Consider the following 566111-nt stretch of genomic DNA (forward strand, 5'->3'; position numbering starts at 1 on the left):
GGGTTAATTTAAATTTAGATTTCTGTGTTTAATTTTATTTCCTCTAAATGTACGTATTGGTACAAACCCTGAGTTTTGAAGAAGATACTCTAGCTGTAGTGTTTGAAGGGTCTTTCCTGTTCCCTTTTCCCACTGTGATGGTTGTTTCATCTATACCTTGCACTTGTATGTTGTAAAGAATTTTTTTCTGTAGAGTCATTTGAAGAGTAAAAACTCCATCCAGAAGAAAAATTTATTTCATTTTTGATTTTTTTAAAGAAATTAATCGCAAGAGGGTATTATATGACAGTTGGGAGAAGGTAGGAATATTTTCTTCTAAGATCGGCAGGTACTTCTAAGCAATCACTAGACAATGAGAATAAGGCCAGAGTTATGTGGAAGTAAGGTGTGATTCATCACAGATAGATGACGAAATGGGAGATAAGTTACAGAGGGAAAAACAACTTAATGACTAGTTATGTGTTTTTAAATGATTCAAAACAGACAAACAAGCAAACCCCAAATCCTCTGCAAAGCAACTCTTTCCCAGCACAGACTAAAAGAAGATCTGAGTGCAGTTAAGAGCATGTGCATACAGTGAAGGGCAGGAGATCCTTCTTGCCAGATGTCTCATTTAAATAGTGACACCAAGTTCACTGAGGAGTTCTCCATGGCTTTGTCCACAGAAAACCCCATGTTGACCACTACCGAGACTGCTTTATAAAATGTAAGAATAATAAGTTTATATTAACAACCTAGTCTATTTTGTAACTATTGTGGGTTTTTTGTTTGTTTGTTTTTTGTTTTTCAAGACAAGGTTTCTCTGTGTAGCTTTGCGCCTTTCCTAGAACTCACTTGGTAGTCCAGGCTGGCCTCGAACTCACAGAGATCTGCCTGCCTCTGCCTTTCCGAGTGCTAGGATTAAAGGCGTGCGCCACCACCGCCTGGCAACTATTGTGTTTAATATTAGGGATGCAACCATGCTATGCACATGAGCTCTACCGCTGAGCTACACTCCTAGCCTCCTTATAATTCCTGTAGCCCAACAAAGATTTTCACAGTTCCTTAGTAGACGCCATTCTACATAGGGTTTCTTTTTTCATAGCCTTCTACAGCTCTACTAAAAGTCATTAAAGCATAGCCTGGCTTTCTACCTCAAGGCACCAAGTCTCTCTTGAAAGACACAGGATAATTCATTCAAAAGCAGACCAGAAGACTGACCAGATCTCTTAGTATGATACGATAAGAAATAACATGGCATAATCGAGTAGAGGCATTCAAGCATGGTAGCACATCTATAATCCTAGAACTTTAGAGATACAAGCAGGAAGATCAGCAGTTCAAGGCCAACCTCATACTCAGCAAGCTCAAGGGCTATTTAAGTCTCGGTCTCAAAAGACAGAAAAGCAAAATGTGGAGGCAGGAGGAAGGAAGAATGTGAATAAGACACGGATGTTGTCTGAAAATACAAATTGAAAATAATTTCCTCCCTGTATTTAGGTCAAGGCAGAAAGAGTTCATTTGGAAGCAACAGTCACTTGCACAAACCAACTTCCCCAGTATAATAGATAGAACGTTAAACACATATTCTAAAGCGTTAAAAGAAGTATTCTTAGGGGTAGGAGAGATGGCTCAGCGGTTAAGAGCACTGCCTGCTCTTCCAGAGGACCCAGGTTCAATTCCCAGCATCCACATGTCACCTCACAACTGTCTGTAATTCTCTGGTTCTAGGGGATCCAACACTTTCATAGGACACTAATAAAATAAGCAAATAATCTTAAAAAAAAAAAAAGAAGAAGAAGTATTCTATTGATTCCTGTTAAACCACAGTGAGGAAGACTTGAGAACCGAGGCAATAAGCTTTTTCACTGGGGCAGAAAGATGGGCCCCACTCCAAAGACAGCACAGCAAGTGGGAACGTTCCCCAGGAAAAAGGACGAGAGGACTGGAGAGGTAGCTTAGTGGTTAAGGTCCTGCTCTTGCAGAGAACCCAAGTTTGGTTCCCAACACCGGCACCAGGTGGGTCACAGCTACTTGTATCTCCAGCTCCAGAGGATTCAAGGCTCTCTCTTCTGGCCCCGCTGGGCATCTACACTCATGAGTACAGACTTCACTCAGACACACACAAGGACACATGACGTAAAATAAAAACAAATCTTTTAAAGAAGGGGAATAGGGTGGGGGTGCGGTGGATGGGGAATTTCTAAGAGAGTACATCAGGGTTAGTGGTTGTTTCATAGATAAAAAGATTTACAGGATTCACGTGAAGGATGGGTCAGAGTGATCGGAATGGCCTGGAGAAGTGGTAAGTGATGAGGACCCCCTATCAATGTCAAGAGTGCGGGTTCTTCCTAAAACTAGTTTATACAAGGAAGTGTGTGTGTGTATATATATATAAAGGCATAGGAGGAGGCTTACCAGTCTGACTGACGTTATGAAGTAAGATGGCCAAGAGTAATGTATGCATAGAGAAATAGTTTGTGTCATGTAGAAGTCATAGTTATTTGTCAGTAGTGTGTACAACAACATCCTCTTCCACAGAAAACAAATTTCCCCTCCATCTAGTGTGTGTGTATGATAAGCAAATTATACAAGTTTGATTACATTACTTTCGTGGAAAAAAGTGCTCTCACCAGGCGGTGGTGGCGCACGCCTTTAATCCCAGCACTTGGGAGGCAGAGCCAGGCGGATCTCTGTGAGTTCGAGGCCAGCCTGGGCTACAGAGTGAGTTCCAGGAAAGGCGTAAAGCTACACAGAGAAACTCTGTCTCGAAAAAAAACAAAAAAAAAAAAGTGCTCTCCTTTTAACATGTTGTTGCTAACTGGCAGGAACAAAATATAGAAAGAAAATAGTATTTTTTAAGTTAGTTTATCTAATGTGTATGTGTATGTGTTTGAGTGTACATATATGTGCCATGTGTGTGCAGTGAGAGTAGAGGTCAAGAGAAGGATGGGGGTGGGGATGGAGGAAGACAGCATAGGACCCCCTGACACTAGAGGTACAGATGTTTGCCAGCGTGTGTGTGTGTGTGTGTGTGTGTGTGTGTGTGTGTGTGCTGGAGATCACACCTAGGTTTTCTGCAAGAACAGTAAGTGCCATTAGCCATTAAGCCATCTCTCCAGGCCTCAGGGTGACTCTATATTGATTGAACAGTCAGCTTGAATTGTTTGTATAACCTGAAAAACCCCATATTAAGGAAACTGTAAAAAAAAAACAAACAAACAAAAAAAAACTTCACATGAGGCTAGATTTTACATAGTTTCTAGATTCAAAAGTAAGTGTCAGGGATGAGGATTATAGCTCAGAGTTAGAGTTCTGGGCTTAGAATTCATGAAGCCCTAGGTTTAATCCCTAGCATCACAAAAATAAATGATAGATAGATAGATAGATAGATAGATAGATAGATAGATAGATAGATAGATAAATGTTATTAAAGGAGCTTTTTTTTTGAAAGCTAGGTGCATACTGCCTCAGATTCATTGATAAAATTTCATGAAACTATAAAAGTAATGAATAGGCTGGGCAGTGGTGGCACACACTTTTGATCCCCAGTATTTGGGAGGCAGAGGCAGGTGGGTCTCTGTGAGTTCCAGGCCAGCCTGATCTACAGAGCAAGTTGCAGGACAGTCGGACCTATACAGAGAAACTCTGTCTTGCAAAATAAATAAACAAAAAAGTAATAAATATGCGTTTTAGGAAGACTGAAAAATGAATACAGAGAGAGAGAAAAAAAAAGAAAATGGGAACTGAGGTATAGTTCACTGGTAGAGCATGTGCTTAGCATGCAAGAAAGCCAGGGGTTGACGCCCAGCACCAAAAAATAATAATAAAGAAGTAACTCCAGTAATTCCAGTCTTTAGGGATAGCAGTATGAACACTTAGATGTATTTCTAGCTGTTTGCTCTCTGTGTATCTATGTATTTGAATATCTTTTTTTTTCTTTTGTTTTGTTTTTGGGTTTTATTTTTTATTTTTTTTGGAGACAGGGTTTCTCTGTGTAGCTTTGCGCTTTTCCTGGAACTCACTTTGTAGACCAGGCTGGCTTTGAACTCACAGAGATCCTCCCGGCTCTGCCTCCCCAGTGCTGGGATTAAAGGCATGCGCCACCACTGCCTGGCCTTGAATATCTTTTAAAAAATGCTACCCCTAACCAACACAAAGGTTTCTGACATAATGAAATATCCTTTTCCAGCAGTAATTTGGTGGCAATACTGAAACCCATGTATACTAGGATTAGATTTTGCTAAAACAAAGCAATATGAAAGTGAACCTTTCAGATAGAGTGTAATGACTCACTGAAGTCAAGGCTGGCTATGTGATAATGGCACCCAGTGTAGATTCTGAAAACATGGAACCCCTTTTTAAAACATGGATTTCCATAGAAAACACTAAGGGGAGAGACAGACGGCTCAGAGGGTAAAGAACCTGGTGCAAAGCCTGATGATTTGAGTTCTGTGCCAGGGCCCCTACAGGGTAGGAAGAGAGCTGATTCCCTCAATTTGTCTTCTGATGGACTGGCTAGTTTCATATCAAGTTGAACCAAGCTAGAGTCATCAGAAAGGAGGGAGCTTCAATTGGGAAAATGCTTCCATAAGATCAGGCTGCGGCATTTTCTTAATTAGTGAATCATGGAAGACAGCCCAGCCCATTGTGGGTGTTGCCATTCCTGGGCTGGTGGTCCTGAGTTCTGTTAGAAAGCAGGCTAAGCAAGCCACAGGGAGTAAGCCAGTAAGCAGCACCCCTCCATGGCCTCTGCATCAGCTCCCACATCCAGGTTCCTGTGTCCAGGTTCCTGTCCTTCAGGAGTTCCTGCCCTTGCTACTTTTGATGATGAACTGTTAAATGGAACTGCGAGTGAATTAATCGTTTCCTCCCCAGGTTCCTTTTGGTCATCACAACAATAGTAACCCTAAGACACAGCAACATACACACACACACACACACACACACACACACACACACACACACACACACACATCCCATATTTTTTTTAATTGGTAAAATGATAAAATGAAAATAAAAGTACTAAAGTTTAGGCCAAAGTTGAAGCTCAGAGGTGGAGCATTTGTGGACATGGTCTAAGCCCTGGCTTGATCTGCAGCAGTAAACCAGAGAGAAGAAACGTTTGGCTTGTTCTTTGTTTTTTAAGACTCTTCTCTTGATTTATCATAGTGTTTTATGTATTTATTATTTATTTATATTTTATGTATGAATGCTCTGCATGCTGGAAGAGGACATTAGATCCCATAAATGGTTGTGAATCACCATGTGGGTGCTGGGAATTGAACTCAGGACGTCTGGAAGAGCAGTCAGTGTTCTTAACCACTGAGCCATCTCTCCAGCCCCCAGTGTTGCTGTTTTTAATCTGCTTTATTGATATTCTATGTAACAGAAAATTGAGTTATGAATGTGAATTTTACCCTTCATTACATTGAGCAGCACTAGTTTTAAGTACAGATATAGGAGCATTTCATGGGTACATAGACTTGCTGAATTCACGGCGTCTTCTAGCATGTACCGACATCTGTACTGTTATTACATGAACAACGAACGACAGCGGGCACAAAGTGAAGCCAACGGTTTTTATTCCACTCCTTGCTGCACACCTCCACCCACGGTCTCTCCCTTGGCTCACTGACAGTAAGGAGACTCTGAAATGGAAAGGGCTGAGTTGGCTGTTGTTCCTTTATTTCTACATCATCATTTGCAGAATAAGTGATTGACCGTTATAATACTGTTGAAATCCTGGGACGTTTGTGTTTCTAGAAATGGCATTGCCGTTTTCCTGCATGGAAAATCCAAGTTCTGAGCAGCACATTCTCTGGGTACTTGTTTTGGGATGGACTCCTCACTGTGGACTACTACTACTCTTACCTTTCCTTAAAACAACAACAACAAAACAAAACAGCAAAACCAGTATGCTTCTTCAGAAGAACTTTTCTATTTATTAAATAAAACTCAACGATTTTTTTCTTCATTGAAATGTTAATGATAGTAGGATTCTTTTTGAAGGAAGGGGGCCAAAGCAGGAAGGATTCCTAGTCCCTAGGAGTTTGAGGCCAGCCTTGGCAATACAGGGAGACTCCATCTCAAAAACAAACAATAAAAACTAAATGGGGCAATTAAATGTTTACATACATGTTTAGTTCTGAAATAAATACTGTGTGGAACAAAATTGCTAAAGATGAAAGCATGCTAAATTTTGTGGGTTTTCTACTCTTCTTATCCTCTACAGTATTATTAATTTATACAACTAAATTACAAAAAACTAAGGCGATGTCAGAAGCATCTGCAGGGCTTTTTTTTTTAAAGCTTATTTACATTTGTAAGAATCAATCTAGGGCTAGAGAGGTTAAGAGCACTTACTGCTCTTCCAGAGGGCCTGAGTTCAGTTCCCAGCACCCACATCAGACAGTTCACAGCTTCTCATAACCCCAGCTCCTGGGGCACCTTCTTCTGGCCTCCATGGACACATTATCCTCACACAGATACATATAATTTAAAAAAATGTGTATTACTAATGTCTGGAGACACTGTGCTATCTTGTATTAATGCTATCTCTATCTAATATTGCTTATATGGGCACCTTCTAAAATATTGATTTGGTGCTATGTCATTTCTAATATTGATATATCATCTCACCCCGGAGTAATGTTCTCTACTGAAGCATACAGGATTACAACACTTGAGTGTCAATTTGAGTACCGTTTATTTCTGCGTTAGCATTTTGCATAGCATATAAGCAAGCTATTTGTTAATTGTGGAAACTGGTTTCCTGATGGAGTGACTCAAGACTGAAATAGCTTGAAAACTCTAAGTTCATTTTTTATGTTGCTCACATCTTTGCCAAGCTTATCAGATTATTTCCATATGAAATAAAAAAAAAAGACTTTACTAGCTTCCAAAACATTTTTATTTGAAGTAAATAACTGTGAAAGAATTCACTTACTCTAGCCAGGTTTTTTTTTCTAACAAGTTTTTAAGTTATAAGAACTTGTGACTTATTAAATAGAACAGTATTTGGGTATTTAGATTCTAACTTGGAATTTTTCTGAATGAATTTGGGCACAATTAGATTTCAGAAATTGAGCCGTTAAAATGTGGGCATTGTGGGCAAACATTATTTATAGAGTACAGTTCTACATACTCCAACATTTTGTATTTCACATATAAATATCTGGGTACATGCACCATCTGAGTGTATAAAATTAAACTACCTGAACACCTTTAAAAAATTAGAGTCAAACGTAAAAATGTCTATAAAAAGAAATTCATTAGAGATTTCAAAATATCCGTAAGTGCTAAATAAGGTTTCCAAAAATCGGTGATTATGCTGAGGCGTGTCGCAAGGGGAACTGTTAACAAGTGTTACTTTGCCAATGGTAGGAAAATTGCCAACCTTTAATTGGCCTTAAAGTTGGTGTTTTATCAATGGTGTATTGTAAAGGCAATAATGCCCATATTTATGGCTTAATCTTGAAATGGGAACCCTGGGTTTGACTAAATGTGGCACTATGTACTGGCCCTTCTAATTAAAAATATTCAAATGCTTGCCTTTACATTTGATTAAGATGTACTATCATCAAGTTCTTATATAGGGCAACAACAAAACAAAAGATGGTTGTGTACACTTCACAATGTACAATGACCGGCCGACCCTGATTCTCAAATTGCTATGTGTTAACATTTGTTCCAGGGAAAATACTGAGAAAAACTCCTGGGTGGCTGCTAGGAAGAGAAAATTCTACTGAACAAACCCAAAGCCTGGCATGGACTCAATGTTTGGATTGTAAGGGGATGGGACAGTGTCCTCATTAATAAATGTGAATGACAGATGATATTATCCTTAGCAAGCAGAGCAAACAATCGATGCTCTGCCTACTGGCTTTGGTATTTCTAATCATAAATTCCTAGATGTCTAACCCTGACCCTACTGCTGTGCAAATGGAACTCTTGAATAACAATGATGAATAGGCAAATAGGAAATAAAAGTTCAATCACGCCATTAAAGGGAGAGTCCCATCAGAGAAAACATCACCAATGTGTGTGTGTGTGGGGGGGGGGGGCTTCCAAGAGTGTGAGAAAGACCCATGGATGGCTTCTGAGAGAGCTCTCAGTAATATTTTTTTTTTTTTTTTTTTTTTTTTTTTTTGGTTTTTCGAGACAGGGTTTCTCTGTGTAGCTTTGCGCCTTTCCTGGGACTCACTTGGTAGCCCAGGCTGGCCTCGAACTCACAGTGATCCGCCTGGCTCTGCCTCCCGAGTGCTGGGATTAAAGGCGTGCGCCATCTCAGTAATATTTAATGTTAGTATTCAGCTGAACCCGGCAGGTTAGTCCTGTTGACTTGAATAGCTTTGCAGATTAGAGAAAGTTTATGGCTCTTCCCCACTCTAGAGGTTATAGATTCATGCTTTTCCTCTCTTTTCTTCCTCCTTGGCTGTGTGGCATTCTCAACGCTTACATTCTAGCCCGTTGCTCATAAGAAATGCACAGCGCATGTGTAGTTCCACAGCTCCCTGCGGCAGACACCATTGCTGCCTTCCCTAGCTCATTTATTTACCCACCTAGCCGCCTCAGTTCCCCCCTGGTGGGGCTGTCATACAGCAGAGACAGAAAATGCAAGGATTTCCATTCCCCTCTGTCTTCCTCTGACTCCATTTCTGGTTTTTACTAATGTGGAGTTTTCTGAGAATTTCTGGGAAAGAAGACAAAAAAAAAAAAAAAAAACCTCAACCAACCAAACAAAAAAAACTATTTCTCTTCATCTCACAAACCCAGTCCTTCTGTTTTTAAAGTGTTTGTGTGTACATGTGATGCTCAGATGCCAAGAGGCCATTTTATAACAATGAAGATAAAGATAAAGAAATTGCAGAACAGTTAACAGAAAGCCTTCTGAGTTTTTGTTGGAAAGGTAGTAAAGGGGCTGGAGAGATGGCTCAGGGGTTAATAAGAGCACTGGAAGCTCTTCCAGAGGTCCTGAGTTCAATTCCCAGCAACCACATGGTGGCTCACAACCATCTGTAGTGAGATCTGGTGCCCTCTTCTGGTGTGCAGGAATATATGTAGACAGAACATCGTATACATAATAAATAAATAAATCTTTAAAAAAAAAAAAAAAAGAAAAGTAGGGGCTGGAGAGATGGCTCAGCGGTTAAGATCTCTGGCTGTTCTTCCAGAGGTCCTGAGTTCAATTCCCAGCAACCACATGGTGGCTCACAACCATCTGTAGTGAGATCTGATGCCCTCTTCTGGCCTGTAAGCATGCATGTAGGCAGAACACTGTAGACATAACAAATAAATAAATAAATCTTTAAAAAAAAAAAAAGAAAAGAAATAAAACAATCTATTTTATCTGTAATAACCTGTTGATAGCTTTCTAAAATATTAGCATACATTAATTATGCATAATTGTCTTCATTATGACATTTTAATACACATACACAATGTATTTCAATCATATTCACACACACACACACACACACACACACACACACACACACATCAATTCATATAAATAGTCACAGAGTGTGTTAGAGTTTGGATCCTGAACATCCCCCCAAGGCCTATGTGTTGCTGAAGGCTTAGTCCCTGGCCTGTGGAGCTGCTGAGAAGTGAAGCCTTTAGGAGGTGGGGTTTAGTAAGAGAATTAGGCACTGGGTGTGTGCCCTCGAAGCAGGCATTGGGAGCCCATTCTTTCCTATCTGTTTCCGGAGCACCTGGAGATGAGTAGCTGCCTCTGCCAGAGCATCCTCACCACAATTCACTGTCTTGTCCCAACTCAAAAGCAATAAACCAACCAGTCGTAGACTGAAACAATGGCCCACAATAGACCTTTCTGTTTGTCCAGCTGATTCCTTCAGGCATCTTGTCACCAAGTGTAGAATACTGACAGATACAACGGGCAGGGCAGCCTTTCCTCAGTTTTTCAAAGGATGTTAATTTTGTATCACTGTGACAAAGTGATAGAACTTACACAGGAACTTACAGGAGAAGGAAAAAATGTACTTTGCCAAGCCGGGCGGTGGTGGCGCACGCCTTTAATCCCAGCACTCGGGAGGCAGAGACAGGCGGATCTCTGTGAGTTCGAGGCCAGCCTGGGCTACCAAGTGAGCTCCAGGAAAGGCGCAAAGCTACACGGAGAAACCCTGTCTTGAAAAACCAAAAAAAAAAAAAAAAAAAAAATGTACTTTGCCTTTAGGTTTCCAAGTTCATTCCCTCACAGCGGGGAGGTGTGAGAGCACAGAGCAGATGGCTTCAGTTGGACAAGGCAGGCCAGGAAGCAGAGGAAGGGGAATGCAGGAACTTGGCTGGCTTTCTCCTTCTACTCCTTTTTATTCTTTCTGGGCTCAGAGCCCATTTGACAGTGCTGTCCACACTCCCCGGTGGCTTCCCTTCTTAGTTACCTCTCCAGGAACTCCTCACAGACACATCTAAAGGCGCCCCTCCATCTCCTCGGTGGTTCTAAATCTAGTGAAGCTGACAGTGAAAATTGGCCATCATAGAAGGTCTGGGGGGCTCTCTGTACTCTTTCTGTAACGTTTCCATCATCCTGACATTATTTTCAAATTAAAAAGCTTTTAGAGAAAAGTCCATTGTCATTGCTTTGTGCTGGTGATGACCCCAGACGAGAAGCAGGAGTGAGAGCTGAAGGGGGGCGGTGGGGGGTGGGGGGGGCAAGCAACGCCTTCTGCTGTGTCTTACTAACCAGAGTCATTCACCTGGCCAGGGCCCATGATACGGGTATGACAGAAGCCACAGAAAGTGAAACTGATCACTAGAGGCACCATTGTCTGCCAGCTTTTGTCTCTAAGGCAGCGTTTCTCAGCCTTCCCAATGCTGCGACCCTTTAATACAGCTAGCTCCTCATGATGCGGTGACCCCCACAACCATAAAATTATTTCTCTTGCTACCTCATAACTGTAGTTTTGCTACTGTTATGAATTATAATGTAAATAGTTTTGGGGATCGAAGTTTGCCAAAGGGGTCAGGACATGTTGAGAACCACGGCTCTGGAGTAATAATAGATGGCTTTTGTGATCTAACATAGTTTTGATCACTCAAACTTGGTTGCTTTACTTTTTATTTAATTTTGTTAAATGTAATTTTTGTGGTGCTGGGGTCATGTGTGATACAAAACACCCTAACCAATGGACATCTACATGTCTAGTCGTTTTTACTTTCAATCTTTGCATTCTGAAAAGGTAAAATTGCTTTACAAATTATCTCTTTAATCTTCAAAACACTGTTATGAAATATACTGAGAATCAGCTATAGTTTTTGAAGAACATAAAGTTAATAACATATTAATTTATAGAACATATACATATTTACTAATGATTGCAATATCACATGTAAAATAGACATGCATTCTGAATAGGCCGAATTCTTATCATTCTGGATATGCTGAATTCTTGGCATTCTGGATAGAATGAATTCTCAGCATTCTGGATATGCTGAATTCTTAGCATTCTGGATATGCTGAATTCATGGCATTCTGGATAGGCCGAATTCTCAGCATTCTGGATATGCTGAATTCATGGCATTCTGGATAGGCTGAATTCTCAGCATTCTGGATATGCTGAATTCTTGGCATTCTTCTGTGAACATGGATTAAGTAACAGGGTGGAGTAATTTTATGCCATCTTTGTGTGGTAGTCTCATGGGCAAGACTTCGTAACAATGGAGGTCTAGTCGGGCGGTGGTGGCACAGGCCTTTAATCCCAGCACTCAGGAGGCAGAGGCAGGCAGATCTCTATGAGTTCAAGGCCAGCCTGGACTACAGAGTGAGTTCCAGGAAAGATGCAAAGCTACACAGAGAAACCCTGTCTTGGAAAAACCAGACCAAACCAAACCAAACCAAAACAAAACAAAAAAACAATGGAGGTCTAAAGACACTTATTGATAATTAAATTTATGTTAAACATATACAAAACAGTACTACCATTTGCCTATATGTGCAAATGCATGGAAACAACCTGAATGCATGGTTATTTGAAAACTGTGAACAGCTTTTGAAGAGCTGAGGTGGGATCAGAATAGAGGAAATTAGTTTTATCTGCCATATATTGATTTATCTCTCTATCCTCTATCTTTACAAAAAGCCAATAGTCACATATTATTTTAATAATTAAAATAATTTAAAATTAAAATGTGAGGGTGGAGAGATTAGCTCTGAGGTTAATTATTGGTGAAATTATTAAGGCCACTCCATGTAGTTAAAAAGGGAGGTTTATTTTGTGGCGTAACTTACAAGTAAAGAAATAGTTTACAGGGTAGCGCAGTCCAGCGGTGTTCTCTGGAGAACTCTGCTCGGTCTACCTCCAGCGTCTAGAATCCAGGCACATCCGGATCTCGGATCTCGGATCTTCAGGGTCCTAACTCGGCCCCACCTCGTAGGCGTGACCGTTACTGAGGCTACCCACTACAGTTAGCGGCACTGACTCTTCTCGGCAGAGGACCCAGGCTGGATCCCCAGCACCCACACAGTGGCTCACAGGTGTCTGTCACTCCAGCTCAGGGAATCCATTGCCCTCTTCTGACTTCTGTGTGAACCTGGCACACTCATGATGCACATACATGCATGCAGACAAAACATCCATGCACATCAAAGTAAATAAATAAAATACTTTAAAAGTGAAAATGCTCAATGGGGTTGATTTTTCTCTTTACAAGCTAGAACTGCTCCTGTTGTCAGGGGGTCCCTATAATCTTGCTCTTCCTTAAGTCTGCCTACCTAGTACATGGTGATATCGATTCTTTCTACCACAAAGGGTAGACTGGAGATTCGTCCTCTGTGAAACTCCTGCATGCAAATATGATGGCAGAGAAAGATGACTAGCATTCAGCCCTTAAGGCTCCGGCTGCTGTGTTGTTATAAATAACAATCTGGGTTTAATTAACATTCATTTGGTACTTGTTCTCTTAAGGAAAGCTGGAAGGAGTGAACAACCACAAACAAAAGGTTAAAAGTGGAGTAAGAGCAAAGCCAATGGGAGCCGAGTTGCCAGGACACCGAGGAGGGAGGCTTCCTAGGTGAAGTTCCGTGCACTATCCCTTGGGGACCTTGCCAGCTTGCTTCACTGTGGGTGATGCAGCAGCAGTCAGTTGACTGCAAGGCACAGTACAGCTTTGATAATGTCTCAAAAGGAAGGGGCTACAGAAAGTTACTTAGGTGGAAGCTACAGTTACTCCTCAGGTGGTTTGGGCGGTAGTAAAGAAACATGTCTTGTGCAGAGGTGGATGGGAACATGGAAATGAAATGTACATTGGCAGAGTCAGGAGTCCTGTGTGTAGAGCATAGAAGTCTTCGAAGCTATGGTTAAGTCCATCCATCTGTGATCTTATTAAGAAGATAAGAATCTGAAAGAGAGAGGGTTAAATCCATTTGGTCTTGGCAGTGTCTGTGGTACCTTATGGTTTCCTGCAGTTTATCTGTTTTGAGTCACGATGTATTTTCCAAATTGCATTGTTCCATTTCCAGGATCCATTTATGCAAATATAGAAGGGGATGAGAGGCCATGGTCCAAATTGTAAGTGTTTCAGGAAAGTAATTCCTGAGACTAGAAGTCAGGCCCGAGCCTGGGCAGTGATCCATCACAGATGTCTCCCTGCTCCCTGTTGCTAAGCAGGTGCATGGGATCACATGGGTGGTGGATCCAGGCTTAGCTTCGGTTGTGTGCCAGGAGGTCAAGAACAAATTTGTGAGTCTTCAGAAGTCAGGGATGGAGACGTGTGTGTGAGTAGGTTGTCAAAACAAGGGAGCTTGAAATGGGGATCTTAAGCCAGACTTGGAAAGAACTTAAAATAGTCGATTACGCTGAGCAAGTAAATTTTCTAGAGATGTGTTTGCATATAAAGTCAAAGACCAAGAATGTCATCGGAAAAATCCGCACACCAGATAAGAACTAGACGGTCTCTGAAGTCCTTTCCAAATGTAAAGTGCCAAAAGGATGAAGACAGGAAGGGCAAAGAAGGGCTGGTGGACATATGGATAAGAAGAGTGCCTGCGTGTGCATATGAGCACATGCAAGTAAATAAATAAATGAAATAAAAAATAAAATCACGAGTCCGAATCTTCCCTAATTGATGTTTACTGTGCCAATCTTTGGTACTACACAGAACTGCTTTGTTGTTGTGGCAAGGTCTTGCTGCGGAGCGCAGGCTGGTCTCAAACTTATTATATTGCCTAAGCTGGCTATCTCCCACCTCAGTCCTTCAAAAGCTAGGATTGTAGACATGTGCCATCATGACTGGCTACTTGAATGCATATCTTTTCTTCCACACAATAGAGCCTGAAAACACTGTAAAATGAGGTAAGTATTATTATCTCTTCAAAATGCATGTGATTCCTACTTAAAGGTCTATTTTTAATTTTTCTAATTTAAGTCCAATAATTTATTATGTATGCAAAGGAATAAATTCCAAGCATGTGCAAACATTTTAGTTTTCTGAGTATTGATATTGTTACTTTTAATAGTAAGCTGCAGTGAAGGGCTGTGGATGTAGCTCAGTGGTCCAACACTTGCTTAGCACACTTGAAGCCCTTGGTTTGAACTCGAACACTGCAAGAAAAACACCCACTATGATTTGAAAGCATCCCCCAAAGTCCATTTTTCACAATGCATTTTCTGCTTTTTACAACCCTCGTGAAACTCCTCTTAAAAGGTTCAAAAATACAGTCAGCAAGATGGCTCAGTAGGCAAAGGCTCTTGCTGCCAACCCGAATTCAATCCCCAGAACCCACATGGAAGAATGAGAGAACTGATTCTAAAAAGTTGTCCTCACCTCACACGTGCACCCCACCAGAGTGTAAACCTTTTTAATTTAAAAAGCCCAGAAATAAACCTGATTTTCCATGTATGATCCGACTAGAGCCTATTCCTGGTCAGAAGCTAGAAGATGAATTAAAACAAAAGAGAAGCTGCACATATCTATAATCTCACCATTTGGGAGGTGGAGATGGGAAGATTAGGAGTTCAAGGTTCAAGGCAATATGGGATCCAATCTCAAATATAATCTAGGAAAGGAGAGAGGTGGGGAAAAATTGACAGAGAGTGGGAGAAGGAAAGGGAGGGGAAGGAAAAGAGAGGCAGGGGAGGAGAGAGGGAGGGAGGGGAAGGAAGGAAAGGGAGGGAGGGAGGGAGGGAGAGAGAGAGAGAGAAAGAGAGAGAGAGAGAGAGAGAGAGAGAGAGAGAGAGAGAGAGAGAGAGAGAGAGAGAGAGACACCCCCAGGAAAAGATGTAAGGACAAAAGTAGGGCACTTCTCACTGATTAACTTGTTTAATCCACCAGTCATTGAAAAGGCGAGGTATTACAGAGGTCTCCAGCATCACACAAAGCCGTATTTCCAACCCAGGTGTACCTGCCCCACCTCCTACTAGCTCATTTTAAGGACAATTATGACCCATCTCTCCCCCTACACTAGTTTATTTTAAGGACAGTATGACCCATATTCTATCCATGTACCGCCCATTGTTCTTCCCAGATGAATACAAAAGGCAGTTAGTCATTCTCTACCTAGAATGAACCCTTTCTTTGAATTCACTTACTTAAACATTTTAGCTGCTACTATGGAATAGAAATGGCCATATTTTTCAGGAGGGACTTTGGACAAAAACAAGGGCAGATGGAACACACAGCCCCGGCTGGTGAATGTGTGAAAGATAAGTATGTTGGTAGTTGATCAAAACCTTTTCCTTTACCAACAGGTTTCCAGGAACAATAAGTGCAGGAGAACACTGTACGATTATGTGATTGGAGCTGGCAATGAGGATGGACCATCGTTAGGAAATGAGCAATACCCAGGTCTATAAATGTGCTGTTTGTTCTAGCTTATGAGATCAGGACACTTATCGAGAGTCAGAGGTAAATGGGTAACTCTGTGTTTGTCAAGGTTGAGAAACACTGGTTTATTGGGTAGGTTCTACGTGGCCAAGTGCCTATGGAAAGAAAGACCTTTTTTCTTTCGAGATAAATTGTCGATTTAATTATGTGAATGAGTGTATATGTTAACGTAGCATCACACTAAAGTTTAGGGAAGTAGCTCCGTGGCAGATTGCTTGGCTGGCATATGCAATAACCTGGGTTTAATCCCCAGCACTACAAAGAAACAAAGGCATGTGCCCCCAACTTCAAAACATCACATTGTACCCCCTTAAGTATACACAATTATTTGTCAATTTATAATAGAGCTATAACCAGGTGTGATGGCTCATGTCTGTAATTTTCATACTTCAGAAGCCGAGGCAAAAGGATCCTCACAAGTTGAGGAAGTTTAGCCTGGGCTACAGAGTGAAATCCTGTCAGAAAAAAATCATTCAGATATACGGAAATTTGGTTCTTGCGCAGCAGCTGTGAAACTATATGCTATTTATGGTGCCTGTGTCATCGTTAGTCAACATTAAGTGCCTGACTGACATTCTTCTTCTCATCTAACCTTCCCACAGATTGCAAGAGGAAGAAAGAGGGTCTGATCACCATTTCAGAAAGAATGAGCTGAAGCTTGGGCACATTAAGTAGTTAGTCATTTAGTATCAAGCAAGGTCAGACCCTCGATTTGTCTGATTCCTACATTAGGATTAAGAGAACAGTTTATTTGGATTAAACATGAACATATGAGTCTGGGCATGCGTGGTACATGGCTGACCTTGAACAGGTCCACCACCTGGAGTTTGGAATGAAGATGCCCTGCAGAGATGAAATAGACATAAATGTTCAGTTGGTCCTAGAACGTAATAGTACACTGTGGTGCTGAGGCCTCACAGTCTGGACACTAGACTAGAACTTTAGATTAAAAAAAAAGCCAACCTTTCTCTACAAGTGGATTGATGAATTTGATACATAATTTATTAAAACAAATCTAATGCCTAGCTTAGTAAAATCAATAGGACAAAATGTTAGATAATCAAGACTGAGGAAACAACTTTTAACGGCCTCTAGGGGTAGAAAGAGTGCAAAAAAGGTATGGGAAAATGTATACGTAAGTATGAAGAAAACATAGGACATTCCCAGGTAGTTTCCTCCTAAATGGAAATTAACAACAGTAATGATGATGACGTGATGACTTTAGCTCTGACTGATATAAAAGCAGGTATGACTGAATGACTTATGAACTTCAGAAATGTATTCCTTAAAGTTCTGAAGTTTTGGTCCTCAAAAGAAGGAAAGGAAGAAGGAAGGAAGGAAGGAAGGAAGGAAGGAAGCAAGCAAGCAAGCAAGCAAGCAAGCAAGCCGGATGTTCAAGATCTGGGTGCTGGCATGGTTGGGCTCAGGTGAGGGTTCTTTCACAATGCAGACTGCTCTCTTTTTAGGGTAGTTTCACATAGAAAGAGGATAACAGAGAGTTCTCTAAAACATCTTTTACAAAGTCATTAATCCCATTCATGAGGGCTCTACCCTCATAACCTCCCAAAGGCCCCATCTGCTAATATCATAACATGGGGCTAACAACATACATTCAGTGCATTAGTGATAGCAAATGGTCTGAGTGCTCACCATATACAGACACCTATGTGAGTATTTTGTAACTATGAATAAATGTTTCAAAGATGAAGAAAACAAAGGCTTATAGAAGTCAGGTAGCTTTCGTGAGGTCATTCAGGTCTGCTGGACTCCAAAGCTAAAGAAATATGCCACCCTTTATCCATATTTATATCACTGATTATACAGCCAGGGTGTCCTCTTGTGCCCTAAGAAGACATGTAGACAAAGAGGAGGGTGGAGAGAAAGTCTGTGAACTGCCCGAGGACGAGAGTCCCTGGACAGAATCCTCAGGGCAGAGCTAGATTTTGTTTAGATATTGTAGGGTTGGAGATCTGTGCTTGGTCATCCCCTCTGTACTTGAGAAGTTCATATTTTCTTTGTGTGTACCCCTTTGTTTTCAATCAAGTTCTTACGGAAAATTCCACTTGCCTTGCTGTACAGAGGAAAACAATGTTCTTTTGTGTATGCTTGAGCCCAAAGGGAATAATCATTTCTTTGTCAAGAATGACAGGATTGGATGAGGTGGGAGTATGGGCAGGGCAGAGGTAACGGTGGATATCTACGTTAGAGACGCCTATGTGGGCTGTCCATATGACACACACAGTCCTGGGCTTTGTATTTCGATATGTTGTTACAAAGGGGCAGACAGTGAAGAGGAACAAGTACCCTCATATTATGCACTGTCCTCTCTTGTCTGGAGGTGCCCTCTGAGAGACAGGCTGGCAGAGCATAGGCAGGTTCTCTAGGGATGACCATTCAGGACTTCCCTGCTCTGTTCAGCTCTTTGGATCTAAAGAAACAAGCCTGACTTATGTATTGTTCTGTTTAATTTAATGATTTTGGTTTTGAGACATAGCCTTACTGTACAGCCCCCACTGGCCTGGTACTCTCTATGTAGCCCAGGCTGGCCTGGAACTTGTACCAAGTATGTGCCATCACGCCTGCTTTCTGACATTTAAAAAAAAAAAAAAATCTACCAATTTCCTTTCCTTTCCTTCATCCTGCTGCCCCTTGGTCTGTGTCACCCTGCCAACCAGGAAACTCATTTGAATGGGGTGAGGGGAGCCCTCAAGATGGGTCAAACCTGTCTATCTTCCTCAATGCCTAATTAGCCAAAAAAACGATGGCTTATAATTCCCGCCCGCCCCAAAGCAATCTGACCAATTACACACAAGCAAAAACCGAACCCAAACCACACAACTGTCGTTCACTTGTGCTTTATCAGCTAAGTCTAAAACAGCACCATCTTGCAGAACCTCAACTCTGCCACTTGGGTTAAGGTTGGGGGTAGTGTTTGGATTAGAGCTAGGCTTAGGGAGAAAGAGTAGGGTACTGGACTTTTTGTGCCTGCCTTCACGCCATCACCCCACATGACCTGTCCGGCTCAAACAGGCGAGGAGGATGCATCAGTAATGCTATCAGTTTACTACTGACCTCTTCATTAGGTATAGTTTGGGGTGAACACGAGGAGGAAGAGGGTGGGGTCAAGGCATGATAAGGAGAGACAACTCACAATCCTGCTATTTCATTCGGAATTCCTTTGTGGGTCAGCTCGCTCTGTTACGGGTGACAGTTGAGGAAGAGAATTGAGTTTTGCCCTCAGCACAACCTACAGTGCGTGTCTTCAGATTTTCTGGAGAATCTACAAGGGAAGCGCAAACTCTATTTCCTTCGGTTTTAGCACCTTTCTCAGCTTTGGGGGTGTCTCTTCACAATTTAGAGGTGACAGGGGAACATCTTGTTAACATTCAATGATGCTAAAGCAACAGCAAAGGCATATAAATACGTTTGTCTCAGTTTTCTCCATGTAAGACTGAAATGAGATGGTAAAGAAGCTGGCATCCTCAGTCCACAACAGCCATGAAAGCAGTGGTAGCCATTGTCATTCCGGAATCTCTGATTTGAAACCCACAGGGCCTGTGTTGGGGGTCTTCTTCAATTGATCCTTACCTTATTTTTTGAGACGGGATCTCTCACTGAATCTGGCCTTTTCCAGTTTGGCTATTTGAGCCCCAGGGATCCTTTGTCTCCAGTTCCCCAGTAATAAGACTATAGGTGTATAGTAAGATATAACATTATCAGTGCACCCAGGTTTTTTATATGGGTGTGGGGGATCAAATTCGGGTCTCCATGCTAGCATGCCAAGCACTTTACTGAGAATCTCTCCAGTCCCACCCCGCCACCTTTTTTTTTTGAGTTAGGTTAACCTAGGCTGGCCTTGAACTTGCTATGTAGAAGAGGGTTACCTTGAACTGACCCTCCTGTCTCTGCCTGTCAAGTGAAAACTTTCTAGTTAAGTACATGGCTATTCTTCAGTGGCATACGGTCGGTCATAGTAAGTGACTTAAATGATCTAGTGTTAGTTACTTTAGGTGGTGATTTGTCACCTAAACGACATTAGATACATATAAGATTTTAGTAGCAAATGAGTTTCCAACAAATTATTGCCAGCTTTCAGTGTTGTTTGAACTTCAGAAAAAAATATTGTAAAATTGTATAAAGAATATGAAAATCTTTGTCGTATGCATGAAACACCAAAGCCCAAGTCATTACACTGTAACCCTCTTCACTGCTGGTTCCCATCAATGCCTCATTGATCTAGCCCATTCCAAAGTAAACTGCTCTTCTTTGACCCATTCATATTTTCCTGAGGCAGCCTATGACAGTGTTCTAAGTGCATCAATTGTTCAGTCTACCACTTTGGCAAGAGTCACTGGTGTCTAAGAGATAAGGCCGCTCAGATGACTATAATAGTAGAGAGATTTACGAAGACTGTTGATAAGCTGTTACACACAACTCTGGAATACACCTAAATTATAACCAGGTCAAGAACAAGGCTGAGTTCACTGGGAACTTAGGCGGCCTTGAAGAGGACAGCGTGCACTCCTTGGTCATTAGCTTTGTAGAAGTGTTTCGTTCTGGCTACCTGCGGGTGATTATGCATGCTACAAGCTTTCATTGGCTGGACTCCAGGTCATCCAGGTACTTTCTACTTTTGAATGGTTGCTTTTTTCCTTTTTACTTAAAAAAAAAGGAGAATTAAAAACTATAAATTTAATCCATTGAGTCCTTAGATTGCTTTCAATTATTATTTATTTTTACTGCCAATTAGTTGACCCATTTAAAATAATGTAGTGTAGAGAGAGACATGTTATGCTAAAATATTTTAATATTAACTTATTACAGCACTAAGAAATATTTTTAGCATAATTTAAAGCATGCCCTAGAGCTTTAGAACTGAAAGGGTATGTTCATAATTTCTACAGGGTTGGCACAAACACGATCCCCAAGGACTATAAAGGATGATAAACTCTCACTTCAGAATAACGCAGAGTAGTGTGAAATGACAGGATCTTGAGCTTCTGATCCTTCTACCTCTACCCCTGAATGATGGGATTACAGATTTTCTGCAACCATGACTTGTTTTATGTGGTGCTGAGGATTGAACCCAGGGTTTCAGGAATTCTAGGCAAGCATTCTACTAACTGAATTACATCCCTTGTCCCAAACTGTAGCCATGCCAGGGCAGTTTCCTTTCTTAAGTTTAAATTGTTTTAAACAGTATTTGGGAACTAAACCTAGGGTCTATTGCCTGCTAGACAAGCACTGTGTCACTGAGCTATATCCTCAGTCCCTCCTTTATATTTCTTTGATATACTTCATGATAAATCAAATACTGACATATCATTTTCAATGACCAAACCTGGGTTATACCTTCATGATGATGTGTTATTTTTGTGTCATTTTTAAACAGCCATTATTCCATGCATTTGCCTTTTGGGTCCTTCCATATTTCTTGATTACTTCTCCCATGCTCAGAAGTTTAAGAGTTATTTTTAGACAAAGAGAAAGGCTTTTCTACACAGACTATAACACATGATTTCATTTTAGCAGGAAGTGCGATGTTTTATTCTTAGAAGGAGCTAGGAAATCCCATGAGCATTCCTGTCCTTGGCCAAGGCCCACAGGGGTTACCATTTCTGTCCCTTTGGTTGTTTGCATGTCTCCCCTTAGCATTACCTTTGAACCTTTGGCCATGCTGCTATCATGCTCTGCTTCCTTTCTCACAGATACTATTAAAAACAAAAGCATCATTATTACATGGGAGTGGTGTTTCCCAGAATCCAAGGGTTCTTTTCTATAAAAAAAATTTAAGAGCCAGAGTCCACACTGGTCAGCCTTTACAAGATGTGGGAACATAATCGTGGGTCTCTTCCATTTCGTCTCAGAGTAAATGAGAAAAACCTCCCTGCAAGCAAATGTTAAAACAAACATTTCCCAATGCTTATTAACCACTCTCCATACAAACTGTAGGGTTTTGAACACCTCTTAGTAAAATATTGTTCTCCTTTTAGATATCATTATAATAGTTGGGTGACATTCCAAGAGTGTAGTTCAAGTAAGAAGGGTCTTCAGAAGCCAGGGAAGGTAGCACCTAACTGTAATACTAGTACTTAGGATGCTGAGGCAGGAGGATCATGAGTTACAGGCCAGTCTCAGTCTTTGGTATTACACACATATGCTACATATGTGCTTATAATGTGCTTGCTCACAGAATCTTGGAAAGATATGTTTATTCTTTTGAAGTAAAATATACCAAATTTGGAATCCTCAAAGGAATTCAAGATTTTTGATGTGTGTTACTTCATAAAAGACAACAGGTAGTTTTTGCTGGTGCTGTTCAATCCCTGCTTTGGGAGGGGACAGTCTTTGTAAAATGGACAGACAGGTCTACAACTTCCTGGCTCAGTTGGTGTTTCCATTAACCACTCCAAAGAGCCACAGGGAACATCAGAAATAGAATAAGGACAAGAAGGCACAGTCTCTGACGAGTGTCCATAAGTCGATGTCATGATGAACAGGGCAAGGAGGGCCTATGTCATGATGAACAGGGCATGGAGGGCTAAGAAGGAGACCTTAGAGGACCTCAGGGCACCTGCCTTTCTAGACTTTGGTTTCACCAGGAAAGCCAGGTCTCTGGTTTCCTTGATTCCATCAGCAGAGGCATGCTGTCTTCAGGGAGTTCTCCCAGCTGCTTCCCAAAAGGCTCAATCTTTTGCTGTAAGAGACCAGAGTAAATTCACAACTATCACAGGTGCAGTCCCTAATGATGTTTTTCAAAGTACGGGACAGCTGTGCTAGGTCATAGAAATGAGGTCAGTGTTTCCCTGTGGAATGGTGGTTTATGTTTGGAAGGCTTGGATTATCTAGAATACAATGGAATTCTAGGCAATGGCTTTGAGAAGAGCTGATCCTAAAATGGGAGCTTTTCTAAGACATTGTCATGCTAGTAACCTCCATGTAGTAACCTGACAATCAGTCCTCCAGACTAAACAGAAATTGACAACAGTTGCGTTAGGCAAGTTGTTGGCATTTAATTTACAGACTGCATTTAAAATGAATTGTACCACAAGACCCATATATTCATTCCTCTGTGGTTATACTTGTAAACTATTTATTAGCTTTCTCTCTATCACTAGATTATTTCAAATCAAACAAAGACATTATATAATTTCCTATTTTTAAAATTTTATTCTTTGATAGTTTCATACATGATGCTATATAATTTCTTTCAATACATTTCTAAATAGCAGAATATGTTTCCATCACCCTTTAAAAGTCATCGATATATCTTTACATTGGAACTGGAGAAATAGTTCAGAGGTTAAAAGTGCTTCTTACTCTTCCAGAGGACAAAGGTTTGATTCTTAGTCTTGCCCTTCTGCCCCCTCCCCATAGGAGGGATCACAGCTACCTATAATTATAGTTCTAGGTGATCCTCTTTGGGCCTCCCCAGGCACCTACACTGGTGGCATAAACATGAATAAAAATAAAACTAAAGAGGTCTGGATAGCTAATCAATTAAGCACAATGCTACCAATACCCACACAGCAGCTCACAACCATCTGTAACTCTGGTTCCAGGGTTTCCAGTGCCCTCTTCTGGATTCTGTGGGCACCAGACTACAGATACACATGCAAGCAAAACACCTAAACACATAAAATAATATAAAAAAATTTTTAAAAACTTTTAAAAAATTAAATTATTCAATATTCACTAGTGTTCAATTTTCTCAGATTGGCATATATATAATCTTCAGTGTCCTCAGGTTTTGCTTTTGCAGATTTAACCATCATTGATTCAAAACATTATGTGGGTGGAAGTACTGGACAGTACTAAAGACATATATGCGAGGCATGGTCATACACCTCTGCAATCCCTTGTGAATTCTAGACTTAAAAAACAAGCTAACATAAGACACAGGCTGGAGAGATGGCTCAATGGTTAAGAGCACCTACTGCTCTTACAGAGGACCTGGTTTGTTTCCCAGCACCTACATGGCAACTCACAACCATCTACAACTCCAGATCCAAGGTATCTCATGCCTCTTCTGACCTCCACAGGCTCCTGCACATGTGTGGTATACACTTAGGCCCCAACACACGTGAAATAATTATTTTTAAAAGTAGACAGATTTTTTTATCATTATTTCATAAGTAATATAGAATGACTATTACACTGTAGTAAGTACTATAAATAATCTAGAGGTGATTTTAAATATACAGGAGATACCAGGCATGATAGTGCATGTCTGTAATTCCAATATTCAGGAGACTGAGGTGAGAGGATCCTAAGTTCAAGGCCGATTTGGACCGTATAGTAAGTCCTTGACTCAAAAAAATATTAATTTTTGCCATTTGGTTGGTGTTTTAGTTAGGGTTTTTATTTTTGTGATAAAACATCATGGTCAAAGTCAACTTGGGTAGGAAAGGGTTTGCTTCAGCTTACATTTAGGTTACAGTCAATTACTGAGGGAAGTCAGGGCAGGAACTCCAGGCAGGAACCTGGCGGCAGGAACTGAAGCAGAGACCATGGAGAAACTCTGCTGACTGGCTTGCTCCCTGTGGCTTACTCAGCCTGCTTTCTTATGCATCCTGGTATTACTTACCCAGGAGTATTACCACCACAATGGGCTGGACTCTCCCACATTAATCATTAATTAAGAAAGTGCTCCATAGACTTTCCTACAGGTCAATTTTATGGAGACGTTTTTTGCAATTAAGAGTCCCTCTTCCCAGATAGGTCTCAAGTTTTCATCAAGTTGACAAAAATCAATCAGGACAGTTGGCTAAAATATTCATGACTTTGTTTGTGGTGCTAGAGATGCAGTCCAGGGCCATGCACTTGCTTGGCAAACACTCTGTCCCCCTATACCTCAACCCGTGCTTTTTTGAGGCCGATTCTCACTATATGGCTCAGGCTGACCTGGAGCTCTTGATCTCCCAGCATGCACCACCACACCCAGCTACAGTGAGTGTTTGTATACTGCTACTTGTGACATCAGGGAAATAGCAAAGAGGATAATGGGCTAAGAACAAGGGCAGAATCAGACTCAAGGTATTTGTTCAACTAAGGAGAAGGTAAATGGATTACAGATCTATGCTACAGGCTTCTATGTCTAGTTGGAATGTTGCCCTGGTGGATCCAGCCCCAGGAGAAACAACAGAGGAGATAACATTGCTCCACCCTTGAAGTCCTTGAGTCCTCTTCCGAAGACGTTCCTTAAAGTATGCAAGCAGGAAAGAACACCAGTCTTTTTAAACTTGCAAAATAATACTTCCTGATAAAACAGGGAACCAGCTCATGTCAGAACATGGTCCAGGAATAGAGTTGTGTGAGAAGAATTCTGAGTTTTTCCATAGTGGGCTATAAAGGATAATTTAAACATCTAATTGATTAACAACAGCAAGCAATAATGAGTAACACTCCAAGAAAACAAGAGTCTTGGGACCTCACTTTCTTCAAACTGAATTCTTCTTGGAATGGTTTGTGCTCCTCCCAGGTGTAATGGATAAGAGTGCACTTACCTCAGATCACTCATTATTGCTTGCTGTTGTTATTTGATTAGATATTTAAATTATCCTTTATAGCCCTCTATGGAAAAACATATTTTTGCCCCACTTGGCTTGTCCTTGTGATTGTATGCAGCTTGAACTCATGAGAACTTTATACTCCAGGACCGTTTTTAACCCTCAGAGTATAAACTGTCTGATGCTCTGGCTAAAGTTGGCTATGGCCTGAGACTTTAGTCTGCCTTATTTATGTGATCCATTCTCCCAGGTTCCACCACCTCTAGAGAGGTACAGCTCAGAGAGATCGCTTTTATTTTTAAAGAGTTATAGACGGATCTTTAGTTGAAACTCTAACCTACCAATTCAGCATTTTTCATGGACTCGCAGAGACCTTCAGGCTTCACAGTCTTTGTTTAGGTGCCTCTGTGGGGACCTCGGCAACAGCCATTGTTGTCCTCTTCGATGCCTCATCCTTTTTGCGTCCTTGGCAGCCCTGATAGCGTGCTCTCACTGAGCTTGCCTAACTTCCGGTTTCTCATTCCTCTTGGCCTCTGCAAGAGCTGCACCAGTGATGGCCCGCTGTGATGGTTGTGTGGCGGGTTCTTTTCAGTTCCTTCCGACTGTCCTTTTTTTTCTCAGCTTTCTTCTGTAGAGGACAGTCCAGATGATCTGCCAAGGATTCCTCTTGGAAAGGAACGCAGACTCGCATTTTGCATTAAGAAAGTAGGAAAGCTTCCTGTGGGTCCGGGCATAATGCTACCCTTGTCGAGGTAAATCTTGTACTCGATGAAATGGAGCGGCAAGGGCTCCAGGCTGGAGGGAAGATGGCGAAGAGCAATCTGGTATTCACTTTAGAAGAACTTGGCATTGCATTGTGATGCTGACTTGCTGTGGATTCTAAGATTCAGTGACTGCATTCCTAAGCCGTATCCCTTGGGTAATCTGGCCCTGTTCACCAGGAGACATTTTCATAGTGGCATCATTCATAAAAACAAAAACAAAACAATAAACCCCGGGGTTGGGGATTTAGCTCAGTGGTAGAGCGCTTACCTAGCAAGCTCAAGGCCCTGGGTTCGGTCTTCAGCTGCGGGGGAAAAAAAGAAAGAAAGAAAGAAAGAAAGAAAGAAAAATAACAATAAACCCCAAACTCATGGGCAATCCCAGTATCCAGAGACCGAAGAATGTATTTACAAACCATGCTGTCACCATGCATGGATACAACAGTGGATGTGTGAGCTGTGGCTGTAAGCAACAACACAGACGAATCCTGGAAACATTCTGTTTCTTTACAAAGAAATGAAGATACAGAAACTACATTAAATATGATACAACTTTATAGAGCACCAAACAATAGAAATAAAATATTACAAATTTTAGCTGGGCGGTGGTGGCACACACCTTTAATCCCAGCACTCAGGAGGCAGAGGCAAGCGGATCTCTGTGAGTTTGAGGCCAGCCTGGGTGACTGAGTGAGTTCCAGGAAAGGGTCCAAAGCTACTCAGAGAAGCCCTGTCTCAAAAAAAAAAAAAAAAAATGAAAAAAAATAATATGAATTTTACATATACTTACATGCTAAAATTGCTTTTGAAAAGGCATAGAATCTGGGCTTAGTGGTCCCTTCCTCTAATCCCTGTACATGTGGTCAGAGGCAGGAGGATCTTGAATTCAAGAGCAGCCTGGACTACACAGGGAGACCCAATCTAAAAGAATATGTATCAAGAGCTGGGTGGTTCAGTGGCAGAGTGCTTGCTTAGCATGCACAGGGCTCTGGCTTGCCTCCCTAATGCCCCCCACCCTCTGTGGAATGGGTAGAGCTGAAGGGAGAAACAGAAAACTAAAAACAAAATTTAAAATGGCATTTAGCTCTGAAGATGAGTCAGACTGAATAGAAGAGGAACCTTAAATAGGTAGATGAAAGAAATCGACAATGTTCTAGTTCTTCTCAAGTTACCCGTGCTTTATGGCTGTTTTTATTATTATACTATTTCAAAGGTCAGATACAAATCATGCGGCTTCTTCTGTATGTATCAAACCAGATAAAGAAAATGAGCCAGCTAGCTTGGGATGGAACTGTGCATGGAGGTTTCATGTCTTCCATCTACATAACCATCTGCTGGTGCTGGCAGGAGAGCACTTTGGCTTCTGGAGGCTGCTGCTTACTGCTCCATGAGTGCCAAGAGGTGAGCTGGTCCCATACGTGAGAAATGAAACCCCTTTCAAAGCTGGAACTCCCAAATATATACCCAGTAATTACATGCAGAGAGAGAGAGTGGACACTGCTCAGAGAAAGCATACTTTATTTGTATTTAAATATTCCTTTACTATCTGACAACATAATGATCCCACTGAGAGGTACCGGGGATTTAAACATGCTCTTTTACAATTTTCTATATGCCCACTGTACTGCACAAAGCTGCAGAAGATCACTCCTTAGGCTCACGTAGTCTCCGACACAGACATGGAGACACACGTTCTCAGCTACACGGGCAAAATGAAAGTGTTTGATCTCACTTGGCTGTGTGTGAGGAAAGTCGAAAGTCTCATCAATCTTTCTGGTCTATGGTTTCTGGAGTCCTGGCAGCCCCTTGCCATCTGTAAATGGCTAAGTTCATTAATTCTAATTAAGTGTCAGAAATGAACATCGAAAACATACAGAGAGGCCTTTGCCTTAATGAGGACTATTACCAACATCTGAGCGGAGCTGTGTGCCAAACACAGAAAACACTTGACCTGGAGTCTAAGGTGGCAGACTGTTTTGAAGAATATTAAGAAGAACTTTGAAAAATATTTTTTCATCATTTTAAATAAGTTTTAGACCATAAAAAAGCCTACACTTACTCTCTTCATAATGAAAATGAAGACTTAAAGTCTTGAAGAGATGATCAATATAAATAACTTGGTTATTTTGACACTCTGGGCTTTTGCTTTATGTTGCTAATTACATATTTTCATCATGAAAATCAGATAATTGTTATTTCTCTATTTTGCTTTCTCTAAATTAGGTAGAGTGTCAATAATTGATTCAGGTTATGAAGGTAATTTTCTTGCAAATTAAAAAATGGCTTTTAATGAAGCTGTTACAGGCACTACCCCTTCCTCCACCTGCAGTGTGTGTGTGTGTGTGTGTGTGTGTGTGTGTGTGTGTGTGATGAGCGCATATTCACATACACGTGTGTATAGAAAATCGTTGTTTGGCTTTTGGTTTCTTGAGGCAGGGTCTCAGGTAGCTCAGGTTGTCTTGGAACTCAAAGTATAGCTGAGGATAACCTTGAACTCCTCCTGATCCCCCTGCCTCCAGTAAGTGTTGGGATTATAGGCATACATCACCACATGCAATTGGAAGAAGTATGTTAAAACACTACCTACTAGAATACACAACAGTTGATTTATAAAAAAATAAATGTGTTAATGATTTTTGTTAGATTAATTTACAAGTAGTCTTTCAGACTTTTGATTATTGTTTGAAAATGGCACATGGAGCAAGATATGTGTAACCCAAAGTTCTAGTCTCTTCTAGGATGATTTCTTATATAGTTATTAGTATTTCACTGCATAAACTCTTGGTTTTCAGGCACCATGCTGCCACTATAATCAATCATTTATTCCTTCATTTTATTAGGTGCTAAGGCCATGGTGATGAGCAAAACCAAATGTAATCTTTTACCATATAGAAATATCTACCTATGGATAGTGAAGGATGTTAATAAAATAATCACAAAAACTAATAAATAATTATAAAAGTGAATTAACAGTAGATGTATAGTGTCAAAAGATTCTAGTAGGGAGATGGGACTTGGTGGTACAGGCCTGAAATTCCAGTTACTTGGGAGGCTAAGGAAGGAGGACAGCAAGTTCAAGGCCTACCTATACAACTTAGTGAGATCATGTCTCAAAATAACTAGCCAAAAAGGGCTGGGGACAGCTTAGTGGCAGAGCATTGACCTAGCGTGTGGAAGGTGCTAATTCTGAAAACAAAACAAAACAAAACAAAACAACAAAACAAGACAAAACAAAACAAAACAAAACAAAACAAAAACCAGAATTACAATCTGGGAATTCGGAGGGCCTCAGGAGGCTTCCCTGTGGATGGGTGTTTGTTATGAGGAAGGTCAAGCAGAACTGACCATCTGAGCCAGGTGTGGTGGCTGTAATCCTGCCACTGGGGAGGTAGAGGCAGGAGGGTTGTGAGGTCCAGGCCAGCTGCATTACACAGTGAATTCCCGCCTCCAACAAATTTGACCATTTGAACTTCTTTTTCATTAGAATTCCTTTTAATTACTGGTATTTACTCTCAAAGCTACTATAGATCATTAATTTTAGTTATATTCACAAAAATTGACTACTTATTGTCTGAGACGACGTAGTATGGGAAAACACTAAGATAAGGTTCTTGCCTTCTGTGAATTTACTTAATATGGAGAAAAGCTCACGATGAAAACATGAAAATTGGATAAGCAAAGTAAGACATATGTAAACACTTCCCTGAGCTTGTGGCACGCCTTTTGGACTTTGCAGAATGAGTGGGGTTTGAGCGAAGACAGAGGAAAGCGTTTCCGTAGAATGTATGAAATATATTCTAGAAACTGTGCGTTATTGGGGTTTCCTAAGAGGAAGTGGCCAGAGCTGGACAGTTAGATTGCAATCAGGCTGTGGCGGGTCTTGATCACCATGCTAAGACATTTCTGCAAGCTTCTGACAGGAGTACACGATAATTATTAAGTGTGTGGTAGTGTACTCAGCTTTTCCCGGACAGTGGCTCTGAGCCAAAGAAATACTAACATAGTGTCCCTGTCTCTGTCTGCCCCCTAGGCTGCCCGAAGATGAGAGCAGCAAATTATGCGCGTTTGGAACAACACGGCCTGTGTCTGGTAGTCGCTAACTTTGCTCTGCTTACACTGAGAAGCCCAACACATCCAGTAAGTCTAACCACTGTTAGTTTGTTTCTTCTTGATCTGTGGGTGGAGGCTGGGCCATCAAAGAAGGTCTAAATCTCATATATTCTGCTTTTTAAAAACTACATTTGTTTTCAGTCAAGATAAAACAAATAAACCACTTCACAGACAACCAAATATGCTGTGCCTTACTGAACCTCAGTTTGAGAGAAAGGGACAAAGGGTATTCTTAGGAACTCTTGGAGGCCAACCTCGTCTACAGAGCAAGTTACAGGACAGCCAGGGCTACACAGAGAAACCCTTTCTTAAAAAACCAAAACCAAAAAAAAAAAAAAAAAAGACAGGAAATGGGTAGCTCCCTAGGGAAGGCTTGAAACCACACTGCTGGGCATGTCTCATGAAGAACCAGTCACTTTGCCTCTAGTGACCACCCAGCTGGTTCTGCTGCCCCAACTGATGTTGCTGTGTCTCCCTCTGGAGACCCAGTATTGGCCACCAACATGCTATGTATGTATAGAGGACTGGGAGACAGTTCCGTGGGTAAAGTGCTCGCCACACAAGCTTGAGGACCTGAGTCTGATCTCAGCACCCTTCTAAAAACAGATAAGGTGGTATGTGTTTGTAGTCCTAGTGCCAAGGAGGCAGAGACAGGCAGATCCCCGGGACACAGTGGCCACCCAGCAAAACTTAAAGTGTGATCCCTGGGACCCAGCAAGACACCCTGTCTCAGTAAACATGGTAGATAGCTCTTGAGGAGTGACACCCAAGGTTGACCTCTGGCATCTATACTCATGTGCATACTTGTGTATATGAACCTACACGTATGAACACGCACATAGTATGCATATGTTGCCTCTTCTCTTTTGAGACAGGGTCTCTTTATGTAGCTCAGGCTGGCCTCAAACTTCCTGTCTTTCTGCCTCTATCTCTGCTATGTGTGTGCCTTCATGTTCAGCAGAAGTGTGTGTGTGTCCATGTGTATATGTATGTATAGACAGATAGATATAAATATGCAAGTAATAAAATACATAGATTTTTGTACCAAAGTGATAATGGTGGTAGTAGTTAGCATTTACTGAAAATAGCTGTGTACCAGATACCATTTTAAAACATATGTATCAACTCATGTAATATGATCAATAAGCCTTTGAGACAGACACTAATGCAAACATTCTCATTTGCTGTGAGGGAACTGAAGTTCCAAAGGTTAAGTAAATATTTAAATTATCCAAGTCCCCAGAGCTTGGATAGTAATCCAGGTAGCATCTATGTTCTTTATAGACAGCTTCTCTAATACTGACTGTTCTACGATTTTGTTTAGTCACTTACCAATATAGCTGTTAACATTATTCTTTTCATGATGCAAAATGAGGGCATATTACAGTCTAGCAATTTTCTTTACAAATTTTAAAAAGATTATTTACTTTATCTTATAGGTATGAATGTTTTTCTTGCATGTATGTGGGTGTACCGCATGCCTGGTGTACTTGGAGGCCATAAGAATGTGTCCAATCTCCTGGAATTGGAGTTACAGATGATTGTGAGTTACCATATGGGTGCTGAGAATTGAACCCAGGTCCTCTGTAAGAGCAGTCATTGCTTTTCACTGCTGAGCCATCTCTCCAGGCCAAGAACTATTCTTTTATGGATCAACATTTAGCTTTTTTTTTAAAAAAATCTAAAACAATACATCCTCTTGGGTATTATTTTTCTGCATATACACAAGTATTCTCAAGAGTCCTAAAAATGCAATTGCCAGATCAAATGATAAACTTTAGAGTAACATGTATATTCCTAAATTGTCTTTTGAAAAATGTGCTAATTTGTACCCCATATCACTGTGTATAAATATTTCTTCCCTTTGTCTTGTATCCATTTGAAAGATTACTGTAGATGAATTTCTAAGTGGTCTTATTAAATAATAAACACTGAGTCAAATATAGGGGTGAAAGCCTTAGATTAGGGAAATAGTGAGAGCCACCAGCCACCCTTACCTCACCGGCTCTGCAGCTTCCAAATTGCATGACTTCCTATCTACCCAGGCTTTATATGCCTTGCTGTTCTGCCCTCTCATTAGTTCTCTTAGCCCAGTTATCTCATTTCCTCTTCCTACACAGCTCTGTCACTTTCTGTCTGTCTGTACAGACCTCTAGGCCTCTATGGTTGGTACTGGGATTAAAGGCGTGTGTCGCCATGCTTGGCTCTGTTCCCTAGGGTAAGAACTTGAGAGAAGCAAACTGAGATGGGGAAAGAACTAAATTGAAGGGCTAGAAGAGAGTACTAGAGGAATGAAATGGAAGATGAGGAAGGAGCCAGATGGGGAAGAACAAGATGAGGAAGAGCCAGATGAGAGAGAAGGAGATGGGAGAGGAGATGATAGGGGAAAGAACTAGATAGATGAGAACCTAGAAGGGACAGAACTAGATGAAGGAATTAAGATAGAACCTAGAGGGGACAGTAGATAAATATAGAGAAATCAAGCAAGAAAGGAGCTAGACATGAGAGCAGACTAGAAGCTGTGCAGAGAGAGAACTATCACAGAATAATAAAGTGTATGAACTAAGGAGTTTTGTGTACATAGATTAATTTCTTTCCATTAAAGATTAATTATCAGCTGGTTGTAGATTCTTACCCATCTAGTTCTTACCCACCTGGACAGTGTCTCCTTGTGGAATTTAAATCAGAAGACTTGCCTGTGGGCTGTTATCATTGTTATCCTCGGAAGTTGGGCACCTACCTGGGTGGTGTTTCCTGTAGTCCTTGAAAGTGGCTAAGGGAGATATCTGATTCCAGAGAAAGCCTTTCCTGAGGCTGTTCTCCAAATACCTGGAATGTGTATGTCCAGAGAGTGATCAGTCCACACTGTTAGCCCTTCTTAGGGAAAAGTCAATTGGGAAAACTATGAAGGCATACATGATTTTCGTAACAGAATACAGCTGATATATAACAAGCCAAGTAACACCAAAAACTCCTTGGGATTTGGCTTCCTCTGGAGGAATTCCCTGATTCTCCAGGTACTGACTTTGCCATAACCATCTGAGTTCTTATGATAGATTCCTGAGACCTGCAGCACTCCACAGTCCAGCAGCCCAAGGTCAAGACATTGTCTTGGAGGGATGAGTTACATTCTTGAAGATGATCTAAGAAGCACCCTACCTTCTCTCTTCCTGGCTGCTAATGGTTACCAAACAATGTGTGGTACTGCTGGGTTTGTGGATATGTTATAACTTGTGTCTCTGTGTCACATGGTTCATCCTTCATATGTCTTTGGCCAAAGTTTCCTTCTTTATGAGAATGTAAGTCATTGGATTTAGCATTCAACCTAATCCAATTCATCTCAACCTGATAGATTTGAAAAGACCCAATTTTCAGATAAGGTCCCATTCATAGGCACTTGGGATTAGGACTGGAGCATGTCTCTTGGGAGGACACAACTCAGAAGACAGGAAACTCTGTACTGTTCTTTAAGCTGCCGTCTGGAAGTCTATACTTATTTCAAGATAATATTTTTTTTTAAATCTAACTAGAAAGTCAATTTGAAATTGTTAATAATGGTTACTTCGTGGAAGGATTTTACATTTTATTTAGTACACCAGTATGTCTTGGCTTTCATTGGAATTTTGGTATATGGTATCTATAATTAATATAAAACTAAAAATTTGGAGCAAAGGTGTGACCCTACCATCCCAGAGACCGGTGCTCAGTCTGTCGGAAAGAGCTTCAGCGGCAGCATGAAGCAGTGAATAGATGGTGAAGGGAGGCTTGCGTACCGGAAGCTGAGAGGCGAGATAAGAAATGTGTCTATTCATTACGATGAGTAGGATTGCTCTGCCTGGTGGTACAGGCTGTAATTACTTCTAGTTACTTGGAAGGTTAAGGCAGGAGGATTGAAACTTTAGTGCCTGCTTGGGCTGCGCAGTTGGCAAGAAGGGGTGAATGTGAGAAACGTCGGAGAGCAGCACGTGCCAACTCGGCGCTTTACCGGCCTTCCAGGTTCTTGGGTAGGGGAATGGAGTCTTTAGTGTTGCCATTTACTGAGGTGATGGACTGGTCATTCTTCACTCTCCCTTACCCCAAACTCTGTTCCATTCCTGACTTCTCTGCTTTCTGCCCCCAAGAAGTTGACTAGGGAGGAATTAATCACTTAACTTCTGACTGCAGGTTGAATTGAGCCAATCAGTAGCATCAGCATGATACAATGGAGAGAGGCCACAGTTTAGTGGTCGTTAAAGTCACAGCTTCTGTCACATGTATATCATAAGTTCATTGCCTTGGTACCTTTTAGACTTCCCCTGCTGCCGGTTCTGTTCTTAGAGAAATCTTAGCAGATTTCTTGAATGGTTGTGTCACTAAATTCTCATCAGTGACTTCCTGAGTGTGCCCTGTTTCCAGCTAGGACCCCAATTGGTAGAGAAAGTGAATGTAGACGAAAGGAGCTATAAAGAGAGGGATGACAGACCACGGTTGTATGACAGAGGACAGGTGGGAAAATGTAGCCAGGCATAGTGGCTCGTGCCTTTAATCCCGGCACTCAAAAGGCAGAGGCAGGAGGACCTCTGTGATTTTGAGGCCAGCCTGATCCACACAAGGAGATGCAGAACAGTTGGGACTACAGAGAGGGGGGAGGGAGGGAGGGAGGGAGGGAGGGAGGGAGGGAGAGAGAGAGAGAGAGAGAGAGAGAGAGAGAGAGAGAGAGAGAGAGAGAGAGAGACTATCTCACAAAAGGGAGGGGGCTGGAGAGATGGTTCAGTAATTAAGAGCACCAGCTGCTCTTCCAGGGGACCTGGATTCAATTCCCAGCACCCACATGGCAGCTCACAACTGTCTGTAGCTCCAGTTCTAGGGGATCTGACATCCTTGTACAGATATATTTTCAGGTAAAAGACCATTGGACATGAAATTTAAAAAAAAATCACTATAAATTTTTAAAAAGGAAAGAAAGAAAAGAAAAAGAGTACTATTAATCATTGAAAAGTTTATGGGATAATTTCTGAGAACTGAAAATGGGTTTGGAAACATGAGGATTAGTGATGACTTGTCCCGGGACCTTTGGGTGTACTGGTAGAAAACTGAACACACTGCACAGGTGAGGAATTACAAATGAAAAAGTATGTGTTGGGGGGGGCAAAGTTGATGAGCATGTACCAGTACAAATGTATAGGCCATTGATCAAGCCTCTAAATGAATGCACATTTTATCTGGGTGCATTTGTGGTAGTGCAAGCATGTGATCTCTAAACTCAGGAAGAAAGATAGGAGGATCACAAATTACAGAAGAACCTGGTCATGAGAGTCTGTCTCAGAAAAATAAAGAGTAAGTAAAAACAAATAAATGCACATTTTCACATACTTCAGCAATTCAATTTCTATTTTGAAGAACCCAATTTCGAGTTTCTCAAAAACTTGGAGTATCATTCATTACTAAGATGGAGTCGGGGAGACTCAGGAACGTTAGTCAGGCTGTGTGTGAGTATCCACTTAAATGTACCACATTGTCAGCTCAGAGAAATCATCAGAGTTGGTGGCATGGAGGATGCCCCACATTCCTTCTCTACTTAGAACACATTTGTCCCTGGATTCCTCTCAAACCGTTTTCTATGTAGCTTAAATTTTCTCCCCATTTGGGGGTTTGAGATTTTGGAAACTCAAGCCAAAGAAGTTCCCTTCCATGTTCCATTCCTCAGACAGCAAGCATACTGTTTTGTAAGGGCAAGGCTTGGGAGGGTTGGGACAATTGCAAGCTACATATAGAGAAAATACCAGGTTTGAGGGGGCAGGTTAATATAACAAGTATCATGCCACACAGATAATAATTTCCTTCTTTTTTCTGGTATGGGATATTGCATTTAGAGTCTCATGCCAGCTAGGAAAGTGCTATGATACTGAGCTATGTCCCTCTTTTTTTAACTTTTTATTTTGAGAAAGGTCTTGAAGTCACTCTGTCATCCCTGAACTTGTGTAGTCTCTGAACTTGGGATCCTCCTGCTTCAGCCTTCTAAGTAGCTAGAGCTGCGACTTGCACCCCCAGACCTAGCTTTAAATTGGTCTTTAAAGAAGCTGGATTGGGACAGGAAGAAGAGAGGGATGCAGTTGGAAGGAAGTCCTGCAGTGACAGCACATGTGGTCCTGAGCCTGTCCATCCTTCCCATGTGCCTCAGTGACACACTGCTTCACGCTGGCCTTTGAGGTCTATCACTTGCCTTTAGTTCTCTATAGGCACAGAGATGACTGTTGAGAGTCCGTTCCGTTTCTCCCCCTGGATAAGACTCCCTGGTACCTATCGTTGAGTTTAGGAAGGAAACCGAAAGGGAAGGGATGATATAGATAGGAAAGGATTCAAGAAAGGAAACTTCGGGCCGGGGAAACAGCTCCACAGCAGAACAGTTTCCTAGCAGTTCTGAGACCCAACAGGAATTCAGTTCTCTAGCACTGAACATTCTGCCAGGCCTAGAGGCTCGTACCTTAATCCCAGCCCCTCAGGAGGCTGAGGCAGGAGGATTGCAAATTTAAGGACTTCCTGGGCTACACAGATGGAATTCAAGACCAGCCTGGGAAATTTGCAAAGATCCTGTCTCAGAGTAATCTGAGCCTGGTGGTGCATTCTTTTGTTGTTGTTTGAGACAGGGTTTCTCTGTGTAACAGTCCTGGCTGTCCTGGAACTCACTTTGTAGATCAGGCTAGCCTTGAACTCATTGAGATCTGCCTGCCTCTGCCTCCCGAGTGCTGGGATTAAAGGCGTATGCCACGACTGCCCGGGTGGTGCATTCTTGTAATCCAGCACTTTGGAGGTAGAGGCAGGAGAATCGTAAATTCAAGGTCCATTTGAACTGTACAGCAGTTTAAAGGCATCCTGGACTATTTAGTGAGATCCTTTCTCAGAAATATGAATTAATTATAATTAGTCAAGCCTGCTAGTTCACACCTTTATCCCTAGCCACTCAAAGAGGCTGAAGCAAGGTCTTGAGGTCAAGATCTGCCTGAGTAATTTTGTAAGAAGACCCATCCCCAGATAAAACAATAAGATTAAAAAAAAAAAAAAAAGAGCTGGGACTAGGCAGTGGTGGCGCACGCCTTTAATCCCAGCACTTAAGAGGCAAAGGCAGGTGAATCTCTGAGTTCAAGGCGAGTCTGGTCTACAGAGTTAGTGCCAAGACAGTCAAGGCTACACAGAGAAACCCTGTTTCAAGCAACAACAACAAAGAGCTGAGGCCGTTGCTCACTAATGTTTGATCTTTAGCACAACAAAAATTACCAAATTAATCAATTTTTAGAAAGGAAATTCCATCAACTCACAGCTTGTCTTGGAACTTGACATATGCTAAAAAACTTAAAAAAGGCATGTTCTAAACATGGTCAGCATAGAGTACTGAGTAAATTATTTCATATTTCCTTTGTCCTTGTGGCAACAGGACATGTTTATAAATATGGTGTCTCCTCATCTATTAAACCCAATGTTAAATGGTAATAAATCATCATTCACTGAATTTTACAATTTAAACTATATCGTCAATGAAATCCTTACACCTATGCATCATAATTAACATCAAATAACAGTACAAAGTTGCAGTACAGTGAAGGATTGCAGGGCAGTTACTCTGGCTGGTCAGAACTAAACTGACTCCCCGAGCTAGCTAGTGGAAGCCAAAGAGAGTCAGTCAGAGGCCTAGCAGCCGAGAGGACAAGCGGTGATTTGAACAGGGGAAAGTTTAATTGAAAATTTAACTGTAACAGGCTCAGGAATAAAAGGAACTCGAAGGAGGTAACCAGGGAAGATACAAGAATCCAATGACAACCTGCAGGGCAGAGATGCCCCCAAAGGAGCAGCTCCCAGGCCCGAGTGCTACACTTCTCAGGGCACTGCAGGGGGCTACGGAATAAATAAGAGAGTTCTCGGAGAACTCAAGCACTTTTCAGAAGTCTGTCATGGAGAACTTCCTAGAACTCTGCTGCTAGGGTCTTGGCAAGTTGTTCAAGGAGGAGCATCTCCCTGGGGGCCTTCCATACCAAACAAAACTCTTTAGAGGAGAATGTATGGAGTTAGCGGGTTGGGCTGGTAGGTAGCAGGTAGGAGGTAGTTGCAGGGTTGGGGGCAGGGGTTGAATGCATCAGCACCCGAAGTTTCTGACTTGTTGGCACAGGACATTGGAAAAGCTGAGTGGGTGTTAAGATGTGGACATTGGAAAAGCCACGTATGCTGTTTAGAGAGTGTACAGGAACCAGGAAGTAGAATACTTCCCCCTGGAGCCTCTCCAGCACTTTCCACCTGTTCTAGACATTTTAAGCTGGCTGGTAAGGGAGTGCCATTTTTAAGTACCTGAGTGCAAAAAGGTGGATTTAGAACTGAGAGGTGCTACATGATCATTGGAATGGCAATCAATTACGAATTTCTTCTCTTTCCATTCTTTAGCCCCTTCAACATCCTCCCCCCCTCAAAAAAGTGAATTAGGACTGGATTGGATTCCTAGCACCTACATGGTGGGTCACAACTGTCTCTAACTCCAGGTTCCAGAGATCCAATGTCCTCCTGTGGCCTCCCTGGAAACCAGGCTCAGAAATGCCCCATATACATAAAATAAAAATAAATGAAACTCAAGAAATCAATAAATAAAAACACTTTCAAAAGTGAGTTGCTGAGAATCTCAGGCTGAGACAACTCCCCTACAGAGTCTTCCCACACAGATGAGCTAAGGCTTTCTCCTTGTTCTGTATAATAAAATCCTTGAGTTTCCAGGTTGTGTAGTAGGCACCCTCTGTCAGAGCCAGAAGGGCATCCCCCAGGCCAGTTTTTCTGTGTGTGTCTATGGTTTCTTCAGTGTCTGTCATTTCTCCATTGTCCAGTCACCCTAGTCAGGTTTCCAAGACCAAGCTTCATAGGATTCAAGCAGTCACAGGCAGTCATGAGCTGCCAGATGTGGGTGCTAGGAACAGAACTCTGGGCTTCTGCAAGAGCGGTACGTGCTTTTACCTGCCGAGCTTTCCTGCAAGGTACTCTGTCCAGGTGACTGTCAGAGCCATTTGGATTAACTTTAAGGGAGGGGACAATGGTCCTTTTGTTCTTTAGCAGAAAGCCTGGACTAGACAAGGGTCTTATGATCTTTACACAGTTCAGGATATCATGTTTCTACTCACCGTGACATACGGCTCAGGTCACATGCAGGCCAGGCTAGCCTTGAACTCACTGTGTAGCTGAGGATGACCTTCAAATTCTGATCCCTCTGCCTCCTCCGTCCAGAGTGCTGGGATTCCAGGCATGCATCCCTGTGCCCTGTTTGTGCAGGACATTCTAGACAATCACTCTACTCACTGAACCCCCAACCCCGCTTCCCAGTCTTTTAAATAGTAATCAAAGGCCTGCAATTTTGATTTGGTTTTACAGACTGCTAATTATGAGGGAGGAGCCCATCTTTAATAACTTTAAGCCTGCTAATATCTGACCAGTTATCTAGCCGCTGGTACTGGGTGGCAGGCTCTAATGCTATCGGTTTCTTAAGTTGATTTTGTTCATGACTGTCTTCTAAGCCAAGGAACTGCCATCTTGGGGAGTTTAGCTGGGCCCCTTTGCAAAAGGATCATCCCAGCTGGATTTGTTGACTATAGCCTCTCATGGAGGGGTTGGAAGACCCTCACCTGAGTATCCAGCCGCCTCCTACCACCTGCTGTATGCAGCTCTGCCTTCATTGCACAAGGAGCTAGGAGCAGTGGTTCTCAACCTTCCTAATGCTGCGACCCTTTAATACAGCTCCTCATGTTGTGGTGACCCCCAAACATACCATTATTTTCATTGCTACTTTATAACTGTAATTTTGCTGCTTTTATGAATTGGAATGTAAATATGTGATATGCAGGATATCTGATATTAAAAATAAGCAGACACTGCCGGGCGGTGGTGGCACATGCCTTTAATCCCAGCACTTGGGAGGCAGAGGCAGGCAGATCTTTGTGAGTTCGAGGCCAGCCTGGGCTACCAAGTGAGTTCCAGGAAAGGTGCAAAGCAACACAGAGAAACCCTGTCTCGAGAAAAAAAAAAAAAAAAAAAAAAAAAAGAAATATCAGAATGTCTTCATCCTGGGGCAGTAGAATGTCTTAACTCACAGGCAGCCATGAGATCAATCATGGGACCTTGAGTAATCTCAAAAAGGGGTTTCATATGAAGTAATACAAACAAAACCCTGCCCCTGTATTTTGGTAGCTATGTTTCCTGACCAACAGAATGCCCCTTTGTGGTTAAATGTCTTCGAGGCTGCAAATGGGTTGCTTTAAAAAAAAAAAAAAATATATATATATATATATATATATATATATATATATATATATATATATATATGGCTCCAGGGCATTTCCCTCCCATAACTGCACAAAAATGAAGGGTCTGAAACCTCAAAAGACCTCAGTTTCATTATATTATTATTAGCATTGTGGTTTTGCAACCCATTTCCCCTTGTGGGTTTTGCTAGAAGAACATAGGAAGAAATAGAAGACTTTGTTAATCAGGATGTGGAAGCGAAAATAATGTAAAGTTTAAATTTCTAAAATTACTTTTGACTTATATAGTTTACCTTTCTCTGTTAAACGTACAGTTTGAATTGGAACTTCATGGAAGAAAGTGTATTTTATTCAAATCTATCATATTCCTGTGTTGGAATATTAATTATCTTACCTCATGAATACACTACCTACCTCATTCATAATACTTTTTTTTGGGGGGGGGGTTTCGAGACAGGGTTTCTCTGTGTAGCTTTGCGCCTTTCCTGGAACTCACTTGGTAGCCCACGCTGGCCTCGAACTCACAGAGATCCTCCTGCCTCCTGAGTGCTGGGATTAAAGGCGTGCGCCACCACCGCCGGTCTACCCACCTCATTCATAACCTACAATGTTGAACCCAATGTACTGTTACCACCACCCCCCTCCCCCGGAATATTTTGCTGAAGAACTTTTGCTTCGACTGCCTATGTTTCAACAGATTCTTTCTCTTTGGAGGACCAGAATGGAGAGACCCCAGTAAAAATCCTAACTTCGAAGATTTCAATACATAAGAAACAAATGAACCGGGAGGTGGTGGTGGATCACCACCTCCTTTAATCCCAGCACTCGGGAGGCAGAGGCAGGTGGATCTCTGTGAGTTCAAGGCCAGCCTGGTCTACAAAGTGAGATCCAGGAAAGGTGCAAAGCTACACAGAGAAACCCTGTCTCGAAAAACGGAAAAAAAAAAAAAAAGAATCAGCAAATATTGAGTGGACTTGAATTATATGGAAAATGAAAGAACATGAAACAGATTTTATATCTTACTGTTTTAATGTTTGATTTGTTACTCTTCCTTCGCTGGTGATACTGTAAATGTCACCAGATTTATGGCAACACAGGAATTTGATGGTTCAGTCCGTGGTCGCTCCAACCGTTCTTGGGGGTTCCCTAAATATTTAAACAGATGTATTGGCACAAACTGATATTTAGGAGCCAGGTCGCCTCTGAGCGATCCTTCCCACCTTGCTGGCAAGTCAATTAACTTGTCTTAAAAGGACTGTGTTCTGTGGTAACTACAGCACTGAGCGAAAAGTCCCAGAGGACAAGCTGTCAGCAAATCCACAGCTGTGGAGCCCTCCACAGCTGGCGAGAGGGGCGTGTCGCCGCGGAGCATGCGCAGAGGCGGCGGCGGAAGCGAGCGTTCCTAGGGCGGAAGTGACGCGACGCCGGCTTTCTGCTACCAGTCGGTGTAACCGGTCTGGGCTGGGAGGCGGTGGTGGCGGCCGCTGAGCTCCGGAGCGCGGCGGAGCGCGCCGGGCAGAGGCCTTGACAGGTAAGACTTACGGGCGGGCCGCGTGCCCGACGGGGGAGCCGGCGCTCGCGCTCCGTGTCGGCCCTGGAACCTGGGCCTGGCGAGTGTTGGGGACCGTCTCCGGGGTGACGACGCTCTCCTTCCCAAGGACAAGTTTCTCCGGGGCCGCGATTGTGACGTGTGCGTGGGCTCGGGTTGGCCGTGGCGTGGGAAGCGCGGCGGAAGCGGGCGAGCTAGGCCGCGGCGGGTCAGGGGGGGTCTGCCGGGCAGGCGGCTGGTGGAGAGCCCCGGGAGTAGCGGGGCTCTAGGCCGCGGCGGGCTGGGGAAGACCCGGCCGGTGACGAGTCGGACTGTTTTGTTTTGAGTGGCTTCTGGAGGAAGAGGCGGGGACTCCTTGCGCCGCCTCATTATGTGTTTACGTGTTTTGGCCTGATCGCTGGCTTCCCGTGGGCTAAGAGATTAGCTAAATCTCACTGTTGGGAAAGCAGCCCTCCCCCTGGTGCCTGCCTGGAGACGGCTCTAAGAAACCTTGGGCAGGATAACTTGGCTCTCTGGCGGTCTGGACTGACTGGCTTTCAGGTCTCCCCCTGCCCAGCCTCACCCCCTGCCCAAGCTCACCGGGGTTTGGACAGGTCCGCAGATGTGAGACAAGTTCCTGCTAGTGCTCATCGCCGGAAAACTACTGTTAGAACTTAGCTGGCGTGGACGCTGGTATTTCTCTGTTGAGAAATATGAGGTACAGTTTGTTCCTCAAAGCTTTGTTGGAAAACGTTGTGGCATTTGACTCTGAGAGATTTCCGGCTTTACAGTTGCAAGTTAGGATGTTAGAAATTTAGATGGGAAAGTTTTCTTCGCTGCTTCCTGCCAGTGGTAAAATTTCTTGATTAGTACACGAACAAATAGTAATTAAAATTTTAGCGTACAATCCGAGGACATTTGAAAAAGATTATTTGGATAACATTGGTTAATTGGGCAAATTGGGCAGATTGTGGGCTTATGAGCTTTGTAAGATGTCTCCCTGTGTGGAGAAGAGGCTGAGGCCACACCTCCTTTCAGTTCCAAATGGTAAATTTGATCTCTGTGTCCCTCCTGAATGTTAGGGTTACAGGCAAACAGCACTACTCTGAACTTAAGTTAAATCTCTGCAAGAATATATTTGGCTATGATGGAAATAACTTGTTAACCACCTCCCCCTCATCCTCTTTTTTTTGGTTAAATATTTGTTGTATTACTTGTTTTCACATTACTACATTAGCCGCATGTACAAGAACCTTTGTTCTTAGGATCACAGTCATGTATGTGAAATTTAACCAGTGAATACGTTTTCAGGGACAAAAATAACATCTTTGCATTATTGGTTGCAATAAGTCTATTGGTAGACTTACTTTATGTGTATGAGTGTTTTGCCTGCATTTATACTGTGCACTATATGTATACTTGGTGGCCACGAGTCAGAAGAGAGTGTCAGATCCCCCGGAACTATAGTGATGGATGGTTGTGAACCACCACGTAGGTGCTGGGAACCCAACCTGGGTCCTCTACAAAACAAGTGCTCTTAATTACTGAGCCATCTCTCCAGCCCCTAGGATGCTAAGTTTTTATGCTTTATCCTATCTATATTTTTATTTCTTTGGAGGAATTACCTTACTGTAAAGTTCATTTTTACTTATTACCAGGGTCTCACTGTGTAGTCCTGACTGTCTTGCAACTCTTCATGTAGACCAGCCTGGCCTTGAACTCAGAGATCTGCCTGCCTCTGCCTGCCTTCTGAGTGTTTGCCACCAAGCCCAGGTTCACCTGTAAAGTTTATTGGATTCTTTTCTTTTCTTTTTTTGGTTTTTCGAGACAGGGTTTCCCTGTGTAGCTTTACGCCTTTCCTGGAACTCACTTGGTATCGCAGGCTGGCCTTGGCCTTACAGAGATCCGCCTGGCTCTGTCTCCTGGGAGTGCTGGGATTAAAGGTGTGTGCCGAGGCCACTGCCACCGTCACCGCCACCACCACCCAGCTGGATTGTTTTCTTTTGGAATGGCTGTTAGTATATATAAAATTTGGGCTTTATGTTTGGGCTTTATGCACTCGTGGCTCTAAAGCTTACATTGTTTTAAATAAGCGTTAGGAAATTACAATTTCCTGCCCCCTAATATTTGTGGGCCAAGAGCATAGTATTTTAGAAAAGAACTTATAAAAAGTTAAATCAGGCCTGATGTTTTATCACCTGGGGTTCTAGCACTTGGGAGGCTTAGTGGGGGGAGTGTCCTGAGCTTGAAGCCAGCCTGAACTACAGCACATAGGGCCTTTCTCAAGGGAGAAAACTACACCGGGTGGCAACTGGGCAGAATATAGGGACACTCAGCCTTGAAAGCTACTGGAGACAAAGTGTCTCCAGGAGTGCAGATTAACAAGGTCTTTGTTTCTGCCTCCTAGAAGGTTGGCTGATAACATCTTTCTGAGAGTATGCTATTCTATAAACTAGGCAAAAGGCTGAAGAATGAGTAAGGGAACTTAGTGACTACCAGGCTATTTTTGTCCCCCTTCAGATGTTTCTGAACCCTGGAACAAATATGTATAAGAACAAATATGCCTCTATTTCCCAAATGCTGGAAATAGGCGCCTATTTTTGTAAGTGAAGATTTTTTCTGAAACATTGGCTGTCAAGCACTATCTTAATTCTGGCACTTTGCAAGGGTACAAAGTGTTCATACAATGTTTTCTGTTGAAGTAAGTTAGACCTAGGGCTTTTTATTGCCAGTTTGATTTTATTGACTTAATTGGAATTTCTGATCATACACAAAAGGAATAGAAGCAGTGAAATTAAGATTTTTTTTTTTGCTGTTATTTTTACCCCTAACACATTTGTTTTTCGTCTCCTGGAGTTTTTAAAGCAAATACTAGAAATCAATCCATTTCAACTGTAATTTAGTAGCTTACTGATGATTTTAAAATACTTTAATTGTATCATATTTTTTGAGGCTTAATTGATAGGATAGGTGAACTATCTAAAATTTAAAAAGCCAAGTTTAACTTCATATGGAGCCACTGGAAGAAACACTACCATGATAGGCTGCTCTGTGTGGGGCTTGTAAAAGCCCAGAGCAGGAAGGAAAGATGACGGCAAAAGGGTTTTTCCCTTTTAATTGTAGCCATTTGCTTAGTTAATGCCTGCTATCTCTTATTTATCTTTTCTTTCAATATTAGTAAATTGCAGAAATAATAAAATTGGGTTTTAGTTCTCAACCTCCCTAGTGCTGTGGCCCTTTAATAAAGTTCCTCATGTTGTAGTGACCCCCAACCATAAGATTATTTTTGTTGCTACTTCATAACTGTAATCTTGTTACTGTTAAGAATTGTAAATATCAAGCCAGTTGGCAGCAGCGCACCCCTTTAATCCCAGCACTTGGGAGGCAGAACCAGGCAGATCTCTTGGGTTCGAGGCCAGCCTGGTCTACAGAGTGAGATCCAGGACAGGCACCAAAGCTACACAGAGAAACCCGGTCTCAAAAAACAAAAAAAAATTGTAAATATCTGTAATATCTGGAAATATCTGTGTTTTCTGATGGTCTTAGGCGACGCCTGTGAAAGTGTCGGTTGACACCCAAAGGGGTCGTGACCCACTGGTTGGGAACCACTGCCATGGAGAAGAGTTTACAGCCGGACACACAAAAAGGAATTGTGCTAGTATTAGAACTTTGGGACTGGGGTAGGAAGAGTTCGCTGTAGCATTTCAGGCATTGGTTTCTAGACATGTTTGTTAGGCCCTTCAGTTAGTGACTGGGAATTTTTTATTTACCTTTGGCTTTCCATCTTTCTTGTTTCTGTAGATTGCTTTAGAGAAAAGGAAGTAAGCAGAGTGTGGCATGGTGAAGTTCTTTCCAACTAAGCCGGGCCTGCTCTTTGCTCTGGAATTTAGCGAAGCTGCACTTCCCAGACGTTAATTAACACACGGTGACGCAGTGACTTTGCACAGTGCTCCTCCGCTGGGCCGTGTGCTTTCCTGATCTGGCATTTGCAGTGAATGCCAATGTTTTTAGTAACTTCCTTGTCACTTCAGTGTATTATCTGTGGGAAGAGTGAAGCAGTTACTGTGGGAGTAGGATTTTTTTTCCAGTTTAAAATTAATTCAGGTTGCGTTTATCTATGCTAACTTTTTAAAAATTAGAAGCTGTATTTTAATAAAAGTAAAAAAAAACCCAAATAATAATAATGGAATAGCTTTTGTAAAATATTCCAAAGCTTTTAATAGCATTGATTTCATACGTCTTTGCTTCTGAGGAAAAAAAAAAACCCAGGGCTTTATGCATGCTAGGCAAATACTTTACCAACTCACCCACATTCCCAGATCTTTGTGTGTTCTTGTGGAAGCCTGAGGTTTATGTTAAGTGTTTTTCTCTGTGGTTCTTCACCGTATTTATTTTAAAGATAGTCTCTCATTGAACCTGGAGTTTGCTGATTCAGCTAGACTGGCTGGGCAGAGAGTCCCTATGGTCTGCTTGTCTTTGTTCTCTGGGGTTTGCAAGTGTGTGTCTGGGGATACAAACTCAGGGACTGATGCTAAAGCAAGTACTTTACCCACCAAGCCGTCTCTCCAGTCCCCTTGGTTTTGTTTCTGTTTCTGTTTTTGTTTTTAGGTGTCTCATATAGCCTAGGCTGGCCTTCTGATTTCTTTGTAGCTGGGTGATGACCTTGAACTCCTAATTTTTCTGCTTCCAAGTGCTAGGATTATAACTGGGGGCCACCAAGCCTGGCTTAATCACAGATTCTTACTTTTCTGATATGAACATCATGAATATGTGTAAAGTATTATGGTAGTTTTGCTTGTTTTTTTTTTTTTTGTTGTTGTTAAAAACAAGTTTGGAGGAGGGACTATCAAAATGAGTTTTATATCAACATGGTCATTTAAAACAAAAATAACACTTATAAATACTTGCAGAAATTTAAGTGCTGCATTGAGTTATAAACTTAGGTATATGCCCCCCAAATTAAAGTATTTAAGATATTCCACCTAGCTTGGTGGAAAGTAAATTGGAGAGAGTAACTAGAATTTAATGACACCATAAGTTCAGAGGTGTGGCGTCCAATTTAGGTGGTGGTTCAAAGTGTGTGCCTCCCCGCTCTGGCTGCTGGGTAGACTTCTTGTACAAACTAGTCAATTCTTTCAAGTGGCATTCAGCCCAGCGTAGTGTGCATCTCCTTGGATGGGAAGTTGCCATGGGAGACCTCATCCGGTCAGTGGTGCCTGCCATTATTGGTGGTGAAGCCATGGCTCAGCAGCAAGCATAGCTCTTTTCCTGTTTGCTTGGTTTCTCCCTCTATTTTCTATTGGGATAGGGTCTCTGTGTGTAGGCCAGGCTGGCCTTGAACTATCCTCCTGCTTCAGCCTCCTTATATCTAGGATTACAGTTTTGTATCACCATACCTAGTTGGATTATGGCTTTTTATTTCTTAGGTTTTAGATCTTTTTCAGTCTCATTATGAAGCCATGACTGGTCTCAAACTTGAAACAATCTTGCCTCAGCTTTCAGAGTGTTGGGATAGATCTGCAGCATTATGCCTAATTGATAACATTTTTTAAAATAATTCCACAAATGAGTAGCATCTACTGCTGTGCTTTCTAAGTAGGAACTTCATTGAGCTGTGAAGTAAATTAGATTAGTCAGCCCCCCTCACCCCATTTCCCTCGTGTTACAGGGATCCTTTGTAATGATTTAGAAGCAAGTGCTATAGCCAGTCTTCATTTTTTGTGTGACTTTATCAATACAGTCAATGATTGTATTGAGTCTATGATGTGCTCTGTGGGTTGCGTCTTTGAGAAATCCTCATTGGTTTTCCTTTTATCAAAAGCATATTAGAAAACCATTTGAAGCCGGGCTGGTGGCACACACTTGTATTTCCAGCACAAGAGAGGCTGAGGATTGCTGAGACTTGAAGACAAGCCAGGACTATATAGCAAGACCCAGTCTTAAACAACCAAAATAAATACAAAGGAAACAATCATTTGAGTCTTGCAGTTTTTGTGATTCATCTTTATCATTCATTTAGTGCTCATTTACAGATCCAGTGAGCCTCTACTGGATCTGTGATAGATTTTTCAACACTATATAGTTCATACACGCTATTCTTTAAAAACTTAAACATTTTTATTGTATGTGTGGGTGTGGGGTGCAGGTGCCACTGGCCACACGTGGAGAGGACAGCTTTTAGGAGGTGGTTCTCTCCTTGCAGCTTCTATGTGGATCCTAGGGGTTTGCAGGCACCGTTACCCCTGGAGTCTTTTATCTTTAATGCCCATTATTTATTTATTACTTTAGTTTTGAGATTATAAGGCAGTGACATCATTTCCTCCTCTTTTCTTTCTCCAAACCCTCCTCAATACCTTCCTCCTTGCTTGCTTTCAAACTCATGGCCTCTTTACTCATTAATTGTTGTTACATATTCCTAAATATAACCTCCTTGGTCTGTGTGCTGTCACTTTTATGAATGGTTTCAATTAGTGCCTGCTTCTTTTTTTTTTTTTTTTTTTTTTTTTGGTTTTTCGTGACAGGGTTTCTCTGTGTAGCTTTGCGCCTTCCCTGGAACTCACTCTGTAGCCCAGGCTGGCCTTAAACTCACAAAGATCTGCCTTCCTCTGCCTCCCAAGTGCTGGGATTAAAGGCGTGTGCCACCACCGCCCGGCAGTGCCTGCTTATTTTTAATAATAAGTATGTATATGGGTAAAGTAAATGAGTACTAGAAGCCAAGATAGGTTTTTTGTTTTTGTTTTTGAAGATACATTAAACCCAGAAGGAAAGGATAACATCAATACTGGTAGAGGAACAAGCAGGATTTATTTATTTATTGGTTTATTTATTTCGAGACAGGGTTTCTCTATGTAGCTGGCCTCAAACTCAGAGAGAGCCACTACCACTGGCAAGTAGGATTATTTCAAGTAATCAGGTGAGAAGTTTACATACTTACAGAGTTAAATAACTGCCTTTCTATTTGGCTGCTATAGGATTAAGGATATTTAGAGAGACTGGGGCAGGAGAGAGAGTGTGTGTGTGTGTGTGCGCGCGCGCGCGCGCGCGCACACACACACACACACACACACACACACACACACAGAATCATCGTAATTGTTTAATTTTAAAGGCCCTTGATACGTCTAATATGAAACCAGGGGTGAGAAATGATGGTCCATTTCTCAGTGGTATCACAATACTCACAGTCACTGGGTGAGAATGCAAACAGAATGTTAGTTTAGCATCAGGTTTACTTTATGATAATCCAAACTCTAGAGCCTGGGGAGAGGAGGGAGGGGGAAGGCCTCAGTTATGAGGGGAATGTGGTGTTCAGGGATTCTGTACGGAATGGAAGAGTTATTTCAACAATACTTAATAAAATACTGATACTTATCTTTAATAATTCATTTTTATTTTATGTGCATTGGTGTTTTCCTGCATGTATTCTCTCTCTGTGTGCTGGTTCCCTGGAATTGGCATTACAGACAGTTGTAAGTGGTTGTCTGAGTACTGGGAAATTGAACCTGGGTCCTCTGGAAGAGCAGTCAGTGCTCTTAACTGTTAAGCCATCTCTCCAGCCCCTAAAATACTGATGCTTAATTGTCCTTCCTCTCTTCCTTCCTCCCTCCTTCCCTCCCTCTTTCTTTCCCCTCCTTTCCCTACGCCCTTTCCCCTTCCTTTCTCCCCCTTCCCCCTTCCTCTCTTTCCCCTTCCCCCTTTCCCCTTCCCCCTTTCCCCCTTCCTCTCTTCCCCCTTTCCCCTTTGCCCCTTCCTCTTTTCCCCGTTCCCCCTTCTTCCTTTGCTTCTTCCCTTTGCTTTCTCTTTCCCTCCTGCTAGAGGCCAGCAGGTTTGTATTGGCAGTGTCTATACTAAAACACCACTGGTTCCTTTGCTTTCTGTTAGAATAGAAGCAGATTGAGTTTTGTTTTGAGACCAATCTTGTTTTTGGCTTTTAAATTCACTTGTAGCTTCCCGAGTCATGCTAGCTTTAGTTGTTTCTCAGTTTTTATTTTTGTATTTGGTCACATTTTAAAGGAATATTTCTCACATTTAGGCATGTAAGTATTTAAAATTAGACTTGAAAGCTATACTTGTGTGTTTGTGGTGCTGGGATTGAACCTAGAGCCTGATACATGAGGAACAGGCACTGGACCCACTGAGTTGTATCCCTATCCCAAAAGTGACATGGGTTTTAGAAGTGTAAGTTTATTCTTAGTTGACAGTGTTTAACTTATATGAATTACTCTTTTCAGATTCACAATGACATCCTTTCAAGAAGTCCCATTGCAGACTTCCAACTTTGCCCATGTCATCTTTCAAAATGTGGCTAAAAGTTATCTTCCTAATGCACACTTGGAATGCCATTACACCTTAACTCCATATATCCATCCACATCCCAAAGACTGGGTTGGTATCTTTAAGGTAAGAAAAACTTCTGAGTGTGTCTTCCATGTAGATTATTTTCATTTTATGTCTCTTTTTAGAAATTACATTTCTTTGTTTTGTATGTGGGGGTGTGTATAGGTGTGCAGGTGGGCATGCCATGGTTTGTGTCTAGTCAGAGAACAACTTGAAGGAGTTGGTTTTCCCCTTCTACCATGTGGCGGGGATTGAACTCAGGTCATCGGACTTTGGGACAGGCATCTTTACCTGACGAGTCTTCTCTACAATCTGTATATTTTCTTTAAACAGATTTGGATGTAGCTTATACTAGTCTTGTCTTAACAAACACTATATAAGTTTCAATTTTGTGCTGGGCAGTGGTGGCACAAATCTCAGGAGGCAGAGGCAGGCGGATCTCTGTGAGTTCAAGGCCAGCCTGGGCTACCAAGTGAGTTCCAGGAAAGGAGCAAAGCTACACAGAGAAACACAGAGAAATGCTGTCTCAAAAAACAAACAAACAAAAGTCTCTGGAATTGAAAATCCACATGATGAAAGGCAGCAAAATCATATTTGCAAAAAAAGAAAAGGGATGATTTCTTCTGGTGTTTTGGGACAAAGTCTTACTCTGTACCCCAGAGTGGGTTGGAATTCTCTGTATACCTTAGGGTGCTCAAAAAGACAATCCACCTGGCTCAGCCTTTCAAGTGCTGGGATTACAATACGTGTGGGCCACCATACCCTATTGAATCCATCATTCTTTTATACTCCTCAGTAGCTAAGTTTGAAACTTACTTTTGTGTCCCCTTAAGGCACCTCAGATTCTAAAACAGAGATATAGTCATTGAAGCATTTTATACGACTCCAGTGTTTGTTTTGAATTTGTGTGAGATAACAGTATTAAGGTCATAATACTGACTGAGAACTGGAGTTTCCTGGAAAAAAAAAAAAGATCGGAGAGAGAAAGGCAAGTATAGGGAAGTGTGGATGAAGGAGAGGAAAGGATTCCCGACAGGGAAGTGAGACTGTTGGGAGAAATGAGTAAGAACTGTATGCTGCTTGTTGTTTGTGATTCGCATGGAGCTCAGGATTGTCTGGAACTCTATGTCCTCCATACTAGCCATGAATTTGTAGCAATCCTCCTGTCTCAGCCCCCTGAGGCTGGAATTATAGATGTAAAATAAAGTGCTCAGTCGAGCTTTAAAAAAAAATTTTCCCCCTAATATTTATTGACTTTTCTCTGTGAGTATTTTGCCTATATGTATGTATGTTTGTGATTCACATGCTTGCCTGTTGCCTGAAGAGGCCAGAAGGAGGGTGTCAGATCTTGTGGAACTGAGTTAAAGAAGGTTGTGAGCCACCTTAGCCACTGGGTCATTTTCTAGCTCTGTTTTTGTGTTTTTTTAGACAAGGTCTCTTGTAACTCACGAAGCCTGAGCCAGCTTCAGACTCACTTTCCAGCTCTGGTTTACTTTGAACTCCTGAGCCTCCTGCTTCCTCCTCCCAAGTGCATAATCACATCAGGCTGAGGTCCGTGGTCTTGGGGTTAGTGCTTATGCAGTGCTTATTACAAGAGTATATACTTAATTTAGAACAGTTGAGGGAGATTTGAACGTAGTCAGGTTTACTTTTAGGCCAGTTTGTAGACTTTCTTGGTGTGGGAAATCTTTGTATATGTGTGAGCTGTTTGTAACATTCAAGATAAATCTTTTTATTTCCCTTCATACTACTTGTTTTTATATTGTGGATTTGATTTTATTTTTCATTAATGGCCCATCACTTCCGTTAACCCCAAATCCTATGACTTTCTCCTTAAATTTAGTCAAATACCTGTTCTGCTCACTCTTCTTTGTTACTTTATGTCTATACCATTAATTACCACTGCTTTGGTTTGTGTTTTTCTCCATTTTTTCCATTACTATTGCAATAAGTCACCTATTTACCTTGTGTTCCTCCTGTCTGTTATAGATGTCTGAATTGTAACGGAAGTTGGAATCTTTATATTTTTCTCATTTGAACCTCTTTTGGTGCTGGGGAACCCCTGGGCTATGCCTGTAGCCCTGGGCTCCTTAGTAGTGCTTTATCCTCTACATACTGGGCTGAGATCAGTAACTGAAAAGTACTGGGCCTTTTGTTAGAGACTCTTCCTTATTTTTGTCACTTCTAGTTGCTTATATTTTGGTTTGTTAATGTAAAACAACTTTCCTTGTACACTGTAGCTGCTGTATCTTTTCTCTAAGTGAAAGAAAGAAATGCGGAGAATGTCTTCTCTTTGCCTGGATAGTACTTTAAAAACTCAACTGGAAATTTAAGTCTGTAGTCAAGAAAGAAAATAATTTATGTTTAATAGTTAACCAGTATTAACATTGATATGTGGCTATGCACAGTGATACATATGTATGATGCATATATTATATACTCAAGTACAATTGATGTGTTATACTATTTATAAACATATTCATTGGATCAGTTCATGTACTTGAACAGGTTCTTACTTTAGGACTATATTATAGTCAAAGTGTTAACTTTTATTTTTGAATCAGGGTCTTAACTCTAGTCAGGGTGACTTAGAACTCTGACCCAGAACTCTCTGTGTAGCCCAGACTTGCCTTACATTTGGGATGGTATTCTTGCCTCAGCCTCCCAAGAACTAGAATTATAGGAATTAAGTAGACTGTGATAAGTATAGGGTATAAGCTACCACACCTGGCCTGGCTCTTGTAGCTAAATTATTTTTAAAATTATTATTTAATTTTTTTGTATATGTGTGTGTAGCAGGAATCTTAGAAGGTCTTATTAATAAAATCAAACCTGAGCCAGTTATTGGGGTGAATGCTGGAAGATCAGAGAAGCAGAACAAGCCACAGCTACTTCACCTTGCCAATTCCTCAGCTGATCCGGTTTCCTCAGACTGGATGCCTCTGAGTCCTCATCCAGAATGAATCTCAGCTGAACTGTTGCTTGTAAGCCTGAAAGCTTAACCAGCTAAATGCTTCTAGTTCCTGGTCTTCACGCCGTGTATACCTTTCTGCTATCTGCCATCACTCCCTGGGATTAAAGGCTCACTTCTTGGGATTAAAGGCTCACTTCTTGGGATTAAAGGAGTGAGTCACCATGCCTGGCTATTTCCAGTATGGCCTTGAAATCACAGAGATCCATGCCTCCAGAAGGCTAGGATTAAAGGTGTGAGTGCCACAATTTTTTAGCCTCTGTATCTAGTGACTATTCTGTTCTCTGACCCCAGATAAGTTTATTAGAGTGCACAATATTTTGGGGAACACAATACCACCATATGTGTATGTGCTTGTGTGAGCTCATGTGCACTGTATGCATGCAAGAAGCCCAGGAGGCTAGAAGTGGATATTGGGTCCCTTGCAACTGGAGTTATAAATGGTTGTGAGCTGTTGTGTGGGTACTAGTAACTGAATCTAGGTCCTTTGCAAGAGCAGTAAGTGCTTTTAACTGTTGAGCCATCTCTCTAGCCCCATAGCTAAATTCTTAGTATTAAGTAATTTTTAAAAGTCTCTATAGCTGGGCTGTGGCGGCGCACGCCTTTAATCTCACCACTCGAGAGGCAGAGGCAGGCGGATCTTTGAACTGGAAGCCAGTCTGGTCTACAGAGTGAGTTCCAGGACAGTCAGCGCTGCACAGAGAAACCCTGTCTTAAAAAAAACAAAAAACAAACAAACAAAACAAAACACAAAAAAGTCTCCAACCAACTCCTTGTTCATCTGTCTGTTTGCTTCATAGGGTTGGTTCTTGGAGGTGGAATGGCCATGTTTATTGAACTGCTGTGTGCTTTAAACACTGTATCTACTGTCAGTGACTTCAGAACGGTTTCCTTAGGTGCTTTAGTGGTAGGCAAGGCCAGAGTACTTGGGTAGTCAAGTAAGGAGGAAGGAGTTGTAGCAGGAATTGTTAGAAGGTCTTATTAATAAAATCAAACCTGAGGCCAGGTGTTGGGGTGAACGCTGGAAAATCAGAGAAGCAGAACAAGCCACAGCTTTCTCACCTTGGCAGTTTCTCAGCTGATCCTGTTTCCTCAGACTGGAAGCTTCTGAGTCCTCATCCAGAATAAATCTCAGCTGAACTGCTGCTCAAAACCTAAAAGCTTAACCAGCCAAATTCTGCTAGTTCCTGGTTTTCACACCTTATATATCTTTCTGTTTTTGCCATCACTCCCTGGGATAAGTTTATTAAGGTACACAATATTTTGGGGAACACAATACCACCACATTTCCTCTCTTTTTGTCTAAAATTAAAGAAAGCTTATAACTAATACAAGAAAAACTATCCAATAAATATATACAATATATACAGCCAAAAATTACATTAATGATGTCTAGTCCATTAACATTTGACAGATTCAGATAAAAACTCCATTATATATATTAACAATGTCCAGTCCAGTAACATCTGATAAACTCAGACCAAAAAATTTTCATTACTTATTTAAAACAAGGCTCACTTTTGGGATTAAAGGCATGTGTCACCATGCCTGGCTGTTTCCAATGTGGCCTTGAACTCACAGAGATCCAGAGGGATTTCTACCTCTGGAGTGCTAGGATTAAAGGTGTGAGTGCCACCATTTTTTAGCCTTTGTATCTAGTAGCTGTTCTGTCTCTGACCCCAGATAAGTTTATTAGGGTGCACAATATTTTGGGGAACACAATACCACCACAAGGAGTTAAAGGAAAAGCGTGTGCTTCAGAAAGTACTGACGAATTGGATCTGCCTGGGACACTCATTTTGAAGAATCAAATGGGAAAGGGTTAGTTTGGATCATTACATTGTAGACTGTTTGAATATCAACTGAGGAAGATTTTAATTTGTGTGTGGTGTGTGTGTGTGTGTGTGTGTGTGTGTGTGTGTGTGTGTGTGTGTATGTGTGTGTGTGTAAAAATACAAATGCTTCTTATGTATTTATGTATGTATGTATGTATATGTATTTATGTATGTATGTATGTATGTATAAAATTGTCAAAGAATAATCTTTTAAAACCCAGGTGTGATGGTGCATGCTAATAATCCTATTGGGAGGTAGAGGCAGAGGATCAGGAGTTCAAAGCCTCAGTTATGTAGCAAGTGTGAGGCCAGCATGAGACCTTCTCCTTAAATATAGAGTTGGGTATCGAAGAAAATGAAGTCTTAACAAAACCAAGGCTGTAGATGTACATGCTGAAGTTGTGAGGCTTTTGTAAATCTTGAAGAGGTTAAGCCAAAGGGTATCAGACGCCAAGTTCTGTTAACTAGCTCTCGTTACCCCGATTTGGGGTGCATGCTTGAGCATGTATTGCCATGAATCACTGGCCCAGAGCCCAGGTTACAGTTTTGGCTCCAGTCCCAGCTCAGGTTCCCAAAGGTGCTTAGGCCTCCATGAAGACTCCATATGAAGACTGCCAGTTTGAGGAGTCTTGTGCTGTTTCCACAAATAAACCTGCTCTGCAGAGACAAACTAAATCAATTGCTGTGGAAAGTAGATCTAAAACTGCTTTTAAGCAGATTTAAAACCATTTTGTTTCTTCTCAAAACCTTTTGTTGGGAGAGGTGATATAAGTCACCCATTATAGTATGATAAGGTGCCCTCTGGATTGTAGTGTTTTGGCTGAGTAATCTGCAGGTATTCTTACAGGAGTATGAATGTATGTCATACCTTTGTATGACAGTTTACCTTCCCCCTGCTCCTTAGAAGACCTTTGACAGCTTGATAATGTTTCTTTTTGGTTTTAGCCTAAAGAGTACTTGCAGGCTCTTTTGTTTTGTTAGAGATGGGGCCTTGCTATGTAGTCCAGGCTGTCCTCAAACTCACCGTACCCCAGGCTACCTCAGCCTTCCAAATTCTGAAACTCTAGGCATAGACCACTGTAGCATGAATCTTAAAAGGTCTTATTAATAAAATCAAACCTAAGGCCAGTTACTGTGGTGAATGCTGGAAGATCAGAGAAGCAGAACAAGCCACAGCTACCTCACCTCGTCAGTTCTTCAGCTGATCTTGTTTCCTCAGACTGGAAACCTCTGAGTCCTTGTCCAGAGTGAATCTCAGTTGAACCGCTGCTCCAAAGCCTGAAAGCTTAACCAGCTAAAAGCTTCTAGTTTCTGGTCTTCATGCCTTATATACCTTTCTGCTTTCTGCCATCACTCGCTGGGATTAAAGGCTCACTTCTTGGGATTAAAGGCATGAGTCACCATGCTTGGCTGTATCCTTGAACACACAGAGATCCAGGTAGATCTCTGCCTCTGGAATGCTAGGATTAAAGGCATGTGCTACCACTGCCTATCCTCTATGTTTAATATTGTGGCTTTTCTGTTCTCTGACCCCAGATAAGTTTATTAGGGTGCACAATATTTTGGGGAACACAATACCACCACAGACCACCATGTTTTACTATTTTGAGTTTCTTTACTTTGCTCATTTCCTTTTTCATATCTGGTAAATTTCATCTGCTACTTGTCCATATACACTCAAAGGCTCACTGTTTCTTCTAGAACTCTCCAGTGAATATATTCTTCTTGCTTGTTTTTTGTTTGTGAGTCTTGTACTATTGCTCAGGCTGGCCTTGAATTCACAGTCCTTTCTCAGCCTCATGAATAATGGGATTGGATGTACACACTACCCTGTTTGTTTTTTTATTAGTAAGTTCCTTATACTCAATCCCCTTTTCCATAGTCCTCTGACTCAGTTATTAATATTAAAACTTTAAATTACATTTAGTTAATTTTATGTGTACATGTGTGCTAGTGCCTGTGCCTGTGCGCGCGCGCGCGCGCGCGCGCGCGCGCGTGTGTGTGTGTGTGTGTGTGTGTGTGTGTGTGTGTGTGCGTGCGCACGTAGGTGTAGGTTAGCGGACAGTTTTCAGGAGTCAGTTCTATCCTTCCACTGTGTGAATTGTGATTGAACTTGGGTTGTCAGGCTTGATGGCAAGCCCCTTTACCCATTGAACTATCTCCCTGAACACCTTCCCCCACTTCCCCTCCCTTTCTTCCTCCCTCTCTTCCCCTCCCTCCTCCCCCCCTCTCCCTCCCTCCCTCCCTATGTCCAGCATCTTAGTCTGGGTGTGGTGGCACCCACTTTTAATCTCAGCACTCGGGAGGTAGAAGCAGGTAGATCTTTGAATTCTAGGCCAGCCTGGTCTAAAAAATGCTACCAGGTCCACCAGGGTTATGTAGAGAGACCCTGACTCAAAACAAAAACCAAAACAAAAGACAGGGTGGGTCTTAATGCAACCCAGGTAGGAGGCCACAGACTTGCTCTGTAGTTGATGCCGGGCCAAGTTTGCAGAATCTTTATTCTGCTTAAGTCAGTTGTGCTAACCCTGTTGTGAATTTTTCAATTCAGTTATTGTATTCTCCATCTCCAGAGGTGAGTGTGTCTGTCTGTCTGTCTCATTGTTATGCTTCATTATTTTTGTATAGTTGATTATCTGTGGTTTTCTCAGAGTTCATTGAACTTCATTGAAATGATTATTTTGGATTGTTGGTCAGAGAATTCATTGAATTCTTTCTTGAGGTTATTTCCTTTTAGCTTAATGACGTTTCTTAAGAGTCATTTTCTTTCTTTGGACCTTCTGTTCTTCAGAAGAATTTTCTCATTTTGTGAATTCCATAAAGTAGCCTCCTCTTTGAGCCATCCTAGACGTGTTTTGTACAGGGAAGACTTTCCCCATATACCCTGCCCAAAGGTTCTTGAATCTTTCACTGGGGTGTGTTAACATTGTGGCCCTTTTGTGCAATTTCCCCACCAGAAAGCAAGTTGGGAGAGTTTGTTCTCTTCCTCCCTCTTGTGTCTGTCTGTGGTACTGCATGTTCTCTGTTGGAGCAGGCTGTTAAATGGTCCTTTTTCCACAGTGCCTAGGCACCCACAGTATCCCGGTTTTGTTAGTGCCAAGTTAGGTGAGGCAGAAACCTGCACAGTCCATCCAAAAGTCAAAATGTTAGATACATGTCCCACTCTTCCCGGCCCCTCACTTGTGCCTACTGAGGGGAAAGACCCTTGTGTTTGTTAGAAAATAGTTCTTTTGGTTTGCAGTGGAGCTGTTCTTGAACTCGAACTCACCCGGAGTACTTCTGCACTGTTAAATTGATGGTTGCCGCGGAGTGGAGTATGAGCTGTTTAGTCTCCTTGATATTACTTCACTTTTACTTTCATTTGGCAAAAGCTTCTTTTTCATACATTTTGTATTTTTCTCAGTGCAGACAAAGATTTTTTTTTCTGTCCTTTATCAAGTAGTTTTCTCAGGAATTACATACTCATAGTGCCAGTGTTGGAAGGAAGAAGGTGGAGTTTCAGAAGGTATGAAGAGGGTGCTCTGTTTTGCCAGGAAAGGAGTGAAGAGAACATCAGTGGTTGAGAGCTTTGAACTTTAAGCTCAGACTCGACTAGCTCACACTAATGGCACACAGCTCAGTAAACTGAGGCTAATCAAAATCGTAGGACATGGGGCTGGTGAGGATAGCTCAGAAGGGAACACCGAGGCAGGAAGCCACAGTTCAGTCCCCAGCAAGAAAGTTGTCTTGTGGGATGTGTGCACAAGTGCATCGGGGACGGACACACACACACAAAAGAGAGTCTAGAAAAATCATAGAATATATATAATCTAAGGCTGTATTGGATGTATAGTTTTATATAATGTTGTTAAAAATGTACTTGCTTTAAACATCTCTAATATTTAGTATTTAACACGGTATAATTTGTTTAGAAAACAGTTTGAAATCTATAGTGTATGTATTTAAGTTGGAAATAGTACATCTATTTTAATTTTCATTATTGTATATTTATGTGTTATTGGCTTATGTAAGGACATGTCTCATGAGTGTACAATGTGCTTTGAACATCTTTTCTTGCGTACCTCCAAGGTGAAAGTATGTTGTTAGTAGGTGAAGTGTAGATGATCTCTTAGAATGTAAATACTCCCCCCACCCAAAATTTACAAATTGCTTTCAGGCAAAACTTGTCAAAGATGACAGACAGTGGATTTAAGTTATAGGAGAGTGCCTACATTAAAAAAAGAAAGAAAAACAACAGCAATAATCCTCAAACAAACCCTAAATATGAGGTATAAAACAGTAAGTTATTAAAATTATAGAATGTGGGGGCTGGGAAGATGGCTTAATCAATAAATTGCCATAAGGACCTGAATTTGGATCCCCAGCACCCATATCATAAAGCTGGGTCTACATGTCTGCAATCCCTACATTGGGCAGGCAGAGACAAAAGGATCTCTCGGGTTTGCTGACCAGCTAGTCTAACCAAATTAGTTAGCTCCAGAATCAATGAGAGACCTTGTCTCATAAAACAAGGTGGAAAGCAATTGAGGAAGACAGTCAACATTGACCTCTGGCATCTCCAGGCATATACATGTACCTGTGCACACACAATACTCAGACAAAAATCTACAATGTATAGTTATGTAAATATTTTAAATAAAACAAAAGACTTTATATTTGATCATGTGTGTATATAGATTGTCTTGGAGAAATTAGGTAGCACTTTGCATTTGGATATGTAGTAGAGACTTCATTCAGTTTATGTAAATTGCAGCTTTAGGTCACAGTTTAATAAATCATAATTGAACACATCTGTTCACTAAGATTTGTAAACATTAAATGCATATTTTAACTTTAGGTTGTAATACAAATGCTGTATCTAGCTAATATTAAGATATTTACTCCAATCTCTTCTTAAATTTTTCTCCTTTAGGTTGGATGGAGCACTGCTCGTGATTATTACACATTTTTATGGTCTCCTATGCCTGAACACTATGTGGAAGGATCAACAGTCAATTGTGTACTAGCATTTCAAGGTAAGAACTAAAAGCTGAAGGACTTGATCGAGCTAGCTGTACTGTAGTTACAGGCATATCTAAATGACTGTATTTGTTGAATAAAAGTCAGATGAATGTAAATACCAAATGTAGAGCACATGATGTTTCCTTTTTTTTTTTTTTTTTTTTTGAGTCTTCAGCTGAGACAAGAGGAAGATGGTTTATTGTACACGAGTTACACTTGGCCACAAGTGAAAACAGAACTAGTTCGGAATGTCATAGGTCTAGGGCAGAGGGCCGGCCAGCAGGACTGTTTTTGGTTGTAAAGAAAGCAAAGTCTCTCAGGTGGTCTCTGCGAGCCGATGGTGATGTTCCAGGTCCATCAAGACTTCTAGTGATAGTAGCACACACACAGTCCAACAACTTGTACCAAAGTCCCAGGCTTCAGCATCCCTTGCTTCGGCTCCTTCATTCAGCCTCGCTGGTGCACAAGCTAGTTTACTTGGACCTCTGCCTCATCTTTCCCCTCTTGGCTTCAGCCTGCGCCTTCGATTCTTCCTCCACTTTGCTCTCCTGGCACAGGAGTCCCAAGGAAGATGGTGCTAAGGCTGAGAGCACATGATGTTTTCATAGGTACTCAGAATGCTTTTCTTTTTTAAATGAAGCACACTTGGAGTTTCTGAAGAAAAAGTTTTGATACATGTCTTAGTTAGGGTTACTATTGCTGTGAAGAGACACCATGACCACAGCAACTCCTTTTTTTTTTAGAAATTGATTTATTATGTATACAGCATGTATGACTGCAGGACAGAAGAGGGCACCAGATCTCATTACAGATGTTTGTGAGCCACCATGGGAATTGAACTCAGGACCTCTGGAAGAGCAGTCAGTGCTTTTAACCTTTGAGCCATCTCTCCAGCCCCACAGCAACTCTTATAAAGAAAATACTTAATTGTTGTGGCTTGCAGAGGTTCAGTCCATCATAAGGGAGAACATGGTGGCATGTAGGCTGGGATGGTGTTGGAGAAATAGCCCAGTGACCTACATCTTGCAAGCAACAGGAAGCCGACTGTAACTGCCACATTGAGGGAAGCTTGAGAAAAAGAGATCTCAAAGCTTGCCCCCACAGCACACTATCTCCAAGAAGGCCACACCTGTAGTGCCACTCCCTTTGGGGGCCATTTTCTTTCAAACCACCACACTACAGATTTGTGTGTAAGCATTAAGAAGGGAAGGCAGACAAGTAGGAGAACAGAGTACATATCCTCACACCAAAGCCGAGGACTGATTGCATGTCCTAGGACCAAATATTGGCCAAGGATGGCATTGATGTTGCCATAGTACTCATTCATACTTTCAAAAGACCCTTTTGTTTATTCCAGCTTTTGATTTGTCACTTGCCTCTGTGAGGGACATAAACCTAATGTGCCCTTGTTTTGAGGGTGTTGTCTTCCTCTTCCTGGCTCCTTTGGCATTAATTGTTTATAGAAATGTGTATCCCATCGCTTTAGCAAGTCTACTATTGTGTTTACTAGCAGTACCTTAGGAGAAAAGGAATATGTATGACTTTATTTGATGCACTGAGAAACAGTTGCTGAGAGATTTTCATCGTGGGTCCTTAGGCCAATATTTATCTCTAGGTAAGAATAAACAGTTTTATTGTGCTATGATCGTACTTTAGGTCACTATGGATAATGAGCATGTACTGTATGTCTCAAAAGATAGAATAAAATGACACTGTCTTTTTCTATTGCTGTATTAAGACATTGTGACCAAGTCAACTTACAGAAGAGTTTATTCTGGGGGCTTACAGTTTCAGAGAGAGAGAGAGAGAGCCCATGACCATCATGGTGTATAGCGTGACAGCAGACGAGCACTGGCACTGCAGCAGTAGCTGCGAGCTTACATCATAGAGACAACCACAAGGCAGAGTGAGCCAGCTGGGAATGGCAGGACCTTTGCAACTTTAAAGCATGCCTCCAGTGACACACCTCTGTAGCTGGAGTTTTCTTTCCAGGTCCCGCCAAGCCCCGGCAGTCCGACAGCCCACTTATAAAATAAACACACAGATGCTTATATTATTACAAACTGTATGGACATGGCAGGCTTCTTGTTAACTGTTCTTATATCTTAAATTAACCCATTTCTAAAAATCTATACCTTGCCATGTGGCTCGTGGCTTACTGGCATCTTTACATGCTGTTTGTCATGGTGGCTGCTGCAGGCAGTCTCTCCTTCCCTTCCTGTTCCCTCAATTCTCCTCTCTGTTAGCCCTGCCTATACTTCCTGTCTGTCTATTGGCCAATCAGTGTTTTATTTATACAGAGCGATATCCACAGCACTTCTGCTGTGGGATGTTCTGTATGGCAAATATGTTAATAAATAAAACACTGATTGGCCAGTAGCCAGACAGGAAGCATAGGCAGGACTAACAGAGAGGAGAGAGGAAGGCAGAGGGGAGGAGACAGCAGCCACTGTTCAGGGAGCATCATGTAGAGGCAACAGGTAAAGCCACGGAACACGTGGCAACATATAGATTAACAGAAATGGGCTTAGTATAAGAGTAAGAGCTAGACAGTGGTAGGCCTGAGCTAATGGCCGAGCAGTTTAAATAATATGAGAATCTGTGTTTATTTTATAAGTGAGCTCCGGGACTGGCGGGACTTGGCAGGAGCTGGAGAGAAACTCTTGAGATACATACCTCCTCCAATAAGGTCACATCTCCTAATCCTTCTCAAACAGTTCCACCAGCTGAAGACCAAGCATGCATATATGTGAGCATACAGGGGCCATATTCATTCAGACGACCATAGTTAACACACACATGCATATATATTTGTATATTACATGTATACATACATATGCAGAGAAGGGGAGAGAAAAAATAAGAATGAATGTCAGGTTCTGGATGTAGCCAAGGCTGGCCATGGACTTGTGATCCTCCTGCTTAGCCTCCTGAGTGCTGCTGGGATTTATAGGCACACACCACCATGCCCAGCTAGGCTGGAACCCAGGTAAAAATGCCATGGCATGGGCCTGTAATCCTAGAACTTCACAGTCTAATGGGAAGTGGATACAGGCGAATTGGTCAGAAACTTGAGACCTGCCTCTAAAAAGCAAAGTGGACGAAGAGAACCAACTCAGACACACATACACAGGCATTTTTCTTTACCCACAAAGTACAACGTTTGTGTAGTATTACTCAAGATAAGGCTTGGGTTATCAAAAGTGTTACTCAGGGGCTGGGAGTGTTGCCTAATGATGCTGTACTTAGCATGCACAAGGCCCTGGGTTCAGTGCTCTGCACCTGCCATCAGCCAGAAACATGTTTATGTCTGTAGTTTATTTTTCCATATGTAGACTTTTTTTAAAAAAAAAACAATTCTATACAACATTTTAATTTCTGAAATGTTATTTTTGAAGATTTATTTATTCATGTATTTTATGTATATGAGTGCTCTATCTTCATGCACATCAGAAGAGGAAATTAAATCCCATTATAGGTGGTTGTAAGCCACCATGTGGTTGCTAGGAATTGAACTGAGGACCCCTGGAAGAGCATTCAAGTCCTCTTAACAGCTGAACCATCTCTCCAGCCCCTGTATATGGACCTAGCCACCCCTCCATCTCCCTACCCCCATTGCCACAAGCATTCTTTCCCTGTTCCTGCACCTCCTACTTCTAGCTCCGGAGACCAGTAATCTGCTTTTTGTCTCTGTGGATTTGCCTAATTGAGACTTTATTCTTCAGTGCTGGCGATGGAACCAGGACCTAATACATGCTAGGCAAGCGCTCTACCACAGAGCTACAGCCCCAGGCCTGCTCTGGACATTGTATGAATGGAATTCTATGAATATAATTTCATGGCATTTTGAGTTGCTTCTTTCTTTCCCATAATGTTTTGGAAGTTCATCTGTGTTGTAGCATCACGAAATCTCCAGTCCTTTTCATGGAAGAATAATAATTGTATAGACATACCACACTTTGTTCACTCCTCAGTTGGTGAACATTTGGGATATTTCTGCCTTGAGGCTGCCATGAGCAATACTCCTGTGGATATTGTTACGCAGGTCTTTGTGTGGACACATGTTCATTTCTTCTGGGTGGATGCCCAGGAGTTGAACTGCTAAGTCATATGATAACTCTGATAGTTTTAAAGAAGCATATTATTTGTGTCTTTTGTGAACAGAACTTCCCCTGGCTTTCTTAACTCATTAGGATTTTATGGCTTGCACTTGAAATCACCATTCAAACAGTATATGAACTTTTTTAGGTGATCAAATTTAAACATGTCCTAGAGCTCGTTTTGTTACATTTCAGTTTTTTCTAAAGATGTGGATTTATTTCTGTTCATCTGTTTTTGTTTTTTTTCCGAGACAGGGTTTCTCTGTAGACCTGGCTGTCTTAGGACTCACTATTTAGACCAGGCTGGCCTCAAATTCACAGAGACCCACCTGTCTGGTGTGTGCCAACACTGCCTGGCCCTCTATCTTTATTTTCTTTTAAAAATTAGTTAACTTACTGATTTGTTCTAGTGACTAATGCATTTATTAGTGACGTAGCAAACATGCAAGAACATCCAGTTATTTGTCTATACCTAAAGACATTTTCCTGGGGGCTAAGCACAGAAACAGTAAAGAAGCTTGACTAATTCAGTAGTGTTTTTAGTTTGAATTTGATGTGTATTTTACTGAACACTGATGTCACATTACAGATTGACTGCTTTTTACTTGCTTGTGCTTTAATTTCTAAACAAATAGTCTTAAATTGTAGCACTGATTGAATACATTTATTTGAAATACTTTTAAAGCAGATCATTTTATTTTTTTTTAAGTAGCATATAAGAATATTTTTTTTTCTTCTGATATGCCCTTTTCTTTCATAGCCTTTTGTTGTTGTTGTTGTTTTTAGAGACAGGGTTTCTCTGTTGTAGTTTTGGTGCCTGTCCTGGATTTCACTCTGTAGACCAGGCTGGCCTCGAACTCACAGAGATCCACCTGCCTCTGCCTCCCGAGTGCTGGCATTAAAGGCGTGCGCCACCACCACCCAGCTCAAATTTGTTTTTGAGGGACAGCAAGATGACTGAGCAGGTAAGGAAGGCTGATGGTTGAGTTTGCTCCCTGGGAGCCACATTGCGGAAGGAGAGAAGGGACTCCTGGAAGTGGTCCTCTGACTACCATGTGCTCTCCTTGGCATGCTTATGCACGAGTGCACACACATCCGCACAAAAGAAATACATGAATTTAATTTTAAAGTTCAAATGTATTTTAAGGGCTACTTTTTGCTCACTAAGTACCATGAAAAGTTTTCTGGTTTGCCTTGCATTCTGTTTCTAAGAAGAAAAGCCATATATATATATATATTTTTTTTTTGGTTTTTCGAGACAGGATTTCTCTCTGTAGCTTTGGAGCCTGTCCTGGACTAGCTCTGTAGCTCTGTAGACTAGGCTGGCCTCGAACTCACAGAGATCCACCTGCCTCTGCCTCCTGAGTGCTGGGATTACAGGCGTGTGCCACCACTGCCCGGCAAAAGCCACCTATTTTTTAAAATAGTTAAAATCAGGTGAATAAAGTAGGTTTCATAATAAGGAATCTAAAAGTTTTAAGACATAGATTAGTAGGTATAGATTTTAGATTTTGGGGTAGTTCCTACGTGAATATATTCATCTTTATGTACTCAGGTATTATATTCTTCCTTTGTATAAGTCATTATGATTATAGGATTCATTCATGTATCTTTTATATTCACTTAAATATGCATTTGCCCCTTGGTGTGTATATCTATATATGTCCTTAGTATTTTGGAGATCTCAGATATAAAGCATGTACAAAACTCGGCGTGGTGGTACATGGAAGTATTTTCCAGCTATATGGGAGGCCAGTGCAGAAGGATTATAAGTTTGAAACCATGTCTTGACATGAACTTTATTTTGAAGGCTTTAGGATGTAAAGCACTTGCTTAGCTTGAGTGAGGCCCAGGTTCAATTTCCAATACCCTTTAGCTTCTATACTCCCATAGGCATGTGCTTTGTGAGTAGTAATGTAGAGTATAGAATTGAAAGCTTTTTTAGATTAAAAAAAACTTTGTGTTATATTTAAAGAGATGAAGATTAATTTTGAATTAGGACACTCTAGCAAAATTTAAAGGGGAGGGTAACAAATTGAAAAAGAAGAAACTCAGTATCGAACATGGTATTTTTCATATAGTCATGTTATAAATGCATTATCTGTACAGCTTAAAGAACTTAGGTGGCTTCATTCATATCCTAAATAGAGCTCTACAGTTGCAAATCTTACTTTATTTTCTTGTGCTGCACCCGTAGGCTTCATCGTCCTTTTTTTTTCCTTTACACAGTTCACATATGTAGCATATTCCTATAGTTAATATTTCTTTTTTTACATCAGTGAATGTCACATTGGAGGGAACATTTCTTAAATCATGTATTCCCCAGTCCCACTCACAGTCCTTAGACTTAACAGGGTCTCCTCTTACTTCTCCACCCAGCCTCTTTCTCATTTTGAAGGACAGACTTAGCTCTGGAGCTTTGAGTTGATTTTGCCATAGTTATGATATAGGGGGGACGGGCTGTGAGAGATGCTCAGTGGTTAAGCACACTGGCTGGTCTTGCAGAGGACCCAGATTCAGTCTGAGGTACCCTTGTTGCAACTCACAACCATCTGTGTAACTCCAATCCCTGTGTATCTGGTGCCTCCTCCTACCTCTGCAGGGACCATGAATGCAGGTGGTATACAGACATACTCACAGACAACACCCCCATACACGTCCATTAAAAATTGATAAGAAGATCAAGGGGGAGTGGGTATGTAAGCTTATATATAAGAGATAAAACCTTGGAGTATGTTTGAGAAGAAAGAGTATTTGGGACTGATAAATTTGTGAGTAGGAAAGACTCATTCTAGATATATTCAGAATAATAGTATGGAGGAAGAGATGGAAAGTATTGTTAAGTAAATAAACATTTTATAATAGCAAGTTTAATAATTTTTTTGCCCACCTCTTAGGATATTACCTTCCAAATGACGATGGAGAATTTTATCAGTTCTGTTACGTCACCCATAAGGGTGAAATTCGTGGAGCAAGTACTCCTTTCCAGTTTCGAGCTGCCTCTCCAGTTGAAGAGCTGCTCACTATGGAAGATGAAGGCAATTCTGATATGTTGGTGGTGACCACAAAAGCTGGCCTTCTTGAGGTGAGCACCTACAATGAGGTATTAGAAGTGGATATATGTGTAGAGGCCAGAAGTCAATGCTGACTGTCTTCCTCAGTCTCTCTCACCCTTACTTTTTGAGACGGGGGTTCTCCTTGAACTTGGAGTCTGCCATCTGGGCTAGACTAGCTGGCAGGGCTAGCCTTTTGCTCAAATTCTCTTGTGGTTCCATTGTGGTAGTATTGTCAGATGAATAACAAGCAGAGTCCTAATTTAGGGCCTACAGGTGCCCTGTGCACAGTAGCTAGTGTAGTAGGACAGCCTTGGAGAGCTCTTAGACCAGGGCTCCCATCCTGTTCCCCACCCTGGGCTTTCTCCTTCGGGTGCCGTAGTCTGTATGATTGCTGACTTGTTCCGACTTAGATGGAACTGGCCGAGAGTGCAGTGAAGCAGCCTGTCCAACTGTCATTCACATTGTAGAACTGAATGTTGTGGGTTCGCTGGCCTAACCATGTCACATGTTTTTGGGTTTTAGTAATTAGGAAGTGAGAAAAAAAATGTGTTTTAAGATCACATGTTCTCCTTTATATCTGAAAGCTAGATTGCTGTTTGAAATAATGTGATTAATTGCATTTAGTCCCTTTATCATAAAAATAGCATTTTAGATTGGTTCACTATATTTTTTGTTAATTATGTCTATTTTATATATTGCTGGTGATTGGTTTTTCTTTATGGACAGATCTTTGAAAACAGACATTTTATGCTTTTGATTTTTCTTTGTTTACCTTTAAGAACTGAGACTTTTCTAGGCAAGGCAAGAGTGTACACTGTCATACACTGTCTTCTACTGTCAGGCTGTCCTGAAACAGTCCATTTGGGAGTTAGAAGGAGCCGGCCATCTTTTACTGTGAATTCTTCCATCTCTGTCCTTCCTTGTCCTAGAAATTCCTCTCTTATCTAAATAAGAAATGCAACTTTTATAGGGTGACTGAGACATTTCATAGTGACGACTGCCTCTGATCAGAGTCTTAGCCTGGTATATGAATGCTAGGCAGAGATACTGGAATAGACTCTGCTCCTAGGAATGCAGTTAGCATTAATATGTGGTTTTGAATACTTGTCAGACCACCCTTATCTGAAGCCCTGCCACGTGATGGACATTCCATGTCTCTGGAGAGTTTTCTGTAATTGGGACACAGCCCAGTTACTTGCACTTTTTCTTTGCTCCACAAATGCTGTGTTATAAAGAAAATTTGAATTGCTGACTCTTGGGAAATGTTTCTGAGATAAAAATTTTTTTTTTCCTCACAAGCCCTACTTTCATTGATGTCCTTAATGATTTTATGAACACTGTACATTAAAAGTGATTAATGAGAAATAGTCTTAGAACTTGTAAACCTGGGTTGGATAATAGACCAAAAAAAAAAAAAAAAAAAAAAGCTTTTAGGGATCATAAGGGGTGTTTGACCAAGGGATATCTATTGCATGATAAATTATCCTAATTTTCTTAGCTCAGTCATAGGAGTGGTTATAAAGGAGACTGCACTGATTATTAGAGGTGCCTGCTCTGAGGTGCTTAGGGGTGGAGTGTCCATAATTTTATTTTGGATGGTTTAGCAAAATAAAGCAAAATTACATAAACTATGATATAATATGAACCAGATGTGGTGGCACATTACATTACATCTATATTCACAGGATTTGGGAAGCAAAAGCAGAAGGCAGAGTTTTAGGCCAGCCTGTTTTGTTAACCTCTCCCAAAAGAATGAAATGGGAAATGAACGTGGTAGCACAATGATGATTAGTGAATTGAGGAGTATATGTGTTCTTAAAAAGATTTCAAAATAGAAATTTAGGAGCAGAAATTTATATTTATATATAGTTTTATTTATAGATTTATATATAGTTTTTTGTTTCCCACCTAAGTACTAACTAGACTTGACCCTGCTTAGCTTCCAGATCAGAAGAGATCTGGCACTTTCAGGATGGTATGGCTGTAGACAGTTTGTGTACACTTAAAGGGAAAGAAAAAAGAAAAAGAAAGGGGGAAAAAAAAGCTGTGTTGGGGTTAAATCTTGGACCTTGACACGTCAGGCAAATACTTTTTTGAACTTTTATCTCCAGACCTAGATTTATGTTCATTTTAATCAAATTTAAATTCTTTAAAATTTTTCTACTAAGCTTTAGTAACTCTTTCATGAAATGTTATAAATTAATCACTCAAATTTGATTCTGATAATTTTTCTATTGTATTAGGTGAAGATGATCATCATTTCTAATCTGCTAGAAAGTTTTGAGCGGACTTAATGCTAACTTAATGATGGTATTAACCTGTAGGATTTATAAACTTGCTTGGTCTTAATTTTTCATTGACTTAATTGGATATCATTTATTACAAGTTAATTTTCAATAGGTATAAATATTAAAAATTGAGTGATTAAACTTTTACATCTTTATTCTTTGGAAGTTTCGTACATTTATTTAATATATTTTGGTCAGATCCATCCGCCACCGTCTTCAGTTCTCTTTAGCATCCTTCCTCATCGGCTTTTCCACTTTGAGAACATTTATTCTGTGCATTTTGATGTGTGTTGCTGCAAAAAGAAAAAATATTCTAAAGGATTTTTAGCAGTTCTGCTTTCCTGAGTTATTTTAGATTTTAGTCACTTATATCTGTGATTCTACAGCCGTGGAAAGCTTTATGTGGGGTTTATGTGGAGTCTATTGGGGAAAAATATTTATCAGCTAAACACTTCTTTAGAAATTCTTAACTAAATCTCTATTTTCCTCTGGTTAGAAGCAAAGACTTCTTTTACAAGAAATGCTAACCATCTTATGACCTGTTAGGTCCTTTACTTTAGGTTTTGTTTAGTGGTTCCTGCTGGAGTTCAGATTTTCCTGAACTGAGTAGTTAGCAGCATTTCCATAAGAACCAGCTGGAGTTGGTATATTAGTATAGTCTTAATCTTTAAATTTGCATTTTTACTTAAAACATTTGTGGGGTGGGGACTGTTTCTGCAGATACCAGGGCTGGTAGAGTCCACATGAGTCCACATGAGGCAAGAAAGAAATACAATTAGTTCAGAGTGACTCAGTAGCCCGTGTTGGTTCAAAATTCTAGAGTCTGACACCGGGCAGTTTATTTTAGGCATATTTAAGTACAGTACCATTTTGGAAAAAAATTTCCTGGTAATAATTATCTCAATCCCATATGTACAATAAAACATAAGGTGTGACTACATTGAAACTCTTGCAAAGTATATATGGCCTCTTTCATAAAGATAGGTTCTGTAACTTACAAGCCTAGGGGGAATCTAATGTGGTCTCATTCATACGGAGAGCTTAGAGGTGACCAGGCTATAAAGTACAAGTGACAACTCCCCTAAGGATAGGTTCTGTTGACTCAGAAGCAGATCTAAAGATAAAGGCCTAGGGAGGAAGAGTCTGGAATAAACATAATAAATAGTCTGGGAGATTGAGGTGTAGCCTGGCCTATAGGATAGCACAGGTCACCAGGCTATTAACTACATCTACTCCCAGCCTTCTGTCTGGGAAGCAGGTATGCATCTATTTGTTAAAGAGACAATCCTGCCTGTTTAGTTAACATTCCTGGTTTCCCTAGTGCTTATCTGTGAGCACAAGGACTTTGTGCCCTCTACACAATTGGCTATATGTTTGTGAATATATGTTGCACACACATTGTGAATTTTTCTAATAGAAGGCTAACAGGCCGAATGATACACAGTAGGTAAAATGTAAAAATTTGTGAATTCACTTTTTTTAAAAGTAGGAAACTAAAATTATAATATGATAAAAACTAATTTATTTGAGTTTTTTAAAATATAGCTGAAAATTGAGAAGATCATGAAAGAAAAAGAAGAACTGGTAAAGTTGATTGCTGTTCTTGAAAAAGAAACAGCACAGCTTCGAGAACAAGTTGGAAGAATGGAGAGAGAACTGAGCCATGAAAAAGGGCGATGTGAGCAGCTGCAGGCTGAGCAGAAGGTTTGTTACACCATAATTGACAACCAGGTCTTGAGGAAAGTAGAAATAAAGGTGTTCATTTTTATTTTTTGTTGTATGGTGTTTTGTGTGTATGGTACATGTATGTCACTATGCACCATGTGCATGCCTGGTGCCCTGGGCAGTCAGAATTGGGGATCCAGTCCTCTGGGTGCTAGGAATAGATGAGTCTCCTGCAAGAGCAGCAAGTGCTCTCAACCATGGAGTCACCTCTCCAGCCCCAAGAAGGTCAGTTCCTGTTGATCATCTTCCACAACCTCTTTTACATGTAAGAGTAGTTAAAATACTCTTTTAACTACTTTTTGGTACCAGGCTTGTTGATGTGGTTCTCGGACTTCTCTGTTTTTCTTACTATGTAACCCAGCCCTTGAACTCCTGGAAATCATCCTTTGTCTTCCCAGTACTAAGATTACAGGCATGAACAGGCTTCTTAAAACCATTTCTCAATATTTTACATCTAGTTCTACATTTGCTAGAGTTGAGGAGGGATGTGGGGTGTGAAACATTCACATAGGAATAATAAACCCTGAATAAATAGGAGCTAGGATGAAGAAGTTAAAATTGCTCTTCAAACATAGTTGAGCTAGGCCTGGTGTCACACACTTTAGACCTCCACACTCAGTGAGCCAGGAAGACTGAGTTCGAGACCAAGTTCACAGGAGCATAGGTTGCACAGTAAGAGCCCTAAGTCCGAACACCCAAACAGCAGCAGAAACAAGGTAGAACTCAGTAACCTGAGTCAAGTTTCTAATGTGAGAAAGACTGTAAATTATCCTCCAAGTAAAACAAAACAAAATCCCTACCTAGCTAAAATGAGCATTATTTCTTGAGCAAAGAAAAATGACTATGTAGAAAACTGAATTTGAGTTTAAAACTGAAAACTATAGAAAAATGCAGTCACCTGGTCATGGGTTATATAATAACTCGCAAGAGTAATTTTTAGTTATCAAAAAAAAAACCCTAAAGATTATGATTTTTATGGTCGCAGTCTCAATGTTATATCCAGTTGGCGAGCCTCATGCCTGTGGCCAGGATTGAAGGTCTCTTTCAGTTGTGTCTTTCTTGTTCTTCTGGCCCACAAGGCCTACTCTTAGTAATTGTTTATTCAGTCATTAGTCAGTGATTCTTAGTCCCTTCCCACCTGCCACCTTTTCCTCTTCCATCATCTTCTCGGAGACAGGGTCTCTTATGTAAACCAGGCTGGCCTCAGGCTCGTTTATCTTACCTCAGCCCCCTGAGTATTGCCATCACAGGTATATGCTGTCATACTCAGCTTTTGGAGAAGGAAAATACTTACCAAATTTTTTGGTGTATAGTTTTCTATAGCAACACCTTTGTATACTTTGTTCTACTTGACTCAAAATTTTATCAGTTAGCTAGGAGTGAAACTTAGAAGGCATATTTAATTACCATAATTCATGTGATGAAGGTATTTTAAGCTTTAAAGTAGTATCTGTTTCAAGTAGAAAGTTCTATTTTTATCTTTTGTTTTAGTCTTTTTGAATGAATCCCACCGCAGAGAATGTTAGGAGCAGTGGATTAGATATATAGGCATGTTTTGTAGTTCTTGGATGGCACTTAGTGATATATACTGGAGTGGGTGTTAACTTTGAAAGTGTCATATGAGACCAGAATGACTGTCACTGACATAATAAAAGTAAGATGTCAAAAACAAAAGTGAATTAATTAGAATTTTTTAATTTAATTTTTTTTTGCCTGCCCTCTGGTGGAGAAGTTAGTGAAGTCAAAAAAGAGTGCATGAAAAGCAGAGATGGGAAATAAATGTTAATAATTGATATACTTATAGTTCAGGCTGGACATGGTAGTGCATGTCTATGATCTCAGCACTTGGGAAGTTGAGGTAGGAGCATCAGCAGTTCAAGGTCAGCCTCAGCTACAAGGCATTCTTTCAGAACAAAACAAACAAAAACCTGGGAGCTAGAGAAATGGCTTATTGGTTAAATGAATTTGTTCTTCAATCATAAGGACCAGGGTATAGATTCCAGAACCCACATAAAAACCTGGGCATCACTGCAAAAGCCTGTTACCCCAGTTTCAAGCTGGACAGAGAAAGGAGGAACACTGGGGTTTCCTGGCTTCCAGCCTGATGAAGAAAATGCCTCAGACTCAAGGGGGAGACTGTTTCAAAAGACTAGGTGGTGAGTGATAGGAGAAGACTCGGTGCCCTTTTCTGGCCTTCCATAAGCACAGGCTTGCACACCCTGCACGTATATGTGTGCATAGGTTCACATGGACATATTATATACTCACAAAAATACAAAACAAAATGAAAATAAAAACAAAAAGGTTGAGTGTATGAAAGTTTAACTGTTAGCATTTCAGGTTTATTTTACAGTCATGGATTATACAACTTGAAGGAATAAATGTAGGATGGAAATTGTAAGAATTCAAAGCTTGATGTAGTGGTACATGCCTGTAGTCCCAGCACCCAAGAGATACAATGAAACCCTTTTTAAAAGCTTATTATTTGAGACAAGGTCTCTTTTCATAGTCCTGGCTGTCCTGGAACTCCCTTTGTAGACCAGGTTAGCTTCAAATTCACAGAGATCTGCCTGCCTCTGCTGCCCAAGTGCTGGGATTAAAGGTGTGCGCTACCACACTGGACTTGTTTTTTTTTTTTTTAAAGGAAATTTTTTTAAAGTTCTGAAGTATACACAATACTGCTTTTTTTTTTTTTTTGTTTGTTTGTTTGTTTTGGCTTTTCGAGACAGGGTTTCTCTGTGTAGCTTTGGAGCCTGTCCTGGAACTTGCTTTGTAGACCAGGCTGGCCTTGAACTCACAGAAATCTGCTTGCCTCTGCCTCTGGAGTGCTGGAATTAAAGGCATGTGCCACCACCGCCTGGCCACAATATTGTTTTACTGAAAAATACTTCATTGTTGTTTTTAAGGACCTTCTTGAAGTCTCACAAAGTTTGAGAATGGAAAATGAAGAGTTTAGGAAGAGATACAGTGAAGCTACATCTAAAGCTCACCAACTTGAAGAAGATATTGTGTCAGTGACACATAAAGCAATTGAGAAAGAAACGGAGCTGGACAGGTATGTCTGGTGCTTTCAAAAAGTGACTTCAATGCTTAACCAAGTTCTTGATGGTTTATATTAATTTTTTTTCCATCTTAACAGTTTGAAGGATAAACTCAGGAAGGCACAGCATGAAAGAGAACAACTTGAATGTCAGTTGAAGACAGAAAGGGATGAGAAGGAGCTTTATAAGGTAAAGTGCCATTTCTATTATCTGTTCCTTTCTTACTCCAGTGGGCTTTTAGGGTTTGGAATTTGAACAATTCAACTTCGTTCCTCATATCATTGCAGTCAGTAGAATTATGGGCTGTAGTCTGCTAAAGGCTTGTATGGGGCCTTGGGGAATATACTTTCATGGTTTTATAGTGAGGTCCTCATAGTTTTTGTAAGGAGGCCCTTCAGCTATCTCTAGAAGGCCACTTGCATGTCTCATGATCATGGCAGTTGACTTTAGGGTGAGCAGTCCAAGATGGGAAGGAAGCAAGAGGAAATCATCACTACAATGCAGATTGTCCCTAAAAGCTAGTGTTTACAAAATATGCTGGTGTTTTAGATACGTAATAGGTACTGTATAATTAAAGAAGTTTAATGGTAGCAGGAGAGTTGTTTATCAGAATTCATATAAAGTGTTTTCACCTTTTAAGAATATACATTTCTGGGTTGGGGATTTAGCTTAGTGGTAGAGCGCTTGCCTAGCAAGCACAAGGCCCTGGGTTCGGTCCTCAGCTCTGGAAAAAAAAACAAAAAAACAAAAAAACTCAGGTCATCAGGCTTGTGTGACAAAAAAAATTATAAAAAAAAGAATATACATTTCTTCAGAGATGATCATATTAAAAAATTTTTACATTTATTTGATGTGTGTCTACACTATTGTGTGTACATGAGTGTGGGCATGCAGAAGCCATGGTATGTGTGGAGGTCAGAGAACAACTTGGAGGAGTCCGTTCTCTCTTTCCTGCCATGGGGGTTTGGGGATTGAGCACAGCTCTCAGGCTCGGCCACAAGTGCCTGGACCTTCCTTGTCAGGCCCCTGATCATACTTCAGATTGGCTTTTGAAAACATTGTCAGATTACAGTTTTATAAAATACCTCCACTGCTTGTGAGTCTTATCTTTCAAAAATTTTCTATCCTTTTAAAGCCTGCCATATGGACTAAATTAGCTTAATCATGGGTGAAAATTGAGACTAATTTTCCTAAGTATCTAAGAAACATTTCCTGTAGAAAGTTCTAAATTAATGGCTGGGAATATTGCTAAGTGAAAAGGTACTTGCACTTAAGTGTGAGAACCTGAGTTCAGATCCCAAGAGTCCATAGAAAGCTGGACACAATGGCAAACATTTTAGTTAGGGTTTCTATTGCTCTGAGGAGACACCATGACCACAGCAACTCTTACAAAGGGAAACATTTAGTTGGGGTGGCTTGCTTACAGTTCAGAGGTTCAGTCTATTAACATGGCAGGAAGCAAGACAGCAGCATGCAGACAGACATGGTGCTGGAGTGCTGGAGAGGTATCTGCCACATGTTGATTTGCAGGCAGCAGGAAGTAGTCTCACTGGACGTGGCTTGAGCATATATGAGCCCACAGAGCCTGCCTTCACAGTGTCATTTCCTCCAACCAGAGCATGCTCACTCCAACAAAACCACACCTCCTAATGGTGCCACTCCCTGTGGGCCGGTTTTCTTTCAAAACCACCACAGCATATGTCTGTAATCCCAGTTTACTATAACGAGGTGGATGGTGGAGATAAGAGAATCCCTGGAAGCTTGTAGGCCAGCTAGTTTGATGTAGTCAGTGACTGACACGAGACCCTATCTAGTGAAGGTGGAAGATGGGATCCAACATCTGAGGATGTCCCCTGACCTTCACACGGGCACCATAGCATATGTGCTCTATGACACCCGCATACTCCAAACATGAACAGACATACATATACAAAGATTTTTTTAAAAGGTTTGAGATGAACATTCTAAATCGTTGCCTCAAGTCGCTTTTATGAGCTGATAGTTAATGAGCATTAGGTAGTGTTTTAGAAATGATACAGCAGAGATTTGAGCTGTTGACAGCTTCAGAGGACCAGAGATATATTTCATCCCTAGGAGCAGGAATTGGTCCTTTAGCTTCACTATGAAGAGTGAAGTGCATTTCTCTTTAGCACATAAAAATATGTGTGTATGTGTGTGTATGCCTGTGTACATGTATGTGCATACATGATGTGTGTAGGGCTGGGAGGTATGCCACAGTTGACTGTGGAAGTCAGAGGGCAACTTCAGTCTCATGGAAAATAGACAGCATAGTACTTCTTATAAGCAAAAAGTGGAATTGGACTGGAAACAGCCCAGTGGTTTAAGGTCCATTTTACTGAGGACCAGAGTGTGGTTGCTAGCACTCACATCAGGTGGCTTACAACCACCCCTAACCCTGATACCTCTGGCCTTTGTGGGCACCTAACATTTGCATGCACATACCCACAAACCTACATCTATACACATCATTAAAAAGAAGATACGTCTTTTTAAAAAGTGTAACTGTTTAAGATGTGAATGTAGCCCATTTGGTTTTCAGAACTTTTCCACTCTAATTTCTGAATATGCCTGTAGCATGATGTTCCCCCACCCCCAAAAAACACCCAGACATTTACATTTTAAAATAGAAAATAAATGATTAAACTGACGGAAAAATCTTTAGAGATCATATCATATATAGTTAGACATTAGAAATAATCGCTATGGGAAGTGAAAACCTTCCAAAAGCTGTGTTCTGCCCCTGTATGCCCAGGTAGCCATTTTGCAGAACCTGAGTCTCCTGCCATCCAGTTCCTCCTTTGGTGTTTTTTGGATGAGAAAGAAATAATTGTATTTTAAACTTTGACTAACTTGGATTATGATGCTAGCAAGAATATTCTTGACGATTTCAAACACTGCTGTCACAGGTACATTTGAAGAATACAGAAATAGAAAATACCAAGCTTATGTCAGAGGTGCAGACTTTAAAGAATTTAGATGGAAACAAAGAAAGCATGATTACCCAGTTCAAAGAAGAGATTGACAAACTGCAGTCATGTTTGGTTGAAAAGGAAAATTTGTCCAGGGCTCTCCTGCTTACAGCCTCAACTAAAGTAAGTACTTTAGAAAAATGTTGTTGAAGATGGTGAAACTTATCTCTAGTATGATTGTTTTTACTCTTGTTTTATATTCTTCCCAGCTTTTTTTAAAATCCTCTTTCCTTTTTAATTAAGATTTATTTTTATTTATGTGTCTATGCGTAAAGCATGTGGGCACTTGTGGAGGCCAGAAGAAGCAGTTGGATCCCCTGGAGCTGGGGTTACTTAACCCTGGAGTCATCTCTAGTTCCTCAGCCATTTCTTTTGAAAAATTTTAAAATCACAACCAAGTTACTGAACACCTCCTGCCTCCAGCTCCTAAGTACTGGGATTATAGGCATCCATCACCTACCTGGGCTATTGCTTTATGTAGCATGATGTATCTGCTTTAGCATTGCATAGAGCTCTTCCTCATCTTTTCCAGTAGCTACATAGTTTTGCATGGATACATTCATCTGTAGGCAGAGTTTTCCTGTCCTGGCAGCCATTTCCCAAATAACCAATATGGAGGCTTAATGTTATAATATTATAAATGCTCGTTTAATAGCTCAGGCTTGTTACTAGCTAACTCGTACACTTAAATTAATGTATATTTCTGTCTATGCTTTGCCACGTGGCTCATGGGTTGTTACCTCATTTTCTACACTGTGGCTAGCTAGCTAGCTGGCTGGCATCTCCCCTGACTCCGCCTTCTTCTTCCCAGAGTCCTCTGTTTCTGCCTGTCTCTCCTATACTTCTTGCCTGGCTACTGGCCTCTCAGCTTTTTATTAACCAATGAGAGTAATACATATTCACAGTGTCCAGAAAGATTATTCCATAGCATTCATCTTACTTTACTGCTTAGCTTTTATGGATGAATATTAGGTTGTTTGGGCGTTTTGATGTGAATTATACTGGAGGTATAGCTAATGCATCTCTGAAAATGTTAGAAATTTATGACATTTACAATTCCTGATTAAGCCTACAGTGCTTTTTTTGATCTAAAAGATTGCAAATGCAAATATGAAGTAGGTTTTATTATATTTATTTGATTTAATAAGATGCTAAAATATCTTTAAGCATCTTTTTAGCATTTAAGCAAGACTTCAGTGAAAATCAAAATTTTTAAATAGTGAGGAAAATGATTACTAATTGCTAAAATGTTTTAGTAGATTGTAATGCGGTGTGAATTTATGGTTATAAAAGAATTTAAATAGTGATAAAGGTGCAAACTAAAAGCTAGCATTCTTTCTTTGCTGTATGATTGTAGGATTTTAATTTAAAGTTACATTTTTTTTTTTTTTCCGAGGCAGGGTTTCTCTGTGTAGTTTTGCGCCTTTCTTGGAACTTGCTTTGTAGACCAGGCTGGCTTTGAACTCACAGAGATTTGCCTGCCTCTGCCTCCCGAGTGCTGGGATTAAAGGCATGCGCCACCACCGCCTGGCTAAAGTTACATTTTAACTCAAATGAGAATATATGAATGTGTGTGTGTGTGTGTGGGGGGGGGGGGGGGGGTGTCTGAGTGTAGTTTCCCAGAACTTTTTACTCTTTTTTTGTTTTTGTTTTTTCTTTTGAGACAGGTTCTCATTCTATAACCCTAGCTGGCTTGGAACTCAGTATGTAGGTCAGACTGGCCTGCTTCTGCCTTTGAATGCTTGGATTAAAGATACTCGGCCCCATGCTAGCCCTGAACTTTTTTTGAGTTATAAAATGCTACTATGGATATACTTGTAGAACCTTTCATTCATGATTATAGCTACACAGTATTCTTTCTTGTCATTCAGAATCTGTGTAGTCAGTACTTCTATAGTTTACTGCCTTCAGCTTTTCTGAGCATACTGCAGTCAATATTCTTGTTTAGTTAAAGTTATGCTAGGCACATGGTTAAGTCTGTAGAATAAACTCTAGTGGAGTTGGTGGACTAATGGGCATTTAATTTTTGATAGTTGTTTTCAAATTGCCTTTCAAAAGATAGCGATATTGAGTTTTTCTCCCAGTGGTGTAATGTGTGCTCTGGTCTACAGTGGCATTACTAACTTTTCATTATGTGGAGGTATGGTACGGCATAGTTGATTTAGTTCAAAACAGTTGCATTTTAGATACCTTAAAATCTTCAGGATTTTTGCTATTTTAAAGTATTGAATTCTAAAACACAAACCTTTGTCTACACCATTAACAGTTTTCTTGCGTACTTTTTGAAGATAAAATTGCTAGATCAAGACCCAAGAGAAGTGATAAGGTATTGGTGAATCCTGAAAGCTTGCTGGGAGAGGAGTGCCAGTTAGTGTTCATGTAATTGTGAATGTTCCTGATTCTCCAAACCCGTCTAAATAATAGCTTACTATTTTGTCTTGGTCAGTTTGAAAGAAAGCATTTGTTTTAGCCTTGTTGATTTGAAACTTTTGTGCATAGCAACGCTTTCTTTTCTTTTCTTTTTTTCTGTCTTTTAATTGATCTTGCTGTGTGATGGTGGTGGTGCACGCCTTTAATCCTAGCACTCTGAGGCAGAGGCAGGTGGACCTCTGTGAGTTCTAGGCCAGCCTGGTGAGTTAGTTCCAGGACAGCTAGGGCTGTGTAGAGGGAACCTATCTCAAAACAAACAAACAAAAATAGTGATAAATAAAATCAATCTTCATATGTTTGACCATTTGGGGTATATATACTCCCTTGTGATTGGTTGGGAAAATACTTAAATCAGAACAGTATTAAACTTTCCTTGATTATATTAAAAGAAATTTTCTGTTATTTTTTTTTCCTTTCTTGACATAGAAATTGATGTGTGAGTAAAACTATTAAGATTCAAGATATAGGAGCTGGAGAGTTGGCTCAGTGGTTAAGAGCACTGGCTCCTTCAGAGGACTCAGGTTCAATTCCCAGTACCTACATGGCAGCTGCACAACTGTCTGGAACTCCAGTTCCAGGAGATCTGACATCCTTACACCAATGCAAATAAAATTAAATAAATTATTTTAAAAAAATATTCAAGATATGGCTCAGGTGGTGGAGTGCTTCCTTCTGTGCATATAGGGAGCCTTTGTTCATTTACCATTACCACATAAATGAGACGCAGTGGTGCACACATGCAAACCCTGCACTTAGGAGGTCGAGACAGTGTCAGAAATTTCAGGTCATCCAGCCTCTGCAACATGGCAAGTCCAGACTAACCTGGACTATGAAATCCTGTTAGAAAAACCCAGAAACAAGATACTGTTATGGTTATGCTTATGAAGATTTTGTACACTTCAGCCCTATATGGTCATTTAACATATTTTCCTGTGGATCTAACAATTTCAAAACCAAGATTGAATTGAATTTTACTTTATTTTACATTATTTTTAGCAGACTAAAATAGGACTTTCATATTCATTATACTTTAATGTGTTGTATGTTTCTTCCATGTTTTCATAATGATATGATGATAGCTAAATATTTTATTAGCTGTCTTTTAGGTTTGAAAAAAGGAGACATCTTTTAACTGGTGTTTTTGGTGTTACAAAGAAGTCTTTGAAGTTATTTTGATTCTAGTGAAAAATGAGAGTCCTGGCTGGAGATAATGGGTTAAAGAGAGTCGGTAGGGGATCGTCATTCGTCCGGTCTCAGCAGCTTTCCTTTGTGTTTTGTCCAGTCAGGACTTAAGGACTGGTGTTAACTGACTCCTGTCATCTAGAGTGGAGTGGTGAACATAGCGAAGAAATCTTAAAGCCGAAGGCACGAGTAGAAAAGCATTGTTTAATGTAAAATCCTGAAACTGGTGAAACTTTCTCAATTTTAATATTTTCAATGTAACTGTATTATCTACCTTTCTTTAGGAAGATACAATACTTTTAAAGGAGAAACTTCGTAAAGCAGAGGAACAAGTTCAGGCAACACGGCAAGAAGCTATCTTTCTGGCCAAAGAACTGAGTGATGCTGTGAATGTGCGAGATAAAACAATGGCAGACCTCCATACTGTGCGCGTAGAGAATGAGAGAGTGAGAAAGCAGCTGGCAGAGCTGCAGTTAAGTGCTGCCAGAAAAGAGCAGGTAAAGCGAGCTGTTTCCCATCTGATGCCCAACACACATAAGCGCCGTAACAAGAGAGGGACCCATTTCAAACAAGTTAGGTCCGAAAGACTGCTTGCTTTTTTTTGTTTGTTTTGAGACAGGGTGTAGTCCTTCCTGTCCTGGAACTCACTCTGTACATCAGGGTGACCTCGAACCCACAGAGATCTGTCCGCTTCTGACTTCCAGGTGCTGGGTTTAAGACAGGTGCCACCACAGCCTGGCCAGAAAGACTGATTGCTATTTATTCTGTTAAATCATTGTAATTTCTTGGGTTGAAAAGAAAACTTCTATAATTCTTACTTTTAATTGATTCTTGTGAATTTCGTATCATGTACTCCTGTCCCCCTCATCTCCCCATCCCTTTTCATCTGCTCTTTGCTCTTGCAACCCTCCCTTCCAAAAGAAAACAAAATAAAAATAATAAAAATGCAAAGTAAAAGAAAAATGTCTTTGGTAGACGCTGCAGTCTATCTTGTGGGTCACCTAGTCCACCCTTCTGCCCAAACAGCTTTACTTGCAAATGTTTATTGCAGTGAGTCGCTGGTCTGGTTCGAGACCTCTGGCTTCTGCTGCACTGTCAGCACTAGGTTCTCACTGGGACTCCTCTTTGTTATCCTGTTGTTGCCCTGTGTCATGGAGATCCTGCAGCTTTGGGTCTGCAGTGCTGGCACCTCCATGGAGTTTGTAGATGGAGGAGATGTTGGGGAGGGCCAACTCAGAGCCCTAGATCTGGGCCTGGGTGGTCACTCAGTTGGTCAATTTGCCTGTTCTATGCCCACATCACCAGGAACAGCTTTCCCGCTTTGCTCAGGTGGGGGCCAGGCCTAGCTCATCCACTTGAATACCTTTGAGGCCAGCTCTAGTGAAGCATAATTCTTAGCAGTAAAAGCTGCTCTATTACATATTTTTGATGTCAGATGCAGATTCCTTTTTGTGGAATTTCTGTTTGCGAGCTATAGAAAGTGGCAATGTGGTTATTTAAAAGAGTTACATATAAGTTACATCATTGCTGCTCAGGAGGTGAATGATTTTTCCTCAGCTTTTAAGTAAACCTTAGACTTAGACTATAAAGTCCAAACCCCCAAAATAAATATAAATTAAAAGCCAGGGGGGAAAATTATGGAAATGAAGTTAGGATTTACTATTACATTCTGAAGTATCAGAATTTTTTCCTTATAGAAGTGCTTTTTTCCCCCTAAGGAAAAGAGTGATACACTGGAACATGAACTGAGAAGAGAAGTTGAAGATCTGAAACTCAGACTGCAGATGGCTGCAGATCATTACAAAGAAAAGTTTAAGGAATGCCAGAGGCTCCAAAAACAAATAAACAAACTTTCAGACCAGCCAGTAAGTGTTACTGAGTCTATGAACTGAAATTTTCCTTCATCAGCTTTCTGTTTATAAATGAAATGTATAGTATTCTAAATATTAACCTTTGAATATAAATGATCAAACTGTATCTTCTGTTACCTTTGTCTATGTAGGTGTGTGTGTGTGTGTGTGTGTGTGTGTGTGTGTGTGTGTGTGTGTTGGGAGGTGTGTGACGGTCAGAAGACAACTAGTAGGTGCTGGTTATCCCTTCCCGCCTCTGGGTCTCAGGGATAGGGGTGCAGTGCAGGATGTCGTCAAGTTTAATGGAAGTGCTTTTCCACGCTGAGCCCCAGCTTATCACTTCTTGATTTTAAGTCATTGGTCTAATACTGTAATGGAAGTCCTCTTTGTGTTTAAACCTGAGATTTGTGTTTACTGAGAGCCAATAAAGGAAGCTAGGTCAGCAGCAAGGATCAGCAAGAGCAAGCCCTCTTGTCTTTAGGCCATTGCTCTCTTAAGTAAGCTCTCGGTGAGTGTCTTTGTCAGTTAAATTCAGTATGTAGTATTAAGTGTCACAGAGGCAGAGTGGACTGCTCTCATTGCTTTCTCAGGAGTAGGTAGGTTCACTCATAATAAAGCAGACATTTCATTTGGATGGGTTTATGTATTAAAGGAAAGCCCCGAATTGTACTGAAATAGAAGACTTATGTGAGGGAATCTTGGAAGTGAAGTATAAAAAGATTCATTAAGGATACAGACTTGTGTGCCACTGTTTTAGGTTCTCAGGGATAAACAGGAGCAAGGATGCATATGCAGTAGTAAAGTAGGAAGCATTTTATGGAGGAACATTGTAATTCACACAATGTGGGTTTTTGAGCACATTTTTAAAAAATTTAATTAGCTTTGTTCATTTTATTTTATGTGTATTTTGCCTGCATGTATGTATGTGTACCACATATATGTTTTTGGTGCTTGTGGAAGTCAGAAGAGGGCATTGGATCCCCTAGGATTGAAGTGACAGGTGGCTGCAAACCACTGTGTGTGGTAAGAATCAAACCTAAATCCTCTGCAAGAGCGACACATACTCTTAACTGCTGAGTCATCCATCGCTCCAGGCCCACTGGGTACATTTTGATTTGTGGGATTGTAAGATTTCTATAAATGATACATTTTGGTGATTTCACAAGAAAAAAGCAGTTACTTTTCCTTTGCAGCATTTCCATCAGTTAGGAAAAAGATGTAGCTTTATTCCCTTTAGGCTTTCAAAATGAGAAAACTACCTTTTTGATTATTTACATGTTTAGTAAAGGAAATCAGTATGACTCATTCAGTGACTTTTTCAATAATCATTGTTAACATTTGGGATAGGCCAGTACTAACAGTGTCCTCACAAAGAGAATTGGGAATCAGCAGAAAGTGAATGATGCTTCAATAAACACAGACCCGGCTGCTTCTGCTTCTGCCATGGATGTAAGGCCAGCAGTGTCTTCTGCAGGTAAAAATCTCCTTCTGTCTAGAGTGACCCTCCTTGAAAACTGTATACTGATTTGATGCTGTCTGCTTCCATGTATGAGAATTTCAGGCTGCTTCCGTAAGTTCTTGTAAGTGAGAGAATGGAGACAAGGGAGGACAGTGAGGTTTTAAAGTGAGGTCAAGTTTATATGTGGTGAGTATGCAGAGTGTGAGTGTAAAGGAATACTTATCTTCAGGAGAACATTCACTGTTTAAAATTGAACTGGTGAAACATGGAACAGTGAAATGGAAGAATTCCTTACACTCAAAATTATTATAAATACAGACCAGAGAAGGTCACAAAGAGTGACAAAGGACAAATGTGGAAAAGTGATGGAGTTGAAAAGCAAGATTTTGCAGCATAGTAACTACACTCAACATGGAGGTTTATTTTGCACTTTGAGTAGTTATTTTATCTTAATGATTTTATAACATTAAAAAAATTATAATTCTGTGGGGGGAAAGTACTCCATTCTCCTCAATCCTTTCTCTTCCCTCCTGCTTTGGGTCACTAGGGTACATCTTGTATTAGTGTACCTGTAGACTGATGTTAATGTTAATGGGTTAAATGTTTAGTAGGTACACTAAATGAGTAATTTGACTTAACTCTAGATTGTCATTTGTACTTCTTTCCCCTCTTTATGTAAATCAAATATCTGACAATAAGGAAAATAGGTACCAGCCAAAGTATATATTCATTTTTAGTGTATAGTGTAATTGATGATTTAGTTTTATAAAACACGATTTTTTAGACCGTTAAATATGTAAGAACAACCCCATAGGAAAGTATGTAGTATTCCATTTATTTGTCTACTGTGTCAGGTTGAATATTCCTTCTTTGAAATACTTGGGGAAGAAATGCTTCCAGGTTTCAAGTTTTTCCACAAATTGGAATGTTTGGGTAAACAAACAGTTCATGATTTCCAATCTGAAAATTAACAAACTCATAATGCCTTGTATCTGAAGCTCTTGAAGTGTCGAATGTGTTCAAAGAGCTTCAGAGTTTGGAACATTTCAATTTTTTAGGGACCTTGAATTTCAGATTTTAAGATAATGATGTTCAATCTGTAGTACCTCCTCTGATATTATAGAGTACTCATTTCATGAAGACATAGTGATGGGCAACAGAGGCTGAAAGGATGAACTATTCTCAGGAGCATGGCTTTCTTGCCATCCACCCAATCATAAGAACTGATTTGTGTGCTGTTTTGGAAACACTGTAGCAACTTTTTTTTTTTTTTTTTTTTTTTTTTAAAAAAAAGGATTTCTTAGTTACTGAATATGAATTTTGTTCTGGTCAAAACTGACATTTAAAAATTCTCACATAGAGGTCAGATGTGGTGGTGCATTCCTGTAACCCCAGCACCCAAGAAGTGGAGATAGTAAGTGTGAATTGAAAGCCATCCTGGAATATAAAGGAACACTGTCTCAAAACAAACAAGACACACACACACACACACACACACACACACACACACACACACACACACACACACACACAGAGTGGGGGAGAGAACAGCAAATAGATCTCACATCGAATTTGGTTTTTGTTGGGTTGAACTTTACTAAAATACTAAACAAATACTCTATCCCTGAGCTGGATTCCCAAACCACCCCTTTCCTTTTAAATTATTTTTTTTTATTTGAGACAGGATCTTACCAAGTTGCCCAGGCTGGTCCTTGAGCCCTCGGTGTCCCTTCAACTTTTGATGCTCCCTGTCCTAGTTTTCTGAGTGGTGAGGTTGTAGCTCAGTGTACTCCCAGTTCTGGCAACATGTGTCCACTTATTCAAGTTTTTCTTTTCTTTTCTTTTTTTTTTTTTTTGGTTTTTCCAGACAGGGTTTCTCTGTAGTTTTGCACCCTTCCTGGAGCTCACTTGGTAGCCCAGGCTGGCTTTGAACTCACAGAGATCCGCCTATCTCTGCCTCCCGAGTGCTGGGATTAAAGGCGTGAGCCACCACTGCCTGGCCTTATTCAAATTTTTCTACAGGAAGATAAAATAAAGGAAAAAATACTTGTTTTGGATTTTGAGATGTAGACCAGGCTGTCCTTGGACAAAGTACTAAAATTTTGTTTTTATTAATTTGTTTCAATGTGTATCGATGTTTTGCCTGTATGTATGCTGTGTGTATGCGTGACATGCATGCCTAGCACCTTTGGAGGCTGGAAGAGGCTATCAGATCCTTTGGGACTAGAATTATAGATAGTTGTGAGCTGCCATGTGAGTGCTGGCAATGGAACCCAGGTCCTTGTAGAGCACCTGTTGTTCGTAACAGCTGAGCCACCACTCCAGCTTCCAGACAATAAATATTATTTGTGCTTTTGTTACAACAGAGACAGATTTTGACATGTTAACAAAGGATCACGTCTGTGAAATGACCAAAGAAATTGCTGAGAAAACAGAAAAGTATAATAAATGTAAACAACTCTTGCAGGTAAGTTACCTGCTTTTTCAGTGGAAGATTTATCAAATGTTAAATGCTTTGCCTTAGTTGTTTTCATTGATATGTGGAGGGTTTATTCTCCTATTTTTCTATATTGATACTCCATTTGGGATGATGAAAATGATGTTTTATATACCTGTACAAAATCATGGCCATACACAAGATAAAATGTCATTGTTTGAATATGAATAATTGATAATTAGAATTTTTATCTGTATTAACATGATACATGGAAAGCATTTGAACTTTATAAGGGAAGTCCTTTTTAAAAATGTATTATATCTGTAACAGACAATTGTATTACATTTATGTGCTTATGTGCTCACTCATGCACTCGCCAGTGCAGATGCATGTGGAGGCCACGGGTTGACTTCCTGATGTCTTCCTTAGTTGCTTCCTCACAGTACTTTTTCAGACAGGGTCTGTCCTGAGTCTAGAGCCAGTGCTTTGGGCTGGACTGGATGCCAGTGAGCCCCTGCGATCAATTGTGTTCATTCCACTACGGGGCTTACAGCCACATGCTGCTGCGGCCAGTGAGTTGCTAGGGATCTGAAGTCAGGTCCTCAGTGCTTGTGTAGCAAGTACTTGACCCATCTAACCATCTCCCAAACCTCTGTCTTTTACTACATATTTAATAACCATATTTTCATAATGAAAGATGGAAATGTTAAGCAAATGAGTTGTCTCTGTCTTAGGGTTTTATTGCTGTGAAAAGACACCATGACCACAGCAACTCTTATAAAAAAGACAACATTTAATTGTGGTGACTTGCTTACAGTTCAGAGGTTCAGTCCATTATCATTATGGTGGGATATAGTAGCATGCAGGCAGGCATGGTGCTGGCTACATCTTGATTAGACAAAAACAGGAAGTGGCCTGTCACACTGGGCAGTATCTTGAGCATGTATGAGACCTCAAAGCCTGCCTCTACAGTGACACACTTTCTCCAACAAGACCACAGCTCCTAATAATGCCACTCTCTATGAGTTTATGGGGACCAGTTACATTTAGACTACCACAGTCTCTGTGTGAATTTAATTACTTTAAGCAGCATTGTTCAGATTCTTTCAATTTTGTTACCTTTCCTGGTGATACTCACTTTGCACTATTTTAAAGTATAAGGGAAAAATGCTTCTCATTTATATCTAGCTTAGAATAGAGGGCAAAATAATTTTGTATTTGTGTATGTGGTTTTTAAGGTTTTGTGTGTGTGTGTGTGTGTGTGTTTGTGTTTGTGTTTGTGTTTGTGTGTGTGTTTCTTTTCTGCATAAGGGTAAGGAAGGTAACCTTTTTAGAACAACAAAATGATACTTGTAGATCTGCTCAGTGTTACTGTAATAACAAGATCCTTTTTGTTACTTGCTTAAAGGTAATGTTTAAAGTGTTTTACTCAAGTTGTGAACTGGACATTCTGAAATCTTTCTGTAGAAGAAATGATGAGGATGGTACTGATGTTGGAGTGTGATGCAGCGCTTGTGTTTTTATTGATGCTGGTGTAAAGAAGCTTTGTAGGACAGTGTAGCACACATGACTATGCAGTGTATAATTCTCAAGACTGTTGCTGAGATGTGTATGTAGAGACGGGATCAGTGAGCTGTGGCGATCTGTCTGTCCTTGTGTACCTCAGCTTTAGGACTGCAAATGCATGTTGCCACACCTGGCTTTTACATGAGTGCAGGGATCTGAATCCAGCTTCTCATGCTTTATGTGGTAGGCACTGTACCCATGCAGCCATCTCTTTAGCTCCGCTGTTATCTTTCTGTAAGTGCGGACTTAGTTTTAAAACATCTTTTATTAAAAAGTTGTTCATCTTACTATGTAATTTTTTCTTTCTTGAAGAGTAGAAACCAGATTTTGCCAAATTGTGTGGTTACTTAAAGACAAAGAGGTGACTAAGCAGGGGTAGTTTTATTGTATATGTGTGGTGGGTGATTTTGACCAGCTGGCCCAAAGAATTCACCCTTCAGACTAGAGTAGAAAGAACATCATGAATCTGTTAACTGTGCCACAAGAGCCATGGCATGGCGTTGTCAGAACTGCCTGCCTGCCTGCCTCCCGGCCTGCCTCCCGCCTCCTGCCTGCCTCCTGCCTGCCTGCTTGTCTGCCTGCCTGCCTGCCTCCTGCCTGCCTGCCTGCCTGCCTGCTGCCTGCTGCCTGCCTGTCTGCCTGTCTGCCTGCCTGCCTGCCTGCCTGCCTGTCTGCCTGTCTGCTGCCTGCCTGCCTGCTGCCTGCCTGCCTCCTGCCTGCCTGCCTGCCTGCCTCCCTCCTGCCTGTCTGCCTGCCTGCTGCCTGCCTGCTGCCTGCCTGCCTGCCTGCTGCCTCCTGCCTGTCTGCCTGCCTTGTGCCTGTCTGCTGCCTGCCTGCCTGCCTGCTGCCTGCCTGCCTGCCTGTCTGCCTGCCTGCCTGTCTGCCTGCTGCCTGCTGCCTGCCTGCCTGCCTGCCTGCCTGCCTGCTGCCTGCCTGCCTCCTGCCTGCCTGCCTGCCTGCCTGCTGCCTGCCTGCCTGCCTGCCTGCTGCCTGCCTGCCTGTCTGCCTGCCTGCCTGTCTGCCTGCCGCTTGCCGCCTGCCTGCCTGCCTGCCTGCCTGCCTGTCTGCCTGCCTGCCTGCCTGCCGCCTGCCGCCTGCCGCCTGCCGCCTGCCTGTCTGCCTGTCTGCCTGCCTGCCTGCCTGCCGCCTGCCTGCCTGCCTGCCTGCCTGCTGCCTGCTGCCTGCCTGCCTGCCTGTCTGCCTGCTGCCTGCTGCCTGCTGCCTGCTGCCTGCCTGCCTGCCTGCCTGCCTGCCTGCTGCCTGCCTGCCTGCCTGCCTGCCTGCTGCCTGCTGCCTGCTGCCTGTCTGCCTGCTGCCTGCTGCCTGCCTGTCTGTCTGCCTGCCTGCCTGCCTGCCTGTCTGCCTGCCTGCCTGCCTGCCTGCCTGCTGCCTGCCTGTCTGCCTGCCTGCCTGCCTCCCGCCTGCTGCCTGCCTGTCTGCCTGCTGCCTTCCTGTCTGCCTGCCTGCCTGCCTGCTGCCCGCCCGCCTGCCCGCCTGCCTGCCCGCCGCCTTCCGCCTGCCGTCTGCCTGCTGCCTGCTGCCTGCCTGTCTGCCTCCTGCCTGCCTGCCTGCCTGCCTGCCTGCCGCCTGCCTGCCTGCTGCCTGCCTGTCTGCCTGCCTCCCGCCTGCTGCCTGCCTGCCTGCCTGCCTGCCTGCCTGTCTGCCTGTCTGCCTGCTGCCTGCCTGCCTGCCTGCCTGCCTGTCTGCCTCCTGTCTGCCTCCTGCCTGCCTGCCTGCCTGCCTGCCTGCCTGCCGCCTGCCTGCCTGCCGCCTGCCTGCCTGCCTGCCTGCCTGGGTTGTAGATGCAGCTACTTTCTCTGCTGGATACTGTTAACTTTTCTTTAATGATGTTTGTAGAACATCAAATTTTAATTTTGATAGAGTATCAATTTCTTTTATATTTTGCATTTCAAAAAATAAAAAGTCCTGCAAGGCATTAAACATATTCCTCTGCACTGTTTCCAGGAGTTACTTGTTTTGTTTTTGCTGTATTTAGAGACCACAACCAGGGCCTTACAATGTTGAGACAGTGGGCTGCCAGTGGGCTATGCTCCTGGTCCGTCCAGAAGTCTTGTAGTCAGCTTAGAGTTGTTGCTGTGTGTGTTCTGAAGTATGCAATTTAGAAGTTTGATCCTTTCTCCATTGAATTGCTCAAAATATTTTTGAGCTTTACCTCCAAAGAACAAATATTTAAAATGAAATTGGCCCATTTACTTTTTGGTCACTGTTGGTAAACTCTTCCTTTTGGTGTCTTGTGTTTTTAAGAAAAAAGAGCTGTTATAAAAGCTAAACTATAAAATGGTTTATTTAGGTTTCCTCTTTTTGTAAAAGTTATATGAAATGCTGTAGTCTTAGAAATGTAAAGAATAGAGGTGATTTAAAAGATTTTGATCTTAATCCAAAATACAAGAATTGTGGGTATTTTTCTCTGCAACACACTTATTAAACTGTTTTAAACAAATTGTAAGTAAAATGGGATTATATTATCTGTTACAGTGTGCTCTTAATAGGACACTTCATGGTCAGCTGATCACTTACCTCACTTGTTTAAGTAGATATGTGCTATGCCGTTGCTAAAAAATGATTTATTCAGTCTTGGTAAACATTTTGGTTTTATACTGTTACAGTAATCATTACACATGTGTGTTTGTATAGATACCTGCTCTGTGGAGATGTGAAGTTTTTAGTAATTATGCTAATTTTATTTAGGATGAGAAAACCAAATGCAATAAATATGCTGATGAACTTGCAAAAATGGAGCTGAAGTGGAAAGAACAAGTCAAAGTTGCTGAAAATGTGAAACTTGAACTAGCTGAAGTAGAGGACCGTTACAAAGTAAGATTTGCAGACTTGATGTGCTGTGCTTAGTGAACATGATCCTGTAGAAAATGTGTTACCTATAAAATATCAACTGAGTACCTTTTTCAATATAGATAAACTAGGTAGTATTTTGTTCTATAAGTGTGCTGTATATTTAGTTACACACGATTTATTCACTAAACTGAGAAACGGGCTCCAACGTGCATTGTTTATTAATTCTGTTCTTTGGATTCAGGTAGACTTTTAAATTTATCTTTTAAAGTTTCCTTTAGTACATATTAATTATATATAGTAGTAGGTTTCAGTGTATTTTCATGCATCTGTATGATGTATTTTTATAATATTCTCCCCTGGTGAAAAAAAAACAAGATTTCTCCCGATACACATTACAGCCTCCTACTGATACCTGTCCAGATAGTTTCCTTCTTTCCTGCCCTGTCCTGTGTCTGTCTGCACCTCCTTCCCCAGCCCCCATAGATTTCATTAAGTTGCTTTGTGGAGTGTGGGGAAGAGGTTTTTTTACAGGAGCATGGGTAATGCGGCAGTGACTGTACACTGAAGAAAATGTCTCTATTTCCTCCAGCAGCCATCAGCTACCTATTAATCCTCAGAAAAATGTGAGGCCTCATTAGATTATACCCTTCATGATGGAATGTTGATGGGCCAGTCTTGTGCAGGTCTTAGGAGGTAATCACATTTGCTGAGAATTCAAGGGTACAAAGGCCATGTCACACCCAGAAGACAACATTCCGCAGTACTCTACCCCTTTCTCTTTCTCTTAGATTCTTTCTCCTGCAGTGTTCCCTGGCCCTCGGATAAGGTAACAAAGATGTTCATTTAGGGCTAAGCATTCTATAATTATTTAATGTCAGCACTTTGATCAGTTCTGTAAACATCTCTTGCAAAGAGAAGCTTCTCTGACCAAAGCTGACTGCAGCACTAATGTCGGTCTGAACATAATAGTTAAAAGACAGCTTGACAGATGTACACACACCATGGCCGTTTAGCAGTAGACTAGCAGAAGCCTTGTGTTCTCCCTAGCTATGGGCTTTTGACTAGATGTTTATGAGTTCCTTCCAGTGGAGAATCCAACCAGGAAATGATTAGTTTTACTTACACACACACACACACACACACACACACACACACACACACACACACACACAGGCTATTGCACTGGTGGACATGTTTTGCTTGGCACATTGGTAGTGTAGTACACAGGATTCATAGCTTAGTGAGACTGGATGACAGTTCTTTCCCAGGAGCTTGCGTAGCACCTTCTGTATGGTGCTCTGAAAGCTAGCCAACCTGGAGGAGGAAGTTCAAAGTTCAGTTCCAGCTTGCTTTCTCAAGTCTTGAAAGCAGAGTATGTGATGTCTTAAGCAATAAGGTCTTACCTCCCAGTTCTGGTATGTTGCCAACGGCAGTGGCAATAGCTTTTGTTTTTTTGGACTGGCCAACAACACACAGGGAGGTAGCCCACTCCAAAAAAAAGGAAAAAAAAAAAGTGTATCTTTAAAAGTTATCATTTCAGCCAGGCGGTGGTGGCACACGCCATTAATCCCAGCACTCGGGAGGCAGAGGCAGGCGGATCTCTGTGAGTTCGAGGCCAGCCTGGTGTACAGAGCGAGATCTAGGACAGGCACCAAAACTACACAGAGAAACCCTGTCTTGGGAAAAAAAAAAGTTATCATTTCATTTTCTTATTATTGTAGATGTGTGTGTTAAATTATTTTGGGACTTTTTTAGTTCCCCCAATTTATTTATTTATTTTTTAGTGTAATGATATATTATCAGTAATTTTCTAGCTTTAAAATTTATCATACAGATTACTGTGATCCTAAATAAAATACTCTGAGGTAAATGGTATAATATTAATTAAAGAAACTTTTTTTGGGGGGGGGGCTTTCGAGACGAAACTTACTTTTGCCAGTGTAATATTAGGTAACAGTTGGAATAATAAATGTTATCTGTAAGAATGCTAGAAAACAATGAGCAAGCGACTGGATTAGGAAGTCAAAAGTGTTAGCCTTATATGTGAGAGATTTTAAGATATCTATATGTAATTTACTTATTTTTGTAATTGAAAACTGGTGAGTTCTAAGTAATTGAACATCGCTTTTCGGCCTTTTGCTAGGATCAGGTATAGTATCTAAGTAATTTAACTTGACCTCTAGCTAGTTATTTTGGTGTGTGCCTGCATGTGTTGGGGAATGTGGGGATGCGGAGCTGCTAGGTGAGAACCGCATCTAGACTGGAGTAGATCAGACTTGAATAATACCTTGTCGTCAAGTTCTAGAAGGCCTAAAATAGAATTTGGGGCCTACATGATGTTGAGAATTTTCTAGGAGGAAGGGAACTCAGAGTGTATCCTTTTCAAAGTAATTTATAAGCCCTTAAGAGGCTTTGTAGGGAGTAAGGGGTTAAAGCTGAGATCATAAGTAGATGTATTCTCAGAATGAGGTGATAAAGTCCATTTCCTTCTGGATAGCTTTTTTATTTTTATTTGTGTGTATGGGTTTTTTGCTTGCATGTGTATCTGTGCACTCCTTGTGTTCCTGGTGCCTGGGGCAGCCAGAGTATGTCAGATCTCATGAAATTGGAGTTGTGAGCTGTCATGTGGGTGCTCTTAATCCCTGAGCCATCTCTCCAGCCCCCTTGGATCCCTTCTTGATCTCTTTCTATAGACTGGGGACATGAGCCTAGACAGGTTGATCTGAAATGCATCCATTAGGAAGAAATACTGAAGAGTAGTGGAGTTGTTGCTGCTGCTGTTGTTTGCTGTTTGGTTTGAGACATGGTTGTGCTCTCCCTGTGTAACCCTAACTGATACGGAACTTTCTATGTAGATCGTGCTGGCCTCAGACTCGCAGAGATCTGCCTCCCGAGTTCTGCCTCCCGAGTTCTGGGATTAAAGGTGTGTGTTACCACACCCAGCAAAGAATAGAATAGTTAGATCTGTCTCCATTAATGCAGGTGGTCTTAGGTAGTTGTTGAAGGATTTTCTGACACAGATTGAAAACGTTGAGGAGTGGAGGAGGAAAGGTTGTAGCTTGTTAAGCTTTGGTCACACTGTTGGTTCTCATGGTGTCTGTTAACTAATGCAAGAAACGTAGGTGTGGGACATTTTGTCTTTCCAAGGCAGGAAGGACGGCCATGAAAACATGTGTTACCATTACTTAAAATGGCAGATTTCCCCAACCTTGGTAGCACATATCTATAATCTTAACACTTGGAAGTTTGAGGCAGGAGATTATAGATCATCAGGTCCGGCTTGAACTAAACCTTGAGTTCCTGGCCAGTTTCTGGCAGTTTTGGAATTTGAGAATGAGAATGGTATGTGAATTAATAATTTCTGGCTTCTTATCATGGAAAGTTGAACAGAAAACCAAAGAAGAATGGTTATAGAATGTCTTTATTTGTAGTTGGTAGCAAAAAATAGACACTAAAGAGCAGGCATTAGGATAACAATATCGATGCTGTTTTAACAATATCAATGTTACATACTCCAAAGGAGTCCTTTTCAAGATAAGGAAAGCTGCCTCCAAGGTATGAGGGACATAGAAAAAGGGAGGGCAGGAAGAATGTAAGAGCTAGAGGAAGGCATGGACTGAGGTAGAAGTCTGTCCTCAGAACACGACCTCACTGTTGCACTCTTAATCCCACAGCAATGGAGATGACTGGCCCAGTCCTGGCACAGTATTGGGCCTGTCAGTGGCCTGTCCTGGGAGGAAAAGGGCCAAGGACCTAGTGCAGCTAATGGGAGCGAGAAGGGAGGGAGGGGCTCATAAGGCTCTTGTCCTTCACTGACTCTTCTGGGACTTAATAGTTGCAGGAAGGGGAGAGATCATTTATTCAGTGGTATAGCCACTAGTAAGAACCTGTCATCTCCTACCTAGGACCCTGTAAGTAACCTGATGGAACCCACTGGGGATACGGGAGTATAAATACACTATGTGTGTGTGATGCCATAATGAAGCTTAGGCATAATCAGTGTGCTAACAAATTGTAGAAGGAAAGCTAGGTGCGGTGGCACACACCATTGGTCTCATGTCTCAGGATGCTGACTGAGTGTGAGACTAACCCAGGACAAAACAAGTTCTGAGCCAGCCTACAGAAATCCAAAAATAGGGGTGGAGGGGGGAAGAAAGAAAAGAAGAGAAATTGGTCAGTAATGGCGCTAATTCAAAGACTGAGAACTAAGGAAAACAACTGAACTTGGTGGTAGAAATTAGTTTGCTAGTATAGTACTAAATGGATCGCATACGTAAGGAGAAAGTAGATAATAAAAATATTAACAATAATCTTTTTTTATTCAGCTACAGTTGGCAGAGAAAGACAGAGAAATAAATGATCTGGCTTCCCATTTGGAAACTCTCTCAAGAGAGAAGGTATTGAGCAATGCACTTCAATAAAATGTGGATATTCTGTAACCATTCTTGGCTTTCTTTGTTGGTCTTCTCTTTGAAAGCTTCCTTCCATGTCTGCAACACTCTGCTCCCTGGTAGTCAACAGTAATTGGTGGACCATCCTCATTCCAGGTTACATGCCTACCAACTGTTGAGAAATAGGCCAAGTGTTGAAGGCCGTTCGTTTAGTCTTCCTCACAGAGTTTGCGTTTAACAATAAACTAAGTTTACAACATTCAAATTTAGGGGAGAAGAATTTGTAATCCTTTTGTTCAGACTTAGGTATTTTCTTGCAAAGAAGTGGAGTAAACTGTTAATACTGGAAAACAATACTATTTCTTTTTTTTTTTAAGATTTATTTATTTATTTATTATGTATACAGAAGAGGGTACCAAATCTCACTATAGATGGCTGGGAGCCACCATATGGGTGCTGGGAATTGAACTCAGGACCTCTGGAAGAGCAGTCGGTGCTCTTAACCTCTGAGCCATCTCTCCAGCCCAACAATACTATTTCTTGACATTGATAAAATGCAAGCTCTTAAGTCAGTGATTCTGAACCTTCCCAATGCTGCGGCCTTTTAATGCAGTTTCCACATTTTTGAAAACTTGGCCTTCTGTGTTAGTTTGATGCTTGTCAGTATGGACAGGTTTATCTAACGAGTCAGGTGGCAGTTTGGGTGGTGTAGTGAGGTGTGCAGCATTTGGAAGATCCACTTGAGGAGACAGATCTCCAGCGTGGATGGTGTTACTGTGCTACAACATTGGATTGCTCAGCTTCATCACTTCTGTAATTGGCTTTTGTCGTTCTCCTATAACAGGAAAGACCTTTTGTCTTCCTGTGTTTGTGGATGTATTTGTGGTTGGACAATAGTTTGATTATCCCAGGAGTATCCTGCAGTCAGTTGGGATGCTACTGTGAGGTAGCATTGCCATCTCCTACAGGCTAGGACTCAGTTGCATAAGGTTGGTTTCACTTCAGATGCCAGCCTCAGTGAAGTACCTAGACTTTCTGTATTTTACAGCTGACTAACACCCACTTGGAAATGTTTTTCTAGATGACTCTCAGAATTCAAGAAAGCAATAGTAACTTCACAATGATATTTTATCATGAAGAATTCACTTTAGAGACAGGCAGATGAAAGAGATACCTGTGTAGGGTAAGGGTTAATGTTCCTTTTGGGTGTATGGTGCTTCTAGATTGTTGATCAGTCACTAACCAGGAAGTTCTCCTAGCCTCTCTGTTTATTTTTTTCTGGAGTTTCTTGATATAGGTATGATTGATTAAATCATCAGTGACCAAATGATTTAACTCATTCTATAGCTACCCTCTTTACCTAGGAATCAACCAGAGGATGTGGGTTGTTGAGAGCCCTTCCCTTGAAACTGCCCAAGATCTCACGTAAACATCTTTGTTACCATAAACTTAGGTGGGCTCCAAAGTCACAACTGAGGAAATTGTAAGGATTTCAGGAGTTCTGTGTCAACCATCAAATATTTATCTTCCTAGCTAGCAGTCATCATTATCAAACTCCTTTTAGCCAGCAGATTATAATTTGTCATCCTTTTTTTTTTATTTCGAGACAACATCCTAGCTGGCCTGGAACTCACAGATCCACCTGCCGCTGCTTCCTGAGTGCTGGGATTAAAGGTGTGCGCTACCAGCTGGGCGGTGGTGGGCTCGCCTTTAATCCCAGCACTCAGGAGGCAGAGCCAGGTGGATCTCTGTGAGTTCGAGGCCAGCCTGGACTACCAAGTGAGTTCCAGGAAAGGTGCAAAGCTACACAGAGAAACCCTGTCTCGAAAAAACAAAACAAAACAAAACAAAAAAGGTGTGCGCTACCACACCTGGCTCTTTTTGTTGTTGTTGTTAAGATTTATTTGTGTTTATGTGTAGAAGCACATTCTGCATATATGTGTGCCCCCAGAGGCCAGAAGAGGGTATCCAGTCCCCTGAAAATGAGATTACAGGAGACTAAGCTGCCCCGTGTGGTTGTGTGATTTCCTAAGATCTAAAGTGCATATGAAGTACAGGGGAGAAATCCTGCCGTTCCTTTTACACTGCCTTCATCTTCCCCAAGCTGAGTTATACTGGGGTTCCTTTTACTCCTTCCCCGTCCCTGCTCCAGTTCCTCCCCCTCTCTCCTGCCCACCCCCAGGTTTTGTTAGGTGGGGCTGTACCTTTGCTACTTCTGGACAAGGATAACCTGAGAACTGTCTAATCACTTAGGCTGACTTAAAATTGGTTGGTTTCTCCCTTGTTTTAGGGCCTTTGTTAATGTCTTTTGTCAAGGAATACCCTTACCTATCATTTATTACTATTTTGTTGAGAAAGCGTAGATTTTATACATATGCAAGAGTAGAGATGATAAAACGATCGCAGTAGTTCACATTGTACCTATGGCCAGTCTGTCTGTCTGTCTGACTGCAGTCTTTGACCCCACATCCTCAGCCAGAGTTGTTCATGTGTGGTCCAGACTTCCTGTTCGTTACCTCTAAACGGCTGACTGTCTTGGCCCCTTACAGGCTTTCTGAGACAGGCTCTGGCCATGTAACACTGGCTGGCCCAATACTCTTGATAGAGCCCAGCATGGCCTTGAACTAATGGCAGCTCTCCTGGGTCAGTCTCCTTGGTACTGTTTTTACCACTCTCGGTGTTTTCTTCCTGGACCTCCTTTGGCCTTCCAGTCCAGTTAGGTACTCACACTAAACTTACCCATGGAACAGCTTTTAATTATGCAAATATATTTGTATATATTTTGTGCTTTGCTTAGTGTCTGTCCCTTTCACTTAACTGCAAGGTCCATGAAGAGTACAGAGTACCTGTTTTAATCATGTGTTTGTGGTCTCCATTATAGTACCTGGTGTTTGAAGTCAAATATTTGAATTTTTTGTTTAATAAATAAGCTAATGGAGCAAATTTAATTTATATATAGCATTTGCTTATAAAAAGATTTGATGAAAGAAATATACTGAGATCAGTTTTATTGCCAGTTTAAAAACTGTCAGCCCTTATCAGGAATGCCATATTGGACACTTGCTGGCTGCTTTGGTTTATTACTATTATTTTAAAACTTTGAAGTTCTTCTTAGTCTCCTGTTGTATTGTCATATTTATATCACTTTAAATGAAGCGTTTGCATTATGATTTCCAACAGCTTGATTAAGGTTTAGTGCCTGTTCCACAGAGTATTTCTGAGAACTCTAAAAGCTGCTCAGGTGTATGAAGGTTAGTGTTAGGTTCTCATTGCTCATCACTGAGCCCTTGGTCTGCACACACTTGCCCGGAAGGAAGCACATTGTCATTAAGCATTAGTTGAGTAAATAGATGCTGACCTACTGTTTTTAATGATTGATGTTTACTTTTGTATGTCTGAGTGTTTGTCTGTTTTATGTGTATGCACATGTTAACCCCTAAATTCTCCTTACTGGTCTTTGGAGGAGGAGGAGGAGGAAGGAGTCAAAAGGAAACTGTGTAAACTGGGGAAGATGGAGGGAAGGATGTAGAGGAGGAAGAGCAGACTAGAGGTGTTTCACAGCATCTCTCTTTGTTTGCGGGGAGGGCCGAGGCCTTGAGATGGTTTCTGCATGTATAGGCCATGCTGGACTGCAGTGTCCGTCTTTGGCATTCCAGGTACTAGGACTGTACCTCATATAAACATTTCAGTGTTCAGATCTCTGATATTTGTTGGTAGAAGAAAATGGTGGATTAAGAGGTGACATAACTTGACTGAGTCACATGCATGCTTGAGACCTAAAATCTAGGTTGTTTAGGGGGTCCCCCCCCTTCTCCCTTTCCCTCCTTTGTTCCTCTTCTCAGAGTTTTTGGGTGGTGTTGGGAAATTAGAGCCTTGTGTAGCCTTGACAAGTCTTCTACCATTGAGCTGTGTCTTCACCTTTGAGATTTCAGCAGAGATTTTCATTATAACTGAGGGTACCTTGAGTTCACTTTGTATCTCAGGCTAGCCTCAATTTTGGGATCCTCCTTCCTCTGCCTCCCAAATCGTGGGATGTTATTTTTAAATATTGGCAGTTTAAGACATTTATACTTCCACTTTATACTCATTTTGTCAATTTATGCAGAAGCCTGCTGGGATTTTTTTATTAGGATTTCATTGTATCTGTAGTTAGTTTGAGGGGAGTTACTAGTATAAAAAAACGTTTTCTGTATGTGTACTTGTTATGCATCTTTCCATTTGTGCTGTCTTTAATCACACTCAGGGTTTTAATGAGTACATCTTTTGCTAACTTCCTATGCCTTTTCTCTTTGATTTCACTCTAAATAGAAACAAAATTTTCCCTCTCCTCTTAGTTGCTTATCTATAGGGATAGAATTGATTTATATGTTAACTTTGTATCTTGTAACCTGCTTAACGTCACTCATTTTCCTAGCCTCTCTGCCTTAGGTTCATTCTGCATGTTCTCTTGTATGGTCCGAATAAAGGCAGATAGATTTAGTTCCTTTCCCGTCTGCCTTCATCTTGTCTTAGTTACTAGTTATGTTGAAGAGAATTAGGTAGAGCTGCAGAATCCTTTGCTTATATTTCATCTGCAGTAGAATCATTTGATTTTTACCTTATACTTTTATAGATTTTTATGACACTTTTTCAAGTTAAATTATCTTTTATTCTATCTTGCTGGATTTTTTAAAAACTCTGAACAAATCTTGAATTGTTTGCATTTATATTATTTTTTTAAAAAGATGTTTGTCATAGTCTTGTTAAAATTCTTAGGTTTTTTTTTTTAAATATTAGATTTGATTTGCTAATAAGGATTTTTGCATCAGTGTTTATGAAGGTTATGGTCTGAAGTTTTTTTGTAATATCCTTGTGTGTGTGCATGGGCGCACACACATGTCTATCCAGGTACACATGTATATGTGGAGGCCCAAGGTAGACACATGGCTAGCTTCTCTAACCACCTGTGCTCTGGAGGTCCCGCTTCCTTCAGCTGGTCCTCATGCCTGATCTGCCTGGATGTGGTCCTATGGATCTGAACTCCAGCCCTCCCTCATGGTTGCTGACAAACACTTAAACTCCTGAGCTGTCTCCCTAGTCCCTGGCTTGATTGGATAGCAGAACCTGACCTAGTAACTTAAGTTGGGAACTGTTTCTTCCTCATATTTTAAAAAGGCTGTACAGGATTAATGTGCATGTGAGTTTTTGTTTGGAGACAGTTTTATATAGCCCAGGCTAGCCTCCAACTTACTGTGTAGCTTAGGATCACCTTGAACTCCTGAGCCTTAGTCTCTACCTCTTCAGTGGCAAGATAAGTATAAACTAGCCAGTCTGTCACAGGCTTAGTGTTTTTTTTTTTTTTTTTTTTTTTTTTTTTGGTTTTTCGAGACAGGGTTTCTCTGTGTAGCTTTGCGCCTTTCCTGGAACTCGCTTTGGAGACCAGGCTGGCCTCGAACTCACAGAGATCCGCCTGCCTCTGCCTCCCGAGTGCTGGGATTAAAGGTGTGCGCCACCACCGCCCGGCTAGGCTTAGTGTTTTAAAAAAGATTTTAAATGTTTGATAGAATTCTTTAGTAGAGGGGCTGGATTTTCCTTTTTTATACTAAAATTTTGTTGATAAGTAGTAGGAGGTTCATAGTTTCCCCTAACTTAGTTGAATAACAAGTACTTTTGGCACAAGTAAATTTGGACGTACATTGGGCTTTATCCTGATTTCTGATTGGGGCATTTAAGAGGTGGACGCAGCTCCCCCACAAGCACACACAGAACATACTAGAGAGATGTTAATGCTGTATTTGAGCTGAATGTTTAATGCTGCCTTCAGAGAATATTTGGCTGCTTTGCTTATTCATCTTTGTTTTGTTAATTTTAGGAACTTAAAAGGAGTTTGGAAGATCAGAAAGGAAGGAAAATGGAAGGTCAGAACCCCCAACAGGTCTCAAGGTGTCTCAACACATGCTCTGAGCAAAACGGGCTCCTTCCTACACTGCCAAATGCGCAGCCAGTTCTGCAGTATGGTAATCCGTACACAGCACAGGAAACACGAGGTTATTCGAGTCTTTTTGGCTTGGTGCTTAGCTGACTCTTAAGAGTTTTGCCTTTTCATAGAATTAGAGAGCTGAGGGTATAATGAACTCTAATAAATTTTCTTTGTAATTTGTCATTTTAATGTTTGATGCTACTACTGACATCTGCAAGTGATAAATCATGAATGAGTAGTCCTAATTGCTTATCATAGACTCAGTTTTTAGACTTTTGGGTTAAAAATAAAAACTTTAAGTGTCTTAAGTTTTCTTAAGATTTTGCTCTGTAGCCCAGGCTGGCACATTCTGCCATGCCCATGTGGCCTCTGCTTCTCTTCCTATGTGGTGCTGAGGCTCCCAGGCCTTCTTGCTCCAGGAAAGCATGTTGCCACTGAGTCACACCCCGACTTCCTATTTACATCTCTATTCCCCATATCTACATGTAGAGGAGATAATTTCTATAACTGATTCCATCTGATTTTTTTTTTCCCCTAAGTGTTTCTTCTATAATTCTTACTACAGATGGAGCAGATGGTGCTTTTTATCCAGATGAAATCCAAAGGCCACCTGGGCGAGTCCCATCTTGGGAAGACAATGTTGTCTGCAGCCAGCCTGCCCGGAACCTTAGCCGACCCGATGGTTTAGAAGACCCCGAGGACAGCAGAGTAAATTGAGTTTTCATTGTTTGAGCCTGCCTGCTCTTGTGCTTCTGGCTTGCTTAGTGGAGTGTTAAGGGTGTGTGTGTGTGTGTGGAAAGACTAAATTTGCATTTGCATGGGATTGCCTGCTTAATTTTTTTGAAAAATCTGTGTTTGAAAACCCAACCAGTATTTTTTTTTTTTGGCCACTTACCACTTTAGGATTTATATATTAAAGCTCAGAGGTTGATTAGAATCTCAGTTATCAGTTAGTTTAATCCTAATTATTACTTCCTAAGTAACTTTCTACAGTCTTTTGATTGTGGCTCTGCTGACCTGTAAGAAACCAAGTGTTAAGATGCAAAAGTATTATGCAAAGCATAGTATTTATATCCTGTAAATTTTAATGTAAATTTTATTATCTTTATCATATAGTAGTTTTCTTTTTCTGAGAAATTCCCCTTTTTCGACATCCTTAATACTTATGTGACATTTCTTATTCTGGCAGCAACATAAAAATGATGATAATTAAATTAGATTATATGGCATATCATTTTTTTTTTTCGAGACAGGGTTTCTCTGTGTAGCTTTTGCGCCATTCCTGTAACTCACTTGGTAGCCCAGGCTGGGGCATATATCATTTTTTAAAAAGATTATTTTGTTTTTGTTTTTTGAGACAGGGTCTCTCTACATAGCCCTGGCTATTCTACAGCTCACTATGTAGATGAGGCTGGTCTCCAACTCACAGAAATCCACCTGCCTCTTCCTTTGCTGGGAATAAAAAAAAAAAAAAGGATGTGCCACCTTGCCTGGCTAAAAGATGATTTCCCCCCCACAAGATAGTGTTTCTCTATGTAACAGCTCTGGGTGTCCTGGAAAACTCTCTGTAGCCCAGGCTGGCCTTGAACTCACAGAGATCCGCCTGCTTCTGCCTCAGAGTGCTGGGATTAAAGTGTGCACCACCACGCCCAGCTAAAAGATGATTTTTTTCACCATTTAATGAATAGATTCCTTACAGCAGCTCTGAGGGGTGGGGGGCTCCTTTTTTTTTTTTTTTTTTTTCGTAGCAGCTCTTTCATGTGCATTAAGATAAATTCCAAGGAAATGGTTTTATCGTGCTCTTTGCAAGTACAATGGTATCATGACCTGTTTCTCATTTAATATAGTTTGCTGCATTTAATTGCTATTAACCTTTGCAGAAACTGATCAGTGTTCAGACAGGCATGATTTTAGACCTAGTGTTCAACACTCATAATGGAGAAAAATGTATTTCTCCCTCTTGCCTTTTGGCCTCCTGTGTCCATTACTGGGAATAATTAGGAAAACTGTCAGAACTTTTGTAGCCTGTTTAAGGTCTTGAATATCATCTTACTGCGTTTTTACAACTTTGCTTTACATTTTGCATATTTAATCTGATCATTCTTGGCACAGATGTTACATGTGACAAGTCTTTTCTCTTCCGTAATCATCTGCTTCGGTTTAATTAGCAGAATGTTCTTTCTGGTCTGTGTGCTTTGCTCTCTTGCAAACCTGTGAGAAGCAGTGTTAGTATCTTGGGGTCATGCTCAGGGGCTTAGATTTAGTAGTGATATAGAAAGTTCTTACTATGCGTTCCTCTGGAATATTTGTGTTTTGTAAACAAAAGGTTTTCTGTAGTAGGAAGGACTTTTTATATACATCTAACATTTCTAAAATTCTTGTCATTTTAACAGCAAAACCACTTACAAACGAGGAGTTTTATTATGTAGTTTTAGTAAGAATATGGAAAGCAAATTTTTCTGTAGGAGTGGTTAATAGTCACAATGCCCCGGTGGGCACCTTGCAGTAAGAGTTGGGATGGCCTGCTCTTCTAGGCTATCCTGCTTCCTCTTCCTCTCTTGTGCTAGAAACTGGTGCCTTTCAGAACCCTTTATAAGACTTATTGCAGCAGTTGTAATGATACTGGTCGTGCCAGTGAAGGTTTCTCCAGCTATTGCCTGCTGAACCCTGTGTATATGATGCTCAGGAGTTTTCACAGTAGTTCTAGAGTGGATTGTCAGCATGGCTACACAGTTGTGGAAGAAGCTGAGCTACCGATAGTTAGTTCTGACTCATACCACTGGGAAAGCGGACATAGGATCAGAGCCTTTGCCTGTGACCAGAGATTCTGTACTTCTCCGGTCGTAACACCCTGAACACTTTCCTCTGTAACATTTCCTAGGCCCAAAGACCTACCTAGTAAGTTTAGTTGCCATTAAACATAGTATATCTAAGTTAAAATGTCATGTTTATTTTCAAATACCTAGTTACCTACAGAACATATGACTGTTGGCCACTGCACAGCCTCTCAGCTTTGGGACCACATCGGACAAGCTAATTTCTCACTTCATATTAGCTTTTACATGGCACTTGCTTTATGTTGTAGCAATGCCAGAGACTGGCTTTTCAAAGCTAGAGTGTGTGGAAAGGAGTGTTGGCCCTATCCAGACCTGAAACTGAACAGTGCATGGAACTGTGTTTTCACATGGTATCTGACAAATAGAGGGTATTTCTGCATACTTTGATACTTCTTCTTTAGAATGAAATCCCATGGAATCATGACTTTCTGTGGCACCCTTGGCACCCACATATCCGGTTTTTGGAACCATGAGTCGTTGCTACTCAGCACCTGTGGTTTGTATATGCGAAGTGGCGCCTCTGCCCCGATTGCTAACGTGGAGACAGCCTGAGTCAGGGGATGAGCATGCGTGTGCTCCGTTGAGCCCCAGGGGCACTGGTGCAGACTTCTAATCCTGCTCTTCAGGACGACTGTTTCCCTCCCTTCACACACGTTACCTCCCACCTCCGTGCATTTCTGTTCCCTTTGTCATTCTTACTTCTGTTAATGAAGATGTTTTATTGCAGCTTTCCATACGAGTCCTTTATAACGAGCCCCCCACTTGAAGATAGTGTCTGTTGGTAAACATTTTTCTGTCACAACTTTGGCATTTATTGTTAGAAGTGTAATTGTTAGAAGAGTCTTGTGACTCCAGAGTTATTGAAAATCACAGCTTTAAAGAATCAGGGCTGCTCCACATTTGACCCAGTGCACTGCTTGGGGCTTCACTTTACAGTGGCCATCACAATACAGTATTGGTTGTAGCCTCTTTACAGACGTGATGGATAGACAGTGGCATTCAGTTCGTGTTTACTAAATAGACAGAAAAGTACAATGAGGGCTCCTTTCTGGAGTTTCCTTCTTGATTAGGCACAGATAGACTCCCTCTCTTAACTTTTTTCCTTTTATTAAACCTAGTATGCTGTTTAAACTTTAGTTCTCTTAGAATAGTAGTACTGAGTAATAGCTTTATTGAAATGTAATTCACATCCTCCACGGTTCACCATGTAAAGTGTGTAGCTCTGCTTCTCAGCAGAGTCACGTTGTGCAGTCATCATGGAGTCACTTTGGAACCCTGTGTCCTTTACCTGTCAACTAGCCCTTCTATTCCTTTACCCCAGGAATTCTTTCATCTGCTCCCTTGTAAACTTCCTATTCTAGACATCCATTTATAGAAATAGAACCATATCATGTTTTCAAAGTTATCCCTATTTTAGCATGCATTTGTGTTTAGCATGGAAAACGTGCTTCCTTTACTTTATTGCTGGATATTATTCCACTGTCTGAAAATTCCATATACATGGTTTAGATTTATTTATTTTTATTTTCTGTATATGAGTGTTTGCCTGCATGTATGCCTGTACCCCACATATGTGCCTGGTGCCAGCGGAGGCCAGAATTGGGCATTGGATCCCCTGGAAGTGTAGTTGAAGGCGGTTGTGAGCTGTTATGTGGGTTCTGGGAACTGAACTCAGGTCTGCAAGTCTTCTGCATTAGTTGCTGTTCTATTGCTGTGAAGAGACACTGTGAACAATGCAACTTACAAACGAAAGCATTTCATTGGGGGCTTGCTTACAGTTTCTGAGGGTGAGTTGAGTCCATATCATCATGGCAAGAGGCATAGCACTGGATCAGTAGCTGAGAGCTTATATGTTGAGACAGCAGAAACCAGGCAGAAAGACCCTCAGAGTCCAGCCTCAGTGACCCACCTCCTAATCCTCAAAAACAGTTCTGCCAGCTGAGACCAGGCATTCAAATATATGAGCCTATTGAGACCGTTCTCCCTCAGACCACCACAGCATCTTAACAGTCCCAGAAGTCTTTTAAAATAAACGGTTTGCAGTCTTCTTCAGTTTCTAGTAGAACTTGACTCAAGTTTATTATTTTAAATATTAATGTAAGATGGCACCTCATTCTTTTCCCTTAAAAAGCTGTGTGATCAAATGGTAAAATATATTGAAAATTTTGAGTTCTTATTTTGCTTTTGACCTTCTGCCCCAGTTCTGTTAAGTATCTGCCTTAATAACTTCACTTCCCAGTCCATTCTGCCATTTCCATTGACATGGACTTGGGAATGAAGTAGGATAGAAGACCCTGCCTGCTTTCTTGTTATTTTTAGTTCTTTTTAAGAGAGACAACATTTAGAATTATTTTCTCTTATATCTCAATAGGAAGAAAGTATTGAAAAACAACACTGAATATTTTGTATACTAAGAATGAAATATTTTGCAGAAGCCACTCAGTGTTTTGATGGTGTGCGCCTGTAATCTCAGCACTCAGGGGCAGGAATGGGAAGCTCGCTGCAAGGTCAAGGCCAGCCCCTCTATCCAGCTGTTTCTTGCCCCGTCTTAGAGCAGAGTCAAAGAGCCATTCTCCAGTTGTTCTGTGTGTCAGTCTACTTCCTAGCTATCTGTCATAAAAATGTAATGACAGAAACAGCCCATTTTCTGAATGCATGTATTTCAACTGAAAGGCAGATGTACAGTGTTTTTTACTGGAATTTAGGGTCCCTCTTCTCTGGAAAGCACACTCTTTAGAAGACCCCAGCCCCAGTAAATGAACTGCTCATTCACGAAGTGGTCCTGGAATGACTTCATTATGGTTGTAAACACACTAAGTGGAGATCTGATTGATCGTTTTGAATATTAAATAGTCATTATAGGAACTAGTTGCTTTGAAGACTTTCCATACTTCATGGCTCAAGCTATCCTCTAAATAGGTGATTCCTTATTTCATAAGAAATGGCTGTTTTTCATTTGAACAACCAGAATTCAATATTTCTTATCATTATTGGAGACAGAGACTCACTTTGTAGCCTTGACTGGCCTGGAACTCACTATGTAGACCAGGCTAACCTCAACTCATAAAGATCCCTCTGCTCCTGCCTCCTGAGTGCTCAGGTTAAAGGCCTGTGCACACCACAGCTGGCCTCCCCTAGTCCTTTGGAGACCTTCTTGGTATGCAGCTATGTCTCCATCTCATTGAACCTCCTTCCTCAGCCTCCCGTGTTCTAGGATGACAGGCACGTGCTACCATGGCCAGCCTTAGAAGTCTGCTTTGAAAAGACAAGAATATGTAGATTATTGTCAGCTTATTTATGGCTTAGTGAGTAGAAATTGCTCTTCCTCTTTTCTCTCCTAGTATTTATTTAACAAGCAGGCGGTTAACATGTCTAATAGATTGAGTGTGGCACTTCAGCCTCCACCGTACTGTGCTATTGGCTGACTCATGGCTACTCACAAAACTGTTGAAAGTGGGGGAGTGAAGGGTAGTGAGTTGTATGGGCTGGTACGGTTTGGGTCCCCAAAAGCTGTATTCGAAATTTAAATGTATGTAAAATAAATATGTGTGGAAGTTTAAATAATAGGGCTGAAAATTTAATGGGGTAATTGAGATGTGATATGAGCTCACTTGGTTTAAAGACTTGACACTTGGTTTCACTCTTCTCAAAAGTTGCCCTGCTTTGTTTTGCGGCAGGAAGATGACAATGGGCTGGTCCCTCCTGATCCAGCCAATCAGCATTTACGTGGTCATGGCGCAGGCTTTTGCTTTGATTCCAGGCAAGTTTTTTCCTTTGTAAAATTACATAGAAGTATGTAAGATAAGTGATTCTAAAAAATCGTTTCTGGGAACTTGTTAAAAAATACAGTGCTCAGAGCCTAGCGTACAGAAAGGAAATCCCAGGTAAAGGCTCTAGCTACTCACTGTACCTTGCTTTCTTGGTGATTCAGACATGTGTCATCTTTTGAAGAGCCAGGGGCATAGAAACTTTGAAATAGACACTTTTAAATTCTATGTGTCATGTCTGTGTGTGGGTTTGTTCACTTGAGTTCAGGTGCTTGAAGGGCTGGAAAAGAGCATGAGGTTCCCTGGAGCTGGAGTTCAGGCAGTTGTGAGCCATCCAGAGAGGGTACTAATCTCTGCTCCTCTGCAAGAGTAGCATGCACTCTTACTCATTCAAGCCCCTAAAATTCTTGGCTATTAAACCCAGTAGTCACTGATGGAAAATTATGAGTTGTATTCATTTTTAGAGTTAAGAAAAAAGAAACAAAACCACTCAAGTTGAAAAGTGAAAAAGCATTTTACAGTAAACCTCATTCCACATAATGTCTGATCTGGATAGATTTGGGGTTGTCAATCCAGTTGTGAAACCAGATTTAGTGGTGGCTTTGTAAAAACACATGCTCTCCACAGCACTAAGACTCTGGAAGCATAAAGAGGTTCACTAAACTTAGACGACTTTGAGGATAAGCTGCTCGGTACAGCTGTCAGCTCGATAGAGTACTTGTGTCCACTGACAGGTGCTGTTACAGTGAGAACATACCTAACTCTTCTTCATTTTCTTCTTTCTTTAAAAGCTTTGATGTTCACAAGAAGTGTCCCCTCTGTGAACTGATGTTCCCTCCCAACTACGATCAGAGCAAATTTGAAGAACACGTTGAAAGTCACTGGAAGGTGTGTCCGATGTGCAGCGAGCAGTTCCCTCCTGACTACGACCAGCAGGGCTTTGAAAGGCATGTTCAGACCCATTTTGATCAGAATGTTCTAAACTTCGACTAGCTTTTATTAGGAGTTAGTACAATTTAGCAGTTTAAAAAAAAAACAAAACCTCAAATAGAGACTAAGGAGACTTCAAGGTGTCACTTCCTGTCCCCTCCTCCACACTCTTTTGACTGAGAACTACTCTGGAGTGTGGTGTCGCAAGGGCCAGGGTACAGCTTTGACTACAATAAATACAGTTTTAATCTCTGTTAATCTTGTCTGCTTTAAGAAAAGTTCTTATGTGTTTATATCTCTATTTGTCCTCCAGTTAGAAAAGGTAAATGAAGGACACAGGAATTACTTTAATGTTACTGAACTGAAAATATAAATGTGTAATAGTTGTAGATTATTTAGCATAATCAGAAGATTTACAAATTTCTGTTGATCGTTGTGATTGAGCATGACTACTATTATGTAATAAAAAGCATCTATCATAACAGTTCTGTGAAATAATTCTTTGAATAAGAAAAACCCATAATTTAGTCAATGATAAATCCTATGTAGATTTGGAGCTGCATGTAGAAATGAGATCACAGGCTTGAAGATACCCTTATTTAATATGAGAAACACTGGCTCTAGGAATTAATATAAGGTATATTTTGCTAATTTTGAGATAAAAATTTTAGGTTAATCTGGATGATTATTTTTAAACTATTAAATTTGTATTTATAAGTAGTGAGAGAATGGACCAAGATAAGCCAGGTATCATCTCTTCTCATTAAATGACCTTGCCAGTGGTTTGTGGCATAAAATGACAGACTATGTATCAGTGTCTTTCTCACATTTTTCTGATGAGAATGCAAATTGGAAATAACATTCCTCAGTAAGTGATTAAATAGAATTTACAACCCAAATCCAACTACTGTGTGTCTTAGTTACAGCCCAGCGGTGTGGTGCCCATTCCCATTAAAGAGGACACGTTGTGCAGGGCTCCCATTTCATGACCACATTTGCAATAGGTTTTCACTGGCCTGGTGCCGGGGGCCTTTACTTTTGAACTGTGCTCCTTCCTCTTCTATGATGGGAATGTTAATAACTTCTCATTTGCTGCTTTAGTAGTTACCAAAAGATTGAGACCTGTTCTGAGCAAATTGGGTATTTAAGATGTTAAGTAAATATTCAGAGCTGGTCGTCTTCTGGGCTGCTGTATGTGAACTATGCTATAGACCGTGTTGCTGGTATTTGTAGGAGCAGAATTGGTGTATTATTTGAATCATTTGAAAAGGTATATATGTATATGTTTTAAAATACTTCTATTTTTTACATTTATTTTTACCTTTTGTATTTTATTTGAAAAACTGTTTGAATCTGGGACAAACCTGTGACATTTGGATGCCAGCTGTTAAGCAGTCCTGGGAGGCAGTAAAGCAGTGCATTCTCCTCCTAGCTCCCTGCTAAGTTTTACATAGAGTATACTTGGGCAGGGCTACAGAGATGGCTCAGAGGTTAAAATCACTGGCTATTGGTCCAGAGGACCCGGGTTCAATTCCCAGCACCCATGTCCAGCTCATATCTGTCTGTAGCTCATTTCAGATGATCTGACACCTTCACACAGATATACATGGAAGCAAAACATGAGTGCACATGAAATAACAAGAAATAAATAATTTGAAAAAGAGTGTGCTCAGCAAGGGACCGTGGGGAAGGCTTCCTTAGTAAAGTGCTTGTTCCGCTGCGTTCTGGTCCCAGCACTCGGTGACACACCAGACATGTGCCTGGAAACCCCCGCTGGGGGGGGGGGGCAGTAACTAGAGGTCTAGACAAACCTTGGAGCTCCAGGCTCAGTGAGAGACCACGTCTCGGTGTGGAGAAGTGATTGAGGATGCATGACATTGACTTCTGGCTTCCATATGTACACACTGCAGTTTGTAAGTATGGCCCACGCTAACCTGAAAGTCGTCTGAATATTAAAGTCCTGTCCGTGAAAGAGCTTTAGCCCCAAGCTTATGATAAATTATCATTTATAGAAAAGTAAGCAAAACTTAAGTGACTAAAATCTTTTACATATCTAGATTTTTGCAAAATCATTGGGAGCCTAAGAGAACAGGCACTGGACAGATGTTTTAATTCCCACAGTAAACTTGATGCAGGTTCTCACAGTGGAGCTAATTAAAATAAGGAGCCATGTTTATTTTGGGTCAGAGGCAGTTTATTTTTTTTTTTTTTTTTTTTTTTTTTTTTTTTTTTTTTTTTTTTTTTTGGTTTTTCGAGACAGGGTTTCTCTGTGTAGCTTTGCGCCTTTCCTGGAACTCACTTGGTAGCCCAGGCTGGCCTCGAACTCACAGAGATCCACCTGCCTCTGCCTCCCGAGTGCTGGGATTAAAGGCGTGCGCCACCACCGCCCGGCTGAGGCAGTTTATTTTAATGTGATTTCACGTACATTTATTAAGCAGCTTTTCTTGACAGGAATTTTGAGTAAATTGCCTTCAGTTCTAATACTTTTGTTTCTTTCAAACTTGCTGTGCTCTGTCCCCAACAAAACATATGAAAATATAATTTAAAGCCCAGCTTTCACAGACACAGTACAATCCATTCACTATACACGGTGTAACAAATACCCACCCTTACCTGCTTAGTAATACTGTCACAATGAAGAAGTAGAAACGGTTTGGTTTGATCACTGAAAGAGATTTAACATGCACGACTGTGTTTATGAGTGTGTGGCTGCTGAACTACTGATCCAGCCTGCGGTTTCTCACACTAGAAAGAGCAAAGCTAACTAATAATTGCTGGCCTAAAACTTTTTGGTCAACTGTAGGTAGGTATGGAGTGAGTAGGGCCTTCTTCTGTACCAGCTAGTTGATTCTCAGTTCTGGAGTATCCTTTTAACGTCACGTGGCTAACACTGTATAGTCAGGACCAAGACTGCTTTACAGAACTGAGGCCATTTTTAGTGGGCAGCATCTTTATAAATATTTTTTACAACTTAGGAATGCAGAGGCTTGCCCATCTGTACAGCAGAATTGCCTTTTCACACTGAGGAACTGGGAAGGGAGCACTACTGTATCTCCGTGGGGATGTCAGCAGACGACAGACGTTCTCTGAGAGGGAACCCCTGGAGTTGGCTTTTCCCCAGTGTGTACTGTGTGGAGTTAGCTGTGTCAGAGCAACTTGGACTGCGCATTAGGCAACTGGTAAACTCTTGTGTTTAAAGAATAGCACTTGGGAGAAAAGAACACTCAACACATGATGGTACTGTCGGTGAGAGAAACTTGAGGAATGGTCCCGATGTAGGTCACTCTTAGTGGGGTGTGTTAGTCCCGCGTTGACCACCTGCTGCAAGAAGCACTTCATTGTCAGTAAGGCTTATTTTCAGATCCTGGCGAAGGTTTTCCAAAGCTAAAGAGACGTTTCTAGTGAAAATGCAGACATCTACAGTGCGATGGGAAAGTGCCTTGAAGAGAGTCAACACTGAGCATGAAAGGGGCTCTAGGGGTCGGTCTTAAGGATGGTGTTCCTCTTTGAGACGTGTTTCACTTTTATTTCAGATCGCACCCCCCAGATCTCTTAGGGCAACGGTTGCAAGAATTGGCAACATATAAACACAACATTGTTGGCAATAGAGAACTACAAAGTGCTTTAAAACCTCATCTGTTGATGAGGCTGTAACTAAGTTTCACACACACACAATTTGCACTTAAGTATTTCAAAGTGTTTCTTAACAGATTTCAGGGGAACTATTTCAGACACTGCTCTCTTGGTCCACAGTAACATTAGGTATAAATTCAGTCTCTTGCACCCAGCAGGCACTCAGTGAGTGTGTTGTTAGTGAGTGAACTGAGTCTTTTGCACAAAGATGCCATTTAGAACACTAAAGTGATTGGTAAGTTCAAGGGCAAGAGTTTCAGCTTTGTAAAGGGCAAGATAATCATTAAACAGAACAAAACAAAGCACACCTTTTATGCATGTTATTTAAATATGAAAATACTTTTAGCATATTATGTTAAACATTCTTATTTATATTTCCATTACCTAAAGTCTTTCTACTCACAAATACTAACTCCATTATGTAAGGCATGGTAACCAGTTTGATAATGAAGGTATTATTTTGGTTTTATGTGAGTTGATGTGTTGAAAAGCTTCAATCACATTACAATCTTGCAGAGCATCTCAGTGCCAGCCCCTCCACCCCCAGTTAACACCACTGCAGTGTGATTCAACAGTACGCAACATGCCCTTCCTTGGATTTTGTTTGGGGAAAATGTGCTGAAGAACCTAGAGCTTTCTCGTTTAGCACCTTATATCGAAGTAATGGAAATGGGTGTGATGATTTACATGTGCAAATGTACAAAATCATCAACTCTACAAAGACACATCGTTCCAAAATGACAGAAAAGTTTAAAGCATGCATTTAATCATTTCTCATTAAAGGGTTGCTGAGTGCTCCCCCTGAAAAAGGTGGCTGTTTTCAAAATCAGCAACTGCTGGTGAGGAGTTCTTGGCACAGTTCTGCCCAGCACGTCCGTCACTGCTGCATCTTCCTGATCATCTCCGCTGACACCGGGGGGTGGAAGTTGATTGTGTGGTGCCGCAGGCCCTGAGCGGTCTTATAGCTCTTCCCACACCGACATTTGAAGGGTTTGCGGACGCGGATCTGCGTTCGGTGGCCATTCTTAGCGTGGTACTTTATGCCATTCACATTCTGTGGAGAAGATAAAAAATTACCTGTGAGGAGGCTTGTTACTCTTGTGCAAACCTTGGCATGGGTTAGATTCTAGGAGAGTAGCTACTAGATGGCATCTTGGGATGGCCTTCACGTGGGTCTGTTAGGCCTGGGCTGTATACAGTAGTCTGTGTGAGAGAATTAAGGGTGCACTTCCCTTGGTTTCTTGAAGCCTCGCTTCTCAGGCACTAAAGCTTGCTACTCAGAAGAGAGTTAATTGGAAATCCTATGAATGTTTCGGAATGACCAACAAAATATCTTTCTAAAGAACACAACAAAAATCAGATCGAATATAAGATGTGTAAGTTTTTTATTTGGAAACTCATGGTTTAGGGTCACGCAGCTGTGGTAAGTTTCCTGCCACTTCCCTGGCACACCTTGCCTAGAATCTTGACAGAGTCACAATCTTGACAGTTAGCCCTGCTTGGGCCAAGCTGTGAGTGGACACTGCCGTTATTGATGTACCGCATTGCAAACAGCATGCTTTTAAAATTTAGATTATTCATATAAAGTTGGCCCACGGCTGACAAAATGCTGGTTGGATTTCTTAGCAACAGATAAGAATCAGGATGTTCAGATGAGCAGAATGTTCCAGAAGCCCCACGGGGCTGCTTACTACTGGCCCAGTCTCAGTTGCAGGGAATCACCCTCTTCTGAACCCAGGAGAAACCTTCACTTAGCTCACATAAACACAGACCCACTTGCACACATAATTAATAATAAACAATTTAAAATGTTTCCTGCCCAAGCTGCTTTCAGTCATGGCGTTTCATCATAGCAGTAGTAACCTAACTAAGAAAAGCTGTGGGTGTTACGTTTGGGGTAGGAGGGAGAGAACGACAGTCTGGGAAGAAGACTCCCAGGGACGGGGGCTGTAGAGTACTTGTGTGGCATGCACGAACTTCCGGATTTAGTCCCTAGCACTTTCCAAAAAACTTGAAAAGACTCCTGAATCCAGCGCGCTGAAGTTATCCTCTGGTTCACAAAAGCTAGGAGTTTGTCTCGTCTGCTTGCTAACACCCTGTTTATCAGCTCCGTGGATCTTCAGTGAACCCTAGTCTTTCTGTGGGTGAAGGGTCACAAACATTTCAGGTCTATTTCTGTGACTCTTGTTGGAAGATGGGTGTCTTCAGGTTCCTATTGCTGTCGTGAACACCATGACTGACGCAGCTTGGGGAGGAAAGGGCTTATCTCACTGATAGTTCCATTTAACTGTCAGCATCCAAGCAGCGAAGGCAGGGCCTGGAGGCGGGAGCTGATGCAGAGGCCATGGAGGGGTGCTGCTTACTGGCTTGCTTCAATGGCTTGCTCAGCCTGCTTTCTTATAGAACCCAGGACCACCAGGCCAGGAGTGGCCCCACCCACAATGAGCTGGGCCCTCCCCCATCCATCTCTAATTAAGAAATTGCCCTACACGGTGGCCCACAGCTGGATCTTACGGAGGCATCTTCTAAATTGAGGCTCCCTCCTCTCAGATGACAACAGCTTGTGTCAAGCTGAGGTAAACCAGCCAGCACACTGGTTAAATAAACACACCCCTAAGCCCACTACCACTCCTACCTTGTTAAGGTAGAAGCAAACACACCCCTAAGTCCACTACCACTCCTACCTTGTTAAGGTAGAAGTGAGGAGGCAGAGTAACTGGTAATGCCATCCGGGCTTGGATTTTTATACCCAGTTAGGCCAGAGAGTTGAAGCCAGACAGACATTTAAAGCTTGCCCCCACGAACCCAAAGACAGCCCACCAGGAGTGGGACATGAGTCCGGCAGGCTTTGCTGCCTTTTCCTGAAAAAGGACAAACCTCCCATTCCGGCTTTCCGCTGGGAAGAAGGCAGGCAGCCACGTGTTTGTAAGCATGTTATTTCTCAGGATCGCCGAAGAGCGCAGGCTAGCACCTCAGCTGCTGTGGTTTCCCAGCTCCCAGTATCAGTGGGGAAGCCTTGCCACAGTTCGTGGACAGATGGCCTTCTCTCCGGGTGAGAGAAGGGGTGTGTGCCTGTGGGTATGCAGAGGCCAGACGAGGGCTGTGACGACTGCTCATCATTCTCTGCCTGGCCTTCATTCTCAGCCTGGGGCTAGGATGGCAACCAGCAAGCCGCAGCAGTTTTCCAGGCTGCTCCTTCCTGGCTGTGGCTGCCTGCTGTGGGTGCTAGATCCAGACACAAACGCATGCTCAGCAAATGCTCTCCCCAGCCATCTCCAGCCCTGATTCTGTTTTGACTTTATTCTGTTTTTATTGTGTGTGCTTTTGTGTATGCCACATGGAATTCCAGGTACTTGTGAGCTGCTGATGTGGGTGTCGGGAACTGAAAGGTCATCTGAAGAGCAGGAAGTACTCTTAAGTGCTGTGCCATCTCCAGCCCCAGCTCCAGATTCTTAAAAGCTTTCTTCCACCTAGTCGCTCAGATGTGTAGGCAAGAAGAGCGGCTACGAGTCACTCAAATTTGTGATGACATTACTCTCTTGAGTTTCTGCCCCTCAGAAATATTAACAAAATGCTCAGATCCTCTGGAGTCTCAATTTTGAAAGAACAGGAAGGTTCACACAAAGCAAAATCTAAAAGTTAACACTGGAGGCTTGGTGCTGCCGGATGAGCAAGTCCCATTTTAGGTGAGGGAATGTCTTGTAGGGAATGACTGCCTTCGGGAATTGGAAGGGCGTCAGGTAAGGCAGTCGTATGGTCTGTATTTCCTTAGGTGTCCTCCCAAAGTGCTAGCTACTGCTCAGTTCCAACACAGCTGGTGATCTGGGTACCTTTCCTACTGTGAAGGGCTGGGACTCCCAACAATCTTGACCCTGGGCTAGCTAGGAAGGCAGGCCACACAGGGGCCCAGGAAAGGGCTTAGGTTTGGGGAAATTTGGATCCTACCATTAAGACGTACTGCTCTTATCAGACTAGACTGATGAGTAGAAAAACTACTGTTCCATAGGAGGCCTGAGGCAGACGCTGAGCTGGGCCTCTGTCCTGTTCGATGTTTGGTCTGAGTGTTTCGGCCCAAATCTCTAGTATGTGATGTGCCTGGATAGGGAAACTGAAGTTCAGTCCCTTGAGGTCCTCACTGTTGTAGGTGAAGGGAGTGGGGAGGGTTCTTGGGGAATTTGGTGAGGAGGAAAGGGCACACAGCGGCTGAGGAGAGTGTGGCTCAAGGGCCCATCTGGAGCAGCGGAGGGGATTCTCAACAGCCCCGAGGCCGCACGAGAGGCACGGCTTGTCTCCACAGCACTGGCCACACTGGGGCTAGTCAGGCAAAAGCAGGCCTCTCCCATGGGTCACGTGCTCAGTGCACACGTCCATATGCAGGTGGTGCCAAGGGACTATGGTAGGACAGGCGCCCTGCTCGCATCAAAGGCGGCTCAGGGTTTAGTGTATGTGTGTCAAAGAAGTCACCCATTCATATACAATGTTACCTGAGGAAATTCCTTCATAAATACTTGTGGAGAATAGAATTCTGTGGGCAGAATTTGACTGTTCCCTTACTGTTAGAAGTTTACTATTTGCTACATGAGTGCCTACATTTTAAGAGATATCAGGGGAGACTTCTTGTGGAGGTGAGGGTGGAACCCAGAGCAAGTGTACCACTGAGCCACAGTCTCAGCCTCGGATACATTTCTAAGAGGGAAATTAGGGACTTAACGGAGCACAGTGAAGGCTCTGGTTCTTTACTGCCGAGCCCCAGTCCCTTAGGGATCCAAAGGGTCCATTTGAGCCCCCTAAGTATCAGAACAGACTCATTGTTTCTGTGGGTCTGTCTGCTGCATTATCAACCCAGGGACACCTATGAAGGGACTTTGTTTCGCATTTCCTTTTGTTGTTGTTGTTTGTTTTGTTTTTTTGAGACAGGGTTTCTCTGTGTAGCTTTGTGCCTTTCCTGGAACTCACCCTGTAACCCAGGCTGGCCTCGAACTCACAGAGATCCGCCTGTCTCTGCCTCCCGAGTGCTGGGATTAAAGGCGTGCGCCACCATCGCCTGGCTTCTTTCAAATGTCTTAAGCCACATTTAACCCTCACCACTAGTGTACAACTCAAGGGGGAGAAACTGTGCACTTGGACTTGTTTTTCCACTTTCCAAGGGTGAGGTCGGGGTGAAGTAGGGTGTGGGTCTCTGCTCTTTGGCTCCAAAGCAGAAGAGAGGAAGCTGCACAGAGGTGGGGGAGGGGTCAGTGCCCTTGGCAGGAAGCACTGGGGGTTTGGAAGAACAAAACCAAACAAACCATGCTGCCCTGTCTTGCCAGTGCGTCAGGTGTGGAGAGCCGCAGGCCCCTCTTCTCCGGGTGTGACGCTTTACTTGGTTCTGAGGTTGTCTACCACATCAGGGGCCGTGCTGGGTGCTAGGGGGGCTGTAACAGCAGCTGGCACCTTCAGAGCACTGGGTATGGGGAGAGACCTGTCCAGAGTGGGCACTGGGAGCCTGACAGAGGCAGGAGAATTACAGTAAGAGGTACCGAGAGACAGGAAGTATGGGGCCCAGAAATTCCACCCACTGCATGTCTGCCAAGACTGCTGGGCTGAAAGGCCACATGGCAGACATGCTCTGTCGGCGCTCTGCCTCTGTCTGCATCCTGCCTTCTCTTCAGGGGAGCCAGGTTAGCCCCTCAAGTCAGCTCGACACCTAGCGGCCTGGAGATGGTAGCAGAGAACCTGGAGGCAACACTTCATTGGCCACTCATTTCCCTGTGCACCGTGCAAGTGTGGCCTCTGCCTTCTCTCTAGGAATTGGTGTTCGTTGTTGGAAGATGACACAAGCTGAGACTCACAGCCAGCTCTGAAAACTGCTCTATAGTCTTCCTTGTCAGACTTCCTCTTGGGGACCGCCAGCTCCCAAATAATGACATGGGAACTTATTATTGGTTATCAGAGTTTGGCCTTAGCTTAAGGCTTTCTCCCAAGTAGCTCTTACAGCTCAAATTAACCTGTTTCTATTAGCCTATGTTTTGCCACGTGGGTTTTTACCTCCCTGCTGTACAGTATGTCTGGCTCCCTCTGTGTCTCACTGGCATCCCTTGCATGCCTAGATTCATCCCGAGTTCCTCTCTCTGCCTAGAATCCTGCCTATTCTCTCCTGCCAAGCTATTGGCCACTTCAGCTCTTTATTGAATTAATCACAGTGATACATCTTCACACAGTATAAACAATTATTCTGCAACAACTGCTTACTCATTGCTTGCTTCCTATGCGCACATATATGAAACACACATGTTAATAAACTTAGGTTTGTGTTTCACCTTTATCTTATTACAGCTATTGGGATGGGAGGTATTTTTCCTCCTCTACAGAGTTCTGGGGGGAGCATCCTAAGCCAAGGAAGATGCAGGCACCAGGCCCTCCTGGTTAGGTCTCTTTTCTGAGTCCTAATCTTTATGTGAAGTCTAGGAGCTTAGATGGAGTGAGGAGAACAACATCTGAGCCAGTGTCCAGCGGGAGAACACCTGTCAGAAACTCCCTGCTGGATGCAGTGTAAAATTAAAGTCAATAAACGGTATGGCTGCCCTTATGGATCCTGCCTGATTCCAGAGCACACCAGCAGGTTACGACCCCCCTGGCAGTGCCAGTGTCCCCAAGTACATGGTGAAGATGAACTAAGTCTGTCACAACAGCTCTGCTTGCGCTACAGCCTCGAGGGAAGCTCAGCATCTCGTTGGGAGGAGGGGCCGGGTATCTCTTCTCTGGTGTATCGTCACTGGGCATTCTCGCTCACTTCTCTTACAGACATTAGGACCACTAATCCCACCCTGTCAGCTGTCAGTTAACGGTACCCAAAGCCTTCATCCCCTGCAGTAAGGGTTCCCTAAGTTTGTCCTTGACCTTCAAAGGAGAGAACATTCACGGCTGTCTGTCAATCCAGACATAGACAATTAAAGGAAGAAGCTGCTGGAAACTTAGAGAATAAGAAGACAGAAATGCATGGGGTACAGAATAGGAACAAGGAAAAATGTAGCTAGAGGGAGGGGGAGGAATGCCCCGCCCTCTGGACCAGCGTGAAGGTGGGGCCTGTATCTCCTCCCTTGTCTGTGGTCCCTCAATGCAAGTTATTCCTTGGACTCCTCCTCAACTTGGCTGATGTGCAAGGCTCTGTCCACACGGTGTTCAGACACTGGGGAGGAGGCAGCGAGAAGGGGAGCAGCTGATCGGAGAGTGGGTCGGCACAGGCAGGACAGCCCTGCCGTTCCCTGTCTGCCTCGTCCTGGAAATCCAGACAGGAGGAAGAAGCTTTCTGCAGTGAGCGCTGCCCTCTGGGGCTCCCCACCTCCCTCTGCCCTTTGGGGTGTTGTACTGGGACTGTTAGAGGCCCCCTTTTCTCTGTGCCTCGAAGCTTTGATAGAGAAGCTGCACCTGTGTGGTCTGTGATGTCTTGGCCTGGCCTGAGCAGCCCTCAGGAGGCGGACAGGACTCACATCTCTGTCCTAGGGCTTGACTTCCTGTTTAATGAAGAGCCTCTGGACTAACAGTTCACAGAGAAGGTGAGTGGACCACTTACCTTTCTGATGCCTTCCTGGTTTCTGCTTTTCCATAGCAGAGGTTAAAATACTGAAAATGAATTGTTCCATTAAGTTCAGAGACACAACTTGAAGGGGCGGCGTGAGAAGAGCTCATTCTGCCTACCAATGTTCAAGCCGTGAAAACAGCCAGTGTGTACAGACGGGCAAGGCAGTGTGCTGTCCAGTCTACCAGGCGTGCTTGGGACTTTTCCATTTCTACCACAGTTGAGTTTAAAGAGCTGCTAACACCTGTGGGGACTTCCTGCAGCTACTTCTCCTTGTTGGTTTGTTTTACTGTTTTCTCCTTAGTTTTCTCAGTAGAAAAGTTAGTGCCACCAGCTACCCAGTGAGGACTGTTAGAGACACAGCAGGTCCACAGAGCAGAAGCTCAAGTGAGGGGAAATCAAAGCATTTTCTTCTCCTGATCTTTTATGGGGAAGGGGGAAGGGGGTGAGAACTACCCAGCTGGAAGGCAAACACCCTGCCCTGTTTTCCAGAAGGCTCTGTAAACCGGCTAGAGCTTTTACAGCTTCGGCCACCTGGAAATCTGTCCACTGAAGGAAGTGCTTGGCAAGTTAGGAGGCTGCCACAGTCCTGGCTCTGGTTCTGTGGTGCTGAATGGAAGCGGTCCCTCCAGCATGCTAGGCCCCGGTCTCTCCCTCGGACACTCCAGCTCCTGCGCTGGACATCTGACAGGCCCTTACTAAGAGGGTCCAAGCCATGGGCCTCCTACACAAGATCTCTGCTGTGAACCTCCCACACAAGTCAAAGAAGGAGAGACCCCTGCCAGCCATCCAGAGCCGAAGGCAATGTTCAGCAGAGGACACTGGGCATGTGCACATGAACACAGGAGAGGAGGTGTCTGTTCCTGGCCCACAAGCAGGCTCTCTAGAACAGTGAAGGGCCAACCCTCTCTCAAGTGCTCCTCTGCCAGGCACTTACACCAATGAAGAGGTCTTCCCTTTACCTTGTATCGCTTTTTGCATCCAGGAACTGGACAGGCAAAAGGCTTTTCTTCTCCTCCATTCATGCACATGGAGCTGAGGATTGCTTCAGAGCTGATGGCACTCTCTGTGGTCCAGGACTCATCGCTATCAGACTCCTCGTAGTCCACCTCCTCCTCATCATACTCACTGCCTGTGGAGCAGAAGAAAAGTGCAAGGCCGTCAGAAAGTGTCACCTCCCCACAGACCTGCCCCAGCCACAGCACAGGAGAGTCAGCTCACAAATAAGGAAACAGAGACTTATTACAGTTAGAAAGCTCAGTCTTAGCTTAGGCGTGTTCCTAACCAGTTCTTATAACTTAACCCATATTATTTAATCTACCTTCTGCCATGTTGCGTGTTACCTCATCTCCATATGGCCCATCCTGCTTCCTATCATGTGTCTCACTGGAGACTCCGCCTTTCTTCTTCCCAGAGTTCTCTCTGCCCAGAAGTCCTGCCTATACCTCCTGCCTAGCTATTGGCCATTCAAATTTTTATAAACTGACTTGTATACATCCATACTTGTGTTAATATAGATATGTATGTTACATTTAAAAGGTTGTGTGTTTTCAGAACAAAAAGACCAGACACCAATGAAGACAAGTAGCACAGGCGATCCAGCCTCTCAGATGCCTCTGTTGCAGTTTCCTCAAAATTCTACATCCATAACATCTTCAATGCTGCTAGCTGAGATGGTCCAGCCTCACAGACTACTCCAGCCAAGACTTCAGATAAGCCCTATATTTTCCCACCACATAGAGACTAAACAAAAAATAATTCAGCTAGCTCTCTTAGGACTTGACCATTATCTCAATTGCCTTAGGGTCCCCTAAAGATGCTGTCACCCCCAGACAACAGGAAGCAGTCTAGAGAACACAAAGCCCACATTCCCAAGAAATGGGGTAGGTGGTTTTTGGTGGGTTATGTATGTTTGTCATGTTTAGGGGGTTATGGTCAGGGGGGAAAAAACTAAACAAAAGAGGTTGGATTCAAGGATCTTTTTCTGAAAAGAAAAGGGAGGATATGGAAATGATAGAATAAAAGGGTAGATTATTGAAACTACTTTTAAACTAAAAAAAGCAACTACTAGTCTTAAATATTTTACATTGGTATTGATTTTTATACATTGATACAAATTTCAGGTTAATTTTGTTATACTGTATATATGTTTCTATTCTTGTTTAAGGTATTGTATATATGCAGCTCATTTAACAATGCAATATAAATTTCTAATCCTTGAAAGTTATTATTACAAACTATTTAGGATAATTAAGAAATACAGGTTAGTAGTTAGTCATCTAACAATCAAATTTGTGGCCATGTTAAGTATGTTTTTAAAGTCAAACAGATATATTTTAGATAGATGGTCTTCAAACACTTCAGAGATCTACAGAATATAGCATTTAAGATGTTTTAATAGCATAGTGCTTTTCATGACAGTGAGACACATTTGCTCCTGGTAGCACCAATCTACTTCAAAAAAAAAAATAATAATAATGGGCTGGGCAGTGGTGGTGCACGCCTTCAATCCCAGCACTCGGGAGGCAGAGCCAGGTGGATCTCTGTGAGTTCGAGGCCAGCCTGGTCTACAGAGCAAGATCCAGGACAGGCACCAAAACTACACAGAGAAACCCTGTCTCGAAAACAAAAAACAAAAAACAAACAAACAAACAAAAAAGATGCTGGGCATCTAAGAACCTCCATGTGGAGTTTGCTTTCATTGTGGCATAGTTAGCCACTGGGGAAGAAACTGCCTTTGCCTCAACTGCTGACAGCATGTTGTCCAAATTGGACAAACAGGACACAGAAGGAGACTTGCCAAACTTTGCCAAGCCAAGGCAGAACAGTCCTTCAGAAATTCCTGCTTCACAGAAAAGTTTGTCAGATATTCTAGGCCTGTAGCCTGAAGATAGATGCCCCAATGTTGCAGAGGAACCTTGGGTGACTGTCCAGGCAGCCAAATGTCTCTGACATTTCTATAATTTTGGAAGTTGCTTGCTCTGCACTTCCTGTTTACTCAGGTCATATTTTATCCTTCTTGGGTCTTTGATGGGGTTGAAGAATAGATAATTATAGTTTTACAGTTTCCTTGTTTACCAAATTCATAAAAGAAACTCACAAAAGAGGTATAAAGTATATAAGGTTGAGAGACATAAAAGCATAAATTGTTTAAGGAAATGTTTTGAGGTCTAAAAAGATAGTTTTGGGTTGGTAATGTAAGTTAGGATAGAAAGTGATTAGGAACAAAACTTTGGACATCAAGTAGGATAGATAATGGAGTATTTTCTCTGAATTTGCCAATGCAAATAGAATGGACATTGTGGATATAATTCTTACCTGATAATTTTTCTTACTGTATATAGTTTCACTGTGTTAGAGTTAAAAAAAAAACTTTCCTTTTTATTTAGACAAAAAAAGAGAAATATTGTAGGATATTTTGATTGCACTCTGACACTCCTAAGACTGCTAATAAAGTTTACCTTGAATCAGAGGGCAGAGCTAGCTACTAGCAGACCAAAATTAGCCATAGAGGTTTTGGAGGACCAAGGAACCTACAGAGAGACACAGGAAATAGTAGGGAGGAGCTTGGAAAGATCCTCGGCCCTTTTGGATCAAGGAAGGAGACAGAGGAGGTCGCTGATCACTTCAAGGGCCCAAGCACAAATAGTCAACAATGACAAACCCTTTCAATACACATACAAGCCAGATCCCCACATCCTGACGGGTAGAACTCTGTCCCTTGGTTTCCCGCTTTCCTAGTCTAGAAACTACAAACAGTTCTGGGAGGGAACTGAGCTTCATACATTTTAGGTATCTGTCCTTAGGAGGGGATGCTTGTTGGATCTTTAGCCTATGGAGGCTATTGTGGAACTGAAGTGGGGTTATCCCAAGCCAGGAAGCAAGGAGGGCAGAAATGCCAAGAGCTACAAGGTGCAGGTCTGCCCTCTGGTAGAGAGAACATTCCTTTCCCACCTATCTCATCTGCCCTCTGGCTACACATTTCCCAGCAGACCTGTTTTGTTGAATCGCCACTCAGAATGGAAGATGGATCCTTTTATATTCGTAAAGATGAAAGGGACTTTGCCTGGAATTGAATTAAGACTTGGCTTCTCTGGCTTCAGGACAACTGGGATGGAGAACCACTTCAACAGTGGTCCCATTTTACTCTTTTTAACGAGGGAGGCCCAAAGCCATCTATTTTGCACTTTTGCACAATACAACCCTGAAGGACATAATTCTACAGATCATAAACAGTGTAAAATAATATGTTGACAAGTCCTAATGCATTTACAAGCCCCGTGGAATAAATAGGAATTATAGCACAACATTAATAAGAATTATATGGTAGCAATTACAGTTGTGAAATTCATCCCCCAGGTGTGAGGCTAAATTGCACCAGGGGCCGCTTAGGTGCTTCATAGGCCCACTCTGCAACATCAATTATTTCAACACCGAATATTGGCACTTTTATTGGGTTTCATTTTAATAGGCATTAATAAGACTGTTTGAAGAGCAGTTGAGCCAGCAGCCAAGGACGCCATCATCTGAGACTGAACCTTGAAAGGGTCCAGGAAGGAGGGACTTCTCATTTATTGAGTCCCTCCTATGTTTCAAGTGAGCTCCATGCTTTATCTCATTTAATCCTGTGGTAACTATGAGGTAGGGAGGAATCCGAGCCCTGTGGGGGTTAAGAGGTGTCCGTGTTCTCTGTGAGCTATGAAGGGGTGCTGCTTTCCCCTCGGCTGCTTCCCTAACCTAAGGCACAACTCCCCAGCTCCCCTACAGGGTCCATCTTAACTTCCTCTACATTTGCTGGCTCTTCACCGCTTACTCAGGTAGAATCCAGGCTTTTCTGTTTTGGTACCTGCGAGCAGCTCTTGCAGAGAGTATGGGGTGGTAGAGGGAAGGGTACAGAGAAAGTAGTTTTTTGGTTTTTTTTTTTTTAACTAAAATGAGGCTTGGGAATTAGAAGTGGGTTTTAGTCAACCCTGCAATACTTGATTATGACACTCACCCATCACCACCTAAAATAAAAGAGAGCAAGCTTGGAAATGCTCACACCAGACGACTGGGGTATCACTTGGCCACTTTCCCAGTCTGTCCTGAGCAAAGCTCTAAGGCTATTTCTAAGTAGGGCATTGCATAAGACATTTTACTCCTAAACAAAGGCCACCTGCTGGTGCCCTTTAAATTGCTGGTTAGAAAGCTGTAAATGTGATTTGGAAAGGCAGGACTTCAGAAAATAAAAATGACTAATTTACCCATCTAATTGGGCTAATTTGTCCATCTGAACACCAAGAACCACTCAGCATTTATAACCTGGGGGAGGAGGTGGGGAAGTCCCTTAATGAAGCCCAGTAGAAGATAAAACCTTCAAACTAAACTGGATCAAAAGGGACCAGACCCTGAGGGGGGCTGGAACAGGGGGGCTGGAAACCACATGGACCACAGCCAAAGCAGACAGGCAGGGATGTCATAATGCAGGGTACTTTCAGAGTCAAAGGTAGTGTGAGAGCATGAATAAAGCAGCGCTGTGGGCACCAGAGTGGGCACGTGTATATAACCCTCGTTACTGCTGCACCACAGCGCCCCAGGGGACTGCTTGAAGCTCATCACCTCCCTTGTCTGGGAGTGATGTACAAGATGGCCTGTTTGTATTTAGCTCTCTCCTGGAACTGAGAGCTGTCAGAGCTGGGTTCACATGGTGGCTTTGGCCAGCCGATTTTCCATGAAAGTGGTACAGCTCTCTCCTTTGCAACTTAAAGATCAGAACGAATGTCAACAGCACCCCCAGCACAGGAGGGCTGACATGTAGGAAGTACTCAAATAAATGGACGACAATGTAAGAAAACTACTCATAATATATAACATATCATACTTTGGGAAAAGCCAGTTCAGAAGCCAGGCATGGTGGCACACGCCTTTGATCCCAGTACTCAAGAGGCAGAGGCAGGTGGATCTCTCTGAGTTTGAGGCCAGCCTCGTCTACATAGTGAGTTCCAAGACAGCCAGGGCTACATAGTGAGAGCTTGTCTCAAAAAACAAGGCAAAACAAGTCAGTTCATGAACTAGGAAAAGGGGCAGGGAGAGGGGTATGGGGTAATATGCTCAAATGTGTTATGGACTTGCATTAACATGGCCTCCCATCATCCTCTCCCATCATCCTAAACAAAGGAAAGGCAGGAAGGAGTCCACAGGAAGCCAGGCCCTGTCTGCCTTGGCTCAGCAGTACCAGTGGACAGTGTCTCCATCTCCTTTCTCCAGTGCAGCCAGGGTCCAGGCTGGGCCCAGGTGCTGCCCTTGACAAGCTGTGTGAGCCCAGGCAAGTGACGCTTCTTTGAGCTTCAGGGTCTTAGACAAGGACTCTGCAGTGTGACCGTGATGGTCACTAATGCTTATACATGTAGCACAAGTCTTAAAAGTTCTTATTAATAAAAACAAACCCGGAGCCAGTTATTGGGGTGAATGCTGAATGATCAGAGAAGCAGAACAAGCCACAGCCACCACACCTTACCAGTTCCTCAGCTGATCCTGTTTCCTCAGACTGGAGGCCTCTGAGTCCTCATCCGGAATGAATCTCAGCTAAAAAGCTTAAAGAGGCTCTAATTCCTGGTCCTCACGCCTTATATACCTTTCTACTTCCTGGGATTAAAGGCGTGAGTCACCATGCCTGGTGGTTTCCAGTGTGGCCTTGAACTCACATAGATCCAGACGGATCTCTGCCTCTGGAATGCTAAGATTAAAGGTGTGTGTGGCACCATTTTCTGGCCTCTATGTCTATCTAGTGGCTGTTCTGTTATCTGACCCCAGATAAGTTTATTAGGGTGCACAATATATCGGGGGACACAATATCACCACATACACAGGGAACATAATTTAAGCTGCCACACTGTAGAGAAAACACGGCAGCTCTGATCTGCTTGGGTTGAATTTTCTACCTTTTGGCACCACAGGGGCACAGGGCAGGCAGGACTTGAGTTGGGAGGGGGAGGGAGGGCTTTTGTGCCTTGGTTGCTCAAGGCAGCCTTTCCAGTTAGGGAAGTAAGGAGAGCCCCCCGGAAACTCCCACAGGTGGTCTGCAAAGGTTTTAAAAGAAAAGGGTTTTGTGAGTCACATGAAGAATGTCAAACCCCACACATCTGTTCACATCTGGACGGACCCCATGTCGCTGTGCGCAAGCCCGGCTGTTTCTGCCATTTGTTCTCATGGGCCAACAAGGGTCATTTCTCATCTTGTCCTCTCTCCTCGGCTCTCACTTCCCTTTGCGGAGCCCTTTAGCACTAGAGAAAGCTCCACTCATCCTCTGTCGTTCTAAACAAAGAGTGATTTCTTTCTCGATAAAATAAGCCAGTCTCCCCAGAACCCTGACATGCCGCTTTTTTACAGTGCGCATCATGAATGTTCAAGCAGCAGCGGTAAGTGCAGTAACCGCGAATTCAGACCCTGCTGGGTGTCAGGTTCCAGCAAACAGATCCGCAGGGCACCCCTCTGCCCACCACGGGTCTACCATTCATCAGCAATGCCCGCTTTACTGGGGTTGAAACAACATCCACACCAACTGGAGCACTGCTCACCTCCTTGCTCCCAGGCTCAGCTCATGGGATGTCGCTGCCCCTCCCCAGCAACCATCCTGTCTTCCACCGACTGACTGCCTTGGAGCTGAGGTAACAGGCTTTTGTGGAGACATCTGGCTGCTCATGTGCTGCGATCTGAACCCTGGTGACCTGGACTACACAGCAAGTCTTACTGTTTCTGAGGATTCACTTTATTTTTAATTTATATGTGTATGTGAATGTCTGTGTGGGTATGTGCATGAGTGTGGGTGTCTGCAGAGGTCAAGAGGAGGGTATCAGATCCCCTGGAGCTGGAGTCGGGAGCTTCCCAGTGTGGGTGCTGGGAACAGAACCTGGGTCTTCTGCAAGGGCAGTATGTATCCTTAACCACTGAACCATGTCTCCAGCCCCAACCTCTACTCTTGACCCATGTACAGTCTTCACAAAAAACAAAACAAAACAAAACAAAAAACATAAAACAGAAACAAAAGCTTTCACTTGTCAACTTCCTATAACAGAAACACCCAGCACCTTATTTCACATTATTGTTACCTGAATCTTTAATACGTGAAGGCCTGGTTTTGTTGTTATTTTTGTTTTTTGTTATTTGTTTGAGATAGGATCTTGCTAGGCTGGCTTTGAACTTGGGATCCTCCTGCCTTCATTCTGTGGGTACTGATATTATAGGCTTGTACTACCACACTCAGGCATGGTCTGTTTTTTGTGTTTGCTCATTTGGTTAAATTTTTAAAGATTTATTTTTAGGTTTTTTTTTTTTTTTCGAGACAGGGTTTCTCTGTGTAGCTTTGCATCTTTCCTGGGACTCACTTGGTAGCCCAGGCTGGCCTCGAACTCACAGAGATCCACCTGGCTTTGCCTCTTCGAGTGCTGGGATTAAAGACATGCACCACCACTGCCCGGCTTATTTTTAGTTTTAATGATGTGTATGAGTGTGTCTGTATGTGGGTGCAAACATGTGAGTGGGATCCCCTCCTCCACCAAGCTGGAGTTACAGCCAGCTATGAGACACCTGCTGTGGGTTCTGGGACCTGACTTTGGGTCCTCTGCAAGGACAGGATGTAGTCATGTACTCCTACAGTCAGCCATCTCTCCAGCCCCAGCTCTTCTGTTTGTGTGACAGAGCCTCACTGTGTAGCCCTGGCTGGCCTGGAACTCATGTAGAGTAGGCTGCCTTTGAACGTGTGACTCTCAGTGCTGGGATTACAAGCGTGCACTACCACACTCAGCAAGAAATTAAAAAAAAAAGAAATAAAAAATTTAAGGACTACTTATACTTGCTTAATTGCTAAATGTTTCTACCTATAAATCTACTTAACAAATATTTCTAAATATTCAAACAGTATCAAATAACTAAGCCAAAATCTAATTTCTAAAATAAAATGCTCCAAAATTATAACAATGTTCTTGTTTTAGTAGTTAAGCTTTTAAAATATTATAAAGGGATTGGGGAGATGGCTCAGTGGTTAATGGTTAAGAGGACTGATGCTCTTCCTGAGAATCAAAGTTCAGTTCCCAGCATCCACATGGCGAGTTCCAGGGGTTCTAGTGCCCCCTTCTGGCCTCTGCAGGCATTGCATGCAAGAGGCGCACAAACAGGCAGGCCAAATACCCATACGTGTAAAATAAAAATTAAAAAAAAGCTTTTATTTAAAAACAATAATTAAAATGTTTTTAAAACAGGCAAATCAAACAAATGATCACAATGCCTATAAGTCCTGCCTGTAACAAGCTAGGTTCCCATTTCTTGACTTGTATTTTATCATTTCGATGCTTAGCTGTGGCCGCCCTGGGTTTCTAAGAGCCTGTGAGACTCAGGAGGAGGAGCCTGGCGATGGTGACTCCTGAATTCTTCCTGGTATAGGAGGCTGAGGAAGGATGCTGAGTTCCAGGGCTAATCTGAGACTGTGCCAAATAAATCAATCTAAAATAAGCTATGTAAAATGTCTTTAGAGGTGGAGGGAGGCAGGCAGGGGGGAGCAGGGGAGGGGTACTGATCTCGGGCCAGCAGAACATGGAGGCTCAGTTAGTCAGGACAGCTAGAAAGACGATGAGTCTAAAGGAAAGCTTGTTACTCCCTGGTTTGAACCTTTGAGAGTATGTCTGTAAGGTCTGTTTGCTTCATAAACAGTCATTTTTATTTGATTTATTTTTGAGACAGGTTCTTACTATGTAGCTCAGCTTTGCCTTGAACATGTGATCCTCCTGCCTCAGCCTCCTGAGTGACGAGATCACAGGTACGTTAAATTCTCTTCATATTACTTCAGACAGGCTCAGAGAAGCAGAATGGCTCACCCAGATCACAGTGCTCTTCTGTGGCAGAACAAGGCAGGTGCCTATGGTTTGACTCCAGAGCCTGTGTGCCAAACTAGTATCCCACACTGCTTTCCAGAATTCAATGCAAACTCTTCTGCAGAACCGGAAACTTCCTGTGCTTAAACTCATCACCAGGCACCCACCCCACCTCCCCTCTCCTTGCTTTTTTATTCTCCATGATTCTCCGAGTATGCTCACTCTCGTGCTGTCCCTGACCTAACTGTCCCCCACAGGCCAGGCTTTGGTGGCTTCTGTCCTGGGGTTTGGCTTCACCCCCTCTTGGACATCTCTTTGTGTCCCCCAGGTGTGCTGACCCCTTTCTCAAGGTTCTCTGTCTTCTATCTTTCTGGAAACTCTCTTTATTCAAATGTTATACCTCCAAGACTACCTCCAATTGTGTGTGCAGTACATGTGCCCATGTGTGGACGTGGAGGTTGAGCGCACCCCCTCTATTGCTGTCTGCCATATTCTTTTAAGTCGGGGTTTCTCACTGAGCCTGAAACATGCTGCTTTGGCTGGGCTGGCCGGCCCATCTCTGTTCCCAGTGCTGAGGCTACAGGCATGAACAGCCATGGTCATTTTTTTACATGAGGGCTGGGAACTTGAACTCTAGTCTGCATGCTTCTACAGACCCTAGTCTCCAATATTGTTTATCTCCATTTTACAAAAGGAGGTATGTCATTGGGAGTGGGCTTTGAGGTTTCAAAAACCCACAACAAACCCAGTCTCAGTCTCAGTCTCTCTCTCTCTCTCTCTCTCTCTCTCTCTCTCTCTCTCTCTCTCTCTCTCTCCTGCTGCCAGCAAATCAGGATGTAAAGCTCTCAGCTACTGCTCCAACACCATGCCTGTCTGCTTCCCACAAATGATCATGGACTAACACTATGAAACTGTGAGCAAACCCCCAATTAAATGCATTCTTTTATAAGTTGTGTTGGTCATGGTGTTTCTTCATAGCAATAGATCAGTAACCAAGACAAATTCCTGTTGGGATCTGATAGCTGACACCGCTGTCCTGGAACCCCTCCCTATGTGTCTGTTCATACGCTGGGGTGAAGAATGAGTGCAGCTGCCCAGGGTGACTGTCCTGACTCCAGGTGGCACCTGTAGGCCTTTGGTCTCTGGTCTGCTTATCCCAGTGACACAGGCCACCTGCCAGCACTATTACTCGGTGAGGTGCTGGACTTGTGACACTTGGGATGGCTCTTCACTTAGTATCTAAACATCCTGAGAGCCACACCCAGACCCTGGGCCCTGGCTGGTGCTGGGGCTCAACACCCCCAGAAAACTCACCTCCTATATCTGTTAAGGGCTGTGAGAAGCTGCTGCCTGTCATCGTAGAGTCACTTTTACTTATACCGCTGCATTCAGAGATGTCACTTGCTCCAGTTTCTTTGGGCAGACATCTAAGCTTTCCTGAGATACAAGTCACCCACTGCACACCCTGCCCATTTCCAGCCCCACACATGCCGATGGTTTCGGTGTATCCGCAGTGTTGTGTGGCTCTCACTACAGTCACCGCCAAAATCCATAGCTAAGATACTGCATACATCCCTCACATCGCTCCAGCTCTTCAGCTTCCTGGATCACTATTCCAGCCTGTGGAGAAGGTTCCCCGTCCCTTCAAGAGCACATGTATGTGCAAACTGCTGTGCGTAATGGAAGCTCCCTGGCCTTGGAATTACCTTTCTTACTACCTTGGATCACTTCTGCTTCATTGTGAGGAACAAAGATGGAGGTAGGTGCCAGGAATGTCAGAAGGTCCTCCACAGGCCGTGCAGTCTCTGGGGAGGATCCTCTCTGATGGAGCACTCACATTAGTCAGTGCTTTGTTACTCTAAAATGGTTTATCTCCTCTGTCTAGGGCCACTTAAGCCCCTCCTCTGTGTGGTGGTATTGTGTTCCCCAAAATATTGTGTACTCTAATAAATTTATCTGGGGTCAGAGAACAGACAGCCACTAGATACAAAGGCTAGAAAATGGTAGCACTCACACCTTTAATCCTAGCATTCCAGAGATAGAAATCCCTCTGGATCTCTGTGAGTTCAAGGCCACATTGGAAATAGCCAAGCATGGTGACACACGCCTTTAATCCCAGAAAGCCAGCCTTTAATCCCAGGGAGTGGTGGTACAAAGCAGAAAGATATATATAAGGCATGAGGACCAGAAACTAGAAGTTTTTGGCTGGTTAAGCATTCAGGCTTTGGAGCAACACAATTCAGCTGAGAGCCATTGGGATGAGGACTCAGAAGCCTCCAGTCTGAGGAAACAAGACCAGCTGAGGATCCGGTGAGGTGAGATAGCTGTGGCTTGTTCTGTCTCTCTGATCTACCAACATGGACCCCAATAACTGACCTCGGGTTTGATTTTATTAATAAGAACTTTTAAGATTCCTGCTACACCTCTGTTCTCTGTGTGTCCCCTTGTCTTTCTAGTCATATTGCCATGCAGTCACTGTGCTGACTCATGGTAAGGGTCAACTCTGGCCTTCCCTGGAGTCCCCAGGGACAGTGCTTTTCACCTATCACCTCTCAGCTGCTCACCTGACTTTCTGCTCAGTGTCATCTCTGCCAAGAAGCCCATTCTGATTGCCTGCACACAGAAGTCCTGCAGGTACAACCTATGTCCCCAGTGTCCCCTTCTAGACACTTGAGACATAGGCTGAGCCCCAGCACCAGGCAGGAAGGTCACAGGTTCAAGGCCTTCCTGGGCAGCTTAGTGAGTTCATGTCTTAAAAGCAAAAGCGCGGGCTGGAAAGATGGCTCGGCAGTTCGGAGCACTTACTGCTCTTTCGTAGGGCCTGAATTCGATCCCCAGAACCCGTGATGGGCGGCTCACAACCACCTGTAACTCTACCTGCAGGCTACTGGATGCCTCTGGTGTCTGTGGGCATGTGCACTCATGTGCACACACCCTTCCCCAGCCAGCATACAGTTAAAAACAAAGTAAGTCTTCCAAGATAAACGAAAAGTGAGAGGGGCCTAGTCTGTAGCTTAGCAGTAGAGAGACCCTGCCTGGCATACCTAAGTCCCAAGTTCAATCCCCGTACTAAAGCAGAGGAAAATTCCTCAACATGCCAGGATTCCTGACTTGCTCTGGCTCCAGGCTGTGCGTCTGTGATGGGTTCTCTGACATAGTTTCCAGTCCTACAGCCTAAGGAAGGGCTCACCTGCCAGGTCAGGTCATGAAGGGCGAGCTGCCTCGTGGGGCAGTACCTTGGGCCGGACCCAGGGAACAAAGGACAAAGGCCTTACTGGGAGGAGGGTAGGGGCGTGAACAGAGGTACCAACAGACTCCTCCATCACCCTCCCATGCTCACAGCCAAGTTCTGGGGTGTGTGTGTGTGTGTGTGTGTGTGTGTGTGTGTGTGTGTGTATGTGTGTGTGTATACGTGTGTGTATACGTGTGTGTGAGTGTGTGTGTATGAATGTGTGTGTATGTGTGTGTGTGTGAATGTGTGCATGTGTGTGTATACGTGTGTGTGAGTGTGTGTGTGTGTGTGTGTGTGTGTGTAGTGTTTGCGATGACTTCCGGAAGGACTGTTTCATACCTCTCTCACTCCTGTGTGAGCTTGTCTGCAGCTCATTCTTGGGAACAGAAGAAGTCTACACAGAGCCTGGGGCACTGAAGGATGATGTTCCACGATGTAGTCCATGTAGGTATTTGGTAATAATACTTAGTCAAATAGACACTAGAGTTTTATACGATAGAATGAAGGAACCATGACAATGATATTAAGGACCAAAATGTGCCAGAGTATATACAAGGAGGTGAGAGCACATGTGTACAGACACAGGCATGCAGACAGACAGACAGACAGACACACACACACACACACACACACACACACACACCCTTCCATGAAACGAGGTTAGCGCGCTACTGCAAAAACCAAAGCGAGTGACTGGAGCTGGGAGCGGGTGTAGGGCCTCAGAAGTAGCCTGTGAAGATCCGGGCTCTTACAGTGGCCACAGCCACACCATTCCACCTCTCTACAGCTCCCTTCCTCCCTCCACCTCTCCACAGCTCCCTCCCTCCACCTCTCCACAGCTCCCTCCCTCCTTCCACCTTTCCACAGCTCCCTTTCCTCACTGGACACTGGAGATAAGCCAGGGCTGAGCTCCCAGGCTGCTGTGAAGACTGGATGATGCAGTGCACACAAGCGCTCAGTCCATTTCTGCCTCACAGGTGTATATTCTGCCACTGCAGGGGGATTGCTGCTTCGTCAATATCTTAAAGTCACTGGCTTGAAAGAAATAACAAATGGACCACAAAGCCGAAGAGGAAATGATCTTGTTAAGAGGCTGGGATGTAGCTTAGTGGTAAAGTATTTGCCTAACATGAATGGCCATCTAGTACTGCAGATCGTGTGTGTGTGTGTGTGTGTGTGTGTGTGTGTGTGTGTGTGTAAGAACAAATTTATTTGAATTATCTGCCAAAAATAAATAGAGATGCTTAAAATCTGGTTTATTTTTCTAATAGAGGAGACTAGGATGCTAATTTAAAAAGCTATTGAAAAATATAATGCTGATTTAGGATTCTGTTGAATTATACTGAATATATTAAAGTATATAATTATAGATCTATTACATTCAGGGTTATATTTTCAGTAGTTCGCTCATATTGTTGGAGACCTGGGAATAAACAAGATACATGGCCGTCTCTCTGATGAGCTGTGCATGCCGTGAGCACTCACATAGTTCACCATCACACAGTGAACCACGCAAGGGCAGGGGTGCACCAGAGCTAAGGTAAGATCTCCTCTAGCCCAGGCTGGCCTTGAACTCATGATCCCCCTGCCTCCAACTCCCAAGTGCTGGGATTACAGGCCTGGGCTACCACACCCAGCCTGAGGGCTCACTGAATGACTCCAAGTCTGGGCACAAAGCAAGCCAAGCTGTCGCCTGATTGGAACTGTGTCCTTTCTCGGCAACGCTAAGCCTCTGACCAAAGCTTGCCGCAGGTCCAGTGCTGCCGTGCTGAGTCAGGAAACAGAAGGTGTGGGTACACCTCCAAGCAAGTCAGATATTAGGGTGTGCTGAGAAAAAGCTCCCAAGGAGGTCTGGGGAGGGAGACAGTGAGAAAGTACTGCAGTGGCCAGGAGGAGAAATAATTACAGGCCATCAGCGAGCAAGCAATTTCTCCTGCAAAGGGGTAATTGTCTCTCTGCAGACAGAGCCCATGACATGAAAATGTGCCACAACAGAAAAGAAGTTGCTTCTCTAGGGAATAATGTCGTGAGAGTCACTGAAAGTTCACGGCGATCTCAGAGCGCTCCCATAAAAGCCGAGTTTCACACTTCGTCCCATGTGGAAATTGCAGCCTGTGCTGCATGAAAAATGAGTTTTATGAGAGTACTTCTGATGTTTAAGAAGCCTGTTTGGCTTCCCAACAGCACCAGTGATGCTGTTTTATACACTGTGTACCAGGCAGGCATCCTGGTCAGCCAGGCGTCCTGGTCAGCCAGGCGTCCTGATCAGCCAGGCTGCATTTCAGTCAAATGTCATGAGGATGTCGAACTAGGAAACAGTGACTGCAAGAAACTGGAAGGGCAAGAATGTCCCCTTCAAGAGATTGCTGAAAACACGCTCTAAAAGCAAGTGCAGTTCACCAGAGGCAAGACGATGATATGACCCGCCCCATGCACACTCCTTGTGTGCTGCCAGGACAGGCGGATAAGGCTGGGGTCTAAGGAAGAGCGCCTAGTGACTGATGATGCTGTAGCTTGCCTTTCTGTTTCCTTAGCAAGATCTCACATGGTCATGAGATGACACTTGGGGGCCTAAAAACCAGGCTTCTAAGACTGGCTTCATTAAAGATTACACTCCATGGCCTTGGACAGCTCATGCCTGTTCTTTGCCACTTTATTCTCTTGCTGTGGATTCCACACCCCAGGGTTTGATGAGCCACTGAATGCTCAGACCCTCACTGCTCACAGCTAGTGTTTTCCCCCCGGAAGAACCACATATTTTCTCAAACTAAGTCAAATAGACTGCCACATGCTGCTCTTCAGACTTTTCAAGATTTAGGGTCGAGAGACCCGGTAGGTGACACAGTCGATCAACTCTGCTGCCCACGGTCACGGGCACAGGCTCTGCTGTGGAGCCCCTGCCTCCCCGGGGACTTGAGCCTTCTGTCTCTCCCTCCTTTCTCCAGGCTCTTACCTGTGTTTGCCCAAGCTGCAGCTTGCTCTATTTTATTCCTGCTACCTGAGGCCACCTCCAGACTCATCCACCCTAGTGTGACCATCCTGCTCAGACCCTCATAGAAATGCGATGTATGGGGTTACTTCTTAGACGATGACATTCCTTTACATTGGGGCCCAGCTGATTTTAAAAATGGCTCAAGAGATGCTGTGATAGCTGTATCACCTTTGGTGCGAGATGGCCTGTGGGTCAGGGTAGGGCTCTTTAACCCAGACCACCAACAAGAAAACTGTGGGTCTCCGGGACCTGGTGGCACCTCCAAGTGCCAACCCTAACCCCTGGAGAAGGAAGTGCACAGACAGTGCTAGCCAGCAGTGGAACAGCAGGCCCAGTGTGTGGCAGAGGGCAGTAGATCCGGGTGGGCACTCACACATGGGCAGCACACCCTTCTTCAGAACAGGGCGGCTGGGCGCTTTCTCTCTCCTGCCCTCACCTCCTCTTCCTTTCAGGGTCATTGCGGATACACTCAAAGTGGAATGGCAGATTCTGCATTCTCAGGCCACAGCTGAGTTTGTTACAAAATAGTTCAGCAGACAGAGGATGCCACATCAGTGCCACATGAAGATAAGCTCCAGGTTTCCCAGACTCTAACCAGTCTAAGAGTTTATTATTAGACCTCTATTAACGCAGTAAACAGGAACAGCTGGGACCTGATAAACGACACCTATCAGTCCCCAAGCAAGTGACAATAAAAATAAGGGACGCCCATCAGCCACCCAAAGGCTTCCGTGGAAATGGGCTGAATGACATATTTACAGGAAGAACCCAAGGCCCCAGGACTGAAATCCTGTCCCGCTCCAGGGCCAGCAGCTAGCTTGCATGGGAGCTGTTTTACACAGATGACAAGAGCAGGCCAGGCTCTTCTGTGACCTGGGACAGCTGGTCCCACTGGCACCACATCAGAGGTGGAAACATGGCAGCTGAGCCTTGCTTCCCTGCCCTGCTTCCTCCCCTTGTTTATTCGACAGATAACAGCTTGACCCGTGCTTCTGTGGGGGCCACTTCCCTGTGTGGCAATCCCACGGAAGACCTGAGGACTGCTTTTGCCTTTTTCTGGGAATTGCACTGGAGGGCAGGCCAGGAAGGTACCCACCCACCATTATCACCCTAGAGTAGGAAGGAGCTTTTGTGGGGACAACACAATAGAAACCCAGCAACAAAGGCAGTGTCTCAATGCCTTGCCTTTTGTCCCTCCTGGAGTGGAAATGTGTTCTAGCAACTGTAACCTTCCATGCAAATTTGGTTTGAATTTCTGTGTCACTCTTAGATGCTCCGCTCCAACATTACCTTCCTAACTACATTCAATGCAGCTCGCTCTTCTGGGACTTTGAAGGTGATGTCTTCCCAGCTCATCTCCAGTCCTGCAGCCCAAGCACTGGGTATCTCCCCAGTCTCCTCTGGTCACAATACAGCCTTTCATGTATGTCTTCCAGATGGGTTTGGAGTTCTAAGAAGCTTGGACTCTGCTTTCTAGTTCTCTGCCTAGGATCCTAATACTTCCATCCGTTAGGATCTTCCTGAGGGTGGGGGAGTCGAGTTAGAAACACCCATGTCTCATTCTGTGCCATCAACATTAGGTCACTGAAATATAATTTCAAGGGTAGAGGATCTACGCCAATCTTCTCTCCTACAGAGGACAAGACAAGGCCTGGTGAAGTAGCCTGTCCTTGGCAATCACCCCCTGGTGATACACAGCAAAGGTCAAGGCTGGGGGTGGAAGTTGGCGCCAGACTGTCAATACCACTACAGTATCTTACCATTTAGCTTCCCACACCATACAAACAGACAGACAGCAATCACAAATCAGGCGATGGACTTTTACCACGCCACCCTGGCCTCTAGGACTGTGTGTCTACCCAGACACAGCTACCCACTCACTTTTCGGAATCTGAGGTTCAGAGAGTGAGTGATTCCCTTCAAAATCCGCAGCATAGCTAGAAATGCTTCCTCAGCCACTTGGGCTGCCTTCATAGCCCCAGCTAAGCCCTGCAAATAAAGCTGAGCTTCCTGATTCCATGGAGGACAGGAGGGTGGCACACTTCCTTAGAACACTTACTCTTCACTGGAAGGTGGGGAGGCACCAGTGCTTTTTGGCTCCATGGAAATAAAAAGGCAGAAGTTGCCATTGCTAAATGCTCACACCACTGAGTAGTCAATACTGCCCCATCCTTCTCCTACTCATCCATCTGTGACCAGTACCAAGCACAAATGACCCATATATTCACACCAGTCTAGCTCAGACACACCCAGATCCTCCCTGGGGAGGCAGAGGCACCATCTCACACAGGGTACTGCTGTGTCCCTTGGCTCTGGTCTAGTAGTGTTCCTTACCTTGCTTTGTCTTGCACCATAGGGACAATGCCCCATTTGTCTCAAGGTGAACCAACAACCCTTGGGGAGTCCCTTGGGTTGTCATTTAGACAGATTTTCCAAGGGACAACCTGTGTGCCAGAGACTATAGAGAAGCATTTTCCAGTAACTCAGTGAGGATCCTTGAGCGGCTCCTCAGGAAGTCTTGGTGGACACTCAATCTCGGCACAGCCCAAGTGACTCATGGGTCATTCTGTACACGGTCATCTCAGCTAACCTCAGGGGCATCCTTGTCAGCTTCAACATCCAGGAGAAGTGTTCTAAGTGATTACATTTTCATAACAATGACAGTTAAAAAAAACAAAAAATAAAAAATAAAAACGACAGTTTAGAAAGCTAAACCCCAAATGTAAATTATATCGTGATCCCAATATTTTGGTGGTCGAGTCTAGACTTAGAAGCACATGGTTGGGGCTGACAGCATTTCTTCTGGGTTAGCAGACTGACTGCATTTACCTTTCTGTGGGTATGTCTGTCTCATCTGTCTGTCTGTCTGTCATTTATCTTTTGCTTCTGCTCTGTGCAACTGGACTCACTAAACACACTGAGAAGGTGGGTCTGGGGTGCTCAGGCAAACCACTACAACCACACTGCCTGCCTTGCTGTCGAGACTTCAGAGCCACAGTGGGCCCACAGCCTCTGGAAGTCACTGGATATTCTCACATCAACTCTTCCCCCTAGGATCCTGTTCTCCACAGAAAAAGGTCTTTCAATAATGAACAGCCGTCTGTTCCACACGACATAGGAAAAACAGGATAAAACAAGTCACACAGCCTCGGCCGTAAACATATTCTTACACATGATTCCTACAACTCTGCACACACAGAGAGCAAGCCATTAAGTGCTTTCAGAACAACACCAACACACGCTGGGCTTCCTGCCATTACACCACGATGTTTTATGGTGCAATTTTATTTATAACTGAAAAAGGTAAATAAGTAAATATATAAAATGGTGAACAGACCCCTCCCTGCCAAAGGCTTTCTCTGCAAATTAACTTTGTGGTCATAAAAGTCATGCCAGCTGGACCCTCTCCCTGTGCTCTGTGGCATGGGCAGCCAGGGCAGGTAGCCGGCCGAGAGGAACAAAGTAGGGCATTTTCCACCATCAGCCAGGCATGCTAATTGAACTTTGGCAAAGGTTTAAAGATTTCTCTCTCCATGTTTGAGAAGGAATTAAAAACAGTTGAGCTGGGGAAAAATGAACATCTGTTACTGACTTACACTCCCGACCACAATGAGAAACATTCATAATTAAAGCGACTTTGCTTCCCTGCTAGTTAGATCTGTAATCTTAGGTTAAAAATATAAATGCAGAGGCTCCTTATTGTCTTTGGGCCTTCTTATGGCTGCTTGTAAAAAAGGTAGTTTATACTGGGTTCGTTTTTTTTCCGCTGGAATAACAATATCAGGAAACAGACTTGCGTAAAAAGATAGGGACGACGACGACGACAACAGAGTGCCTCGCTGCTCTGCCCCTTTTTATGAAGCTATGGAACAGTAGTCAACAAGTGCTTTATATCTGGAGCTCAGGACGCTTTACAGCTGTGTAAAAACCAGAGCCATTTGGGGCCAAACATAAACATTCCAGTGTCTACAAGGGTTACTTATATGGAGGACTGGGCTCCTTTCTCACTGGGAGGATTTGTGTGTTCCGCATAGCGACGCTGAAAATCCTTCCATACCAAGTCACTTCCCTTCCAACACCAGGAACTTCATCAAGAAAGTCAAATCCGGTTCCTGCAGTTTGGGGGTGGGATGGGGATGGGGTCTGGGGTGTCTTCACCCTCAAAACTGATAAACAAAGCCCCAGGCATTTCATCCTCAGAACAGTCTTCCTTCTTACTGTAATACAGCATTTCCTGAGAGTACAGACCTGAATCACAATACCATCATTCTTTGATTGAATTTCTTCTCTTATTTAAAAATGGATTTCCCTCTCCCTACCAACTCTATTGAACAAAACTTTCTTAGCCTGGTAAGGATTTTATATCTCTGTGTATGCTCACTAAGTCCAGCCACAAATCCACCGCTATGCACGCCATCACTTGTACTTGCAATCAAGCTGCCACCATGGGCTGGGGTTCCTGACGTCAAAGCCACATGTCCACCCAATCTTCTCTGCTTCCTAGCTGTCATTCTTAAACCCCACACCCCCATGTTCCCACCAAAGGACTCCTTCCTAAGGAGAAGTATGTGACGGCTGTTTCACGTTGCCCTGACGCACACCTGGATTCTAGGCCACTTCTCTGTAGCCACACTTCCATCTAGTGGAGGGCGGTCATTTTCTGTGACCCATCTCTACACTGTCATTCTGAAATAGGAACTGGACCTGGCTGCTTGCTTTGAGTTTCCAGAAAGTTGGTCTAACATTTTGTTTTTTGAAATCTTGCTTGGTAAGCAGGTGCTCTGATAAAACTATTGTAAGATGTCACACTAGTCGCATTCCCTCCCATCAGCATCCCGGTAACCTGGAATTTGGCCGAGCATTTGCCAGGCCTGGGTTCCAAGTGGAACAACTATCTTAATTAGCCTCTTCTTGGTTGGGCCCACATGAAATTTACTTGTCGGTCATTAACCTCAGTTTTGGAAAAAGAGCTCACAATAGGGAGCAAATGAACTCATCTCAGGTTCAGCACAGGGCTCTGGTGCTGGAGGCCTGGGTCTATCGACCCAGAGGCCAGGGCAGTCACGAATAGGCTGTGAGCTCTAGCCAGCTCTGGCCCAGTTCCCACACCACAGAATCCACTGGGGTGAAGAAGCCAAGCCTGAGACGCTCCCCAGGGAGAGATGGGCAGAGGACAGCATGGCTGTTGCACCCTGAGCAGAGCACGGAGCTTCCTCTGAGGTTTTGGAATACAAATCTGGCTGGTCTTCTTTCAAAGTGGTGTTGGCTCAGCACACCTCTCTCGCCCTCACCACCCCCACAGTAACAAACCCCAAAAGTGCTGAGGGAGCTGTGATGTTTTTCCTGGCCTCTACACGAGTGGGAAGTGCCATAAATCTCTCCAGAAAGCCCAGGCTCCTGGGACTTCCAGAACCAATCCCCCGATTTATGAGGACTGGATCATTCAGACAGATGTCTGAGCCTTGGGGCCTTATGAGAAACATTAATTTATGGGAACACTCCTGTCACTCAGGAAAGCGCTCTCTCAAGGTTCTCCACTTATAAGGACATGCCTGCTGTCTAGGGAAAAACACCAAAGCAACATGGCTTGTGCTGGCCCAGCCAGCAACCTCCTTCATTTTATTTTCAGCTTGTTATCTGGGGCTGGGTGTAGCACAGCATTCACTGCATCTGGGCAGAGATACTGCTCAGTAACACGCAGGTCATCAACAGTGGCCTTAGAAACCTGAAACAGAGCAGTGGCTGGCCAGTGCCAGCATGGCTGAGGCTGGCCTGCCAGCACCGGGGGCGCCAGGCACTGACTCACAGCCTCCATACCTGGCTTTGGCTCTTTTGGTTTGGGGGTGGGGTCTACAGAGCCATATTTGTCACATGCTCACAGGTCCCTGGGAAGTTCCAGGGCAACGACTTAAGACCATGTCGTGTTTTAAAAGCAGAATTCTTGAGACTGACAGCCCCGTTCTTTTCACAGTCTCGGGAAACGGCCCCGTTATCTACTCCGTACTCCAGCTAAGGAGCCAGGAATCTCCCTTCTCCGGTTTCGCCAGCTCCTGTAGGCTTCATATCATCTGCATCCATCTTGATTCCCACCCCACTGGCACGGTTCCTGGACCTCACTGCTTTCGTCTCCACTCTAGACTGTGGCCAAAGCCTCTCTCAGACGTTCCTGTCACTGCTCCCATAACGTTCATTCACAGTCACGATACTTTCTTGAAAAACCATTTCGTTATTATTACCGTGTATGCCATGTGTGTGAGGGCATGTGTGTGGAGGTCAGAGGACAACTTTTGAGTTGAGTCGGTTCTCTCCTTCCACTGTGGGATCCTGGGACTGAACTCAGGTTGTCAGGCCTGCACACAAGAGCTGTTACCTGCTGTGCCAGGAAAATGTCTTAAGAATGAAGAGCAAACCAAGACATTCCTACGGAGGGGCTGGAGAGATGGCTCCATAGTGTTTTTTTTAGAAAAAAAAAAAAAGTCCCAACTCTTGTCACCTGGGTGTTTGCACATCTGACTCCTTCAGCTCATGCATCTTCTTCCTTTTCATCCAGGATGTGCCTTTTCAATTTTCCTCTAGAGACAGTCTTTCCCACTTTTTTTTTTTTAAAAAAAAAATTATATGCATTGGTGTTTTGCTTGCATGTATGTCTGTGTGAAGGTGTCAAGTCCCCTAGAACTGGAGTTACAGACAGTTGTCAGCTGCCATGTGGGTGCTGGGAATTGAACACAGGTCCTCTGGAAGAGCAGTCAGTGCTCTTAACCACTGAGTCATCTCTCCAGCCCTGACGGTCTTTCCTATAGTCTATGCTGGCCCTGGATTCTTGATCCTTTTGTTTCAGCCTCCTGATGCTATGGTTACAGGCACACATCATTACTTCTGGCTCAAGATGTGCTTGTTTTGGAACATAGTTTGGTGATCTGTCTTCCTAAGGAGTCTGCTGTGGCTCCCCATCTCAATCCTGAGCTAGACGTCTCTCTACCGGTGAACTTACTATTCTCTCTCCCTCCTCAACATGCTTCCAGGCTGTTGGGCTTATGTTTTTTACCTCTTTCTGTACATATGTTGGGTCACAGGAAGTATCAAGTGTCTGTTTAACTAAACACTTGTTTTACCTAGAAAATCAATAACTGCCCAAGCTGAACTGAGTGTCCTGGGAGGCCACTCAAAAGAATCGCATTCTTTGTTTTTGGTTTAGGCCCTGATCAGTTCTGCGAGGCAGGGGAGGAGAGAACCCAAGACCATGTGTTGGAACAAGGCAGACATGGTTAAGATCAGTCACTAAAACATGTTGGCAGTGTGGTGTGGGGCAGGTTTCATAGCATCTCTCACCTTTTAGCCTCTACTATATACAAAATTGGGGCACAACATGCTCAGCACAGTGCCAACATGTTCTGAGAGCTCCGCGCATGGAATAACCACAGTCAGCCCTCCCCCTCCAGTGGGCCGGCTCTCTAACACTCTTGCCAAGAAGGGTAGAAGGCCAGAGGGCCTGCTTTCAGCCCACTGCTGTGGCTTCTGTTCAGTGATGCATAGCCCCTTGTCAGCCATCTTGGTTTTTCACATCACCACTGAGGGTCAACTCTACTTGTGAGATAACTCCATGTCTTTGGATGTCTGAATCCATCCCCATTCTCAGGGGAACCCCTGACCAGGGCCTGACAACACACACTGTCATCTTCCAGACCCATTGATGTTCCTGTCATTATCACAATCAGAACTTCTCTAAATTCTTACAGTAAGAAGCACATTTGATTAGAAGTCTGAATATCTGTGCTATTGATTTTGAGATAGGGTCTCACTCTGTAGCCCAGGCTGGCCCTTGTGGTAGTCTTCCAGCCTTAGCTTCTGAATTCCTAAATATCACTCTAGATAAATTTTGCCATCCTGTCATCTTAAAATGCCACAGGTTAAACTTCCCTTATCCCAGTAACTAGTTCACTAATTAGCTTTGGCACACACAAAAGTGAAAGATAGGGTTGGATCTCTCTCAAAACTCAATAGAGGACAAGGGTCAAATTCAAGGAGGCAGCAAGGGCATTCAAGTCAAGCCAACCAGAAGTTCCCAGTGGTACTTCAGTCCTTGGATGCTGGAGCCCAGGAGGAGCTGCCAGGGCTCTTGGGAGAGAGGCCTGCGTCCTGGGTCTTCCACAATGTGTGCTCTATTCTCCGAGCCTTGAGGACTAGAGGCAGTGGTTTCTATTACTGCTTTGTCCCCTGGAAGTCCCAGCTAGCGATGACTTTATGGGTTTGTATGGTCTAGACAAGAGGGTTACTCTTTGGTGAAATGGTTCCCTGGGGAAGTGTCTGTGAAAATCCCCGTCCAGCTAATTACCACTCAGAAAAGGCTGGCTGCGACCAGAGGGCGCTAGACTTAGGCAAAGGCTGGGGTCAGTCTCAGGGCCGGCACTCCTGGCTTTACCACAACTGTATTTTCTGCCTTGTCAAAACAAGAGCAGGAAAGGGGAAGAGAGAAATCCCACTGTAGGGCGGTGGGGGAGCAGAGGCAGAGGGGTGCTTGTGCTGTGCCTGCCAGGGCCTGCCTGAGAGACAGGTGGCTGTCAACCCCTTCTCAGCTGCATGGCCACGGGAGGCCTGCCAGCTTCTGTGCGACTTCTGATCTTTAGACGCACACAGGTACCATGTCTCCACTCTACGCTGGCTGCCAGGTGAACTGCTCAATGCCATCGAGGGACGGTGCAAACCCAGAGGAGAGTAGCCTGCAGCTACTTTCACCTCAGCTTTTTTGTTTTTGTTTTTGTTTTGTTTTGTTTTTTTTTTTTTGTTTTTTTCGAGACAGGGTTTCTCTGTGTAGCTTTGCGCCTTTCCTGGAGCTCACTTGGTAGCCCAGGCTGGCCTCGAACTCACAGAGATCCGCCTGGCTCTGCCTCCCGAGTGCTGGGATTAAAGGCGTGCGCCACCACCGCCCGGCTTCACCTCAGCTTTTTTGCTTGTTTGTTTTTGGGGACAGGGTTTCTCTGTGTAGTCCTGGTTCTCCTGAACCCCCTCTGTAGACCAGGCTGGCCTTGAACTCAGAGATCTGCCTGCCTCTTGCCTCCTGAGTGCTGGGATTAAAGGCGTGCGCCACCACTGCTGGCTTTCACCTCAGCGTTTGCAGGTCAGGAGAGAGGGAGGTGGCTACATGAGAGAAAGCACCTGTCTGGAATAGCCTGGATCCTGACCAATGGACAACTGGCTGTGGTGACAAGAAGGTGAGGCCCAGTCTCCCAGCACAGCAAGTTCTGATTGGAGATCGCCTTCCCCAGAAATCCTGGACATGAGTCCTGTGCCCTGGTGGCCTCGACCACCACAGCCTGCCACTGTTCCTATGTGGTCTCACAGAGACAGAACCTCCCTCGCTGGGGCCATATTTGTTGGAGCAGTTACTGTCTTTCCCGCCCAGAGCATGCAGCGTGGACTGACTGGCTCTTCTCCCGCCTGCACTTCATGACCCCGTCAGAGATGGTCTTACATACTAAACACCACTGACTGCCTACAGTGAAGCCCTCAGTGAAGATGGGATTTCTACCAAAAAGACATTCAGAAAAACAAACCAAAATAGAACTTCCTTCCTCTCTGCAGGTGAGCTCTAAGGGAGTATTTATTCTGGGATGGTGAATCTGGAGTGGGGAGGGGTTCGGGGGTATGTGTCCCAGGATCTGCAGCCCAGAGGGAACTGTGCAGCCTATAACTAGATGAGGATCTCATGAATTAAGACCCACACATTCATGATGATATAAACATGAGAACATACAGTATTTGTAATGACTAAGGAATAAATGCTGGGGGACATGGTTGCTGACCACATGCCCCTGGGCTTGACACTGTGCTTAGACAGGGGTGAGCCTGCCTAGATCACTCACTGAATTTGATTTTTTAAAGTGATTTATTCTACTTTTTAAAATTTTATTTTATGTGCATTGAGTTTTGCTTGCTTGGATGTCTGTATGAGGGTGTTGACTCCCACGGAGCTGGAATTAGATAGTTATGAGTTGTCATGTGGGGGCTGGGAATTGAACCCAGGTCCTCTGGAAGAGCAGCCAGTGCTCTTAACCTCTGAACCATATCTCCAGCCCAAAATTTTTTTGATCTAGCGAAGATTATATTTTACATTATGATTCAGAAAATACCTGCCCCCGAAGTTTCTAAAGTCAGTGTGAATTCTTAGTAAGTGTGATGTTGTCTCTGTTCTGTTCTCTAATTTCTCTATTTTAAAATGCTGGCCACAATTTACGATTAGTTCTCATGGGCCCACTCACCAATGAGATGTGTCTTCAGTCTGAAGACAGCAGCTGAGCTGAGTGTACACAGACTTTTGCTTTGAAAAGTCCGCATGTACAAAAAGTCTGAGGCTGTTCACGACACACCATTCCTCCTGCTGTTGGGAGGAGAGGATCCTGAGGAAGTATGTGCTGCTGCTGCTGTAGTCACAGCCATGTCAAGGACCCCAGAGCCTTAGGACCAGAGGCTCAGAGGGATAGCAAAGTCCCCCTTGGGGACTGAATACAAGTATGCAGAAAATGTCTACCATTGCTTCCTGCCCCCCCCCTCACGGCGGCATGTTTACACCCTGATCTCTGCTCCCTGCAGAGACTGCTCCTACCGAGATTAACTACACCTGCCTGCCTCCGTGTTCAGCTTGGTACCACAACTCCATCTTGTTCAGCTGTGTGCAACAACTCCATCTAATAAACATATTAAGCTTCCCAGGTGCTGAGGCTTCTTCATCAGAGCCCAGATCACCTGGTCCCAGCTTCTGTCTTCTCTGTGGACTTGTCTTTTCTTCATTCTCCCACCACCCCAGTGGCATCACCCTTTGCTCTTCCATAGGGAGGGGTTTGGGGTGGCAGTGTACCCACAAGTGCAGAGGTGTCAAGGAAGGACAACTCACATCATAAAGCCACCTAGGACCTGCTGCTCTCTCAACACTGCTATTGCAGTCCCCTCTAGACAATGGGATCTAAAATGATTCGAGAGCACCCACTTTTAAAACCTAATTTGTATATGTTCTCATATGTGTGCACACATCCATGTGCAGGCTTGTAGAAGCCAGCCGTCCATCACGGTCTCTGCCTCCATCATGGTCTCCCTTATTTTTTGAGACATAATCTCTCACTAAACCTGGAGCTTACCTACTCAGTAAGACTGGCCAGGGAGCCCCAGGTTCCTCCTGTCTCTGCCTCCCCAGTGCTGGGTTACAGCCCACACTGCTCTATCAGGCTCGTTATGTGGACGTTCAGGGTTGAACTCAGGTTCTCATTCCTACACAGCAAGCATGGTACTGACTGAGGCATCTTCCTAGTCCCTTTTTAAGACCTATTTTTAAAATCAGTTCCATAGTCTAACATTCTGAAGATCTTACACACGGACCATAAAGATGGCCAGCATGTCAGCAATATTGCCACCTTGTTATGGAACAAACTGAGGCCATTCCGAGTTCCTGACAGTAAAGCACTCAAAGCTCCCGAGGCCTGCAGTTTTCCGAGGTACAAAGTGTGCTCAAGAAGACAAGTGTTTTGCTGTAGAGCCACAACACTCTCACCTTGACCCTGACACCTGTAAGCAGAACCAGAGGCGAGCAGATCTTGGGAGAACCTGTTTTCTGTCTCAGTGTTCTTTCCACCTTCCCAGGCACCCTTCTCTTTCTGAGAATTCCAAGGGCTCAGGCTCTCTGTAATGAGGCATCTCACCAGTACCAAGGACACACGCTACATCCCCAGGATGGGGCCCAACTGGCCCACATGAATTAAACTTGACCTCACACTTATTGCACTATTTTCAATTTTTTTTCTAAACAGGGTCTCATTATGTAGCTCAGACTGTCCTGGAACTCACTGGTAGACCAGGCTGGTCTTAAACTCTCAGAGGATCTGCCTGCATCTCCTTCTGAGTGTGCCAATATACCTGGCTATCAAATTTATTATTATTTATTGCTATTATTATTTTGTGTTATATATATACATATATATGTATATATATATATATATATATAACACAAACATATATATATATATGTATATATGTGTATATATATATATATTAGAGGGGGGTGTAAGAGGCATGCTTGTGTGCCATATGTAGAGGCCAGAGAATAACTTTGTGAAGTTGTTCTCTCCTTCCACCTTTATAGGGGCTCTGGGGACTGAACTCAGGTTGCTGGGCTTCCATGGAAAGTGTCTTTATCTGATAAACCATCTCCCTGGCCAATTTCAGACTTATGAACACTAATGTTCCAGTCATCTGTTCTACTCTGGGTCACGGAGCGCCAGGCAGCAAGTGTGCCAACTGGGAGGAGAGGGTATAATGTAAAGACTCTGCTCAGCATCACTCTCTGTAAACGAGAACTGACTGAGGGCAAACCCGAACTGGGCACACGAGGACACCACCGTTTGTGAGGTTAACCAATGAAGAACACCCTCCACATAAGAACTGGATGCCACTCAGAAGGAGGCACAAGTTGCTGCTATCTTCTAGAAGACAAATAGAAGAACAATCTTGTGTCGGGCCCCTCATCTTTATCAAATGCTCTATTATACAACAGAAAACACAGCTGCAGTGCTTTGATAAGAATGCCCCTCACTGGCTCACATATTTTAATGCTTGGTTATTAGGGAGTGGCACTGTTAGAGAAGGATTAGGAGGTGTGGCCTTGTTGGTGGAAGCATGTCACTGGGGATGGGCTTTGAGGTTTCAAAAGCCCAAGGGAGGCCCATCCCCCCTCATCCCCCACACCTCTCTGCTAGTGCATCAAGATGTAGCTCTTAGCTACTGCTTCAGCACCATGCCTGCCTGCCCCCATGCTCCCTGCCATGATGATAATAGACTAAGTCTCTGAAACTATAAGCAAGCCCCTAATTAAATGCTTTCTTTTATAAGAGTTGTGTTGGTCATGGTGTCACAGCAACAGAACAGTGACTAAGACATCAGGCAATGTAAACAAAGTCCAGGAGGTGGGAAGATGCTAATTTTAAGAAGTGTAGCACCAGGAAGAAGGAGCTACTTTCCAGTTATATACAGCCTGGCTCTGTTTTCCAGCCTGCTCTCCTTGCTTGACTCAAGGACAAGATGCTCTGCCACATTTCAGCTTCCCTCATGGCAAAGACAGCTCTCAGGTCTTGCAAACCGTCTCCCACTTTTTTGGACAATGCCAACAAATAGACCTTTGTTGAAATGTAAAATAGGAAGGACCTTTCCCTCCCAAGAATTCTTATTACTTATTCATTTTAGGAACCAGGGCTTTGTGGCTTGAGGTCCTCCTTCAACACCTGTGAGGCTTTATTTCAGGACATCTGCCTCTCCACGGTACCAAATCTACAGGTATGAAATGGTGTTGTAATTGTATATAACCTATACACATTATGTTGTATGTTTTAAATAATTTCCAGATCACTTCTAACACTCAGCTGGATGTAAATGCTGTATAATAATAGTGTGTATTGTTTATGGAGTGTTGACAAGGTAATCATTAGGGGTTGTGGATATAGCTCAGTGGTAAAGTGTTTGCCTAGTGTGTTCAGGGCCCTGAATTCAATTACCAATGCTGCAAAAAAAATTGACTAGATTTGATGGCTTACACCTGTAATCCCAGCCCTTGGGAGATGGAGGTAGGGAGAGCTAGAGTTTGAGGCCAGCATGAGTCACACAGTAGGACCCTATCTCAAAAACAAACAGGTGAGCAAATAAATAGGTAAGAGTCTGCATATGTTCAGTATGGATACAATTTTCCACTCAGAACACAGGATACAGATATGGAAGTGCTGACGATATTTGTATACTCGTTAAATACAGTCATAGTTGTTCATTTGCTATTTCCCTTCCAAGGACTGTTCATTAGTTACCAAAGGTATATTTATGCTTATATACTGCATATGTATTATATAGTTGATCCAGAAATGGTTTTATTTAAAAGCTTTTGAGATGAAAATTTTTTTCATTGTCATTTAGACAAAGCATCAGCCTACAAAATGAGCAAATATTTTTTTACCAACTACACATCTAATAGAGGACTAATATCCAAAATATATAAAGAACTCAAAAAAACTAGACATCAAGGAAACAACTCAATTAAAAATGGGGTATAGATCTAAACAGAATTCTCAAAATAGTAAACTCAAATGGCTGAGAAACACTTAAAGAAATGGTCAACATCCTTAGCCATTAGGGAAATGCAATCCAAACCACTTTGAGATTCCATCTTATACCTGTCAGAATGGCTAAGATCAATAGTACAAGTGACAGCTCATGCTAGTGAGGATGTGGAGTAAGGGGAACACTCATGCATTGCTGATAGGAGTGCAAATTTGTACAGCCACCATGGAAATCGGTGTGGTGGTTCCTCAAGAAGATGGGTATCAATCTACCCCAAGATCCAACTCTACCACTCTTGGGCATATGCCCAAAAGCTGCTTCATCCTACCACAGAGAAATTTGTTCAACAATGTTCATTGCTACTCTATTTAAAATAGTCAGAAATTGGAAACAGCCTAGGTGTCCCTCAGCAGAAGAACAGATTGGGAAAATGTAGTACATTTACACAGTGGAGTATTTCTTAGCTGTTAAAAAAAAGAAGAGGAAAGATAAAGAAAAAAAAGAAAGAAGAGAAATCATGAAATTCACAGGTAAATGGATAGAACTAGAAAAAAAAAAAAGTCATCCCGAGTGAGGTATCCCAGACCCAGAAAGACAAGGATGATATGTATTCACTTATGTGCAGGTATTAGCTGTTAAGTCAATGATAACCAAGCTACAATTTGTAGAACCACAGAGGTTAGGTATAGAGTAAGAGACTAGGGAGCACAGAGGATCAGGTGTGGAGGGAGGAGGGAGAAGGGAGGGAATATGGGGAGAGACAGCTAAAATTAAGGGCCAGTTGAGGGTAGTACGCAAACCTAATACAGTAGAAGCGTCCTGTAGTAGAATATTATTTTAACAGGAAAAGCCCAGAGGCAAAAGGTAGACGGGGTAGTTTAAGATAAGGGAAGCTGGCCAGAAACTAAGCCAAGCAAATCTGGGCATTCATAAGTAAGAATAGGCCTCAATGTGTGATTTATTTGGGAGTTGGGTGGTGCCCCCCCCCCAAAAAAGAGCCAAAGAACAAACAACAACAGCATCCTAAAGTATATACATATATGAAGATGATCTAAATGATCATGAAATAATAGGGGACAGTCTCAACTATACATCTCTTGTTACTAAATGAAGCTTCCAATACCAGGACATCTAATTGAGGTTTTGGCCAAAAAGGTCCCGTGAGAATCTTCAAACAACCCAGGCTGTTGCCAAGACTCTAGGTTGCTCTCCATAGACTGACAGCGGGCCCCACTGCTGAAGACAATGCCCATCCACCTCACTGAACACAGAGAACTCACTGAACAAGATATCTACATAGAGCTGTCATCCCTACAGGAGGGTACTCTGTGGTGACATTTTGTTTGTGCTCTAACCAACAAAGCTTGTCTGGAGATCAGAGTGCGGAGCTAACCACTAGAGGCCAGGCAGTGGTGGCACACACCTTTAATCCCAGCACTTGAGATCTCATGCATTTGATCCCAGTACTTGGTAGGCACATGCCTTTAATCTCAACACTTAGGAGGAGAAAACAGGAAGTGATATGGCTGGGCAGAGAGAGGAAGTGATAAGGTGGGGGTGGAGACAGGAGCTCTGTTCCACTCCTTTCCATCTGAGGATTCCTAGAGGTAAGAAGTCTTTCTAGTGGCTGGCTGCTCTGCTTCTCTGATCTTTCAACTTTCACCCTGATATCTGACTCCGGTTTTTTATCATTAAGACCAATTAGAATTTGTGCTACAGTACTCTTTAGGCCACCAAAAGAGAAATGTACAAATCAAGCCAGCCACAAACCCTTCGATCTGCAATGGTGTCCTGCCTGCAAGATATGCTAGGGCAATGAAGGAACAAAAGTTGTGGGAGTAACCAACCACTATCTGATTTGACTTAAGGCCCATTCATGAGATGGAGCCCATACCTGACACTTCTTGGGTGACCAAGAACCAGAGACTAGATAGCCTAGGGACCTAGGGTAAAACCAAATACCACTGTTCTGAAAGAACAAAAAAACAAAACAAAAGCCAAAACAAACCAGATAACAACAAAATATAGCCATAAAATGACTCCTAATGACATTCTGGTATAGAAATAGATCAGTGCCTTGCTCAGACATCATCAGAGAAGTTCCCCCTGCAGCAGATGGGAATAAATACAGAGACCCACAAGCCAGACATTATGCAGAGTGAGAGACCTTGGAACACTCAGCCCTAATGGGATGTCTCCATCAAATCCCTCTCCTCAGGGCTCAGGGAACCCTTCCGAAGAGGAGGCAGAAAGATTATAAGAGCTAGAGAGGTCTGGGAACACCAAGAAAACAAGGCCCTCTAAATCAACATGATTAAAGCTCATATAAACTCACAGAGGCTGAGGCAGCATGCATAGGGCCTACAAGGGTCTGCACCAGTCCTCTGGGTATATCTTATGGCTTCTAGTTCAGTGTTTTTATGGGAGTCTCAAGGATGCATATGAGTGAGTCTCTGACTCTTGTGTCTTCTCTTGGGCTCTTTCCCTTCTGTTGATTTGTTCTCTCCAATTCCAATGTGTTAGTTTTTGTTTTATCTTATTATTTTTATTTTATTAGATTACATTTTATTTTATTATTATCCCTTAGAATTCCATTTGTATTCCAATGAGAGAGAGGTGGGGGAGTGGATCCAGATGGAGTTGGAGGTGGGAAGGAACTGGGAGAGGCAGAGGAAAGGGAAACTGTAATCAGGACACATGGGAGAAAAAAAAACCCCAACTATTTCCAATAAAAGAAAAGCCAGTCAATTTTTCTATTTGTAGTTACTTCATATTTTTAAATTTATGGTTTCCATTTTTGAAAAGGGCTCATGCACCTTCCAGAGAAGACCACCTCTGCATTGAACTGCAGTACCCACAGGTGGGAAGAGATGCCACCAGCTTCCAAGGACCAACTTTTGTGGCAAGCTCATCTCGGAGGCTCCTAACCTACCTGCGGCATCTTAACTTGTGCTTTTACACATTAACTAGGTCACGTTTCGTTAGAATAAAGAAGACACTTTTTCTTTCCCATGTAACATAGCGTATTCTAAATTATATACAGTTTTTCTACAAATCAAGTGGCTTTCATTTAACCTTTTTAGGCTGTTTCTTTTGCATGGCAGCAAAATGCTGCTCACAGCTTTTCAGTATTTGGCCAAATCTAATTTCACTGAGGTGGACTGTGGGGAGATTTCCAGCATGACAAAGGTCAAGTTTCATGGACTGTTAGTAACTTCTTAGGGGGTGGGATGCCTATTCAGAAAGTGGATCACAATCATGTCCTAAAATGTCATCCTAAACTGCCTGCCTGGTCTTAGTCCTGTAACTGCTAGTGCACAGCGACCTACCCGGAAATACCAGGCCTACCCAGGGAAGAGAGCCAGTGGTGTGCCAACCAAATGCTTGTTGAGGGGCTCAAGATCCTGTTGGGCTGTATTCAGGTTAAACATCCTGATGACAATCCTCCTTCTTTTTCCCCTTCTCCTCCCCCTCCATCTCCCTCCTCTTCTTCTTCCTCCTCCTCTTCTTTTTCTTCTCCTCCCTCCTTTTTTTTTTTTGAGTTAGGAGTCTCACTATGTCACCTGGGTGGCCTCGAACTCTTTGTCATGTGACCCCACTGCCTTAGCCTCCCGAGTGTCCAAATGACAGGCACAGAGCCACCATAGCTAGACCTCCTGAAATCTTAACTATGCAGCTTATCTTAGAGTGTGGACCTCTTTGTGGGAAGCATTTTCTTCACTATCTGCCAGGAGGGATATCTGCTTTTTCTTTAAAAATCTGGGAAGTGTTGAAATATGAATATATGTTAAAACTATGTAAACCCACCCAACTGAAGCTGAAGGTCCTGTCATAGTGGGTGGACTGTGGCAGGGAATGACTTGCTAGCTCATTCACAGTTATTCAGTTTTCTGGGTGAGCTGTCCTGGAGCCCCTAGGCATTCAGAGTGTGCCTGCCTATTTGCCTTCCTTCTTCCTTTATTTATTTTAAATCAATACTCCGTAACTGAGGAACTAAGACAGAACCCATAGTACATCACAGCATTGGCATATGTCAAGTTCATACAGTTACTCTCAAGAAATTCCAGGTTTTTGTGACTGACTTTATGTGCCTCCCCAGAGCAAACTGAGCCAGGACTTGCTCGGCCGAGTATGAACTGCACCTTTGAGCTGATAAGACCTCCCCCAGGCATGAACAGGAATCAATGCTGGTACTCATTTTTCCTGGGAGGACGGTGTAGGTTTCTTTGCAAGGTGCTAAGACGGCACAACCAGAAACCATTCTATCCCTGGCATCCGGCAGGGTCCAGCAACCCAAGCTCCCCTTCCTGGCAATAACCACTTCCTTTTTAGTGCATTTCCAAGAAGTGTGAGCAAAGTTCCGGGCAGGAGCAGGGAGGCTCTGTACTCTGCTGTCTTTTTAGCAACAGCAAATTAGCTAAGTCAAAGCTCCGGCTTCCTTTGCGGATCCTCTCTTTAATGCTGTGCAGCTGGGTGTGCCTGGGGACCATTTTATTGTTAAAACTAGAGCCACATGGAAAAGACATTGAAGTGAGTTCACTGCTGCGATATCCACAAAGATGAAAGGGCTTCTCTGATTTTTAACGTGCCACATTTTAGACAGTGGGTGGGTGGGGGGTGGGGAGAGAAGAAAGTTCTTCCGAGACTGACCCATTTGGCAGGTCTGCAAACCCATCAGGGTGGACTATGCATCACCCCCGAACTAGAGGTGTGAGCTAGCTTCTCTCCTCCCATTTCCATAGCATCCACACCATTTCCAGCCTTGGGCTATGGTTTACCCTAGCCCCAACAGTGCATGCATGTGGGTGGCTGCTGGCTCCTGTGAGCTCTGGACCTCGGCTTTAAAAGGCAGAATTCTCTTGGGATGCAGGAGCGTGGGCTGCAGAGTCCCACGTGTGAGCTGTAAAGCAGCCTTGCCATCAGTCTGGACTTTCTGGGATTTGGCCTCCGTTGGGACAAAGAAAAATCAAGCAGGATTGAGGGAAAAAGCCTGTTCCCAGCACAGGTGACATGTGGCTCTAGGGCAGTTAGGATTTTCCAGCAGGAATTCCTAACAGTGGACATACTGTTTTTATTGGGCTTGATTAAACAATAACAGTTAATAGTGGAGGTGAAATTTAGGTTTATAACTAAATGTAAACTGTTAAGTACGGGAGCATTGTATGAATATTAACAAACACTGAAAAGTGGTGTTAAAATGGTGGGTCTCGAAACATTATTACAAGTTAAAATGGACATTTTCCACTACTATGAGATCATCCTGTAGGACCACAACCACCATCCAGGAGGAGTCTCAGGGCATGGGCTGAAATAGGTAGCTTTACTTTTCTTTCTTGTAAATTTCTCAATATAACACAGTATTTTTTATGCCACGGGACAGAAACTATTTTAGATATTGGAAGACCTCGGCATTTAAACACTTTCAGCCACTCATGGCTTTTCCCCTGTTCTGGAAGGCGGGTTGTTGGTGGCTCTCAGCTTTCCCTCCCCTTTCTTCTCCCTTTCATCTGTCTCCCCGTGAGATGAGATTGCTCTTTGTTCCAGCTACTGCTTCAGTATTGCCCCGAAGTTAGGAAGATGGAGGACAAGGAATTCTGCTGACTGTCCTTCAATGGCGAGGAAATGCCAGCACTCTAACTGCTGCGTCTATGGACTTCCTTTTTTCCTAAGTGGTTGTCTGTAGCAGAGGAAATGCCACTTACAGCTTCAAGGAGCGCGGAAGTGGAGTGACATTTATGTATGGTGAGATGCACAGCTCTTAACTGGGTCATTCGGTGACCCTGGCAGATATATTTGTGTAATCAACAGCTGGGGCAAAAAATACATCCAACCCTCCAGGAGGTTCCTGTTTGAGGCCCCACCCCTGGCTGGACTGCTCTGATTTCCACTGGCGCAGGCGGGGTTGACTGTACTTGAACTCCTGTGCTCTGCATGCTTTCCCTCTGCTCCGCAGGTCTCTGAGATTCTGTTTTGTTTTGTTTTGTTGATTGCTGTAAGGCAGTCTCACTGTCTGGTTATGTTATGACCCACTTGTCCATTTTCCCAAGGACGAACTGCTGAGTCTCTGGGGACTATTAAGAAGAAAGCATCTTAGTACCTGGCTTTGTGGACATGGGTTTTCATCCTGTGGGAGAAATACCCAGAGAGGAACTGCCAGGCCAATATCAAGGCCAATATTTTATCCCTGAAAAACTAATTTTGTTTCTCTTGCCCCCCTCCATTGACTAGAGGGACAATGACATCTGTGCTTTCTTCCCTTGGAACAGCTTTGAGGACATTCTCTGCTCTTCCCAGTCAGGGGGCTGGGCCTTTCAGAGATGCTGTCATCCAAAGTCTTATGGTCCTGTATACTGTGATGTCCCTTACATGGCATTATGACTTCAGTCTACATTTTAGCAGTGAAGGATTCAGTGCTATCACTTAATGGGAAACTGAAATAAAAAAGCAACCCAGGGTGGGTGGTGAGAGGCTTTCCACTTCCTGACTGTGTGGTAGGTGAGCCCTTGTGGTCGCCACCTTCAAGAGAGAGCACAGGGTGTGGGGATGCACATATCTGAGTGAAAGAGCCACTCTGCTTTCTTGGTATCCTGAATCTCCAGTTAAGGGGGTCAGTGCTGCTTTTCCTAAAACAACCAAAGAGGACCTAGATGTCTGCAAACCCATCAACCTTTCTTCTGCCATCCTGGAGAGAGGAAGGTCACCTCAAATACTCCTGTTTTCACAATACTGGCATCCACTGCTAAATGGAGTTGTCTTTTTTTTTTTTTTGGTTTTTCAAGACAGGGTTTCTCTGTGTAGCTTTTGCGCCTTTCCTGGAGCTCACTTGGTAGCCCAGGCTGGCCTCGAACTCACAGAGATCCGCCTGGCTCTGCCTCCCAAGTGCTGGGATTAAAGGCGTGCGCCACCACCGCCCGGCTGGAGTTGTCTTTTTATTGTCCAGTTCTAAGAATTCTTTCTGTGGTGAGCTAATATTTTCTCCTCTTCTGTTTTTTTTTTTTTGTTTGTTTTTTTGATTTTACAATATTATACTTTAAACATTTTTTTTTAAGGGCGTGGGAGTTGGCTTCAGCTATTAAAGGCCTTTGCTGCTCTTGTGGAGAACCTAGGTTCAATTCCCAGTAACCACAATTGTCTGTAACATCAATCCTAGGGGACCTGATATCTTCTGACCTCTGAAAGCATGGACATACATGCAAGAAAAACACTCACACAGATAAGATAATAAAATAAACAAGTAAGATTAAAATAAAAATGTTTTGATGAAGTTGCCCCATGTTGGTGGCATATACCTTTAATCCCAACACTCAGGAGGTAGAGGCAGGCAGATCTCTGAATTCAAGGCCAGTCTGGTCTATAGCGTTCCACGACAGCCAGGGTTACACAGAGAAATCCTGTCTAAAAAGAAAGGGAAGTCCCAACTGTTTATGTTTCCTTTGGTCTTACAGGCTCTTCCGATACATCCCCGTATCCACTGTGTCAACAAAGGGTGGGCCTGCCTTCCCCGAAACCGCCAGGCCAGATCAGGTCACTAGCAGACCCCACCTATACTACACATTCCTGCCACTAGCCCCCCAAGTTAACACAGACCAAAAATAAACACACACAAGCATCCTGGCCAGGGCACATGAAATACTGTCAGTCTTTTCAGTTAAGGGCAAGAAAATGTCTTCTTTGTGTTGAAAATGTGCATCGCTACGTCAAGAAGCCCAGCCCAGCCCAACCACAGCATAGCAGCCATATCGGCTCTGACAGCCAGTGGTCCCTGAACACATGGCTTAGAGACCAGTGCAGGGGCTCTAAGGCCTAGTCTAATGGCCTTCAAGGACAGAAGGTGCCGTAGCCCACGGTTAATGCCAGGAGTCGCTCCCTGTTCTCACTGCACAGACAGAGCCTCTCAGTAAAGCAGGCCTTGCCACCACTGCACCAAAGAGGAAACAGGTTTGGGAAAGCTGAAGGCCATTTATCCCCCAGACTCTCTGAAAAGAAGGGTTCTCACCACTTTACCCCCAACATCCAGAAAACTCTGGATTTTCATACCGCCTTTTGTCAACATCTCCAAGTCTGCTTACTAGTTCCTTAAGCTGAGATTCCACAATGATCTGGGGCTATAGTCTCCATACCACGTTCTCTCCAGTGCATCTAATTTCCTCTGGAATCCCTCTGCGTTTGGCTTAGGATGCCGGAAGGCATTTCATACAGGTAGGCATCCAGTCTACCTGACAGGCACAGCATGGTAATGGCCTATGTATGTGTTCACTGTTTTCCAGTGTGTGCTTACCTGGCTTCTACTGAGTGATGCAAGTGTTAACACACCGGGCTATGCCTTATGCTCCTCTGAATGCCAATACAGTACCTTATAACATGACTGAGACTCAATAAACATGTCCAGTGAAAAGATCCCAGTGCTGTGGGAAACACCCAATTCAAGCAAGTTATTCAACCATCTTTAAAGTGGTGTTGATAATGTGTCTCATCAGGTGTTAACTAATTACACAGGGGCTGGGAATGTTGTGCTAAACACATAAATGTACTGTTATCATTACAGATCACATGGGTTTGACCGTTGTCTTCCAGTTAAGAACAACGTTGTTTGGGAAGACGCCTTGTAAGTGCTACCTAGCAGTAGCTATATAAAATAGGCTAAACTCTATTTCTTTGTCTTTGCTCTTCTAACCACTTTGAGAAGCAAGAGGTTAAAAGCAGACAGCCACAAGGCCAGCCAGGGGGTGGTTCAGGACACATGCCTAGCCTGCCTGAGGCCCTAGGTTTCACCTCCAGCACAGGGGGTAGGAAAAGAGAGAAAAGCTCTAGATTCTCAGGCAACAGGGATTCTACTAGTCTATCACACACCTGAGAGGAAGATCAGAACAAAGCAGGATGTAAACAACAGGCTGACGGATCTGAGGCCAGGGGAAGGCCTACAGTGGTTCCAAACACAAACAGGCTGGACAGAGGCTAGGTCTCCTCCACCAGCCGCACTACAGCGCTCTTATGACTAATCGAAGTCGGAGATTTTAGGGAAGGGTTCTTAGGCTCCAGACAGTGCACTCCTCCTCTTCTTTCTTGACTGATTGACTTTTATTTCATGTGCATTGGTGTTTTGCCTGCCTGTATGTCTGTGTGAGGGTGTCAGATTCCCTGGAGCTGGAGTTACAGACAATTGTGAGCTGCCATGTGGGGGCTGGGAATTGAACCCGGGTCCTCTGCCAGTGCTCTTAACTGCTGAGCCATCTCTTCAGCCCAGACAGTCCACTTTCCAAGGTAGAGCATGTTAGCCCAAACTAGAGCTTCCCATGTTTATAACAGATTGCGGACTTATGTTGGGTAGCCCATTTCTCTTCCTGTGCTTCACTGGCGCATCTGATAAGCATCCTCACTACACATAGTCCAGCCTCTTCTTTTGGGCTCGGGTTAGGGGGCATTGGTTTGAGCCTTGTCTTTTTCCCTTGGTGCTTTTCTGCCCTTATGAAACTTGATTTTAATTTGATTTCTGAAAATAAAGGCACAGAGAAGGAATCCATTGGAGCTCCACTCACCATAAGCTTCCAAATACCTTGAACAAAAGTCTATCAGCTCATTCTGTACGTCTGTCTTGTAGGGTCTTTCCATCCTCAAGAAAAATTAATATTTTAAAAAATGATTTTACATTTATTTCTTCTCTTGTATGCATGTGTGTGGGCACATCAGATGTGCCACTCTGTATGTGTGGAGGTCAGAGGACAGATTGCACAAACTGGTCCTATCCTTTACCCCGTGGGACTTCGGATGGAAGATGGGTTTTCAGACTGGGTGGCAAGCTCAAGCTCCCTTACTGCTGAGCCAGTTCACCCACTCAATACTTTAGTTTTTTAAAAATGGATTGCTGTGCAATCTTTGAAAAATTTAAAATCCTTGTCATTTGAACAACTTACTGTAAAAAAATGCCATAAAGAAATGCTAAAGAGCCCCCTATAAAGAACAGGAAGTAAAATAAAACAGTACAAACATTGTTGTGGTAACAGCAGTCTAATCAACATTGGTTTCACCCTACTGACTACCTGCACTTACCAATGTGAAGACCTTCCCATCCCATTTCATGAGCAACTACGACACTGTCTTGAGCGGCTGCTGTGGACTCCTCCTCTGGCCACTCATTATTAACTGGTGACTACTGTATACTTTAGGTCTCTATAGATTCAGTCCCGACTAGGATTCCATGAACTAAGAATACATCAGAGAACTCACGACGGTAAAGTGAAGACCCAGTACTGTCCATTGGTATAAACATTAGTATAAACTACTACTCTGGCCAGGGTCGAGACACCACTTTAACCAAGGATTTGTTTGTAACCATGACTAGGTGAGCACCGGCTCTCTGGCGTCAGCTCACTCTTAGAGCAAACCTTAAAGTAAACCGGTAACTTCCTCAGCTACAACAGGTTGTGTGAGCAGCGAGGGAGGTGGGAGAGGAGTCGCTGTGGGGAGGGCGAGCTGCAGTTCCCAGGCCTTCATGTGCCTTGTGTTCCGAGTCTGGCAGAATCAGATTAAAGTGCTGGGTTGGCTGCATGGCTGCATGGCTGCATGGCTGCATGGCTGCATGGCTGCAGGAAGGTCTAATAAGAATTTTTAAGCAGCTGGTACATCTGTGATCTCAGAATTTGGGAGGTTGGGGCAAAGAGGATCAGGAGTTTAAGGTCAGCTTAAACTACATAATGGATTGAGGATGGCTTTGACTACATAAGAGCTGTCTAAACAACCCCTCAGGACCCCCCAAAGATAATATACAGTGACTGTGTAATCTCTGAGACGAGGCAATCTTTTGAGAAGGCCAGTGAAAGACAATGAAGAGTGGTTCCACAGAACAGTTTCTTCTTTCATTGATTTTTAACTACATGGCTGTGAGACGTCTACAGTGTAAAGGGGAAATCTGACCCAAACCCCAGTCTACGTTGTATCACAGCTCTGTCACTAATTTAGTCATTAGACAATTTTCCTTGTCATCCTGTGTCCATGACTGACAACAGTACCCTACATCTAGATGCCATTTCACAGCTCTTCCAGAGCTTTCTGCATGGAGGTGCTTATGCCTTCCCCAGAGTGCTATACACGTTCAAAACAGGGAGTTTCAATTTGCAAATGCCCACCCATCAATCAAGAGAAAGATCAGAAGTTGGCCAACGGCTGTCAAGATGACTCAGCAGGTAAAGGGACTTGCTGCCTAACCTTATGACCAAAGTTCAGTCCCTGGAATCCATAGTAGAAGGAGAGAACTGATTTCTGAAAGTTGTCCTCTATTTACACACACACACACACACACACACACACACACACACACACACACACACAGAGAGAGAGAGAGAGAGAGAGAGAGAGAGAGAGAGAGAGAGAGAGAGAGAGAGAGAGAAAGATGTAACTTGAAGAAGTTGGCCAGTGCCTTTCAGCAGGTCCATAGACAATACGTCCAAATGCAGAACTTCCATATTCCTGAACAGCAATCATTACCGGAATAATATTCAAGGAACAAACTGGATATGGTAGTGCATGCTTATAATCTCAGCACTCTGGAAGTGGAGGCAGGAGGATCATGAGTTCAAGGCTAGCTTTGGCTACATAGCAAGTTGAGGTCAGCCTGGTCTACTCAAAGTCCTGGCTCAAAATAAACATGACAATGACGTTTTCAAGATGTCAGTGTAAATACTGGTTATCACGGAGTGGGCATACCAGAGAAACCACGCTCTCCGAAAAGGCAGATATGAATGGGAATGTGTGGAGCGACTCTCACAGAGGCTCCTTCTCCCGCACTCAGGTAGCAGTGCTCTCCCTGTGGGCCTGATGTCAGAACTGAGCACAGAATCACACAGAAAAAACGCAGGAAATGAATAGTGAACATGAATGTGAGTTGCCTCCCCCTTAGGAATTATTCTGATGCTGCCATTTCTAAAGGACAAGCATGGGAAATGTCCTGACACTTTAGTCTCAGAAAACTGAATTGTGATCATCTTAGTATTTCCCCATCTCTATGATTTCAACTTGGGCCTGTGGGTCAAGGCCTGTATTACAGAGTGTTCACTCTTGATGAGACATGTCATGCCCACCTGTTCATGCAGTGGCGGATTCTCCAAGAGACTGCAAAGCAAATGTCACTGCCAAAACCACCTAAAAACATTTGAAGAGGGAAGCTCCAGGCTGTTCAGAGAGCATAGCTTAAAATATTTATAAATGAAATGCTCTACAAAGTGACCACTCTCTCCCACCCAGGGACATACTGTGAGTATGGAAGCTGAGGGGTGAATTCAGGAGGCATAGCTGTGGGAAGATATTTATAACCTGGCAATGAAAATGACTAGAACCACATGCGCCAAGCAGAAGGGCCGACCTCCCTAACTACAGGTAAAATAACATTCAGAAGAGTGGCAAACACCCACAGTCGAAGCTGGGCAGGCCAGGGGTTTAAGGAACCGTTTCCTTTGCTGAGTTTTGATGTTTATGTGGAATGTTCTTCAAGCAGCAAATAACTTAACGGTGATCCTGACAGACTGAAAATGATACATCCTTCCCAGGACATAAATTAATTCTTTTGGTGGGAAATTGCTAAATGGACAGGGTGTTATAAAAATTTCTTTATGACTGAAGGAAAAGAAATGATTCCATTTCTTCGTAACATTCTTACATGAAAAATAATAAACTCTCACTTCAAACTGTCCTGATATGCACAGGGCTCACGGTGCCTGTTACTAATTGGGGCAGTCCTGTTTATCTGGTGTTGGCCATGAGTCAGTCAATCCTCATTACCACAAGTATGAAACACATTCTGCTGGAGACTGCTTGCCCCTACAATTCATATTCCATATGAATAAATACTATAGAGGACCACAGAGAAGAGGACCCAGCACTTTCAATGCCCCATTCTGTTCTTCAGACTTACATGGAAAACACCAAGCAAAGATTCTGGAAGCCAATGTTCACAAAACAGAATGTAGGAGAATCCTGAGGTCACAACCCCCATGACCTGAAACATCCCAACAATGCTGGGAGACTAATCCTTTAACACTTGGCAAGCTAGAACACTTTGTGACTTGCTTAAGCTAATAGCATTTCTGAAGAAAGAACTCAGAGAAAATTCTGGTCCACCTTTCCTTGTTCAAAGTGTGGATAAACGAAGGATATTCATGTCTCATGAGATGGAAGTGCTCCCAGAAAGGTCCCCTAATTACAGCCATTAAGACTGGGAACTGTCCAGGGTCTTTCCTTGGAGTATAATCATGCATATTAAGCCTCACACTAAGGACTCTCCTTTAATTTTGTTGAACCTAGCACCTTCCCAGACACTGGAGGGTCCTTTACCCCAACATTTTGTGAATTAGTTAATTAATGTGCAAAATGCATTCTGAGAAGTAACAACTCTGGCCACCTCCCTTGATAGGGGATGGAGAAAGGGAAAATATGGGACCTGTACATCTCAGTCAAGGAGGTGATGCTAAGGAGATGCTGGTGCCCTCTGAAATGGCTTGTCTTTTCTCTTAGAATTGCCCAGAATCTCTAACAAAGAGCCATGGTGATGTAGGCTCTGCCACCACCTCAGCTGCCTCCTCTGTGGCAGTGTGGCCTGCTGTGGGACACGCAGGCTTTCCCACATGAAGCTGCTGTACAGTGGAGCACACGTCTTTCCCTCTTTTCCAGGGACACCCCTTCCTCCCCGACTGTGCCTTACTGACTCCACTGTCTTTCCATGAGCCTCTTCTTCCATTGTTAGCGACTCTGGAGGTGCTCACGTCACCGAGTTCTAGATAACAACACTGTACTTACTCAGGTTCTTCTTTGATTAATGATAGCCCATATTCCTACAATGGGAGAGAGAATCTGCCCCCTGCTTCTCAGATAAGACAAAGAAGGTCCTTCCCAGACCCCACTCCTATTTACACCCCTGCCCTGAAGTGAGGCATATAATCAGCTTGAGGACTGCAATGCTCTGGGATGCTCTCACCCTGGTGTGAGTTTAGAAGGATGGTATGGAAAACATGAATCTGGGAAATATGTACTAAAAACTCAATTGTCAGGGACCCAAGTTCCCCACCCCACAGTCTGCTTTATGCAGGGACTGAGTTGGTATTTTCATCTTTGGCTTTGACCCTACCTCAGTGTTTAATCACCACCACACTTGAGAAGATGCCAACGTCTTCTACCAGGTGTAAGACTGAGACAGGGCTGCTTCCTTTTATGGAAGTGTCTGACATGTAGAAGGTGTATGCTTTTGTTCCTCATTTTATTATGAAAAATTTCAAGAATAAGCAAAAATAAGGAGACAGGTATAAAGAATGTTCCCGTGCCCTACTGTGTACGGGTGAACTGGCATGGTGCCTTATCCTTGTCAAGCCAAGAAAATGAGCAGATGAAACATGATTGCTAGTTCACACAAAATGGTAAGGTCTTAAAACCTATAAAACTATCTGTAGGCAGAAGTTTCTTTCTCATCTGCCTGTTCCCAAATACCCAGCAGCCACTTCTCAAATAACTGACTTGGAGGCTTAATATTACTTATAAATGCTCAGCCAGTAGCTCAGGCTTATTACTAACTAGCTCTTACACTTAAATTAAACCATAATTCTTACCTATGTTTAGACATGGGGCTTGGTACCTTTTCTCAGTACAACATTCTCATTTTGCTTCCTTTATGTCTGGCTGGAGACCCCTTTATTTCCCCTTCCTCTTCCCAGAATTCTCCTAATCTGTTCACCCTGCCTATACTTCCTGTCTGGCTACTGGCCAATCAGCGTTTTATTAGACTAAATCCAATGACAAATCTTGGCAGTGTACAAGAGCGTTACCCATAGCAACCATCACCATAGACATGCACATACTCCATAACTACTTAAAGATAACAAATAGATGAATGGACACACAGTGCAAGAAGGGTCAGAGTTGTGGGTCTGAGTCCCCAGCTAAGGGGCTTACCTGTTGGAGTGCTGCTGCGGAATGAAGAGGAGGGCGTGATGGGCGGGGTCACAGGGGGAGTAAGGCTTCCGCTGCTATGACGTGGTGGCGTGGACACATTCCCTCGAGACACGGAGCTGGACAGGGTCAGTGAAAGCTTCGGCTGAATCTTCTTCTTCAGGGACTCCTGTTCTCTGCGTGCAGCATCTGTCATGAATCTGAAATGACAGTTGCAGGTGATCAGTCAAGGCCTCAGAGGAAGACACGAGACAGTGGAGTTTGATGGATGCTCTGCCCTGGGGAAAATACTTGGGGGCAGGTTGGCTCCATTGGAAGTCTCATGAAAGCTTGCCCTTTCCTATGCAGTGAAGTATCTTTCTAGCTTGTTGCTTTTGAGTGTCCTCCAAATTGGGCCATAGTTTTGCCAGGAAACCTTGATACAGATCCATAATCACCTCAATGTTTTCCGGTTTCAATAGCTTTTCTCTTGGGAGATTCTCTCTCCTTCCATCTGGAGGAAGCCCATCTATTTGTAAGTCCCTGGCCATTCCTGAGCTGAGAGCGTCCATCCTATAGTGCTCAAACCACTGACCGATGCTTAACAGCCATGGTCTCATCTCTGTCTGTTCTCTCTAAACTTTTTTCTCTAGACTCTCATACTGTTATTGGAATTGAGATGCTTCTGGTTACCTGAAGGCTGAGCACACCGCCAAGCTCAGCTAGGCCAGCGGCTGCAGAATGGCTGTGCTCGACATGGCTCAAGCACAGTCAAGAGGCATGAGAGCAAAGAAGGAGGAAGGTCACCCCACCCTGCCCATGGGCCTGCTTACGTTCTGTTTTTCCTTCTCAGAAAGGAGGCCTTATGCCCTGCTCACCTCACCTGGACATTTCAAAGGTATTCTCCCAATGTCTGTTCTCTTATTCCTGTATAATCTAATGTTTCATAAGTCCATGTAACATGAGATGCAAGACAAACTGGACATGGCAGTCTTTACCTAAAAACCAAACACTTTCCACATTATTGGCAGATAGACTTTGTCAGCTGCATTTATGGACATTGCCACGATGAGCACAGTGACTAGAGAACAGGAAAGCATTCGGGTGATAACAGACACTTGTGTCTTCCTGGGCTGTGAGGTGGAACACTCCGCTGCCTCTCAAGTCTTCTCCATCAGTTGTAGTCTGACCAGTTCAATACAAGTCACTGTAAACTAACTGCATTGTACTACATCACGGTATCTCACCAAATCCACTTCATTCTGCTCACAAAATTCCAGAGTGTTTTTCTTCACAATGCTATGAATTTTGGAAGTTAACAGATGGTTCTTAGAGTCAATTAAACACCAAACAAAACAACAGTAATACTGTGCCAGTGTCTTTAAATTCCTACTTTTATGTTTGGAACAAAGATGGCTCACTCCTAGCCATGTGTGGTGGTGCACACCTTTCATCCCAGCACTCGGGAGGCAGAGGCAGGTGGATCTCTGTGAGTTCAAGACTTGCCTGGTCTACAAAGTGAGTTCTAGGGCAGCCAGGACTGTTGCACTGAGAAATCCTGTTGGGAAAACCAAAAGAGATGGCCTGCTCCTTAAATGATTCCTACGACAAGATCCAGATACACAAAGTGGCCTTTCCATGTTACGCCGCACAGGAATAAAGCCACACGCTCCGACTGAGTTCTTAGGTCTGGCGCTATAAGATGGTCATGGCTTACATGATGTGACTGAGAAAGGAGCCTCAGTGCAATGAGGACTGTTTGCACCCAGGAACCCGAAATCGTTGATTCTCAGGTGAAAATCTGGTTCTTCAGCTCTTCAACTGCTTTCCTCCTCTCCTCCAAACCTCTACTCAAAATACAGGTACTCAGAAGAAAAAAGAAGGCAATGAACTGTGGCTTCTTTTTCTTATTTTAAGTAGAACCACTAACTGGCACAGTGCCAAGTGCCTCACATTGGGGTATACTGTGTGCCGGAGAGTGGACAAAACCACAGCTGAACTATACAGCTTCTTCCAGGAAGACCAGCTGTCCTCAGTGGCAGGTAATTCACATAGTAAGATAAACACAAGTATTTCATTGGGCAGAACCAAGTGGACAGCTTGTCCTTTCGTGAAGAGTGTGATATTTGGAGTCAGAAGGGCAGGGTTAACCCTACTGTGTTACTTACTATGTATATGACTTGAGGCAAAGTGACAAATCTCCCAAACCTTAGCCTTATTCTCTGTAGAATGAGAATACAGGTTGACAGCTCTTAGCTAATGAGACTGAGACCAGAATTTCAGACTATTTGCACAGACATTATCAATTGAATATCACCAATAAGGAAGTCTGACGTTTAGAGATTTTAGAGCATTTGGAGTTGGGGATGCTCAATCTGTAATGACTGCTGGTAAAGATACATCTTTCTATAGAAGAATTTGATCTTTGTTTAACTGGAAACCAGCTAAGCTGACATGCCAATACTCTTAAGAGATAACTATGAGCCTTGTCCTACATCACCATTGTATACACTCACGGGAGGTCTGGTACTCTGACTGGGGATGTGTAACCAGGCATCCCTGTGAGATGGCAGGTACCTCGGCTGGAGTGGGGATGGGGCCTCTAGGCAGGTCATCTCCTGTCTGTGCTGTCTGGCCTGCAGCAGACTCAGACTTGATAGTGGACCACAGCCACTGCAGAGGTCTTTGTGAGGACTGAATGTGGTGACCTGCCTGTCATTGTCAGATAGCAGGCGACTCAGAAGAAGAAACTGGTATTCTACAAAGTGCCACAGTGTGGTTTGTCTTAGTACTTGGTCAGCATCTCTCAATGACAAATTCTTTGAGTTGGTTCTAAAAGAACTTGAGTGAGCAGAAATCCCACCCATGGAGTGATGGAAGTGAGAATCGAGAGCACATATTGCATCTGATAGAAACTGGCCAGAATGCAAGAGAGTCCTCACCACTTTCTCTTTGGTTAAAATGAATCAATACCCCATAAATAAAAACAGAAGAAAAAGGCATCAACAAGTCATGCTACTCTAAAAGCAAATAGCCTTCTTAGCTCAGTTACAAAGGAACTGTGGCCATAGTTCCTTCTTTCCCACCAGTCACACACCCATATGGTTTGGTTGGGGTACAGAGGACAATTTATCTTCAGCTTGCTTTTTCTAAGTACTTTCTACAAGTGAGAACATGGCACTCCCGTTAAAAGCACTAAACAAGAAACATGTTCACCGAGGATCACTGCCCACCCTCCTTCCCCTTAGTCTTCCCCAGCCATAAATCATGGCAAAACTGACACACAAAACATACAGCTGCATAACACATTTCCAGCAACCAATACACAAGCACACATACACATACACAGGAATGCCACACCAGCACGAGTTCTGGTTAAAATGGCCATTTCCCAAGCACAGTGGGTCTAGGCCTTCATCCCCCTTCCCCGTATTAACTTTTATGTTACTTGTTTTTTGGGAAAGGGCTGACAGTGTCTAGCTATACAGCACTTGGACTGGCCATGAACTGGCAATCCTCTTTTGTTGGTCTCCTAAGTCTTTCTCTATATGAAGACTTGAGACTTAATAAACTCTAAAGCTTTAAGTCATGTTCCATCAATATGCTTATGAGTCAAGAGGTGGGCATGTTCCCAAAAAACAAGGACCCACGGGGGATGCCAGTTAGAAGACAAGGCGATGGTTTCAGGCAAGAATGGAAGGCTCACTCTCTGAGCTCTAACCAGGAGGGCAGCCCCAAGCCAGCCTCATATGGACATACCCTGGCATCCCACAGACATGTCCTTTCCGATACTGGGCTGGAAACAGTTCCATTCTGTAGAGGAAATGAGCTGAGGATGTCTAGGTCCTCTGGTCTGAGGAGCCTGCCTCAGGGGTGGACACCATCAGAGGTGCTCCGTGATCACAGGAGACAAGAGGAATTCAGAACTGGCAGAAACCGTGGTGAAGTCATATCCCCAGTCTGATACACTCACTTTCCACAGTTACTGATGAGTGGGATGACCTGTTCAAGGCCACTGGGATTGGGGAGTGGCTGAGCTGGCACGAAAGCTAGTCAAGACTTGAGACTGAATCAGTGGCTCCTACGGAGAACTGTTTGGTGGCTTCGGCTTTAAAGATGTGCCACAAAGTTCTCGAGGGTTTGGTCTGGGGATGCACAAGGAGACCCCCCTGGAGCTTACAGATGTAAGTGTGATGGTACTGGGTGGGTGGTCAGAGGGCAGTCCTGGAAGTCTCAGCCAACCACTGCAGTGGCAGCTGACTAGCTCCTGGAGACCCTGCTCTTCTGTCTTCAGAGTATATCCTAGAGAATTGCCTGGGTCTTCCTTCCCCACTTCCCTCTGCCCTGCAGTGGTGCCAGCTGCGGCAGGTACTGGAACCAGATCACGCTGGCTTGTAAGGGCAAACCATTTTATTTCAGGGACTTTATAAATGGGCTGTGAAATAGAACTATTATTAAATGTTAAATTATGTAAACTTATTATTAAGTAAAATGTATTAAAAACAAAGGTTCATTGGTTCTTAATTATCCTACTTCATTTTACTCTGACCTAGGACCTCAAGGTTACTCACATTAATGCTGAGCCTCTTGGGTGAGGAGACATCACAGTATCTCGGTATTCTGTGGCAGCCCAGTGGTGGCTTGGAACTGCCGCAGTAGGCGTAGTTACAGAAAGGGACAGCTGTCACCATTCAGGACTTGTTCCTCTTCAGGAATCAGCTACTGTACATTAGTCAAGAGACCTTGTAATCCTGAATCAGGCTCCTTGCCTACTCACTGAAGGAACTAGTCAGGGAAGTATTAAGGGAGAGACAATCCTTTTCTTTTTAGCATTATAAAAAGGAATACATCTCAACATAGTTTTCTATGAATTTGTAGCATTTTTAAAATGATTTTTAAATTACGGGATACAGGCAAACAAGTAAATGAATTTATTTGAAAAGTTTAAAGAATAATAAAATTATGATCCACGTGCCCAACATTACCAGAAACTTTGAAGTTTCTTTTATAACTTGTTTTCCCAAGAGAAATATTATCCAGATCCAAATACAGTTGATTTTTTTTCAGGATTTTTCTTTCTAATATATATATATATATTACACATAGAGAAACGGAAGGTTTTTTAAAGAAAAAGTAGTCACTGGAGACTTCATTCACTGTTGACTAACAGCCTGGAAGTCTGCGGTCAGCAAAGCAATGTTTTGATTTTGAAACTGAAGCTGCTGTAAGATTAATTTTAGTTTTCCTACAAATCTGAAATGCCCAAGTGACCATAATTGAACACAGTCATTTGTAGTAATGTTTGTTATTGTGAGGGGAAGTACATATTTCTTAAGTAAATTTTCGAGACTCCATTATAAACCTTTTAAGTCCGCAGACCACAGTGCTCACTCGGGCGGGCAGGTTAAACATGACCCGCGAATGTAACGCAGGGGAGCTGGTAGCTGCTGCTCCAGGGAGATCAGCTGCAACCACAAACTCGGGAATGCACACACAGTCTTTTCTGAAACCTGGGCAGACATGCCACTGCCATCCCACTCACTGGCCAGAACACTCATCTGTTCTTCAGGGGGGTTGGGGAGGGCGTCACTTGGCTCTCAGTGACACTGGAGGCCCCTGAAATGGAAGTGACCACTTGAAACTACAGTTTCATCTGAAAAGAACTGGGTTTTCTGGGACCGTAGGAAGTCTAAGCAGAGCACTGTCAGGAGGCTGCCCTGCTGCAGAGTCCTAGCCCTGGTTCTCCTGCCTGCGGACACAGAGGACTGTGGCTAGAGTGGCCGAAATGCAAAGAGCCCAGTCCTCTCATTAGAAACGATGCACTGGGCTGTCTAGGCACACATCATCCTCTGGATTTCTCTGCCTTGGCTCTGGAGAGGAATCAAGCAGTTGGGGGTACCCTTCCAACGGGAGGGGGCATGGGAGAGACTCCCTGCGGTTAGCAGATGGAAATGGAGTTTCAGATTATAACCTGCCTTCCTCCACCGAGGAAGTTCACAAAGAAACTCAAGGCTCCGACCCCTCAGAAAGCATCAAGGCCACTGTGTTTCCCTTGAAGCTGTAAGCTTTGTTCTGCCTTTTTAGTGGCCCTGTGGGCACTGTCACAAAGAGCAATTCTGTGGACTAGGCTCAACTGAACTGGCAGTGACTGAAGACTGAAGATGGCGGACTCAATGCCTGAGAGAAAAGGCTGCCTAGGCCCCCAACCAGAGCTGCCCCAAAGGTGAGCGGGATCACCAAGCAGACAGACAGCAGCTATCATGAATGTATTACAGAAGGAGGGACTGAGGGCCGGGGTGGAACAACGACATGGGAGCGAGCAAGCTGGTTAAGACCAGCAACCGCAAGATGGAGATCAGTCTGCCGTGGATTATCCTTGAGTCTCACTATACTTCACTGAAATTCGCTACCATAGTCAGATCTCTGCTAGAGGGAGCTGTAACACAAATCTAGGTATATTTTGAGCTGTGTGTAAAAAGTAATATGTGCTCTGGAAGTTTCTTCTCTTTACCAGATATATCATGAATGCCCAAAAGCCTTCCCAGAAAAAGCATGAATACTCAAGTCCTTTCTGCCAGGGCTGCTCTGGTCATGGAGATGCCTGCTGTACTTCTTTTCTGCAGGCTACTTCCATCTCTCCTTCACTTCAGAACTAGTCAAGTATGATTTCCATCTAACACAGTGGTTCTTAACCTGTGGGACGTGACCCCCCTGGGGGTCACATATCAGAGATTCTGCATATCAGATATTTACATTATGATTCACAGCAAAGTTATAGTAATGAAGTAGCAATGAAAATAATTTTATGGTTGGGGGTCACCATGACATGGGGAGCTGTATTAAAGGGTCACAGCATTAGAAAAGTTGAGAACCAAAGCTCTAACAGGAAAGGGAGGACCAACCCAGCCTCTGACATCATATGGGCAACTACTCAATGGACTTTATTTTTGTGGATACGTGTTGACTTACGTAGAGTTACAGTCAGTGGACTGTTTAGAAATACTGTGGCATTAACAGCATGTTTTCTTCTTAAAATCTTATTTATGTGTTCATGTGTGTCTGTGTGAGTGTCATGTGTGAGTGCATGTTGTATGTGTGCATGTCCACAGGGCCAGAAGTGGATGTTGGGTCCTTTGGAGCTGGAGTTACAAGAAGTTGGGAGTCACTAGATGTGGATGCTAGCAGCTGAACTCGGGTCCTCTGGAAGGCAGCATTGGTCTCTTAACCTCTGAACCGTCTCCCCAGCTCCAGTGGGATGTTTTCTTAGATGGATGAATCCACTTAGATAGTGAAACTATTTTGGGGGCCAAGTAGAGTCCATACACGGGCTGCCCCTTAATATAGTGAAATGCACATGGGCATCTGAGACTCACAGTTTTCAAGTTTCACAGGCCTCAGGGGCTTATATTTTTCCAAGGGTTTCCCCCCCTTTTATTGCAAGAGTTCAGTTTAATTGCTCTAAAGAGTATTAAATCATATTCATGGGAGGCCATTGTTTTGGACTGAGCTTCTGCATTAGGCTCCAGCAGACCAGCCCAAGCCAGAGCGCAGTCACTCCTGTTAGGTGACACTAATCCAAGTGACCCTTGTACAGGTCAGTTTTCCCTAAAATAAGCAGCTTACTAACCAGTCAAAAGAGCTGGCTTGAGCCGGCTTTCCTGGAACCTGAGGACGGGAGTCCCCTCTGCTTAACCCCGCAAGGGAAGTAACTTGCGCCAATCAGCTTTCATGTCCCCTTTGCCCTTTACAGTCCTTTCTGCCCATGGAGACAACCTCCCCACACCAGAACAAGTCGTCTTCTGCAGAATGGGCTGCTGTGTCACCCCAGAACTGCTAATAAACGTCAGTTAGATCTTTCAGGTTCTTATAGCCATGCTCTCTGCCTTTGGTGTTCTGTTTTCCAGGAGGCCGGCCTCTCATCAAAGCGTTTAGGTATGCAGTCACCCAGGAAAGCACACGTGAATAATCTTAATTTTTTTTTTTTTAAAGAAATGTGACTGTTCCTCCCTCTTCCTCGTCTCTTCTTCCTGATGAGGACTTTGTGAGTTGTGGAATCCTTGAACAAACTAAACCACATGTGGAAAGTATAAGGAGGCTGATGACTGACAATTTAAGCATTTTAGTAGAGAAGTTTTTAAAATGCACAAATACTCTTGTGGTGGGCTGCACACTCTGGACGTCTGCCTTCTTCTTCACTGACTTTCTCCCTTTCTTGATCATGATTATTGATCATTCACATATTTTTCATCTTGTGTTCACAAAGTGCTTTAAAAATACATGGGGATTACTACCAGAAAGAGAGGGGAGAGGAATCAAGGGAGGAGGAAATTTCAAACAGCCTCCAAAACCAAGTAAGATGGTTCGTAGCGTAACTGCAGGGCCGCAGTGGTGACACACTGCAATGCTTGCTAAGTTTGAGCACTGCTCGAGTGGACACCACTGAGTTATGCCGAAGACCACTCATCCGGAAGGTCTGAGTCAATGCTTCCCAGGTCTTTCAGGAATGGAGGCTCTGCTGGAGTGCAGACGGAAAGCTGCTTTGCGTTGCGTGGTGGGACTTTTGCTATTCTTTAAGTTGAGGAGCAAAAGGAATGTCCCAAAGCCACTATTTAGTAATCCTTTGAAATGAGTTTGTATTTCACAAGATCCCCTAGCCACCTCAACCCCACATGCTTTGCCCCATACACAGGCTCTATAAATAAGGGAATTTATAGGTTATTTGGAAGAAAAAGAGCAGGGTGTTTAAACTTTAAAAAATGTCACTGTACTTAACTGTTAATGAAGTGTGTGGAGGGGCCTCCAGCTCTTCTGCTGTTTGTAGCCAGCAGCCTTCATTTGCATGCCCTGGGCGCGCACTAATCCACACCATCGGGTGCTCCCCAGAAAAGAATGGGCCCCACAATACTATTCATCCCGCTGGTTTATTTAGCAAAGCCTTTCTTCACAGCACACACAGGCCTCCATTTCAGGCCAAGCTGATTACCCCAGATTCCTAATTAGTGTTAATTAAAGCTTTAATGGATTGCAGCCAGAATTTAAAAGCATGCCATCACCTTTAAAGACCCATTGCTGGTTCAGAGCAGGAATGAGCCAGGCCCAGACTTCCTATGGAGTGACTCAAGCTCCTGGATACCTTGGCACACAACATGCAGGCCACGTCTGGTGACCTGGAGCCTCTCCATTCTGTTTTCACAAGAAAAACAAGCTGCCCGCTCCAATCCCTGAATGAATGAAGCTATGGACATTTTCCAAGGAGGACATCTTTTAGTATTCCCCAAAAGGCCAGCCTCAGGGGGATTTCCCCACTCCTGTTATGGCTTGGGAAACAGGACAAAATACTCTAACTAAAATAATCACAAGGAAACCAGTACATTTTTTAAGGCCCCAAAAAGCATTCTCATATTGATTCTGCTGCAGAGAGTAGCTCAGAACATTCCTAATAAGCAAACCCCAAATTCAGCAGTTTAAATTGACACTTTTCTTATGTACTCCCTATTATATGCAAGCTGACTCATTCTTAAAATGGCCAGATTGAGTCATGAATATTCATAATACAGAAGGAAGAAGAGAAGGTGTGGGATTTAATATGAACACACGACTGCCCAAGGAGATGATGAAGTTACAGGAGGTTGTAAACCACCCAGTGTGGGTGCTGGGAAATGAACTTGGGTCCTGGCAAGTGTGCTTAACCACTGAGCCATCTCTCCAGATCTAGGATCCCCCCCACCCCCCAGACAGGGTTTCTCTGTGTAGCCCTGGCTGTTCTGGATTTCACTCTGTAGACCAGGCTGGCCTCGAACTCATAGAGATCCGCCTGCCTCTCCCTCCCAAGTACTGGGATTAAAGGTGTGTGCCACCACCACCCAGCCTAGGATTTTTCATTTTTAAAACAATTTTATTCATATTTATTTTATGTGCACTGTTTTGTCTGCATGTATGTCTGTATGAGGGTGCTGGATCTCCTGGAACTGTTACAAACAGTTATGAGCTGCCATGTGGGTACTGGGAATTGAACGTGGTTCCTCTGGAAGAGCAATCAGTGCTCTTAACTGCTGAGCCATCAAATGTTGGATTTTTAAAGAAGTCTATTTAGTGCATACTATGCTAAGGGGTTTGTTTCTGTTTTTGTTTTTTTCCCCTGAGACAGGCTGATCTCAATCTCATCATCTTTATGTAGATAAGGATGATAAGAACGTCTGATCCTCTTGCCTCCACCTCCCATGCTGAGGGTACAAGAATATGTCACCATGCCCAGTTTATGCAGTGCTGGGATCGAACCCATGGCTTTGTGCATGCCTAGTAAGCCCTCTACTGCCAGCCAGCTTAACTTTCCACAGCCACAGGTGGCCAGCTGGGTCTGTGGGAAAGAGCACCGGAACAGGACTTTCTCCCATCACAGAAAGTTCCTCCCACTGTGCTGTTTTTGCTGCTAAGAAGAATTTTGTTTAGAAATGCCAAGACTTAAGTGGTGGTGAGACTCCAAGGCTGTCAACAAACAGGGTACACGCTGGAGGAGGAAACATGGAGGGCAAACACGGAAAGGTGGGTGACAGCTGAGGACGAGTCTGGGGAACACCCACCTTGTTCTTCAGAGGAATGGGAGCCCTCCAAATTATTCCAGAGAGAAATCGTTTTTATACTTTCTTTAAAAAGGTTTAACACCTTAATTTTGTTATTTTTTTAAAAAGGAATATTTGGGGTACAAATAGGAAAAAATTATTTTTCCTATGTGTGTTGTATATGTGTGTGGTGCAAGTACAATTGCATGTCTGTGTCTGGTTGTGCTCCTGCAGAGGCCAGAGAGACGGCCAGGGTTTTCTCTGCACGGCTCTCTGCCTTTCTACTTTCAGACAGGTCTTTAGCTGGACCAAGAAGCCTGCCTCTGCAGCCTGGTCTGCTGGCCAGAGCACTCTCGGGATCGCCTTCCCGACAATGCTGGTGTCACTGGCATGTGCAGCCACGCTCAGCTTTTTACATGGAGCTGGGATTTGAACTCAGGTCCTCATGCTTTCAGAGTGAGTACTCTTACCCACAAAGCCATGTCCCTAGCCTCAAAAGATTCCTTTTGTAACGAAAAACACCTTATTTATTTGTTTGTCTAGCATTCTGCACAAAGATGTGTTTTCCTTCATGGCTGGGAATGACGGCACATTCTGTAATCTCATCATTTAGGGGGATGACGGAAGAGGACTGTTGTGAGCTCAAAGGCAGCCTGGGATCAAAACTCCAAGAGCAGCAAACAAGAACAAGCAAAAGCAAACCACAGCAGACGTGTCTTCCAGCCGGGCTGAAGTACATGGGGTACAGGAAAATGTCAGCACGGACATGGAACTTGGTGCTTGGCCCAGGAAGAAGTAGCTGAAATTTAATTTCAAATTGCCCCACGAACTAAGTTAAAAACAGGAGCTCTGGGGCCGAGGAGATGGCTCAGTGGGTAGAACAGCTGCTGAGCAAACATCAAGGGCATGGATTCAGCTCAGCAGCACCTATGGCAAAGCTGGGTGTGGTGCCCTTTGGTGGGGGGAAGACTCTGGATCTCAGGGGCTTGCTGGTTAGCCAGTCTAGCAGAAAGGCCACCCCGAGGTTCAATGAGAGACCCTGTCACCAGAATAAGGTTAAGAGAGAGAGGAAGACACCTGACACTGACCTCTGACCTACATGTGTGCATACACAAATGAGTGTGTTCACAGGTACACATGCATACCCCCCCACACGCACGCACGCACGCACGCACGCACGAACATCTAATACAGGCCCCTCCTGCTGGGATCCGGAACAGAACTGTAAGCAGGTTTTACTCACCTCCCATCAGCCAGGGAATTCTGCATGAGCTTATCTGAACCTGGGTTTCTTACCCACTGAAGACCACTAATCCTGTGCATATCTTCCTTATCAGAGTGAAAATTCTGTGTGCGCCTTTGACCTTAATCTTGTAAAACTTGAGACCAAACTCTTGTTTACCCTCAAAGAGGATGAGAGAAATCCTAGGCCAGTTTCCTGGGTCGTCTGTACTCAGTGGATAAAGAGCCTTGGAACTCATCCTCATTTCAAAAGGAAACCCCTATACCTGTCAATGGCTGCAGGTGACGCAGGGAGCGACCACAGTGTGCTATTTGTTTACTTTAAAGGCAGCAAGGATGTACTCAACACTGCCGGGCACGTAGTTTCTTATAAAGCACGTTGCCTGGTTATTTATTAAAACTGTCTCTACTCTTGAGAATTTCATGCATGCATACGATGAAATATGATCAGACCCACCCCCTTCCTCCAGTCCCTTCTATACTTCCAGCAAGTCCTCCTCCCGGCTGCTGCTGCTGCTCTTCCTGATAATGCGCTAAGTGCATGGGTCTGAGGTCAGCTGCTGGAGCGTGGGAACCTACTAGCGGGGACAGCCTCAAAGAATGATCTCTCCCCTAGCAGCTATCAGCTGCCAATAGCTCCTCACTCTGGGGTGGGCTTGGAGAGGATCTCCTCCATCTATGCCAGCATTGAGCAGTTCTTTATAGGGAATGGTTGGTCTTAACTGTCAAGGTGATACAATCTAGAGTCACCTGGAAGAGAGTCTCAATAAGAGATTGTCTAGATTGGGTTGGTTTGTGGGCATGCCTGTTGGGGAAGTGTCTAAATTATGTTAATGGAGGTGGGACGATCCACCCACTGTGGTGGCCTCTCCTTGGGCATGGATCCTGAGATGTAAGAATGGAGACACTGAGCTGAGCACAAGCATTCACTCCTCCCTCTCTCTGCCCTTGACTGCAGCCGTGACTAGCTGTTTCCAGTTCCCGCCTTCACTTCCTGCAGTGAAGGGAGAACCTGGAACTGTGAGCTAGAATCAACCCTTTCTCCTCTAAGTTGCTTTGTTGGGTGTTTTATCACAGCACCAGGAACCGAAACCAGGACGGGGTGGTGACAATGTCAGCAAGACACTGAGGTCAAGATGAAGGTCACAATACGCAAACAAACTTAAAAAGCCAACAAAGACGGCATTCTCTCTTTCTTTTCTTTTCTTTTCTTTTCTTTTCTTTTCTTTTCTTTTCTTTTCTTTTCTTTTCTTTTCTTTTGTTAATCACTAATTTACAACAGAAGTTTGGTGGCTGTTCATACCCTCTGTGGCCCTAAGGACACGTGCAAGATTTGGCAGAGGAATTCACGCTTCTTCACGGAATGCTGGAACCAGTCAGATGAAATGCCAGGGTTGCCTATTAAAACTGGGAGAGCCAGGGAGGGGGCGGCGAAGCCACCATGCCCATCCTGGCGTTTCCAATCACTGCTGCTGAATTACGCAGCCGGTCCTGGCCTCATTTACAAAATTAGCCAGACTTTCTCCACGTCGGCATCACTCCCTGGGAGAGCATGGGGAATTTATGAAGAGACATTATATCTCTGAGGAGACTGGGGGCTATTTAGTGGGTAATTCACTGAAAGGAACCCCAGTGTCTTTGAAGGAGTTAATTTACCTCCTGAGGCTGTGGGAGTTAGCTTCCTCATCTGGCCTAATGCGATGGGGGAAGGTGATTACAGAACAGCTTACATGGTTTTTGTTGTTGTTTTTGGTTTTTGAAACTTTCCTAACCACGAAATTCATTAAGAAGAGGGAAAACTCTATGGTACCAGAGAAGGCCTTACTTCCTGGAGTCTTGTAAAGGTCAGTGAGGTCTTTCCACCTGGCTTATCTTTGCTCTGAATGAGGAGAGCCCTCATGTGAAGGGAGCTTGCTAGGTTTGGTCACCCGAGGGACACCGACAATGATGGATGGACAAGGGGGACACACGAAGTCGTGAACACTGTGAACTCTGTGCCTATCACTCCCGGAAGTCTTCGTGCCTGTAACGAAACTGGAAAACTCTGCTCACTGACCCAGGAGGGTGCCTATGGCTAGCGTTTAACTTTGCCACTCTTCCTTGGTCTCCCACTTCTCAAGAAGGACAGAAGAGATCAACGTCCACCACATACAGGGTTCCTTCCTGCTGCACCCACCTCTTCACTCTTGAATCCAGCTCAGGTCCCACTTTCTTACAGACCACTGGTTCTCAACCTGTGGGTCATGACCACCTTGGGTCAAATGACCCTTTCACAGGGGTCACTTAAGCCCACGGGAAAACACAGAGATTTACATTACAATTCATAACAGTAGTAAAATTACAGTTATGAAGTAGCAAAGGAAATAATATTACGGTTGGGGGTCACCACACATGAAGAACAATATTAAAGGGTCACAGCAGTAGGAAGGTTGAGAACCACTGCTCTAGACTAAGGGCTCTAGATTACAGAACCCATGACTGGCATGCTAATATAACTCATTTTTATTTTGTTTCATAACCAGAGCACCATTTATGTGAAGAATTTTAGCTGGTGTAAGCACAGAAGCAGCCCCAGTAACCCAGAAGATGGCGACCACTAGCCATTTTGGCTACAAATCATGGCTAAGAGTTTTCTGTGAGGCCAATTCCTTCACGTAGGCCCTATTAAAAAATAATTGCCATCTGCCAGACTCCCTTCTTTTTTTCATTAAGCTGTCATTAATTATGGGTAACAACAATTTCATTTGGATTTTATGGAGTAATTATAAAATAAACAGGGAGAACATCAAGCTTCCTGCCTTGTTGAAGGCAGGGAATCTTTATAATGCTCCATTCATAAGGCGGCCACGATAAGCCCTCCATTCCATTTACTGTGATGATTATAACTCTCAGACTCATCCTTCCTTGGCTAACAAGTGTCTTCTTTCAGCTGAGTTCAGCCTGACTTCAGCATGGGTCAGTAGACCGCGAACCTGTCTTCACTCTCGGGAACAATAGATCTTTTGTGGGTTATTGCATCATTCACAGAGGTTGTTGCATAATTTGACCACTATGTCTTGAAGTTTTCATATTCCACATATATGACAATATATTATTGTAGAGTAATTAAAAATAGAGTGGGTTTTAATGTTCTGATTAGAGCAGGTTTATTGTCTGGATAAGGTGAAGTGCAAAGTTTTACTGATGCTTTTCAACTACAACATTTAGGTTAAAACATTTGAAACAAGCCATTAATTTAATAACGTGTTCATCCACAACAAATCATAACTCATTTCTTTTTACTGCAGAAGTAATTGAGTAATGAATAATGAAAATCATCCCCCTGAAGAAGGGCAGTAAATATGTTGACTTTATTATTAATACTCAATTTTGGTTAATAAGGCAGCTATTAAATGTGAAACAGGATGGATCTAATTTATTGACTATTCAAGATAACAGTGAAATATTACCTAGTAAATACCTGGGTTCTTACAAGAGAAGATTTGATTCTAAACCAAGGGCTAGAATCCAACTGAGATGCCAGTTCTCACTGAGAACTTAACCTGCTTCTCCCGCACCTTAAATAATTTAAAGTAGGTGCATGTGCACACGCAGGGACACTGGAGAGGGACACACACTCATCTCTCTGTGTTGTAGTGAGCTGGAATTCTCTAGGGAATGAGTTCATAGCAGGAAAACCTCGAAAGGACACTAGATCTAAGGGGAGGCTTGCTGCTGGCATCTCAGAGGCAGTATTTAGTGACGGTTTGGAGAAAGGAAAAAGCCAATTCCCATTAACAGCAAAAGGGTTAGAGCAAGGTGTTTCCCACTCTATATCCCTATCAACAGGATTATAGCTGATTCTCGTTATTCAGTATGGTGCTGAGTTCAAGAAGCCTGAACTACTACTCGGGGAAGCATGGGCTGAGATTCCTTGGAGCCTCTGGTCACTCTAATACTTAGGTTTTTTTGTTTTGTTTTGTTTTGTTGAGACAGGGTTTCTCTGTGTAGCTCTGGCTGTCCTGGAACTCACTCTGTGGACCAGGTTGGCCTCAGGCTCACAGAGATCTGCCTGCCTCTGCATCCTGAGCGCTGGGATTGAAGGTGTGTGCCACCACTGCTCGGCTCCAATACTTATTTTAAGTATGTTTCTGTTTATGGATATGCTATTGGTTCTCTGAAGTTGCAACCAGCTACAGTGACTCATGTCTGCAGAAAGCTGATCTAATACTTGGATTTTCTCTGTAAGGCACATCACTACCCTCTTGTGCTTCCAGACACAAGACAAAATGTGGGACTAGTCTTGGGGAGCATGTTCGTGAAAAGCCAACCGAAAGCAGGAAACTTTGAAACAGGGCAAAAAGAGTGGCGCCACATGGACCGTGGAGGGGACTCCTGCAGCAGGCACCACACGGAGCGTGGAGGGGACTCCTGTAGCAGGCACCCACACGGAGCAGGCACCCACACGGACCGTGGAGGGGACTCCTGCAGCAGGCACGCGGAGACAGGACAGTGCCTCGCCCTCTCCGAGCAGTGCCTCAAGCTGTGGGCCTGTACATGTTGACAAGCGACAACAAAACGCTTCAAGTAACAACAGGTCTGGGGGTACATAGAAATGTTTAGCAAGAAGGCAAACTTGCAAATGCCCAGTCTACCAATAAGATGGACTGCCCGGGCCTTACACTGCCTGCTTCACCAGTCCCGTGCCTACATGCCACACTGGCTTTCCTCTGCAATTCTTCTCACTTAGGGACCTCTCAGTCCACACACAGCCTTCGTACAGCAGGAAGGGCTAGAGCATACTCTGATTATTCAATTAACCATGAAATTCATTTCTAGAAATCACTAACTTCTAGAACTGTACTAGATGTCAAAGCCCCAAATAAAACATGTGTTTGGGAACATCTCAAGAGACAGCCCAACATTTTCTTATTTGGATGTTTCAGAGAAGAGCTCCATTTAACTAGAGGTACATTGTATAACACCCTAAGTTTGCTAATGGTTCTAAAGTGACAGTGTCATTTGTGACACCAAGACTTCCTGCTTGACCTTCAAAGGAAGAGTATTCACAGCTTAACATGAGTGACGTGTGGCATTTCTACAGAAGAAAATTGCAATTCAATGACATCCCACACAATGACTCAGACTCGTATATTCTCTTAAGAAGCATGTATTAGAGGACACAAATTCCTACATAGCAACGACGAGGCGCTTAAGAGAAACAACCTCCTGTGTCTCATGGAAGGGCTATGGGCTCTCAAACTCTCTCATTATTCTAGAACATAGCCAGGTTTGCTGATTGGTGTCACTTGCCTGATACTCCTGAACATTTGATCACTCTTTCCTAGGTGTGGACACAACATTTTCCTTAATAAACAGTTAGCTATCTACTAGGTACGAGGCAGTTTGGCTCCATGAGAATAGTTCAAGAGGCCCTGGTCCAATCTTGAGAACCTGACACTAAGTGAACAAACAAAATATCAAAACCAAAGCTAACCGACTGAGCAGAAACTGTCCAGTAGGAAAGGATGGGGTTTTAAAATATACCAAGGGGATTTTGGGTGGCAAGGGATGATAACTTCAGACTCACCCACAGGGGCTGCACTGTGAGGAGGTACTGTGGCCAATGTAATCGTAGGAACCTTCCCTCTAATGACTAGGATGGAAGGAGTAACTCACCCCGAGAAGGCTTTTAGCAGTATTACAATTTTTAGGTTAGGCACAGGGGGCCCTTTATGTTTTATATGCTTTCTTTTAAAGTAGACTTGGGCTTTCTGTACACTTTGAATGGTTTCAACTAGCTCTCCAGGCTCATCTACTCCTCCAAGCACGTATACAGGTACCAGCAAAATGGCTCTCTTATTGTATTGTCTATGTCACTCTTCTGACAGCCAGCATTGATTCACGTCCTACAGGCATGCCTGGAGACGAAGGGCAGGGAGGGGGAATTGACATGTTAGTAAAGAAGTTTCTTCAAGCTGGCTACTCCTCAAGGGGGGCAAAGAAGCCTATGTTAGACTTCCTATGTTGGGGCCCAGACAAGAAACTTGAGTCTTTTAAATATTGTTTTCTGAATCTGGAGCTCTTTGTAGCAAAGAGCACTTTGACGATGAATTGCACAGACATGGAAAAGCAATGAGCCAACAGAAAGAACAACTTGTACAGCCAAAGAGGGTCCTCAGGCAGAACAGGCCAGCACTGACTGAGTCTCTGTCCTCACAGGACAGCATCTCCTGAGTCTTGTGGAAAAGCAAGAGGAGGGCAATCTTGTTTCACAGCTAGGATATGTTTTGCTGCAGTCAACTTCATTAATACAGAATCTATCACCTGCAGAATGCTGGATAAAGGGTGATACGGATAGTGTTGGTATGAGAACCAATGAACTGAGATTATCCAAGTTTTGTGGCCTGAACACACAACCTTCAGAGAATTCAGAAGAGTTTGGGATGGAAACCAGCGAAGCAGTTAATGTACCCACTCTTTGCTGACATTTCACTGAGACACTGAGGCATCCACAGGTGGGAAGCCCAAAGGTGTTAAGACAAATCTGAGAAGACTATTTTAGGATCCCCACACAGTAGGACCCTTTAGGTGACAATCGTCAGTGTAAAGGCTGCTTTCACTCACTGAGTATAGCAAGGATTTTATCCTCCTAAAGACTTCACTGGCAGAGGTGATACGCACTGATGCTATCTCCCCATAGTTCTTGCTCTCCATTTTCTTGGCACATGATAGGTCAGAACTTCTTCATTCCCCTTGAGATTAGATATGGCATATGGCTTGATTTGGCCAGTGGCATGCACATGCTAACAATGCTTCTTCCTGACATGGGCTCCAGAACATGGGTCTATCAGGCAAGGTTCTTGAGTGGCTATAAGGAGTAGAACATCTTCAAGTGAGCTCTGAGGCTCTTGAAGAGAGCAAGCAAACTCTTGTCATTGAGATCTAGAGGTTATTTGTTGCTGCAGTATTGGCAAATGCACCTGAACTAACATCAAGCTGTAAAAATGTAAAGTTTGTTTCTTTCACTTTTAGTTCAATTAAAAAAAAAAACTCAATGGTTCTTCACTCTCTGGCTCAAATAATATGTTCATCACCACTCCAGCCAACACTTCTCTCTGTGTATGAGCATCAATTCCAACCATAAGAAGTCACAGAAGTCAGCACTTGGTCATTTCTATTTTCTGATACATGTTAATAGTACTCCACGGAGAGATCAAGAGACTTTGGAAGGTCAGGGGTCACGTGGTCGGCATCTCTGCAACATCATCAGCAAAGGAGGGACGTCAGCAGCTTACAGAAGGTGCTGGCTGAGGCCTGGAGCTGCCCATATTTTGTAGTGCTCAGACTCTTCTGCGTCACTGACCCAGCCTGGTAACCCTGAGCATGCACTGCTGTACAGAGCACGTGGAGCTGACAATGGACTTGCCAGGAGCCACAAGGCTGCTCCTAATATTAAGTGGACTGTGGCAACCTTGGCCAACTCTGCAGATTTCCATTTTTCTGTATAAACTGACTGTAGATAACCCACTGGCTGTAGCTTCCAAACATAACCAAGGAGCAGAGCCGAGCAGCACAATAGTGATAACTTAAGGAGAGAAAACAGCCAGTGGGATTTAAAGCGAGATTTGGTGGGTTTACATTGAAGTGCTGTGAAATGTGAGAAACGGCACAGATTGCTGGAAAGGAATGCTTGAGCCTGGTTCAAGTTTCATTAGTGCAAATAATGTAAACATGGCCCCCATAAAGTCATCTGGCCAGCTTGCTCTCTGCCTGGACATTCTTCTTTCTCAGGCACGCAGAGCTGGGAAAGCGGCACTGTGACTTCAGGATGGTGCTTGGTGAGCAAGGAGGCCGTGCTGACACAGACCAGCCATTTGACATACCAGTGAAGGTGGAGGAGAGTGTCTCACTGCTGAAGGTTCTTAAAGGATAGTTTACAAAATGGACATTTTTGAGCATACGGAAGGAACCTATTTTGGATCTGGAAGTTGTGAGCAGGAACTGAAATTGGAAAATTTGGGGCACTAACCTCAGTGAGAGATAAACACCATAAGTTTGCTCATTCTCCAATTGGTGATGAGTCAGAAAAAACAAACAAAGATCAAAAACAACCATTTAATTGTTCCAAAAATAAGTAAAAAATGTAAGCCTGTCAATCATGCCCTAAGCACCCGAGTGGCACATTCTGTCACCATTATAGAACTGCGTACAGAGCAGGGAGGTCACCCTGTTTGGTGAGGCAGCACACGGAATAATAGCTTCGTAGTGATTAAAGAGATGCCCCAAGTGCTGGAGAGCAAACTCAGGGCGCGGACACGATGAGGCTACACTTGTGTGGTTTTGTGGGCCTGGAGACTTAGACAACCGAGGAAGATCCAGGGTGATCAGCTGCCCAGTTTTATCTGTTTTACTTGTTAACAATAACTAGTCAACTGTTTCAAGCAGAAGCAACTGGAAACAGACTCAACTGTTATGATACTATTAGACGAGGCATCGAGAGGAGAAGTCACTCCTTGTTCCCGGTACGTGACTGATAAGTGACCGTGGAGGCTCCCCCACTCCACCTCACGTACTGCCTTGTACCCTGGGACCCTCAGCTGCTGCTCACACAATCCAAGCAATGGGACAACTCAACAGGAGTGGACGCCTTAGACCTTCTCTCATGTTGGAGGAATTGTAAACGCCTCTGGCCCCAACCTGGGACTCACCAACCCCTTACAGTACATTATCCCCACTCCGTTTTAGTGAGCTGAGACCTCAGCTTGATTTTGAGGCCTCAGCCTCATTTGGTAACCCATGCCTCTTGGGGCACAAAATTACGTACGTCGTTAAAACTTCATCAAGTAATCATTTTACTCTGATTGTTAACATAAATAACAGCAGTAAATAACTACAGAGTGATAGATCTGCTCTCGTTCTCTCCAGAGAATCACGGTTTAGCCTTGATCTATGAAGTCAGGACACTCTTCCCATTGTTTACTGCCTCTTACCTTCACTTGGCACGCTGTCCCTTGCTTTAGAATTAGCATATTGCTAGCTGAACATTAGAAACAGGTCTGCTTCAAACATAAGGTCTCACACGGGAGTGAGGTCTCAATGATCAGGTATCCCATGGCCTGGCAGGTGTTTCTGCCTTCTGCTGTGTTTCTTCCGGATAATAGAAGAAAAAACTGTTGTTGTGAAAATTAAGTGAATTCTGTTCAGACGGGAAAAGGGGTGCTTACGAAGAGATGCAAGCCCCTTCTTCCCTCCAGGAAGAAGTTCTGCAGCAAGCTACTTGAGTTCCATGGGTCTCGGCAGCACCGGACAACTTTCTCATTTGGTGAATGCCCCCTCACCTTTCCACCAACAACAAAGGTATTGCCTGCTAAGATATACTGCCATAATATGATTGCAGGGAAAATATATGGTGTAATACAGAACAGTCTAAATACCTGTAAGTGGAAAAAGACATAAACGACCATTTTAATTACTTTCCTCATGTAAAACGCAGCTGTAGTAATGTTGGCAGGTCTCACCTGCCCTGTTTTAAATCTGTGACATGAAATCATGCCACTTAATTAAGTCTTAATGCATAAAAATATTTTTATTTACTTTTTATGGAATATCAGCATTTAAAGCTTTCTATTTATGTGTGTAAGTGCTTTATAAATTACTCGAAATACTGAAGGAAAAAAACTTGACTACTACTAATCAGGAGTTATAAGTACCAGTTTCAATTTCATTAATTAAATGCCTTTTTGGTGGACTCCTGCTGCTGTGTGAACTAGCTCTAGGCTATGAAAGTAATGAGTCCGGACAGAGTCATCTGATCTCACACTTGGTGCAGAATTCGGGGAAAAGGCTTTGCCCACAATTCCTAGTCTGTTTACCAGACTGCAAGCAGACTGGCTGCTGGAAGCATTAAGAAGCCTCAGGGCTTCCCCCTTCCCCCTTCAGCTGGTTCCCAGTTTCTGCTTTTTATAGGGATTGGTGCAGAAAAGATGGTATTATAGCGCCCTCTGCAGGCCACATGCTTAGCGGTCGCTTGCCAGCGTGGCTTTTCTTGGAGCAGCAGTGATATCATGACTATCAAAATCCAGAGTCAGACCTCACTAGAAGGACATTTCCTAACACCAGGCTGACTATCCCAAAAAGCCTTAGAAAAGAACCCCTTTGTTAACTTGTTCAGGATGTGAATTTCTGCCTTCAAATCTTACGATGTTTTCATTGTCACCACCCTGAAATTCTTTTTTTTTTTTTTTTTTTTTTTTTTTTTTTTTTTTTTTTTTTTGGTTTTTTTCGAGACAGGGTTTCTCTGTGTAGTTTTGCGCCTTTCCTGGAGCTCACTTGGTAGCCCAGGCTGGCCTCGAACTCACAGCGATCCGCCTGGCTCTGCCTCCCGAGTGCTGGGATTAAAGGCGTGCGCCACCACCGCCCGGCTCACCCTGAAATTCTTAAGGTCTGGAAGAATACAGGGCTCCCACTGGTCCACAGAAAATGTCACTCATACCGTCCCTAGGCTAGGGAAGCCTAGTTAGGGAGAAGAACTAACCTAAACTAAAAGTCAACTGTGTGGACACCCCTGAGACGTCCTCAGCCAAGTGTTCACTCTAACGAAGTGCCAACTTGAGAAACGCAATGGTTTTTCTCCAGTGTTTTAGGGAACTCAGCATCAACGTTTACAGGGCAGTTTATATTGGTTTAAACGTTTTAGATGGGATGCATAGAAAACACTGCTGAAAGAAAGCGACTTATAAAAAGAGGGGGTGGGGCTGGACAGATGTTCCAGGAGGTAAGAGCACTTCCTGTTCTTGCACAGCACCTGAGTTCAGTTCCCAGCACCCATGTCAGCCTCACAACTGCCCGGAACTCCAGCTCCAGGGGGTCTGAAGCCTTCCTCTGGCCTCAGGGGGTCAGAAGCCTTCTTCTGGCCTCTGAAGGCACCAACATTCATTTGGCGTAACACTCACCCAGATACACATAAATAAAAAAAAATTTTTTTTTAAAGATAAAAATGAGGAAGTGTCTGAAAGACAAACAAGAAAACAAAAGAAAGTGGGGCCTCTGTTGAGACCACACTGTCAGTCACAGAGTCTGTTCATCCGCAAAACAAACCACTTATTTTATTGGTCTTCCTAGAGCTACAGCTAGGTGGCCTTGAACTCAAGGTCTTCCTGCCTCAGCATTCAAACTGCCTGGATGACAGGTGTGTGCCACTACAGCTGGTCTGACAACCTCTCAGGGGACATGTTTTTCAAAATATTTTTCAAGTCAGCACAAATGCTAAAAGGTACTGAGTTATTTTTCTTAACAGTTAGGAGCATTAATTTTTTTCCCCCTGAAGTTCTGGGGACTGAACTCTGGGCCTCATGCTGACTAAACACTCTTATCAGTGAGCTTAAAGCATTCATTTGAGGAAAGCAGTTAGCCCCAACAGTCCCTTTTAGTGAGGTTATTCAGGGTAGGGTACTTTACAGACCTCTTGAATCGGGCATTCTTTTGCCAGCAAAGGTGAACAGAGCTCTCCTCAGAGCTCTCCCCCAGGTAGTTCACACTGAGCCTGGAGGAACTTCCTGCGCTCATTTAACAGACTCCGGAGAGACTGTGGGTTTCCAGGGGGGCAGGGGCTGAGGGCAGGACCAGGCTGCAGTTGTTGTTAGCCATCTCCAGGTAGTAGGACTCTGGGGATTCTGGCAACATCCTCACCCAGAGGATACTCAGTGCTACAGACAAGACCATATGTCCTCAGGGGAATGGATCAGAGATTTTGGTTCTAATAAAATCACACTCCCAAACCAAAACTCAAAATGAAAATGTCGAGCTTCCAGATTTCAGTTCCGAGACAAGGGCTCTCAGCAGGACCTGTCAACAGCCCCAGTTAGCCCCAGCGAGCAGCTGCTGGTGTGGTGTAGCTCAGCAGAGCCCATCCCAACCATCCCAATCCAGTCACACACCATTCCGCCAGGCTGGAATCTGGCTGCCAGACGAGGCCCTTGCTCAGCTTATCTCCCACTGGGAGGCCGGGCTGCCTGGGAGGAACGGCGGCCCCCAGCAGATGTGGGCTGCTGGGGAACGGCGGTGCAGCCCAGGCCTGGCGCCACCACGTTTACGGTCATTCCTCTGCTTCTGCCTCCCGCCTGCTGTCCCCTCACTGCCTGCTGGCAGCTCTGGCCAGAGGACAGGTGAGGAGGATTAAGCCTGGCATATTTGCATATCCTCTGCACAGTGAAGGAAATTAACACCACAGTGACATTTGATTTACTGGCTAAGTTTATACAGTAAAAACCCAGTGCCAGTTCTGAGCTGGGAGATCAAGGAAGGTATAAAATGTAAACTATCTGGCAGGGATGGGCGAGTCACCAGCTAATGGAAGAAGCAGAAAGAACGGATCCGTTTGGGGAGAAGCGCTGTTTAAAATGCACTCACAAGTCACCAGTGGGCCCAGGAAACTAGTTTTGCCTCATTCTTGTTGGGTGGGATGAACAGTGGTAGGACTGACTAGCATTCTCTCCTCTTCAGGAGGCTCTGTTATGGAGGGACAGGTCTTGGGTCATACTCTGCCCACTTACCTGCAGCCAATTTCAGAAGCAGTCTGACTGGCAGGTATTTCAGAAATGCCACAGACATTTTCCCTTTATAACAAGAGCAGAGCGACATTTTCAGACTCTTCCATAGAAGTTTAGGAAAAAAGGATTTGCTCTCATGCATGCACATTCATTTGCCCAGAGTACCTTCCTTCAGGAGGGCAGGAGAGGGGACACTTTTAAATGAGTATTTAGACAGCCATTTCAGGCTGTAATTGAAGCAGGCAAGAAGGCAGTTAGTGTTATTTCAATTTGCTGCCATCCAAAGGTACCTAAAAAATGGATCCCATCAAAACCGTCTCATTTTCATGATTCAACAATGTAGTGGGCATATTTCTGGGCAAATCTATATAAACTGCTGCAACGGTGCCCACCTCCTACAACAATGATGAGTGTCCCTATTAAGTATAAGCCCAGAATTGCCAGGAACAGAAACAGCATCATCCCTCAGGATGATAGCTAACAATAAATCAGCAAGCAAGCTACTTACTGACAAATGCCAGAACATACATTGAAAACAGGGCATCTTCTTTAATGATGCCATCTGAGGTGGCTGGATGCACTTACTCTAGCATGTTGCCAATTTAGTCTCCAAAAACATCTTAGATATTTTCTTGGAAACAGCTTAGGCAAATGGTTGAGCATGTCAATGGTCAAATTTGGAGAGCGAGGTGTGCAATTCCAGCCCCAGAACTCTTTGGACCAGAAACTACAGGGCTAAAATTACCCAAATCAAGTAAATGTAAGATAAATGTGGACTTCAACACCAATATAGACTAGGAACTCCTACTGGAGGCCATTTCAAATGTACAGCTAAAAAAATCTTTAAAAATTTTAACATATGTCACCAGTGTGCATGCTGAGGCCGGAAGGGGACATCGGATGTCTTGTTCAATCACTGTTACCTTATTCCCTCCAGACAGACAGTCTCTCACTGAACCTGGGGATAGGCTGGTAACCAGCAAAGCCTCCTTGCCTCTGCTTACCCGTCTCCACTACCATTGCTGAGAGTCTCATTTTGGAATGTTTGTGATGCTGTAAGAGGCAAAATATATGTGGCCACACTCAGCCTCTTATGAGTCCTGCAAGTCTGAACTCAGGCCCTTATTATGCTCCTGCAGCAAGAGCTCTCACACAATGAGCCATCTCTTCTGTCTGAAGATGTATTTTAGACAAAGAGAGAGAGATTGATATATACTTGTAGACATCTCACACTTTCACAGGTCAACATGTATTGACTGTACAGAGGTATTTGGGCAAATCTGCCTACTATGCATAATTTGTGGACAGCAAGCTAAATTTCCACCAGAGGAGACCCTAACAGTCTCAGCCACTTCTACATCCAGGATCCACTGGAGGCACAGCATCTGTCTTCTGGCAGCTCTGTGTGCTGAGGAATAGTTTTCTACAATACTTGGGAACCTAGTTGAGTCCAGCCTGGATGATCTACCATGGTATGTGGCACTGTGTTCTAGTCAGGGTTATTACCACTGTGATGAAACACCATAATCAAAAACAAGTAGGAGAGGAAAGGGTTTATTTGGCTTATGCTTCCATATCACTGTTCATCACTGAAGGAAGTCAGGACAGCAACTCAAACAAGGCAGGATCCTGGAGGCAGGAGCTGATGCAGAGGCCATGGAGGAGTGCTGCTTATTGTCTTGCTCATCATGGCTTGCTCAGTCTGCTTTTTTATAGAACCCAGGACCATCAGCCTATAGATGGCCCCACCCACAATGGGCTGAGCCCTCCCCCATCAATCACTAATTAAGAAAATGCCCTACAGGCTTTCCTAGAACCCCACCTTTTGGAGACATTTTCTTAATTGAGGTTGCCTCCTCTCAGATAACTTTAGCTTATGTCAAGTTGACATAAAACTATCTAGCACACATTGAATGCTGGGAATTAAGTGAACACACTGAATGCATGATGAGTCTCAAAAAGGGATTGATGTCACCGCGTGAACAAGAAAGGCTGGTTTGGAAACAGTATGGCGTGTATTAGAGGCTCTTTGTGCCAGCTTACAATGTAGCATCAGGGATCTAGAGGATGACAGCTGACAGCATGATCACAAAATGAGGCTGGGACCAGAGCCTCACAAGAGCTCCATCACAGCATAGCGCAGGAGCAGATCCGCAAGACCAGCATCAGGGCTGCTAACCCTTGGGCATATCTTTACCTGGACACTGTAAGAAAGATGGCAAAAGGGAGCCACCTGGGTCCTGGCCTGCTCTTTCCCCTTGGCCTAATAAGAGACTAACCTTTCTGGTTGAGCATCTTAAGAAGGTAGCTGACTGTCTGCTAATACTGTATAGGGGCCCTACTAGTCAGAGAAACTACGAGACTTCACCATAGCAACACCACAAGTTCAGTATTCTGTCATCTGTCATCTCATTCATTACCTTGCACATATCACATATTCCATAAAGAATCTGTCAGTGCAGATGAAGACCCCATGATGCACACAGTTTGGTCAGTGACATTCAGATAGGAAAAGCATTAGGAGGTCTACTTTATAGACAAGGAGACTGAGGGTTAGGGTACCTCATGGCTAAGAGGATGCTCTTGGGAGAAGGAGTTCAAGTATCCTTGCATCCTTCCTAGTATAATTATGGGACTGGCCCCTAGAGGATTTGAGATTCAGGCTTAGTGGCAGGATGCAGCAGAGTAGGGTTTTGAGATAGGAGAATGTGTCCATCCACTTTCTACAGGAACAGCTGACTTGTAGTCCATGTTACTGTGGGTTCTCAGAGGGACAAGGAGCTCCCCAGGGAGAGCCTCATTTTTTTTAATGTTCTTATTGCTGCAAGAGGCAAAAACTTGGGCAAAATTTCTGTCCAGCTGATTCAGATAAAGTCTTTTAGAAGACAGGGCAGACAGGGACAAGGGAACAACTAGGGGCCTGATGCCCCCAACATACCCCACCTGCAAAGTGTAGGAGAGTCCGGTGAGTACATAGGACGATCCATTGCCCTCTCTAGCTTCCCACAATCCCTAAGGGCAGAGGCTGTGGCACTCTGTTGATTACATGAAAATCCTCTGTGGAGTTCTCTGCCCCAGTGTCTCCACTGAAGTTCTTTCTATGTTTACTACTGATAGGAACAAAGAACCACTCACTATTGGGAAGGCCCTTTGGCAACATGTTTAAGGGGATCTACCTGGAACCATCCCGTTGTTTTTTGAGCACCAACTTGGCCATCTGTTTACTCTGTGTGCCCATGGACAAGCTTAACATCCCTACGCCTTAGTATTCTGCATCTGCAGACTTAAAGTGCTGGCTTCCTTTTGGGACGTTACAAGTGCTGGATCCTCATAAGAATATCTGGTTCACTTCGCCCTCCCCCAGTGATAGGAAGAAGTCCCACAGAGGACTGCTTCATCACGGTGGAACTGGGAACAGTGTGTGGTGAGCGGTTCCCAGCTCTCTTCACATCACCCCATGTGCTGCTCAGCATCCTGGGAGAAGGTCAGATCCAGTTGTGGAAGCTGGATTTTTCTTTCCCTCAAATCAGTTTTCAAGGAATCCCGCAATGAAAACCTCTCCTGTGACAGGTTCTTGCTAAAATTAAATAATAAATCATAGAATCTGCAGGGCCTGCATGCAAACTGAGGTCACACATCACTTTACATCCACATTCTGGTGTATTATTTGAAAAGCTCATTTATTTATTTATGTATTTACTTGGAAGTGACACAAAGTCGTTCTGCATTGTGCCAAGTGGCATGTGATTGCTGGAATAAAAATGTTCAAATTATTTTGAATGAATGGGATTTCTTTCCCCTTCATAGTGTTAGGAAGTCTGGCCTGTCTGGTTTCAGTTAAGCAATAGTCTGTGGCCAGCATTTTCTGGTACATTTGAAACTGTTGAACAATGAGAGGTAAAAACTCTCCATTGGCAGCATGGCTTATGCCTAATGTCGATATAAACACATTTAATGGCACTTTATTTAGGTACAGCTTTATTATTCTTAACTTTCATAGTAATTCTGAATCACATTGCATTAACAAATTTTTATTAGGTTTCCCCATGGAAAGCCAGTTGCAGGCACGGCCCTTAATGACTCTCCCTTCAGTATACTGCAGCCACTCTTAGATTTCCTCCCTAACTCCAGAGAGCACAGAGTTGTGAAACGCTTGCTTTTGTCATTTTCTAATTGGGCAGGCTCTCAAGGACATGGGTCCTGCCCTGTGCTCTCTCTTAGGTCCCTCTCTAATGACTGAGCAATCTCCCTACTCAACCACCTTGCAGCATGTGGCAGCTGGTGACAGGGAAAAAGCAACCTATCCCTTTGGACTCTTCTTCCCAACTTGCAAGAATGACTCTCTTAGCTGCTGGGCTTATGAATTATTTAATGGCCTAAACAGTTACCCAGTGATTTGGAGTCGGACGGTTCTACTAGGCAGCTAGACCTGACCTACAGCATGGCCAGCACACTGTGTGTAGTGTGTAGCAGAGGTAGGGAACTGAAGAGATAGTCATGCTGGAAACCCTGGTGCCCAACAGGCCAACCAACGTGTCCTGTAGTCCTATGGAGGAGATCTGGAGCCCCGGTGGGAAGTGAGGGTCATTCTGGAATCGCCAAGAAAGCATCTTCTCAGGCTGCATTGCCTGAGATCAGAACTCACCTAGGCTACTGTGTTCAACACTTTAGTTTATTCTGGAAGGAAAAAATTGTGGGAGGGGAGAGAATACCTCACAGGAGTTTCTGGGTGAGCTGTCAGTGGCCAGGCGATGTTTTCCTGTGCCTTTGTTTTCACAAGCATACTGCATTTACCAGGGCATATTACATTTGCATAGAATATGGTAAGTACGTAAAAAGCTGTACCAAAGTGTGGAGTCAAACCAAGTAAATGGCAGCATTATTCTTCCTAAGAAAATGCTGCAGCAATCTTTGAAATGCATACACTATACACATGGCAGGAGGCTAGAAGTACACACCTAAATTCCAACAGTGGTTTGTCCAGTGGTGGATTATAGAAGATCTTTTTACTTTTCTGCTATTCTCTGTTCTTTTCTATGTTTTTATTTCTATAATGACATATTACTTTTTTATCAGAATAAAATAATTATAACAATATATATTTTGTATGGAAATAGTTACTGTGGTGGTTTGAATGAGAATGGCCGCCATAGGCTCCGCTGTTCAAATGCTTGGTCCCCAGTTAGTGGAACTGTTTGGAAAGGAGGAGGAGGTGTGGCCTTGCTGGAGGAGGCGTGTCACTGGGGCAAGCTTTGGGGTTTCCAAAGACTCCTGCCATTCCCAGTGTCACACTCTCTGCTTCTTGCTTATGAATCAAAATGTAAGCTCTTAGCTATGCTGCAGTGCTGTGCCTGCCTCTCTGCCTGCCGGCTGCCGCATTCCACACCATGATGGTCACGGACTCATCCTCTGGAACTCAAAGCACCAATAAACTCTTTCTGCTATAAGTGTCCTAGGTCATGGCGTCTTATCACAGCAACAGAAAAGTAACTATGATAGTTATGGCGAACACGACATGGGAGCAAATGTTATTGTAAGTCTGACCATCTTCTCCCTGAGCGGTGTCTCTGGAATATTCTTACATTATCTCCCTTTTCTACCAAAGAGAACTTATCACAAGTGGTCACAGTGGCAGCAGGGTAAGAGGCCCACTGATGGCGATGCAAACACGGCGCTATAACATGTTTGCTCACTGTCTGATGGTTCTGTGAGCTTCTGGATATACCAAAGGCAAAAGGGAGCGTCAAACTTGTTCATAAGAGAAACGGCTCAGATGATTTAAAAATAACTTAAATTATAGACGTTTGCTTTGCCACCAAGAAAGTGTTCATATAATCTACTTCTGTGTTTATGTCTTTAAAACAAGGCATTTGTGTTGTATCTCCAGAACACAAATATTTCAATGAAATTTCTCCTATAAACTGACAGTAGATTTTTTTCTTTTAGGAAAAGCTAAGTGTTGAATAAAGTATACTAAATCTATCACAGTTGTAACCAGGGCAGCACCAGCGCTTGAGAGCCTCAGATGCTGTATAAACCAGAACTGGAGGCTTTTCTGAGGGTGCCTTGCTCTCAGAAGAACAAAGGAGGTGTTGACAATTACTTCTTTACAGACGAGAGACCAGCCCTAAGAGACAGAATGCCTTGTCTAGGTCTCCCGATAAGCCGATGACAGAGGACAATTTCTCAGTGTGTTACTCGCACTTCAAGTCCATCTGCAGTGAGATGAGATGTCAAACTAGACTTGGCAATGCTTTCTGCAAAGGGTCAGAAAGCAGGTAGTTTAGGCTCTGTGGGCCAAAGGGTCTCTCCTGTAATGACTTCCCTCTGCTGAAATAGTGAGAAAGCAGCCATGAACAATTAGTAAGTAAGCCGGGGTGGCTCTTGCCAACAAAATTATTTCCCAAGTCTCAGTGTGCCAGTCCTTGAGGAACAAACTACCAAATTATTAAACTGTCCTTCAAGCTTTGTATTGCAAATAAAATAAATTAAAAAAAAAAAAAGAAAAAGATGTGGTATCCATGAAGAGAACAAAGTGTGTGTAGAGACTGAGGATGCTATCATCAGCATATGCATGTCTGCACATGGTAGTACACATTGGGTGACTTCTGGGAAGTGCCCGGAAGAATTCCCTGGGTCCCATCATGGCTGAGTCCTAGCAGACTCTCATCGGATACACTCACAGCATGGGTTTCTTATTCTTCTTTTAAAAATTAATTATTTGATTTTATGTGCACTGGTGGTTTGCTTGCATGTATGTCTGTGTGAGGGTGTCAGATCCCCTGGAAGTGGAGTTGCAGACAGTTGTGAGCTGTCATGTGGGTGCTGGGAATTGAACCTGGGTCCTCTGGAAGAGCAGCCAGTGCTCTTAACCTCTGAGCCGTCTCTCCAGCCCCATGGACTTCTTATATATTTAAAAACGTTTAGATTTATTTATTTCATGTGCTTTGCCTGCATGTATGCATGTATCCCACATGAATACTTGGTACCCATGGAGGTCAGAAGAAGGCATCAGATTCCCTGGAACTAGAGTTACAGATGGTTGTGAGCTACTACATGGGTCCTAGGAACCCAGGTCCCTTGGGAGAGCAACAAGTGCTCTTAAGGCTGAGCTATGTTTCCAGCCCCAATATGTATTATTATTATTTTTTAAAGGTAAATCATAGGGAGGTGAAGGACAGGGAAGAGGAGCAAGAAGAGAATGATTTTTTTTTCTTTTCTTTTTTAATGTGTGTACAGTAAGAAAGGACAAAGAGACTTGAGGGCCAAGAGCATCACCTGCAGCTGGAAGCACGAAAGCAGTTAGTTGCCTAAGGGTTTCCTCCAGTTGTTCTTGCACAGCTACGAGTAGACAGTGCGTGGGGCCATCAGCCCATGCAACTGAACAGTGCTTGAAGTAGCATAGTCTTAGCTCTACAGCCAAGGGAGTTGAGGACAGCATGGTTAGATAGGAGTCCCCATAGCACAACACAGTGTCTTCAAAAGACCACCGAGGGGCAGTCACAGATGCCCATCAGAACCAGTCCAGGTGCAGGTGGGGGAACACGTCTTACATTCTCAGTCAGCTGGAAACGAGATGAAACCAGATTCTCAACACAAAACAGGGACTTGGAAGGAAGGTTTTAGTTATACACGATTCATTCTAAACCATTTTAATATGTATCCATCTTTTGCAAATTCATCCTTAAACAACTACAGCTAGAACTAAGTCCAGAGCAAAGACAAAAATGAAGTCTTTCAAGATGTGGAAATGAGCTTGCGGATGGCTGTTGTGTTCAAAGAGGCTTCCCATACTCTCCTGCAAATCCTAGCTGGCTTTGGAGCTGCTTCCCTGTGTGGTGACCCTATGAAAACGCTTCTTTCAGCTTTGAAGTCTACACACTCACACACATTGAAGATTTTTATGCTTCTTTATGCTGATGATGTTTTTGCTGCTCTGTACAAACATGAAAGGGCACTTGTGACTCTGCTCCTCCACAAGGAAGGCCTGCTGAGGAGTTCAGTGCCGGCAGCAGGGGGCATCTCACAGATGTTTCCAGGGGAGACACTACCACGGACTTGATGCTTCTATTTTCAAGTTAAGGAAGGTAGGCACACAAGATGTCAGCCTGGCTCCTCAAGAATGTGGGATTCAAACCTGGGCCAGTCTAATTTCCAAATGCATTCAGCCAGAGTTCCTCCTACTGTGACTATGATCCATCCTGGTGGGAGTGAGCACCAGCTTAAGAAGCAGATACGCCAGAACATCCAATCTGTGGGTACATTTTTTTTTTTCTAAGTTCAGAATACTGTACCTTTCACACATAGCTGCTTCAAAAACTTCCACACACTTTCCAGCCCCAAAATAAATTGGAATGAAAAGAAAAAGGGCACTGTGAGGATCTCTGGACTCCTGCTAAGGACGCTGTGGTTGTTACTGAGGCTGCTGGAACTTCGGAAGCCTGTCCTGACCTGTGCCCTGCTTACCAACACGCCTTTCTTCTTGCTTCCCCTCTGGGCTATTCAGAACCTTCCACTCCTTCCCTTCTTTGATGTCCCTTTTATAAATTTAATTTACATTTATTTATTGTGTGCACATGTGGAAGTCAGAGGACAACTTTGCAAGAACCAGGCCCCTCTTTCTACTATGTGGATTCTGGGGATCAAACTCAGCTCCCAAGGCACAGTGGAAAGTACCACTAACCACTGAGAAATCCCACCAACTCTCCCCCTTCCTTAATATTTCTAGAGTTAAATCTTTAAAACTTCCATAAACGCTTCAGTGTATTTTTCCTTCCTTCTTTCCACTGCTAGGGGTTGAACAGGGCCTATACATGCTACTCTCCATCTGAACTACATCCCCACCACACCCCATCTCCCTAGTCTCTCTAAGTAGGAAGTGTTTAGACTATTCAGACCCTCAAACACAGTAGACAATCTACCACTTATGTCCAAGTTCCTATCACCCATTCACTTGACTTCACTCTTCCGAGTGTCTACAGCACATGGAGAGCTTTCCACCTACATGGCAGAGTGGGCTTCTGGGGATGATCCATGATGGGTAACACTGTATCTATGGAAAATGGACTGTTTCCAACCCACGATGACTTTGGAACTCAGCCCATCTGTGAATTGGTCAGAAGTGCAGAAAAAGTGAAATAGCAATTTTATTGGTTTAGCATTCTGTGGTTATGCCATTTAGAGACTGCACAAGGCCACTTGTGAGTTAGCTGTGCACTCTGGGTATCATTCCCACTGGCTAATGAAGGGTTCTTCCCAGTGCTGTGGGCACTGAGCCAGTAAGTGGATTCCCAGGCAGAAAAAGTCTGAGGCGTGGTGAATGAGCCAAGAGAAAGCCACCCTTTCATTGTAAGTTGGTAAAAAGGAACACAGAAGCAGAAAAGAAACCTAACAGCCACCTTCACAACAATACAGCCCCTACCTGCCATGTCCCCATCTTCCTTTCACATCACACCTGAGTTTGGATGCATGGCAGCAGCTGTCATAAAATTACACTGATGCTCTTAAGAAACTCAGCAAGAAAGCTGTCAGCTCAGCACCGGATCAAACAAAAAGTCCTCTGCTCTTTCCTGTCTCTCTGTTTCTAGCTACGGCTTCTGTTCCAAGAGCTGGGAAAATGATTCAATCCCACAATACAGCTGGACACCTTCTCAGGGATGGCACTGGGCCATCTCAAGTGAGGTACATACCAACCTGGAACCTCTTGCCTCCTAGCATTTGTGTGGAGGCGAGAAAAATACAGAACTGAATTTCATTCAAAGCAGACATCTGTACAGCAAAACTAGTAAATGTTCCCTTCAAATACTTCATTTCTTTTAGATTTATTTATTTATTATGTATACAGTGCTCTGTCTGCATGTGTATCTCCATGACAGAAGAGGGTGCCAGATCTCATTACAGATGGTTGTGAGCCACCATGTGGTTGCTGGGAATTGAACTCAGGACCTCTGGAAGAACAGCCAGTTCTCTTAACTGCTGAGCCATCTCTCCAGCCCCAAACACTTCACTTTTGAAATTTTAATTTTGTTTGCAGTACACATACACAAATTCTCATTCTTATGATCTCTCTTTATATGTGTTCCAGAATGTTCTGAGTAAAATTAAGCTAAGGAGAATTAAAAACTTTTTCTTTCTTTCTTTTCTTTGTTTCCTTCTCTCTTAAGTAATTCTCTAAAATCAGTGGCTGGGGCCTGAAGGATAGGACTTAATCTACACTCTAAACAGGTATATCATATAATGTGATTTTTTTTCTTCCTGTACTAGGGACTGAACTCAGGCCCTGTGCATTCTGAACAAACAGTCACTGAGCCACATCCTTGCCCATAGCATAGTTATGAATGCAAACACAGGATGGGAAGCAGGAACAGTCACTAGCTGGTGAACAGCCAGTGAACACACAGAAACAGACATTATCAAAGCATTCCTTCAGGTAGAGAAGGTGAGAACTAGCTGGAATGTCAACTCCAGAGAGCAGCAGGCTGCTTCTACATTGGGACAAATACTACTAAATCTTTTTTGGGCCTCCTTTGGGACTCTTTAGTTAACCCCCCCCCCCATTTCCCCGCCCCCCCACTGCACATGCATACACATGAATATGATGTTTTGTTTTTAGGAAAAAGTACAAATAAAATCAAGTAGTGTGATCATTTCATTTACAACAAGAGAATCAGCAGGCTTTATTTGTCTAAGCATTCCTTTCTTATGTCCTCAGTGCTGTGGATGTCCTGTGTCCTGTGTCCATGCTGTGGATGTCCTGTGTCTTGTGTCAATGCTGTGTCCCTGTGTCCTCAATACTGTGGATGTACTGTGTCCATGCTGTGGATGTACTGTGTCCCTGTGACCATGCTGTGGATGTATTGTGTTCCTGCACACTTGTGGACAAGATGTTGGCTTCATATTACAACCAACATCTTGTCCACATCAGGGGAGCTTTCTCACAAAGACATGCATAACATGTGGGCTACCTGCTGAGTCTGGCAAACTTGGCAGACTGCACAACATAATGGGAAGGCAGTTGGAGTGGAAAAAAAACCTTCCTGGGAATTTTTTAAGTGGTTAAAAAGGGTGTGTGGGGGGACCACTTCCTAATGTCCCACACTGTGAGTTGGCACAGAGGAGACAGTGCAGGAAATACTATGTAAAAGTCATATAGGTTCTCTCCGAGAAGAGGCATTTTGCAAATAGCCAACATAAAGGATGCATTTCTCTTTAGAAAGCCAACCACTCGAAAGTTTTACTTTTTAATTAGCCTCATACAAGTTGAAAGAGCTGAGCTGGAGACCATCATTAATCCCACATGGGCTCCTGCCAATGCAGCAGCCCGTTCTCAGAAAGTGGCAGGTTCATGGTGGCAAGGTACACATTCCAAACACCCAGTGGTGGAAGTTGATGTGCTTACTGCCTCATGGGGAAGAGTTCCGTGGGTTAGGCTTGCTGGCTAAGAGTTACCTTAGCTAAACAAAGAGATATTTGGAGCTCCCATTTGCTGTAATGATTCCTTTTAGTAAATTATGTTGACTTACCAAAACAGGATGTAAACCCTCTAACTTGAAGGAAAAAAAGAGGAAAAGAAAGGAAGAGGAATGAAAAGAAAAAGAGCAAATGCTATAGCGCCACCTAAGGGGCATTTCAACAGCAATGAAGACATTGGGTGAGACAAGAGTAAGGACTTTTCAATTTCCACACATTTCATACATATACAAACTCTAAACACAGTACAGTCGGACTGTTAAGATAAAGCAGTTTGCCGGATGAAACACTCTGATATAAACTCTGGAGCTATTATATTTTGATCACATATCTTATCTGAAAAAAAAAATCTATTCTACAGAAAAGATCATTTTGTGAAGTTCAAAATTCATTTGAAAGCCGGGTGGTGGTGGCATACGCCTTTAATCCCAGCACTCGGCAGGCAGAGGCAGATGGATCTCTGTGAGTTCGAGGCCAGCCTGGTCTACAGAGGGAGTTCCAGAACAACCAAAGCTACACAGAGAAACTGTGTCTCAAAGAAAAAAAAGAAGGAAGGAAGGAAGGAAGGAAGGAAGGAAGGAAGGAAGGAAGGAAGGAAAGAAAGATAGAAAGAAAGAAAGAAAGAAAGAAAGAAAGAAAGAAAGAAAAGAAAAAAAGGTGTGAGTCAAAATTCATTCGACTAAAATCAAATATATAGGTTATCAGCCTGAAATCTAAGAGCTGAGGGCATGAAACCACAGGAGGGACAAACTGACTGTGGGTTAGGCAAAAGCAGAGTGAATGAAGAGGAGGAGGAAGAGGAGGAGGAGGGAGAGGAGGAAGAGGAGGAAGAAAAAGAAAAAGAAGAGGAGGAAGAGGAAGAAAAATGAGGAAGAAGAGGAAGAGTTGGAGGAGGAGGAGGTGGTGGCAGCAACAGAGCCATATTAAAACTAAAGATTCCAGTACAAATGACAGCATCGGTTCAGGCCTCCCACAAGAGGGCACGGGCAGGCGGTGGTGGCGCACACCTTTAATCCCAGCACTCGGGAGGCAGAGGCAGGTGGATCTCTGTGAGTTCGAGGCCAGCCTGGGCTACAAGAGTGAGTTCCAGGACAGCCAAAGCTACACAGAGAAACCCTGTCAGGAAAAAAACAAAAAAAAAGAAGGCATGTGCAGATCATGTATCTGGTAAGGGCTGTGTACAAGACATACAAAAAATTTCTACAACTCAACTGTAAAAGGATACATAACCCAATTAAACAGTGGGAAATGATATTTGGACAGAGATTTCTTCAAAGACCACATACGAATAGCTCAGGACTGGATTACTTTTCTCTCTGGACCACCGATTGTAGCTTAAGTTTTCCTGCCTGGCCCACAGTCAGGACAAATCATTATCATGCGCCAGTCCCACAGCTGCTCAGACCCAACCAAGTAAACACAGAGACTTATATTGCTTACAAACTGTATGGCCATGGCAGGCTTCTTACTAACTGTTCTTATAGCTTAAATTAGTCCATTTCCACAAATCTATACCCTGCCACGTGGCTCGTGGCTTACCGGCATCTTTTCATGCTGCTTGTCAGGGTGGTGGCTGGCAGTGACTCCTTCTGCCTTCCTGTTCTTTTATTTCTCTTCTCTGTTAGTCCTGCCTATACTTCCTGCCTAGCCACAGCCAATCAGGTTTTATTTATTGACCAATCAGAGCAATTTGACATACAGACCATCCCCCAGCACAGCCAAGTGCAGACCATCTCAGACACCTGCACTCAGGCCCGTGGTCCTAATCATCCTCTATGTGGACCTGCTGGGTAAAGCCATGAGGAACCCAAGAAGGGCTCCCACAAGACATACAGAACATCCCACGGCAACCGATCCTGCCTGTGGGTGGCATAAAACATCCTCCAAGACCAACCTTTCTACTTACACATTCTGATTTATTTGTTGTTATTAAAACCCCCTGCTGATTATCCCTTGTAGAATGAGCTCCACATATTTTCATGCAGTTTCTTGCTTTAATCATAGCCAGATATCTGAAATCACAGATATGCCTCCTAACCCCAAGTCCAAGTGTCCCCTCACCCAGCAGGTTAAACAGCAGGTGTCTGGGGGTTCCAGGTCTGCCATCAGCTTTTCTCCATCTGTTCCCCATTTCACCTCTGCCTAAACCTTCACCACCTCGGCCTGAGTTCGGATTCTCCTCGTGGAGACCAGAGGTGGGTGCACACGGAAGGGGGCTCTCAGATGCAAGCCGCTCTCGCCCTAGGGAAGCAGCTAAGTTTAGTGGTAGACATGCGCTCCACAGTACTAACTCGGACACAGTTTGAAACCCACTGTACAACTCCCTGGCTTTGTGAATGCTCTTTGTTCCAGACCCTGCCTGTTTACTTTAACTAAAAACCCCAGAACCAACACCCATCTTGCCCAGTGTCAACACTGTTAAAAGAGGTGCGAACATAGTCACTCCACAAAGCACTAGTTACTACTGTATCCACGACATCTTTGTATTCTAGTTTTCCACCCAAAATACCATCCTTTTTCAAGAGAATATAAACTAATCTGGAAAAAAATTTGACTTGAGAACACACAAAACTCTGCAAAGGACATTTATTGCTTATAAACAAGGGGATGAATTAAGCAATCAGTGTTCTCTCGTGTTTTAAGAAGAGAATCAATATGCTATGAAAAAGCTTTATATCTCATTAGGAACTCTCAGACATTGGCTAGATAGGACCATCCATTGAAACTTTTCTCTTTATTTCTTTGAAATTTGAGAAGACTAGATCTTGCCATAAAAATAGACACATTGTAGACTTATTTATAACCCAGAGGAAGCTGGGAGGCAGGGAGGCTGCTGAGCAGGAGCCTGTGCCTGCCCAGCATGCACTGGGTCCTGGGCTTGAGCTGTATACTACCTCAAAATGGAAAGAAAAAAAGAATCTTACAATCAACCTCATTCCAACCACTGTCAGTTACTGGGGAAACTTCTGGAATGTTCATTTTTGGACATTTCTTTATCAACTTAAAAACCACTTTTATTTTCTTCTTAAACATAGCAACAAATTATGGGAACCCTTTCAGGTTAGTCAAGAGCAGTTCACCTCAGCTGATACTCAAGGCACAGCATCAGTCTTAAACTGAACATTTGGTTACTTCTAGGGTTTTGTTTTTTCCTATTGAAAATATCCCAGACCCAATTCCTGAAGTTCCCCATCTGACCCCGTCTCTGGATGTGTAAGGGCATTCTTCCAAGTCTCCCTCACAGGAAGGAGTGTCTGTCCTCTGCTGAACGCTGCTGGTCTGTGTCCTTTCTCTTTGGGAACTTTATGTTGCACACAATCACAAGGGCTTGCTTTGTCTTTAGGTTTCCAACACCTGACTTCTCCTTAAAAGAGCCCAAACCAAAATCAGTAAGACATTAGGGTTCATGTTAAATTCTGGGGGATAGAGCAAAAGACCCGGTCTCCCTTTCTCCAGCCCATGCAGCAGTATTGCCAAGGAGGACCCGAGCAAAGTAACCTCTGCCTCACCTCTCGCCGGGGCTACGGCTGGGGCAAGCGGCCTGCCATCTCTGTGTCTCAGGTGCCCTATCTGGAAAGTGGGTTTAAGAAAACTGTGAGGATTAAGTGAATTCACACAGTGCCAAGTGCTTCCAAACTGTGCCTGGCAATAGCCAAGTATTCAACAAACTGGTTAGAAGTTATGTGGTTGCCTTCATTAAGTTTTTAACGTACCCCAAATACCCATCTCTACCTTTTTCCATAGAGTGGTTCTTACTCTTGCCCCTAACTCCTGCCTGTCTCTTTGCATCACCACTGCTCAATTAGAAAGCAGAAGCTGAAATCACACACACCCCTCCCCCATGCTACAGGGGCCGGAGCAGCTGGCCAGGTTGATGCTCCAGAACACACTAACAAAAGCTCCGCTTAGACTGGGGTCAGGCCCGGGCGGCTATCTGGTTAACAGAACTCACTGCTCGTCCCTGGAAGAAACACTTCAGTCTACCTGGCTAAGCCACGGTGGTGGAGACAAGGACTGTGGGGAAGAGGACTGAGGACCAGTGTGAGAACCAGCACAGGGACTAAGGAAGGGGAGAAGCTCCCGTGCTTTCCAGGGGAGACCTCCGTCCCATTTCAGCCTCAAGACTGACTCCAAGAGCACCAATCCAAAGGGAGGCACCTGAGGACCTGGAGGTGGCCGTCCTGCCTGCCAGCTCGCTACAACCTCAGCTCCTTTGCTTCCCCATATCCATTTCCATGCAACTGTAGCACTGAGCAATTTAGACAAGGGGTGACCTGGGCCAACTGGAGATGGGGCGGCCCAGAGCCCCAGGGCAAACACCACCTTGCCACCAGGACTAGTTGCTCTTCTTTCCTATGCCACCAGCCACTGAAGACTGGCTTCCTGGATACCCTTCACTGGCAGGCTTCTGCATTCCCACAGGCTTTGCTCCCATCCCAGGTCTGCACACAGGCAGGGAAGGCGCCAACATTGCCAGCTCACCACCTCTTTGCCTGGAGCACTTCCCGACTGCAGTTCAAAGTGGCCCAGCGGCTGTGGCCAGTGTAAAGGGTCTGAGGACCAAGAGCCTCCTGCAGAACAGCGCGCTGTCTCTGGCTCCTGCCATCTGGTCTCCCCGTCCCTACTCCCTATGGATGCGGCACCAGTTCGGCCACGCCATTCAAAGCAAGGCCCAAACACAGAGGCCTCTTCTGTTCCTTTCTGGGCCCCAGGAGAAGGTGGATGAGAAAGGCCACAGCCTTTGTCCGTGGCTCTGCAAGGCTGCAAAGGCTCTCTCTCACAGGCCTCACAGGGTCCTGGCTGGGGGAGGGTGCTGTCACGCCTTCCTCACTGTTGGACTCGGGCTTGCTGCTCCTGGCTTCACATCACTAACATTCAGCTGTGCTCCTCCTGCCTTTACACCGGCCCAGACGGACCTACCTCCCTGACCCGATGTAATCCACTTCCTCTCTACGGCTGGCTTTTACAGCGCACACACACACACACACACACACACACACACGGTCTTAGGACAAGCCTCCGTCACCACAGCACAATTAGGCTTTAACAAGAGCTCTCTGATGAGGATGGCGAGCTGCTTGAAATTCTTCCAGGCAAAATCAGAGTGAAGCCAGAAGCAGCCCGGAGAGTCACCGTCTCCTGAGGGTATTCCGGTGCCTGGGCAGACACCGCCTAGGTCCTGGGTTTTACACCAATGCAGCAGCCCTTAAAACTAATTCCCTATTCAAACCCATGCCTCTCAGTCTGATAAACAAACTGCACATTTACTGTGGATTCTGTCTCTGACCTTTTACACTGGTTTTGTCAACAAAATTTACTGTATTCATAAATACTAATGTTCTCATTTGGTTCCCAATCTTCAGTATACTGTAAATTATAAGCAAGTACATAAATGTCTTGTCTGGTAATATAGTGGCCCGAAATTACTTCCTTTTTGCTTTAAGGATGGTGCATGTTTTAATGGTAGGTGTTTTTAATTAACTTGAAGTGCCATAAACTGCCCATGTATGAACCCAAGACAAGTGAGCTGCATTAAATGAAAAGAGCAGTATCTAACTAATGTTAACAAATTAGGCATGCCTTCGAGATGCATGCTTTTTCTGTTCGGAGTCTCCATCTTATTAATGCAGAGACACTACAGTCCCCACAACAGTGGCACCAAATGAGCCCTTCAAAATGAGTCCTTTTGGCCATCAGCTAGGAGTGTGATCTTGAGCGTTAGGAAGCCTCCTGCCCAGGCATCAACGGCACTTCTCTCTTTCTTTCACAAATGAGCTCCATTTGAGAATCTGATCTTTTTGCCAATATCAGTCTAAATTAGCACTGTAAATATTGAAATCAAATGTTACTACTTGGCCTAATTTTCTTTCAGCCTGCAGTTAATCTTTATTCAGCCTTAATGAGTATTTATTGTGTGACCCTGACAGCTTGCTACTGCTGTGATAAATTATCTGACTCAAGTCCGATTAAAAATGCAACCCCGAGTGCTAATTATCTCAACAGACCTGCTTAATAATAGTATTTCTTGTCAATTATGGCATCCCAGCATGTGTGTCAATAGCAACAAATGCACAGGCCTACCTTAGACGCTGACTTCCCATAATGCTCCTTTACTTGCCATATGTAAATCAGAGTGCTCTGTACCTGTGGTGACCTTTTATTAGCAAACTGTCAAAATGATAAAACTCGCCACAGTGAAACCCCCACTACCATACAATTAGGGGCTACAGCTCAGGACAACAGGAGGGCAATCAGACATGGCTAATTACGATGCATCTTACTTATGGCCTGTCCAGCAGGAAGAATTGGCTGCGTCTGAAATTTATGCTAGCTTAAGCATGGCCCACAGGAGGGATGCTCCTGTAGTGGGGCTGGAGGGAGAGGCAAGGAACCACACACAACTCAGTTTTTCAGGAAATCTGGACTCAGATCTGAGTTCAGACTTCAGCTTGGTTACCTACTTGCTGTCTGACTTGGACTAAATCCTTTAAAACAGAGCCAACACCATCGCCTTCCTAGTCTACAGGCTCATGGTCACAAACATCTGCCATAACTGCCGTTAGATTGAGGTGCCGAGTCTTGGCCCACTGGCCCCTTTCCTTATTAATGATTGAGACAACAGCTGATAACAGCACCAAGTCCTGTTCATGAAGCTGTTCTTGTACCCAGCACAGTGTAATACAGGGATCCTGGTACCTTAATCTTTTCCCTCCACACAGACTGCCCAGTGCACCTACCCATGGGTACAAATGCCTTGGACTGTTCCAAGCAAGGGGGCTCCCTCTCTAAGGGAGGCCTGAGTGAGATGTCTAAGGACCTAGCTTCGTGACAGCAAGAGCAGCCCGTCTCAGTTGAGCACTGACCAGCTCCAGTCACCCTGGCCGGGGCTTTAGTGTACTGAATCTACACCAGCCCGGTGACATGGCTCCTTCTATCCTCTTCTCACTGGAGATGAGAAAACAGAGAGGTGAAACGACTTGCCTAATATCCAGAGCCTAATATTCAGGTTTCAGTTGCAGGCCAGAGTCAGAGAACTGACCTCCTAAGACAGGAGGGATATGGAGGTATTTGCATTGACCCCACAAGGGCTCGAAGAGTGGCTGCAGGATGAAACACCACACTGTATGGAGCACACTAAAGACCAGGAACAAGATATAACCCACACCTCCTCGGCTCTCTGCTCTGACACACTAGAGTAGCAGGGCCAGAAGCAAGCCTGAAATGTGAGCTGGAGAAAGGGCCTCACTATGCAGGCCAGGCTGGCTTAAAACTCGAGATCCTCTTCCTTTTGTTTGAGCATTGGGACTGGAGGTGTAAGCCAGCCCAGCCCAAGCCTGACTCTTTCAAGGGTACAAGGGTCCTGAGGAGTAGAGAGAGAAGTACTTTTAGATTCAGTAATTTTAGGGGCACAAATTTCCACTGGGTATCACATCACGAGACGCTTGTGACTTCAGTTGAAACACTACACCTGTTTAGTACTGCCCTTCTCACCCCCCTCCCTCCCTGCTCTTCCCAGGCCAATGGAACCGCATCCACAGAAGAGCAGGGCTCTCTGCACACTTTGAGGAAATCTCCTCAGATACATGTTGAACACCCCTCCATTAGAAGGACATGGTCTCAGGTGAGCCCTATTGGAATACAGATGTTATTACCCACATCTGGACTCCCTGGCCTATTCAGAGGTTAGAGCATCATTCTACTCTGAGATGGTCCAAATGGTGTTTCCTGGGTGGCCACACCCCAGGCGACTGGCAGAAAGGAAAGAGAAACAGCCTGGATACCTTGGCCATAGCTGTAGGCTACACACTGATGGCTAATGAGGCCCAGATGTGTGTCTTGGTGACAGATCGGGGAGATATAAGAAAGGAATGCAATCGTTTCCGGCTGAAACAAGGCACTCCCTCTTTCCTAACACTTGGAGGCCACTTCATGACTTCCTCCACAAATGATCTCAAACAGGAAGCCAATCTCTCTCCTCAATACAATACCAAGTTAGGACCTTGAGGGTACAGATCCTAAGTGTGGTGTGGGCTCCTTCTTCTGAGTGATTCTCCAGTCAGTCATCCTGTCATGAATGTTCATTGTTTCCCAATAAAGGAAATGTGGCTGAAGCTCTGATGAGTGCTGCTGATTGTCTTTTGGAATATGCTACAAAGTTTTTTTCTCCATAGAGACCCCAGGAACCTCCTCTGCAGCAGCCTGAACCAACTTACCCTGTTCTGTGAACCCAGACTTTAGCTGGGAATAAACGTGCATACTGACATGTGTCTTCTGATTTTCCCACTTCCTTCAGTTCCTGTGACACAACGCAATGCTGATGTGGAAATTAGTATGTACCATATGCCCCTTGGCGTATCCTTAAACACCCACTCAAATTCCACATACAGTTCTGCAGGAACTATGGAAACACATCCTCTAGACAAGTTCAGCAAGAAAGTTACTGCCCCGCAGGGCAGAGCACAATGGCCTGATACAGTTTAACTCCCTCTGAACGCTACAAAGAGACTAAATCTTTCCAAACACTTTAGCAGTAAGGAATACAATCTCTGTGTCCAGTGTGCTGTGGGCTTCATACTTGTCTTCCCCATGTCCCAAATTGTTTTAAGCCTCATTCTGGTTCAGTCTCGAAGTCTGTGCCTCCGGCGAGTGCATGAGATTTTAACTGCTGTTTGCTCCCCTGTGGATCAAGCCCTTCATTTTCTGGTTAGCCAGCCATTTGCCTGACTGACTACCCCTTTAGAAGAAGATGCCTGGTGACACATTCTATTGAAGAAAATCAAGCAATGTGAAGCACAAACCATGACTTATGTAGTGGACTATAGTTTGTTTGGTGCATGGCTGCCAGATTTGAGTAGCTATTACCTACTTTTTTACCCCCACTTCATAATGTTGACCGCATCTTAAAAATTAATTATGCCTGCTATTTATTTCACAGTTCTGGTCTCAGGCCAGCAAAATAATTCCTTGAACTTGACCGAAACATATGGATGACTTTTGGTAAAGTCACGTTCTCCCAGAACTCCTGCAAGGGTCACATGAGAACCCTGGGCGTTGCCACTTGCCTGAAGCTGTTTCCATTAGCAACGATTTTCCTAAAAACACATGTCAGCAGTTAATGCTCCAGCAGTGTGAGTAAAGCCAGCCCCAGGGAGCTTTGTTTCTATTTTGGGGCCTCACTGGTCTTCCAAGGGGTGGAAAAAGAATTCAGATAATTTGGCTGTGCAGGAAATCCCTTGCCTAATTTCCACTTCGCTAAGCCCCGCCCTCATTGCAAGCCTATCATCAGCTGCAATATGACCTCTAATACAGTTCGGATTATGAACAGTAATCTTTGGCATCTCTTCACCATGCATTAGCGGCGTAAAATGATCATAAACCTAAAGAGGAAAAACAGTCTGTAATCGAGGATCTTTGTTAGAGCAAGAACTCAGCTGGTATTTTTGGGGTAGTGCATTAGAGGGGTCTGAACAGTATTGTTCCAGGGCCAGAGCTTGAACACACAACTGCTGGGTGACAAGCTAGAAAGGCAAGGGGGAGCAGATGCCATGACAGTGCTAGTGTAGGAGACAGCCAGTGCAGCCTGCTGGCACGAGCCCCGGCCACCATACCCTTCCTGCACTGCGAGCAGAGCGGTCCTGCTTGTCTCCCCAGCTTCCCCCGGAGCCGGGAGCTCTGCTTTCCAGATAGACCAGCAGTGCACTATTGCTGCACACCGTCTCAGGTCTCCAAGGCCTTGGACATCTTGTCTTTTCCGTTTTCCTCTTCCCCCCCTCTTCTCCACCAAACTACCCAGGTTTGGTCATGTTAATTTTCGAGGATATTTAATTCCCTACAGTTCAGTAACTAACACCCACCCGGGGCTCTAGTTAACTACATCTGTCATTGGGGGCTCTCAGCCTCAGCAATGCCCAGCCCTCAGGAGAAAATGCAGACCTCTGACTCCACCCTTGAACTATGGGATGTGTGGACTCTTGTATCTTGGGAAACAGTTTATACTGATAGGAGAGATTTAATAGTTGTTTCTGAGAGTACATGAGTGATTCAGGAATTGTGCACAACCCTCAAGACACCAACACCCAGGGTTACCTTCTAAAACCTCACAGGTGGAATGCTCAGTCTACCTGGAGATTCAGGAGATTTGTCTACAATTTCAGTAACTTAGTTTATTCTAGAAAGGAAAAGAACTATTTATGCAGACCTCTTAGGGACAGACATTTTTAAAGAGGGGCCCTAACATGGCTGTGCCTACCAAGCATTCTTGTTTTGGAGTGACTCAGTCAGTGCCATCACATTGGCTAGGGATTACATGAGAAGGGGCCAACCGTCTCCATGATTTCCCCAGGATGATGTGTCTTTGCAGTTGTGGCACATTCAGTAGCCACTGGGCTATGAGAGGCTTCCAGAAGCTACCTTGGAAAAGTACCCCCCGGGATGTGTCATCCTTCACAGACTGGAACCTTTAGCCAGCCACTGGAGATGAGGTTTGTGGTTTTCTGAGTTCACTAGGAGACTCTGTGGTAGGGCCATAAACAAAATGAAAACCATTACTGAGTCCACAAAGTGGTTCCAAAGGTGCGTGAGCCCTTGTCTTTGTTCCTGCCTTTCGTGCCCTGAGGAACAGGTGAAGGCTTCGAAGCACTGAGCCACAGCACCAGCTCCTGTGGCTTGAATACTATGTCTTGGCTCTTCAATTTCAACTGCAAACACAGATTTACAGAGTCAGATGAAGACGGGTTGTGAGTCCAAAGGAAAGGTCTTTGTTTTTGTGCCAGTCCTTGAGATCATGCCTAGCTGCTTACTAACCCCTACTGTGTATCCATCAACTAAATACAGTGAGGGCAGATTATCACCATAACAAATGCCATTGCCCTAAGCGGGAAAAGCAAAGTAATTCAAAATATTTTGGATAGCTCTGCTGTATACACTGAATTAAGCTAAAAGTAGTTCTGTGTTCTTTGTGTTGTTTTGGTTAAAGTCTTAGATCATTTTTAGTGGAACTGAAAAGCAATGTCTTTTTCTTCACAGCAATGAAAGTCAAGAACCACATGTCTGTTAGGTAGGACTATTCCTGTACCAAACACAGCGGGCGATGTGAATTTTGAATGTCTTCAGAACATTTATGTGTTTGCAGCTTTCTAGTAGGATTAGACTATTTAATTACTCTGCCCAGAGATGCTCACAATGTCACATGCTTGCAAAATAGTTTTAAATGCTTTCAAATGCTTCCAAGATTAAAACAACCGCTTTGAGTTATTTTTCTTTGCGATGACAGTTCAATTTCACATCATCTCTGGGTGTACTTTGTCTTCCAGGGAGCCGTAACCACTGCGTATTAGTAGCCATTCATAAAGAACAACATAATAGGAACAATTTGTTTGCCAAGAATCCACCCCTCACAGTCATTCTGTTTTGGGCAGTTGTGGCTCATAAGGGCTTTTGATATTCCTTTCAAGTAAATCTGCTTTTGTACAACATGTATTTCTTGACATTTTGCATAATTTACTCAACACTTTTTAATTTTTTCTTTTATTCATGATGATCTATAAAGCAACCAGATCAAAAAATCAAACAAAAAAACAAAACAAAACAAAAACCCTATGAATTTCCAAATGTAACCAATCTACCCTCCCCCTTCCCCTTCATTTGGTTATTTACATTGCTAGTGACATATGGTAATAAATTGTCATCACTATCCACTCCTCACTGTAGATCAAAGCCTTGGGTACTTGATGAAGTTTTATTGGGCTCTGCCCACTGACTCCCACCTGGCTGCTCAGTTCCCTGGGTGTGGAGATGGACACTCTGATCACTAACAGCTGGGTGGCTGCACCAGCCAGCTCTGCCTGCAGCCTCCAGGCACACTGCCACACTGACTCTCAGTTCTGTTTTCACAGTACCCAGGTCTTTGTCAGGGAGCTGGAGAGGATGCTAGAAGAGAAGCAGGTGCACGTGGCTGCTGATAGCACGTGGGATTCACCAAGTTGATAGGCTGTGCTGCTTGGCTAGAAATCCTTGTGTTGTATATGGGGCTAGTTGGCCACTAAGGGGACCTGAAGGGCTGAAAGTCAGCAGCTAACAGAGAAACTCTCTGAAGGGCTTTGCTCTGGGAGATTTATAGGACCTAAGGGCGTTTACATCTGTGCTGAGTTCTGAGCGTTTCGTGACTGCTTCATGCTACGGCCCTCTGGCTTATGCCACAAAGATGGTCAAATAAAAACTACATGATGGTATTTAGTAAAATTTATATGGGGGGCAGCTGCTTCATTCCTCCAACCCGAGTCTCATCTAATCAAATGATTCTAGCAATAAATATTACAGACCTTAAGGTCTGTAAGCAAAGCACTGTTCCCCTTCTCCCCACGTTACCCTTTCTCACTACACCACAATGCTTATAGAAAAAGAAACCAAATCAGGCTGGGCATGTTGGCTCAAGTCTCTAACCCCAACATTCAGAAGTAGAGGCAAGGAGGGTCACAAGTTCAAGGCCTGTCTTACTAGTCACTAGTAAGACCTTACTTCAAACAATTCAATCCAAGCCTTAGTAATGGTCTCTAAATACGGTGACAGTGGTGACTGAGAATTTACACACCCTGTGTTTTCCAGAACTGGTGACAACTCTTGCAGTACACCCACCAAGGATGGGTCACCTTGAGATACATAAGAACATTTACATACAAGGGGTCTGGAACAGGATCACAGTGGCGATCAGAACTGATAACCCACAAGGGCTTTCAGATAGATTTCCATCTCATCTTTCTGGTGTTTTAAAAGACAGGGGACACCTGAGTTTAAAATATCACTCCAGAAAGCAATGGCTGAGTTCTAGAGAATTCTCACCCAGTCCCACAGCACAGCTGTATCCAAGTTTCACCTGAGGGCAATAGCTAGAAGAGGGCAGTTGCCGTCCTGAACTTTTCCTATCTTTAGACGTATTCAGAAAGAGATGTCTGGCAGGGCTACATGAGAGGCTGAGTTGAAGCCCCTCTACCAGGCACACACCCCCTGTAAGAGCTGCTCCCTCACCCTTCAGGACATTTATAACTATCTAGACTTGGTTTTCTGGAATTCCCCAGCTCAGTAGACATTCAGATAAAGTCTGCAAAGCAATGCCACTCAATGCTTGGAGGCCAGGGATTTGGGGAGGGGAAAAGTAGGGGCAGACTGGTGACACAAGGCAGTTCCAGGCAGAATTTACTCATTGCTTCTGAACTTGCCCAGAGTCATGCCTGCCTGTCTGCATGTGCTTCTGAAGGCTCCACACTACTGGCTTTAGCATGTATGTCTAAGGACAGCACACCAAAACTCCACGTGTTGTGATACCTCCACATGCTTCCCAACCTGTGAATTGTGCTCTTGTGACATTTAGAACTCTATCTCATGGCCACTGGCAAGGTTTAAAAGTCACCTCTCAGATCTCAGACAGCCTCACAGAATTTGTCAGTCCACCCCCAAGACTTAGGTCAAAATTCTCTCCTTGTTTCTTAACCTCCACGCCTAGGTACTTCTGATGATCTCTCAACTGCCAAACCCTTTAGTCTGCACTTGACTTCAGCCACAGTCCCAGTAGACAGAATTTTCCTTGTTCTTCACCATACTTCAGCACCAACTTTCCCCTCTCTGTTAAGACGAGGGTGGGGGTAGGGTGGGGTGGGCATTAAAGCCACCAGCTGTTACTGTTTCTAAGGCTTAGGCTTCCATTGTGCCATGGTGAGTCTAGCAAATGAATTAGGTATGCCAAAACATCTTGTAATCTGTAGGGTACCACAGAAAGGGGGCGTGGTCAGACACTTCTTTCAAAAGGTAGAGAACTACTGTGGGTGTGGTGACCTGTAATCCTAGAGTGTGGCAGGCTGAGGCAGGAGGATTATTGAGAGTCTGAGGCCTCCAGTGTCAGGTTCTTTTTTCTGCAGAACTGAGGCCCTACTCTAGAGTCTGAAGCCACACAGGACTCAGAGCTGCACCCCCAACAGTTGGAAGTAGAGCAACTGAGGGGGGTAAATACGCAATACTGCTTCATCTTCAAGATGATCTGGTGTCCTGATACATCTTTATACCATCTGCTTCTCAACGACCCTAACTTATGTGCCGAAAATAGAACAATGGAAGACTCTCCATGAAAAAGTACTATCATGTCTGTGAGGCCTTTAAATAAGTTTAGGTAGGCATAGACTTTGGTAAGAACTGAGCTTGGTATGACATTGGCCCCAACAATTTTACCTCTCACCCTACTAAAAAACTATAGCCTAAACATTGGGTTAGTACTTATAAAACCATTCTAACTTTGAGCCAAATATGGTCAACAAAACTTGAATTCTATATTGTCAAGGGAACACAATGAATTCCCATCGTGTGCCATGAGTTTTGTTTGTTATTTAATCCAATAATTTGCATGCATTGTATCACTTAAGACTACATGAAGCAGTTGGTCACAACATGTCAAGTTAGTGGTTTCCAAAGGGCCACGGTAAAACAGAGCAATCACAAGCTCTTAGTAGGTTCCTATTAGAAATGTACCATGGCTCTAACAGTCTGAATTCCAAGGCCAGGACACAAGTTCACATAAAAGAGCGTTTATGGAAATGCCAGCGAGGCACATGTATCTTCTGTTCCTAGTGGTGTCTGAATCAGCGCTGCTATGTTTTCAACAACATGGCCTATTTTTTCATGAGTGATAGCGAAGCTATTTAAACCAATTTCATTGTTTCTCTACCGTCATCTTAGGAGGCTTAGCTCACTGCCTGGCACATGGTAGGATCCAATGAACTGTTCTGAAGCCCATCAACACTATCTGAACACACTCCTTGTCATCTGGATGTGAAGGCTTTCCTGTATGATTAGGACACTGGATCACACTGGAGCCCCACTGGACACTGGCATTTCTTCACACATTATTCCTGCTAAGCCAAAGGACAGCCTTGTTATCTTCATAAGATGCATGTTTCTATTATTTCAATAGTGTAATTTCTTACTCAGTTGTAAATGGCTACGAAGCTGAGGTATGTACTCCATGTTTTAGAAAGGCAGCCTTACTGTTACACTTCTGATTCTGGTCAACTTTCTTTGGTGGCTGCTAGAATCCAGGTGTGCCCATTCTTTGGGGGAAAAAATAGTTCACTCAGCAAACACTCAGGATTCTATATCCCTTTACAAATGAATTGTTGTATCTAGGTCTTGCTGTTGCTGCCTATGAGACATTCTGTCAAAAGGCAAAGGACCACTGTGGGTGTGGTGACCTGTAATTCTAGTCTGTAAAAGGCTGAGGCAGAAGATTATTGAGAGTCTGAGGCCTGCCTGGTTACTGAGCAAGACCTTGTCCCCCAAACACCAAAACCAAAGTCAAACCTAAACCACAAACTACTGAAAATGAATGAACAAGTAAATAATCGAATAGTAATTACATATTATAGGAGGAATCAACACATGTTGAATGGTGGCTGGTGGCACGCTCCCCGAGTGCCTTGAGGTCCTTCTCAGACTGAACTATTGAGCAGAAATGTGGCTCTTCTTCCACTTACCCCTTTCTTCCTCAGGACAGACTACAGAGTCCTACTCTTTGGGGGAAATGATTCAACTTCCAAGTTCCGAGTTTAAAATCTATGCTCAATAAATACTTGCAGCATACAAGGCGGAAGACAAGGCAGGTAGGAGGGTGTGCAGGAGCAGGTCACTGCTGCTCACCCGCTGTGGGGGAAGACAGCTCCCAGACCGCTCCCAGAGGAAGCTGACGGGACTGCACCGTACTGCACCGTGGAGGCAGTGCCTTGCATGGAAGGCAGAATGAACGCTGAGGGTTGGCGGAGGTAGGGGAAGTCCTTTTGTCAAAGGCAGGTTGGAGGGGTCAACTTAGGTGTGTCAGCTACAAAAAGCAAGAGGACTGATTCCACATTAAGTAGACTGCTTCTGCTCTTTGCCTGTGGCATCCATCCCAAGACAGGTTCCCCCTCATTTCCAACGAGAGAGGACCAGTGCAGAAACAGCCCGTACACACAATTACATTCAAACCCATCTATTCTCTTTTGCATTCTTTCGCGGGGCCCTCAAGTAAACCAACAGCTGAAACACAGATCGGCTGAAAGAAGGCAAATCCCTTCAGGCCTTCCCAGAGCGGCTGGGCTTTAGCTCGGAGAGGAGCTGTCTCTCTCAGGCCATGAATCACCGGGGAAAGGCGACTGGGGCAAACCGTAGCAAGCTACAGGGCTGGGGTGACCCGGCAAGCATGTTCCTTTTCTATTAAAATCAGATGTTATCAACTGCAGTCTGTTCTCATCTCTTTATAAGCACAGGCACAGAACTGCATTTCAAACATGTTTCAACCATGCTCAGGAAAAAAAACACATTAAGATATTTTTATTCTTATGTGAGCACAAACATGACGGGGATTTGAAGGCACCTGCTATCAATATTCAATATCAAAAGTCTTACCTATTTGATCCCTTAAATGTTACCAAATGGAGCCGCATCCTGGTCAACAGAGAACTTCCTAACATTAACCACGATCATCTTTGGGCAGGGAAGGGGTGCAGTCTCCTCTGGCTCTTTGAGAGCAGCAGGAGTGCAGGATATTCAGCTGCAGCATGAGCAGGACTTGGCTCACTCCATTTCCAAAGCATGGACCAAATGTTGAACGACATCAAACTCAAACTTTCTGGGCTATTAAGCCACAGAATGAAGAGTTAAGGCATTTAAGGTGAACTAGTCTCATGACTGAAAATGTGCCCAGCCATCAGATAAATGTTCAGGCTCCATTCCTCCTACCCCTAGGTGAGTACGTTGTAAGCCTGGACACCTTAAGGTATAGTAAGCTTTCTGTTAATGACAGCCAAGGGCATAAAGTGTCCAAACCAAAATCTGGCATTCATTTAGAAGGTGACATCGGAGATTTAAATGTATACGTATAGAAAGGACCTATAAACTTAACATGGACTCCAAACTGTGCTGTTCAAGTTAACACGACAGCACTTAGCTGAAGAGGTCGTTGACTGAACATTCAGCCTTGAGAGAGGGAGACAAGAGCAGGTTTCCAAGGGTCCTGCAATTTCTGCGGGGCCCCTGTTCTCAGAAAGCTTGGATACTAGGACTGTCTTATTAAATATGGCTCCAATTAGGGGCAGGTGAAACCCACATTCTTTGTGGGGTGTGGTGGGAGAGTTACATAGGATAAGAAAAGAAATTCAGCTAGACAGCTAACAAGTAGATTGAAGTTAATGTCTTAAAGCTCTTGACACATCAGGGCCAAACAGTGCAAAACATACTCGGGCTTAGTCCTTGGATGTGCTGAAGTGCTGTTCTCACGAGGGGGGTAAAAGTCACCAGACCTCCACTTCAACCACACACACTCAACCCCTCTGTTGCCGTCCTAGTCAGTCTGTTGAGGAAGCAGGAAGAGGGGGCTTCACATGGCATACTGCAGATGGCTGGAGGTATCAGCACAACTCTGGGCTGCAGTAAACATGCCAGGGACTTGCTCCAGCCTCGCTCTCAATGGTGGATACCTAGGGTTCCAGGGACCACAGCACTTCTCTGGGCTGGGGTTCGTCTCCAACTACTCTGCCCTGTCTGCATGGCCTAGTGAGGTCCTACTGGGCGTACAACGGAGATGAAGACCTTCCTAAAGAGCGGTGCTTGCTGGTCAAACCAGAGAGGGGCAGTGACTGTGTAAGAAAGTATTGCACACAGCTGTCAACCACTGAACTGGGGACACTAATTCAGGATGGCGGTCTTGTAGGGCCTCCTTGACCACCTGTATGTAGTGTCAGCCTTGTGTTCCAGCTCCTAAATAAAAGCTCATCTGTACTCAACCCATTCACAAGGTCAAGTTCAGCAACTCAGAGGGAGGTGGTGGCTCAGCATATCCATTATTAGTGTGGCCAGCAAAGGTGTCTGTTTTGTGATAATCAAATGCATGGCAGTGATGTCCACGATGGGGGATGGTGGGGGTCAGCCTTCCCCAGTGTGTGAAGGGATCATTCCGCAAGCATAGTACTTGATTTCCTGTTAGGCTCCTAGTGGACTTTAATTTAATGACAGTCAAAAGAGCCTGGGCAATGAGTTTGTATGGCCTAGCCTACATACACCAAATATATATTAGTCTTTTTATTTAATATTAGTTTCTGCCAGATCTGTGAAGCAACAGAAAAAAGCAGTCATAAGTGAAACACATCCTTTGTAACTCACATGAAAATGAGGCCAAGACACATTTCCCGAATTCATTTGGTGCTTTTTAGGCAAAGAAGAGTAAGTTATATTATTTCATTTCTAACTGTGCTCAGTTAACGCTCTTGGCTGTTTGGCAAAGGCCTTCCTATCTGGCCGCAATGACTTGTTCTGTGGCACACTTTCTGTCCCCAACTAATTAGCTTTCTGGTGAGTGTTTCCCTGATGGCCATCACTTCCCTAAAGCCTTGAACATTTCCTGGCTTCAAAAAAATAAATTGCTTTTTTGTTGTTGTTGTTTCAGGCTGTCTAGGGGTCAAGACCAAACCTGCATTTCATGACACAGACGCCGTTGCTTCTTAGAGCCTCCAGGAGTCAGCACAGTCCCCAAACCTGGGGAGCAATCTGACTACATTTTACTTTATAATCGACTGTAAGGAGGTCACTGAAGGATATGTTTATGCCAGCCTGGGGTGCTAAGAATATACAGAGCCACAGTAAGGCATGAACTTGACTTAATTCAGGCTGCTGCGGCTGAAGCAATGGGAGCCCGGGCCCAGCAAGGTTAAGTGATTATTTTGAGTGAAGAGGGGGCTCCAGGAGGTCAGTTTGCATTTTGAACCTTTTACATTTGCATCATGAACACTGCCTTTTCCTTATGACATTCCCGGACTTACTCAACCAATGAATCCCTCGGCTGGCGAGCAATCCACTTTGGTTCTCAGGTGGATGACCTGATTCGCCACAATAACTCAGCTCTGGGAAAGGAGCAGAGAACTTTGTGTTTTGATGCTGGGGTGAAGTCCTGTATGAAGTGACAGTGGCATGGGGTCCAGGGAGCCTTGGGGAAGGTGCTGTGGGTCTTAATGGCATTTCTCAAAGCTCAGAGTTTTATGCTGCTCCAAGAGCTACCACAGTGAAAAATGTATAGTAAGGGCACCAAGGACTTTGGATCCACCCTTTAGTCCTCTATGTTTCCATAAAAACAAGTGGCCATATAAAACCGGGGAGGTCCCCTCTACCACATCACTTCTGATTCTCCCATGAGGCCAAACAGCCTCACTAATGGCATGTCCTTCAGAGTTGTGACACAGACATTCAAAAAAGATTGTGTGTGTGTGTGTGTGTGTGTGTGTGTGTGTGTGTGTGTGTGTGTGTGTGTTGGGAATGCAATGTAGGACCTTTGGGTCCCAGACAGATTTCACCTGCTCTTAAATAGAGAGATTTAAACACGGTTTTATTTATGAAATAGAGCTATTTTGTGCATTTGATATTCCAGGACAGGTGACTCTTGTAGGGAGCCATGCCTTGAGATGTTCATATTCCTGGGACTGGATGTTTCTGCATGTTTTTGTTTTGTTTCGTGATACTAAGGATAGAACCCAGGGTCTCAGGCTTGGCAGAGAGATACTCTACCACAAAGCCACACCTCCAACCTCATCTGCAGGAAGATTTCAAGAAACGCAGCAGCTGACTGAATGAACTATTGCCATGTCCAGGACAGCAGAAACAGACACATTTTAAAAATACATTAAAAACAATGGAATAAAAATGGATTTGGGCTGCCAAGATGCCCAATGTCAGCACTAGCTGCCAAAGTGATCATCTAAAAGAACTGATTTCTACAAGTTGTTTTCTGCCTTACACACACACACACACACACACACACACACACACACACACACACACACACACACACACACACAACAAAACAAAAACAAAAACAAACCCCCCAAAAAAACCTGACTCAAAATTCAATCTAAAAATGGTGCTCGGGGGACCTGCAGTGTTGTGCCTCCTGACTCAGCTCCACTGTTGTGAAATTCTGTTATCTAGGAGCCTTGTGCTTTAAGCCACTACTTCACAAATGCCTCTGCTCTGTACCAATACTACTGCAGTTGCACAGTGAGATTAATGGCACAGAGACACTTGCTAAGGATTTAATGGCTTCTTAATAGAATGGGGTGCACACACAGCTGAAATACTACGACAAATCATAAAAGCTTCTTAATAAGAAGTCTCAATTAGTTAATTAAAAATTGCTAATTGAAAACTCTAAGAATAGCATGTAAAATATTCCAGACCTCTAGATACAGCAATAAAACACACACTGAATGTGCCCACCAGGCAAGCTCTCCATATCTGTGCAAGGGGAGACCTTTGTAAGTGAAATAAGAAATAAGGGAATAGGTCATCCCATGGAAACCTTGAGCAGGGTCTAATACATCAGGCATGAGAACTGGAAATTATCATTTATCACGGGGAGGGCAGGTGCAAGGGATGGGGCGCTATTACTAATTTACTAGTGTGCTTATTACTTCTGCCTCCTGTATGGGTCCATCTCTCTGCAGTAGCATAAAGGCAGATTTCAGAAATGTTCCCCAAGTCTTAAAGTTCTGTATGTTTTCATATCTTTTTCTGACCTTAAAGGATGCCCTTGTTCAGGGTGGCTCAATAAGAGAATGCTCCAAACACACATCAGTCACCAATGAATTTCTATAGAAGAGAAGGTTAGATTCTGTAAGGTATGAATGCCGTTTAGAACAGGAATAGAAAAAATGTTTAGGGGTATGTTGTCAGCCCTAAGTTAAGGAGAAAGGAGGAAAAACCATTAGAGTTTGGGGACAATCCAGTGTGTGCTTGGAAGGGCAAGGGGTGCTTCTGCACCAGAGTCACCTAGCTAGTGGGATGGCACTGCTCAGCCGAGGTGACTCAGCTGTGCACAGTGGCTCTGCCGTACCAACCCCTAGGCCAGGCTCCCCGATTCAAAGCTCCCCGATTCACTCTCAGAATGAACTCAAGGATCCAGTGTCACCCAGTGATACCTGGGACCTAGGAGGATAAGGCTCAGCGCTTACTTTTGAATTTGCTCCTGCAGCCTAGCTGCACTAACTTTAGAGAGTCATGTCCAAGGCAGGTTCTCTTACAAGGATTTTTGGAAGACAAAAAGCACAATTGGGTAGGTGAGAAGGGACAATCTGGGAAAGCGCTGAGATCCGACCTACAAGTAGAAATGACAGCAGCAGCAGTGGCTATGACACATGGCAGAGAAGTGTAATGCAAGCACTGTGGCTACCTCAGCATGTAACGACATCAGTCACATCAGGAAACAAGTCTTTTAGACTATGCGGTCATTCTTCACTATCTTGACTTTACAGGTAAGAAAACTGTGACTCTGTGGTTAGGTGACCTGCCCAAGGCACAGGTTAGGTAACCTGCCCAAGGCACAGGTTAGGTGGCCTGCCCAAGGCACAGAGAGCAAATAATTGACTTAGGACATCAGGCTTAGAAATCAGACGTCCCTGGTGCTTCCTGACCATATAAAGAGTCCTCTGGACAAATCTCAGAAAATGCTTCTAGGTCATTCTTTTTCCATGAAGTGCCATTCCTCTGTCGCTGGCCAACTCCTGTTCACACTATAAAGCTCAAACCACCTCTCCGTCCTCTGTGAGGCCTCCTTGATCACTACAGTTCATATCAAGTCTTGGCGTTGACCCATGGAGACACAAAGTCAGTGCAGGACATGCTCTGGAGCGGCGACACTTTTCACCACCCTAAGCTTCTGTAAGCGCCATCTTAGTATGTGGCACCTGGGTCCACTGCAACCACTCTCTAAACGAGGCAGTGTCTGTGCAGAAGACATTCTCCAAGTGCTCAGTTAACGATCACTTGTGTGGGTGTGCACATGGCCAGACACGTTCCAGGAGCAGCATGAGGAAGGTCCAAAGGGCAGTCAGGAAATTCTGTAGCCTCACTACCTACTCTCAGCTTAACATAAGTAAGTGTGGCCTTGTTGCCCCTAGCATGTACATGGTCCTGGGTTCAATCCCAGCCCTGTGGGAAAGGAACCCAGAAACAAAGAAACTGCAGATAATCGCCAACAGTGTGAGGAACACTTAGGGGTATGGGAAGTACTGTGAAGGAAGTGAATGGGACAGCTAGGTGTGCTGCTGAGGGTCTACAGTCTGTACTTGCCTCTGTGAGACCACTGCAGGGCAACAGTAACTATTGATTACGGAGTTCTTAACTACAGTCCAGGCACTTTCCCAAGGGCTGTTGGAAAGAGTATCTTATTAAGTACTTACAACACTTACGGAGTAGCTATTTCAACTGCCCTTTTACAGACTCAGAACTGAAAGAAGAGAAGGGTTAAGTAAATTTTCCAAGGCCACACAGTTGTAAGGGGGAAAGATGAGATCTCAATACAGCAATCTGTCTTTGGAGTCTGTTATTACTAAACTTTCCCCTCCCCAAGAGACCCCGATGTGTAGTATGATAATATGTGATATATATGATAGATGTGCATATATATCATATATATTATGTATATCTGCAATTGCTTAAGGCTAAGAGTCTCAATTTAAATCACTGCCCAAGGCTAATCTGTGTGGGTGAAGAGGGTGGGTAACCTCTCCTCCTTGCCAATAGCCCCAGGCGGCAGCATAACCAGGAGAAGCCAGTTTCTATTCGACATCACACACATGCCCACAAATGGCTGGTGAAGACATTAAAGAATTTTTTCAGAAATATTTTCCCCAAATAAAGCTGGCTGAGAACACCAGTGATGGCAAGAAAAGAAGGAAAAAGTGAAGTTTTGCCAGAATAGGGAAGATTTCAGTTAGGGGTAAGTTAAAGAATGGAATGCTGACTTCGATACTGGCGGAGCTTGTCCTCTGGACACTCTATACCAAACAAGGAAACAGCCTTATTAAAACAGTTTCCGTAGGCTCCTGGCCAGCGACGCACTGCATATCTGGGTGTGCCACTGTACACCCAGCTGTGGTAACTGAGACTCTCCTGAAAGCACACTGCATCCTTTCATCATGGACCTCAAAGGCTTGCTGCCATCCCCTATTGGCAGAATGCTGTTCTGGTCCAGTGCTAACGCAAATCCACAATAACATTTTAAGGAAGCTGACGAGTGTTGCTTTGGGGCTCTGTTTCCACTTGCTAAGGTACACCCCCCAAAAGACAAAACCTAAAACAAACCCCATGAAAATGTAACACCCCCCCCACCCCCCGTTCAGGTCCTTGCAATTCTATTTGCCAGACTCCTGCAGTTATTTAGAGCAAGGTAACAGAGGACAGACCACTGTCAGTCCTAGGGGTTCCCATACTGTTCTGAAGATTTCAGATGACAGCTCGAAGTCTGAACACTAATGCTATCCGAAGGTTAATGATCCCTGAGCAGCACTTCGTTACTTTAATTCCTTAAGTGGGGGTGGGGGGATGCCAACATTAGAAGGGCCACTGATGCACCCGGCACAGTGTGGCCACCGGGGACTTCTCTGGTGCTTCACCACTTCTATCCCGAGTCTTGGCATCTACAGATTCTAAGTTTTCCCTGAAGAATGTATAATGAACATTATCATCCAAAATGTTTACCATGGCACAAAAAGTTGAAGACACTCTGTAAATATCATGAAAACATCTAAGCTCTCTTTCTACATAGCACTTCTGAGAAAAGATCTACAGAAAATAATCTACATGCAAAACGTACTTGCCCAATGAAAGACATTTGCCTCAGTGTGATTTGTAACAGTGGAGCTGTCCGGAGAGGTCACAGCAAACCCAGGGCGTCTCCTTCAGTCACCTTAGCCTCATGAAATACTATGTGGCCACTGAAAACAGCATTTTTGAAGATGTAGCAGTATGGAAAATGTTCATGTCACAACAGTTCGACATCTGCCCCATTTATAACCGTACAGCGTGACTTACAGAATCAGAACCCAACGTAAACAACAAAGGGGACACATAAGCCTATGAGGACTAGGACACTGCCTCAGCTCACCTCTATGGTTTCAAATCTGACTTTCCTATTTCCCTACCAACAGAGGAAACAGCTTGTGAATGGCCAAGACTATATACTAAGTATTTTAAGGGGACCCAAGCAAGAGATGATTAAGAGGAACTGACCTAGTCTAGTGGTCTGAATCTTATAGACTAGCTGGGTAAGTTGTGAATCTATTATTCCTTAAAATATTGGCTAAAGTGGCTATGGTAGTTTGAATGCAATTGGCCCCATAATCTCATAGGGAGTGGCACTATTACAAGGTGTGGCTTTGTTGGAGTGGGTGTGGCCTTGTTGGAGGAAGTGTGTCACTGTGACTGTGAGGGTGGGTTGAAGGTCTCATATATGCTCAAGCCATGTCCAGTGTCTCAGTTCACTTCCTGTTGCCTGAGGATCAAAGTTGTAGAACTCTCAGCTCCTTCTCCAGTATCACGTCTGTCTGCATGCTGCCATGTCCCTCCGTGATGATAATGGGCTACATCTCTAAAAATGTAAGCTGCCACTTCAATTAAATGTGTGTGTGTGTGTGTGTTTTTTTTTTTGTAGGAGTTGCTGTGGTCATGGTGTCGCTTCACAGCAACAGACACCCTGACTAAGACAGTGGCTAAGCTAATATCTAAGAAATAAAACACATTAAAAAGAGAGCTAACAGGTGAGAAGCATGCCCATTGTGCCTTGTGGTTTGGAACTTAATCTCGGTATCATGTCTGTGACTGAATTCACATGCATTTCTTTTTCTAACATTACTGGTATGAGAAGGACTGGAAGAATGCTGTATATGTTCCAGAACTGAAGACAGCTGCAACAGCTACAGGGATCCCCTCACACACCCACACTCTCGCTGCAGTACCAGTCAGCCACAAAGGTTAAATACGTACGCTCTGTTCTGCCCTGTGAAATCTAAGCAAAGATCTAACTCCTAACATCACCAAAATGTTAGCTTTCTCTTTTTATATTCAACACAACTTTCTTTCTTGGTATTTTTTCTAACACCGATATGCAAAAAAAAAAAGAAAAAAAATTCAAGAACCTAATAAAAATGCATCCACCTATGTATAAAGCCAAAGCCAAGGTGGAACAAGGACAATTATCAGCAGAAGAGCCAAACATGTTTATTCTAGATGCAGGCTGCTGATAGCAAGTTCTTATGCTCGTGTCTGCTGACGTTTCCAAAGTACTCCTTAGGAAGAACGAATTGTGGACACCAACCTTCCCCAAGCATGACTACATGAAGGAAGTTGGCAAGCATCCCTGGGTTTCAAAAGGTTGCATTTTTATGGGACATGCCTTGTGAGAATATAACTGAATATATCAATAAAGGGTTGATTAACCCTTCTTGGCATTTACTTCTGACAAAAAATTAAAGATCCTGTATTTTATAAATCTTAAGCGCTTTAGGTTTGAGATGGTCTAAGGGCTAATGAAAAATGAAAGAGGAAAAACCAAAGCCAAGAAACCATAAATTGTGCTTAACCGGAGGCATTCCTCCCTTATCCTAAAAGAGACTCACTCCTGAACAGCTTGTTTGAATTTAACTTCTGAAGCTTCTCTTCTCCATCCCTGGAACAAGCCAGGCAGTAAGGTATGGAGATAGGACAACATGAATGAAAACACATGAGCAATGCAGCCCCTGCACAGGCAGAGACAAGAGGGGACACAAAAATATTAACTGTCAAGTGACATGTCATTTGGATACATGCTTCTGGATCTCGTCATAGATGTTCGATCTGACAGCTGCTGGGAAATACCTGATTCTGCAAAACATCGTCACGTGATCAGCAAAAGCAAGTGCTTCATAAGCAGCAATCTGGCTTCGCTTTCTAGTTCTAGACAACTGGCTAAAAGAAAAGTACTCTGTAATTCATTCATCAACCCCAGGATGAGGGCAAGACTCTCGCCTACACAATACCAGGTCCTCGGAGCAGCAGCTTACATGGGTATTGTGCTTGACTCTGGATTAGGAACAGTGCTGGGTCCTTTTTGTTTGTTTTCTCTCTACCCACCCTTTCCAACGCCAGCCTCACATATCCATAGTCATTGTTACAAGTACAGAAATGAAAGCACTCTTCGTGTCCACAGAGCAGCGGTAAGGGAACCAGGTAGATGGGCAACAGATGGAGGAGGAGAGTGACATGTGGGTGAGAAAAGCACAACTCGGGGTTGCCCTGGCAACCGAGGAGCTGGGGGCGGGGACAGTAGTAATGACTGTGGTCCTGTCTGAAATGAGGCCAAGTAGGTGAATGAAAAGCAAAGCATCAACCTCCAGTGACCCTAACTGGTGGCCGAACTTCTCCAGTGAGAAAAGGTTTATTTTCTGCTTTCACGTTAGTTAAATTCTTTGAAAAAACAAAAACAAAAACAAAAAATCTTAGGAACCTCTCATGAGATGATCCTGACTGTCTGACCTGGTTAGTTCTTTCCAGTGTTTTCTTAAGCAATTTGGGGTTCTGATCTGGTACCTTCCACAGAAGCAGTATAAGACGTCAGGAGGAGGCAGTGGGGCTCAAGTTCAGACAGGAAAAGAAAACCAAGGAAGGCATGGTGTGGTGGTCTGAGTAAGAGTGACCCCCACAGGTTCAGAGATTTGAATGCTTAGGCACCAGGGCAGGGCAGTATTCAAAAGGATTAGAAGGATTAGGAGGTGTGGCCTTGTTGGAAGAACTGTGTCACTGGGATGGGCTTTGAGCTTTCAAAAACCCCATGCCAGGCCTAGGTTCTCTCTCTCAGCCCACGGATCAGGGTGTAGCTCTCGGCTACTGCTCCAGTGGCCGCCCACATGCTGCCATGCTCCCTGCCACGATGACAAGGGACTCACCCTCTGAAACTGTAAGCCAGCTCCTATTAAATGCTTTCTTTTATAAGAGTTACCTTGGTCATGATGTCTCTTCCCAGCAATAGGACAGTGACTAGGACAGAAAGAAGTTGGTACCGGGGCCTGGGGCATTGCTGCGGCAGGCTGGCAATGCTGTTTGTTGGAGGAATGTGGACTCTGGACTAGAAAAGCAGCTGGACACCTTAAGCTGAGCTTAGTGGGCCATCCTAGTAAGAGCATGAAAGACTGAGCTGAGGGTGATTTGAACTGTGGGAGCTTGGCTCAAAAGGTTTCAGAGGGGAAGGATATTAATAAGTGGCCTAGAAACCATTCTTGCGATATTTTGGCAAAGAATGTGGCTGCTTTCTGTCCTAGTCCTCACAATTTGCTGGAGGCTAAATTGAAGAGTTTTGGATTAATGGTTGTTGGCAGAGAAGATTTCAAGACAGCCTTGTATTGACTGTGTCATATCATTATTAGTGGTTACTCGTAGGCAGATCTATAATGAAAAGGAGCAAGGTGACCAAGGACAAATACAAAAGGGACAGGGTGAGGAGAAAGGGCGGACCAGGAGGTGTAATAGCATTAAGTCCAGTGCTCAAGGAGATAAAAAGTTCAAACTAATGCCTGCTACTAAATGGAATAAAGAGAGCGGTGACCTCAGGGCAAGACCCCACCCACCCAAGCTTCCATCTTGTGAAATGGAATTAAAGAGCTAATTTAGTAAGGGAAACCATCAACAACATAAAGCTGAGGCAAACGTAATTGAACAAGGGGGCCAAGTTCAAACCCCATCAAAGCAGTAGAACTTGGCAGCTTTGCCTTTAGAGACAAGGATACAAGAAAGGGGTATGGAATCTCCCTCTGCAACTAAGGAAAGCCGCTGCGGCCGGGCATGCCGAGGGATGTCCATGCAGAGGCCCAAAGAGGCCGTCACACGAAGCTGTGAAGGTGAAGCTTGGATTTCAATGGAGGCCCCAAGATGTTGGAGATGCCAGAGTCATGGAATACCTGACAAGGAGAGATGCAGAGTGGGTATGAAACCAGCGAGAGAGAGAGAGAGAGAGAGAGAGAGAGAGAGAGAGAGAGAGAGAGAGAGAGAGAGAGAGAGAGAGAGATATGCTGCAGTTAACAAAGCTGAAAGGAGTTGGAGATTTCAAGAACACTCTGACATCAGACACAAAGATACAGAATTTGGAGTTTGCCCTGCTGGTTTTTGTCCAGTATTTCCTCAACTTCTCTTCCATTTTGGAATGGTGATGTATATTCTGTGCTACTGTATGTTGGAAGTATGTGATCTGCTTTTTGATTCTGATTTTATAAGGGGTTACAGTTAAGAGATTTCCATGAGTCTCAGAAGAGACTTTGAACTTTGGACTTTTAAATGTTACTGAGACTAGGATAGACTATGGGGACTTTTGAAGTTGGACGGAATGCATTTATGTATTATGATATGGCTATAGGTCTCTAGGGGCCAGGGAGTAGAATGTGGTGGTTTGAATAAGAATGGCCCTCAAAGGCTCATGTGTTTGAATTCTCAGTCACCGGAGAGTGACACTACTTGAAAGGTTTGGAAGGATCAGGAAATGTGGCCTTTAAGGTTTCAAAAGCCCCCCCCCTCTCTTTCTCTCCCCCCCCCCCCATGGATCAGGATGTAGCTCTGAGCTCCAGTGTCTGTCTGCATGTCACCATGCTCCCTGTCACACTAATAATGGACTAAGTCTCTGAAACTGTAAGCCCCTAATTAAATGCTTTCTTTTGTAAGACTGGCCTTGGTCACGATGTCACAGCAACAGAACAGTGACTAAGGCAGGTGGTGTCCAGGTCCACTGGACAGGTCTCTGGGGTCTGAGAACTGTGCTGGTTGGGATCTACATCAAATCGAAACCAAGAGATCTGAAAAGGCCCAACTATGTTTGTTATTCCAGCCCTTCCATCGCTGTGGAGAATGGGAGGGAGGGAGGGTGTCGGAGGGAGGGCTAATCAAAACACAGGAGAGAAGAGTCAGCTGACATGCCTTCCTCTCCACTCAGCCCCCTTGGGTTTTTGTGTTTTCACAGACAGATCACAAATGGTAGCACAGAGGGAACAAAATTGAACTTGAGATTCACATACACACCTACCTGATCCGTCAGTTTCAGACAAGAGAGCTGGTAATTGTACATGACTGATTTGTCAGGTATTCTAAGAGTACCAGAACTATTAGCCTTGGCTTCAATCTGTATCTTACTGTCAGCCCCTCTAGAAGGAATTCCAGAAGACATTTTAGAAATTACATCTTCTTCAAGTGTTAAAAAGTCTAGCCCTTTACAATCAATGTCAATGAGGAAATAGTGAGATGCTATCTTATTCACCACTGGTAAGAAAAAAGGAGCATATTCTATATTTTTTTAAAAGATTTATTTATTTATTATGTATACAGTGTTCTGTCTGCATGTATGTCCGCACGCTAGAAGAGGGTACCAGATATCATTATAGATGGTTGTGAGCCACCATGTGGTTTCTGGGATTTGAACTCAGGACCTCTGGAAGAGCAGCCACTGCTCTTGACCCCTGAGCCATCTCTCCAGTCCATGAGTATATTCTTTATGGAACTAATTTAATCAAACTGTTTTATCAAACAGTGTTGAAGTATTCATAGTCTTGAATTTCAGTTCTAAAAATATTTCAAAGGGAGTTATAACATCACTTATAAAAGTGTAAAAAGGAAAACAATCCAGTGAAATAATATGGTATGGTTAAATATGTGCTAGGGACCAATCCTGCCAAACAGTTGTTTGTAAAATATTTATAAAGCAAAAATGATCACAGTACAGTTTGGAAAAGCAGACAACAAAATTCTGCTTTGGGCACAATTCCAATTTTGTGAAAAATTATCCACAAGGAAAAAAAAAACACACTAGCAGGAAATCTCTGAGTGGAAAGTTTTACATATTCCCATTATCTTTTTTGTTTTACCAAGTGTCCATATTTATTAGCTATGACTTGAATAAGAGAAAACTTCTTTTAATAAGATAGTGACTCAGACAGTCAAGCCTTACAATAATGGAATAAATGTATACTCAGGAAAGTGATAATATATAGCTATATTTAGTAATATGCAAATATTTTCACAATGGCTTTCACATCAGAAGGTAGAGGGTGCTAGGTGCTGTGGCTCACGCTTATAACTCCTGTGCTTGAGAGGCTACGTCATGAGGATTCCCACTAGTCTGAGGTCAGTCTGGGCTACATCATAACATCCAGGATAGTCTGACCAGAGTGAGAACCTATTTCAAAAAGAGAGGGAGACAGAGAATTATAAATAATGTAATGTAGAGTGTGGTCCATTTATACAAATGGATTCAAAGCTTATATGTATATGCAAAGTCCTGGAAGGTCAAGGTGTAATTTCCTGTGAATGGTGTTGGAAATTGTGGTGGTTTGAATGAGAATGGCCCCATAGGCTCATATATTTGAAGGCTTGATCCCCAGTTGGTAGAAATGTTCTGAGGAAGGATTAGGAGGTGTGTCTGTCCTCCTAATTGGAGGAGGTTTATCACTAGGGGTAGGCTTTGAGGTTTAAATACCAACACCAGGCCCAATCTCTCTCTCCCTCTCCTCTTTCTCTCTCTCTCTCCATTCCTCCTTTCTATCTCCTCCCTCCCTCCCCCACTGCCTCCTTTTTGTGGATCAGATGTGAGCTCTCAGCTACTGCTCCAGCACCAAACCAGCCGGGTGCCATGCCCTTGTCATGATGCTCATGGGCTCACCATCTGAAACTGTAAGCAAGCTTGAATTAAGTGTTTTTTCTTATGCGTTGTCTTGGTCATAGTATCTCTTCACAGCAATAGAAAAGTACCCAAGGTAGAAACTAGAGCGCCTATCATTTTTTTCTTTTCTGTATTTCAGGGATATGTGACCCGCTAAGCCGAATGCATCTTCATGATACTCAGGATTTTCAATATGTTTAAGGAATACTCCAACAAAAATATGTATACATAGAACCAGCTGCAACCAGGCAAGTCCCTAAGACAGAATGTGACCTGTCTACATTCAGTGTCTTTGAGTGACTACAGGGTACTCGTATCCAGGGAGTCGGAGCTTGTGGGACTTCCACTAATCTTTCACGTTTAATTAGGATTTGACTTTGACCTGGTCAGTCCATGGCTGGAGAGGAAACAGACCCGAGAGGAGAGCCTCCTCCTGCCATTCTCCTGAATCCGAACTGCTTCTGAATACCTATCCTTACACCCATAGATAAGTGCAGCTCTTATCCTCAACGAAGCAACTTCTTTTGGCAGCATTTGGAGGCTACTTTAGAGAACCAGAACTGATCAAAATGAGCAAGGGACTAGGGTGCTCAGCCCAGTTGGCACATGGACAGCACAGCCGCTATACTGAAGACTCAGCAAACACTGTGGAGAAGTGGGTGGAAAGACGGTAGGAACCAGAGGGCAGTGATGTAAGATAATGTCTTCTAGACATGACAGGGATGTTGAACCCAAGGAATCTCAACAAAATGTTTGCCTAAAGCCTGAATAATGACCATATCAGTTGAAATGCCAATGGAGATGTGGAAAGTTCACCCTTATGTGAAGAACTACAGGCACTCAATGGCTGCTGAGGGACAAGTTTTCTCCAGGGATGACTAACCTTATAGGTTGTCCAGTCCCAAGTGGTCAGCCCTAAAGACACATACAGTATGGGTAAAACTGAATGGACTCAGTATGTTGTGTATTTGGGTGTGAATGAGTATATGTATATGTATATATGTGTGTATGTGCGCGTGCGCACACACACACACACACACACACACACACACACACACACACACACTTACACACCCCAATACACACACAGTCAGAAAAAAAGGTAAGGAAACGAATCCCAAATGGAGCTGTGATGATGAGTTGGAGGGGAGGAAATAATGTAAGTACAGTGTATGAAATTATCAAAAATTTAACTAGACTTGACTTTGATATTATGTAAATAAGTCCCCTTAGAACTCTAGGAAACAAGACTTAAGAAAGGTTATGCTAAAGATCAGAAAATTGTTTTTTTCAAGAAAGGTAATGATCTAAGGGAATAATGTACCTCAATTATTAAGAACTGTCTGGCTTTGAGGCTTTAAAACACTTCCTCCTGCCTAACAAAGACTAATGCCACCCAGAAGCTGGCCTTTACTCCTACTTCCATGGCCCAAGAGAAGTGAACCTCACTAAACCTGGGGGTGCCAAAGCCTGTGATAAAATGGGCGATAAGCAAGCAGGGCTGCGTGTATGGACACAGTGAAGAAGCACAAATGACTTCTGAACTAGTCTGCTCCACATGAGTCCATCTCGGTAAGAAGACACAAAGTACCATGGTCCGTTTTTACCAGCAGGCGTCAGCTCTTCCTTGTAGTGTAGGTCATGGAGGAGTTGGTCAGGGGCCACACATTCCACAGCACTCTTTCTCCACAACACTGCTTAGTCTGGGTGAAAGGCCAATCTGGACACCATCTGATACGAAGAGGAAAAGCCTAACATTTGTCCACTTGCTACTGTGCTTCTGAAGAGGATCCACCACCGACCACGGCTGAACTCCTGTTAACCTGAACACTGATTGTCTGTGGCACAACCAAGAAAACACATACATGGATTCTTCCAAGGAGAGCCGGCAGCCCAAGAGCCTGATTCAGTTTCTGGGCTTTGTGTTCTGAGTAGCTCCCACCACGGGCAAGAAGGAGGTGACAAGAACTGATGGTATTGCTGCCCACCACGTATAAACTCCACGAGCTCAGACTGTCACCTAACTCTGGGGGGGGGGTGTTCGATGTCCAGGAAAGGTGGGAGATGAGGAGGGCCTCTGTCAGTCCTGCCCACCAAACACCACACAGTCCTAGTAAACAGTGCAGAGTGAGCTCAAAGCTGAGGAAACTGCACTAACTGGAACCAGGCGGGGGAAAGCCACCCCCACTCCTGACCCCACAAAGGCTGCCATGAGAGCACTGACCAGGGATGGAATTACTACCTGCTTAGATTAGAGTGAAAAATCGTCCCTCATTTGGTTTTCATCAGCAATACAGACAGTGATACAGAATATAACTTTATATTTAAGTTATTCAACTCTGGTAACTCCTCATGGTTCCCATGTCTGATTAAATAATCAGGCATACATAAATACCAAGCTGCTGGTTTTCAGAAGTTTTGTGTCAAGTAAGACAGAGGCTAGCACATCAGAGACCCACAATTCAGCCTCATCCGCACCCACACAGTACTGAGAGTAATCACTAACCTCTCTTGAGCAGTCCAGGATGATGCTATGATGGGGGGTGGGGTGGGGGGGCGGTGGACGACAAAAAGACCTGGGGGTTCACAGCCCAAGCCTGCTGTTAGCTTAGTGTGAACTTGGGCAAGCCAATGAATTCCTCTGAAACTTGTGGAAGGAAGAAGGAAGGAAGGAAGGAAGGGAGGGAGGGAGGGAGGGAGGGAGGGAGGAAGGAAGGGAGGGACAGGGGTGGGGGGAAGGAGTGGACAGAGGGAGGGAGGGAAGGGAAGGAGGGAGGGTAGAAAAAGGAGTGGGGGGGGGCGTGTCCAGAGCACTCTTTTAAAGTAGATTTGTGGCTCATCTAAGAAAAGGGAATGATTTCATAAGAAACCAGATCTTTGTAAGTTATCTATGGACTTCTTGTAAGATAGAAAAGGTTATACACGTTTTAACGCAGATGGTGATATGTACAATACACGTACTGTCTTATGAAAGACTGGCGTTAGCATGAGGAGGATCAAGAACACGAAGACCTTGGGATTCTAGCACTTGGGTTGGAAGGCTGCAGAGGAAGCTGCTGATGTTCAAGCAAGTGGTGGACTAGAGTTCGATTCCCAACACCCGCGCAGAAGCCAGCTGTGGTGGCGTGGTGTGCTCCCTCCAGCCCTGGGAAGGCAGAGACAGCTCACTGTCCGGGCAGCCGGCCTAGCACAATCCATGAGGCCCAGGTCCCAGTGAGATAGCCGATCTCAACAAAGAAGATGGATGGCTTCTTTGGAACAGTACCTAAGTTCGACCTCTGGCCTCTGCATGTGCCCCACTCCCCTTCATACAAATGTGTGTTAGGACCCCGACTTGCTCACTGGAAAACTGGGACATCTCCAAGACTCAGGAGTTAGAACCTCTGTTTGGGATATAGCATCCAGTGCCCTTCAATCATGAGTTTATGAAGCTAAGCACAGCATTTTCAAAATCTCTCACTAGTCAAACAGCATGTAGTTTTAGATGCCATGCATATATTTCTATCATAGTATAAATGTAGCCAAAGTCTCCAAATATTTCCATCTTATTCACATGAAATTCTGGAAGCTATTAACTCAGTGCCTAAGCTTTCTCATTTGAGGCTTGGTTAAGAAACATATGCGTCATTCTATCACAAATTTGTCATTTTGACTATTTTGACAACTGTATTTTATGAATTGGTTTTCTTTGTAATCCTATATATTTTAGTTCATGGATTTAAAAACATTATTTTGGGAGGCAGTCCAGGCATATATTCTTTGTAACAGCTTGCTAAAGGGGGCCATCTCTGCAGATGGCTGGCTAACAGGCCCTGCTTCCTCAGATGTAAACGGAGCTAAGTGCTATGACACACTGTGGGGACCAATGGCACAGGCAGCATACCGAGTGGCCCCGCTCCTGAGAACCCTGGGACAGGGTACACTCACAGGGAGGTGCGCTCGGTGCCGCTTCCTGGCTCTCTAGCCTCCTCCTCTGGGCGGCCTGGTGTGCTGTCGGGGTGACTATGTGGACAACCATTCTTTCTTGTCCCAGGATTCTATAGCTGGAAGGCAGCCGTGTTCAGGCCGGTGGTGAGGAGTTCCAGGGAAGAGCCCGCACTGTGGCCGAGGACAGGAAGGACTCACAGGGACCGGGAACTGCCTCAGCTCTACTGCTTCGAGCCAGTGACCAAGGTCTTGGCCAGGGTGGAGGAAATGAGAGCAAGCTACTTAGAAGCTGAGCCACAGAACTGATCTAAAGCTTGCCTGTGAAAGGCCCTTCAAAGGCAGGGCCAGGCTGTAGGCTCAGCATAATGAACCTCAATGTGAGAAAATTAAGTCATGTTTCAAACCGAGTCCCAAATCAACAGTCTCAGCAATATGAGTGCACTCTGCTAACGGGAGTGTACTGAGCCACAGAGGGAAGATTCATGGTCTTCTTAATTAACTCCGAGGTGCCGCACATAAGGGGGAAACGATAAATCAAGTAGATTACTGCCAGCAATCTGAATTTCCAAATGAAATAAGAGAGGTATAGCACCTTGAGTCATTTTGTAAATGTGTATGCTGGGGGTGGGGAGGATCGCCAAGGTCATCTCTTAGGCTGTAATTCGCCACTCAGTGATTTAGTTTTATGCAGCATGCCAAGTATTTGCCATATACTCAGGTGTGAAAACAGCAGGAAACAAAGATGAGTGAAACACAAAATGGGAGGGAAACAGAATTCACACACACGTACACAGATACACACACACACACACACACACAGATACACACACACACACACACACACGTACACAGATATACACACACACACACACACATAAACAAAAACAACCTGATTGCTATGTCTGCCTTTATCTAAAACAAACAAAACAAAACAAACAAACAAACAAACAAAAAACACTGCATACCCACCATGCAACAAGCATTCTAAGAGCTGAGGATGTAGTTGTGCTGAGTCAGAATACAGACAGCCTCTGACCCTGTGAGGCTCACAAGTTAGAAGGGGAAGCAGGGACTCAACACACCATCATATAAGCCAAGGGATTTCTGGCAGAAAGAAGCACTATGAAAATGACCAAGAAGAACGAGGGCTCAGGGCTGGCGGGCAGGAAAGCCAGGGATGGACTGCAGCGGAGGGACATCCAACTAGATGCAGAAAGGAAGGAAGGAGCAGCCTGGGTGACACTCTGTGGTCCAAGACTGTCCCAGCAGAGGGGCCAGTGAGGACCATGGCCTGTGAGCATGGGACAGAAGGTGGTGAGAGGTGAGCCTAGAGGAGCGGGCGGAGTCCTGATCCCAGAAGCCCTTGCAGTGCTAAGGAGCTCTGTCTTAATTCTAAGTGTGATAAGTCAGAGAGAGAAACAATCTGGCTTAGGTTCTACTTAGGCATAAATACACGCAAAGAAATGCTGGCTAGCCTAGCAAACAATGATTAATTCCCACCGTGGCTTTATTAGTGGTAAAGGGCACAAAGATCATACTACCAAGCCTGGCATTGACCTAAATACCCAACAATCAATGGTAGAACGGTAGACTAAACATTACATGTTCATATATCAGAATTTAACTTAAAATGCATTGGATATATTTTTCTATACTGACCTGGAAGAATGTTAAAGAAAGACTAAAGAGAAATGTATACCTGTGTGCTCTGTGTATGCATCTTCCTTTCCTCAGCCACACCTCAGGCTCTTCCCAGGAGCATCTTGCCTACAGACAGGTCTGCACATAGGGAGAATCCTGATAAAACTAAATCACCCCATGGTACGGCATTTACTTGGTGTGGTCAGTTTGGTAGAAGACAGAAAGAAAAGCTATTGTTCTAAAAATGTATTGTATACAATTTAAACTTTTACAATATTTAGTGGTCATAGTGAATGATATCGATGCTATGATTTTTGGAAAAGAAACGACCAAGGGCATAAATAATTTCTGCAGGTTAGGGACTCTTCTTAAAATAGGCTGCAATGTGTCTGGGTGAGCAGAATTATCAAGGCCAGAGCAGAGAGAGAAAGGGCCTAAGCAGAGGGCAAAACACGACAGCGTCTATGCCTGGGGCGGACACATGGACTCTGACAGTTCTTCTGATACAAGGGGAGGCGGTGTGGGGAAGAGGGGGGGGGGAGGAGCTTAGGAATTCTCGGCCAGGCCAATCCAAAACAGCAGGTTACAAGCAGGAGAGAGTGGCAGGACACTCAGACAAAGTGGGCACAAATGTTACACAGGGAAAGTCTGAGGAGCTGAAAATGGGCTGAGGGAAAGAAATAGAAGATGGCTTTGTGGAGTCTAGAAAGCTTGGTGTTTTCTAGACTAATGGGCACGCAGACACCACTGAACGATACTGTCAAGAGGCCATTTTGGAGGGGAAGTGATATAAAGGGTTGGCATCGGGGTAGTGCAGCCTGCCTAGAATGTTCTGGTGGCCGCAGAAGTGAGGCAGCCAGAAATGAGGATTTAAAGAAACTGGGACAGAGGGGCCAAGGAGTCCTCCTCAGGTGACAGCTAAGTTCATGGAATGCAATGGATACAGCCAGGGAAGGAAACCGCAAGAGACTAATACAGAGAAACCTAGGATTCTGGGGACAGAGCTCAGGGGGAAAACTCACTATTTGCATGACAAAGAGGTAGAAGCAACCAGTCAGAAGCAGTCAACAGCTGAAGAAAGACAAAGAACTTATTATTTATGTCAGGGTCTCAGTAGCCAGGCTGGCCACAAACTTGCTACTGTCAAAGGGGTGGGAAAAGGGTTTTTCAAAGCCAAAGTGGCGTTGCCAGTGTAAGCAGGCCAAGCTGAAGAAAGACGCCATGTCTACCCATAAGAAAAAGACTCAAGTAGGGAAGGAATTCTTAGGATAGGGACCTTACAATATACGTACGTGACATGACCCAAAGCCTCAGAAAGACGGATGTGGTGTGCTGGCCATGGCAACAGCTTTGAAGAAAGCAGGAGGATGAAAAGAACATGGAGGAAAGATCCAGGTGAATTAGGAAGTGAAAGGGGGGCATTCAGACCAAAGGCTGAAATGGCCTCTGCTCAGTTAGTTAGCTGGGAGCATAAACTGACGAGGGGTGGGGAGTTCATTTGGGGATTCCCAGCATACAGGGAAACGTTAGAAAGTAAGCAGTGTTCAACCCAGTAAGTTTCACTAGAAAGGAAAGACTGTGGGACATTGGGGAAGGTACAGCTGAGCCTGAAGGGCCTATGTTTGCCATGGGGCGACTCTCAGTGCTTTTCTGGAGCGAGTCCCAGGAGCTGCAGGGTAGAGATACACATGGGTTTCATCTGAGGCCAAGGATTGAAGACAGTGAGGGACAAGCTCTTGGGGACAAGGGAATGTATCTAAATGGCAGATTCAGAGCAGCCACCCAGCAATCATCCCGATCATAGGGGCACATCAAGGCAGGAAGGGCTGAGCTACTAGAATTCTGAGACCAATGTAGCTCCAGGGAGGCCACACGAAGGAGCAGCATGGGAGAATATCAATGGGGAAACTGTTTAGGACAGAGTCCTGGAAATGGCATTGAAACCAAGAGAAAAATCCATGCTTATTTCTAGATGGTTTTAGAATCAGTGAACTGTTTTGAAAAGAAAAGAAAAAAATCCAATCTCAAGTAAATTCTAAAAATAAGAAAAAAAGTCACATAGCTTAGAACTGGACTCAAAGATGTGTAAAATGAGTCAGAACTACTGATGAGTAAACACGAGAGACTAAAACTAAACTGACCTGAAACAAGGTGGATGTGTGAGCAGCCTGTGGAGAACACTGACTGCCCCAGGGATGAGCTGTCAGCTCTGGGGGCCCGAGGCCCGGACCTAGCATGGTATCATCTACAAAGCTGCTGACTCTCCTTTCCTACAGTGTGTTTTCTGCCAGCAATATAACCAATTTTTTTTTGGAGTAAGCCAAAACCCCAGAGAGGGCTCTTTTCAGCTTCCCAGTGTCCCACAAGAATATATGGCCCTTGCATAGCGCAGTGACCAGGCCAGGTTGGGGAGAGACATTGCAAGGAAAATTTGGCAAGCAGCCATCTCAACTTGGTTGCAATGGATGTCCATAAAACATGGGCTAAGAAAATGGTAGCTCAATGTCTGGCATTTGAAACCTAACAGCATGTAACATGTTTATGGCATGCATTAGGCCACAGACTTCAGTCTGGGGCTGGGGCACACAGCAGACTTCAGATCTGGCACACAAAGGAGGAGCTAGGGAAGCAAGGTTTGTATTGCAGTAAACATGACTGCTCTTAGAAGACCATAAACAGGTGGTTTATGAAGAAAAAAACCTGCGCTCTTAGATTTAAAAATCAAGTGCTTCAGTCTTGTTTGTATAAACAAGAGAAGGCTAGTGCAAGCTTTGCTAATTACAGCATGTTCTACGAGGCTATGACTGATTATAACCTGGCAAAAATGAGGTCAACTGAAAAAGCAAGAGCGAGAGGTGGGAGGATTAGGAGAGGTTTTGGAGTGAGAAGAAAGGGGGCAAAAAGGAAGAAAGCTTTCATTAAACAGTTTACATTCTAGTAGAAGGAGAAATCAAAACAAAGAATCCAGACTCATTTGATTTTTATTCAAAACAAGCTCTTAGTCAGCGTATTTTTACTCTGAACCCTTGAACACACAGTGGCGGGGCTTTCGGGTCCGTTCATCCAGCACCATTTAGACCTCTCAGACAGGGCCTCTGCTAAGGCCTGTCCCCCTTATCTCAGGGAAAACTGCACATCTAGTCGTTTCTTAGTGTACATCAGAGGCTGTGATGTTGGGTATTGCCATGGAGACTGCTGGGGTTTCCTTTAGCACCTAGTGCAACTTTAGGCTGATCAATCTCAACTCATACAGATTTTGTATTTGCTTAGGTCAAATTTGTAGAACCCCAACTATATCTGAAGACCATCTGGCTCAGTCTGCCTCCTCTGAGGGTCTTATAGGATCTTGATTTCAAGCACTATTGCACCTAGAACAAAGTATTTATATAGAATCTGAGACCCCTTCTGTTATCAGTAACATGATTATAGAGCGTTAACATGTGTCCATGCTGATCAGGCTGGGATATACCAAGGTCTTTCTTCCATTCCCACCCCTGTAGGGGCTGCTTACCCTGATCATGTACAGTGTATTTCCAGCCTGGGTTCATGGAGGATCCTGTGGTGGTTTAAACGCGAATGTCCTACATAGGTTCAGATGTTTGAAAACTTGGTCCCTTGTTGGTGATGCTTTTTGGGTAGGTTTAGAAAGTGTGACCTTGCTGGAGGGGGTGTGTATCACTGAGGGCAGGCTGTGAGGTTCAAAGCCACCCACCACCCCCACCTCTCTCTCTCTCTCTCTCTCTCTCTCTCTCTCTCTCTCTCTCTCTCTCTCTCTCTCTCTCTCTCTCTCTCCTCTCTCTCTCTGTGCTTTGTGTTTTCAGTGAAGATATGAGCCCTGGACTCATATTCTTGTTACCGTCTGGAACTGTAAGCCCAAGTGAACCCTCTCTTCTGGAATTGCCTTGTCATGGTGGGGCATTATGACAACAGTTGGAGAGGAACTAACTAATACACACCCTCGTGCAGATTGCTGGAACATCCTTAGCAGGCCCCTTGTTTCCAGTCAGCTCCTACCCCAGTCATACACAAACGTCCACATATACAAACGTGTGTACACACAGGAATCCCAGCACCCAGAGCTCTAACTTTAGTTCTGATGTGTGGCCTTTCAGCCCTGAGGAGTGGCTCTGCTGTACTCAGGCTTCACCTTTCACACTACGGTAAGGATACCTTCCTAAGTGCGAGATGGTGGTGCTGACCCCTCAAGCTGTCCTTCTCTCAGGGACCAGTCTTGAACCACCTACTGTCTAGAGCCTGAAAACCATTATCTCATATAAGTTCTCTAGCTACGGGGAGACGGCAATTAGTGGTAGCTATTGCTTAGTACATTTTTATGTTGTAAGTCGGATGAATGCTGAGTCCAAGTATACAATTTTAATTTTCCCCCCAAAGATTCTTCTATGAACATGGGCAGTTTTTAAAGAAGAATTCTTACAGTTTTCAGAATCATTTATTCACTTACTTATTATTCACAAGAGAATTTATACATTCTTTCAGTAAAAATCACTAAGGGTATGGGCTCAGCATCGTCCTGGAGGCTGGGCAATTCAGAATGTCCCTGCATTCATGAAGCTTATTCCATGGTGTAAATTATTCTGGCCTCCTCCACAGCAGCACCCTCTCTGCTACCGTCTCCTTCACTGTTGCCTTGATAAGAGAAAGGACAAGGTCTTTTGCTTACGTGGCATCACTTACGTCATGGGTGCTGACATTTGTTTTATGTGAATCAATCATCTCAATACAGCACTGAAGGAATTACTTGAGGTGAGGGAAACAGGCAGGGGTGTGCCATCTGCCACACAGCTCATGAACAGCACACAGGACTCTAAGATGAACAGCCTGACTCTGTATCATGTCTAACTGAGAGAAAGGGAAGAAACACCTCATGAGGAAAACACTGGGCATAAAAATTAGAAGGCGATTGAGTGAGCATGTTTGGGCACAATTTTGTCTTCTTTTCTCTAGCTGATCATGAGAAAAAAGGCAGTTCTGCATTTTGAATTAGAAAAAAAGAACAGAAAGCCATCCTGTATAAAACCTCCTTCCCTGGGGAAGCTGAGGAGGGAGGTGGAAGTGATGTGTATCTTAGCAACTTCAAATGATGCTTTCAGAACACTAGTCCCATTAGCTGCCTCAAGCAAAAGTACCCAAGGACCACATCAGAGTTATACCATCCCTTTTAGAGCCTGAAAATGGATATCAGCACAGAGGAAGAGGATGTGATATGCCCAGCTGTGCAGAAAACTTTGGATTGAGATAGGGAATGATTTGCAGCCATCTGGCCTTGAACTTGTGATCCTCCTGCCTCAGCTTCCCAGTTGCTGGGGTCACAGGTGTGCAACACCATATTCAGCATATCTATTTCACTTAACTCAGGCTCCCCAGCATTAAAGCCTAGAGTATCCGCCTGTGAGTAAACAGCCATGTGGGAGGGCTCTTGAATCACTCTTGAAATCACTCTAGGAAAAACTGTGATTCAACTTTCAGAGTGAACATTACAGCAAATTTAAACCATTCTTAGAGGTCAGTCTACAGCTCACTGCACCAAGCAGTGCAGGGGTCTTACAAGGAGACTCAGAGCTGTAATAGAGTTAGATATTAACTTTGTCTTCAGCAGCAGATGATGAGAATGAAGCCCAAGACAGCACTAATTTGCAGTCACACATGATGACTCTTCTCATCTTAGACCAAATGCTGTATGTAATGAAAATTAAATGGATCTGGAAATTCCAATTTATGTTATCTTTTTTCAACTTATGTTACCTTAATAAAAATATTCTGGAGCGAACACAGAATAATTAACAACCTTGCCCATGTATTACATTACATCTTTAATGCTATCTCCAACAACTATTTCTGGAGAGTCACAAATGATTAAAAAGTTACCTTATAGCCAGGAGTGGTGGTGCACACCTTTAATCCCAGCACTCCGGAGGCAGAGACAAGCACATCTCTGTGAGTTCAAGGCTAGCCTGGTCTACACAGTAAGTTCCAGGACAGTCAGAACTATACAGTGAGACCCTGTCTTGAAAAAGCCCCAAAGTTACCTTGTTTCCTTAAGGCAGCAACCTGAACTGCTCAGGCAAAAACCTGGAGAAATATCCAGGGGCAGCACATGCTCTTCAGCAAGCACTTGGTGGAGGTTCATCTGCTTTCCTTAGCAGCTCATCCATCCCCACCTCGTGGGTGTCTTGGGTGACTAATGGTGGAGGACGGTTGCCCGTGTTCTCTCTGTCCCTTTCCTACTGGCTGCAGGGCCATGGCATCCATCCCCACTGCAGTTGTTAGGTTGGGATCTACTTCTTCCAATCAAGCCGGCTCCAACTTTGTGCTGGAGCAGTATCTTGCAAAGGAATTCACGGGCACCTCACGTACAGGTTTTAGACAGTCTCCATTGTCCTCTCTGAGCAAGCTGCTGACATGCAGCTACACTGGGTGTGGTAACTGCTCTATATTATTTGATGTCTTTGCCCCTCTGACCAGGTGTCCTATCATGTGTATGCAACATTATTCTTCCTATTTTCCTCTTTTCTTCATTGAGTAGTTAACTCTCTGATATCCCAATAAATCTGGCTACACAACGGTTAGATTCCAGAGCCCACTGCTCACATTTGACCCCAAGTCCCCCCAGGGTACTATCATCTGTCTTTTAAAAATTATATTTATATACTTGTTTATTCATTTATTCGTGCATGTGCGTGTGCGTGTACAGTGTGCGATGTGTGGTGTGTGTGTGTGTGCGTGTGTGTGTGTGTGTGTGTGTGCGTGTGCGTGTGCGTGTGCGTGTGTGTGTGTGTGTGTGTGTGTGTGCGCGCGCAGCGCGCGCGCGCGCGCCATATTGCATGTGTGGAGATCAGAGAACAACTTGAAGAGTCAGTCTTCTTCTACCATCTGGATCCTGGGGATTGATCTCAGGTCATCAGGCTTAGCTGCAAGCACCTTTGCCTGCTGGCCTATATCACTGGCCCCTATCTACCTTTTTCTTTCTCGTTTTCTCATGCATGTACTGTAAGGTTTTCCAAGGCCTACATGACACACAGTATTGCAGTAGGTTGAATGCAAAATCCCAAAGCTAGGTAGTTCCTACGAAGCAGTCCATTAGCTAGAACCACTTTCAAGGTAATTAAGGGTTTTTCCTTCTACTTTAAAGGTCTATTGTGCTTACCACATTATGTTAAATGGGCAGAACAATTTAAAATAGGTTAAGCAAAGACTAGGGTTTTTTTTTTTTTTATAATTGCTGCTTCTCTTTAAAACAATACAGAAGGGAAACTCTCCACTAGGAGTCAGAACTCCCTGCTGCAGTGTTATTGCAAAGGGGCTTGAATAGCAAGATCCCACTTCAAAAACAAAACCAAACCAAACACAAACAAACAAAAGTGGAACCCAGAAACAAAACAACAAAAACAAAGAAACAAGAGCATGGTTTTCTGTCACAGTCAGGATCCTGCGGTCAAGCTGGCATTTCTCCAGCCTCAGAGCCCTCTTCCTCCATCAGAAATGGCTTTGTCTAAATGCTGGCACTAGGCTTCTCTTCTCTCAAGGCCCCTCTTCTTTGCACTACAGCCAGGGTTTCAGCTCTCAATGGTTTGAAACTCTTTTCTGTTCCCCCACCAGGTTTTTATTTACTCCCAACAAACAAACAGTGGACGTGCCTACCACATGAGGAGTGCTAAGTCCCCAACACAGCATATCCCCCCAAAAGGGTCTTTTGTTCAGCACTGATAACCTGGCAAGCTTACATATACTTTCTTCATAGCAAGGTCACTAGTAAGCTTGCTAGTCTGCTAGAGATGTCTGCTCCTTTAGACTAGATCTGTCAACATCAGTAGGCTGTTTAGTAGAGTTCCATGAATATATAACTAAAGATTTTTCAACTCTCTTGCTAAGTATTGGAAACAGCACAGAATCTGTGAAAAACTCAGATATCTTTATGTAATCTGATGCAATTATTAAGGTATTCTAACAACATATGTCAAAAATATGGGTGATAAAAGACTAGAGACATCTTATGCTACTCCTTGGAAAGTCTGATGAACAGGAAATCAAAAAATGATATTGCTTTGAAAACATGCTTCATTACAAGTACTTGAAGCTGAGCACAGGTGACTAACTCACAGCTAGGTCTGGGCAGGACTTAACTATGTTTCCTAAAATGACACCAAAATAAGAGTGCAGATAATTCACTGGCAGAGTTCCTCCCCAGACCCTGGTCCACATTCTGGCACCAAGAGACCGAAAAAGATCTTTGCCTTATAGGAAAGGGGCAGCCAATAGAAAAACCTCCACTGAATTATGGGCAGAGAGTTCTCACTCTTATTAAAAACTAATTCCGCTCTTACTCTCTCCACTTTGCTTTGAGAGTGTGTGTTTTCTTAACCCAAAGGTGACTCCAAGTTCTTGCCCCCAAATTACTGTCTCCTTAATTATTTGAGTTGGTGGAAACACTAAGTCTTCTTTTAGGTTTGATATTCAAGCACAAAACAGTTCTTTAAAGTTAGGCTCAGAATCAATTTAAGTGAAAACTCATGTTACTCTACACATATTGGGCAGCTGCTGACAGTGTTCTACTAAAAGATGAGCTGCTACAAAATGACTTTCTAAAATTCACTGATTTCAATTTGTTAGAGTCCAATACATTCTGATATTACAACTGTGTTTTGAATTCATAAAAAAGTACCTTTTCACCCCAAGATTTAAAAGGTTCACTCAAACATAAATCCACTAATCTCTCACACTGCCCCAGGAAGTCAAAAGAGCATGTTCTAACTCTGCATACAAAATACTTCCAAAATGAGCTTGTAAATCAGCCGTGTTTTCAGACACATGCACAGGGGGCTACAATCTATATCCTTCAACAGAGAAACAAGAATTCTCCACGTAGAGGTTGCTTTAAAATGATCTAATGTGCATGTTTTTAAACTGAAAGCATTTACTGGTAAAAAGATACATCTAAAGAGCAAGACAGCAGCAAACAGCAGCTGTCCTTCTGGATGGCTTACCTATTAATGTAACTGAGGGCAACATAGGTCGGCTGCTGCAATTCTTGCTTTTCTAAAACACGTGGATCTGTATCTGCAATAAAACACAATTATGATTTTTTTAGGATTTTTTTTACATCAGAATATATGAGGCTCCCTAACATAAAATAACAGAGAGAAAAAGATTGATTTAGAATAGGGAAACTCAGTTCACAAAGCATAATGATTTGTTCATTCATTCATAAAAACAAGATATTACATTGCTTTTCAAGAAATTCCAAACATCAACAGTGATAAAACGCCCATCTGTCACACAAGCTCTTGCACAACCCCCTCATAAAGACTGGCTTTGCTTGCGTACAGTTACAATGCTGGCATGGTTTTCGTGTTTCATTGGCCTAAGAAAGCAAGCCTCTGTTAATTATGCTCACTTCAATACTGGAACAAATTAGTTTACATTGTAAAGCTCCATCCATTTGAAAATCTATGGAGTATTGTTTTTGCTCACTGAACACTTCTGAGTCCAGAGTCATATTCTGGAGGGCTCTCCTCCTTTCTGAATGTGCAATGAATTGATTACAGCTTTTCTAGACTCTTAATCAGAAATCCTCTTAGTGCTTCAGAGTCAACAAGCAGCACATTCCCCAGGGTCTCCCCCCAAAGAGGCAGAGTGCCACACACAGCAGCACAGAGTGGCACACACAGCAGCACAGAGTGCCACACCACAGCAGCACAGAATGCCACACCACAGCAGCACAGAATGCCACACCACAGCAACACAGAATGCCGCACCACAGGAGCACCGCACAATGGCACTTCTCTAGTGTGGGCCAGTAACGAATGTCCTCCTCACAACCAGAAGCATAGCCTCAAGCTTCACATGGGGGGAAATCATTTCCTAAATAGATGTAAAAGAATAATCATATAACAATATAGGGAGCAGGGGGGTCACTGTGTATTGCTTTCATGAAGAAAGGTTAAAGCATTTCACACAAATTTCCTTTCATTAGAACCTCATCCATACTGTCACATGATTAGAAGTCTCTCAGCTGCACTGGGCAGGAACTCCTCTGACGTCACGACAGGCGTTGTTTCAAGCATCTCCGCATGCGGTGGATGTGAGAGACACTAACTCCAATGTGCATGAGCAGGTGACAGAGGAAGGAAGGGCACGGCGGCAGAGAACATGGGCGGCAAAGCAATCAGCCTGACATTGCTTTGGGCCCTCAGACTATACGCCTGGCAGCAGAGCCAGCTTTATTCACTACTTTCTTCATTCGCAAGAGTCTCACGTTCACTCTATCGTTTTTCCTGTGCCAAGAATTCCAGGGAACTCTATTCAGGAATCTTCCTTCCTTGGTCTCTGTCACTGTAAGCCCTTGAAAGCTGAATCAGGAACAAGGGACAAAGAATCTCTGAAAGGCTCCACCACGCCCCGTCTCAGGGTTTTGGCAGAGCAGATGAGACCAGATCCATAAGTCACATTTCCGCCCCTTTTCCCTCCACTTCCCTACGCAGCTGCGGCTGCAGCCTGGTCACTGGTTTAGGGACAAGCTGAGCAGCTGTCAAGGTACAAGGAAGGCACTTTTCAAGGGACATGATTTGCTTTTCTCTTTCTGTCCCCCCCCCCCCCACCAAGACAGGGTTTCTGTGTAGCCCTGGCTGTCCTGGAACTTGCTTTGTAGACCAGGCTGGTCTTGAACTCACAGAGATCTGCCTGCTTCTGCCTCCCGAGTGCTGGATTAAAGGCGTGAGGGGGACATGGCTTTCAAACGTCACCCTTAGCACTTATCCAAGTCTGCTGTAATCTGCACACATCTTCGCTTTTCTGTGCAGAACGTGCTTGCTGGAGGGGAGTACACAGAACCATATTTCAGAGGGAAAATGTCTTGTCTACATAAACAGTCACTGGCATGCTGGACAGGCCATGGGTGCAAATGGTGACTGATGTGCCGAGGTAACAGACGAGATTGGAGACAGAAATTGTGCAAATAAGAGCGGGAAGTTAGAAAAACAAGCAAAAGCAAAAAAAAAAAAAAAAAAGTGGAAAGGTTCCCAAGTCCCCACACAATTCAAATTTGGCTTAGGTGTGGATGGGGGAGCTGTGCTTTTGTGATGTATTGTTACAGAGTTATTTTTAACTAAATGAGCACTACTATGAGCTTACAATTTGTATATCAAGGGGGTTAATGCCATCTTTCATTTTTCTCTTTGTTCTTGTGCCCGGCTTCCTATCAGTTTTCCTACAAACCATACTCTAATCATCCCCTGTTATTATACTGTGTACTTTCTAAAGTTATTTTAAATGCTGCTTTCTCAAGTTATCCTGATTTTCATTTTTCTCGTGTGTGTGTGTGTGTGTGTGTGTGTGTGTGTGTGTGTGTGCGCGCGCGTGCGCGCGCACGCAGGTATATACATTTCTATTATACTTTTCTACTTCAAGCTTGTAAAAATTTGGATCTTGGAGTTTCCCTCAAGGCTTGTGTGTTGAAGGTGTGGTCCCCAGTCTGTGGTACAGTTAGAAGGTGCTGAAATCTTTTGGAGATGGGGTCTAGAGGAAGGAAGTCAGGTCACTGGGAGTGATGTCCTCTTTCCCTAGCTGTCTAGCCAGCATGAGGAGAGCACATCCCAATCAGCTACTCGTTCCCAGTATGGGATTCTGCTCTAACAGGCTGCAAAGCCACGTGACCTATCAACCACAGGTTGAAATTCTAGAACCGTGAGCCACAACAAAGTTTTCTTGAGCCTCTCGACTGTTTCGCCACAGCAATGGAAATTAGACTACCACAGGAGACGGTCTAGTGTCACTCTGAAGGAGGGGGTCAAGTATCTTCTATAGCATGCCACAGCTCCGATGCTCACCAGAAATGCTGTTGCTGTTGACACTCACACAAACTGCATGGCAGTCTTGTTTGACAGAGCATCAACCATGTTCAACACTCTGTTTGCAAAGCGAGATTCGGAAATTCTATTTTCTTTTCCTTCAACATACTCTATAACCTATGTTTGACATGTCTACATTGCCTCAAGTTATAAGTTGGAGGCAGACTTCTGGAAGCTTCTAAATGTCACCTTCTCTGAAACAAAACAACCACTGGAAGTTCCTTAAGCATAAAGTACCCCCTGCCCCTTTATCTAGAATGCAGACTCTAGTAAGCAATATGACATCAGAACATTCTGGACAAACACCCCCAAACCTCAACCTTCTTTTTTAGATTAAATGATTCTTTAAAACAACCTTAATTAGAACAAACATCCACCAAAGCTTTGTTATCTTGAAAATGAAACGATGTACTTGGTGTAAGTCAGGAGAGACTGAAATAAGGCTACTGGAGAGACCACATCAACTGCTGGTCCCAAATAAGCCTGGGTCCCATCACTGGCTTGCTGGCTGTCGTGTGGGGATTATGACTTGCCGTTTTATAGATTTTAATCATGCTCTTGAGCATTTCACATTCAGTAAAAGTGTAATAGCTGCTTTCATTATTTCCCTCTCTCTGACAGCAACATAACTTTCTGGTGCTCAACACTGTGCAAGGAAACGACTCCAGAGGCAGCCTGGCTCTGCCAAGTAGGATGCGTCCCCAGCTGTCAGGATGTCATGTCTCCTCCACAGGCTATGCAGGCCAAAGGAACATCGTCACCGGGTACCACTAGATAGTGCTGTTTCAAATAAAAAGAAAAGCTTCCTTACACTATGCACCCTGCTATTCTGAAATGGGTTTGCACTCTGCTATTCTGAAATGGGTTTGCACATGGTACACTACTACAATAAGTAGTGTAAAAAGAGACCAAACAGCATCTAACATCATCTCCTAGGTAGATCTCTGGCTAATCTGTTCATAGTGCCAATAAAATGAGGAAGGGAAACGTTGGATGCAGCTTCTCAGAGATATAATTCACTTCAAAGTGCTCTGCAGATAAATCCCTTCAATTTTTCAAATTCATATGATGTTCCTTAAGCAGGTAATTTGGCAATTTGTATAATATGGCCAAGGTACAAGGACACACAACAGCACTCTTATACTTTTATATGACCAAGGAGTGACAGGAAGAGAAACTTCCTAGTGGGGCAGGGCAGTACCAAAGAGAAAGAGGACACAGATTATGACTGTCTCTGCCCCAGGACAGTCCTGCTATGTTTCTGAAACAGCAAACTGTAAACAGGCTGGCAATAGACATCGTCTGTCACCATCTCAGGGAGGTATTTTGTTCTGGGGTGAGAACTGAGCTATTGAGCTCCAGCCCCAGGTACAAAGTGAAAGCTTTTCCTAGTTGTGATCCTAGCAATCATGGACTGAATTGAACTGAAAAGTCCTCATTATCACAATACTAGTTCCAATAGTTTCTCAAACAATAGCAGCTAATAAAATAAGATCAAATAAAAATGTAAATAAATGCTGGGCGGTGGTGGCGCACGCCTTTAATCCCAGCACTCGGGAGGCAGAGGCAGGCGGATCTTTGTGAGTTCGAAACCAGCCTGGGCTACCAAGTGAGTTCCAGGAAAGGCGCAAAGCTACACAGAGAAACCCTATCTCGAAAAACCCAAAAAAAAAAAAAAAAAAAAAAAAAAAAAAGTAAATAAATACTAAAACTAAAACAAAGTAAGGTGATGGTTGAGACTGGGAAGGAACACTTCACCTCCTTAGTCCTTGAAGCCCCTGTTCTTCTGTTACAGTCTCTATCATTGACAACCAATGCTTGGACTTGACTTGTAACTTTTCTCTTCTCTTCTCTTCTCTTCTCTTCTCTTCTCTTCTCTTCTCTTCTCTTCTTTCTTTCTTTCTTTCTTTCTTTCTTTCTTTCTTTCTTTCTTTCTTTCTTTCTTTCTTTCTTTCTTTCTTTCTTTCTTTCTTTCTTTCTTTCTTCTTTTTTTTTTTGGAAAGTCTCATGTAGTCCAGGCTGGAGTCAACTTGCTATGTAGAAGTGGATAACCTTGAACTCCTGCCTCCACCTCCAGAGTTGAGTGCTAGGATTGCAGGTGTGTATCACCGCACCGTTTTTTTGTTTGTTTGTTTTTGCTGTGTGATATTTTTAATAAATAATTATTCCTAGTGCCATCTTCAAGCAAACAAACAAACAAACAAAACCCTCCACTGGTGTTATTTGGTGGGTCAAGCAACACTCAGTAATGAACTCATGGGCTTTGGCTGTGACTGAGTTACTGGACCTTGCTGGGACTTTCTATACCTAGAATTACTTATAATTTAATAAAGTCAGAAAACAGCTCCGCTGCCTCTCAAGCAAAACTAAGCAAACGTCGCTGGTGACCTGCAGGTTTGGGAGCCACTGTGAACAGGGATGTGCTGCTGGTCTGTGTTGGGGACGGCAGGGGGCTAAAAGGAAGTGTGTGGAGGGCTGAAGGTTGCAGCAGTAGGAGACCTTAGAGAGTCAGGTACCCGCCCAGCCATATAGGTGACTGAGGAGCCGGCCTGGAACCTTGACTTTTCTTTGCAATCATTCGGTGATTCTGACACTAAGTAAAGGGTGCAGCCAGCTTTCATCTTTCCCTCAGCTGTTAAACTTCCAAAGACAGACAGTAGTCTGTCCAAAGCACTCTCTCGCGGCATTCTGGGTAGGGCTTGTCCAACCCTCCCTTTGTTCTCAGACCTCCCGTTAGCACCATGATGACATCTGGGGAGACTTGGCCTATCTCGACTCTTCCCATTGCTGCTGCACTTGCTCTCCAGTGCCCAACAAATACACACAGGGGCAGACGGCTGATTAATCCCACGATGAGAATACTGAAGACTTTTGAGTTAAACATGGGAGATCCATCAAGCACATTTGTTTCCTTTATCATTCAGGGCCCCTGGAAAATGATGTGGTTGGTAGGAAAAAACCACCAAGGGGAGTAAACAGGAGACAGAAACAGAAGACAAGTTATTTCAAACAGTGTTTTGGGACATAACAGAAGAATATGAGAACATAAAGAGGCTCAGCTAAAGTTACAATCTCCAGAGCCTATAGTGGGGACACACGAGCCAGGAGCGGAGCCTTGCAGAAGCCCGAGAGACCCTGCACTCAAAGGTGCCAGCTACAGAATGGAGAAAGTTCAGAGCTTAAAACAGAACTCTTTGAGAGGTGACAAAGACAAGATGAAGACTACAGGTCACCATGTGCCTGTGATGGAGGGACAGAGGACGGGGAGAGCAAGGCTGGAAACAGGATTGCAGAACACTGGCAATCAGTCAGGACTCTTCTGATTCCACTGAGCAGGTGCGGAGGAAGGAGAGCCCAGATGTTGACATCTGGTGATTCCCTAATTAAATGATCGGCCAGCAGTTACATCCATAGCCAACGAGCTCTACCTGTGCCTCCAGCCCAGGCTTCTACCAGCTTTTCGCCGCTGTGGTGCCAAGGCTGAGCCAGTGACACTCAGGGAATGAGGACTGGGCACCGCAGGCAGTCTGGGCCCGAGTGAAAGCCACCAACACAAACTCAAGGAAAGGGCAGAAGAGAGGGCAGGAATGTGGGATGACTGCACAGACCACGGAAGCAGGCGGGTCTCTGTGACAAGCTTCCTTAAATGCAGCGGGTACCATCAGGGCTAGAAGCAGAAGCTCCGGGTTCTGAGTCTTCCTGAGGCAGGATCCCGATCACCAGCAGGTGGAGTCAGTTCGCTGCTCCCACCCAGTTGTAACTCTGGACTCCACACAGACTTTATAGCCGTCTTACAAGCCCAGTACATTTTTGTTGCAACTTTTACTCCATTTTTAAGACTAAATTTGTTGAACCAACAATTTACAAAGACTGACTTTTAAAATTCATTGCTGGTTTACTTCAGATGCTGAAATAAATATTTCTTGTTGGCACTGGACTTTAAAAAACAGTATGAGTGTATGTAACCAGCCTTTGAATGGATCAACTTTTCCTTCGTTTATAGACACGTCATTTGAAACTTTTCCCAGGCCATAATTTCCATTACAGGAAAGTTAGTGCAAATTATACTGAGACTTTTGCCTTTCCCAATTCACAGTGAAGTCCAGATGCAGCTGAGTGTTGCTGTAAACTTTATGAGCTTAATATCTAAGAGTCGGGGATTCTGTGCAACACAATAAGAGCATCTGTGAAAGAGCATTCGTGTTCCCATGTGGACCCCGAGTTTTTTTGTACCAGTCAATGACTAAACATGACTGAACTGAGAACTCTCTAGACAGTACTCAGTAGGCTGACTCATGCACAGCCACTGCAGCAACAGCATGCCCTGTGACTAGCATGGCCAGAGCATGCACAGCCACTGCAGCAACAGCATGCTCTGTGACTAGCATGGCCAGAGTATGCACAGCCACTGCAGCAACAGCATGCCCTGTGACTAGCATGGCCAGAGGCTTGATGTTCTGCTGTTCTGCTTCCTGGTTCTTTATCAATCCTTCAGATCCTATGGATACCCACGAAGATCGTAACTCGTTAGGAAACTTGGTCTTAGAAGTCAAATCTAAGCCAGAAGCTCAGTCAACAATTGGTGTCCACCATGATGGAGGCTCAGTATATGAAGGAGCAACAGGACTCAGCTCAGCATCAGCTCAGGGAGCTCCAGATCAGACGGGCCAGCACAAGACAGAGCTGGTGTGAGCTATTGTATCACCACACAGACAGAGGGAGCAAGAATACATGGCAGCCCGCGACAAAAGGAGACAGGACGAGAAGGAGAGCTCTCATGGGAAGGGTTTACTGATGGAGCCCATAGTGAGGCCTTCACAGGGGAGGGTAGGAAGCTGATGTGGCTCCTAATTCAAGGCGGCAGGCAATGAGGTGAAATCTGCAGGCACTGCAGAAGGACAGTAGGGTTAACCAGACAATACTCATTAATTACAGACTTTTCAAATAGAGATACTTGAGGGGGTGGTTCTGAACTGTGGGTGATCCTCTGCAAAGGCAATGTCTAGAGACCCTGGAGGGAGTGTGCTAATGGATCCTGTTGGATATCCTATCCTGCACATAATAAATAACCTCACTACAACAAAACCCACCTGATCTCAAGTATCAGTGCTAGAATACAGCTACTATATGAAGATAATTTTGGGTTTTCCTATGGTCTAAATCAAGAGATCAGAAGGCAGTCAGTGAGCAGCAGGGCAGTGACACAAGGCGGCTAGGACCTACATTTGAGGAGCCCTTCCTTCCTTCCTTCCTTCCTTCCTTCCTTCCTTCCTTCCTTCCTTCCTTCCTTCCTTCCTTCCTTCCTTCCCTCCCTCCCTCCCTCCCTCCCTCCCTCCCTCCCTCCTTCTCTCTTTCTTTCTTTCTTTCTTTCTTTCTTTCTTTCTTTCTTTCTTTCTTTCTTTCTTTCTTTCTTTCTCTCTCTCTCTCTCTCTCTCTCTCTCTCTCTCTCTCTCTCTCTCTCTCTCTCTTCCTTTCTCGACAGGGTTTCTCTGTGTAGCTTTGTGCCTTTCCTGGAACTCTCTCTGTAGACCAGCCTGGCCTCAAACTCACAGAGATCCGCCTGGCTCTGCCTCCCGAATGCTGGGATTAAAGGCAGGCGCCACCACCGCCTGGTGAGCTCTTGCTTTCTTAGTGTAAATAAATTCAAATAAATTGAATTTATTTCCTGAAAGACATCCTGAATTCTTGTCATGTGCTCCTTGCTTATAGGAAATTCTAAGTCAGTAGCTCACAAGTGAGCAAGAAAGATGATTGCAATGGCCAGTTAACAATAGTCCAAGGCTGGGAAGACGGTGTGGCTGGTAAAGTGCTTGCCTGGCAAGCACAAAGACACGTTAAATGCCCAGCACCCACATCAAAAGGCTGGGTGTAATGGCAGCACGTGAAATCCTAGGGCTGGGGAAGCAGAGACAGGAAGAATCCTGGGCCTCAGGGGTCAGCCAGTCTAACTGGTGAGCGCCAGGACAATGACAGGCTGTCTCCAAGGAGGTGGCGATACCTAAAGCTTACTGCCGTCCCCTGAAGGCATGTACACATCACCTACCTATATACAAGCTAGTGTATACGCACGCACGCACGCACGCACACTACAAAAAGCCCCCAATGCTTCAAGAGAAACCAGCAAGTATACTAACTGCTTCAGAAAGGTGGCATGATTCTTTGTGAGGCCCAGGGCAACGTTCTGAGAGCAGCTTCTAAGAGTCTGAACGGAGACTCGCTTGAGCAGGTGAGCAGGAGAAAGTAAATGGACTGGGAAAGAAGGTCGAGAGAGGCTTGTGTGAAAGGGGCATGAAGTGCAGAGCTAGCTTCCTCATGGAAGGGCTGAGGGACTCTCTGAGAGTCTGCCTTAACTTCACACACAGAGCAGAGCCACTGGGGGAATAAGCTAAGGTGGTCCATGTGTTAGAAAATAGTGAACAGAGGTAGGGACGATGGGGGAAATGGATACAAAAGACAAGATCTGGTGAAAGAAGAAACAGAAATACAGGATTTTTCTTATGTGGAGCGAGTGCCTTATTATCAACAATGAAGAACTCCAAACTGGGAAAAACATTTGATATCCAAGTGAGGTCTGCTTCTCATGTGTGAAGGATGCTGTGCAGAACCAAAAAGCTGCCGCTTCCAAGAAGGGAGGGATAAAGGGCTCCTGATGCAGATAGGCACAGAAGTGCTTAAGATCTCATCATACCACCACCCATTCCAAAAGACAGCAGAGCCACAGCCTGCCCTCACAACAGTGACACACAGCAACAAGCACCCATTAAAGATGCTGTCCTGAAACTCAGCCAGCAGTCAGCTCAGCAGGGATAAGGAAAGGCCTGGGGCACACTGTATTTGGAACCAAGTGACTGGTACATTTCACAACTGAGGATAAAAGGCTGGGGTGGGGTGGGGTGAGTCAAACTGGGGTCCCTAAATCAGTGTTTAGTGGACCTGGTATGTGAATCTCCAAGGCTTACTAAGGGAATCATACTCTCATTTCAGTCTTTGTTCTTACTATATTTTTGGCTATGATCCTAGCCTTTAAGAGCTGAGCCATCTCTCCAGCCCTGTTCTTACTTCTTGGCATTAAGACAATGTGCCACTTTTCACAAATCTAGCTGCCTCTGCTTGGTATTAACTGTATAAGCCTTAGGATTCTTTTTAATTTCCAAAATATTGCTAAGAATGAGGAGTAAATTTCTAGTGTGAGACTTTTGAAATTAAGGCTTGCACTACTGTAAACTGTCACTCTGACAGTCAGCAGCACAATGATGCACAGAAAAAATTAAAACTCATCTTTCAAATGAGAGTTATCATGGGCTGCAAGATGCTGCTCAACAGACATTTCCCTCTTTTTTTTTTTTTTTTTTTTTTTACATCATGATGCCCTGAAACATGGCTGCCTGGTAGAAGGGACTACATTTTCCCCGCACTCCTTGAAACACTGAGTCTACATCCTGGTTAATAAGATACAGGACTTTAAAGAAGTCTCCTTGAAGGTGTGTACTTTCTTTGTAGTAGTTTTCCTCTAGGGTGATTGGAAGAATGACTGTCACTCCTGAATCTACTTTAACGTGAGATAATCTTGTAAATGAAAGTCATCCTGGGCAAAGCAAAGCAGGAGTGTGTGTGGCTGAGCAGGTGAAGGCCCATCCTCCTCCTGGACTGACCACCACCAGTGCTTCTGCAACCGAGAGAAAGACCCTCTTACACTTCAGACACTGCTACTCAATGGCTTCTCAATAAATGAAGCTAAATTAAATCTTCACACAAACAATAAAAGCAATACCCTAAACAATCAGAATGCTAGCTCAAAGTTCTACTGAGAAACATGAAACCTTTCATGTCTTTGTTTTTCTGAATTAAAAAAAGACATTAGATTTTTATCACACTAAATTTACAGAATAACAACAAAACCACACTAAAGTCACACCCACACTGCCACATCAGATGTGGCTAACTCCAGTGGGATGGTTAAGGAATGGGAGAAAAAGAGAACATTATGTCAAATTATGGCTCCTGTGGTTGCTCAAGCCTTTTTCCAGTATTGGTTATTAGTGGGCAATAATGAAGCAAATTGCACATGCATATTGCTCCTGAGTTATCAACAATGCGATGAGCAGTAACCTTTGAAGCTGTCAGGATCTTTTCAGGCAGGCAATTAAAGTGAAAAATGAGAGTGTGCACAACTTCCATCACCCAACACTCCATGTACCAACACCACCTACTAACACTGACACTGGAGTGGACTCAATCTGAATATTTATTAATGCAGATCTGTTCCCATTTGTTCTTCTTCTTCTCTTGTAACCCAAGCTACCCTCACCTGCCAAAAAAAAAAAAGATTTTTTTTTCTTTAAAGGTCAACTCTGACATTACGAATCACATTTATCTGAAACTTACATACACTGTGACATATTTCCTAGCTGCATTAAAATAAACTTTCTTTCCCTTTCCCCTTCAGGAAATAGAAGTTTAGGACAAGCTTGAATTCCAAAGGAGAAAGAAGTTGAGAATGAAGTAATCCCACCTAGAAAAGCACTAAATACCAAGCTGAAAATAACCAAGGATAATGATGTTTATGGAAAGTCAGATACATATGTCAAGTACTGTGCACAGGTATTGAAACTCTCTTCAGTCAAAAAAAGAAAAAAAAAAACAACTCAGATCTCCAGCATACTAGAGTCTTTGCAACAGATGTTGTCATCTATAAAACTCATACTAGAGAATCATGCAATCAAGTTACAAAATTATAAAACAAAACCAAAATAAAGTTTAATGTTTTAAGTCAGTTTACAATTTTGTGTTGTGTGGCATCCAGTTATTCAAGGTGCATGTGGTCTATGGCTACAGGTTCATCACATTTGCTAGGAGAAGTGCTTCCATTTTAAGAAGATCACATTATATTATAAGAACTAGTATAAAAACACTTGCTATGAGCTGGAGAAAGGGCTCAGCGATTAAGAGCATTGCCTGCTCTTCCAGAGGACCTGGGTTCAATTCCCAGCACCCGCATGTCAGCTCACAACTGTCTATAACTTCTGTTCCAGCGAACCCGACACCCATGGCAAAACACCAATGCACATAAAATATATTACAAAAAAAAGAAGAGTTAAAACACTTGCTTTTCTGCTAACATGTAGGAATTGTTTACTATATGAATGTCTCCTGATTTAAATACCTGTAAGAACTGCAGTGAAATGTCAGAGATGCCCATGGAGGGAGCTGCCTGACAGACTGGAGCTCCCAAACAAGGATGTGCAAAGAGTCTGAGGATCCTATCCTCAAGCTGTTTGGTCTTAGTTATTTCTATCCACCAAGTGCCTGGAAACCAGCGGTTCTCAGCTAGAACTGCACATCAGCACCTCCCGGGTACCTCCAAAGACTCTGAGGGCCTGGCTCCCCTCCAAAGATTCTGGTGTGAAACAAGAAGAGACAGTTACCACTAATGACTATGGAGACTTGGAAATCAGAAAGCAGGAAATAGCTCAGTGGCAACCTGGGTTGATTTCTGGGACCCCAAAAAGGTGAAAAAAGGTTGTCCTCTGATTTCCATATATATGGCCCCCAACATATCATACAGACAGACACACATCACACAGACAAACAAGGACAGATAGACACACATCACATCACATCACATCACACACACACACACACACACACACACACACACACACACACACACACACATTTTAAAAAGGAAAAAAAAAAAACAACCCCAAAAACCCAAACAATTGCTTGGAAAAGTTATCAAATGAAAGAATTTGAGTTTTTTTCCAAACCCAAAAGGCAGTTGTGAAACTAGAAACAAATGACTGAGCATGCTGCAAAAGTTTTTATAGATGACCCCAGTGTGTGGTGAAATCTTTTGTTTGTGTGTGTTTGTGTGTGTGTGTGTGTGTGTGTGTGTGTGTGTGTGTGTGTGTGTGACGGCATGCAGAGGCCACATGTCGATGTAGTTTCCTCTCTCTCTCTCCCCACCTTATTGTAAGTATTATTTTGAGATGGCACTTCTCACTAGCCCTGGAGCTCCCCAGTTCAACCTGATTGGCTGACTAGCAAGTCCCAGGGGTCCTCTTGGTCTTTGTCCCTCTACACTGGGACAGCAGGCCCTTGTGAACGCTCAGCTTTTATGTTGGTCTCATATTTGTATAGCAAGCGTTTCACTGACTGAGCCATTTTCCCATCCCCTAGTGAGACCTTTAAAATCCAGGCTTCACCTGAAGCTCTGGTTAGTTTTTCATCTCTTTTACTTTCTAAAGAAGGCCCACACTTAGGAATCATGTGATCCACTTATGTCTCCATGTATTTTTAAAAGTAATTCATAAACCTTGAATGGGAAGCAGTCTTCATGTATTCTGATGACTAGGACTTTGTTTTGGAGGGGGTATCACTGATGGTAAGCTCCTAAAACTAATAAAACTTCATCACTTGAATTTTGAGTCTTGGGATTTTCTGTTAAGACTGATTCAGGCCCATGTGTTTTTCTTGTGCTGGCATTCTTTCACTTCAGTAACCAGTCAGGTCATTATGAAGCAAGTTAGTTTTGCATTTTGGAAGCCTGTTTCATCTAGGATTTGGCAAACAACAACAACAACAACAACAACAACAACAAGAAAACTATTCTTCCAATGTCCCAGGGAAGCCAAAGAATTGTAACAAAATAAGACCAACCAACCAACCAAACATCCAAACTGAGAAACCAGCCACAGGAGAAAGAGCTGAACCTCTGGATTCAGGATTACACAATGGCTCTACCTCTGAGTCATTAGATAGACCTACAAGTGTGTATTGGTTACAGCTTGATCTGAGTAGCTCTGACTGGCCTCTGATGGGATCACACACATGCATCTCTGTGCCCAGATTGGGGCCAGGAACACAGTGTTTAGGCTCAAGGGCTTCAGAGATGACACATGGTTTGGGATATGTGGCTCTGGATTCTGGATAGATTGCATCTATTCTACTTGTTAATGAGTAGGGACACATGCTGAGGAACCTTGACGATGGTATGAATTTGGGCATTGGGAAGTCCCTGGCCCTCTCACTTATCTGGAACTTGGCAGATGGCCCCTGACTATCTTGGCTTCTGTAGAAGGACTAGGCAACTCTAGCCTTTCTGATACTTTTTTAAAAAATTTGAAGTTTTTCCCTGGGATAGGCAACATATTATGGAAGTTACTGGTTTGTTTTGATGCATGCTAACTTCATGACTGGAGCAAGTTTCTCAGGCCAAGCTTTAATTTTCTGATACAGAAGTCAGTGACTCACAGCTTATGAAGTTGTTATGAGGTTGTTAAGGGAATTTAAGAGATAAGCTGTATACTGCACAGAGTACAAGGGCTGGAACATGGTAAATACCTAATAAACCTTAACTGTTACTATTATTTCAGGGTGTTGGTGCTCACATTGAGGGATTACAGTTGTGAACAATCAATCACTCTAAGTGGCAGTAACAGCAGATGAAAGTATTCTTACCATCACCGGGTTCTACCATGTACGGGTGAAGACAGAACCAACTGCTCTCCATAGGCAGTCCTCACAGCAGAAAAGCGCCTTGGGAAGAGCAGGGGAGACAGGCAGACCCTGAGCTGTTTGTTGTCCTTTCCCAAAGGAAACACACTGATCAGAAAAGGCCCTGCTTTAGGTCTCAAGTGTATCCGTCTGACTCCAGGGGAAGGTTGCTTTGCCACTCTGCTTCCCTCAAGTAGAAACAACTTGAGTCAGGGCACTAAACCCTTTTCCAGCTGCTTTTGTTTTCTAACAGGCTTTCACACAGCTCTGGCTGGCCTTGGACTTGCTATGTAGTCAAGGATGACATTCAACTTTGACTCCTCCTGCTTCTACCTCCCAATACCTGGGATTATGTGAGACCAAAGCAGGAATAAGAACAGTACATCTTACAAGTTAATGGGAGGCCAAAATGGGAACAGCAGACTCTGCAGGTTGAGTTCTATTTGCAGTTAAGACAGTTAAGAATAAGTTCTTTTGGGGCCTGTTTGTTTGACTAGTCTGTACCGGCTGTGCTTGATCACAAGAGGGCAGGAGGTATGCAGGCAGGAAATGTATCAGGATATATGCTTGCTCCTGATTGGATCTGATGGGAAATACCACAGCCATGTGGTTTTGCCTTTTTAAGCCCTGCAGAATGTGACTTTTAGCTATTTCCTGGGGACCCAGAGATGGACCTGGCCAAAGTCCGTCATCCTGGCCAGAATTTAATTAAAGCTTGCTTCAAATTTGGCTCAAAATTGTGGAACTGGTTTTTCTCTCCAGAATCTCAGGATTAACAATTCCACAGGCTTGTGTTCCCGTGCCCAGCAGAACTCTGAGTCCTATGTCACCACTCAGTATTAGTGCTCTCAAACGAAACTGCCAAGTGGTTGTTCCTTTCCAGTTTGTAGAGGTGATCTTATCTCTTGCACAAATGAAGATGAATTCTTACAGCCAAATTAAAAGAAGCAGCAGATAACCATTACTATATAAAAGTGTTTTTCTTCCAGTATGGCTCAACATCACTTCACACATTTCAGAACACTCCGAGCATTCCCAAGGCATCTTCTGCCTTGGACATCAGTCCATTGAAAGGTACCTAACCACGGTACCTAAGCACGGATACTGGAATCAGAGGACTGGGGGCTTCACTCCAGGCACAGAACTCTAGCTTTCTAAGAACATGCTGCTCTGTTGCTGACTGTCAATTTCTGTGCAGGAAGGTGAATTGCTCTTGGGGCTGGCTGGCTTTGGTTTTATCCCCAGTGTCAGGAATGAGAAGTGCATCACATGACCAACAGAATGGGAACTATACATCTGGGTAAGCCACGTATTTCCTAAAAACAGATAGAAAGGAACAGAGATCTATACCACCCCCACACCGCTCCCCCACAAGGGCAGCCATCATTGCCATTTCCCTACTAGGTTGGTTTTTCCACTAAAAAATGTGCTTCTTGAAATTCTTAGGATGAGATCAAACATGAGACACATCAAGATCCATGACAACGCTTAAAGATCCTGAGCATCCATGTTTCTTATCAAATTCCTCCTGCCAGTGAACAGCCTTCAACACCAGAGTGCCTAGTCCTGGCTCTGCCTATTTATAACTGGTTTTAGCAAGTTAATCGCCTTACCTGTGAAAGCTGTGAGAGGTGACAAATACCATCTACTTCTCACAAGCTGGAGGCCAGCATCTCACATAAACAGCATTCCACTGTCAACTTTACAGCCCCACCTCTTGCTGCCAAGATAAGGAGGTCTCGAAGTTTTTATCCTCTACTAGGAAAAACCCATGCTGCCATGTGGTCACTTGTAAAACTTACTGGCAAGTCATCTATGGAAAAAGAGAGCTTACCCTATATACAAGACGCAGACCAGAAGTAATTAGATTTCATTTTCTTCCACATCCGTGGAGCTTATGTAGAACATGCACACACACACACACACACACACACACACACACACACACACACACACATACACACACACACACACACACACACACACACACACACATACACACACACACACCTGGAAAAGTGTTGACCTTCCTCAGAGACTTCAGACAACTTCCTGGCTAGCTTCAGCTGAGGTTATTGTTCTGACTCACAAGAAAAGTGCCATCAACTTATAAACCAAGGCACATTTAGATGATTTTATCACACATTTAAACAAAATGTGAAGGTTCTGTATCATGTTGAGTAAAATGGACATTATCAAAGTGCTCACAGGAACTCAGTTCCTCAGCGGGGCTCACAGGACTTTGGAGATTTGGTAAACTTTACTATCAGTAGAATTCAGAAAATGGAAGGCAGAGATGCTAACAGATTTTCTAGGCTTTCTTGAGACGAGGTTTAATACTCTAGATATGGCCCCAACATTATATGATATTGAACCATCTTGTGTGTGTGTGGGGGGGGTGGTTTTTAAAAGGAAGGTAGAGATAGAATATGCTTTAAAAATGTCTACAAATCCTCTGCCAACACTGTCTCTGCCCTCAGCTCATCTACACCCATGAGTTAACTCTATTTTTCAGTGTTTCATTGTAAACTACAACCAGATATACATTTTCTATTATAACTAGCACACTAATTTCCCGATACAAATATAAGTTTTAGAAAACATTATTTAATTTACTAACATGTAATGTACCTTGGTTAATAAATTTCATTTCTTAAAATATTAGGACAGTTCATTAAATAGTTCTCATGACCTTCTAATAAGTCCTAATTGGATATGTTTAAGAATACAAATCTTGATCCTGCCCCGGACCTCCCATCTGGACAAGGGAGAGAAGGTCACCATCAGCTGCAAGTCCAGTCAGAGTCTTCATTCAAGCATCTGGAAGAACTGCTTAGCCTGGTACCAGCAGAAACCAGGGCAGGCGCCTAAACTGCTGATCTACCAGGTATCCACTCGGGACACTGGGGTCCCTGATCGCTTCACAGGCAGTGGGTCTGGGACAGATTTCACTCTCACCATCAGCAGCGTCCAGGCTGAAGACCTGGCAGATTATTACTGTATGCAAGGTTATGATACTCCTCCCACAATGCGTCAGCCTCCAACAAAAACCTCCTCTGAGAGTCTCACCAGCTGCCTGCACCACACAAAGCCCTGGACCTGCACATTTCCACCTCCTCCTTCTGTCCGTGAGCCAGTGTGCCTGAAACATTGATGAAAATGTTTGCAGAGCCCAGCAAAATATGATGGGTTCAACATCTCTTACGTTTTTTAATATGAAAAACCTTTATATGAAAATGCAATGGAGAACTCAGTATTATTTTTCTATTCTTTCTGTAACCTATAAACCAAAACTCTGTTGCTCGAATATGAGGGATTTATCTTTTATAGTTCTGGAGTTCTGGAGTCCATCATAGGAGTCCATGGGCTGAAGTGATGATGATGACAAACTGTATTTCTGTTGGAGGCTGTGCAAAGAGTATTTCCTGCTCTTTCTAGACTCTGGAGTGCTTTCTTACTTCCTTCCTGGTACCCATTTCTTCTATTTTTTTTCTTTTTCTTTCAATTAATTCTTTTAACTTTTATTTAATTGATTACCTCTGTCTGTGTATTTTTGTGCATGTTTCTAGGTGCACACGTGACATGGCATAGTTGTGGAGGTCAGAGGACACTTGGACTTGATTGTCTCTTTGTCATTTGGCTTCTAAGGATCAAGCTCAGGTTTGATCAGGCTTGGTGGCTAATGTCATTACCATCTGATCCATCTTGCTGACTCTTAAAATATTTTATTGATGTAAATTCAGTGTACACAATCTTCTTAAAAGCTGTGTTTTTCTAGTATATCATATATTTTGACCATATTCACTAACCTTCCTCATTTCCCCTTCCCTTTCCTGCTGTCTTTTCTTCCCTAGTTTCTTTTACTTTTATCCCTTTGTCTCTCTCATACATACAGACCCACCCACATGGACCCGTCCATCACATACATATACATACATATATAAGCACATATACATATGTACATATACACATATGGATACACACACACAGACATGAACTTCACATACCCAGAATTCACATACTTAGGACCAGCAAAGGAGGGAAAATGTGATATTTTTTTCCCTTTGTTTCTGGGGACACATCTCCCTCTGAAGTCTCCATATCTGATTTCCAACTGTGGAAACTGAGAACTCTCCCTTCACACTAATGTTGAATACAATTCTGTGTCAGCAGATTCTGCCTTCCAGTCTTTACATTTCATACCAATTAATAAAGCTTAATGTTTTCAGAGGGGAAAAAAAAGAATACAAATCTTGCCAAATTGCCAATCAATAACATCAAGCGTTAAGCCCTCCTTTATTATTTACATAATAACATTATCTTATGTAGAATACAGAATATTTACAATGTGGTTGCACCAATCAAACCCTCCAAGTATGTCTCTCAACTGTTTTCCCTTCAATGCCTACACCCCAGTGTCTCTTAATGACCCTGTCTTCTGTACACATCCTTCTTGCTCACTATACTTCCTGTTCACACCAGCCTGTTAGTTCTTCTCTGCCTTGTTCTGAACCCCATGCTCTGTCCTGGGGTGCTCATGTGGCTGGTTCCCCATTAGAGGCATGAGGATGGAAGGGTGGTGTGAAAGGAGTGAGCAGGGGGTTCTGTCCACCCCTCCCCACCAGGTGTGCTCTGGGACAGTGGCTGCTACTGTCTGCTTGGAGTCACAGCTATGGCAGTGACCCTTCTTTCCAGCTGCCATCCTCTCTAGGCTTTGGCCATAATGTCACTTCTGTTCCTTCAGCATCCTGCTCTTACTTGGTCTTGGGTACCTCAGGCTCCTTTTGTCTCCCATGTACCCATATTTACCTCTCTTCTGCTGCTGGATGACACACCTTTGTACCACATCTGCTTCACTGTCTGAAAGACTTCACCTTCTTCTCTATGACCATCCCCAGATTCATCCTAGAAGGCCCACGGAAGAGGTGACTTCTCTCCAGTGTGTTCCACCACACTACATGGTAGAAGCTGCTTTAGTGCGCCCATCTAGTAAAAGGATGAATTACATTGTAGTGTTACTGTTCCCAACAGATTCAATCTCTCCAAAATACAGCTCCTGACTTCCCTTCTGTCCCTAGCACTTAGCACAAAGGTGTCAGTACTTATGATTACAGAACAAGCCAACAAATGAATGAATGTAATAGGACTTAATTACAGAATGCAACACAGTTATGTGCCACTAAGAGTTATTTCCTGACAAGACTGTTCACAAAGCTATTTCACTGTGACCCCCATTCTGGGATGGTGTAGCCTAAACGCAGCTGCTGGGATCCAGCTGGAGACAAATGCTGATTACTGCAGTGAGCCAGCTAGATGGGTCTTCCCCAACTAGTTCCCCACAATCCCACATCACCTGGCAGGGTGTTTTCTGCTTGTTATGCTAATTAGATTTTACTTGAAAGATGTAATTATTGTTGCAACCCAAGGAAATAATTAATGGCCAACTTTAGTGGGCAAAATATTCATTAATCAAGTCAATAGACAAGATACCTACGGAGTTTGGGGAGGGGGAGTCCTTAGAGAGGAGGGAAAAAGATAATCACCTAGAGAGTTCTCCCTTCCATAAATGTGGGTTAAATCTATTCAATTACAGTCTCTTGAAAGTTGACATTTCAGATTTAGTCCTATGCCTCCTGAAGAAGTCTAGGTTTAAACAGCTGGGTTTCAAGTTACAGTATAAAACAGGATTATTTATTTTAAAACATTGTATGTAAGAATGAACATGTTTGGATGTGTGTAGAGACCAAAGTCAACCTAGAGTATCATTCTGCAGCTACCATTTTTTTTATTCAAGATAGGGTCTCTCCATGGTCCAGACCTCATCAATTAGCTAGCTTGTGGGTGATCGGCCAGCAAGTCCTAGGGATCTGTGGGTCTCTATAAGCACCCACTATCATGTCTAGCTTTCTTTATGTAGGTTCTGGGGATCAAACTCAGATTCTCCTGCTTTTAAGGCAAACGCTCTACTTTTTAAACAACCTCCCTAGTCCTATTTAATAATATTAAACAAAAACATGTAGTGATCACCAGGAGACCACAGTGGTCTCATAGTTGGTCTCTCAAAATACTTAATCACTCAAGGACTTCTGAAGGTCACAGACATCAGTTTCTGTTCTCTTACATTAAAGGCAGGGAGAAGAAAGTGGTCAGAAGATCAACTCAGGTTGATGTGCCTTATAAACATTCAGCTTTTAAGTCCAAGGGAGGATGCTCTCTAGCACCTTGGTAATTCGAGCCTGGGAAATATGGGACATTAAACAAAGATGCTCCAGAGATAAGATTAAACCTGCACTTACTAATAAAGGTGTATCAATCCTAAAGAGCACTGCATCTCAAACAAACAAAAACCATAAACCAAACCAACTCTGGCTCGTTCCCCCACAGTCCTTTTATACTATCCATGCCCTCAGATTTATAGTACTGTACATTAGCTTGACACGTCTCTGCTACATTATAGAGATTGAAGGACTGGAGATGGGCCACATAACTGACATATAATAACTGACAGTCAACTTAAAACCCAAAAGTATTCCCATGTTTTCTTTTAATTTTAAATGCTAACAACCATATTCTAGCTTCTACTTGCCCATAAAGCTGTTTCACAGTCCAGGAAAAAAAAATGTTTTAAATACTGTTCAGCATCCACATCTTAATGGTCTAGATGCTGAAATACTTTTCACTTAGAGTAATGATCTCCAGGAGTAAAAATAATATAATTATAACTGAATGACTTGGTCAGCTAAATCACAACCAGAAATACATGGGTATGTATTTCACTCATGTGCCAAAAAAAATCTTCATTCTGGACCATCAGCACAGCACTAAATTTTGATCTGTCATTGAAAACAGTCACTTCTATTTCTGGCATATGCCATGACAACAGGGTACAGCAATTGGCCAAGACAGCTAATATTTCACATTAAACCTTCCCACCTGACCTTAAGAATCCAAGATGGAGAGACTCACGAATAAGGAATTATTTGTTACATAAACAGTTCTTTTCTTTGAAAAACAACACACACACACACACACACAAACACACACACACACACACACACACACACACACACACACACACACACACACACAAACCCACCACGAAAACACCTCTTAGTCAAAGCATGGAAGGAGGGTCTTACCTTCTTGTGAAGGAGATGCATTATTGGTAATACATTTGTAAGGTGTGGGCAGCATAGACCCAACGGAGAGAAGTGGGTTCTCCAGGTGGCTCTATGATCTGGGGGACCAAGCAAGCCCCCATGAGTATTTCAGTGGTGAACTCTGGGGTTCAAGTGTAGCTGGCAGCCATTCCAGCTTTGATCTGGAAGTTCCAACCCCCCATTGAGGCTTTGGTAATGGTCACGCCTACAAGGCAGGGCCAAGAGAGGGTGCTGAAGACCCCGAGAGATCCGGATGCACCACCTTCTCTTGGTTCCTGGACCCTGGATGCTGGAGGTAGACTGAGCAGAGTTCTCCAGAGAACACCGCCGGACTGCACTATGTCTTCCCCAGACCCTGTAACCTACCTATCCCTTCATTTGTAAGTTATGCCACTAATAAACCTCCCTTTTAACTACGTGGAGTGGCCTTAACAATTTCACCAATATTCAAGGGCATTGCCAGGTCCTTGGGCGTGCCTTTGAGAGGCAAGACTCAAGGAGAGAGTCTTGCACACGGGGAAGCAAGCACATCTCCTAGTATTCTCCCTACCACTTGTTTCGAAACTACACATGAATCCACATTCAAATCACATTTTTATCTTCCTGTTAGTCTTTCCTTAAAAGAAACTTGGAGGAAAGCCTTGCAGTCATTTCCCTTCCTTTATCTCAACCCAAGTCTCCATAGAGTGACCCCCCAGTGTGCCCCATCTTGGCGTGGTCCACATCACCTGAAAATGCTACAATCCACCATGGCTGCCATGCTACCAATGAGTCCCAACCACAGAGCTTGGTACCATTCTTGCACTTCAGCACAGCCCCAGCTACTCTAATTGAACAGGGATGAAAGACCCACCAAATGAAGCACCTGTATGCAGTGTGCCCAGGTGGATGAAAGACCCACCAAATGAAGCACCTGTATGCAGTGTGCCCAGGTGGCTGAAAGACCCACCAAATGAAGCACCTGTACACAGTGTGCCCCAGGTGGCTTTAATGTGGGGCTAGGTCTGAGAGCCACTGTAGTATGGTTGGTCAGAATAAGCACTGTGGTTGCTCTCTTCAGAACCAACACCCAGCCCCGAGCCTTCTACATAAACAGAAGGCCATTTAGGATGGGTCATCTACTAGAATATTAAAGAACTTCTCAAGCCCTGCCTGCAGGGCCTGGTCCAGCTGCGGGGGGTGGAGGTGGGGTGGGAGGGAGCACCTTAGGGTTTCTGATGTGTGGGTCTGGGTGCAGTAGACATCTATATTTCAAACAAGATTCCAGCGGCTCTGATCCTGCTGATCTTAGAAGCATCTTCCAGAGCACTGCACTTAATGACCAAAGCAGCCTGATAACCTTGGATTAGGTACACAGTGTCATGGGGTAACTGGTGGCCAGGACAGTCACACTATCAGGAACATTAAGGAGGGACTAATGGCACTGGTCTTTAATCCTATCTGACTGTGGGTCACAGTGAGACAGGAACTGAGGAGACTCCTCCCATGGGACTCCAAGCCAGTCAGCAATCCTTAATTTTCATTGCACTCCTATCTGAATCACAGATTGAGTGTTCTTTTGAGACTCAGTGTAGGCTAGCAAGAACAATAGACTGCCACTACTATTTTTAATAAAAATCACAGCAAACTTTCCTAGCAATGGGCCCAAGATGAATTTTTCTGAAAGCAACTAGTGGCAGACCTGGGCTGGAGACCAACCCACGGCTGCTTGTTAAATCAACTCAAGCAGTAGATCCTACAGCTGTAAAAACAGTGGTTTACAATCCAAGCTGCTAACAGCCACCCAGATAGACGCCATACTTAACTTTTAAATGCACACATTCTGCAACAACCGTCAGCTAAGAGACATAGAAAGGAATAGGGAAAAGGCCAAGGGCATCAGCTTTTCTCAGGAGGTCACAGGCTGCTGGCTCCCAGTAATCTCCAAGTGCATACACCACTGAGCAGGGACTCACAGGGAGTCATGACCCGGGCAGAGCTTCCCTCTCCACCACAGGGATCTGTCCCATGAACTCCAGCCAGCAGTGGCAAATATAGGTGTCAGGAAACTTAATACTTCTGGGTTGTCTGATGGTTAGTCTTTAAGGAGTTTCTGGAGTAGAAGTCAACAGGAAATTGTGGCCTCTGAAAAGGGTCTCTGTTCCTAGGAAGGCAGTAGCATGAAGATGGTGAGGTTGTCCAAAGGACAGTCACAACCTTACCTGCATGCACACACATGGTGTGTTGGGTTCTCAGTCACTCCCACCCTAGACCTCTCCAAAGAAAAAAGTGTGTTTGTCAGGGTGGGTGCACCGCATCTACGGCTTTGTAGTCCCACACTGAGAGTTCTGAGAGTTTCGGGCAGTTTTAGAGTCCTCAGAGCATAGCTTCCTTTGGGAATTCCAAGAACCACGTGGGAAAGAGAAGGTTTTTGGTTTTGTTTTTTCATTTTGAAAATTAAGGAACTGAATTTACACAGCCAAGAAGCCAATGGGGGAAACTGGCTAAATGTAATAGGTCATCAAAAAAGGAACATCAGGTCAAAACTGAGGAAATCCAAATAAAGCATGAACTCTAGTTAAGAATGTATCGATATACTAATATAATCAAGATGTTAGTATATGAAAAAACTGGGGCTGGGAATTCTAAATAGTTCTGTATTTTTTTCTGCAAACTTAAAACTAAAACAAAAAGGTTGTTTAAACAATTCAGGAACAGATGATGCTCAGAGAAAATAAAAGAGGTAAATCTCAGACGCACTACTTTCTGTGTGTTTAAGATAGTTTAGATGTGTTTGTAATTGACAAGTATTTCAGGCTTTGAAGCTATAAAAATAACACACACACACACACACACACACACACACACACACACACACACACACAGAGAGAGAGAGAGAGAGAGAGAGACTTTAAAAAAATCCCTTTCCAGGAGGAGAGGGTTTGTGTGGAGAAAAATGCTATGCTCACAAAAGGCCTGAAATATACCTTAGCAATCCTTTGCTATGAAGTCTTTCAGCAGGAGCCATTGTGCTCCTGACAAATGACCCATGAAGAAGATGGACTTGGTCCACTCAGCTCCAGAACCTAGGTCCCGCCTCTCCCTGACATGCACCAATGTCTCCACATTCTCCTGTGAGCACATTGGTTCCTGTGAGGCCTGCATCCCAACCATGGTGGGTGACAGCTTAGAGAATATTGTCCCTAACACACCAGGGGCATCTGAATGAGGGCCACAGAGAGTCTCTGAGCTCCACACCCATGAACTCAGGGTGAGAAGCCAGTCCAGCCTTAAAGCCAAGCCATTTATCCAACCACCTATGTCAGTCCTTTGCTGAAGACTAGACGGCTTTACATCAGCGGGAAATCCCCCAGACTTTCATTCAGGAGGAGAGACTCACAGCTGTAATTCCAGCCTTTGGGAGGTGGAGGCAGGAGGATCAGGAGTTCAGGTCCAGCCTCAGCTACAGAAGACAGTGTTGCAAGCCAGCCAGCCAGCCAGCCAGCCAGCCACCCTACCTTTCACCTTCCCTAGCAGGAGTTCACATCAAGTCATCTGCATACTACTTTCTTACATTGTCCAACTCCTCCAGGAGTTAAAATAGGCAGGAGTCTGGAGATTCTGGGGCAGAAGAAGGGCTCAGAAGCCAGGACAATCCAGAAACTGAATTCAAATCCCTGGAATAGTGGGGCATTCATAGCTGCCCACACACTCCTGAGGTTGGCTGTTTTTGCTCTGCTGTTTTAATGCCAATACCAAGGAATGTGTATGGAGAGCAGTCTTCTCCCAACACCTTCACCCTGGCACTCACCTAGACCAAAGGAAAGAGGACCACAGAGAGGAGCCGATGGACATTATTTTGAAGTCCAAGACACAAACTCCCAAGGTTCCCGGTTTGCTTTCTGCACCAAACATACCCACCTCACATGTTTGATGGTTGCTTCTGCTCTTGCACGTGTCATGACCTCATTTTCTACTGTTCTCCTCTAGCCTTCAATGGACTCAAACCTACCCCTTCCCTGACAAGTCCATTAAGTCCTAAATGAAGCCCAAGGGGGCTCTGTTTCTCCTGCATTGATCATGGTCTCGTTCAATTTATTGAACAATTACTATGTGCTACATATTCTTTTAAGCACTAGAAACACAACAGTGAACTGAAAGAGAAAATCCCTTCTGTTGGGGGCTTACATTCTGGGTAGGGAAAAGTCCATGGGGACAAATGTAAATATATCCTATTGCGTATAGTATGTCAGGGGGTACCTTCTAGGAAGAGAGAGAACACAAGAAGAGGATACAGAGATAGATGCTCCTCTCATGGCGCCTGGCATCATACACTAATTCAGTTAATGTTTTCATGCTGCCTCTTCAGCTGGATACTTGACTGTTTCTTGGAGGACAGGGGTATTTTAGGATTCTTTCAGCGCAGACTAATGAACACAGTAGGTAATCTACCAGTTCTGTTGTACGAAAGCACTTAGGTAATTATTGCAGCTGACTCACATTTTAGAACCTTGGACCTCTGAAGGACTGGAGAGATGCTTAGTCTACATGGAAGTCGTGCTGGGTAAGCTGTTGCAGCTCCATCCCTCATCAATTTATCACAGAGCTGCGTCCTGGGCACTGGGTGCAGCACTGACCAGATGCCGGAAAGGAGCCAGTGCTGAGGCTTAGACATTGCCTGAGTGTGTCCCTAAGGGATGCGTGGTCCTTGGGGTGGCAACACTGGGGAACGTTGTGTGCTTGTAAGAGGTAGAGCCTAGTGGACGGTCATTTGGTCACTGTGGAATTATCTACCCAAGGGGTGAAGACCATTCTTTGAGGACCTTGAGCCAGTTCTTCAGAGACTGAGTTGATATTTAAGGGAGCTGACTCCAAATGTTCTCTGGTTTTGTGTTTTGAGAGTCAATTTCTTCCTTCCTACACACACGAGCACATACCACCCACCTTCACTGTCTCAACAGAACCAGTTAATGCTGGCTGACATCATGCCCTTCGGCATCTAGAGCTACTCGTTCAAGAAACCTCTTTCTTTGTAAAGTTAGCCAGCCTCGAGGACTTTCATTATGGACAGAAAGGCAGGCACCACAGCCAGTGAAACCCGACATGTATGACATGGGCACCTCGGGAAAAAGCCCACCACGGGACATGTGATCACTTCTTTGTGAGAAACAAGCTAAGTGATGAAAAGGGGACTGAGCTAAGTGCTTGGGAGGAGGAGGCTGGGTTGGGAAGACTCTTCTGAGAAGGCAATGTTCCAGTCATAACCTAAAACCCAAGAAGGAGCCAGCTGGGCAAAGGTGAGAAAGGAGGGGGCTGGGGCAGAGAGAGAGAGAGAGGCAAGGCCTAGGGGTGCACATGTGCTGAGTGTGCAAAGAACCAGGACCTGCTAAGGCTGAGAGAAGTGGGGGCTGGGTCTCAGCTCTGTGCTAGGAGTGAGCTTTACCCTGAGGCAGTGGGAATCCATGGCCGCTGCTAAGCAGGAGAGAATGAGATTGACAAGAGAGCCCAGAGTCACTGACCACATGCTGCAGTTAGGCCGGCCGCCCCAGCACAAGGAGTAAGTTGTAGTCAGCCTACGTGGAACCCATTGTAACTACTGGGATCCGGGCTCTCTAACCATTGATAGTCTCTGAGCCACAAACGGCAAAAGCTGGATTCAATATGTCCTACAGGGGAAATTAGGGCTTCCCTGAATCTTAATTACGGTAAAGTTCCAGTACTGTAGGCAGAAGAGAAAATTCAATGAGCTTCTCTCCGTGATGTCTCCTCTGTTTCACAGCCACTGTGAAGGCAATTCCACCATGGTCCTGTTGGAATCTGTCTTCTCTTGATAGGGATAAAAAGGCTAGTTATGGCTGTGGTACTGAGCTACTTACTGAGAGGTTTCTTCTCAGAGAAGCTTGCCAGAGTTGCCTTGGCAGGGCTCCAGGTTACATAACCCTGTTTCCCTAACCTCTCCTCCTGTCTTGTTTTTCAAATGTGCAGTCGTCCTGGTGGCTCCTCTGCAGATGCCCGCCAAGTTCCTCACACAGACACAGTACCTCTAAGTTAGATTCCAGAAGCCTCTGCTGTGTTCCCTCCCACATCTTTCCAGAAGCTTCAATCTGCTCTCTGCCTCCACGCCAGGCACTGGACAACTGCAAAGGATCAGACAAACTTGGGCCTGCCCCCTATCCCTCTGGTCAGGCCATTCAAGACAGGATTACCATAATCTTACCATCCTGTGCTTCACAGGCAGAGGCGGGGCGAGCTTTGTGGGTCTGGATTATACCCTCTCCTCACATTTCATGTCAGAACCATGGAAGGCCAGGGAGAAGTGCACTTACACCACGCAGTCAGTACATGTGCAGAAGGTTGATCTAACCAATAGCTCCCAGAGCCTTCTCTCTACCCTCCCACAGCCCTGTATGCGAATGCCCTGACATCCCCATCCCCTGCACTAAGGACTTTATTTAGCCTCTTGTGGGAAGAGAATAAATAGGTCAATGCATTATTCATAACATGATACCTCTGCTATAACCAGAACTATGGTTCAACAAATGTGTTGAACAAATGCCTGACTGGATTTTGTTTTACTGCTGTCTGTCGGTTTGAGGCACATTCTTACTCTGCAGGAAAGGCTGATGTAGAACTTACAAGAAGACTAGGCTGGCACTGAATGTGCAGCAATCTGGCTGAGTGCTGGAATGTCAGGCATGAGCCCAGCCCTGGGGTGGATTTTTAAGGCTCCCTGTGGTTTGTTTTATAATATGGATATCTGAAACAGTAACACGGCCAGGCTGTGGTAGGTTACCGTCAGCTTTCTGAAACAGACAAGTCCAAATCCAGGCTCTGGCACCACTTAACCATCAGTTAACTGTGGGAAGATGGCATGGGGGGACTTGAAGTTTTTTGTGGTGTAAGAATTAGTGAAATTATTTGGAGAGTAGGTAAAGCTTTCTAAAGAGCTCTAAGATAATGGACAAGTGTGCAGGGAAATGTGTTCATATCTGATGCTGTAGCAAGCAGAAACAGGCAGGAGATCTAGTAGTAACCTTGCTTCTCCTTAGGAATTAGAAACCACAGAGGCACAATTTCAATTCTCACTCCAGGACTGGTGCCATAGTGACATCTTGTGGTCATGGGCTTCATGACATGTGGGCAGCCCTAAGGCAGACCCTGACAAGCCTGTATGACTGACTACTAACTCTACAGCACAGCAACGTAAACGTCTTCTTAACCATGAGTTCACTGTTCCCCACTAGAAAATCAGAAGTGAGAGGCTGGCCCCAGCTGGCTGCTAACACTCACCCCGGCCACCTCACCGGGGCCTCGAAGTGCTGGTTTAAAGCAGTGGCAGCCATCAGCTGAACATTCACCTGTCACCTGAGACTTGGCTAAGAGTTACTAAAGCTTGTTGGTTGTTTTAAAGGTGAAATGAAAACTACATCTCAGGCTACCAAGTACCAACCCATGCCACCTCCTCAGGAATTCTAAGGGCAGTAAGGAGGAAAAAAAAAAACCAACTTGCTTCTCTGGAATTTCAAAATGAAATTCCTTTGTATACCTATGCCCTAGAGCTACACAGTGAAGGAGGCAGGCCAGCAATCACCCACCCTGCAGGATCCCATACGGTGCTGAGTGCCGCCTGCCCTCAGAGCACTTGTGGAATCCTGCTGTACCCTGGAGGGCTCATGACAACAGGAGTGAACAGGCCCCATCACCACAGTGAAGGCGTGGAGAGGGGCTGACTTGAGTAGGGACCCAGAAAAGGCTCCAATGGAGTAGGTAGAAGTTGGCTTTTAGTACCATAGTTTGGGGCCTGGGAAGGCAAAGCTGTCTACCTTTGGAATTGGGCAAAACAAGATTTCATTTCTAGGACCACAACTTCCTGACTGTCCATCTGAGAGTGATCCCTGAATCCTCAAACCTTTCCTCATCTGCAAGCAGGGCTGGGAGCTGGCTGTGGTTGTAAGGAAAGAATGGCGTTGTTGGCGAGTCAGCACACATTAGGAACACACAGAGGGCAGTGACAGGAGTGGTCAGCCAGACAGTGGAGGCAGACAGGAAAGGCCACTGCCTCTGATGACATCAGGAGCCTGTGTGCAGTGGACTCAGCGGTCGGAGACCAGGAGGACTGTCTGGAGAGCACGTGGACTTCAGGCTTGTCCCGCCACCTCTTGTGTTCCTCCAGCCCATCTTTATCTTTCTTCTTCATGGCCTCAAAACCTCAAACCTGCTGCCACCAACGGATTGGTTTATTGTTGTTTCCTGTTTTAAATCGTTGTGCTTATTTTGTTGCTTACAAAAGATCTACTGAAAGAGTAGGAAACCTAGAAAACTATGGGAAACAAGGGACCTATAATCAACGGTCTGAAAGTTCAGCCTGTGTATCTTGCTGTAATTCTTTCTAGTTTTCTCTGCATATTTAAAAAAAGGCACCAGGCATTATGCTATAGCCAATTATAAGCTGAAGATTTTGTTCCATATTTTACTGTTCATAAAAACCCTTCCTAATACTTGGCTAGTACAAAGCTGTGCGACACTTTGGAGGATTTAAAAGCCATGTGAGACCAAGTTCCTCTCTTCAGAAGCCTGCAGCTTGGCTGCTGACATATGACGGGCACAGGAGGGTCGGACACAGGATAGGGTCAGCGACAGGCCATTCGTACAGAGATGTCCTCAAGGGGCTCACCCTAGACAAGACTCCACAGCCCCGAACGTCTAGCGAGGATCTTAGAGTCCAGCTACACAGCACTGTAATTCTGTAGGCTACATCGTTAGGAAGCTCCAGCGCATCCCTCCTTCCCAGTGTACAGAGTGGCAGGCCCATTATGGTCACTGACACTGGTCACTGATCACACCTTTGTAATTATGGGCTAAACTGAGTTTCTGCAAAAGTTCTTTTCAAAATATCATAAACAAACATGGGAAATTCAGAGAAATTTTAGGTCATGAAAAACTTGGCACTTTATGTGAAAATCTAAAAAAAATCCTTATAATTAGAAGTAAATTCTGAAATTCCATATTCCTGGTATATTAATAATCTGTAATGTGAAACTTTATAAGAACATACTCAATGTGATCATGAAGTCGGAATCACCTTTTCCTGGGGAAAGCATTTCCTGATTAGCCTTGGCTATGGGTTGGAAGTAGTTGTTCTCAAAGGTTCATGACCTGGGGGGCTTAGTCCTCAGCATGGTGATGTGAGGTTGGAACCTGTAGGAGGCGGGGCTTACAGGGATTAGGTCATAGGGGAAAGATTAATTCGTTGTCATAGGACCTCAGCGCTCGCCCTCCCTCCCTCCCTCCCTCCCTCCCTCCCTCCCTCCCTCTCTCTCTCTCTCTCTCTCTCTCTCTCTCTCTCTCTCTCTCTCTCTCTCTCTCTCTCTCGGCCTTTGACAAAGCAAGCCACCCTATGAGCTTGGTGCTTTCTGTATGGTTCTCTTCCTCTTCCTCACCATGTTATGACAGCCAAGGGGACTACTGACAGAGGCTGAATATACAGGGTTGCTCAATCTTGGACTTTCAGTTCTCAAAGAAAGGTAAACAAACTTTTTATAAAGTCCCAGTTTCAGGTACTGTGTTTAAGGGACAGAAAATGAAGCCTATGTTCATGCACGCACTCATCTAGGAAATCCTGGATAAACATGTGAAGTGGGTTAGGGATCAATCAGGTGCTGGAGATGAAAGGCAAGTGACCCAGGGAGTTTCCATGTTCTGGGAACAGACAGTTTAGTAGGTGTGGGGCTGATAAAGAACAGACAATCACTATCCTATGTGATTAATATTACAGATAAATTAGAAACTAAAGACAAATGCCATGTTAAGGAATGACCACCAAGAATGAGCACTATGTTTACCAAGATCTAGTGAATTAGGAAAGTCTGTTCATAGAGATGGCATTTAAGTTGAAAGGCAGAGTCGGGCAAGACCATAAAAGAGGGGTCTAAGAGGAGGGGCTAGCATGCTAAGAGAACCGTGAGGGAGGGTGACGAAAAACCCTCACAACAGCTTGGGCCAAGGGAGAGGAAGGGATTGGTGGAAGCACATCTGTCCATAAACACACACGTGTGCACACACATGCATAAGCACACATGTGTGCGCACACAGGTATAAACACACATATGTGTACACACATGTACAAACACGTGTGCACACATATGCATAAACACACATGTGCACACACATGCATAAACACACGTGCACACATGTACTCATCTCAACTTCAGCCCTACCAGCACACCCTCTTTTACAGCTGAGGAAACTGAGGCAAGAGAGGACATGAGCTGGTGACAAATTGGCCTAGAATTCTGAATGGAAGGACACAATGGATTTTGCATTATTGGAGAAACATTGTTGATACAGTGTAGAGATGCTCTAACAGGGTCCAGAGGAAAGGTAGAGAGAGTTAGGAGGTAGTAGTCAAATCTACATTTTCCAAACGACTGCTCCCTAAAGCATCTAGCTGAAGTATGGGACTGGCTTCCTTTTTTGCAGGACAGCTAAGGTTCTCCTGAGAAAGCCTTGACCACAGGAAATCAGGGACCATAGCAACAGCCCCAATACTTCTCTGGGCCAGAAAAACAGGACAGTGATGGGGTCACCCACCCCATATCACCTTCCTGTAATCACTGTCTTGACCTCATCTCTCAGGAATCTGTCACTTGATACTTCAGCTGCTCAGGGATGTTTTGGGTCGACCTCCTTTCCTGCCTCCTGGGGGCTACCTACTTCATTATCTCTTTGCTGAAGAAATGTCACTCTTACTGACACTGTTCCAACACTAGTTCTCATTCTTAATGCACTTTACATTCTCTCCCCTTCAAGCTCTAAGAAAGGAACAGAAACCAAATCATACTTTTAGTCTAATCTAATGGCTCTGTTCAGCAATACTATTCTAAAATCTTTACAAGAATCTCCACAAGAAAAAGATATGCTGGTCCTCAAGAATCAGAAACAATTCTGGAAAAGTGCACCTGGCTTGTTTTAGCCTACGTGGTTAAGTTTCAAACTCCAGTCTGACTTTAAATTCAGGCTTGCTCTACCTTCTCAATGCACAGTTCAGAGAGAAGCACATGTCATTTGAAAACAAACTGTCTCAGACTGAAAGACCACATGTTGCCAAAGATTGGTTAAGACATCATGCGAGGAATGGGTAGAGACCCAGCTCGATGGCTAAGAGCACTCGCAGAAGGCTTGACTTTGGTTCCCAGCACCCACCTTAGGTGGCTCACAGCTGCCTGAAATACCAGCTCAAGGGGACCCAACATTCTCTTTTGTCTTTCATGGCTACTCTCACACATTTGTGCATAAACACACCTAAACATATGAATAAACTGAAAAGGGGGTGGTGCCTAGAGAGATGGCTCAGTGGTTAAGAGCAGTGACTACCATTTCAGAGGACCCAGATTCAGTTCCCAGTACACACGTGGTGGCTAATAACTGTATGTAACTCCAGTTCCAGTGGATCCAACATTTTCTGGCTTCTGTGGGCACTAGGCACACATGTGGTGTGCAGACATACATGCAGGCAAAACACCCATACACAAAATAAAAGTAAATAAATAAGATAAGTAAACAATTGAGAGAATAATTAGAAGTTTAAAATTCTGCAGATGGTCTCCCCCTTACAGTGGTTTAACTTTCACAATGTATAAAAGCAATAAACATTCAGTAGAAACCCAATGAGTTTTAAATGCGATCTTAGTGACATACAACACAATCCTGCGATGAGCCATAGCTCCTAGTTGGGCTGGCCACATCATCACAAAAGGTTAATCACTCTACATCACTAGTCAAGGCCATTCACTCTAAAACTCTACATTCAACCCAACCCTGCATTCTGGCATGGTAATGTGTTTGGTCTTGTCAATATGGTCCTTGTGGCACCAGATATAGATGCTTTAAAACAGATGAGTCTTTGGCCAGGCTTCAAAAGCCCTAAGTTCTAGAACAACTCTGTGCTGGTCTCTGGTATAGAAGAGATGTAGGCAGAGGTGTATTATTCAAGTGCACACTGTTGTTATTCTGAGACTGGGCGTCAAACTCCATCAAGATCTGGGTAAGTGTGAGGGTTACGTGTCAGTCAGACCTGAGCCGATTAGCCATTCATTTCATCATCCAAACTCTTAGAGTATTTCTAAGCCTGGAAAGGGGTGCTGGTAATAACATTAAGACAAATGTGTAGCCCTGACTGGGCTGGGACCAATCAACTCATGGTCACCACAGTCGTGAAGCCTGCTTACCCTCATGTTTGGGGCACAGATTGTTGCATCCTAGAGGCCTTGCTGGGTCTGATCCCAGGCTTATAACCTTGTCTTGGTACTAACAGCCAAGAGTTTTCTCTAAAGTGCAGAGCTAGCCCATTAGCCCTGTTCTAACTTCGGAGTGAGCAAGCCAGAACAGGCAGCCTGACTTTCATATCACTCTAGGCCTAGGGCCCAGAGAACAGTCTCCAAGCAGAGGAACACAGAGTAAGAGACAAAGAACCCACGCAGCTGCTAGAATTCTTAGAAAACTGTTTGGGCTTCAAATGGACAGTCCCTGGTTCTGGAAACCTGATAACACCTTGCTGTGTGAACCCCTATTGGGTCCTTTTAACCAAAACCCCAGGCTCCACTTAGGGACTGAAGCGTCCCTAATGTGTGCATTTGAACTGTCTGAATTCCTCAGAGAAAGGAGCCCAGCACTTAGCCAATGAGGACGTCACTAGTGTGACTATTTGGAATACTTTGCAAAGGGCTGCTTTTGTTCCTTTCAAGTTTGCAAATGCAAAGCTGTACTTTATCCTGGCAGTCAAGAAACATTTGCACTTTACCTTTTGGGGATTTGTAAAAAGAGTCTTTCTCATGGAGACAGGCCAGAGTTTAGAGACAATATTGGCCCCTTACCCAGAACCCAGACTCAGTTGTCTCTTACTAAAGGCTTTTAACTGAATAGAACCCAAACTAAGCATTCCTGGAGCCACTAGGGCTGGAGATGGAAGCAAGCCACTCCTTGGACTGGCCAACAGCAAGGGGAGGTTCATGGTAGACCTGCATAAGCAATATTATTCACTGCCCTCCTTACCTCAGGTTTCCACTGCGTCAGGGCAGAAGCTGGTTTGATTTGCTGCACTGAGTGGCCTTCACACCTTCCCTCCTATTCTCCAGTGTGTCTTTTTCCATTACCCATGTTTAAAAACAGACTCTCTAATTTATGGGCATTTAGGACTCCAAGCTCTGGGCTCACCACAGACTAGGGCCCTAAATGGTAACAGCTGAGCTAGCTTGTTAGGAGGGTTGAGGCCCCCACTCTGTCCCTGGAGAAACAGGCAGGATGGATGTTGGGGGCTGCCTGAGAGAAGGGGCTCCCTTGGGAATAGGATGTTGCTGCTCCCTCACAAAGAAGGGAACTCTGTCTGTTTCTTTATTAGGGAAGGATGTCTCCTCAGCACCAGCCTAGCCTTCTGCTGACCCCCAGCAGGAGATGAGACATTGAACTAGCCTATTGTCTATGTACAGCCATGTTCTCTTTCAGTTACTAAAACAGCCTTCCCTTTGTGAGATGAGGCTTGGCAGGAGATTTTTTTTTTCAAGTTTTTCATTAGCAAAAATAAAGAACACTAATGAGTTGACACAACACACTCATGTTGTACAAATTTTATTGTCTCTGAAATGACAAAGTCTGGGAAATGGTTCCCTAAATTCCTGGCCTGGGCCTCTAAAGAGCAGAGAAAGGGGAATGTGCTTGGAGCATAGGGAGAGCATGCACATTTGAGAAGCCAGTGAGCTACAACAGCAGATAGCAAGTAAATAAAAGAGGAAGTAAAGATGTCTTTAGGATTGCTCCTCACGAGGCTGACTCACCTAAGCTTAGCCTGTGACTTCCCTGCAAGGAGAGTTAGGGAAATCAGAGCACATGGATGCAAAGGGCTCACCCTGGAAACAACGCTGGCAGGAGCCTGAGCTTCAGGCCGGGGCCTCTTTCCTGTCCTTGCTTGTGCAGGGGGAAGGGGAGGGGCTTCTGCCTTTCACAGAACAAGTACCTTGCAGCTTCTAAATAAGTCAGTCAGTTGCAAGGGGACTTATTTCTAAACCCAGGTTATCATAGAGACATTACAATGGAATTTCATCTAGTTTCTGCATTTCCAGTTATTTTACTTGAAAATGTGTTTTTCAGAATTGCAGAATTTCTGAAGTGCTTTTAATGGAATGGGGCCACTTTCAATATGAAGTAAAAATCTATCCAACAGGAGACTCAAAAGTAGCCAAGTAGTCAGGACAGCCTTTTACTCTAAGAACTCTGGGTATTCTGTTGCTTATAACTACTACCAAAGAAGTAAGTATTCATTAAAACTATCAAAGGACCTGTCTTATTTACTGTTCTATTGCTGTGAGGAGACACCATGAGCAAGGTAACATAAAATAAAGCATTTAATTGGGAGCTTGCTTACGGTTTCAGGTGGCTAGTTCATGGTCATGGTGGCAGGAAGCGTGGCAGCGGGCAGGCAGAGGTGACTGGAGCAGTAGCTGAGACCTCACAACTGACCCACAAGATGGAGGCAGAGTGAGTGAGACTGAGAATGGGGTGGGCTTTCTAAACCTCAAAGCTTACCCCCAGTGACACTCCCTCCAACAAGGCCACACCTTCTCCAACAAAGCCACACCTCCTAATCCTTTCCAAACAGTTCCACTAGCTAGAGACCAAGCCTTCAACTATATGCACCTATGGGGGCTATCCTCATTAAGTTCGAGGAGCTTGAAAAATATCAAGATGGAGGAATTTGAGTGACTCCTGTGTGTAGATTTAGTTTAACCACAAGTTGCTACTTTTCAAAAAGGCACAAATCACAGTATGACTGTATGTATGTATGTATGTATGTATGTATGCATGTATGTATTTTGAGGCAGGGTCTCAGGGTAGCCTAGAACTCACTATGTAGATCAGGCTAGTACTGAACTAGTAAAGACATGTGTGTCTCTGCCTCCAGAGTGCTAGAACTAAGAGCATACACCTAGCCCTGTCACTGTATTCTTAAAGGTATATAACATTCAGTAGTAAATCTAGCCTTTTGTATCCATTTAATTGACTAAATACAATGATATGCTGTGAAATTCTTCTTTACCACCTTCCTATTCTATTCATTTCAACTTGTAGATATACAGCAAGTACTCTGCCTGAGGCATGTATCAATAAGCATCCACTCATTAGCATATGCAAATAAAGGTTTAAAAAAACAAGTATTAGTGCACTTAACTGTACTAACAGTTGGATCTGGCATCTTCAGAGTATCTTCATTGTCTTAGCAACACTATTAGCATTGGTGAATAATATCAAGCATTCATTCATTCATCCATCCATTCATCACTCAACAAATAGTTACCAGGCATCTATTAATACGTCAATCATTGTCCTCAGGTGGTGGGTTCACAGAAGTGAATTTAAAATACAGATACAAATTTTCGCCACTGTGGACTTTTCCCTTTGTTTGGGAATAGACTGATAATAAACAACAAAATCCTAAGTTACTTATATTAAGATGCAAAGTATAAATTAAAAAGAGTAATTTCCCACTTGACAACAGAAACTCCTGAGTATCTTAAGTTCATTTCTTCCCACTAGGAGAAAGGTTATTTTGTAATCGATTTAGCACAATGAATGTGCTAAACCTTCTGTTAATACTCAAGTTCCAGGCATGGCTTCTTTGCAGTTGTTCCGAGGGCTACAGTAATTCAAAGGACGAGGCCAAGCTCATTTTAGAAGATGTCTCCAGGGAGGAAAACAGTTGCCAGCTCAGGATCCTCTCTTCCCATGCTCTGCCAAGTCAGTTACTTCCTAAAACTCTGACGGTTCAGCAAGTAACACGGCAGGCCAGGGCTTCACTCTGCAAGCTCTAGGAGAAACCTTTGACTTCCTTACGATGAGAGAAAGAACGAGGAAGAGAAAGTGCAGTCGAGGAGCTGACACATCACACTTGGTCCTTGAAAGGAAGGGCTAACAGGTGCAAAGCCAGCCCTAAAATCCCCCTCCAGTAAGCAGCTATCAAATGTGTGTGTGCAGAACATCGTGTGATCACAGGGGTGGGGTTCTATGAAGCAACTGATAGCATTTATTATCCCAAGCAGATGTATGGGGACAAAATGGCTGCAGAAGACAGCGAGACCCAAGTAAGACCGAAGACAGCAGGGCAGGCTACAGACTTCCTAGGAAATCGTGAACTACATAAAACAAAGACTCTTCTAAATATTTCAGACAAATGAAATATAAAAAAATTCAACTCATGTTAGATCTTTTCTTATGCTTTATAAGGTAATTATATTTAGTAAAATTTTTAAAAGAAAGCATTGCTATTTGGTTATTTTCTTTTGAGCAAGGTTTTTAAATTTTTAAAATTTATTTATTTCTTTTTGAGAAAGGGTTTTACTGTGTAGCCCAGGTTATATCCTAAGAGCTTGGATTACAAGCATGTCCCACCATGTTCAGTTTGCTACATCATTTGAAATCAGTAGAATCAAATTTACCAGAAAGGTGAAGATCAGTACAGTCAACATCAGGTTCGTTTCTAAGAGAAAGCAGATGACAGGAACGAGGCAGAAGGGTCAGACTATGCAGTGTTAAGGTCGTGGGTGGCTGAACGGAGTGCTTACTACAGCTGCGCCTCGCCTGGACTCACTTAAAGCATTTTTATTTTCAAAATCCAAAAAGTAGTGAGTTAACACTATGGCCTGTTTATTCTATACACACAAAAGCATGTGAGCAATGACTCCGTGGGTGGTACACCTGATTATAGATCTGAGCCAGTCAGAAGGCGAAAGAGTCCTGGAGGGGCTGTGCTGGGTGATCAGGTTTTTAAAAAACGAAGGAGTATCTAGTTTGAACATACAGAAGGTGACCTCGGCTCTGATTGTGGTGCAGCTGAGTTTTAGAGGCGTATGGAAGGCAGGCATGGAAGACAAACAAACCAGTGTGGACAGGAGGACGAGATAAACAGTTTTAAATGTCCTTCACAAAAACTGTTTCTGGAGCCAGGCTCAAAAGGGGAGGCCTGGAAAATTTGGTCTGGCCACTGCAATTATAGAACTTTCTGAGACTATCTAAGATACAACGGTGCATTCCCGGGAGAAGCAGCAAGGCCTGTGCAGGTGAGCTCCCGGTGAGGTAACTGGCTGCAGGGCTCTGCAGAAGCCGGCTGCTGGCCCTTCTACACACTGGCTGCATTCCCTCGGAGGGGAGATCTTGTAAACCTCACTTTATCTATTTGTCAGACTGAGACTTGCACTACTAAAAAAAAGGGTGTGAGTTACTATGACCCTTCCTACTATTTATAATGCAGAGTCCAGGCTGTCAATTACCATCTTACTTTAAAATAGTTTTTATTTATCTTTGTGTTGGCCTAACACTTTCACTTTAAATAATGTCTGTCTTTTGGTTTAGGGGGAAGATAATAAAAGTTTTGATTTCTATTTTGGTCTCCACCAAAAGCAGTTCATAAACATTTACTGAGCAGACTGTCAAGCACGACCTAACTGCCCTTGGGACAGAGAAGATGCAAACCTTCTCATGATCTATTCTGACGAATATATCCATCATTTTCATTCTCGTGTTATGATTCATACCAACAAGGGCACAGTTGTCATTAAAAGTAACCAGAGTCCACAGGCACCTCATCAATAACCCAAACTACCTATTCTTGGCAAAGCTTGGTTACTATACATGAAACATGTTTATATTAACTTCATATAAACATCTCCTAAAACTCCTACAGTGGGTTGAATGTTTAGCCCTCCAGAGATATCAGGATGCCCAACCTAGGCTTACCTCTTCTTCTATCCTCCTCTACTGAGGTCACCTGCATTCATTAGACCCTGGAAGAAAAATCTCCTTTGGAAAGAGGAGTCTTGTGAAGTGGATATGCGAAAGAGGATAGGCAGGGTCTTTTTGATGGCCATTTCTGCCTGAGAGGCCACACAGTGGCTATTCACAAAAAGCCAACACTGGCATACAGGGAGGCTGGATTCTGAACATAACAAGATGAGGTGACTAAGAGAAGTATTCTGTGGGAAGACATCCCCACTCCTCACTCTCCAGCCCCTCGCCCTCTGCCCTGACTGCTTCTAAGGAAGGGAGGCAGAGGCCAGGAGATGTAACACGGCGAAACCCTTTGTCTCGGTACTCAAACTGTCCTGCAGAGGTCAACAGTTTAAATATTGAAGCACGTTCATACTGTGTAACCTGCCCACTTAAAACAGCGGCATCTATACTCTGATAAAGATCACGAAGCAAGACAGGTGCCTAAGCTTTGTCCTATGGGATTTACAGTGGGACAGAATGAGGATGAAGAGATTTAGTTTATTTATTTAGAGACAGAAAGACAGACAGAAGTGACTTGCTATGTAGCCTTGGCTACCTTGGAATTCACTGCATAGACCAAGCTGGTCTGTCTCGAACTCATTAGCCCCCTGCCTTCACATTCCCAGTGACAGGATCACAGTCATGCTGCGGTCTGGCCTATTCCCCATTCCTTCTGGATGCAGGAAGCTCGGCTCCTTTGAGAATATGTTGAAAGGCCTCACTTCACAGTCAGGAGAGACCAGGGCTCAGGGCTGCTTCTTCTCTTTCTGTCTGAATGACAAATTTGCAGGGAGTTGTTTTTTGTTGTTGTTGTTGGTGGTGGTGGTGGTGGTTTTTCAAGACAGGGTTTCTCTGTGTAGATTTGGAGCCTGTCCTGGAACTCCCTCTGTAGCCCAGGCTGGCCTCGAACTCACAGAGATCCACCTGGCTCTGCCTCTCAAGTGCTGGGATTAAAGGCATGTGCCACCACCGCCTGGCTTCTGCAGTGAGTTCTAAAGGCAGCATGGCCTGTTTGTAAAATCAGTATGCATAAGCAAAGTCGTTACCACACAATTTCCCCTTTGTTTTCATGGTTACCTTCCCCTTTCCCTCTCTGTAATGTACAAAAGGGTGCTGTGAATTCTCTGTAAGAACAAATACAGACTGGGGGCTGGGAGACAGAGCAGTGGGTGAAGTCCCTGGAACATACACATGAGGATGGAGCTCACATTTCTAGCGCCCACATAAAAGCCACATTACGTGTTGTCAACCCCAGTGCTGGGTCGTGGAGGTAGGCGGATCCAAGGGGCTTCCTGACCAGCTAGTTTAGCCAAAACTCCAGCTCCAGGTCCAGCGAAAGACCCTGTCTCAAAAAACAGGGTTGAGAGAAATAGAGGATGACACTTGATGCTGGCCTCTGGCTTCCACATGCAAACCTGCATGTACATACACATGCACGCATGCACACACACAAACACACACACACACATAAACACACATGAATAAATACAGGTTATCCACCTTTATACATAAACCAAAGAAACAGGTATCATCTGAAAGGAGCAGACTAAGGACTTAGTAAGTAGCCTACAGTTTGGAAATATTTTTAAAATTCCTGGGCATGCTTTGTAAGAATCACAGATGGTAAGTATAGTTTGGGAGACCCAGAACCAGAGATGCTTGGCTCTGCCTGACTGGAGACCTTCCCTGCTCTGGCATGCGGGTAAACAGTGTATTTCATTCTGCTAGGGGAGTGACAGGTTAAGAGAGTCAGGCCATCACCTCACTCACTAGATCAAATGGCCTTTCGTGTTTGTGATAGGTGAAACCTTATCTGCACTTGAACGACAATTTGTCCCATATGTTTAGAATCTGGGTAGGGCCATTTCTGAAGCAGCTGAACTGCCTCTGTGCTTCCTGCCTTTCAAGCTAGGTCTGTGAGTCACACAAGGTGGCTGGAGGCTTTGCATGCTGGAGCTGAGGTAAGGCTGCCTAGGAAAAGGACAGGCAGGGGTCAGGACAGGCTGGATGCAACATTATCATAAAAAATCTGTTCTCTGACCAAACCCTTCACCTGAATAAATACCCCACTGTCTCCTTTGATGTGCCTCTGTCCCCCACCCCAGGCCCAGCCTTTCCCGTCTCAGCTTGTCTGAGACGAAGATATATGCCTATCATTTCTTCTTGCCCATTGACTGTTTTTCCTTTATTTCCCACTGCACTTCCCAAACCTAACTTAACGAAGTGTGGATTGTCTTAGTGAGCAGTCTCGATAGCGAGACTCTTTCTTCATCTTTCCCACAAGGATATAGCAAAGTGCCTGGTATTTTGTGAAAGAAATGCTGACCTGTGTAAACATGAGGAGACCGTGTGGTCACTGATTGGTCCAGACCACGATTATGGCATCAAAAGTTCAGAAGGCAAAGACATTCCCAGAGCTTACAAAGGAAGGCTTGATATGGAGTCTGGCGTGTGGGACAGCAGAGTGGCAGAGGACAATGGCAGAAGGTCCGGCAGAGCCATAGTGGGTGGACATTCCAGGCCCTGAACTAGTGGGGTCTAGGGAATGCTGGAGGTGGAAAGGGTGTGTGACCCAAGTCATAAAGGAGGTGGAGCCCAGGGAAGGGAGGGCTCAGGACTTGCATTCTGAGGAGGTACTGCCAAATGGTCACATGGCACCCCAGCTAGTGAAGACCCAATAGATCAGCTCCACGTGTCAATACTGTCCTGAGGGCTTGACAGAAATTCTTCCCAAAGAAGCTGTATTGCAATAATCGCCTGGTTTTGAAAGAGCCCCGATTTCTGAACCTTAAACTATGATATTCTATGGGAACTTTTAATTCTTTCTCAAATCAACTGGTCTTGGTACATAAAGAATACCAAAACCTCACTCCAGAAGGATTCCCTTTGACTTGGCTTTTTGAAATAATGCATTTCACAATAAGGTTTATATAGAACCTTATTCTAATGACTAGAGTCAAGGAACTTGAGAATCTTCAAGGTTAGGATAGGCTTTGCTCCCTTCCACCAATCTCTAAAAGACTTTCTCCCTGGGGGTACCACCCCTGTAAGACAAGTATCAGGGTAAAGAACATTTGAAAACACAGACGCCTTTCTGTTTCTCTGGTACTGTAAGTACACACTGCAACTTATTTTTGAATGTTGTAGGCAGCTTTGAGGTGGTCCGTCACAAATGAAATGGGACGTCATTTAGATAATGCATATACCCACAGTGTAGCTCTCCAGCATAGCATTTACTACGCACAGTGCCACACTCATAAAGCCCATGTACAGAGGACAGTCTCCTTATACCTAACCCTGTCTCCTTCCAGAAAGGATTGACAAAAGACACAAGCTTGTGTTGAGCTCAGAGATGAGCACAGAGAAGCCAACCTAAGCTTGTGACATCCTGGCTTTTATGTGCAGCTATGTGCCTGTTGCTAGCCCCAATGCCTGACTTTCCTACCAAACACGCAATGACACTATCTTTCTCCTCACAGAGTAATGTATCAAAACAGTTTTTGTTGGCTCAGGAAAGAACCGATGATCGAACAAATGGTAAGTATGATACAGCTTCTGCAGTGTGGCTGTTTGCACACACCAGCAGGCTGGCACATTAGAAACATTACCTCAGGACGTAATGCAGGGGGTCTGATGAGAGGCTGAGGTTGTACAGGCAGGGCCACTGCTGTCTCTGAATTGCCATAGGTACATATAAAGAGAAATGTCCAGCTTGAAAGAGATATGGTGGGAGTTACTCACAAGCAATTAAAAAAAGCGGGGAAAATGAGAAATTTAAGAACTTTAAGGAATTATAAACATCATCAAAATAACCTTTTCAGAAAAAAAATAATTTTTGGAGAACACAAACCCATAAAGACAAATGAGCCACCCAATGAAGACATGATGTTTTTCCTTCCAGCAGTTGACTGCAGGAGAGAGGCATTCTGTCTTTTGCTTTATTCCCAGGACAGGAAGAACAGACAGTTTAGATTGCAGAGTCAAGTATAGATAGAAAAATTAGAATGTGCTTAAAAAGTATTAGCATGTAGTCATGAGTGAACACAGAATAGAAATAGTGTACTTGGTAGTTTCCTTCAGGGCTTTGAAAACCAGTAACTTTTAAACAATGACCCTGAACCATTCTGGGGTTCAGTTTTCAACACATCAGCACCTTAAAGCCTGAGATCAGACCACAGATACTACAACAACAAACACATGAAAACAAAGGACAGAGGAGAAGAGTAAGTACAGTGTCAGGCATCATGGCTCCAACTGTGTCTCCCTGCATCAGTGTGAGAGGAAGCAAACTTAAATAACCTCTTTGCAAAGGCCGTCCGTCATTTAACCAGTGGCTCTTTGCAATAACTACAACTCCACCATACACTAATGTTGCAGGAGATTTGTTTACACTGTGTGACGATGTGTTGTTGTGATTGGTTTAATAAAAAGTTGAATGGCCAATAGCTAGGCAGGAGAGGACAGGTGGGACTTCTGGGGAGAGAGGGGAACTCTAGGAAGAAGGGTGGTGGGGAGATGCCAGCAAGGTGTACAGCAAGTCGGACTTACAGAATGGGAGAGGGGCAAAAGCCATGTGGCAGATGCAGATGAATAAAAACTGGTGAAGTTAGAAGAGCTAGTTGGGAACAAGCCTAAGCTAAAGGCCAAGCTTTCATAATTAACAATAGGTCTCAGTGTCATTCCTGGGAGCTGGTGGTCCCCCAAAGAAGGTCTGACCAGAAAGCTTGCTACACACTAATGTCTGCCGGCCAGCAGCCTTGCCCTCTGCTGCCATGAACGTCAGCCAGAGTCTGATGAATTTAGCCAGAAGACACCGATGCAGGGACACAGTCCGGCTCACCTGACTGCTGCAGTGAGGTTTTCAGAGGCTCCCCAGGGCCACTCACAGCAGCCAAGCCTGCGAGGAGCACGAGCCCTGGGGGGTGCCACAGACTCCACTCAGTTTGTTGAGACCACCAGGATGCAAGGAGCCATGCTGATTTCAGCACTGGCTTTGGATAAACAGTGTCCTGGTACCGTTCCAAGTGTGGCTCATTTGGGAAGGAGACTGGGACTTATTTGGGGAACACAGGTATTCTGGGGCTTGCTCAAAAATACCCTAGCCCCCGTACCAAACAGGAGAGGAGGGGAAGCTGCCTTACCGACGTCATCATTGACTTTTACCCCCACCCCTGTTTGAGGCCTGGACATTATAACCCTGCCTTGGTACTCTGGGGTGTGGAATGCTGGGGTGAAGGGAAATATGTGGGATGGAGAGAAGCACCTGGGGAGAAAATACACATCTAGGCAGTGGACACCAGACAGCAAGCACGCCAGGAACCCTCAAGCATAGTATCTGCAGCTTCAGGACAAACTCCCTTTCCACATGGCTGCTGACAGCACACCTTCAATATCTAGGTTCAAAATCCCCAGTGGTTAGAGGTCACTGGCCCGGGGTACATTAGGAAGATGCTGGGTCCTAAACAGATGGCTGAGAAATCCCTACCATGTAGTGAGAGCCAACCGCCTGTTTGAAATTTATTGGGGTTCATGCAGACCCTGCTTAGACTATCCACAGACTCCGTATCTCCTGATACTTTAATGTTATGTCTTCCTGCACATGTCTCAACAATGAGGTACAGAGCAGAGAACTGGAAGATAATATCCCAGAGATGCAGTCAGAAAGCAGTTACTTTTTGATTTTCCAGTTTTCTGGAATGTACAAATAAATACCTATTTTAGCATAATTCTCAGACAGCCTGTAGTGGTTGTTCTGGATGCAGTCTTGGTCCAATTGCATGCTTCGTAAGAAATATTTGAGGGTCTAGAGAGAGAGCTCAGTGGTTAAGAGGACTTGCTGCTCTTCCAGAATGTCCAGGTTTAATTCCAAGAACTCCCATGGTGGCTCACACCCAGCTGTAACTCCAGTTCCAGGGGATCTGATGCCCTCTTATGGCCTCCTTAGGCACCAGGCACACATGTAGACAAAACACCCATTCACTTAAAATAAAAATGGTAACACACAAATTTAAAAAGAAATATAGAACATAGCTCAGGGAAGGACAGAAATGGAGGGTGACCAGGAGGCCAGTGGTCATATTCGCATATCCAGTGATCTGCTCTGTGGTTCTGGAAGAGGACTTCACTTTCCCAGAGCTTCAGTCTCCTCTTCTGAAAGAAGGGTAAGGATCTTCCAAATGTAGCTGTGTCTCTGTTCCTTTGATCTCAATCCACTACAATCTGGGCACAGCTACAACATAAAGAGTCGAAACCAACTCTTTACATCCCAGTCCACAGGAGTCCATTTTCCTGAGCTGGTGGGATAGTGAGGTTGCCTAATTCGAATTTTAGCAATGAACTCTAGACTGTCTGAGACCCTGAAGCTGTGAGCACCCTTCTGCTGAGGCAGGTCCCCCATTTCTGGACTGCACAAATAGTCACAGTGTCTTCTGACAGTGTGCCTCCTCAGAACTTCCACAGAGCTCAGGTGTCTCCCTCTAGACACATATGCATATGATGCTTTGATAGGAACAGGCAGGGAGAGTTTTAAACTTTCCCTTCCCATGGATTATTATTGAAATAGGAGAAACAAGAAGCTTTATGCTTTCATTAGAAAAGCATGACAGCTGGGTGGTGGCACACACCTTTAATCTCAGCACTTGGGAGGCAGAGGCAGGCAGATCTTTGTGAGTTCAAGGCCAGCCTGGTCTACAGAGCGAGATCCAGGAAAGGCACAAATCTACACAGAGAAACCCTGTCTTGAAAAACAAAAAACAAAAAAAACAAAAAAAACAAAAAAAAAACCAAAAAAGAAAAGCATGACAATCAGCTGAACAGTTTTACAGATGGTACAAAGCAGAGTAGTTAAAAATGGAAATCTGCCACCATAATACCATCTAGCCAGGCCTGGTGGCACCGGCTTGCAATCCCATGGACTGCAGCAGCTGAGGCAAGAGGATCACAAATGCAAGGCCTCCTTGTGTTCAACGACAGTGAGTTCAAAGACAGCCTGGCAAACTTAGCGGGACCCTACCTCACTAAGGACTTAGGAGTCTTCAGTTCTGGGGTAGAACATGTGCTTAGCATGAATGAGGCCCTGGCTTCAATCTCCAGTTACCATAAACAAACAAGCAAATACTCCAACAAACAATAGTAAAACACCAAAAGAACGAGGGAGAATGGGAGTTTTCCTTACAGAGTCTGTGCACGTGCACAGCTCAAGGCCATGGTCACCCTCAAGTTTATAGGCTTCTTTCAATTAAGTACTAATATTGCTTGTGTCCGTGTTTCATTTACTTAGCCAAAAATAAGCCCACAAAGAATTCTGCAGCTGTTCTTCCAAGGATCAGCTCAACATGCCCGCAGGTAAGAAGCCCAGCTCCTCAAGCCTTGCAAACAGCTCTTTACTGTGTTAGTATTCATATAGCTAGTAGATATAGAAGCTCATTTTTCAGAGTTTTATGGTTCAGACATTATAAATATAATGTAGAAATGAACTTGTCAAGCAAATGATTCATGTAATTTTGTTTACATAATTGGACTACATAAAAGAAAAGAGAGGAGAAGATAAAATGCTGCTATTGAATTTGTTTTCATTTGGGCATTCATAAATAATGGAGATAATATTTCCTTTAAATATAAAAACCAAAACTGTTTAAAGGTTTTTCAAAAATAATATTGTTACTTCTTAAGAACATTCAGTGTTTGAAACTCATGTTCCTGAGAATTGCTTGCACATTACATGGCCCAAATTCCCAAAGCAGCAGCACACACAGCACAGCTCCAGCAAATGCATGGCTAAGCAAAAGCCAGAACTTGGCCAGGGTTCCAGACTGCCTGCAGCCAGCCCTTCATGTAACATATATGAGCACAAGGAGCTACACACATGAATTTGAAGCCAAGCGAGTGTCTACTCAGCCTGATTGGACATGCAGCACCCATGAAGTAGTACACACAAAACAAGTCTTTCTCTCTTTTAACTATTCAGCTTAGTGAACTGATCAGATAGCTACACTGAAATGTTTGTTAAAATTAATAATTAACATTGAGAAAATAAATTTTGCTAAGATATAAGAAGATACACAAAATTTTATTACTGCTCAGTATGTGATATCATATCACAAAATGCTTTTTTAATATATTGTGCTGGACATTGAATGCAGGGGCCCCATAAATGCTAGGCAAGTACCCTACCACTAAGCTCACTCCCAGCCCCAAGATCATAGATTTTTGTTTTTCTTTTCTTTGGTTTTCCGAGCCAGGGTCTTACTATGTAACTCTCGCTGTCCTAGAACTCGCTCTGTAGACCAGGCTGGCTTCAAACTCGGAGATCCATCTGCATTTGCCTCCTGAGTGCTGGGATTAAAGGTGTGGGCCACCACTGCCCGGCTCAAGATCACAGAATCTCAAGGTTTAAATGGACTTCAGGCATTTATCTAGTCATTCTTAGAAGATGAATCCTCCATGAACTAAGTGTTTTTAACATGCTTTAGTATCAAGTGCCCGGATGGGAACACACAAACATCTTATTATCTTGCAATAGCTCCTTCACAAAGGACACAATAGTAACCTCTCAGCTTGGAAACTGAGGTTAAGGAAGTTATAGAAGAAGATGAGAAGACAAAATAAAAAAGAATGACTGCAGTTTTTGCAAATTCTTTTCTAGAGTTGAGTATCTAAAGTAAAGAAATTATGCAGATAGAATGAAAATGTGCTTCTCTGCCCCTACTGCAGGGATTCCATAATAGATTGACCAGGATGTAGGCAGTGGGTCGGAAGAGCTCCTGGAACATGGCTCAGACAGAAAAGCTAGTTTCTGGTCTCTCCTGCACCTTGAGAACAAAGAGATTCAAGATTGCTTTTCACCTATGAAAATTTATGGATTATCATGTAATCAAAATGATTGCTAAAAACTACTTCTCTAAAGATAATCACTGCAATTGTGCTTTTTATTTTAACATTCATTATGTATATGCTCCTCTCCCCACTCAGGAGATAAATAATGGAATGACAGAATACAGTACAAAATACAGACAAGAAAAGGTGGCACTTTCAACTTTGAAATCCACTATTCTTGTCAGTTAAAGTCAGACCTAAAACATTAATTTATTCTGAAACACTAATTAACTGGAGTTTTTTTGCATTTAATTTTCTCTGGCATTTTGGAATCTATTCCAGGCCCTATGGAAATGGCAGGTCTTATGTTATTAAAGTTAGCCTTTCAGAAAGTCCTCCAGCTGAAGACACCAACACATTAAAAAAATGCTGAGAGTCCAGATAATGCAAATCAAAAGTATTATTAAAGGGTATTCTTTATACATTAAAGAAAACTTTTAATTTCATTCTAAACAAGCCCAACTTTTGCAAAGGCTTCACTCAAGTGGAATACTGGATTATTCAAACTCCACTTAAAGAACACAAGCTGGGGCTGGCTGCCTTCACTGAATCCACTTAGTAACTGGTTCCAGACTCTCCTGAGTGCCAACTGTTTGCCAGGGTGTGCTCTATCCTTGGGAAGAGATCAGTCTAGAAGGGAGGGTGAGTCATATGTAATCACAGAAAGTGTGTGTGTCTGAGTGAGTGAGAGAGAGACAGAGACAGAAAGTGTGTATGTGACAGAGACAGACAGAAAGTGTGTGTCTGTGTGTGAGAGAGAGAGACAGAGACAGAAAGTGTGTGTGATAGAGACAGAGACAGAGAGACAGATTGTGTGTGTGTGTGAGAGAGAGAGAGAGACAGTGTGTGTGTGAGAGAGAGAGTGTGTGTGTGTGTGTGTGTGTGTGTGTGTGTGAGAGAGAGAGAGAGAGAGAGAGAGAGAGAGAGAGAGAGAGAGAGAGAGAGAGAGAGAGAGAAGGGGAAAGAGCTCCATGGAAAGAAATGTTGTTTTGGCCAAGAAAGAAGTGGTAAGAATTTGGCCACAAGAAGGACTGGAGTAGACATCTGGTGTCATTATGCCAAGGCAAGCAGGAGCTGGCTGGGCAAAGTCAAGTCGGATGAAGCCCGAGTGGGAGCTGAGTGACAGACAGGTGGAGGTGTCACCGTCACTGCTTTGGAAGGCAGCAGGCATGGTGTGCCTTTGAGCGATCAGAGTTGAGTTGTGGACATGTGGAGTTTAGATGCCAACTACAAAGAATGGCTTGATAAAGTAATAAATAACAGCAACACAGGACCTTCTGGAGTCAAGGGAGGAGTTCAGGATAGGATCCAGAAGAGGATGTGACATAGTTCTCTAACTAGCTTGATTTCATGAGCCCTTTTAGATACTGAAGACAAATAATACTTAATTATTAAATATAAATGATCAAATATACCTGTAGAGTTAACATGCCTTAAAATAATCTAGCAGAAGAGATCAGGTATGTTCAGGGTGGTACAGCCATAGACAAAACGGTATCATAAGAAAGAAAATCTTTGTGGGAACCACACCATTGTATTCTATTGTGTAGCTAACATAATAGGTTCTTAGATACATGATTTTTTCCATAAGTTCCAGATTAATGAGTACTCTAGAGCTATATGGCTAAAGATCTTAAAGTTAAAATGTATGTAATACAAGCTGGTTTGAAGAAATTAAAAGTCAAAACAGTGTCTCACAACTCAAAGAATTACTTTGTAGCTGGCAAAGCTGTGTGTGTGCGTGTACACACGTGACTGTTGAGATCATTTAGGCATTTGTTTAAGACTGCATTGGTGCAAGAAGGGATGCTGGCTAGTTGTGGGGGAGGGGAGCTTACCACCTTCTCTCCAAGTTAGACTGCCCCAAATGATTACACTTCTTTACCTGATTTAGATGGGCTTAATAAGCTTTGTTTGTTTGTTTGTTTGTTTTGTTTTTGTTTTTTTGTTTTTTGTTTTTTTTTTTCAAGACAGGGTTTCTCTGTGTAGCCCTAGCTGCCCTGGAACTCACTCTGTAGACCAGGCTGGCCTGGAACTCATAGATCCACCTGCCTCTGCCTCTCGAGTGCTAGGATTAAAGGCGTGTACCATCACTGCCCAGTTTTTTTTTTCTTTTTAAAGATGACACAGATATAGGAAAATGAAACTAGACATTCTCATAGTGTGCAAAATTATGAGGTACCCCAGAATCCCATAAGCATCCTGAGCTGAGGCTCTCAGGAAGACCAGCTTCCCTAGACATTCATCAGGTCTGTGTCCACACTCATCAATCTAGACAGAAAAGCATGCTCTGCATTATCTGATTTGGGATTGTGACCATAATACCACTAGGGTCCAGAGTTTTGCTTCTAAGTCTTCTTGCCAGCATTTAGGAAAGAACTGCTTTCCTACTCCTTATTAACAGTCCTCAGGGAAAGGATTCCTCAGGAACACAGCTGTCTGCCAACAGACATGTCCACAAGGGTCCTCTCACATACCTCAGACACATACTACTTCTTATACACAAAAGGAGACTATTGCCTCTGTTTTATGAAACTTAGTAAGGAGTTGTTTAGGAACCCGTTTGACTTCTTCTAAAGAATAGTTCCTCTCTCAGAGGAGGAGGGGAAGTAAGTCTGTTCAAACTGTGCACCAAGTTTCAAGACCACCCTGGGAAGGTCTGTCCTCCAGCCCAGTCCAAGATGGTGGAGTCAACACCAGAGAATAAAATTCTGGGTTAGAGACAATCCTCCTGGGGAAGAAAAAAAGAAAATATCATAAACCAGAAGGAAGACAGCCCTGAAGACAGGAAATGGGTCTTGAAGGGTGGACAGGTGTTAAGAGGCTTGGAGAAGAAGCCAGCTGTGTGATGCAAGAGGCGGGCCTGAATGCGAACACTGGAGGACAAGCGTCTACATCTGTCACAGTCCAAGGAGGGGAACAGGAGCTGAAGAGAGTGTGACAGTCACCTGACTGATCTGGGGCATCCAAGAAGCACCGTGAGTCTGGGACAGGGTGGGAGCAGGTTGGAAACAGTGCTCTGCGTGGCAGCAACTGACAGGCCTGTGAGCTTCCGAGGCTGGAAGCAAAGTAAAGAGTCAGTCAAAGGCAGGGGAGACACCTCAGTCACGGAGTGCTTGACATCAGGACCCGAGGCTTTGACCCCCAGAACTCACACGCAGTGATGCTGGGGAGGCAGGTGGATCCTCACCAGCCAACAGGTTAGCCTACTTGCCTACTTGGCAAGCTGAAGGCCAGTAAGATCCTGGCTCAAGAAACAAGGCAGGTAGTGCCTGAGGAGTGAGAGGCAAGGCTGCCCCCTGGCCTCCACATGAATGCACACACACATGTATGTGTCACCCTTTCCATACCACGCACCCCATGAAAATGTACATGTGTACACACATGCACACACAGAGAAATACCATCTTTTCAACTGCTGCTTGATAGAAGTTGTTTTTCCAACATATGCTGCTGTCTGGGCTGCTTCTCATGCACTGGGATGTGTTCTATTAAGTGTCTGTGCTTGGCCTACTGTGGGGTTAACACCCTGCAGAAACAGGGTACTGAGAGTACTGTAGCCTCTGTAAAGACCCAAGCATCTCCAGACAGCTTATCGTGATCCTGAAGGAGGCTCATGCTAAGTCATGAAGAGGATGAACAGCACAACCAGTAAACTGCCAGGCTGCTGGCTCTTTGGATGCAGTGACTCCAAGTGATGTGGGCCTGGGTCTTGACCTGAGGATCTGCACTCACGGGATGCGATGCTTCAAGTGTGGGTCTGCCTCTTCTCATGTGACCTGTTCTTTACTACCCAGTGACTAAGCACTACATCTTCTGAGGACCAGAGCATAAATGTCCTCTGTCCTCCCAATGCCATGTTCATTCCAGAACTGCTTGCTTTTTATTATTCACCTTTGTGATCTCATGGTCCAGCCAAGTGCCTGGCATACCTTAAGAATGAAGAACTGTGAATGTAATAGAGCCTTAAACATATTATGGTGTTGATTTCTGCTTTGTGGAGCATGGTGGCATCATCAGTGATCCTAGCACTTGGGATGTAGAAGAAACAAAAAGGAGTCTGAGGCTAGCCTGGGCTACATAACAAGACCTATCTCAAAATTTTTTTTTTTTGCACAATCATCATGGGGAACTCTCTGGTACATTCTCAAAGAGTTAAACAGACAATTACAGCATGCCTGGCAACTCCAGTTCCAGTCACTTACCCAAGCAAATTCAAAATGGTTGTCAAAGGTTTGCACATAAATTTTCAGAGCAGTGCTATCTAGAGTAGATGAAAAATGAAAAGAACCAAGACAACCCAAGGCTGATGGATAAATAAAACGTGCCACATTTCATACAATGGAATGACATTTAACCACACAAACCTGTGAAGTACTGATGCAGCTAAGCACAGGCAGACCCAGAAAACACGTTAAGTGAAAGGCACCGACAGCGTACACGGTGGGATTCTACTGGCATAAGACATCCAGACTAAGCACATCTGCAGCGTGCTCCAGGAGCACACTGTGCTTGGCAGGAGCAGGGGAGACGGGTGACTGCTTTATGGGTGACTGCTCAGTACTCAGAGGACACTGAGAAGAACTGAATTGCACTCTTTACAGTGATCAAATGGTGAAATTCACTTGCACATTGAAACCGCAAAATTTACTTCAACAACAACAACAACAACAAAATCACTGAAAATTTAGGCATTCTGGGAGGCCACAATCCTGCCTTCTTCAGTCCCACCCTTTGATCTGCAAACAGGAGCTGCACAATGAGGCACCTTCACTAGTGCTGTTCTGAGGTATGACAGATAGCTCCTGGGGACGGGTGCCCCATTGCAGGGAGCAGGATGGAGGACAGGGCTTCTGCACTATCCTCACTGATGCTGAGGAAATGAAGCAGTAAAGGATTTTGTCTGTCCTTGTTCTCCCAGGGTTCAGCAAGATACCAGGAGTTACAGAGAAAGCTAATTTTTCTTTAGTTTTTAAATTAAGTCTGTCCTTTTTGAGTCTATGCCTGGGGGCAGCTATAGTAATGAAAAATGATTTCATTTCTGGCGATGCTGCCAGTGTGACAGGACCATGGAAAGGGCAAGAACCACCCCAGAATTCCAAAGTCTCAACGTCTCACTTAATTGCTGGGGGTGGTGGTGGTGGTGCACAGATTAACAGATATTATAATCACACTAGTGCAAAGGGCTGGCCTCCCTTCCTGAACCCATTTGAGGCAGGGTACCAGAACTGAGCAATTTAATCTCAGTTTTCCTCTAATGCTTTCAGCAACTGGAAAAGCGAGTGAGAATGAGTTCAATCCTAAAGAAATGAAATTTTGACACAGAGGTCAATGGCCTTGAAGGAGGTGAGACCAGTCCCTGGCCTGGGGGGGGGGGGCGAGGGAAGAGGAAGGCTTGGAGGAGGAAAATAAAGGAAGGTCCTTTGTTGTGCCTCTTCAAAGAAGGCATGGGGGGAGGGGGCAGCAGGTGTGTGGATAAATGCCTCCAGCCCCCAAAGCAACTCCCCAGGCAGTCTGGCTGTTCCTCCTGTGTCAGCCTGTGCAGAACCATGGGAGGGATGCTGCAGGCAGGGGAATGTTCTAAGGGAGGCTGAGGAAAGGTTATGTGAGCACAGATTAAACTATTTCCCGAAGGTTCTCCCTGGGTTCTGGATCATTCTGATCATTCCATCCATGATCAGAGACAACTCTGAATTGAGTGTCTTCAACACAGCGACAATTGCTAATGGCAGAATGGGAGTGAGGGTAGCATGGGGTCCCGCCCTCAGCAGAACCACTTCACAGGAGGCCTCTAGCCACTTTTAAAAAGAACGAATCTTGTGAACATTAAAAACCACAAAGCAGCATTTATTGATTGTTTTTGTTTTTGTTTTTGTTTGAAGTAGAGATACAGTAAGCAGTTTAACACAATCACCCAGAGGTATCAGGCTAAAAACGAAGCTCAGCTCTCAGTACTCCCTTAGGTGAACTGTGTGAGCGTCCTTCTAGAACCTTCTCAAAGCACAAGCAAACCCAGAGCTAGTGGCGCTGGCTTTTGCTTCTGCTTCTTGTAACTGGCTCCACACTGTGCCCAGTATGATGCTGGAATTATCTCACTACTTTCCACACACTCCTCAGGAGGAGGAGTTCATGGCCACCATTTAACACAGGGTCAGCTCTCAAGCTTCTAGGCTGACATACAGCATTGGCCTGTGACAAATCATAAAAATGGTTCCTTCTCATGACTGTGTGACATTACATTCGACATACAGTCCAAATTTCATTGAAACCCTTCCCTTTCAGAAGGATACTTGGCCTACTTGCTTATCACTGCTATAACTGTTGCTATAACCAATTTCCACTGGACAGCAGTTCATCTGTTAGGTTGAATGCAGTATGGTCTAGTTTGAAGAGGTGCCCCCTCCTCAGCGGCTTCTGCATCCACCTTCCAGCCACAGCACCCGAGAAGCCCCAGGCGTCACATCTTACCCTTCCAAGTAATGGGCATCATCACGTATTTTGATATTGACAAGCCAATATATAAAATTTGCTTGAATACTGGTTTCCTTGATAGAAATGGGAGGTATCTGGACATCCATGGCAACACTTTCTATTTCTTTTGTGGTAGGCTGCTCTGATGGGTTTTCACTGCAGAGCCCTTTGCTACACAGGTTTGAGGGAACACTCTGTGAGGTTGGGATAGTAACCCTTTACCAGTTACATGTGTTTCACATATTCTCTCCAGTTGGCTGTCTATACTTTAATTTTGTTTATAGTTTCTTCCAGCATGAGTTCATGAAACTGAATTTGTTAAACATTTTAAGACTTCAGGGCTCCTTGTCATATTTTTAAAGGCCTTCTCCAGGACTATAAAATTATATTACTTTATTTTCTTCTACCATTTTAAAGATTTGAAATATAGTGTGTGGTATGAATTAGGGATCTAAACATGTATGTTTTCCCAAAGAGACTGCCAATGACTCGGTCTACTTCTTGCCCAGCCCATCTTCGCCTGCTGACCTGAGCGCTGCCTTGATCACATGTTAAACCTCCTGTGCATGTGGATCCACTTATGAATTTTCCCTAACGTGGTCACAGATCTGCCATGGCAAACATTCTCTAACTATTTCTCTTCTTAAAAATATTTCTTTGCCACTCTGCTAAATCACATCTCTATGTGGACTTCAGGAACAACTTTTCAAGTCTTAAACAGTTCTCTTGGGATTTTATTGGGATTGCAGAAAGTGTGGTCCTTGTTACCACTGTGTTTGTCAGTAAAGCTCCATCACTTGCCTCATGTATATTTTTATTTATTTTTATCTTGTATTTTTATAGATTATGATACAATTGGGAAAGGCGTTTTTTGCATATAATTATATATTTGACTGGAGCTATTATATTGGGAAAATACTCATTTTTGTTGCTTGATATGCTAAGGATAGTTCAACTTTACTAAAGGTCTCTTCTTGGACATGGCTTGAATGTGGTCCCCCAGGGTTCATGTGTGGTTAGCCTCAGTGTTCTAATGTTGGGTGGCAAAGCTTTTTTGTTATTAGTAGATATTAATCATACAAAGCACTGAACACCACTGTGATAGATTTATATACCTATATAAGGTATTAGATCATATCACCCATCATCCTTACCCTCCCCACCAAACTGTCTTTCCCTACTTGCATGCCTTTTATTAAAATTCTAGGTTTTGCATATGTGAAAAAAACATGGGATATTTGCCCTCTGAATCAGACTTATTCCACATAACATAACTTCATTCTCTTTATGGTGTATTATTGCTCTATTGTGGATATATATATACATATATATACACATATATATACATATATATATGTGTGTGTATATATAATATCACATTTTCCCTCTGTTCATCCACTGATGGGCAGTGAATGCAGGGGTACAGCCATCTTTACTGTATACACACTTAGATTTCTTTGGGTACACGGCAGTCCTAAGTACAGTTTTTGGAGGACCCACTATATTGGACTAATATACATGGAAGGTGCTGCAAGACAATTAGCTTATTGAGTCTATACGAAGGGCCTGGTCTAGTTGTCACAGGACTTGAGATAGCTCATAGAAAAGTAAATCATTACAACAAGAGAAAGGTCAGGCCCTAACCCCTGTTTTCTGCCTCTTGGTGTGATCTCCCCTGCCTGTGTTTCGTCACTGTAATTGATGTCATCCATTCGGAGGCCCTCATCAGAGGTCACCTAGGCTAGACAACTTTAGACTTCCAGTCTCTAAAGCTGGTATGGTAACTAAGCATACTTTATAAACTCCCTTCTTTATAAAGTACCCCACCTTGGATTGTTGGAGAATATTATTTTAAGGTGTGTTACTTTTGTTTATATTGCATTTGTTTAACTCTGTGAAGCTGTGTTACTGTGCCTGTGTAAAATATCTGATAGTCTAATAAAGAGCTGAACGGCCAATAGTAAGGCAGAAGAGAGAAATAGGTAGGATTGGCAGGCAGAGAGAATAAATAGAAAGAGAAATCTGGGAGAAGGAATGAGAGAGAAGGAGCCAGAGAAGGAGGAGGACTCCAGGGGTCAGCCATCTATCTACACAGCAAGCCACAGAGTAAGAAACAAAGAAAGGTAGACAGGAATAGAAAAGGAAAAGCCCAGAGGCAAAAGATAGACGGCATAAGTTAAGAAAAGCTGGCAAGAAACTAAGCCAAGCTAAGGCCAGGCATTCATAAGTAATAATAAGCCTCCATGTGTGATTTATTTGGGAGCTGGGTGGTGGGCCCCCAAAAAGAGAAAAAACAACCAACAACATTGGATATTTTGCTACAGCAACTCATCATTGGTCCTAACAGCACAGATCGAGGTGGACAGATGGGTTTTAGCCTTCTCTGCTACTGACTAAGTGAAGTGTACTGATTTCCTAGTATCGCACCGGGTCTTACAGAGCAAACTTACCATGCCACAGCACACTGTTATTCTGGAATTTGCTACACTTGCTTTCCATCTATGTTAAGAAGTGAAGACAGTTCCATGCTGTTTAAGTTGCTTTCTTGTCTGGTTTAGGTTAGAATAGTTAATTTTGCTTCTCACTAGACCTAGATGTTTCCTAGCTTTCTCTTTGCTTTGGAGACATTCAAATTGCCAGTGACAAAATCTGCTCCTTAGGAGGGAGGTACTTTTCAAGAATTAGATAGTGGGTTGGGAGGTGGAGAAGTACTTTATTCTGAAGTTATTTTCTAACTACGTGATCCAGCTTGAGTCAATTTCAATAACGTGTCCTTGTTAAAAAAAAACTCACGTTCATTACTAAGATGACAGATGTATAGGGAATCCACATGAGCCTCTTGTCTCTCCTTGCCCTGCAGTGGAGCCTGAAGAGATTCCTAGCATGGAGCTACAGCTCCAAAGAACTGTTTCCATTTCTTGTTGAAGTCAGGCTGGGTTTGTCCTCACTTGTTTCTGTAACCTCAGAGTGTATCTCTGCTCCCTGTGCACCTGTCATTCTCGTTGATTTTGTTGTGCTTTCCCTTGCACCTTGATTTCAACGCCCCAATTGTCTGGTGACGAATTTACGCTATACTGTGTGCCCCAGGGGCACCTCGGGCTGCACTTGCTGGCTTTTTTCTCTCTGCACTTCTCAGCAGTCTGCCACCGTCAAGCACCCTCCTCTTTGAATTGTAAAAACATGTTTGCCTAAAAAACTTTGAGCGTTATTTATAATAGTCAAAAGGGAGACGCAGTCCACATGCCTACTAGTGGGTGAGGGCGTAAACAAAATGCATTTCATGGCCCAGCGGCCGTAGAGGAACTCTGCTTATGCATGCTGCAGTGTGGCTGGATCCTGACCACGGAGCAAACAGAAGAAGCTCCACATACAAGGTGACATATTGAGTGGTCCGGGTTATAGGAAAGCCTAGAATCAGCATAAAGAGATTCTGTTCCTGTCACAGTATTTCTCCACGTTTCGCTTTTGACCCTAGACATGTTCTCTCCCGCACGCCAAGCAACTGTCCAGTTCTCATCTGCGTGCTGCTCTTCAGCTCAGTTATAACTGTGGTCAAAGTCAGCCAGTCCCACAGGCTCGGGCTCTGACCCCAAGACTGCCCCCCATTTCATACACCATAGAGTGGTTAATGACTGGCCGGCTCTACACTAGAGGTTCTTATGACCCTCCTCTATACTTTGAGGATTTGTTAGATTGATCCAGAAGAGCCTCTTAATTTACCATTTTATTCCAAAGGCCGTGTCTCAGGGAGGGCCGTGGAGGAGGCCTGCAGGAGCAGAGCTTCTGGGCCCCTGGTGCAGCTGTCACAGCAGCTCCAGTTCACCAAGCCAGAGCTGCTGCGCTCACACAGCTCACTGGGTGGGGATGATCACCGGGACCTCAGCACACAGCCATCACCTGTGACTAAGAGTCTCCAGCTTCTCAGGAGCAGACACTGAGGATATAAATCCCAAGCTTCTAATCATGGCTTGGCCTCCAGGTGACACACTCTGTCCAGGAGGCAGAAAATAGGTTTAAAAGTTGCCAGGCTTTGTTTGGAGAGAAATGGGGAGTGCCTGCCAGTGGACATGGCCTCACATTAGTGATGATTGCACACTTCAGACGAGGGAATGTTTTTTATCTGAATTGGATATCACGTAACTCTAGCAACAACAGTTATAAGGAGTATTCTAAATATCTCAAGTAATTAGGCTTAGGAGGGCTGCCCACAACCATTATTACTGCTTTGTAAGTGAAAAGTGTGGACTGTTGCCTGGTGTGGTACTTTTGGAATGTGCAGAAAATTTTAATGTGGCCTGGTCCATAACTGAGTTTTTTTAAGTATCAAATGCGTACTTCAAAAGAATATGTGTTCTCTAATTGTTGGGTAAAAAAGGAATTCCAAGCATACTCCTTTAGTCATGCTTGTAGGCTGAGGTATTAACACTCTCTTTGCTGTTCGCTATTGATCCTTTCTGAGAGCCATGAGAACGCCTGCTAGAGGGTTCTTCTGTGACATGCTATCCCGACCGACAATGCCTCTGACGCACTGCATTGACAACTTTCTCCAGTACACCAGTTTCTGCAGCCTGTTTTCAGCCTGCAGAATGTACTAGAGTTCTTAGAAAAACTTGCTACAACAATCAGCACCACCAGGGTGCTGTAAATGACACAGTTCATCAATATTTGAGGCCTTGTAAATAAGAACAATTAAAATCAACTAGTAGCTCAAACTGTAGCAAAAGTCACAAGGAAATAAATGACAGCTAAAGTTGATTTAGACTGGCCTTTGAAACCCTACCACATGATTTACTGATGGAGTCTCAACACTCTAGAGTAGCATAGTAAAAAAAAAAAGGGAGGGGGGTATTTTCCTGTTTGGAAGCAGACACACTGAACCTGTGACAGATTCAAACTGCAGGGCTACTCTGGCGGCAGGTCTCTGTGATGTTTAAAGAGAAAAAAATCAACCTTGTGCATACTTCCTATATTGACGATCATTAATGAAAAGTCAAAATGTTTAACTTGCTCTGATGTTTCTGTTTTCTGTCATTTTTGTATGGTTAACAGGTTCATAATTTAAGTGAGTCACACACTGTAAATAAACTGGATATATTAATCTCTCCTCTTGGTAATTGGACCACATTTTCTTTTTCCAAAGATACCCGTAAACATTTAACTGAGAGTGTAGTGAATTGCTTGTATTGAAAACTAGATGCTCTGAACCCTGAACTGATCAGCAGGAAGAAAATTGCATGTCTTCGCTACTTTGTGGACACTTGATTTGATAACCAACAGCAACCACGTTATCCACGGAACCTCTCTCCAATCTATAAAAAGCTCTAGGACCAACATCTATGGACCTTGACTTTGATGAGAGCAAAGGAGGTATGGGTGCCCTACCAGAGTCTGTAGTTTTCTCTGTCAGTCAGCTCTTACCTGCTGGTGGGTTCTCAAGCTATCTGCACAAAAGATGAAGCCACTGAGACAAGAGAGGGTAGGCTATTTCACAAATTAAAAAAACAAAAAACAAAAAAACAAAAACAAAAAAACCTCCTTTCAGCCCTTGGCTTTTACCAGTAGCAGATCAAAATATACCTAGCCAGGGTGCTAAATCAATCTTGCAAAAATCACACTGAATCAGAATATGAGATACAACAATGAGGGATCATTTTAATGCAAAGAAACAGTGACAGGTGTGGTGACTGGCTTTTTCAAAAGTTGTCATAGCAGGGGACTTGAGACCTTAGCTATTTTGAGTATAGAGTCCAGCAAATGTCATGTATGTCTGCTGTCCTAGTTTGTTGTCTGTTGATATAATCAACACCATGACCAAAAACAACTGGGGGAAGAAATGGGTTATTTGGCTTACAGGTCACAATCCATCATCATGGGAAGCCAGGGCAGGAATTCAAGGCTGGAAGCTGGAGGTAGAAGTAAAGTAGAGAGCATGGAGAAGGACTGCTTATTGGCTTGCTCAGTTACCTTGTACTAAGCAAGACCCACCTGCCTAGGGATGATACCACCCACAACAGTGGGCTGGGCCTTCCTACAGCAACTAGTAATTGAGAAAATGACTCACAGACATGGCCACAGGCCAATCTGATGGAGGTAATTTTCAGCTGAGATTCCCTCTTCCCTATGACTCTAGGCTTGTGTCAAGGTGACAGCTGACTGTAACAGTCACATTGTGAGCAGCTCTGTTTTAAATCATGTGAAACCAAAACTCCTTACTATTCATTTGTAGTGATTATTCTCCCTCCTTCCCACCCTTGGTAACTGAAGTTCTAACTATGTTTCTATGATTATTACTGCTTAGACACTCCACTGGAGCAGCATTATTGTGTGCGCTCTTCTGTGGCTGGCTTGTTTCACTTAACACAATGTCTCGGGTTTAACAGTGTTGTTCAAAAAGGGTTTGCTTCTTTTTAAAGGCTCTATTCTGTTGATATACCATTTTCTTTATTTACTCATCTTCACAGATATATCTGTGTTGCTTCCAAATCTTGGCTATTGCACATACTGCTGCAAAGAATATGGGTGCAAATGTTTCCAGAGCTGCTTTGAATATTTTGGATATACACTCAGACATAAGGCCACTCTCACAGACAACATTACAATTTTAATTTTGTCTTGTTGAAGAACCTGTTTTCTACAATGTTGTGTTTCTGTTTTTGAAGAACTGTTTTCCAAAGTAGCTGGACCACTTTACATTCCTCCAATTGTGTGCAAAGGTTTCCCACTTCTTTGCATTCTTGCCTATTTTTGATCATCCTCATGGGTGGGAAGTGATGATTAAGTGGTTTCAGTTGCAGTTTGTTACAGACAGTGTAGATAAGTATCTTTTATGTGCACACTAGTCATCTATCCATCTTCTCTAGAGAACTACCTATCACATTCTTTGGTAGGATCTGGAAACGCCTCCCCCATTCCACATGTCGCCTTTGCACTGAATCTTTCCTTTATTGTGCATCAGTTTTAAGACGTCATCTATTTTCTTTTGTTCTCGGTGCATTTGATATCATTTCCAAGAAGTCATTCAAATCTAATGTCTTAAAGCTTTCTATAGTTATGTCTTTCTATATCTTAGGAGTTTTCATCTTGGGTCTGTTGTGAACTTTTTATTTATTTACTTACTGTTTTGCTGGGTATTAAACACAGAGGATCACACTTGCTGGGCAATCACTCTACTAAGCCCCAGCCCTTGAGTTGTTTTTAAATAAAGACAGAAAATTATGGAAAACTGATACTCCAAAAACTGAAAGTGAGCTAGCTGCCCACTGTCAGAATATTTGCTGAGAGAGTTGATTCACTCCTTTTGACCTTCACACTCTCAACCCTTGTTTCTTAATTTGGTGAACTGATTTAGGTAAGACTGAAATCGTTACACAGGAGAATACTTCAGGGGTGCATTCAGGAAATAATTGATAATATTAGCAAAAGAAAATAATACATAAACAGTATTTTCATATTTTCTATTAGTAGGGAAAATACACCAAAGACCCCAAAACTGTTGTAATCTCAAAGACACATTTCAGTAGAGGATAACCTAAAATGAAACAGTGTTCACATTTTCATACCACCAACCACCGAATTTAAACAAAAAGATGGGATGGAGTGGGAAGAGAAGACATAGGCTAATCCATTCATAGCAAGAAGACACCAGAGGGCCATGGGCCTTTCCACCCCTCCAGCAGCTCAACAGTCATCTTTTAAAAAAAAATCTGTTGATAATCAAAAGTATAAAGGAGAGTCAGCCTTTAATCCTATCTCAGGATTAAACTTTCTTGAAATAGAGTGCCTTCTGTGTCTGATTTGCTCCCCTCCTCATCTGTGTGTGCGGCTCCTGCATGCTCAGCAGGTACTCTCACTGAACTACACTCTCAGCTCTTTCTTTTACTTTTGAGACAGCTGCACAGGGTGGCCTGGTACTCACAATCCTCCTGTCTCAGCTTCCCGAGTAGATGGGATCAAAGACCTTCACCACCACGCCTGCCTTTCAGTCCCCACCTTCATTTTGAAAAGTAAAGAATGGTTACTGGCGGGAGACACAGGGATAGAAGAGGTGCCGTGGCTGTGGAAGTTCCTGAGGGAGTGTTGGAGGAGCAAAAGGAAATGAAGATACATTGACTGGTCCAGAGGAAGCTGAGGAAGCAAAGGTAAAAGCAAGGCATCCTCACCGGAACAAAAGTCTGGTGGCTCCACTTTTTTTTTGTAGGAAACAATTGCTGAAAGTGCAGAAGTACTTTGATTCTGGGGATCACAACATGGTGGGAGCAAAGATGGAGAACAAGCAGCTTCTCGTGCATCCCAGATCAGACAGAGGTCTCTGGTGACCACTTCCCACTTCACAGCACCTTCCACAGAGGAAACCAGCCCTGGTTGCTGCAAGCTGGCTGATTAAAAGAACTCAACTGCAGGGGTCTCCTAATGTCCTTCATTCTCCTTACTGCGTTACTGATCCGCTTTCTGTTTCCTTTCACTATGTCACCGGAGACTGACAGCTTTGTGGGCAGTGGCAGTGTGTAAGGGAGCATGCATATGTAGAGGTTTTGGTTAGTTTAACAGGGCACTGGTGCAAAGGACGTGTAACAGAGACTTAAGTAACTGACGTGACAATAATTGTACATATCACCTAGTTGGTGTAGAGCTGGCTCCAACAAGTAACAAACAAGTTTACCAGCTTTAATGCTCTTGCTCTCCTTACTTCCTCCTTATTACAGCTTTGTATACTGCTCTTACTCAACTGAAACTCCACTGTATTGCTTTCTTCTGTCTTTTCCTTTTGGATTTTGCAAGACAGAAGTTTAAGACCACAAGTAGGAATTCAAGTCCCATAATTCAAACACAAGTAGAAATGCTGCAGGATTTGAATAACTGCTTGGACTCGAAGGTCTTACACCCGCTGTTCCAGCTGTAAAAAGAGCATCTTACCTGGGCGATATCTGCCTGTTCTGGTGTGACCTGGGGGACTCTGGCACTCCCCAGCTGTCACTGATGCTCACGCTCCTCCTCAGTTCTGCACTGCTGGGACAGCTTTCTCTGAGGATGTGAATGGGTGTGCACGTGCACTGACTACTGCATTCACTTTTGTGCTATTTTTGTAAATGTAGTAATTTTGCATAAGCTTTTATGAATGTATTAATTTTATCATATTAGAAAGTAGATAATGGCTGGGTATGGTGGCACAAGCCTTTAATCCCAGCATGTGGGAGGCAGAGGTGGGTGGATCTCTGTGAGTTCAAGGCTAACCTGGTCTACAGAGTGAATTCCAGGACAGCCAGGGCTACACAGAGAAACCCTGTCTCAAAAAACAAAACAAACAAATAAACAAAGTATATAACGTGCCAAGCAAGAGCAGAGCACAAGCCTTTGAAGCCTTTCTAGGCCAATGTGCCTGCCGTCGCTGCTTTTGTATAAGAATTATTTACAATATCGAGCTTGTTAGAACACCAAACTAAAGTCTCTACACAGCCGGCTACAGAATGAAGCTTTTTCATTTGTTACTAATATTCATGACTTTCAGTGACTTTTTACAAGTATGATATGTTGCTTAGGCATATCTTCTGTTCTGTGCAGAACATTTCATTTTGACTTTAAAAATTGCAATTCATATAATTTATATGAACTTCCTTAATATAAAATTTTTTCCTTCCACACTCAACTTTGGCAATATTAAAGTAAAAAAGGCTTGCATTCTCTGCCTTCTCTTTTCTCCTCAGGCCCCATCTTCTCTTTGCTTGTGTGGCTCTTATTGGGCTGCTCCAGTTATATGAAAACATAAGTGTCTATCTTTACTTTTAAAACTTGATTAAAAAAAAGGATTTTTATGGAAAAAAAAAAGAAACATGCTACAATCCAATTAATGACAGAAAACAAAAATCTGCTTCCCAGGGCATCTATTCCAGCACACATTTAAGTGTGTAAAACGTTACTTTTATTGATGTCTTTCTCAGTCAACACCATTTATCTGTCAAGTCTTTCCTACTGGCTCTGGCATAGAACTAAGCCCAGTGTAGTCACAGAGGCACGGACGAACAAGGGAAGACCAGGCCCGTGTCTTTTAGAACCGATTCCTGGATACTTAACTAGTTCCTGGCAGTCCAGTTACCTGCAGTCACCCTGCAGAGGAAATGGCAAATGCACTGCCCAACAGCCCCCCAAACAGACCCCCCCACACCGCTGCAGGGCCTGTGCCACCCAGAGCCAGAGAGCCTCTTGGACACCGGCCGCAGGGCTGCTCCTTGTGGTTTGTGTGCGAATGTTCTGGCCACACTAAAGTCACTTGTAAATATTTCTACTGTTTCCTTTTAGGAAGCCCAGGCTTGATATAAAATGTGCTTCTCTCATGCTTGGGGCCATTAGGGTAAATGCTGGTGTCTCCCCACTTAGAGAGAAGGCAGGAAGACAGGCAGACTCTAGACGCAGTCTGCCTCTCTTCCTGCCATCTGGTTAATGTAGTACTGGCTGCTGGGAGAAAGGAGGAGTGGGGGCAGTGAAGGCCCAGGAATCAAGCGGAAGCCAAAGGGTTGGCACTATGAATTCACCCCAGGCACTGAGGCATCCTTCCCCAAGGGCTCACTGCATTTTCTGCTCAAGTCCCCAGCACCAGTGCTGTCAATGTGTTACGTGGTGTTTCTCCAAGGCGCAAATGTGAAACAACCATTTGAAAGCTTAGTTGGCTACCTTAGAACTTGTGTCCTTTATGTCAAGACTTGAGAAATTTAGTGTTCAAGTTCCCATGACAAATTTACTAAATAGAAGAGGCCTTACCCCGGAGACTGCTCTTCCTCATGGTGGTGATGCCCTCCTTCAGTGTTCAGGCCCACTCTGATGCACTCATTTCGCATCACTGAAACATTAGCATCCCTCAGGCTTTCTCTCATCAACTGGCTTCACTGCTTAAGAACTCCAATTGCTTCCCATGGTTTGTCATTGTTTCTGACCGTCCCTACCTGGCACTCAGGCCCCTAACAGGATCAGCCATGCCCCTTGCTCCAATGCAGCCTCTGCAAACATCGCTAAGTCGATTGGAAGGAGGTTTCCCACCCAGCCTCTGTGTTAGTGCCTCTCTCCTCACCACCATTCTTGAATTTTCACATCAGACCACTGAAACTTCTCCTTTCCAGAGTCCTCCAATGGATTAACGTAGTGGTAGCAGGAACAACAAATACTTGTTTGTTGCAAGTTAAATTGTGTTACTATATGCTATATTATTATTATTATAGTTTCTTATTAATTACACACATTGCAAGCCACAGAGGTAAAGCTGTTGGACTCAAGGATGCACTTCAGGGTTGGGAAAGTGCCCACAATGAGGATTTGCTGACTCAATGACAATGTTTATGAATACATGAGTAAAAGCTTGTTTTTCTCACAAATATATTTTCCATAAATCTTTTTCTTTTCAGTACAGGGTATTGAAAACTCACAATCCTCCTGTCTCAGACTTCCTGAGGGCTGGAATTACAGGTGGGCTTTACTATACCCAGAGGTACAAATCATTTTCACTCCCCAGACCGCTGCTGTAATTCGTACAACATAAGCCAAACACTGGAGAGTTCAGCTCAGCAATACCAAGTGCCTTGTGTAAGGACCCGCCGCTCACAGTGCTCAGTTGATGCCCCCTCCTCCTTTGGGTTTTCAGAGAACATTCCATCACCACAGGCTGGTTTCTGTTAGATGTTGTTATACTCAGACCTGCTGCTGGTGTCTACTCTTTGTGAACAGAAGAAGGGTCTCCTCACCACAGCATCTTCGGAAGCCCCCAGTCAGAGCTCCGGAAGTAGGGTCTCCATCACACGTAGTCTGTCACTGGAGGTAGGTGAGAAGGGGATGCAGGCACAACCTGGGGATTTCTCTTTCAAAAGACAACCTGGATTGTGCAATGGACCAAAGCGTGGCTGGGCAGTATTTAATATAAAGTCACTTAGTGACAGGCAGTGGCTCATGTCCCATATACGTGCCAGTAGTAAGGAGTGACCCTGCCAATGGTATTCCTGGGAGTGCAGTCTTTAATAGATTCTTGGACAATAATATTCAGAAAAGAAAATGAACGCATTATCTGAACATAAGCAAGAGATTTCACAGAAGGCACTGGAATCATTTTTGTGTGCCAGGAACACAAGTGCCAAAGTAGTAGGTTCAACTCCAGTGCAGACAGATTCTTCGGTCTGGAAAGTTCTCCTGTGTATGCTCAATGAGTCTTGGGTTACTGTTTGGCCCTACTCCCCTGTTTTCACCATCAAAATGACTGTGAGTGCACTCTTGTTCTTTGCCTACCTTCTTTGTCCTTGGTCCCATGACTCAAGAGTTAGTTGAACTGTGACATTTCCAAATGTATCCATCTCTAAGTTGGAACTCCCTCTACTATTCTTTTTTTTTTTTAATTGTATTGTGGTTAGTATACAAAGAAATGGGTTTTCTTGTGACACTTCCATACTCAGGTATCATTATTCTTTGTTCCTATTCAATCCCTCACCTCCACAACTCTTTATTAACGGGTGCATGCCAAAGCATTTGCCATCCTTTCAGAGGAGAAGATTTTGAGCTGTCCTAGAACATGCTGAAATGTAAATTCACTAAGTTCTTTTTGGAACACGTGAAGAATGACAGATAGTAGTTTGGCTTTTATTCTCAATTTCTCAACATCAGAAAGTAAAAGTAAAGCAAATATCTATTGAGTCGCCATGCCCTGAGAGCCTCCCCCAGAGCAGTCTGAGGAGAGAGCAGTGTTGCTCACGAGTGACAGTTACCAAAGACAGAGATAGGCTGGACTGCAGGCTTGACCAGCACATGGTGAACAATTTGCTAAGAATTCAGCATGGTTATTGTATCAGCACATAAAATACATGTTTTCATGCCCCAATGTGTTACCTCTTTCATTGACATTTTTGTGGTTTTTCTATTCTAAATTCTACTTTTAGATACCAATATAGTCCAAGGCCTGACAAAGCAGCCAAAATGTACTGAGCACTTACTATCATGCCAAGCACAACGTAAGTACTCTGTATGTGTTTCATTTAATCATCAACCATTTTATGTCTTAAAAACGTGGGCCTCGATCTGAAGAGATACCTCCTGTGCAAGGATGAGGAACTGAGTCCAGGTTCCCAGCATGCATGTAAAAAGCCAGGTGCACAGCTTCATACATCTGGAACCCCCATGCTGGGGAGGCAGAGACAGTCAGAGCTCTGGAGCTCACTGGCTGGTCGGCCAAGCCAAATGGGTGAACACCGGGTTCAGTAAGAGACCCTGCCTCAAAAGGTAAGGTGGAGAGCTACTGAGGAAGACACCGGAATTTGACCTCTGGCCTCCACACATACCTGCTGATGCATCATGCTGTGAGACCCTCCCACTGAGTGACTGGAAGCAGCAGCAGCAGCTCTCCACTCTGGTGGGTTTTAAAGCTCACAACAGTTAATGTTGCTTTAGAGTTGCCGACCTATTTACCACTTCATTTCTTGTTGCTTTGTTTAGCTGCAGTTTTTTCTTCTTTTTTTGAGATCAATTTCCTTCTTTCCAAAGTATATACTTCAGAGTCTACCCTTCCCTGTTAGAGTTCTGGGGTTTAGCTCAGGAACCCCCACATGCTAGAGTCCCCTCTGTGAGGATCTGTTTGTCCATTTCCTCTGGTCTGAAAATGGCCTTTTCCACACCTTCACTTTTGGAAGAAGGAGCACACACACAGTGGCAGGCTGATTGCGACACTCCCAGCACTCCAGACAGGGCTTCCTGGTTGTCTACTTCTGTAATCACGACTGCCAGCTAAGCTGTTCCTGTAACTGTCTCTGAGCACCACAGCCCTCCTGTCACGGTGCTCTGCACTTCTCCTGGGTACATAAGGTAGAGATGGTTTTACATGTCTCACCAGAGTCTAGGGAGCAGGGGTAAAGTGACTGATCCCCAGGACCCAGGTAACAGCCGGGGGTAGCAGTTTTAGAGGGGGCATGTAGATTCAGGTGGATCCCAGGGCCTCACTGGCCAGCCAGTCTAGTGACACGGTGAGCTCCAGGTTCAGTGAAATACCTCGTCTCAGAAAACGAGGCTGACAGCACTAGGGAAGGCACCTAACTTCAGCCTCTGGTCTCCACACATACACCACCTATACAGAACACACACAAGTGAGACACAGAAAACACTCGGTCTGGGATTTGCTGTGTGTTCTTAATCTGAGGACAGAATCTCTAGTCATTTCTGCAAATTTTGCTGTTCTCCATGTCTTAGCTTTCACATAGTTCCTGTATGTTTCTGTTGTGCAGCATTAAATTCTTAATAGTTTGCTTAATTTTACCTTCTAGTTCAACTCTTTCTCTGGTTCTGTCTAATGTACAATTAGCTAACTACAGGAGTTTTAACTTCTGTATTTTTATTTCTATGTCATATTGTCTTTTGCAAATGCTCATTGATATTTTAGCAATTTTGCTCCATAGGCATACATCTGGTCTCCTCTTCTACTTCCCTGACAGTCAGTGTCTTTGTGTCTGATGGCTCCGTATCTGTGGCCTTAGGAGCCTGGCTCTGCAGACTGCCTTTCATGGTGACTTGTTTTCTTAGGCTTTGAGAATTTAACTGGAAGCTAACTGAGAAATTCTCTGTGAGGGTTTTTAATGTTCGGATTAAGGGAGGCTCCCACACAAAGGATCTGCACTTGCCTCTGCTACATGCCCAGATTCTTGGCTGAACTGAATGTTTTCCTGACCACTCAATTCAGCTAGTGCAAATTCCTGCTGTAAATCCATCAGCTGCTCTGAGCTTATACATTTTCTAAGGAGATTATTATTTTTTTCTCCTACACACAATTTTAGGTTCAAGACAGAGAATTTCCCTTGGAGGAACCTCAGTTATTTTGGACTTACTTGCCATTACCAAGAGAATGTAGCTTGTAGGTACAGTTCCCTGGTAGGAGGTGTCTCTGCTGATTATACAGCCATCTTGGGTGGGCCCGAGGCTCTCTCCTTCTGTTGCTCTGGAGGCCGTAAAACCTAAGCAAATTCAGGGCGAAAGACAGCCTCCTGCCCTCGGCTTACCTCTCCAGTGTTTTCTGTTTCACTCTGTCTTGTCAGACTACAGGGCAGTGAAGGAGGAGCCTGGATCCACTGACCCTTCAGGCAGTGTGATTTATTCAAGTGCCTACAGTCTTCACGGGCTCACGGGCGTGGGAAACTCAACTTTGCTTCAGTGTTTCTACTTGAAAAGTGGAAACAAAAAGTCCTTGCATCGTTTATGGGCAGCATGAGGACAAATGAGTTGATACATGTCAGCACTCAGGAAGTGTCCAACTGGAGCATCATGATGAGCCCTTACAGCACCGACTTCCTGCTCTACACTAGAGCATCATGATGAGCCCTTACAGTCCTGACTTCTGCTCTACAGTAGAGCATCATGATGAGAACTTACAGTCCTGACTTCTGCTCTACAGTAGAGCATCATGATGAGACCTCACAGCACTGACCTCCTGCTCTACAGTAGAGCATCATGATGAGACCTCACAGCACTGACCTCCTGCTCTACAGTAGGGCTCCCATTAGTCACGATGCTGTAAAATTTAGGTCTGCAAAATTTCACTTTACATTAACACTTCTGCTGATGCATTCATTTTATAAAGCTTCTATTTAAGAAGACAAAACACATAAATGTATGTATAATGATGAATGGTAGATACACCCTATCAGACATCCCTACTTACTTTCCTGACTTAGGACCAAGAAGAGGAACAGTGAGAAGTTGCAAATTAAACTAATCAAAAGTGTCTAGTGTATGGCAGAAAGTCAGTTGCCTTCAAGTATGTGGCGTGTTAAAAGGAAAAGGACTGAGGTCACTGTTCCTTGCTGTATGATATTGAGAAAGCCAAATAAGAGGCAAACATGTTTTCAGTCCCAGAGTGTCCTTTACAGAGAAGAGCCAATAACTATAGACAACGTAAAAAGCCATACATCTACAAGTATAGTCAGAGAGCTGCCTTAGTAAGGCAAGCTGAATATTTCTTGATATTAATAAGTGCACATTTATAGAGTGTCAAAATTATTCCTTTTATCACAAACATATTTTAAAATTGAGTGCTCAACTTAAACTGCCAGTGTGAACAGCCTACAATAGAAACGATATCCCATTGATTTTCATGTAACAACATTTTGCTGTTCTTGACAATGAAAGGAACACATTTGGCCAAATTATGGTTTGGGGTCATGTTAGTCATAAACTTAACATCACTCAACTCCAATTTCACCCCTTAGTTGTTTTATAATAACAGTCTGAACTCGAAACTATTCTGTATGGTGAGTACGCCTTGTTAGACCTTGCCAGTAGAGGGCGCTGCAGGAACATGGCTGTGGTTCCTTTGGACTAGAGCACCCGCTTCATTTTCCCTGAGTAGTGCAATGTCTGCTCTTGAATACCTCTGGTGATGCTTTACCCTAGCTGCACAGCCAACAGTGATGGCAGGGCTTCACGGAGAGCCCGGTGATTACTTCTCCATGAGTCTTCAATGTAACACAGAATGTTTACAGGTTCTGTGTCTGTAGGGTAACCCCACGCGTCCCCAGCCACAGCCTTCCTGTATCTTTCAGAGTTATTTCCTAGGAGTCAAGCAAATGTAGACCAGCTGTGACTCAGGAAGTCCACACAATTTTCTGCTAGCTCCAGTGAACTGCATCTATGCCCTCTCCAAAGCAACCTGAGCCCAGCCTTGAGGAAGGACACCATCTGCTCTGTCCTTCCTTGAATATTCTCCCTGTGCGGAGGGGCCCCTTCTCTGAAAAGTTCCTAAACATCTTAACTTTTTCAGCAGTAACATAACAATCTGAAAGTCCCACAGACAAGATTATTAAAAACATGGCATAAATTCTCTTCAGCTTGTGTACAAAGTGCATATGAACACAAATGAATCTTGTGTTTAGACTTGGGTCTCCAAAGCATCTTACTTATGTATATACAAATATTTCAAAATGCCAGATTCCAAACATTTTGGATAAAGGAAAAAACAAACAAGTTTTCTTTGGTGCTAAGGACAAAGCTCCTTGATGAAATTAACACCATCCTCTCATGCCCTGAGACAGGAAAAGATGCTGGGATGCATTACCAAGCTTATTTAATTTGCTTTTTTACTACATGGACAGATTCCAAGGTAGATATCTCACCACTCAAGAGTTTAAGCTAATTTAATTACTTAATCCTTTCCTATACCTTGCTGTTTCTTCCTATTACAAAGAAGAGCTGATCTTAGCCTGTAATTCCAAATAATGAATAGAATATTCATATTACCATATCTTATTCTAAGTCATTTTATAAGAATTCGAGGATCTTATTAGTTCAAGAGCCATAGCATACATGTAAAAGTACATTTAAAAATATGGATTGCTTGCTCACTTATCCAGTGATACTGGGGGGTCCAGCAGTAGATAGAAAATAGAGTAGAAATTGTGGCATAAAAAACCAAACAAACAAATAAACAAGGCACCCTCCTTTAGCTGCCTAGAATATTTCCCCCGAATATAGGAGGAAAAGGAGAAAGGAAGGAGATTTGGTAGCAAAAGATAATAAAGATTTCACAAGAAGTCACTCTTGTGATCACTGGCCAACACCATTAAGTAGCTTTGCAATGCAGAGTCCCTATGCTTGGAGAAGAAGCCAAGTAGCTTCAATAATAAAAAGAAATTGCATCCATTTTTGACTTGGGTTGAAGCTGAACTAAAATATAAAACAAAGCCACCAACTGAGTAGCAGTTACAATACAAAAATATAATAATACCTTCAGTATGCTCTGTCTGAAGTATTTCCCCATATCATGGGTACTGGAAAAAAGCAAATATCTGGGATTACATTTTTTTCCAGAAATCTGATTCACCACTATGCAAATAATCTGACATTTCAAAAATGTTTTTCCAGTAACATTTGAAGTTCCCTAAGTAAATAGTTTCCAATTTAGATGAGTCTTTCTGACACGAGGGAGACTTCAGGGAATGCTGTCTGAAGGCGGCGTGATGGAATTTTAAATGTAACGGGTGCGGAAGCAGGATGCCTCTCTGCACTCCCAGAGTGCTCGATTTCTAAAGTTCTCCTAAAAGGGCAACCAGTCTATGATGAGAAGTAACTGTCAAGAGTTAGAAAAATGAGGCGCCTTGCAAATTATCATTCTTTAAAACTACAAATGACTGAGGTAGGCAAAATTTATGTGCATCACAAAAGGTATGGAACTAACACTACTTGATGACCAGAAAAATCTGGCTACACATTTCCTTATTTCCATCTTTTAATTTTAAGTAAGCTATTTTTCCACAGAAAAATAAAATATATTTCAAAGCTCAGCATTCTCTGTTAACTGGCAAGTAGGAAACCAACATAAAATCTAGAAGGAAACTATGTAAGAACCTTACGGGGGCAAACGCTTCTCAATCCGTAATCCTACCTTGTGAACAGAAAGCATGCACCATCTATGGAACCCGCCTCTGAGTTAGAAGCAAGGGAAAGCGACAGTCCTTGCCACTGCCCATTCAGCAGAGAACCAGAATTCAGAAAACCATCCCCAGCAGAACAACTTTGACTATGTGGCACATTACCTTTCATTAATTGAATTCTGACCAGGACAGAAACATATCTCACCAGAAAAAAAGTTAAAAAATGGCTAGATGCTTTATAAAGGAACACTGGCAGGGCCTTGGCATGGCAGGCCAGTGCTGGGAGAGAAAGCATCCACCACAAATGGCGGCCACCATCAAGCCAGACAATAGTAAACCGAGTGGTGCCCGATCTCTATTTGGAAAAGCTCCTGCTTGTTACCAGATGGCAGGTACGGGCTCCAGCACAGCAGGACGGCCTCCTCTATAGCAGCCACCTTGCTGGCTTTGCTGTCATTGTTTCATTATTCTAACTGGAAAAGGCAGTTTGTCATTTCATTTTATGACTTCAAAGAGATCAACAGGCTTGTTTAAAAAAAAAACAAAAACAAAAAAAAAACCTAACAACAACAACAACAACAACAAAAACTTCTGAAAAAGCCCTATACAATGTAAGCCAAAGTTGGCCTCAGCTCAATCAGAACCAAAGAGAGTTAGCATTTGGCAAATCTAGGTACACAGGCCAGGCTCTATTCCAAACGACGGCCGTTCCTTCCAGGTAACCCCTTTGTGTAGGCCTCACCCAGACGAGCAGCCTCTTCCACACCACTGCTATCTGCAGCTATGGAGAGAAGAAAATGCTGGGTCTGTGTCCACTTGGCAAACCACGCAGGCTCTCATTTTCCAGACCACAGAAACCAGGCCCGGAAGGCTGGATTGAACAAAGCTCAGTTAGGATAAACAACCCCTCACTGAATTTGTTTTCCTGTCTCATTAGCACTGTCCAGGAGAAAGTTAAAGGCCCCCTATCATATTAATTATACCAAATATTTGACTAAAATCTAATTTATGCAAAAGCTACCCTCTGGCCCTTGCCCCAATCCCAGTGCCCAGTTGCTAGAATTCTAATAATAAAATTTGAATCTATTAATAAAGCTTTACTAAGGCCATATGAAAAGTCTCATGAGTGGGCTAAGTACAGAAATATAGATTGAAATTTTAGATGCCTTTCCACATAGGTGACACAGGAATTACAGGCCTGGGGAATTTTGAAGGAGAAAACACAAGCTAGACTCACCTAACAGTTCTGGTATTTTCCTTGGAGGTGCAGAAGCCCTGCACTGCTGGCCCAGACCACTGCCCGAGTCATCCCTGGGCACAGTTTCATCACAGTGCCTGATATTATGAACATTGTAGATTGACAAATGCCTCATTTTATGGTTAAATCCTCTACCAGTAAATCCTATGAATTCATGCATTTCTAAGAAAATCCCAGAGTGCTAGACATCAGGTCCTCAATTCAAAATTCTCTAACAGAATGTAGTATAGACATTGTGGTTCCATCAATGTCACCAATGACTTAACAGTCTGGTGACCACTGTGGGGTAAAGAAAGTTTGGTGTATATGGATGGCTACCTGTAAACTCAAGTCAGTTAGTGTGACTGAGAGGCACATGCTTTTCAGTTGATTTCTAATTTAAATCCCAGGGCCTTTTTCCAGTTAGGTTTTCACATTTTGTGTATTTCCCTGACCCAAACAGGGGAAAGTGAACTTGTCTTCAACTCGCCTGGTTTAGAAATAAGACAGGTGGCTGATGGAGTTGTGGCCCGGGTTTTCCTGGGACACTTAGACTTACTTCACAACACTTAAACCCTGGAGTTACTTGTCTGTCCAAGTTATAACACACACACTGGTCTTGGGAGAAACTGTCCCACTCTGCCTCTGAGCTCCACACCTCTGACCTGGAGGCCTCGAGCCTGGAATCAGGGCCGAGTCCAGGCTCCTCCCAGCATCCACCCTGAACTTCTCTGGCTGCCCTTTTCTTCCTGCTGGCCGCAGAGCACACTCCGTAAAGCTCTCCTCAGAAGGGAGAGGAACCTGGCTGTGGCCCAGGAGAGGGCTTTTCTGTTGCTCTGCCCTTGATGCAGCCCCGCTCACAAACAGCTGTGAACCTTTTCTTCCTTTATTTTTAAGCAATTAAAACTACAGCTTGATCTCATTACTGTAATCTCCCCACGCTGTTTAGACTAACCTTTTCTCATTTAAGACTTCACCTCTCTATGCCAGAGAGAGAAAACCATCCAGAGGCACCACATACTTCATCAAAGTGACCTGGCTTTCATGCCTCAAAAGAAGCCAACTACTTTGGAAGGCAGTTGCGAGCACACACGTGGCCACGTTTGCCTCGCCACCGCCGCCCTGTCCGTAAAGAAGAGAAGAGCTTCTAGACATTGGCAGGGTTTCATGAGATATAAGTTGTAGCTTAGCAAATGTTCTTGAGATATTCAGACTACGGACAGGGAGCAGATGTTTCTGGGGGCACTCCCACCAGGCGGCCGCAGCAATCCCCAGGATGCCGCTGCCGCCGCTGCCTGCTCCTGGGCAGGCCACTGCTGAAGAAATTCCGAACCTCTCTAACTCTTGCTGCACCTTAGCGGGAGATCTCTCTCTCCCAAACCATGTCCCAAGGGTGGTGAAAGGGGCCCTGCAGCGAGAAGTCAGCAAGGAAGAGGCTTGGCATGCCAGCAGCAGGGAGGGCCAGGGCAGAGCTTGGAGGTCTCAGGGACAGACCAAATTCTCAGCACACCACTCGGCAACAGAGCCTATAATCACGAGGGCAAGGCTTAGTTCTTACTATGTCCTGAGGCACCAAGGTCTCCAGAACCCATTAAAACACGAGCTCCTCCAGGGCACAGGGCATGTTCTTCTTTGTAGCCCCGGCACTGTGAGCTGCAGACACACTGTAAATTTGATTGACGGCAATGAAAGCTCTGGAGACCTTCGTGGGAACAGGGCCATGGCCAGCAGCAGGCATCTTAACTGGAACCGGCTCCAGGTAACGGCAAGGCAAACACACACGCCTGCATGGCCAGTGTGGATGCAGGTTTGCAGCCCTGTGAGCTACGCTGTGCTGTGTGGTGAACAGCAGCGTGGGGGGATGTGAGACCCGATGGGGAGCCACTGAGAGTTCAGCACCCAGCAAAGGGTGGCACCCCATCACAATGAAAAAGATACAAGTTACAGCTAAGGCCCCAGGCACAACAAAAAGTTTAGATCACAGCATACTTTTACCCACCAGCACAAAGGCAGACCTTGAGTGGATACCCCTTCATGGCTACACTCAAATTCTTCTAAAAATCCTGTCTTGACCACACCTCAAAAATCTTTAATACTCCTCACAAACTTTTACAACTGAACTCTTGCTTTTCTTTCTTACTGAACTATTGGAAAGGGTTTTAACAAATAAAATAAATATATTAATATACAAAAGTTAATACTTTCCATAAAAGTATTTTTAACCCAGCTCTCAATCTGCCAAGATGTCAGGGGCGGGGGGGCTTTCACTCACCATGTGCCACCCACACAGACCATGGATAGATTTTTCCAGTAGTGACAACACTCACAGCTGATTAAAGACCAGGAGATGATGTTTACAACATCATGGGAACCGTGGCGGGAAGGGGCACATCTGCGCTCAGCAGACAGGCACACGTGTGGAGGAGGAGAGCTGACTGCGATTGTTCTCTGCCTGGTTCGCAGGAGATGTCTACTCCCAGCTCAGCGGCACTATGTTCTTGGGCTTGTATTCCAAAAACCTGGGCCCAGACTACTAACAACAGACAGGAGCTGAGTTCCGACACTGTAACTTTACATTCCCATTCTGCATGAAGTCTAGTAGAGGACAAAGCTCTTGAATTCAGTATGTCCTCTGCTCTAAATCCACCAAAGCGAAGAGCTTCTGAGCAGAGGAAGGAATTATTCATTGCTTGCACAAAACCGGGCACACTGTGGGGGTGAATGGCTTCAAACCCAGGCCCCACTCCTCACTGGCGTCTGCAGTAACTGTGCCCAGAATATCCCCAGCCCTTTCATTCCAGTGTGAAAGTGTGATGGTGTTGTCAGCCCAGGGTGTAAAACTGACTTGAAACAACTGCAATAATCAAGCTCCCTCCAGACCCCTGAACTACGGAAAAGGGCAGATGTAACAAATAATTAACGCAATTCAAGAAGCGGCTGGAGCCCACCACAGCGCTGAATCTTGGCAAGCCGAAGGCTGAAGTTCACCGAAAATAATTGTTAGCACATTTGCTGTGGATTCTAACTATCCAAGAGTCCACCTTAAACACATCAAACAGCCCAAATGCAAATTGTCTCGAAGACAAGTGTCCTCAGACACATTTGTAGAAAACTTCAACTGTAGGAATTAGAAACTAGGTACACAAAAGAAAATATATACGCTCCTCATAATTGAGCTTTTTTACCACCCAAAAAGCTAACATTTTAGAAGTCAAAATATAAACACTTAATAGAAGCATCATAAAACTAGAATGAGTTAAGGGAACAAGGCAGGAGTCATGTTACCTTTCTTTGTATATTCATTATGTTTTTACTAAGTTAAATTATATATGTGTGTGTGCGTGTGTACACACTACCCAAATGTTATTCTCTGCACACATTTAAAAACTTTTTACGTTGTATGGATGACACAAAACCACCCATATTTAGGGAGAATTCAAAGCCTCTTCCCCGGTCCCCTCCCTCCCTGCCTACTTTGGTGTACAGCCATGGAGACTAACAACCAGCAGATAAGGCATGGCTAAAACCTTTCTCTCTCACAAATTACATCACTACTGACATCTAGATTTCACTCATCAGAGGACCGCCCCTGACTTAGGCATCCCCCATCTCAAGAGATCATACAGGGCCTAAGTCAGCAAAGCAGGTCACATAAGCCCAGCCTGAGTAGGGCCCTGCACAGGACTTCCCACCCTGCTGCCTATCTGTGGCTGTTGTGGCTCCCTCCTTTCCACATGTCCTTCAGAGACAGGTTTACTCCCTAGCCTCACTTCAGCAGAGTGGTGACTTCCAGTTGCTCTCCACCCTGTTCTCTTGTGAAAGGAATCCCCCAAGGTTCCCAAGGCAGTCGAGGCCACCCTTGACCTTTAAAACGATTCTCCAGAACAGAACCTCTGCATTTTGCTCTGTTTTCACTTCACATCAAAGCAGCTAGTTGGACTAAGTCTCCAGACAGTCTCCTCTCAACAGTTTTTACAAACCCCACTCAAAAGCACCAACGCATGCGCCCTTCAGAGGGAGAAGGAGCTCTCAAGCCTCCCCGAGGGGCTTCACCTTCCACTGCCCTCCCTGTCTCAGAACAGCTACTCTCTAGGACTAATTTTCCTGGATCTGTGAGTTGTTCTTTGTAGTAAAAGACAAAATGTCTGTGAGAATCTTATGCTTACACAGAACAATGATTAAAAAAACATAAATTAAAAACACAATTAGAAAGAAATGGTATAAAAATGGGAGTATAGATGCCAAGCATATGCCATCTTTGGAACTGGTGTAGAGGCTCACAAAGAATCACTTCTGGCTAGTTGAAAGCAGCGAGATGAGGACATGTTCCCCTGCTGTGGATCACACAAGCACACAACTAACCTGCTGTATGAAAGTCATTGCACATTCTCCAAAAGTCCCTCTTAGTTGTCCATGTGCTGCTCTTTTTCCTGGCCAAGGACATTTAAACTGGCTCATGTAAGCACAGTGAAAAGTCAGCGTGAGGATGTTGGAAGGAGAATGTTGGCTCAAGTCACAGGAGGAGGCTTACTTGTAGCTAAAATTAGTAACTATTGCATCCATAGGAACAATTACAAATTTTGAGTTGTGAAGTAGAGCTCAAACCTTGAAGCAGGATTTTAATATTGTGGGTAATATCTTAAAATGCTTACAGAAAAACAAGTCCATACACAAAGGAATCCAAACTTGGCAAGATCCAGAAAACTAAAAAATAGGTGAAGATAAAACAGAAATCTCTCTCTATGGTCATTTCAAGCTTATGGGTAAGCATCTTATTTTTATGGAACAAAACAGATCTGTGGCTTAATAAATATTAAACAAGCTATTTGAACAGGCTAGTGTTCAGCATTTGGAAGGTTTTAAAATAATACTTCCATAAGTGTTTGAGGCTTTATGCTACTGTTATATGCTACTTCTCATTAATGAGATCATTCCTGCCTGGCCTGCTCTGTAAAACTGTTTCTTTTTCAATTGTACCTTAAATAGACTGAACTGACACAGCTTTACATGGCTCATTTTGGGACAACTCACTCACTGCAGAATCCACTGAATGTTTATTAAAATGTTTATAACAACAATAGCAACGGCTGATGAGTTATACACACATGTTCTGGAGAGAAAGTGAGGATAAAGACTGATGTGGTCCTGGAAATAAAATGTACTTTAGAGAACTTTCCATGGCTGCCGGAAGGAAGAGGGGGAGGTGAAGGGATGGTCTTTGGGCATCTCCAAACCTGTGTCCTCAGATGCAGGGCAAAGACCCCAAGAAGCACTGGGAGGTGCTTTTCAGAATGAAGTCTTCAAGCCCATCCCATTCACTCTCCAGAGCAACAAGACTCCTCTCTGCCTCCTCCTGGCTGTAAAAACTCCTTTATTTATTCACAGCAAGTCATGTGTTTGGCGGAGAGCCATCCCATCCCAAGAAGACTAAAGTCCTTGGTTAAATAAATGCTAGAAAATAGGTTTTTTAATTTGCATAGAATAAACACAACCTCCTCATTCTCACTTTTCTTTGTTTTACTTTTCATAACTTTGTTCTCTATTTGAGCACTCTCAATGTTAATGGATATTTAAGTGAATCTTATTTTCTACTCTTAAAAAACTGTCATATTTACATAGGGTAGTGGTCTAGAAATGGGCTTTCTATGTCCTTAGTTGATTTGAAACTTAATTTGACACTGGTAATTTTGATCACAGTGACATTAGATCATAAATCATAAATAAGATCTTGACGACCTCAGACCAGGAGAGACGGTTGAGAACACTGTCACCTTTAGAGCCCTTCTCCTCATGGGCTTATCCTGGGTCTGGTGTTTTTCGCAGTCTCAGGGCATCGAAGAAGCTGATATGCCTAAAGTACGTGTTTCTAGACTGGGTTTCAAGTCCACTGGCCTTGACTGGACGGGGTCCCTCTGCAGTATTAAACTGCTCTAATTGCATTCTTCAAGCCAGCTGAAGGCTGACAGCTTCCGCTCCCAGCTCATTATCAGAGCACTTCAAGGGCTCCATTATGAGCGGAGCACCTGGTCCAAATTTATTTCAACGGCCCAGAGAAAAATGGGAAGGTGCTTAATGTTCAACCACAATGGTGACATTTTTATGAGATATCCAGGGTTCAGAAACACATAAATGAAAGGTTTGAAAGGAGCATGAACAGAAACCATGACAATAAAAATTCAACATTAATATATCAATTTAAAACATATACCACCCATAGACTTGGGGTAAGGCCAGAGGTTCAGTGTAGGCTAGCCAGCAAGAAAAGGGAGGGACAAAGAAAGCCAATAGTCTAACCCCCCACCCCATGACAGGCTTCCCAAGAAAGACAAATGGAATTCCAAGAACGCTGCAGACAATCAGGCTGAGATGTGCACTCTGAATCGTGGTTAAAATAACAACTTTCTTCCTCAACGCACCCACATGAGAATGAAAGAAAATTCAAGTAGAATTTAAGGCATCCAAAATGTATAATGTTCCTTCTTTTTCTCTGGTTTGCTACAAACTGCTGTCTTTAAAATTTTCCTTATGAACTCTATGAGTGAATCTTTAGACAAATGTTTCCGTAAGAAATCACTGTGGAACTATGCACTGAGAGCGTTTTCATAAATGTACACTCGGGGTATTTTCCCAGGTATGTCTCCACAGACCCAGAGCAAACAGCGCACCGTGACATAAATCTGTATCTAGAGAGTGCTCCTTGGAGTGGTGTTCTCTGTGGCTTGCAGAGGACCGAGTACCCAGACAACCAATTTTAAAGGCCAGAGGCCCAGCTGCAGCACATTAGAGAGCTCTATCCTCCACTAAGAATTTGTTTAAAGAAACTTTTAAAATAAATATTTGTGTCCTTTCCCTAAACACAACAATGGTACTTACACTGGGACCTAAGAAATGATGAATGAAGCCTCTGGCCCTGGCACTTTATGCGGGGACGCTGGCTCAACGGGCTTCCTGGGCTCAGGGGTCTAGTAAATGTTTAGTCTCTCAAGAGAAAAGAGGACAATTAATCACTACAGGGATTTCCCTCCAGCTATTAGCTGCTTTTGGCTTTGGAATTTTATCTTTCTCAAGCATTTTCCTTATTAAACCAACCATGCAGATGTGCAATACATTAATAGGCCAAACTAGAAAGGCTTTAATTATTTTGCTGATTTAAAAAGGCAACTAGACGCCACCTATTTTTCACATGTTGATTGTTCTCACTCTGGTTTCAGATTTAAAGTCATGAATCCTGGGTAGCCAGCCTAACTAGATAATGCTACTTGAACCTCTTTTTTCTTTCCATCAATGAATAAACAAAAGCTCTTAAAATTAATTTCCTAATAGAATCACCTAACTACAAAAATTGGTGAACCCCCCTGGAATTACTATGAGAATCATCCAGTGGGTTAACACGTGGCAGACCACCCAGTGTCGAAGGGAGGCCACAGAACTGGAGAGCTTAGAGAACCTTCAGCTGAGTGTTTCGGGGTGATTCGTATCGTTCTAACTTAGCATCATTTATTCCTTTACTATTTTCTTTTATCTCCTTTGAAATTACTTAAGGAGCTGGGGCCTTAGAGCCCACAGGAAGTCCCCAAGTTCACCACAGAACCAGGGAAAGGGTTGTTTTGGTTGTAGAGACCTGAGTCCTGCCTTCTCCTTCACTTTGATACTCATTTGCCTCTGTCTTGGCTTTTCCAGATGCCCTGTGTATCTAATTCTGAACAACTGAGAGAGCAGTGATGGCCGAGCATGGTGGTTTGCATGAGGTCAGCAGCTCCAGCCTTCCTTGTAGTGGTATTGTGTTCCCCAAAATATTGTGCACCCTAATAAACTTATCTGGGGTCAGAGAACAGAAAAGCCACTAGATACTTAGGATAGGCAGTGGTAGCACACCCTTTAATCCTACCATTCCAGAGGCAGAAATCCATGTGTTCAAGGAAACAGCCAAGCATGGTGACTCACGCCTTTAATCCCAAGAAGTGAGCCTTTAATCCCAGGGAGTTGGTGGTAGAAAGCAGAAAGGTATATAAGGCGTGAGGACTAGAAACTAGAAGCATTTGGCCTGGTTAAGCATTTGGCTGGTTAAGCTTTCAGGCTATGGAGCAATACAGTTCAGCTGAGACCCATTCTGGATGAGGACTCAAGGCCTCCAGTCTGAGGAAACAGGATCAGCTGAGGATCCGGCGAGGTGAGGTAGCTGTGGCTTGTTCTGTTTCTCTGATCTTCCAGTTCACCCCAATACCTGGCTCAGGTTTGATTTTATTACTAAGAACTTTTAAGATTCCTGCTACACTTTCTTGTCTCTCTCTGGAACAGAACACAGGATGTTTTGTTTAAAAAAAAGAAAGGAGGAGGAGGCAGAAGAGGACGAGGACTGCTGGCACGGGACAGATGGTTTTGCACAGCCCGTCAGATGTGTGGGGAGGTCACCGGGGTGATGATATCGCCCCACTTGTTGTTGGCAGGGTGGAATTCTAGAGACACAGACTCAAGCACGTGGTTTACTGGCTGCGCAACATGTGCAAGTCACCATTAAGCCTTCACTGTTCGTCTATCCACACAAAGTGGCCATAACTGCGCCTGCCTACCCCTCACAGAGGACCAGGGAGACCACTGCACACTCGTGAATGACAAGGCCTGCAAGCTGGGAAGCCGTCATAAAGCCAGCATATTCTTGCAGGACACAGCTGCTTTCTGCAATCGCCTGTGCTGCCCTCTTGTGGTAAGCAAACCACAATGCTACTCAAATGGCCAAACTATTTCATAACAGCTCTCAATTGTCGAATGGAGAGGGCCAGTTAACTCAAAATATATAATGCAAAAGATGTGCTAGGTCTTCCTTGATGCTATACCAGAGCCTGCAATTTGGGAACAGAAGAAAGAATAAATTTAAGAGAGGAAAATCCCATTTGTGACCAGTGACCAGATGCTGTATTCATGCAGGTGTCTTGAGCCATGAGAAAACATTTGAAAAGTGGAACCATCAAACAAAAGAAAAATATCTGTCAGTGCTGGTGAGAATCCCACAATCTCCCCTGTTTTAGACATAAATATCCAGGCCAATGGAACTGTTCACAAACTTTAAGAGGCAACAGCCACTGATAAATTTGCTTGCAGTCTAGACTTAGAGCAGCTAACTTTTAGAACTGGTAGGGATGGACCTAAGACACTGTATTGTAGTGTCTCCTTATGCATGGATTTGGTGGGAAAGTCCATGAAGTTCTGTGGGACCAGTGGGAGGGTAGAAAGGAGCAAGAGAAAATGGAGGAGGAATTCAATCAAAGAGTGAAAATGTCAAAAACAAGAACAAAGGAAGGAAGGAAGGGAGGGAGGGAGGGAGGGAGGGAGGGAGGGAGGGAGGGAGGAGAGGAGGAAGAGAGCGGGAAGGCGGGGAGGAGAGGAACCATGAAAGAAGTAGAGAGCAGAGGGAAGGGTTTTTTGTTCTTGGACTCCAGGGCAACTGGACAAACAGCTGGTGGGGATATGATCCCGTGGAGAAAAGGCCTGGGGACGAGGTGATGGGGCATAAATGATGATCAGATTCGGAGAGGAAAGCGCATGCAGATGAGCAGTTAAGTGGAGGACAGCCACCAACAGGAGGGCTGAGCTCTACCTCACAGGAAGCCCTGGGAGGTGGGGACTCCTCAGAGGGTGGAGGGTGGAGAAGAGATCGACCTGGGAGCCAGAATCTTCCATCAATGCTTGGTCATGCCTAGCATCAATGGTGCAAGTCACTGTCTCTAGGACCCCAGGCAATATTGACAGCTACGAACTTGGTAAGTTATAAAGGCCAGAGAATTTGAGATTCAAATCTTCATGTCATCCAATCTTCTAAGATTAAAAAACAAACAAACAAAAAACAAAAAAAGCCACAGACTGAAATTTCCCCATCTCTATTACTTCAAATATGATGGTATCTCTTCTCAAAACCCCACTCTTCCACTTCCTTAAAGAGGGAGGCCGCTGGGAGGAAGGGTCCAGTAAGGTGCATGCCTGGTGATAACAGAACAGGAAGAGTTTATTGAGTAAATCAAGGGCTTAAGTCACATTAAAGATCTAGACAAGTTGACTTCCAAAACTTTCCCAGATTAAAAATAGCATTTTGAGATAGAAATAAGTATATTACTTAAAAGCCCCCAGGCTATGTTAGAGTCAATTGTGTCTGAGGATTATGAGAAGGTATATGGAGAACTGAAACAAGATTGCTAAGGCATTACTCAGGCAGGTACCTCCTGACAATGTAAGGTGGGGTAGACTTTCAAACAGACCATGGCAGAGATCACCTCCTACATGTATGTGCATGAATGTGTGCCTGCACATGGACGTATGTGTACATACATATATGTGTGCCTGTATATATGTGCTGAGAAGCAGGACGCGATGTCATTCACAATCACACTGCTACTTTTGACAGTTAAGAACAGTGTTGTTCACAGGACCCTCTTCCCTGGGCTTTCCACTTCCTCCTACTCCTGACCACTCCTCCCTCTGTCCAGCCTTCAAGGGTCTTAGGGTATGTTCCTGAGTGTTCTGTGCTCTCCCCTTTCCTGTGTTTAGAGATGTTCTCAAATCTCTTCCTCCGGCTCTCCTGGACTATACAGACTAGCAGGACTCATCATGCCTGACTGTTTCAAAGCTCCCCTGTATCTGGCCCCTCCTCTGATCCTCTCCAGGGTGAGAGGCACATATGGGTCCATCACCTACCCTTGGTCCTCCTGGAAACATCAGCCTCAGCTAAATCCCCAAGCATCCACCTAGCACCAATGGAGTCTGCTTCTGACCCAGGTCCCAGCAACAGCATCTGGGCCTTCACCTCCAGGGCCACGGCTATGCCATACTCCATGGGGCAGCCACGGTCAGCTCTACAGACAGATCTGATGACATAGATTCCAGCTTAACATTCTCCTGTCTCCCACAGTCCTAAGAAAACCAAACTTCTTCAACCCTCATCAGAAGGCCTGGACAGCTTGGCTCTGCTGAGTGCTCTGACTTACTCTCTCACTTACTGGGCACTGGCCAGGCTTGCAGATGAAAGGACTTCCCTCCCCACCCAGTCCCTTCTGTCTGGGGCCATTCCTGGAAGAGATCAGACAGCCCTGTCGCAGGCTCCCCTTGACTCTGCTGTGTCTCAGCTTTGTCCTCACACCTAGACAGAAGTCCTGATATACTTCCCTACTCACAAACCTTTAAGATCATCTCGTGCATAATTTAACTTCCAGATCTGCACGAGGCCCACCAACTACAGGTGGTCAATAAGAAGAGTGAATAATTATGACTATTTGACTAGTGAATACCTGACTTTGAGTTATCAATGCAAAGTGGATTGATACTCTATGGATTTTAGACTAAGATAAACTTGGGTACCCATGCCAGCTCCAGAGTGCCCAAGTTAGAGGATTCTAAAATAGATGGAAACTTCTTTAGGCTCTGTTTCCACATAAACATCCACTTCATAGGTTTGTTGTGAACACTAAATACATTTATTCATGCCAGTGTGCTTGGTTAGTTGTATTTTTCAAAAGTGCAGTGTCTTAAACTCATGTGTTATTCTATCACTCAATGACCTGTTGCATTAAGCCCATAGGTTGAGCCAATGCTGAAGTTCTTCAGTGAATAGCTTATTCAATGACACACTGGGTCCTGGACAGCTCACTGAGGACCCTGTTGCTTAGGACTGTCAACCTAAGCATTATGGGTACTGCTCCCATTTTTACATTGATTCCAAGTCTAAGAACATAAAGAAAACTGTTTTTTGAATGGAAAGAAAACAGTTATGGGATGTAGTTTGATCATCTCATCCAGCATTATGAACAGTCTGAATGCATGGCAGTCATGAGCTGCCATATTGAAACACTTTCTGCTGCCTCAAGAAGATACCAGAAGCACTTCCTGCACTCTCCCATCTGGGGCTCTGATAATGTTTTCCTTTAGGAGTTTGTTACTGCTCATTAGAGGGAATATCATACTTTCTAATAAATGAAAGGGGAAAGATGGAATCTAGAGGGAAGAGAATGAGTAAGAGAGGAAGAAAGCCTCCAAGTATCAGATCTGTGATGGACTCAACACAGTCTTGCTAGGCAGAGAGGCACATGCCTGGAGCCCTAGCACACCAGGCTGAGTGGGAAGCTGCAGAGTTTGAGACCAGCTTGGACTATACAGTGAGGTCCCATCTCAAACACAAAATGAAACCAACCAGACAATGTCAAATGACAGTCTTGCTCACTGATTTTATAGCATGCCTAGTATCTCCATCCCCTCCATGACAAAAACAAACACACAAAACCACCCTTTTCAACCCAGCCAACTGGTGGCTTTGGAATCATTACAAAGTCCAGGAAGAGAACCACTTTTAAAATTAAAACTCTTCATGTACCCAGTAAGTTCAGTAAATTGTGGCAGATGGGCACCCACTTTAAAAGTCTGGGTTCTGACCACAGCTTCTCGCCCATCTGCTTCAAATTCCAACAGTAATCCTGGCTTCTTTGGTCTCTGTGCTTATAAACTTGAAGAAGTACTGCCTGTTAAAATTTGTAAGGCATCTATCTCTCAGTCCTTTTGTGAACTGGTTAGAAAAGAAATGGAAGAAGTCCCAAACTTCAGAGGGTGATGCAGGTTCGATGGACCGTATCCCCCACACAATTTCCATGCTCAGGAGGTGGATTAGAGATGGCCTTAGAGCAGGTCTTTGTCAACTTTCTCTGGACTGAGGACAGGAGGTGGATCTGGGCATGGTGGCATACACCCGGAATCCTAGCACTCATGTGGAAGCAGGAGGGCTGGAGGGCAAAGGTATCTTTGGCTACAGGAGACCTGAAGGCATTTGTCATCTACTCAAGGTGCCCCACTTCATACTTTCCAAAGCTTACTATACTATGCTTTGTCCCAGAATTATTTTAACTTAAAAAAATGTTTTGTTTTTAGTTTAAGAGGTGGTTGCCCAGGCTAGCCTTGAATTCCTATGCTGAAGTGATCATCTAGCCTCAGGCTCCACAGGAGTTGGTACTTCAGATGAGCCATTGTGCCCTGCTTGTCTCGGAACTCCTGATTAGGACCTAAAACATGATTTTATGTGGTTACTTGTCACAAAGTCCCAAAGAATTTAATACTGAATGATTTATTAAATGTCTCCTGATATGTATAGTTGTGTTTAAAGACATCCCTTTCAGCCTAAAATGGACAATAAAATGTCTATCTATAGACTATGTCCTTAGAAAAACTAACAAAATGAGTAGCAGCAAAACCAATTATTTAAAATTTTGTATTTAAAGAATATAAAACCTGAATTTTTATATGCAGCTTAGATCCTCATAAACCTAGAACAGTGATCACTTAAATCTGTTCCTTAAAACATCTTTGTTCCCCCAGATTAAGGTTCATATTCAAAGTGTCATCCCAAGTGATTTTTTACGGTCAAGTTATAAACCCCTCCAAAAAGAAGGTTTTTAATGGAGGTGTTGACATCACATTAACTATTGCTCTGCAAACTGAACCCACTAATCAAGGCCCATTATATTTATGGGGCGGGTAAAAAAGTCTGTCCCTATTAATTCCAGAGTCTTACTGACAGAGTCTGAGTTTGAGACCCAGTAAAACAAATGCATCCTCTTTCTTGACTCCCTGATGCCAACAAGAAATTCTTCAGGCATTTCTATACTTCTCAATTTTAATGTTTTTACAGAAGTTAGGGAAGTAGCTTTGCTGAAATAGTTCATTTATTTGCACCTGTGGTGGTTACTTTTAGCACATCTGAAGACTACTAGAGATTTTTCTCTTCCATAGATAATTCCTGAAAATTATATGCACAAATATGGCATTTGATAGTGCTGCATTATAGTAATGAATTTTATAAATCTGTTCCCCTAACCTGCACTGAGGCCATACCAAATTGTGATTAATTACCAAAAGAATATTCCACTCCTAAATTATAATTCAGCATCCCCATATAAAACCATCTAAAATGTCAGCACTCTGTCTTTATGACATCATGCCATCCCAGTAATTCTGTTTTACAAGTAAATCCCTATTATACATTAATAAGGGCTGTTGGTGGCTGAACATCTTGCTTCCCCAGTAATGACTTGGTTCAAGGCAATTAGGGCAGCCAGGTGTGGTGGAGCTGGGTACTCATAAAAGTTTTTCTATTTTATTATTTCCGTTTGATTTGGGGAGGTGCGTTCCAATCTACCCAAATTAAAGAGGTAGCTATGTCCATGTTCTCAGAGGTTGTGTGTTTTGACTGTAACTGATAAATCCATTTCATACTTCTTTGAAGATGATTATTAGAGGCATTTAAGTTGTACCACACACATCTACACACACACACACACACACACACACACACACACACACACACACACTCATAGAACACACCCACACTCAGGTTCTCTCACACATACAGTCTCTTACACTGACACAACATTCACACACACACTCTCTCTCACACACACACACATACACATGCACCGCCCCCCTCCCCCCCAGGTAGCAGAGCTGTGTGCACTTCCATTAGGACTTTACCAGCAGCCACCCTGAGTAGTTAAACTGCTGCACAAAAAAGGGACTTGGTTAACATATTTTTGTTGTAATTAGTTTAGGCTAGTAGAGGAGACTGACAAATTCAAGTTTTATGTCATAATAGGAGCGATGATTTTCTCATTACAAGAAACTCAATTTCCTTCTACAAAGCACAAGTAGAACGTGAAGGAATTAGTAAGTGTAAAGGCTTAGCACATCTGCAGCAAGAGAAAAGGTTAGCCCCGGGGATGACAAATCTCCTGCAAACAGGTTTGAAGAGATCTGCTGCCCCATGGCACAGTGGAGAGCACTGTGTCTGTGCAATTTCACCACCGTCCAGCAAGCACAGATCCCTCAATTTAAACCTATGATGTGTTTTCCTCCTTGCTTTTTAATTCATACTGATCATTTGATTAATTCAGTTTTTAAAAACATAGTTGAATGTTGTAGAAATGTGTTTTGTGATACCTAACGTCAGGTTTAACTGGGCTCACGTTCTGTTTTTTAACTTGGTGTACAGACACACTGACATATCAGTGACCAATAGACTTAGTAACGACCACTGCTGACAGTTCAAGGCCCGTTGCCTGCAGAAGCTGGCTCATCACGGTGACAGGAAGTAGGGGTAGAGGTGACCAGGGAAACCTTACTGCACCCCAAGTGTAAAGTTGTAGTCCACCTCCCTTCAAAAGCAAAATATACACAATTACATCTTAGTTAAAAAAAGCTTCAACGTGGTCCTTACTTTTCTTTCTTAGCTATTTGGAAATTTCTATTTGTTTGCTTTTAATTTTTGAGGAAAATCTATACTTAACTAGGGTAGGATTTTAAAATCACAGTGTCTCAGTATAATATGTATTTAGAAATACACATTAATAAGGAATATCTCCATTCTTCTGAAGAAAATGTCCCAAGAAATGAAGCCCCCCTACAGCCAACCATGTCTTGCTTTCAGGTGGAGAAGAGTGTGCTGTGGATTTGATTACACCTGACAGCGGGGTTGTTGTACAGTCAGTCAACCAACCTTACTCCCCAGGAGCCAGCAAGGAGGAGGCTGTTTGCTGGCATGAACTGGGAGTAGGGGCTTCTTCCCTTCTCATCTTTGTGGTACTTTCTTTGTCTTCCTTCACCAATGGCTACCCTTCTGACTTTTAAAATGGCAGTTTTTAAGGAGAAAACTCAAATGCTCCCAGTATTCTTTGGGGGGGATGTGTTGATGGTAGGGAATTTAAAAGAAAGGTCTGACAACAGGCTTGCATCTCTTTCAAGATATTACTGGACAGGTGTCTAATCTACCTCCAAAGATCTCCTTCACAGCTTCTGAACTACATCAGTGGCCCTGTGTACAGACTGAATGAATGCTTTCTTTCCATTGACAATGTTCAGAAACCTGTCATGGTAGTGGTGGCCAGTGTCTGGGAATGTCCTTTAAGTTTGCTTACAGACTGTCTCCCTACCTCCAGACCTTGCCTGCCATCCCCCAGGGAAAGGGGGCCCATGATGGTTGTGGGATCTCATCTTCCCCCACCCTCTCCACTCACGGAGACATCTATTTTCATCACTGTTTGCACTCCGTTGTCTTGTGTTTCTGTTTTTTCCTTTTTAATAGGTAAAGGGAAGGGGATTGTTTATAGGAGTGTGCATAGTCTCTCTCGGGATAAATTCATTCTTTTTTTTTCTTCAATTTATTCTATGTGTCTTTTACATCATGTATCTTGAGCCCATTCATTCTGCCCTGTACACCTCCCAAATAAAAAAAATTAAGAGAAAAAGGGAAAATAAAATAATGGAAAAACTGAAAAATCTTGTCATGGAAGCTGCAGTGTGACACAGTGAGCCACATCATGAACCACTTTGTCTATGTATCTTTACTTCCAAGTGTTCATTGCAAAGAGTCATTGGTCTGGTTTGAGGCCTCTGCTTTCTACTACCCTATTGATGCTGGGCCCTCACTAGGGCCCCTCCTGGATATCCCTGTTGCCCTGTGTTGTAAAGATTCTGTGGCTTTGGGTCTGTGGGTCAGGTCCCTTTGAATGATCACAGTAGATCATAGATGGATGATCGGGTGGGTCTGGACCTGGACAGCTGTAGGGTTGGTCTGCCAGATGTGAAATGGGGACAACACTCCCATGCTCACAACCCTGGGGCTGGCTCACCAACACCTGTGCTAACAGGGTTGGCTTTATTGTGCTTCCCAGGCAAGGTGCATGGCCTGCTCTCCCAAGTGTTGCAGCTGGTGGGGGTTGAGATGTGCTGTGGTCAGAAGTGTGGGAGACCCATCCGTAATCCCCACCAGCTACAACACTTGGGAGAGCAGGCCATGCACCTTGCCAGGGCAGCACAATAGAGCCAACCCTGTTAGTGAAGGGGTAAGTTCATTCTTAAACTAAGGGGCTTGATTTCATATCAATTTTTTTCTCTTATAAAATTTTATCAACATTTCTAAGCTAGGAAGTTGGTCACACAATCAGAACTGTACATACTAAACATATTTTCATCCACCACTATTTTTTAGCAAGAACAACAATACTCGCCATGTCACCATCTCCCGTGTGGCTATTCCCTATTATCCCATTACATGGCAGTAAGCAGTGTGGGAAAATGATGCCAACTGGAGATAAAGCAAGAGCCACAGTATGAATACTTACGAGGACTTAAAAGAATCGAAGCAGTTTTTGCTTCTTCCTGACACACTGCCCAGTTTTCACAATTTTACATTAACAGAAAGGCCATATGGAGGAGACATTTCCACCTCTTCAGAATGCAGATGATATCTTAGATGATGGCCTTGGCAGAATGCAGGAGGGTGAAGTCTACACTCTGAGGGGATTCCTAGTCTTATAAGAAGAGACAAAAGAGCTCACTTCCTCTCTCTCTCTGCCTTCCCAGTAAGCACAGTTTTCACTGCTACCTGAAAACTATGAAAATGGCCCATCAAAAACCCCAAGAGCCAGGAAGAAGCCCATCAGAACCTTGACCTCCGAGTTTCTAAGAATATACTGAATGCCAGTTTTTGGCCCTTGTTTATGGAAGCCTTAGCCAGATCTTCCCCCTTGCAAGATCAAAGCACACCATACAGCCAAGTGTAGACCCTTCCACACCCCCGTGACCAAAGCATCTCCTTATGCAGCCCTGCTAGAAAAAGCAAGCCCAGACTCTCTGACCTTGAGTAAGGTCTCACTAGGAAGCCTCTGTGGACCTCCACATGTCTGTATAGCCTTATGTATGTAAGACTGTTGTACTGTTTATGAAGGGCCCTGGATGGATAGGAACTAATATTTAAACTATCAATTTTAATTAATTTCAAATTACTTTTTATTTTACATTTACTTTGATGTACATTGGCGTTCTGCCTGCATATATGCCTATGCATCGTGTGTGCCTGATGTCTAAAGAGGCCAGAAGACTGACAGGTGCCATGGAGCTGGAGCTACAAATGGTTATGAGATGCCACAATGGAGCTAGGAATTGAATCCTGGTTCTCTGGAAGAGTTATCAGTGCTCTTAACTGCTGATCCATCTCTGCAGCCCTCTCAAACTCCTTTTTAAAACCTGCCAACAAAGATCTAAAATCTGATGTCCCACTTTAGGGAAAAGGCAAAGAATCGTACTACCCAGTGTCAGAACAGAGCCCCCCCCCACCACAGATCCTCATTTTCAAAGACAGTCCCCACTTCAGCTTTGACTTGGTTAAGCATCCAGCAGCCTGAGCTCTGCTGCAGCACTGTCTGCTCAGAAGACAGAAGAAGACAAGGAGGGAGGCTGCTCAGACTACACAGGGACTTTCACTCACAGCCAGGATGATCCATCACTTGCATAACTCCATATGATTCTAATCTCGTTAAAATACGCCCTTGAAGAATTTCTACTACAGTCTGTTCCAGCCACAATGTGCGCGAAGAACATAAGAAAGCACACGGCTTCAGAGGCAGCTTTAGCAGCTGCTTCAAGACCTCACTGCCACTCATTATTCCTGTGTCCCAGCATTAGTTGGACTCTGGTACTGTAAGCAAATAAAACATTACTGAGTGAATAACTTCAAATGTCATCCTCTGACAACCTGATTCTTGATCAGTCACATCCTAAATATCTTCTTGTCAATGTACTTGCACTGGCCTATGACCATTTCATGTTGCAAAAACTCAACAAGGTCTACTAAGCAGAGTTCAGTCTACTAAGCAGAGTTCAGTGTGCTGACATTAAATTAGCCAGACACTGTCCCTTCAGAGGAAATGGACCAAATACTATGGGCTGTCAGATGTCTGTCTACTTTTCAAATGCTACAGTGCCTCCCTGTGGCAATGCCTGTAAACAAGCCAACCATACGGTTTTCTTTTAGGATGGATCACTGAAAATGAGAAAAGGGGGTGGGTTACAGAAGCCAGAGGGAGCAGAATGAATCTAGTGCTCAGTAAAACCAGTCTCCCCTTCCACCTTCCATATATTTATTCACAAGTCTTGGAATATGCGATAAGCATCTCATAATTGTCAAGTCCACAGGGGGGTCCTGGTCCTATGGGAACTTAAATTCTGTATGGCAAGAGATAGAAAACAATCATGAAAACACATAAATAAGATCACTTACTGTGACAAATGTCTCCAGGTCTTAGAATAGGGAGAAAGAAATTTAAGTGTTCCAAATATTTTAAGACCGTATATAAAGAAATCAGTTACACCATCCTCTGAAATAGAGGTCGAAGTTCTATCTGCTTACTCCATGGCAACAGACACTTCCTTTTTCTAGTCAAGAAAAACAAATCCAAAATCACACGGCTACCACCCGACCAATATTTATGCATCCCCTTTTCCATCAATACAGATCCATAATGTTCCCCTGAATGGAGGCCACACCTGCCAGCTCCTGGGTGCACTGCTTGCAGCGTCAGGACAAGGCACAAAGAGCTGGCCTCATTTACCCTTTCCTACCTTCTCAAGGTGTCTTCTCCAAGGCTGCAGCATATGAACCGTGTGTGTGGGGTGGTCATAAACATTCTGAGCACAGCCCAGGGAGAACGAGATGGAGACAATGGCAGAGGGTGCAAAGAGAGAAGGGGAGGCAAGCCCTACTCTGTTCCTGGAGCCGCTATGGACAGTGAGTGGTCCACAGCGCTGGGCAAAGCAGCCGAGGGGCAAGAAAAGCTCCACGTAAAAGGCGACACCGTGGCTGACACACAGCTGATCATAACGGGAGCAGACCCTCAGTGCCAACCCCTTCAGTTCACACTCACTTGGACCACAACACCCAGGAATGACCTTTGCTTTGTTCCCTTGTCATGAAAAGAACGGAAAGGAAATGAAAGCCTTGCTCTCCACCGACCAAGTGAAATAACGTGTCTTATAAGTGCGTGAATGAAGTTCTTACACAGTCTATATCTATGTAGATTTATGGATGGAGAAATCAAGAATAAGCAAATCAATAAAGACAAAACTACAGCTCAAATCTGTTCTGGACAATTTATTTCCTTGATAAAGTGGCCATTAAAAGAATGTTTTAAAACATTTTCATTTTCAATTAATTTCTCGAAAGCAAATCTCAAATCACACCTAGACAAGCATTCTAGCTCTCTGTTCTAGCAACACACCCCATCAGAAAGCTGACTGGGAATAAATGGCTAGCTTACACTGCCCTCTGCTGGTGCAAGAAGCACATTTCATGCTCTCGGTTTACTAAGTTGCCTGAAAAGAACCCAGTATTTTTGAAGCAGCAAATTCAAGACTAATTACTAAAAACAGGTTGTGGAAAATATTACCAAGCAGCTCCAATACCATCTGTACCACATCAGGCACACATTCCTAATGAAAAGGGCACATGTGTGGGAAGCTGTGGTGCCAAATCACATCTGCTCACCCAATACACAGGATTTTTTTTTTAAACTAACTCCTTAAAATATACATTAAATTCACAACAACACCTTTAAATTGCCCTCCTTACCCATCCAACTCCTGCCACGCCATCCACATTTTCAGAAAACAGACAAATGTGGCAAAAACTTCAACCTTGGCTTCTACCGTTGCATTCTGGACTCGGCCTAAGTCAGCTCAGCAATAAATACTGCACGCTGCCACAGCTCACACAATTTCATTTCTAAGCAAAGACTCTTTTAATTTAGAAGCTGCTAATTTGCCAGAATGTTGCTGGAAAAGTTGCCATTTGTTTAAACACATACAACACCAGCCTCCATTAAAATGATTACAGCATCACTCAACAGTCGAAAGCATTTATTAGGTGTCTTTAATTCCACAGAGCATTTTGCTAAGCCCTGTATAAGTGAGTCCCATCAAATCCCTGCCTGGAGCTTGCTTCCTAAAATAGATGGAGTAACCCGTTGACACAATGGGGCGAACAACAGAGGTATACTAACTTCATATACTCTGTCCTGAGGTAAAGCGAATGGCAGCATTCTAGAACTGTTAATGAAGGATGCAGCAAAAGAAATCAGGCTGTCTAATGCCTTTGGGAGGAGGTGGGATTGGGGGAGTGCTGTGGGAGTGGGGACTGGGGAGCTAGGAACCAGGTAGACATCTAGAGGCCTGGAAGGTTGTGTGTATGTGGGACCATGCCATAAGGAGATTAGGTCTGAGGACCCACGAGTCCCACAGCCGACTTAGCAATGTTCTTTAACCAAGACCAGGACACGGTGTTTCTGCTCAGGCATGTCTGGCCTGGGTCCCAGGCTGACAGGCTGAGATGTAGAAGGGTTTCAGATACAGTGGGCAGACACTCCCAGTCCCTAGCCATGCTGGAGACTCACAAGTCTGTTGACGGAGGCCTCACATTCTCCCACACCTTTTGGTACTTTACCCAGCAAACAGTAAAAACCGTCCCACTACGTTCTTCCATTATTGAGTCACCAAGTTTGCCTTGGAGGGAAAGAATCGACCACTTTGCTTAAGGTCACACAACTACTAAGTGACAAAGTCAGGAATCAAATGCAGTCACTTAGTTTCCAAGCTTAAGATCTTAATCTCTGTGCCACATCATATGACAAGTGCAAGCTGTGACCAAGCAGAGGACAGATGTGAGGTTGAGGTAGGCTGAGTTCTTCCGAGGATACAGCCACCCTCCCAGGTCCAGGGGCTGTGACCAACACTGTTGGTCTTTCCCCTGAGGGTGGTGAAGGTCAAGGATTTTTGTCTTCATTTAGAGAGGCAGGCAGACAAATCATCCACTAGCATCATCAATTACCACTCCAAAGAAACAGAGGGAGCACATGTTACTTCCTACTTGGAATTCATGGGCAGAACCAATGATATGGACCAAGCTTTCTTGATACAGCCACTACCTGAACCAAGCATCAACTTTTCCATCTAGCTGAGAAGCCCACCGTCCACGGCTTCTGTGTGCACATTGCCGGCAGCTTCCATCCACTCTGGCCCGGTTTCCTTTGGACTCTACTTCCTGATTTTTAGGGCCCTCTTCTGCCTTTGAGAAACTTCATCTGTGTTTAGCATTACTAGTTGTAATAAATACATATTCATCAGAATATATTCCTGCCCCTGTTCTCCTGAAATTTCCTGCTCTCCAGCCTTGCTCTAGCTTCCTCTTTAGGTCCATAAGAACCACATTAGTCAGGCATGGTGGAATGTTTCTCTCAGCATCTTCAGCTATAAGTCTGTTCCCTATTTTGGTCCAGGTGACTACTGTGCACCCCGTTGCCTGAATTAGATATCACCTTGGTTCACCGTCAACCTTCAAGATCAACAAGGCCTGTCCATTCTGCTCATGAATACATCTCAAATTGGATCAAGGGTGCATGATAGTCAAACACAATTTACCTGGGCTCAAATCCTGGCCTTGTAATTTACAACTATCAGACTGGACACATTGTTCCTGCTCTTATCTGTCCAGGAGAAATAACAACGGTCCTTACCCAAAGACACTTTTGAGGATGAAATGAGTCAGTCTAGGCAAAGTCCTCAGGGAGTGAGGCAGTGAGCATCATGTGCGTGGATGTGACACAATGTGCGTGGATGTGACACAATGTGTGTGGATGTGACGGTCTTGTGGTTTATCTTCTCTAACATGGTCCAGGCCTTCATCACCTCTTGCCTGGAATTTTCAAAACCCTTCTCAATTGGTCCCCCTGCCTCCAGTTTCCTTCCCTCCAATCAAGTCACACAGCGCGGCCAGGGTGATCTCTCTGAAATATAAGCGCGATCCCCTCCTGTCCCTCCCCTTCTTGCGGCTTCCTTCTCTTCTCCTCAGGATGGCTGGCACTGCCCGCTTCCCTCCTCTCTCTCCTCCTCACTGCAGCTGTGAGAAAGGCCTTGATGGTCCCGAAGGCACTTAGCTCTTACTGGTGTAGGCCAAGGATCATCCTGCACATATGTCAGAATATTTCCCTCTTCCCCAGCCTCGATCTGGCTTTCTCCCTAGGTCTCAACTGAAATGATCCCTTTCTCAGTGAGCTTCAGCTACTGTCCAGTCATACCAAAGCCAACAATATTACAATATTTAGCATGGAAACCTACTCTTCATATGTCTCTAACTACAAGAAAACCAAGGCTTCCTGCCATGAGCTGAATGTCTGTTGCTGTTCACTATTCATGCTGGAGCTGCAATAATCACACTTGGGGGGTGGGGTAGGCTATGGGGGTAGACTTTTAGGAATGGGATTAATACTCCAATGAGCATTTCAAGAGAGATTTGAGTCCTTCCCACCGTCTGTCCTGGAGGGAAGGAAGCCATTAGCCCCCGAGGCAGTGGGCTTTCACTAGGAACTGAATCTGCTGGCCCTCCAGCAAGGGCATCCCTGTATCCAGATGGCGAGAATGTGGGCTGTATAGGCCACCCAGGCTGTGCTGTTGTGTTGCGCTTCCTAAACTGCGTGTTCCTGAGTAAAGGGATCAGCTCTGCCCTCCTCATCCTGGCAAAGCACCTGGCAGGGGCACAGATCCTCTCAGATGACATTCTCACATAGCCTTCCTCATAGAGCATCCATCTGCTCCACAATGGAACATGTTTGTTCTTTCTTACACAACATCTTTTCACCAAAGCATACCTAGATTCAAGCTCCTTCAAACTCAGGTACAGGCTGGTGATAAGTGGCAAATTTGTGAGTAAGCATGTAATGGTGACAGATGGCTGTCAATAACAATGGTAATAGCCACAGCTAAATTTCTTACAGACTAGTTTGCAAGACACATGATAAACATAGAACTTCATCTAGTCCTGAGAGGAGAAAACACACACACACACACACACACACACACACACACACACACACACACACACACACACAAAACCACCCAAGGGAGCCGCTATCATCCTCTGTGCAACAGAAAGTACCACAGGAGACATGTACTAGTCCTACCTTTCATCTCTTCTGGAATTATTCACACAAATAAGTGTCCTGTCTCTCAATGTGGCCAGATGAGCAGCCATGAGACACTAAGCAAAAGGGTGAAGTTAGGACAAGGACTGAGGTTTGCTAGCAACATTTTCTCTTGGGTTTCTATTACTGCTGACAAACTGGTCAACATGATTCAGGATGCTCTGGGAGTTGTTTGCATTGTGGGATGGATATCTTCCTATTACTTTTTAAAGACTATAATGTACTTAGTCCAAATGTCTAATATCTTGTCTTTTATCCTAAAGTCAGCCAGAATTCCAAAGCAAATTTCAATACTAAAGGGGTTGGGACCTTTTTAAAAGAAGAACTTGTACTCAACTTGACCAAAAACAATCGTATGAAATTATCTTCATCTGTTCAAGACTTAGAGAAAGACTAAAATGCACTGTTTACAGCTAACAATTCCAGTTTAGAAAGGATAATTCTAATCTTTGGAACCTCACCAGAGCAGGGGGATAGAAGTATACAAGATGGACAGTTTTTAAGCATATTTTTTTAAAAGCTACAGGGACAACAATACAATCAACAAACAACAAAGGGGCCTTCCCTCCTACAAAGTGATATAATTTTTGTTTGTTTGTTTGTTTGTTTGTTTGTTTATTTGTTTGTTTGAGCTCACAGATGTACTTCCCTTGATCCTGAAACAGCCAAGGGAGGCATTTGTGCTTGCTAGGAAAACAAACACACTAAACACTGTGTTCTTTTTAATGGCTCTTATGACATACATCCAAGTACTTAAAGTCAAGCCTTTTAAAGATACTTGTTTTATTCTGTTAATTGGTCTGAAGTCCAATGTTGGAAGAAGAGAAATGGACAGTATGTTCCACACTCCCAACTTATTAAAGGGGGAAAAGGCGAGTTCTGAAGAGAGGATGAGTGAAGAAACCCATCAGTCTCAGTAAATGAGAGTAATACTTTTGTTCAAAAGTCAAATTCAAAATAAATTTAAACAGGGAAGTCTAAAAGAATACACAAGAGTGTTTTTATGAACTACAATCCTTACATGAACTCTGGTTTTATGGTTTTTTCTTCTTGCAGTGATGGGACTGGAATCCAGAAGCTTGTACATGCCAAGTAGGCACTCTCCTTCTAAGCTATGTTCCAGCTCCAGACTCCTGGTTTTAGATCAGTGGTCTCTGAGCTTGCCCAAAATGCTGACAAAGGAAGCAAATGAAATGTCATTATACTTCTGAAAGTTTTGATAGTTGAGGGAGCATGTATGTTCACCCAAGAAGATAGAAGGGGAAGAGTTCCTTTATGGATAGGTACAGAGACTTTAGATACATGGAAGGCATGTGTCAGACAACTGTAGATGACACCTGGCACCGTGTGTGAAGCACTGTAAGCAGAGTGGCCAGTGTCCTGGGAAAGGAGGCAGGGTAACTTCCTCTAGAGGCACCTTCTCTCTGAACACATTAGACACAAGCTTAAGAATGTGAAAGCAGAAGGTAGAGGCTCCCAGCCCCTCACTGGCATTGCTTAGTTTCTCCTGCCAACACCTGTGGGATGAAGGACTTTCCAAAGAAAAGGCTCTCTGAGTTCGAGGCCAGCCTGGACCACAGAGTGAGGTCCAGGACAGCAAACCCTGTCTAAAACGAAACAAAACAAAACAAGATCTTAACAGCACAATCAACTTTTTGGACATGGACAGCTCTCTAATCCAAAAGCTAGTAATAGTTCTGTATGGATCTGTGGTCAATTTACCTGGAAATATAACAATAGCAAAGTGATTAGTACAGAAGCTTGCACCTTTAGTACTGCATTGAGGCACAGTGTTTAGTGATGTGAAGCAGTCAGTTTCTTCAACTCTATGGACAACCATAGTAGCATTGGGAACCCAGAGGCTCCCCATAAGTACTGTTTAACAGTATCACATGGCGTCTGTAATCACAACAGTGATTTCAAACACGGCAAATCTGGTATTTCTGCACCTCCAGCTTTCCAACCTTTAATGATTGCTATGAGTCACATGTTAAGCACAGTTCCATCAGAGGCACGTGGCCAGAGCATACGTTATTTATTCACATATTATATACTCTACAGTATGGCTTACCCAACTGTAAGCCTATCTTACATGGGCACAGGCTGGGGAGCTCTGGCATGGAACAGCTGCTAGATTAGGGAGTCAGTGTTCTTCAGTGAGACTCCTGATGAGCTGACCACACACCAGGGCCAGCTCCACTCCAAGACCAGCTAGGCAACACAAACTGAGCTCAATGAGGAAAGCAAGCAAGGGAGGGAGGGGAAGGGGAGGCGGAGAAAGAAAAGTTGTATGGTGTGATTATCATTCTCACTACAGAGAGGACTTGGGAGAGAAGCAGAGATATGTTCAAAATACACTATATGAAATTCTAAAAGAATAAAAAGGTTCTTTAAAAAGATACAAAGGAAGGTATGAAAGGAATCGCAAAAGGACCCCACATTTAACTGTGTGCCTGCTGTATTCAAGAATATGTAAACAGCAACCAAAGAAAGCATAAGAACATTTATGTAAATGTTCTTTTTTTTTTTCTTAGCTAAAAGGGGATCTGAATGACCAGAGACTCTTTGAGATGTAGAACTTTTGTTCTTTAGCAAAGTAAACCTAGAGGAACAAAACCATAATTTCCTGTAAACTGATGAACTGCCATTTAATAAATGGCATCTCATCAGAACTGCTGCCCTGGGTGGGAATCAGGGTGCCTACAACCCCTGCACCCAGCATGTGCCACCGCTCTGTCTAGGCAGGTGGGACATGCAGCCTGGGCTCAAATACAGAAATACAGTAAGGGAGAAGAGATGGGAAAGGGACAAGCTATGGGTCTTGTAGCAGGACCACCTGGGACAGAGCCACCCAAGTCAACTTGCACTCTCTCTTAACAGAAGAAAGGACCACAATCTCAGAGTCTCAACCACAAAGGTAATAATGACATTACCTGTCTCACAGGAGTGTTGTGAGAATGAAACATCATGTCAACGTGGTACTTAGCATGGTGACCAGCATATGGTGTGGTTATCATTCTTACTACAGGCCTATATCTGGATTAATTATATTGACAATCCTATATCACTTTTGATCACTATGTCCTTGGCAAACTATACTGTATATAGCTATATAAGCACCACGTAACTTAAAAAAGTATGTGTTGTATACACATTTTATACACAATTTATGAGCAATTGCTCGTAAATTGAACCTCAATTTATGAGCAATTGCTTTAAACTTGTGTGTGTGTGCGTGCGCGAGCGCGCGCGTGTGTACATGCGTGTGCGTGTATGTGTGTGCATTTGTACAGGTGGATGCACATGAACATGTGTATGGAAGCCAGAGATTAACAATGAATGTCTTCTATGCTTGCCACTTTATTTTCGAGACAGAGTCTCAGGCTGAACCTGGAGCTCACCAATTCAGCTAGACTGGCTAGGCAGAGAGCCATAGAACCTGCCTGTCTCTATCTGACCCTAGAGCAGTGGTAACAGATACATACTGCTGTACCCAGCCTTTACATGGCTGCCATGGATCTGAACTCAGGCTGTCAAGATTGCAAAGGAAGTATTTAACCAACTAAGCCATTTCCCTAGCTCCACTAAACCCTTCTGACCTACTGGCAATGTCTGGTAGAGAAGATACTATCCTCTTCTCTAGAATACTCTGACTCTACTTCTGGCCTCCTCCTTCCTCCCACTGAATCCTGCAGTGGTACCTTCTACTTTATTAGTTCCCAGATCTCATTCAGCCTGTCACTTTGATGTCTACTTTAACCTGAAGACTCCAAATGCCTGTCTTCATCCTTGATCTTTTTTCCTGCACTCTAGGCCTGAATCCCAACAACTGGCCACTGCGGAGTCCTATTTCAAGTCTAACAGGCATCTCCAATTTGCATGGCTAAAATAGGGGTTCTGGTTTTTATTCTCTTTCAGAACTGGCTGTGGCCAGTTGTTCTCATCACTTGAACCATAACCAAATGGAGAAATCCCAGAGCTGTGTCTTATCTTATGCACCAAACCTATTCCTTTGACCTTATCTCTAAAATATATCCAGAACTCTACCACTGCTCACCACTGTAAGAGCTTGAGACAAGCTCATGGTATTGTCATTGAATTACTGTGATACCTTCCAAGTCCATCCCTCCACTTCTAGCATTGTCCTCTTCAATGTATTCTGAAGACAGCACCCAGAGGGACAAAAATAGTGTCCATCTACTTTGTCACACATCTGTTCTAATCCCCTATGGCTCCTCACTGCTGTGGAATAATGCTTTTATACACTGGTTTAATAAAATACTGATTAGCCAGTAGCCAGTCAGGAAGTATAGGAAGGATAAGCAGACATGGAGAATTTGGGAAAGAGGAAGGCTGAGTCAGGAGATGCACGCCAGCCTGCCATCTAGGGAGCAGCATGTAATGGCATACAGGTAAAGCCACAGAAAACATGGAAACATATAGATTAACAAAAATGGGCTGAGTTTAAGTGTAAGAGCTAGTCAGTGGTAGGCCTGAGCTAATGGCCAAGCAGTTTTAATTAATATAAGCTTCTGTGTGTTTACTTGGGTCTGAGCACCTGTGGACCAGGCGGGACACAGGAAAACTTCATCTATACCTCACCTCCCAAGGAGGAAATACTCAAGCCCATGTACTAGCCAACATGTCCATCTACCTCACCTTATCTCCCCTGTTCTCCTTACTCACTCCAGCACCACTGCCTCCACATCATTCCTCCAGCATTCTAGGAGGCCATCACCCCCAGGCCCTATCCTCCCCATTCCCTCTTCCCAGAATCCTGTTCTTCCAGATAACTAATCTCTTACTCCTTCAAGCCAGCACTTGACTGCTTCCCCCCTAGGGTGACATCTCTGTTCACCCTCTTCAGGACTAGGACAGCTCCCCACTTCTTCTCCTCTCCTTGTCTTCCCTCCAAGTCAGTCTCATGTCTTGGCATAACCTGATTTCATTCACTTCATTAATTTACAGTTTCTCCCCCACAGATAATGTATAAATTAGTACAAGAGCAGGTAATTTTGATCATTCTGCTTCTCCCTAGTACAAGGCCTGGCATATAATAAACACTGAAAAATATTTATTTTATAATTGCATTTATTGACCTACCTTCGTGCTTCAAGAGTTATAAAAGGAATTTTCTTATTTTCTATGAAATAATAGGATAACTATAGAAAATTGGACACTTAAACATATGGTTATTGCTGCAATATGGTTATTATAGTGCAGATGTGTTCCAGTCCTAACAGATGTGACCTAAATTACTCTTGCATAACCCATGATCCTACATCCTTTCTTTATCCATTTCACAAAGGTTGGACACTAAGAATCCCTGCTATGCTAGGATTCTAGGAAGGATTAGATTCCCAGGTCCACTCAAAGTCTAACCATATAAACAAGTACCTTAATCACAAATCAAGCTTTTGTCTAACTATGAGAGGATAAGGGAAGGAGAAATGGAGGTAAATCAATTAAATGTGCAAAGGGTGCCTGGATTCCCTTTATTGTGCATTAGAAACAGCTTTACCCCAAGACTGCCAGGAGCAATGGTCTGACCTTGACTTCTGATGAACTGGCAATAGGGATACAAGCATGTCCCAACCTCAAGAGATTTCAGTATAATCTCTTAGAGGTGTCCATCTCAAGGCCAAGAGAATAAAAATACACAAAACAGTATCTTATGCTATGTCAAACATGAAGGATATACTTAAGAGACATAAGCAAATGGAGCTGAGTTAGAAGACAAACTGTCTTCTAAATGCAGAAGTCTCACTGGAAAACGAATCTAGAAGACAGGTTCATCTCCATTAAGAATACCCAAACTGAGAGCAGGCCCTGTACCTCGCCCAGGCAGCACAATAAAGCCAATCCTGTTGCCAGAAGTGTGGGTGAGCCAGCCCCGAAGTTGTGAGCATGGGAGAACTGTCCTCATTTCTCACCTGTCATGTGGTCATGTGGCAGCATGGGTGGGGGGAGAGAAAGCCCTGGCCCCATCAACACCTGAGGCAGGTGGGAGAGCTGGCCTTGCCCCTCTTTAGCTGCAGCACTCGGGAGAGTGGCCCCACGCCATGCCTGGACAACACAGTAGAGCTGGCATTGAAGGTGTAGCTATGGGAGGTCCAACCCTGATCACATGAAAGCAGGAAAACTGGCCCCACCCCTTGCTTATCCCTGTAAGGAGTGAACTAGTCAGGAAAATACAGGCGAGTTTACCTTGATGATGAGGATAAGGGAGAGCTGGCAGGCTGACCAACCCTGCAACTACCCAAGCCTAGAACCAGGGTTATGTGTTGGCCCACCCCAACACTCACCCCATCTGTGATCTGGAGCATGTGAAGGGACCAGTCCTGAAGACCCAAAGCTTCAGAATTTCCACAACACAAGGAAATAGCAAGATAACCAAGTGAGGGCCCAGCATCAATAGTGTGGCAGAAACCAGAGGCTTCGAACCAGACCAATGACTCATTGCAATGAACACTTGCAAGTAAAGATATAGGTATAAAAGGGTTTATTGCATGCTTCACTGTGTTACACTACAGCTTCCACAACGAGATTTTCCTTTTTTCTCTCCTTTTTTCTCCTAAATTTTATTTTATTTTATTTTGGGGGAGATAGGTTGAAAGGGCAGGAAGTGGATACAAAGGGACAGGGAAATGAATGTGATGGAGATGCATGATGTGAAAGACATAAAGAATAAATAAAAAGAAAAAAATACCCAAACCACATAAAGACTCAACAAAGAAAGAGAATTATATACCAGTTTCCTGCTATGGATATCGTTCTGTATAAATAAAACACTGATTGGCCAGTGGCCAGGCAGGAAGTATAGGCGGGACAAGGAGAGAAGAGAATTCTGGGAAGTAAAAGGCTGAGGCAGAGAGTCACTGCCAGCCACCGCCATGACAAGCAGCATGTGAAGATGCCGGTAAGCCACGAGCCACGTGGCAAGGTATAGATTAATAGAAATGGGTTAATTTAAGATAGAAGAAGTAGATAGCAAGAAGCCTGCCATAGCCATACAGTTTGTAAGCAATATAAGTCTCTGTGTTTACTTGGTTGGGTCTGAACGGCTGTGGGACTGGAGGGTGACAGAGATTTGTCCTGACTGTGGGCCAGGCAGGAAAACTCTAGCTACAGTCTCCCTCATGAATATATATATGCAAAAATACTCAATAAAATACTTGCACACCAAATCTAAGAACATATCAAAAAAATCATCCACCATGATCAGATAGGCTTCCTCCCAGAGATGCATGGATGGTTCAACATCCAAAAATCAGTCAGTGTAATCCCCCATATAAACAAACTGAAAGAAAAAAAACATATGATCATCTCATTAGATGTAGAAAAGGCCTTTGGCAAAATCCAACACCCCTTCAAGTTAAAAGTCCTAGAGATTAGGGATACAAGGAACACACTTAAACATAATAAGACAATTTACAACAAGCCTCTTGTCAACATCAAATCAAATGCAGAGAAACGCAAAGAAATTCTACTAAAATCAGGAACAAGACAAGGCGGTTTATTCTCTCCCTATTTATTCAATAATACTTGAAGTTTTAGCTAGATCAATAAGACAAATGAAGTACATCAGTGGATAAAAGTTAGAAAGGTGGATCTCTGTGAGTTCGAGGCCAGCCTGGGCTACCAAGTGAGTTCCAGAAAAAAGCACAAAGCTACACAGAGAAACCCTGTCTTGAAAAGCCAAAAAAAAAAAAAAAAAAAAGTTAGAAAGGAAGAGGTCAAAGTATCGTTATTTGCAGATGATATAATAGTATACATAAGTGGCCTGAAAAATTCCACCAAGGAACTCCCACAGCTGAGAAACACCTTCAGTGAAGTGGCTGGATACAAGATTAACCAAAAAGAAATAACGATTATTGGTAGCTCTCCTATATACAAACAAACAAACAAAAAAAAAATGGACTGAGAAAGAAATCAGGGAAACAACACCTTTCACAATATCTACAAAGTGATTCCTAATGGTATTTTGTTATACTCATAGATCAGTGCTTTGTCCAATTGTCATCAGAAAGGCTCCTCTGGCAGTAGATGGGAATGGATGCAGAGACCCATAGCCAGACATTTTGTGCAAGACAGTCTAAATTGGAGGTCTCCATTGGGTCCCTCCCCTTTGAGCTGGGAACCCCACAGAAGAGGGGCGATTGTAGGAGTCAGAGGGGTTGAAGACACCAGGAGAACATAGCCCACCAAATCAACTACACAAGATGCATACATATGGCCTCATAGGGGCTGAATGAAGTAGCAAGCACAGGGCCTGCAGTGGTCTGCACCAGGTCCTCTGCATTTATGTTATAACTGTTAGCTTGGTGTTTTTGTGGGACTCCTAACTGTAGGGGTAGGGGCTGTCTCTGACTCTTTTGCCTGCTTTTGGAACCCTTTTCCTCCTATTGGGTTGCCTTGTCCAGCCTTGATATTAGGGTATGTGTATAGTCTTATTGTAACTTGTTAGGCCATGTTTGGTTGATATCCTTGGGAGGCTTGCTCTTTCTGAAGAGAAAAAGAGGAGTGGAACTAGGGGAGAGAAGGAGAAGAGCTAGAGGAGGGGAGGGAGGGGAAACTGTGTTCAAAATATATTATATAAAAGAAGAATCTATTTTCAATAAAAAGAATGGCTTTTTAAAATTATTTCTAATGCTGTAACCTTTAGGGGTCAACAATACCTTCCACTCACAACATTAATGAGAAGTTATTGCAAATAAACTTCAGAACACTCCTAGTAGTAACAGCACATTGCCAAGAAGAGTCAGGTAGAATGGGAAACTTCTTCAAGGATGATGCACAGAATGTGCTGGAGCCTGTGTAAAATTCCAGCAGGTGTCAAAAACTGCTTTCCCTTCAGATGCTGTGTTACAGCTGGTATCAGCCTATGGCGTGGTGAAACTAGAGAAGATGAATGGATAGGCAGCAGACCAAAGGGTCCACCTCACACTGTTTACACGCCAGTGCTCTGGAAAGCAGTATCTTTTTCTTTTCACTTGCTTTTCATATTGGTCTAATATCACAACAGTTTGAATATTTTCATTATTGACAAGTCAGGAATTCTGGACCCAGTGCTTCTCAGCTGCTCCTCCAGCAGGCATGCATTTGGCTTGTGAGCATCACTGCAGAGGCTGTAACATGCCTCAATCAAGAGAACTGTGGTGTTAGAAGGCAACACCTGCTTCTTGGGAGACACAGGGACTGAGACACGTAACTACTGCATTCTACATCCAAGCTTTCTGCCAAGCAGGAGGAATTACCTGTTAACATGCCATGATGGACCTGTGTTGATGAGAACTGAGCACAGTACCTTATTTTATTTGTCATGTGGCCATTGCTCTCTTCATTGTACAGAACATCTGGCAAATAAAAGCTATGTCAGTCTAGAATATGACTGAGAATTTTAAACAAATCAGTGAGGTAAATCACTTGTGGTGTTCATACCAAGCATGCCTCTGACAGGCTTCATGTAAATACTCCTTTCAGCTCTAGCACCATGTGTGCACTCCAGTACAAAATACTGAGCTACATACGACAGGAGACTGAATTCCATTGGTTTTGGAAACACAGGTTCATGTTTACACTTTTATCTTCCACAGGGGTCTTACGGTTTGGTGGATTCACATAAAGCTGGGCCTGAAACCTAGAGAACTCACAGGACTTCCTTGGTTCTTGAGAGTTCCTGGGTTTTGTTAAGTTACTGAGTTCTGTCTCAGTTGCTTTGTTCCTGGAACTGGGGACAGTGGTGACTACAAACTTACAACTGAAGCAGCAGCATCCAAACTTTGAGCAGTTCCAAACAGCAGAAGCTACAAACATGGAATAAATCTGTCACCTAATCTTGTCTTACAGGTGTACTTTTTAATTTGCTCCTAAACACTAACTAACCCACAGACTCTCACTTTTCATCCCATACAGTTTTACAGTCAGTTTCCTGAAGTACTTTTGTATATTTTTAAAAGCATGTGCATACTCTGCAAATGTTAAGCCATGCAGAAGCCCAGCCAAATCACCTGTAGAGAACATAAAGTATAGTACTGGCCACAGGGTCATCTGACCTATAGTCAAGTGCTGGGAAGGTCAAGGATGTTCCTGTAATCTGTAACCTCTGGGTTTCTCATTCTGAATGCATGAAGCCCAGAGATATGTCCCACAAAGTACATCATGGAAGTCATGAATGAGGACCCAGTGTCTTGGCTGGCTTCTCAAGTCAAAAGTCACCCAAGCAGCAACCTAAGCCAGAGACCACTAGGTTAAGTAAAATGTTGCAAGTCTGAGGTGCAGAAATAAAGGATGTGATGACCTCATAGGACATGATCTTACCAAAATAAAATGTCAGTCTATAGTGGTTCCATGGGAAGAATAAACAGTCACAATTTCTATTTTTTTTTGGGGGGGGGTGTTTCGAGACAGGGTTTCTCTGTGTAGCTTTGCGCCTTTCCTGGGACTCACTTGGTAGTCCAGGCTGGCCTCGAACTCACAAGAGATCCGCCTGGCTCTGCCTCCTGAGTGCTGGGATTAAAGGCGTGCGCCACCACCGCCCGGCCACAATTTCTATTACTGGACATTCATACCTAATTTAGTGTGCCAGCAAAGAATGAATACTCTGCTTTCCATAACCCAAGACAGAACTAACCATTTTCATAGAGGCGATTTATTAAATCAAAAGAATACAAGGGTAAAGGCATATCTACAGCAGTTCACCCAGGCACATCTCACTTCCCAGAGCTGGGAAAGCATGTGCTCTGTATGGTTGAAATATGACCTCCCGGGCGTGAAGGTCCAGTAAATGGAACAGTGGGTAGAAGGCAGTAACGCCTCTTCAGAAGACAGACTTTTGCTGAAGTCAGAGTGATAATTAACTCAGGAGACAGCCTTGACTCTTCAGCTGGTTATATAACCATCTTTACTGTGTCCATTTATTTAATCAACAGACATGTTCAGTTCTTACTCTGCCAGAGACCAGGCTCAGCATCACTTTTCCTAGCTGACACACTCATGCTCAGGCCTGGTTAATTTACTGACTGGATTAACTCTCTGACCTCTCTTTATGTTTACCTTTTCAGCAATGACAAATTTATTTAGTCTCCAGAGCACTAAGCAGGAGCCTCCTCGGGATGCTTCTTCTATCACATCTTGGCATGAGAACCCACACTTCTTGGTTTCTAAGCTCATCTTCCTCTGTAATCAAACCAGCCCGCATAGTATTTACATTTCTCTGCCAGTTTCTCAGTTCCTCTAAGATTTACTTACTCAGCATCTCACTGATGTGATCATCTCCCAGGCACTGTGATGAAAAACGGCCTCTCTCTTGCACAGTTTGTGCAAAATCAATTATTACCGTCATTATGAAAAGCAGTATGGAGGGTCCTAAAGATTAAATGCAGAACTATCTATCATGTGATCTCATTTGGATATAGATAACTTCTGGGTATATACCCAAAGAAAACCAAGTCAGTGTCTTGAGGAGGTATTCATGCTCAGTTCAACATTACTGACAAGGGGTGAATGGATGAAGAAATGATGGTCTACACACTCCATTGCTACATCCATAAAATGAGGGAAATGCCTCCACATAGTGAAAGATGTATATAGAAAGTCCATGGTTAAAGCTGTAGTGGAGGGTACCAAAAGCTTTCTAAGGCCTGAAAGAAGACATGGGTACTCATTTTTCATCACTTTAATTCAATATAATACTTGGAATCCTGAGCACAGAATTCAGGCAGGAGAAAGAAATGATGGTCTCTCAAATTATAAAGGAAGAAATCATTCTGTCATTTGAATATAAGAGCTAAAACAATTTGATACTCCCAAACACCCAAATTATCAGATTGAAACCAGGCAATACAGTGCTGGAGAAATGCCTCAGTGCTTAAGAGTATTGGTTGTTCTTGTAAGAGGGCCAGGATTCAATTCCCAGCTCCAACATGGCATCTTAAAACTCCAGTTCCAGAGGATCTGGCACCATCTTCTGACATCTGAAGATACCAGACATGGTACATAAGGCAAAACATTCATACACATAATTTTAATCATGAGCAACAGATCTAAATAGACATTTCTTAGAAGAAAACCTATATAATGGAATACTACCCAGCATAAAAAGGTGACATAATGACAAAACACTAAACATACAGAATAAAGAAAGAATATTAAGAGCAGCAAAGGAAAAAGGTCAAGTAACATATAAAGGCAAACCTATCAGAATTACACCCGACTTCTCAATGGAAACTCTGAAAGCCAGAAGGTCCTAGATAGATGTTCTGCAGATACTAAGAGACCACAGATGCCATCCCAGACTACTATACCCAGAAAAACTTTCAATCACTGTAGATAAAGAAAACAAGATATTCTATGACAAAACCAGACTTAAATATTACATATCCACAAATCCAGAGAGTACCAGAAGGAAAATTCCAACCACCAAAACACAGGCAATAGATAACCTCTCACCAGCAAATCCCAAAGAGGAGAAACACACATACATACACTACCACCAAAAAATAACAGGAATTAACAATCACTGATCATTAATATCCCTTAATATCAATGGACTCAATTTGCCTATAACAAGACACAAGTTAACAGAAAGGATACAAAAACAGGATCCATCCTTCTGCTGCATACAAGAAACACACCTCAACATCAAAGACAGACATTACCTCAGAGTAAAAGATTGGGAAAAGACTTTCCAATCAAATGGACCTAAGAAACAAGCTGGTGTAGCTATCCTAATATTTAACAAAATAGACTTCAAACTAAAATCAATCAAAAGAGATGAAGAAGGGCATTTCATATTCCTCACAGAAAAAAAATCCATCAAGGTGAAGTCTCAATTCTGAACATTTATGCCCCAAATATAAGGGCACCTACATTTGTAAAAGAAACATTACTAGAGCTCAAATCCCACATCAAACCCCACACACTAATAGTGGGAGAATTCAACACCCCTCTCTCACCACTGGACAGGTCTGCCAGTCAGACACTTGACAGAGAAATAAGGGAACTAACAGATGTTATGACTCAAATGGACCTAACAGACATCTATAGAACATTTCACCCAAATACAAAAGAATATACATTCTTCTCAGCACCCCATAAAACCTTCTCCAAAATTGGCCACATACTTGGTAACAAAAAAAAAAAAAATCCACAACGAATACAAAAAAAATTGGAATAACCCCCTGTGTTCTTATTGGACCATCATGGCTTAAAGTTAGAATTCAACAACAACACAAAATGCAGAAAGCCTACAAACTCATGGAAACTGAACAATGCTCAACTGAATCATCACTGGGTCAAGGAAGAAATAAAGAAAGAAATTAAAGACTTCCTAGAATTCAACAAAATGAATGCACAGCATACCTAAACTTATGGGATACTATGAAAGCAGTGCTATGGGGAAGTTCATAGCAATGGGACCAGGACTTATCCCAGGTACACAAACTCACTTTTTAGACCCCATTCCCTATGCCCTACTCAGCCTTGATACTGGGAAGGGTCTAGGTCTGGCCCCAACTTGGTATGCCAGCCTGTGTTAACTACCCAAGGGAGGCCTTATCCTCTATGAGGAGGGGATGGAGGTGGGATGGTGGAGGTGGGGGGAGTGAGAGAAGGGAGGGAGAGGGAACAGGGCTTGGTATGTAAAAGGAAAGAAACAAATTTTAAATAAAAAACTTATAAAAATTTTAAAAAGGTAACATAATGAGGTTTCTAAAGACACTAATGAAATGGGAGATCCATATATTAAGTGGAATAAGCCAGGCATAGAAAAGCAGGTATTATACAATCTCATTTAAGTTTGGATCTAAAAAGACTGATCTTACAGAAGTGGGGAGTAGGATGGTGGTTACCAAAGGTCAGAGAGAGCATCTGGGGTAGTGGAGAGGTGGGAGGGGAAGTTAAAGATTAGCTAATGAGCACTAAGTAACAATTAGATGGGGAAATAAGTTATGCTGGGCTTCTGCAAAGCAGAGCAATTGGAGATAACCATAATGCACTATTATTTTCAAAAGCTGGAAATTTCTATGGTTTCACCACAAAGAAGTAATAAATACTTAAAGAGATAGATATGGGCACCTTGATTTGAGCATCTTACTATCAAAGCATCACAGAGCTTCATAAACATGTGCAATTTTAATGTTTTGCATATCAAGTTAAAATAATTTTTAAAAAGGAATAAAATCCTGCCATTTGTATAGCATGGGTGACAGGAGGTACCACGCAAAATAAAATAAACCGATGAAAACAAGAACATACAGCTTCATAGAGTGTCTAAGAAGGAAGACTACGAAACAAAGGGGGCATTACAACAGTGGTTTTCAGGGCTGTGAACATGGGAGCAGAAGCTGCTGGTCAAGACTCCAGTCATAAGATGAGCAACTATGGGAATCTGTGCACAACAAGCAGACTACAGGCACCGGCCGGCACTGTCCCACAGTGAGTTGTGAGGAAGGAGCTGACCTCAGATGTTCTCCCCAGAAAATGTAAAAATGTTAAGGATGTGAGGTGCTTAACATGCTAGTTAGCCAGTGAGTCAGAACATCATGGTGTATGTCACTGCATGTTCCATTTCAATACGGCTAGGGGAAAAGAAAGAGCAAGGAAAGTTCAACAGTGGCCCACCCTTTCCCTATTTGTCAGCTCGGGCCCCCCAAATCTCAGTGGTACAACTACCACTCCCTGTGAAGATGCCTCTTCAGTAATGAATGATAGCACAGGTCACTGCGCAACAGTCCAATGAGATCACCTGACTGTTCCTCAACATCACAAAACAGCACTTTGTCACACATCTTGCACTGAAGGAAACCAAGCCTTGCATAAATGAAGTGACTTTTCTTAAATAATATAACCACAGAGCAGCTGAATGGTGGTGACTCACCTGTGTCAACAGGCCAGGGAATCGGGATTCCACCCCCTACTCTGTCAAACCCTATTTAGGAATTAGCCACGAGAGAAAGGTAGGATGGAGTACTCTCTTCCCCACTCATCTGTGAAATGCCAAATGGACCGGAAAAGTGAAGACAAAATCACCACTCCCACAGACACAGGATGTGAGGCTGGGCTCTTGCATGGGCTGAGTAAGAAGAGCTATGTAGCGTACTACAGTGGCTCATGCATACAGTCTTGGTGGGAGTAGGGAGGCTGAGGTAAGGAAGACTGCATGAGTTTGAGGCTGGCTTACGTTCTATGATGATTCAAGGCAGCTCAGGCTGGTGTAAAATCCTGTCTCAAGAAACGAATGTATCTCATGAGATGTTCTCAGCAAAGGCTCTCACAAAGTGGTGAGGCTAAATTACACAGCCTCCTAGGTATTTCAGTGGAACACTTGCATAAAAGACAGACAGACAGACTGGTGAAAAAGGAAAACTTCCATATCTTGGCTTCTTAGTAGACAGAATCTAAAAAGAAGCATGGTCAAGAGGAAAAAAAATCAATTAAAAATATAATTAGAAAATTTAAAATATAATAATAAACAAAGACTGCAGGATTCTTAGATTTAATGGATAGACTTGAGTACCGAGGAAGGAAGAAATGGTGCTCTCTGCCTGATGCTGGGAAAGATGGAGATATGGTCACAGATCCACAATGGCCAAAGTCCCATGCTACCCTAGTTTCTGAAATAATGCTCTCAATGACCAAGAGCTTCACCCAGAGCCTTTCAACTCCATCTGAAAGTTTTCTGTTTTGTCTTTACTCTCCCCAAGAGAGCAGGAGAAAACACAATAGGTGATTAATGAAAAGAAAAGTGCAGGCAAGGAATGTTTGAAGTTTGGCCCACAACATTAACGCACTATCCTGATGTTCTGTCTAGTTTCCCAAGAGGTCCGTAAGAGTGGACAAAAAAACTACAGCAGGCTAAAGAAAGCAAGGAACAGATAGTCAATCTTGGCCCTTCTCCTGTTGACTCTGTCTACATGGCTCATTTGCTGTTTTCTGTTTAGTGAAGTAGCTAAACTGACAAAATTGAATAAACATGTTCTGTAAATGGTCTCCACCCTCACCAGTCATAAAACAGACAGAAAGACTAAACAGAAGTCAGCAGTACCTACTTGCTATTTGCTTCCATGTTTACAGGTGGTGTGTGCATACAGGAGATAGAACTCTGAACTTCTGCAGGCTACAGGGCACTCTGCCCTGAGCTGCACTCCAGCCCACAGCTCACATGTTTGACTGGCGACATTTCTCTTGTTATCTATTTGTTTATCGTTGAATCTCTCCTTCATTTGTGAAGTTTCTACTGTTGTTTCTGAGGTAGAATGGGCAATCCAGGATTTCCCTTTCGGGTGATGATGAATTGCATACCAGATCTCTATAGAACCTCACTCTTTCTACCACAGGCAATCAAGTCTTTGGAGATGGCGCAGGGCTTCTTTGAGGAGGTTCTTAATAGTAAATTAAGTTGAAAAACAAAAACTACAACAAAACTACTCTAGGGCAATTTTTTAAAAGCAAAGAAGTTATTTATTTACTTTTATTAATTTGTAAGGCTATCATACAAAGCAATGGGTTTCATCATGGCATCTTCATACGTACATGTCTTCTTTATGTTTTGTTTTCATTCCTTCCCTTCTTGACTCTGCCCCACCCCCACTTCTGCCTCTAGCTTCTTCCTTTTCTTAGTTCATTTGTCCTGCCTTCTGCTTTCCTAATGTAAGTATTACACTGTCTCAAATTTTGAGTCTAGGTTATACACGTAAAAGAAGACATCCAGTACTCCTCTTTCTGAGTCTTACCCCATCCGTCTTAAAGTATTTTTTTCTGAAAGGCAAACTAAAGGATAACCTGAAAGTACTCTGCAGACATTAGAGGGCACCAGCCTCAGCTACATATCTACAGGTAAGCAAATCTAGTAGCGATGATGATGATGATGATGATGATGATGATGATGACAATAATGTGTTTCCCTTGGAGAGACTTCCTAGGTGTGTGTGTGCACCATACTGAGCATGTTCTCATAGGTATATTATTGAAGGGATGGCTCAGGGTCATGGTGGAACTTATTTCTCTAAGTACCTGTGACTCCTGATTAAATGCTACTGCCAGTGTGCTTACTTAATCCTGAGCTTCAAGCAATGTGGTGCTACATGACAGCTCATTTCAGTTGCTCCTATTCTATAGCTCTTCTTTTCCTCTACTCTTGCTTCAAGGACTTGTCTGGTAGAAGACAGACACTGGAGATACCCCAAATTTGATTTTATGATCATGGGAACACTGTACCTGCTTCCTGCTGGTGGTATAACTGGCTGCCTTATATTTACTTAAAACAACTGTGACTAGAAGAGAAACTTGTGAAAGAAACCTTAGTGTCATCCCACTTGACATGTGAAAGGAAGGACCAGAAAAGGATGGGAAGCCACTGACACAAAGGAGGGCAGTTTTGTTAGCTTTGTTTGCTGAATCAGACTTTGGACAAAATTCCTCTTTATTCAAATCAGATGTCAATTTTCAAACATGCACTTTGCTGATGAACTGTTCAAGTTTCTTCTCTTTTAAATATGTGCTATTAGAAATCAGGCAAAGTGCCACTTAATGAGGGCACACTTGAAGTTCACAAAGTTATTCTGAGACAGAACTGAAGATAGGAAAGCTGTCTTCAAAAGTCAATAGCTTAAAGCAATTCTTTGACTTTTACAATCATGTGACAAAAGAAGCAAGAAATGCCACAGTGAACTTAAGACAACATTAATTATAGCAACAGTGACAATGCCTTCTTTTTTCTTTTCTTTTCTTTTTTCAAGACAGGGCTTCTCTATAGCTTTGGAGCCTGTCCTGGAACTTGTTCTGTAGATCAGGCTGGCCTTGAACTCACAGAGATCCACTTGTCTCTGCCTCCTGAGTGCTGGGATTAAAGGCTTGTGCCACCAATGCCCAGTATGACAATGCCTTTTAATAATAAGTCCCAAATATGGACTGCTGCTAATTTGAATGATCTGATGAGCAGGCTCAGAGTGTGAGTCCACCCATCCACCTTAGGATGGTGATAGATAAGACCTGAGTAGGGGTGAGGAGCCAGAGACAGAAGTGTTTATACACTGTGTTCAGGAGAGTCTGTATCAAACAGAAAACTCAACATCATTCTCATGAGCTTAGCCAGCTTGATCCTGGGCAGCCGTGAGAGTACCATGTCAAGAACTGAGCCCAGGAGACTCTTGACTTTGGCATATGGATATACTCCTGAAGGGGGAAAGTGGTCTCCTCTCCCTCTGGAGCTATTCAAGATAGTGGTTTCTAAGAACTGGGAGTCTACTTCAGTGAATTAATGTCTTACAAACAATGACATAGGACCGCCAAATGCTTCTGCCACTGCATGGAAACAACACAGCCTCTCCGAGATGGCCAAGATGCATCTTCACTTTACAAACAGGATCAAAGGGGCAGAAGGAATCCCTGTGGACTAACAGTCCAGCCACCTCTCTATGTGCTGACTCCTCCCCCTGCTTTCCTCTCCCCCACAATGGGCAGGAGTCTCTGAAGAACTGTCACCCAAAGCCACTAGAGAGCAACCACAGCAGCCCAACACACTCTTTGCTGGCCTTATGTGTACTCTTATGATACTTCCATACAAGGCCACTGCAAAGGAAAATCTATATTCCCACAAATCCTGTTTTCCAATGCGCTGTGAACCAGGCAATGCTGGGTTCTTGCATCCATACTTCGGTCTTGTAGTACTTAGAAGGCAGAGTGTCTCCCCAACCCATTTTACTGAATCATGAGGCTTACAGAAGTGAGGCAACTTGACTAAACTCTAGGCACTAGGTCAGCGGCAGCCAGGTTTTTTTTTTTTTTCTAGCCTTTTCCACAACACTGCTAGCACTCACAGGAATGCTAGAGAAAGAGTTGTCAGCTGATAATATCTTTTCAGCACAAGAGCTACACAAGCAGCTTCACTGCTGGAAATAACTAGGGTAGCCTATCAGAAGTAAACCTGCTTCAATACAACAGCCCTCTGAAAATCTGGGTGCAAAGACAGGCCTTTCCAGTTTACCCAGCTAAGGTTGGAGATTCTTCCAAAATTCCAGTTTTTCTTTCTAAAAATCTTTGCTCCATGGGTCTTGGGTATTCTGTTTCCTATTCCTCATTTCTCTTTTGAGCAAAACTTTAAATCCACAGGAGCAGAAGAGAAGGGTGATGGGAAGATTAGTATCAGAAATATCTCTCCACAGAGAGGGTCACAGAAGTGAGAGGCAGTGGAGAGCCCATGGGGAACTTCATGACTCCAGTGTGTGGCCCTCCTAGATCTGGCTACCCTCCACCTCCTAGCCACCACCTGACACACTTACCTTCTGGAAGCTTGGAGAATCTGCTGTCTGGATTGAACACACATACCTCTCCCTTTGCAGTCTAACCCCAGCCTGGAAACCTGAGCCCACTGCATCCCCCAGGCCCCTGTAGTCTCCAGTGTGCCTGCTGTTGTTGTTGGTGGTGGCGGTGGGGAAATCTGTCTGTGTAAAGCCAGAATGTTCCAAAGAAAATTTTCCTTAACCAAGGAAGATCTGAGTTCAAGCTTTCTTTTCTCAGTAAACAGACCACATAGAACTACCCTAGGCAAACAGGGCAAAGCATGACAAATTCCAATTTTCCTAATGATCTTTTAGAGATTCTACTGAAGTATCAGGCTCTGGAAGCACAGAGTACAGCACATATTCTGCCTCTGAGGAACTCGGGTCTGCTATGGGACCTCATAAGGTATCTGGTATCAAATGACCGAGTACAAACATGGACAAAGGAGACACTAGAACATGGGGCGGGGCTATGGCGTAGCTCAGTGATGGAGTGCTTGCCCAGCATAACGGAGGCGCTGAATTCAATGCCCAGTGCCCTGAGGAGAAGAGGGAAAAGGGGAACAGGAATGCTTCACCAATGGAGCCACAAGAACTGGGCTTGCAGGGTAAGTAGGAGCTTTCTAGGCATTGGAGCAGAGGTGAAGAGACATTGCAAACAGAAAGCCCATGGTGTTAAAACAACAGCAAACTCCCATTTAGAAGCCCAGGGAGTCCAGAGAGGAAAGAACAGCAGCCTTTGTTGAGGGCAGTGGGGGTGGGGAAGGGAGGTGTCTTGGACTGTTACAATGGTCTCTAAGAAAGAGGAGAGTCAAAGTAATGCTTAAAACCAGGAAATGACATGATTATTATTGGGTTGTACTTTTGTTTCTACAGTAATTCTAGAAGATACACTAAGAATGGGCAGGAGACTACATCAGCACTATGCAAACAAAATAAAGTGAAAGCCACAGAACCAGGCCACATATGTAATTTTAAATGTTCTAGTAGCCACATGTAAAGTAGGAAAGAAGAAATTAAACTAATACAATAATATGTTTTAAGTTCCCCAATCCAAAATATTATCACTTAACATGTAACCAACACCTTTAAAATTACAACTGAGGTAGTTTATGATCTCTATTTGTACTAAATTTTCTAAAACAGTCACCCTCAAAGTACATCTCAGTTTAGACAAGCCGCAGTTTGGATAGTCAATATCCCAATGTGCCTAGTGGTTACCATCCTCCATAGTACAGCTCGGGAAAAAAACACACATGCCCCAGGCAGGCAGCTGCAGCCCATGGTCCAAACAGATATATTCTAGGTTAGTGTGCCACTGACATGCAGTTTAAAAACATGTAACTTCATGTGACATGAATGTGTTGGGAAGGGTTTGCCTGGTAATGAAAGGCTTAAATGGAGATAGGGTGGGGTAGATGGGGGAAAGGTGTGGGGAGAGCATTAACCCAAGCTAAGAATGTGTGAGAAAGCCATGCCTTACTAACAAAAATATGCAGTTGTAGGGGAAACAATGTTTGAAAAGGGGTGCCCTGAACAGGCGGGTAATGCATCCCAGAATACATATTTTGGTTTTAAGATTTATTTTATTGTTTAATTATGTGTCTCTGTGTGGCTATGAGCACATGCATGCATGTGACTATGGGGACCAGAGGTGTCAGATGTCCCTAGAGCTGCTGAGGACCAAACTTTGGTTCTCTCTAAGAACTGTACATCCCCTTAATGCTAAGCCCTTTCTGTAGCCCAAAGCCATAGTTTTTTTTAACCAAAGTTCCAAAAGATCCAAGTGCCAGACACAGGTTACCTCCCTCTGAGTTGCTATTGTCCATGGGGTCCCAGAGGATCCCAAATGATAAAGGCTACTGACATTGCTCCTGGTTGCCCACTAGATGATAGCTGAAGGACAAAGAGAAAGCAAGCTGGAGATGCCTGGAGCTTCCCCAGAATTGGCTAATGTTCATAGTACCTAAGTAGGCTGTGGAGAGAGAAAGGTCATCCATGGTTTTACTTAGCTGTGGATCCTGTGTGCTACAATACCAACCTGCAAGGCAAGATATGACTAAGGTACGATAGTCACATGACTGGGGGATAACCAACTACTCTGCTTAGACTTGAGAATACGTGCCCATGGAGTACAATACCTGGTTCTGTAAACCTGGCCAAAAGCCTGGGGAGGTCACAGGCCCTTGAGGGAGGGTCTACTAGTTTTGTTTTACTAAATAGATGTATTCTAAATATCTGTTTATACTCAGAGATTAGTGCTGCTCTCAGCCTTGGGCAGAGAATCTTTTTACAGTGAACAACAACAGTTAATGAAGACATTCATAATTGGTCATAATACTAAGAATAAGTGATAGTTCTGTGTTTAGCCCTAAGCAGTATAGCTATATTAATCCTTCTAAGGCCCGCCAAACAGTGTGGATGTAGGTGGGGAAGAATGTAAGAGCCAGAGGATGGGGAAGAGTACCATGAAATGCTGTCTTTTGGACATGGCATGGCCATTGCACTCATGACCCACAGCAGCTGTTGCTGCCTGCTCAAGATCTGCACAAGACTGGGCTATCAACAGGAGTGGGAGAGGGGCTTGGGATGCCCATCCCTTCCTAAGGAGCTACTGGCAGTTAATGGCTGCTGGAGGAAAGAGGGTAATTTTCTTCAGTGGTGTAGCCACTGGTAAGTTGCCTATGCTCCAGTAAACAACTCCCTATCCATGATTATACAAGCAACTCTAATTAAACTCAGTGGGTCACAAATAAAAATGACATAAAAGTAGGAGAGGGACTAGTTGGATCAGTAGGAGTGGGAAGGGATAAGAAAGAGTGAATAGGGAATGGATATGATCACAGTGCATCATAAACATGTCTGAAATTATTTTTAAAAAGTATGACTTTAAAAACGTTTTTGACTAGGAAATAACTTACACAGTTCAAAAATATCAAAATTACAAAAAAGCACAATGCTGTCCTCTCCCCTCCTCTCCCCCTGCATTCAGCCACACATTAGAAGCAGCTGCTCTATTGGCTCTCCATTCAAGTGGTAGCCTGCATGGACAGCATCCCCCAGTGTTTCTCCATGCAGATAAAAGCAGATATGAATAAGGTCAAACTTTGGCTCCTTTCTACATCAAAGGGAGCATCCTATACATTGTTTCATACCTTACTTTGTTCCATTTAATGACCCTGTTTGGAGATCTTCACAAATCAGTGCATAAAGCATTTCCATGTTCTCTTTAAATTGCCACACAGTGTTCCACTGTATAGATGGATCATGGTTTATTTAAGTAGCCATCTACTAATGGATACTTGAATCACTTCCAACGTTTTCTAGTACAAACAATGCTCTAATGGAAAACCTTCTATGCGGACCATTTTATAAGCATTCAGATATATCAACAGAAAAAACCACCAGTGCCAGACTGGGTCAGAGGTAACTGCATATAATCCCGACAGGGACTGCCAACTCTGCCTTCACTAGGGTGGTGCCATCTATATTCTCATGAGAATCACAGTGCAGATCTTCAAGCCCTATCAGGCCAGTGAAACAACTGTTATTCCTTAGAATTTTTCAGATAAAAAAAATGCTAGCCCTGCAGAGCGTCAATTCACATTTCTCTTATTTTGTGTGAAGGTGAACATGTTTTCTTAGATTTAAAAAATGGCACTGCAGTTCTTGTGTGAACAATCTGCTCCTGCCACTGGCCTCTTTTCCTGCTGCCCTGAGGAGTGTGCTCATGCTCATTTGGAGGCATGCTTTGCACAGACAGATTTTTGTATGTATTTTGATTTTTTTTTACTGTATTTCTTGCCATGTAAAATTTTTTTGAATTTAATCAAATTTACCTATTTATTTATTTACTTATTTATTTATTTATTTATTTATTTATTTATTTATTTATTTAATGGCTTTGACTCTAAATGACACTGTCTGTGTTTTCACATAGTTCTTTTGCATTTTAAGCAGGTACAAATATATATTCATACTTTAATATCTTTGTTAAAAAATATCACTGTTGAGGCTAAAGGTATAATATGTGAAGCATTGAGTTTGTTCCTAAATACCAATCCAGTCACACACAAAAAATCAATTTTTACTTTTTATAAGTGAGATATATTGGACATTTTCTAAATTCTCATTCTGGTTTCTCTCTCCTATTTTTCTTTGTCACAATTCTTTTGAATAATCATTAATCATCATATTAAAAGAATGTATTAAGTTTGAGTTTATTTGAACAGTGTGAGAAATAGAATCAATCTCTTGTATACCCTAGCCAGACAAATACTCAGTAGGCACAATACCATATATAAAATATGTTCTCATTATCTGGGGATAGTTACATCAGTTCCCACAAAGGTCACAACTGAAAATAAGATTATTATGAATGCTATTATGTTTGTGTAAACAGCACCTTGGACTTTTGTGAATGGTTGGGTCTAATTAGCTAGAGTTTAGACAACTGATGCTCTTCAGCTGTTCCTGGGGATGGCCCCATTATGTGAGATTGCCCTGAACCTTTCTTTTTTTCCTTCTTCCTTTCTTCCCTTCTCCCCTCCCATCTGATTGTCTGAGGTGGGAAAAAAGGGTTGTCCACTCATGGCAGTCCTTATGATGATGATCCACGATCCTCAAGCCCTGGCTGAGGAGGAAAGAGATCCCCACAGCCCAGTGGACAAAAGGTCCTTAGCACTGAACCTTTCAAGAGGAAGCTTGACTTGGAGAGACACAATACAGATTGCCTTTCAGAAGCTTATAATTTGGGAGACACTATATTATTTTTCACAATTTGTTTAAAGGGGAAGAAATCCAACATAAAGCCTGGCAAAATTCTTATCAATGACAGAGTTCACATATGTCTGTATGTGACAACTGGTACAGTATTAGAATTGTGACAAAGAGGAAGAGAGAAAACAGGAAGCTGAATTGGAAAATGGTTCCTCTCAGCTGGAGAGTTTAAAAAGTTTTTTTTTTTTTTGAGATTTCAGATAAGTAAAATACAGAACACTGTGAGTGTGTATCGTCCTTGCCAATCTTTCCTGCAGAGTTCCAATTTTAGAACAGAATGCATGCTGCAAAGCAAGCACACATGATGGTATTTTAAACAAGATTTTGACATTCTCAATTATTTCCACTTCCTGCAGTTTCTTGAGAGCTCAATGATGCTAGTAAATTAAAGCCTAAGTCCACAAATTTCCAGATAACAGACTCCCTGTTTCTCTTACTTCCTGTCTACATGAAACTCAGGGTTTCTCTTAGCTGCCTCTGGCCAGTGGGCCCCCTGAGGTGGGGTAGCTGGTGTACCCAGGTAGTGATAAAATAGAAATACAATTAACAATATCTACAGTGCAAAATAGCAATTACCCAACTACAAATATAACTTGGAACTGACTGGTGGTGTCTGGAAGTCATATACAAAGCTGTGAGGTGGAGCATGATGTATGAAGGTTTTCACACGAGTTCCACGTCTGTATCAATGCTACTCTTTCCTGTGATCCACATGCAAGGAGGGAAAGGGTCATCCAGCTTTCATCCTACCCATCACAGGCACTGAAATGACTGCTGGTGTCACCTGTTTCCTCAGTCTTCTAAATGTGAAAGGCCAGTCTACATTGTGTCTAAGCTGAAAAGGAAGTCAAATGTAACAGAGGTATGGCTGTGTACACAGCATCTAAGGTCTCATGTTTACACCTTTCTCTGTGATCTGGCAGAACACAGAGCAAAAAACTGTTCAACTGAGCAAAATATATTCACCTGCATGTATCAGGTTAAACACTCTGCAGGTGCTGTCTAGGCAGGAGTTCCATATGTTACAATTAAATTTTTTTCTTCAACCTGTAACCACCCTTCCGTGTTTTGGTCTTTTAGGATGGCTGAACCCCTTGACTGCAGAGGCTGTCAAAATTTGTCTTCAAGCTAGCTTGAGGCCTACAGGCTGGACTGGTGCCAATATTCACACAGAACAAAAAGGTTTCAAGACCAAAGAATATTCATTGCATTCATGAAAACCTTAGAAATAAAAGCCGTTTGACCTAACAGCAGCTAGCAAGTGGGGTTGTCTATTTCGGCTTAATTCAATGAATTATTAAAACTTGGGGGAAATAAAACTAGTCTAAGCTCCAATTTTAAATCTGAAATCTCTATCTTCCTTTCTGAAAGTATGTTTGAGCCATGTGAGCACTTTACTAGGCTCATGTCTCTCCTCCCCTTCTTCTTCTAGGACCGAACATCTTCTGCCTAACCTGCCACTCACATCTGGAACATCCTCTACAACAGCTCATGTGATTCTCTGACCCTAATTCCAGAACTCACCACAGTGACCTGGGTCAGTCTGACACAAACTGTTGACCCAGACTTGGAGCTGGGGCACTTTCAGGACTCTTCTTCTGCAAATGGGATTGGCTCCTGTAATCATGGTGAGGTTGAGCCAGAGTTGGATCTAAAGGGCCTACCAGATGTGCATGGAAGAAGACACAGGCTGGGGATGGCAGGGCCTAAGATGTTCATGAGGCCTGTCTTCCATTACCCCTCCACATGTGAACAGATGAAACAAAGACCCTCATCACAGCAGGGTCATTCCAAGCATCAGCTAGCCAGCACCATCACACAATGACAGCATTCAGTGTTCACTGATTCATGCTTTATCTCATTACTCCTACAGAGGTGTGTAGGCAGGTACATCTCTATATGACCAATCAAGTAAAGTCAGGAAAAAGTGGTTCCAGAAAATGTCCCAAAAGGACAAAATAACAAACAAAAATGGGGGAAGAGTAATAATACTGTTTATGGTCAGATCTGATCCAAACAGAGAAGTCAGTATCAAGCTTCCTGCTACCTTTCTGGCCATCTCCATTATTTGACCACTAAGCAACAGAGTGAATGAGAGCTGGCAACATGTGATATGCCTTCTATTGGTTGACTATGTTTTCCTAAAATTGTTGAAAATCTATTCCCATGCCCAGAATGTAACCCTGACATTTAAAAGGTAGTTAGATTACAATGAGGCCCTTAGGGTAAGCCCAAATTCAATCTGAATTTCTAGAGATGAAGTCTCAGGGAGACTCATGAACTGTGCATGCATAGAGATCAGACCATGTGAGGACACAGCAAAGAGCTGTACACCTGCAAGTCAGGAGAGAGGCCTCAGAAGACAGCCTTGGTCTTGGGCTTACCCTGAAGGGACAACGACTGTGAGTTTTAAACCACGCTGTCTGAGATATGCCAGGGAAGCCATAGCCCATTTAACGGTCTGTGTGCTCCTGAAGGACAGGGATGGGACCCTCCCCCAGTGCTTTACAGTCCTGCATGGTACGGTGCTACAGAGGAGGCTAGGCTGACGTTTTACTTCACAGCTGCTTGTAAATTCTAAGCCCTTCTCACTTTATCTTCAGAACCCAAACGCCAAAGATGTGAACCATAAAAAACAAAAGCAAATTCTCTTTTGCTTTCTGGAGCTTGGCTTGGTGTGATGACCATTATTAACTGAGCTGAAGAATCAGAGGTGTCTGCAACATCCAAATAAAGTGTTTAAAACGCTGTGAAACCCATGTGACTAGCAGCCAATTTTACCTCTCAATGAGCATTTTAACCAGGCCAATACAACAAAACATCCAACTGCGAAGTGTTGTTACGACTAGATGTAACTACCCAGGTGACTGGCTCAGGAAGAAACAATAGGAGCTAAAAGAACGTTCATTCTTCAGAAAAACAGAGGCTACCATGCAAAATAAAGACATCAAAATCAAAATGCACTGCATAAAAGACAGAACCTGGTCTATCTACAAACCATGGGAAATAAAATGCAGCTGAATGTGTAATCAGCTGTCTGTCACTTTCTGAATAGTGCCTAATATTCTAATTATTAGCCACTATACAGAGAAGGGGCAATTACGGAACACGGAAGATTGCTTTAATTTTTTTTGGTACCCACAATTTGGAAAGCCTTCACAAAAATATGACTCAGTACCCATAAGCTATAAAGGAACAGGATGATTACCAGTTAAAATTCAGTTTTCCATCCTAAAGCATTAAAAGAGAAAAGCTTTGAAGTTGTATTGACAGATATGACTAACGGTTGTAATCACAGAAATAAATGTAGTAAAACGATAATTTGTCTGTCACACTTTACCAAGGGAGAAAGTACAGCACAAGCAGCTGAACTGTGAAGCTAAATGAAAGCAAAGACAGAATCCAATTTTTAATGAAATGGGGAGCATTATTAATTGGTTCCCTAGCAACAGCCAGGCTAAAATTACTTAACATGTCTGCTCAATCAGATGCAAATTTGAGTGTTATCCTTTAAATGTTGATTATACTTGGTCTTTTCAGATGCAAATTCAATGTGTAAAATGAAAGTAAATGTTGACAATGCTGATACAAAAAGATCCCCTGATTAACACCATCCCATTGTGAGCAGCGGCAGTGGAGGAGCTTCCCTGGGAAGACCTCAGGCTGTCTGGTGGCCATCTTGTCTACTGTCATCCTTCACCTGTCCTTCCTGTCCTGCACCAGCACTGCTCACTCCAGGGCAAACATTCTCAGGGACACTGCTGATTCTCATAGGGGCTACATGAGAGATGCTCTCAGTTTAGAAGTCAATCCAGGGAACTGAATTAGGGTTTGCACAAAAGCCCGGGGTTGATTTCACTGTGGATTTGATGGCTGGAACCAGACCTTTGGTGATACAGTCACATTTCCTGGAGACTGTCAAGTAAGGCAGGCTGCTTCTTCCTGCAGTTTTGTTCTACCCTTTAAGAGTGGCATGTTCCATAGTCAGAGGTGGCAACAGGAAGGGACAAGAGGTTCAGAGGAAGGTGGGTGTCTAGGGTTAGCCTACATACACATTTGAACCTCACTTGTCTTTCAGTAGACTTAAAAAATTCACTAATTTTAGCAAGGCATGTACCTGTTATCTGACAAGTCAAGAGGCTGAGGCAGACTGAGGCAAGACTGCCATAAGTCTGAGGTCAGTCTAAGCTACATATTGAGTTCTAGGCCAGCCTGGGCTACATAGTCTGTCTGAAGAAACCAAAAACCAAAACCCCAAACAAAACAATCACTGCTATTGGGAGGCCATGCAGCTGAGCTGTTAGGCTCGGCTAGTTTTGCTGTTAAACCACTTCTAAGTGTGGCCCATGATGACATCGGTGCTCTAGGTTACTTTCCAAGACCTGAAGGCCACTTTCACCCAAAGCCCTAGCTCTTGGATCTGCAGGTGTTCAGTGACTAAACTGGGTGACAAACCTTGGTGTCTGCCTCCTTTGCTACCTTAACCATTAAGGCAGATTCCTACTTATCTCTGCATATCAGCAAAATCATCCAAAAGTGTTTTAACAGAGATGCTATACAAGGTTCATTTGACCTAATCTACTTCATCTTTGTTGTCCTTGCACGGTTAAAGACATCAAGATAAGAGTAACTAAGACAATGTCCCATTTCAGGGCCATTGTATAGAGCCCAGAGGTCTTGCCCACGCTCCTCCCCCTTCCCTTTAAGCCTTCTATCACAGCACAGCTCCCAAGCATACTCTCTGCTCCCATCTCCTTTGATTTGCTGGTTTCCCAAATAAATCTTTTTCCTTGCTGCAACAACAAGACCCTGACTCACTGGATCCTTTTGAGTGTCTCACAGCCAGATCTGGATTTGTTTTTAGATATATCTCATTCATGGAACTACCAGCTGCCTCAGGACCTTTACAAATGGCTGTGTGTTTGCCTCATTTTCCCTCACTCATGCAACAAATGTCTGCTGCACGTTTACTATTTGCCAGGCAATGAGCTAGGTACCAGATACAGTAGTCAGAAAAAGTGCCTGACTATTATCCCCACTGCAAGCAAATGCATACATAAATACATAAACAATAACATTTCAAATAGTGATTAGAGCTAAGAAGAGAACACAGCACAGGAAAGACATAGGTGGAGGGAGGGTTCACAGGCCACATTAGTTGAAGGTACCTTTCACATAGACCTTAAACACAAAAAAGCAAGACAGTCATCATTGGGGGAAGCAAGTCTACACTCAAGGTAAGAATGAGTCTGGAACAGCAGAGACCAGAGGAGCTAGCTGAGTGTGAGGAACAGGAAGGGAGGAAGGTGATGACATAAGAAGAGCAACTGTGGAGAGTGAGGTTAGTCCTCAGACCTCTCAAACAAGCCCCTCCCTAAGCCCCTCCCTAAGCCCCTCCCTATGGATACACTGCATGATTGTAAGACTGAGCAAAAGTCTGCTACAAGAGAAGAGACAGGTGGGGATCAGGATGGGGTGAGGACATAAAGCTAACCCCAAAGGTTCTTTCATTTTCAGGTCAAAGTCCAGTGTTCTTTGATTTGAAAACCTTCCTGGCCAAATGGAATGCAGTCTTGAACTGATCTCTCACAAAAAGAGGTGGATTGTGTTTTCCAGCCAAAGCTCCCTGCCTGTGAACTTCGAAAGGTTGGGGATCAGTGAACAGATTAATTGTTCAAAACACTAAATCAAGACTCCAGGATATCCTAAGCAGTGATCAGCAACTTTGGACATATATTAGAGCAAGTTCAGCAGCTTGCTTTTAGGCAGTTAGCAGAGTTGACAGCTGCAAAGCAGATCCAAGGGCTTACACTTCTTTTGTGAGTGCTGGGTCAGGGCAAATGGGCAGATCCTTCTCTGAGGCATGGCATTTGCCCTATAAATCGGGCCTTATGTAATCACAAATTCCCTTTATCAAAACATGCACCCTTAGATCTAGTCCATCCCAAGATGGGGTGGCACTCACTGATGGCTTGTTGGGGGCACACAAATGCAAGGAACTTACAGACCTAGGAGAAATAAGGCTGCAAACAATAATGATAGACAGATTTGCAAATGGAGTTTTGAGATTCTAATAGACAACACAGTGTCTTTCCAGGCTTGCCCTACGAAACCCTTATGTTAATCCTTACAGAGAAACACCACTGACCCTTCACTTAGCCTGAGGGTCTAGACCAGTGGTCCTCAACCTCCCCAATGCAGCTGTCCTTTAATTCAGTTCCTCATGTTTCAGTGACCCCCCCAACCATAAAACTGCTTTTGTTGCTACTTCATAACTATAATTTTGATACTGATATGAATCATAATATAACATCTGTTATGTAGGCTATCTGGCACGTGACCCTGTGAAAGGGTCGTTCAACCTCCAAAGAGGTCTCTGGTCTCCAGACCAGAGGCAACCTCTGGTCTGGAGAACAAAAAAAAAAAAAAAAGCCAGAGTTCTCAGTGAGTAGAGGCTTTGGCAGTCCTAGGGAACTGTTAGAAAAGTATAGCATGTTTACCCCAGACTTAAGAAATTCAAAGTCAGGCAGTAGAGCCAAGCATCTGCTCTTTAACCTGCTCTCCAGGTGCTTCTGCTAAATTTGAAAACAGCCTGCCATTCGAGGCTAGCTCAGCAAGATGGGGTGTCTCTGAGCTTAACTCAGCACCCGTTTGCTGCAAAGTTTAATCAACAGGAAAACGAGAGGTGAACAGCTCCTTCCACATTATGGTATGCATTCAAAACACACTAATTGTCTTAATTTCCTGGCACAATGACTTTTCAAAAGAATCAACTACTCAGAAGATGAGATGCTGACTTGCTGGCTTCTTGGGTAACAGATTAGTCCAAGGAGAGGTGAGAAACAGTTATTCTTTGGAAACTCAGGTTGGGGCAGGCTTCTGAGAAAAATCACTAAGTCCTCTGTTCTGATCCCAGGCTGTTTTCCATGAGCCTTCTATCAGGACTGCCTTGTTCCATGGACAGAGGGTGGGTCACAGCAGGGCCTCTGTAAAGAGGTCCCAAGTGTTCACTGAGGATGTGACTCCCTTACAGCACACATTTGAGAGAACCAGAGACTCGCTTATCTTTCAGTGTTTCTAACAATAAAAGAGATGTTATGCAGATGTACACTTGTTATAAACCTCTAAAACAAACAGGAAACCTAGAAGATGCTTCAACCCTTATAAAGATAAGGAATCTCAGATCAAAGGGTGACTCTCAAACTGAATTTCACAAGACAGTCACTTGCAATGCCTAATAAAAATGCAGACTTTGAAAGTCTCACTATGAAGCATTTTGATAGAGTTGGTACAAGTTGGGGATGGGGCAAGAATGTGCCTTTTCTAACTATGTTTAAGAGATTAAAAATATGTATTTAAGTTACCAATACCATCCCTTCTGCAGTTGTTAAGGAGCTTTGCTCGAGGATAATGAGACTTTTTTTGTTTTTTGCTTTTTTAATTTTTAGAAAAATAAAGCAATACAGTATCAAAAAGAACAAGTTCCCTTTTCTCTAAATGCATGCTAAAGTAGTCTTCATTAAACTAACATTTAACTTTCTCTTATTACAAAAGTCAAGCATAACCACTGTAAAACTTAGAAGAGGAAAGGAAAGAGATACAGTATAAAAATACCTACCATTTGGTACATTGTGTTTTCCAGAGAACACTGGCCCTAACACACACACACACACACACACACACACACACACACACACACACACACTCACACACACTCACACACACAATATAGGTAGTTTTATTGTTAGAAACACTGAAAGATAAGCGAGTCTCTGGTTCTCTCAAATGTGTGCTGTAAGGGAGTCACATCCTCAGTGAACACTTGGGACCTCTTTACAGAGGCCCTGCTGTGACCCACCCTCTGTCCGTGGAACAAGGCAGTCCTGATAGAAGGCTCATGGAAAACAGCCTGGGATCAGAACAGAGGACTTAGTGATTTTTCTCACACACTCACACACACACACACACACACACACAATATAGGTAGTTATTACATATTACACAATTTTAATAGCTAACAACATTTTCAACTACTACTCCTTAAGTCTTTTAGATATAAAATGACAGAATGATAAAACTTTAAAAATCAAGGAATTAAAATTCTATTTATGTAGCCAGCATATAAGCACAAATATTTGTGCCATTTGTATGATTATAATAAAAATCTGTTTTTAATAAAGCAGCTTGGTGCTGATCAATTTTCAGTGACTTTTACTAGTTGAGGGAATGCCTGCACATTACTAGAGGCCCCGTGACACATAGAGAATAAACTGATGCAAGCTTTGGAATTTGTGAAACTTACTACACCAAGGTTTTCTCATTAAATCCAAAGGGAACCAAAAGACCACTGGAATGAACCAGACTCACCCCTAACCCTGTTTAACATGCCCATAGAGTCTATAAATGAATTCTTTCAACCAGAAGGTAGTGAAAAAATAAGTACATTTTATAGAATACACCACAGCCTGAGAGCTGAGTTTTTGGACATTTATAAATAAGGCACAAAGTATGTGAGTTTAGTTGAGCACGCACCTACATCCATATTCCGAGGCAAGGCCTGCATCAGAAAGCTTGCATTGGCTTCAACACTTAGCTGTTCCTGGAACAGAAGATGCTAAAGAACAAACTGCGCTTATTAAGGGTTTGCTTCGGGCCAAGTGCAGGAGGCCATGAAGTCCTACGTGTTCTCTAAAGCAGAACTACAGCCTGGTAGTGTGAACTCTGAAAATGGGGCTCACTCACCCTTTCTCTGGTTTTGGCGTCTGCCACAGTACCCCTGTGCTCATAAACACAAGAGATGACACAGGATACCAAATACATGGATGTTAGCCAAAGAACAGAGATATACAACCAAGGTAAGGTATTTGTCCTTTGAGAGTAAGAGGACATGGTTCCAAAGAGGGCTTGGCATGACCCTTACCAGGTGAGCTCTTTAGGAAGAAAGACTCCAAGTCCCCCAGTCAAACCATGGTTATGTTTTTCATGAATGATCTATACAAAACTTTCGGAGCCTCTCATATTAGTTTCTAGGTCCTGTTATTCAGGATATAAAAACTGTTCATCAGTTCCAGTAAGACTGGGAACCTTCAGTATGGCATGACAGTACTGCATGTCAGTAATAGGTACTTACAAAGACAGAAGGCTCTTAAAGTCTCACCAAATCAACACAATGAACTCTCTCCATAAGACCCAAGATTAGAGAAATGATTCCCAGTCTCTTCCCAGAACGCTTCACCACAACCTTCTCTCTTTATATAAGTAAAACCATAGTATACACTACTAGAATCTTTAAGATCCTGAAAAATTACACTATCATCATCTCTTTCCTTTTTCCCTATAGGTAACAAGCAAGACAGACAGACATTTGGTGCCCAAAACTATAGTCTTTGAACATGTGTCAAAGTTGTGTATTTGACACTCCTTTATTCATTCAACAAGTGACCAAATGAAGAATTTCTCAACACAACCACAGATTTTCACAGGTTATCCCAGAGCAGTAGCCTACAATTTTGGCGGAGTTCAGTTACTGCTTTCTTAGAGTCAAATATTGCTTGGTTGTTTTATTTATTTATTTATTTATTTGGTCTTTGTTTTGTTTTGTTTTAAACTTCTGGGTTGGAAAACTGGGTTGTCATGTTAAAATAATTTTCTCAATAGTTACTGATGTGTGAAAATCAAAGCCATTAAGTGTGACTTTTGACATGGAAAATGTCAATATACAGGCCTTCCTAGTCACAGTACTAACCTATCAAACCTGGGACATACGGGTCAGAGACTGACCACATAAAGTATTGATAAAAAAAAAAAAAAAAAAACAACCTCTTTTTGATCATACTGCCCCTGTGATCAGTGATTTGTTGGCTGAAACATTTCTTCCTTGGAATCCCATGGAGAATATAATTTTCCTACTACAGCTGATGAAATTGAATGTAAAAGCAAGTGAGTTACTGGCCACCTGATTAGCATTAGAGCATACTAATTAGGGTAAGCAGTATGTGGTGGTCTTGGCTGGAAAAAGAGCAATGGATTGATTCATTAGGGAGAAGGAGGCAAGGCTCAGCTCGTTTATATTGACCACAACATGAAATCAAGTCGTGTTCCAGAACCAGAACTCATTAAAAAGTGCTGTGGAAGAAAAGTGAGCAGAGGCTGTTTGCTTAGAAGCTTAAAGACTGTTGGGAACAAAGGACCAGGGTAGCCACAGCTTAAGGGAAACCAGGACTACCCATAAAGATTTCAAAGGAGTCAACTTCAAGGACAGGGAAGGATTCTTAGGGTGGTAAGCAGAGGATTAAGTGGAAGTTATAAAGTGAAATTAGTGCAAAGGCAGTTTGAACCACACATAAGGAAGCAATTTCCAGCTCTAATTTTCATTAGGAGCACAGAATGATCTGTGCAGTGATGATCCTTCATCATGACCATTATTGAAATTACTGGCACTCACATGCATAAACAGAGTGGAAATTAAATAGAAATGGAAGACAGAGCACTGTGATCAATTTTTTAAATCTTCCAACTGCAGATGACATTTCCAAAATAAAATACCCCAGTATAGTAAGTAAGCTTTCAATTTCTAGCATCAGCTTACCATCAATGCATTTGAAGAACCTCTACGACTGCTATACTCACTCCACCCCCAGTGCCATCTCTTGTCCCTTCCTGCTTTCTGTTCTGTACTACAGAACTCTCTGCTCTGCCACCCTCAGAACTTCCAGGAGATCTGGGAGGAGAGGGAAGGAAGTGGCCACCACTTCCACTGCAAGAGCACACTATATTCCCAAGCAAAGGAGTGGCTCTGCCTTTCCCCGAGACCCTCCCCGGCCGTGCAAAGGCTTTGTCTCGATTTTGTCATCTTAAGGAAGAAGACTCATCTGTTCTATAAACAGTCTTCAAAGAAGTCAATTCTTTTCTGTGTCCACCAGATCCTATCAGTTATTTACACTATGAATCAGACTGACTTTCTAACTACCAATTACAACTGGCTGCCTTGAAGAAACAGGGATTTTTAGAATGTTTAAAGTAGGGAAAGGAATGGGGGTAGACCCAAAGGAGTAAGGAAGCCACCTGGCTGTGAGTCCATCTGGTGCCTAGATAAAAAGAAGGGAAGAGAAAGAGGGATACACTTTGTGTTTGCTTTTAAAATCTAGCAGGGAGACTCCAAAGAAGATGAAGTTTCTTTACTCAGTAGCCACATGTTTCCAGGACCCAGAATTCAACCCAATATTAATGCTATAGTTGAACTTACTATTAACATAGTTTTTTTTATTTTTTTATTTTTGAGGAATGGGCTAGGCCAGGAAGCCTTGGTAATAACTCCCTATTGTGGCCCACTAGGACCATGGCTCCCTCTCACATCTGACAGTGACCCATCCATAGGGGTCTTTCTTCAGTCCTTGAGCAGGCCAACTTGTTCTGACCTCCGGCCTCTGCACCTGATTTTTCCTTTGCCAAGAACAGTCTTCTTCCAGAGAGTTTTTCCTATCACTCTGGTCTTAGAATGAACTTCACTCCTCAGAGGGGCCTTCGCTGAGCCAAACCAATGTTGCCCACCTGCCACTTAAAAAGCACACAACTTCTAGTGTCTATTATCCAGTTTCTTTCCTTCACAGAACTTAAAGGCCCATTGGAAATGCTATTTGTGATTCATCTGTCTTCCTTACTAAAATCCAGGTGTTGTAAAAGCAGGGCACAGTTTTCTGGTGGTTGTTGTCTATCCCATGTGTGAACTGTGCCTGGCTGGCCTGTGTAGTAGGTAGCCATTCCAGCTTTGATCTGGAAGTTCCAACCCCCATTGAGGCTTCGGCAACTGTCATGCCTACAAGGCAGTGCCAAGGGAAGCACTGAGAGACCCGAAATCTGGATGGGCCAGCGAAGTTCTCTGTTCCTGGACCCTAGACGGTGGAGGTTGACCAAGCAGAGCTCCAGAGAACACCGCTGGACTGCGATACACCTTCCCCAGACCCCCCACGACCTACCTATCCCTTCATTTGTAAGTTTTACCCACTAAATAAACTATGTGGAGTGGCCTTAATAATTTCGCCAACATCTGACGCCCAACGTGGGGCTCGAACCTATGACCCTGAGATTAAGAGTCTCATGCTCTACCGACTCCACTATGAGCAGCACAAAGCCACAGACAATACAAATCTCCAACCTGATATCCATGGCTCTGTTTCCAGGTGGGGTCTCGTATTGTTTTCAACTTACCAGTGTTTTCTCTCTCAAAGAACACTGTTGAGAACCCCCTCTTAGAGACTTGTATCTGCCCAAATGAGCTCATTTTGGTCAGGCTGAAAATATACTCCTATAGTGACCACACAGACTGTACCTCCCAGGCTCCTGACAAACGAAGTTTGAAAATATGAGTGTGGGGGGTTGTGATTCCCACAGCACGTTTCCCAATCCTTTTTATACCAATCTTCTTTGTTTTGAGACAAGGTATCTATGTATAGCCCTGACTGTCCTGAAACTAGCTCCGTAGGCTTGGCTGGCCTCAAATTCAGAGCTCTGCCCACCTCTGCCTTCCAAGTGCTGAGATTAAAGGCATGAGCCACCATGCACGATAATTTCCTGTTTTTATTATGCTACTTATATTTAAATTTTCTCTTTTGGTTCTTGTGGGATGGGTTTCATGTCTATTCCTTCTATCCCCAGGATGCTTGCATTGAGGTTTAAGTGAACACACAGATACTAACTTCATTATGATCTGAAATGACTTCAAACTAATGAGTTGTTTGGTGTACAAGTAAATAGCAGTTTTCCTCAGTAATAACTGTGTATGGTGGATAATTTTTACTGCTACTCCAATGGACTGAAAAGTACTTAGGAGATGTGTAAGGCTCATGGCTGGTTTCTATGAGGCTTCTCTAAACAGGACTGGGTCATGAGGGTTCTGGCATAATCAATGGTTTAATCTACCAATGGATTCAAGTTTTGAAAAGATTACTGGGAGGGGGTAGAGCTGGGGAAGGTAGGGCATAGATGGACAAAGGAAGTCACTAAGGGTAACCTTTGGGCGACTTTTTGCCCTGCACTCTTCCTGCTGATTTGCTTCCTGTCTTCCATGAAATGAACATCTTTTTCCCCAACATGTTTTCAGAACCATCATGATCTGCCTCACCAGGAGTCCAGAAATCAGTGGGGCCAAGGACTAGGGACTCGAGTCTCTGAGACTATGAGCCAAATAAAACCATCTCCTTCCTTAGGTTTGTTTCTCTATCAAGTATACTGTGAAAGTAGTTAGAAAAGCAACTTCCCCACCAGGTAAATCAGAGCACACAGTATTGTCTTTACATAGCAACATCCTAAATTACCACTGACTATTTCCTTCGGTTTAAATTATAGACTTTTAAACGTAAACATGCATATGCTGCGCGATACACACATAAGGACACAGGTCTGAATGAAAATCCAATATAGAAACTGGAATGTAGAAAGTTCTTAGCCCTAAAGCTCATGTTACTTTAAACTGAACAGCATTTTCTCCTTAACAGGCTAAAAGCTAAGAGAAGTATGTTGATACTCTGAACACGTGCTAAAAAGCAGATGGGAGACACAGCATTTACTCTGAAACACAAAGTACACTGTTTAGCACCAAGGGGTTACTGCATACTACAATTTTTATATGTTTTACAATCATTCCAGTGCCAGCTAATTGCTAGTAAGAGTGAGGAGCTCCCTGCCACACACTCACAACACATGTTCTTTGGCCGTTCCAAAAAGAACTGGCCTGGGCTCATAGCAAAATAACTTGACTCAGGACTTTCTGCCAAAAATTTTATCTTGTAAGTGCCCCCACACACAACATGGACATCTGGGGGGTACATTTTGAGATAATGGTTTTACAAGAACAGGGAGGAGATGTTTTCAAGGGCAAAAGACATTTTCAAAAGAAGCAATTACTTTTATGTCTGATCAATAGGGAAGAACAAGAGCTCTAAAATGCATTTTGAAAACTCATTTAGGAGCAAGGCAAAGTGACATTTACAGCAGCAGGGATACCAAGCTGGCGGGGTTTGGGCTAAGGTGGCACCAACACCAGAGGGTGCTTGTCACTACCCATGCTGGTAAGGGAGGTTATCAGCAGCCTTGTCCCCAGTCTTCTGCTTGTACTAATGGCCTGTGTCACTGTACCCTCTCTTCTCTTAAGGGACTCTGTGTGAAGTTCTGCAAGCTTCTGAGATTGGCAACTGTACAAATATTTTCTCAATTCTCTGCTTCACCTTGGGAGGGATGAAGCTCATATTTCCAACATGTATGGACAGCCTTGCAATCCAAAATGCTGTTACACAAGTCAAAAATATAATACTGAACTCAACCACATAAACCCTAACTCCTGAAGGCTCATGAAACATCAGGTGTTGTGCTGAGTGTTTTGTGTTTATAACCACACGACCCTTACAACTCCATATAAAAGGTATAGTTCCTACTTTACAGATAAAGGGAATTGCAAAACAGAGCTTATGCTTTGTGTCTGGATTATTCACAGCTAAAGATAAGTAGTAGATACTATATTCAAATACAATTTTCCTAACTCTGATTCCAAATCATCTACTGTATGGAGCTTTTTTCTTGTTCCTATGATCTCTAAATGGAGAGTTAACCTTCTTGGAGAAGGACCAGAGAGAAACCCCCTGGATCTTATAGGTACATGACCACATATGTGCCTTGACACAGGGTATTTAGAATCTAGTGGAAACTATATCTCATTTGAGGTTAGGCTGGGCTGGGCTGCCTACACAGCAAGTTCAATGTATTAGGTACGGTTGGATAGCTCAAATCCATTAATGTTTAGTGAACACCTTCTATATATTCGCCACTTTAAATTATGGTAGAATTTTACTTAGGATGATTTTCGGTGCTGGGGATGGACCCAGAGCCTTATGCACACCCAGCAAGTACTCTATCATTGAGCTACATGCCCAGCCCACCATGCCTGAATTGCAGAAATTGATATCAAGTCTCCATCCTCATACGGTTCACATCATTGTTAGGGTGAGAGACTATCGGGGGAGTAATAAGTACTCTCTATGGCCAGACCCAGTTCCCATCCCAGGACTGATTGTTGAGGCACAGGGACATGTCTGGACCAAGCCTAAGCTGAAGAAGCCAAAGGGCCTACAAGAGGGATTCCTTGAGAAGCCATGAGAGAGCTGGCAGAGGGAGGAGAGCAGGTGAACTGCAGGCTGGGTTCATGAGTGTTTACTCTGCAGGAGGGTCTGTATGAAAGCACTTATGAACCAGAGACCTCTGAGTGGGCATCCTGATGTTATCCTATAGGCAGGAGCTGAGGCATGGGAAGTGGAGTGAGGTGCATGAAGTTGCCCAGCAGTTAAGACAGTGGGCCCATGTCTGAGACTCAGAACACTCACCCAAAGCCCTCAGGGAACCACAGCATCATGTAGGGTCATCAGATGCAGTAAGCACCTGAAAAGAGGAAGGAAAAACCCAGGGCTGGGGCAACAGCTCAGTGGATAAAGCACTTGCTACGCTAATGTGAGGACTAGAATTTAGATTACCAGAACCCATATGAATGCGGCTTTCCTTAGGGGCAGATTTTGTAGCCTCTTTCTTCTATCCTTAACTCTAGAACCATGTGGCCAAAGCTGCTGAGGTCTGCTGCTTATTGAGGCTGGAACATGGCCCTCTCATTTAATTACATCTTCACCAGCGTTTTGTCCATTACTGCCTAAGCTTGGCTGTCCTTGAACTTGCTCTGTAGACCAGGCTGGCCTTGCACTTAAGAGATTGACTTCTAAGAGCTGGGATTAAAGGTGTGCCCAACCATACCCTGCTCTAAGCAGAGCCCATCTATAATGGACTAAAACCCCTTAAACTATGAGACAGAATAAACGTTTTCCTACATGCTACCTCAGATGTTCGTCATAGTAATGAGAAACTGATTAACAGAATCATTACAACAACCTTAGGGGTAGATAGAATTATTACCCATTTTTCCAACAAGGAGACCAAGGCACAAGCAAGAGGTACATGATGGGCAGCCAATAGAGGCAGTATTCAGTCTTAATTACTACCTTCTTCTAACTCAGGAGAAAAAGTGGGGAGACCCATATTCCAGAACCTTGTCTACCAGCTGCTACAGAGCAAGTAGGTGAAACACCTTTGTGAGTTTAAGTATTTATTACAGTTAGGAAACACAATGTGATAAAAAGAGGTACGTTTTCAAAACCTTGGTGCTCACACAGCACAGTGGCAGAGCCTCAGTTCTAAGACTGAAATGAAATTCACCAGCCAAGTAAGAAAGGTGCAGAGAACAAGTTAATAATGGCCCCCAAAAAGACACAGTTTCAAATCAAGCCCACTATTAATTAATTGACGTATTGCACTCGGGAGGAAGCAGTCAGTATTAAGTTAGATCCAATTGTGGAGCGGCATCTGCATTGCTGCGACTGTTCCAACAGGAATTACTAAGCCGAGGTGCCCGCCTTCTGTGTAAAAACCCCTATTCTCCTTTGCAGAATGCTTTGCTCTTCACCTGCCACAGCATCTTTTGACAGGCCTGACAAGCTTTTCAGAGACTAGGACACTTTTCAAAGAGAAGAAAGGAGATCTGATTTGTAAATCCTGGCAGGCTTCTAATCCAAAACTGGTCTCTAAAGAATGTCTGCCTCCCATCTCCTCCCAAGGGTCCCGGGCTCCAAGGCTATGTATGCTGTACGCACACTTGCAAGGACCACAGAAGGATCCCTGGCCAGCAAGAGTGGGATGACGACTGAAGAGCTCTAAGGCCCTGGGCTCAGGCTAACTTACACTGTGAGCTGTGTTACTCTGTTCTGGGTTTCAGGACTAGAGGACAGAGACACCTACAGTAACTCTCTCCTGAATCAGCTCCAGGCTGACTTGGAGGTTCAAGAGAGATGTACTGAGTATAAAACAGCACATCAAAGTATATGAATTGGTTGTCTAATCAGGTTAGGGTGAAACTGTTGGGGAATATTATTTTAAGGTGTGTTACTTTTGCTTATGTTGCATTTGTTTAACTCTGTGAAGCTGTGTTACTCTGTCTAAAACACCTGATGATCTAATAAAGAGCTGAACGGCCAACAGCAAGGCAGGAGGAAGGATGGGCAGGGCTGGCAGGGAGAGAGATTATATAGAAGAAGAAAAGAGAAAAAGGGGAGAAAGAAGGAGCCAGAGAAAAAGGAGGACTCTAGGGGGCAGCCACCCAGCTACACAGCAAGCCACAGAATGAGAAACAAAGAAAGGTATACAGGAATAGAAAAGGAAAAGCCCAGAGGCAAAAAGTAGACAGGATAATTTAAGGAAAACTGGCAAGAAACTAAGCCAAGCTAAGGCTGGGCATTATAATTAAGTATAAGCCTTCTTGTGTGATTTATTTGGGAGCTGGGTGGCGGGCCCCCAAAAGAGAGCACAAGAGTAAAAACTCCGAACAACATGGAACTGAAGTGAAAGGACTATTACTAGCCAGCTTCCAGCCCTGATCATCTCTCAGGGCTCAGGGCTTAATCTTCTTGCTTTAGTACTTGAGACAAATTTCCCATTGTCAGCAGTGATGCCTGGTGCTCGTTAAGTTTGTGACAGAACACTGATTTCCTGGGCTCTTGTCAGCTTCTAAGGCTTGGTTCACAACATGGCCAAAATTTTCAAGGAAAAGACACAGGGAACTCTTGGCAAGGCCTGTACCTCTTCCTTGGAACCAGAGACTGGGAATGAGTCATGGCACGACTCTAGTGTTCCTGACAAGCTCTGGCTATCTAAGAATGTATTTTACTTGACTGTAGGACCACTGTGGATCAGTGGTCCATTATGTCTGGTGTCCTTTTGAAAGGAAGTTATCTGGAGACAACCATGGCTCCAGGAGAGCACCATGTGAGGATTAGGTTATGCTAATGTGAGAGCCAAAGCTACATTTGAAGTTTTAATTACTATTCCTAAGAAATCCAGGAAACAAAAATGCCTCTGATCTGCAAGCCCCTTGCTCCAGGACAGATAGTTCCTGAAATGCTGGAGGCTATTGTTTATGGGATATAATAAGCCACATGTCTTCAGTCCCCTATACAAGTTTGTTTGACCTGTCTGAACTGGATGTGTTTGATCACATGTGGGCAGGAGGTCCACTGGCAAGAAATATGTCAGGATGTACACTTGCCCCTGATTGGATGTAGGCTGGAGGTACATCAGGATGTATGCGTGCCCCTGATTGGACCTGATGCGAAATTCTTAAGCCGCTGCAAACCTTGACTCAGACTCATCTTTTGGAAACCTGGAGATGGACCTGGACCTGGCCAGTATTTAATTAAAGCTTGCTACAGATTTGGCTTTAAATTGTGACAGTGGTCTTATTCTTGATTGGTGGGATTAACACTGCCTAAGACCAACAGCTTCCACAACTGGGAGAAAACCTGTCACCCATCTTTCTGTCCCCTTCAGGGCAGCATGGCCTCTATGTACCTTGATGCCTCTACATAAGTCTCTGAAACTCTCAGAAAATAAATGTCTGACATTTAAGCCACTTCATTTGTGGTACTTTGTAACGCCAGCCCTTGGAACTGTACCCTTAGCATTTGCTTCCCAGTTGAGCTGCACAGAATCATTTCTTCATTTCACCCTGTTTACTGAGGAGCCCCTAAGGACCAAGCCCAGGATAGAAGGGTGAAGATGATGCCAGTGCCCCTAACCAGTCTAGAGTCAAGCAGAAGGCCAATGCCCCATGCAGAAAAAAAAAAAAAAACATGGTAAGGCGGTCTGGGGTAAACAGCAGGAGGAAGGGAAGGGGCATGGCTTTTCTGGAAAGGCAAGGTAGGGAAGGGAGAGCAGGAAAGACTGCAGAAATGACTATTTTCCCAAGATGAATCCTTAAGCAGCCCCAGTTTCTATGACTGCTGAATGAAGGCACAGAGCTGAGGGCCCAGAACAAAGGAGAGAGGAAAAGAAGATGACACAACACAGTGAGAGCTTATAGGGACAAAGGTACTCATGACAGTATCCTCACTGCAGACCAGGAGACATGTTATCTACCCTTCACCCCCTCTCAGTGATTCTAACTGGAGACCTGGGTGGGGACAGAACATACATGGCCCTAAATATCCTAGGGGTAGGGTTAATAGTCACTCCCCATAGATTTTGTTTCAGCTTCCTAGTATTTCTCAGTCATGCACAAGCAGTAAATAATAGCCTGCAACACAATTAATTAAAGTAGCAATTTGTCATTGTCTATATGGCAACTGTCAAAAACATCCACTTCTGTTCTTTATATCACACTGTTATGCCATAAAGAATACTATGGAAGGCACTGAACAATTTTGAAATCCCTGACATGATGTTTACAGAGTAATTCATAGGACTGGTCTTCAAACATACTTTGAATTGTTCAAAGTTCTTTGTGGTTGTAAGAAATGTCCGCTAGTTTAATACGGAATGAACTGACCACCATGAGTATCTAGCAGCACTTGTGAATCTCATTCAAGACCCACAGTTAGGAAGTTCAGGCTTATGTTATGCTATGGTATCCCAGCTTTTCATCTGGGGTGGAACAAAAATTCACAGACTCCACAAGCTGGAGCCTGTTACAATTAAGTCCCAAGCCAAATGTTAAATACCAAGTTGATCCTGACATAACTCAGACATGTGACTTCTAGAAAGTTTAAGTTAATAAACATAAACAGGCAGCCACTACATGGGAAGGCTGATGGCCAGAGGAGAAGGTTTACAGAAGATTTTTCTAAGGCTCAGCTTTCTGAGTTATAGTCTAGGACTCTCAGAGCCTGCCCTGAGTTGTACAGGTACACAGAGATCGAACACTGGAAAATTCCTGTATGGTATTGGTAAGAAGCCAGCAAGAATCAAACCAGGCCACTTTTCCCCAGCAAAAAGGCTGCATCTAGAGCGATGTCAAGTTATTTCCAGTAAGACTCAATTCAACTTTTATGGTATCATATTTACACTCCAAGATCAAACTAGATTTTTTTTTTTTCAATAAGGCATGTCTTAAGAATGGGAAGTTTCTGTCATTAACAGGCTAAAACTAAGTAACAACAAAGAGAAAAACAAAACAAAACACCTAACTTGGGCTTCAGTACTTGCTTTGGTTCACACAAAAGCATATTCTATAGCTACTATGACTTCACCCTCAGATACATGTGAACTTCTCACATTAGGTGCTATACATTTACTTTACGCATTATTATTATTTTAAGCTGTGACTTTCATATATATGTGTGTGCACATACACACACACACACACACACACACACACACACACACACACACACACACACACACACACACATTACTACATCTTGTAGTGAGACATACTATAACCGGGCCTGGGGAGCTGGCTCACTGCTTAAGAGCATTGGCTGCTCAATTCCCAGCACCGCCACAGCAGCTCACAGCCATCTGTAACTCCATTCCTTGGGGATCTGATGCCCTCTGCTGGCCTCCACAGACATCAGGCATGGATGCGGTACCCAGACATACATGTAGGCAAAATATTCACTCACATAAAATACAATTTGAAATTTTTAAAAAGAAATACATTTAATTATTTACCCTCTCTGACTTTCTCTCTCACATTTGCTAAGGACTGAACTCACAGTTTCCTGTATTCTATCACTGAGCTACACCCTAGCCCCATACTTCATCGAAAAATATCAAAGATTAACAATGATTAAACTGGACTGGAGATGGCTCAGAGGTTCAAAGAGCATACTGCTCCTGCAAAGGTCTCAAGTTTGGATCTCAGAATCCATTTGGGGAGGCTTGTAACTGCCTATAATTCCAGTTCCAGGAGATGGCCACTCTCTTCAGGACTCCATGGGCATCTGTATTCATGGGCACATAGATAACACACACATACACACACACACACACGTCTTAAAACATTAAACAAAAGAAAAATTAAATATAAGGATTAAATTTCTAATAATGTTCAACAAATTTCATCTTTGTGAAGAAATTTTTGAACAATTTCTTAAGATGTTATTGGCAGAACCTTCTTAACGTTCCTGAGCGTCATTCCCCAAAGTTCTGATGTGGTAGGCTAGTGATGTATAGAAAGCACTATTTTCCATATGTACCCTCCTTACACTAGTATACATGCATACATAATTCTAACACTTTGATACAGGATTATAACTATAGTCATCATAGTAATATCTGCAAGTTCTGAAATTTATCATTTTCAAAGCAGGCATTTATGCCCTGGGACTCACTGACGATCCTCCACTAAAGACCTACTGAGCACTAACCTCCTAGAGTCAACCAAGAGACCCCACAAATATTTCTCAAACACTCAAGGCCTTCTCACGTGGGTACCTTTCCCTCTGTGTCTACACTGTCAGCTGCTGCTAGCACAGAAGACCCTAGTATTGAGCAGAAGCTGTCCTTAGAGCCAGGACCTGTCTCAGCAGGCCCACAGAACCCCGATATCCCGTGTGGGATTTCAGAAAAGGAACCTCTATAGGAGGAAGTATAATGAGCAGAAAGCAGGGTGGATTTCTGCTACCTCCCTCACAGGTGATTTCATACGAAGAATGCCTTGTACAACTAAGCCAGGTGCAGTTCCTCCTACTGGTCAACCATGGCCTAGGGCTTACTCTCTGCTCCAGGAATATGAATTACAGGGAGTCATGAGAGCTTGCAATCCAAACCCTACCTCCATCCAGATGCTGAACTAGCTTGGGGCTACTGGACTGAAGGCCTTCAGAAACAGAATAGTTCATCTCACTTCCTGGGTCTAGCTTCATCTCTCATAAATCTCCTCCTCCTTCCCCATACCCTAGACCTACTGAACTATTCCCTCTTGCAGAAGGCCCCAAGCTTTCCCACACTTCCTCCAGTCCTTGTTTGTCATGTAGTTCCCACTTAGAAAGCCCTTCCTGACACTTAGGCATCCTGCTGACTTGTATATGAACATCAGACTTCAGTTCAAGGGTACCTGTTTACGGGGAAGCCTCTCCTAATTCTCAAAGACTGCTTCAAAGCATCCCAACCTGAACACACATACCTCCTTAGGGCAAGGGGCCTGCTCTGAGCACTCCTAGGCCCCATGTCTGTCTCTCTGCATCTTCTGGAAAGTTCCATGAATGGTACAGCACTGGTGGTTAATAGGGTTAGCTCTATCCGAGGAATTGGTAAGTGAAGGACTCATATTGTAACTTTAAGCCATCACTGAAATGTTATGCCACATAAAGAAGAGGGGATATTAGAAGTACAAACAGACTTTTTAAGTTTAAGAAGGAAAATGCTGCTATCCACAATAAGGATTTATGGCATAATAGGAATTTATGACATATTCTCACCAACACAGCCATACTGACCTTTAACAACATAAGTCAGGTTAGTTGTTTATCTTTATTTATTTTGTCTGTCTCTCATGTTAAAATGTAAGCTCCAGGAAGTCAGAGCCAATCCCATGTGCTGCAGAATACTTAGCACTTGGTGTAAGCTGGATCCTGCAAAGTGCTCTGTGAGGTTACTGAATGAAGGAATGAATGAGCTATCAAGCTTATGGAGACTAAAGTTGCTGGATGTGGGGATTAAGAGAAGGGGCACAATTTAGAATAGGTTCTGCAACATGAGAATATTTACAAACTACTTTATATTCACCAATCAGCTTTTCTGAACCATCTATCCTGGGATGAAGGCAGTACTGTCCTTCAACTTTGAAGAAAAGGGAATGCCAACTCAAGACTACCTAGTGAAGCAGCTGCAAGTTCACTGCTTAGTCCTCTGCTAGTAAAAAGAACGAGACTAGAGATACTGCTGACTTCCAAAAGGCTGAAACATTTGAGGAAATAAACCAGGTAGAAGCAAGGAACCAAGAAAGCTCTGCATACTGCATCCAAAGGAAACAAACATTTTTTTTCTGGAATAGCAACGTGTGTTCACCCCATTATCAGTTGTCAAGTCCCTGGCCAAGAAGAAGACATTTTCAGAAAACAATGGGGCCTGCAATCTGACTCCAGAAATCCAGGCTCTGCCTGCCAATCAGCAGTGACACCACTCTGTCATCAAGAGACCAGGTCACCTCATGGTCCCTTCAGACTCTTTACAAAGCAGTTGGAGGAGAAAGAAAAGAGACAAGAGCCGGGCGGTGGTGGCGCACGCCTTTAATCCCAGCACTCGGGAGGCAGAGGCAGGCGGATCTTTGTGAGTTCGAGGCCAGCCTGGGCTACCAAGTGAGTTCCAGGAAAGGCGCAAAGCTACACAGAGAAACCCTGTCTCGAAAAACCAAAAAAAAAAAAAAAAAAAAAAAAAAGAAAAGAGACAAGAATGGCCAACTGAATAAAACTTAAATCAAATAAGCAACAAACTAGCATAAAAATAAATATATATACAACCACAGTTTAATTACAGTATAATCATGTACAATAAATATGACCATTTGTATTATAAACCAAACTAATTCATTTAAAAGAGAGCACATGGACAAATGAATAAAGATTTCTAATTTTTCTACTTCAAGCTTTTTAAATCAAAATTGAATTTGTTAGAAAATGGCAGTTGATTTCCCAGCACTGTTACTCATATTCCAAGAAGGAAGACTAAGACGCAAATGCTGGTGAGACCCAGGAATTAATTCTGGCTGGTCTTTTCAAATTTACATTTTACTTCATTTGGGAAATGAGATCACTCTCTGTCTTCTGTTTGGAAAATTATTTTCCACTTAAATGTAAAAACATGTTCAGTACTGTTAAGGGGACAGGGGTTACGGTGAGATTGCTGAGTGACTACTTCCTGACCCTCCTAAGCTACTCTGTATTTCCTGCCAGCAGACAGAGTAGAAGAACCCAGTTCAGAAAGGTCCCGGAGCGCTGCAGCCATGGCATTAGGAGAGCAAGCCTCCCACATAAAGATGGGAGCACACACCAAAAAGGAAGACAGAGAGAATCCCCAACCGAGGAGAAAGCATGCCCTGCCCCTCCTCCCTAGCCTCCTCATCAACTGTTTAATCTTAACCTTTATCTAATACTCTATGAATCCTTTTAAACATTTAGCACTGTGGTTTTTTAATAGGCATCCAACAAATAATAAAATCGAACATGGTATGACAGCAATCATCTTTAAAGGAGCAGGAGAAAGAGCTGGGAACTGTAAAATAAAATGATTCACTTTTCAAGTTCTAGTGTGAAGAGTATAGCAAACACTATCAGGTAACTATCACACACACACAAAATTCAGAATCTTTGCATCATCTCCTAAAGTTGCTTTGTGCCTCTGGTAGCCAAGTCCCCTCTCCCAGACATAACACAAGGACAACACAAGGATAACCAACTGGCTTCCATCCCTATCGTCTTGCTTTTCTAGAATTTCATATCAATGCCATCACACTGCTGGGAGCCTCGGGGTCTAGTTTGTTTTGCTCCAGACATGGTTCTGAGATTCATGTGTGTTGCAGTGCAGGTGGAATCTGGTCCTTTTCCTGCTCAGCTAATTTCCTTCTCCACACCAACTATGCATTCTTCTAGAAGCCCTAACATAAGCTCTACGGTCATACCCTAAGTACTATTTCTTGACTTTCCTTGATAATCCTCTGTAAAAACACCAACCATGGTTCTGGTAAGATACAAAGATAGCAGCTGCTTGTAGGGCCAAGTCTGGCAAGCCAACAGTTTAAACAGGGCTAGAAATTCTTATATGAAGCAATGAAAAGTGAGTGGCAGAAAAGCCAGTAACTTCCTGAAACACTCTCTTGACCGTAAAAGACTGGGTCAGGACAGAGATCAAAAATGCCATTTCCCCACTCACAGTAAGTGTGTCTGTTGTAGTGTCTCACCTGCCATGGTGGTCTGAGCAGGACGGCTCCCCGAGACTCATGTGTTTGAATGCTTGGCCCATAGGAGCGGCACCATTAGGAGGTGTGGCCTTGCTGGAGAAGTGAGTCACCATGGAGGCGGGTTTTGAGGTCTCATATACGCTCAAGCCACTCCTGGTGTCACAGTTCACGTTCTGTTGCCTGTGGATCAAGATGTGGAACTCTCTACTACCTCTCCAGCACCATGTCTGCCAGCATGCTGCCTTACTTCCTGCCAGCCCCAATTAAATGTTTTCCTTTTTAAGAGTTGCCATGGTCATGGTGTCTCTTCACAGCATGAACTACCTGTGGCACCTGAAGATTTGAGAACGACGGGTGTTTTAAGTAACTGACTTCTAAAAAGCTTAAATTTGTCTTATAAAGGTGTCTGAAGTATTACTAAGTACTACTAGGTGCCAATTCTGTGTCTTGCTCAACAGAGTCTACTGAATATAACTGAACTTGACTTGGTATCTAACCATTGTCAGCATTCTGACTAACTACTGTGCTCAGCTCTTAGGCAGATGTCATCATGGGTTATCAGTCTGACAGCCTAGTTAGTGACTTGCTATTCTAAATGGCCCTAAACTGTTGTTACTAGCTTTATTTTATGTGCATGGGTGTTTTCTGTACATGTATGTCTGTGCACTGTGTGTATGATTGATACCCTCAGAGACCAAAAGAGGGCACTGGACTCTTCGTACTGTAGATATGTCCTTGCCTCTAACCTACAACTGTTTCTCTTTTGGAAATGTTCTAATTATAAAATATGTCCATCATACAGAAAAGTCCAGAAAGGAAGAATCCAAGAGCTCACCACCCAGTTTCATTTTGCAGGTGTTCACATTTGACACACTTATTTCACATTATTTTTTCTCTACTATTATACACTGGTTTCACTATGAAAGTAATATAGCCCTCTCCAAGGCATTTGGATAATGGAGAAATCACTCAAAATTCACCACAACCACTGTTTACATTTTGGTGAATTTTCTTTTTTTCTTCTTGTAAGTGTGATTCCCACAACTCTGTGAGCATGCATATAATTTGGAATTGCTTTCACAGTAATGGTCTAGCACATGTGTTTCTTTTGGCTGCTACATAACTATTATCTTAGAGGCTTCAGAGTGAAGTGAGTTATTTTTATCTGACCAATCTCATTTTTTATTTAGAATATTTCTAATTTTTGCTATTACACATCAACCTCAAAATTAATAAATAATTTTAATAAATAAAAATTAATAAATAATAAATAATTGTAAAGGTAAAAAATACCTTTACAAATATCGTTTAACCTTCTTATTGTTAATCTACTCAGAATGCATACTTGAGTTTTATATGGCTTGCATTATCTTCTTACCAGGCAGAGTGACTTCTTGGCATCATCTGACTGAGGTACAGGAAGAGGTTTCATTCATTCATTCAATAATTCATTCAAAACACATTTACCAAGTTCCTACTTAAGATAGAGATTTTTTAAAAATGTAAAACAAGTTAAAAATCCCTGAGGCAAGGCCTATGTCCTGAAGCTTACCAGCTAGCTGGGGAGACAGGTTTACTACTCATGAAGAAGGCAGACATAGCAAAGCACAGGAGTGCTGCCCTGATTATGGCTGAGGCTCACTGCCAGGATTCACAGGAGGGATCCTTCCTGGGTTTTGTAGTAAGGATGGGCAGGGAGACTGCAAAACTGACCTCACACCATCTGCCCATTGAACTACATTGCTCTGACTCGCATGAAGAGATGACACCCAAAGCTTTTTTTTTTTTTTTTAATTCAATGTTATATGGGACAGAAATGATAACTTCTTTCCCAGCATCAAGTATAGCTTGTCATTTTGGGTGAAGAATCATGGGTGTCAGGCACCCTTTCTTGGAATGCCAGGAAGCTGTCATACATAAGTTGAGCTACATAGCTTATCACCAGCTTCTCACATCTTACCAACTGAACAACTATATCCTCTTCTTTGCTCTGCTAAAACTGTCTTTCATTCTTCTTAAGGCCTATCAGGCTAGAAATGTGCCAAAGGAATATGATGGATGCCAGTATTAAGGAACATGCCCATAAATCAAAGGGGCTCATGGTCATCAATGCTTATTTTTCTTTCTCTGAAGATCAAAACATAAACACAAAGGCAAAACCAGACAAGCAGAAAGGCTTGGGTCCAATATGCAGGTCCTTATCCTCTAATGGTCTCTTCGACATATGGGCCCTTCTCTCTAGACTATGACAAATTCTCCTACACACCCTTTAGTGTAAGAAATAGGGACAAGAACCTAGTCACTAATCCAAGAAGAAAGCAAGAGCAGGAGGCTCAGGTCATGAGTATCAGTAAGCTCACACACAAGCACACACTTTGCACCCATGTGAAGCATGCACTGGGGTTAGGTCGCTTCTCTTTAAACTTGAGCCCTTGCCAAAATGAATGATCTGCTGAAACACGGGATGCAGCAATGTGCTAAATAACACGTGACAGCTCGCTGGCTCTCAACAGGTCATTCATTTTCTTTTCCTTGTCCATTCTCTTACTCTGTTGTCTTTCCTACATTGATTGTAAACCTGTTACTATGGTGACTGTAGAAGTCCCCTTTGGTGGTGACCAGTCAGTGACTGAAACAGACAAAGCATCACATGCCCTGAAGCAGAGACAACTTGCTTTAGACGGCTTTGTCCTTCTGGGTAGTGTTGCTGGGAACACCCAGAAGGACTCTCTGGTTCCCCTGAAAAGAATTCCTTTTCTTAATTCCTTTTCTTAAAACAACCTTCTAGGTTGTTTTAGAGAAGATGACAGAGAAAGGAGTAAGTGAAACAAGCATTTCTCAGAGAGAGAAAACTGCCTCCAGGCTAGTGAGAGGCAGGTCAGGAAGCTCAGGGGATGGTGCTCAAGTCCTGACAGAGTCATCTTCCTGTCAGAGGGTGAGGGAACAGCCTAAACAGAATGGGCTGAACAAGGCAGTGACTGCTCCAGACAGGTGGGAATCGCCAATGATTTGGTATGGATGTCCATCGAAAGGGTTCCTCTTAGATTTCACAAAACAAACAAACAAACCAAAAACCAAAAATAAGACATAACAGGGGACAAAAGCAATGCTCTGAGAGTCCAGAAGCAAGATGCCCGTTATCCTAGTCTTTATAATCACTCTCATAAAAGAAACAGTGACATAATACAGACTCAAGACAGAGCACGGATGACACATCTAACTTAAACTGTCACTTCAGCATGCCTAATCTTTATTTTTTTTCTCATTTCTCTGCAGCTCAGGGAAATGCTGTGACAGTCTAGCTTCGGGCTAGTTCCTCCGGGGCACAGGAGGGGCTCCTTCTCTCCCCCCTAAGATGCCAAGCCACTTCCCCGACTTCCCAGTAGAACAAACAAAAAGTGCTGGGTTCTGCCAAAGGCAGTTTGTGTGGTGGATGCCAGTCCACATGCTTTTGGTACCAAGTCATCGGGCACCTCATGATACCTTGACACTCAAAACTCTTGATATCCAAAATACTGCCAGTCACATTGGTGTCTTAAGGATGTGTGTGAAATACATGCTAATTATTTCAAAATAAAGTGTATAGATCTGATATAAGGAAGCCATGGAATTCCATGAATGAAAAATTTATACTAAAAGGAAACAGGTTATGTAAAGGAGTCATAAAAAAAGGTAAGACAAATTTCACGTAACAATCTCATAAACACTATAAAGACAGACTAAAAAGAAGTGTGTCCATGCAGCAATAGCTCTGGAGGAATGTGCTTTATGTTTTTGTGTCTTTAATTTCCTATAATTTATTTATGTTTTTCTGCATCTTACTCATTTTCTACAATATTTCCAAGACCAGAACATAAAATCTCTTTTGGTTTTCAAAGTTTGAGGGTAAAAGCTAACACTGTTAAAAAACAAAACAAAACAAAAACCCTTCATTTTGAAATTCTGACAAATAGTCTCAAGTCAATAAAAATTTGTGATACTATTCCTCACAATTAGAGACTGTGTACATGCTGATGTACATTTACTAGTTGCTGTCTTTCTGCCTTGGTAGATTCACCAAATAATCATTTCATTTCTAGATTACTCAGAGCAAATCAACAGTTCCAGGCCTTTCTGCGCTTGAATTCTAACATGATAAGGTAGGAATTTCAATGAGATTTAATTAATTCATCACATAGAAGCAAACTTTATCCAGATTGGTTGATGGATCAGATGTTCTAAAAACACAACAACAGAAATGCAGAGATGAAGAATCTGAGAAGAGGTGAAGAGAATTATTTATTAGATGTAAAGGCTTTAAGGGCTCTAAACTGCCTGTGGGTAGGGCTCCCCTATCCAGTCTCTCTAATGATTTCACAGAGGTTTCTTCTGAATACCAAAAAGTTCTTAAAATATGAATTAAATAAATGACTTGATTCATCACTCAACCAAAAATCTGGTTTCTGGTGTAAGTAAGCTGGCCTCTGCTCCCAAGTCTCCCCACACCCTTACACCTAGACTTCCCCTCCAAGTCAGTGCCTTTACTTCTGTCTCCCACCTAGAAAGGGGAAATGAAAGGCCACACAACTAGTGAGTGAATCTTAGTTCAATCACAGGTCCTTCCTACAATAGAAAGAGACAAATTTGGGAAGAACTTGCCCAGGAAATGTACCACTAATACAAGTGAATGAGGCAGGTTAATGAAGACTGGCCAGTGAGGGTGCAGGGACTGGAGACAGGGCTATGGGTGTATGAAAACGAAGGCAGGAGACTTGCAAAGGGAAGCCAGTAAGAAAAAATAACAAGGAAAATGCACAATAATAATACACGGGTAAGCAAGTACAAATGCTGATATGTTAAGAAACACAAGCAGGGTTTTCCTAACCGTGATGATTAAACTGTTTAAAATCTAGGCTGCACTTTCACAATGGTGACTGAGCAATAAGAAGCAGTTCCTTAGTTTCTAGCAAGAATTTGAAAAATGAAAAATCATATAAAAGGTAGGTTGAGCTACCTATGTATGTACAATTCCCAGTTCATTACAGCTCCCCCTTTAATTAGAAGCAAAGCTGGAGAAAACGCTTGAGGAGAGAAGAGTCTCCCTCCAACCCAACTATCCACCTTGGAGGGGCCGGGCGATTCCAGCATCTCATCCAGCAAAGGGAAGGTTAGCCACCATGTGTTAAAACACAAGCTCTCCTTCCCACTCCCAGCACTGCCTGCAGGGCTCTCCCCTCCCCTTCTCTATGTCCCGACTCCCAGGCAGCGCCATTCTCTGGAACCGAGTGCAGCCTGCCCTGCCCCAGCAGTCTTTGCACACAGAGCCCAGTGAAGAAATGTCTGCCCTGTCCTGCCACTCATTCTCCCTTCTAGGCCTTGCTCCAGGGCAGTCCTGAGGTTTGCTCTTATACCTCTTTCCATGTCCCTGTCCTCAGTGCACCTCTACTCAGTCCTATGAGCAGCAAGGAGCCCCAACGCCCTCCAGAGACCCCTTGATACACTCAGCATGTGGCTCCCAATGTCATCATCCACAAAGTGGGCACTTAGTGAACACTGAATCAGATAGAAGCTTCTGGTTCTTTGCAAGCACTGCAAAGAATCACTTTACACACACACACACAAACACACACATGCATACATACACACTTTACACACATACATACAGACGCGCACGCACACTCTTAACCCAACCTTAGCTTCCCTGGCTTAGGGACTGTAAGCAAAATAAACCCTTCCCTCCCCAGCTGGCTTTTGGAGAGTGTTTTTTGTTTTTGTTTTTGTTTTTAAAAAAATTTTTTTTTATTCATTTTACATACCAATCACAGATTGCCCCCTTCCCTCCTCCTTCTCCCTCTGACCTCCCCCCACCCCCAATCTACCTCCCATTCCCTCCTACAAGAAGGTAAGGCCTCCCATGGGGAGTCAGTAGAGCCTGGTACATTCAGTAGAGGCAGGTCCAAGCCTTTCCTCCTGTATCAAGGCTGTGCGAGGTGTCCCACCATAGATAGTGGGCTCCAAAAAACCCGCCCATGCACCAGGGACGGCAGATCCTGATCCTACTACCAGGGGCCCCTTAAGCAGATCAAGCTGCCCAACTGTCTCGCTTATGCAGAGTGTTTTTATCACAGCAACAGAGAAGTAAACTCACACACTTTTTATAGACTTTTGAGAGCCCAGAGTAACATGGGCACAACAATGAGTTTGTGAAGAAACCAAAGCCCAGATCTCATTTTCCACCATACAGTCCTCCCCTGCCCCCATGATATCTTCACCCTGACCCCAGGTCCTCCCCTGCATCTTCACCCTGACCTCAGGTCCTCCCCTGCATCTTCACCCTGACCTCAGGTCCTCCCCTGCATCTTCACCCTGACCCCAGGTCCTCCCCTGCATCTTCGCCCTGACCCCAGGTCCTCCACTGCATCTTCACCCTGACCCCAGGTCCTCCCCTGCATCTTTACCCTGACCTCAGGTCCTCCCCTGCATCTTCACCCTGACCTCAGGTCCTTCCCTGGCCCCCACTGCATCTTCAGCCTGACCTCAGAACAGTTAGTATTAGAATCTAAAGGTCATCACTGAAACCACACTAGGAAAAAGTGAAAATGCTAAGAATTCTTGGTCCTGGGTCCTGCCACAATGGAGTGAAATTAGTGTATCAATGAAAGACCCTATGTAGGACTCCAAGGTTTTTAGGGCAATCATCCACCCATTAGGAAAATAACTAGCTGTATAAGGAAGAATCTGCAAGCACAGATAAGTTTGCTACAGTCCCACAAACTGGCCCCACAACCAGAGCTCTCCAACAATAGAATGGACCAGAATAGACTAGATGTTTTCCTTCATCATTACAACATTCAAACATGGCAGAGGGCCATTTGTCAGGATCCCTACAGAAGTGTCCAGTACAAGGGTGAGCATTCTATAGCCCTTCAAGATTCTCTTGGCAGACTTAACCTCATTCCCAGTATTCTAACAACCAAGAGTGAATTCAAGTTTCAAACACTCATTCAACAGTCAGCCAATCCAAATTTTATTCTTGAATGTCTCTGAAAACTAAATCCATTTACATTTCCCACTCAAATGCCTCTTCTAAGAATCTGCTTGACACTCAGAAGGCAGAGGCAGTTTCTCAGCTTCAAATTTTCTATAGTATCATTGACTATAGATACATCCAATTTCTTAGTAAAACCTACATAATGAAAAAAATGTGATTCCAATTGTAGCATATAATGATGTTTTCTCCCTCAAACAATGATATTCAAAACATACTAGAGAGAGCAAGAGGAAAACTATTTGCAAAAAGAAAAGCTTACAAGTGAATATGGTAATATATGTACAGTTTCTATCTAGCCTTATCTGCTACAACTAAAAATAAAATTGGCTGTGGCTTACTAAATTTGGTTTCAAGTGCCCTTCTCACCAAACCACTCTGTAAATGCCATCAATCACTAATAGCTGATTGGGAGGGGACCAAGAGGAGGCTACAGCAAGAACGTCCTGTATATTTTCTGGACTACGTGATGAAATCAGAGTTTCACCTCTTGTTGTGGCTATTTTAGCACCTTCTCGTTTTACTCCATTTAGTTGGGAAGAATATGAGGAGAAGTCATTTTGAGAGGAGATTAAAACCTGATCCAATAATAAAATCTTCAGTTACTGGACACATCAGTCAAACTGAACAGTTCACAGGGTGCAACTCCCTCTGCAGGCCTCTGGAAGCATCCGCGTCACTTTTCTAAAGGAGATCCAAGCTCACTCATTACCGACTGGTGCTGCCATAGGGCTGCGAGGTCCTCATTCTTTCCTGAAAAGCTTCCTTGTGTTTGAAGGGTGGGAGATATGGCAGGCAACCCCTCAGTGCTCAGGCCCACAAGAAGTCGTGCTTTCTTTTGCTTGCAGAGATCAGGAGAGAAACTGTGCACAGAGGACCTGGAAGTAGGTACAGCCTCTATCTCAACTCCAAATTACCACACTACGAAACACCCATCAGAGGAAACAGAGCAAAAGTGACATTTGAGCTGTAACAGCCTGGTGTGTGTGTGTGTGTGTGTGTGTGTGTGTGTGTGTGTGTGTGTGTGTGTGTGTGTGTGTGTGTGTAGGTGCTCACATGCACATGCACAAATACAGGAAATACAAAATGACAGCCTAGGCTTAAGTCTGAACCCTGTCTTTTTCTATAGAAACCCACCTCATAAATGCTGATTTCTGACTTGTAAACTGCCATTAAGAACACCAACCTCACACAGTAGCAGTAGCTGTGAGGCTATGTAGGCAAATACATGTCATGTCCATGTACAGCATGCAGCATATAAAGTTATGTTCTTTATGGATAAAGTATTCATTCTACCTAAACTGTGGCTAGTTGGTGTGGAATGCTTGCCAAGAGCCGTGCAACAATATCCTCAGACACTAACTCACCTAAGCGTTTGGCTAAGCCAGCAGTACTTAATCAACCGACTCATTTGTGAACGGTTCTCCTGTCTCTGTTTGCTTTGGATTAGCAGTAAGGATCTGCTTTCCTCGGGAGCCTAAGTCACTGGGTCAAGGCTGCTAAGACCCTTTTCACAGAGGAATCAGTCAGGGACTGAGAATGCTCTGTGTGGTAGTGGAGGCGGCCTGGCTAATTTCATGGAGAGTCCCTTCATGGCTTTGGCAGATTTTGGCACTGTCTACTAAAATAAATCTGGAGCCAAAATGTGGTTTGCCTATTTTGACTTGTGTACATTTTCTGAATACAAGAGACTATTGAGAGGGGCTGAGGTAAGTGGAGAAAATGTTTGTTGATTTCCCTGAAGAAAGCACAAGCTGTTTTTCAGTGATGGGAGGGGCTCAGTCCTCCCACTCATCATGGTTATGAATTAATGCTACAGCAGTGGTTCCCAAGTGTGCACCAGAATTATCTGGGGTTTGTTAAGAAATCACTTGCTGGTCCTCAGCCTAACAGCTTCTCAGTTTGGAAACCTGGGACAAGAAAACAGAGTGCTAAGTACCTGCTACTCAGATCCAGTTCCAGAAGCTGCTGGTGATGGTCAAGGTGTCACTGCTCTGTCTATGGGAGAACTAAAAAAGGCTAAATTCATATAAGTGCCTCCTAGTTCATCACCAAGCAAGGAGGGAGTACTGTACTCATCCAACATTTGTTAAATGAATGAATCCATGGATAAATGAACAGACAGATAAGCCCCATTCATCAATGCCACATATCCTGTGTTTTTAATATCACATTTTACATTACATAGAAACCAAGATGGCTTCCAATTTCCTTTAACCAACCACAAGGGGTTCTGAAGTGGAAAGAGACTATGCTATAGACATTCATGTGTACACACACACACTCTTGTGATGGCCTGTGCTATGAACCTCAATCATTATCACCGTCTTCCCTTTATTAATAAAAGCTGAAGTGTGGGCTGGGCACATGGCTGCCCAGCTGCAGACGCTGTTTCTCCACTGCCCTGCTGCTGTGTGTGCTCACTAACAAATGCTCTTTTTTATAAGCTAAAGAGCAGACAGGGTGAGAACCATTTCAATGAAGATCACGGGGCGTCAAGGTGACACCCCACAACGGAGGTGGGCCAACTTCTGTAAAATGCTAGGCAGCAGACATTTTTGACTTGGCAGGTCGTGCTGTCTTGACTATTTAATTCTCCCACTGTAAGGTAAAAGCAACTGCAGACAGTGTGAAGGCAAACGTGTGGTCATGCTGCAACTGAACTTATGGGCATGAAATGATAGTTGCAACTTTCATATGTTATTCTCTTCAACTATTTAAAACTACAATAACCATTCTTAGTATGCAGACCATACTGAAACAGAAAACAGGCCAAATTTTGCCCATGGGCCATCATTTGCCAACACTTATTCTTGAGGATGATGAAGCAACAAAGAGAAGGAAATGGCCCTTAGAGCTGTGGAGCAGAGATCCCCCCCCCCCACACACACACATACACTCACTTGCTTCCACTGGTAGCAGAGAGAAGCTCCTCTGTTCTGTAAGGAACTGTATTCTAGAGTCCAAGTTAGAAATTCCCAACACGCCTCCACGGTTGGGCATGGTTGTGCATGCCCGACAAGACACTTAAGTCACTCCTGCCTAATCATTTCCTGGTCAAAGGTCTTGTGTGACCCAGGACCCTGTGGCTTTATGTGGTTGTGTAAAGCATGCAGCACAACCATGTGATCTATGCGCATGTGTAGAATAGCCATGTGGGCCTGTGTGCACAGGTGCAGCTCAGCCTTTATAAGCTGGCACCATGATTCCCCAGGACCCTTCACATACATGTCTTTCCACAGGCCTGTGCACATCTCTCTTTCTCCTCACCTTAATAAAACTCTTGTTAGTGGATTCTGTCCTGTTTCGTGACTTTTCCTCGCAGGGTAAGAGCGCCGCTAAAAACCAACAGTTCACGTTTATGAAGCTTTGCATGTAATCACACCCATGTACCAAATGCTCCAAGTTAGATTTTGATAACGAGCTGATCTGAGCTCCTTGACCTCTCTTGCCCTTGCTGTGAAGCCAGGGACTCAAGGATGCTAACCAGAGTCTCAGGGTTCTAAAACAAATACAGAAAACAGCAGAGATCTCAGTCTACACACATCCTGACCCCAAGAAAGAGAGAGAGAGAGCAGCAAGTGGGGGGGAGGGAGGGAGGGAGGGAGGGAGGGAGGGAGGGAGGGAGGACACACATATATTAAATAATAAAAATTTCATTCCCCCAAGTGTCTATACAGCCCAGCATGCTGGGAAAAACTGCAATTCTATAGGCTCAGGCACCACTTAAGACCTGAACAATTGTTAAAAACCAAAGCCTTAGTATCCTTTATAAATAAAATGAAATGAGAAAATAAGTGCTTTGAATTTAAAGGTTCCTTTAAGTTAGGCTTTGATACACTAAAAACTTCTTGAGTTCAGATTGCTCAAAGCAGCTTTAAAGCATAAGAGAATGATGGCTGATGGTCCCTCCCAGGTAGTGAAAACTGGGTCGCAAGGCAGAAAGGGGAGTCAGGGCGTGTGACGACATAGACACTGTAGACACATATACTATACATAACCAGGTCTACAGCACATCTGTGCTATAACAACTTCTTGGGGAAGATAGGAATAGGAAAGATGTTTTGTTTTCTTTAAAGTATGTGGGGTATGGCTAAAAAGAAAAGAGCTGAGAAATGACAATTAGCATAAATAGCCCTTGTACAACCTAACACAAAGCCCCAGGTCCCCTTCTAGCTCCGAGTTCCCTTTCGTATCACTGCTTAACACGTTATGCCCCCTGGCTTCCTGCCTCTGCTTTCTTTTGATTCTGCTCCTGTCAAACACAGAGCCACAGTCCCAGTCCTTACAGCAGGGCCTGGCACTGAGTGGGTGAGAGAGACTGTGGGTATGGAAAGAGGCTGCTGGGTAGACATTCTCAAAGGTCCCTCCACTGCAAAGTTCTAAGACTGCTTTACAGCACCAGCTAGTTATAAAGCACCATTTGAAGGCCATCCCAGGAGGCCATTCTTCGCATACCAAAAGCATTTCATCAGGAGGGGTTCCCACTTGCTTTCAGCCCCTACCCCAGCGCCAGCTGTGTTTTAGGAAGACTTCTCTGTGTTTAGCAAAGCTGATGTGCCTGAGCTTCACTGCATCAGGTGGCGAGGCCAGCACTGCAGCCTTTGTAAACATCAGCAGTAGACAGGAACCCATTCACAGTCTGCTTCCAATTGTCAAGAGGGAGGCTTAAGAGTTATTTGGGAGTCCTCATTCTGGTTGGTGAAAAGCTCATGTAACATCTCTATACAGCAACTCTAGGAGCACAGCCCTTGGCTCTGGAGAAAGCAGAGCCTTCTGTCCCTGCAGCGGGGGACAGCTCTGAGTCACAAAGTATAGGTTTGAGCTCTGGTTGTCTTCTACGGATTGAAAATGGGCAAGCTGCTTAACCACACTGCTGTTCCAACTCCTTACACACAAATGGGGAAGAGCCCATGCACTCCATAGGTGAACTAACTCAGAGAACACAGAGCAAGGCTGCTGCTGCATGTGCTACAGGCATTTAACAAACGATCATTACCATCACAATCAGCCATTTGGTTTTTACATACTGTTTTGTACTTGAAAATCTTCTAAGGAAATTTTACAACAAAGCTCTATGAGGAATGAACATTGCCAGAGCTTTGTAGAGCCCCAAGAACACTCCTGTTTAAAAAAAACATCCCAGAGGAAGTAACCTTAAGCACATATTTTAACCCCAAAGAGATGGAGGCTCCATGCTGGAGAACTCCAGGGTAACCTATTGGCTTTCTCATGCACAGCTGGCAAGTTTAGTCTGCTAATGGGCTACCCTGCTGTCACCAGAATGAGGAGTCACAAGTGACAGTAACATCCAGAAACTAGAGAAAGCAGAGTACCTAAATGTCTCACAGTACAAAATCAGGAAGTCCTTGAGTGGCTACCCTGATAGAGGGTTCCACAGTTTCCCCGAGTCTTCCCAGAGAACGTCTTCTTCCTGATAGCTTGCTGCTGTTGCCAGTCTTAGAAGCAGTTTATGATTTCACTTTTCTTTACAGCTGAATAGAATTCCTCTGTGTGTGTGTGTGTGTGTGCGCGCGCGCGCACACACACACACACACACACACACACACACACACACACACATTTTCATTATCCTTTCATCAGTTGGAGAACATTTAGGAAGAAAAGTGAAATCATGAAATTTGTGGGTAAATGGATGGAACTAGAGGTATTATACTGAGTGAAGTAATCAGAACGAGAAAGACCACAAAAACACACTGTGTATTCTCTCCTGTTTGTGGATACTAGCCACAAATCTTTAGATGTGTGTAACCTGGAGTAAGTGCAAAGACTAGAAAAGATAAAAAGGGACTAAGGCAGGGGAAGCTGGGGTGTGGAGCAGGACACAGGTACTATGAGGGGGATGGGGAAGACAGTTGGGGGAACTTTATCTGGGGAAGGGGGAGACAAGAAAACACCAAAGACAGAGCAGAAAGGAAGAGGGATAAAGAGCACTAAGAATGGCCTCTAAAGCCATAGGGAAACAGTGTATTTTTATTTCAAATACACATATAATATATACCATGCATATACATATACAAATAATTTAAATCAGGTTGTGCCATTTGCAGTGATAATGCCCCCTAAAGAGCCATAGATTACCTAACAAAACCCCAGTGTCATCCATGGGATGCCTCACCTAGAGCTGTTGGTCAAAGGAATCCAAGTTTCCCAGTATAGTATATGCTACAGCCATCACTCTTGCTTGTCTCCCTGAACTTGAAGAGCCTACTTCTGAAGACACTCACAGTTCAGATGCAGGAACTGGGATCTGGACACCTCTTCCCCGAGGACTGGCTCTCAAAGTACTGGAAGGTACTATGCATTAGGTCAAGGGCAAGAGCTTTGCTGAGGGGAGATGTGATTTGCCCAAGCTAGTTGATGGCAGAGTTAGGGCTCAACTCCATAGAGACTTCCTTCTATACTGTGAGCCGGAAGAGGGCTTGAGCTCAGCTGAGGAGCCCCAGGGTCCAACTTGTCCAGATAGGTTATCACCAATACCACTGTCAACTCTGAGTATCAAGTGTCCATCAAGCAGCCAGGTGAGAGTGACATTTTTACAACCAACAGCTGTCCAATGAGACTCAGTGCCCACTCAATAGAAGGTAATTCATGCCTGGAACTGAAAAGCTAGCCAACTACCTATGACTGGAGAGGACACAGGACTGAGAAGAGAAGTCACTGCTGTCATTTCCAAAGCCAATGTAATGTCTAACTACACTCTAAATACTTACCCTTACATCCGTAAGTGAATGGAGCTCCCTCTTCTCATCAAAGAAGTTTCTTTTAGCAACAGACAGATGATACAGAGGCCCTCAACTCCTCAAAATGCAGAAAATAAATGACTGAGGTAACCAACCCCAACTGATACAGCTACAATGCAACACCTATACTTAAAACGCAGAGAAAAATCACAAAAGACAGAGTGCAAAGATTGTAAGAGCCAGAGAGCCAGGAGGCCTGCTGTGAGACAGGGCCTTCTATACATGACAGGGAAGCTGCAACCATGAACTCTCCACAACACCGTTGCCTGCACGACCAGCACAATGACAGCACCAGTTCACATGACAGCGTGGGCAGGAGACATTCCATACGGTCCCCTAAATAAAGAGTGACAGGGGGCCAACGCCTGCTGAGAGGGCAGAATCAGTCTTCTCGGGGGACAAACTCCCACACATGTCCAATCTTAAGTGGTCAGCCCTGAACACGTGTACATATGAGCAAAGCTGAATGAACTCAGTAGGTTCTCTCTCTCTCTCTCTCTCTCTCTCTCTCTCTCTCTCTCTCTCTCTCTCTCACACACACACACACACACACACACACACACACACACGTATGTGTGTACTTACATGTATACAAAGAACAATAATTGAAGAAAAGATCATTAATTTGGAGAGTCAGAAGGAACTGAGAGTAAAGGAAGGTTCACAGTAATAGAGATGCAGACTTCACATATGAAATTCTCAAAAGAAATTATTAAACAAAAGTAAAGAAGCAGCAGTTTATTGCTATTGTTTCCTCCCTAGGCATCTCCTCTACCCTAAGGTGGCACAGTGGAGACTTTGGAGTCAAGCAGACCTGGTTTTTTAGCGTGAGTTGGTCAAGGCTCAGTGTCTTGACTTATAAAATGCAGGTAATAACAGGATGTCTCATGAAGCCTTTCTGGGAGGATCAAGTAAGATGCTATGCTGTGCTGTGTTTAACAGTCACTGGCACATAGGTGCAGTTCAATAAAGTATCTCTGCTCTCAACCATTATTGCAAGCACTCACCCACTCCTTTAAACTACTAGACTATTATTAGCTACTCAATAAATGCAAAGCTCTCTAAAACAAACTCATTGTTTAGTGCAAAGCATGAACTTGTTAGCTGCTCACCAGAATATCTACCTCCCTTTCCACAAGCAGTAGAAGCAGGAGGCCCAGCTAGGGACTTTGTGGACCAGAGCCTTTACACTTTATGGAGCCCTGTCATTAAGCCCCCACTAATAGAATAGTTCAGACCTGGACCATACACACTGTATATGTATGTACACACTCCTCTACATCCTTGCTTCACTCCTTAGGTGAACACGAAGGTTCAAGGAAAGACCACAGGAAATCCATTTTTATCATAGAGTGGAGAAGTCAGTCTGGGAAAGCAGAGCAAAAAGGAAGATAGAATCTGAAGGTCTGGATGACTACAAGGAACCCAAGAACTTGACCTACACCCCTAAGAAAATTTAGCTTCCTGAATCCTTAATCCATACAAGGTTGGACCTATTAGCTATAGTGGCTGAAAAGATGAGCTTGTGGTGCTAGAGAGATGGCTCAGAGGTTAAGAGCACTGCTTCCTCTTCCAGAGGTCCTGAGTTCAATTCCCAGCAAACACATGGTGGCTCACAACCATCTATAATGAGATCTGGTGCCCTCTTCTGGCCTGCGGGTATATATGCAGGCAAAATACTGTATACATAATAAATAAATTTAAAAAAAAGATGAGTTTGTTATGCCAAAGTGACCCCTTTCTGCAAACTATGACTTACTGAACATTTACAATGCCTCTAAACATACTCAACAGTAAGATCACAACCACAACCCAGAAGTAAGTCAACAATAGGAACTATAAATAGGAGTCAACAAAAGCAATAAAGGAAAATAAATTTAAATATGCCTGTCTTACTGAAAATCAGCTTCCACATTTATTTATTTATTTCCTTCTCTTCTTTTCACTCCTCCCTACCCCCTCTTCTTTCTTTTTTCCTTTCCTGACAGGATCATCTCTATCCCAGGCTGGTCTTGAACTTGCTATGTACCTAAGGCTGGCCTTGACCTCCTGCCTCTCCTGCCTCTACTTCCCAAGTGCTAGGGTTGCAGGCATGAGCTACCATGCTCAACCTTTTTTCTACATGTCTTTCAACTCTTCCAATGTGACAGAAAAGTCAGAGATGTATAAAGTGGTCCAATTAGAAGGGAAGCATAAAAATAACTCAAGGCTTTTAAATTTGTGGCTTCAAAAGTCTTTATTTCAAGCAAAATATGAAAATGAAAAAAGAGAGTATCTCACTGTTTTCAGAAGTCATCTAAGCTGGTCCTTGGAGCTGAAGCCATCTTGGTAGATGATGTAAAAATGAAGACAGTTCAGTGGATACCTGGTTAAATTCTTACATTATAAACTTAGTGTTACTGTAGAGTGGGAACACAATGGTGAGATGCAGAACCATGGCCATGTCTTCAGGAGGCTTAACTTCTAGTCAGGAGAAACAAAACGTACTGGAATAACAAAAATTGAATGGTACCTATTGTCTGCTCTAACCAATAAACAATGAAGGCTTTACCAGCTAAGAGTCACTGAGTTTAACATAACCTAGACACTGCCTGGCTTTGTCAAGTTAACACATGTGACCCTCACATCTCTGTGTGGTAGTTTTCATATTCCTCCTTCTGCACATGTAGAAATGATGCATTCGCTCACTGTCCAAGATCATGGAACCTAGACTCAAGGCACTTGACACCAATGACAGTTCTCAACCTATGAAGGTGAAACGTACAGAGAAAAATGGAGAAAGAAGGCTCCCAACACTGGGCAACCCCGTCCCTGGTACTGCTTAACTGGGAAAAGCAAGGAAACAGGACATCTAGCCAAGCCGTGCCTGATTGTCACTGAGTTCTCATGGTAGGGCTGGGTACCATAACGACTGTTCACACCTCCACCATCCAAGCAGGGTCTGATCATCACTAAGTTCTCATGGTAGGGCTGGGTACCATAACGACTGTTCATACCTCCACCGTCCAAGCAGCTCAGGAATTGGGAATAAAACATAGAACACAGGACAACCCAAGTAAAAACCTTTGGGCTATCCCTAACAGAGAAGTAGATGCCCTTGTTTTGTTTGTTTGTTTATCTACTTATTTATTTGTTTTTCAAGACAGGGTTTCCCTGTGTAGCCCTTGCTGTCCTAGAACTAGCTCTGTAGACCAGGCTAGCCTTGAACTCACAGAGCTCCACCTGCCTCGGCCTCCCAAGTGCTGGGATTAAAGGCGTGTACCACTGCCTAGCTGTTCCCTTGTTTTTTAATGACCGACTGAAAACCGTGCAAATGCTTTCTCCTCCACAAGTTTCAACTCCCATGTCTGAAATGTTCATTTATGTCTCCCAGGCATTTACAGAGAATGACTCTGGAGGTCTGTGGGACACTAAGGGACCTCTATTTTAGGAGAAAACTTGTCTCTGCACTAATATCAAGCTTTTTGTCTCTTCTATTTCTGATAAAGGATACCAGTATCAGATTTGGTAATTATTCATTCACATCTCTTCTTCTCTCAGGCAGAAATAACTTCTTTGACCTACCAACTCTGGGATTGGTTATATGGCTTGATTCAGTCAAAAGAATGTTACAGGCATGACAAGAAGCAAGTCCTTAAACTTCCATAGTCTGCCTTGGCGCTTGTCTCCTGACATCCCCAGTGAACAATGTGAACTCTCAGTAGCAGCTGCCACTTTAACCTGGTTCCAGAATGCACACTCTTGAGCAGACCTGAAGCCAGCCTACAGGTCAGTGGTTCTCCACCTGTGGGTTGCAACCCCTCTGACGACCCTCTATCTTCAAAAAACATTTACATTATAATTCATAACAGTAGCAAAATTACAGTTATGAAGTAGCAATGAAAATGATGTTATGGTTGGGGGGCATATGAGGAACTGTCTTAAAGGGTCACAGCATTAGGAAGGTTGAGGACGACCACTCTAGACGATCAGCCTAAAGCTGTGCATCTTGCTCAATCCCTGCAGACACACATCTGTGCAGAGTGTGGAAAACCGCCGCTCCCTTTGGACATGGCATTTTCCCCAAAGACCTAGGAACTGGTCTTTGCCTCCCGTGCTGTTCAGAGGTGGGGAAACCTTTGAGAAGACAGGCTCAAGAGAAGGACGCTGGGTCACTAGGGCATGCCTCTGAGGGAGATATCAGGACACTAGGCTCTCCTTGTTTTTGCTTCTAGGTGCCACGAGGTAAAGCAGGTCCCCTACTCTCTACTCCCACCATGAAGTACCACGCCACCACAGTCTCAGGGTAGTAAGGCCTAGTCTCAGAAACTCTAAGTCAAAATAGAAACTTATCCTCTTTTTAAGTTGATTTATTTTACAAATTTGCCACAAGGACAGAAGCAACTAACACAGGCACTGAACCTTGAGATAGTTTGTGATGCTGCATTATCGCAATGGCAGCTAACAGATGTGTCACCAGGCATTTTCTATTGACTGAAACACTAAATTACAGGTATACATTCAGGTACCTAATGTTTTAACTTTCATCTTGAATTTCACTTACGTGTATGCATCCTGTCACCCTAACAGCTGCTTCTCAATTACATGCACAAAGACTCTGACAAGTCAAAACAGAGTCCTATGCTCTTGGTGACGAGACAGCCCATCTTGACAGTAAAACATCTACGCTACATCTCCTCTGAAGATGCAACTTTGGAAAGAGAAAGGGTAATCACTTTTTGTGACAGAGTTACATTAAATACCGCCTTTCAGTTGGGAACAAGCCTGGCTATGAGGAACTAGTATCTACAGGCTCGGGGTCTACTACAGGCCTGTGGTGACTGACCAGGGGTCAGTCAAGGCCGTTTTGTTTTCTGTTTCTCACCCCTCACATTTGTAATGAACCAGTAAAATCCATGCAGGATTTCACGAAACTGCTGGAGAAAATGCTGAACGAATCTATAGGTCCTCAGAGTCTGGAAACAAGCATTATTTTAAATACGAGTACATATGATCTTTTTCACTCCTGCTTTAAAATAAAATACCAAATGTACTAGATCAGTCAAATGAATTAGTCAACATTTTTATTTATAGACTTTTAAAAATAAGATCTTTAAGGGAAAAGTAAGCAAGCTCCATCTACAGAGAACTGAAGTGGCAATGTAATTCTCCTCAGATCTCTCTGTGGCTTTCAATGTGGCAATCGTCTTTGAGCTGCATGGTGTTTACACAAAAGCCCGGCAGAAACTAACCGTAATGAAGCCGCAGTATGTCCCACATCCTCAGTTGAGGCTGGACTTATTTTCACTCCATGTGGTGACATCACCTGACTGACAGGTCCACACGTGCAGGCCCAGACTACCCTCTTTCCTTTACACTCCACCCCACCCTCACTCCCTCTGCCCAGCCCTGTCTGCCCCCACTTCCATAGTCAAATGTCTCCTTCACCCCTACTCCACAGAGGTCCATCAGAGATGCCTTCACCCAAGCAGACCACACTCACTTCAGACAGGCCTCTCAGGCTCTGTCTCCTCACTCTTTTATTTTTCCTCACCTTCCAACTGTTGAAATTAATTTACTATACTATGCTTTGGCAGCTTCTCCACAAGCCCACGGACTTCAGCTGGGTCGTTCACCGCTCTATCCTCAGATCCTGGATAGTGCCTGCACAGCTGACACTCAGCAAACATTTACTAAGAAAGAATTGGGAGTCTAGATGCTGCAGCATGGAAAGTAGAAAAAACCACTTCAACCTTATTAAATCAACATGTTTGTTGGAATATTTCAAAATATAGATGCCACTAGTGAGGGAAAGGGGGCTTGGGTAGGGGGGAAGGCTGGAAATCACTTGACTAGGAGAGCCCAGTACATTCTACAATGGGGAAAACTGCTAGCATGTATCTTATAGGACTGAAAATAATTTCAGTGGGAAATGACTGTCAAGTGCAGCATTTAAAGCAGTCTCTATAACAAGTGAACTGCTCAGCCACTACCAAGTTTCTCAAACACAGCCTGTCCCGGGATTTCCTAAGGAGCTTCCAGCATCCGAGAATGTAACATTTCCAAGACTATTATTAAAGAGGTGCATAGCACTTAAAGGGGAGGACATGGCATTTTGTTAACAGTTTGTTCTTGGGTTCTTCATAAGAGCACTATAAATCCTTTCACAACAAACAATACACAACGTGTCTCCTGTGTTTCCAGCACTTAGTGGCTGGAGGATGAGAAAAGCTGTTTTCTGTTTATGTACAGTTTAATATAGTTCTCCAGACCCCTGAAATGCATGATCTTATGTCTAATTGCATGACTTAATATCTCAAAAGCTTGAATCGACATAAACAACACTGTTACAGTTGGTACACTTTTTGAAACCGCAACAATTTGTGCAGGGAATGTTTTAATATTCCATGGATTCCTAGGGCCACTCAGTATGACTTGCACAAACATAACTCAAAACTTCCAGGGAAATCAAAGTCCACCAAAAGTATAATTCTTCTCCCGAGACATAAGCTCATAAGGTTATTTTGGTAGCTATTCCTTCCACTGTACTGCAGAAACATGAAGAGGATTAAAGAGTCTGAAGAATTTGTGGTGCTGGGAGTATCAGCATGGAAGAGGGATCAGAGACAGAACAACCTTATCTATGAACACTTATGGACTGTTCCCAGTTGGCAGGCTCTTCATATGCATACTCTTATAGAATCTTCACAGTAAGGAGGGAGTCCTATTTCCATGCTCATCAGACCAAGGCTGGGGTCTCAGGGAATTACAATGCTTTACAAAGGTTACATGCTAGTTGGGAATCTAATGGTAGCATCCAAAATCATCCACAGCCCAGTGCCAACCCAGTTCCTGCAGAGGGACGGATCAACAAAACCCTCACCCGCGAACACCCAATCGCTGTGTTGTCACAGGACTCCCTGAGGTTTGCATGGACTCTTGTCCCATTTTAGAGAGGCACAGAAGGGGACACTGAGCGCTTATATAGCTTGACAAAGGAATAGGGACAAGATTCCCAGGGGGGTAACCTGGCTGTAGAATCCTCAAGCTCACAGCTGTTCTCTTCCCTTCTCACTCATTCTCACTTCCAAACACTTCACTGCTTCTTCATGCACAGAATCAGTAACTGGACTAGATCACCTGTAAATCAGTCTAGCTGGATCTAGTTAAGAGACCTAGCTCTTCAAACAATAGACTGCTCAAAGGATCTGATCAAGGAAAGTGTGCAGGACAGTGTCTCTAAGGAAAGAAATGCTACTGCCAATACAGATGTTCCTAAGCTGAGGGCAATTACACCCAAAAAAGCTATCACACATGAAAAGCACCATGCAGATAAAACTCAATCCATCTTAGTGAGCCACAGTGGCACTCTGTAGGGTATATGTTTCCCCTTGGGACCATGTGGTTTAAAGAGCCTGGCTCATCACCACTCTGCCTGGCATCATTGGAATTGTTTATAGCCATGTCTCTCAGTTTACCCAAAATGTACAAATACATATCTACAGATTTCCCTGCTTTTGCATTACTTCCATGTCATTTGCCACATGTGCAGGATAGGGGCTGAAAGAGCATACAGGATGCATCCACTCAACGAGTTATGAAGCAGTAAGGTACATTGGTCTTATGTCCAGATGTGCTCCTGTGCCAGCTGTTGGCTGCCTAATGACAGAACGACATGACACAAAGTATGCTCTCTGTGGATATCAGCAGGAAGCACCAAGCAGGGAGGGCTCAAGCATATGGCCAGAGAACCCAGAGGGTTTTTTTTTAATCATGTTTACATCTAGATGCCATTATATACCACTGACTGAAAATTTTAAAATAAAGAGCATGAACATAATGGAATGACTTTACTTTTGAAGATCCAAAGCCAAAGAGAACTTACATAACACTGGGTATTTACCCCCATTAGGTATTTACCTAATGATATCCACACACACACAATTTCTTTTTAGATTTGGATCTTCAAAAGTAAATAAGTATTAACAAAGAAAACTCATTAGCATCTTTTAGTAATCAATAGCTATAATCATCTTAGGATCAACACTGCACACTATTGCTTCCACTGTTCTTATTTCCATGGTGGCATGCTTACATGTGGGTTCCTGAAGAGCTTCTCTCTGAAGCCATGAACACCCTTTCCCCAGATAGGGAAGTCAAACTATTTCCCTAGCTGTGTAAGGCATACCCAGTGGAAGTTCAGTCTTCGTGAAGGGCATATTGGTGTGGAAGAGCCTTCTGTTAAAATGCAAACACCAAGATGCCTGGCTAGTACAGGAGGGAGCACAAAGGTCTCTAAAATGCAAACAAAGCCAAGCGTTGGGCCTTACACCTGCTGTCTCGGCTACGCAGGAGGCTGAGGCAGGGGGGCATTGGTATCATCTTAGGTGACATAATGTGATTCTGTGTGGGAAAAATGGCCAGTATTTTAAAGAGTTTCCTAATTGGGGCTGTAAAAAACAGGCTGTGGATACACCGTGATGCTGTCCCTTCCTTCCCTAAACACTTCATTGGCATGTCCGTGGGACTAGTCACTTGGCCTGTGTCCTGGTTCCCTCTTTCATCAAATGGGACCATTACTGCACAGTGTATACTGGAGACTGCCAGAAAGCACTTTATAAATATAGTTATATAGGATGTCGGAACTGCTCGAGTGTGAGGATTTCAGAGATGGTTCGATCAGGATTCACAATCCAGTTTTCTGCTTCAGCTTGTTTCTTCTACCGAGTCCCCAGCCTTCTTTATGCCAAATAGCCTCCAAAAGGTAAAAATGAAATGAATTTCCCTTTTACTTCCCTCCCCCATTTTTATAAAGCTATTTATTTTCCTATTCCCTAAATATAAACTGTCTTGTACCAATGTGATATTTGTGTGTATGTGCCATAAACATTCAAACCCAGAACATGCATACATCCAAGCCTAGTTTTCAGGATGTTACCCACAGTCCAAAGGCACTTTGCAAATCACTCTTCTCATAGCAGAGTACTGCTGGGTTTTCTCATGCTGTTTCTGAAAGTACTTCTGGAAGAAGAGAACAGGATAATGACAAGACTCTGTCCTCTAGGCAGGAGCTGAATTTTGGAGGGCAGAGAGTGTACACAGTAAGGGACACAGCCCTGGCAGACAGGAGCAGACACTACAAGAAACAGGGCAGGACTGATTATGATACTGATCTTCATAAGATGAAGAGATTTCCTGTACTGAAGAAAAGCATTTTTACTATACGCTTACCAAGCAAAACCATCTTAGTTCATATCTCACTAGATACAGCACTTAACTACCATGATAACATATTATGCTCCAATTTGGAAAGCAGTACTTGCATGATGAGCAAAATGACTGCTTCACATGTGGGTTGGGAAAGTAATGAAATGGCATAGTTTCCAGAACAAGGTGACGAGTCCCTAACTGAAAGCCTGGGGAATTAACCCAAGCTCTGTGCAGCCTACTACTTTAGACCTCCTTAGTGGGAAAAAAAATAATACTACATGTGTAAAACCCTTAGGAAATTGATTATTCAGATTAAGAAATGAGAAGAAAAAAAATTTATAAACTAGTCATATCAAAACATTAGAAAGTCAAAATCCCCAAAAAAAGGGCCTGTGTGTGTATATTAACAGCTGGACATATTGCTAATCTCTACTTGGAGCTGTGCACGTTCATGAATTTTCATGACAATAATTTGCATTAAAATCACTTTCTGTAGGTAGAAAGATAAACCAGCCTTCCCTCAAGCACAGGTGATCAAATTCAATTTGTAATTATTAATATTTCAAAAGAATTACTTTCAGCTTCATATATCTTTGTTGGTAATGTCATATCGAGTCTTACAACTATCAAATTTGCAATGCCTCTCTTTCACATATGAGCATCAAATCTTAGGACATTTCAGGTTTTTTTTTTTTTTTTTTTTTTTTTTTTTTGGTTTTTCGAGACAGGGTTTCTCTGTGTAGCTTTGCGCCTTTCCTGGAGCTCACTTGGTAGCCCAGGCTGGCCTCGAACTCACAGCGATCCGCCTGGCTCTGCCTCCCGAGTGCTGGAATTAAAGGCGTGCGCCACCACCGCCCGGCCATTTCAGGTTTTTTAATGCATGGACTAACGTCACAGCTTTTTTTATTAATGACACTTTGTTGTCACCACCTTTCATTTTATGTATATTCATGCCAAGTAAAGCAGGAAACTTAACCAAGGAGAATCTTTAGAAATGCATTTGTACTTGCTTATTTGTATCACTGAGTATATTCCTAACAGAGGAGGACTAAGGTTGGGAGTGAACCCTCCACTTAGAATTTTCCACATCCACTGACCAACTTCAAACCACTCCCCAGGACAGATACCGCAGTTCACATTTATGCTCCAATGCTACCTCTGACCCAAGCTTTTGTGAAATGACCCTAGGTGAGCTGGACAATGGCCACAGTTCCTGGAAAGCAATTCTCACCAGAGGACGGCCTGGGAAACTAGATACAAGATGACCATGAACTGCATCAACATGTCCCACCAAAGCCAACTAAAGGTGTCCCCAGGTCACCTTCTCCTTAGTTGTCTCTCAAAACCACTCTCAACTCGAGTGTTACTGAACCTATGAAGAAATAGACAAGCTGAGTGCAGACAAATATTGAGAGGGCTGTCAAACTCTTCCCAGCTGTACAAACTCCAATCCTGTGAGTGCATGGCTACACATACTGCTGGGCTTCCAGCGCCTCAAGCAGTGCTGAAGGGGCCCAAGGACATATTCAAACTGGCACACACAAAAAATGAGTTGTTCAAGGAGAGGCCTTGGGCAGAGCATTGGCATCACAATAAACCTGTCCCTGGGGCCCCTATAGTTTATCTCATCCCTCTATACCTGGTCTCTTCAAATACATTTCACCACATTAGGGATAAGAGGTACTGTCTTAATTACTAGCATGTAAGAAGTATTAAAAATATGTGGGTAATTCTCACAACCATGGGCATCAACCATTGATGTTAGGGAAAGAAAAGGAAGGAGAAAGAGAATGAGACGTGTGTCTACACACACATGCAAACATATGTACATACAGACATATGGATTCACATACATACATATATTACCTAGATGTAGTATATTAGAGAGGTAATAATCAGTTTTTGCATATCTGGAGTTTTGCTTCCCATGGCTTCAGTTACCTATAGTCAACAGCAGTTTTAAAATGTCAAATAGAAAATTATATTTAAAAAAACTATTCCCAAATTTAAAATTGATTCTAAATAGCATGATGAAATCTTTTGTGGTCCTGCTCTGTCTTACCTGGAGCCTGAACCATCCCTTTTTCCAGGTGCCCACTCGGAATGTACTACCCACTCATAAGTCTTAGTTATTAACCTAACTGTCCAAGTATCAGTTATTTTACTTAACTGTAACAGCCCGGAGTCAAAGAATAGAGATGTTAACAATTAAGATATGCCAAGAAAAGTGATATCTTTAAATGAAAGGTCAAAGTTCTCAACTGAATAAGAAAAAAATATATGCTCGGTTTGCTAAGAAACTATGAAAGGAGAAAGAAATGTATATAATAGTAAGTACCCAGCTAAGATGGAAATGCATTAAGTCAGGTAAGGTAGAAAACATGAACAGGGTATGGTCTGACCGATGGCGATACAAAGAAAAATAGTGTGCATATGTGTATATATATAAATATTACCCACATATATTCATGTGTAGATAACAGTATACATCTAGACACTATTTTTATGGAAATATGAGTATATAACCTCTCTCTCTCTGTGTACACACACATTTGATATTATCCATGGTTTCGGACACCTACTAGGTCTTGGAATATAATTCCCACAGACAGACAGACTACAATATACATGCCATTTACACACATTGTATATATAGTAGTTACATATATTGTATATGCGGTATTCCTCACTGATCCCTATATATATGTGGTCTGCCTTGGAAAAAAGTCATGGTTGCATCCTGGCAGACAATGAGCAGTTCTTTTCCTTGGGGGTCAGTGGGTGAGCCAGACAAGGGACAGTACCCATCAGAAGACTGTCAGTCTTCTTCAATGCTGGGCAGAAGATGTACATTTAGTGACCCAAGTCAGTATATTTGTCTCCTGCCAAAAGACTTCATCCTTAATGTGAATATCCATTATCTGGTCCTTGTTTGCAGATGGTCTTTTTAAAAACAGTGAAAACTATTGGAGTATCCCAAGATTCCAGTACTTTCTATAAGGAAAATTTAATATGTGTGTGTGTGTGTGTGTGTGGTGTGGCAGTGTGTATGTCTGTGTAATGTGTATATGTGTGTGTATGGTGTGGCAGTGTGTATGTGTGCATGGATGTGTGTGGTGTGGCAGTGTGTATGTCTGTAGAGTGTGTGTGTGTGTGGTGGGGAGAGTTATGTTTGAGTGCAGGCCCAAACAAGCCTTAGCACAGATGTGGAGCTCAGAGGACAACTTTCAGGAGTTCTCTTCTTTCATCATCTGGGTTCTAGGGACTGAACTCAGATCCTTGAGTTTGTATAGCAAAGAGCTTTTACCCACTGACATCATCTTACTGGCCCCAAGAAAATGTAATTTTCTTCTCTGACTTTGAGTGTAAAATGAAAGGCATTTTGAAAAACTATACATAAATTTCTGACATTTATAGTTCTGATTTCCAGATTCCAAAAGCATACAACATTTGTGGATCAGCTCTTCACCCAAGTCAGTGTGAACAAGCCCACTGCCTGTTAGACTACCATGAAATAAAATGAACATATGCAACCCAGAAAGCATTTCCTCAATAGCCAGCCACAGTCAGAGTTGCACCATCCAAATCTGCAGGGAGAGAGAATGCAGAGAGAGAAGGTATAGAACAAAGCCTAAAAAGGAGGATTCTTCTCAGCGGTTTAGGAGCGTGGCTTCTGCCTCTGACACTGCTCTAAAACAGTCAACCTCTGGCTCCCAGACGATCCCTGGAAAGCCCCTCTGAGTGTCACCAGCCCGCTTCAGCCTTGAGGCCTCCTCCCTGTCATCAATGGTAAGAATCAGATTCTGAAAACAGCTGTCAGTTTGCATTTCTAAAACTGTCTACATAGGAGATGTCTACAAAATACAGGACTCTGAAGAAGACCATTTGTGTGTGTGTGTGTGTGTGTGTGTGTGTGTGTGTGTGTGTGTGTGTGTGTGTAGGCTTTTGTCCACTAATCAGCTGTAAGCAGAGCACTGGAATCTGTATTTCAGTGACAAGTCAGAAATTGTGTGCACCAAAGGAAAGCAAGTAGATATTGGTGAAACTGACTACACAGCACGTTCAATAGGGATGTGTCAGCAGGCTGATTGGACTCTAGATGAGACACAAACAGGTGGAGAAAACACTCAAGACAGGGTTTGGCGATGCAGGGAAGACTTAGAGCTGGGGGCTCTTACACCACGGTCAGTTGTGTGCCTGTGAAAAGGTACACACTTCAAGCCTGTCAGCTCTGGACCCTGAGCCTTCCTGGGAAGGCAGAGAGCTACAGAGAGCTGGCTGCCAAGCCACAGGGTGCAGAGAAAGCAGGAAGGCAGCAGCAAGCCTTTAGTTTATTAAGATCTCCATTCAGTCTTCCCTTCTCCCTACAGGAAAGCTCCTGAGGAGAATGTGCCCACAGGCCAGGCACAGCACCTCTTTCCAGTCCTGGTCTTTTCAGACACACTCAGGCCAAGGGAAAGGCCATGCTGTGAGCTGCTGGCCTTGACACCACTTTCCTAGTCCATAGTGGCTAAGGCCCTTGCCAGCATCTGAAGTACTTGTGGCCACATGGAAGTAAATGTGGCCCAAAGCTGTACCGCCAGCGGACAGCACAGGGGCGACTGACTTCCCAGTCCCAATCGCTCCAGGATGCCCTGGAAAATTGCACCACAGTTAAACAGTGGTCACAATAGCACTGCAGGCAGCTGGACACACCTCTACTGATAACCTCTTGCAACTTTCCTGTGAGGATTACAAACGCATTATTTAGGAAATACACAAATGGCAAGAAATTGAATGATGTAGATGATTTAATACCGTAGATGAGTCTTTTACCAATATAATCTCATTTAGTCCCCATTTAACACCTTATGAGGCAGACGTTTTTATTATCTTCGTTTTACAAAACAGACACCGTGTACATAAGTCAGAGGGTGACAAGCTGTCCACAGTCAGAAGGTGACAAGCTGCAGAGGTGTGTCTGATCCCTTTCAAGCAGGCAGGAGTCACTATGGTGCTTCCTGGTCAGTTACACTCTAGGGGAAACAGACCAGTTAGTTGTACATGGAAAGGACACAGGAAGAGGACAGCCAACTGTTCAGACTCCGCTTTGCATCTCTCTCCAGAGTTACAATTCTACCTCATACTTACCAGCAATGAAAGCACAGGAAGTTCTGGCTTTGGTCTTCACTGTGAAGCAGGGCGCAAGGCCTGCCCATGCTGTGCAAGCTGCCATTCCGCTATCACACCTCTTGGGTGCTGCAGGTACTTACTGATCAGTTCACTTTTGGTGCTGTGACCAACACCTGACAAAGAGCCACTAAGGGGGACAGGGCTTAACTGGTCACAGGAGGAGACGTTACATCATGGTGCAGGAGGCCTGGTGGCAGGCCTCTAAGGTGGCTGGTCACATCTGTCAGCACCAGCAAGCAGGAAGCAGACCGGAAAGGGCACTGGACTATAAAACCCCAAGGCCACCCTTGATGACTCACTTTCTTCAGCAAAGTTCCACTTCCTAGAGGTTCTACAACCTTGTGGGGACTAACAGGAGCTTATCGGAAGGATTTCACATTCAAACCACAACACTCAGTCTACCCCACTTCCCACAGAGTCGTGGTCATCTCATAATGCCAAATGCAGGTACTCCAACGTCAGAAGTCTCCATAGCCTCTAAGAGTCTCAACCATGAGTGAGGGGTAGAGGTCAGTGGTGAAGTTCCTGACTAGGACACAGGAGGCCCTAATTCAATTCCCAGCAATACAGGAAGGACAACTGCATGGTAAATGGATGGACAAACCAGAGCACTCTTTGAAAAGGGAGATGGCTGCAGAGATGGGTCAGCAGTTACGAACATGTGCTGCTTTTCCAGAAGACCTATGTCTGGTTACCAGCACTCACATCAGATGGCCCCTATCACCTGTGACACTTTCTTCTCACCTGGGAACCTGCAAATGTGGTATTCACCCACAAAGACACACACACATTAATAAAAATAACCCCCCAAAAAGGTCCCAACACTTTTTCAATACCAAAGTCTCTTCCGAGACTAGAGGCAATTATCTTAACTCTGAGTCCATGATATCAAAAAACAAGTTACATACTTCCAACACACAACACTTGCATTCCAAAGGGGAGGAATCAGAGCACAGTGAGGAAAGAGCAGACCAAAGCACAACCAAAAGCCAATGGGGAAAACACCAAATCCGTCAGCTCCATATTTGGCATTTGGTACTCACGATGGAATCACCTGGACTCCACAGGCCTTAGTAGCCCTGGCCAGCTTTGCCATCTGAGTCTTTCCTCAGTGGATAGCCCATGGTCCTAAAATTTCTAGCGTTCTGGAGTCTCCATTGCAACTTAGAGTTCATTTTCACAGCTTCATGAGATGGCCTCTCAGGCCTCATTACAGGGAAGTCAATTCTACCACACAGTGCCTGGCCTTAGTAGCTCTCTAGAGTCTTAGCAAAAACCTGTATAATAGCCATCTTCCCCAAACCCCTTACTCTTAAATCTTTCAAGCCTGTAAAATCAGTCATGTGGAGGATGCTGCCAAGCTCTGCTGTCATCTTGAGATGCAGCCTGGCCCCTCCGAGCCAAAGCTAGAGTGGCTCTGTGTCCCTGGCTGCTGAATCTGCAAAGCCTTTCCCCAGACAGTTGCTTTCAGGCAGGGAAGTCCTTTAGTAGCATTTTCAGCTCGGGTGCTCTCCTTTCAAATGAACTTGCATTTTCACTAGATGGAGCCTGTACTAGGAGGGGCTTGTCCTCGGGGTACCTTCCTGCTGTGCCAGTGTGGAATGGGAAGTTTCTCTTTAATGGTGTTCATCTCCTTAGTAAGCCCACGTGCTTTTTCAGACCCTGCCTTGCCTGCAACCTTAAACCTGCCTATGCTCTTTGCTCAGTAAACTGGATATTTAAAAAAACTCCCTCTGATCCATTTGTTGCTCTTGTAAATCGAAACCCTAGATTAAGGGTAGTGAGCAGTGACCACACCACTGCCTCAGTGCTAGTCTGCCTTGAAACATCCCCCAGCAAACAAACTAGTCCATCATTTCTGAATTCAGCCTCACTAAGTTCTCCAGAACATGGAGAGAATAAAGAAAGACTCTTCACTGGAAGATAACACCAACAGCCTCTAGCCCTGTTCCTGATGAAACTTATTGGGCTAGGTCTCCACTGACCACATTTCTCTCAGCATTCTGTTCTCCCAAACAGAATGGCCCAGTAAGCTCTGCTTACAGAATACTAGGGCTTCTCTAGCCTGAAGCTCCAAACTCTTCCACATTCCTCCCACAAACCAGTTCCAAAGGCTTCTGTGGTCTAATTTATTACAGCAACCGCCCTACTTCTCGGCATCAACTCTCTATCAGAGTGACTTTTCTCACAGCTGTCATAAAATATCTGACAGAAAGAACTTACGAGAGCATTTATTTCGGCTCAAGGTATGAGGGTACAGTCTGGCATGGTGGCAAGAAGTGCGAGGTAGCTGGTCACACCGGATCAACAAGTAAGAAGCAGACCACAGGCAGGAAGTGGGGCAGGGCTCAAGGACCCTCTTCCCTCCACTTCCTCCAGTCAGGTTCTACATCTTAAAGGTTACACAGCCTTCTATAGTACTAACATTCAGGGACCAGATATTCAAACCCACGAGCCTGTGGGAGACCCTTCACAGTCAAAGCGTAACATTTCCGAGGTCATCTCTGGGAATCCATCTACATTATGATAGGAACTACCTTTAGGTTTCTTTTCAGAAACTTCAATTTATTAATTAGATACCCACTCTATGAAATGAAGTACCTGTGGATTTATGACCTTGGTTTTGGAGGAAAACCATCAAGCCCAGAGATATTCTAGGTCTAGAATCACCAGTCCTGGCTAGGGAAAGCTACTCCCTGTGAACAAGACTCCCGCCCCAATGGAAAACTGCAAGAGCTAAGGAAAGGCTCTTACCATGCAGGGCAAGTCCTAAAAGGCCTGCTGGTCACTACTATTACAAGAGCTAAATTGGGTCAGATACCTGTGTCTCTCCTCCAAAGGCATGGTCCTGTCTTGGGACCTGGGCCATGTTTGCTCTCCCCTGTCTGGACATCCTGGCTCCCACTGATGTCATCTCTTTCAAGATTGTGACCCTGTATTGGCTTCTAGGGCCTATCTATCCTCACCAAGTTCTTTCAAACTCCAACATTCATTACTCCAAATCCACTGTCCCTTACTCTGACTTTCCTAACGTACCATTAATTACCTTTCAATACACTCTATCACTTACTTAAGTTACTGTTCATCCCCCTTCACTAGCATTTAAGATGCCCCAAAGTCTGGTGGTGTTTTTATTTTCCTTCACCAAAAAGTAACAAGTACTTAGAACTGTCCCTGGGGGGAAAACAAAACAAAACAAAAAAACAAGCAGGCGCTATGCTATCACATAAATAAATTCAAAATGCAGCTGTACTTTCACAAATGTACCCAAAGATGAAATCAGCTAAATAAGGATTCTTAGTATTACAGTTGCTTTCTGAGTCCCAAAGCCAAAAGATTTCACAGCAGTGATACAAGTGTTCATTCACAAGTCTGGGGCATGACCTTCATTGCTAAATTTAGTTTTCTCTGTGTTTCTAAGCTTCCTTGTTACCAGTTTAACCTCACCTATTTATGATGGTCACCCCAAGAGTGTTTCTACAAACTTGAGTATGCACTCACCATGAGAAGCTTCTCTGGTCTCCAGGAAACGACACCAGGGCTCTGTGTGGACTGACACCAGGGCTGTGAGAGTACCACTTCAGTTACCAGGCTGTGGGGTGTTTTAAGGCAATGTAAGCGAGCAGGTGTGAGAAGGCTTTGGCTTAGAATACTTGGGCTTTTCACTGGGATGGGAACTCACTCCATTACCGAACTAGCAGGAAGATGAAAGGCATAAAAGCGGAAAGCAAATCAGAAGAGGTATAGCATCTTCAAGGAGGAGAAAACTGCTTAAGACAACGGCTACTGAAAGCACATTTCTTTGTCTTTGAAGCCACAGGCCCTTGTCCCTAACTAGAAATGGGAAGAGGCAAAGACAAGCTGCGGATGGAGCTGCAAGGTAAAAAGGGTGTGTTCTGAAGGTGACGCTGTTGGTTCAATAGTCAGAACCGCCATGCACATAAAAATGCATCGAAGTATTCATTTACAGGAAAGACTGCCATTCACAAGTTAATGTAGTGATTTGAATGATAAAGAATAGGCATAGTAAAAACTACAGGCTTTGAAAATTCGGTCAGGGCTTTTGACTAGTGATTAAATGGTAACTGTTCAAAAAGAGTCATATCTCTAACCCTCTCAAGGTTATCTACAAGACTAAATAAGACCCATGAATGAAAGTAAAATAACACTCACATCTTGGGTCTTTTCATGAATCTTTAATGTGGCCACTAGCTGATTAAGACATTGAACCAGTAAAGCAACCACTTATTTAAAAATCTCATTATCTCCAAAAGTGTATAGAGTAAACCACAATAAATCATAAAAATGTAGAGCTTTCATAAGTACTTTCATATTTTTACTCTTAGCCCCTCATCCAGAGTATATTTATACAGTGCCAACTAACCCGGATGTTGTTCCTCTTCATGAGATCAATTCCTATCTCTGTACGGCCAGCTGCCCTTTAAAGGTGAGGGGCCTCTTCTCATCTCAGCAGTTCCAGAGATGCTCTTCAAGTTTTGGATTCAAGTATTTGCTCATTTTAACATCTATTTTTCAAAAAGTTTTCTGGATCAAACTGTTTCCCAAGTATAATAATTCTTATCTCTGCCAAACAATCTAAACTTAAGTTTTCAATACTTTCACCATTAAAAGAAAAATATTAGCCCTTTGGGAGTAGATATCATCACTTAATAGTTTAATTTCAGACAATTCATAAACCCTTGACCCTCCTAAAAGATATCTCTACAATCCTGGGCCAACTTCTGCCAACTCAAGAAAGAAACTTATGATTTACCAACTGCTTGTCTAAATCATCTGACTGCAAGTTAATTCAAAAGGAATAATTGTGTTTAATTCCTGTTAGCCCTAAATTAAATATTTATATTGTCTTTTAATCAGCTAAGTAGGTAGGCAACCAGGTAAAATTATTACTCAACTTACATGAAATTTTGTTTATCCTGCTACAACTGATGAAATGGATGGGACATAGGATGAGTTTTTTGCAGGTCAGGGGCTACCATCCACACATATTCACATAATGCATACTTTTACAATTCTATTATTTACATTTATCATCCCCATTTAGATTAAGGAGTAGGAGGAGAAAAGTGAACTAGGAAAATTTCTCTTGAAACTCTGCATCGCTAGAGTGTAAGCCATAATGAGAAATTTATTTTGTACTCGGAGCACTTTTAATTATGACTACTCAGACATGATATGAATCAGCAGGTTTGCTACTCTTATCAAAACCACTTTTAAGACCACCAGAACTTGAGAGCCTCGCTCGCTCTTTTATCTCACTTTCATCAGAAGAGATGGGAAAGGCCATTAAGGAGGTATGTTGAAACTTTGAAAATTTCAAAGCCTGACAATTACTCATCAGAATTCTGTTTTCAATGTCATTTTGCAAACCATTCTCATGATTAGTTCCCATTCTGGACAGCCCATCAAATCCCTCTGAACAGGCACTTAAGGCTTATGAAGCGCCCACTGTGTGCAAGGAGAAAGCCTTCTACGAAGCCAAGGGGTAAAAAGCTCTGTGTCATTTTATTCGTGCATACATGCACAGCAGTCGTGATTTACTCTCTCAACTTCGCAGAAACGTGAGCTGCATCCACATGGCCGAATCCATTGCATCCATTTGGTCTTCCCGAGGCAATTCACAGGTAGCCTCACCCAGGCAACCCGCGGCCCTCTTCACCTTCCAAAGCCACAGGGCCACACCTTTTGCAGGTGGCTGGGTCTCCTGAGCCAGAAGCACCCCACCCATCTCCCCCCGCCCCCACCGCAGAGGCAGGGATGAGTGTGCAAACGTGGTGGTGCTAGGACTTCCGCGAGGCGCAGGACTTAGGGGGTCCCAGGATCCCGGGAGACCCAGCGGGCCCCGCAGGGCGCCCCTCCCCCGCGCCCGCGCCGCGCAGGCCCCGCGGGTCCGGGCGCACCTCCGGCCTAGCCGCAACGCCGCGCCGCGCCACGCCCGCTCGCCGCCCGCGGGCTCCGCTCCGCCGCCGGGGCCTCGGGGCGCTCCGACCGGGGATGGGCGCGGCCCGCGGGCGTCCGAACCGCAGCCGCAGCGCCAGGCCGGGCCCCGCGCCCGCGCCGCTCGGAGCACGCAGCGCCCCGCGCCCGCCGCCGCCGCGGCCCCCTCCCGCCGCGCCACACCTAGCAACCGGCGCTGACAGGACGCAGGCGGGGGAGGAAGCGGAATGGCTGCCGCGGCGGCGCCTCCCCGGCTCCCGCCAGCCTGACAGCTCGGGCCGGGCGGAAGCGGCGTGCGGCACCCGCCGCCCCCCTCCCCCGCGGCCCGTGCCCGCCCTCGCCCTCGCCCTGCGGCCGGCCATCCCCGCGCCCCGCGGCCCTCCACGCCCGCACCTTTTCGGGCGCCCGGCCCGCGCCACCCCGAGGCTCGCCTGCCCCTCGATCCCCCCCACCCCCCGCCCACCCGGGCCTCACCGATGTGGTTGTCCTCGATGTGCTCGATGAGGTCGGCCAGCGTGGGGAAGTGGAGTCCGCAGCCCCCGAAGCGGCAGGTGTTGGAGAAGAAGGAGGCGGCGGCGATGCCTGTCATGGTGCTACATCGGAGAGCCCCCCGGAGTCGGCTCTGCGAGCGCCGCGCGCGGAGGCGGAGGGAGGGGCCGGGGAGGGGGCAGGCGCGGGGAGGGCAGCGCGAGCCCGGGACGGAGGAGAGGGGGCGCGAGGTGGAGCGCAGCGCCGAGCCTCCGGGAGGCAGCGGGAGGCGGCGGGAGCTCGGGGAGGGGGCGGGGAGGACTCCGCGCCTGGGAGGAGGGACCAGGCGCGCGCCGGCAGCTGTGCGGCCCCAACCTCCGCGACCCAGGCCTCACCTGGCAGCGCCCGCCTCCAACTTCACGTCCCCGGGCCTGCCCTGCGCGGTGCGAGGTGCCCGCCGTCCGCTTGGAGCCTCCTCGGTTTACGTGCATTACATTCCTAATAGATCTACATCTATTAATTACACATGGTTCCCTCCGAGGAGCACCCGGGGAGTTACCGGGCCCCCCTCGGGGACATGTGTTTGCACTTGGCCACCTGTCTAGGTGTGACAATGACACTCCCTAGGGACCCAGGAAAGGTAATTGTGTGCACCTTATTCTTTAAACTTTCTCATTTAAAAAAAAAATTAAAAAGTCCGTATTCTCTGGAGGTTTGTACTAACTAATTGATTTTAACGAAGCTTTCCCCCTAGGCCAGAAGAAAATCTTTGCTTTATTTAAATTTCAAAATAGAGTGCTTGGTTGTCAAGTGCATTTGACTGTGTTTTACATATGTATCGCGGTCGTTGTCCCTGATTCTTCTGAGGAACAAAAAACTCAAATAATTTCCTTACCCCAAATTACAACACCTACAGCAACCCGATGCTCTATCCCAGCTCCACGGTGGAGAGGGCAGCATAATGGTCTGGAAACAGGGTCAAAGCATACCCAATTTTCACTTCAAAGGGAAGATTTCGCCATTTTGTGAGCATTTAAGCCATAATAACGACCAGTTAACCTCTGAAGAATCAATTATTTTCTGGACCCCACCCCCAGTAACAGTTATATTTTACCCACAAGGTGTATATTTTTTTCCCAGATGCCCAAGGAGCATTATTCATGATTCAAGAGTGCAGTTTTAAAAAATTAATTCATGCATTCTGAATTTAGCATTTTTTCCTTAGGACAATTCGATTTGCCCTCTGGTACATTATACCTAAAAAAAAAAAAAATATAGCGTCCCTCTCTTTTTAACCTATATATACCACTTGGTGTTCTTTCTAATAATAGGCTTGTTAAGGCACTTCGTGTAAGTTTAAACCCAGGCACATGTGGTATTTCTGTCACTGAAAAATTTCACCATCTCCCTGTCACGAAGACTGAGGCTGAGCTCTCTCACCCATTGGCAGTTTTGTCTAGTTTATCACTTCTCGCAGCCTACAAGGGGACAAATTTGCCCAGGAGAGAGCTGAATTGGGTGGGGCTGGGGCAGTGGGTCATTCAAGTTCAGTTTGGTGCCAGGAATAATTTCTTGGGACCAAGTGAGAATGGGGGAAGGGCACCCAGGGGCCTGATAATGAGCCAGGGACCCGCTTGGCTGGAAGCTGGGGCCGGACAAGGGTGTAAAGAGAAGAAGTTAGAATTCTACATCTTGAACTAGAAATTTAGCCACTGCGCAGTGTGCTCAGCTGCCCGGTCAGGGAGGAAGGCCTTTAGCGGAGAGCAGGCAGAGTATCTGGCAGATAGACATTGCACCCAGTGACATGGGAATGCAATGCAAAACTTCAGCCAAGAATGATGCCAAAACAACTTCCCTAGAGATGGTAGGCACCCGCTCCCAACACACACACACACACACACACACACACACACACACACACACACACACACACACACACACACACTGCAGCAGCTGGGGAGCACCCTGAGTTTTGAAGTGGCAACTCTGTTCTCAGGAGAAATGACTTTCTCTGTGGAATTATCAACTGCAGAAGGAGTGTGAGAGGCGCAGAGGTGGCTCAAGCTAGAGAGCTCAGCCATGGATAGGCCAGAAGTATGTAAGTGAAAGAAGGATGTTATTAACACCTACCTCTTGGCTGCCTCCATTCCCTAACCCCTCCTGTCACAAGGTGTGACTTCCAAAGTAAAATCTTGAGTATATTGATTTTTTTTTAATGTGAAGAACAAAAGTAACTCTAAGACGAGTTACAATTTTCAAAGAGTTAAAATTCTTTTGTGTGTGTTGAGCCATTACATTTTGTGAGAGATGAGTATATTTACTTAACTACATCTTTGTATGTAACTGAAGCTTGCTTATGTGAGAGTCTGCTCTTTTAATTCGCACACATGTTTTTGGTTCTTTAAAATGAGGCATATGATCATGATATTTTCAATGTTCAAGTCTGCTGGTTTTGTATATGTGGTAAACTGAGGCAAGGGCATTCTGAGGTCTTCTCACGTGCACCCAGCCAGTATACCCACCAAAGCATCAATCCACCATCCACAGACAAAGCATAACCACAGGCAAACAAAATAATAAATGCTTTACAACAAAATATTTACTTCTGCTATACTTACATTTTAGCATGTTTGTTGCGAGTGTGTTCGTTTAGATAAAGTCTACACTAGGCTATGAAAATATGTAAACCTAACACTTCAACCTGTTGCTTCAAAGAGACTGGTACACCTCTGTTCTTGAGAAAACATTTATCTGTTTCACTTGGGGGAGTAACAGTATCTCCAAGGGCAGGGTAGCAGGAGAACTGGAGTTGGATAAAAGAGTGGCCATGAGCTACAAGCATCCCCTGCCTTCAAGATCCTTCTCTTGGAAACTGTACACCCCCCCGCCCCCCCCCCACCCCCCGAGCACTGTACCTCTCAGTGTGTCCATCGGCCACAGAGACGTGGAGTAATTCATAGGCTAGGACGTGGCATTACAGATCACTTACTATCCATTAAGAGTCTCCTAAAGCTTAGCACGCCAAGGTCCTCAGGATAGGCAGCTGCCAGGGAGGTGGGAACCCGTGCTTTCATGGAGCCACCTGAAACCACCAGATCTGGTATGCAGTTGTCTGATGTCCACAGAGAGGGATTTCAGGATACTCTCACAGTCAAAGCATGTGTTTCCTGTGCCCCATGTGGACGTCTGTGAGTGCCGTACGAGGGACGACTGTATGAATGCCAGGCTTCTAAACCTAGTTCCTTACATTGCCTTCAACACTACCATTCTCTGGCTTCGTGAGTCCCTTCTAAGTGCCCTCAGGTTTTCAGGTTTACTAGCTCCAGTCTCCAGAGTGGCTGGGGGGGCACGCCTTTTCCTCCACTACTTTGAAGAATGACTGAGTCAAAAGCTCAGACCTTCAGCTGGGGTAAGCCTGTGGCTACCTGTACTAAGGTCTGATACTTCCTTCTCTGCAGCTCTTAAAAAACGAAGGCTGCACTCCCACCAATATCCTTTCTTTCACAGACGACATCCTTTCCGTAGGCCTTGCCTTCTTCCAAAGACCACCATTACTATCCTGCACCCTTGATGACCATGTATGCAACTGAGTTTGTCGAATTGATCTTTTTTTCCAGATCGGAAACTGATCTGATCTTGGCCTTACATGGCCAGGCAATGAGTTGGAACCCCACCACCATTAATAGTAATAGCCAGCTTCGACCACTCTTGGGTGATTAGGTCTCAGTTGGTTCTTTGGGTTCTGTTTACGTATGATAACAGAGATTCTGTCCTGAGTCACCACATGACCAGGATGAGCATTCTTCATGAGCTGCTTCTGCTCTACTTGCTATATATACACATGGTAATGACAGCCATTGCCAGGTTCCCCCCAGACTTCTCCAGAACAGAATGAATAGATCCCCAGCCAGGTGCTGCAGTTCTAATTGAACAGCCTGGGTCCACTCCACCATCAGTGTAGTTTGAAGGGAGTGAGTAATCACTGCTTCTCAGGCCAAAGCAGGCAGAGGTTTAAAATCAGGTTCACAAGAGCTGTCAAGCAATTACTATTTCATTCATTCCAATGACATGCCTTGGTCCAGCCTCTAGGCAAGGTTCCTAAAGCATGGCACCAAGCAACTGCATGAAGGGCAGACCCGGGATTTGTAGAGCCTGGAAATCTTCATGAGCGAGATGTGAAGGCTGCAATTTGAGTAGGACACACATAGCCTCATCACATGAGGAAGCACCAGGGACTTTACAAGGTCCTCTTAACTCAGTCCTAGGAGTCTTCTGTGGTTTTGTGACTGAGTCTGTGGACTGTCCTGGCTGCTGTGGTCCCTGTTTATCCCCCTTCCAGCTTTGCCTCTTTCCAGTGATGCGTTTTGTTGCTGTTGACGACAATAGAGCCTACAGTGAGGCCTGGATGCTTTTTAAAGACTGCACCACTTTTTTGCCCAACGATGTCTCCATGTTATTGATGATCAGCCAGCAATGCATGGCTGATGCATTTTTATCCCCTCACTGGCTTCCAGCACTGTTTTTGTCCTGAGCTTTTGAGGTCTCACCAACCTGCGGTTGCTATCTGTTCCTTCCAGGCCTTGGACAGGTGTCAGTAGAAGACTGGGCTGGAGGACCACGCTGGGCACGGTGCTCCCTGGTCTCATCTCCCGGGCTTGCATCTCTTAGCCATAGCTTCACTCCCAGAATCAGCTGCTTCTTCGGTAGCTTTGATAACCCACCTCTGCAGCTGCCTCCCAGCCCTACTGCCTAAGGTTCCCCACGGGTACTGACAGCTTAAGATGGGCCAGATTATCACGGTTTTCAAACTGCTCTCACTTGTTCAGGCAGGCCACCTTGCCTTTGCTGTGCAGCCTGGCGGGAATGTTTTCCCCTCTTCCACTTCGCTTCCACCGAGCAGTCAGCCTCTTACCTCCTCCAAGAAGCCTCCACTGTGTCCTCTTCCTTCCCTTGCTGAGGTGGGTGCCCATCATCTGGGTCCCAGACAAGTCCCCCTGCATTCTCTCACTGTTGGTTTGATGATCTTATTTCTCTAGACCAAAAGCTCCAAGTCTTTTCTTTTTTAATTTAAGAGCAATACTTTCTTTAAAAGAAAATATTTTTCAGTTAGTGCACAAAATAAAGTGTACCACTGAGACATTTCATAGTGACTCACATATCAGAAAACATGGGATGTTTCCCCCCCCCTTGCTCCCTCCCTCCCCCCTTTCCCTTTAGGGCTTTTCTTCTTTTCCCAGTCTTCTACTCTCTCTCTCTCTCTCTCTCTCTCTCTCTCTCTCTCTCTCTCTCTCTGCATATATGTATGTTATAATTGGTATGTGTATATTTAGATTCTGCATATCTGCATTTGAGAAAGAAGAGAAAACATTTGTCTTTCTGAGTCTGGCTTGTTTCATTTAGCGTCACTATCTCCAGTCCTACCATCCCCCCATTAGTGACATGCTCTCCTTCTTCTCTATGGCGGAGTAAAATGCCTATGTGTCTATGTATCACATTTGCATTATTTATTCATCTGAAGATAGACATCTAGGCTGGTTCTATATCTTGGCTCTTGTGAATGGTACTACAGTAAACGTGGAAGTGTTAGTGTGTCTATGATTTTAAAATTTACAAAACTGTGTCATCTTTTATTTGTTTTGTATGTGTGTATATGTGTGTGTGGACAGGCATGTGATACAGTGTACATGTAGAAATCAGAGGAAAATTTTCAGGTTGGTTCCTTTCTTGTTCAGAAAATTGAACTCAGGCACCTTTATCCATTGCCTAGCCACCTTGCCAGACCCGCCCCCAACACTGTGAAAAATTGACCCAGCCTCTTATAAATATTTATATTTTATTTACAAATGACATGCAGATGTTGGATTTCAAATATGGTATATATACTTTTAAAAAAAGACTTTTTAAAAAGTTGACTTTTGTTTCACCAAAAACTTAGAGGCCTTTTATCTTCACCCATGTTGCCTGCTAACCTCCTAGAGGAAAGCCTTCATCCTTGGAGGTCATTATCCTTGACCGCATGTCAAAGTTAGCTTCAGCTGTCAACTTGACACAAACCTGGAGGTACCTGGGAAGAGACACCCCTCAACTGAAGAATTGCCAAGATCACATTGGCTTGTGGCCATGTCTGTGAGGCAATTTTAATTGTTAATTGATGTAGGTGGGCACAGCCCACTGTGGGTGGTGCCATCCCTTGGCAGGTGGGTCTGAACTATATAAGAAAGGTACCCGAGCAAGCTACTAAGTAGTTTTCCTCCATGGTCCTGCTGATGGACTGGAAAATGTAATGTGAAGTAAACCCTTTCCTCCCTAAGTTGCTTTGGGTCATAATGTTTATCAAAGCACCAGAAAGCAAACTCCGATACCATGTCTCCTTGAGAAAGGAGGGATCTGTCATTGTGCCTGTACATGGTGGTGTGGGTACAGCTCCGAATTGTGATGAGGCAATGTGCTGAGATTTTAGTTTCCAGTGCTCAGGCTTTCCAGCAACTTGTTGATGTTCTCTTCAACACCATCAGTGCAAGATGATCTTTAGTCATCTTTTAGGTTTGATAGGTTACAGCAGATACTCCTTTCTTTGATCGCAAACCAACCTCTGGCAAGACCGTGCTGTGCTCAGAAGAGCCATAAGAAATACTCCTCTCCTTTGCTCTGATACCACTAGTTTCCCGGGCTCTGCTGATGCAGACAAAGCCATTCAGCCGGACAATGATAAGCAAGGAGGCATTCAGCCATGACATGAGCTCCGACACTGACTGCCCTGTTACACACTGACTAGGATGCCGTTCTCTTTTCCAGATAGCCAGGCTCATTGTGGTGTTGTTTTAAATAACTGTCACCACCATGCACTGAGTGGCTGCTGTTGTGCCAGGCACTGGTTCCCAGCCCATGGTATTAAGTGCCTTAACAGAGAGCAGCTTTTGAATTCTGTGAGGTCGACAAATAAAATATGGCTAAACTAAAGATAAGAAGAAAACAGGAAGGTAACTTGCTGAAACCCCTAAAGCTGGTAAGTTCTGGGGCTAGGACTTAGACTCAGATTACTGAGTCTGAATTTAACTTACTCTTCATACTTGAATCTGTGGGTTGTAAAGCCTATTCCTTCTCGTCCCTTGGATCTGGAAAGGTTGGGCTCTTTGTGTAGAAAGGACTGTGCTCATGTGTATTACAGACATTTATTCATCCCCACGGGTAGCAGAGTGGCGAACACATACTACCTTGCCCAGTGCACATAAATGGTGCTTCAAAGGACCAGGCCTGGGTACCGATGTTGTAGAGGCTGTGACTCCATCAGGAGCTGAAACTGTCTCGTCACCTTGCCCTTCCCTTCTGCTTTGGGAAGTAGTTTGCCCGTTGTTTCCAAGCTTGTCGCCTATTCTTGCTACTGCAGTTTGAATTTCAGATGTTTCCCCAAAGCCCACACTTGAAGTTGAGTCCTCAGCTGAGAGTACCAGTGGGTGATGCCGGAACCTTTAGGAGGTGCAAACTAATGGACATAAGATCCTAGGAGTTGTGCCTTCCAAGCGGATGTTGGAACCCTGGCTACATCCCGTCTCCTCTCTCTGCTTCCTGGCTGCTGTAAGTTGGACAGATTCCCCTACTGTGTGCTTCCGGTATGATGTGTGGCTTCACCGCATGCCCAAAACCCTAGGCAAGCCTAACACTGCTGCAAACTCTAAAGCTACAGGTTAAAAAGAAACATTTTTTTTTCTTTTTAAGTTGACTATCTCAGGCGTTTTGCTAGAGCAACACAAAGCTAAAACAAACACCTTGTCTAAAACTAAACTTTATAAAGAAGCAAGACTTAAAAATGATTCCTGTACTTTGCTCTTTTAATTTTTTGACCCAACATTCACTCTTTGCCTTCCTGCTGTAGTTTGGGGTGTGATGAGAAACAGGTGTTACCTATCACAGAAAGATGGTCCTTTTGCTTTTTCTTCATCTCCTATCTTAGAATTGTACTAGTTCGGTTTTCAGTTGATTGTTTGGCATATTCATATATTCTGCCTCAGTTTTAGTTCCCAGGGTCACAGAACAAACAACTTACTGAGTTCCATCTTGAAGGGCCCTGAACTTGATCCCTTATTTACATGGCCGGCTTTAAAAACAAACAAACAAACAAACAACAAACAAAACTTTTTATGTTGCAGAAAATAAACCAGACTCCAGTAATTTCTCCAGGAAGAACTCCCCCCCCCCTTGGTTTTATAACTAAATTTATCTTCCTATAATGTTTAGCCCAATATGTGCTTGCCAAGATAAATGATACAATTTTTTTTTCTTCTATTGTCTTTGCTTCTCGTAGAGACCTCAAACTCCGAGGTTTGAGTTAAATGACAAGGAGCAGGCAGATGTGATGAGATAAGAGGCATGCGGATAGACATGTATGTGGTACGAACAGTGGAGAGTTTCCTTATCATACTGTGCATTAGTTACTTCTCTTGTTGCTATAACAAAAGTGACCTGACACCAAAACTTAAGGAAATACTTTTTTTGGTTTCATGGTTTCAGAGGATTTAGTTCAAGATGGCGGGGAAGTCATGGCAGAGAGCTCCATTTACAATGAGAGCATGTGGTAGGGCCTGTTCACATGGTGGAGAGGACCAGGAATCACAGGGAGACAGGAAGTGGGCAAGGATAGCACACCCCGAGGACCCGCCCCTTCTTCTCAGTGACTTGCTTCCCTAAGCTAAGCTCCACCTTCCAAAGTTTCCAGAACTCTCCAAAAATAGAGGCACTAGCTTAGGACCAAGCTTTCAAAACACGAACACTGTAGGGGACATTTGAAATTCAAACTATAGCACACTAGAAGGCACAGGTGTCTAACCTGGTCACAGTGGGAGCCTTAGCCTCCCGGTTTGCAGCGCTTCTCTGTCTTCCATGACTCAGATCTCTTATCACCTCCACTGCCTGTGAGGATCCAGATTAATTATTTCTCAAGTTTTCATCACCAAGAGATTAGATGCAATCTAATTCCTTGTGCAAGCAATTCAGAAAGGACCCTTTGCCCTCAACCAGATTGCCAAGGTGATAACCAGAGCTGCTTCAACAACAGCCATATCTGAAGGAAGAGTTAAAAACGATGAGCTTGCTGTCCTTCAGAGGCTGTCTGTACTTCTTGTCACAGATCAGAGTCACGAGAAGGAGTTCATCAACAAGAGTCTACAAGCACGAGTCTACAATTTTACTAAAATGAGTGCTGTGGAAGATTATGTTTCCTGCTGCCCAAGCAGTCCCCATCTACACTTTCAAAGAAGTGAGAAACCTTTCAGCTAGTGGGTTTGTGCTTTCTAGCCTTTGAATATCCCCATTCGTTGGTCTGTAGCTTAAGTCACATAACATTGAGAGTGGGTGTCTTCTCTTTAAAGGCAGGTAGTAATCGGACAGTTTAAGTTACAGTGAGTCTTTGGTGTCAGAGCCAATTCATGCACACAGTTTCTTTTTCCTTTTTTCCCCAGCACGCTCATTTTCTCCCCCTTCTCCAGTTCTCCTATGCAGCCTCCCCTCTCTTATCCCTGATTGTTCCTTCTCAAGACGCCTGATTTCTTCTTGTGTGGGGCCAGGGTATGGGAAGTGCTTGGTATTGCATTTGAGAAAGTTATACCAGATATGAACAGGCAAGATAGAAACAGGGGAAAGATAATAACAGAAAAACTGAGCAGACGCAGAGGTTGGGAGGATCCTCTCTGCTTTCTCCATCCTGCAGGATTTGGTAATCCTGCAGCAGGAGAATTTCTTCACACACCGCTCAGTTTCTCACCCCTTCAAGCCACAATCAAGTTTGCAGCTTAGCTTTCTTACTCTACACATGAGTCTAAAAGGCTAATCAGAGGAGAGGTCTCCCCCACAAAAGGTCAGCATTAAAAAGAACTAGATCCTAACGTTAGGAGTCTTGCTGCCAGAATGATTGTTTCAGAGGTGGGCGCCTAGCCAGAGGTTGGGTCAGCTGCGAGCTTTTGTTTAGGAGTTATCAAGACAGGGCTTCTCCTCTTCTCACTTAGAGCACAGTCAGTGAACCCTGGCAGGCACTTACAGAACCAGAGGGCTTCTGCCTGGGCTCAAAGCTGGCTTGGCATACTGCAGAGTTGAGAAACCTCTGAGATACCTGAATTTGAACTCCGATAACTACCTGGAGTCTACCAACAACCTTGGCAGTTACATGTGTCAAAGCCTATCAGTGTGAGATAAGCCAATCTGAGTTGAGTTTTATGATACTAGGGTCTGATATAATTCATCTTTAATGGCACAGAGCATACAGGCTTATAGAGCGGGTACGGGATAGGATAGGATCAGTTTTCAGGGATCTTGCTGACTAGAAGTTGCTCAAGTCTTTCTGCTGAGGCGCACAGCCTATTGGGGAGGCATGCAAAAGTTCCATGTCTAGGGGCTGGAGAGATGACTCCGAGGTTAAGAGCACTGACTGCTCTTCCAGAGGTCCTGAGTTCAATTCCCAGCAACTACATGGTGGCTCACAACCATCTGTAGTGAGATCTGGCGCCCCCTTCTGGCATGCAGACATGCAGGCAGAACACTGTATATATAATAAATAAAGTTCCATGTCTTTGTGAGAGGCAGGTTGAACAGGGTGCTATCACGGGAAAGCTATGTGTGGATGGATGTGAGTGCAGAGTATGGCTACATCCATGTTGAGCTTTACTGGATACTGCCACGCTCCCTCCCAAGATGGAATGACTGAGTTAGGTTCCCACCCGCAGGCCTTTTAACTATTCCTTTCCCCAACAGCCTTGTAAATGAGGGGTTCTGGTCTTAGCAGAGTAGAGCATCCTACAAACAGTAAGTGAGAGGATTGCTACTAGAATGAGACACCAAATAAATGTAACATCCCTAGCGCTGCCGCATGCCATGCACGTATCTGTGCATATGAAAAAGCACATGGAAATTTAAGGTGATGATCTAAAAAATAATTAAATTATCTTCAGTTCTTTAAATAATGTGTGCAAATCCAAGGACTTGGGTACCTGCCTTCATGACATAGGTATACCTCCACACCCCCTGAGAATTTTTTTCTTCCTGTATAGTGGTAAGGTGGCTGTTAGGGTTTGACTCTAAAAGGTCTCCACGGGCCTGTATTTGGAGGACTCGGTCCTCAGCCTGTTTTCTGTTTGGAAGGTCGTGGTGACCGGCTGGTGGAAGCGGGTCACTAGGGGCAGGCTGTCAAAGTGTAATGACCTGCTTCTGGTTCAAGCCTGAGATCTCTGCTTCCTGATTAACCAAGATGTGGGACGCTTCCATCTCATGTTCCTGCCCACATGGACTATTTCCTGCCACGGTGTCTTTCCATGGCTGACTGAAATCCCTCTGAAACATGGGGTCAAAGTAAATTCTTCCCTTGTTAAGTTGTTTCTGTCAGGTTATCAGTCACAGCAAGGAGAAAAGTAACTAGTTCTGTGGGGGATGGGAAAGAACAGGAAATTTGTGTGTGTGTGTCTCTGTGTGTGTGTGTGTCTGTGTGTGTGTCTCATGTGTGTGTGTGTGTGCATGCACGCATGTAGGTGTGTGTGTCTGTGTGTGTGTGTGTGTCTGTGTGTGTGTCTGTGTGTGTCTTGTGTTTGTGTGTGTGTGTGTGTGTGTGTGTCTTGTGTTTGTGTGTCTTGTGTTTGTGTGTGTGTGTCGTGTGTGTGTGTCTGTGTGTGTGTGTGTGTGTCTGTGTCTGTGTGTCTGTGTCTGTGTGTGCGCATGTCTGTGTGTGTGTGCATTCCTGATGGGGAAAGTATAAGAGCTAGTGGGGGGAGCAGTTTTTATTTAACATAAGACACATGTTAATTTTTTTCACTATTGGGTGAAACAAGTAATAAGATTGAGTGTGAGTTCTTTTATTACATGATGGGGACCCTGCAGGTGGTCATGGCAGGCAGAGAAGTGAGCCATAAAGACATGAGAATGAAAACTCGGTTCAGATCGACTTCATCAACCTGGATCAAGACTCTGGGGTGTCTGATGCCAGGCAGTTTATTCCCAACAAATTTAAACACAGTATAATTTTTTTTTAAAAAAAAGTTTCCTGACTTCATACAATCCCCAGTTCACAAAGAAGCATAATTATGCGGAAGCTTAACTCAGAGTACGGCTCATTTCTTCCGAGAAGATGGTTCTAGAGATAGGCTCCCTGTACTAGCTTAAGGGGCTAAGGAAGGCTCTAGCCTGGTCTTGGTCATATAGATAGAGTAGAGGTCATTTGAGTATTAGCTACCTCTGGTCCTGGTTGTGGGGTCTTGAGGGGAGCCTCTGGCTATACAGATAATATAAGGGTCATTTAGACTATTAGGTATCTCCAGTGTTGGTTGTGGGAGCTTGGACAAGCCCCTGGCTATAAGGGTCATTTAGATGACTAGTCACTGCAGGTCCTAGTTGTAGGAGCTTGATATGGCTTAGACCAACAGATAACACAGAATCCCAGGCTATTAGTCACTTCCAACCAGCTTTCTGGATGGAAAAACAGGCTTTACATTTCTATTCCTTTGAGAGGACAATCCTGTGTGCTTAACATTTCTGGTTTTCCTGGAGATCTTTGGACAAAAGGACATTCATTCTGTGCTCCTGACAATTACAAGCTATTTGTTGTTGTTGTTGTTGTTGTTCACTGTGGCTTAAAACAATGTTTCAGTTATCAACACAATTCTTTACACACAGGACTTAGTTAGCAAGCAGCTTGTTAGGTGTAAAAAGTTTACTTGAAGATGCCAGAGACAGTATGCATTTAATGACATAATAGTCTCATTTAAATATGTATTTCCTAAAAAGCAAACAATTATGACAGAAAAACAGATTCATGCACAGTTAACTAGTACCTTACCAATTCCCCTATCATCTGTCATGTGCTTCGTCCTTGGAGTACGGGCCAGAAGCGTTCTGAGTTGGTTTCCATGTTCCCGTTGCCAATGTCAACTCCTTCACTACTGGACAAGTTAATCTCAGATGCTAGAGTCACAGTATTATCAGCAGTCATTGCCATCTGACAGCCCCATCCTCGGAGCTGGTAACAAGGCTTCCAGGCATCATCTATGGCTTCCAGAGAATTGTTCCTGTCATGTCTTCATCAACATTTTCATATATTCACAGATGTGTGGCAGGTGCCTACCCAATAGCTAGTCTCATTTTGCTCCTTAGAAACAGATTTTGTAAGGGAAATGATGTGTCCAAATTAAACCAAATTTACCCAGGCTTCCATGTAAAAAGGGTCACAATATGGGTCAATCTTGATCATTGACTCACAAGAAAATTTGTTGACTATAGCTTTCTGGGAAGCATCTTTAAAAACACTAACTTAACTCGGAGCACCCTCTTCCTTTGGGCATCTCCCTTTCTGTTTCCAAGAGTACTGTGTGATAGTTGGAACTTAGGAACATGAGGGAGAGAGCCACAATCTAAAATAATGCTTAGAGCTGCCGCCACATCAGCCTCAGACAGCTTTCATCTGGACTTTCTGTTCTAAGGGAGAGAAATGAGCTTCTGTTTAATTAAACTATGGCCTCTTTGGTGTCAAGTCCTCATAGTTGAATGTAAATGTTTATTCAGTGTAATATTCCACTTTGGTCAATGTTTTGTGACTGTCTTTGAATGGAAGCCTATGCAAGGAGATGTGTATGGCTCATCCAGGTTACCTAACCTGATCATTAACAACTCAGCTTTAAAGGTTGGAGCAAGCCACATTAGCGGTTGTGGAATCCCGGCTTGGGTGTGAGGATGAGTCCTTCTCCTCTAGTATCAAGTATCCCACAGGGTGAGATCAGGAGAGATCACCATATCTCAGCTCCCTGCCTTGTTATCACAGCAGGAAGGAGAGATCCTTGGCAACATGTTGGAACAAGAAAGAGAATTCCTCCCTTTTCACTCTAGAGTCGTGCAGGTCTATCTACTGAATTAATCAAGCCCAAGCATTTCAGTATCAGTTTTCAGCAGGTGTAAAACAACCTGTCATCAGCCTATGGACACTTCCTTATTGTCCTTGCCTGTCACCACAGTGGGAATAACATTGCTCCTGTGAAAGAGCAAGAAAAACGCTCCCTGTGCAGCTATTATTCCCACCCCATCACGATCCCCTACTTCCTTTCCATAACAAATTTGATGAATAAAAATTAAGTATTTACCAATAAAACATGCTTTTGGAAAGCAAAGCAGGCCAGCCGTCTCCTGAACCATGCCTGCAAAGTCCGTCTTCCCCATGGCAGGACAACTAAAGTAAACTCAAGATCAAGGCAGAAGGAAAGAAAGACAAGAAGCAAGCTGCTCACACTTAATGAAGGGAGCTGGCTGCTCACCAGACAAATGAGCCCATTTCCAAAGGATGCTTTCTGTGCTTCAGTAGTGACGACTACTTATGTGCTCTACGGCCTAGCATCATTTCAGCACTGACATAGCTTGGAAACATTCTGCTCTCATGTAGTCTCTTTATATTTTATTTTGTTCTCTCTCTCTCTCTCTCTCTCTCTCTCTCTCTCTCTCTCTCTCTCTCTCTCTCTCTCTCTGTGTGTGTGTGTGTGTGTGATGTGTCCATGTGTGCGGGTGCCTGTGAAGGCCAGAAAAGGAGGAAGGATCCTCTGGAGCCAGGGTTATAGGCAATTATGAGCTGTCCAGAGTAGGTACTGGTTAAGTATATACTCTTAACCACTGAGTCATCTCTCCAACCTCTCATATGGGTTCTCATGTCAATCTAAAACCAGCTACTCATGTGGCATTGAGTTCTCTGAGCTGTCTCAGTGGACCACAGGCTTCTGTGAGCATTAAGGCAGGTGGATGCTAACAAGGTGTTCTCTGTCATGGTTCCTATGGCTTTTTGCTTATCTCAGCAAGATAGCCCTCTAACAATTACAGCTCTGCCACTGTCAATGTGAATCCCTAGCAGCCACCCCCACCCCTTACCCTGACTAATCCGGTCATTTTTTACATCGTTTCTGTGCTTTCTCAGTGCTACTCTGCCTCAGCCCTGAGTCTGAGAGCCACCCTAGGCTCAGGGGCAGAAGCAGAGAGCACTCCAGAGTTCTCTAGGCGGGTCATCTTCCCAGATATGATCAGGTGGCCTCCCACCAGCCATGAAGAAGCTACCAGTGATACAAGTAGCTGGATGACACTTGTCTGGATCCTTCTGAGCCCAGCACATTAGACCACTATCTTGGTTACTGTTCTATTGCTGAGATGAAACATCATGACCAAGGCAGCTTGTAAAATGAAGCGTTTAATTGGAGGATTTGCTTACAGTTTCAGAAGGTGAGTCTATGACCATCATGGTAGGGAGTGTGGCGGCAGGCAGGCAGGCGTGGTGCTGGGGCAATAGCTAAGAGCTTACATCTTGATTTGCAGAAAGTAGGCAGAGAGTGCGAGGCTGGGTATAGCATGGGCTTTTGAAACCTCAAAACTCTGCTTCTGTCACCAGATTCCTGGGAATTTCTGACAAGCTGCTTGAGTGTTCTGTGCCGTGGCTTCTCCATCTTTAACACAGGGATAATTACAAGCCTACTCAAAAAGTCTCTTTTGGAGATTAGGGAAGCTAGTTAGTGCTGTGACACTTGGACAAGCAAGTAGGAGTCAGTGTCTTAGTTGGCTTCTCTATTTCTGTGATAAAACATTAACCAAGAATGACTTTGGAGAAAAAAAGTTATAGTCCACTATCAGGGGAAGCCAACAATGCAGTAACCTAGAGGCAGACCTGAAGCAGAGGCCATGGGATGACGCTACTTTCTAACTTGCTCCCTTTGGCTCACTTAGCCTCATTTCCTGTACAGCCCAGGCCCACCTGCCCAGGTTTGGGATCTCTGCAATGGTTTGGGATCTCTCCCATCAATTAACAATTACGAAAATGCCCCATAGACATGGCACCAGGCCAGTCTGAGGGAGATGATTCCTCAATTGAGGTTTCTTCTTTCCAGGTGACTCTGGGTATCCAGCTGATAGCTGAGTCTGACTAGGACAGTTTACTTGCCGAGAACAAGGACAAGCCCTGTGAGCCTTAACCTTTACCACAGAGACAGGGCCCGTGGTGTATTTCCATCTTACAGATAGGTAAGGTGAAGTTGGAGGGATCGTGTTATTTAAAGCAATACAACCATGGTTTTGAGGACCTCGAAGATTCTCTTCTTATTTTGAGAAGTAATGAATCAAGAGTCATTACTTATTATGGTTTGGATCTTATCACACACACCCCATGAATGCATGTTGAAAACTTGGTCACTTGCCAATGGTGCGATTAGGAGGTGATGGAAAGCTTAGGGGGTAGGGCCTGGTGGGAGGAAGTTAGGTCACTGGGGTGTACCCTGGAAGGGGATATCAGAAACCCTGTCTCTTCTCCCTACCCCCCTGCTTCTTGGCTGCCATGAAGTCAGCAACTCAATAACACATGGGCTCTCTGCCCTAGTATTCCACATCGCTACAGGCCCAAAGCAATGTGACCAGATGACCATAGACCGACACTTCTGAAAACATTGGGAGGTATCTAGTCAGACATGAGCAGGCTTAATGGTCACTGAGGGTGAACTGGACCTTCATAATCAGCTTTGTCCCCCAACCCTGTGTCTCTGGTGACACAGTCATGTCAGCAAAGGGGAAGTATCAGTTAATCTTCCCAAGAATTTGAAGTGCCATGTAGAGAAGAAAAATGATCACAATTGCCTTCTAAAGCTTTTAAATATAGGAAAGGAAGGTGGGGTCTGCAGGGCTTGGTTAATGCCCACTAAAGAAAAGCTATTTCCTTCTGCTAAAGCATAGCTATTTTATAGAGATTTAAAAAAAATATATATTTTCTTTACTTCATTTTAATCTACTCTATTGTGTGATTTTTGGTCAAAAGAATGGGATTTGAATTGTACCTCTGGCCTTGGGAGGAGACATTCTGGCAGAGGCATTCTCATAAAGAATAGAAGCTTACTGTGTGTCTGCCCTTAGGAGCTCATCCAAATGGGTCTGTCAATCACCTGGTAGGAAAGAGCCTCCCAGGAAAGCCATCTGCTCGGGGACTTTGGAAAGCAGTATAGATCCTGCCTAAACACACAGGTGGGCGCCATGGTCTCTGGCTGTTGTCAGCTCTCACACTGTGACAATGTTTTCCTCTGCAGTGACACCTTTACCACTGTCCACTCCCATCTCCTATTACTCTGGATATTTTGTCTGACCTCATTCAGCAGAGAACACAGGACTAGGGCACAGAGCAAGATCCTGGTAACACTAAAGCTCCAAATAGACTTCTTCGTTCAAGCTAATTTCTCAGGTATTCCATCACAGCTGACTGGTGTATCACCATACTTCCCAAATCCAGTTGGCTTCCAAAGCTGTTTGTCCATCCATCAGCATGAACGGCACTAAAAACCCACCGCTGTGAGGGTCCTTATGCTCTTCTGAGGCCACGTGTGCCAAATTCTCTTCAGGGACCCCATTCTCCTGGCAGAGAGGGGGGAACAGGCCTTGCTGAGAGCAGGAAGCCCAGGCCAGGAGCAGAATGGCTACCTAAGTGATGACAGCTCCAGTTTATGGAGGGGCTTCCAGCAGCTTGCTTTCTTCAACAGTTGCATCCCCAGGGCTCCCGGTCTAGATTTCTAGCTAACACAACCCAAATACTCTCCGGCTGTCTTCTCCGCATGCACATCTCTGAACACTATCAAGGATGTGGATGCAGTATGAAGTTTCTCGGCAGTGATCTTGGGGCCTTTTCCCTCAGCTTCCATCTGACCTTCCAGTCTGGCTGCTTTGGGTACACATTATCAGCTCCCACACCTAGCAGCTAATTGCTTACATCAGACACTGTGATTGATCTGCTCTCCCAGAAGCTCAGAGTAGCGCACCTGCAAACACAATGCCATTCGGGGGTGGGGTGGGGGGTGTTCTCTTTATCTTGTCTCCCAAAGAATTTGGGAATTCAGTTATGGAAACTAATTTTTCTACCCAGTGAAAATTCTAGAAATGTACTATACAGTTTAGAGGGGTATGCGGGGAGAAAGATCCTCTCATAATACTAACCACTCCCTCTCCACAATGCCTCTTCCCAAAGATAATTGCTACAGCAGGGGGAGGAGCCCTTATCTGAAACTGATTCATTTTTTGGCATATTGGATGTGGGACACAAGTTGAAACACCACATCTGTTCATTTTTTTATGAGTACCATATATGCATAGCCTGAAAATAACTTTAATATTTTAGTGCACCTGTATTTTGACATTAAGCAGTCTCATAAGGTCAGCCGTGGAGTTTTCTACGTGGGGTGCCATGTCAACTATTAAAAAGTTTTGAATTTTGGATTTCTTATTAGGGATGTTCTGCATGGTCTTGCTTTCTAGAAATGCATGGCCTTTGTGTATACCCCATACAACAACAGAGTACCATGATAGTCACATTGTCTGGACATTGACTTTTTTCTCAAGCAACAATATATCTCAGAGGCCTTTACATTCACAAACATAGACATGGTCTTTATTGTTTTAAATGCTTGCATGGTATTCCATTATATATATGAAATTCCTATATTGACTTCCTGTTGCTTCTGTTACAAATTAACACAAACTTTGCTGCTTTAAACAACACATTTATTATCGTAGAGTTCTAGAGGTCAGAAGTCTGAAATTGGTCTCACTGGCCTTTTGGTTTAGTGGCCCCCTAGTCCCTGGCTCATGAGCTCCAGATGGCAGTTTTATTGTGGTAACTTTTGCATCCACCATCACATCTCAGTCTATCACTCTTATATGTATGCCTTTCATTGCACTGGGCCCACACTGATAACCCGGGATAATCTCTCCTCCTGGAGACCGTCACCCACGCAACAGCTGGCAAGTCCCCTCAGTTGGCTACAATCACATGTTCACAGAATCCAGGAACTAGAATGGACATCTTTGGGCAGCATTATTGTGCCCAACACAGTATCACACATAATTCATTCAGTCTGCTCCCATCAATGGACCTTTATATTGTCTTTTATGCCTAAGTGTTCGATGAGTCTCCTGGTAAATATGCCTTATGGAGTGGGCTAGATGAAATCCCCAGGAAATGAATTCCAAGTTCAAGGGTAGTGTGTCTTCTAAGGTCTAATAGAACCTTGTCATGGCAATTAGGAAACTTCATTTTATTTAAGGAGCTCTGAATCTGCAATTTCACAAAGCCACTCAGAAGTTATAAATTTGAGATAATTTCACTCTTGTGTAACTCTTGTTACGATCGCTAGCACTGGCTCCTCAACTCTAGCAAAGTCTGCATTTGAGGTGCTGCTCTTAGAGAAACTGACTTACTTAATATAATTGAAAACCCCAAACTATAATTATATCTTTCTACACTTAACTTTCAGCTAATAATTAAATACTGAGTTCCTAAGTCACACTGTGTTTCAAGTGCCCCACCCAAAAGCCACATTAGGCAGTCTGGATACAGGATAGTCCTTCTGGCAGAAATGTCCTTTGGACAGTATTATTACAGGGTGCTCTTTTAACCCTCTATCAGATTAGAACCAACCCATTGCCTTGACTGTATTTAACCCAAACCCATTTGCTGTCCACTAAATGTTTAAGGTACCTCAACCACCTACCTACATGGCAAAGCCTATTCCCGGTACCGGGATGGCTTTTGGGGAGGAGATTAGCTCTTGTTGGCAGGGCTTCATGAGTGACACCAGTGACTTTCTTAAAGAGATTCCAGCAAGCTCCCCGACCCCTCATCTATGATATAGAGACAACAGCAGGAAGGGATAGCCTAGGAATGAAGAAGTGCTCTCCAGACATCACATCGGCTCGCATCTTAATCGTAGACTTTACCAGTCTCTAGGATTGTTTGTAAGCCACTGTCTTTGGCATTCTGCTCTAGTAGCCTGAACATGCTAAGCCATCACTAATTTAATGACCATCTATTAAAAGCCTACCTAGTGCACTGAAGCATTAGAAACTGTAGGTGATAAAAAGGTAATTTTTATTTTAAAGGCTTCTCAGGTGGGTCACACACCAATGGAATAAAACAGAAGTTCTGATGGTTAAACTTTATGGTCAACTTGATGAGACTACAAGGCTCCTAAGAGACACACTTCTGGGGATGTCTGTGTTTCTAGAGAAGCTTTGCTGAGAAGGAAGACCTACCTTGAATGTGGGTGGTACCATCCCAAGGGCCAAGGCCTGAGCTGTCATAAAAGACATAGAGAACATGAAATGAGAGGCAGCCTGTACCTCTCTCTGCTTCTTAAGTGGACACAATGTGACCAGCCACCTAGCTCTCCGGCCACCATGCCTTCTCCACCATGTGGAATTGTATCCCCTCAAACTGTGAGCTAAAATGAACCCACCTTCCCTTAAGTTGCTTTTTCTCAAGTGTTTTTGTCATAGAGCAGAAATACCTAATACAGAATGCTCGCTTGACCCAACCCAGAGATTTCAATAAACTGTAAGCAAGAAAATGACAAGTCCAAGAGGTTCTAGAGCAGGAAAGGAGTTCACAGGGCAGATGGCCAGCTCTGGACTTGGCATGTAGTGAGTGCTAAGTGATATTCACTTTATTTGGTAAACAGGAATGACTTCAGCCATTCACAGAGAATCTAGTGCTCCAGTTGGTTCTGGATTGACATGGAAGAGTTCAATGGTTTACAGGAATCTGCTGACCAACTAGCAAGGCACATATGATGTATGTCTGGATGCCCTGCGGATTCCTCATGAGACAGTAGTGCTAAGGAATTTGCAAGCAGGGGGCTTGCATTTCCTAGAGTACTGACTTTGTGAGTTCTGCACTTCCCCAGTGTTAGCTATGGCATGGTCTTATGACTGGTGAATTTGCTCGAATTCCATGTACTCATTACTAAGCAAGACAAGTTTTATACAGGGCATTGATCCTGATGCTCTTTTTGCATCATTTTAAAGAACCTCTCCTTTTGCACACACAGCCCAGAAATCCCATTTTGAGAGGGGCACACTTCCAGCATTCCAGTCACAACTGCTTTTGACTATCTCCAATATTCCTGTTCCTTTGAGAATTTGACTCCTTTACCTCTTTGAACCGGTGCTGGACCAACCAGGCTGGCCACCCCTGATCATTAATAGAAGGCTGGAAACCACACAACAGATGAGCGGTAAAGGTGCTGGACCACTTCTGACCCTGAGAGCACAAGCATCCCTGCTTCCATTTGCAGTTTGGGTCACCTGACTCATTTCTATCTACAAAACTTGCTTCTTAGATGCTAAGGGCAACTGGCTATATCTGCAAACATGCGTTATCAAAGCCATTTGCGCTGAATAAATGCTTAGCATCTGCTTCCGAATGACCAGGGCTGTTGTTTATTGCTTTACAACTATCCACTTCCATTTTAAAGCAAGACCACAGACCTTTTAAGTGTTTTGCCAAAGGGGGATGGGAATTAAGGAAAAAAAGAAAAGTTATACACCATTGCTTGTATTTTTTTCTTAATTCAGACTAGCCAAATGTTGGGAAAGCAGGATGATGAGCCAGTTCACAGGTGTCCCAGTGCACTCTGGACTACTGCTTCTCTTCTTTGAGGCAGGTTAACTCCACAGCTAATGACCCTTCTATCCCAGGCAAGCCCCTCACCTGCATGAGCCCCTGCCAATGTGTCTTGTTTTTTTTTTTTTTTTTTTTTTTTGTTGTTGTTGTTGTTGGTTTTTTTTTTTTTTTTTTTGAGACAGGGTTTCTCTGTGTAGCTTTGCACCTTTCCTGGCACTCACTCTGTATGTAGCCCAGGCTGGCCTTGAACTCACAGAGATCTGCTTGGCTCTGCCTCCCGAGTGCTGGGATTAAAGATGTGCGCTGTCACTGCCCAGCGATATATTTTTTCTTAACGAGCTTATACCACTAGATCAAGCCTCCTCTCCACAAACCTAAGAGGATTTCTCATCCTAATTCCTTTTATAATGTGTTTGCAGATGTAGCCAGCTGTCCCTAGCATCTAAGAAGCCATTCAGGTGACCCGAACTGAATGGGATGGGTGTACTCTCAGGGTCAGAGGCGTTACGGCACCTTTGCCACTAATCTGTTTCTGTTATGTATTTTCCACACATTAATGATCAGGACAGCTTCATGAAGGTCAAATGTCCTGTACCATGCAGATGGCCTCTGCGGCGCTCAGGATCGAACACTCTTGGTCAAGTTGTTCTTGACGTTTGTGACTCTGCTGTGAGGATATTGCCTCCATCGGATAACCCCCATGGGCTGAGAAATCATTCTTCTAAGTCCACCCCACACTTCATAATCTTATAGAAAAGGGCATTTCTTGGGAACAAGATGCTTTATTCACAGAATTCTCAAGCACAGTATTATTGATATTTTCAGTAAGATAGCTAATTGAAGGGTGGATCTTATGCACTGTTGATATTTTGTAGCACTCTTGGCTTCTAGGAACAGACTCTAGCATTGCCCTGCCCTGGCCCCTAAGATTGTGACAGGTAAAAAATCTTCAGATAATGCTAAATGTCCCCAGGGCAAAATCTGTGCATGAGCCAAGGCTTAATCCTCTACTCTGGCAAATTCTCTGATGAAAAATCTTTCTCCCTGCTGTTGATAGACAAGACTTCTCCCACTCTCTCCATGGCAAGCAGGATTTTTGACTGCTAAGTTCAATATTCAAGAGCCCATGGCCACTTATCAATGACATGGCCTTAAATATAGAAAACCTTAAGGAATGTGCACGTAGTCACAGCTACAAGAATTGGTAAATGATCCATAATGGATATACAAAACTCAGCTGTCTATATACTAATAATGAATAATTGAAAATGCTTTTTAGGGCACCACAGATCAAACTCAGGGACTTGCGCATTCCAGGTAAATGCTCTGTCATTCACTTGGGTTCCCAGTCCTTGAATATTTGAATATGAAATTAAGAAAACAATTTCATTTATAATAGCATCAAAAAGAACAAATGCTTATGGATAAATTTAACAGGCTGGAGAGATGGCTCAGTGGATAAGAGCACTGGCTGTTCTTCCAGAGGGACCAAGGTTCAATTCCCAGTTCCTACATAGCATCTCATACTGCCTATAACTTCAGTTTCAGGAGATCACAAACATACATGCAGGCAAAATATGAATGCACATGAAATAAAAATAAATTAATTTTTTAAAAAGAATAAGTTTAACAAGGAAAGTATGGCCTTGAACATGGGAAATGCCCCTGGAGGAAAGTATAGAAGACCTAACTAAGGAAAACACATCCGCTGAAAGTTTTAAGACTGTTATTTTAAGACTACATTTTTCTTCTTATTTAATTAAGACTGTTTTCTTTTTTAAAATTATTTTTATATTTATTTCTATTGTATGTGCATAATGTCTATCTGAGGGTGTCAGATCTTGGAGTTACAGACAATTGTGAGCTCCCATGTGGGTGATGGGGATCAAACTCGAGTCCTCTGGAAGAGCAGCCAGTTCTCTTAACTGCTGAGCCCTCTCTCCAGCCCCTAAGACTGTTTTCTAACAAGAGACAGAAGGGTGTGGATTCGGATGGGAGGGGCTATGGTTTGGACCCAAGCAGTGGAGCACCTGACTGTTCTCCAACACTGCAGTGTCCAAGGGCCACAGCGAGTAATTACCAGTCCAGAGTCTTTTCATTTTCAAATTAAAACATTTACACAATGTATATATTTTTAGGCATTATTTAGCACAATGTATATATTTTTAGGCATCATTTAGCACAATTTATTTGAAACAAATTACATTTTTTGAAATTGTAATTTAATTACGTTTCTTCCTCCCCTTTCCTCTCTCCAAACCCTCCCCTATGCCCCTCCCCGTTTTCCTTCAAATTTACGGCCTCCTTTACATTAACTAATACAATATATTTGATCACATTTTACCCCCCCTCAACTCTTACATCCTCCCACCCCTTGCCACTCAATTTCAGATTCTCTTTCTTTCAAAAAAATAAAAATAAAAATGAAAACCAAAGCAAACAAAAAAAACCTATAAGACAAGAAAATTCCAAAACAAAACAAAATTAAACAAGAAGCTGTCACCAACCCCCTCCCCACGAAAGAAAAACAGATGGAGTTCTTTTTTTTTTTTTTTGTGGAAAATATATAAGCAACTTTCAAAGATCTATAAATATGATTTTTAAGTTATTCAGAACTAAGCAAAAATAGCAAAATAATCCTTTTGACCTATGCGTACTCTGAAGCTTTATTGAGATCCTAAAGGCATGTGAGCTACAAACTCTAGGGAATTTACACACATGCAAGTGTCTATTTACATGCCGGTTCACATCCCCTCTAGGATGCAGGCTCCTGAGGGCTCTTCAGTACATAGTAGAGACACCAAGTCGTGTTTTGAATGAAGAGCAGAAGCAAGGAGGAAGGGTTCAAGTGAGTTAGAACGAAGATATATATAAGCAGGGATAACAGAAGCAATAGAAAAGGGGTTGTCACACCTGGAGAATAAAAATTATGTGGGACATGACCTAGCAGATTTAGTGACATATACTGGTAATCATGTGTTCTCAGAAGCCAGAATACCTGACTCTGAATCCCAGTGCTACCACACACTAGCTCCGTGATCTTGGACACACTACCTTACTTCCTTGGGCCTCAGTTTTCTCACTCATGGGAAGGAATTAAAATCAGGTTGCCCTGATGGGTAGTATTGCTCCTCAACTTGACAAATTCTAGAATCCCCTAGGGGGCAAACCTCCAGCATTTGCCTTTGCAATGTCTGCAAAGGCATTTCTAGACAGGTATCCCCTTTGCCATCTTGGTCCAGGACATTTGGCTGACCCCTTCCTTCAGGTCTATAAGTTACACACGTGTGCCTTGTAATCTGTCTCTAGTGACGTGTTTAATGTTGGTGGGACGAATTCTTCATTCGGGCGCCTGTCCGGTTTTCTCTTGAAGTCTGGGTGTTACAGGGGGGAGGAAGATGCTGGTGGTTCACGCTGGCTCATCCTGTTTTATCCCTTGCCTGGTACCATCACCCCTTTCCCCCCCAGGTACCATTCTTATGCTCTCTCTCCCTTCTCTTGTGTCGAACACACCACGAGCCTTCCATATGAGTTTATTTACGTTCCAACTACAATATGGTCTTCAGAATTTCTTAGCACGGGCTCTCTAGGAAGTGGAGGAACTCCTGAGTGTGTGAAGTCCTGAGAAAATGTGTGCTGTTGACAGGAGAATAACTGGGAGAGTCTATGGGAGTCCAGCTCCTGCCTTTCCCACCTTTCCTAGGGTTCTTAGCAGGAGGAATGAGGGATAAGAAAAGATCAGATAGAAAGAGACACCTGGAAGACGAGAAGAAAGACAGAAATGCAGAATAGCTTTGGGAGAACCTGGATCAATACCCACCAGCCTTTTCTGTTTATTCAAAGGGGCTTTTTATAAAAATGCCAAAGGGTGGGGCAAAAGACCTCCCCCTTGCTAGATCAAAGCACACCGCACAGCCAAGTGTAGACCCTTCTAAACACGTGCTGGGTAAAACAAGCTCAGATTCTTGGACCCTAAGTAATTCGGGCCTCCACAAATAACCATGTCAAGGATCCTAGCATCAGACCCAAGGGAAATGGCTGTGGTGACTTGAATAAGAATGGCCCCCATCAGCACATATATTTATTATTAGTCATCAGGTAGTGGCACTATTTAAGAGGAATTAGAAGCATTAGGAGGTGTGGCCTTGTTGGAGTAGGTGTGGCCTTGTTGGAGGAAGTGTCACTGGGGCAGACTTTTGAGGTTTCAACAGCTCACACCAGGCCAAGTGTGTCTCCCTCCCTGTCTCTCTGCTTGTGGATCAGGATGTAGAACACTCAGTTACTTCTTCATCACCATGCTCGTCAGCCACCGTGCTCCCCACTATGATGATAATGGACTAAACCGCTGAAACTGTAAGCCAGCCCATTAACCAAATGCTTTTTTTTATGAGTTGCCTTGGTCCTGGTTTCTCTTCATAGCAATAGAACAGCCACTAAGACAATGTCAAAGTCTCCCCTACCCCCACCCCTGGGTGAGGCTCAAAGGGATGGCAAAGCCTTCCTGCAGGTCCGAGTGCAAGTATCGATAGTGAGTGTAGAAAATGCCCGCCATAGCTTCCCCTACAGAAACTGCTGCTACCAAGATTAGCTACACCTGTCCCCTTGATCCAGCAACATACCATAAACCCTGCCTCCTGATTCCGCTCTCTTCAAATACCCCACCTCTCTCTTCAACTGTATATAATAAACATAATGAGCTTCCCGGGTGCTGTGGTTTCTCTACCAGAGAGTCGACTCTACCTAGTCCCAGCTTTCTGTCCGTGTCTGCAATTCCTTCATTCCTGTCCCAGGCAGGTCCAGCCCGGGAAGCCATGCAAGGACTCAGCAGGGTCAGCTGATGATGAATTATCATTTTCTTTTATATAATCATCTTTTATGTGAAAGCTACTCTAGTGAGCAGGACATAGGATTTTTCCATTGACGGCTGTTTACAGCACATTGAAGATATTTATCATAAATATATACCAAATATCGTTACCCTATAGTCTAGGCCTCTTAATCTTGCTTTCACCCCTCCCTCGTCTTTTCTCTTGCTGGGTTGTGAATGTTTGTTCTAAGGCTTCTGTGTAATTCTAATATTGAATTTGCAATTTGAGCTACTGGCTTCATTTCCTGACTTATTTTTTAGTTTAAGTTTTTCCCCCCAAGATCACTCCCAACATTTTCAAGCTTATGTCTGATAATTCCAGTATCTCTGTTGTGTGAGTCTTGCCCTGCCTTATATTGTTTCTGCTCTGCTTGCTCGTGATGCCTCAAACAGGGTTTTTGCTTGTTTTGGGCTCTGTGCTTCTCATTGCCTTTGAAAAGTTGTATGAGTAGGTGCTTTGAGACCAATGGTGAAGACCCACGTTCTAGAGTAAGCCACCTGCCATGGCCACATGAATAAGTGGGCTTCCCCTTGGATCATTGCCTTAACAAATTCATGGCATAAGATTCTATTGGCACACGTGTTTGATGCCAGTTTGAGGAAAAGTGTCTGTAAGGGTTACTACTTTGAAGTTAAAAAACACCTCCCACCCCAGGTTGGAGTCCTCTCTGCTCAGCCTGCTTGAAGGACTTCCCCACTTCCTTTACATTCTGCTGAGGTGGGTCAGCGTTGACTTTTTGAGGCTTGACATCATCCTGGTTCTTCCCATTGCGGGGTTCTATTAGATTCTTTACCTGGTCTGAGTTTTGATTTCTTTACCTTCCCCCAGCCACTACAAGTTCTAAGTCATTCCCTTCTCCGACTGCTTCCTGCTTTTACGTGGAGGCCTTGTTCATTTGTCAGGTAAATATCACAGCATCCTACAATGCTTTCTATGTGACGGTTGGTCTGAATAACTTAACATGCCATTACCAAAAATAGCAGTGAATTTTCTAACATGTCACATATTTTTCTATCATATGCATATGCCAATGTTATTTTACCACTCCCTTATGGTGAACACGAAAGTTATTTTTAATCATTATATAGTATAAATAATATTGCAATGAGTGCATTGTATACCCACTCTATGCATCATATATATATTATACAATACATATGTGTACATATAAAATGCATATACAAACTGATTACCCATTATTTTTGTGTTTTTGAGAGCTGTGGCCAAGTCATAGTCTATGCTGTGCTGTGTATTACTATTCACCACAACTTTCCTTATAATGATTTGGATCTGGAGAAGGGCATTTCTCAAAGCCTCCATCTTCAATGCCAGCTTGCTTCTCTAGGAATTATGGCCATGAGATTGTGACTGAGATAGGGACTTAACTTGGCTAGACAGGGTATTTTTAATGTCCATCATACAGGACAGATACCTCTTTCAAGACCCATTGTATCCTGATTTTATTTTATTTTTTAGAAGAGAACTGTTTCCATTACTCATCGTCCTTCTCCCCACCCCCCAATACTTCCTGCTGCAGGTAGCAGAGCTGGCCCTGAGGTCATAAAACTGGGAGAGCTAGTCTTGCCCCTTATCTGCTTCAGATAAGGAGAGTGACCCCTATGACAACACAGTAGAGCTGGTCCTGAAGGTGTAGATGTGGGAGATCTGACCCTGAGCACATAAAAGCAGGAGAACTGTGCTCCCTCCCACCCCCACACCCCCTGCAAAGGGTCAACTCGCCAAGGCAATTCGGGAGAGTTCACCCTGGTGGTGAGGAAAAGGGAGAGCTGGTGGGCTGACCAACCCTGTAACTACCCAGGCCCAGAACCAGGGTTATGGGTCAGCCCACCCCAATATTCACCCCATCTGTGATCCGCTAGAGCATGTGAAGGGCCAGTCCTGCAGACCCAAAGCTGCAGGATCTCCACAACACAGGGCAACAACAGGACACCCAAGAGGAGTCCCAGGGAGGGCCCTGCATCCATAGTACAGCAGAAACCAGAGGCCTCAAATCCATAGTACAGCAGAAACCAGAGGCCTCGAATCCATAGTACAGCAGAAGCCAGAGGCCTCGAACCAGACCAATGACTCATTGCAATGAACACTTGCAAGTACAGATATATGGACAAAAGGGTGTACTGTGTGACTCACTGTGTCACACTGCAGCTTCCATGACCAGATCCAACATCCCCACCCTCTGTATTTTACTTAAAAGAAATTTCATTTTTTGTATTTTTACTTAAAAGAAATGAAATTCTTTTAAGTAAAATACAGATGTCATTATTGATGAAGGGCCTAATCCAGGCAGCATAGACAACCCTTCAGTAAAAGTAATGTTCTGTGCCGAGTCATATTCCTTCAGAAATTATGCGATGAGATTCTAATCCCCAGTGGCTCAGAATGAGATTGTTTTTGGAGAAAGCCATTACAGAGATAATTAAGGTGTTGACTGAAGAAAAGGCTCATTGTTTGGAGTTGTTCTCCATTTTCACTTTGAACTTGAAAGTTGCCTGAGTAATATATACCTGTGTAAGTGTTAAGGCTCTGAGGGGGAAAGACTCCCCCAATGGAAGTGTCACAGGTCTGAAGGGAACATCTTCTCCAATGGAAGTGTTACAGCTCTGAAGCGAACACCTCCCCCAGTGGAAGTGTCACAGCTCTGGGAGGAAAGGTTTCCTGGCAATTGGGAGCCAAGGAATATCACAAAGTCACACCACACATTAAACCTCACACAGAGATTTATCGGGACAGTTACAGAAAGATGGCTGCCTTCTTTCTTGGAAAAGAAGCAGCAGGGAACTGAGCAGGAGACGGGCTTATGTAAGGTTTATTGGGGAGAAGTTTTCCAGGGTGGAGATCGGTGGGGTTTCAAGCTCAGAGATTGGTGGGTTTTTGGTAGTTTTCAAACCTAGAAGTGGGCTCTGACCTTTGACTCTACACTCTGGATGTCCATTCACGTAATCAGAGACTCAAGTGGAAACAATTTCTTTGTAAATCATATATTGTATACATACCTAATTCCCATACATATATTACTGTGACACCCTTCTCTGTCATGAAAACACTGAACAATGACAAAGTCTTGAATATGGAAGACAAATATAAGTAGTTTTAAGAAGTTTGGATCCTTAGATTCACCTGCTTCATTAGAAATCAAGAAACTTCAGGTATGGAGATGTATGCCTGTAATTTGGGCACTGAGGAGGCTGAGACAAGAGTCATGAGTTAGAGACCAGCCTGATCCAAAGGGTGAGACCCTGCCTCAAAACAAATAAGTAATCAAACATCACTCCATGTAACTGGAGGATCTTTTCAAACGTACTACGGTTTTTCAGTTTATACCAGAACCCAAAATGAAAGTCTACAAAAAGCATTACAAGTTGTACCAGTGAGACTCTTACGTTTTAGAAACAATTTCAAAATTATAGGAACGTTGCAAGAACTGTTTAAAGAATTCCTATAGAACACTGATTACTGCCTTTCTCAGCCTTAATTTTTATACACCCCAGGGCCCTCCCCCACCAATCACCAATTAAGAAAACACCCGCCCCCCAGAGACTTGCCTGCAGACCAATCTAATGGAGGCATTTTCTCAGTTGAGAGTCCCTCTTCCCAGATGACACTAGCTTGAGTCAAGTTGACAAAAGCTAACGGGTACAATCAGTTGACTACATTTAGATTTTACCAATTTTACCCTAATAATGCCTTTCTTAACAAAATGGTTTAACACAGATCCACATGTTGCCTGTCACGCAACTTCAGTCCAGAAAATTCCATAGTTTTCCCCCGACTTTCATAACTAGAACATTTTCTAAGATAATGGACAAGATACCTTGTGGAATGTTACTTGGCTTAGGGGATTCTGCTGTTCCTTTACAGGTCAGGTTATGCATGCATCTTTGGCAGGAATATCTAAGACAATGGAAATGTTTCTGGCAGCCTATCAGCTGCCTTGTGATTTGCATTTGATGGTGTTCCAGCTAATGCTACACTTGATCCAGGTGGTTTCTGCTGGGTTGCTGCATTAGAAAGTAATTCTTTTCCTTTGTAATGAATAGCTCTTTTATGCAAAGCTACTTTGGGGCTATGTAACTATCCCACTTGTCTTCTAAATTTTGTCTGCAAATTTTGGCGTTTGTTGATGTGTCTTGCATGAACTAATTATTATTATGATTGTTGCCAAATGGTGGTTTTCTGTTTCTATTGTTTCTTTTGTTTCTTTTACATTCAATCACTGGCATACACTGGCCCAGAGAACTTTCTCATCATTCCCTTCTTTTCCTAAATCTGCTTTGTCTCCATGTTTTATTGAATTACAATCAATCCCTATCACACTTGCTTTGATGCTTTCATAGTCCTGGTATCCCCGGTGGTTTGAACTGGTTTTCGTGTCCTTCTGATGTGTCCCATCATGTTCTAACTGCTTCTTCATGTCTCAGCATCTCAGTGTTAAATTGTCTCTACACTTAAAAACAACAAAAGCAGCCATGCTTCCGGGGCTGCAGCCTGGACATCAGTCCAGCGCTTCCTGAGGCCTCTTCTCCATGGTGAGTAGAGTATGTTCTGCTATAAATCTGTATGCTTGGCATGCTGACTGCTATTGGCTTCTCACTGCTACCAGGGACTCAGTGCATAAAACCATGACAGAAGTATCAAAATTCCCCATGAGTTCCTAACCATACCTCCAGTTCCCTTGAAACACAATAATTGTTCCACCTTTTTCATATTTAAATTTTTCTTATCAGGCAGCAGGAAACCTGGCTCCATAATTCTTCATGTATTTATTTATTTGCTTAAATCCACCCCCCAGAATACAGCAAATCACTAATCTACAGGGCTACCATTCAGTCCGTGACCTTCGGACTATCCTGCTTATGTATCTATCCCTAATGGGTTTTTAAGTGGATTACTAAGGAGGGAAGGAAGGCAGAAAGGGATGACAACACAAAGGGAGAAGGGGGAAATATTAATAGGGATACTGATTGTAGATGATTCTGTGATGAGAAAGTCTATGGATCAGAAAAATAAAATAAAATGAGATTTACTGGCTCGAGAAGGTAGTATTCATGAGGCTAGATTGTGCCAGAATAATCAAGACCCTCATCTGTTATTACTTAAAACCACAAATGTTGTGAGTGGCCCTGCATGTTAAGTTTCCTTTCTGTGGGCTTTGCAGTTCTGGCTACTTTAGCCTCACTGTTCCTCTCTCTTAGGGACACCAGTCAGAACAAGCCACCAGGGATCACAGGTCCGGGAGAGAATGCAAGATAATCGAATCTTCAGGTATTCCTCATGGGGTGGACATACATCCCTCCTGTAACTATTTCTAGGCTAATGGGAGTCACCTGATTATACCTAGTTTGGGTGACTGCCTATGAGACGACAGAAAGTACCACAGAAATGGTTTTCTTCCAACTACTAGGAGAATCTAGCAATATTTAGACTGTGCAGAAACATCTAAGGTGAGGATTTTTGTAAAGACATTTATTTTTCATCGTAAGTTCTTTTGAAATCTAAGACAAGTAAGCTGTTATAGTATAGACATTAAGAAAACCATTTTTAAATCATTTACTTTGAACTTTCATACGACTTTGATCTGAATTTAGAGACAATTCACATAGTTTCGGTTCTAAAATTGTCTGAGCAAAGGTATAAGTCAGTGTTTCTCAAACCTGCCCACAGCTGAGAATCACCCAGAGAACATGATAAGCTAAAGTGTGCAGGTGGACCTCACGCTCAGATTTGGGTAGCATCTGGAGGGTACAGTTTAAAGCTATCTGGGTGAGCCTAGGGCAAAGCTCACATTAGACTCCCTGCCTCCATTCCTGATGCCAGTGTGTTCCCACTGGTCTTTTAGTCTACATGACACATCCCCCCAAAAAACCTCTACCTCCTAAGTCTGGGTGATATACTCTTACATTCTACTGTCCTCTCCCATCTTATCCTTTGTGATATTGTGCTACATTTGCCTGGATGCTTTGCTACCTAAAGCTGTAAGATTCATAAAGATAAGGGCATGTCTTCATTTATGGAAGACCCAACCTCTGACTTCAATGTCTAATTTATATTAGGTGCTCAATTAATGAGTGTCGACTCCATTGGTATTTTAAGGTGCAGTATGAGGGTTAGAGCTGCTTTTATACTGTTTCCTCTCCCAGCATAAGGCTTGGGGACATAGCTATGGGATTAGGAAAGACAGACTTAGGGCCAGGAAATGTGCTTATTCATAACCTTTGTGAAGAACTGATAAGACAATCTTGGCCCAAGGTCACAATAGACATTTGTAAGAGGGTAAAGCAGCGTGTCAAACATCTGATGCCTGCTGCAATTGAATGTACTCTTCTAGTGCTAGACACTGCCCAGGCTTTCCTAAGAGAATCACAGTGGTAATCTATTGGCTTCAGCACAGTGAACCTGTATGCATGTTCGTAAGAAAAAAAAAGGCATGCACATCTCCTTCAGGGAAAAGTACATGCTTTCCTGCCTTTTGGGACCTTTATGCTTTGCCCCTTCCTCTCTGGGTTCAGCAGAGGTAAAAAGAGGGCAGATTTAATTCAGAAGTCTTTGAATCAAATTGTGGTTCCACGACATAACATCCCACCTGGGACCTTCTGCTGTGGGATGTTCTGTATGTTAAATGTGCTTCTCTGATTGGTTAATAAATAAAATACTGATTGGCCAGTGGCCAGGCAGGAAGTATAGGCGGGACAAGGAGAGAAGAGAATTCTGGGAACAGGAAGGCTGAGTCAGGAGACCCTACCAGCCGCTGCCATGAGTACCAACATGTAAGATACTGGTAAGCCACGAGCCATGTGACAACTTATAGATTAATGGAAATGGGTTGATTTAAGCTATAAGAACAGTTAACAAGAAGCCTGCCATGGCCATACAGTTTGTAAGCAATATAAGTCTCTGTGTGTTTACTTGGTTGGGTCCGAGCAGCTGCAGGATTGGTGGGTGAGAGAGATTTGTCCTGCTTTGGGCCAGGCAGGACCAGGAAAACTGGAGCTACAACCCTCAGGCCTGTTTCTTGATTTTCTGCGAGCCCCAGTTTTGCCACATGTAGCGTGGGGACTGGGAGGCACCTGTCTGAAGGAAGACAGCACCAGTGACAGTGTTGGGAAGATGGGGGTCTGTTCGTCAGCTGCCTGCAGAGGTCCCCTCCTCTTTGTCTTCTTTTCCTCTTTTCAGACAGGGTCCTTATAACACAAATCTTAAAAGGTCTTATTAATAAAAAAAAAAAAAAAAAAAACAACCCTAGAGCCAGAGATTGGGGTGAAAGCTGAAAGATCATAGAAGCAGAACAGGCCACAGCCAACCTCACCTTACCAACTCCCCAGCCTCCAGAGCTACTTCCTGTATACCCAAGCCTATATACCTTTCTGTCCCTGCCATCTTACTTCCTCTCTTCACCCAGCTATATCACTTCCTCTTTCCATCCAGTTCTATCACTTCCTGTTCATTTGTACAGACCTCCAGACCGCTATGGCTAACTATGGCTGGCATTAAAGGCATGTGCCACCATGTCTGGCTCTGTTCCCAGTGTGGCCTTGAACTCACAGAGATTTAGATGAATCCTGAATGCTAGGATTAAGGGCGTGTGCTACCATTGCCTGACCTCTATGTTTAATATAGAGGCTGGCTCTGTCCTCTGATCCCCAGGCGAGCTTTGTTTGTTAGACCACACATAAAATACCATCACAGGTCCTGCTGTGTTCTCCAGACCCCAGCAATTCTCTCACCTCAGCCATCCAAGTACCGGGCACCACAGGCATATACCACTGTGTCCTGGTCTTCCCTTCCTCTCCTGCATCACTTCTGAGGCAATGTGAGCTGTGGGAGCCCAGCAGTGATGCAGTGGCCAGGGAGGAATGGCAGCAGGAAGTGCTGCGTGTGCTGTAACACAGCAAGCTCAGATGACTCGAGCCAAAAGCGTTTGCTCACTCATTTCAAATGTGCCATTTACTTGCAATTATTTATTGTAATCCCTCAAAGCATATTTTGTAAAATTAATAAAGTCTGAGCAATTTGAAACCTTTCCAGTTGAGTTTGCCAAAGCAAACTGAGAAAGACAGAAAGTGGAACCCTGAGAGAATGGTTTGATCCATGGGCCAGGGACGGAAGGATTACTGAGGGTTGATATGTGTTCCTAGAATGCCTTTCTATTTCAGGAGAAAATGCAAGCCAATTCCATCTCATAGCAGCAGGCAGACTGAAACCACAGAAGTACGGGTCAGTTCAAGAAGAGACTGGGTACTCTGAATCACACCGCTTACATTTATAGTATTGCATATAGAATAAAAGAATTCGGAGAGTAAAAATAATGTTTGTGCTGGGGATGTCTTTCTGTATGCTGTGAATGTGTTGCTCTGATTGACTGATAAATAAAATGCTGATTGGCCAGTAGCCAGGCAGGAAGTATAGTATAGGTGGGATAAGCAGAGAGGAGAATTCTGGGAAGTAGAAGGCTGAGTCAAGAGATGCTGCCAGCCGCCGCTGCCATGAGAAGTAAGATGTAAAAATATCAGTAAGCCACGAGCCACGTGGCAAGGTACAGATTTATAGAAATGGGTTGATTTAAGATGTAAGAACTAGATAGGAAGAAGCCTGCCACAGCCATACAGTTTATAAGTAATGTGTTTACTTGAGTCTGAGAGGCTGCAGGAGCCGGGATGACGCAGGAAAACTCCAGCTACGTGGTTGTGGCTGAACTTTGTGTGTGTCATGAGCGTTGATGTGTGTGGGTGCATATGGATGTGTGTTCTTGTATGTATGGAGGCCAGAGGTCAGCTTTAGGTGTTGTTTCTCAGTATGGAATCTACTAACTTTATTTATCGTGTGTGTGTGTGTGTGTGTGTGTGTGTGTGTGTGTGTGTGTGTGCGCGCGCGCGCGCGCGCACTTGAGTGTTTGTTCTTGTGTGTGTTGTAGTTATGTTTGAGTGTATGTGTATATGTGTGTGCTTATGGGGTTACAGGGGTGGAGGCCAGAGTTCAATCTTGAATCTTATTCCTCAGGATGACTATCTACTCAACCTCTGTCTGTCTGTCTATCATCTATTGTGTGTATGAGAGAGAGAGAGAGAGAGAGAGAGAGAGAGAGAGAGAGAGAGGTGAGAGATGGGGGCAGGGGATGGAGAGAGAGAACAGGTGCACCAGTGCCCCAGCACACTTATGGAGACAGCATTTGGAAGTCACTGCTCACCTCTGACCTTGTTTTGAGGCAGCATTTCTCTTGTTTCTGCTGCTGTGCTTGCTTTCTGTCTCTTGTTGGAGTGCTGGAATTGCAGATGTGCGCTACTGCGTCTGGCTTTTTCTTGGCTTCCAAGATCAAACTCGGGTCATCAGGCAAGCCTGATGTGCTTTTCCATGCCAAGCCATCTCCCCAGCCCCACCTTTTTTTTCTTTTTTTTTTTTCTGAGACTGTCTTGCACTGGGACCTGGGACTCACTGATTAGGCCTGATTGGCTGGCCAATAAGCCACAGGGAACCTTCTAGGTCTGGTCCCCAGTGCATGCCACCAGGCCTCGATTTTTATGTGGGTTGTGGACTGAACTTAAGTCCTTACATGTTTGCAGCAAGCACTTGGAAGACTGATTTTCCAACTCAGCTGTCACTGAACTTTAAGAAGTGGATGCCAACTTGTGATGGAAAATATTAGGGTTGTGTGAGGCCTGGCGTTAGTTTTCTCCTGGTTGTTTGCTCCTGGGCTCCTCACTGAGATTAGGAACTGCACCAGCATTGCCAGCGCTCATGTCATGGAAGACTGATTCTGCAGGACACTCTGTGACTAGAGGCTTCGTGATGGAATGAGCTTAGTAACCTTTCATGTGTTTCTCTTATCTTGTAGATTCACTAATCCATCTGTCTGCTATGCTCAGAGCACTCCAACAGTAGCAAGCCTGAAAAACATGGTTTTATTTCATTTGCTTTTATAGATTATAATATAATTACATCATTTCTTCCTCCTCATTCCTCCCTCCAAACTCTCTAGTATACCCCTCTTCCATTAATTGTTGTTGCGTATGTACACACACACACACACACACACACACTCCCCAATACACAAATACAACCAGCTGAGTATGTGTAAAGTTACTTGTATGTGTGTTTTCAGGGCTAACCATTTGATATTGACAATCAATATGCTTAACTCTGTGATTCTGATTCACATTTCTGTTTTTATTTTTATAAAAATCACATTTTTAAAATAAATCACATTTTATAAAATTATGTGATTCCCACATTATTTTATTTTTTACAAAGAAGTATTATATTTATTAATATCCAAAGACTTGCTATGGTCTGAGGTAGCTGTTGGGAAACTCTGAATTTTGTTAGTTAAATATATCGACTGGCCCATTCCACCCACATAACAGCCCTTCTGGAACAGAATTGCAGTAAGAATTACATAAATTTTTTACATTAAGCATAATGTGATTTAGAACTAGTCATAATAGGTTTCTTGTAAGGGTTTACAAGAATTAAGATATAATTTCTATATCATGGGCTCAGTGTACAATTTGAGGTTTGGGACATCCTTGGAGTTGAATAATCTGTAGCTGTTTTTTGGGGGGGCTGCCACCCAGCTCCCAAATAAATACATGGAGACTTATTCTTACTTTATGAATGCCTGTCCTTAGCTTGGCTTGTTTCTAGCCAGCTTTTCTAACTTAAATTATCCTGTTTCTCTTTAACTACATTTTGCCTCTGGGCTTTTTAAAAAACAAAAACAAAAACAAAAACCTTTCTTTATTTTCTTTATTATTTATTTTATTTTTGTTTTTTTGAGACAGGGTTTCTCTGTGTAGTTTTGCTGCCTATCCTGGATCTCGCTGTGTAGACCAGACTGGCCTTGAACTTACAGATATCTGCCTGGCTCTGTCTCCTGAGTACTGGGATTAAAGGCATGTGCCACCACGACCTGCCTGGTGATCTTTCTTTATTTTTATATCTTTCTTTCCTTCTTAATTTGTGGTTGGGTGGCTGGCCCCTGGTGTCCTCCTTTCCTCCTTTTCTCACTCCTTGCTCTCTTCCCTTGATTTCTCATTCTATTCATTCTCTCTGCCTGACAGCCTTACCTATCCCTTTCCTGCTGTTGGCTGTTCAGCTCTTTATTAGGCCAATAAAGTATTTTAAGCAGGCAAAGTAACACAGCTTTACAGAGTTAAACAAATGCAAAATAAAAGAATGCTACACATCTTTGCATCATTAAACAAATATTCCACAATGTTCTCCCCTTTTTTGTTCAAATAAAAATGAAAGGTAAAACTGCATACAACCAAACCAGTTATCAAGTATGAATTACATTTACAATAACTTGTCCATTTGTATTTAGCAAATTCAGAGAAAATACTACATTATCCATCTTAGTGCCTCAAAAGTTTATACCTGATTTATTTTCTATCCTCACTAAGGAAAACTTAATTCTAACTGTTTAGCCTTTAACTCCATCAAAGCCCCCAGAAGAATATAATATTACCTAACAACAGAGATATCCGACTGCCTAGACAATCACCCAAAGTTCCTCTGCAATGTTGGAGCATATATCTTTGGCCTACAGGCTTAGAATATTTGGTAGATTTTTCAGTGAAGCAGGAAATTTGAAGGACCATCCTGCCTTGTGTTGGCAAAGTTCAGCAGTTGCTTTCTTATGTGTTCTGAAAAATGTCTGGCAGACTCTTCTGTGAGGCAGGAATCTCAGACTGTTCTGCCTTGTTTTGGGAAAGTTCAACAGTCTTTGTTTTCTGATTTTTTTTTTTTTTTTGGTTTTTTCGAGACAGGGTTTCTCTGTGTAGCTTTGCGCCTTTCCTGGAGCTCACTTGGTAGCCCAGGCTGGCCTCGAACTCACAAAGATCCGCCTGGCTCTGCCTCCCGAGTGCTGGGATTAAAGGCGTGCGCCACCACGCCCGGCCTGTTTTCTGATTTTATATGGAGTTTATTCAGTGCCCATCTTCCTTTTATGAAGTAAATTGGTGATGCCAGGAGCAGATATGTCTCATTATCATGAAAAAAACCTTAGGTTATTAAACATCTTAAATGCCATATTCTGTAGGTCTTTGAAGTGTTTGAAAAATCATCTATCTGTTTAAAACATACATGTTTAACCTTGAAAACATACCTAATGTGACTACAAGTTTGATTATTATAGATTAACTACTTACTTCATTTCTATTATACATTGCATTTTTAAATGAACTACATAAGAACAATAATCCAAACAAGACTAGAAACAAAAACAACTTTAAATTTGTATCAGTATACCAAACTCCATGCCAATGCAAAATATCTGAGATTAATAGTTATCTTTTTATCCAATATTCCTATATTTCCCTAGATGATAACAAATATCCATAACCCACCAAATGACCAAAATTTACCCACCTTACCTCTTGGGATGCAGGTGTCATGTTCTCTAGACTGCTTCCTGTTGTCTGTGGGTGAAGGCATCTTTAGGGGTCCCTGAGAAACTGAGATAATGGCCAAGTCCTGGGAGGACCAGCTGTAACCATTGTTGATACATATCACCTGTCAAGATTCAGGAGGTCTCCCCCAATCAAACCTGATCCATATTAACCCTGAAGGAATCCACAGCCTCTCATTTTATGTGGAAATAAAAGCAAAAGTAACATAGTTTTTGACTTTTTTTTTTAAGTTAAGATAGCCTTAAAGGATCTAGATTAAGTTTGGCAGTCCCATTCACAATCCCATGTCTGTCAGTGGCTGTCCTTTGCTCATCAGCCTTTCAAAAAATTCAAAAATCAACACCATACTATACAGGGTCCAGACTCGCTGTGTATTTTTCATCATTACAGGGCTTTTTTTCTTTTATATTACTTTGCTCTCTCTTTAAAGACTTTATTGTTTTTAAACTTTTTCTTTCTTTCTATGACTGTCCATGCCCATTTTCTTTTCATTCTTAAGCCTACACACATTGTTAAACACACTATAATCTGTTTAGAGTTTTTTTTTCCATCTGGACCTCTTTTACTGTGTATCTTTTAGCCTCTTTTGACCTTGTGAGCAAACTTTAAACTGCTGAGCCACAGCTGGGCCATCTGTGCTGCTCTAGCAGCTGGCTCTGCCCCCTTCTCACTCTGGTCCATCAAAGTCGAGCCTTAAGCTTGTGGCCAGGTCCTTAGGTGCATGATGGAGAACTGCATTCAACCTCCTAGTTGCAGGGAGCTGGTGCCTGTGCTGCCACGGGTGTTTTTGCTTAGCTTGCTGTTTCTATTTATTGCTGCCTGCTGAACAACAGCGTCTCTTAAAGGAGCCATGCCCCTTTCTTTTTTCTTTCCTTCCCCCCCCCCCAGCTTTCTCAGTCCCTAGGTGGATATTTGGGCCCCATATTGGGCACTAAAACATAGTTCATTTTTTAATTCTTTAGGTCCTGCTACCCAACTCCCAGATAAATATATCAAGATTTATTCTTACTTATGAAAGGTGGACCTTAGGTTGGCTTGTTTCTAGGCAGCTTTTCTAACTTAAATTATCCCGTTTCTCTTAACTACATTTTGCCTCTGGGGTTTTTTTAACCTTTCTTTATTTTTATATCTTTCTTTCCTTCTTACTCTGGCTGGCTGTGTGGCTGGGTGGGTGGCCCCTGGTGTCCTCCTCTCTTCTTTTTCTTGCCCCTTGCTCTCTTTCCTAGATTTCTCCTCCTATTTATCCTCTCTGCCCACCAGCCCTGCCTATTTCTCTCTCCTGCCTAGCTATTGGCCATTCAGCTCTTTATTAGACTAATCAGTTGTTTTAGGCAGGCAAAGTAACACAGCTTTACAGAGTTAAACAAGTGCAACACATCTTTACATCATTAAACAAATATTCTATAGCATGAATGAATGTAACACAGCTAAAAATAGTATTCCACAACAATGATCATTGCCACAGTTAATCTTGGAGCATTTTTATTGCCCCAGGAAAGAAACCCTGCTCCCTTTAGCTATAGAACTCATCCCTCCATCCTCTAACTTCACCCCTAACTAACCAATCCATTTTCTGTCATTATAAATAGCCTAATCTAGACATTTCTTATGAATGGGCTTACACAATAGGTGGTCTTCTTATGGGTGGTTTCTTTCAGACAGTGTGGCATTTTCAAGGTTTGTCTCCATCACCACATACACCAGTCTACCCTTCCTCCAGCAATAGAGTTTTGAAGATCTACAGGAGACCAAAAATGAGAGTAAAGATGAGCAGGATGGGTTGTCACCTTGCAGAGACCTAGTGATTTCCATTGGTGGCTGCCATGGTGAGTAAGGCCCCTGGTCCAGACATCCCTCTCCGGGAAGGGGCTCAGCTGGCATAGAAATGGCTGGGTCTAGGGAAGAGATGCCATCTGCTTCCCTTTTCCAATATTGTCATATAATTTATATTCCAAGTCTTTTTATATACACTGAGTTCTCCACTGCCAAGTATGCTTCCCAAAGTTGCTGCCTGGTTGATGCAAACGCTCATCTTCAACATGTGGGGCATGGAACTTGTACCTGTGCTTCCCAATGAGAGCCTGAAGTCTGAGGTGCTCACACTTGCTTCCTGCTTATTTCCCAGACGTTGGGAGGGGATTTCCAGGAAGAAACTGGCACTTCAGATAAAACTTTTAAAATATAAAAGTGGTTAGGCATGCCAGTGTCAGGGAGATGAGGCTTTGTAAAGTGTTGCACAGCAAGTTTCAGTAATTAGCACGAAAGAGCCCTGGAACAGGGAGAAGAGAGTTCCTTTTTCTTGATAGGATGTGCTGACCAGGGTCTGTCCATTGAATTTATCACCCAATCAAATCCTCCAAGCAGCAAAAAAGGAATGTGGAGGAAAAAGGAACTTGAAGCTAGGTATAGTCATGTTTGACTATAATCCTGATACTCAGAAGCCTGAAGCAAGAGGATCAAGGGTTCCAGGCCATTCTGACCACAGCGTGAGTAACCAGAGGCACATTAGGACACACATGTTAGTGCAGGAGCATATGCACATCACACACACACACACACACACACACACACACACACACACACACACCACTTGAATATTCCAGGGATGAGGTCTCCTGGGGGCTACTGCTTTTGTCCTGTGTAGTAATTTGGCTTCACATCCATGGTTATCTGTTTGCTAATGTCAGTTGAACACAACACCCCTTCTTTTATGTTGCAGAATTCAAGGGCCCTAGATGGGTGTCTTGGAGAAGTGGCTGGTGCTGGCTTTGATGATCCACACACAATTTGGGTGTGTTATTTTCTTGTCACTCTATGTTCAGCCTGGGTTACACTCAGAGATCTTGATACTGAAGCCTTTGAGATCAGGGAGGCTTTGATGCTTTCATTCATCCTGTTTGTAGCTCTGATCTTGCTAGACAATAGGCACCCAGCAGCAAGTGGGACAGTCCCTGTTCCCAGGGAATTAACAGTCAGACTTGGACTCTAGTAAACCATGATGTCTCTCGGTTCTTGTGGATTCCATGAAATAGCAAACATCAGAAATTCATTTCTGACCTGAGCTCCTTAGAGACATTTCAAGTGAGTTAGAACAAGCATTTTACATGGCTGTCACCTCTCTGTATATGTAATTTGCCTCCTAACATGCCTGCAAGTAGGTTATAGTGATGACCTTTGGTGGAAAAAGTTGAGGCTAAGCAAGGCTAATGCGACAGAGTTGGGCTGGCTGCAAAAGTGACTCCAGACTCCATTTTCTTTTAATGAATCAGAAGACCAGAAGACACCGAGAAACTTTAATATTGATCCTTGTGGAAGCAATGCCTAAACAACCACTTATAGGCAACTATAGAGTGTGCTGAGTAAGTCTAACAATAACAACAGAAACATTTTTGCTTTGAATTTTGTGCTGGAGTAAAATGAAGATAGGCTTTCAGTAACCAGCGAGAATGAGTCTCCACAAGTCAAAATCTCAAAAACAATGACTGAGAATCAGAAGTGTGTTTATCTTTTCTGGACCATTGGAACGGTATGGCCCATAGTTAAACTGAGTCTTCCACTTCAATGAACCTAATCTAGATAATCTCTCCTAGGTACACCCAGGGCCTAACCTAATCTAGAGTTGTCCTCACAGTATGTCTGGAGGTTTGTCCAGTAGATGATTCTAGATCCTATTAAGTTGACAGTCAAGATTAATTATCATAGGGCCCAAATGTGCTAAGGAACCTGGATACAGAAGATAACTCAGCTTTGGCTCTAGTCTATTCCATGCTTTGTTTTATGGTAAAATTTTAGTTGTAATCTGTCAACCAAACTGGTTGCATCTTATCTTTGGTCAAACACTGATTGACACCCACAGTATTCAGATATTAAATGCTAAGGATAGGACCACCAGCAAGACATAGCAGGAACTGTATGTTTGCTGTGGTTTGGCTGATGGTCTCCTTAAGGCCTGCCTGGAAACCTTGAGACTTTGATGTTAGGAGATGTAGGAAGCTTTTTTTTGGGGGGGGGGTCCTTAGGTCACTGGGGACATGTCTTCAGAGATGCTTCGGGAACTCCGGTCTCTTCTTCCTTCTCCTGTGGCTGGGTACTCTGCCACACTCTTTAGTATCCAAAGCAGTGGGATTTCTTGCTGTTTACTTGAGCCTCCAAAACGTGTAGCTTTTCTCTTGATTTACCTCATTATTTTATTGTATTTGATTAAAGTAATACAATGCTGGCCGATACACCATCAGGATAAAGGAGATATTATTGAAAATAATAATTATAATAAAATATTTTAAAAGTTATTGAATTGTGCACTTAAATGCTAAGCTGTGTGGTGTACATACCACATCCTAATAAGCCTGTTTTTAAAAGGCATATCTTGCATCTAAATCCAAAGAATCCTAGATGCCAAGGCTTCAGAGTTTGGTGTTGGTGTAGAGAATGACTTAGAACAGTGGTTGTTCTTGAAGGGTAGCCCTGAACCAGCAGCAGCAGCCTCACCCAGGAACTTGCTGGAAATTCATACTCTTGGGCTTGCCTCCACATCTGCTGAATCAGACACAGTGGGGGTAGGTGGGGACAGAAGCCTGTCAGAAGAAATCTACTGGATGATTATCATATACATTCAAATTTAGAAACCACTGGATTAGAGTATGAATGAACTGAGGGAAGGCACTCAGTATGTTACTTCAATCATCCGGGTCAGAGAGGATGAAGAATTAGCAACAATGGCTTGAGGTAACACAACAGAATGGGGATGAAAAAATAGATGGAGAATCATTTCTGAAAGAGTCTATGTTTGTTAGCTTTCCATGACTATGAGTTAACTTAAAACGAGGAAGGTTCATCTTGGCTCACGGTTTTGGAAGCTTCAGTGATCCTATTTGGGTCTTGGAGGAATTAAGCTGGCCTCCTCTCCAATGGCCAGATTTCATGGTTCATGGTGCTAGGTGGCTGCTGGAGAGAAAAGGTACCAATGGTCTCCCTCAACTGTGGACTCTGCACTAACTACAGTGAGTGACTCTTCTGAGGGATGGAAGATTGTGAGATTGAGGCTAGCCTGGGCTACGTAATGAGATCCTATAGAAAGAAAGGAGGGAAGGAAGGGGGGAGGAAGAAAAGGGAGAGGGGACTCTGACTCCCCCCTAATATACTGCTTCCTAAATGTTCCGAGGCTGTAGGTGCCATCTATGCCCTGGCAAGACCCAACTGAGCACATTGCCAGCTCTTTCCTGTCACTTACATTTCCTGGTGTATATTTGGAGTTCCTACTTAGGTGATTAATTAGCCACTTCAAATGTGGCCTGTTCCAGAACACACCTGCCAACACTTATTCTGTTTTATTTTGTGGTATTGGGGGTTGAACCTAGGACCTCATGCATGCTAAGCCAGTGCTTTGGCATCAAGTTATATCCTGGAAAACCTTTATTCCTTTGCAGAGCATCCCAGTTCAATAGAGGGAAACACCTTTCTTCCAGGAGCGGAGGCCAAAGCACATACATTCTCCCTTTGTTTCTCTCTCTGCTGCTACTACCCCAGTTATCACTCATGAGCTGTCCTGCAGCTTCCCCTCCAGGGCTACTCAGAAACAGAGTGCTTGTCACCTGCTCCATCACCTCCACCTTGGGCCAAGCAGCTACTGTTGTCATGAGGAGGGTTCGTGCAGTGCAGTCTCTCCACGGTGACCTCATCCTCTTACAATTCATTCTCTCCAGAACAGTGATAGCAAGCCTTTTAAGGCTCACATTATACTCCCTCCTCACAGCCAGCACCAGTGACTACTTCACACTCATAGGAAAAGTCAGTGTCCATACATTTCTCTCTGGCTTGCAGCCACACCTAGCAACCACCAGGGCTGAGCTCATCCTATCTAGTGAGTCCTCTTCCGATATATAATCATCCTAAAGATAAATGCCACTGAACACATAAAAGATCAAGTAAAAGCGTGTGATTAATAATAGCATTTCTTTCTGAACACACAAAATAAAATCCAAAACAGAAAGCACAATGGCTGCTGGGAGAGGGAAAGCCAGTTTTCTTCAGTGCTGTGGCCCATGGTAGGCTGCCTATGTTCCACAGAGGGACCCACACCTATGTGCATAGGGCTATGCCAATTTGACTTAGTGGGGTTTAAAAATATAAGGTGACGAGAGGTTGGAACAAGGGAGGGGTAAGAGGTATTGTTGGGGAGAGTGGGAATAAATGCAAAGCATTCATATATGAAATTACCAAAGTAGGGGGTGGGTGGGAACCAATCCAATCAAACTAAAGAACAAATGAACACAAGACAAAGCAAATGGAAATAAAGTCTAGTTGCTGCTGATCCTGTAGTGATAACTGTTTACATGGTAGCAAATGATGATGTCAGTGGTGAGGCTTAGGGATGGCAGGGTGGGCTTGCTTCCATAGCCCCGTTTATATGTAGTGTCATCTGCAGCCCTGCAGGACTTCCTGAGACTGCAGAACCTCTCTGTGTCTCTGGTGCAGGAGAAACCATTTACATTTTTGAGCAGTGTTGACATTGATCCTATGGCTCTGTAAATAGTCTCAGTGCAAAGCAAGCTGCGGGGGGGCGGGGGGGGGAGCAGTTCAGGAAAGCCCCTTGGGGCATTATCTGCACCTAGGGTTTACAGGCTCCCAAGGGTCTCTGGATTTCAGTCCTTCACTGTTGTCTGCTGAGCTGCCTGAGTTCTTATTTGACCCTCTGGTCACTGATCTTTCAGCAGGCTGTGTCTTCTGATTTGCTGGCCACCCTGTTAGAATTATTTGTGCCCTCATCGTGTGTGTGCCTGGGGATGGGGAGTGCTGCTGAGTGAGTCCGTATTCGCTCTAATGACTGAGACTAGTAAATTCTCCTGTAGAAAACACAGATGAGATGGTAACACTCCTAAGTGTATTAAATAGAGATAAAACAGTTCTACATGCATGTTTCCTCTTAGTTTTTTCGTGTGTGTGTGTGTGTGTGTGTGTGTGTGTGTGTGTGTGTGTGTGTGTGTAGACAGATACACCTGTGTACTCATGCTCACAGAAGCCAGAGGAAGGTATGAGATGTCTGTGCTGTCACTTTCTACCTTGTTTTCTTGAGGCAGGATCTCTCACTGAAACTGGAGCTAGGCTGCTGGCAAGCCTCAGCAATCCTCCTGCCTCTGTCTCTGTCCCCCTGACCACCAGCACTAGGGTAAGAGATGTGCCTGGACACACCCAGGTATGTATGTGGGTGCCGGGGACTTGAACTCAGGTCTTCATGCTTGCCCAACAAGCATTCTCCCCACTGAGCCATCTCTCCAGCCCTGCAGGCGTCCTAAACATAGGGAAAGAGAGCTTGTTATATGCACACCAATGTGGGGATATAGAGGAACTAAGAGACTTCTAACTCTCATGGGACAGCCAAGGCACACTAAAGACACATGAGGCATGTGAAACACAATATTTGTGATGTCTGCAACTGTCCACCTGTTGGTCACACTCATTCTGCCTTCTGGTTTAGGCAGTATAAAACCCATAGCTGCTCACCGAACTAACTGGGGAGCCACAGCCCTAGCCAGGTTGGTTTCCCCTTAAGCACAGAAGGCTGGACCGATCCCAGACATCTTCTGACTCTTGGGCCTCTTTACTCATCTTTGATCCTTGTAGCCGTGACATTGGCAAGGCAAGGTGATGGGGGCACTTTGAAGCACTGTTCAAGTGGTCCAGGTTTCAGGTGTCAGGCCCCTCGGCCTTGCTGGACCCTCTGCTGTGTACATCACCATCCCTTGCCCCCTTCCACACTTCTCTATGGGTGCTTTAAACTGACTTAATTGTCACATCCAGCACATTGATGGGACAACCCGGAACCTCGGTGTATTGATTGTATACAGCAGGAGAAAGAGGGAGTGACTAGTCTCTGTAGGATGTCGCTGTGGTCAGTAATCTCAGTTGCAGTCATCCAGGATGAGGAAGCCACAGTTGCTAGTTTTTGCACGTACTGGTTAATCATTCATAAACACTCGTACTTGGACAAGGGAAGGCGTTGTAGCGCCTCTGAGCCTCATCCAGAGGAAGGCTTTGCCAGTTTTCATGGTCTGAGGCACTGGTCCTTGTCCATAATACACATCCACTCTGGCCTTTATCCACTCCTTCCACACTCACTCAAGGCTTCCTTGGCACCCGGCATGTAGTGAACCAAGTGATCTAACTATCTTCGTTTGACCTCTGTGGCCCTTTGATCCAGCGCCTCTGGCATGGCCGGTCTGGCCATGTGTCAGTAATATAGAGGCTACTGTGGCCTCCAAATCATTCCTGTCATGATCTCCGAGGGAGCCAAAGAGTTTCAATGCTCTCCTAAGTGGCAGGCAGGTGGCTGCCTGAGGCGCTCTCTGGCTATACAGGCTGCACCGTCACCACTGTCCACCTATTGTAGTTCTGTCATACTGGCGGGTAATGGCTTTTGGATGTCCCTTCTGTCAGCTCCAACTAAGGAGGGAGTGGGTTCTCATTTGCTCTCGGCTCCCCAAACTTATTTAGAGGGTCCTTCCTCACCAGAAGTGGCCAAGGACAGATGTCTCTTCTGAGACATTCACCTGTAACTAAGTTTCTCCCTGTCTCCACATCACTTAAGAAACACGTTGTTTTCCAAGTCAGCAAGTCAGAGCACAAGTGTGATGCTTGTAGTCCTTAGGAAACTTGGACTAGTCTAGGCTTTGGGATTCAAAATCTCCATCTCAAACTCTTGTCTCTTGTTTCAAAGGTCTTGCTATAATCTGGATCTCTAATGTCTCCCAAAGGCCCACATGTTAAAGGTTTGGTCCCCTGACTTGTCCCACGACAATGAAAACCTTAGGAAGTGAGGCCTCCTGGGTTAGTTTCTATCATTATACATATGCCCTTACAGGGGACTATGGGACTCCAGTCTCCTTCTCCTCCTGCCCCTTTGGTTCCAGGTCACTAAATGAATAGCTTAGTTTTAGTGCCTGCTCCTTGCCACGGTGTGTTCCCTGACCACAGGCCCCCAAAGCAGCAGTCCAGCTGATCACAGGGATCTGCTCAAGGTAGGCCTCCAAAACCAAGGGCCAGAATGAACATTCCCTGTGCAGCTCACTGCCTCAGGCAGGATACAGAAGCAGAAAGCTGGGCAGCACAAGTCAATTTCTCAACTCTGCTGTGATCCAAAGAATGTCTCCCCGCAGTCAGATGCTCAAACATAATCCCCTCGGTGGTAGCTTGACAGGTGAGTTTTGTGGGGAGTGATTAAGTCACGAGGACTCTCTGACCTCATGAAGGGATTAGTGCCTTCACAAGTGTTGAGGGAAGCTAGCTTAGGTCCCATTCTGCCCGCTGTCCATTTTGTCACGTGACACAGCAAGCCAGTCCTTCCCAGACACTACATACTAACACATTTATCTTCGGCTTCCCAGGCCCTAGTACTGGGACAAATACATTTGCTGTTTATAAGAGGCTTAGCTGGTGTTATCTTGATATTATGGAATGAACAGGCTAAGACAGATTCATCGTTTCTTTTCTTTTTTTAAAAAATTTTTTTTTTTTACTTTATAATTTAATTTAATTTTACACATCAGTCATGGATTCCCCTGTCCTTCCTCCTCCCTCTCCCCATCTCTCCCCCTTCCCCCAGCCCACCCCCTCTTCTCATCTCCAGGGCCATCGTTTCTTTTCTATTTCTTTATATTTGTGCCATGGAAACCCTACTCTGAGGATATATGCCCCCCCACTTCTCCTCCGCCTGCTCCTCCTCCTCGTCTCTGCTGCAGTAACTGGGGGTGGTGGGGGAGCCCAGTCAGCATCCGGAGTAGCTTGGCATACTCAAGAAGAATAATATTTTAAGGTCCTGTGTGTCCCCGCGTGTGAAGGACCACATAGCCACAATGAAACCTTAGTGAGAAAGTTTAAGAGCTGCCGGAGTCCTGGTCTGGATGGCTTCAGAGCCTCCTGCTTGCTTTTATTTGACAGCAAGAGGCACGCATGCTGGCAGTGTGGGTTCCACAGAGTTCAGTGGCTGCCACAGTGGCTGCCACGAAGGCTCTCAGGTTCTGGAAACCAATTTTCTCAATTTTACTTTTAAATATCATAGCTTCGACTTTCAGCAAAATGGAGAAAACATTTATTGATTAAATTCTCTGTGCTGCTTGCCCGGCATCCTCATTTTAAAATGTAAATTTCCTCTGTCAGGGAACGACCCTTATACTGCCATTCCCTAACCCCTAGAACTAGCTGATTAGGAGCAGTTCCATCTGCCAGAGCCAGCTGTGGTCAAGGGCCACCTTGGAATCAGGACAGCTGTTCCCAAGGAGACCCTGAGAAGGAAGAAGATATGAAAAGGAGATGGGGTGGAAGACAGTCCAAGTCAAACTGTATCTGACTTGCAAAACTTGCCTCCCAGGAGCCCTGGGGTGAGTGGCTGTGTGAGCTGAAATTGCATGGATTGGTTTGGCAATCGGGGGAAAGTATCTGCTTTGCACAGAGGCTGAGCAATGGCCCAGGTATAAAGAGGAATGCAATGAAGCTCATTACTCTAGCAAAAAAGTTCTCACATTTGATTTTTTCTGTCAGTCTGAATTAGGGGATTTTGACTTTATCCACTTACTTGTTATGTAAAATGTTGATAATCAGATGAGAAAGGAGGTCATGTAGGGAGGCTGGCTTAAGAGTTACGACTTACCTTATATAAACTGACTGCACATAAATCATCACCAGAAATAAATGACTATGGGCTGTTCACACAGTGGAATGCTATTCAGCAAGAGAGAGGAAGCAAGAAATTACTAACATGGGTGGATCTCAAAAATGTATTGTACAGCCAGGTGATAGTAGTGCATGCCTTTAATCCCAGCTCTCAGGAGGCAGAGGCAGGTGGATCTCTGTGAGTTCGAGGCCAGCCTGGGCTACAGAGTGAGTACCAGGACAGCCAAGGCTGTTACACAGAGAAACCCTGTCTTGAAACACCAAGAAAAGAAAAAAAAATGTATCACACCAAACAAGACAGATACAAAGTAAAATACATTATATAATTCCACTTTTGTGATTCAAACAAATAAAACTGATCAAAGAAGAAACCAATCTGAACAGTCATTGCACTGGTCAGGGTTAGCAGCAAGGAATGAAACATGAGTGGAACCTTTTTGGTGATGTAAATGTGGTCCATGGTCCATCCTGGTTTGGGTATTGACTGCATGGATATGCTTGATATTTGTCAAAGATCTTAGAACCTCAGATATGTGCATTCTACCCTATGTAAGTCATTCTACCATGAACAAGGCATCCCAGAAGATTAACTGATCTGTTTTTCTTAGAGTTGGCTGACTGCATGTTGGTCAGCTCACTGCATAGGTGTAACTCATCACGAGACCTCAGGGAAATGACGTCAATGCAAACTGCTCAAGTTAAGGTGTTGCTTTAGGCTGTCATCCACTGAGAATTACGCAATGCTTGCTCAAAATACAGATGTCACAAGCAAGTTCTATCCACATTCTTCTGGATTTCCTACGTATCCAGAAAGGCTTTACAAAGGGAAGCATGACACACAGGAACCCCTTTTTCATGTTATCAATTCTTCAAATGCCTGAATTTCTTCTAAACTAATCTTCTTGAAATTATTTTGGTCAAAAATAGGGTGATAAAAAAATAAAAGCTACCTTTGTAGCTTACTACACACTGTAACTTACATATACCTGGGCATTTCTTTCCAATACACAATCCCAGTGTAGTTCTGTACAGCTGGAGTAGGGGCAATCAGAGTTGTGTTAGACTGCTTAGGCCCCCTTGGCTCTTTTCTAAGTGGTCTACTGAAAAGGAGGACCTTGGGTTTCTCTAAAAACTATAGCAGTTTTTTTCAATAGCATATGTTCTCATTCTAATATTACTTCTATTCTTATTGGGAATAAGAAATATGATAATTTTCACTATTGGCTTCTGTGATTTATCTAGTCCTCTTTCTTGAGGTATTCTAGTTGGTTGCTGTAGATGTAACCAACCGTCTTATTAAATAAGAAACACAGAACCAATGTAAAAGGGAAAGCCAAGAGGTCTGAGCTCAGAGCTAAAACCTTACCCTTCCTCCTGCAGTGGTCCTACCTCTCTGAAAGAGAGCTACTTCCTGTGTGTTTGTCTTTAATATAGTCTTTCTGTTCTGCCTTCTCATTGGTTGTAAACCCAAACATGTGACTGCCTCGTCACTGCCTGTAAGTACAACCCTCCAGGTCTTAAAGGCGTGTGTCTCCAATGCTGGCTGTATCCCTGAACACACAGAGACATACCTAGCTCTGCCTACCAAGTTCTGTGATTATAAGCGTACACCACCACCGCCCTGCTTTCCTATGGCTTGCTAATAGCTCTGACCCCCGGGCAACTTACTTTATTAACATACAATTAAAATCACATTTCAGTACAAATAAAATACCACCATAGGTTGCCATGGAAATGACCATTTTACCAAACACACAGGATTGTGACTTATCAGGAAGAATCTGCAGAAGAAACAAGTGACTTCTTAGAAGATAGCTTAGTTCTACTAAAGCTAAAGCAAGGCTGCCAGGGTAATGTGGCAAGCAAAGTTGCCTAACTTTGGTTCCACAAGGCCGTGAAAACCTTGAAGTTCCCTCAGTGATCATTGGATCCACTAATGAGGGATATAAAGTTTGACCGCATTTTTAGGCACTAGTAAGGCCTACTATTTTCTTATGGAAATAACAGGCAAACTGCGAAGTGTCTAAGGGCTGATACAGAGCAACATTACAGCAAGATCACCCCAAACCTACCAACACAGACAGCTGCCAGCTGCCTTCGGCTTCACCATGATGGTGTCTCTGTGTCCCCAGCCTCACTGCAGTGCCTCTTCCTGTCACGCATCCAAGGCCTAGCCACATTCCTGTATTCCATGTAAGGACAGAAAAGGGGAATGCCCCTGTTCTGGGAAAGTCTGGACACACTTGAAAGGCTCTGCCCTTTCATATCCTCAACTTATGAGTAATCACTCCTCCATTAAAGCACTCCCATAAGACATTATCTACAATTCTGCACAGTGGGACTCTCTTGAGAAACCAGCACTGGCTCTTGTGTGTGTGATTTCTCTTTGAAATAAACTTCTCTTCCAATACCTAAACTTGTCCTCACTCCAAATTTTACCTTTAGTGGGGACAAGAACTGGGAAACAGTAGGTGGACATCTTTATCCGGCCACTCTACTTTTGAGACTTCTTCAGCCTTCAACTACAGGAAACACCAAGACTTCGAAGTTAATATCTGCCCCCAAATTTGAACTTAAGAATTCAAAGCAATGGATAATTTGATAGCAGTCACTTAATTTTTCCTACTTAATATGTCCCAAGAACACACCTACTCACTCTGCTTTGGATGGAGCCATTAAAAGTCAAATTTTGCATTTTTTTCTTTTTTTAAATAGAAGTTTTATTTTTAAGAGTGTGTATGTGCACACACACACACACACACACACACACACACACACGCACACAAACACACGCGCGCGCGTACCACATGTGTATGGATGCCTGCAGATGCCAGAAGAGGGTGTGGGATTCCTTGGAGCAGAAGTTACAGGTGACTGTGAGCTGCCCTCCCTGGGGGCTGTAAACAAAACTGAGGTCCTCTGGAAGAGCAGCAGGAGCTCTTAACCACTGAGCCATCTCTCCAGGCCCTTTTGAATTCCTTCCTAATGGTATAATTTAACAACATTTATGCAACTTAAATCATTATTAACATATGCTTTTATCTACTTACTATATAATAAAATGTTTATAATTAAAATATACACATATTCATTTCTGTATATCTTAATACTTAAAATTTTGAAGTTGTATTTGAAAAAGTATTTATTGTGACCCCAAATGGTTCAATATTTATGTTGTATTTGAGTTTTTGCAGTTATAATGAAAATGATTTTAAGTTTCTTGGCGGCAGTCTTTGAAAAACTTTTACAAGTGATCAATGGAAGATTACTTGCCTATTGTTTGCAAGCCCTGAGTTCTGTCCTTAGGGCCATGAAAAGGATATATAGAATTAATTCTGAGAAGCCAGGTTCGGGATCATGTGTAGAACGTATAATGTACCACTTTCCTATGCTAAGGAGACCCTCCATTAAAAGTTGTCTGAGTAAGGGCACCTAAGCCCAAATGCTTCTCTAGGGGAGGTAATAGTTATGACTTTTGTAAAAGAAGCAAAATGGGACAAGAAGTTGTGAGGATTTTAGGGGTGCAAGCAAGCTTCACACAGGCTGATGTCCAGACAAGTGAGGTGCCTTGCCCCAGGCCCTGCTTTGAGAGAAAGGCCACATTTAGAAAGAAACCCCTCTTCCCTCACTGTGAGATTTTCTCTCCACAGCTAGATGAGGAGCTTCTCAGGGGAACTCAGCACCTTTCTGACTACATCTAGCTTGTTTATTTTTGTGTCCTTTTTTTCTCCAAGAAAATGACTTTAGGTAGACTACACAGATCTGTAGAAGAGGGTCACAACATAACAAAGCAAAAAAGACAATCAAACTGAAGTAAATGTATGAGCAGGCGAACGGTTATCCCAAAATGCACGTGAAAAGATGTGGGTGTCCTTTGGTGGTGAGCTTCTTCCAGGCCAGGAGGAAGAGGAAAAGAAAGCCCCACACTGGATGCACTGTCCGCCAGATAAAAGCCTGCCAGTGGCCCAGAGGGACACTACTTTCTTCTGAGTCTTGACTTGAGCCATGGGAACTCCAGATATTGCTAAGTTGTTCCCTCAGCTCTGTGACAGTGAGCCCTCCTGCTACATACAGCAGGTGCCACTGAAGTAGACTGCATTTATAAAGGTCGTCCCAGGAGCACCCACTAGATGACTGGATTTTGATGACTACCACTACATGGGTTGTAATAATCCCTGATGGTAGAGCTTAGAAAGAAATACCACAGAATTCAAACACGTACATCATTTGAACTTTAATACTTGAACATAATGTTGAATGGATCTTTTTTTCAAGACAGGGTTTCTCTGTGTAGCTTTGTGCCTGTCCTGAGACTCACTTGGTAGCCCAGGCTGGCCTCGAACTCACAGAGATCCACCTGGCTCTGCCTCCCGAGTGCTGGGATTAAAGGCGTGCGCCACCACCGCCTGGCGAATGGATTTTAAATACTTCTTTCCTGAGTATATATGTAATATATAACATGATCATAAAAAATAGAGCATTTTAAAATAAAAGAAATGGCACCATTATGTATTCAGTGTTGTAGAACCTTTTAGGCTTATGAGTATATTTCTTACACAGTATGGTTTCAGATGTGTGTGTGTGTGTGTGTGTGTGTGTGTGTGTGTGTGTGTATGTGTGTAGTCACACATTGAATAGTGAGTTTTCAGTCAACAACAAGGATGTATATAACACTGGTAGAATAGAAATATATTACTTAGGGATGCCATAGTCATCTTAATTTGAGTAAGTACATGCAATGCTGTTTGCACAATGGTAATTGTCTAAGGATGTGTTCCTCAGAACCTGTTTTCTTATTAAGTAATCCATGAATGTATGTGTGTGCAATGTGGGCATTAGTTACTTTACACACTGCTATGACAGAACCTGACAAAGCCCTTTAAGGAAGGGAGAGTTTGAAGGCTGGAGGGACGGCTCAGCAGTTGAGATTCCTTGCTGTTCTTGCAGAGGACCTGGGTTCAGTTCCCAGCATCCTTATGACAGCTCACAACCATCTATATTTAACCTGTAACTCCAATTCTAAGGGATGCAACATCCTCTTCTGATCTCTCTGGGCACTGCACAAACATGGTATATGACTAATATATATGCAGGCAAAACATTCGTGCACATAAAACAAAGATAAATAAGTGGTTTTTGTTTGTTTTAAGAAGGAAGGATTAAAAAAAAAGAAGGTAGAATTTATTTTGGCTTACAGTTCTAGGGCTATAGTCCATCACGTTAAGGAAGGCATGGTAGAAGGAATAGGGACTAGCTGGTCTTTGCATTTGCACCCAGGGAGCAGGAGTAAACAGGAAGTGGAACTTGACTCCAAAATCTCAAGACCCACCTCCAGTGATCCACTTCTCCAGCAAGGCTCTACCTCCTAAAGTTTCCATAACTTCCCAAAACAGTGCCACCAGCTGGGACCAAGTGTTCAAACATGTGAGCCGATAGAATGTTGTTTACATTCAATAACAATGCAGATGCATGTAAATTTGTACATTTATAGTTATAGTTATCTGTATCATCTACAGTTCGCATCAGCATGTACATGTATACATGCGGAGACACTCTTTTTAAATTTATACCTCTTTCATCAATACAGCCCAAACACAGCCTTCCTTCCCTTCCACTCCTCCCAACGCCTGCACCACCTCCCCTCTCCCCCAGATCCACTGCTCCTCTGTTTCCCTTCGCAGGCTTCTCAGTGATATCAACAGAACCAGGCATAACCAGATACAATAAGACAAGGTACAAACCTTCACATCAAGGTTGGATAAGGAAACCCAGTAGGATAAAAAGGATCCTAAAAGAAGTCAAGAGTCAGAGACAGCTCCCCCACTTGGCACCCCCCCACACACTGTTAAGAGTCCCACAAAATCCCAAGCTAAACAACCACAGCATGTGTGCAAAGAGCCTAGTACAGACCCACGCAGGTTTTATGATTGCTGCTTCAGTCTCTGTGAGCCCCTGTGAGCCCTGCTTAGTTGTTTCTGTGGGCTGTCTTCTCCTGGTTTCCTGGACCCCTCTGGCTCTTCCTCTTCTGTGGGGCTCCCTGAGCTCCGCCTAATGTCTGGCTGTGGGTCTCTACGTCTTCTCTCATCAGCTGCTGAGAGGACCCAGCAGATGCCATAACAGGATGCTCAGTCTTCTCTCAGAGATCAGGCCTCAATTGCAGTGTCTTGAGACTGGGCAGGCATTTCTGAGGAGGAGCTAAAAACAAAAGGCAATTAATCACTGGTGTCCCTGACAACAGGGACAAGGTAGACAGGATGCACCAAGCCTGGGTCACTGAGCCAGCCCCCACAGTCAGTACATGCTAGGCCAGCCAGCCTCCATAGCAGCTCAAAGACAAAGCCAGGGACTTGTCCAGGCCTGCCCCCAAATGGAAAACTATACCCTGAACAGCCCCTAACTAGCCCTGGCCAATTAAAATGTACTGATATGATTGCTGCTTGCTTGAGCTAATCATATCTAAGATGAGCTAACTTCCTTGGACACCCCTCTTAGTTAGGCTTAAAAGGAACCCTTGCTTCCCTCTCAGGGTCTTCGCCATCTTGCCTTTGTGTGGGATGGCTGGCCCCAGCATGCTGGAAGCTTTCTTGAGATAATAAATGCTCTTGCTGTTTGCATGCGTGGATGGTGGTCTTTTGTTGGACTTCCCCAGGACCCTAGCACTGCCAAGGAAGCCTCTCTGATAAGACAGACACTTTTAATAGGACCTCTTCTCAGTACAGTTTTGCTATTCTCAATATGTGGATGCTATGTAGTGCTAGAGCGAATTTAATATATGTACTTTTTAATGTGGTGAACATAAATATCTGTTGTGTTATATTTTCCCTGGTCTGTTTTTTTTAAGTTCTATAGATTTTTGTGCTTTTCTTTTGCACTTTGATGTTTAACTACATTATGTTCTAATTGCAAGTCATTTTTCCTCTGTAGAAGTTTTCTTGGAGTGAAACATTTCCTGCCAGTGATGATTATGTTATTGCCCCTTTGTGAACTGACATGTTTAAAAATCACAATTATACAAAATGATGATCTCTAGATGGAAACAGAATGCCAGCATTCTTTCCCCCTCATTAAACTTCGTGCACCAGCCTTTTCATCTGGAACTAGGATGTCCATCAGTCTTTAATGGGTAATAAGACAAAACAAAACCGAAGATTTAAAAACGGAACGTTGACTTTTCCCTGGCCCCATCCTTCTTTCTCCTTCAAGTTTTATACTCCCAGTATGGAAGGCTAGAACCAGCTGTTGAGGAGAACAACAAATGTGCGTCCTGGGGTCAGCTGTCTTTTCTTACGCTGTACAAATACCTTCCAATTCACAGCAGAGCCTGTTATGGTGTCTGGAAGTCATTCATAATTTTCTACCATTTCTTTTTGTAAGAGGCAGTCTCATTTTGTTGCCCTCATGGGTCCCTAATCCTTGAGTCCCAGTGACCCCACCCCACCCGCTCTGGCTTGGCCTCTTCAGTGGTTGGGAGCACACCAGTTCACTCATTTAAAATAGCATGCGTTTCCACTGGATCACACAAGTGACCAACGATGACAATGCAAGAAAATGTGAACCCTAGGGAACATAAGTGTCAAAAGTGCACATCACCAGAACTGTCACTTCCCTCTGTAACCTAGTTTCCTAAAAAGAGCCTGAGCCTTTGGCTCCTGTACAGGTTGTGAAACATCTCTTGGTGTATCACTTGCTGCCATCTGTCTTTAGTCAAGGGTCACAGACTCCCATGTCTTCTGCACAGCCACCAGACAAGTCCAGCAGCCTTCAGAGCTGATGCAGCCTCTTCCAGGTGAGGCGAGGCCCTGCCATGTTACACCTGTGCAGCTGGTTTCCACAGCGATGACCAAAATGAAAAGGCTGGCTGAGGGGATGTGAGGTCAGCAGGTGTCTGGTCCAGACTCTAGCTGTCCTCGGGGAGTTCCTTGTCCATGTGAGTGCGCACACGTGCATGAGGCCACACAGTTTTGATCTTGGGAGAATAGCATCAATATCAACCACACATTCTCTCCTCCGCCTTTTTATTTGTTTATCTGACAAGAAAATGGTGACTCTTTCCCATGTCAACAAACATGGTTCTAGAAAGTATAAAACATTAGGTAATAGCACATAATATTTCACTGATCTTGGCATCCTAGGCTATTGCCACTTTAAAGCTGTTACAGAGAAGGCTGTGATGGGTTTATACATAGATCTTTACACATACCCCTATAAAATCCTTGAAATGGAATTACTGGGTCAGAAGGCATGCATGGTTTTAAGATTTTAAAAAATAAACATTATATGGGTATCAACAAGACCTAGGTCTTATGATTTTTGTAGCCCTTTCTAACCTTAAAACTTTATAATTCTGTTGTTCTAAATAGAAATACTGATGGTTCTTATAGGATTAACATAACCTGCAATTCATGCATAATTTTCTTATGGAGTTCTACCCACGACAAGTATATATTTTTTGAAAATAAAACCGAGGCATTTTAAGTTGCCATATGCAGCAAAATGGCATAGTTCCCATATTTATCACCCATGTGGACAAACCTGTAGTAAGTTAAAGATTTTTTTAAAACTTTAGATGTTCCCCAAACTGCTATTAATCACTAGTCTTAAATATATTATCTCACATATTTTTAGGCCTCAGAAGTCATTTGTCGATAAATCCATCCTGTATCACTAGCAATATTATTTGGAAGAAAATACAGTGTAGATGACAAATGATTTGTTGTTCTTGGAGCAAAGTAATATCATTTCAGTACAGAGGGAAAGAGAAAATAGTAATAAACATTGTGATATTTTTAAATTTTAGGTTGGTTCTTCAATATTGCTCTGATCTATCATACTGTTTTATTTCATTTTTCTAGTCCTATATTTAATGACAAAAATAAGGTCTGAAATCTTTCATATGGGCTCAGATATGTAAGAAGTTACCAGGGCATCCAACACCTGTTTTCTATAAGAGATGAGAAAACGCAGGTGGTGGTACACACTTTGAGCAGCAGCATTAGGGAGGCAGATCTCTGTGAGTTCAAGGCTAGCTCCATCTACATAGTAAATTTCAGGTTAACCAGAGAGCTTAACTATGTAATCCCGATTTAAAAAAATCATTGATTAAACATCAAAATTTATTCGATGATTTTTTTAATGAAACACAAATTAGGAATTTTAAAAATCAAACATTCGAACACAATGCAATTGATAAATTAATCTGATACCTATATGCTGAGTAACTATGGTAAGAAGATGTTGCTTTCTTGTATTTAAACCATTTTGTTTTGTAAGAGCAAAAAATTTCATATAGACGGTAAGAACTCTGCAGTTCACAACTCAATACTTTTGAGTCTGAGCTGAGATGTTTTTTGGAACAGTGAGTTGCCTTTGCATGGAGTAATACCATGCACAGTGGGAAGTCACGTGCATTCAGAATCCAGACTGCACTGAGGTCACGTGATGTAACACATGTGAGTACTGCCAGAAGTAGGTTAGATTCATCACATGTTTAATTTTAATTAGTTTTTGGTCTTTGTACGGTCATAAATTTTGTACTCTGGTCAAATTTCTCACAGTTCCCGTGCTCAGTTATGCGATCCTGTGTGGTGTTGCAATATGCGTTTTAAGAAGCTAGGCTCTAGGGGCTTGAGAAATGGCTCAGCAGTGCACTTGCTGGTTTTGTAGAGGACCTGGGTTTGTTTGGTTCCCAGAACCCATGTGACTTACAACTGTCTGTAACTCCTGCCCCATGGGATCCAGCGCCCTCTTCTGGCCTCTGAAGACAGACACAGGCATGCATGCAGAGCACTTACATGTGTAAGCAAAGCACTCAAACACATAAAAATAAAAATACAAGAGTTAGGGATTTAGCTCGGTGGTAGAGCACTTGCCTGGCAAGTGCAAGGCCCTGGGTTCGGTCCTCAGCTCTGGAAAAAAAAAAAAAGATACATCTTTAAAAAAAAGGTGGAGGGGGGTGCTATCTCCAGATCATTGTGAGACAAGATGGTTATGGGTAATTTGGCAAACATGGCTGACAAGAGTGTGCCTTAGGTTCCATTTTAGAATGAAATTATCAGTAGCCATTGATATGCAAAGGGAAAGTAAACATGCTTTCACAAGTAGAAAGGGTAGAAAGGGTTAGAAAGCAAGATGTTGAAGCGATGGACAGAGCAGAAGCTGGGCTCATTTGGCGGTGTTTCTTCTTGGAAATGCTTCTTTGTGCTTCATGTAGACCAGGGTTCCATGAGTCTGCACGCCATGTGCTTCCCAGGGAGTTGGCAAACACTTACACCAGCAGAGGGAAAGTGGGAAGTCCAGTTTCTCTGGGCCGATGTACAAGTAGCACAGGGTGGGCCTGGAGGGTTAAGACTCAGCATCTGAGGTTCTCTTGGCATTGTTTCAGACCAAATGGCCAAGTGTGGATAAGACACCGGTGTCTGACTGGATTCTGATGTACGATGTTGCTGGTGGTAGGAGCTGGGTCTTCATGAAGGTCAAGGTTTTTGGATGCCAGCCATCTGGAAGGAGAAACCATTGGACACCAAAGTCCTCATTAGAGCATCAACTGAGTTTGGGCTCTGAGACAGTGTCATGAGCATGCTGTGTTAAAGCCAGAAAAACTCGCTTGTGTCTTTCTACAAAGTCAAAATGTATTCAATAACAATAAACTCACAAGGAATGACAGCTTCACTGGCAGCAATTTGCCAGATATTGACACTTTTATGACAGCCCTGGGTGGGGCCAACACAAATTCTTGTATTCCTAGTTTAATTATTAAATGAACTTTCAGAGTGCATATCTCACAGCACAGTCATTAAGTCTATATATCTATCTGTATACGTACATATGTAGGTTTACAGAATGGCTATAAAGGGTTGGAAAGCCACAACAAAGTTAAAAGTTTTCAGAAGACTGGAGAAGCAGGGAAACTAATAGAAACAAAAATAAGGTCTGTGGTGTGTGTGTGTGTGTGTGTGTGTGTGTGTGTGTGTGTGTGTGCACGTGCGCGTGCACATAAGATAATTAATCACACCAAGCTGGTGAGGAGGCTATGATAAATGCTAAAGAGTCCAGCTGCAGGGTCACAGGTCAGTGTTGAATGATGGAGTTAAGTCCAGCTGCGGAGGAGAAAGGTCAGGACTGAGTCCAGGTGAATGAATGCTGACAGGCTGACAGCAAGCTGAGACAGGCTGAGACAGGCTGAGACAGGCCGAGACAGGCCGAGACAGGCCGAGACAGGCTGAGACAGGCTGAGACAGGCTGAGACGACAGGCTGAGATCACAGGCTGAGACAGGCGAAGAAGAGGCTGGGCAGACAGCGGTGAAGTAGGCTGTGTCAACAGCAGGGACTGATCCAAGCTGAAGCCCTTGGTACAGTAGGGATTCTCCACCTGTTGTTACCTTTGGTGCACACATTGGGTGGTGAGATGACAGACCAAGGTGGGTAGTTACCATCCCAGTGCTAGGAGTTCGCCTCTTTATGGGGCCCAGGAGAAAGAGCTGCACCTGTTCCTTAGCCTGGCCTAATATATTCTTGGGCTTGGCTTCCCTGATATGATTTTAATATACCCAAGAGCTCTTACAGGACCAAGTCACCTCAATACATATATAGGATGGTACTCTTCCTGCTCCTAGGAGTTAAGTCATTTCTCAGTGTGAACTGCATGGGTGGTGCTGGGCAGACAGTGATGCTCACATCTCTATCCAGGTGCAGGTGAGGATTCAAGACTAAGTCAAGTACTACCAGTAAATGAAGTTTCTCAGGGCAAGGCACAGTCTTAAAAACCACTGTTCTACACAAGATAGAGAACCTCAGGACAAGGCACCCCCTGGTCTCTGCAGTCAGGAAACGGGGGGTCTGGGCTGTTCTTGTTGGCAAAGGCACTGGCTACTTCAGAATGGTGACCACATTAAGGTCTGGAGCTAGCTAGCAGGCCACTCTCCTCTGGAGGGGCTCATCTTATGACTGTGGGGAGGAGTCACATCCAGCTTGAATTGAAGGTCTTTGCCATTGCTTGGTCCTTTGAGTCTCTCTTTCTGCTACTTGCAATACTTCGGGGAAGATGACCACGTTGGACAGAATTTTGATTTCCTAGTGTTATACACCTGTCTCCTTGTAGGACACACTGTGAGTTTCAAAGAAGAAAAGCTTTTTGGCTTTGTGGGGTTTCTAGATTCAGATTCTGAGGTTCAAGGGGAGTTATGGCATTTGATTTCACTCTGTACATTTTTCCTAATGCTTCAGAGAAGTTACATGTACAGTTTGAATGTTAAAGTATTATAGAAGGTGCTGGAGAGATGGCTTAGCGGTTAAGAGTCCTTGCTTCTCTTGCAGAGAACTCACATCGGGTGGCTCCCAGATCAAGCAGCTCAAAACTGCCTGTAACTCCAGTTCCAGGGGATAGAACTGGCCTCTCTGAGCATGTTTGCATGTGCATGTATTCACACACAGATAGACACACATAAATAATAAAAATGAATCCTTAAAATACTATAAAAGAAATATAACTTTTTTAAGCTTACTTTTATTTCATATGCATGGGTGTTTTGCATGATATGAAAGTGTTGGATCCCCAGGAACTGAAGTTACAGACAGCTGTGAACTGCCATGTGGGTGCTGGGAATTGAAATCCAGATCCTCTGTAAGAGCAATCAGTGCTCTTAACCACCAAGTCATCCTTTCCAGCTCCAAAATGTAACTCTTTACAGCTAAAATTCATTGGCTTCCAATGCAAGGTTGAGTGAAAACCATCTGATCAGTTTTGATGAAAATGAGAACTGTTTGCTACCGTTGTGGCAGCCAAACAGCTCTCCTTTACTGTCTTGAAAGTCTCGTGCCACTCACTACCTCCCTCTAAGAAAAACGTTTTTCCATCACAGATGCAATGAAAATTCCTTTAAAATTTTAGAAAATAAAAGTAAAGAAAAAGGGATTTCTTTTTCTTTTTCTTATTCTTTTTTTTTTTTTTTTTTTTTTTTTTGAGACAGAGTTTCTCCATGTAATCACCCTGGCTATTCTGCAACTTGCTCTGTAGACCAGGCTGGCCTCGAACTCACTCAGATCTGCCTGTCTCTGCTTCCCGAGTGCTGGGACTAAAGGCATGTGCTGCCACCACTGTCGGCAAGAAGGGGAAATTTTATTGATAATATCACCTACAAATTTTTTTTGTACTGTATTTTATATATATATTTAACACTCTCTTCTGGCCTCCTTGGGCTCTGCACACATGTAGAACACATTCATACATGCAAGTAAAACACACACACACACACACACACACACACACACACACACACCAAAAATTTGTTAAAAACATTTTTGTATAATTCCAATTACATGGTAAATATAAAATTACACATTCTAGGTTCTTAAAATAAGTTAAAAATATCTCCCAATGATATGACACAGGAAAAAACTAACACAAAAATTCGCCCTCTGGAGAAATACCTTATTCTTTTTACTTGGGTGCATTTCTTCATAATTAGTTTTCCTCCTCCTCCTCCTCCTCCTCCTCTGTAGGCATTTGTGCAGAAGCTGTGGGACAGATCACAGGCATTGTGTGGCAGATTAGGTAGACCAGTAGTCGTTCCTAATTAAACTCTGGTGACTCAGAACTCTCATTAGGACTTGGAGGTGCCACAAGTCATCATCTGTTTTCCAGGTAGAGAAAAGGGTCATTATGTTACATTATGTCATTCTTCTTTTGTGCACGGAAAATACCTTTAAAATTAATTTGGGTTTTGTTTCTTAGCAGAGTGACTGGTGCAGCTATTAATAGCAATTGCTGGAAGGGAGCACTCTTCATTACTATGTTAAACGATCATTAAATATGCAGATGATTTCCTCGGAGCCAAGTTGCAGGATGTGGCTCAACAAGCCCACTTCCTGGTGCTGGAAAGTGGAGGGCAGGCAGCTGAGGTGAAGGAGGTGTGGCTGGGTTGTGCTTTGTCTGAGCTTGCATAACCTCAGTGGGAGCCCAGTAGGTCCAAACTTAAGGAGCCAAGGACCCCTCAACCTTCCAGTTTCAAAGTCCTCTTGGACTTAATTTTCGTATTTATCTTGGTCAGTTGAAAAATTTCTCTAGAAATTTCCTCACAAAGAACTTAGGGCTGATTTGCTGAGACATCATGTACTTTAGAAGGATGTATTAATTGCCTACAGATACAGCTTGAGCATCCTAGTCTGAGCTGGAACCACACCCGAGACTTCTTTAGCATCGACACGATACTGAGAGCAAAAATGTCTGCCTTAGGTCAGACAGGGATGCATGCTGCAGAGAAAGATGAATGAGGAAAGAGGGAGCACAGGACTGTGGTGGGAGTGAGGATGGCTGGGCAAGAAAGCCTCCCTGCTGAGCGGGTGTGGAAAGAGGGAGAACCATGCAGCGTGTGCAGATGTGTGGGAAGGGCTGTCCAGCCTGTGAGTGCGCAGCAGCCTCCCTGGTGGCCCTGCTCCCTGGGAACTCTCTGGTTCTCTCAGTTCTGCCAGACTTGGTTCTTACTGCCAACATCTTCTCTGCAGAAGATCTTCCTCTTTCAGTGCTCTGGAACCTTTTTGATTCCAGTATCCCCAGCCCTGGGTAAAAGACTTCATGGTCCGGTAGGTGAGCTGGCTGCAAGAAAACTAAACAAAACAAAACAGAATAGAACTGTGGAAAACATTTTCAGAGGTTTGCACAAGTATCATCTATGCTCTGCATATGCTAGAAAATCATTACAGTACAGAAAAATTCAATAAGAAAGATAAAAAAAAACTCATAAAAAAGCTATAAATTGGGCTTATTTTAGACCTACCTCTACAATAATAAATTCCAGAAGATAACAAAATTATGATGCAGCCACAGACTTTATACCAAGTATTATGATGCGAGATTTTACACACATGTGTGTGTGTGTGTGTGTGTGTGTGTGTGTGTGTGTGTGCATCTGTGTCTATACATATGTGTATACAGACATGCCTGTATCTCACAGGCTTTTCCTACTTGTACTTTGTTGAGCTGTACTCAAGTCCACTGCATCATCTTTCTCCCTCTGAGTGGATGGAACCTGGAGAAGCCGGGCCTACCTGGTTTCTACACCAGCATTTCTTGGCAGGGACGATTCCTCCTATGGTGCAGGTGCCAGTCAGTCCCTTCTCCCTCTTCCCTGCTGCCAGCTTATTTTCTTAGAAGAGTGCCACTCTCCGAGGATGAACAGCTGGCAGACACAGCCTTCCTGAAACTATGCCCCATGAGAACAGTCTGCGGAGTTCACCTTCTACTGGAGACTGGACAGACTCTACAAGCAACAGCTACGTAATAGGACACTGTCCCTGTTTTTTTTTCCATGACTTGCAGCCCATACTTGTATGTGAACTTGATTTTGTGTGGCAAGAAGGCAGTGAAAGGATGAATTCTCCCCTGTCTAGGTGGACAATTTCTTTTGCTCCAGGCAAACTGGGGGACCCATGCAGATTCTGAAAGTGGGTTGATGGTCCCTTTTGTAGTTTGAATCAGAAATGTCCCCAGAGGTGTATGTTTTGAAAAGCTTGTTCCCCAGCCGGAGGACTAGCAAGTGGGAGTAGGCCCCTGGGCCAGGTCTGTGAAGCGGATTCAGCCTGTGCTTCCTGTAGCTTCTCTACCATGACGGGCTGAAACCTTCTGAAAATGTGAGCTCAGATAAAGTGTTCCTCCTTTGACTGTGTTGGCAGTTGGGCTGTGAAAACCACAATAATGAGAGCTGTATTGTGAAGGTCCTGCCCAGTGCCTTCTTGTAGATTTGAGTAGGATGTTGGGCAACGCTGCTCAGGTTCCCATCCACACCTGCTATTGCAATTGGGCATCTGCTTTTACCTTTGATAGAGTAAAAGGGATTTAAAATGGTGAATTATAGACAGCTCACTTCACCTCCTAAAGGGATACAGGCCCAAGTTTTGTCTGAATCCATGGAGGATTTGAGAGCAGTTTGCCATTGCATCCAAATATGCACAAATACACATTTGCTATTTTTGCATTAAAATTTATTTTTATTTATTACTACTGGTGTGTGTGTGTGTGTGTGTGTGTGTGTGTGTGCGCGTGCGCGTGCATGCGTGCGTGCGTGCGTGCGTGCGTATGTGTGTGTGTGTGTGTGTGTGTGTGTGTGTGTATGCATGCATGCATGACTGCCAAAGCATGCTCATGGAGGCCAAAGGAGTCAGGAGTCAGCGCTCTCTTTCCACCGTGGGATCCGGGGAGCAAACTCATACTGTCAGTGTCTGTACAAGCACATTGACCCACTGAGGCAGCTCACCAGCCCCAGATTTGCTGTCCTTGTTTGCACTTTTATGAGTTTCCCTTGTCTTAAAGAAAAGACATCTACATAGCTAAGATGAATGAATATGGATTGCGCATCAATTTCATGCAGCTATAAATGCGAAGAACTTGGGTTTGAAAGGAAAATGGCATTGAAACCTGTGGTGGTTTGAATAAGAATGCCCCCCATAGTCTCTTGTGTATTTGACTGCTCAGTCACCAGAGAGTGGAGCTCTTTTAAAGGATTAGAAAGATTAGGGGTGTAGCCTTGTTGGAGGAAGGGTATCCTTGGAGGTGGACTTTGAGGTGTTAAAAGCCCTTGCCAGGGCCAGTTCCCCCCTCAGAATGCCACTCTTAGCTGGTGTTCCAGCACCATGAGTGCCACCATGCTCCCTGCCATGGTGATAATGGATAAACTTCTGAAACTGTAAGCCACCCCAACTTTTATAAGAGTCATTTGGTCGTAGTGTCTCTTCACAGCAATAGAACAGTGGCCAAGACAAAAAACAAAAGCAATAGATAAAATCTATTTAAATGACTTAAATAATGGCAGCTTTTGGATTTGGGGGCACTTTCTTCCTTTGAAAATGTATGAAATTTCCCCTTTGTCTTAACCAAAGTGTATCAGAATACATTAGTGACGATGTGATTCATATTCAGGTACTTTGCGATATTTTGACAATGGGCCCCCTTCATTTTGTATTTCAGACCACATAGTCACCCTTTGTTGATAATGCAGTTCCTTGTAGCCTGAGCTGTTTCCAGGTCTAAAGCCAGGTTCACATTTTTGCTTTGAAGGAAAAGAAATTCTAAACAAATGCAGATGGTCAGGCCGTAAACTTAATTAAAATTTCTGCTTTACTGGATGTTATACTAAATATGGTCATACTGCCAAGAAAAATGCAGGGAAATCCATTTGCATCCCATTCTGCTGCTTCCACACAGTATAAAATAACAGAGTGGGATGAACGTGTGAGTGTGTCTGTGTATGCATATGCATTCCTACATACCTCTGTGTTTTATGTGTGTGTGTGTGTGTGTGTGTGTGTGCATATTCATTCCTGCACCTCTGTGGTATATGTGTGTGTGAGTGGGGGGTGCACACATGTTTTTGCATGTGCATTCCTGAATACTTCTGTGATGTGTGTGTCCATGTGCATTCCTCTATGTCTCTGTGGTGTGTGCCTGTATCTGACTGTGCCTGCATATGCATTCCTGCATGCCTCTGTGGTATGCATGTGTGTATATAAGCATGTGTATATGAATTCAGTTCTCTTTGGCTTGGCTGCTATACATGTTTTGACTAATGAAAAATGAGGTTTAATTTAACTCTGGGATTGATCAGCTGTATGTCTGTAACTTTTCTTACACTTACACACAAGTATTGATTTAGATATTTCCTGAACTTCTGCGTGATTTTCCTCTCTTGTGGATACATCTTGGACATTCTCTTCATACACACTTCTTCAGAATATTTGCTTATTTCAAATTCATGGTGCTAGTCATTCCGCTCCAGAAGGCTTACAAAAATCACTACAGAAAGGGAAATGTGCCTTTCTAAGAGAATTTGAAGGGAAGGAATGGCCCATGCCTACTTGCAGGCTAGTGGCTAGGGCATGCTGAGAGCCCTGTTGGGGCCATATCTGGTACATCTGGCTGGCCCTGCAGTAGGACCCATCCATGGTTTTCAGGAAATGTTTTGGTCTCAAAGCCCCAGGAAAAAGGAATGGAGCCCAAGATTCATGCGTAAAAGCTGTATGTGTACAGCTCTGGAGAACAGCTCCAGGATGTAAGCCAGGACAGGAGGAGAAAGTTGGCCACCCACAAGGAGTGTTTTAGTCAGACATCCTCACAGTGAGGCTGTCAAAGCACATCTTAAGGTGGAGGAAGCCTTGCTTTAATAAAGCTCATAGCTTCAGAGATTTCAGCCTAGAACCCATGTTCCAGTTGGCAGACCATCGTGGAGGTAGGTGTGGAAAAGAGCAAGAATGGAAGAGAGCAAGTCTGCTAAAGGTATCCTCTAGTGGCCTAGTTCTTTCACTTAGACTTTACCTCTTGAAGTTTCCAGAACCTTCCAAAACAGTGCTACCAGCTGGGAATCAAGTACCCAGTATATGAAATTGTGGATGGAATTTCATATTCAAACCATAGCCATGATTCACAGAACCTCATGAAATGCATCTGGGGACCCACCATCATGGAAGATATTAAGATCTATATATTGGGGGCTGGAGAGGTGGCTGAGCAGTTAAGAGCACTTGCTTTCCTTGCAGAGAGCCTGGGTTCGATTCCCAGCACCCACATGGTTACTCACAACCATCTGTAACTCTAGTCTCAGGGGGATCCAATGCCATCTTGTGATCTCCATGGGCTCCGTGAATACATGTGGTACACATACATACATGTAGGTAACTCATATACATACAATAATAAAATAAAGAAATTTAATTTTTTATTTTTAAAGTATCTGTGTACTGGAATCCTAACTTCCCAGTATCTCAGAATGTAATTTTATTTGGAGCTATGACCTGTACAATGGTGGCAATTTAAAATGAGTCTGTTAGATTGTAATTCTTCCTCTAGGAGTGGGGACTTGGGAAATCCCACCCATCTGTGTTGTCATGTCAACTGGAGTTGCCAGTACACAGGTCTTATTCAGGCAACCGTGTTGTTGAGATTTCACAGGTTAGCGTCCCTGCCGTGACTAGAAGACACTATCACAGCACACATACTGGTCCTCTGGCTCTTATAATCCTTTTGTCTCCTCTTCTGCAATTTTCCCTGAGCCTTAGGCATATGGGTTTGTTGAAGATCTCTCAGTTGTAGCCTGGTACCCCCCAATTATGGATCTCTGTAAGTCTCCATCTCTTATATAAAGAAGCTTATTTGATGATGGATCTTTGGGTATGAGGATAAGTATTTATAATGCAGCCAGATATTATCTTGGTTGGAGTAGGTATTCCTACTAACCGCAGGTAGTTGTCTAGGTTTATAGCACCATGCATGAATTTCCTCTTACTGAATGGCCTTAAGTCCAAGTAGACAGCTGTTGGTTGTTCTCAAGACAGAAGTGCCACTATTACACTTTTTGACAAAGGAGAAAAAAGACTTCTGAGTTGCATATTCTTAGGTGCTGAGCAGCAGCCCCTGGAGTCTTATGATTGGGGTCAGCAGATTCTCCAGAGGATTAGTCAGCAGAAACTGGGTCTAAGGTGAGTGCCCAGTTGGTGGCAGATGTAAGAAACTCATTGAAACCTGTGTGGTCCTGAGCTGCAAAGTGATGTGTGTGTGTGTGTGTGTGTGTGTGTGTGTGTGTGTGTGTGTGTGTGTATGTACGCTGCAGTAAGAGGAAAGGCTGACAGGAGTAGCTTCTGGAACATAGGGTGGTGGTGCTGTTGATAATGACTGTGGGCTCTGTAATGAGCATGTCTTATGTGTCAGAAACAAGTTTATGCTCTTAATGTAAGCCTTCTGCCCCAGCTCCAGCAAATATTCTGGCACTTAGGCACCATCATTACCCCTAGTCTATAGATGAAGAAACTGAGTCCATGGTCATAATGTACTTGCCAAGAATTAAAGCATAGTTGCTTCGCTCCAAAGTCTGAACTCTCGTTCATCTTTTATTAATGCAGCGACCAAAACAATGTTCTAGAAAGGTATGTTTAAACAGAGAATTCAATTTATTGAGCTAACTTCAGACATGAGATTTTATTTTTTTAAAAAGAAAACATGGAATATTCTAGTCATGAGCTAATCAGAAGAGCATCAGCAAGCCAGAGTGGTTAAGAAGTCAGACTGTAGAGCCTAGCTCTGTATATTCAAATCCCAGCTCAATTGCTAATCTCCTGTTGAGACTTAGTGCAAGTTACTCAACTTCTCTGGGCCTCATTTTAGACCTTTGGATCATAAAAGTGGCACCTACCTCCTGGAGTTATTGGAAGAATTAGGCTATTCAGTACATATAAATGACCTTTTGTATTTAGTAAGTACCTGGTAATTTTATTTTTACAATACTTAAAATATTGATCTAATGTGACTTTCTTCAATAACTCTTCCTCACTCAAAATTCTTGAACACTGCATGTAGACTTCTGAATTCTTGCAACAATTCCTTTGTTATGGGAGCTAAGGACAGACTGAAATGTTGTCAAATGTCAGCTGCATAATACCACTGGCATCTTGTATGACATCACAAATGGCAGATGATTTCTTGGTAGAGGTGCTTCTCAGCAACAGAGAAAATGATTAAATAAACCCTTGTATGATCTGCAAACATTTCAGACTCATGCCTTAGCAGCTTTTCTGACTATGAGGCTCCTTTCCTTAGACTGCAGAGACCTAAGCTCATGCTTGGAGAAAGCCATGGTCAGAGGCAGATGGATCCATCTCACTCTGAAACTCTCATTGTGCACCTGAGTGTATTTATCATGGATGCCCGGGGAATCACATTATCCAAAATGGGCTGGTTTCTGGATCATTCACTATGGAGAAAATGGCCAGATGCATCTAGACCCTTTCCAAGGCAATCAGAGAAAGCTTCCTTGCCTGTGAAATAAGGGGGTTGGGCCAGATAATCCTGCTTGTTCTGACTCTCTGCAGCTTCAAATTCTGTTTTTTTTTCCTTGGGGGGGGTGTATTGTTGTTTGTTTTCAAGGATGTTGGACGAATCATGAGATCCTTACTTGATCATTCCAGTTTGGACTGCTATGTCCATAAAGAGAAAATACTTACATGCCCTAACATGACTAATGCTATGTTCTCACATATGTGCCTTTTACAAATATGCAAGAAATTGCCAAGGAATTTTGTAAGATAGATAAGTGATTTGTCCAACATCACACAGTTTATAGGAAGCATAGTCAAGTTTACAAGTCTGCCAACTGCTGGTGCTGCGATGAAGTTTCTAATCCAACATGCAGACATAATGACATTATAAGGACTCTTTGGTTCCTTCAGTGAATGGTCTAGCATTGATCCTCTTAGCTCTGATTGGATCCCATGAACAAATTATTGCAGCCAAGGAAGTATGCTGTGGAACAATCTTTGTACACTGTGAAGATTTGTCACTTGGATTGGTTTAAGAAGAGCTGACTAGCTTATAGTTGGGCAGGAGAGATTGGGTGGGAGAACCAGACTACTAGGAGGACTCTGGGAACAAGGGTGGAGTTGGAGGAGTCACCAACCAGATGGAAAGGAAGCATAACTTGCAGAAGAGGTAAAAGCCACAAGCCTTGGGACAGCACATAGATGAATAGAAATGGGTTAATTTTAAGTTCTAAGAACTAGTTAGTAATAAGCCTGAGCTATCAGCCACGCATTTATACTTAATATTGAGTCTCTGTGTCAATTATTTGGGAGCTGGTGAGTGAGAAAGAAAAGTCCACCTACAGAAGTAAAAAAGTTATGACTGTCCAGGCCTTGTCATAGCCTCCTCCTGAAACTGGAGCTTTTCCCACTTCCCCAAACTCTGTAGCTTAAAATGGGAGAGGAAAAATAAGGGGTAGTCATAGATGAAGAGAGAGTAAATGATGTACAACCCCCCCCCAAAAAAACCAAAAAAACCCCAAAAAACTAACCAAAGAAAGTCCCAGTGTGTATGGAGAAAGTGTGTAAGGGTATATGCTTGCCCTGGCACAACTATGGATGTCAGAGGACAGCTTTTGGGAGTTGGTTCTCACCTTTGCCCTATTGATGGAAGAGTTTCTCACAGCTTCTGCCTTGATGCCTACTCCAGGCTGTCTGGCCCTTGAGCTTCTGGCTTGCCACCTCTCTCTGTCTCCTATCTTGAAGCAGGAGTGCCAGGATGACAGATGTGTACCACGATGTCTGGCTTTTCAAACGTAGGTTCTGAGAATTAAATTCAGGTCATCAGGCTTGCATGGCAAGCACTATTATCTACTGAATCATCTTGCTGACTCTATTATTGTTATTTTTTCCACAGAATCTTACTATTTAGCCTAAGCTGGCCGGAATCCAAGAACATTTTGTCTTAGTCTCTTGAATGCAGGGACTACAGATATGCCCCACCATACCTGGTGAAGAGTAAATTGTTTCATACTGTTTACATTCTATTTTATCTTAATTGAATTTAATTTTTTACAAATAGATGTCACATCAATTCCTATCTCCAGGGTGTTTGAGGAAGCAAAGAAATAAAAGCTCAAACCCTACAATCCTGGAGGGTTCTGGAAATCTATGTTCATCTAGTGCCTTTGGGTCTCAGCTCAAAGGGAGAAGCTTATTTTTGGGGAAGATATGAAATAAGAATTTGGAGTTCCCCCAAGAAGGTCACCTCCAAACATTTCTTGTGTTGGTGCCTTCTGTCCAGAGTGGAGCTTGGTAAGGAGAGGTGGTTGGGTAGACAATGCTGCCTGGTTCGGCACTTAGGTTGTATTGTCTAGCTGTTTGGTACTTTAAACAATTATGATAATTTTTAGTTTTTGAAATTATAACAGAATTACATAATTTCTCCCTTCCCTTTCCACCATCCAAGCAGTTTTCTGCACCCTCTTGCTCTCTCTCAAATCCATGGCCTCTTTTTCTTGAATTGTTGTTACATATAATATATTTCTAAGTATATAAACACAATCTGCCTAGTCCCTATAACGTTACATGTGTATATATTATTTTCGACTCGTGACCCCAAGCTTTACAACTGCAACACATTTCCCTTTCAGGGAATGTATTGTTCCAATATCCTTTGGCTTAGAGAAGCCTGTTAAAGGGCTGTTTTTTTTTGTTTTAAAAACTTTTTGGATTGTAGTCTGTTGACCACAACTTTCTCCTCAGTTGTCATGGCAACTTTCACATGGCAAGAACTTGATGTTAGCCTAGAAGTTTGACAAGCAGATGACTTCCAGGCAGAAGAGCTGATTTAGGATGTTTGGGGCAGACAGAGGGTTTTACTGTACTCTAAAGTAGGTTACCTAACTCCCAGCCATGGAGTGTTTTGTCATATTCCAGTTTCTACAAGGAACCACTCAACGCGCTCATTTACGTTCTGCACATTGAGCTGACCAGCAGCCTGAGCCTGGGAGTGGGTGAGAGTCGTCTTAGAGCAGGTTCCAGGTTTGCTTTCACTTCACAGGATTCTTAGCCTCCCCTCCAGCTGAGCTCTTTTCAAGCACTGGTCCAGCCATAGCTGACCTCTGACCCAAGCCTGACTCACATGTGTTGCGGAAGCCGTGGTCAGGTTAGTTCGCTCTGTGTGTGTGTGTGTGTGTGTGTGTGTGTGTGTGTGTGTGTGTGTGTTTCAACTCCCGGCGTGCTCACTGGGAGATGTTCCTGACAAATTTGGGATTACAGCTTATTTCTCATCATCTAGAAACATCTTCCTTCAAGCTGGCCTTTTGAGGAATGAGTCTGCTTTTTCAGCAAGGGATTTCTGTTCATTTTTATTGTTGCTGTGTTTCCCTGGAGAGTCACTGGTGGGTCTAGTCTTGAAATTAAAGCCTGTTTCTCAAGGTCATCATACAAAGGAAGAACGTTTTGAAAAAAAAAAAAAACCCACAAAAAAATTTATGAGGGTGTAATTCATGTGCTGCAAAATCTACCCACATGCATATAACTCAATTCTTTTGAAAGCAAATTATAGAGTTATATAGTATAATCGCAAGATATTAGAACAATTATAATACCCCCCAGGAAGGCTTGTTTATGGTCACTTTCTAACCCTTCCTACTGAAAGACCCCAGCATACTAGCTTAGCCTAACGCCATTTCGAGTAAGATCTGAAAAGCACGGGGTATCTACGGCCGGCCACCTGGCCCCAGAAAAGGGTACTAAAGGTCAGAAAAACAACTTGGAGCCAGACAGCAGGCGTGTCAAGCTCGGGGGAAAAACCACGAGCTGTCCTGAGTTTGAACCTGGCCTCATTTGAATCGTCCAATCAGAACCCTGTAAACCATGCTCCTCGTGCTCCTGCTGCCAGACCCTATAAAAACCCTCCACTCCAGCCCGTCGGCGCGCCAGTCTCTTGAGCCTCTTGAGGGACTGTGTTGCCCCGGGTACCCGTGTTCCTGAATAAAGCCTCTTGCTGTTTGCATCTGACTTGTGGTCTCGGTGTGATCTCTGGGCGAGGGTCTCTCCAGAGGGAAGACTGCCTACGGGGGTCTTTCACTACAGCCCCAAGCAGTAAAGAAACAGATTGTGTCACTATTCTGCTTAGTTTCACTAAGAAATCCTGTAATATCTTTCAGGAGTTTGGAATGGCCATCCACTTGAATGGAAAGAAAGAAAAGGAGAAAGGAAGGAAGGAAGGAAGGAAGAAAGGAAAGAAGGAAGGAAGGAGAGAAAAAATATGATTTTTCAGCTCTGAAAAACCAGAGAAACTGCTTATATAAAACAAATTCAGAACCTAAGGAAAAGTGTTTCTTAGGCATGTGATGTGTGACAGGAAAGTCCTACTGTTTCTGTTTTGGTATAAAATAGAATACATTGTTTGCTTTAATCATCTCTGTGTACATAGGTGTGCACCTGTCTGCATGCAGGTGTGAGAACAAGTGTGGGTGTGGAGATGAGAAGTGCTGTTCCTCAGACACTGGCCATCATGTGTTTTGAGACAGGGTCTCTGCTCTGGACTTTATCAAGTGGGTTAGACTGGCTGGCGATCTAGCTCCAGCCACGGACTCCTCCCCCAGTGCTGGGATTGCAAACTTCTGGGGCTGTGCATACCTTTCTTGTTTTTTTAAATGTGGGTGCTGGGGATCACATTCTATGGGCCGTCTCCCCATCCCTGTTTTACTACCTTTTAAATAATAAATATTTATTGAAGAAAATTTAGAGAGGACTTAGGATAATCACTCGTAGTCTTACTGTAGAGAAATAACCTGTCTTGGCTCGTTTTTGGAATATTAAAAAGGTGGCCTCAGAGCTGTCACTTGCCTTCTACAACAAGCACCTGTTTCTGGCAGGTCCTGCTTTACGCTCTTGGTTTCTTCCCAGGTGCCAGTTTGTGTCTTGGACTCAGTGACTCCAAGGAATGTGCCTGCTCCAAGGATTAGTGGAAACATGTCATACCTCTTAAGGCTGGAGGGCACACCTGACACACTTCATTAGCTAACACAGGTACACAGAGCCATCCAGCTTTGACAGCAGGGAGTGAGATGAGGCTCTGAAGAGTATTTCAAAACACTATGTTTTGATGCTTGTATTTCTCATCCCCCCTCTACATTATAGAGTTTTCTATTACAAAAATGTTTATTTCTAAATAAGCACATGAAAGAATGCTCAATACCATTCACCACTGGAAAAATGCAAATTGGAACAAAAGTGAGATTCCATTTCATCTGCATTAGAATGGCTATTATTTTAAAAAGCAACCCAAAAGGTAACAGTTGCTGAGTATCATGTAGAGAGATGGGGACCATGTGCCCTGTTGCTGGGTGTAGACAATGGTGTGGCTGTTATTAAAGCAATGTGGCAGCTCTTCAACCAATAAAAAGTAAGATGGATGATCACATGACCATCCAAAAGAACTAAAAGCAAGGTCTGGAAAAGATTCTTGTAAACTCATATTCACAGCAGCCTTAGGCATCAGTGACTAGAGGGTAGCATCAACCCAGATATCCATTGATAAATACATAAATGAACAAACAAAATGTGGTGTATCCACACAGTGGAACAGTTTTCAGCTTTAAAGGGGTGTGTGGGGGGGCATTTTCTATAATCTTGAAATGCTAAGTGAAAAAGCCGGTCACAAAGTATAATGTAAAATATGTAAGTAATCTATAGGTCAGTAGGCAAATGAAAAGGGATGGGAAGTGTAGGCACAAGTAGGGGTGATTGTGGGGAGCGATTTATCATTTACATGGTTTGAGATGCTGCAGAGGACTGAAGGTAACGTTGCTTTGTTTGCTTATTTATTTATTTGTAATTTTAAAGTTAGCATACAACAAGAAAATTTTATTATTTACCTCTCAGTAGGAATAAAATTCTGTCTTTCATAACACATCCTCCCTGAACAAAAACATCACCAATGTTCCTTGCTCAATGCAATAATGTCTGCGTGACTAGTTCGAGTTTGAAACTGAGAACTCAAACTTCATGTTTCATGATAATAGGGCTTTCTTTAGCTCTCTTGATAATAAGGCATGAGTTTGTAAAACCCTGAAGTGAGAAAGAACTTATTAACAACTTACAATAAGTTGGACAAAGTCAATTTGTTTCTGATGGCCTAAAAGATATATTATTTCACAGAAGTGTTAGCATATACAGTGATGGGCTTTTTCATACGTAGGTGTCATTATACTTTGTTCTTAGTCTTCCCCATTCTAGTTTGCTTTCTATTGCCATGATAAGCACCATTGCCAAAAGCACCTTGGGGCAGAAGGGGTTTACCTGGTGTATGTGTCCTGATCACAGTCCATCACTGAGGAAGGCCAAGGCAGGAACCAGGAACTAAGTAGAAGCCACAGAGGAATGCTGCTTACTGGCTTGCTCTCCAGTAGCTCATATTCAGCTACCTTTTTCATACCTTCCAGGACCACCTGTTCAGGGGTGACGCCACCCACAGTGGACTGGGTCCTCCCCCATGAATCACTAGCCAAGGAACTGCTTCACATTTCTTGCTATTGCCTATAGGTCAATCTGATATTTATTTGTTGTCATATGTATCCATTCATTAGCCTCCCCTCCCTCTCATGGTCTCTTGTTTACTTTCATGTCATACACATGCACACATAAGTTTAGATGGAGGTTCTGCATATGAAAGAGAATATGTAGTGTTTAATTTTCGTTTGCTTGTTTCTTTTTCTTTATTAAACAAGATTCAGTTTTCTTTTTTAATTTTTATTTGTGGGGTGTGTGTGCATGTGTTTGAGGAGACCAGAAGGGGGTGTTGAATCCTGTGACGGTGGAATTACAGGGCGCTGGGAACAGAACCCAGGTCCTCTGGAAGAGAACTGAGTGCTCTCAATCACATAACCATCTTTCTAGCACCCCCTTTTGTGTTTCTTGAACCAGAGCCTTATACTGTAGCCCCGTCTAACCTTGAACTTACAACATCCCTACTGCCTCAGCCTCCAGGGTGCCAGGATTATGAGGGTAAGCCAACATGCCTGATTGACAGTAAGTTTGGTTACTGCAGCCAACAAACAGCGTGTAGTGGGCACACATCATAGACTGTTCCCTTCGCTCTCTGCTTAGTGGGCCTATGACATCACCGTTAGTATGCTTCAGCCGAGTATTCATATTGGCATCTCACTTCCTCACAAATGAATTTTTCTAGTGGAATGATTTATTCATACGTTACATTGAGAAACAAAACAAGGAGGATGGGCGGGGCGGGGGAGAGGGGAGTATATAAAAGTGATCAGGGAAAATTCCACTTCATTCTAGTCCCCCAGCTACTCATTCGTCACCTCCCCGCGGTTACTATCGACTTCCTATGTGTCCTGCTTGGGAAAAGAAGGAGTTCATGTGCACAGGGTATCTCCTCCCCATTTGTAGCTATGCAGTGATTCTTCAAAGCTCATTACATGGGCAAAGCGCAAGCGCCATATCCATGAGACAACTCCGCAACTCCCCCTCTGCTCCTGGAACCAGCAGTGTACTGTCTCCAGGACCATGACTACTCTAGAGACCTCATCTGAGGACCTTTATGCCATATCTACAATTTGGTAACTGGCTCATTTCCCTTAGCATGCTACCATCAAAACTTACCTACACTGTAGCATAGGTTACAGTTTCCTTGTTTTGGTAAGGCCAAGTAACATTCCATTTCCTTATCTGTCCATTCATGGGCACTGGGGTCCTCCTGTGTTTGGACTGTTGATAACAATGCTCCTCTAAACATGGAGCACAAATATTTCATGGGGACCCCACTTATAATTCTTTGGGGTATATGTACATCCAGAAGTAGAATTGCTAGATCCTCTGGTAATCCTATTTTAATTAAAAAAAAAAAAAACCAAAAACTACCATACTGGCTTCATAGTGGTTGTGCCATTAAAGTTGCAGTTTCTTCACATCCTTGCCAGTACTTATTTTTGGAGGCTTTGATGGGCCATCCTAAGGATGTGTATGGTACTGTCTCATTCTGGATCTGATTCACATTTCTTTAATGAGCTGTGTGGTTGAGCCATCACCGTTTAACACGCCATTGGTCATTCACAGGTCTTTAGAAGACGCTGGTTGGAGTCCTGCATTCATTTTAAAGCAGGAGTGGCTTGTTTTGTGGTTGCAGACGTTCTTTGTTCTTGGCGTCGTTACCCATTGTTAGGTACGTAAACTGCATGGGTGTTCTTCTCGCCTTGGCACGCTGTGGTTGTGTCCTTTGATGTACAGTCCCTACATGTCAGTGTAGCTTAGATCATCTACTTTCGTTGCCCGTGCTTTGGTATTGTATGCAGGGAGTCATTGGTAATTCTGTAGGACAGAACTTGGCTGTTTTCTTTTGAGCAGGTTTGAGTTTCATCACTTACGTTTAGGTGCTTGGTGCATTTTGAATCAATGATTAAATGGTGCAGATCAGGTCTCCAGCACTGTCTTCAGTTATTTCTAACTTCTGTGACTTACCTGCAGAGCCTTTCCATATCAACAACTGGAGTTTTGCCTGTTTAAATGTAACTGTATTCCTTCATCAATCTGCTTGGATATTTGTTAGCATTTGTTATTTATAAATATTCTACTCTTTGAGTTTAAGAGACATTTCTATACAGACATGTTTTATTTGTGATAACTCTGGCATCTAAAGTCCTTTGGGAGAAGAATTTCTAAATTTTGGGTTTAGTTTCTGTGGACTTTAAGGTGGCCGGTTCTTGCGTATTCTTAATTTTTTTTTTAAATAATGAATTCATACTTTACTTAGCCAATCCTTTATCAAGTCAGCAGATAGAAATTGAGTGTTTACCATTTCTAGGATATGTGTAGATGTTGGGTATAAAACCCCTCCTGTATGGAATTTATGAGATAGAGAACAAGTATGCTAACTATATAAGATAGATATTGACCAATGAATATGAAGTGTTAGGTTAGAGTTTCTTGAGGCGTTGGTTAAGATAGCAGAGGCAAGGGTTGAACTCCAGGCTTCATGCTTGCCAGGCAAGCGCTTTACTAACTGAACTATCTCCCCATCCCCCAAAGATCTATTCGTAGGTCAGCAAAACACAGTATATACTTACAATGGATTGTTATTCAGCCTTAAAAGGAAATGTTGACATAGGTAAAACATAGATAAAATTTGATCTTATGAAATAATAAACTAAATCAACTTAAAAAAAAAAAAAAACCTTACAGACTAGGTATGATTTCAATCCTGTGAGGTACCTAGAGTAATCAGTTCAGAGGAGAAGGTCGGCTGCCGGAGGGTGGGGAGGGTAACGAGGAGTTGCCGTTTCGTGGGTCAGCGGTCAGTCGGCCCAGGGGGAGAGTTCTGCAGGCAGGCTGCTTCGCGGTAAGAGTGGACTAGCCTTGCTGTTTGCTACCCTTCAAATGATTGCCGTGGGAAGCTGGTGCTCCGTGTGTGTCTGTGTCACAACCAAGCGTTGGAAGGTTAAATGAGCATGAGGGAGGGACATGGGAGAAAGTTTGAGAATGTTCCAGGGGCTTCTTTAGTGAGGGAGAAAGATGACGATGGAAGAGAGGTAGCACGTGTTTGTTCCTGTCCTAGCCCGTCTGTTCTGATGTACGAGGAATTGTTACGTACTGATACAAGAGTCCCTGTAAGAAAGAAGCTTTAGGGAGGTCGAGGCAGAAATTGCTAGGCAGGTGATTTTGCACTTATATAATGGGATCATAATTCTATTTTAAGCACTATTAGACTAAGCTAGCACCTTACATTAGCATTTTGGTTTTTTGTTTTGTTTTGTTTTGTTTTGCTATCTAATGTTGAATACAGGCCAGATACAGTTATTAGTACTTGCTACTTGGAAACACAAAAGTTAAATTTTTATATTATTTTTAATTTTAGAAGTTATTTCAGAAATATCAGGTGCTTTTGTAGGAGGGTTGACATGGCTAGAGAGCTGTGGGGGTGGACGTCTGTCCATCATCAGTTCCTGGGCCTTATGGAGGAAATGAGAAAAGTGGGAATTTTTGCCTTCAAGTTTGATTTGGTTGCATGAAAAATAAAAAAAAAAATCTCTACTTTTGAAAAACAAGAGTTGCTTGTGAGATAGAAAAAAATATCTCTTTGGAAAGGAAATAAAAAACCTATGTGAATCCTCTAGAATGCTTACCTTAGACCGTGTAGGAAAAATAAAATTTGCTTGGGTGATTTGGAAGGCCCTAGCTACCTATCTTCCAAGAAAAGGGCATACTGGATTTTGTGAATTACCATTTTGTGTGACCAAAATGGAATCTTTATAAAATCTTAACTAGGCTTCTGAAAGAAGAAACTGAACAATTTACAAAAATGTAGTCCTTTTCTTTGGGCTGCAGAGTCTCTGCCCTCTTGTGGCTTCTGTGGGGGGTGTTTGGTTGCTTTGTGGGGGGGGTTCCTTCAATGCAGGGTTTTGCGCTCAAGTCTGGATTGATAATGGTGTGGTCACCTGACTGCAGGTAGTTAGAACAATCATTCCGCAGGCATTTGCTTGGGTGAGAAGGCGGAGTCCCAGCCTGGAAATGAAATGTTTAGAAGTCACTTAGTCCAATTAGACAGCAGAAGACACCCCGACAAACAGGCATGCCCCAGTCACATGTCCTTTCTTCCTGTCTCTCCCCTTGAGGACAGTGTGATGGGAAAACACTGGGGAAAATGCGATGAAGGAATAAAGACCGCCTGCATCCCAGTCACCCACACGGTCCTCCCAGTGCGCACTAATGCTTCCTGTAATTTCTGATGGTGGGAGTCATCCTCACACCTTTGCATCACATGCATTAAAAACTAAGCACATTCAGGTCATAAATCATGAGCAAGATAAAGACTATGGACCTAACCCAACTCTCAGCCTCCAGGCCAAGAACTGATTCACATTTCAAAAGTCCCAGAGACTAATGTTCTGTGGTAATCATGTAAAATTCAAATTTCAGGATCCAGAAAGGAAGTTATATTGAAACAGTTAGACATATTCATTTATGCACCCTTGTCATAAATGACAGTACACAATGACAGGTAAAATAAAAAATGATCACTATCTCTCCCCTTTATTAAAAAAGCTATCAACCTGATGTAGAATAAGCATTTTCAATACCCTTAAATACTTTGTAAAAATATGATATCAAAATTATTTTCAAATAGTCATTTTAAAAATTCTTATTTGGTTGGAAATGTAGTAGAGTGCTTGATTAATTTATTAGATCCCCAGAAACACACACACACACACACACACACACACACACACACACACACACACACACACAGACAGAGACAGAGTTGAGTGATGAAAAAATACAGTAATTGTCATATTTTCAAATTTATTTAATTTTCCCCCTTTTAATTTTGGCAAAATAAGCAAATTGTTATAAAGATAGTGTAACCTAACTCCACAGTTAAAATAGAAGTAGTACATACTTAAGATAAATTCCACACATACTACTATGCTAGCTGTATTTAACTATTTTTGGAAGTATAAATAATGTTTATTGGGCACATACCAGGGGTCTGTGGGTATTGAGGAACTCTGTGAAATTGTTTCTTTTCCACATTCTTTTCTGCCTGCTTCCAACCTCATGAGCTGCTGCTTCTCCAGGCAGAGGTGTTGGCTTTCTCTGTCCCCTCCTTTACTGCACTGTCACTGCCTTCTGTCTTTGACTTGACCGCATGTGGCAGACACCCTGGCAAGACAGTCACTGGTGGTTCTAGCAGGACACCTCTGAGGACTGAGGTGACCACTCTCCACTTTTTCTTGACACAGGGTGGAGGCTCACCCAGGCACCTTGAGGAGTCCCGGGTAGTCTGGCTTTGCTGGAAGTGGTGGTGGGGGGATCAGAGGGGTTGGTGCTCACACCCTTGCAGAAGAAGGCTGGGTGTGTTAACTCGTTTATGCAGAAATCACCAGAGATGTTGATGCCCTCCCATGTGGCCCTGCAGTGCCTGTCTGACCACACTGACGCAGGAGGTGGCCCTGTTCTTCACCCACTTGCCTTTCCAGACATCTTTCCAACCATCTTGACTGTTTTCCCACACCAGTACAATTTACAGTCCCACTCTCACTGTGAGTGGATAAGCTTTTCAAGCATCACCAATGTTTGTTTTATTGCTTATTAAAAGGAAAATGCGAATTGCCGTCCTCCAAATTCAGTAACATGTCCCTGGAGATAGGATTTACACTTTTGTAATGACCCTGTGTTGAGAAGGTATGTATCAGCTGTAGATGTCTTTTATAGAGAGACATCTAATTCTCTGCTCCCACCCATTTTTGTTGGGTTACTTGTCTTTGCATTGTTGAGCTATAAATCTGTGATATATGCTAGATAAATTATCTCATAAGAAATGTGATTTGAAGTATTTTTCCCATCCTATGGGTTCCTTTGATATTATACTTTGAATTATAAACCATTTTGATTTTAATGAAGTCCAATTAATTCATATTTCTTCTGTCATGAGGCTACTGGATGTAACTGAGGAATTATCCCTTAACCCAGGTTTGTAGAGATTTATGCCCATGTTTTCTTCTAGGAGTTTTGTGGTTTTAATTTTTACATGTACTTCTGTACTTTTTTGAGTGTTTTTTTTTTGTATGTGTGTGTTTGCAGGAGATACAGGTATATACATTTAAGAATGAAATTTTTTAAAAAAATAATGAAATTAAAAGTCACCTTAAAGGACAAATATTGACCCATACTCAATTTCTCTTCTTCTAGCTTAAAAAAGACCATTTAAAAATAAGTTTATAGTCACCATGAACTAATAGGTTTTAAATTCCTAAAATGTCTTGCTTCAAAGTTTGTTTTCTATTAGGCTAGACATTTCAATGGATGATCACTGGACTGAAATTCAGAAAGTTATTTAAAAATGAGGTTTTCTCTTTATGCAATCTGGTGAAGCAATTGTCAGTGGCCACTGAGGACGTCTATATGACAGAGCGCTGTATTCTTATTTTCATAAGAATAATGGCCATAAGAAATGCACTGGGCTTCCCTAAATCTATTTTCCTAGCTACTATGGTAAGTTCTCACACAAGGTTTCTGTCTTAACCACCTCTGCTGTCTGTCCCATGTCCATGGTGGGGGTGTTAGTCTATCCGAAGAGTAACTTGCCCAGAATACGTAGAGCTGAGCAGAGCACATCTGCTGAACTATATATGGTCCCGACCAAAACAACCAGCTGCAGCAGTGTGACTTCATCTTTGCTTGTAGAACTGAAATCAGTTCTCCTAAAGCTGCTAACAGGTTTCTGATGGGCAGAATGCATTTACGGCAGGAAATAAATACTGGTCTAGTTTAATGCTTGCAATGAGTACCAGTGTTCCTTTTTCTCCCCAGCATGGCATAGGACTACTGACTCGAGTTCCTTTTATTAGAATGCATGACTGAGTTAGCCCAGGGAGAGACTGTGCAGGCTGGGAGAACATGTTCTGAAGGGGCTGCGGGGTGGCCTCCATCTATACTGTCAAGACTCCTGGGAAGCGTTTCCTCCCTGGAGGCTGTGGCGTCTAATCATTATGCCCTAGTACACTGAAGTGTGGACCTGGGTTTCTTTCCTTCTTACCGCACCGAACTGAATTTGGCTTTGAAACTAACTGGGCTGTGTTTTGAGTTATGTAGCCGCTGGCCTACTTGGAGAGGGTTATATTCTCCCACTGTTCTAACCCCTCATTTCTCCACCGTCTTTCCCAGCTTACCATACCTGATCACCACACCCAGACTCTCTCTGTCTTCTGCCCTAAGGAGACACTTCCTTCACTCAACTGCATCTACAAAGAAACCAAGGCTTCTCTTTCCCCCCAGCCACCTGCTCACTATGCGCTCAGGAGACCAATTATAACTGAGAGGAAAATCCCCTTTGAACAGCTGATTTGGAGCATGGATTTGGAGACTTATCTTCTGTCTGCATCATGGGGTCATGCCTGGGTCATCCCTTGAGCACATGTCTCTTTGGCTCCTACGGAGCTTACTCTGAAATGTGCAAATAGGGCCCTCTTCTTTTGGTTTATGAAGCTACTGGCAGAAGCTGCTAGTTTGACATACTAATCAGAGTATGACGTCACACACACAGCAACCACTGCAGTTTGCTAGTGTTCTGCAAGCCTCCTGAGTACTTACTATTGATTTCCTTTAAACCTAAAAAAGACCTTCTAAAGAACAGGGCAGCACTTCTCAGACTTCTGCATGTACGGATTCTGCAGGGATGTCACAGGAATGAAGATTCCAGTTCAGCCACTCTGTTTTCCTACCAAGCTCTCTACTGACCTGATGCTGTGGTCCACAGAAGCACTTTAAGTATCCCATTCAGGGCACCACCAACATGGAAACAAGTCAGCGTTATTTCTGACAGCCTAAGAATCTCCTCTGTACAGCTCTGACTTGGATAAGTATGCATTCGTGTTTTGTCCCCTCTACATAGATCAACTCTATCCTTACCATCAACACATTGAATGATACTTGTCTCCACATCTGCCTCCTAGATTATGAACACACAGGGGTAGAGACTTAACTCTTAAATCGATTTTAAAGTGAGCTAGAACAGCACCTGGAAAAAACAGTAGGCATTTGACAAATATTTGCTAAAATGTCACCCTCCATCCCCCACCCCAGTCCCCAGCCCCTCCACACACATCGGCTTGTATATTTGAAGGCTTGGTTTCCAGTTGGTGGAACTGTTTGAGAAGGATTAGGAGATGTGGCCATATTGGAGGAGGTGTATCACTAGGAGTAGGCTTTGATGTTTCAAAAGGCTCCTGAGATTCCCATTGCTCAAGATTCTCTGCCTTGTGGTTATAGATAAAGATGTGAGCTCACAACTGTTCCTTTTTTTCTGCCATCTTGGATTTTAAGGCTGTCAAACTATAAGCTAAGTTAAATGCTTTATGTACATTTCCTTGGTCATGGTATTTTGTTACAATAACAGAAAAGTAGCTAGCATACTCATAGATAAAATTCATGAAGTTAAAACCATCTTTCCAAAACACCATACATAGACTAGAAGGCAAACAATAAACGCAGAGACCTAGCTATAGCTTATGGAGATCTGAGCTCCGGTTGGTTGAATTGCACCCTTCCCATATATAGTAAAGTCCTTGCCCTCAACACCCATGAATGTGACCTTATTTGGCCACAGGGACATTGCAAATCTAGTCAGTTAAGATGGTCATATGGAATAAGGTGGAGCCTCCACCCAATCAAGGTGCTATCTTTGATAAATTGATTGATTTTTTTTTTTGAGCTAAGGATGACCTTGAACTCCTGATCCTCCTGCCTCCACTTTCTGAGTGCTAATATTATAAGAATATATCCCAATGACTATTTGCATCTTTATATGAGGGTGTATTAGCTAGGGATCCTATTGCTGAAATAAAACACCAAAACCAAAATCATCTTGGGGAAGGAAGCACGTATTTCACTTTACAGCTCTCAGGTCACAGTCCATTATTGAGGGAAGTCAAGGCAGGAACTCAAGCAGGACAACAACCTGAAGGCGGGAACTGAATCAGACCCCATAGAGAAATGCTGCTCACTGGCTTGCTCCTCCTGGCTTGCTCGAACTGCATTCTTACAGAACCCGAGGCCATCAGCCCAAGGGTGTCCTCACAGGAGCTGGACGGAGACACCTGCAAGCCAATGACACCCGGGCTGTCAGAAGCTGGAATAGGTTATGACACTCCTATCCTGGTGATGTAGAGGGAGCGTGACTCTGCCACGCTTGATTGGGTACCTCTCGTCTCAGCTGTGTGAGAGAAGCAGCCTGTGGTTTTAAAGCCACCTGTTGGGTGTATGGCGTTACAGTAGCACTAGGTGGTATGGCCTGAAGCCAGAAGAAAAGAATGACTTGTCCTTCCCGGCATCAAAGGGCACACCAGGCGGCATGGGAAAGAAGCAGCTGCTTACAAGCAAGACACGTGCAGCGGCTGTCACTCAAACAGGGAGGGAGGGAGGCGAGGCTGAAATTCTGCTCCAGCGTTTTCTTTATTCTTTGAAGGAGAACAAGTATTGTGTGGGAGTTTGGGAAGAGGGCCTTCTTGTGTACTTGAGCAGCAGCAGCTGTTGACATGGTCCCCAAATAAATCCTAAATGCTTCTGATCCTCTGCATGTCTTCTGACACCACCTTCTTCCAAGACATTGCTATTGAGTTGGGGACAACTGGATAATCTTCTACACAGTCTTGTTCCTTATCAATCTTAGGATAGCTGAAAAAAAATTAGGACTCAGATCACATGTGACACACCTTTGCTAAAAACTCTTTATGGACATCGATCATCCCAGAACTCAGAGAGGCTAAGGTAGAAAGACTGGTACAAATTTAAGGCCAGCCTGGGCTACATAATGAGAGGAAAGTCAGGCATGACTTTCAGAAAAACAAACCAAACCAACCAACCAACAAAAAACCCCAAACAACCAAGTAAGAACCCCTCAGACCAAAAAGAACTCTTCAGTGGCCATTTCCCTGAAATTTTCATGGTCCATGTGCGCTTCCTCTCTTCCTGTCCGTGGAATATTGAGTTCCTGCCCAGGGCTTTTGTACTTCCTCTGTGGAGTGCTCGCCCCAGGGCGTGCACACTCTGCCTGTCCCTCTGTCCCTTGACCCCCCCCCCCTTTCTGGTCTCAGTTTCAATGTCATAAGGCACTGACTTTGGCATGCCTCTCTGGCCCTGCCTGAGTTAGGTCACTGGATTGCATTTTCTGTGGGACTCTGTTCTTTTCCTTCATGCTTTGCCCATTTTCGGTGGGTATTTTCTTAAGGGCCTGTCTCTGACTAGATTGTAAATGCTATGGAGGTAAAAGCTACATCTGTTTGTAACCTGACTTGAATAAGGATCCGGACTCACAGCTTGTGATCAACGTGTATTTGTTGACTAGGTAAATGGAAACTTGTTTGGCAAAAATGAGCCAAAGACTTTAGAGATGTATTAATTATTTCAATCAGCTGTGCCATTTCCAGGGAAATAATTGAAGAAGTAACTACAGATATATGTCAAGACACTGTAACTTGGGTAACAGAAAAAAATACCAACATATTGGGAGTAAAAATAAATGTTTAAAAAGGACGGGTATAATAAACTATGGTTTAAACTTTCACAGTGAGAGAATTCAGGCAAAAATGTTGGAGAACAATATTCAGATACATACTTTCAGTGATCATATATTAATTATATGTTAAATATGTCATAGATTTTATGTTGTTCTATAGCATGTAAAACTATACAACAAAAGTTAATTATTTTAAATAATTAATTATTAAAATGTGAATTATTATTTTTCTCTATATATTTTATTTAGTTTTTTTTTTTAATGATACAGGGATGGAATCCAGGACCTTTCCTGTGCTAGGAAGGTGCTGCATCCCTGGATGACCCCACTTCCTCTTAAATGTATAGATACATTCTATGTAGAGGGTGTTTTTTGGTACAATTAGGGGAATAAAAGTAATTCAAAAGTTTCCCAAGTAAATGAGTGGAAGTTAGCTGGAATTTGGTTTGACTTTCAGACTTTGATTCCCGGGAAGGAGAAAATAACTGATATAATCAGGGAGTCAGGATGGCGTTGAGATACCGCGCAGTACCCACACACCGCTTGGCCCCACCGCAGGAGGCCCAGCTGTGGTTCAGCCCCAGGCCACCCCATCTTGCCCATGACTTGAGAAGTCAGTCTGTGTATCTTGGTGAGCAAATCCCTTCTTTCGAGGAGAAGCTCTCTTTTGTCATTTTCATCTTTGCTTTTGAGTAAGCATGGAAAACAGAGAACCACAGTTAGAAACCCTCCTCTCGGAGTTCCAGTCCTGTGCTTTGGAGGGATCCAAACAGCACATTCTACTGCACAGACAAAAGACTGAGTAGGAAGATAAGCTTCAGGCCAAATTGATGCAAATATGCAAATGAATTTTATCACTTGAAAAATTTCGGAGGCAAAATTTTACCTAATTTTAGTCCCTTAATTTTTTAAGCTACCATTCTGTCAGGACCTTGGGGGCCCCTGTTTTCTCTGGAGACTTGTTCCACCTTGGTGGAGAGCCATGTCTCTTCTTGATTTTACACTTTTGTTTGGCTACTGAGTAAGGTCCAGATAGACTCTTGGTACCATCATGTTGTAAGTCCAAGACTGGTTTATTTCCAATATCAAGATTTAATGGGTAATGTTAATTTTCACCAAAAAGAACAAACTAAGGATTGCATGAATAGTTTGTGTATTTATTTCTGAATAATACTTACATATTATGTAATGACACTTAATAATAATAACAACACTTACATATTAAGCATATATGAACTTTTAAAATTTACACATTTATAAATGGTCAATGACCTATACTATAACATTGGAATAAGTTTTAAGCGATGTCCTAGAGATAAAAGAATTCTTGTAAAAACAAACATGGGTCTGGTTCCTGACACTAGGTTGCACCAGCAAATGCTATTTGAAGGCCAGTCTAATCCTTCTGCTTTGGCTCTTCCCAAGAGTCTAATTTGAGCCTGGAGTGGTGCTCTGGTTCCTATCTTCTAGGCTATTATATATTTTTTCCTTGGGGTTGAATAGAGGTTTCCATCCAGGAGAGGGAAGCTATTACCAACTGGTTCATTAGAACTAAAATTTTTGTGAAAGGCAAATCTTTGTAGGCTTAAATTATTCTAAGCTATTCATGAAGTCTAGTTACACTCAAAGGGTATCCATGACAGAAAAGTCTTCAGTGAAAATAAATCCCAAATATGTAAGGGAAAAGAACTTACCATTAAGTAAAGTTCTTTAAAAAATGATACTGGTAACCCCTCTTCTCTGGGCAGCTACATAAGTTCTGAACATATTGCAAAATGAAGATGCAGATTTCTTTGTTCAGACTATGATGAGTTTCAAGACTGTGATAGTGGAAGGCTGACCCATGAGCAAACCTCCTAAACCAGAGGCCCTGTGAACTGCCCTGTCACATGCCCTTGGAGTGGGTCCTGTTCTCAGCAAGGAACTGTCTTTGTGCAGGATGGTGGTGAAGATGCAGAGTCGAGAGCCAGGAGACCTGGGTAGAAGTCCTTGGCTTGCTGCTCACTCACCGAGAGACCATGCATGGACAGGTTGCTGATTTCTCTCTGGCGACCAGTTATTCACTTGTGTGCATTGATAAATGCTATCAAATTTATAGAACACAGTGAGCATCAAGTGAAGACATACATAAAAGTGCTTTGAACAGTGGTCATGACACTGTGTACCCATTAAAAGTTCAGTGTGTGTGTGTGTGTGTGTGTGTGTGTGTGTGTGTGTGTGTGTGTGCATATGTGTTGCCCTATGTTGTTCTATTGCCTGTATAAGCATCATTCCCATTGTTGACATTCAAAGATGCCATCATTTCCTCTTTTAATTATCTAAAAGGTGGTGTGTGTATCACAGTTTCACTTGCTTAGTTATGCCTTCTCAACCCCACTCATTTGATTGTAAATGCTAAGTAAGATCTTTAAAGTGTGTGACCCTGTCGTTAGGATACTCCTGGCTGGGGTAGCCAAGCTTAAGGCAACAACAGACAGCTTGCCTTGTTTTCTATTTCTCGCCCCATTACCTGGTCCGTGTGACCTTAGACAAACTATGCCTCTATGCTTTCTTTCCATTGCACAGTCGGGGCTATTAGCACTGAGCAAAAGCCAAAAGCAAGCTTTCACACACCCTGCTCCACTTTGATACGATATTTATTTAGTTCTAGGTGCCATAGAAACAAACAGATCAAAGTGGTGACACGTCTCCAGACACCAGGCCAGGGGCAAAGAGGGATTTCAGCCAGCTAGCAGAGGGAGCTCATTTTGGAAAAGGACAATACTGCTGTGCACAAGACCATGGAGAGCACACACTGAGCTGGGAGGTGACCTGAGAAAATCTGCTTCCATGCTGAGATGAAGAGGTGGGGGTCAAAACCAGCTGTGGTATCATCGACCAGCTAACGTGGGCCCTATCTTGTCACCCAACTGATACAGAACAGTTTATAAAAGCACATTTAATTTAGATCCGTGTCAGAATTGATTGGTGTCAAAAGCAGCCCTTTTGGTTTTCTTGGACCATGATAGTACTGGGTTATGAAAGAATCGTGATTGTGAAATTCTAGCAGTTTATTCTACAGACAGCCAAGTTCAGTATTTATGACCATGGCCTTGAAGCAGGAGGAGTTCTGTTCATGCTGAACTTCTAAGGAATGGACTTCCAGGGAAGGAAGCTGCCTTGAAAAGTTCATGTCCCATCCAGTGACCAATGGAGTGGCCGCTTGCTTGGGTGCCAGAAAAGCAAACAAAAGTGATAACACATCTCCAAACACAGGCAACTGGTGTAGAGATAGTCTGGCTAACTCGCAGATGGAATCCATTAGGAAAGGGACAATTCTGAATGATTCCAGAGCTCACCATGAGATCCACAGATGCTGTAGCAAGCTTTCTTGTCAGACTATCTTTGGTTCACCAGCCCCCAAATAATGACATGGAGATTTATTATTAATTATAAAAGCTTGGCCTTAGCTTATGCTCTTATAACTCAAATTAACCTGCTTCTATTAATCTACATTTTTTTATGTGGCTTTTACATTTCTTCAGTATGGCACATCCAAATTGCTCTGAGTCTGCTGGTGCAATTGAGCACCTAGATTTCTCCTCCCAGTTTCTTTCTTTCTGCCTAGAAGTCTTGCCTATTCTCTTCCGCCTAGCTATTGGCCATTTAGCTCTTTACTAAACCAATCAGAAAGTGCCTTAGGTAGAGACACATCTTTACAGTGTAAACAGATATTCTGCAATATTTCCCCCTTTTGTCCAATTAAAAAAGGAAAGGTTTTAACCCTAACATAGTAAAACTATATACAATAAGAACAATTATCAGGTAAAAATACGTTTATATTGTCCAGTCCATTTGAATTTTGGAAATTTAGGGAAAGTATGCATTTTCTATTCTATCTTAGTGAGTCCGAAGTTCTATACCTAAAGCACTTTTTATCACAACTTGTATTACCATCCTAACAATATCTTTTTAGACCTAAAAACATTTTCTTAGATAAACAACTTAAGCTTTTATATTTTTCAACCTTATGCACTTTACATCTCTTATGTGAGTTTCTTTTCTGAATTTGATAATAGGGAAAACTCTAACTATCTGATCCTCAACCCCATCAAAGACCTGAGAAATGATATATTACTCAAGTAAACAGGAAGTTCAGAGTAAGCAAATTCCAAAGCTATAGAAATTACAGAAACATTTGGCTACCTAGACAGTCATCCAAGATTCCTCTGCAACATTGGGGCATCCATCTTTGGCCTACAGGCCTAGAATATCTGACAGACTTTTGTTGTGAAGCAAGAAATTTTTGAAGGACTATCCTACCTTGTCTTGGAAAAGTTCGACAATTGCCTTCTTTTGTGTCCTGCTCATCTAATTTGGACAGCATAGTGTCAGTAGTTGAGGCAAGGTCACTTTATTGCTCAGTGGCTAGCTTTATCACAATAAAAGCAAACTCCAAATGAGGGTTCTTTGATGCCAGTCATCCTGTTTTGAAGTAAATTGGTGCTGCCATGAGCAGACATGTCTCACAGTCATGAAAAGCCTTAGGTTATTAAAATATCTTAAATGCCATATTCTGAAGGTCTCTGAAGGGTTTGAAGACCATCTGTCTGTCAAAAATATATCTCTGTTTGACCTTGAAAACATTTCTAACAAGCCCAAAAATTTGAATGTTAGGTGACTAATTACTAACTTGTATTTCTTAATTATCTTAAATAGTTTGTAATAATAAATTTCAAAGACTAGAAGTTTACATTACATTGTTAAATGAGCTGCATAAGTTCTTAAACAAGAATAGAAACATACATACAGTATAACAAAAATAACCTTAAATTTTTATCAATATATAAAAATCCATGCCAATATAAAATATTTAAGACTAATAGTTGCTTTTTTAGTTTAAAAGTAGATTTAATAATCTACCTTTTATCCTATCATTTCTATATCCCCCTTTTTTCCTTTTCAGAAAGAGATCCTTAGATCTAATCTCCTTTGTTTAGCTTTCTCTTTGACCATAACCAATAACAATTTGCAATCAACTCCCCCTAACTGATGACAAACATTCACAACCCACCGAACAACCAAAAACTACCTACCCCACCTTTTGGGAATGTGGACATCATATTTTCTAGACTGCTTCCTATTGTCTGGGGGGTTATGGCATCTCTAGGGGACCCTGAGAAAATTGGGATAATGGCCAAGTCCTGGGAGAGCTAGCTGTATTTTTTGTTTGTTTAGTCTCTGTGTGATGGGAAAGTGTAGAGCTTATCTGAAGTCTTGGCTGGATAGTCTATGAGGCTGGGCCATCTCAACTAGCAGCTTTGAAGTTGTTCTGGATGCAGAATTTTGAGGAAACTGTAACAGAGGCATTCAGAGAGGCTGGATCACCTGGGCTACTTGTCTTCATTGATGTTTGGTCATTTTTTTTTTCTGAAAACACATAAACTTTTGGAGTTAACTAACATATATATCTGCATTAACACAAGTATGGAATTGCAGTGTGCACAAGGCAGTTAAAGATTTTGGGGGGGGGTGCTGGAGAGATGGCTCAGAGGTTAAGAGCACCGACTATTCTTCCAGAGGTCCTGAGTTCAATTCCCAGCACCCACATGGTGGCTCACAACCATCTATAATGAGATCTGGCACCCTCTTCTGTGTACATAATAAATAAATTTAAAAAAAGATTTTTTTTGTTGTTGTTCTATGTTTGAACAGATAAAAGGCACCTGTTAACTTTATAAATCCATTTGGACTGAATAACCAAACCTCTATCCATGACATATGAAAGGATGGCTTGTAAAAATAAGTCATGAGGACTCTGTAGCCAACAAGAATTACCATGTCTCATCCAGTTTCAGAGCTATTGCCATAGGAGAGGGATCTGCATATATGTCATCTGTCCTGTAGTCTTTCTTGGTTTCTTTTCTTACATCTTTAGCCAAGATTTTCAGCCAATTAAATCTGATTTTTATTAATTTTGAAGAGAACCATAACTTTTGTTTCCTGTAGAAACAAAGGCATCACCTCTCCCCCAATGCAACATATTTTCTGACTTCCATTTTGAAATGAAGACATTCTTAAAATATATAGGCTGGTTTAATTTGGCAGTTTTCATAATCCAATGTCTCTCATCAGCTATTGTTTTCTGTACATTAACATTTAAAAATTCAAAGTCAACAAAGCATCATACAGGATCCAGACACCCTGTGTATTTTTCATCTTTACAGTGTAAACAAATATTCTGCAAAAGGAATCCTCTCTTGTTCTGGCTCTTTCTGTGCCCAGTCTATTTCTTGCACTCCATGTAGCACTCATTTTGTTCTACTGTAAACCTTCTGCTCAGAAAATACTTTTCTTCATGGCCACCTTTTAAGGTCTTCAGACACCTGGGGATGATGGTCTGAGCTGGGGTGCCTTTTCTCCAAGGAGATATTTGGTAATTCCCAGGGGTATTTTGTTGTTGTGGTGGGAGTAGGGTGATGGCAAGGCAAAGATGGTACTCACATCTACTAACTGAAAGCCCAGAGTGCTACTCAGTATCCCACAGCACACAAGGCAGTCTCCACTGTGGAGGACCATCTGACCCCAGATGCAACAGTGCTGAAGTTAAGAAACACTGCATTAGAAATCATGTTTTCAACATGGTTGTTTCTAAGAACAGGAAGTGATGTCACTCAGGTCATCAGATAACGCTTAAGCAAATGGCCATGGCCATGAGCCCCACCATCCCTCCCCGACCTCATTTCTTCTTCCTGTATTGCTGCTGTCTCTTGATACCAGCACAACCCTCATTATCAATTAAAGCTTTCACCCCAGAAAACAGAACACCACCTCTCATTCACAGTGTTTCTTCAATGTTGCTTTTTCCTCCACTTATGCTGTCTATAAACTCTCCCGTCAGCTTAGGGGGAGAGAGCTTTCTTAATCAAGCAAGTTTTTTTTTTTTTGTTTTTGTTTTTTTTTTGTTTTGTTTGTTTGTTTCTGTTCATAGCTGGGGAGTGCCTATGCTCTCAGGGTCTGGAACTATTTTTTTTTTGCTTTACATCAGGCCAGGCTGTGTTATGGAAGTGTCACATACTCAGCAAATAACAGATGTTGTAGGATATGCTGTGCCTTTGAAGCTCAGTGTTGACTCTCTGCAGAATCAGACCCACTGGGAACCGGGCAGCTGGTGGCTTCTGCACATTCACTCACCTTCCCCCTTTTTTAGGAATGAGAGACATTTGAGGGTTTCCATCCCGGGCTGGAGAGGTGAAATCAGAAGTGAAAGAAGCGAAATGTGAGGGTTGTTTTTCCATATCAGCTATAAGATAAGTCAACAAGTTCTTCTGTTCAGTGAAGAAGCAGGTGAGAGGAGAGGAGAGGCCACAGACAGGAAGTGCGGCTGAGAGTGAGATGCTCACAAAGTTGAAGGAAAACCAGCAGCAGGCTGGTCCAGCAAACAAAGCAGGTATTCCGAGGAGAGGAAGCTGGTCAGCCATGTCTGATGTAGAAGAGAGGTCTTACAGTCAAGTAAGATCAGGGACTGACACTGGATTGGATTTGAAAACTCAGAAAATTAAATGAGAGCTAAGTCTCAGAGTGCAGGATTACAGAATCCAAGCAACTCAGGAGGCTGATGCCACAGGTTTGCAGGTTCAAGGCCCTGACTCAAAAAACAAAAAACAAAAGGAGGCTGTGGATATAGCACAGTAGTAGAACATCTGCCTGGCAGGCATCAGGACCTGGGTTCAATCCCCAGTACAGAAGAATGAAGAGATCGGCAGAGTAGGGGGAGGAGAAGCAGAAGAGGAGAGGGAGGAGGAAAAGGGAAGAGGGAGGAAGGAGATGAGGAGAGGGAGGAGGAGGGGAAGAGGGAGGAAGGAGAGGGAGGAGGAGAGGAGGAGGAGTAAGTGGGGGAGGAGGGGAAGGAGGGGGAGGAGGAAGAGAAGAGGGAGGAAGGAGGTGAGAAGAGGGAGGAGGAGGGGAAAGGGGAGAAGGAGGAGGAGGTGGGGGAGGAGGAGGTGGGAGAGGAGGGGGAGGAGGAGGAGGGGGAGAAGGAGGAGGAGGTAGGGAAGGAAGAGGAGGGGGAAGGAGAGTAACCAGCTGCAGTTCCATGCTGGGCACCGGCAGGAGTTTGCACCTTGGCCTCAGCACATGGATTAATAGTCCTCTATTTAAATAGTCCCCAACGGAACACCCACTACCTGCCATTTTCCTTTAGTTCCCTCCTCATCTGGCTCTAAATGTGAAAGCCTTGAGATTTCATTAAAAGAGTCTATAGAGGGTTTCCCTGGGTAAAAGGGAAGGTGTTGGGAACAGAGAGCTGATGGGAAAGGCCTTTCTCTGTGTTCACTGTCTCTGGAGCCATCTCCTCCTTCAGACATGCACTTGCACCACAGTCGATATGGGCCTGCTTACCGAGTACTACCCCTGAATGAGCCTCAGTTTCCATTAAGTGACCTGGAGGTTATCAAGGCCCTCTCAGATCCCATATTGCATGGACCATGGAAGTGGTTCCATTCCATTGCCAGCAGTGGAAGCAGCAAGCCAACCCAGTCTGCAAGCCAAGCAGTCACAGCGACACCTTCCCTTCTCAGCTGTGCCCACGGTATTCCCAGCATGGAGGAGCTTGTCTGAGAGTCTTGTGACTGCAGGCTACATTTATTTTTTGCTAATGATCCCTGAAGCTGATTGTGGTTTTTGGTCATACGAGTCCAGCAAAGCAGACACTCAGATTTGTTATACAGACCGTGAAATCAATACAGAAAAACCTTGGGTTTATATGAGCCTGCTATCACTCAGTGAATCACATCATGCAGTATTTCCTAAAAGATAATGGATTTCAAAACCCAGCATAAATCTTCAGTGACAGGTTGGCCATTTGTCATGTTTTCTGGTGGCGGAATTACAGCAGCTTCAATAAAATCCATTTGGTGGCTGGGTCATAGATTAGTATCTGATACAATCATGGTCTCAGGACCACAAGAAGCGAAGTGCAGGGGAGGGAAGCAAGTTTGCAATTACTCTAGGGTTCTAGTAGCACTCATATCAAATGCTGGCCCAGAAATTGCTCAACATTTTAACCAAGAGCAACATGATGTGGGGATTTAATATGAAGCACTGTAAAATGACACCGTGTTATTAACATGGTAAACATGACTTCCATGCATGGCCCAGCATGCACAGCACAGCCAACCATAATGCAAAGTAAATTGATGTGCACCTATTGCTTACATCATTTCAACTCCCAGCTTTGTGTTGGAGTCCTTGACACAATATGATTTCCTCCATGTTTTTCTTGACTTACTAGAAATATTTTTCCCCACGACAAGTAAAACGAAATTGATTCTCTGATTAAATGACTTGGGTGAGTCCTTCGGAGTTCATTCTGTTTCTTATGACAGATGAGTCAGCAAGGTTTATTGAGCCTCCACTGGGCTAGAAGTTATTTACAAGGTGTTACATGAACCTGTAAGAACAATAACTTGGTGGCCTTCCTAACCCATCCACATTTGGAATTCAGCCACTACTTCTGTCTCTATGCCAGGCTGACACCTAATTCTCTGTGTTATGAAGAAGGGGAAAGTTGTCTTGACAACCGTTTGGAAAAATTCAACCAGTGGAATTTACTTAACCTACAACTAGGGTCTTAGCAATTAACTATGGGTGCAACCTCTCCTTGTAATTTACATTATTGTCTGATAGAGCTCTCTTTTTTCAAATGATGAATTAAAATAAATTAAAAGTAGGAAATGCAGACATCATCTGTTGCATGAATGAGAAGGGTACAAAAGAGCCCAGAAAACTATCTCCCCCACTCTTATCCCCACAGGTAACCACTGCCTCAGTTTCCTGTACGTACTTCCAGAGATTTTAAATGCATGTGAAGGAAAAATAGGCGCATGATTCTCCCCTCCCTCCCTGTCAATATAAATAGTGACGTACCATGTACATTGTCATGAAAGACTTACAAATGATATCTCCTGAAGATTCTTGTATGCATGCCAGGATAAAAGAAGTGCCTCCCATTTTTAAATGGTTCCTATCCGCTAATCAATCATGTAGCTACACCATAATTAATTTAACCAGTTTCTTGTTGATGGATTAATATATATCCTTCGGATATTATGAACAGTGTACAAAGGATACTTTGGCATAAGTGTCACCTCTCCTGTGTAGAGGTATGTTGATAGGAATAACTGTTGGGATTGGGACCGTTGAGGCATCTTGAGTTTTGGCAAGTACTGACAAGACGCCCTCCACAGGGTGTGTAAGTTCTCATCAGCAGTGGATGAGAAGGCCTGTAGGTCCAGACCCACCCAAATAATACACTGTTATATAAGCTTTTCTGGCTCTTATTTTTTTTTCCCAATGTGAGAAGGGATGCAGAATTCTATCTCAGTGAATTCTGAGGAATGGAAGGGTCAGTAAAGTGTGAGCTCAGTGGAGCTGGAATTCAGGCTTACCTTTCAGTCCAGAACTTTTCCCTTAAGAGGGCTCAGAAACAACACCTAGGGGCATGTTTATGGGATGAATGGAGATTCAGGTGGATGAGTGGACAGAGGAGGGATTGCTATAGATGGAATGTAGATGGAACTGTTTTTTTTGTTTTGTTTTGTTTTTGTTTTTGTTTTTGTTTTTTTCCCAGTGTTGGGGATCAAACTCAGGGCATTGTGTATGATAGACCAGCTTTCCAGCACTAAGCTGTACCCACAGGAATGTTGCTTAATTTAGTATTTATTATACAAAGATGCTCAAACACTGCTTTGAGTTTTAGGATTTCTTTCCTTCTACATCCTGGGATGATATATTTTTCTAACATATGGTAGTTTGTATATTGAAGCATAGAAAGCTGTAATGATCTTTCTCATTCTCCTGTTATTGGTGGGAGTCCTTTGTTGACTCTCTTGGATTTCCCAGACACAGAAACATGCCGTCTCTTCTTTCTGGCCATGTCTAATTGTTTGGATGACGGTGGTAGAAGTGATGTTGTCATCTTGGGCCTAGTGATGATAGAAATGACTTTTCTTTCTCCATTAGCATGTTTCTGAGTTGGGAGCATATTTTGTCATTTTGGAAAATAATTTGTTTAATCTAATTCATTTTAATAAAAGTGCTTGTAAAGAAATAAAATGAATGATATCGATTTTTATTAAGAGTGGATCAAAGACATTCATGTAAGACCCAAACTCTGAAACTTCTGGAGGAAAACATGGGCAAAAACATTTCAAGATGTAAGAATAGACGAAGACTCTCTGAAAGGCTCCAATAGCTCAGGGAATACTTGCAAGAGTTGACAAACCAGGTCACACAAAATTAAAAGTTTCTGCACTGTAAAAGAAACAATGTGCAGAGAGAGAAGACAGACTACAGAGTGGGAGAAAGTCTTTGCCAATTATACATCTGGCAGAGGAGTAATGTCCAAAATCCATAAAGAATGTCTAAAAATAAAGGCTGGCACCCCAAATCATCTAATAATAAGTAGGCAAATGAGCTGAACAAAAGAAAGAAGAAATATAAATGGCCAAAATATGTAAGAAAGATGCTCAATATTCTTAGCCACCATGAAAATACAAATTAAAACTAGATCAAGATTCCATCTCACTCTGGTCTGAATGGTCATCATCAAGAAAGCAGGTGGTAACAGAGGCTGGCAAGGGTGTGTGTGTGTGTGTGTGTGTGTGTGTGTGTGTGTGTGTGTGTGTGAGTGTGTGTAACCTGAAAACGGAAAGAAGACTACTTGGGAGGAGGGGAAGGACCAGCGTGATGGGGAAGAAGATCCGAGAGGATAGTTGGCAAGATGAATATGAACAAAGTTTGATAGCGCTTATGTAAGATATGTATGATACCATACATATCAAACCGATTACTGTATGACAACTGAAAAGCTAATTTAAGACAGGATGGGTATCAGGTCTTGAAAAATTAAACAGAGAATTATGATCTTTGTAACTCCATTGTTGAGTGTATACTCAGAAGAACTAAAAACATGAACTTGAACAGTTATTTGTAGGCACATTATTCTAATATTAAAGGTGAAAGTATCTCAACTGCCCATGAATGGATGACTAGATAAACAAAATGTGATTATACACACACACACACACACACACACACACACACACACACACACACACATATATATATATATATACACACACACACATAGGAGGGGCTATCATTTCACCAAACAAGAAGGCTGTTTTGATGCATGCTACATATGGATGGGCCTAAAGATACTGCACTCAGTGAAACAGATGTTTACTGTATGCCTCCATTTATGTAAGGACTCTGGAATAGGTGAACTTATAGAGACCAAAAATAGCATGCTGGTTGCCAGTGAGGAGGGATTGCAGGGAATGGGGAGTTCTTGCTTACTGGTTACAGAGCTTTGCTTGGGGAGATGAAAATTTTCTGATATGCATGGTAGTGTGTGTCCCCAACAATATGAGTGTATTTAATGCCATTGAACTTCACTTTTCAAATGAAGTGGTAAATTTGATGTTATGTGTATTTGACCACCACAAAAAGGAATGGATAGTGAGTTTTGCCAAAATTATATTCGGCATGCATAAATGGGATCATCTGAACTTCCCTTTGGTCCCCGCACACAGTGAATTAAGTTAGTAGATGATCTAATACTGAGTTCCTATATGTCTCAAATTCACCCCTCCTAGATTTGACTTAGTTATTTTTCAGTGCTGCTGTTGGCCTGTGCCCATGTGCCCAGCATCTAGCAGGTGAAGGTGGGATTGCAAAATCCACTCTGGAGTACAGAGTGAAATCTTACCTCCCCAAACTCCCTCCCCAGAAAAGACAGAGAACAACTGGATTGCTGATTGTTATAGACAGGACTGCAAACTCGAAGTTCATAAATGAGATTTTGACTTTCTCCTTCCCTCTCTCTTCCCTTCTTCCCTTCACTCTAGCTCTTGCTCACTCTTTTCATGAGTCTCCTTAGTAGTCGTATTACTTTTCTCTGACTCAGCTATGTCAACATCTCCAGAATATTTCAGCTACATTTCTGCTTAGTCACAAAATTTTGAAGGTTTTGTCTTGGTGATAAATTCTTCCCAATCAATTTTAAATAAAGAATATAATCTAAACAACAATCGGGGCAAACAACAAAGGATACAGTCTCAAGAAGAGGTGGTGAGTTCTTGAATGCTGGTGGAAACCAGATGATGGGCAGTGAGAGGTCAGAGGGCAAAGGCACCCGCGGTCCAAAGTCTGACGACCTGAGTTCAATCCCTGGAATCCAGGCAAAGGTGAAAGGAGAGACTCACTACACAAAGCTGTCCTCTGACCTCCTCTAAGTGCACCATGACACACTTGCATGCACATATAACACACACACACACACACACACACACACACACGAGAGAGAGAGAGAGAGAGAGAGAGAGAGAGAGAGAGAGAGAGAGAGAGAGAGAGAGAGGCTTCTTAAAGCAACACATTTCAGAAGCCTTTGATAATCTCCTTCTGTGAGCTGGGGTATATGTTATGTTATGTATGTTATGTTCAGGGAACAAAGCCAGGGCTAAGGCTGTTGTGGTGGACACGGAGAACCAGTAGGCAGTAAGATGAGACTATGAAAGAAGCCTGCCCTAGACCCATAGTGGGGAACTCCTGAGGGCATCGGGGAAGCCTTCTGTGCAGAAACCTTCTCTTCACTTCTCATCTTGTACAATTCAGTTATCTCGTGGGGTCTAGAGAGGATTTGTTCCAGGACCCCCACCCCCACCAAGGATGGCAAAGCCCATGCATGCTCAAGTCTATTATAATAAAATGCTGTGGTGTTTGCATAATCAACACACATGCTATGTACTTTTAAATCACCTCCTGTGATGTATAATTTCCAATAAAATGCAAATTATATGTTAAGTTTTATGCTACTATATTACTTAGGGAACCATCATAAGAGAACTAGGGTGTGCCTATTCAGGATCCATACTACATTGTTTCAAGTGCTTTCATCCCAGGATTCATTGAGCTCACAAATGTGGACTTTAGAATTGAGGGACCCACAGTGAGAGAGGTCCCTCACCTAAGCTCAGAATTGGTGTGCAGATCCACAGTGGACAAAAGTCTCCCTCCCCTACATTTCCTAGTGTTGTGCCTTTTGTGAGATCCTGGACTTCTGTATGATCCCCACAGAGTTTAAATCATCTGCTGTGGCTATGGGGCAGCCAGTAATGATGTCAACAAAGGGCTGAGCCCAGTGTCCATCCAGTCTGTCATGGGTACATCCTCTGGTCACAATGCTGGGGAGCGTGGGACAGGGCTCTTCTTGGTCACTCCCAGGGAGTGACCAATAGCCTTGCCTTGCTGATTTAGTGCAGGTCTGAATACACAAATATTGCTCCTAAGTCTCCATTAAGTCTTCCTGTTTCTTCAGGCTTTGTCTTTCTGCTCGAATCACCAGCAGAAGTGTCAACTCATGTCAATCAAGCCTCTTGAAAGTCATGCAATTTCCTTAGCTTGGGCTTGGGCTCTCTGCATATGATCCAGGGAAGATTTGCAGGTTCTGTCACTTTAAAAATGTCACTTGGAGTTACACTGTGTGATATTGTGAACTTCCAGAAGATTCTTAATGCGGACTCTGGCCCTCTTGAGTCACAGCAGACAGGTGTGCCATCTGCTCATTAAAATGACTTGGATTGGGGATGGCACAGATCTCTTTCAATTCCTCTGCCTCTTTCACTTGCTCCCTAGAACCCACATAGAAAAGGACTTGCAGGGCAGTGGTGGCGCACGCCTTTAATCCCAGCACTCAGGAGGTAGAGCCAGGTGGATCTCTGTGAGTTCAAGGCCAGCCTGGTCTACAGATTGAGATCCAGGACAGACACCAAAACTACACAGAGAAAGCCTGTCTCAGAAAAAAAAAAAGAAAAAAGAAAAAAGAAAAAAAAGAAAGAAGGAAAAGGACGTGGCTGTGTTTTAGACTGAGCATTTTCCCCACGAGTAAAAATTCGTTATTGGAAAATGAAATTGATTCTACACCCAAATTCTGTAGCAGTGTATTCTAACTAAAATGCCATACAGCTGCCCCTTCATAGCCTGGGTCTATGCCCATGGATCAATCTACTGCAGATGGAAATTTTTATGGAGGAAAAGGAATGCTTCTGTCCTGAACATGTATAGACTCTTGTACTTGTCCTTGCTCCGCAAATAATGCAGCATAAGAACAGTTCCCGCCACACTCAAAGTATATTCTGTGTTATAAATAATCTCGACATGATTTAAAGTATACTGAAGGATTTTCATAGGTTGCATCCAAATACTTCTCCATTTTATCTGAGGGATCCGAGCATTGGTCAGTCACTGACGGATATCGAGGATAACTGTGTGGAACACATTCAAATTCCTTTCCAGAGGATTAGCTACAAGAGCCAGACGCTAATGTGGGTTTTGGAATACGTTGGCTTAGTGTAATTATAAATGTACATAAACTGGTGATTCATGAGCTTTCAAATTATACATCTGCATTTAATTTTACGTTGAAGTGTTTTTAAATCCTCAGAAAATGATGTTACCAAATGTTTCTGGCTCACTAAATGTTCTATTTTTTTTTTCCTTTAAAAAGTCTTAATCAAAGGCAAAGACTCATCCAACACCTTCACATAAAATTTGATGAGTGGGAGATACTTTCTTATAATGTAAATATATTGGGCTGAAGGAATTGAGGGAGAAACTTCTTGAATTTTAAACACAATAACCTGCCAAGTGGATTGTTGCTGTTTGGGGTCTCTACTTAAACAGGGTGTAAGGAAAAAAAAAAGCAGGAAGTGACTGTGACAGAATTGTGAATGGACAGGTTAGGTCACCTATCTGTTGGTCACACTTTAGCCTGCCAGGGTAGCCTTTCTGGCCTTTGCTGGCCTAAAGGATCCAGTTGCAGTCAGAAATTCAATCAAGCATGTTGCCACTGGGTGGCACAATTGGAAGTCTGTAGAGAAATCTGGCCTCTAAAGGAGCCTCTCTCGGCCTGGGATCTATAAACACGGGCGGGTGCTGCTGTGGCTGCTGCCCTTCCTGACTGCTTTCTCTTCGGGTCTGTTTATAAAACGGAGGAAGTCTGTGGCTTTTCAAAGAGTGTGGATTTCACTCTGGAAGTCTTTCTGTTGTGATTATATGAAATTAACTAGAGCCTCTCCCTCCCCCCTCGCCCCCTTAAAGTTTATCTTCTTTTTGATCTGAGAATTGCAAGTAGTGAGGCCTGAAGTAGGTTTTAGATATGGTCATGGACTTGTGGAGAGAAAAAGTGGCAGAACATTTGTGCTCTGCCATTGTTCTCTATTCCTAGAGATGCAGTCTAGCAGGTATTGGCTACATGTAGCATTTTGAAATGAATTAACATTCTGTGAATTAAAAATTCAGACTCTCTATTATTGTAACCCTATTTTGGGCATGCATGAAGAGCCTGATATGGTAACATTCATATTGTACGATACAGACAATATAGTTCCACCCTCATGGAAAGTTCAGTGAGATAGGAAAGAAAGTATCTCTCCACGCCACCTAAGGACACTGGGAGGAGGTCATGCCTGGAAGTTCAGGTCCCTAATGCCAGCTGCTGGGGAGTCTGAGACAGGAGGACCGCATGTTCCAAGGCTTTCCTAGATGGGATGGTGCATCTTCATTGTTGACTTGCCTGTTTAGAATCACCATGGAAACACACCCCTGGTTGTGTTTATGAGGTTGTTTCCAGAAAGATTTAATTGAAGAAGGAAGATGCACCCCGAATGTGGACAGCAGCACCTACAGGGCATGGCCCTGTCTGGACAGGAGAACAAGCTGAGCATGCGCCTCCTCCGCTGTCTGCTTCCTGACTGCAGTTACACTGTGAGGAGAATCTCCAGTTCCTGTTGTCAAGGTCTTCCTGCTGTGATGCCCTCTCCAACTGGGAGCCACCATCAACTATGCCTTGTTTAAGTAGCTTCTGTCACAGTAACAAGAAAAGTAATGACTTTCCTAGGCTACAGAGCAAGTTCAAAGCCATCCAGAATGACAGTGAGACCCCGCCTCAAAGTAAAAATACAGGTAGGGCTGGGAATGGAGTTTGTAGGGAGGACACTTCCCTAGCATTCCTAAGGCTCTAGGTTCAATCCTAGCACAGGGCAAACAAAAGACTTAGGAAATGTGCTGGATGGTTCAATTCAACCCTAGTGTACATTGACTTAACATTTAAACTGTTCAATCGACACATTTTCATTCTTATCATGTTGTTTCCCAAGCTTCAGAGCTAGAGTGGGTGAAGACATAGACACTGGGCAATAAGTTTGATTGACAAAATTACCTTCATGTTAAATGTACATAGTGGGTGATAATCAGTCCAGAATCGGTAACATCAGGATTTGGGTAGTTAAATACAATTATTCAGTTATTCCTGATGCCTCTAGGCCCATATTTATATCATAGGCTTTTGATCCTTGTCATATCTGCTATCGATTTTGTTTTTTATAGTGCTTTCTTTGTTCTGTTTTGCTTTTAACCTTAAGTGTTTTGTTTCGGTCCTGTGGGGAGGGCTGCTCCCCTTCTCCAGTGCTTAGCACTCCGGGATTGCCTGGAGCATGCTTTGTGATGCTCCCATTGAGAATATCGTATTTACCAGCTGAATGGCTGGACTCCAAGGAGACAATTTTCCTGTCTAATATTTGTGAACATTCTCAGAAGTTTTATTACATTTACATGTTGTTAAGGGAGGGCAGCTGGGTGAAAAGTGAAGATTTCAGGTAAGTGTGTAATTTCTTAACTGAGTAATTTCCCATTTTCAGGTGTCTGGTATTGGAGAGTTTATAGATAGATCTGATTCTACATTCAATGCACATGTTTGTGCATCTACCCTGGGGCTTAGTATCGGGGGATTCAAAAGCATATTCAAAGATGCCTCCAGATTTGGGGGTCCACATACTACTAAAAATGTATACATATTTGAGCAAAAAACCACTCAATATTTGTTTTTGCCAAGGGATGGCACTCTAGATAGTCTGTATGGAAATTAGTTGCGTATAATTGATTATAATGACACAGATTTTACAAGAGAGGTGGGTGCTGTGGAATTATCTTTTTGTAAACTGTGAAGATGTGTCTTTGCTAAGGTGCCTTCTGATTGGTTTAATAAAGAGCTTGAATGGCCAATAGCTAGGCAGAAAGAGGTTAGGCAGGGCTTCGGGACAGAGAGAGAGGAATAGGAGATGAATCTAGATGGGGAAGACACACCAGAGGACACGGAGAGGAAACAGGAGGTGCAAGATGGAAGAGAGGTAAAAAGCCATGAGGTAAAAATGGGAATAAATATAAATGGCTTAATTTAAGTTATAAGAGCTAGTGGGACAAGTCTAAACTATAGGATAAGCTTTCATAATTAATAAGAAGTCTCAGTGTCATTTTTTTTGAGCTGGTGGCCTGAAGAAAAATCCATTAGAGATAGGACCCAATCTAATTATTTTAAAGACCCCTCTCCTCTTTCTCTAGAATAGAAGTTATGAAATAAGGCTACACATCAGTTCTCTTGAAGGGATTCTGGAAAATTCTAGCATCCAGGACTAGCTGCTACTGTTTCTTAAAATGTAACCCACTGATACCCACCCGTGAGCATCACCTTTGAACACGGGGGAATGCATGTTCTCAGGCTCTGTCCTCACCCTACTGAGAGCCTAGGTTTGAGGCCCAATCAGCTGTGTGTTAGCAAACCCTTCAGGGATTCATAAACATACAGGATTTGAGGACCACTGCTCTGAAGTCTCCGGTTCAATGAGTCTCAGTTTTGTTTTTTCAAAGGCTTTCTAGATGGTTCTAATGTATAGACACATTTGAGGATCTGCTCTGGGAGAGAAGCTACTCTAGGTTCCCCTGTGATGGGGAACTGCTCAAGTTGGAATGAGACCAGAGAAGTATTTGCTTTATCTAATCACTTTATTGTGATCACACTGTCTGGAAGGAGTGTTCACATACATGAGGGTTAACATCCACTGGTTTTGACTCCAGTGTTGGAGTAAAACCCACTGGGAAATAATCTCTGCACCATGGCTGCTACTCAAGCACTCATGCTCAAGTACATCATTGGGGATTTTGTTAAACACAGTTTCTGAGTCAGTGGGGCCAGCATTGAGATTCTGCAGTTCCGACAAGCTCTTGGGTGATGCTGGTGCTTTGGGCTATGGGACTTTACATGGGCAATTATAGATTAGAACTCTGTTCTATCTCTCCCATTCAACAATTATTGAAAAAAGAGGTCATGGATTGGAAAGAGAATAAGAAGGAGTTTGTGGGTGGTCTGATGAGAAGAAATGTAAGGGGGAAATGATGGAGATTATATCTCAAAACAAACAACAGCAAAATCCTTGATCATAACCTTGAATTTACTGAATCTTGCATTTTAAGAACCTCTCTATTGTTCAGAGATGCTTTATACTCTTGACAGAGTAAAGAAAGTATCCAAGTTTCCAGGTGACATAGGTTAGTTTTATATATTCCAGAAGAGAAGGGTATGGGAGGCACATTCAGATTGAACTCTGAATGTGACACAATTGTTGAGAAATGTTTTGGGGGTTGGAGAAATGGCTTGGCCTGTACAGTGCCTACTGGACAAGCATGAGGGCCTGAGTCTACATCCCCAGCACCCATATAAAAGCCCAGTGTGGTGGCACACGCATCTAGTCCTAGCACTGTGGGGAGGCAGATACCAGGGGGCAGATGGATTCCAGGAGTTCACTAGCCTCCAAGCTCGCCTAGCACATCAGTGATCTGTGGATTCAGTGAGAGATCCTGCCTCAAAAACCAAGGTGGAGCATGATAGAAGTCACTAATGTCAGCCTCTGGTACACACACACACACACACACACACACACACACACACACACACACACACAGAGAGAGAGAGAGAGAGAGAGACAGAGAGAGAGAGACAGAGAGACAGAGAGACAGAGACAGACAAACAGACAGAGAGACAGAGGGACAGAGACAGACAGAGGTGGAGAGAGACAGAGTCAGAGAGACAGAGACACACTGATACAGAGACACAGGGACAGGGAGAGGATGCGTTTGGGTTTAGCACTTGTTCTTAAAACCTGTTACCTTAAGATAACATATTTTTAGTCATTTTCTAAATAGGTAAACTGAGTAAAGAGTTTTGGTTATTTGCTAGGGAATTGTATTGGAGCTACTTCAGAAAACACTGAGTGATTGAGTTGGAAAAACTTTTAATTGATCCAGTAAGAATGTATTTAAATGACTAATACATCCATGAAAAAATTAATTTGATAATAAATGTGGTGTATTGTTTAGACTAAACACAATGAAGTGTGACTGACATTTCAGCATTCCAATGTACCACATTAAAATATTAACTCTCAAGTTTTGAAGCAGCAAATTAAAAGAAGTTGCTCATGTCTCATCCCATGATGAATTTCATTAATATCTTGAGGATTGGTGATTCAATTTTTAGTTTCTACTCAGAAGAAATGCGAACTTCAATTATTCAAAAAACCCAATATTGACATAATTCTCTTTAGTGAATAACACACATTAAAAACTGTTGTAGTTTGAATGACTCATATGTTAAAGCAAAACCTTCTATAAACTTTAATGATCTTTTGGTTGTGTTTATTATTAACATATCAAACTATATAGAATACAATGATTCCAACAGTGTGATTTTAATATAACGAATTCATGGAATTCATAGCTGGAAGGGATGGTGGGTTTTGAATCCAGTCATTTCCCTTAATAGATGAGGAAACAGCCAGAGAAACTTCAAGCCTCTTCCAAAGCCCCAGCGAACAGGCTTTAGCTCCTGATGGGCTGAGGCCAAGAGGGGCAGACAGAGGCTTGGAAGTCCTGCTGCCCAGTCTGTGGGACCCCCAGGGTTGGGGGGACGCTTCTCACCTTCTGTGGAGGCCAGCTCTCTCTCCAGCACAGAGGAGAGCCTTCAAAGCACATTTAAAGCCCAATGTGGAAAATCACTTTAGGAGAACCGAAAACCACATCTGTTTGGCTTTGGACCCACAAGAATTACAGAAATCACCTCTTCTTTGCCCACCAATTATGGTGATTAAATTACTAGAAAAATCAAACTTGAAAGAGAAGGCGATTCTACCAGATGACGGCATGATGGCAGGATACGGGGCTGCTCCCCATCTCCCCCCCATAGTTCCAAATGGCTAGTCCCAGTCTTAGAATGAATCTCAGCTTGCCTTATCCAAATGCATACACAATATATGTATAGTAAGCAGACCTATGAAGGTCCTTATTTGTTTCAGTAAAGGCCATTAGCCTGGCCCAATCCATAAGTATGACTTTCGAGGCCACATGAAATTTAGGTCCTCAGATTTTGGCACAGTCAGCTAAAACACAACAGAGAAACAAAAGTAGCATGCCATTATAATTTCATTTCACTACAAGAAAGAAGCCATTAAACATTCTTCTAAAATACTGTAACAATAAATCAAGAGCAGGGACGTATCCTGCCTTGTTCTAGTTAATGCTCAAACACCTTAATGCTCAGAGCTGGTACTCTGAGTGTTTCTAACTGGGCTGTATGTAAGAATATACCGACACCCTATAAACGCTCTTCGGATTAGGTTGTTTGACACAAATATTTGCATGCTTGTGGAAGATGAATAGGAATTGAATACTGTGTTGGGACTTCTACGAGTCTGTAAAAGAATAGGATTGATATAAATATCCAATTTGCCTCCAACGGCCAATTTCTCACTGTCTAAAATCTTGTGGACACAATCCAACACACACACAAATGCATATGTATTTAACTTAAGATTACTGAGAATAAGAACTTGAGAAATGTTAACTACATTTTATAATATTTTTGCACAAGTGTTCAAAATAAAATTTAAACCCATGTAAAGAAATTATCCATTTAATTTTCATTGATAGTGAAAAGAAATAAACATAATTTAGAAAATTAATAAAAAATTAGATAATATTGCTAAGAGCAGCCACTTTTTGAATTACTTCTAATTAATATTCAAAATGGTTTAAGAGCTCAAATGCGTACATAGTATATTTATAGTTAAGGAAAGCTAAGGAAGACCTAGGCTGCAGACTGTTCCCTGTGCTCTGTTTCAGTCTAGAAGTTTTCCATTAAAGATGTGAGCACATCCCTCGTTCAGCCATCATCAGGGAGGCTTCCTCCTGCATCAGATAGGAACACGTACAGAGACCCACCGCCAGACACTGTGCAGAGAGTGAAAGACCTTGGAACACTCAACCCTAAATGGGATGTCTATCAAATTCTTCCCTCGGGGCTCAGGGAACACTGGAAGAGGGGCCACAAAGAGTGTAAGCACCAGAGGGTTCGGAGAACACCAAGAAACGAGGCCCTCTAAACCAACAGGATCAAAGCTCATATGAACTCACAGAGACTGAGGCAGCAGGCCCAGGGCCTGCACGGGTCTGCACTCAGCCCTCTGTGTATACAGAATGGCTTCAAGTTTAGTAGTTTTATGGGATACCCGAGTATGTGAATGAGTAGGTCCCTGATTCTTGTGCTTTCTTCGGGGCTCTTTTTTCCTTCTGTTTGTTTTGCCCAATTCTGATGTGTTAGTTTTTGTTTTATCTTATTGCAGTTATTTACATTTTTATTTTATTATTAAAAAAGACTGAGCACAGTCTTATGAAAAAAAAATAAGTGAAAATCCTGATAATTTTTTTATTACTGGAGCATCGAAACTGTTTATGGTTTAAAATAATACAGATTTATGAGAAAAGAAAATGGATAGATTTGACTCAAATCATGGACTTATAGCACAAGAGGATATATCTAACGACAGCAGGTGAAAACGTTCACCTTCCTGAGTAATGAAAATTTTTTTACTTTAAAAAAAAAAAAAAGCTAATACAGCCCCTGAGGCTGAATTAGAGCTAAGCTGTGTCCACACACACTGCTTGAGCTCTGTGTGGCTGGAACTCCTGGGATTCCAAAGGTAAAGACTGGTTCCTGGTCACAGACGCTCAGTGGGTGGGGAAGAAGAGAGACAATGGTGGGACATTTCACTATAGTTCTGCTGTCTTGTTCACAGATAGGAGCATGGACTCCTGGGCCATGAGTTAGGAAGACATTTTTTTCCCCCTTTCTAGTATTGGGAATGGGAACCAGAGTCCTACACAAGTGCTGTGCCACTGATTGATAACCAGCCCAAGGACAGCTGCTCTAGGCACAGGTAACAGCCCCGCAGACGCTCTGAAGTCATTTCAGAGACATGGGGAAGCTGGCAAGCTTAAGGTCTGGGCGACTCCTAGAGGTAGCTACAGGTGAGTCTATGATGAGACCTATTGAGAATAAATTAGGATACCTTACAGGCCATGGCATGGGTTTGAGTCTCTTTCCTAGGGTAACAGGAGACCTTAGGTGAGTTTTAACTGGGCAACTGAAGTAGATTTATTTTGTAAAACCATGGGCCTGAAGTGTAAGTCGGAGTCTTTATGTGCCTTGTCCCTTCTTAGGTTACAGTATTTGAAGAAAAATTCAGGTTGAGCTTTCCAGAATCCTGAGAGCACAGAACAGAGCTGCTATATTCCTTAAACTAAAGCCAACAAACAGCTCCATGGCACTGACTTGGTGCCAGGCTCACAGGACCTGCATTGTGTTTGGCCAGCCTTTGGCTTGTGGACTTGAGATGTTGCATTGACTTTAGATGTTGCTATTTGCTTCATCTTAAAGAGGAGGAAGTGAGGTGCCAGGAGAGGAAGTGGCTCATTCAGGCTTCTAAATGGTTGGCCTAGACTGAAACCAGGCGATCTGGCTCCAGTGTCTGGACTGTAGTGACTGGCATCAAAGGTCACGTCTCCTTCTTTACAAGCTAACTGGTCCACCTCTCATCAGTTCATCTGCATATCCTGTCTAGTCCAGCCCCACAGGCTCCTGCCAATGCTCTCCTGGCCATTGCAAGGATCCCACCAGGACAAGCCTCTTTCCATTTCTGAAGCTAATGGAGACGTTTGTAATGTGACAACATGACTGGGCTGTGGGGTTCTCTAGTCTTCAGTTAAATATTAATCGGTGACTTTATATGACTTCTCCACGCATCCACCTTGTGGGGCTGGATTTGGGGAGAGGTGACCACTTCACTTGTGAGGGAGGAGTGGCCTCTTATGTCAATCACTACTTATTTACCAAGACTGAGGCCTTTCTGTCCAATCAGACTTTCTGTGATGATGTTTTTGGAAGAGATCAACACAGCTGCCCTCCATAATGTGGGCAGGCCTTACTCAATGGGTAGAAGAACTGAACAGAGCCAAGCGCTCAGCTGCCCCTGAGCAAGAGGAAACTCTTAGCTGACTACCTTAAGACTCAAGACTGGAGCATCAGCTCTCCTGAGTCTGCCGTTCCATCCTGTGGATCTTTGGACTTGCCAGACTCCATAGTTCAGTGAGCCAATTTCTTATAGTCTCTCTGTCTGTCTATCTATCTATCTATCTATCTATCTATCTATCTATCTATCTATCTATCTATCTATCTATCTATCATCTATCTATCCATCCATCCTATTGGTTTGATTCCTCTGTATAGCCCTAACATACCTCTATACTCCTACCATTTGGCTCAGAATCTGTACTTGGTGAATATGAGAGGAATTAGCAAGCCTGGGACACTTGCCCATACAGTGTTGGCCTCTGGCTTTCCTCTTCTCTTTAGGTCCATCTACATGCACAGCTTGCTAGCCTGGTGATGTTCCTCCTTGATGTCTTAGCATATCTGATATGAAGGTATCAAAAAGTGGTAGGCTATTTAGGTGCCTGACTATAAAGAAGAAAACAGGTAAGGGCCAGGCTATAATGAGGCTCAAAACAAGGGCTGGGATACTCAAAGAGGGATGAGAACACTTTCTGCTAGAGGAGGGGTAGATTGTCCCATTGTGCTGGGCTTTGAAGCTAAGTGACATTTAGGGAAGAACTTGAGATGGACGTCAGAGAGTGGTGTGAAATGAAGAGCTGGAGCTGTGAAGCATGCTGGGAGCCTACGGGATAGGGATCCTTGGGAATAGAGAAAGAAGTAGAAGAAAGTGTGGGAAGGGGATGAGACTGGAGAGTGTGGGGAGAATCATCTAATGCAAACATCTATCCAGGATGAGTAAATAAGCTGTTAGCTTTCGTAAGATAACCATGGGGGATGCCTGCTCAGCCATACAGCTTTAAGAGTTTGTTATAAGCTTTGCTCTCTGGAGTAGTTCTAATAGCCGAATTATATACTTAGAGTTATTTGTATGGGAAAAATTTAATGATAAAATTTCAAGCATACACAAATTATGTCTACCCTCATTGTTAAGATCTTGTCACATCTAACTCTTCTCTCCTTTATATTGAATTAATTTAATATATTAAAATGCCATCTACCATTTTACCTCTACCTCCTGCAGTGTTCTAAAATAGGAGGGTGTTAAAAAGGTTTTCAAGTTCGTTATTATACTTCAGAGAAACAACTTTGACCTCTTGTGCAGATAATATTTTTCCAGTTGTCTTAAAGCTGTCTTTCGATAGTCTGTCTGAATTAGGGTCTGGGTAAGGTTCACATGTGACATGTTATATCAGTTTCATTTCTTTTAAAGAACAGACACCTTAAATGCAAACATGATTTTGTTTTTTTGCAGAACCAGCAAGGATCAACCTTAGGAAAGTTTAAGAAGACAATGCAAAGGACCTACTGTCTGTCTGCCTCTTGGCTACCTCTCTTCAGAGGAGGAAGGTGCAGCTTGTATCACCTTGGTTTTAGTTGTTGTAGTTGTTTGTTTTGTTTTTGTTAAAACAGTGTCCTTTTCTCTAGTCCTGGCTAACCTGGAACTTGCAATGTAGACTACAACTGGCCTTAAACTCACAGAGATCTGCTGGCCTCTACCTCCTGAGTGCCAGGAAAGGAGTATGCCACCACATGTAGTAGGACCTCTTTTCAAAGAAATATGCAGAGCTTAAACTGTAGCTGTTTCACTAAAAACAGTAGAAATGGGGCTGTTAAAACTGTGTAGGGCCTTGAATGCACAAGCCTCTCAGGGATTAGTGACTGGTGACCGGAAACAGGCCTTGGAGCCTTCCTTCTTTTATAAATTTTAATTCCCCCCCTCCAGTAGAATAGACACTTGGTCTCTTTTTATCAGTTTCCTTCTGACTTTGATATAATTCCAAGTCAAAGCACATTGCTTTAGAAAACAGGAAGCTAGGAATCATTGGAACTGGCCCTAGCCCTGCTAATGCCTGGCCAATGTGTGCTACCTCTCTGGACTTCTGTTGATAGTAGTTGGAGACCTTGACTAAACCAACCGGATCATGGAGTAACTGATCAGAAACTTCAACATAAGACTACATACCTTGACTCTGATAGAAGAGAAAGCAGGGAATTGGATTGGACTTTGGCACAGAAGACTTTCTGAGAAAGACACCAATAATATGATGCTAAGAACCATTAATAAATGGGATTTCGTGAAACTGAAAAACCTTCAGGCCTTCAAAGAACATCATCATTCAAACAAAGTGGCAGCCACAGAATGGTAAAGACAGGTCATTATCAATTATACATCTGATAGAGGGTTAGTATCTAGAATATACAAAGAACTAAAACAACTGATATCAGGAAAATAAATAATGCAATTAAAAAATGGAATATGGAACTAAGCAGGAAATTCTGAAACACGAATGACTGAGAAACGCTCAAAGAAATGGTCAACATTCTTAGCCATGAAGGAAATGCAGATTAACACTACTTTCAGATTTCACCTTACCCCAGTCAAAATGACTAAGCTCAATAAAACAAATGACAGCATATGCTAGCTGGGATGTGGGGAAAGGGCAACACTTATCCATTGCTGCTGGGAGTACAAACTTGTACACATACTATCAAAATTAGTGTGACAATTCCTCAAAAAAGCTGAAAATTAATCAAACTCAAGATCCAGCTAAAGTGGCAATTCCACAGAGTTTGTCTCATAGTCAAAAGGGACTTATTCTGGCTTAACTCTATGACCTACAACAAAGACTTGTCTGGAATAGTGGCACAAATGTTACGGAAGTAACCAACAACTTTTTGATTGGATGTAAGCCCAACTGCATGAGATAGAAACTATTCCTGATACTGGTAAAGTGGTCAAGAACCTGAGACTAGATATGTCATTGGTTCTAGGGGAAAACCTATTATCATTGCTCAGCTAAAGGAACATGGCAATAAAAATGACTTCTAATGACAAATTGCTATACTCATAGAACAGTATATCTCTCATGCCTCAGCAGAGAAGCCTCATCTTGCAGTTTATGGTAATTAACAAAGAGACCCACAACTAGACAATGTGCAGAAAGTGAGAGTCTTTGGAGTACTCGGCTCTAAATGGTATATTTTCATCAAACTTCTTCCCTGAAGGCTCATGTATATGTGCAGAAGAGGAGATGGAAGATTGCAAGAGCCAGAGGTGACTCGAAGGAAACTATGTCATCTAGACACAACCTGACTGACACACACATGCATGTGACAGCATGCACAGACCTACACAAGTTCAAACCAGATAAAATCCCAGCATTGAGAAGGAGAGACAGGCATAAAGTTTCACGCCTGATGAAGAAGCTATTTGCCATTAATACCATCTAGAGAAGGGAATATTGGTTATCTTCAATGGTGGTGGCACCAGGGCAGACCCCATGCCCAGGAATAGTTATCCAACACAAAGTGGACTCCATGGTTTTTTGGGCACTTTTTTTGTCTAGATAATTTTTTTATATTGTTGGGTTTGTGTTTATTTCTTTTTTTGAGAGAGAGAGAGAGCATGCAAGAAAAGGAGAGATAAATAGAGATATAGAGAGATAGATAGAGAGATAGAGAGATAGATAGATAGATAGATAGATAGATAGATAGATAGATAGATAGATAGATAGATAGAGCATAAAGTTGGGTGGATAGGGAGGTAGGGATCTGGGAGGACTTGGGGGAGGGAAGGAGTATGATTAAAATATATTATATGGAAAAAAAGGAATTTCTTATTGGTGAGTTTTTCCTTTTTAAGCTCCTTAGGTGAATGCCCAGTTTTATAACAGTTGTCGTGAGAATACATTTTAGTTTTCTCTATGAAATTTGCAGTGTTGCCTGGGTCAGGACTGAGTGTTGATAAAGCACTTTCAAAAAGGAAAAAATGTAGAATAAGACTCCTATCAGGCTCACGGTCTTCCTAGGATGGGTGGCCTATCCATTTGGACCCTCACTCATTGGATGAATCTTCTTTGCAGTATTCTTGCCAAGTTATAGTTTAGGCCTCTGCTTCTTAAATGTTCGTAGGTGTCAGAAACACCTAAAGACTTGCTGAAGTCCAGACTGCTAAGCCTCAGCCACAGACTTTCTGAATCAGAGGTCTGGGTGGATCCTGAGAATTCTCATTTCTAACACATCCCCAGGTATTGTTGCTGTGTGCAAGCATGCTGAGAACCATGCTTGAAGAACATTTGACCTAGATAAGACCTAGCACATCCAGAGGTAGAGAACTCTCTACCTCCTGAGCCTTGCTAACCCAGTTTCCAAGAGCCTGACACATTCATACATGGAATTAGAAGGAACTTTTTTTTTTTTCATATTAGTCTGAAATCTGCTTCACTATTCCTTGGGCCCAGAGGCTCTTTGCCATTCCTCTTTGACAATAGAGCTAAAAAATCATTCATCATAGCTTTAACAGAAAGCATTTTTATTAGATTTGGTCTGTGATTCACTATTCTCCCAGCAAAAAGGAGGCTGACTATAATTGGCACTCAGAAAATATGGCAAAAAACCTTAAGCCATTCTAAGGAGAAGATAAAATGATCTATTCCTGAAATAACAATGTCGATCAAGCAAATTCATTTAAGGTGCTCAATGTGTTTGGGGAAGGAGATACACAAGCCACTGTCTCCCTCAGGAATTCCTGGAAAAGCTACAACAGCTGCTCTCAGCTTAAAGGACACAGATTTTAGGTGATGGACAAGTCAGTGATCTTCCGTGGTTTTACCAAAGCCTTGTGGACACATGACCAGTCCAACAATGAAATGCATATTTTGGCACATAAGGCGCTTGCTGAAGAAATAAAAATTTAATAGACATATATCTGAAAGTTCCTAACACTTTGGGGGAGATTTTGAGATTTATTCTAGCGTGCCATACAATGCGTTTTACTGGGAACTGCTAAAATATATAATTTTAATAGGAATAGGTAAGCACAAAACATTGACAGCACTGAAAAAATATTGTCCATGCCAAAGTAACCGCCATAAAAGTTCTCGGGACGTTTCAGAAAAGAACCAGAGACTTAATAGGGGTTGACGGTGTAGCGGAGCCTCAGCCAGGGTCTCCTTTTAGGGAAACACGTACAGGTTTCCAAGGAAAAGCCTGCGGTTACCATCTCTGAAGCGGTCTAGCCTGCTTATTTTTATACCTACACAAGGGAGGATCATGAATATTTCACCATAAATACTCGATGAAACCTCCCTAATTAACAATTAGAGTTACAACAGCCATATTAAATCAGGTGTGGTTTAGGAAAATACTTTGAGGGGAAATGTAGTTCTCCTCTGCACTCAAAGGCTAAAAATGTAAGTACAGCCATATAATCACTTACTAGTGAGGCTGTGTTTTAAAGGATGTATCCTATGCGGTTCTGTCACCATGCGAACAGAACAAAGACATTGCTAGGCGATACGAGGGACCTTCATTAACGATGCGGTACATCATTGACTGAAATCTCATGGTGTATTAGACAACGCTGCATTTTCTCCTTGGAGACGGTACTGCCTCGGTTACCCATAACTTCTATTCTAAGCTATGACACTTGATTTTTTTTTTCCATACTGATTGTAGGGTGCCAACCCTGGAGCTTTAAAAACACAACTGATTTTTGTGACAGTCAGTCTTTCGAGTTTCAGTTCCATTGTCTGATCTAAAATGGGAGAGGAGTACCTGCCCCATAGACCATTGTGAAATAGAGGATATTAGCTATAACACACTCCGCACAGAGCCTGCTGAATAACACCTGTCCCTGTCATGGAGTGTGGTGGTGGTGGTGAGCTGGCTCAGAAGGCAGGGGGTGGGGGTGGGAGTGGGGGGTGGGGGGCTTCTTGTGCGAGTATGAAGACCCAAGTTCAGATTCTTGAGTTTAGAGGTTAAAGCCAGACTCAGCAGCGTATTGTGCCTGTAAGATGAGAGGTGAGATGGTAGGTAGAGACTGGAGAGTCCTGGAGGTTCGTGGACCAGTTAGCCTGGGGTACACAGTGGCAGATGGAGACGCAGTTTCAAAACAAAAAGGTGGAAGACAAGGACCGATGCTCGAGATTGTGCTTTGACCTTCCTACCCAGGCTGTGACTCTTCTGTGCATACTGCACCCCCCCTCCCACAGACATAGACACACCATAAACACAAAAAGGAGTGTATGGGGTTTGAGCTTTGGGATGAGGGTCAGTGAGTCATTCTGGGATAGAATCTTTACCTCAAAGGAAAGGAAAACTTAGGCACGTTCTGAAAATGCGTGGTTCCAGAGCCACATTGGCTTTTCACTAAGAACCTGTAGTAAGCTATGAACCATCAGGCCTCAGGAAGGGTGTGTCTACCACCAACAAACTTGGCAGGTGCTACGGAGAGGGGCATATTAAAAGCTGTGAACTGCCCAACTTTCAGGAAACCTGTTTCAACTTCATTTAACACAGCATTTTCTGACCTTCCTCTAGCGAAAGGTGCTTTTTGTTTTTCCTGATGAGACCTTTAGCGCCCTGTGGGACATCGGGTACAGCTCAGCACACAGGTGCGAAGCTGTTGAACTATGTACCCATGACATCCTCAGAGACATGTTGTTGACCTTAGGGCTTGGTGTGGTCCCAGCCTTCAGAATACAGGGTTGAATACAGGGCTCGATGTATACACCAGCTTCTGGCTGCTTCTTGCCCCAACAATGACTTCCTGTGGGAGCAGTTTCTTCTCATTATCACCACAAGCAAGAACGACAGCACACGATTTTCGTCCATAAACTTCTGTTCCTATGTAAGTCTGAGCGGCCAAATCTGAGGGGTCTTTCTGGAGAAGCCACAACCCTGCCTGCGGGCAGCGCTCGGAAGCAGAGGCTGTCTCCATTTCTCCTATCGGCCAAACCTGAGCACTGGGCAGTGCCAAGGACCCCGGGGAAGGTGCTGCCAGCTAGGCTCGCCCGAGAACTTGTGCTTCAAGGGCCCTCAGAAGACAGGAAATGTGAATGCAGGGTTCCCTTCTTCACAGCAGATTTCAACACTGCCTAGTTCACCGTGTGCTTTAATTCCCCGCCCCCGCCCCCACACTTTTGACCCCCTTTTTCCTTTTAGAAAAGGGTAATTTGCGTTTGACCCTTTCCCATTGTTTCGGGAAACTTCCTGCCACACCAGCTCTGGATTCACCTTCCTGCGCCTGGACTTGCCTGGGCAGTGAGGCCATGTTCATTTGCAAGCTTTTTTTCCCAGGTCTGCATATGGTGAGCTAGGCATCTCCAAAAGTGCTTCCTTTTGTAGGAAAATGAGCTCTTTCGACCGAGCCGGCTCGGGACACCGAGGACTGGCTCCTTGGCGGGCTGCCCCAGTGATAATCTGGAAGCAATCACTAAAAGAAAAAGATAACACAGCTGTGATTTTCAAGGAGACAGGTCCTGGTTTTTCTACCTGCCAACCACGTTTCCTCTGAGGAGTTTTTCAGCAAATGCTGTAAAAGAGACCTTTTAATCTTGTTTCAAAAGCCTGGAATCCCAAGTCGTTCCAGATCTTGGGTAGAAAACAGGCCAGAAAGACATGCGGGGCTGGGGAGCTCAGGGTTTGGGACGAGGAGGAGGAGGAGGAGGAGGAGGAGGAGGAGGAGGAGGAGGAGGAGGAGGAGGAGGAGGAGGAGGAGGAGGAGGAGGAGGAGGAGGAGGAGGAGGAGGAGGGGAGGCGGGCCGAGTGCCACCGTGGAGTCCTCATCTTTAGCTCTGCCTGTGCTTGAGAGGACTTGGTGAACTTGGCCTCCAGGGCTCTCGCCCACCAGTAGGATATGGTTTGGAATGGGGGCGGAGGGTGTTGCAGAGGTTGACAAGCATAAATCTGTCAGTGGATGATTTTCAGACATCTGCCTGAAGCCCCTGGAACCAGGCAGCTACCTGCCCATTCCTGGGAAAAGCTGAGTGGAATGGTTGCCCCGGAGACTGCTAGGCCTGGGTGGGGGGTGGGGGGCAGTGCCGCGGGGTGGGGGTGGGGCAGGGGAAAGGATGCGGCCAGTAGTGATTAAGTAATTAGGTTATTGTTTAAATGTGGAGCTGGGAGGAAAGGAGAAGAGAGAGGAAGGGACGGGAGAGGAAAGGCTATGTTAGGATCTGCAGAGCTTGGCACCTGAAGATCATTTTTTGCTAGGCGTCAGTGAAAGCTGCAGGGGCATGCTCCCAGACCCTGGTAGTGCCTGCTGTCTTGTAAGGCATCTCTGATCATCCTTGCCATGCTCTTGGTTGTAGCTGAGTGGTAAGGCCTGTGACGTCCCAGCACGTAGTTTCAGAAATGCACTCAATGAATACAGGACCTTTTCATCTTTCCTCCTACGTGACTGACAGTCCCTTTCTGGGTCAAAGCAGGCAATTTTTGCAGCTAGTGCCACAGCTGACGCTGTGGTTACATTTAAGACTATTTGCAAAATCCCCTGCCTGACTAGTGTAGACAGGCCTGAAGTTGGAGACAACCGGGTGCCAAGGGTCTCTCCAAGTCTCAGTAGCTTGGTCTTGACAATGAGGGTAGCTAGGGGCTGGAGGAATGGATCAGTAGAAGAAAGTACTTGCTTTGCAAGTACAAAGGCCCGAGTTCAGATCCCAGCAGCCATGTACAAAGCAGGACATTGCCGCATGTCTGCCTGTACCCTAGCACTGTGATGAGCAGAGATAAGAAACTTCCTGAGACTTTCTGGCTGCCAGTGTAGCTCCAGGTGCCCTTGACCCTGCCTCAAGAGAATAAAAGTGGGTGCCCAGCTGGGTCAAAAGTAAGCATGATTCTGTCTCTCATAAAATGCCAGCTCCTTAGACTGAAATCCCATTTAAGAGCTGTGTCTCTGAGCAGCATACTGAGGGAACTGCTAGGAACATGCAGGGAGCCTGGCTTTTGGAAAGGCCCATGCTACCTCCTGTAAAGCAGCATTTCTCTGTGACAATTCACTTCCTGCTGCCTGGGTCTGTGCTGCAGTTTCTCTCTGTGACAGTGTAAATTGGTGTCTTATGCAGAAAGGTTTAAGAAGTGCTGTTACAGCATTCCGTTGACCCTGTAGTCACGTGATGTGGAGAAATCCTTATTGCATCAGCCCAGAGTAGACACACATCATGGCCACCTTTGAAAGAGATAGACTTTTGACAGTGGCTTCCCGTGAGGCAAAGAACAACAGATAGCTGCTTTTTTCCCCGCTAGTCTACCTGCTGCATCCCATGAACTTCAGATCTCAGAACACAAAATTTCAAGCATCAAAACATAGTTGAGTGGGAGGGAAAAGATATCCTAATACCTACATTTCTTGGAATTTCTAAGGAAGCAAGCAGAATTGATAGGTTGCCTGAATGAGTAGAAAACTGGAACATGGAGGCTGAAAAAATTATTCCCCCAAAGCATCAGAAGCTTAGTTTGCATTTCACTAAGATGTGGTTTATAGCAAGCTTTATTTATTGCTTGTTTTGTTTTTTTTCCCTTTTTGGTGTTGGGGATGAACTCATGGTTTAGCTAATGCTCTGAGTGTTTTCTTTTGATTCCTGGCTTATCTTCCTCCTTTATTGTGGTGTCAGAAGAATTAAATAATATATACAAATTATTTGGCATAGTGCACAGCACACTAGTGAGCACCCATGATGCTGGTGTCAGTACCAACACACAGGGTGTTTTGTATTCTTGTGCTGTAGGTGCCACGCTAGACTTCACTGCAGCTCCAGCGTAAGGAGAGGGAGGGTCTGGGTCTCTATTTCTTGAGCTTCACATAGGATCCCTGCATCTGACTGGACACACACAGCTGATGGCCACTCAATATCACAAACATTAGTCTCTCATGACAAGGCAAAGTCAACCATTAGCAGAGGAAGAATGGATATAGAATCTACTTAAGGTACTTTAGGTCATTTTTTTTTTTAAGTTTCAAGTACATTTCTGGAACTTTCCAGTAATATCATAAAAGTGTTTCAAAGATTCCAATAAATCCATATATTTCTAGTGAATTATTTTCCAAACATACAAAGTTATCTAGTTTTAAAACCTGCCAAGCATTCTTAATATGTATCCTTAGGAGGTTTTTTTTTTTTTTTTTTTTTTAATTTGGAATGGTTCTGAAATTCCAACCTACCACAGCCTGTGATTCTTTGCTCTCAGTTCTGAGATAAGCCCATTCCCTTAGTTTAAGTTACCACAGAGAGACTTTCAATTTGATGCATGAATTCTGTACTTTTGATGCAACCAATGTGCAATGTATTGGTCCAAGAATAAGCAGCAATAATGATGCATCAGCAAACAAGAGGCAGATGTTCTAGAAATATCCATGCCAGAGAAAAGCATATTTCAAACCCGAACAGGTACTATTGGTAAGAGCATATGAAGTTCCAAGTCTCAGAATATGCTCACTGTACCCCTTAAGGAGTCTGTAGGTGAAACTGAAAATGTAGGTATATTTGTTTTAAAGAAATGAATGGTTACACACTTACATTGTCAACCTCACGGACTCTGGACTCAGTGGCCACACTGAGGGGGAGCTCTGGGAGAGACTGAGGGGCAGCCAGCCCCTGGTTCAAGACTGGGTTGTTAATCTCCTCGGAGTTTAATGTTGGTCTCTTAGGAGAGGCCCAGGACACTAGCCGAAATCTGAAGCAGCGCTATCAAAGAGGGGGACATTTCAAGGTTCACCAGAGTCCATTTGCTCCTCGCGGTTTTGCAGATTGATAACACCTTGAAACCATTATGTGGGGAAGAAAAATGAAAAGTACCAGACGTGTTCTCCAAACATCCTCCGCTCAACAGACTCCAATTCTTTGCTAACATTCTTATCTGTGACATTTCATCACCGTCACTGAAGGAAGCCAGCACATCTGCAGGTTTCATATGCTAATTCCGTTGGTGGAGAGACAAGTGGCGCGTTCCAATTCTACCTCCTAGTTTCTTTTCTGTCAGGGCCTAGAGCATACTTCAAGCCCTGGTCTCTGGCTTGAGAACGGTAGAGACTACGGAAGAAGGAAAGAAAGTGGCATCCCCGTGAGGTCTGTCATACTGTGTAGGAAAAGAGAAGACGGTGGGTCGAAGGGCAACTGAACTGAGGGACTAACTACTGGGCGAATGGGCTTGCTTTATTCCTTAATCCCCATATGCTGTGTTGCTTTTATAAAAACTATACACTCATAGATGCTCACATCAGACTCTGCTCACCTTCCATGCTGGTGAGCTGCAAGGCAGCTAAAGGTGAAAGACAGCAGAAGAATGTTATCCGTGATTCCCAGGCCCGGTGCAAGACTCCCTCGCTTACTCTCTGACTGAAAAAAAGAAAAAAAGACAAGGCTGGACTTGCAAGTATTCATGAAGATGCTGTTTCTCCTTCTGACTCTATATGGGGCCCCTCCCGTGACCACTTGGAATTGATGAAAGGGAGTGTGTTTGAACCCTTCCTTCCACACATCCTCACAGTCCACCACAGTCTCCTGGGGAATTCTCTAAATTTCCCAGCAAGTGCAGAGTCGTCACCCTGAAGGCTGGAGTGCCCGTCCCAGCATCCCAGCGTTTGCTCTTCCTCATCGCATAGACAACCCTGTCAGGTGTTAACCCCCGTGTTTGGGAGTAGGGTCAATTTATGAACGTCTCTGGATAGAAGAGTTAGGAAGGAGGCTAGACTGGGTGAATTTTTATTCTCATGAGGAAAATCCTTTCATACATGGTGTTACTGAAAATTACATTTTTCTTTTTAACTAATTTTTGGGGCAAATGTATGTGCGTATATAATGTATGTGTGTTTGCATGTGTGTTGACCCACAGGTGTGTGAATATGTGTGGAGGCCAGAGGTTGGCATTGGATATCTTCCTTGATGACTTCTGAGCCCAGAGCTCACCGATTTAGTTCGTCTAGCTAGTAGCTTCTTCCAGAGATCCCTTGCCTCTGCCTCCCCGGTGAGGCATTGCGTGAGGGCTGGTGATTTGAACTCAGGTTCTTACACTTTCATGGTTGGGGAACACTTTACCCACCGAGCTATGTCCTCAGCACAGTCTATAAAGGGTATAAATAAATGCACGATGAAGAAATACTTTCCTTGTCAAAGGTGAGGAAATTCTACAGCTGCAACTTTAAGGGGTCCTTATCCAGTGGAGCTGGTGGCTCAGGGATGAAGGCCAACAGTTTGGGAAGAAAATTATAAAGCAACCCAGGGGGTGCAGGAGTCTAACTCTCTTCTTCCCCATCAGGCTTCCCTCCCCCTGAGTTACAATCCTATCTGTATCCTGGTGGCCTGTCTACAAAGCAGATCTCTTTCCAGATTAAAGGAATATGAAGACTGCTCTACATGCAGGTTTCGGTCCAAGCACAGGCCCATGTCCCCAGCCAAGCTAATTAGAGGCGGTGAATAAATTAGACTTGCTTGTACTTGTCCATTGAAGCAGAGACATTTTAAATATCAGAATGCTCCTTTCCTCCACAGTCAGGTTTGTTCAGCATTTTTATTAGTTATGGATCACTGAAGCAGACACAATCCTTAAATAAAAAAAAGTTTTTTGAGTGAAAATGCAACCATAAGCAACAAAAATTCATATTCTAAATGTTCTCTACGGAAACAAAGACCCAAGTACCAGCCCATGTAGTTGATACATGACACTGAGATGTGATGTGGGAAGCAGTGATGACCATGGACTCTCTAGAGAAATAGACCTTGGCATCACCGCACATCACATGAGCAAGTTACTCATCCCAGTGGTCCTCATCCTGCCCCCTGTATGATGGTGAGGACAGAAGCCCCAGTGAGCTGAGAAGATGGTGGAGAGGATTAAACAGACTGAAGCCCGGAAAGCAATGGGGATGCTGCCCAGCAGTGGGGACCATTTGTTTCTGTGTCATAAACATCTTTATCCCTGCTGGAATTCTCCTCCTCCTCCTCCTCCTTCTCCTCCTCCTCTCATTCACCATTCTCCTCTTTAGCATTGCCACACACACTAAATGGGCAGGGCTGGCTGGCTACATGTGTACTATCCCTCTGTCTTTCTCCCTCTCCATCTTTCTGGTTTCTTCCCTTCATCCTTCCACCCCTTCATCCTTTCCTTCTTCTCTCTATCTTCTCCTCCCTCCATCCTTCAACCCATCATGAAGTTCTTTGTCAGTTGCTGAAATCTTCTTCCCATGCAGAGTGAATCCTAGGTAAATGTAGACCTTTACAAGTATGTGACCCGCTCCCAGCAACACAGTGCACTGTGTGTGTCCGCATTCAGTTCTCGCTGTTTATGTCCAGCCTCTTGCCAGGGGTACAGGGTGATAGAGATCAATGGGCAGGAACCACTGAACCCAGGCAGTGAGGGGGGTACTGTACCTGTATAGAGGCCCATAGTCCCAGTGTGAGCTCCATTGCTTTTGTTGGACTTGACTTACAAAAACATTCAAAGAGAAAATTATTAACAGTTTATGAGACTGGGATCACATCAAACTATAACTCCCAGAATGAGGCCTCTTTGGAGTGTAGGATCCTGAGTCACATGTCTATGAAACAGGCACAGACCTGTTATGGGATATTACTTTAACAATGTAAAGATGCGTTACATTTACTTATGCTGCATTTGTTTAATGACGTAAAGATGTGCTGCTTTGCCTGCCTAAGGCACCTGATTGGTCTCATAAAAAGCTGAATGGCCAATAGCTAGGCAATAGTGGGAGTCAATAGGAGGAGGAATCTAGGCTTGAGGGAGAATGACAGGAGAGAACTAGCAGGGGTGGGGGGCAGGAGGAAGACACCTGGGGCCAGGCAGCCACCAGCCAGCCAGACACAGGGTAGGGCACACAGAATGAAAGTGGTAAAAGCCCCAAAGCAAAACATAGATGAAGAGAAACAGGTTAAATTAAGTTATAAGAGCTAGTAGGACAAGCGTAAGATAAGGCTGAGCATTCATAACTAACAATAAGTCTCCATGTCATGATTTGGGGGCTGGTTGGTGGCCCAAAAGAAAGCCTGTTACATTTGGCATTCCAGTGTGGGGCCTGAATTTCCACACAGGGTCTGAGAAAGGAGAGAGAGAGAGAGAGAGAGAGAGAGAGAGAGAGAGAGAGAGAGAGAGAGAGAGAGAGGTGGTGATAATGTGTTCCCCAATATATCATGCACCCTAACAAACTTATCAGGGGTCAGAGAACAGAACAGCCACTAGATATAGAGGCCAGAAAATGGTGGCACATACACCTTTAATCCTATCACTTGGGAGGCAGAGATCCATCTGGATCTCTGTGAGTTTAAAACCACAATGGAAACAGCCAGGCATGGTGACTCATGCCTTTAAACCCAGGAAGTGATGGCAGAAGGCAGAAAGGTATATAAGGCATGAGGATCAGGAACTTGGCTTGTTAAGCTTTCAGGCTTTCGAGAAGCAGTTCAGCTGAGATTCATTCCAGATGAGGACTTAGGGGCTTCCAGTCTGAGGAAACAGGATCAGCTGAGGAATTGGCAAGGTGAGGTGGCTGTGGCTTGTTCTGCTTCTCTGATCTTCCAGCATTCACCCCAATACCTGCCTCCAGTTTTGATTTTTTTAATAAGACCCTTTAGGATGTGAGAGAGAGAGAGAGAGAGAGAGAGAGAGAGAGAGAGAGAGAGAGAGAGAGAGAACACAGATATGGTTCCTTTAAGAAGCTCTGCCATACAGGGAGCACTTGAGTAGCTGACACATTAAATAGAAACAAAAAGCTAAGTAAAAACACCTGCCACCATGCAGGTACCAGCTTCCTAGAGCTGGGGTGTTTGAATGCAGCTCCTGGTTAGATGGAGCTCCCAGTTGAATACAGCTCTCAGCCAGGCCTGTGGGATATAAAGCTTGCCTGTCACAGACCCAGCCAGCACAAAGCTGCTTAGCAGTTTAAGGTTTGGCTTACACAGTCAGAAAAGGCTAGAGACACACAGCAAAGGCAGGTCCAGATGAAAAAATCCTCTAAACAGGTTACAATGTATTTAAAAATGTACATAGGCTTAAAAAAGAAAAGAAAAGGGGTATAGTCATAGAAAAAGTAAATAGTTTTAAAATAATAATAAAATCTTTGAAGAGAAAGTAAAGTAATATAGAGGGAAAACGCCACATAAAGATAGGAAATATACAGGGAGTCTTGATCGTATATGGTGTTGTGTTGACTTTGAATTTTTTGATTGCTGATGAGTGAACAATAGCTGCTGAGAGACACTGGATTGTAAAAGGGACTGCTGAATTAAACCAGCCTATATACTTTAGGGATGCCTTAACTTCAAAATGAAAGTCAGAAAATGTATTGTGTTGGGGAAGAGGTTATACTTTTGTTTTTACAGGAAATAAAAGGCCGTGGATTCCTTTAAGATTAATAGAGATCAGGTTTGATCAGGGGAGACTTCCTGAAAATCTTGGCTATGGAGACAAAAAACTAAACCAAGAAAAACTACAAGTGACACATATACTGATTCCCTCCACATGGGAACAGTTCTGAGACCAGACAGCAAATATTATAACTGATTTTCCCAGGACTTGGTCATTATCTAAAATTTCTGGGCATCCCTTAAAGATACCATCACCCTCAAATAACAGGAAGCAGTCTAGAGAACATAATGCCCACATTCTCAACAGGTTGGGTGGATGGTTTTTGGTCATTTGGTGGGTTACAGATGTTTGTCATCATTTGGGGGGATATAGGAATATAGGATAAAAAGACAACTATTAACCTTAAATACTTTACATTGGTATGGATTTTGGTATATTGATATAAATTTAAAGTTATTTTTGTTATACTGTATATATGTTTCTACTCTTGTTTGGGGGTAGTGTGTTTATGTAGCTCATTTAAAAATGTCATGTATAATTAAGAAATATAGATTAGTAGTTAGTTATATATAATAATCAAACATATAATCATATTAGGTATGTTTTCAAGTTAAACATATATTTTATATAGATAGATGATCTTCAAACACTTCGGAGACCTATAGAATATGGCATTTAGGCTGTTTAATAACCTAAGGCTTTTCATGATAGTGAGACATGTCTGCTCCTGGCAGCACCAATCTACTTCATAAAAGGATATGGGCACTAAAGGACCTCCATATGGAGTCTGCTTTCATTGTGACACAGCTATCCCTTTGGGCAAGAAACTGTCCTTGCTTTGACTGCTGACAGTATGGTGTACAAAGTGGACAAGCAGGACACAAAAGAAAAAGACTGCCGAACTTTGCCAGGACAAGATGAGACAGTCCTTTAAATTTCTCTTTCACAGAAAAGGCTGTGGGCCGAAGACGGATGCCCCAATGTTGCAGAGGAACCTTGGGTGACTGTCCAGGCAGCCAGATGTCTCAGTCATTGCTATAGTTTTGTTAGTGATTTGTACTGCACTTCCTGTTTACTCAGGTAAATCCTTCTGCGGTCTTGATGGAGTTGAAGATTAGATAGTTACAGATTTCCTTAGTTATGATAGAAGGTAAATTAGGTACAAAATTTTGAACTCACCAAGATAGGATAGATAATAGAATAAGTAATTTCTCTGAATTTGCTAAATATGAACTGTTCTTATTAGATATAGTTAAAGTTAAAACCCTTCCTTTTTATTCAGACAAAGGGAGACAGATCAGAGCTAAAAATATGTGTGGTTAGTTATCAGCAGGTTCTAAGCCTATTTTGATTGTCAAACAGTTCTTTCATGAAAGGGGTGTGAATTGGATTTCATTCTGTTTTGACAGAACCCATACGAACTGGATTACTCTGTTTATTTGTGAGAATTCGATGAAGGGGAGTATGTTTTAATCAACTGGTGAGCCCCAAGGTGCATTTATAAGGCAGATTTTACATATTCTAAGTGTTCTCAGACCAAAAGTATTAGATTAACATTCCTCATGCAAGTTGCTTGAGAAAGGGATTCTATGAGGGAAAAATTGGGATTCTCAATTTTCCAATTAATACGATAAACTCAGTACCAACTTTCACAGAACTAATTTTTCATGTAGAACTAACTTTTCTCTTACCAGTTACTTTGTATGTTATTTTTTTCTATTAGTTTTCTACAAAGTTGAGATATAATTTTGTAATTAAGGTTACCTTCACATTTGCTTCAATCATCTAGTCTCTTATCTTTTGTGGCTACTCACTCCCCGAACCACATTTTTTGTTTTTTGTTTTTTTGTGTTTTTTTTTTTTCATTTTTTGAGACAGGGTTTCTCTCTAGTCCTGGCTGTTCTGGAACTTGCTCTGTAGACCAGACTGGCCTTGAACTCAGTGATTTGCCTGCCTCTGCCTCCGGAGTGCTGGGACTAAAGGCATGCACCACCACCACCTGGCTCCAAACCACATTCTTGAGCTCCTCTGCTTTTTTAGCTCATCTTCTCTAGTCTTCAGTCATAAGTTCTCTGCTTATGAACAACCCACTGGCTATCACTTCTAGTCACCTCCCTTTGTACCCTCCCTCTCTCCATCCCTATGCCAGGCCCCATTTCATGGACTCATGGATGTCAACAGCCTTAACTCTTAATATCTTCCTTTCCCAGTGACCTTGGCAGGCAGAGCCTCAATCCCAGTTATACTCATAGTTACCTAGTCGTCTGTAAATGGATGGAAGAAAACTCCACCACTGTGCTCAATGCTGCCCCTCTAAGCCCTCCAGATATCAAGTAGCTGCTCAACATGGCAGTGATGTTCACTTGGCCACTCTTCTGAATTATTATTTATCCCTTTTCCTCCTTACATATTTATATCATCTTGCAACCCTGTTTTATTCTCCACCAAGGAAACAGATGCAATTGGTGGTAATTCTCTTATTATTTTTTCCCATGTTAATACACTCAATTGCTGGGGGATGTCTTTCTGTATGCTGTGGATATATGTTGTTCCCATTGGTTAATAAATAAGCTGCTTTGGCCTATGGCAAGGCAGCTTAGAAGCAGGCAGGAAATCCAAGGAGAGAGAAAGGAAGGAGAAAGGTGGAGTTTAGGGAGACACTAACCACCAGAAGAAGCAAGATGTGAAAGTACTGGTAAGCTACGACCACGTGGCAACTTATAGATAAATAGAAATAGGTTAAGAGCTAGCTAGCAAGAAGCTTGCCATAGGTTATATAGTTTGTAATTAATATTAAGTCTCTGAATGATTATTTTATAAGTGGATGAGGGATCGAGGACCCGGGCAGGACCAGAGGAACATGGAACCACAGAGCTGGGCGAGAGCAGAGAAACCTTCCGATCACACTTAATAGGCTCTTTTTTTCTTAGATCATAAAGTGTCTGTACTTGGTTTTTATCAAAGACTTATTTGTACTCTGTGCTTTCAATTTTTAGATCACAAACTCTGATACTCATTTCCTCTCTGCATCTTCAGTGTCCTTGATTTGAAGGGCACACATAACGAGACCACGAAATATGATTCTGCTGTCTCCTGTCTAAAAACAAAACACAGGCCTGTACTTGACTCCATTCATTCCAGAGTTTGCCCCATGTTCCTTCTCTAAACATCAGACCTTATTAAAGCATTATCTACAGCTCCTTGACAGGGAGCTTCCCTCACACTCCATGCCAAACTCATTTTACCTGGGTTTCTGCCCCACTCCTCCTGGGACTTCCTGAATCAATGTTACCACTCCCTCCAGGCTATCCAGTTCAGTGGTCTGGCTTTTTATGACACATCCTCATTCGGACATTACTTAAAAAGGAAGTTGGGCAGTGGTGGCACGTGCCTTTAATCCCAGCTCTTGGGAGGCAGAGACAGGTGGATCTCTGTGAGTTCGAGGCCAGCCTGGTCTGCAGAGTGAGTTCCAGGATAGAATTCAAAATTACACAGAGAAGCCCTGTTTGGAAAACAAAAACAAAGGCAAAATGAAGTCCCAAACCAGACTTCCAGGGAACTAATAGTGATTTGAATGAAAAAGGCCCTCCATTTTTTTTTTTTTCAGGTATCTGAACACTTAGTACCCAGTGGGTGGCACTGTCTGGAGAAGTTTAGTTTATTACAGCCCTGCTGGAGGAACCACATCACTGAGGGTGTGCTTTGGGATGAAAAGCCTTATACCATTTCCAGGTCACTCTCTCTGCTTCCTGCTTGTCACTGAAGAAGTGAGCGCTCAGCTCCCTGCTAAGGCCACCATGACTGTCACATGCTGTCACACTTCCCCACCACGATGGAATCTCATCCCTGGGGTACCCTGAGCCAAAGTAAATTCTTCCTTCTCTAAGCTGCCTTGGTCATGGTGTTTCATCACAGCAACAGAGAAGTAACTACTGCCTTAATACAGTCCCATACTCTTGACTTTCTCTGACCCCACCCCCTGTTTCTTCTTGTCCCTCTGCTGGCTCCTTCTCCCGAAAAGGTGAGTAAATATTGGAGGTTTCTGGAGCAAGTTCCTGATTCATCTTTTAATCTCAAGCAATGATCCTCCCTCCCACTCATTGCCTTATACCACATCATAAACCTTAAGGTCTTCAGTATGACCTATCCAAGTTTTCCAAATCTGGGTCTCCAGCTCTGTGGACTTTCTGTTGGCATTTCAGGTCCGTTATACCGACTTGTCTGTCTTCATCTCCACAGATGTTTGACAGGGAACTCAGTTTGGCCAGTGACAGACTGGAACCGGTTTGCCTTCCCCCTTTGTTTGTTCTTTCATGACAAATAAGCCAAACTTTGATCTGAACACATCCCCAGACTGTCCATCTCTCCCACCTCCAGCACTGTCTCTAGCACACTGGTCATTGTCTTCTTTACTCTTAACAACTACAGTGACCTTCCTGATTAATACATTTGCCTCTGTTGCTCCCTTATAATCCTTTCTCTACACAGTAGCCAGAGAGCTATTATTAAAAATATTAGTCAAACCGCTCCAAAGGCTTCTGATGATATGAGATATAGAATTCAATTTTCTTCAGGTCATAAACTCTCCTAGGTGTAGACTCTGTAAACTTCTCTACCCACCTCTATCTCGTATGCCTCTTCCTGTGCACACTATAAACATTTCATCCACATCCCTTTATGTCGCCATACAATTAAACAAAGTTCCAGGTAGAGAGAAACAGATGGACACACAGGCACTGTATCCAGCCAATTTTATCTGGCTTTGATTCTGAAATGCCGAGTGGACATAACCAAGCAAGCCATGCTTATTTCTTCCAAGTATGCTATGCATTAGCCTTACTCAAGAGTTATAAATTTTGGCTCCAAGAAATATTTCAAACCCAAGAATCTGCATTTTGTCACGTACCTCAGAACAACTTGATGAGCTGATTTATATGCTGCAGTAAAGCACAATAGGCCGCTTTGAAGGAAAGGGGACCAAACTACATAGACCCAATGTTTACCTGCAAGCCAGCAGTACGCAGTAGGTGTTTGGTAACAAATGATTCCTCCAATCAAAAACTTGCTAGCATGTAATTTTTGCATCACTGTCACCTGTGTTGAGATGACATTTGTCACCAGCGTCTCTTGTTCGTCTCCACCCTTCCCACGTCTACCACAATCTGACATTTCATGTTGCCCATGCAATTGGATCCCTGCGAGCTTTTCATTCCTTCTTTCATTTTTTCTATCCACTGTGACCACACATCCTGCTGAACCGGCTCGGTGTAAGTATTTTTCCAATACTTTCAACATCTGTAAACAGGGGTTCTCAACATTACAGTGAAATAGTTTTCACACCTCCTCCTGAGAGGGAAAATGCAAGCAGAGATAGCAAAATTGTTTGCAAGTCCTACTTGGGGCAGATAAGAGGGTTCCTTGAGAACCAATTTGGACATGAATGGGTTTATATTTCATTTCCTTTTTAGGAAAAGTCTGGTTTTGTTTATATCCCGTATTAAATTTAGCATCTGCTCTCATAATCCATCAAACTTGTTAGCTGAGAGATCAAAATATCAAAATAGATGTCCCTGTTTGGAGGCATACTGTTTAAAACAACCATAGCATCCTTCCCACCTGTGGGTCTATCTTCTGTCTGCTTTTAGAGTTCCATGAAAACCAATCAGATGTCTCCCACATCCAGTGAGCCCCCAAGGAATATAAGGGAGCAAGACAGGTTATGTGGGTGGTGGCCTTCCATAACTACTTCATCTCAGCCTGAAGATTCCTGCACTTTGGCATTTCTCTTTAGTAAAATCCAACTGATAAACTTTTTTCGCTGTACATTCTGACTGTGGTTGACCACAGGAAAGAACTGAGAACCACAGAGCGTCGGGCCATTCCCAAACACAGAAGGGGTCCGATTACATTTCATTTGTCAGTTTTTGGGGAGGGGCAGACCTCACTCTCAAAGAGTTTCAGGTATCCTTGACAAGAAAACAGCTTTTAAAGGATATGTCTGGGTCAATGAATAATCACTGTGTATTTTTAAGGCATGGTCAAGTTTCCATCTGTTTTTCTTCTTTTCCATTAGGATGACCTGACTGTCAGAAGCCTTTTGAGTGGTCATTCTGATCAACAATAGCAGTAGAGGAATATTTGTTGAGCACTTACTATCTACACAGACCCTTCCAAGCCGAAGTGGAGTCCACTGGCCACCTTATGCTGTCAGGAGGCACTTTACTTCGGGGAAGCTGTTCTTGAATATTATCAAAATTAAGCTTCTAGGGGGAGCGTCCCAAATGCACACTTCTTCAGGGGTCAAGCTGATGTGTTTAGGAAGGGGTTAGGCATTTGAGATTTTCACAAACTCCTGGTAGGATTCAGCTGTGATATGTCATCCTTTGAAAAACATCTTTTAGGATATTGAGGGAAACAGCTCTTAGATATCATTACATATCTTGTGGTGTAGATAATATTCCAGGATAGCTATATGCAAATACATTTATGGTGAAGCCAAACAAAGGCTACCTATGACTTGCACTTGAACCTTAGAGATGTGTCCTTGTCCTTCAGCTGTTGTAACAGGCATCTGTGATTAGTAGTGACCTAACTGTGACAGTCACCACTCATGGGGAAAACAGTGAATCCAGCAGCTGTCTGAGCGATTCATTTGAGTCAGCATATCGGGCAGTTTCTCTCTCAAAAGGAATGGCCATTCTCATCTCACACAACAACTTCCATGTCTGTTGACTGAAGCCACCTGTCCCAGCCTTATGGGCTCTTCCTCACCATGGATCAGGTTATAATTGTGTCGGTGCCGGGTCACACACTAGGGGATCTGCTGGTGATTGTATTTCTACAAGTTTCCAGAGTTTCCCCTCACACTGGCCTTCCAGCTGGGGTGGCGTGACACTGGTGAGCAGAGTCTTTGGATTAAGTCTGTTCCTCTGCGGCTGGCTCTCTGCCCAAAGCTCCTGCACTGAGAAAACAGACCCAGATTCAAAGCTAAACATTCATAAAAATCGGAACCGCGGCAATTTTGACTTGTTGCCAACTTGTTTAAGGCCCTTCTCACTGTCTCTGTCTCTCTCTGAAAAAGGCTCCCTAGAGTTAGATGCTTCATATCCAGTTGGAGCCATGAAAGGTGGCCTCTTTGCCAATGATAGAATTTCAGGGCCCCTCCCCAGGCCCACCCCCGCAATGTGGCCATTCCTACCCTTGGCACCGTATGGTGCTAACAGGAGGGGGGGGTATAAATTCTCTGGATGTACTTTCTGAAATAGGGCTCACAATTTGTCAGGCCAGTGCTTCCTGTGTGGCTCTATTTCCTGTGAGCTGATGCTTAAGAGCTCTGTAAGCGATCACTTTGCCGAGCTGTTGTGTCTTCGGGATGCAACACCCTGAAACAGGTTTCCTGCCACTTCTCCGAAGCTGAGCAGTGCTGTGAAGTTAGGGCCACTGAAGAGTGAGTGTGGCCCACGATGGCCTCGCTTGCCCACAGGTTTCTAAGGACATCTGTAAATCATTGTGTTAAATCCAAAAATACACTTATCACAGCCAGCCTCTTGCTTGAGTCTGATACTTCCTGTTTTGAAGGCTTCCTTGGCATCACACATTGTTGATGAAACACCAGCTGCTTTAAGTGGCTCAGATTTATAGACCCTTTGATCAATTATCTTGCCATTTTGCCCCGTTTCTGGGTAATTGAGGAGGAGGTTAAACCACCTCCTATGTAAACACAAGGCTTACTTTTTGCCCCTGTTTTGCATGTTTAATTTGTTTTTCCAGTGGGACCGTTGCTCTTTAATGCTATTAAACCTCATCAAGCTTTGTAGCTGGACCAAGCTAGAACTATTGTTGATGACGGACTGCAAAGAGAGTGTGCATTACCTAAGACTCACAGTCTTTGATAATTCCTTTAATTTTTAGTACTCTTCGCCTATTTTAAAACAAGCCAGTGGAGGGAAAAAGAGCAAAAATAAACAAACTAAACAGGCACTATATATATGATGTGCCAGTCCCCAGCTGAGGGAGGGGTCAACCGGACAGGAACAGCAGCTTCCTGTGTGCATGTGTACATGTGTGTATGCATGTGTGTGTTCATGTGTGCGTGTGTTTATGCATGTGTGTGTGCATGTGTGTGTGTTTATGCATGTGTGTGTGTTCGTGTGCATGTGTGCATGTGTGCATGTTTATGCATGTGTGTGAGTGCGCGCGCGCATGTGTGTGTGTGTGCATGTGTGCATGTGTTTATGCCTGTGTGTGTGTGTGTGTGTGTGTGTGTGTGTGTGTGTGTGTGCAGGCATACAAATGAATGGGAAAGGCCAGAGGTCAACCTCAAATATGTTGTCCCTCAGGTGCTGTCTGTGCCAGCTTCCCCATCCTTCCTTTCTTTTGAGATAAGGTCTGTCACTTGTCTTGGGACTTGCTGAGTAGGCTAGGCTGGCTGGCCACAGAGCTCCAGGGCTCCCGCTATCTCTGCCTCCCTAGCACTGGGATTTTAAACATGTGTCACAGCCTGGTGCTTTTTTTTTTTTATTCTTAATGAGAGTGCTGGCATGATAAGCACTTTACTGACTGTTTTCCAAGCCACGGTAGTAGAGTCTCGAGTGACAGTTGAGAGACATGCAGACCTGCAAACGATTGGGTTGGTTCGTCTAAACAGCAAAGCAGCTAGACCAATGGTACAGTGGCATTTGTGTGTCGTGTGCTGAGCAAACAGAACAAACATTTCTGCACAAGCCCTGACATACTCCTGGGGAAACGTCTTCTCTCGGCTTCTGCCCGAATGCTGGAAGACGGGCTGCTCACCACCTTGCAGGCGGACCTAGTGCATACTTGGCAAAGGGCCCAGTCTGTCTCCCTGAAATTTCACCCATTTGCTTAATTACTGAATCAGCACCTGCTGAGCACTTTGCCTACCCTGTGCTGACTAGACATGGTTCTTGCTGTGGGGGTCTGGGCTACTTCACTGAAGTATTTATTATTGTTCCTTAAATGAGCCTTATTGCCTTTCTCCCTCCACCTCTATTCCATGGAAACGCCATTCATCTATTCATCTATGCGGTATATACACCTGTGCTCAGCTTGTTTGGGGTGTGTGTGTGTGTGTGTGTGTGTGTGTGTGTGTGTGTGTGTTCCCTTTTTCCATAAAAGGCATCATTTAAAGCCAGGCTAAGTGCTCATATCTGTAATACCAGCAGCACTCAGGAGGCTGAGGAGGATCATGAGTTAAAAGTCTGCCCATATTACACTCTGAGTCCCAGGCCAGCTGGAGCTGCATGGTGAGATTGTGTCTTTAACAAAACAAGTCTTATCTGATAAACCAGTGTCTCATTTTTATGGGTCCAGAGGTAACATCCTTACTGTTAATGCATTGTCTAGTGGGAACTGCTGACATGAGCGATTAGTTAGGTCTTGATACGGATATGTCCCGTGCTGCTCCGCCCACTTCTCTTGTTCCCACTCATTATACACACATCTAGGAAGAGTATACTTCATGTCTACCTCGTTGTCACCTCAGCCATTTGCAGTGGGTGGAACTATCTCACCCCTAAAGGTATGCACACCCAGGACCTACCTGCAATGGAACTTTGGGAAAAAGTCATTGCAGATGTAAGTAAGGATCTTAAGGAGATATCATCCCGGATCATTCAAATATAACCCAAGTCTTTTGGACAAGCATTCTTTTTTTTTTTTTTTTTTTTTTTTTTAAGATTTATTTATTTATTATGTATACAGCATGTATGACCAGAAGAGGGCACCAGACCTTATTACAGATGGTTGTGAGCCACCATGTGGTTGCTGGGAATTGAACTCAGGACCTCTGGAAGAGCAGTCGGTGCTCTGAACCTCTAAGCCATTCTTATAAGAGGAAGGCCGAGGGAGAGCGGGTCATTCACAAGCAAAGGCCATGGGAAGATGGAGACAGAGACTGAAAACAGGTGTCCCAATCAGAGGATACCACAAAATGCCAAGGAATGCCCACAGCCACCATTACAGCCAGGGGGTTCTCCCTCAGAGTCCCAGCAAAGAGCCTGCCTGCTTTGATGTGGACATCTAACCTCCAAAGGCTCAGTGTCTGCATTCCGAACACGGAGGTGGTAACTGGTTTGTAGTGGCCGCATGTCTGTCTGGCGAAGGTGACTTAGCTTGCTCCCTCTCTGGCTAGGTGGAGGGGAAGCTTGGAAACTGCTAAGCACTGGCAACCATGTAGATGGAACTGTTTCCTTTCTCTCCATACCTCCCCCTCCTACTGAATCCCCCTACGCCATCCATGCCACCCAACCCATCTCTGCGTCCTACAATCTCAACTTGGCAATAATCATCATAATTTTCCTTCCTTCCTCCTTCCCCCTCCTGTGGTGGTATTCTAATTGTACTGAAATGTGATTTTGATTGTATGTTAATAAATAAAGTTGCCCGGGGGTCAGAGCTATTAGAGCCATAGACAGAGTGTGGCGGTGGTGGCGCATGCCTTTAACCCCATAGATCTCTGTGTGTTCAGGGATACAGCCAGCATTGGAGACATATGCCTTTAAGACCTGGAGGGCTGTACATACAGACAGTGGTGAGGCAGTCACATGTTTGGGTTTACAACCAATGAGAAGGCAGAATGACTATGAAATGACTTACACACAGGAAAACAGCTCTCTTTCGGGAAGCTGGGACACTGCAGGAGGAAGGGTGAGATTTTAGCTCTGAGCTCTGACCTCTTGGCTTTCTCTTTTACATTGGTTCTCTGTTTCTTATTTAATAAGATGGTTGGTTACATCTACACCCTCCCTCTGTCCTCCCTCCCTTTATCGCTTTCTTTCAGAATGGACTGTGGTGTGTGTGTGTGTGTGTGTGTGTGTGTGTGTGTGTGTGTGTGTGTGCATGTATGTGCGTGCATGTGTGTGCGTGCACGCAAGTGTGCTTGCACAGTGCTCTGGTATACACGAGGAAACCAGAAGACTACCTGTAGGAACCAGTTCTTTCAACATGTGGACTGAGGGTATTGAATTCAGGTCATCAAGCACCTTACTGAATGAGCCATCTCTGGTCCTGAAGTAAGCATTTTAGAAACATTAGAACATATAGATCCATGACTTTGTATTAAATGGATCAGATTGTACAGGCCACTCAGGAACCTGCTTGCTTTCCTCGTTAACTAACTTGTCATAGGCATTTCCCCATGTCAATAAAAGTAGCTACACATCATCATTTTAATAGCTGCCTGGTTTCCATTGTGTGGATTACTGTAATTTATTTAACCAATCTCCTATTGATGGATGCTAATGTCCCTCTTAAAATGGGGTAGCCATTTTGACACACGGGCCCATAAATCTGGCCTTGCCGATACAGTGAGCCGGTTGCTGCTTTTTCCTTGAACACTTATTTTAACATGGCTGACAGTCTCGTTAGCTTTGTGGGTTAGTTGTTACCTTTTGATTTTTAATAGCAGACTACTAGTTTTAATTTTGACTCTGTCATTAATTAAAACTTCAGTCTTAACTTGCATTCTAACTTGTCACGAACTACGTGACTCCTTTGAAGAATTCACTTGGGGTTTTTGTACATGTGACTGTCATCAGAGGTGGGCGTGGCCTTGTTCTGCTTTAACGTTGGACTTCCTCATAAATACTTTTCCTATGCTATTGATTTTTCTTTAAGATTTTGAGATTTAATATTTCACATTTATCCCTGTTATTATTAGGGAGATAGTGTTTTTCTCCCATCATTTTAATTCAGTGAGTGATTCCAGGACTAAACTCTATACTGGACCACAGCAGCAGCCATTCATGCCCAGTGAGCAGGTATTTTGTTTTCTTCTCAGTTGGATTGTTGCATTGACTGTTCAAAGAGAGAGATGCCCTTGGGTTGCCCAGGATGCCTGCTTCCAGCTTGATACTATATTCCCTGTGGATGTCTTGTCTTCATCTCCCACGTAAAACATCTCTCTAATGGTAGGGATTTTGCAGGCCATTTTGGAAAAGGTTTGTATCTTCTTTTGTCTCACATCCCTGTCATAATTAGCACAGTGCCTGGTCTGCATATATATAGTGGTGCCCCATAACCATTTGTTATTTCACATTGATTTGTCCCCAAGAATATGACTTATGCCTGGGAGAACTCCGGTAGCAATGCGCCCTTACCTATTGATTGTCTAGTCAACGCTCTGCTGTGGAAGTTCTGAGGGATGGAAGAAGCCACACTCACTAGATCCTGTCCATTTGCCCTTTTTCTGGGAATCAGGTGCTGTGGGATGTCTCTCTGCATGCTGTGAATATGTGTTGCTATGATTGGTTAATAAATAAGCTGCTTTGGCCTATGGCAAGGCAGCTTAGCCGCTGGCGGGAAGTCCAAGGACAGAGACAGGAAAGAGAAAGGTTGAGTCTGGAGAGACTCCGGCTGCAGCCCAAGGAACAACAAGATGCCAGCACACTGG

At 43.5% G+C, this 566111-nt stretch overlaps 2 protein-coding genes, 1 long non-coding RNA gene, 1 other non-coding gene and 1 pseudogene across 17 annotated transcripts; 2 read left to right on the forward strand and 3 right to left on the reverse strand.

The window, feature by feature from the left end:
* The first annotated feature begins 41868 nt into the window (after positions 1–41868).
* On the forward strand, positions 41869–109443 carry Tax1bp1 (Tax1 binding protein 1). Of its 12 annotated transcripts, none has more exons than XM_076566823.1 (19): positions 42535–42713; positions 48833–48908; positions 50227–50395; positions 60051–60153; positions 67137–67324; positions 71129–71287; positions 74215–74363; positions 74448–74538; positions 77277–77462; positions 81236–81448; positions 82670–82816; positions 84149–84275; positions 86627–86727; positions 90973–91098; positions 95403–95474; positions 101320–101494; positions 101993–102135; positions 107942–108024; positions 108823–109443. In XM_076566823.1, the coding sequence occupies exons 3-19, from the start codon at positions 50234–50236 to the stop codon at positions 109022–109024; spliced, it is 2427 nt and encodes an 808-aa protein (XP_076422938.1). In that variant the 5' UTR covers positions 42535–42713; positions 48833–48908; positions 50227–50233; the 3' UTR covers positions 109025–109443. The 12 variants fall into 12 exon arrangements, with proteins under 12 accessions (XP_006982277.1, XP_076422942.1, XP_076422940.1 ...); XM_076566824.1 differs by lacking the exon at positions 42535–42713 and adding an exon at positions 43832–43938; XM_076566828.1 differs by lacking the exon at positions 42535–42713 and adding an exon at positions 43832–43938 and having other exon boundaries at positions 101320–101365.
* Positions 109444–113339: 3896 nt separating this feature from the next.
* Positions 113340–428033, reverse strand: Jazf1 (JAZF zinc finger 1). 3 transcript variants are annotated; one of them, XM_006982220.4, is made up of 5 exons: positions 427593–428033; positions 246092–246164; positions 165238–165434; positions 121115–121284; positions 113340–113648 (listed from the first exon to the last, which is right to left on the reverse strand). In XM_006982220.4, exons 1-5 carry the CDS (start codon positions 427705–427707, stop codon positions 113472–113474), a joined length of 732 nt encoding a protein of 243 aa, XP_006982282.1. In that variant the 5' UTR covers positions 427708–428033; the 3' UTR covers positions 113340–113471. The 3 variants fall into 3 exon arrangements, with proteins under 3 accessions (XP_006982282.1, XP_042129278.1, XP_042129279.1); XM_042273344.2 differs by lacking the exon at positions 427593–428033 and adding an exon at positions 260414–260899; XM_042273345.2 differs by lacking the exon at positions 427593–428033 and adding an exon at positions 260840–260892.
* LOC143272356 (uncharacterized) lies at positions 257181–258250 on the reverse strand. Its single transcript, XR_013049858.1, has 2 exons — positions 258117–258250; positions 257181–257261 (listed from the first exon to the last, which is right to left on the reverse strand). It is a non-coding gene; the product is annotated as an uncharacterized LOC143272356 (long non-coding RNA).
* Positions 308758–309227, forward strand: LOC121828183 (cAMP-regulated phosphoprotein 19 pseudogene; annotated as a pseudogene).
* Positions 368025–368145, reverse strand: LOC121828431 (small Cajal body-specific RNA 20). Its single transcript, XR_006070901.1, has one exon.
* Positions 428034–566111: the final 138078 nt, after the last annotated feature.

Source organism: Peromyscus maniculatus, chromosome 3 (genome assembly GCF_049852395.1).
Source record: "Peromyscus maniculatus bairdii isolate BWxNUB_F1_BW_parent chromosome 3, HU_Pman_BW_mat_3.1, whole genome shotgun sequence".
Classification (NCBI taxonomy): Eukaryota; Metazoa; Chordata; class Mammalia; order Rodentia; family Cricetidae; genus Peromyscus; species Peromyscus maniculatus.

Bases quoted from the DNA above. Each gene is read 5' to 3' on its own strand.
- Tax1bp1 (XM_016000779.3), top strand. The intron at 91,099-95,402 runs GTAAGATTTGCA...TTTTTTATTCAG, and splicing joins AAGTAGAGGACCGTTACAAA to CTACAGTTGGCAGAGAAAGA. The intron at 101,495-101,992 runs GTTATTCGAGTC...TTCTTACTACAG, and splicing joins CACAGCACAGGAAACACGAG to ATGGAGCAGATGGTGCTTTT.
- Jazf1 (XM_006982220.4), bottom strand. From the start codon at position 427,707: ATGACAGGCATCGCCGCCGCCTCCTTCTTCTCCAACACCTGCCGCTTC. The intron at 246,165-427,592 runs GTGAGGCCCGGG...GTTTTATTGCAG, and splicing joins CATCGAGGACAACCACATCG to ATACAGATCCACGTGTTTTA. The intron at 121,285-165,237 runs GTAAGCCCCTTA...TCTGCTCCACAG, and splicing joins CCGCAGCAGCACTCCAACAG to GCAGTGAGTATGATGAGGAG.